This window comes from Meleagris gallopavo, chromosome 10 (genome assembly GCF_905368555.1).
Source record: "Meleagris gallopavo chromosome 10, MGAL_WU_HG_1.1, whole genome shotgun sequence".
NCBI classification, from domain to species: Eukaryota; Metazoa; Chordata; class Aves; order Galliformes; family Phasianidae; genus Meleagris; species Meleagris gallopavo.
In genome coordinates this window covers 11,606,153-12,132,612 of record NC_139413.1, presented here as the reverse complement: position 1 = coordinate 12,132,612, position 526,460 = coordinate 11,606,153, and the positions used below count along the sequence as shown (strand labels likewise).

General features: G+C 38.9%; 6 protein-coding genes and 2 long non-coding RNA genes across 35 annotated transcripts; 4 read left to right on the top strand and 4 right to left on the bottom strand.

Moving 5' to 3' along the window:
* Nucleotides 1-12,943: 12,943 nt before the first annotated feature.
* On the bottom strand, nt 12,944-54,613 carry LOC109369207 (uncharacterized). Of its 2 annotated transcripts, XR_014885262.1 has the most exons (5): nt 53,710-54,613; nt 51,305-51,419; nt 50,876-51,179; nt 21,808-22,006; nt 12,944-15,093 (listed from the first exon to the last, which is right to left on the bottom strand). It is a non-coding gene; the product is annotated as an uncharacterized LOC109369207 (long non-coding RNA). The 2 variants fall into 2 exon arrangements; XR_014885263.1 differs by lacking the exon at nt 21,808-22,006.
* Nucleotides 54,614-65,963: 11,350 nt separating this feature from the next.
* On the bottom strand, nt 65,964-158,601 carry LOC104912274 (uncharacterized). Of its 11 annotated transcripts, none has more exons than XR_014885340.1 (12): nt 157,619-158,601; nt 129,060-129,122; nt 126,632-126,831; nt 126,092-126,254; nt 125,104-125,313; nt 122,053-123,910; nt 120,828-121,073; nt 119,298-119,428; nt 114,886-118,514; nt 85,928-86,071; nt 70,680-70,749; nt 65,965-69,974 (listed from the first exon to the last, which is right to left on the bottom strand). It is a non-coding gene; the product is annotated as an uncharacterized LOC104912274 (long non-coding RNA). The 11 variants fall into 11 exon arrangements; XR_014885342.1 differs by having other exon boundaries at nt 114,886-118,691; nt 122,053-122,249; nt 157,619-158,600; XR_014885339.1 differs by having other exon boundaries at nt 120,828-121,078; nt 122,053-122,249; nt 157,619-158,598.
* Nucleotides 158,602-158,723: 122 nt separating this feature from the next.
* Nucleotides 158,724-185,786, top strand: SNX7 (sorting nexin 7). 4 transcript variants are annotated; one of them, XM_085232180.1, is made up of 9 exons: nt 158,725-159,092; nt 164,159-164,341; nt 166,006-166,116; nt 166,518-166,682; nt 167,423-167,624; nt 169,175-169,374; nt 172,140-172,226; nt 177,666-177,726; nt 178,810-178,916. In XM_085232180.1, the coding sequence occupies exons 1-8, from the start codon at nt 158,925-158,927 to the stop codon at nt 177,690-177,692; spliced, it is 1,143 nt and encodes a 380-aa protein (XP_085088306.1). In that variant the 5' UTR covers nt 158,725-158,924; the 3' UTR covers nt 177,693-177,726; nt 178,810-178,916. The 4 variants fall into 4 exon arrangements, with proteins under 4 accessions (XP_085088303.1, XP_085088304.1, XP_085088306.1 ...); XM_085232176.1 differs by lacking the exon at nt 177,666-177,726 and adding an exon at nt 185,379-185,786 and having other exon boundaries at nt 158,726-159,092; nt 178,810-178,962; XM_085232177.1 differs by lacking the exons at nt 172,140-172,226; nt 177,666-177,726 and adding an exon at nt 185,379-185,786 and having other exon boundaries at nt 158,724-159,092; nt 178,810-178,962.
* PLPPR5 (phospholipid phosphatase related 5) lies at nt 176,190-379,310 on the bottom strand. Of its 4 annotated transcripts, none has more exons than XM_085232183.1 (9): nt 379,142-379,310; nt 333,012-333,192; nt 323,479-323,567; nt 256,007-256,195; nt 234,887-235,019; nt 232,293-232,543; nt 224,987-225,163; nt 222,881-223,000; nt 213,186-215,338 (listed from the first exon to the last, which is right to left on the bottom strand). In XM_085232183.1, exons 4-9 carry the CDS (start codon nt 256,193-256,195, stop codon nt 215,306-215,308), a joined length of 903 nt encoding a protein of 300 aa, XP_085088309.1. In that variant the 5' UTR covers nt 323,479-323,567; nt 333,012-333,192; nt 379,142-379,310; the 3' UTR covers nt 213,186-215,305. The 4 variants fall into 4 exon arrangements, with proteins under 4 accessions (XP_085088310.1, XP_085088309.1, XP_085088308.1 ...); XM_085232182.1 differs by lacking the exon at nt 379,142-379,310 and adding an exon at nt 373,092-373,201; XM_085232184.1 differs by lacking the exons at nt 213,186-215,338; nt 323,479-323,567; nt 333,012-333,192; nt 379,142-379,310 and adding exons at nt 176,190-176,658; nt 210,103-210,188 and having other exon boundaries at nt 256,007-256,466.
* PLPPR4 (phospholipid phosphatase related 4) lies at nt 310,061-340,707 on the top strand. The gene is made up of 7 exons (XM_085232175.1): nt 310,061-310,530; nt 324,449-324,634; nt 326,311-326,440; nt 328,168-328,363; nt 332,634-332,691; nt 333,906-334,079; nt 335,985-340,707. Exons 1-7 carry the CDS (start codon nt 310,453-310,455, stop codon nt 337,320-337,322), a joined length of 2,160 nt encoding a protein of 719 aa, XP_085088301.1. The 5' UTR covers nt 310,061-310,452; the 3' UTR covers nt 337,323-340,707.
* Nucleotides 379,311-393,588: 14,278 nt separating the features above from the next.
* PALMD (palmdelphin) lies at nt 393,589-441,282 on the top strand. Of its 3 annotated transcripts, XM_085231997.1 has the most exons (9): nt 393,589-393,846; nt 416,774-416,819; nt 420,203-420,283; nt 423,471-423,601; nt 432,322-432,436; nt 433,267-433,300; nt 433,398-433,508; nt 434,209-435,294; nt 439,710-441,282. In XM_085231997.1, exons 2-9 carry the CDS (start codon nt 416,775-416,777, stop codon nt 439,751-439,753), a joined length of 1,647 nt encoding a protein of 548 aa, XP_085088123.1. In that variant the 5' UTR covers nt 393,589-393,846; nt 416,774; the 3' UTR covers nt 439,754-441,282. The 3 variants fall into 3 exon arrangements, with proteins under 3 accessions (XP_085088123.1, XP_019474040.2, XP_019474041.1); XM_019618495.3 differs by lacking the exon at nt 393,589-393,846 and having other exon boundaries at nt 416,597-416,819; XM_019618496.3 differs by lacking the exons at nt 393,589-393,846; nt 423,471-423,601 and having other exon boundaries at nt 416,786-416,819.
* A 1,611-nt stretch (nt 441,283-442,893) lies between these two features.
* Nucleotides 442,894-465,443, bottom strand: FRRS1 (ferric chelate reductase 1). 5 transcript variants are annotated; one of them, XM_085231994.1, is made up of 18 exons: nt 465,164-465,443; nt 461,527-461,638; nt 458,439-458,577; nt 454,964-455,159; nt 454,606-454,742; nt 453,694-453,788; nt 452,924-453,074; nt 451,897-452,076; nt 450,860-450,958; nt 449,391-449,538; nt 448,710-448,826; nt 447,975-448,090; nt 447,610-447,696; nt 446,719-446,816; nt 446,517-446,575; nt 445,961-446,104; nt 445,463-445,524; nt 442,894-445,357 (listed from the first exon to the last, which is right to left on the bottom strand). In XM_085231994.1, the coding sequence occupies exons 4-18, from the start codon at nt 455,157-455,159 to the stop codon at nt 445,265-445,267; spliced, it is 1,782 nt and encodes a 593-aa protein (XP_085088120.1). In that variant the 5' UTR covers nt 458,439-458,577; nt 461,527-461,638; nt 465,164-465,443; the 3' UTR covers nt 442,894-445,264. The 5 variants fall into 5 exon arrangements, with proteins under 5 accessions (XP_085088120.1, XP_085088122.1, XP_019474039.2 ...); XM_085231996.1 differs by lacking the exon at nt 458,439-458,577; XM_019618494.3 differs by lacking the exons at nt 461,527-461,638; nt 465,164-465,443 and adding an exon at nt 459,537-460,942 and having other exon boundaries at nt 458,439-458,603.
* A 160-nt stretch (nt 465,444-465,603) lies between these two features.
* On the top strand, nt 465,604-501,509 carry AGL (amylo-alpha-1,6-glucosidase and 4-alpha-glucanotransferase). Of its 5 annotated transcripts, none has more exons than XM_085231991.1 (34): nt 465,604-465,734; nt 466,224-466,358; nt 468,624-468,834; nt 469,702-469,868; nt 470,299-470,502; nt 475,603-475,784; nt 476,024-476,135; nt 476,591-476,711; nt 476,861-476,963; nt 477,052-477,149; nt 477,712-477,851; nt 480,765-480,952; nt 482,434-482,557; nt 483,143-483,306; nt 483,823-483,924; nt 484,221-484,373; nt 484,453-484,603; nt 485,293-485,417; nt 485,523-485,635; nt 485,761-485,895; nt 486,164-486,294; nt 487,102-487,238; nt 488,021-488,154; nt 489,183-489,358; nt 491,121-491,223; nt 492,421-492,646; nt 493,039-493,150; nt 493,521-493,656; nt 495,085-495,197; nt 497,136-497,347; nt 497,960-498,057; nt 498,579-498,666; nt 498,764-498,897; nt 499,921-501,509. In XM_085231991.1, the coding sequence occupies exons 2-34, from the start codon at nt 466,277-466,279 to the stop codon at nt 500,036-500,038; spliced, it is 4,593 nt and encodes a 1,530-aa protein (XP_085088117.1). In that variant the 5' UTR covers nt 465,604-465,734; nt 466,224-466,276; the 3' UTR covers nt 500,039-501,509. The 5 variants fall into 5 exon arrangements, with proteins under 5 accessions (XP_085088117.1, XP_085088116.1, XP_010713921.2 ...); XM_085231990.1 differs by lacking the exon at nt 465,604-465,734 and adding an exon at nt 465,741-465,926; XM_010715619.3 differs by lacking the exons at nt 465,604-465,734; nt 482,434-482,557 and adding exons at nt 465,741-465,926; nt 481,956-482,079.
* Nucleotides 501,510-526,460: the final 24,951 nt, after the last annotated feature.

The following is a 526,460-nucleotide window of genomic DNA, read 5'->3' as shown; positions in this document are numbered from 1 at the left end:
TCAACTCTTACTTGCTGAAGAGGTGCAAGTAACATCAACATTGTGCCTTTGGGTGCTTTGATTTTCTTCCTTTCACATATCCTGAGAGAGTGCCTTTTAGAGAGCACAAAAAAAAATTGTAACTGTAGTTACAATAACATTACATCAACCTTCACAAATGAGCACTTTTGAGATGCCCAGTGGAGACTGTTTACCATATAAAATATGGAGAAATAAGGCTGTGGCCCTGACTTCTGAGCAAGAGCTGACTTTCCCCAACTCTTCTCAGCACTACCATGTAACAGCACTTGTGAACAATTGTCCATACCAACCAGCCTGAAGTGTTGACTGGAGAATCAGGAGTAGTGCCCCTGCATTGCTAGCACCTGTCTGTAACATTTCATTAACACTGGTTTTGCTGGATAGACACTGTGGGTGTGCTCCTGACCCACAGATGTACATTGGATGGAGGAGTGCATTAGGCCCACAAGTCATTTCCACAAGGGATATTTTCCACATAAGTGAAGTGCACAGCTTAGCATCCAGCTGTCTGCAGCTCACATTCTAATCCAAATGTTTTAAATACAGGTTGTATTAGCAGAGCCAAGCAGCAGCCACCAGACTCCAGCTGTTCTGTGCCCTGCCAGGTTCTGAGCTGTCACAGGTACTAGCTTTTCAAGAATCTCCCACTTTTGGGGGAAGGTGTCAAAGCCCTTTTCTCTTTCTCTCAGCAGGTTACAAATCCTACATTACTTTCACATCAAGGGCCAGGCACCCATACGACTGTTGCCCCACTAAACGCAACGAATAGTAACAACATTTATGTGGATTATTAATTGTGGCAAATTCTGCTCTTACCAGCACTAAGCATCTCTACAGCTGAACTTTGTTTCAGGAAATAAATGAGCAGAAACAGGGAGGCACGTGCAACATCCCTCAGAATACATGTATTCTGAAGTTCCCATTCTTCTAAATAAGAAATTTTAAGCGCCACACAGCCTAAATGTACTTTTATCTATTTTTTCCTGAATTTCCAAGCCTCTGGTTTCCCCTCCTCCCCTCCAAGAAGTGTTTCAAATGCAGAAACAGAGCATGGATGCTAAAAACCAAACTTTCAGTGCTAGCATGAAATGCCATTGAGGCTTGGTTGAGTTATAGGCTTTTGAAAAATTGCCATTAACCTTTTGTTCCACATGCTCTTCAGGTAAAATTCACTCACATGTCAAAGAAATAATTGCATGTGAACTTTCTATGAAAGCTTCCAGCCACTTCCTGGTGCAAGGACAGCTGCTTGCTGGGAGGGCAGAGCAGCAGCAGAGCAAGGCCATGCCCTTCCAGTCTGAATGGTTCCAGGAACACAGCCTGCAATCTAAAACAAACCATTCCTCCTCCAGCCACTGCAGCAGTTAATCTGTGAGTTTAAAGGGTAAGCTGTAGCTCTGAAAGTTCAGCATTCAAATTCTGGCAGTGATATATTAGTGAGCCTAGAGGTCTTGGTGTACTGACATCTCATGCAAGCAACTCCCCACTTTTTCCTCAAAAATTGCCCCTAATTCACCTCAGTTCAAGTGTCAGAAATCAGGATATTTCAGACTATAATTTGCTGTGCAGTTGTTGCTTGGGACTGTTGCTTTGGACTTAGTTATACACTATCTTTACAATAGGATCAGTCTCCTCACTGCACACAAAAAGTGACAGTTACAGTCTGATAGCTAGCACCTCCCAGCATCTAAACTTTTGATTTCTCAGCCCAGATTACTCACCTGTAGGGAGTCATCTCTCAAATTCACGGGGTTCAAGACAGACAGAACTGGACCCACATTGCTGTCCTATGCGCTCTTTAGCATCTATGAGAGTGCACAGATTTGCAACTTTCAGTTCTCTTCTTTTCAGTCTGGCTTATTAACTCACACGTTGACAAAAAAATGTTCAAATTAAAACATTCACACCAATGATCCTGCCCTTTGTAATCTGCCCTGTTACAATTGAGCAGTGTTTTTCAGAAGGAGTAGCGCACAGAGTAACACAGGGTGCATCACAGTACAGGAGTATGAACACTAAATGTGGGTTGTACATAATTATGAATTCTGCTAGTGAGAACCCCTGACCATTACTCAGGCATAGCCTTTAGGCATGGAATTGTAAAGCCCAAATAGATGAATAAGTAACAAAATGGCCACCATGTGAGCTTTGATAAATGTCCAAATGCATTTAAAACTAAAATGAACTGTTCTTTAGCAAGTCCACTAATTTATTCCAGCCATCTGTGCCACTGTAAACAAAAGCTTGTTTCCCTAAACTGCTTTATAATTTTTTTTTTTTTTTAGATGTAGCAAGGACTACAAGTTTCAACATGATTATCTTGGGAAAAAATAAGCAAAAGCAACCCACATATTTTCACACCACAAACATCTTTGATAATCACTATCAAGCAATTCAAAGAAATATTAAAAAAATAAAGCTTTATCTGGCATCACATAATGTTTTCCTATTTAAATGCCACCAAATGTTTCTTTAGGATATTTTAGGGGACAGAAATCTGTCTCTTTTTCCTCCAGTCTCTAGTGATGACATCTGTAGACAAATCCAGTATTTATTACTAAGCTTTTGAACTGCTAAGTTGGTGTCGTGGGTTTGCACTGGTCCAAGAGTCTTTCCTCCATATCCACCTACCTCATCCTTTCTAGTCTCCTAATGTGCTTCTCATATCATTGGACCTAGTCTAGGTAGAAGAGTCAGGCAATCACTGCATTTACAAGTTAGAAGATATATACATCTAACTTGAGGGGCTCCTGGATAAAAGCACTTGCAAATCTCAGGTTAAGATGGGACTGACTTGGGAGCATTCACCTCCCTCTTTCCCAGGTCTAAGATACTTTATAAGAAATATATAGTGAAGATCACTTTAGAGAAATTGAATAGCTGCCCAGTTACATCAGACCAGATTATCCTTCATGCACAAAAAAATATTCAACTTAGGATCTTAAAACTTGAAAGCACTGAGTTTATACTGAAACATCCTCTTCCAGTGAGAATTTTTTTCAGTCCTGGAGAGTAAAAGCAAAGGCCTTTTCCCAGTACACACTTCTCTGGAATAAGAGGAGTATTAAACAAGCCTTGTTTCAGAGGATCAGACTATTTGCATCAAAGCTCAATGCAGTACATTGTTCTTTGCATCTTCTCCTCTCCCTGTGCACAAGTTTCTGACAAGGGTCAGGTCTGCCCTTCAAGTGTTTCTGCCTGGTGCAGAAACAGTTCATTGTGCTATGTAAGTATAGCAAAATGATATCAAGTTCACCCCAGATGCAGAAGTCCTCATGAATTCCAGTGGGCTTGCTTCTGTGACAACCATCCTTTCTACCCTTATTCCTCCATGTAGAGGTTTCTAAGTCTCTAAGAAGTCAGACTGCAAAGGACACTAGAGAAAGGACTAAATTCTGGCATCAGAACAACACTTCTCCACTCAGGTAAGCACTAGAGATGTGACTTACTGCATAGCTGAGGGCCATGCAAATCCAACTACTGCCATGCTTACAGTTTCAAAGGGAAGCAAGCAATGAGATTTATTTATTCACTGAATTACTTGTCTCAATTTGCCTTTTGCAGCAATTGCAGGAGCATCAACAGAAGATTTTGTTTTTAAATAGTTCTGTAATTGTTTCTTTTCAGAGACACTGACAAAGTATGAAGTGGCCCTTTGAATTACTTAGAACAGTTATGTCCAATCTACAAGTTGCATGCAGCCAACCCCTGCCCCTCACTTTAAAGTCAAAAGCTCTTGCCTGCACAACTATTTAAATATGACCTGCACATTTTCATGTTTTGATTGAAAATGGAGTTGTAAATATAATTTTTTTTTTTGCAATCTTGAAACTTGTTTGCATATTTCTTTATAAAAACAGAAAGTATGGTTGCATATTTTTTGCTGTTCACAGGACTGTGTTTAGCCAATATATGAAAATGCATGAATTTATTTGCCATAACTTGTGCTGGCACTGCATCCTGGTTTCAGCCCAGATAAGGTTAGTAGCATGCCGATGTTTGGCTGGTATTGAGTGACACTTGCATAGGGAAGAGCATACACCTTTATAGTGAGAGGTAGGGATGGCCAAACCTTTAGCTGTGCCAGGCTGCATGAGATCCATAGGTTGAACATGACTGTTCTAGTCCTGTGATAAGACAACATGGTAGGCTCATTTACCAGAGAAATTTGAGTTGTAACAGTGTACACAACAGTTGCCACATTGCCCAATTTCCTAACACAAACATTTTCCTTTTCCCTAACACATCTATAAATGCATTGCATTCCCAGAGGACACACTGCTTGCTTGCATAGAGATGACAATTTACAAGTCACACTCACTGTTTAACTATGTGAAAGCATATGTTAGGGTTACCTTAGCAGACATCTTTCTATGTAGAGTTATCATTGTACACAAAGATTACATTTGATCCATGTTACTTAACTGCATGCTGGACTGCCATTCAAATATTAAAACTTTCTTCCTCTACTAGCGCTCTACATAAATACTGAGGACTCCACATACTCTTCAAAGCTCTTTGCATGCCCACAAGTTACTTCCCATAGAGACTTCCACCTCTTTGCAAACAATTGGTTTGCACTGCCTGTGACTTTAGAAGTTGTGGCCTTAGACACTGAAAAGCTTGTACTGCTTCTTTGGAGAGATTTAAACAGCTGAAAAGCACTTTCTAAACAGAAGATAAAATATTGTGTTCTTATATGCAGTGAAAACACTTTTTGCTTAGTTATCAGTTAGTATTTAATTACTGTTATAACTTTTTAATCTGACCTCTAAAAATGTCAAGATGCACAAAAAGCATAAGATTACATTGATGTGCACATTTAACTTTCATTAATAATAGGAAGAGGCAAGTTTTACTAGGAAATTTTGAATATTTGCACATGTGTATATATGTGCAGATACATACACTGTGGATATTCTCTTCTTAGGAGCTGGAATGAAACAACAAATACCTACTTAACAAGCACTCAAATAGTTCTAGATCTGTCCTTCCACCAAGGTAGAGAAAAGCAGAAATGTATGCATGATAATGGTTCTTATTCAATGTTCGTAGTTACACATTCTAACTTGATTTTTCATCTTAGGCTATCATTCTTTTTGCTCAGTGGATTCAAGAAAGTAGAGGAGAAAGGGTAAAAACTTGACTAAATTCCCCACTGGAGAGCTCAAGGAAGTTGTTCTTCCCATCTTGCTATAGATTTGACTTTTTGCACAGTACCCGTTAACTACTTAGCCCCCCTAATTCCACTTATTTGTCTTGCATGTGGCTGTAGCTCCCACTTACTGGTCTAAGCTGATGGATAGAGACTAGACACAGCCTTAATAGTTGACTGGAGAACTGATGTTCAGATCATACGAACATCCTCCGAGTGTACGTTTATGTCCTTGCTAAACTTCTAGGCTGATGGCTAGCTTGTTGTTTGTCATGAACTGTTATGAGCAAATTCCAGAAGACTATTTCACCACTTCAGAAATAGCTAACTTTACAATCACCAGTAGTTATTGCCTTCTTGTCAAGGTTGAAGTGAATATAAGAAATTAATTCCTACCCAAGGTCTCTGCAAGGTAATTCACTTGCACCCTATCCTAAGATAAAAGTTGTCAATGGAATGAACAGCCTGCATCATCTTTCTCTGTAATTTAACCAAGGTCACATAAGATCACTACATCAGATCAAGTAGAGTCAATTTGATCAAAAAAACCCTTTGAGTTAAACCAGTTTCCTTCTGAAAATTAATCCCTTACAATAAACATTATCCATCAGTGCAGACCATTCCACTGAAAATAAATACTGCAGTAGAAGACAAAGTATAAATCCTCTCTCACAAAATGAAGATAAGATTATCTAGTCTTATACCCAAAATTGTGAACTTCATTCATATTGAAAAATTTAAGTGTTGCTTTTATTTTTGTTTCTTCCAAAACCAGTTCTATATTTCTATTCTTCTATACCTACGGTTAATGCCCATAATGCCAGTCAACCTTATGACAGCTTTTGTAGAAAACTGTACATTGAAGACATTTGTCTCAATTCTTCATCATCTATCTTTTAAGATTTTCTTTTTACCACATATATTATTTGAAAACTCATATACAGAAAAACAGCTATCATGGGGGAAAAAAAAGATGTGCCCTACAAAACAATTTTATTGAAATGAGCATGCAGTAAGATTGTTAAAAAATATACATCATAGTTCTTGTGGATCTGTCAACTTCTTACACAAAAGAGTACCACAATAAAGGGTTTGAGGATTAGTTCACACTTTTTTTTTGTTATACGCAGTACAGCTTCTTCTCCAACTTTGTACTAGTTACCACTCTACACATCCAACCTGTTACTGTAACTGCATAACAGACTTACTGTGACAGATTTTGTCTAACTTGCATTCACCTTCCTGCAGAAATTCCTGCATCTGACTTGTCTACAACCACAGCAGCTGACTTGCAGTGTCTGTTCTCCACCCGGCTGGACTCATGGAGAAAGAGAGGGAGGCAGATAAAGTCTTATAAGCCCACATAATAAATTCCTGCTTCAAACAATCCAAAAACTTGAAGGATCCCTCCTACATGCCTCAACACCTACACTGATAGCTTCTATAGCAAAAACATTTTTTTAAGCTTATCAAATACTGACAATTAGATTGTATACATATGCATACTTGTCATTTCACACTTATTTGCAGAGAGAATCTGTATTTCTGACAGTGGGTATATTCACTGTAAACCTGAAAGGATCATAATATCACAGGATTTAAAAGGTTTTCCCCCCCCCCCCTCCCATTGCAGAAGAAATTAATCTCTAGCATATAAATAAGGTTATTGTAAACACCAAACTCAAATGAACTATGGCAACTAAGATTGCTAAGGAGCTCCCCCCCCACACACAGCCAGACCTGCAGTTGAACCACATTGTAACAGACTGGCTAGCCCATCTGTTTGTTACACTTGTTTGTTATTCTCCCATCATATACTCAACTGTCAGCTCTGTTTTTGGGTTATACGCCTTGCAACTACATATTGGCCATTTAAAAAAATGAGTCAGGGCCCACCATTTAAGCCATAGTAACAGAATCTGTTAGATCTGATTTTACACTGCTTGAGTATTGTGACACTGAGCAAGTGCTACTCACTACAGATGTAGGTTGTAATCCTGGAAAAGACAAGCCTTAAAAACAGCAGGATGCATTGGAGAGGATGTAGAGTCATGCAGAGAAACATAGCTGGCTTTGTTTCCTCCAGTAATATTTTTGTTCAAGTCTGCACCTCCATTTCTTACTGCTTCCACAGAACAAAAAAATCAAGAGTCAAATGTTTCTAGTCTACTGGTCTTAAGTGTAACCTTGAAGCGTTTCTGGAATAGAAATACACTAGAGTTAACAAGTGCTGTAAGTTCTACGTACTTTTATTAAGCTTTACTGAAGGGCTTCTTTTTTAGTTTTAAACATGAAACAGAGCACTTTGGAACAAAATACAAAGAAATCCTCCACTCAAACCATATTTAACTGGAGAATATGATTTCCAAATTAAGATGTCACCTGCTGTGGCAGGGGAGCTGGACTCAATGGTGTCTAGAGGTCCCTTCCAAACCCTACAATCTTGTTATTTCTGCAGCTTTGTTTATTTTTAGATAAACAAATCAATGTCAAAATCAGTTGTGTTATTTTTGCTATCAACTATGAAATATTTTCCCACCAAAATTATATAAGGAACCAGCAGTTCAAGATTTGACAGTGTGTATATCAGTGAAGTGTAATTTCCTCCTGCCCATGGTTGAGAGCATTTTATTTTACTTTCAAAGTATGTCTAGCACCACAGAAAGACTTTCTAGGTGTTTGATGATAATTGGTTAGAAAATTTGAGCACTAGAAATGTCGCTCATCAAAATTGCATTGAGTCCTGGGAACATGGTAGACCTTAATCAGAAAGTTTCTCAGAGGCAGGCTGCTTGGTGCATCAGGTTAAAAATCACATAACATATTGATTAGTGTCTTTCTCAATTAACTTTTGAGAACTTAAAAGGTAAGCCAGACTATTTGCATGTTATTTTTCAGAATTGTCTAGCAACAGATTCTTCTCTCTGTTAGGGCTCAGCTTACTACTCCACAACAGTTTGAGAACCTGCTGACAAGAGTGATTATTGCTATTCTACCCTGGCTCTGCAGGCCTCAAAACACAAGTAGAATTCCCCCACAGAAGATAACTTAGTGTCCATTAGCAGTACCTTTGTAGTGACAGAAGAGGAGGTACAAGCGAAGAAAAGTAGTCAAAGTATGAACCTTAGTGGCTATAAGCGCCAAGTTTTAAAATCATAGCAATTTTATTCTTAAATTCCTCATGAAATTTCTACAATACAGTTATCAGACATTATCAATATACAGACTACACAAATGTTCCTCCTTTTTATGCTTTCTAAATTACCTATAGCACACATTAAGAGCACTGAATCAAACAACCGAGCCTCAAGACAACAGTAACATTAAGCTGTATAGCAACTGAACAGATCAATAGGAAAGGCATTACAACAAAGGTGTGATGACAGAAGGACCAGCACAGTAGAAAGGTGCTATAAAGGAAGGGGAAAAGATCACTCACTTGTATCAGAAGATTCCAGGTTCACAGGGGAACACTTTACAAAGGAGGGATCTCCAGAAAGAGATCCTTCCCCAGTGGCAGTCAGCCCTTAAATGAGGTCTAAGAGAGTTGCAGCCAGGCTCCACCCTTTCTGATTTCTGAATTGCCTTCACCTGTGCTCCCAGAGCTGACCAGGTCATTTCCCCAGGTGCTCAATCAATACTTGAGGCTGTTACTCAACTATTACATCTACTTGTGCTTTTTGTATCTCTGCATTAAAAGAGCCATAGAAAGTTTTGCAGAAACATGGAAGTATATACAAATAACCAGAACTTATGCTTTTCCTTTCTACTCTTTTCCAAACTTTTTCCTACAGTCTGTTACACCTCCTTTTCTTCTGGTTATCTTTATTATCTCTGAAAGCTAATCAAACCTCTTCTGCTTTGTCACTGAAATAACTCTGGGACTGCATGTGCCTCTTTGGCTTAAGCTTCTGCCTTTGATACACTTGCCCTTCTTTTGTTATTTCTCACAGCTGTTTCCATTCTATGGCCTATTCTTTAACATCTCCTCTCAGTTGATCTTTCCACCACACACAACTTCTTCTCTTCCAACTGTCACAGCATTAGCAGCTTCAAATTTTCCTATTTCTCTGTAGTAAATTGCTTACATTGGGATATAAAGTCAATCTACTTTTGTTATTTTTGAAGCATACTAAGGCTGCTTTTGTAATGTCTATTTTAGTAATTAGTAAGCCTACAGGACACAAAGACGACTCCTAAATTGAAATAAATCCTAAGAAGTGAAGGAGAAGAGTCATCTTCTATCTTAGGGAATGATCTACATCTGTTGTGGGTGGAATTATACTCCTGCTTGGAGAAGGTTCAGACCACTGGAGAAGAGAAGGCATGTCATGGCCAGACATCCTTCTGATAAAGATGTTTCTGATATAATGACATCAATCAAAGTGCATTGCAGAACAAAGAGAAGCCTTTTCCACCCAGTTCATCTTATGTGCCTTCATTGATTCCAGGAATTACAGAGAAAAAGGAAAGCATTTAGTAAAAGGAAAATACTCCTCCCCAACCTTGCAGGCATAGGAAGTACAATCTCCCATACCAAGATACTCTGCACTGCATTTCACCTCATATTACCTTAAGGACTATAGCAGGCTGTGATGTTAAACTGATGTAACATATCATGTTGGTTTTTTTTTCTTTGCTCCATGGGGAGCTACAGCAGTATGTATGTGTTAAGTTGTTATTAAAAATATGAACACTGAGCATCTGTATGCCTGCATTCCTTGCGATCAGGACAGTTCAGTATGTTTCTTCTTAACAGATGCTCAGAGAACAGTGAACTAGTCTTTTTTACTAAAAAAAATAATGAAGAAACCTAAAGCAGTTCAGATATAAATTTAAGCAGCCAGCACCTCAGTTAAATTTCAGCCAGGCTCTGCTAAAATTGATGCAAATTAACACTTACTAAGAAGTTGGCCTATCATTAGGATGCAAAAACAGAAAATAAAAGCAAAAGGAAGACTTCCAGATATGGACAGCGATCCTCATAAGCTATATAATAAAAGTGACAAACATGCAAGCACATAGGAAAAGCATTTGGTTCAGATTGGTTCAGAACAAAGCAGGTCACTTCCTTTTAGATCCTCAAAACGCATAACAGTGCAAATACTACTGAATTGAGGGGGATAAGGTTTTTCATTACTTTTTCTTATCACTTAAAGTCATATACATACATGTTATATAAGTTACATATAAGTAATATGTAAGAGTAATATATAAGTTACACATATATTATTTAGAGATAAATTATAAACAGACAATATAACTATTTAATTTATCTATATGTAGTCATATAGAAATATGACTACAATGTTATCATCTTATCATCAAACATATCACAAAAGTTGAAAATTTGAAACCCCAGATCCTAAGTCAGTTGTAAAACTTACCTCTAAATCAGTTCCTGCTCCAAGTCAGCAAGAATCTAGCAGAAACTGAAGAACTGATGAAGAAGGGCCTAACGTAATGTTATACCTTTATTACTTCTTCTAGCTAGCCTTCATAGTGGAAAAAGCCCTTAAACAAATAAAGAGTTACCCTTCCTCACCTTGAGCTATATAAGCTTTTTGGTCCTGCTAGGCACTTAATGATTTCATTGAGAACAGATGTTAGCTCCAGTTCATGACCATATGTGGGAAGACAATCAGAAGCAGCACCTGGTTTAGAATGCAGATTTGCTCTAACCTCATCTACTCGTCTACTCCTAGGATAAAGTAAATGATATGAGAGAAAAAGGGTAGAAGATTTGACTTTTTTTTTTTTTTTTTTTTTTTTTTTTTTTTTGGTAAGTTGAGAATTATACAGAAAGACAAATCCTGCCCTTCTGTGCTTTCCCATTACATTCTGCTCTTTGATCAATGGAATGTTGAGTCAGAGGCTTGCAGGTAGCACAGAGAGCTTGTGTGCAATGAGCATGTAATGCAGCAGCTGCATACTCCTGACTCATCAGCTGTAATCTAAGAGTAGGCAGCATCAGGATAGATACAGGTAATCATGTGAGTCTCCACCAGTATGAATCCGGTGAACGTTGTACAGCTGCTTTTTATGTATTGCTCCTAAACTCTGTCATAGAAACAGTGGATTAATGTGGATCATAGTATCTGTCTAGAGTTGCACAGAGAGGTAGAACTCACTTATGTCTTCTGTGTCTTCTCAAGGTCTTTGTGCTCATCATTTATTGAATTAGATGACATAATAGGACCCATTATAATTCATTTCCTCTCTTAAGCCTGTGTTTCAAATCTATAAGCAGCATCTAAGAGATCCTGTTTGCCAACTTCTTGTTATAATAAAAATGACTTGTATAAAACATTTTTAGGAATGGCAAGAAGGTTTTCATTACATGCAACATAATAGCAACTATTTCACTTACTTCTTTTAACCATGTGGGTTCAGCCACAGTTGCACTTACATAGTGCAACCTGTATGCTGAGATACCAGAAACACGCACTTTTTACTCTTCCTGTTCTCTTGCTGTAATAAAAATGTGTTCACTCAGAATTCTATATGTAGACTGGGCAGGCATCCCTTGTGAATGCAATTCTTAGGAGAGAGCTTTGTTTATGTGATATTGCATAACATAGTATTTCATGTGCTATTGTCTTTGACTGAGTCCATGGGATTTCAGAACTGCTCTGCTTTGCCTTCTGTCTAAATGTCTCCCAAAAGTCTGGCACATAGCAGGCAACTGGGAAAGACTCAGTAAATAATTAGAAAGGGTCCCCTTGTGCCAGCACTTTTCCTGTAATTTATTTTTTCATTTGAAGTATAGTTCAGAAACACTATCAAGAAAAGACGCTGTTCACCTAGTATCTCTGGCATAAACAGAAAATGCGTTAAGGTTTTCTAATAACTGCTATAAAATGGATTTCTTGAGCAGAATAATGTGTTATCTATGGGTAATTTCCCATGAAAGTAGAGACTATAATTCTGATTAGACATGGACATTATCTTTTCCAGTATGTTTCTGTCAATGCACTGATTCAGCAACCATTTAGACCCCAAGGTCAGGGCTGTTCATAAGTCCCATTGATTTCAAAGTTGAATGTCTGCCCAGGATTAAACACAAAGAGTAGTGTTTTCTTAAATCAATTTCTTTAAGCCCGTACGTAAGTGCTTTATTGAGTTATGGCCCAAAATCAGCAACAAATCAGAAAGGATAACAAATATGGGACAAATACAAGGTGTATTTTGGTGGTCAAAACACATAATGAAGCAAGAAATATCACTCTAATTTGAATTTGAACCACGGTCCCCAAATGTATAAACTCCCTGTATCTTTAACTTGCATTTCTTTTGGAGCTCTTAGCTTCAGTCTAAATGGTGAAACAGGTTACACTGGATTGTCCTTTAGATATATTGTGCCATGTATATGGACCTACTTCCCAGAGAAGTCACAATATTAAATTGAGGGATGATGCCTTCCTGAGATTTGTCTTGTGAGGATGATAGAGAAGATATACCCAAAGCCCAGAGCAGGGAAGGGCTCCAGGTCCCAAAAGCTTAGGATTTAAATCTTTTGTTCTGTGCAGTATCTTCAAACAGAAGTTTATTTTGGGTTCCATATAAAGCAAATAGAAAATCGTCTAAGCAAACATGGGAGATTTTGAGTTTGACAGAGCACAATGTAGATCAAAATGGTTTTAATCATACCCCCTGTTTTAGTTATTGCTTGACACATTATCTCTTCTGTCCTTCTACAAGTCTGTCTTTTGAATTAAATATTAAAGGCAAGTCACAGCTGAATATATATGCAGTCTAGAAAGAAAATGGTTTGAACCATTGGAAATGATTTATTGTCCACATTTCTTTATGAATATTTATTTGCCATAGTGAAAGCAATTCAATAAAAAGACCAGTTAACTAAATATTTGCATACTCTAACAGTTAAGAAATAGAAAGAAAAAAAAAATACAGTGCATTAGAACAACACCATGTTTCTCCTATTTCCAGTAATCAGTTCCAAATATTGCATATGTGAGAGCAAAGAGCTATGACTAAGGCTTGCAGGAATTCAGATCCCGAAGAGGAGATTTAAACAGCTTACAAATAGTTTATCTAACTTTGTGTGTTCCTATTCAGAAGGAAATAGGTGTGGTTTCAAGAGTATTGATAAGGCCAGGGTGGAGTTTATCCTTTTGTTTTCCTGCTGCTTCAGGTAGCAGGCTATGAAAGCTTGCCACAAACACCTAACCTAAGTTCTCACCTACCAGGGCCAAAGACCCCTGGCTGCTTCACTGGAAGCAACAGTTATGCATGCTTATCTAAAGCAGATGTGAGCAAGCTGAGTATTTTTTTATGTAAAACCTTTAGTATTTAATCATTTGTACATGTATCACAAACAAGATTATCCATGAAACAGAGATGCTTCTTTCCTGCACTGTTCAGTAGGGAAACAGAGTTTTTCATGTTATTTGCCCTCATTTTACCCATCTTGAATTATTTCCATAGACAAAAATGCACTATGTGTTAGACTTGGAGAAAACTTTGTTCCTCAGAGCATCTTAGTGATATTCTGATATGCAGTCACAGATGGGCCCTTGACAGATTTTGTTCTGATTTTCATCGTTCCCTTCTTCTTTTTCTTTTTTTTTTTTTTAAGCAGGATTGTCACTGCTTGAGGATTCAAATGCAAATGGAGATGTTCACAGGCACTGCTTCATAAGGAAGCTCAGCTGCTTGGTTTTTAGAATTCATGAACTGAATAGTATGTCACGTACAATATTTGAAAAAGGGCACACTTAATACACAGTAATTCTGTAGAAGGATGGTTACAGCAGTAAAACAGACTTTGGACAAATACATAAAACCTCTATGCCTCAATTTTCATTTCAGAGCAAGAATGATGGTATATATTTGTAACAATAATTATCATTATTATCTACCTGAAATCCAGCTGTGAGACTAAATCATTAATATTTTTCAATTACTTCATGATCCTCAACTGGAATTTGTCCTTGAAATACTAAGTATTATAATTTGATCTATATGCCTATTGCATTTTTTCTCTGGAGAAAAACACACTAAATATGTTTTTCTCTTTATATTTTTCTAAATATCACATTCTAAAATTCCAGCTGTTGAGATTTTCTAGAAGTTAATAACAAGCACATTCTACACTACTGTATTTTTTGCTTATTTCTTGTTCTTTTCTCATAGCATTTAACTCACACCTGGATACTGTGGTGGCCGATCTGTACTGTGAAGATAACCAGTTGAGTCACTACTTTATTTACTTGCCTGAATTTGGAGCTGATAGCCACATCTGGGTTCTACAGGATCTGAGTTCTCTGGACACGCAGTTTAAAATGTATGGTGGATAATTAAGAAGTTTCTTTAATTTATGCATAGCCAAAAGCTGACACGTATTAGAAGTCTGATCATATCCAAAAAAAACTTTTCCTACTGGCAGTTTACCAGGTCCTCAAATTACTGGCAACAATATATCAGTTATTCGCAACTAAAGATTTGCAAGTCCATTTCCTCTAGTTATTATCTGTTGGATAGCCAGATGGTGATGGCTAAAATCTACATCTCCCTACATAAAAGCCACAGGATACGACACTGATATCTTGCGATCCCAGTCAGCCTCCCAGTATTACAGTCCTACTATTTATTTAACCACACTTTTAACAAGCTCAGCCTGCTCAAGCCACACTCGCTGTTCCACGTTGCATTTGTGCTGTGGGTAGCAACGGAGATGGCAGTGTTGGTGGTGTGTGGGCCATGGCTTGGGGGAAGAAGGCAGGTGGGCAGGCAGCAGCTAGCAGGGTGGAGCTGGGACTGGCAGCATCTCTGTTGGGTCAGGGTGCCAGCTCATGGGCAGCTTCATGCAGCGATCAGGCACACGGGATGTTGCTCCATCTGCGCGGTGTGGCCGAAGTCAGAGATTGCCGACCACAGGCAGGTCTGGGGCTCCCCTAGAAAATCACAGGAAGAGATCAAAAGCAGATTTGCTGTCATGCATCCACCAACAGCTCCCGTCCTTTGCATGTGCCCTCCTGCCCTTTGGGCGTGTGCCTCTCCCTAGGAACATCTAAGCCAGCACAAGCAGGGAATCATTCAGATAATTTTTTATAGAGTTTCAGAGGTGCAACAAATCTCAATAACCGTCACTTGGTAATTCAATGCTTCCAACAAAAATTAAAATGAATTGCTTGTATTACATTAGTAGAATGGGGAACAGTATGTCCTCCTATTAGTTTGTGCAGAAAGGAAAAATGCTGGAAATGTAAAGTGAAGAGAATACTGACAAAACAAGCTGTGGCACGAAAAGAACTATTTCTTGTCTGTACTTGTGGCTCTGCCTGTGAAGACTGGGCCCAGCAGTCCCAGCTGAAGCCAGTCAGCAGGTGGCCCGTGTGCGTGGTTGATTTGTGGTCTGGGGGCCCTCACCTGTAGGGGGTCCAGAGCAGCAGACTCATGGAGTTCTGCAGAGGGTCTCAGGAGCAGCTGGTGTGAGCAGCACAGATGCACTGCTGGAGGCCTGATGGACCTATGCTGGCTCTAGGCAGACTGTGCAGACCCCTGACTTTGCCAGGGTGGCTTGGTGTGACAAAAATTGGTCCAGGGAACAGCACCACAAGGTTGTAATAACAAGACAGGTTGAAGCCTCCATCAGCCAGGACCATCCCTGCAGGGCATGGCTTCGTCCTGCTATGACTCTGGCCTTAGCTTGGCTCAGCCACACTGTCCATCCTATTCCAAAGGTCCTGCACTTTGTCCCAGCCCACCATGACCAGGAGGTCGGCTCCCAGAATGTCAGAGCATCCAAGGCCCGATTGTGGGAAGGGGAAGGAGTGCAGGTGCCAGATATGCAGTCTGGGCCTGTCAGTACCTGCATTTCATGGCTTTCTGCCAGTAAGCGCAGCCTTCCAGGACCCTGTTAGCTGCCTGCACTATGAGCATGACAATATGTACACCATGCTAATGGAGTGGTATCATCCAATTCTGATCTTTAAATATCCCTTAATGTCTCAGGCAAGGGGTCCGTCACTTTCCTCTCACTGTTCTCTTACCTTTTTTTATATCAAGTTTTACATAAAGAGTCATCAGAAGTGAACTGATTATAGAAAATTAATTTCCATATTTGACTCAGTAGTAAAATGTATTTTTTAAGTCATCTAAGATAAACACTTTAAAATAAGCAAATGTCCTTCTCAGTTTACTGCAGACAATGCCATCATAAGGGTATCACTTCTGCATGCTAAATCTCTGTCTTCACCAATATCAAATGTGCTAAGCAAAACCACTATAAAAATATAGTTTTACTGTAAAATTGCTACTGTAAAGCTGCCAGCTTTTGTATTAATGCAACAACAGATCTATGGCTACTGAACTTTACTACAAATCAGAATTCCTATAAATGAGATCAGAATTCTTATGAGATCAAATCCATGCCAGCGTACTATGCGAAGTTTCTATTAAAAAGTTAAATTATAAACTCTCTTCAGACTCCTTAATAAAAAAATAAATAAAGCTGAAATCTAGTGAGATTTTCTGGAAGCATTTTAGAAGGTTGCAACAGCAGTAAAATCAGCAGGCACCACAAAGAAAAAGGAAGTATTTACTCATTAGAAGATGAATGCCTTCTCCCCCAGAGTTTAACCATTTTACCACAAGGATTTTTAAGAAAGAGAGAGGGAGAGCACCAGAGAGCATCAGAATAATTCCAAGCCCCTGCTCTCCATCTATGAGACATGATATTTATTCCTGATCAAAGCATTCCCATCCTTGTGCAAGCTTTTTTTCTATTGTGACCGAAAACTCCTCTCTCCCCACCTTCCATCTGTTCAGGCTTGGGTTTGGAAGCAGCTACCACACAAGGAGGAAGCCTGAGCCCTCTTGCCTTGGATGTGCTGTTGGAGCTCATTAATATTCCTCTGGCAGGTACCCTGACCCCAGTGCCCTCAAACATGCTTGAAAACATAGGGTATGCCTGAGCCTTTGTCCCTGGGAGGATTAACAGGGTTGCCCTGGAGCCAGCCTGAAGGTGTTTAATAGGTAATACGGGTGGGCTGCACAGCCTGACTGCAAGCCTTGCCTCAGGCTGCCCCTGCTCAGCAGTACGGATGCAGCTGTTGGAATTAGGGGGTAGAACGTGGCTATGTGTATGAGATGGGGACTGAATCCTAAGAATTTCCTTCCCCCTGTGAGGCAGGCATCCTGTCGAAAGGGATTCAGGCTAGAGATCCACTGTGCTTCAGCCACAACCACCTCCTTCATCTCTGAGTCAGTTACTCACTGCTCTTGCCATTCTTCTGGCTCTTCAGCTTATAAATTGTCTGAAGCAGAGATCATGGCTCTCTATATGGTTTTGCTGTGCTTGGCACAAGTAGGTCCCAGTCTCAGCTGGTCCTCTGGCTATATCTTTGTAAGAGTAAATGGGAAGATAATAGAAGTAACAATGGTTATTTTCTGTATGAACAATCGGATCCTAATGGGGGAGAAGCCTTTCCTCTGAGGTGATTTTTATCTGCAAGTGAAGGTCTCTCTTTCCTTGCTCAGCTGGAGAAGATATTGCCTTTGTAAATCAGACAGAACTTATCATATAAAGTGGAACACATCTTTGATTGTACTGAATGCTACTTGCTGCTGCAAAGGACGCAACATGATTAAGCTAAGAAATGATAGACTGAACATTGTGTGTTGGGATGGAAAAAAAGTATTTCCTTTCTAAATAGGAAACAATAATCAACAAAACAGTGAAAGTGTACAAAATGTTTCTACAAACAATAAGAAGTCACCCTGCTGCCTTGAATTTTATTGTTGCACTTCTTGGTCTGATTGCTGCAGCAACTTCCCCTAGCCTACAACATTACATATTTTAAAAAATACCCTACAAATGGTCATGATTTTTAATGAGGTGAATATCTTTCTTCTCCTCCATAAGCGCATATGTTCCATCACACGCTCTCTCTGCCAACACTTTCGTGTTTCACTGGGTGAGTCCAGATTCTCTAGAGACATTACTTAAATTGTAGATCTGTGCTGTGTATTTTCCTGGAGCTGTTAAAAATATTGCTCCTTCACTTAATAACAGTGTTTAGCAGTACAGGATATCACTTGTCACTGGGTATTCACCGCGTGCTCTGCACAGAGGGAGAGGGGTCATTATTCCCATTTTACAGTCAGGGAAACCAAGGCATTGTGTTTGGCAGTGACTCCCCAAAGCATGCTGCAGAACATGTGACCAGAACAAGGGCCAACTACTCTTCAGATCACATTTTATTCTTCAACACTTGTTTCTGCTTTTTTCCATTGCTATTACCACCTGCAAAGCTATGCTGTCCCAGCAGCAACGCAGAGCAGTCACAGCAGAGCCAAGTGCTTTTGTGATAACAAATTCAGAAACTGCAGCAAACAATGCCAGTAATTTTCCCAGTTTTGGGATAAGGCTTTGACATGTATGGTGTTTAGTGACTTCTATCATGTCTGATGATTTCTGGGTCTGATGCCAAAAGTGTGATATGTTGCTATCCAAATTAGCACATGATGCAATTTGTGCTAATACTCAGACAATAAGATCTGTTTGATGTACTCATATAGATGTATCTTTGAAGAAGATACAGTTCTATAATAAGCCCAGGATGAAAAGCCCATCAATTGAATTGGTACTGCATTACTAAGGCAACAATATAATGCTAATGAAATTGTGACTGTTGAACCTTGTTTACGGAATGCTACAAAATGGGTTTCATAAAAGGAGGAATCTTGTTGATGACTGAATGTTTCAAAGCATGATAAAAACCATATAACCACATATGTTGCAACTTAATAGCCATGTTATCACCTTCATTTGAGATAACACACTGCTGTTTGTAAAAGCAAAAGCACTAAGAGAAAAGAAAAATTTTACTGTAAATCTGTTCTTTTCTTGGTTCCATTGCACACCAAGTGAAGATTAACTCACCTCCATGCCCCAGTTCAAAAACCAATTGGCATAGGTACATCTCCAGTCATGCAGTAGTTTCTGCTTGTTTAATCTCTCAGAATTTATAAAATACACTGCTACTATCAATACAGCAAACACCCTTTCTGTAAGAAAACATGGCTTTGTTTCCATTGGAACATTCTACAGAACTCCACCCCACGCACAGAGGAGGCATGGGGTAGCAATTGTCTCTGGTCTACCCCTACCTTTCTGCTCACCATTTGGCACCACTGTTGGGCAGCCTGGGGTGCAAGAGCCCACAGTGACTGCCCCAAAGGGTTGGCATGCACCTCACTGTGTAGCGGGCCTTGCCAATGGCCCCTGGTAGTATTGCTTGCTTTTAAATATAAAAATGCAGAGCATTCAGATTTTTGACCGTGTCTCTGGGAAGCCAACAGGGTTCTGGTGAGCTGCCTCACCTCCAAGCATTTGGGGCTCCAACATCCAGTTTTGTACAGAAGAATCATGTTTTTAGCTAATGGATAATCTTTCCCACTGCTTTCATCTTAGGAACAAAAACTGTAGTTCACCTCACAAAGTCCACTTCAGAACATGCCAGGTAAATCAATAGGGAAGAGCAAGGGAACCAGCAGCCACAAGACTGGTGAGGAAGGGGACAGGAAACACGTGATACAACATCTTTCCTTGAGCAGACCAAGAATACGGTGAAATATTTGCCACAACACTACTATGCAGATATTTAGCACAGGCAGGAGGAGAGAATATTGCTTGATTTAGTGAAGTCCTGGCCACATGGCACTGCAGTCAACATGAATCCTCACCGCATTGCATTTAACGGGCTTTAAATCAGGGCTTTAAAGGGTTGTGTTTGAAAGCCTCACTTTTCAGACTACTTGAGAAAAGAAGCGCTGTGTAACATTTCGTTATGCCCATGGTTTGTGGGAAAGAAATGCACGGAAATTCTGAGTTGATCGAAATGTAACGTAATGTAATTTAACTTAATATATATTTTGCACTAGCTGACAGTTTTATTAAGCAGAACCAATAATCATCATTATTCAGTGTAATAACCACCTCATTAGAAACGGTCTAATTTTCCCTAATTTTAATTTACCTCTAGGACTGAGCTGTACTAGAACTACTGAAATGGCTATAGTTAAGTTTGGTAAGAATTAAAAGGAAAGAGTCTCCAGAAATCTTACTGTTGTCTGCTGATAAAATAGTGATATGTCAGTGCTTTGTGAGAGGTTAGGTACAGAAATCCAGTTTGGGAAATTATGACTCCACCTTTATTTTCTTGCTGTTTTTTGAGTAATATTGCCACACTTTCTTCTGCACAAACAGTGACAATTTTTTGATTGCCTGCAAGCCTCACATGCACTTGCCTTTAATGAAGGACCTGGCTAAGGATCATGCTGAAGAGTGCCAGTAAGCAGGAGATGACAAGAAGGAATATTTCTTAGAGACCCAGAGAAGGAGATGAAGACACCAATCAAGTTTCGTTATCCTCCAATGAAAATAGGATGTAAACTGTGACATTCAGGCAGATTACATATTCAGGCAAGCAGATGTGAGCAGAAAAATGTAGATGCTAAATCTCACCAAATAGGCTTACCCTGCGGATTACCGTCAATGACCAAGGCTATGTTAACTGTAGCTAACATACAAGATATAAGAAATATGTATTCATAAGGCAATCTGGGGGCATTCCCAGTTGTGCTGAAGTTAATGCTCTTTGATATACGTTGGAGCATCCTAAAAGCACTTTGGATGTCATACACTTCTATAGAGCCATAAACAGCATTCCAGCATATATCTTCAGCCCAAAATTTCAAAAGGGACTCTGTATTCTTGAAAAATGTGTCTGAAAAATTTTATATTCCAACAGCACTTTTGCATACAAACTGCTATAGTTGCTTGGCTCCTTGATTTGTTCATGCCAGTTCTGAAAGCACATTTGATCAAAAGAATATTGTTGCAATCACAGAGAGAAGTAACCTCATATGAAGAAGAAAGCACTTCATAGGTTATGCTATAAAGTAGACAAACTGTCTAAAGGATTTATTTATCATAAGATGTTACTCTGTGCATTTCCAAGTCATTGAAATAACCACATTTGATTTTAACATTCCCCAAAAAACACACAGAAACCCTCCTCTCTCCTGTGGAAGCGCTCTGCTCATGAAAGCTCTTTGAAATTCTGGTCCTTTGCCAGCTGTAGTATTATTTGCTCAGCTATCAGAACACACAGTACAGCACTGAAAAGCATTACATTATTATCCCAAGATAATTTGATAGTTTGTAAATGTATTTTCCTGCCTGTGGTTCCAGGTATTATGCTCACACTTGAAGCGATGATTTGCAGTATCTTATACAGCTCATGTTCACCCATGCTTGTTTCACTTTTAACATTTACCTGCGCAGTACAAAGAGGGTCAATTTGCAGATTGTACAAGCTTGACTAGAGCCATGATGTTTGCAGGCCAGAAAGACAATGCTGCAGCATGCTGACCACAGGCCCCAGGTTCAGGAGGAAACTGGGCAATGACTCATGGTGGCTTCCTGCTGCCTGCGTCAGTGTTATCACACCTGTGCATCAGCATGAATCTGCTGGAAATGCTGAATTTTAAGTCTGACATAAAACCACAGCTCTGGTCTGATGCGGTCAGTAAATATAGCATGGTACCTTCCAGAAGTACTTACCCAATGCTCACTCTGTACACAAGGCATAGTAACTCACCTTCAATTCCTCTCGCATTTTTGGAGCACACAATACCACTCCTCCAAGTGTCCCGTGCTAGATGGGTTGTTCTCCTCTCATGTGTCCACACTTCAGCACGATGCAAGTCCCTTGCAGAACTGGTAACGTTAGCGAGAGTGGACATGAGGCTTTGGTTTTGGAGGGGCTCAGAGGTCACCCCTCACCCTCTCTCAGGAGCCTGTGGTGGGAACAGATTTATGTGAGGTGGCAACAGTCTGCTCCTGGCCCTGAGCTGGTCAGCAGCAGCAGCAGCCCTAGGCAGTGGTGCTGGCAAGAAGAAAACCTTGTTAGGGAGAAATGTTGGGGTATGTCCAGGAGCCATGAAGTCACTGAGCTCCCTGCTTCCCTGGGCATTGCTCAGTAGCACAAGACACAAAGTATGAGCTATGCCTTCTGCCTCTACCCTTATAACTTCTGGATGGAGGCCCCAGTTGGCACTTGGAATGGCAGGGCACTGGCTTTGTGGCAGCCAGCAGTGAGGACAATGCAGTCGGCACTTCTGGCTGCCACCGAGCTGCTACCAGCCATGGTGCTCCTCATTCACTGCAGCTGGGCCCAGAGGACACCCTGCAGCATGGTACCAAGGCATAGTGACTGCGTGGCCATGCTACGCTCACTCAGGCACCTTCAGCAGTCTCCTGGGGTCCACAGAGACCTCATGAGTGTCTGACAGGACCCAGGCAGTTCCCAAGGCAATTTCTCCAGTGAAAGTACTCCAAATCTACCAGGGCCCCTTTCTTTAATGCACCCATCCCAAAATAAGAAGGCAACCGCAGCACCGAGTGCACTACTTTGACTCAATACTCCCTCAGGATCCAAAAATCAAAGGCCTAGATAACAGCTGAGGATCTGGACTGATCAACAGATGCAGAGAAAATTTACAGCTGTCTATGATGACAATTTAGGAGCAGTAAGACTGCAACTGCCTCTGGAGAACAGGGTCTGTAATGTCACTGTTGTCAAGACACCTTCAGAAGGCATGATAAATCTTGCCTTCCTCATAGATGCCTTATAAAGTAATGGGCTAAGATTCAAATTAAGTAATAAGGCAGCATCTCAATTGTCAAGAGTTATCACATTGCTGATTTCTCTTCCCTCATCCGTGCATGGCATCTTGGATTCTGCTGTGATGCTTCAGCCAGTTACTACAAAAGTAATAATAAATAAAAGCACAGCAATACTTCAGTGAAGGTTAGAAAAACTACTTACATTATGCTGAAAATCTTTAAGGTTCCTTATTCTGGGAGTAAAAACTGATATTAAAATTGTCCTCCAAGGACAGACTGAAGCTTAACCACAGCAACACTTTTTAAAAGTCCAAGAGTCCCAGTTCACCAACCTGATGTCAGCTTATAACATTTATGACATTAATATAATGGACTATGACCTTTCTTGGCTTATCTGACTGACAGGTGCTCATATATTACGTGAAACTTATCACCTCAGTCCTTTCATAACAATAATCATTTCAATTTTCTGAGTTGTGTCATCAAAACACAAGCTCATAAGTGCTGATCTCATCTCTTAGAGTAGAACCAGGAGTGCCTTCGGAGCTTGGTGTCATGTAAAACCTAGAGTGAAATTTAAGCTCAATTGCAGAAAACTATCCTATGTCTAACTGTATTCCACAGGCTGCATAATAGCAGCCCTTATGATTTTAAATGCTTTACTGAGGCCAACCAAAATGGTGTGTTTTTCTGTGTGGAAGTTATTGAAGTTTAGAAACGTAATTACTCTCCACTAGCTGGAAAGATGTAGAAAAGCACAATGGTGTGTTACAATTACTTACCATAATCTCCTGGTTTTTTTTGCTCTTTAACCTCAGAGTAGACAGAATAAAATATATTTTCTTCAATATTGTGCTTCAACTGTGCCCATTTCCACTAAGCATGGTGTCAGTATACTCTTTTCAGATTACAAGTTTCATACGTGTCATATATAAAAGATGAAAGAGGAAGGTGAGAACTTTTGGTGTTTCCAGAAATCAAACACTTAACAAATACTGACAGCGTTTGGGTGGATGAAGTGATGCTCGGAAGACATAGGTTATGCACTGACGTCTGCCAAACCCTGCTCCACAGCCCTCTTTCTCTGTTTGTGTGGGGCTGCCTGGCCTGCCACGGTGACACTCCCTAATGTCCCAACTGGGCTCAGACCATGACTGCAAGAAAGATACTTGCACTGCAGGGCCAGGGCCATCACAACAGCAGCTGGGTTAGTCAGCACTGCTCAGATAGACCTGGAATTGCACCGGGTGCCTCACAACAGCAGTGGAGCATTGCTCTGCCATGCAGGCAGCAGCACACAGCTCTGGCACACAGCAAGTCAGTGTGCACCCCTACACAAAGCAAGCAGCACTCCCCGTGAGCTGCAAGGCATCCTCATGCATGTGCAGGGAGTCAGCTTGGCAATACACACATCCATCAGATAACAAACATTTAAGTAGAAATATTACTTAGTTACAAGCCAAACCATTGCATCTAAGTGTCCACGGGCCTCTAGAAAGCAAGATTAAGTGCCAACAGAGACAGGATATCCATATTCAAGACACATGCAGATCTCACCCTCCAACCCTTACTTCTCCCTTGCAGCAACACACTCCCGGCACAAGCATCCTGCTGACAGGAATTTCCGGTTCAAGTAAGCACAAGCCTGCAGCTCAGCAAGGTGAACGGGCAGATTTGCAGTGTAGACGCACACACAGTATTGGGTACTGTCCACTAACACAGCAGCTGAGAAATGTGCCCTGGTAGTCAGTTATCACTTTCTGAATCTGCCGTGAAAGAGGTGAATCAAAATGGTTCCTCAAGAACAGATCCTGGCTGGGTTTTTCAGTCTGGGTGCTGACAAACAGCCGTTTTCCATCTCTGCATCTGATGATTAGTTTTATTCAGCTGAGAGACATGTAGTTGGACATTGCTCATGGTTTCTGTGAAAAACATGGTCTCATTTTCTTGGTCTATCGAGTGGGACATATGGGAGCTGGATTCCATCTTTCATTAGATCTTGGAAATTGTGTCCTCCTGCAGCAATTAATTAGCATGATGTTCTTGGCTGCTAATGTTTGCTTTCAGATTTTAGTGGCAATAGACTTGGCAACATAAATTTTTGGAGAATGGTCTAATGGTTAGCCCAGGCCTGCACACAGCTTTCTTCAACCCATTAGCATTTATAGAATTCCCTTACGTGTACAGAAAGGTCCCTTAATTTCTGTCCTTGTCTCGGCTCTTCCTTTGAAAAATAAAGATATAATAGTTCTTTCTTGCATTTCAAGGCAGATAAATTACAGATACTGAGCCCCTTCTACTACAGGAGAGGTCAAGTAGTAACAGGTAGTCCTCCACCTCCTTCTCAAGATGGGGAATCTATTCTGCAAAGCGTTTCTTTGATGCTTCCATATTTGAAGTATTTAGTGGTTGAATACCTTTCTGTTTGCTCACTTTCAGTTTGTTCACTGTAGACATTTGGAGGTTGTAAATATCTTTATCTGTAAAAAGGACAACTATGGAAAAAAGGTTCTATTTCTGTACGTAATTTGATTGAGGTTTGTACGATGTATGCATCCCTCAGGTGATACCTCCCTTGTGTGCTCATTTTCAAACTGTGTCCTCCCTAAACTGCCGTGATGAACAGCAAAACCACACGCTTTTAACCTCTAAATGAAATCCACAGATGTCATCCATAGCTATGTCAATAATATTTATAATGTTATATAATTACAATAATTCCTGGCTGAAAAATAGTTATAACTACAAAACATTTCATGTTTCATTTATCTAGGGGAGATGCAAACAAAACATAAAAGATATAGCCAGATGGTCCTACAGAGAATAACACATCTGCCATGGGGAGGAACACAAAGCTCATCTTTGGTATCCACTGAACACTAACGCAGGGCGGAATTTTCAAGGGGAGGGGAAAGGAGGAATATATTTCAATGCACAAAAATATTAGTGCCATTTTATAGCTGTGCTGGTTAATACTACTGCAAATAAGTAGTTTTGTGTGTAGCAGCTCACTTAAGTGGTCATTACTGTATGCAATTTGAACTCACAAAAGGCATATTACAAAGCTTTTTGAAACAGATGTGCTCCTCCCTCCATTTAAAACAAAATTAGTCTGTGGTGTTAATTTAGGCAACCTTTGCAGTCACTAATATACAATCACACACTATTTAAACATGTCTGAAAAGGAATTAGGACAAGAAAATGAAAGTACCACTAAAGAGTAGTTGCAGTGTTTGATGTTCCTTCCAGATAGCTTGTTCTCATTTAAATAAGAATGGGCTGAGAAAATGCAAAACATTACCGTAGGACTGTCTCCTCACTTGGTGTAGCTAGGATTTATAACAAACACTCTGGGACTGAGCCTCGATTTCACACCTGCCAGACAAATACTTTCCAACCCTCTATTAATTAAAAACAATAATAAAATAAGAAGCGGAGCTGAATAATTGATGACGAACTAATCCTATACGACCAGTATTTTAATGCAACACTTTTTCACACTTGGGGCTCCTGCCCTTCCCAGCCCCTGGTACAAAGGGCAGGAGCATGGCCTTAACACAGCACTGATTCAGCTGCCTCGATTTCTCCCATCAGCTCAAGTGCAGCAGTCTGCTCTGAGCTGGTCCTGTACTCAGCATTCAGACTCCGATTCTGTCACTATCAGAACTGCCTTTTACAGATCACCATAGAGGAATTTGCCGAGCACTAGCTGAAAGACTTATTGTACTACTAATAAGGAAGGTATAAATACCATTACGATTCTGACTTGTACTTTTAAATGCCATGAAATCTCATGTTAAGGCCCTGCCTTGCTTCCCCCTAAGTACTGCCAGGTACACTCAGATCACAGGCTGCAGCAGCTCCTGGATCACACAGCACTTTGGGCAGCTCCAGCTTCTTGCTCAAGCTCCTTTCCCAACAGCCTGGTCATCACAAGGGCTGCAGACGAGGGCACTGAAGAGAGGTTTAAGCACTGAATTATAGCTCCTGTTAAGCCTAACTCTTCAGACTATTCCTATCAATCATTGATAGAAAACAACTTGGTGAGTACATACATTTATATAAGGCAGCCACGCATCTTCAGTTCCCAAGTGGCTTGTGACATAGAATTTTAAGATCCACTATGTGGATGTAAGTTTATATTTGAAAACTGAAACCACTAAAGGCTGTATTAAAAAAATCCTTATAATTAAGAATTGTAGAGCATCGATGTATATTACCAACAGACAAATACAGACCCTTCATTTTATGGAAGAGCATCCTCCTAGTTTGGGCACAACAATCTTCAAAACTATTTGTTCTTCTCTTTGCATTTTTTTTAAACTGTAATTAATGAGATATGAGAGAAATATTGTTTAGATGTAGACTATGGGACTATAATACGCAATGCCATCATGAGAAAAAAAGACCTAAATATGACAGCAGAATTGCTCGCATAGCCATCCACCAGCCAAAAAGGAACTGCTGTCACTATGGGTATCTATGCATTATGTAAACTTCTTTTTTAGTGAGGGTGGCTTAGTAACTTCCACTGCAGGTGGGCATTACAGCCTTAATTGATTTCTAACGGCACAACCTGTATCCTTCACAAAGACATGTCCATTTTGCAAGGTTATTGGCTTTCAGCATACCTCATAAGATGTTCTAACGAGACAGATGTTTCACACAGATTGATGTCTATTGATATTGCATTAGTTCATCAGGGTTACAAATCATATTGCATTGCACTACATTTCACATTTGCTGCATCATGACAAGAGGTTTATAATATCCACTCTGGGGCATATAAAGTGCCTGCTACCTATCTGTTGGATTAATAATTTAAGAAATTGTTGGGAAATCATATCTAATTAGTAGGATCTGCACTCAACAAGTGCCCTTTGATTTAAATTGTGTTTGTATTTTGATAGGTATTGATTTTATGAATAGGAGAAATGAATAATACATTTTGCATTTCTCCACATTTAGCAGCAATACTCTAAGAGAAATAATGGAGGGAAGCTGCCTCTTTGGGGACTGGATGCCTTTTGCTAGAAATCTTTGGGGCAGTTAAAGGCACCCCTAAATTGCACAGAGTGGTTTGATCCCTTTTTCTTCTATTGATTTGCTGCATCATCTTGGACACATCACTCAGCTTCTCAAATTTCCAATTTGCAGGATGGAAATGGAATAGTTTCTCATCAGTCTGCAAATGGCTGTAAGATACAGGAAGAAAAGGAATACCTGCATCCACACAGGTATTATTCAAACCCAGCATGTCATCACCACAAGGATGTATGGTGTGGTCAAGCAGCAGTGAGGTAGGGAGCCAGCAGGGCTCTGTTGGTACTAGAAGCACACTCCATCACCAGGGCGACCCTGTATACCTCCACAGCAATAGGGTGGCATGAATATCATCTCACATATTTGAATCTAACCAAGCCGCTTCTGCTCCTGCCACTAGCACCCAGCTCTGGCTATGTTAACTACATACTTCCCTGAGTGAATTCATAAACAAAGATTACTTTGTTTTCTGTGACTGGATACCAATCCCTCTGAGCAGGAGCAAAGAACAGGGTGCAGGCTGTAGCACACACATACCCCTGCCATCTCCCAGGAGAGCAACCACCCCACCAACAGGTCCATGACCCTACTCAAGCATGGTCAGAGAGAGAAGCAAAGACAGGCAAACCATTACCAGAATTAAAATGAAATCAGAACATACACAGGTATATACAAACATAGGTTTCCAGCACCCACTCACTAATACAAATGCAGACCCTATGAGATAACCATAATTAAAGAAAACCTTTATTTTTTTTTACCCAGTATGCCAGCTCTGATTAGAAAGAAAAACTGTAGGCTCCACTGTGCTGCACAATAGGCATGGCATCAGAGCAAGCATCAAAGTGGCCCCACAGCTGCTGGCAAACAGTACCGTCATAAGAGAGACAATGAAAATACAATCAGTAGAAATAGCATTTCCCCCGTAACATAAACACCACAGACATTCCCTTAATACAAAGAGAAGAGGGATCAACAGTGACAGCTTTAAATTTGCCAGGTATCATGGGAGGACTGCAAAATACATCCTCCCTGAACCGAGCCGGAGGAGCAGAACGAGCCAAGTCACTCTGCTCACAACAAAGACATCCCTTTCATACATCTCAGGGAGTCAGCAGGCTTAATTTTTTTGTTTGTATTTAACATCTGCTTCAGCAAGATGTGCTGAAATATCTATTAGTGCCTGTTTTGTGTAGACACAGCCCACTGCCATCAAATCACTTTAAAGTCTTCAAAAAAATAGAGATGATATTTAAGATGTTTAATTACTGTTTGAATCAACACCTTCCAAAAAGGACGTGGAGCAGCCAAGTGGGAGCTGGGACCCACAGCCCTGCAGTGGAGGGAGCGTCGCTGCTGGAAGAGCATTGGAGCCCTCAGCCTCACAAGGAAAGGCTTAAATAATGCATGGCAGGTTTCTTTGTGATGTCTTTCCTCTTTTTTTTTTTTTTTTTTTTTTGTTAATATTTTACATTCTTTCAGAAGTATTACCTGTATGTTAAGGCCCATATTCATATCAGCGTGAACAACAAGCAACTGCTCTGCTTTGCCTATTTAATTCCAGGCAGATTTAGAGAAATAGAGGCCTGGCAACACACGGCTGAGGTGCCCAAGAGCACAGAGAATGGGTCTGTTGGAACATTTTTTTTCTCCCTTTTCTCATTAAAGTTTCATCTGAAGAATTTTTGTGGGAGCCTTAGCAGGTAAAATAGCACTCGTCACTTCTTGGTTCACAGGCAGCAGCAGCACAGAGGAGACCAGCATCAGGCAGACAGTATTCTGATGCCCGCTGTGCCTCCCTGTAGCAATCATTCACCCTCCTCAGGGTCTTTTCACAAGAGATGAGCAATATTAATTATCTTGAAGTATTTTAGGAGGGTGGATACTGGAGAACTTCTCACTCATTTCACAAGATATTTCACTTTCCAAGTAAATTACAAATGGTCACAATGATCTTCCCTTTAAGGGAACGCCCGATACCTCCTGGGTTACCTAGATGCACAGTTCAGTCCCTAGCAAAGCCAACACGAGAACCATATATGCTTTTATGAATGCTGAAATGGTCCATGAATCTCAAATACTATTGCACTCCGTTTTAGAAGTCTTTTATGTGCTTTCCTTCAATAAATACATGTATTTGGCTCTGGATCTCAAGGCCCCTTTCGAACTGCATATCTCTTAGAATCTTAATAGAAAATTACTGACATGAAACTGAAAATAAATCCTTTTAACAAATAGGAAAATTCTATATTTCACTAAGGAAAGTGTGATTTAAAGGAAAACACAGGCTTTTGCGACATCTAAACCCTGCATATTTTCTGCAGAGCGTGCCACAGCTATTGACATACTGTTGGTTTTATACATCCCAGGATGCATGAATTATTACTGTCGCTCAACATTTTATATTCCTAGTTCTATAGCCTATAGCAACACTTACCGCTGGCTGGTGCAGACTATAGCAGACCTCTGGCAATGCCTCTTATTGATCAAGCACTGCTCAGTATTTTCCTGCTAGTAATGCAAAGACATCCTAATTCTCTAAGACAGAAAACCCACAAATTACTGTGCTTGTGTTCTCCAGTCCTTTTCAGAGATGTGAGACATGAAACACATTACAGATGCCTTCTCCCCCATTGGGAAGCAAACCGATAGTTGTCTTATAAGCTTCAGGTACTACAAAAAAGACATACACCACACAATAATGCTAAAGAACAAAGCTGACTGAGTACGCCTAACGAATAGTGCCAGCATGCGAGCTGGTTATGAAAGGGACCTCGGGAGTGAAAGAAGCATCCTGATGAGATTCAATGGGCTTGTCGTGACAGGTTTATTAGCTTCTTTAAAAAGGACCTTGCAAAAGTGAATAATACAGAGACCACAGCAGCAGAAAAACTACATCCAATGTGTCTGCATTTATGGATTCACAGGAGGTGAACTAGCTCAGCGCTCACCTGGGTGAAATCCCCTGAGGACACCAAGAACATGAGTTAGTGTAAATAATAAAACAGGCACTGCGAGTCACAGGGTAGCAAGGGCACCATGACTACACAGAGCTATGGTGAGCTGCCCAGGGCTCAGCGCACAGCCCTGCAGGTAGAGGGCTGCCCTCACTGCCCAGAGCTTCTGCTCTGCTCAGGGAGCATCCAAGCAGCTGCCGTTCTGTGCAGGGGCAGAGGGGAAAACTAGAAAAGCAGCAGGTGGGGAATCAAGGAGTGGCAGGTGTTAATGCAGGCACTTTAACTCCTTTAGACAGAAGCTGCTTTATTTCACATCTATGTGGTTTGTTGGTTTTTTTTGTTTGTTTGTTTATTTCTTGAATCTTCAAGTTCTAGCTGCAAAAAACATCACCATAAATAAGTTTGTTACCAGCATCTTTGTTTGTTATATATGCATCTTGCAGTTGCTTTCTGAAACTCTTTACTCCTTTGCAGCAGCACATGAGCTGGATTCACTTGATGCCAAGACCTGGCTGGGGCAAATGAGCACAGGTGCCCAGAGGAGAGGAGCACAGGGAAACATCAGCCTAGCCAACCTGAGCCAGCTAAGAGCTTGCCCAGGGCCAGACCAGGTTCTGCCCCAGCCTCATGGTGTCTTTCCTTGCAGCATACCCTGAGGAGCATCTGCCTGCTTGTCCTGGAGCTGCAGCATATCTGTGCTTCACACAGCACTCCCTGGTCACAGAGCCAGTTGCACATTAGCTGTGCAATGAAAACCCTGCGTGTAGCCCATCTCCTTGCTGGTTGCCACCCTGCTCCTTCCTTTCCTTGAAGAGCCAGCTCACTCCTGGAATGTGGCACTGCCAAGGGCTCTTCTCCCAGCCCTGAGGGCAGCTGTGGGGCTGCCATGGAGCAGAATGGGCTCCTCTGCTTGGTCCATGCTTCCTTCCTTACTGTCCCCATTGTCCTTCCCCGCTGTTTCACACAGTATTGCTCCCACCCGAGGAGGTCCCAGCATCTCTTTGTTCCCTGGCTCCATCCCTTGGGAGGCATCAGCGGGTGATGAACCATTTCATCCGAGCGCTGACTGCATCTGCTGCCTTTGCACAATGATAGACCGGCTGACGTGCTCCCAACAAGCCGCTCTCCACCGATTTACCCGACAAGTTTTTATCATCACTTGAAATACAGCACCACAGCTCTGCATCTGCAGCCGTCCCCGGAGTCCCAGCAGCACGGCCATTGGGACGGCTCCGGTCGAGCTCGACTGAGCGCAGAAGGTGACTTCTGTCGCTGAGGCATTTGTCATCGGGGTAAGCGGGCAGCGCTGCACTAGCAAAGCCTCTTCTTTGACATCCAAAGAGTTAAGCATGGCTGCACATGAATTAAATACTTGCCAGCAAACAAAAATATTTTGCTTTTCCAAGACATCATCCCAGTGGTTTCGTTGCTGCCTTTTGAAGGCATGGCATTTACTCAACAAATCTGTTCAGCTCTTGAGCCCATCCAAGAGGAGCAGGTTAATGGCAAAAGCTACCCAATCAGTCCCAGAAGCACATCATGCCTCAGTGGCTGCTTTTGTCCATGGGGAAGCAGTTCTCCACTCAGTCCACACTGATGAAATGCACAAACCTACTGCTGAGGGCAGCTCTCCATTACCCCCCAGTGTTCAGCCCATCGGCCTCACAAGCCCGTGGTGCTCACACCTGGCACAGCACTACTCTGGAGCACACAGAGCAGCCCACAATCACAAGAAGGGTAGAGAAAGAGGAAGCTCATGCTGCAGGTCTGCCAGAGCCACATCCTGAATGGACAGCCAGGGAGGCTGGGACAGGCACCAAGCTCCACATTCACTGCAACACCATACACTGCATAGCCCAACACAGCCTTTGGGTTGCATAGCACAAGGCAACGTGTATGTACAAACACATATAGTTACATAAATGTACTTCACATGCATGGCTGAGCATGCATCAAATATATATGTATGGTACACGTGACAGTAGTCCCAAATTTTCAGTAAAATATAGAACACATATATATTTGTGAATGTGTATGTGCAAACAGATCACAACATCTGCAGATAACTTACCAACTGAAATCAGGTTTTTAAAGCTCTCCAGATCCCTACTTTAGAATCTTTCAGTGTTTTACATGTTTGGGAAGAATCTAATTTTATTTCAGTAACATCAACGCAGTTACTAAGATACAAGAGCTGAGGCCCACCATGTTTTTCTGTGAAACTTCATATCAAATTGAATAAAATGTATTCAATTTCTGCAAACAGTGGATTAAATTTTTTTTCATAAAGAGCATTTCAATAAAATACTTCACGTTACTTAATGATTTGTAGTTATATTTGTGAAGATTAAAAACACTTACTGTCTTTCCATGATTGATAATCAATTTTTAAGCAGCTGTTATTTTTGCTATAATTATACAAAAGTAATCCAAGCTACTGAAATCCTATACATACAGCCAAACTATGTAGATTACACCAAAAGTGATGCCTCCTATTTCCATGGAAAGCACAACAACTCCAAAAAGCACAGTAACACTATTTTATAGAGCAAATTCTCAACTACAAAACACTATTTCTCTACACAGTCACCACCATTAGCTGTATGTTTTTGCCAGTGATAAACAAGAGCCTGCATATCATGCTCATGAAAATCTGCAACAGTAGAGGTAAACCACTGCCACTGTTGCCACTGCTAAAATGCAGAGCCCACAGCCACACTGTGCTCACATCCACTGTTTGATCTCCATAACCATTTAGCAAGTGTTGAGGAATGTCAATGGGTGCCATATTTTCTGCACAGACAAATTCAATGACACCTTTGTTCCATACATGCTTCTATGTCAGACACCATTCTGTCAGACTGCCCCTCTGCTGCCATCTGTCACATGACAACAAAAACGTGTGGAATACTGGTGGGAAGGTTCAACTTCTATTGCCATAACACCAGGATCTGCTTCTGATGTTGTGGACTGACATCATAAAATCGGAGGCATTACTTTCAGAGCAGCTCTTGTATTTCATGCTCTGAGAAAGAAAGTACATATGGGGAGGTGTGAGATGCTGGAGTCCTAGGTATTTTGGACAAACTAAAATCTTTGGAAGTTGGAGGCCATAGGCAACCCTCCAGCAAACTATGCAGTAAGGAGGAACCTGAATAATGACGTTGGTTGCCCATTCACCTGGAGACATGAACCCACCATGCCTGGGGCTGATGGCATGGTTCTATAAAAAAGTAATGATATCTAGGAGAACGATCTCCTAGGTTCATTGTGAACATTTGTGTCTTCTATTTGCAAATGTGATGCTTCAGCCAACAGATAAAAACAGAAGAATCATTCCTCTTCCGTCTGCAGCTGATGGGGCTTTTCCTCCTCTTCATTTCCACCTCTTTCTGCCCAACTCCTTCACCTCTCACCCAGGCTCCCTAAGCTTCCTACCATGCCAGACTTTAAAGCAATTGTGTTAATCTATTGTGGCTAAAGATGCTCTTTGTCTTCCTGCAGCTCAGTAGGAAGAAAATGCAGTGGCACCACTCTAACTGATGAAGGTTTATTCAGGAATGGCTCAAGCTCATTCAGAAGCTTCGTCCTGCAGCCCTGCACAGAGCAGAAGCCCTACACCATACAGACCACTGTGGCGTCTGACAGCACTGTCAGCAGCCCTGCCTTCCCTGATTCAGGCACCTTCACAAACATTAACTGCGTTAGGTTGTTATTGCTACACCAGGCTGTGCCCTGGTCTCACTACATGTTAGAATGGCAGAAGCTGGTTGGGCTCAGCACGGCACTTCCAATGCCTGTAGATCTCCTGTCATCCACACAGTACTGCTCAGATGCAGGCAGCGTGCACCAGCTCACACAGCAGCTCATAAGCACAGCTGTATTGTTAGCACCGCAGAAGCCATCACTGCGTCATCTGCCTTTACGGCTTTCCTGGAATATTCTTTATATTCTGTGGTCTGTACCAAAGGCTGCACCTGGAACATTAACTCTCTCTTAGCAGACTTGACGTGTTATTCCTGCCCGGAGAGAAATGCACGGCCTCCCTGTTAAATATAACATATTGATTTTTAAATAGCTTTGATGAGTTGGAAAGTGATGCGGAAATGGGATCAGAGCATTTATCAGAGCTCTCCTCTGTGAGAGCAGCTGATGTTTCAGATGATCCAAGGACAGCATTTTGGCATCTCCGAAAGACAAGTCCAAGGCACATGGAAGATGTGCTATTAACTGTCATCCAGCCCAGGTCCAGAGCTCATTTCCAACAGGCTGAAATGCTGAGCGAAACATTTTCACATCTCATCTTAAATCTTTGTATGGACACTTATTCATGGCTGAGGTTTGCTTTCATTTACAGTCGTAGGGTGGAACTCTTTGGACTGCTCTTTCACAAGGGTGCTATCAGTTTACTCCTTACTGAAGTTGATTGAGACTTTGGCTTTTTTTAAAGCAAGAGCAAGTAATTGCATGGGAACTTGTTTTCATCATTCCCATCTGTAATTGTAAGAGGGCACAATAAGAGCTGATATATTCTACAAACACCTCAAAAAAAAAAAAAAAAAAACCAAACATTTTGTCTCTGATAAAAGTGCACTGATTTCAGTAACCTGGTTATCACCAAATCTTTGGATGAAAGCACTGAGTGCATATTTAATTTTAAAACCTCAGCTCCTCTAAATCACAATAGCTTTTTTCTTTCTGACAGTAACAAAACACATCAGATAGCTCTTCTTTTTTAAATGGAGGGGAAAAAAAAAAAGAAAAAAAAAAGAAAAACACCCCAACAATAAAAAGACCTATAGCTCAGTGTGTGGCCAGACAGGACATTACTTCATCTTTTGTGATGGTTTTGTGATAGATCTGCGGAGATTCAGCCAGGACCTGGTGCCTGCTCCTCACACACCCTGAGCTAAAAGGAGAAAAGCTTCTGCGATAGTGCTGAGGGCTGCAAATCACACTGTGCTCCCACCTGAGGAGTGGGAAAACTGAGAACTATTGAGCTCTGTCCTGTTTATCCATTGTTTCATTTTTCTTTTTTCTCCTCTCTCATTTTCATTTCCTTATCTCTATTTCTTCCATTCCTCCACTATTTCTAATCACTTCCTTCCCTACCGCTTTCTCCTGCTTACTCATCCTATTCTTCTCTTCTGCTCCTTCCTCTAGAGGCAAGGTGGGCAGTGCTGGGAGTTAGCACGACTTCCTCACCTAACCCAGGACACGCCAACAGTGATATGGCAAGTAGTGCTTGAAAAATGTCACAGACCTGCTCCTCTCCTCTCCCCAACAGGAAAAGGCAATTTTTAATTTACTTCAGATCAATATTCAGAGGCACAACCCCTATGCATTTCAACTAGTTTGAGAAGACTGTGGGACATGGGAAATGTTTTCTTGCACAATTCTGCAAAAATTAACCCCAAGAATTTGGTAAGCTCTATCACACAGACTGTACTCCGTCCCTTCTTTTTACATACTTATTCAAACACTGAATATATAGGTATATATACAGAATATTTACTGGAGAACGTCTTCCTAAGCATTCTTAATGCCATCGGTTCAATTTTCTGTCTTAAGTCACACCTGGGACAAGGCAGTAAGAGCCAACAGGAGCCCCCACAGGAGCCCAAGCTGCACTCTAACCACCCCCCACCACCACGCCTTTGCCCAGGCAGTACTGTACATCTCAGAGTTAATGCCAGCAGTGCACTCGCAGCTACAATGGCGCCCAGCTAACAGCATTCAGACGCACGGAATGATGAAGGTGCTGGCAAGGTTTTATGTGCTTCCTTTAAGCGCAGGAGCTGCTGCTCTTTGTCCCTCACATCCTTTGTGTCAGAAGCAGTGCGACACTAATAAATCTAAAACATTTTGAGATTCATAGCAAGGGCTGCAGCCTCCGGATGGAATTCATAAACATGTGCTGTAATTGCTTCTGCACAAGGAAGCGCAGGGAGAAGGCATCTCTTTTCCCTCTTCATGAGCTGGAAGCAGCTCCATTTCCCTGCCTGGGATGTCCCTGAGAGCCACAGCACCAGTTATGCCCAGTGGGTCAGGCTATCACCAGCCCACAGGGGCAGCTCTACTGCATCATGCCGATCCACTCAGAGAGCAAAAGAGCTCATTGGGATGCTGCTTCTGGGAGTATTCATGACTATTTATATAAGGCAGCAGCATGGCTTTCAAATCTGGCAATGCTTACACTTTGCAGTACTCAGATCTGCTACACAATTAGGATTTGGGGTTAGATTTCTTTTTAGAGACTTACATAACCTCAGACAGTGCTTTGCTCAGGCTGTCAGTCATACGGTTCCTAGAATCATTACTTAAACATTAGGGAATTTCACACCCAATGTACAGCAATCTGTTTTACTCTGAAAACTAGACCATGCTGTAGTAAACAGGTTTTTTTCCTGATCTTGTGCCATGTCATTCGGCAGGAATACTCAGGTGTTGGAGGCTTGCATCCTGCCTGCAGGCACAGAATGGTGCTTGGGTTACACTGGGGGATTGGGACAGAGAGAAACATTAATTTCTTGGCTCATCAGACTATCTCCCTCCACCTTTCTCCACCCACTTGCCAATCTGGTACCTCCAGCTTCTCAGTGAGGGAGTATGAGAAGGAAACTGTAGGGATTTACTTTGTATGACAAACTACTTTGATTTAGTTACTACAGGCTCATACCTTTCTATGGGTCTGCCCTCTAGGAATAATGATCAGATTTCCAGGGCTTTGGAGTAGATTTTCCAGCACTACTAGGGAACCCATCAATAGAAACATTGACAGGTTTGTGAGAGAGGGGATCAACCTGCAAATTCTCTAACCAAGAGCCTGCCTTTTCATGCTTCCCAGTGACTGCACTCTCAGACATTGAAGGCGATATTAAATTTCTGGAAGAACACTAAGTTATGAATATAAACATTTACCATTGAAAATTATTTGTTGGCTTTTTTCTCCTCTCTGCTTCTTACAATTAAAATAAAATATAGGGAAATACTGGAATTGTGAAATCACAGTTTGAACCCCAAACAGCATGGCTAGAGGATGCCTCTGGCTGCCGCACTGACCCATCGGACACATACTGTCAGGGAGCTCGGCCTTCACTGCCCCACACAGCTGGGCCACTGTGCTGTGTGCACTGCACAGCCTCACGCATGGGCACACACTTTCTGCAAAACACGGTGGTTATTCTTAACACAAGCTTGTTTGAATTGCATAACGCCAACAGAGTGCCTCAGCTTGAAAAAAAGTCACATTTTATATCCTTTATCAATCACAGTGCTCAAGTTTGGAGCATCCAGATTGCGTACTCACTGGTTCTTAGTCAGCTCCCGCATTTGCATTTTGACAGTGTTTTTCAACCCAGGAGCTGGAGCGATGAGCAAGCTATGATCTGGCACATTAAAAACAGGAACCGCTGCTCACGTGTCCTGCGCAGGAGCAGCCCACGTCCACGGGGACAGCCAGGCAGAACTCCCAACAATGCGCGTGGGATGTCTGCCCACAGAGTGAGGCTCTGCCTTTCTACGTGGGGACAGGTTGCCACACTGACAGCCTTCTGGCTTGTTATTGTCCAAAGAGGGAAACTGCTTTCTTATCGCTTTACTCCAAAGCTGTCCTTAGGAAATAATAGTAGGTAAAAAATAAAAAATAAAAGAAAATCAGTACCCGATTTGTTTTTCTACGTAGAGATATGCAGAAATATCAAAGGATATGGGTATAAAGGAGAGTCAGGTCATGCTCACCATATTCCAGGTTAGCCAGGCATAGCCATATCCTAACACTGGCACTACCTGCGTCCGTGCTAAGGTCTGTTCTGCAGACCGTGGAGCCATCCCAGCCAGCGCTTCTCACACACCACAGACCAGAGTGTGGCAGCCCCACACCTGTGCTGGCTGCAGGAATGCTGGCACTACAGTGCCTGCTCCTGGCTCTGCTGCTTCCCACCCACAGCACCAGGGAATGGGACCTGTAGCACAACAGCTGCTTGTGCACAAAATGACCCAGAATGCAGACCAGGCCTGAGAGGGCTGTAGGACCATTTGCTTCCAGCCAGGGCCACATCTCATCACTTCCACACAGCTCAGGGGTACTGCATAACAACTACCTCTGTCTGAGGTTCATAGAATGATCTGGACTGGAAGAAACTTTTCCAGTCTTCCCAGACTATACCATTTCCAGCAATCACAGCATCATTCAGCAGTCCTAGATCCACACAGCAGGTCAGGTCTACAAGATACAAAATATCTCTGTAAACCCAATGATGCAGCTGAAGGAGGGCAGCAGCATGGGTCCCCGCCTGTTCTCCAGCAGTCAGTCTCAACAGGTGAGTGACCCTCAGTGCTCCACTGCAGCTAACTGCAGCCCTCAGCATTGGGTAGCCATTTGTTCTCTATTACCTCTTCCTGAGGAATCTGAGCTGTTACATCTATTTTTCCCCACCTCTTTCTGAAGCAAAGCATCCATAAAAGGGTTCACAGTGCATCAGCTGTCCATGCCCAAAGAAACAACTTTGAGTCCTGGTGACAGTTGGGTGTCACGGGTGCACAGGCACTGGCAAAGACCTTGTCCCATTGAGAAGGGCAGCTCCGAGACCCGAGAAGACACTGTGGTGCACAGGACAGCTCAAAAACACATAGCCACTCCATAGGAATCTGCAGCTTAAGGCCAAGCTGAACCTAGGGCAGCTCCTCCACAGTGGAGACATGAGGAAAGGAAGAAGCTGCACACTGAGAAGCCTAATTGCATTTGCTCTGCAGGCTCTGTAACATCAGTCAAACAAGTATGCCACTGCTTTTACTGCTCTGCAGTTGCCATTTACTATTTTCCTGGGAAATTGTCCAGAAAAAGGGATGCTACCTAGAAGAAAGCACTCCCACACCACAGCAGTGCTGCAGAAAAACCAGAAGAACCCCAGCCACTAAACTTGCATGTGAGACCTGGAGCAGCAGCAGAGAAGGAGGTGCCTCAGTACCCCACAGGCACACCTGAGCCAATGTGAACCAGAGCCATCACTGCCCACACAAAGAACATAATTCAGTGAGAAAGGGAATAAGCCAAGCCTGAGCTCCACAACCCAAAACCACTGGGGTTGCTGAGGACTGAAGGAAGCAGATGCTGCCCACTCCTCAGCCTTAGCACTCTGCAGGGCTGGCACTGTCCCAGGGGTGAAAATGCCACAGAGCAGGCATGAATTTGCCAAAGATCTCTCTTCTCTCACAATGGCTCTTACCCTCTAGAGAGCTCACCTGCTATAAGGCAGCACCTTAATTCTTAATTACCCTTCTGCTAGGGACTCAAAGCAAGCAGAGTTATTTAATTTTTATAACACTTCAACAAGGTAAGGGTGAAAAAAGAGAAGAGCAGTTCTGAGTCATCCCATTTTTATCACCGTTGTATTTTCTCTCCCAATCAAAAAATAAATTAATTAATTAAATAGGACATACTTCCCTTCTCTGCTCCCTAAAAGGAAACACACATTTACCTGGACTACTTCCCATCAACATGTAAGCAGATCTTGATCAACTAGTCAACATATTCCCCTCTGCACAAAGAAGATCAGTCACAGAGCAGCCTCTCAGCTCTACTTATGGGCTCAGCAGGAGGGAGCAGGGGTCATGTTCAGCACAGGTGAGAGGGCACTTCCTTGATGCAATGTAAATCAGCTTAGCCAAGAAAACCTGTGCCTGTTACACCAGCACCTGGTTCTACTTTGCCAGAAAGATCAGCATTCATTTTTTTCCTGACGCATTTTCGTTTTCATCACTTCATCCCTTGTACTCAAAGCACCTCTGCAGAAATGTTCAAGTTCTTGTGTTGTGGTACCCAGCCATGGCACTGGGCAGAAATAACTAAGGCCACACAGCAAGCAAGAGAAGGGGACAAGGAAGCCATCACAGCTCCCGCCCAATGCACAACAAATTGCTCTGCCCAGGGCCAGATGTGAGCTGCTGCAGATTACAGAGCTATGTTTGTTACACCACAGAGGTCTGCATCAGCTGGATCCTTACTTCTTCACATGTTCTGCTGGCTCTAGCTGCATAGCTCCTGAACACATGGTGGTTGAATTAACATTATTTTTTAATTTTAAACAAAATTAACCCATGTATTATTGTCCCTTTCTTCCTCTGTCTCTCAGATGGAATTTCTTATACTCATGTGAGTTTATTATTTTCATAGCACATATTGTCTGGACTAAGCTGTGTTTGAATCATCAAATGATGAGAGGGAAGCGAAGATTTAATTTCATGGTGGAATTAGGTCTGACATTTCCTTTTAACTTACACTACATCAAGGGTTAATAAGGTTACTATAACCTTAATCTTTGATAGCTCAACAATAGAATACTCTGGGATTAGTGCAAAAGCTGGATTTTAACTTTTAATCTCATTATTGTTGATAACCTTATCAACACTGCACCCCACCATGGAAGTGGAAGAGGGAAACCTTAGACTCGACAGTCTCTTTCCATGGAGAAACATTTGGAGTTTCAGCAGAAGAGCCAGGGACAGTTGCTTGGTTGATGCCTGTAGTGAGGTTCACAGTTTGCAGTAAGGCTGAAACACAGCTTTTAAACTGCTTGTCAGAAATCTTTGCCAAGAAAAACACTGGTCCAGTGGCATATGTTGGTGGAGCAATGCAAGGTTGCTCTAATTCCCTTACTTTGTTTTTCCCTCCTCCCATGCGGCAGCTACTCCAAGAATCAGACCGCCAGTCTGGAAAGTTGAGATCCAGAAACTTACTGCTAATTATCGTGTTTACAATTCCCAACCTGTTTGTTGGTGCCAACAATCAAACTGCATTCTCTTGTGTGCACCAAAAGACACTTGCTGGCAGGAACTTCCCAAGGTTCCAGACTGGCTACATTAATTACTGTTAACTTAATTTTTGGGTACTGAGAAGTAGCTTTAATTAGCAATTTTATGGATTAAAATGAATTTCAAGAAACTGTGGTTTGACTTATAGACTGCTTACCAATCCTATAAGTACTTTATATAGAAACACTAGTGGTAGAAAATTTATATGTGGTCTGACAAATAAAATAGGCAGAGGTTTAATGAAAATCACAGCAGGAAATGAAAGGTTATACCTTCCCTTTGAAATCAAATAAGCAGCTCTAGAAAGGCAGAGACATTTTTTATCACTTTTCAGCAAACATTTGACCAGACAAAATAAACCAAATTCTCGCAGTGTATCGTTGAATCAGAGTATTCAAACCTTAGGTAATTTATCTATGTTTTAATGAATGCCTTTGGAAAAAAAAAAGTCACATATTCTATGAACTGAGTGAAAGAGAGCCCGAGCTCAAACAAGTGCAGGGCAGAGCCCCAGCAGGGATGATGCCATCTATGCCCTGCAGGTACTAGGCTGGGACTCCTGAAGACATTTCTCTACTTAAGTACAATCAACTCAATTAGGAGTCATTTGAACAAAGCACGCATCCGCTGGAATCAGCTGAGAGCCACGCACCCCACGAGGGCCTCAGAGCAGTGTGGATGGAAGGATGATACCTCAGAGCCCACCACCACTTTGTCTCTGACCCAAACCTTCCACAGCAGCCCGTGGTCAGGCTCTCTTTCCGTCCCACAGAGTGTTCTCCACCCTCTCACCCTAAGCCTCTCTCAAGCCACTTGCTGTGCTTCTGGCATTTGTCAGGCTGTGGCTACAGCCAGAGCCCTGCGTCATCATCCTGTGTGTGGGACAGCACTCAGCTGCTGGGGAACAGGAACTCCAGGACAAAATTTGATGGTGTGAACATCTGTGTGGACTGGGAAAGCAGAGACAAAGAAGGCAGTAAGCCAAAAAGTAGAGTACTAAAAACCAACACCGGTTTTGACTTACAACAGGAAGAAATGAAACAAAACACATCAGTGCTTCCAGAGAGACAGCCTGGATTTACCCTGGTCCTGCAGGAGGGAATTGGAAACCAGCACCTGAGAGCAGTCAGCTTGTACAGGGTGAAGTGAATACACTGAGCAAACATATGCCTCTTAGAATGGTCCCAGAGGGGCTGATGGACTCCTGCAGCATAGGGCTGCTCTGACCTGCCGACTGTGTGTGTAGGGTCTATGGGGTTGGGGCTGCCCCTTCCCCACACCACTGCCATGCCCTCAGGCAGCCCCTGGCCCAAGTGCCTGCACCCTGTGCAACCTGCAGGCCTCTGGAGGGAGTCTGCCAGCCTCCACCCCATTTATAATGCAGAAAGCAGAGAAGATTCATTCTTCTCATTTACATAAAGCAGACATAAAACTGAAAGCAAAATAGCTTCAGAGCATATGGGCAAAGCACACAAGAGCCGGTGAGGAGAGGAGTGAGAAAGGACACAGCAAAATCTCTGTTTAGGCTGAGATTCACTGGGGGCTTTTGAGTGCCTCTACCGCTGCTAAGCCTGGGGACAGTGGGCCCCTGCCCCAAGGGCCTGTGTTAGTATCTCAGCTCAGCCTCGTACCTCTGCCCTGTGCCATAGCAGCCTGATGTGGGATGGGACTTAGTCACTGATCCATTTTTCTGAGTGAGAAAAGCATGACCGTCAAAAACCTTCCACACAACACAGCCAAAAGGCAACAGCAGGCTTTAAGCTGGCTACACCTTACCACTTCTTCTCTTGAACTCTCCCTTTCCTCATACAACACAGCAGACCATCCCCTCTGTGGAAGACGGTGGGCCAGCAGTCAGCAGAGGGACACTGCTGGACCCTGTCCACCCTCCCCATGTCCCTTCTCACAGCACAGCAAGCCTCAGCCATGTCTCCTCTCCCACATACCCAAGCCATCAACCTGGATGTCAACAAAAGCCCCATGGAAGCTGGTGGAGCTGTGGTGCCTCCCCGAGCCGTGTGCGAACCCAGTTATTTCCTACAAGTAATATATAAATAGATGCCATCTCGTTATTGATGTACATTGTGCAGACAGTTGAGCTGGGGATGAATCTTGCTTGCTTTCCTTTTATGGCTGAGAAGCAGGATCCCAGAGCCTTTATCTGAAATCTCTGCACTTGTCAATCAAAGCTCACCAGGAAGGAGATTTTGCACTCTTAGGTCCTCGTTAACTGCCAGGCACCACTGCAGCCAAGTGGCCATGGGAAATGTCCACAGGAATAAAATGCAGCTCTGTATGTGTGTGCATGTGCGTATAAGCACATTTACATATAACAAACTGAAACCAAGCTAAAGCGGAACATTAACATTTTCAGCCTAATTTTTTAATTCTTTTTCATATCCCAAGACCAGGCTGTAATCTGGGCACAAATCTCATTTGACTTCATTATAAGCCACTGATTTACACTAATGGCAGGGCTGGAAAAGCAAAGCTCAGAGGATGGCGCCAGGCCCAAGCCTTCTCCCATCCTGTGGCTGCAGCGCATCAATACTGTGAGTTCAATTTGACGGCGAGCTCTAGCAAAGGCAAGTTATCGATATTTCGGAAAGCTGTTCCTCACACTTCTGAGCAGCAAACGGCCCATCACTAAGAAGACCAAACCCTTGTCAGCATGAGCTGACTTCTATGAAGTGAAATACCGACCTTACTGCTAGCTCCAGAGCTAATCGCAGAAAAGAGATTTTATTAAAGAAAGCAGAGCTATTATTCCCAGTCAGTCTATAGGGCACGTATTTAAGTTTTACATTCAGTGAATGTGGAATACTCCAAATATAGCGTTTGCCAAGAGTCAAAACGTAAAAACTCCTGCTAGGCATTTTGTGCAGGGCTTTGTTTGTCTCTCATTACTCAGATTTTACATCAATCCATTCGGGCTTCTTCCCACTGCTGGAGTTTTCCTCCCTTTGTAACAGGGAACTGGAGCTGAGCGAAAAGCACTGACTCACTGCAGCTCCCACAAATGAAAATTAAACTCCATTAAAATCACTATTTTGAGCTCTAATGAAGGGTCTGCACCAGCCCTACGTCCTGCACTAGAAAGAATGTATTTACATATGCACAAAAGACAACCACCTGAATACAGACAGGAAAGGGAAAGTGGTTTTGTCTGTGGCTTCTGAAAGCAGGACTCACAGGTCCTGTTTCACTGGGGACTCTGTGAATGGCTGAAAACAGGTGCATTTTTGTCATCACGTCATCACATGTACAACAGCATCATAATGTCATAGCACAACAAAGGGCCGTGTGATATACACAGTCAAAAAGAAAAAGACTACACTGGAACCTCAAAAGTAATCATTTTACTGTCCTGTATGTAACTCAGATCCATGGGAAACATGCAGGAAAGCACAACTCTTTCGTAAAAATGGAAAAATCATCACTTCCTAAACTGAGGGTTGAGAAAGTTTCCACTGCTCTTCTCTACAGCTCAGGACATTTGGAAAAATAACTATTGGAATAACGAGATAAATACTCTTTTAGAGAGTAATTGTTGAAAGTTTAGCTCCCAGGAGGACTGATACAACAGTGCACCAAGCATTCCCACTCTCACTATTTCCCATCTAATTTAAAAAATAAAATAAATCCTATGGAATGCAATAACAACAGTGGTGCATCTTTGAATTTTCTATCAACTTGTTAGGAGAATGTGAATACTTACAAAGATATAACTATCAGATAATCTAACAGAAGTTACATGAAATCTACTTTATTTATGTGAATGCCTCTTTAAGATGCAGTGAGATTTATTTTTTGGTAACAGGCTGCACAATTAGGTGCTGCATAGTTCTAGTTCAGAATGTCCCTCGATCTCCAATTAGAGAAGATCAGTCCGACAGCATTCATTTTGTCATTGATTCTGAGTGATGTAAAAGATAGGTCAGCCCTGTGAACATTATTAAACTTAGTGATATTGTCCTGCCTTCGCAAAAGAATTGCTAATATTCCAAACAAGGTTATGAATCAGCAATTTTTAATATTGAAGATTATTCAGCTGTTTCGTTCCAACATTTCATGCCTAACATATAATAAAGTGAAACAAGTGTACATTATATAAAATTCAGATGAACTGATGCAGAGCAGTACTCTAATGACAACTAATAAGAAAATAGATAAAAGATCAAGTCTGACCAGAGTCTTCAAAATACTCCATGAGACTAACCTGGAAAGTTTATGTTTGCCTTCTGGGCTTTCCTAACTGTAGCAAGTACTGGAGAATGATCAGACTCACAGCAAACCCACAGCACAATAATTCAGAAGCCAAAAAGTCTCCAGCCCTGTCTCTCCACCTGCAATGCCTTGACCAAGCTCATTTTCCAACGCTCAGCCAAGGGGGTTCCTGGCTGCTAACAATGCTGTTGCTTTCTATTGTCTCCAGTGCTACAGCAGCTTCAGGTTCCCTGACAGGGGCTGTTGCTGTCTAGCCACGCTAAACAGTCCCCCTGCACGGCCCCTAGTTTTATTGCACACACCAAGCTGCCTGGTGGCTTTCTTGCAGACAGTAGCAGTCTACCTCCATACAAATCAATGGCAAAATTCCTGCAGACGTCTGGAGAGAGATTCTGAAGAAATATTTCAGTAGCAGCATGCTTATTTCATTTTTCTGTACAAGATTATGTAACTTTGGCTAGGTATTTGTATATATGTACGTGTGTATATATAGACACACACAGACACATTGCTCCTTCTAGCTGAATAGTCAGGGCTCTTATTTTCCCCAACACCAGCCAACCCCTCCAGGGTCTGGGACATTTAACCTAATTTTCCTCCAGCTGTTTTAACTAGATTTGGTTTTACCATACTACAACATTTGTATAATTCTGTGGCCATGGTTCCCAGTGCTGGAGCACATCTACCCACCCTACACCACAACACCACAGCACAGCACCCTTTGCAGTGTATCACCCGTGGGCTGCCCACAAGCTCTGCAGCCACTCCCAGCCATCACCTCCAGGCCCTTGCCTTCCCTTGGAATATCTCTGCCCTTCCATGTCACTCACCCTCTTTCCATCACCTCTGAGCTCTACCTTGGGTTTTAACTTTCAGATGTCTTATTTTTGGCCAGTCATTTAAATTCCTTTTGAGTCATTGTTATTATTGTGCCAACATTTATAAATAGCTCTGTGAACTGCAGGTACATGATAATCAGGTCCTTTGATTTTTTGTGCAATTTGGTTATGAAATGATAGCAATAGAAAGTTCACAAGCATCAAGGGATGTCCCAGAAATGTTTCCATAGTTAAAGGTTTGGGGAGACAGAAGCTAATTTGGTAAAAATTCTGTTTAAATATTTTATATGATATGTTACCTTTATACCAAAAAATGGTGAGGTGCCATAAAAGCTCCTCCCTTCCCCCCACCCCCCAAAAAAATAGTTTGTTTTTTAAAAGAAAAAGCCTTCCATGTATGTGAAGACTATTTATTAAAAAATGCATAAACCTCCAGTTGCACAGATTACTTCTAGTGTGATATTAAAAAAAAAAGAAAAGAGTAAGGAGAGCAAGAAAGGACAGAGAGCTTCTTCTTATTCCTGCAAAATGTGTGTATATCTGTGTATATATACAGGAATTATTTTTTATCCGTTTCTCCAAGAAAACTCCACTATGACTAGGAATCATCTAACCTGACACAAAAGGCAAAGACCTGCAATGGGAGGAAATCTTACACACCCTTTGAAGTCAGGCATGGTCTTGAAACTGGGAACAGCAGACATCATCCCAGTGAAAGGCACCTGCAGAACCACATGCATTGGCATACAGTAGTGCATGCAATTCTTTTAGGGCACTTTGCAGGCAGCAGGAATAATCCCTGCACCGGCCATAAAGGCACATGGAACCTTTGCAGCCCCTGCTGAGGTGAGTGGGGGTTTGCCTCTCAGAGTCTGTAAGAGGGGGGCTCTGGGTGCTATGTGCTGCCTACCTTCAGAGGTGCAGGCATGTGTACTCATGTTCTTCTTAGAAAGAGAAATATATAAGGGCTGTACGGCTTAAGTATTTGTGGAAAGAGAATGTGAAATCAAATGGAAGTCCTCACCATGCAATTTGGGGTCTGGCTACAAGGAGCAGTGCTTCCTGCTACACACAGACCCAGTAAGATCACCCCTCACCCCCACAGGAACCTGCACCCAAGGCCCTTTGCCTGTCTCTTCTGGGAGCGGTGGCCATGGGGACCACCCCAGAGCAGGCAAAGCCACCCAAAGTCAGCACAGCACAGGGGCTGCGGGGCTCCTGCTCCGCTTCCCACTTTGCTGCTGCTGCAGGGCCTGGCACAGCCGAGACTTACCAATGTGAGCAGCCCGCGGGGCCACTACAGCACACAGAGAGACCCAGAGATGTGCAGCTTTGGAGGACCGCGGCCTTTACAAATAGGCTAAGCTCAAGTAATAATTTTGGGGCTGGCACTTTATTTAATTTTCTACCAGGATGCAGATTACAAAAACAATTTTAGAACAGGTATTTAGTATTCTAAATTAATTAAATATGCACTCGCCAAAATAGCTGTTAGCACAAAGGACAACCACAGACCTCATTCTAAAACATCATCTCGGAAAACTCGCGTACTGATACAATTAAACACCCTTATTTATAGAGCTATTTCTTATTATGTTGCTCTACAGACCTCCAGTATATATTTTGCTGTTAATAAAATATCATTAGACTATTAGAGGCAGGGGGCCTTTAGACTCATTTTTTAGCACACGGGATTCTGGATTTCTAAAATAAAAAAAATAAGGAGTGTAGGGTTGTAAACATCCCTTTCACCAAGAGTCTAATCTTTCCCGCGGTGAAGTCGACTGAGGCTTTGCTGTGGCATTGAATGGTAGGATCTGGCCCCAGATATTTTGGATTTAACATGAGCAACCTGTCCCCAGGCTGAGCAGCCACCAGAAGCTCCGAGCATCCATGGGCTCAGGTCCACAGTTCAGGCAGCCTCCTCTCAGGGATATGGCATTCAGAACCCAGTGCTCCTGCCCTCGGTAGCCCTATGTGGCGAACCCAGGATTGCTAACAAACCTGTGGAGAGCAATTCTGAGATCGAGACACTGGGAAACATCACTCTAAGAGCCCGCATGCTGTTGAGCGTTTAAACAGTATTTTACAATTATTATCATGAGCATATCCAGTATTTCTCCAATCAGACCTTACAGCTACCCTTCTTTAAGCCCATAACATGACAATCCACTGAAAGATTTTACAGAAAAGAAATCTACAATAATCAAAATGTTAATTTTGACTATGACAAAGAGTGCATGCATTAAAAATGCATCGGCTCTGTCATTAAGGCATTATTCAGCAAAAACAGCTAATCGTGCTAGATGAAAGCAATGACAGGAAAACTAGGTATGAAGAAACATTTCGTTAAGCTTGTGTTTATGGGGAGTAGTCCAATCTGTACTGCAAAAGATACTCAACTAAGCACAGAGCTAACAAAACCACAGCCCTTATGTGATGAAATGGAAACTCCTGATAATACTCTCAGTCATGACTCAAGGGAAAATGTCAACCGAAAGCTCAGATCAGAGGAAGGTTTGTAATACAAACCTGGATGTTTAAAATAGTGTTTCCATCGCTGTTCCTGCAGCACTTGTGAATGTGGATGCGTTACGGTGCTGAACTGACTATGATTTAGCAGCTGATCGTGTCTTTAAAGCATAATTTAACATTATTTCTGAGGCTGTTGAACATACTAAACTACAAGAAAAAATCTGCTTTCAAGTAGTATTAGAGAAACACAAGGATCAGAGTGCTAGCATCAAAGATGTGTCTATAGAATAACAGATCGACGTCTGCGTAACAATGAGAGCTCCAGTTGCTACTGAAGGCAGCAGAGTAAGAATCCTTTGGCAGTTGCTTGAAATAATTAAGCAGAATATAGATGGCCTTTCAATTGCTAAGCAAGAGACAGAGGAAGACATTCCCCATGATGCCGCCTTACACTCACAACAGAGCAATCCCCTCACATCTAGTTTGCCCACATTAAAAATCATTCTCAACCTCTTCCACACTGAGCCTAGGAAGAAGCCATTCAAAAAGGCTAGCTCATCACAGTGACCTCAGTCCTGCCTTAAAATGGCTTCTGATCTAATTCATTTAAGCCTGGAATCTGGTCTCCCACTTACGTGGCAACAAGACCTGAGATCACAAGGTGCGCAGAGAAGTCTCTGAAAAGGGAAAGGCAGGACCCATCACTCCTACTCCGTATTTAGCAGACTTGAGGGTACAGGAGTGGGAAAAAATGCTATGCTTGGGTTTTTCCAAGCACAGCATCCAAAAGGCTGGCTGGGCTTTTAACCAGAGCTCATGCCCTGCTGCTCAGGTTGGCAAGAGGGATGGAAATATCCATCCTACATTAAACAAATGAGGCATGGCTGGGACGGTAATGGTAATAAACAGCCTCTTGGTCATGTCTCTCACCTGCATCTACCTCTGGAGAGCCCTGAGCCCTTCAGTGGGAACCAAGAAGGCATGGCCTGAACACCAGTGGAGAACGAACCCTTCAGCCCCGGTTGCGGGCATGTGTTCTAGCCCAGGGCCTCAGGGGCTCAAGAGCAAGCGGGCAAATTCTGCCCTCACAAGGCCGTTACCATGGGGAAAGGGTTCTCTCACCCCCTGGAAGTGATCAGCCACAACTGGCTGTCCCAAATCATCCTTGCCGGGAGGCTGGTGCCCTCTGCAGCCGAGGCACAGGAGCAGGGTGAGGGGTGCCCCCGCCTCATCAGCCTGCTGCTTGTCGGCTCCCAGCCTGTCCGGCCGCTCTGGGGACAGGGCTGTACTCTGAGGAGGGGAGCATCCCGGTCCCGGGCATCGCCGGCTGCGGGCGGAGCCGCTGCCCTTCGGGCATCCCGCATCTCGGGGGTGGGACCCCGCTGCAGGCGGGGCCGGCTGGCTCGAGTCCCCCGTTCCCTCCCCGCTCCCCCCGGCGGAGAGGGGCAAAGGGCCGCGGGCTGGGGGCCGAGCGAGCCCGGGCGGGGGAGAACCAGCCTCAGCCCCACAGACCCCTCCCGTAGCCCCGGCCCCGCACCTTGCCCTAACCCCGTGCCCGCTCCACGCACACGCGCATCCAGAGGGCAGCCCCTCCGCGGGGACGGGCCGGCCGAGCCACCCCGCCCGGGTAGAGATACAGACAGAGCGTCACACTGCGAAGCAAAGGAAAAGATGGAAAAGGTGCTACCTTGGCAACTAGAGGCTGTAGGAGCCAGCTGGAGGGCTGGGGGCGGTCGCGCTGCCTGCCTGCCTGCCCGCCGCCGGTACTCTCCTCGACTACGCGTATTCTTAAGCAATAACAACGTAATCCGTATTATCCACCCAAGAATACCCGTCACCGAAGAGAGTCAGAAAGCTGCTGCTGCTGCCGCTGGTGGAAGTGCTGCACCGGGACAATAAATCCATAACTATAATTCCCCTCTTGAAGAAGGAGAATCCACAAGGGCTGCGAGATCTCATTTCATATCCAACGAGCGCCGTTCCTCCCCGTCCTGCGGAGGCAAAGGAGAGGACGGGTGGTGAGCACACGCGTAGCTCCCTCTGCTCCCCGCCTCGCTGGGGGCAAAGGCTTGCAGGCAGGGCGGGGGGACATAAATCAAAGTAAGGCTGAGTTTACCTGGTAATTGCCTGGCGTCTCCCCCTGAGCTTCTCCAGGATCCTATTCCCTAGCTGTATGCTCCATCAGTTCTCTCTGGGAGCTCGCAAGAGATGTCACACACGGCAACAGATTCCTGTAGAAGAGACGCACCGTTAAGCACACAAATATTACAAATCTGTTTGCATAGGTGGGCTTGGAAGAGCTCCGATAAAGCAGCAGCCACGCCTGAGAGACTTTTCATCTGGGCTTTGGAAATGCATTTACAAGTCTTGGCTCTCGGTGGGCTGCCGCGAGCAGGCAGGGTGGAAAGCAAAGCGGTGAAGAGAGAGAAAAATCAAAGAAAGAAAAAGCGGAGGCTCCGAGCCCGGCAGAGACGCTGCTCCCCGGGCCTCCCACCGCCGCCAGCACCGCTCCGAGAGCACTCCGGGCCAGGCCCCGGCCCCGCTGTGCCCGCGCAGCCCCGAGCGGGGCCGCCCCCGCGCCCACCTGCGAAGGACGAACCGGGAGAGAAACCCGAACGGGGGAAGTTCTGGCCGAACCGCGCCCGCGGCTCTGCCGCCCCCCGCAGCCGCTCCCGTAGCAGCAGCGCTCGTACTTGGGGGAGGCGGGAGGGGGAAGCTTTGTCTGGTGATCTGCAGCGGCGATAATAAACGTTTATTGTTCTCCAACTAAATAGAAAGGATCTCTGCAACGTCACGGCACGGCGCGCTTCGCCTGGCGGTGAAGAACTTCTCCGTCTGATCTCAGCCCAGCTCCCTGCGCTAGGGACGGCTTCGGCGTGAGTGATGGGAGGGGGACGGGAGCTGGCGGTGCGGGCTCAGAGCCGCGCTAACGGGGGGACCCGCGCCCCCCAGGCAACGCGCAGCGCGCACAGCCCTCATCGCACAGCTCCCCGAGACCGCCCGGCTGTTCTTTGGGTTCTGAATGGAACTGCAACCCGGTGCTGCCTTGTACTCCACGTTCCTTCCTCAACACGAGCTCTTAGCTTCCTTGCCATAATACCACTATAGTCCCTATAGCACTGAAAAGCTACGAGAGGACAGCATTTGTTTGCGTAAATTTGAAAGGAGAAAAACAAAGAGAAACGAGACTACCTTGATGGCCAAAATGCCTTCAATAAATAATAAGAAAAAATCCAGCTCCCTCTCCTCTATTTTAATCTCATTTTAGGCGCACTTTCCTATATTTCTCCAACACAGCAGGCTTTGAAGTTACGTTTGAAATGGCACCTAGAAAGTAAATAACAAACACTGCAATTTTCCCCGCTGTGCAGCTGAAGGCTGTGGCCCCATTCCTAGCGGTAGAACTAAAAGAACCGATTCGGTGGGTTTTCTTTAACTTGAACAAAAGCCGTTTGAAAAAGTAAAATACACCGAGTCGTGGCAAAAGCGCTCTACAGTGATCCATCTAGGCTTGTATTCTCCGAAATCTGGAGGCGCTCCACATATGCATCAAGAATAGGCAGAAATCCAAACTTTACGTTTTTTTTGTTTTGTTTTGTTTTTTGAAAGAAAGAAAGAAAAAAAATAAAGAACGCGGTCCTCGCGGAAAAGAAGCCTTGCGCGGCTCCAGCCTTACCCTAGCTCCGTCCATCCTACGCCATTCTTCCCTCTCCTGTAAACATCCCCCCGCCAACACGGCACCGAAACTTCCCCGCTCCCCTGCCCAGCGCCGCACCCACCGCCCGCGGGCCTTCAGCACCCGCCGCCCGGACAGCTCCTCTCCCCGCCGGTCTCCGCCGCCGCCCAGCGCTTCCCGGAGCACGGACAGGTGGACAGGCGGACACGCGGACAGGCGGACACGCCCGCTCCGGGCACGCTCAGCACGCGGAGGGGCGCCCCGGCGCGCTGCCCACCTCGCCCCGCCGCATGCGGGCAGTGCCCGTGGCGGCGCGCCGCGCGTTAAATACCTTTGTTCGGCGGCTCCCGATAGCCATGTTTATCGGCGCGGCCGCCCCGCTCCCCGCCGCCAGAGCCTAGAGCCCGAGAGAAGGGCCCCGGGGGCATCGCCACCGCCCCTGCCGTGCCCGGGGAGCGGGGTACTGGAGGGAGGGGAGCGGATGGAGGGAATTAAACAATTAAGCTGCCAGGAGTGGAGCTCGGGTTTGCCACGCAAAGCGAATTTCAGAGGGGGGAATATCGATCCCATCCGTCAACAGAGAGCCGCGATGTCTCCCCATGCAGAAAATGGTCCTGATTTTTTTTTTTTTCGGGGGGGTGGGGGAGGTGGCGATGGTAAGGGGGGGGTAGGAGGGAGCGTGAAAAAAAAAAAAAAAAGAAAGAAAGAAAAAATGAAAGAATAAAGGAAGGAAGAAAACATTAATCCTGTCTTAAAGGCAGCTCTTTTCAAAATCGCCGGGAGCTTGCTCTATTCGCCACCTACCCAAGTAACCACCAGAAATCCACCTCTAGTGAAGCGCTTACCCTTTAAATCCAGGTTTCGAGCAGAACTCCAACCGTGTGTAAAACCAGGGAGTCATCTGACGTGCGCTGGGGACGGGCTCCGGGCGGCAGAAGCTGCTCCCTCCCGGCGCCGGATTAGCACGGATCCACCCGGGCAGGACCCGGCGCCTCCACGGCCGCGGCTCGCTGCTTTCGCACCTCGGCGGCTGCTCTCGCTTCCCGTGTCCCCGGCGGTCGCCTCTCAGCTGAATGTGGGCTTCCAGAAAAGGAGTCGGGGGGGAGAGGAGGGAAAAAAAATCGCCTAATGCAATCAAATCGATCTGATCTACACCATCTGTCGCCTGCCACTACACACAAGCGTTAAAATAGGAAAACGGGAGACACTGACAGCTCAGGAAGGTTGTTCTGTAGAGTTCATTTTTAGCAGAGCATAATTGGGTATGGACAGCATACAGTTACCAAAGCTGCTGTTAACCATCCAGTAGAGGATCCCAAACATGCTAATGGTGGATTAATTGAGGAAGATCTGACGTGCAAGCTTCATAGTCTCTTATTCATGACTTCCCAACGGGAAAGGACCAATGCCGTGTGGGACTATGGTAACGCAGAGTCAAAGAGCTGCTAAGAAAATGGCTCTGTGTTCATAGCACTTCTCTCTGATAACAAACATATGTCGACCAGAACCGTTTAGCAGGATGGGGGAAATGAAATTTCCTTAGCCGAGGTTAGCAATTCCCATCGCATGCACTTAAAGACAAGTAAAAAATGGACTGCGGGTCTGAGATGCTTTCAAGTGCTGGTCCCGGGGTTCGCAGCCAGTGAAAGCAGACGGCTCCTGCCCAGATGGGGGCTTAAACCCCAAATCCCTGCCTCCTCACTGTGACCAAAGTGCATCCATAGCAGTCCCTAAACATGCGGCGCTTCTAATTTCATCAGGAATGACGCAAGGTCTTTTTAATGCCAGGAACCCTTTTGACTTTTTCCAGCGGGAATTGCTTTTGGGCAAGACATTTCCGATCACTGAAATTTGACATAATCTCAGATAAATATGATTGGGGGGGACGGAGAAGGGGGGGAGAGAGAAGGGGGCGGCGAGTTGAGAAGAGACGGAGTGTGCATCCAGACCTGCAATCACCCCTGCTGTCAACACTCCGATTTGCTCGCGTTTTCTAGTCTTTCCTGAATAATGAGGTTATAGAGATGTATATGTAATTATTAAAGCAGTATATGCACACAAGCCGCAGACATCTACGGCTGTCGTGTCTGCACAGGCAGACGGGGAGACAAAGTACGCCCGTCGGGGTGCGCCTTTCCGCTCCCTAACAGCTCCCCTACCGAAGGGGGACGCGCTGCCAGGGGACGCTCCCAGCCCCAGCCCCCGCCCCCAGCCCCGCGCCGGGCGCTGTCCGCCCGCCCGGTGCTGAACGGCGGCGGCCCGGCCCCGCGGCGCAGACAATGGGCGCGCACGAGGCGCCGGGCTGCTGCGTCCCGCTCGGCCGCGTCCTGCCGAGCGCCGCGAGTCGGGGAAGCTCCCGTCCGTTGCCACCTCGCCCAGCTGATTAGTGGAGAGCGATAACGGCGCTGATACAAATCCAAACGGCTGATGTAAATGTGGCAGTAAACAGTGTTTAGGGTTATTCTGGAGCTAACCGCGTGCCTCTCCTGGAAGTTTGTGTTAATCTCTTTAGAATAAATCTAACGGTTATGAATTAGATTAGCCTTGAAAACGTAGCCTAAAGACAAATCAAACAATTTACCCCTTCTTTTGTTTCAATATACATTAATTTAGCGCCGCTGCCTACCTACACAGCGTTCTCGGGTCCCGGCCACGGGGCCGAGCCTGGAGCCTCGCTGCCTTTTGTCAGCATTCGCGTCCAACTATTGCCCTCTGCAGGTCAAGTCCTCGCCGAGCTGCGTGCGGCAGGAAGGAGCTGCCGGGCCCCGGGCCCCAGGCCCTCTGCCCGGAACAGGTCCGACTTCTCTTGGGATCGATTCCTCCCCGCGAGGCTTGGATGTGTTTCTCCAACACGGAGCACGGAGTGGTACGGAGCGCTGCTGTTCGGCTGCCCTGCAACCCCTGTTCCAACCTCGGCCGGGAGAGATGAAGACAGAAGAGACAAGGTGCCGCTCTGAAGACACCTTGTTTTCTTGCTCTCCTTCTCCCCTTTTGACTGTGGGAAACTTCCCAGACAAGGCCTGCCCTTTCCCCGGTTCACCTTTAGGAGCAAGGCAAGATCCGAGCACCAACCAGGGCCGAGCTGGTGCCAGCACCCGGGACCCCGCCCTACCAACTCTATGCAGGCAACTTTCCCACCAGATGCAGCTTGAGAGTTTGTCCCTCCAGCTCTGGGTTAGCTGGGGACCACGGCTTAAAGGGGCACTCTACAGCAGACCTCCACCTGCCCAAAGAGGACAGTGGCAACTTTCAGTAATGCTACTACCTAGAATGGTTCGCCATCCCTTACACAATAATGCACAAAATGCTCTACCATAGCAACAAACAAACAAACAAACAAACAAACAAAAAACAAATACAACATTTAAATGATCTAATTATTGTTGCTTAGAATTCAGGAGCTTCAGCCCCTTCCCTACCCTCCCCCCCCAGAAAAAAAGAAAAATCACAGCTCCCTCTTCTTCCCCCAGTAAGTGTACAGAGATGTTTAACGACTCCCTTTCTTCCCCCTATTCTGCTTGCTACCCGGGGTAACACCGCTCGCGCGGGCTTCGCAGCCCCTACAGCCGGGACAGCGGCAGCTCCACCCGCGCCCCTCCGCCTTGGGCACCCAGGGCCGCCACTGTGGCTCTGAACCTGACGGGCTGCCTCTCGGGTCACCGCGGACAGACCCCGGCCCTGCCGCAGCCTGCCCGGGTATAGGGCAGCCCCGCGCTGCCGCAGAGCCTGACAGCCGGCGGCCTTTTGTCTCTCCGCCACCGCCTCGCCCTGCCCGCATCCCCGGGGTCACGGCGGCCTCACTCCTCACGGCGCGGCCAGAGGCCACGGTGGGGTGCAAGTGCTCAGTGTGTATCGGCCCGATCTAGCGGATCTACGGCAGAACGCTCGCCTCGGGGCGGGGGCCGTCGGGCGGTGCCGGGCACGCTCCCGGAGCAGGGCCGAGCCGGGTCCCCGCGGCCGCAGCCCGTCCGCACGGTGCGGAGCGGAGGAGCCCCCTGCTGGCCGTGCGCCGCCACACCGGGTCGGGACGGGTCCGGCTGAACGGGGCCGCCGCGCTCCTCCGTCCCCGCCCGGCGGTGGGAGGCAGGCGGATCTCCAGCAGCGGGAAAGGGAAGCTGCGCAGGTGCCTGGCTGCACCGCGAGCACTCAGCTCCAGCCTCGAGCTGCTTTGTCTTTAGCCCAACAGTGTCACGTGGGAGCAGGTAAGGGTTACCTATGGATGCTGTGGGTCTGGAGTGCTAGGGTAGAGGGAGATCGGGGAGCTGAAGGGGTTCTCTCAATGGAGGAACCTAAAAAAAAAAACCGTATGTGGTGTAATTTGATACGCATCGTGACTGGCTACTTCTCTTTCCCAGAACATCACCAAGGTGTCCCATCATGGTGAAGTTCTGAATGTTACTTAGAAACATTAGCCCAAGATGTTTCCCAAGCATGATGCCCACTTCACAGAATGATTAGGATCCATTTAAAAAGCACTTGCTGTCCTGGTATTACTATTCCCCTTGGAAGGCTGTTTCAGAATCTCATAACTCAGCTTCTTAAGATTTCGAGCCTACATTTATTAAGGGACCCGTTTATATCCATTTGTTCAGATGCCAATTTTGTCCTTGAACTTAATTAGTTCTGATATTTACTCCCCTCACAGTGTACTAATATTCCTTCTCATCATTTCCTTTGTTCAAATCAAGCTTTTTAGTCTTGTCTCATAAGATAGAATCTTCATTTCCCTGATTATCCCAACATGCTAGCAACTTATGAAAACTGGGTCATGCCCAACACCCATAAAATATGGTTTTCAAAGGGGTTCATTATATTCCATCCCTTTGCAGCTTGACCAAGACACAAGCAGGGGGAAGGATTAGCATAAGGTCAGACAAACCACAATTCTCCTGACTTCAAGCTCTCCCGCAATCTGTCAGGGACATGAGTTTTGAAAGGCCTGTGGTTTGTAACTTGGCTTTACATCAATTCGCATTTATACATCTATAGATCATCTTCTGGAGAGGAAGGATGGCCTTGGAGTCACGAGGGATAACAGAAATCTGGAGGTTTGGGTTTAAACCCAGGTCTGCCTGGGTTTGGGCAACAGAAGTAACTTTGGCAAGCCCCTAAACCTTCTGCTGCATTTCCATAATTTTAGAAGAGGGAAAGTAACACTCCTGTCCTCTTCTCTTTTCCCCAGCACACCTGCCTGCCCTGAGTGCTGGCAGACCGGGTGCCTCCTTCTCCCTGTGCCCGCCACCCTGAAGTGCAAATTCATCCAGGCTTTTATGCTGATGGTTAAAAATAGCCATCGGTCTTATAGATTTTTTTAATTAAGCTGCAGCCAGTGGCCAGCAGTAAAGTCAGGCATATTAACTGTAAAGCTGTACCCTGACTCCTGATTTGACGACAAAGTCAAAGCTGTATTATTATTATACCTTATTTAAACATTTGCAAAATTTGACACATTTTCTTTGCCAGTTTCCGTTTCAGATGGCAATTTTTGATCAGCTAATACAGCACAGAAACTGGGCCAGAAATGGACAGACCCTCAGCTCAGTGGTCACAGCAATAACAAACACTACCATCGTCCTTCCACCACAGTCAGGGCCTGGGAGGCTGGTACTGAGCAGAGACAGAGAGCACTCTGCTGAGCTGAGGTGAAGCAACGATATTTATGGGAGTAATTATCACAGAGAAAAACTGGAAAAATATGATTACAGCAAATTGTAACTCTCTCCAATATGTTCTTCGTTGTTAGAAATAGCTCAGCTGAGACCAAACCAATATGAACAACAGCCCGGGAGCAACAGACACAGGTTCTCTGGAGGCTGACACAACCAGAGCCTGAGAGCAGGGCAGGATCCAGCTCCAGTGTGCTGGGCAGTAGGGTGTCACAGCCTGTGCCTATTCCCAACACTTCTTCTTGGTTGAAGCCAAGCCAATAAGGGGAGTGTGATCCGCCCTGACCAGGGCTGCTTGTGGCTGTTTTTCAGCACACTTCCATGACAAAACAGTTTGCATGCTTGCATCTTGCAATTGGTGTCTATCAGTTTTTGGAGGCAATAACCAAGCTCATGTAGAAGCCAAAGCCTCATTTAACAAAGAGTGAAATGTTCTCGTTGAAATGTACCTACCCCGTGCATCAGAAAAGTTCTTCAGTCATCTCGAGAGCTCTGTAGGTGTTGTTGCTGCTCTCAAACAGTCTGTGAGAAGAATTATAAATGGTATTTACCTTTTAATTAAACAAAACATCTTGCAAATTAAACACATGCTCCTGCACATCAAAATTTAGTTAGCATTCATTTTTATTGTGCATCCTATGGCTCTCTGACAGCCTATTGAGTCCACAGCCAAATGTGAACACACGTTGCTAGTTCCTTTTTAACTTACATTTTGGGCATCATGTGCAAGATTTTATCACATATGAGGGGAAAAATCCTTCTGTAATTGACTGAAAATAGTTAAGCAGACTCCTGCTTAATATTCTTGTTGCTTAAAAATAAATAAATATATATATATTGGTGCGTCCTGGCAGTGGCAGAAAATCAGTTTTGGACACTTGCATGACATACATATTATTATCTTATGTAGAAAATTTGACAGTGAATGACAGAACACCTTAGAGGGATTTAAGAAGATGATAAAGGCAACAGCTTTCACATGAATACAGAATCTAGTTCCTAACAGTTACAAGCTTTTTTTACATGCATCCTTGTAATTTGACATTTATAATTCACTGTAGTGCTGGATCTCTGTCATTTTCTCACTGCCAGGTTCTCTATATGTGGATGTACACGTCCTTTCTAATTAGTATATGTATTTGATCCTTTAATAGCATCCTCGCTCCACCTTATTATGCAGTTACACAGTTATCTGCTCTGTACCAACAAATACTTTTGATAAAACAGAAACAGTTCTTCATTGCCTCCTCTTTAACAGGTGTTCAGTGGTGGTTTCTTTTTTGTTTTTTTTTGGGGGGGGGGAGGAGCTATAAAATAATTTAGTCTAAAGGAAACCAGTAAATCATAAAGGATTTCCTTCTAGGTAAAAATAAATAATCTATGGAGGAACATTAACCCTCTGTCTATCCATCTCATATGCATCTCTTGTTGTGCATCCCACCTCTCTCACAGGGAGCTCCAAAGATCCTTCTGGAGGCACAGATGCTGTTGCAGTATCAATGATCATAACACCTCCTTTACACTAGAAGGACCAGCACAGACTTCCCCCAGGGCAGTTTCACAAACAGTGAGGCAGCTGCAGAGCCGTGGGTCAGCACACTGCACTGAGAGCCTGGACACACACACTGGAAGAGACGAGGTTGTGCTGCAGGCTCCCAGCCCAGGGCTGACCTCTCACCACGGCTTCTTTGCTGAGCTTTGGTAACAGAAGTGGTGCCAAGCAGTTCCCAATATTACAAGTTATTAGGCAACTTAGTTGAGATTTAATGCAACTGGAATGAAAGCCTTTCAGTATCACGTTGAAATGGGCTGTGAAGGGCATACCTTCCAGTAATGCTCATATTGATGCTGAAATCAAAGGAAGGGCTTATTCCAAATGTTTTAAATATTATGGCTTGATGTTTGAAGTTGGAGATGCTCAAGTGTGTAATGCAGAGAACAAAATAGAGCGAGTTGTACTTGTGTGGTCACATTGAAATGTTACCTTTACTGGTATATAAAGAGGTAAGATAGGAATGAATTCAAAGCAAACTTTTCACAATTCTCTGCTGTTTGGAAGTAAGCACATTAATACTGATGACCATTTTAAATGTTCACAATGTGATTTCTGGCTTTGATAGATACCAGTCTTACTTAGGAAAGAAAACAGAATTTAGGATCAGTATGGAAAGATTCACCCAGACTGCTGAGAAGAGTGCACAACAGTGATAAAGGCTATTTTTAGGAGTCAGACATGGCTGCATGTCCCTCATTTGTGCCATTCAGACAGCTGCAATTGCTGCCAATGCAGGCTTGGACCCGTGGACTGCTCCTGCCTGCCCTGAGGCCTTTGCTGCCCATCAGGAAGTTGTGTTGGTGCTGCCATGTCCATGCCTGCTGCTGGCACAGAGCTCCCAAAGGGGACAGAGGCTTGTCAAGGCCAGCAGTGGCCACAGAGATCAATCGCTACTTCTACTGCTGTGCAAAACACATCTGGGCATCAGCCAAGAAATCTGAAGTATTTTTTTCCTTGGGTCTAATTATTGGTGTGTGACTCTCCACATGGTTTACACCAGATTAATGCAAGAAGTGAAAGCTTTGCTTTCAGAGCTCGCTGGTCGAGTGCCTTTCCCAAATGACCTAAGTGGTACTGGTTTGAGGTTTATCTCTTTGTATCACTTCTAATATCTTCCAAAATATCTCAGGTCTGCAGTAGCAACCATTGAAAAAGATAATCTGATGAAAAGCTGCTCTAGAAAATACAATCAAATGGCATCAGAATGCTTTAATTACCAAGTGTGGTGAAAATGGCTCCGTTATTTATGGATTTAAAGTAAAAATATATACATTTGTTTTCTATTTATATTCTCAGTATATTTTTTATGTTAATCCTTAAGAACCACAATAGAAATTCCAGTTCTCCTTTAATTTCTTACTTGATATAGACTCCCATTCAGGCAGTGAGGATTTCCAGCAAGCAGAAAACAATTCAGGATTTCAGAATCCACTGCCTGGGTCAGAGAGATGTTTGGAATCAGCACAAGTACGTGAAGCTTCAGGATTTCTTCCTGTGGAAATTGAATATGAGTTGGAGTGTTTCCAGAGCCAGGAAGAACAACGCCTTGCCCTGCCTGTGCTTACAGAAGGGCACTGCCTGGTGTTGAGAATCTATCATCTTTTTGATGGTTTCAAGTACAGGATTCTGGGTAGCATAACAAGGAAGGAACAAAGTTGGTCACGAATGCCACAGAAATGCTCTGTGCCCGAAGGCGGGCAGCCCCAGTGCTGCGGGCGGGAGGGCTGCAGGAGCACGCTCGCTAGCGTGAGTGTATACTGCATTCTCTTTGATATATATCTTCTATTTTCTGATCCCATTACTTCAGATTAACTCTAAGTCTTATATCTAAACATGCACTCCGAAGGGAAAGTCTCTATTTACAGGCTGGATTAAGAGCTTTAACAAAGGGAATGGCAGAAAGTGATTCATCTACAACATAAGAAAAAGGACTGCTTTGTATTTTATCACTTACCAGCATCTCCCAAATCTTGTTCCTCCCTTTTTCTCCCACCCAAACACAACAGAGGCGGAGAGGTTCCCATCTGACTGCACAGCTGTGGGAAGCACAGCATGCCTCTGCTCCTCGCTGCCTGCCAGGACTCTTCTGCTCCCACCCAGGCTGCTGGCAGCATGTGGGCAGCCCAGCACTGCCTTGCCAGTCCTTTTTTTGCCCAACCGCTTTTGGGCTAGCCAAAAGTTACAGCATGTTACTGAGGGCATCATCCAAATGCGTCCTGAGCACTGACATGCTTAGGGGCATCAACCATCTCAATAGGAAGCCTGTTCCTGAAAGCCATCACAATACAGACATCTTCCTAATACCCCAGACCTCCACTCTGAACCTCCCTCAATGCAGTATCATGCCATTCTCACAGGTCCTATCACAGTGTGCTTAAAACTAATTAGCAGTGTGTAAAAATGGACTTCCACAGAAAAGCTGTGAGTGCTATTGCTGAACTAGGGAAACTGGTAGGAAAGCAGAAGATTACTTGTTGAGTCTTTACCCAGGCTAATTCCCAGCATGGCTCAGATCTGCAAGGTTTGATCTAAGTGAGATTACAAAATAATTTCTCATTAACTTTTACTTCTGTACCTGCCCCAGGAAAACGCAGTGCCTGTAGCTGGCTAATGAAGACCAGCTCCCACAGCATGGAGGCACAAGCCCTAAGCCACGGCAGCTCATCTCTTGCTGCAGCCATGTACCCAGCAGGGCAGCACTGTGGGATGTGCACACCCAAAGCAGAGACCCCGTTAGAACCATTTAGCATAGAAAACAGACACATAAAACTACTCTATGGCATCCTACACAGACTTTCAACCCCCACAAGCCCCCATCTCTTACACATACTTGCTGTGTTCTCCTTACAATTCAGACCCAAAGCTTCTCTCATCGGCACACATATCTTACTTCTCTGTCCTGGTAAAACTCCCCTGCTCCAGATCCCATCTTACCAAGTACAGCTGGCCTGAGCAACTCAGAGCCTACTAGCCTCATTACTGTGAGTATTAACCCACGGCACCTGTGTAGGAGCCACGCAGGGTGGAAGATGATTGGATGATTCTATGATTGATTTTATGATCCTCAGTGCCCCTGCCCTGGTGGTGGGCAGCACTATCCTGGTATCTTAGGGTATTTTCATCCAAATAGATGCTCACATGTTAAGAGTTAATTGTGACATTGTGGGTGGATGGTTTCAAAGGCATTCATTTCTCATGGGTGCCTGTGTGGTTTATCCTACTTCTATATTCATGATTAAAAGAGTTACCAGTTTCAAACACTGAAGGAAATTTCTTCCATATTCTCCCATTTTTTCCCTCAATTCATCATGACACTGGCGGGGGTTATTGAGGTGACTTGCTCCTATCTGTGAAGTAGGGCTCCAGCAAGCCATACGTGTTTTTTACCTGAGACCCCTAGCAGGAGCCAGCACATGGCTGCTGATTTTATTCCCACCTAAACTCTTCTAATGGCTGCTGTTAGTTTCAGTCTCTTGCTATTTCCTTTGGTGTGAGGCTCTGAGAGGTTGCACACAGCTGGTGTTCCACATCCAGGCACACCTGGCTGTAGTGGAGGGATCTACCTTTGGGGTTCAGCTCATGGTGTCCCCTGGAAACTCTCCCAGACTCCAGCTGAGCTCCTGCAACACCTCCACTTATTGCAGCAGGGTATCTGCCCAGGATGAAAGCATCTCTTGTCCTCTGCTTTCCTCTGTCCAAGCACAAAGAGCTACAGGACCTATGGTCTCTGTTCCCAGAAACAATAACAGAAATCCTTCATTATGTTGCACTTTTCTTCTCAATGTGAATTCCTTTAATATGTTGCATAGCTTCTCCTTTTCTTAAAAGTCTGTTGCCTTTTTGCAGAGCTAGAGGATCCATTAGTGCTTCTAAGTGGTCACAGGCAATGCAAAACAAGTTAGTATATTCTCTATTAAATCAGCATTGTAGTGAGGGATGAATACAATCAACCCAACAGACATTTTATCATGAAAATTATTAAAATTCATAGCTTAGAGGTGTGAATGCTTCTTTAAGAAAGGTACTTATGTTATCCCCAAAATAGCACCAGTACCATGTGATGTTCCAGTTGCTATGGTTACCACAAATTTGTTATTTAATAGCAAAGAAAATAGATGCACAAAACATGCTAATTATAACTGGTACAAATTTTTCTAAATGTTTTATATGAATATGCATGCATGTTTTATGCATAAGGAATAGGAATGCCCTTTTTCAAATAATTCTGCAAGTTTTTAGAAACATTTTAGTAGCTGGCTGGGAAGTGCATTGTATGGCTCTGAGCAGAAGGAAAGGAGACTGAAAATTTGAAGATGGACTATTTGTGTAAAACAGTGCAGTTTTGTATTCAAATAGCAAGAGAATCCAGAAAATCAAAGATGTTTAAATTTGTTGAGCCCTTATACTTTCCTGGTGGCATTTGATTTGCTTCTTTCTCTGTTCCTCACTTTGCTTTAAGTATTCCCTCTCTGGTCAGAAGTCTCCGGGAAACAAACTGTAGAAGGGTAGAAGCAAAATTATTAAATGTTGATGTTAATACAACCCAAAGACAGAGACTGAGGTGCTTCAGTCACCAGATCCAAGTCTGCTTGAGGCTGCCCCACCCCATCTCCTGGCTTCCCTCAGAGCCCCAGGGCTGGGCAGGTGGTTCCCTTGGTGTGCTGGGCCTGGGCATGTCCTGCCTGTGGGAAGAGTCCTGCTGCAGCCCCAGAATCCCCCAAGACCAGCAGCTCAGGGGCATTTTCAGCGCAAAGTGGTGCATATAGCAAAGAGAAATAATCGGGCTGGATCCAGGTGGGGGGAGTGGATTCATCCACACTGGAAGGGGTGGGTATGAGAACAGATCTCTTGTAATTCCTCTTTCCTTTCTATTTTCCACCAGATGTTCCCAGACATAAGTCTGGGGCACATGATGTGTGCAGCACCATAAGTGCTGGAGCTGTGAAACATGGCGAGGCTAATAAAGCCCCAGGATGGCTGGGAGAAAACTCACTCCTTCCCTCTCCAGTTCTTGGCCATGCTGAAAAGACCCTTGATCCAAGCCTTCTATTAAACAAACCCACAACTGCAAGCTGAGGGACTGGCACTGCGCTGCCCACCTGTGTCCAGCTGTGCTGTGCAGTGCCATGCTATGCTCTCACTGATGAGCTTCTGGATCCTCCTGGGGACAGGGGATGGAGCACACCCCAGGGCAGCAGCATCGTGTAGGAGACCCTACTGCACTCAGGGGCAGCTGTGGAAAATGTCATCGCTGTCACCAGGAATCAGGCTTTCTTTGCTTTCACAGGATTTCAGCCCTTTTTGCAACGATGCAACGACTGCAGGCAGAATTCAAGTGGTGTGCCCATATTTCACTGCCAAATGACCACAAGTATTGGCATGGATACTGAAAGCACTCCTTTATGCCACTGTTTTTTCACTTTCACACCCAAAGCACATGCTGGTTGGTTGCTGTATTTCGGATGATGCAGTGTGTCAGTGGTGCTGCCCGAAAAAACATTCTCTGTAGCTTGCTGTCATGTCATGATTGATATCGGCTGTAACAAGATAAAATGTTATGGTACTGTAATTCTGTCTGATGCAAGGTAGTCTTTGATCTTTACCATTTTGAGATGATTATAATATATACTTAGTTTGATAAATAATACCCTTTCACCGGAGTCACAAAAAGTGGAAGGAAAATTGGCATCTGAAGTTTTGAAACTTCCCCTGTGAGGATGTGATGCTTTGAAAGTGAAAGGCTAAATAACAGGGAGATAGTCCCACTCACCTCGCTAGGAGTAGACATAAGAGTCATTTTCTTGATTTTGTTCTGTATTTTAATTTCAACAGTTACTTGAGCCATGGGAAAAATGAGCAAAAATCAGCAGCACAGCTATCAGAAAGTGTTCTCATCAGGTAATCATTTATTAAAACATTTCAACCAGCTGGTATAAATACGATTGTCATCAGAACACAACAGGCAAATATGTGCTCCCATCTGCACAAGCAAGTCAGCAGCAGTCCCTCCATGTCCTCTGCCACCTGTGCCCAGCACAGGGACCCCAGCGGGGCCCCATGGCCAGCATAGGGCACCCAGCAGGACCCTGTGCCCTGTGTAGGGCACCCAGCAGAGCCCACCATCTCACCACTACTGTGGAAGGGCAATGGCCCTTCAGGTCTTGCGGCAGGATGCAGCCCTGCATTGCCTCCAAGCTGAGGGACCCTGGGGGACCCGTCAGGCACCACCAACACTCTGGGGCACAGCTGGCAGTGTGGTTGGGCTCTGCCAGAAGCATGCAGCCTTCATGGCCTGCACTGTCCCACTGACAGCTGGGCTCAGGTTTTGGCAGGGCTGTGCCAGTGCTGACTTGTGGGAACAGCCATGTGCTGGCAGTGGGTTTTGGCATCAGAGGGTGCTCTGCCAAATCCTGAAAGATTCCGCATGGCAAGAGTAGGGTGTACCTCCAAGGCTGTGATTGTTTTCCATGTAAATGTCTGTTTTGGTTTGTGCTTAAATGATTATCTGTCATTGATTTGTGTGCCTAACTACTACTGCTTCAAGCTGTTTTCAATTATTCTGTTCTCAATACGCTGCAATCCCAAGGATTAGCAATACAGTGTGCCACAAACCACCTTGCAGCAACAGAGCCATAAACTGAAGAGGCTAGAAAGGATTTTAATGGGAGATTAAAGGCAGAAGTGACTCACAGAATGGCAGCGGGGAGGGAGCATGCTGCCTGGCTGCAGCAGGGCTGCTCCACAGTCTCTCAGAGTGCCCTGAAGATCCCAGGTTAATATAATAATTCTTTCCTTATCATGCAGATTGCTGGTAATGATTTCATAATTAGGGATGTGTTTTAAAGAGAGCTTGAAGTGAAGCATGTGCTCTCCCTTTTGCTCTAGGAGGTGCGGAGCTGCAGTGTAGCATTGTGCACGGCTTGTTTCCTTGCCTGCTGAATTTTCCATGTAAGTTTTGCCTGCTTTCTCTCTGTATTTTTAATTGAAAAACTGTACCTTTGGAAAAAGCTGCATTTCCCCTTGGCAGCCCTCTTTCACCACAGCTGGTGTTTTTAAAATAAACAATGTGCATCTACACCAAAACTGGTGAACTGAGCTGGAAGGGACTGCTGCACTGAGCAGCAGTGTGTCTTTCCTTATTCAGTTGTAGGTGCTCAGACATCAGTTGCCTTTAAAGCTTATTTTTATGCACTGCTCTCTCAGCCCTGATGTACAAGGGTTGCACATGCACACATGTGGTGGTGCACAGGGATGGCGGGGGCCAAAGGTTTGGCTGGTGGCACATCCTGCCCCATGCCACTGTGATGGGAGCCTGTAGCTGGTGCCAGCTAAATGTCCCCTGGTGGTGCCACGACCTTGCAGTGCTGTCCTGCGGGTTTCTGGTTCGGTGGGAGGGGACAACCTAAAATCCAAGCCCTCACTTACTGGATTACACACCATACTGCAGTGTTGAGCTGCCTTAAGATTTATTTGTTAGTAATATCAGCAGGCTTTTTTAGCTGTCAGGGGCTGAGGGTGCTTCACTGTTTCTCCTCACCTAGACAAGTGGAAGTTTCCCTATACTTCATCTGTGTTCCTAATTGTTGCAAAGTAATCAACTACATACGCTCATGATGTAGCCATTTGTGATGGTATCCTTCAGCTGGGAAAATGTTACTATTACTGAATTTCTAAGAACTGCTATTAATATTCTGACTTTGAACCAATTTAAATATTTGAACTTTTTGAGAGCATCGTTGAGTTGAATAATGTGGAGAAGCACACTCAGATCAAATCCTCTCTGGATTTTATCAATACAGGGAGTAGGAAGGAAGAGAAGCTATTTGTCTGACATGTATATATGTTTATAGCAGATAAAATCAAATACGTTATCACTATGCACTTTGCTATGTATATTTTAAAACATTACAGGTGGATGGGTACATACACATCTCTAGCTTACAAGAGATACCATCATTAATTTCCACATCGCTATATGTTTTCATGGTTCTTTTAACCTTTTCATATTAAGTAAAATAACAACTAAAGCACTCATTTATGTCCTTGGAAGTACCACACTTGCACACAGTTCCTGTTAGGAAGGCAGGAAATGTCCCTGCAGGGAAGGGGAATGCTCTGCCACCCCCAGCCTGAGTTTGCAACAGGAGCTTCTGGATGTCAGAAATCTGGTGGCAGAAGTGAGAGGTAATTGGAGACAGCTGGCTTACCTTGAATGAGAAACTTTTTATATATTTTTCTCTAGGCCAACATTCAAAAATCTATCAGATCACTTTAATCTCTTGCATTTTGAGAAAATTCAGGTAAAATAAGCAAGTCCCCAAAGCAAAGCTAAACTCTAAGTATCCCGGTACTGAATCTATAAGATCAATAAAAACGCGAGAGATGTCAGCAGTAGCTTTTGCAGAACACAGAGTCATTGAGTCTCAGGCAAAGTGTTTGTATTACTAGGCTTTTCCCATGGTACACCATACCCTTATAATCAGTCTCCTATCTGTCCTTTAACTTTCAATAATATTAAGCTGCAACAAAGCTCACCCAAATGAAAATAAAAGATGTACTCAAAAAGGACTGAGCATCCTCGTGGAACAGTGCTAGAAATCATGGTGTGAGACAGGACTTCTAATCTGATACTCTCCTGTTGTTGTATCAGAGGGACAGCTGAAAACTGTTTTCCAAAAAAAAAAAAAAAAAAGACAGCCAATCCCAGTTGCATTTCAACTATCCTGGTTCAACATATTGCCATATTTAAACTGAAGAGAAAGCCAAACTGGATTCCAGAAGCAATTAGTAAGAGGGACATGGCTGAATAACTCAGGGGGATGTTGGAACTCCATCTGCAGGAGGAACTGCCGAAGTAGCATCCCTTACTTGTGTTCTCCAAACCAGTGCCAAGCTTTGAGTATCACCATGTTCAGAACAGCAAATGCCACTGCAGTTCAGGAGGTGGTGAGCCCATGGAGCCAGAGGGTATCTTCCTGAAACAACACGGCTATGGATTGCTTAGAGTTGACAAGAAAAAAACAGAAACATTTCAGACATGCACAAGTATACAAGTCTCTTGAGAATGGGGTAGTTTGCCCTTAAAGGTACTTATTTGTAGGACAATATTTGTTTGAGAAAACTCTTGAATCGACTAAATAATTTACAAAGCAAAAACTTCTCTTTTACTGAATGTTTCATCACAGGAAAGTCACAGTCTCCTCACCTTATCACAGAGCTCCACTGCAGTCACAGCCACAGGGCTGTTAGATAGCTCACTCCCGTGATACACTATAATGGGTGTCATTCCTTTTTAGTAAGTCTAAACAAAAGAGTTAATAAATCCTCAGGGCCTCCTATCGCTACATCTATAACTCTTGGCTTTCACTTCCTCAGTGGGGTTGATCTTCTTGAAACTCATGGCATTCTCATAATTCTCTTTAAATAACGAGCTGTGTTTCAGGCTCTCATTCAGTGCCGATGTGTTTTCTGCACGTTTGACTGTGCAGTGTCTGCTGATGAGTCACATCTGATTTACACCCAGATAAACTAAATCATCCCTTGTGGCACACGGCTGAGCACAGCACCCTCTGATCCTCTGATGGTGCCAATGCGGTTTTCTATCACTGTTGGTTTGTAGGATGTCACCCCACTTTGAGTCTCCATAGAGACTGTTCTGAGATGCAGGAATCCCCCAGCTATTGGCTCCTAACGGGACCTGCTGGGTCCAGGATTTCTCAGCAGGGACAGTGGAACACTGTAAGAAATGGAGACCTTTGCTGTGGTTTAGGGGAAATATCTGGGTGAAGATAGTTCTTACACGTGTGCTGTGAGTGAATCTTTCACTGTAATTTCTCCTTTTTCTCTTTGGCAACTTTTAACACTTTTCTCCTACTGCTTTCTGGTGACACTGCAAAACATCCACAAGAAAGTACATTCTTTTTAGGAAAGTAAAATAGTGAATAAGTGTATTTTAAGCAGAAATCTAATTTATGTCCAACACTGGACAAACCCCAAATATGAATAGCAACTTATGGGAAAGGCAGCTATTTCATACCCACCATGAATGAAAGCACAAAGTCACATCTCAAAATGTGCCAGAATAGAAGCAAGTTTTAAAATTTAACTTTGATCTGACTTATATTTTTAATAATGTAAACCTGACATTTTCTCTAGTGCCACACTGACAGCAGGTGAGGCTCACCGTACGTTTCCAGAGACCCTCCCCAGCCACCCTTGTCACAGCTCCACCACTGACACCATGGGCTCTGGGTCCAGGTGGACCTGGCCCTCAGAATGAGCTCATTGATGTCCCATCAGCTTTAAGTCCAGTTTTTGCTAGGGTGGGCCAGTTTGCTAACTGGACACTGACACTCCCAGCAACTGGAGGGGATAGGAGCCTTCTGACACGTGTCATACAGTGAATGAGTCTCCCCAGCACATTCCATAGGCGATGCAACACAACAGCAGAACTTTTCTATAATTTCACTTTACATCTGTAATGCGACATGTCATGCCAGATCTTATCTTTAGGGTGAAAAAATAACGTTTGAAATCCTATTTTCTAGATCAAAGCCTCTCTTGCTTGTTTGTAATTAAACATTTTGACTCTTACCTTAGTTTCATGTTCAGATTATCCAAGAATTCAAGTGTTTCATTATGACAGAAGAGGAAGTTGCTTTGATCTAGAAAATAATTCGTACTTAATAGCTGGAAAAGTTAATTATTCAAATAACAATAATATAAATATTGAATACACTAAAATAGCAGAATATTAAATAAGCCATAAAAAGGCATGACCTAATATATGCTGTGCCATGTTCTCATACTGACAATATTAATAAAGAACAGTGGTTTATATTATCATGTGTTTGTTTCATGCGTGAATATAAAGGACTTCTGCTCTAGGAGGCCTGAGTGGGGACTGACTCTCAAGGCATTAGGCAAAATAAAAAGAAGGTGCCTGCTGGAGAGGTGGACAGAAAATGGGAGCGTGATGGGCTAACAAAAGTGTATTTCCAATATTACTTTAAGTGGGCACCAAAAGGCCAAGGCTGCGTTTGTCAGGGCTTAATAAAAAAAAAAGGTGACATTCTAATTGAGGCATGGATAAGAAGAGGAGAGATGAGGGTCTTTGTCTTGGTTCTGACCAGGAAAAGCTTCCTCTTAGAGATGCTAAGCAGGAGGCGTCTGTGGGATTATGCCATAGCCGGGATGCATGGACCAGGGAGAAGGGTCTGAGTCAAAGCTGACACACAAATTATGGGCCTGAATGACAGGCGGGATGGTGAGGATGTCCACAGTGATCAAAGAGGGGAGTAGCAGGGAAGACATGATGTGGGGAAGATTACAAGGTCTGTCTCATTCACATTGAGTCTGAGTTGACAGACAGTCATGTACAAGAGACGTCAGGGAAGCAAGACCAGAGCTGAGTTGGACAGAGGAGACAGGTTGTGAGCATAGGTGGATCCACCACTGGCTGCACAGTGGTGGTACCTGTGTTTGTGTTTGCAAGTGAAATTACCCAGAGATATGGAAAGGTGAAGAAAGGGGATGCAAAAAGGGCGAGGTTCCATGCGATCACCACAGAAAATAAGACTGCTGGTGACATACATAAAAATGAGGTTAAAGCAATAAATACACGAGGATTTTAATGTCAAAATTGCTTCTAGCTTGCAATTTCATTTTACCAAATTGAACTTCCCAAATAAATAATTTGAAAAATATTCTTTTATTTTTTTATTTAAGAAAATGTCATCAAAATTAATGTAATTTCATGTACCTAGTATTTTAGCATAAAATATCTTTTGCAAGAGAAAAGATGTTTTAAAGACAAAAGACAAAATTTGGAGCAGCTTGCTTTTAACTCTAAACATAGCATCGTCTACTGTCAAGTAACATATTTCATTATCTTCTTCATGTCTCAAACCGCATTAAAAAGAGTAGAGAGGTTTTGCTGATTCTGTTGTAATCAATCCTGTCAGAGTTGTTATTGGATTTATCTTGGAATCTGAACAACAGCATTTTTCATTGTTGTTTTAGATTCTCTTTGCGATTGTACAACTAACATGGTTAAGAATATAAGAAAATCTAAAATATGCTAATCTGAACAAATAAAATTGCTAAACGACTATAAAATTACCCATGAAGCCTGCTTGGCTCCGAATAAACATCCATGACTCTTATTTAGTGGACTTTAATGAAATGCAGGGCTATCCAGGTATGAATTAATTCTAGAATTATGTCAGAGTGAAGCGGTCTCATATTTACCTGCCTTCATTTGGCATAAAGGTGTTCAAACATTTATCAAAATAAAAGCATACAGGCATAGCAGAGCCAAGCGGCACCGAGAATAAAACTGGGCAAAATTCTGATGCTGCAGAAAAAGCAGACCCAGAAGGAGCCTCACACGTGCCTCAGCCTCCCTGAGCCCAGCATAAAACCACTCAGCTGATGCACAGTGGTGTTTATAAATCACGCACACAGCTCAGAGCCTTCAGTGCAGCACGGACAATAAAAGGGAATTAAGATGCTTAATGAGGTGAGATACTTCCTACAAACGGCAGTCTGTCTTTCTTTCCTTCTCATACTCGTTGGGATACCATTTTATTTCTTTTTCTGCCTCTCATCTTTTCTCTTGCTCACAAGGAGCCTGGCTTTTCCTTCAGAAGAATGTGATAAGCAGCAGCACTAGGCGTACACGGACAGGCTGTATTCCCATTCCCAGTGCATGGATGTGCCCTTAGAGCCCCAAACTGCTGCCTCTATTGCACAGGTCAGCAGACACTTTCCAGTGCTCAGCCTATGGGGACTGGGGCTCCAGTTGCCCCTGCCCACAGGCACAGAGGGGATGCCCCATGCCACTGCGCACCACTGTGACATGCAATGTCATGAAATCTGCATCAGAAACAACATGACAAAATAAAACTGAATTACCACCCTAGGATGCAGCTTGCTGGAGCATTAATACGTTTCTTGGGCTATTGAAGTCATTTAGCCTCCACAGGCACAGCTCACAATGGAACCAATGTATTATTAATGTCCCAGCAAAGCACACTCCATTGTGTCTTAATGCTACAGTGTAAGATGCCTGCAAAGGAAACAGTCATGTAAGACAGGGAGCAGTGCCTGCTAGGAGGATGGATGGACATGATGGCATTGCCTGTGGCTCCAGCAGTCTCAGAGATGCCTCAGTAGCGTTTCTCCCTGTATCCTTCTACAGAGGATTTTTTCCAAAGCATTTCTAAACATCTATTATTTATAAAGCACTGTTGCTTTGCGTGGTGCTTCATGGGCAAGAAAGGAAATGCTGCCCCGAGGAGCCTGCAGGGGCTGCTGGCAATGCCATGGCCATGCAGGCAGGGCAGGCACGGCTTCCTCCTGCCTTCAGCCCCTATCTCATTGTGCCCATCTTCCCACTGCAGCCCTAGGAGGTAAGGGCCCAAATAAACCCTGTTGTGCCAGCCTGCTGCCACTTTCACACTGCTTGTGCAGAGCCTATTCCTCAGAGAGGCCGTCCCTCTCCAAATCAAGAGCTCAGGTAACCCATATCATCATACAACTTGCTGCTACCTGGATTCCCCAAAAAACAGCCGTGGGTCAAGCCACCTCCTTGGGCACCAGGAGCTGGGGCCAGGTGAAGGGAGGGGGCTGGGTTTAGGAAGTGCAAAGAGCGGTAGGGCTGTGCAATGGGAGAGCACTTTGTGCACTGCCCAACACACCAATGGCTCACACGCACCTGAATCAAAGCCTCCTTTATAAATAACCCTGGGAAGAAGATCTCCACAGTGACAGCTAAAAGATCTAAAGCAAACCTTGCACAGGCCAGGCAGCTCTGTTCCAGCAACAGAGCATCTTCACTGTTTGGTTGGAGATTGGTCATAGACATGCCCAGACTGACCTGGGTAAGCCTTCTGTAGAAGCCTGACACCCTGAATCAGGAGATGGTGACAACCCAGTATGGATACTAACTTCAACCTGAAGGAGCTGATCTTCCAGGAAAAAAGGCAAAATGCAAGAAAAGAGATCAGATAGATGAATAGTGTTTGGGGGCAGAAGTGAAAAAAATGAGAATCTATATATTGAGCACATGACCATGCTGGGCAGAGCTGAGGAATGACAAAAGGTTTAGTTCTGGGACTGAAGAATCTGTGGGGCAAAATTGCCTCAGATCAGATAGATCTTGTAATTCAACCCAAGGTAGAATGTTGCTTCAAGCTTCAGGCTTGGGTATTCTAATCCTTTCCTATAATTTTTCTACTCTTGTGGTTTGTAATTGAGAAATGCATTTCAAGGCAGAGGAGTCAAAAGGCTCATTTTTTGAAATGTCAGAGTGAACTGTCTCAAGGTTTTCAGCATCTCTTGCCACCTGCCACTTCCCTACTATTTTTTCATTGGCTGAAAATTTATTGAGCCTGACTTAATTTATTGACAGTTTAGATACCCCCAAATTTCTTTTTTCCAGAAAATTTACTGCTTATCACAAAACAAAGTGAATTATTCCCTCCACCCCCTGCGGAGAGGCAATACTGAGGTGAGTGTATTGTGGCCAGTTGTGAACATGGATGGGGAAATTGATTAGCCTGGATGCTGGTGGGAGAACCTTCCATGGGGAACCGCAGCAAGCAGGGATAGAGCTGGGGCTGGCTGAGCAGGACAGAGGGATGCCAGGAAGCTACTTGTCGGAGGAGTTCAAGGGGGCAACCGTGACAGCCATGGATGGGAAGGGATGACAGTGGTAGAGCCACCAGAGGATGAGTGGCTGGGTAAGAGCTTTGGCAGTCTGGACACTGAAAGCTGTGAAGCACACAGTAGTTATAAAGGAAAACCCAGCAAAGGAATGACCTGCTCAGTGAACAAAGCGTGTGGTAAGCACACAGTCTGTGCTCCATACTGTAAAAAATGTCGTAAAGCAGCTGCTGAAAGAATGCAATGATTGAATCAATATATTCTTCTCCTCTTTCCAAAGCCTTTGCTTTCAGTAGTTTTCTAGTTCAATAATGTATGTGCTGTGACAGATACAGAACAGTCAATATTAACAGCCCCCTCCGGCTGCAGTTAAATTTATTTAAAAATCTTCACATTTTCATACATGAAGTAGATGTTTGAAATTGATCAGAGTTTTCAGCGTATTTAAATTAAAACAGCTCCTGTTTTATCAGGTTCTTCTAACCGCTCTGATGGTTAGGGCCGTGTCCTTCAGCTACAGATATAATTGTCCCCTGACAGGTAACCGATTGCTGCATATGCAGACTCTGCATGCAGAAATGAAGACCTCCGCTCTCTGGCTGACCCTCTTCCTTACTTCTCTGCCAAGCCACTACATCCTGACACTTTGGCATTGAGCAGCACATTGGAGAACAGTGCTCACACCCTCCTGCTGCGTGGTCCAGGCTCCAACATTACCCTTGGTTAAAAGACAGATGCACGATCAGCAGCACACGTCCATCTTTCAGCGTGTTTGCATGTTTCTCTAGTCTAATCTCTACAAGAATCGAGCTGCCCCTTGCTCAAGCAGTGGTTTGGCAGGCCCAGTCCCACCTCTGAGCCTTCTCTCTTGGGGCTACAGCCCTGGGTGGCACGCTGCCTGCAGCTCCTGGGCAGCTGGAACAAGTGGCCAAGATCACTGAACTCTCAGAGTGACAGGTGATCGATATGCCTAACAATTAGTATCAAATATACAGTAAATGATGCATAATATCATTGGTGAAAAATGTTCTATTTAGGCAGAATGTAGATTGATGTCAGAAAATGCTCTTTAGCGTGTGAAATAATCAAGTCAACTGCTTGATGGATGTACTCTATAGTCTATTTACATAGCTCAGATTCAGTACACTTACACGATATTTGCATCAGAAACATATCTATAGTCAACCAATGGGGAAGAATACATGATTTTACCAACATGCTTATACATTAATAATATTACTTGGCAATCTGATGTTTCAAGACCCAGGGTGAATTACTTATTAAAAACCCATATACAGCTATCTGTCTTTATCTTTCTTTCTGTGTGAGCCATAATGGCCCTGATTGTTTTCAAAATTACATTTGGCCAGGATATGACTGTTACATGAAACCTCTTAAACCAATATCATTTCCCTCACTGATAAAATACATTATACTGCTGGATGCATTGAGCCAAACCATTAACGAAGGAAGCTTAACCTAACCTTTGTGCTTTGTGACCAGCCGTTATGGCAAACTAACATTTCAGAAATTGTTTCAAAAGTGAAGTTGACATGATTATGAATATGTATATTAAGTTCACTTATAACTTGGAGCTTCTCCTATCATCCTCATTTTTAATGGTTTGAGTTTTGCAGGAGACTTAGTTACTAGGGAAGATAGAAGGAAATGTACTCCATTTAGCACTGTTTAGGAATGCAGGCCCATGATAAATTAGCTAGATAAGGTCAAATTAAGCAAGGTCGGCTTTAAAGCTTGAATTCAGGATGTATGAGAAAAATAAAATGCATGTCTTCAGTTAAAATTTGAAAAGAGATGTGGCGGAAGTCATAGAGCAATCTCAAGTCAAAGTATTCATAACATTTGCAGTATTTCAAAAAAGCATCTCAAGCTCTGCTGCTTCTTAGAGAAAGGCAAGACTCTCAGACCTCCTGGCCAAGACAACAGTGTCTGACAGAAAGCAGGTGATGCAACATCAGTGAGAAACACTGCTCTGACGAGGAAATAATGAAGTCATTTTTCTGAAGCTAATAATGAACTGGATGTTCTAAAATGATTCTATGATTCTAGATCTTCATCTTGACTTCTCACAACAGAAAGAGGAGACTTCATCATTTTCATGCTCAACAAGATGATTCACAGAGCAAAATTAAAGGGCAAGACCCACCTGTAAGCAACAACAAGGCTTAGCTTTTTTTATGGCACCTTTTCTCTTTGAGTGTCTCATGACTTTACAGAGTATGGCAGGCCCCGTAAGATCTTGGCTCATGGTATATCCCCACGGCCTGGACACAAAGACTGAATCAGGATCACCAAAAGGAGAAGGCAAACCCAGGGAAGAAAAGCTGCATAATTCATTATATTTGCAAGTTAAAGGTAACACAGAGTATTGCTGTCTTGCCGCAGCAGTCTCAGCCCACCATTCTGAACAGTTTCCAGAGGAAAATCATTGCAGAGGCTTGCTTCTCTTTATTTTTGTCTTTTGTTTCTCCTATTCATCTAGTCTTTTGTCATTTCTGAAAACATTAGAAGCACTGAGTACATTCCCAATGTAGGCAGACGAAACAAAGGGATGCACTGCTAATTGTAGGTTACAAAAGGTACATAACAGCTTCTGTACTTGGCAGGACAGAACTATGTGTAATTTTAGTCTACATACAGTTTTATCGATATAGATAACCAGTTTACAGCAAGTAAAGCATGCGGTTGACTAGTTTGTTTTATCAGCCCTCTGAAATTGGGCATTTACAGCCTAGTTTGAGCAAGTTAAAACCGGTTACTGGATGTTCCGGAGGTGTGAGGGACACATTACATTTACAAGCATTTCAGTGGCTTGATGTCTGATGACATGAAGAGTTTTCTGGTGAAATTCAGTTCATCTCTAGGAAGGGCACTGAGAACTGCCAATCCACAGGAGACTATGGGACGTTAGGCCATGTTGTGCTTTCCTGACCCTAACTCCTGGGAACATGCTCAGACATCAAGCACCTGAGTACAACATAGGTGGAGAGGAGTACAACATTGCTCACTTGGAGGATGACCAGGAGCCAGTATGAAAAAGTAAATGCTGTTTCATCTGAGATGTTTCTGGTGCAAATGGAAGGTGGTAGCAGTAGAAGATGCTGGTAAGATTTGGTTTGAAACATCTACTGACTGAGTACAAGAGCTTTAAGAAAATGATGCGCAGAAGCATAGTGCTGTTCCTTGGATTTATCAGGTCACTTGTGATTTAGTTCAGGAGATGAAGCCAAGGAGATGGGCTTGATGAACCCAACATTGGGGAGGGACAGGGAGCAGGATGGCTCTGTATCAGGATGAGGAGAGGCAGAGAAATGAGCTAAAGGACAGTATTGTTGTAAAAACACAGATTTAACCTGGCCATGGTTGCTCAGTAAGCACTGTAGTAAAGAACACATCATCACCTGACATCCTCTCTACTCATATTCACCCTCTTCAAAGCAGCACCCACTTCCCTTTCTAACTTCTCCCATCTGCAAACGATGCTCTGAACTCCAGTCTAGTGAGCTGCTCAAGCTGAAACGGAGGGATGCTCTTAGTGCTCTAGTTAGTGCTGTCAAGCAGTCTGAAATGGAAGCTAGCAGTTGTCTTTCCAAATGGCTACAGCTACATGTAGCTCAGAAATGGTAAACTAAAAAATCTTTTTGTATTTGAACTCCTTCCAATTTCATTCAGCAGGATACTGGCAGACCACTTTCTGTGTTAATTATTTCTGTCCCGATTCCCTGGCCATACAGAGCATTGGATCGACAATATCACACTTCACCATTTGTTAATACTTCCAGCTGAACACAGAAAGAAATTGAAATAAAGGAATTTCACCCAGAGGCAAATCTCCGAAAGACGGGGAAGGGGAGAGAAGATGCCACTGGAGTCAGAAGAGACACATATCTCGCCGATCTGCAACAATCTCTCCTAGTTTTAGAAATCCTTAAGAGCAGAAGAATGACACATTGTATTAGTCACTGGAAAGCGCTTAATGGGTCTGATCCTGGAATGAATTACGCTGGCTTAAATCTGGAGTGACTCCAACAAAGTCAGAGATTAATCAAGAACTTTTAATGCCTGATTAGGAAAGACTGCCTCTGTGTTGCTGGCAGGTATAAATGAGAAGACCCGGGCATAAAATTACCTCATTGCTCCCACAAATCAGTGAGCTAAATGGCTACATCTTGACATTCACACCATCAGTAAATTATAGTGAGGCACAAAAATCTGGGAACAATTCAATGCGAGTGCAAAACAGAAGCTAAAAGCCAAAGTATATGAAGCCCACTAACACAAATGTTACCTGTTAAATCTCTACATAGCATCAAGCCTCTGGGAGAGCACAAGGGAACACAAGAGACGACGTTATCCAGAAAATATGTCCTGGAAGTCCTTTTACAAGAAATTGCACCAGGACTTTCTCATGGTTTGAGGAGTCTCTTGTTGCACAGCATTGACAAGCCCAGGTACTGGTTGTACCAGCAGGCCACGGCAAATCTGGCAATCCACATGTGCCACATGCACTGTACTTCTAGCTGTTGAGATAGATGTCACCTGAAATCAGCAGATATCTCACAAAAAAATACAAAATTAAATGAAATTGTTTCAACTCTGTGGCACGTCCTGTAAAATAGCAAGTACTGATAAGAGAAAACTAAGCTCCCCACGCACACACTGAATCCACATAATAATTAAATTACTTCAATTATGGAAACTAAACAGCAGCATTTGGAAGTAGAAAACAACAACAACAACAACAACACACACACACAAAAAAAAAACACACACAAAAAATGGGTTGTTTTCGGACAGACAAAATCAGTGATTTTCTCAATAAATTTTAAAACTGCAGCTGAAAGGTTCTGGTTAGAAAGATTGCAGTCTCCCTCTGAAGAACAAGCTTCTTGTTTTGACAAGGTGTGGAACAAAGGGATGCAGAGAAGTTGATGATGGACTATTTTAAAGCAACCTCATAGCCCTCACCATTATTTCTCTGGAGTTCTGTGGGACATTTTCAAAAAACAGCTCAGAGGGCTGAAGGAGTCTTGTTCACACACAAGAAGAATACATCTTAGCAGAAGCCAAGCTCTTTTGGAAATCCCAGTGAAAGCATATTGCTGTGCTGTTGCGTCAGGGGGGCTGGCTTTCCCCACACAGCTACTGAACTGATGCTACTACTGATACTCTAGTGAAAGTACTCCAGAAGTTATTTGGGAAAGATAAAAAAAAACAAAAACAAAAACAAAAAAACAGCATGGCAAAGCATCAGGAGCACCACAGTGCTGTGTTTCCTCACCCATAACGCCTACATCACCCAGCCAGTATTGCTTTCTGTCTTGAATCCTTCCTCAGGACTTTTCTCCTACTGCAATAATTCAGCCAGGAAAGTTTATAGTAGTAATTACTTCTACTCGGAATAACAATTTGTGACTTGATATGCAGGTGCCACTAGGGAGTTAGGAACCCATTGCTGCCCCACAAAGTCCCTTCCCTCAGTCCCAGCTCCCACTTTCTGCTGCCTGCATCCATGCTAGTGCAGACCTCTGTGGTCCACACATGGTGTCTGAACACAGGGTTGGGTTTAGTAAATAACAGAAAGAAGATTGAGGCAGGCTAGGCAGCCCTAGAATTTACTGCCCCAGTACAGGTTTCCTTGCACCCAGCCTTGGGCATTACAGGCACACCAATGTGTCACAACGGCATGTCATACTGATGTGTCACCACACTATTTTCCAGAAGGCAACACCTCCCCATGGGACACAAACTGTGTGTGTAGGTGTGTGAGGTGGAGATAAACTCGTTAATGATTGTGAGTTGCCCATTCACTGTACTGTAGGAATTTTGTGGATACTGAGGTTAGAATTTCATCTCTTCTGCTTTCATGGATTTAACTAAATCTCACCCAGGATTTTGAAACATGCCAGGATTAGAGAACAAACTCTTTAAACATAAGCCTATTTCTTACATTAAATTCCTCCAGCTGGGATCAGCAATAAAAGGAACAGTTTTGAGGTCTCCATCCTCACTGTGGCAGCCTGTAACAGGAACAGATTGGGCCCGGGCAGTGAGGGCTTTTACCGACCTTAACCTCTGGGCTCTGGGTTCTCACTACGGGGAAAGCCAGCTCTTACCTCAGCCGAACCCTCTACCCCCACATACAACTATTCGAAGAGAAATACTATCAGCTGACTAGACTGTAAGCTCTCTTTCTCAGAAAATCATTTTGTCTCAGTGCTCATGAGTTTGGATGGAGCACAGTTCAGCTGCAATCACCTAGCAAGCAGGATATGTGAGCAAAAAGTGGGTCCTTGTGGAAAACCCGTGCACCCAAAATCATCTTTGAAAAGCACATCCAGCGTTATACAGGTGCCTACTCAATTTATGATAGGAAACACACCTCAGCTGCAATGAAAACCAAGTGTGAAACCTTGCTCACAGAGAAGAAGGTTGCTGCAGCTCCATAGGTTGGAAGAGGCAGGTTATACGGGTCACTTTGTGAACCTGTTCTTTTGTCCCTCTGGCATCCAGCTGCATGGAAGCCCAGTCCCACCAGACCTTCTTGCCAACACTGGCCCATTTTCACAAGATAGTTAAGCCTCATGTCTTAGCATGCCCAGTAGCCCCAGCTGCACCCAGAGAAGTGTCCAGACACTCAAGGGAAAGAGTGTTCAGCAGACAGGGTTTATTCTCTCAGAAGTGATGCCTCTACCACCTTGGGCCTATCCACTGCCACTCACCTTTAAAGGAAGGAGACACAAGACTTGTCATGGCACAGACCTCGTGGTGCTGCCAAGGCTTTCCCTAGTGCCAGCTCATTGCAGAGCTGGGGGGGGTTGCTATGAGCTCTCACCTCATGGCAGATGACAAGCTCAGTCTCTCAGCATAAAGTCTTCTCTGCCCACTGTCCTGTACCCTCATTCTGCCTTCCCTGAGGCTCGGGGAGAAAGCACCATGGCCTGACAGCTCCGTGCGGGAGGTCTGCGCTGCAGCCCTGGAGAACAGGAGTGGAGAGTGCAGTGCACGCAGAGGCACTGAAGTCTGGTTCAAACATACTTCAAAGCTCGTGGAAGCCAACAGGGGTCTTACATGCCGCTACTGATATTCACATCAATCCAGAGCACTTTGTCCAAGTCCACACAGTGGGATCTCTACAGAGTTATAAATAGATCCCAATGCTCAGGACTCCCCCTACCATGCTCAGTCCTGTTCTTACTGCTCCCTGGATACACATGGCACTTGTGGATATTGTGTCTCATTTTTCCATTGACTACAATTCATTTCTCATCTTTCTAACGAAAAAAGAAAAGACCCACATCTTTGCTGGTACACTTGTTCATCTTTCCATCATGCTGATCCTTATTGCAAAAGAGATAATTGGGCAGTGGACTGTCAGGCAGACAACTGAAGGAGAGAATCTCACCAGAACATGATAATATGTCTCTGAAATCTCAACAAAAAATGCTCATAGAATTTTACCAGCTGACTTTGCTAAATACTGATACTCTTGTGTCCAGCATTTTTGGTTACTACAGGCAGATTTTGTGTCAGCTTCATGCTGTCTGAAGACCAACTTCATACATGGCCAAACCATGTCTGCTGGATAGTCCAAGCACACCTGGGGCTGGATACCTCTGGTCTGCAGCTACATTACTCTTGTTTTCAATGAGACAAGGACAAAGCATTGTGTGTTCATTATACTTAAAGCTAAGCATAATGTCTAGCAACAGAAACAAAGAAAATATATAGTGCAGTCAGTTTTATCCAAATTGTTGCAAGCTTTTATAGAACCATAAAGATCTGCAAAATGGTCTTTGTGTAAAACACTGCAACTCCAAACATAATAAAACTAAAATCAATGAACATTCTTTAAAATGAGTGAATACACCCACATAGTTCAAATTTCATTGTGTTTAGACACACAGTAGATGTTCTGATACATCAGCTTTGATTTTGCCTTCCCCTCCTCTCAGATATTCTTTTTATAAGTTTCCTGTATGAAATATGTTGAACCTGGGGGGCTGGGGGAAAGCAGTATTTGGTCTTAAGCATTCATTAAACATCTGTAGGAGTTAATACAAAGGAAGAATCTTTGAATAAATCTAAAAAATTAGGAAATTGTACTTCTGATCTTGACTTCATCCTCATGCATCAACTAACAAATTTCAGTTTTGTTCATCTTTATTGTGTTTAAACAAAACACTGAAAACAACAACCCTCACCCAACTGTTATATATAATTTCTAATGACAGGGTAGCTTTTGTTCTAAATGTACATGTAAAAGACTTTCACTTTAATATTCTAATTCTCAGCTCTTAACTTAAAATAGTGCTTTACAAGTGATCTCTACTGATAATGACATACATTTACATTAGAATTCCAACTCGATTTTCTACCTTTCATAATCTACATATATCTTTTGTTTTGTTTCAGATTCTTTTTCTTGCAGGTTATGTAGATTTGGCTGCAGTAGATTTTTTTCCCCAAAGAATATCCAAAAATACGTCTGCATATTATAGAGTTGGAAGAACTGTTTGTCACAGTCTGCTTGACAAAACAAGTCCTTTTTCTGTGTGCAAATTATTCAGAAGGCATTCAAGTAGTACAAATGCATTCATTATTAGAAATTATTCCATGAATTTCATAATTTGAGGCCAAAAAGGGACTATCAGTTCACCTACAGTTTGACCTCTTGTACCACATGGGCCACTACATTCCTCCCACGCACTAAACTCAAAGACTTCATTAGACTAAAATATTTCAGTCCTCAGATTAAATTGTGATTCGCTGGTTGAGAACAAGACAAAGCTGCCAGCAACATTGAAACCCCCTGCAATAGCAAAGAACTACTGAGACATGTCCAGATCATCCAAGTAGGTGAGACATAATTTTAATGAGCAGTAGGACGTAGATATCTGCAGAAGATCATAGGCTGCGCTATAGCAGACATCTACTCTCGCCTCAAGGCAATTAAGGAAGGCTGTGGGTCTCTAAGCATAAATGTCTAGTGCCACTTGACACTTCATTTGAGGTATCCTGGTTTGTCTGAACGCAGGACAGACAGCACAGCAGCAGCACAAACCTGCACACTGGGGAGGAGGCTGAAGACTAGATGTGCAAGGCAGCAACAAGTGGCGGCAGACCTTCTACTTCACAGCTACTATGAGTACTAAGACACACAAGTCCAGGTTCTTCATATGCAGCTCCATGGAGACTTAGGCAATATATCAGCTTAGAAAGCTGTTCAGCCCACCCAGACGTAGGTACCAAAGCTTAGTGCTCAGCTTGACAGACTCTCTTCTCATTAACTCTCTGCAATCCAAATCACCCTGAACGTCTCTAGGGATTCAGAAAAACATGAGGAAACAAAGAGTCCAGGATCCTCCAGGTAGATATGCATGCAAAAACTGTATTCCTGACCAAGAAAGTGCCTGACCAAAGCCCTGAAGCATGAGGTTTCATTAGACATCTCAACCAAGGAAATGGAAATGTAAAGATAAGGCCAATGGCAATGCTGACAATACCACCAAGCCCATGCCAGGCCACACCAAAACTCCCAGATCAACTGAGCACCCCTAGGCTGTGCAAGCAAGTGGCATTCCTGTGACCTGCTGCCTGAACAATGCATGGCTTACTAGTACCCTGTCTACTGTGGATTTCACTTGGAAAGTCTTCCCCTCACTGCGACAAGTGAGAATCTCAAATACTGCAAGTCTTGTGACAATACATCCTTATCCTCTACACCTCAGAGTGTACATTACAACTGGTTTTAACAGTTTGGTCCCTGCCTCTTGTAGACTTTGATATTTATGTTCCCTCTCCTTCACTACCCTGCTGTTGTGGGTTTGCAGATTAGGCCTGGGAGAAAACAAGAATGTGCCCATCTCTATGTACGAAACACTGTTTCTCCATGGCAAACAGTCAAATTTCACAGTCTGTGAAATCCAGGAGATGTGAAAATAGTGCAGTCGTGCACAGCTCTCCTCTCAGAAGTGCTAAGCAGAGAGCAGCTCTCCATAGCCCCACGGCTACGCATTTCCATAAAAGACAAGAATCAAGACCTTACCAAGCATTAGAGTTCTTTAAATCATAGGTAAAACTAATCTGTATTCCAATTTGAAGAAAGTCTCTGAAAGGACAAAACATGCATGTTGATGGCAGAGAGAAAAATCATATGTCTGTTCACTGGGAAAAAAAATCCAAGAATATTTAATGTGTGAAAATAGGACTCCAGTTATGCTGTTAAGAATAATGAAATCTAGGGTGCTAAGTACTCTATGTGTTGCTCTACAAGCTAAGCTGCCTGAGGCAGTTTTAATTTCTCTAGCCAATTTTTCTTAAATTCTCTTTAATTTACGCATTGACGTGTCCATCACAGGCAGAGGAGGGGCTGGACAAAGTGCACCCTGAGGCACTGCCTATCCCAGCCAGAGCTGAGCAAAGAGAGATGGAGCCAGGGTACCCCAGGAGTAGCCTCTCTACATATGTATATGTATATGTAGTATCAAAATAAACCTAGATTCTTTGCAGGTTTGGGTGGGTATGGTGTGGGCAGAGGAGAGGTCAGAGGGCAGAGCAAAGCAGCAGGAGGAGCAGACACAGTCCTTGCCAAGCTGCGGGACCAGCAGCTCCATCCACTGCCTCGTCCTGCTGCTCAATTTGCTTGGGTAGGGCTGAAGTAGTGCAGCCATTGCATTGAAGACCAAGGAAGGAAATACTTAGACTATTCTCATACTGCTCATTTAGGAATTTTTATTAATATTTTGATTTTTTTCTGGTCCTTTGGTTTAGCCTCTAGGCACCACCACACAAATTGGCTGCTCCAGGACCCCCTGCCATTTCTCACCAGCATAGATGTTATGCATCTTTTTTCGGGCAAACAAGATGCACTTTGATATTAACATTTTCAGTAGTCTCAAAATGTAAGTAGCTTGCCATACAATATCATGCTATTACCTTGTCGGAGCATTTCACTCCTCTTTTTTTTATTATTCCTCATAGCTACTTTCCTTGTCAGGAACAGGCTGAAATTAACTTGTCAAAATTATTAAATTTGAGAGGCAAACATAATTCAAAATTGGATAGACACAAACAAGTGACAACAGCAGGAGCGTGCACTTTGGGGGACTACACCAGGCATATTTGCATCTTACTCGTGAAATATGTATTTACCTCTACAAATCACTGTGGAGCTTGCTGGGGTTACACTTCACAGGAGTCACTGAGTTTAAGTCACATACCAACTGTTTGCAGCTTTGTGGGGCTGCCCAAATGCCATCAACAACCTCTGCAGCTGGGATTTCTTCTGGCATGCACCTGAAAGAGCAAAAATGGTGATTGTGAGATAGTGGAGACCATTCCTTTCTCTCTCTTGTGCGCAATCAGTCTTTAATGAAATAGCCCCTAAATATGTGGTTTGCCCATAGACTGCCAGGAAAACAATACTTCGGATTTGCATGATCTTCACTGTTTGTGCTCTACCAGGCAGAGCTGCTGTGCTTGCAGCAGCACACAGATTAAAGGGGAACAGCTGTGGAAAGACTAGAGTGTGTTTTGGGGGAACCCAAGGGCACACCTGGAGAAGCAAGGGCTCATGGTGACATCCTTGTGGAGTGCTCCACGTGGGAGTCAGAGCCCTCCTGCGGAGCAGAAATGAGGGATAGGTAAGTGTGCATGGCTTTGCAAGGAGGCATGCACAGTGCTGGCATGCAGGCATAGCAACCATGCTGCCCTGAGGCTACATGTGCCCACTGTGCATGACACCAGTAGGAGCAGCAATGCTGAGCAGCATGTTAACACACCCCTGGGCCTGAGCAGTTCTCCCACTCACAGCAAGCAGGGAGAGAGATGCAGGGATAGAGATGCACAGTACGGTCAGATCAACACAGTTCTTTCATGTAGCAGTCGAATCTGAAAGCACCCAATACCATTTTAGACAGCTCTCCACATTTAAGAACTGAAAATCAACAAACTATTGGCACTGCAACTTCAAAGAAGGACCTGCTCAACGTTCTCCATTTTCCAGAGATGAAAACCCTGAGTGAATGGGTTATGGATGTTTTTCTCTGTTTCAGTGCAAGATCTCCTCCCTCTTCTTCTCCACTCCTATCAGCAACCAGAAAACGTCCTCAAAACTTGATAGAAAGACAAGACACGTGAGATAGTATGTTATTCTCAATGGAGTTTTTGGAGCAGCTGAAGTTTTGAGCTCATCTACTGCTCTCTCTCTGATTCAGAATCGCATTTCTCCAAAATTTCAACCGTGATGAACTTTCCCAAAACAGAAGCAGCAAGCTGCTTCCCACCATCACATACTTGGCCTGTATCCCGTCTATCCATATGCAGCAGATGTAAATATAATTTACTGGCACAAGCAGCTTTCTGCACATGGCAACATTCTAAGTCTTCTTTAGCATCCATGTGAAGAAATAAACCATTCTACTGATACACTCGAATGCCCCAATAATGCTCCATAATGACCTGTGAATTGTGATCTTTCTTAATATGCATAGATCAATTACTCACATAATTATGTCTCACATCATTTTGCTGAATTGTTAATAATTCTCACCAAAGTAACAATGGTTCCTTACAGACAACACAAGTCTGCGCTTTGCTAGCTTCCATATATGGTAGACTTGTGCACAAATAGACTCAGTGCCAACACCAGTTGCATCAGTTAATTTTGGGCATGACCTCTTCCAGCTGTGCCCAATTACTGCAGGTAAAGCTTGAAAATTCTCCCAGCACATTAAGGATGTTCAGAGATGCTTTGGTGAGCGAATTGGAGCAAATGCAGATGATCTATCTTTCTACCCTATAGAAATTAAATGGCCAGAATGATGTTGCTTTAATCAGGGAGAAGAAGACTATAAAGTCAGAATGAAGTGTTCTGGATGGAGACAACCTGTCTGGTGACGATGGGAAATCCTGCGTATCAGCACATTCCTTCTTGGCTTCGTCCCCGCTCACTGGATGTGACTCAAAGGAAATGCTGGGCTTCAGTTTCTTCATCAGCAAAATGGGGATAATATTTCCACTTATGCAAGTCACTTTAAGTGGAAAGCACTGCATTCATGCAAGATAGCATTATCGTGCCAGTACACCACAGAGTTTTTCACTTTCTGCCTGGAACATTTCATACAAATCCCTCCACATATGGAACAGAATGAGGATTGCAGACTGCAGAAAATGTGATTTTTCGGGAGCTGACAGTGCCACTTACATTTGTGTGTCTTTGCATTTCAAACAGTCAGCCTTGGCAATGATATTTGCCTCATCTGGTGGCTGTTCTGAACTGAGCTGACCGCAGCATACTCCTGGCAGAGCTGGGCAGCACAGGACTGGCACGTGCTTCTCAGCGCTCACGCCTTGGAGCAGGGGGATCAATGCTTTGCGTCCTCTTGCCCCACGGGCACTGCCATAATGCCTGGCTGTTGCCCCATGTCCTCTGAGCCCGCCTGGCCCCATTGGGGCTACTCATGAAGCTCAGTGAAGCCCTGTGAGCTCAAGACTAGACTGAGAACATGCATCATATGTCGTGTGGCCATCAAAGAAAGAGGAATTATATTTTAATTACTGTATTTATCTCAGAGAACACAACGGTTAGTTTTTCTAATGAAAATAAATGGAATAAAGCCTAACAGACTTGTGGTAGTAGAGCCATTAAATGTTCCATCTAAATAGGGTGTAGATATCTGGGGTGCAATTAGGCTCCTGAGCTGAGTGCTTCTCAGTGTAAGTGTGCGGATGCACTCTAACCTGAATCTAATTCTGCACGGAGGCCAAAGCAGAGGAGCTCTATTTGTGTTGTAATGATTTAGTAGAAATGGGCAACATTACATTTCAGCTCCCTTTTGGTCAACGAGCACGTTAGGACTTTCAGTGCACACTACTCAAGATCTAATTGCTTTTAGCAACTCCTGCACACAGAAGATGCATCATCGCAGTAAATGCAGTGCCTTGGTGTGAAGCAGAGGCAGAGAGAAGCAATGGCCACTAGCAGCACACGGCATACAGTACAAGAGCCTTGGAACTAGCTCCAGTCACAGGTATCCCACCACCGCTTGTAAAAACAGAACTGAAGAAATAATTCAAAATGAATAATCTATTTGATGAATTTTGCCTCTCTTTGAACAAGGAATACATACATACATATATATATATATATATATATATATATATATATGCATACATATATATATATATAAAAGTCACTCACGCCATTTTGGATTTATTTGTTATTCAAATATATTCAGCAACATTCTTTTCACTATATATTTTCTTTAACTCTATGTATTAATCATTAAAGATGCACTGTCTCGCTGTGATTGGCCAGATGTGCCACATGACACAAGTTTTCTTCTGTGAGCAGCTGAGGATGCCGGCACTTCTGGAGTAATCCTTATGCATGCAAAATTGAAAATTCAGTTTTGACAAATATTTGCATGTGCATCTTCAGAATCCACTTGCTGCCAAGAAAACTGTCAGTAAAATTCAGCACTTCTTAAATTTGTAAAATGTGAGAACTAAAACATGCATTTTAGCATTTGCATTTAACTTAATTAATTTTTTCCCCCAGTTTTATCTGGAACTTTTAGAAGAATGTATCTCCCCTTAAAGGCTGCAGCACTGCCCACTCTGACAGAGTTACATTTCCAAGCCACTGCTTCTGCTATCGCACAGCTCTCCAGCTATCAGCTTTCCTAAAAGATGGCCTTTTTCTAAATGGGCAAATACTTCATGAATTGTATGGGAGCTTTCAAAAGTCAGGTGGTTTGCCCTGATGGATGATACGTGTGTTGTTCCTGCATTAAATATTCCCTCAATTATTGAACGGTTCCTGTTGCACTGTGGATTTGAGAACAACTCACTGAATGCATCCATGATGATTTAAGTATCAGATGTGACTTAAGGGAAAAAACCAATCCACCAGAGAAAGTTCTCCTCTTGACTTCTTGCTTTACTGAAGCAGCTGCAGGAGCAGCACTCACTGCCCCGCTCAGGAGCCCCCTGCACTACCTCCAGCCCCCATGGCTGTGGGCATCCACCAGCCCAGCCATGTTCCCAAAGGCTCCCAAGGCAGTAATCACCCAGCTGTGCAATAAGCATGGTGCCTGCATGTGTGTGTTTGCCAAAGAACTGGTACATCTAACTTCTGGATTTGTATGTTAATAAATCCCTAGGTTTATCCCTAAAGCAGCCTCCTGGCGTGCACGTGCAAGGACATGCATTACAAAAATTAGGGTCCATCTATTCTTCAGTTGCACCTGACCCATATTTCCCTAAGTGCACCCAGCAGAGCAGTAACTCAGTGTATTTGTTAAGATTCTACAGGATCCATGGCATGGCTTGGCTCAGCCTCCATTGCCCTGGATGGAGATGAGCACTGCCTGAGGCCACACACATTCTGCAGTCAAGAGAGGGTCACTGCCAGCATGGTGGGGCAGCTGGAACATGGCAGGGCTCTCTGGCATAGCAACAGCCAGCAGCCAGCCCAGGCACATGAGGGTGTCCCATCAAAGAATCATTCAGTTTTGAGAAGATCACTAAGATCATCCAGCCCAACCTCAACCCATCCCACCATGTCCACTAACCATGTTTCTCAGTGCCACATCTACACAGTTCTTGAACATCTGTAGGGATGGTGACACCATCACCTCCTTGGGCAGTCTATGCCAGGCACCTCGCTATTCCTTCTGAGAAGAAACTTTTCTTAATACTCAACTTCAAGGATCAGCTACAAACCCACAATGGGGCATTAACTCATTCAGCAAACAAATCTGGTGCTTCAGTTGCCATGCAGGACAATTTAAGTGCCTTAATTTACACATCACAGCAAGCTTTTCCTACCACAAATCAATACACTTGCATAGGATCTTAAAATAATCAGCACCATGCTCCTGCATATATTTCTTAAATAGGTACAAATTCCTTAATGAAAGCCAGAATCCCATTGCCAGCCCCATTTTTAGCTCACATGCAAACTGCGCTTACAGTGAAGCACAGCTGCACCAAGGCCCTGGAAACGCAGCATCCCGGGCCACATACAGGTGCACACAGTCTCCTCATGCCACCCTGCAGGAGGGGAACCAGCAGTGGGGCTGTGCCCAGATGCACCCCTGCAAGGGAAGCATGCAAAGGGGGGGAAGGATGGACAAAGCATGTTTCCCCTAGGAAAGCAACCACCCTGATGCTTGCCAAAACCCAAACTGAAGCCTCTACTCATGGTCAGCTCACTTTCCATGTCTTGTTTGATTTCTTGTTCTTCCACCTAGGAACGGTGCAAAGAACCACTGTGGTGGCCATTCCCTAGCAAGGTACGGTCCTGTTGTTCCTCATCTCTTTGCACTTCTCATGCTTAATTTGGTTTTCACTGAATCATTGTTGTTGTTTTTTTAATATTTATTACTCATGGTTGAAGCATGTCAAACTTTACAAAACTTTAAGCAGAGGGAATGATAAAAAGTGTCTTGAAAATCCTATTTGCCCCTTAATAATTTAATTCTGCAGAAAGGGAAATCAAAGCATCACAAATTGATTGCTATGAAACAAATTACAATTATTTCCACACATCCAAATAAATCTACTAATTTTAGGCATCTGACTTCAGGCATTAGATGGAATATGCAAATGCACATGTTGAAACGATGGCCGTGTCTCTAGAGCTCCTTTCTGATCCCTCTGTTCTTACTCGATGCCTGATCATTCTAGACTGCTATTGAGACATGCAGTAAATTAGCTGCCTTATGCTTTGCCTGTTAAAAACGTTAAAAAGCGTGGCTGCAAAGCTCCATTGACACCTTTAGGCACCCAGCACTGGCTCCTCTTTTCTGGAATGCAGATGCCAGTGTCCATGGCTGCTCTCCCCAAGCATGCCTCCAATTAGGCCATTCTGCTGCTGCAGCCATTAGCCAGAGCCCTCTACCCTGCTTTTAGTAAGAACAGCGTGCAATGAATTGTCCCTGTGAACACAACTTTTCCACATATATTTTAAGAAGTGCACTTGTTCCGCTGTCACACTTCTTCACGTAAGAGAAGTCACCTGATATTGTTAGTGACATACTAGTCTAGTGTGGCATTTAATATTAGGCTTCATATAACTCACAGGGATGGCAGAGCAATCTCAGGTAATCAAAATAAATGAAGACTGCCTGAATAATGCATTTGTTAAATCTAAATAACATACAGTGGATACCTTTTTTTCCAGGAAAATGGGACTCAGGTGCAGTATTGATTGAGAAGATAAAGACAGGTGTTTTCAATTCCTATATTGTGGAAGCAGAGAGGACTTTGATAATGTAACAATCATCTTTTGTTATTTTGCTGCAGCCCAATACAGCTAAAATCAATTTTTCATTGTACTCATTTACAGGAAAAGGGGATAATGGCAGGGACAACACGGCTTTAATAGAAAGAATAAGTCATGATTTAATTCAGATGTTGTACTACAGCTACAAGTTGGAAGATATATTTGGGCATACAGAAACAGTACAAAGGAGGCTGCATGCCTTCGAATAGAAATCATGGCTCCACATTCCTATTTATTGGTAGTTAGGTGGAATGATGCAGCATTATCCTGACAGCAACAAGAAGCAAGAACCTTTTAAAGCAGGAAAAAAAAAAAAAAAAAAGCTGTAGGATTACGAGCAGCCTTTAGGAAAATAAAATAAAAGGCAGCAGAAAAGGGCACATTTAGGTCTTCATTAATATTTGTATTTAAGTAAAAATGACAAGCAGAAAAATCTGAAGAGAGGCCGAGTTCCCAATCAATGTGAGGCTTCTTTGTGCAATTGATATCTTTCACAAATATCTCAGGCATTTTTTGATAAATTTTGTTCTCATGGAAAGTACTCAGGATGATGATAAAATAATGATTTTTTTTTTCTGGCAAAATAGATTGCTTCATGACTTCTTGAATGAAACACAAATCTAAGAGCGACAGTGGTTGGGGCTGGATTAGTCCCCTGGGGTTACATCCAGTGTATGAAATTTCATAGCTTTTCTGGGGAGTTCAATAGTGCTCTTCTCTGTGGTGAGATGCTGTCAAACGACCCCTGAAAAACCACCCCCACAGGCTGAGCTTTGGAAATGTTGTCACTGGAAACCACCAGGAGTTAATTTAGCCCAGGTATAGCCCTGAAATCTTCTGCATGTCACATTTCTGGGCAGAGCTCATTAGGCCCATCTAAATCTGAGTTTCATCGCAGACTCTGGAGTAATTCAGGACCCAAAGCCATGCTTTAAAGGTGATTTCTATATCTCACAGATCTGCAACTGAATCTTAGCCTCTGCTTTTAACAAGCAACTTCTGCAGAAAAGCAGACAAAAGGAGTAAAATCCTTGCTTGGCATTTCAGGCTTTCCCTGAAGAGGAACCTGGTCTAGCCCTAACGCTCTGTAAATCTGAGCTCATGTTTCTCTCTGAGGAGTAAGGGAAAATGAAAAGAGTAAAACAAGAAAAATCAGAGAGCGGAATTAACCCCTTCTCTAGCAGCAGCATCTTCCTGCTGGAGGAGCTCCAGCTCTGAAATGGCCAGCTCAGCACTGTGTAGAAGGTGCAGTATGGGACAGCTCAGGAGAGGTGCAGGTGTCCCACCAGGTGGATCTGTTCCAGTTCGGGGGCACAATGCTGCAAACACCGAAGATCTCAAATATAGCAAGGAAGAATTTAAATTATGAGTTTGATCCTATACAAGCACAGCCTCACTGGCATAGGATCTCAATCCATGTTGCAAGATAGAAGAACATGGCTTATCCACCTTTTCCTTACTGTCTCAGTCCAGAAGTGGGTATCTGTCTCCCCATGGCATATGAGAAAGGACAGGCAGCTAGCCTCTCCCCTACGCCCTTTTCAAGGGCCTGAGGCATTTGAAAAAATGAGCTCTTGATCACTGCCTGTCCAGCAGCTACAATATTACCTGACAAAGATGTATGGCCTTTTACATATGTAATATATGCCTTTTAATAGAAGAAAAAACCCTCCCTTCACCACTGGAAGGGAAATTCCAGCATTCTTCACTTCCTCATCCTTGAAGGTAGAGCTGCCTTTTTGGATAAACTTAATCTCCTCTTCATTCCCTTTCTCTCCTCTCCTTTATTTTTTCTTTTCTGTCTCCTTTTTTTCCTTTTCATTAAAGGTTTGTTGATACCGGTGCATACTGTTTAGTTTGCAATGACATGGTTCAGGAGGGAATTCCCCACAAAAACAAGTTCTTGGGGAAGAACCGGCATTCAGGATAGTACCCGATCTCACAAGTCAGGGATTTCTATTAATCCTTTCTTAACATGGAAGAAGTCTCTAACCAGCTCTGACCTAGCCAGCACGTGAACATGGTGAAAGCTATGCCCTTCCAAATATTGCTCAGAGCTCCCAAAAGGCCCTTCATGCCCTGTGCAACTGAGTTAATTTTAACAGGAAATTTCATACTGCAATCAGAAGATAGGTTAAAAAAAGTAGCAAACTTTTCATAACTTGGTTCTGTGCCACTATCAGTGCTGTCTGTGATCTGAAGCATGTTAACAGGCACACTTCTGAGCTAGAAGGAATCAAAGATTGACTTCCTTACACATATAGGTGTTCCAATTTCCTGACAAGAAAGTAAAACTGATACAAAGTGCACAAAGGACCCCAATATCAGCAAGAATATCGCTAGCAGTGGAATGCATTAAAGATCATTGCGACAAATCAGGTTCCTAAGCGTGACTTTCCCTTTCATGCAGAGAATGGACTGATTCGTTCCCCAAACAATAGAAAATTTCGTGGAGGCTCTGGAACTGATAGGTGTGTTTGCTCCATTACTCACAGATCAGCTTGCCACACTCAGCAACAAAGGCAGGGGCTAAACTCATCTTATTTGTTGTCCTCAATTTATGAAAAAATAATCTAGCTCATAGGCAATAAGGTGCTTCAAGAACTTGCTGAAATGAAAGCATCTCTCCATCAGTATAGATTCAGCTTCAACATGACTCATATGATCTATGCACTACTATGTTACACTGTCTTGACCTGTCTAAGAGTGATTGCGAAGATTTTACAGGATTTTTTTTTTCTTTTCTTTTTATTTTCCTGCTAGAAAAGAATACACTTAAACTGTGTTGCCTGACTGTACTTTGACTGGAGTTACAGATGTCAGTAGGACGCGGCCATTACGTTTTCGGGGTACGGGTACACCCGCTGTATGATATACTAACAGTCCAGTGACATTGTCTTGAGATATGTGGAGAAAGTATCGCTTCCATGTGCAAGACATTTCTGTGCACCCACAGCATACTCATTTCTTATACTGTGGCTGCCACTCTCAGCATTCTTGGAACATGATATTAATATGCAAAAGGAAAAAATATAGACTTTTCACACCTAATTCATTCAACATTACTGGCTCCACGCAGGATGCCCACAGCAGCCCTCTATCATAGGAGCTCCATGCCTGGGGGTTTCTTTCCATGACCACACACTCCCAGTAACTCTCTCTGCGCCTTGTTTCAACAGCACTGAAGAGACTACTGAAGACCAGCCACAAGGCACAGCCGATTGCCCTTTCCCCAATTGAATTTAGTGAAACCTATTGCCTAGAAAAGACAATACATGAAAGGAGATCATTCTTCAATCTGCTTACAGATGGACAGAGAAGAACTGGATGTTCACTTTGATCAGAAAAATAAATCTTTCAGAAACAAGTTCTGAGGCTCTTAATCATATTGAAAAAGCACAATCGTAGGAAAAATCCCACAGTTATCCACGCTTTTATTCAGAACATTTTCATTGTTAATACATCAGATTTTGCTTTTATCTGGCTTATGCTCAGTTATACAACAGATAGTGTTTGCATACAGAGGAGTAAGAAAGGAGCACTAGAGCCAATGGAGGAAGGATGGAGGTTGGCTGGTTGGATGTTCTCACTAGTAAATAGTATTACAAGAAATTGTAAAAGCATTCAGGTGCATCTTGTTTTGCTTCCATATAACTAAAAAGGAAGCAACTGATTTGCAGCTTGGGATTTGAAATAGCTGATAAAAAGCCAGAAAATTATTGATGATCAAGTACTGTTGAGCAGCTGCAGCATCATGCTGCAACCTATTGGGCCAGTGCCAGACTACCTGCTTAATGTCTAGAGATGGAGAGCTGTTTGGAACCTGCTGAGTGACAGCCTGACAAGGTATGTACACTGTCTGGACCATAGACAGGCCTAGGGATAAGATTCTTCTAAAAAAATTGTGACTTCTAATTTAATATAAGACTGATCAGCAGTCTTCTGTGTTGCTCATTTGTTATTTTCAGACCTGAAGGCAGTCTGAGTGCTTGTTGATAGTTTTCCTGAAAAGAAATCTGCTCTTTGTCTCCAATGAATTCCAGGCAAAGCCATTTTGAGATGCCCAGAGAAATCTGGAACACCCAGATCTCACAATAATCCAATGTATACCAGGCACCTGATTCCTCCTTTCTCCTGCTCTACAACATGCCTTGTGTTCAGTTCTTGTACAGAACATACAAACATGCTCACTCTCTCCATCAGAGTTCAGGGACCAGAAGCCTTCCTGCTCTCAAACCTGCCAGCCCTGCAGGCTCTTGCAGAACCAGTCCAGACTGCTGCCCAGACAGACCTGTTCCACATCACCCTTTCTGCCTCTTGTGTTGGCAGCAGCACTGTTCTGCCTTATGCACAGGACACAGGTGATGGTAGGATCAATGGTGCTTCCAACAGATGCAGATGGGAGGAGAGGATGATCACAGTGCTGTCAGACACTTACAGAAATGCTCTCTGGGGAGACTAACATGTAATGAGAAGTTTCGTTCCTTACCTGCTTCAAACTGCATCTCTTGACTGACTCTACAAAAAGAGCCAAGGTAACTAAACTCCTATTTTAGGCTTGAGCACAGTCCTTCTTGCATGAATGAGATTGACTGGAGGCTCTCTGCTCACTAGGACTGCTTGGCAAAATGAATACATGACTGTGCACAGGAAGACAAGCCCACATCTGCAGTAGTTGTGTTGTCTCATCTCGTAGCATGACACTGTTGCAGCCATCAGCAAGGACCAGCTTGAACATCACCTGTGTCCCATACACGATGTGCAGTACCAGTGCCTGTGCTACCGGGCTGCTCCTTGCTCAACTGCAGGGAGCTTACAGGCACTAGGCTAACCCAGATGCTGCTGCACTCAATTTATTGTACAGACACAAGCCTGATGTTATTTCACAGGAACCCTGTGCCTACCCTGAAGAAAAATGTGTGTGGGAGACATTCTACATCTACAGCTTCACCTCAGTGTCATTAATACAAAAAAAAACAAAAAACAAACAAACAAAAAAAAAACACAAAAACAAAAACAAAAACAAAAAAACAAAAAAAAAACATATCACAATGAAATAAAACAGATAGCTTTGAGATTTTTACATACATACAAGCGTACGCTCACACATAGAGAGGCTTGGGTGAAAATTTGATTTGAAATGACTACCTGATATCTCAGTACCACTGGATTTTTCTTCTGGAGAATTCTAGCACTATTTCACTGAAGCAAGTAGTCAAGAAGCTGCTCAACGACTTTGCTGGCATTAACTCATGCTTTGCTCTACCTAACCTTTTTGTTTTCAGTATTGTCCAATAGTAGAGATGCAGAAAAAGATGGAGAATTTTAGCCTAAAAGCCAGTTTCCTCTGTAACGGAAAGATATCGCTAAGGTCAAGGATTGTCTGAACCAATACTGCACCAATCTCAGTAGCTCCATTTGAACAGTGAGTCAGTTCACATAATCCAACCTCATGTCAGCTAGAAAAGAATGGTTTTGGAAACACTTTGCAGTCATCTGTGTTTTAGAATTTAGTCACAGTAAGTTATTGGATATCAGTCCATTGTTGCAACCATATATCTTTATGCAGTAGCAATTTTTCTTATATTTTTCTCATACTCAGCTGCTTATTGAGTATTTTTATATACCCTGTATTTATTTTCAAATTCTATTTAAAAATATGTACTGGATTTTTTCCACGTACAAAAGACAAGTGGCTCAATCCACTTGTAAGTATGTTCCAAAGGTTGTAAATGCTGTCACAAAGCATTCAGCTGCCCCACTATTTCAGAACTCACAATGACTTAACCTAGCTGAATTCTGACTTCGGAAACTGCCTTTGCCTCCCAAGACAACTGCATGAGCCATTCGTGCTGGCTGCTAAAATACTATCAGAACAATAAACATTGCTATGTATGCCATACAGCATGGGCCATCTGAAGAGTTGTTTGTTGTTTTTTTTTTTAAGCAGGGATTGTCTCTGCAACTTTACGTGAAATCAGAAATCAAACTAATACATGTTTTTTTCCTTAATAGTTGATTTTAAAGGAACATGAAACCTGATGGGAAACAGTCAATGTAGAAGTAACTCCCTGCTGAAATGTGCCAGCAATAGAAGAGATAGTGACACGCTATTTCAAGCAGAAGGCTATCAAAACCGACACTAAATACGATGCAGAATTTGACTAATACAGGGTGAAATTTGACACAAACATCAAACCAGGAGGATTTTCAAAGTTGTATGAGCAATGCAAATTATGCTAGGAATACTTAGTTCTTAGTGCGGATATTTGTAAGACTGTTGCACCACACCTGGGTTCTGGCAGCCCTGCTTTCCTGCTCATTTCCAGCTTCTGTAAATCCCAGTGATTATGAGCTACTTGGTAAAGCTACCTTCTTACCTCTCAATTGGCTGCTGTGGAAACAGATATTCCAAGTTAAATTTCATGTTGCTTAAAAGTCATCCTCTTTTTTGCTTTGGTTTAAGGTCAACAGAGTTAAAAGAAGGCTTGAGACAACCAGAGTGAAGGAAATCAAAGCCCCAAGCTGAGCTGTACAGCTTCAATGCCTCCTGCCCAGGCAGGGCCCTTGGCTCCAGTGGTTCTATTACTGATCTCATAGGGATGGCAGAGGAGGCATGGCTGGACCTTGACAACTTTTCATAGCTCCTTTAGAGGGAGAATGGTTGTAATTTCCAGAACAGTTGGAAATTCTCAACGTTGCAGTGAATTTCTGGAGAAGCAAAGTGGTTTTTCAATGTATCCACTTAAAGCTTACAAAAGCACATTCCTCCCTTCTCCCACTAATGGGCATCAAAACCGGAGGGGACAGCCAAGGACTGGGGTTTGGCTGGCTGTTTTTGTGGGCTGGGGTTAGGCTCACACTGTGTGGTTTGAGACCCTGCTATTACACTTTGCTCTTTCAGAAACTTTTCTTCCTTGAAAAACAAAACCAAAGTTGTAAATATATTCAGAGTAAAGAACCAAACCATTTCATATTATAATTTTATACTTGCATTTCTATGAGTGTATGTATATTTATGCCTTTGTTAGTATTTTATCTCGCCATCACTTAGAGATTCTCATGAAGAAGAAATTGTCATGACTTTTTCTACAAGTATTTCTGTATGGACCAGTGTAGTGAGATGTAGGATTTCAGGCAGAGAAAGAATATTCTGCGATCACTGAATGCATACAAATGCATCTGAAAACAGGATGAGCTTCATAGTTTCTGAATCAGATCTCCAAAGATTATTCCTGCTAAGAGCTGTTAGATGAAACTGCCCCATTGCTGCTTTATGTTTTCTGTCTGCTGCTTTAAATTAACACTTAGAAAAAATATGCATTGCAGCTCCATCTCATTAATGTTTGAGTAACAGAACACAGTTTTTAAGCTGGCCTATATACAGAATTTCAAGAACAAAAGAAATCACTTGAAGAGTTGAAGAAATCAGCCGTATGCGCTGAATTCCAGCTCTTCAGAAGGACAAGTGGTGGTAAGAACATTGTCTTCTATTTAAAGCAACAAGACCTGATCCTCCATAACACCCTGGTAATTAAACAGGCTCTAACATCATCAGTAGAAACCTGAACAGAAAAAAGTGCCTGGTTCAAGGTCACAACAGCAGGGCAAGGAATTGAGCCTCATGACTTTAGATTGCAAGCAAGGTATTTAGAGTGATAATTTCTTCTTTCCTCTCAGTTAAAAATATCCATGCACAATATGAAATCATAGTATCCTAAGTGGCAGGGCCATCTTTCTGTCTTTTACAGTGTGGAAAGCTCCTAACTTCCTTTTTCACATTCCTAAGTCATGTATAAATATTACAATAAAACTTTAAAATAAAAATATGAAGTTGTCTTTACAAAAGAAAATCTTTATTTTTTTTTAAACTAGTTTTTATCCTCTACAAATTCGCCCTGTGAAGAATGGAAAGATCATTAAAAACAATCATCACTTATTCTAAATCTCACACGGTATAGATTATTTAACAAAATCACGCTGCTTCTATCTAATAACAAGAACTGTTCTGAAGAACAGTACAGTACAGAACAGCTCTCATGCTGTTGGTTGCAGATCACTGTGTCCCACCACTTCTCTGAAGTGCTTTACCTCTACAGCACTCTGAGAAAAAGATGACAATCATATGTTTGCTACTCAGGCATCTCGCACTGTCTGCTTCCCCAGCAATACAAAACTGAAGGCAAGCACATTTCACACGTGAGCTTCATGCTCTACCAGGAATGAAAGGTCAAAGGGTAGCAGGCAAAAGCTATTTGCCACTCAGTTCTAATTTCCCTCATAAATTATTAAGCCATCCCTTACACATTTCCATCTTTGATAGTCTTGTGGTATGAAGTGTAAGTCAATGGATAAGATAATTGCAATAAGCAGAAGTGATATTTAATGCACTGGACACTTTCAATAGCAAAGTAGTTCTAATTAGTGTTTCTAACTGATGTGACAGCAGTTTACAGAGCGCCAAAATAGTTCCTCATTTGTCAAGTGGGTCTGAAGCTTATGGCAGCTTTCTGATCATCTCCCTTGCCGCAGGACCTGAAAGCACCTTCAAAAAGCTCTCTCTCATTGATCTTTAGTCAGATGCTGACTGAAAGGCACACAGCTTTGCCAGAAAGAAGATAGATAGATGCTGCACCAGCATGAAAATGTCACTTGCTTAATGAAAAAGAGTATCTGCTCAGAACCTCTCTGCATGCATGTATATGCACACACATGCACATACACAAGTCCAACAAAGCTATGCAGAGGCAGTTTTATTAAGCAGATGAATACATGTGAAGTGCTGAGTAAACCTGTCACATCAGTTCATATATGGCAGCATGCACACATCTATACATACACTATGCATGCACAGAGATGATCATACAGCCCATGACTGAAGTGCAGAGATTTTAAAAGGCGCATTAAAGTTCTTCCCTCTAGACTTTTCATTGAGTATTCAGGACACAGTGCAGGCAAACTTCACCATTAGTTTCCAAATGTCAAAATTTCCTTGTTTATGATTTTTCTTCTAATATATTGATAGTTCAGCTATCCTGCTGTTCTCTAAGGGCTGAGGGAGTAAATGATGGTGTGTCAGATAAAGAGCAAGTATTTGCCAAGTAGTGTCAAGAAAGTTCAGAACAGTTTTTCCTTTGTTATACTCATTTTATAGCCATCATTAAATAATTAAATATTGTGATTCATTATGGGGAAAAAACTATGACAATTTCCTGTGCATTTTAGATAATGCTCAAAAGGTCTCTACAAGCATTTACAAGAGTGAAGAAAGAGGGATTTCCGAAAATTCTTCATAAATCTTCCGCAAAGTCAGTATTTCAAAGGCCACCCTTCTACTAAAATAGGTGCACCAGAAGGTAGGAGCTGGGTTGATGCAGTACAACTAGAATTGTTTTCAATGGCACGCTGAACAAACTTACCAGAGCTTCAAGTAGCTCTGATGCAAGCACAGTACAGAAGGGAAAGACTCACCAATCTGAAGAGGCCATTGCCTCTCTCAGTAGCGCCCATCTCTGCAACTATTCAGTAGGTTGTAAATATGTGCTTTGACCAGCTGTACTAACACAACCATTTCAGATCAATCATCAAGGCAGATGCAGGTTATTCTTTCCTCTTGCAGGAGACCACAGCTCATAAAAACATGGAAGGCAACCTCACTTAGTGCAGCACAGGCAATTAGGAGCATGGAAGGGACTGGCTCAGAACACAAGTTAGGAATAATAGAGTGAGCACTAATTGGAGAAATTTTTTATTAACACTTGCACATCAAATTAGTCAGATGGCTCAGGCACTCACAGAGCAGCAGCAAAGAGCCACGTGCATGGCACATCCTGCTGCCCCCTTCTCCTCACACTTTCTGGGCCCAGGTTCTCTTGCAGATCCTGTCTGTGTCAGTCCAGTCACCTTTCAAAGCAGGTGATGAATCTGCCTAGCTAATAAAGGTAATAAGAAGGGCTTTTTTTTTTTTTTTTTTTTTTTTTAAACTAAAGCACTATCTGGAATTCATTATTGTGCCAAATCCAAATGGCTGAACTCTGATAACTTCACAGTCTGGCTGTTCTTCACCCTAAGGGAGGCAAGGCACATGCAGGGCTACAGGGTGGCATGACCTACCCCCAAGCTCTGCACACCATGATGATAAGAGATGAAACCAGCAGTATCTGGATGAGGGATACCTAACAAAGTGATTATCTCCACCAACAAGCCACAAACCTGGTCTGAAACAAGTAGGTGCAGAAACAGTTTTTAACATCCATCACAATACAGGTGCTTCAGAGGCAGGAGAATGGTAGGGGAACCTGTGGTTACTAAGCAAGGATTTGCATTTGCCCTGGTTTGCTTTAATTTTAGGTGTTTTCATGTTGGCTTTCATGGGAGGCAGTAGATAATTAGTGGCCCTTCCTTCCTTTGAAATTCTCATTGATTCTATAAAGGATCCAGAATGTCAAACAGCATTGTTTAGATTAAAAACAAACTGCCAGGAAACTTGCTTTTGTAATACAAGTGTGCTTTCTGCTGCTGCTTCTGATATTTGTCTTTAAAAAGCAGACAGCAAGCAATGGAGGAGGCTACTTCACCAAATCCTGTTCTTGTTTGTCATTTCTCAAAGAACATTATCACAGGACAGAAGCAGCCAAAGCATCATTGTTTTACCATGGTTTAGGATATTATTTTGGACAGATACCCAAATGTCATGAAGGCACAAACAAGCTCTGCTGTACATGATGTTGCATTTTCTATTATTTAAAAAGTTATCTCCCTGTTAATTGTCTCAGACCTCCGCTATTTCACTGTCATCTTCCCAGTCCCTTTCTGCCTTGTTTTCCCTGTGTTTCAGGAATTCATCCTTTTACCATTTGATCCACTTATTGACTTTTTTCTCTGATCCTACTTTATGTTGTCCCAGTGAGCCTCCCTGCTCTTTTATCAGCTGAGGCCCTATATCTTCACGCTAATTTCTCACTAAACAATAGCTCTCCAATTTCTTTTGTAACTCTAGATCTGTTGTGAATATTAATAGCTTCTTTCAAGTTCTACATTTGTGGGAGAGAGCACGAGTGTTTGATCTCTGGCTTTTCTTGAATACACTTGTACTTCTGCAATGAGGGCTTGGATCTCTTTTATGTTTTCCTACCAGATCCCTTGCTTCATTTCTATCTTTCTGTTTCATTGCAGAGATGGAAGCTGCGGTGGACCTTTAAGCATTTTTCCTTATTAAGCAAGCCTCCTCACACCAGCACAGTCTGTGGTGATTTCTGCCCTCATTGCGGACTATTTCTGTACACTCCCTAAAGGCATCATGCCATTCAGGTAGTAGCATGTAATTTGTTTTGTACTGTGGAATTCCTGCCATGCCTATATGTATTTAGACCACAGGCAAACCAATAAAGTTGTCATAGAAACAAAGCATTTCATGAATAAATCAATTCGTAATAAACTTGTAAACTTTGAGGAACCTGCTGTGCTTTAACAACACGTCTATTATATACACGCTAATCACGTTTGTAATGAGCAATGTACATACACTACACATGTCCATTTGTTTTGTCCTGTTGAGCATCTTATAAATATTCTTTAACACTTTCCTGTGTCGTGCATGTCTCCACAGTATGGAAGGATAGAATTGGATGCTTGCATAATAACATAGCAGCAGGAATTTTTCTATTTCTTTTTTGATGTGCGAGGTGGAGGTTCAGTAAACTCTGAAAGCTTTTTTTTTTTTTTTTTTTTTTTTTTTTTTAAACAAGGCAGTAAGGATTGAAAGTATCAGCGCAGTATTTCTTTTTCTTGGCAGAGACAACTTAGTAGGACTTCATCTCCTGTTCACGTAATTAGAAAGAGAGCCCAGAGACAACAGGAGCCTGATAAAAAGCAGCCCAGCCATGGAGGAGCTCAAAATCAGGCTGGATAGGGCCCTGGGCCTATCTGATCTTTAACGTCCCTTCCATCTCAAGCCATTCTGCAATTCTACGATACCCATTTCAAAACACAACACTACAGAAGTAACACTCATTATTAAAGAAGAATGTTAGCATTCAAGCTGGATAATTTCTAGCTAATAGGCACACACGATTGAGAGATCATCCCACACAAGGACAGCCTTATGTGTTTGGTCAACATGGGGGCCCAGGGGCCACTACACATCCCTCTCTAGCACCATTCCTCCCATACCTGCACAGCAAGGGGCAAGCTGAAATGTCTCATCATGAAGTGTTGTCTGCATTCCCCAAAGGGCAACACCGGTGGAAATACAGGAATAGCAGGCCTGTCCTAAGCACCTGTCCCATAAAGTGTGTCCAAAAAAATAAACTCATAACAACTATACATTAAAGTATGGGGATAAACCAGATCTAAGGCAGTTTCAATCTACTGATCCCAGTAATTAAACACTAACTTATAGGTCAACATCCCTTTATAAGCCATTAATGTGGTTGCTCAAAGCTGGTATTTGTAGTCATCAGTATAGATCTGTCTATATATCTATATCACTTCAAGGTGCCATTCTGAAACGACAAGGAAAATCTGAACAAATTGGAGGAATGTTTTATAACTACAGGTTTAGAATGGCCTTTTCTTTGCAAGAAGCTGTTTTAGTGCTGTTTCGCACATTTCAAATATTCATTGCTTGCCTGGCAGTTGAGAAAACACCAAGCACTTACTCTCTTATAGTCTGAGATATTTGCTAGTTAACCAAGCACAGAAAAAGAAAACTCTGTGAAACTCTCCCCATTCACAACAGGAAAGCTACAACAAAAAACCAGCACCCAGACCCCAGCTGCATGTTGGATTACTCCTGTAGAAAAGAGCTCTATCAGCACAGCTCAGGAACACGCTGTAGAGAGCAAAACCAGAAAGCAGAAGTCATCTGCCTTTGAACGCACAATGTCTTGTTTTAACTACATATTGTGCAGATATGTTACTTTCGTAGAACAATACGTTATCCAGTAATTAGGTTCATTTATGGAATCAAATCAAGGCTGTCTACATTTCTGCTGGGTAATGTTCTTCACAAACAATCCTCTCTCCTGGCTCCTCTGATTATTTTATGATTCCTCTTGCTTCTTGTCAGTACAGATTAAAGGTAACACATACTGCTGGGAACAAACAATTTTCCAGTGGTAGCATTTTGTTTTCCTTAATAATTAACAAGTGCTGCTGACTAACCTTCCAGTATAAAATGTGTACTTTATTGAAAGGGAGCGGACACAGGTTAGGACAGCTCACTTGGGATATCAAAATAAGAAGTGTGATTAAAGCATTAAAGATTTAGAGGCTGACATTAAGGGATGAAAGGTGGAATTACTGTAAATATAAAACTGTTCAGCGTTAAATGGTATGTGTTGCACTTGAAACAGTCTTTCAAAGTGCTAACATTTCAGCATTAATTATTAATAGAAACTGGCAGCTCATTTTTAATTTGAGCCTAATGACAAGGTTCCTTAAAAGATAAATACAACACATGGGCCCAGAGGGTTTGTGGATCTTTTTGAAAGGCTCTAGGTTGTCTAGGCCTTCATCTACAAAATCATTATTTTATAACGTGCTTTCCTTAGAAGTTAAAAATCCCACAAAAGCAAAAATCAACCAGCAACCCATGCTGTCAGTCCAGCAGGGCCTGGAGAAGATCCCAGGATATGCCCCAGCCTCTGCTCTCTCTTACACAAGTCAGCAGCTCTAGAAAGCAGCTATCCCACCTTCCGAGATCTTCCTTAATCAGGAGGCAAACATTGTGTTTATCCACTGCTAATAACCTCATATTCTGTTTTGAGGGCAAACAGCCATTTCCTTTTCCTATTTGTCATCTTTGCAAGTTATCACCAAAACAATGAGTAACATGACCCAGTTCTGATCCCACCTCAGCTGCATCTTACAGGGGTGAAGTCACTACAACTAGGAAACCCAGAGAAGACATGCACTTCCAGTGCACTGCCCCGGGGTCAGGATGGCTGGAAGCACCGTTGCTAAAAAGCGTGTTACTGTATTTCCTTCACTGCTCAAAAGGAATTTTGAAGTGTCAGTGATCAATAAACAAAACATTTGTTGTTTCTTCTAATGAAACATTTATGCCTAAATTCTTCAATGCAAAAAAGACATGTAAGAAACAGAACAAAGTATATTAGATAACATTTGTATTACATAGAGTTATATTCCACTTTTTTGTTAAGAGGAATGTTTGCAGTAAGATCTCAGATGCTTCTTGGGGACATTAGAAATCTGCTCAGAGTGCGAAGCTCTAAATAACCAGCCAGAATGAGGGTCAAGCTTATCTCATTAGCTTTGGCAGGTGTAAAGACTCATGAGTGACAGTGTACTTTTCCTTCCAGCCATGCAAACGATTTGCAGCAGAGACTAAGTGAAGATACATGGCCATTGCTTTCCTAGTGGGGAAGCAAAAGATAGGAAAGAAATTGGATGGGGCAAGGAAGGGGGAAACAAGATGAAGAAGAGCACCCTCTGTTGCAGGATATCATCAAAAATGTTCAGAAGTAAGAAAACAGAAGGAATGCAATGCTGGTTTATCTGCTTTTACCAACACATCCAGAATTCCTCAGGGGGCTGGAAAGAAATAAAGCAGTTCGCAAGCTGGGCTTTCACCATGCTCATCCCTGTCATACAGCATGAGGGGAATTAACTTGTGTCTATGAAAAAAAACAATACTTGGCACAGAAGGGCACTGAGGCCATGAGGCTGTTAAATTTAAGGGCATTCAGTGGAGAAAAGCACTTGTACCCTGATTTAATTCAACCATCAGTGTAAATGAAGAAGAAATGAGAATAATACAAGAAGGAAGCAATAGAAATTGTTTGAAAAACCACCAAGATTTCACCAGAAAGTCAGTTGATGTTAATCTTTCTGGGCTTGGCTTTTTGGTTTACTTAGTGCTTTTGCTCTGCATTAAAGGCATTTGTGAGGGAAGTGACACTTAAGGAGTATCACTTAAAGAGTACCAAAGGCATGAGATGGCTTCTGGGAAAAACCTAAGGCTAAAATTAGCTAAAATACTTTAAACTGCACTTCTGGTATGCTTGGTATATGAGTTCACACAGTTCTTACTTGGCACATGCAGCTCTTCAATAACTGATAGCCCAATGAATCAGATGCTTCTCCCCATTAGCAGAAACCTAATTCTACCTGCTCAGGTACTGCTTAGATACAGTGTGCCTGGAGTACTTTATGATTTGGGAACTTAACATCAGAGGATTTTACATGTCTTACATAAAATGCTCCTGTGGGTGATCTCACCCAACAAAGGGCACATGTACTTAGCAAGAGCTAAGAAAATTATAGCAGATTATATACAAAATAAAATTCCTCAATTCACTTCAACAAACAATCTAAAGCAATTTATTTTTCCAGGCATTTCTTAGTACTGCTTGCAATTTAGGAGTTGTTAGACAAGTATGAAGTATGCCTGATGAAACATTGCTATACAGAAGCCAAGGTCTTTTTCAAAAAATATCATCGTACAATGAAAGATTAACTTTTAGAAATATACACAGCAATATTTTTACAAAGTATATCAAGAAACGAGCAGAAAACGTGATGGCATGATGTTTCATTGTACATTTCCTTGCAGTCTTGAAGAGACTTAGACACATCTTTTCTAGGAAAAAGGATTGTCCTCGTTTGATTCAATTCCAGGGGTGACCAGGCAGTTTGCAATTTCAGAATGAACCACCTGATTTTTACAAAAGGCAGAAACAACAGCTTCAAAGGGCTAGCTCATAAGCATGAAACACTTTTGAAAGTTTGTCTTTTAACTCCCAAACAGCTGCTTGAATAAAGTGGTTTCAACACACACCTTGCTTGCAACAAGAAGATTTAGACTGCGGGCTGCATAATTTTCCTGGCAGCATCTCATCTTGACTTTGAGAACCTTCCAGGTTCCCATCATATATTACATATAACCCAAATCTAAAATGCAGGTTTTCAAAATCCCCAGAAGTACCTTCATGTTTAATGGGAACATGCATGTGCCATGTCATGTACTAGGGCTACTCATACTTCAGCATGCAACTGCATATTCACTTGCTAAGGACAGGATTTACATCTGTCTTTTGGCCCCATAACAGATGCACACCACTAAAGGGCACTAATATACTGCCTACACAGCCTACTCCTGCAGAAAGCACAAACATCCTATCTTTATGGCATTTTAAATAAGGGCAGCAAGTGTTGATTTTGCACATCTTACTACATCACAGCCCTACAACATCCTCTTGAGGGCTTTTAAACTAGCAACTCATACTCTAAGTGATTTGCCTTGCATGTAAACTAGAAAACACCCCACATTTCTCACCCCTCCTGCCTTCACAACAATCTCAACTGAACTTCTACAGAGGAAAAAAAGGTGACTTTGAACAAGAGAGAAATGACAAGTGACTGTCTCAAACCTTAGCTGGAAGAAACTCGAGCTCTTTTCTGGCTTACCCACTGTGCCGAACAGAAGTAGACCAGCAAGTCCCGCATAGTTATAGGGAATGCCTCATGCTAGGATTTAGAAGGGGCTCTAAGTTCACGGGCAAAAAACATTTTTGATAATAACTTTTTGATAACAACATTTTTTAAAATAACAACAATGAAATATGTAAAGTAGTTCTGTAAATACAAAGCACTATTGTGCACAGATTTCATATTGCAGCATTGCTTCCACATCAGCAGTGAGTTTCCATAAGAGGTGAAGTGGCCCCATTATCCATCTCCTTGCTTAGACTGCAGTCCTCACTCAAGGCCAAATCTTCAGCATGAGTAGACCGAGACTATATCACTTAATGCTACTGGAGCTTTTCTGCTGTGCTGTAAACAGATTTGGCTCTTGCAGATCTGGTGTACGTGATAGCTGTTTTCAGTACATGATGCTTTATGGAGACAACAAACTACATTTGAGACACTCAGCAGTAGGTTATGTAAATCTCTAGGAAGTAGTGAGACACTGAGGGAGATGAAATCAAGCAGAAGACAGCTGTGAACCCCGAGGACAAGCAGGGAGCAGCACAGGGAAACAACCTGGGAGGAAGGCAAGAAACTGAGTACCAGTCCCTAGTGCTGAAGGGCAAGGAGATGTCAAGGCAGAGCTTTGTGGGAGACAGTTGATGCTGAAGATCTAAAGATTTGGTGTGGAATAAAGAACTGATTGACTTGAGAACTGTCAAATAGGGACAGCAAGTTAAATCACATACGAGAATTTAGTAGGGAAATAAATGGTCCTGCAAGCCACAGGAATCAATAAAATAGTTTAGAAAGAAAGATGCTACTTATAGCAATGCTGACAAATAAAATTGGATGGGCCAGTGAAAGCCAAGACAGTTCAACAAATAAATATAAGACCTAGTATATAGGATCTAAATACAAGATGTGTATAAAGATCTAGTATGCATTTCCAAGAGATGGAAAGATGCAATATCAGTCAGCGTAAACAGGCAGAGCTCACTGAAAAAGAAGGATCCCCTTCAAGTCACTGAACCAGCCCCAGGAACACCTTCAGACATCACAAGGCTTGTGGAGCAGTTCCCAACACTCTGTTGCATGCATTACAAGCACAGGCATACACGGCTAACAATGATCCCCCCCAAACCTTAAGTGTCTATAAACAGCATGTGCAGTAGGTGGCAGAATGGGAGGAAAATGACCGTCATCCATTACTGATAGATGCTCCCATAAAGAATAAAACGAGGCTTATTTTGTAATTATCATCTAACACAATGATTTACTGAGCAATATAGCAAAGCTTACCATGTAACTTCATTGTTGTATTCACTGATTTACCGTGAATACAGCAGAGCTTATCATGATGCAACTATTCTGTGGGAAAAAGTTGGCACCAGCTTGGGGTAGGGTTTCACAGACCATTAATGACTGACAGGTTCATTTCAAATGAGTTATAAAAGAGTTCACTGCACAAAATTATCATGCCTGTGTGATATTCAGATATTTTTACTTTATGGCTGTGTAAACATTCCTTGCTATCAAGAAACTACCAAACAAGCACATCTATTACAGGACTGGATTGGTTTACATTTCTTTTGTATTTTGTACATTATTTTTCATAATCAGCCTCCATGTTTTCACAGTCTATATATGAAAATGGGAACATCTCCCCTTTCCTTCAAATTGGACTGGATACGTATAACCTTCCAACCTTATTATGAAATGTTAAATGCTCTCTACTTAGGTAAATATATTCACAAAAAAACGTACATTTGCAATTCTGGAGACTAAGATGTCTGTAACATACAAAGTAGACGCCAGATAAGAGTCCCAAAGCCCAGAACAAAAGGTAGACACCACTTTTCATCCATTTTTCCTTTCCTCAGTTGATCTTAGCAGTGTTGCATATGGTACTTGCACCAGCGTGATAAAGCCCTGGTCTCCACTGAACTCCTGCCCCTGAGGGGTCCTGCCAAGAGACTTGAAGCTAGGTACTGACAACTGCAGGTGCGAGGGAAGATCCCATCAGGTGTGAGTGGCTCTCTTTGGTGCTTTCTGTAGAAAGCACAAAAAAATGGACAGAGGAGATGATGGCTTGGATTACACTGTGTTGAATGTTAGAAATGAAGAACTGAAAAGATAATCCAGCAGCTACTGTGAGTGCACCCCATTCACTGCCAGGCCTTACCTACAGAACCAGGAAAGAGGACAGCACTTGAAGTAGTCTGCAGAAGTCAACAGTCTCATCACTGGATATTAAGAAAAAAATTTATTCTCTGAAAGAGTGGGGGTGCGTTGGCACCATCTGCCCAGGGAGATAGTGGAGTCACTGTCCCTGAAGGTGTTCAAGAACCGCGTAGATATGGTACATAGGGACATGGTTAGTGGGCACTGCTGGTGATAGGTGGGTAAGGTGACCTTGGAGATCTTTTCCAACCTTAGTGATTCTATGATTTATTTATTTATTTATTTATTTTAATCTCCAGCAACTTGTGCTTTGTCCTTAATTTAAGGCAGCCTCTTAAGTACCCACAGCGATTAGGCAGTGTGAGGAGAGGCACAGCAAAAGAAACTATCTGTGCAGAGGTTTTCACACAACCCCTAGACAATGGAAGCAAGTAAATTTGCTTTAAAAACAAGTTAAATCTGCTACAAAGGTGTTTCTAGACTAGTATGTGCCAGCAGCACACATGCTTCAGCTCAGGCACATGACAAACTGTTCTACAAACCAGAAACAAGGAAGAGCACATCAGTGGATGCTGCAGGTCCTTCCACAGTCCATTGCCTCCAGCTTCCTCATCTGCTGACATGATTCACTGCTATTTTGCCACAGGACTGTCTGACCTATTAAAAACGTATCTGGACACACAGCTGTACCCTGTGATGTAGTTAACTCCAGTCCATCAGATTGATTTAGGGGAAAGGAATATGCTTATCTGGGAAGCTAAGAACCACATAGTGGGGAAGAAACAGCTAGCAAGTCTTAAAAGACAAAGAGGAGGCTCTCTTCAGACTTTTCGTGTATAATTTATCCTGTAGACATTTTACTCTGTCTAATTGCCCCATTTCAATTTAGGGTCAGTTAATCAATGACTTCTGCATAACAGAGATGAGCTCTGGATGCAGAACAAATGCATAAATTTGGTGTGCCTTTTTGCAGGCTCTACTTACACTGCTTTATCTTCTGCATTTGCTTTCTGGAGTTGAGATTTCTTCTCTTTTGACTCATCCCCAGCAAACACCCACACTCTCCCTCTTTTGAGTCACTGTTTCTGTATTTTTAAATCATGATTACACTTCTGTAAAATGTAGATTTCTGAAGTACCTCACCATTGCATTTTACTATGATTGTTTTATTATCCTGCTATTTTTATTCGGAAAGTCTGTTTCTCAAGCCTACCCGGGTGGTAAGATCCCAGATGTATCATGAAACAAACGTTGACTTTTTGCCTACCTTCTTGTTTTCATGCTTTTCTTTTCCTCACACAATATATGCAGTAGAACTTTTAAAGTAAGAATATATTAACCCATGTGCTTGGAAGAACCCACAGATTTTCCAATTTGCTAGACTAATCTGTGTAGAGCAGCTGGAAGCAACAACATTTAAAGATTACGCCAATTAATCCCCACATGTAAAGGGTTTCACTTGGCAGGTACTCTAGGCTACAGCTTTGTAGGATGTGGCCTGTATTATTCCACTTTTACACTAACACTGCATTTGAACAACATCCAAACCCCCTTGATGTCCTGATGGAAGAAGCTGCACTACCCCAGATGGACAGACTTCCCCCCGCCTCAGCTTTGCCCTATAAGAATCTGGTGAGAGATTTTTCTGTAGACAGGAAATCAGAACTTTAGAGTAACAGTATTTGGAAAGTCTGTCAGAAAAATAGTTTAAGTGACTGAACAGGGTCACTGAAATCAATAGGCAGTTTTCCCCCACCTTCCTCTAGAGGCTAGATTAAATTCAGGATTGGAGTTGTCCTAACAGAGACCACAGAATACAGGAGCAAAGATGACATCATCAACCACATTTCTTCCACACATTGGAAAAGAATTCAATAAGGTGTTCTTTTCCTCCTTTTTTTTTTTTTTTTTTTTTTAAATATGGTCTACAGATTCCAGTTGCTCCGCTTAGTGTCTGAAAGAGTGCCATAGGTTGTGCAAGAGCTGATTTTAATTGAGAAGAGGTATTTTAGGGACTCTTAGCCAATCCATTCTGCTAGAAATCACTGGAGTGACTCTCCTGAACTTCCTAGGATTTAGATCAACTTACTACCCTATACACAGTATTGAAAAGAGCAAACAACTGAAGCAAAACAAACAGCTTTTTCTCAGCTCCCAAATAACATTATGTCCTCATTTCTGATGTAGACTCCAAGGATTTGTCAAAAGTTTCTCATGACTGATTAGAAACCAAAGATATATTTGGGCACTGGAGCAGAAGAGAAACAGCAGCTTCAGGGAAGGCACACCAAAACTGACTTTGGCATAGTAGACACCCTGAGATATTAAACTTAGCACCTATAAGCAGTCAGCACAATATATAAAAATACAGACAGGGCAGGCTCTTTACAGTTAAGAACATGTTTAAAGAGTAATTTACCTTAGCTAATCCATACCTTACCCCAGCAGGACAGAGAAGCAGGAACTGAGAGCACCACCAGGGCAGTTCCATCCCATAGTACCAAGTCAGGAGAGCAGTACAGCTCTGGGGATAGAGCCAGCTTCAACCACAAGCTCCAGTTATTAGAACAACTCACAGGATGGCACAGGTCTGAAGTCAAGTTAGGCAGTCAACCCACCATGCAAGATCAGGATGAGAGATAACCCACAGATTGCCAGACATGCCCACAGTGACAGGGCATATCTGCAGCTCAGCCAGGAGATCTATGAACAAGCCAGGGTCTATAGGCAACTACAGCTGTAACCAGCAGAGAACCCATATACTCCTACAGCATTATGAAAGAGAACAGGTGTGCTGAGGCTAAATAGAGCTCCTGGGCCCATCGTTAGGGAACGGGAGGATCCAGGTGAGGCTGGTCAGGGTCGTTGAAAGCCTCTGGGCACCTGAAAGCTCATGAAATAATAAACATCTGTGCACATATACAGCAAAGCAGTGGTTTAGACTGTATTGTGCTATGTGCTAAAATAATAATAATAATAAGACCCCAGGTACCCTGTGAAAGTGTTGAAGGAGGTGTCTTAAAAACACCAACAGTGACATGGGACCTCAGTCAGGATTTGAAGTTTTATTCAATATTTCTCAGCAGAATTCAGAACTGCTCGGGGAGATGCAGCATTGCATGATAAAAACATCTTCTTACTTACCACAACAGACTATTGTACTGCATCAAAATGCTGCTAGTACCAAAACTATTTATTATCGATTTTGCAATTGAAAATCACAGCTCTAAATTTTTGCATGTGTTTTATCAACACATATTATTATTATTCAACACACATTGAACCATTATGTTCCTTGTTCCAAAATGGGCAAAATTTGCCATAAAAGGTCTGATCAAAATCCAACGAACTCAAGATTGCCCTTTTCTTTGGAGTGAGCAGAATAGGACTACCTGGGGAAATTTATTTCTATTGCCAAAAGAGAGAATCAGACTGATGATGGTTTGGCTAATCAGGAAGATGTATAATGTATTTCATCTTCAGTTTTTGAGAAAACCCTGTGTCAGAAACGTGTGCTGTAGGTGGAATAAATTCAACACTGTATAAAATTAGAAAGCATTCTAAGATCACATGTAAAACAAACATGGTCAACAATAAGCTTGTTTCAAAAGCTATTGAATTTGCGGTAATATTCCTCTTTTGAATACACTGCCATTAGTATTTTATTGATCCAAAAGTTCTCAGTATTTCAAAGGCTCTGATTACAATTTTCTCAAAATATGAGAAAAGATATATTGTGCCAATTATGTGAGCAATCTGAAGTCTATAGTGTGCATCTCCTTTACAGGACAAAACAGCAGCAAAAGGAAATAAAAGCCAGTGTCAATCTTTGATGAAATTAACACAATTTAAATCTGCTCCAGGCAAAACAATGAAATCTGTAATTTATCAGCACTGGATAACATCACCAGGGGAATTATTTAATGATTAACTACAGTGGGCTGGAGCCTGGGGTGAGGCGTGGTGGCTTATGACTGCACTCAAGTCTGTTGTGCCTCCAGAGCCGATACGACTATCCATTTCCATGGGAGAACAGACCTAGCATGTGCTAAACCTTGTATGTTCATTCAATGGGCCGGGTGCGGGCTGAGGGCAGCAGGGAGGTGAGCTCTTGGCTTTGCAAGTGTATGAGGATGCTGGGCTAATGCTGAAAGCACAGATGTATTAGGACAGCTTTAAATGCAAAACCAATAAAACCACTCACCGTGCTGAGGGTAAAAGCTTCTCTGCCGTTGATGCAGATTTTATCATCGACTCTTGTAGAGCTGAGATTTTCACACCAAGTATTTTTTCCTATAAAGAATTGAAAAGGTGAAAGATCTACTTGCTACTATTTAATATTGTAGTGTAAGTACTGGCAAATTACATTTCTGCGCTTCATGGAAGCAATCTGCTTCTGTGACTAAACAGATTTCTGTGGTGGAGCTTAATGACAGGGCTCACGATGACCGAGAGGAACAGTGGGGAGATGTGTTGCGTGTTCCACCCTCCCAAGGGGTGCAAAGACACAGGCAGGGTTCAGAACTGGAGGCCAAGAACCTTTCTGCAGCCTCCGATATAAGGAAAGCTGGACTGATTATTAATCTACTGGAATTAAAGGCAGGCAGTACTTAATTAACCAAGGAGGAGTAGTGGCTCAGGAACAGTCTATCTTCTCCCAGCTGCAGTTGAGCTCCAAGACATGCTCCTGGTACTAACACCAGGGTTTGTCCGCAGGGCCACCTGTGCTTGCCCAACAGCATGGGTGCCCCTCAGCTGCTGGCTTGGTCTTGGCATCTTCCCATCAGAGTTTTAGGGCCTGGATTCTGCCTGTGGGCATGTCAGAGGTCCTACCAGGATGGAGCCACAAATCTTTGGAGCAAGTGCGCCTCTTCTCTCAGGAGCAGTGTTCATGAAGCTGCACGACTTTCTACAGCAGATGAGCAAAGGAAACGCTTAATTCCCTTCATTATGTTTCTCAGCCTGAAAACAGTGGAAATGATGAGCCAGAAATATCCTAGATCAATTTATGCATCATGGTAATCAAATAGCACACGGGTTGTTGATTTAATAATACATCTTTGCTACAAAGATATTGCAAGTGTGGGAAATATATCAGTTTCTTAAGCATTATAGTCATTATGATCCATTGGGATGTTAGCTGCATTGCCTTGGCCATTTTGTGTCTGGGTTCTCTTGAAATTTGTCATTTTTATGCACCTCAGAAATGTCTTCAAACTGGCAGATGCTTTGTCATTGTAACTATTGTGACGAACACCAAAAAAGTTCTTGTTGCTGCAATTAACAAAAGTAAGGCTGTGTCCCCAAAGTCTGCCTGCAATATTCTTTACAATACAGATTGTACTATTCCCCCTCTAAATTTTGCTGCCGATTAACAGGTTTGTTGGTTTGTTCTGTTGTTTTTTGTTATTTCTACTGAAGAATATGTTATTTTCTAGTTTGCTACTAGCCTTCACAAGTAACACTGTGGTTTAGCTTTGTGTCTCCAAGCCTATAGTAAATGAGAAACATTTTGTAGAGTTTTCTTTTGCTCTTGAATTTTTCAACATGCACATGGGATGAGAATGTAACAAGACTCCAATAGAATTGTATAATTGGATCAAAACACACTTCACCCACATATGAGCTGGATTGGTTGTGATAGATGTCAGGAGAAACTCTAAGGCAACACTAAAATTCTTTTATTCCATAACTGCCAAATAAAATAGTACTAGAAGCCTGTGAGCAAAAGCCTCCTGGTTTGTTTGGTGTAAGTAGGAAAAGAGCAATCAGATAGCTGGTAGGGCATCAGTGAAATTGCATTACAGGAAGCCAAGTGACAAGACTGCCCCACCTTCCTCCCTCCTTCATTTCTATTTCAATTCTGAACACACTGATCATGGTTAGGTCATTTGCACCCTCAATCCAAACCAGGTATGTATCAAGACCCCACAAGGTGTGCATCAAGGGAAAGCTGAGACCTCTGCACCACGCTGCAGGGCGGTAGTTTGCAGAGTTCCCCAGGTTGCAGGTACAAATAATGCCCGTTCCTACATGGCCCCTCCAAGCAGTGCCCTCAGAGGAGGCTGATGAAGTGTGGCAGTGAGGGGAGGAGGTGAGCGGCCACTATCTGCCTACGGTGCGCAGCCAGGGCCCCGCATCAGCCTTCCTCTGTGAGACGTCGTCCAGGAGAACAAACAAAGCGGGGAGGGCAGAGTATTCGCCAGGTCCTACCAGCACCCTGATGAAGCTTACAATTATTGCATGTGGTGCCTAGATTTTATGTCAGCGATGCCATATAATTAATTAGATTTAGGCTAGATGAGAATACATTAGACACAGTGAGACGCTACCTTGCTGCTTGTCCATCCTTGGAGGAGAGGGGCACTGTTTCTTTCCTTATGCATATTCCCTTAATAATATATTTGTCACAAAGATTCTTCCTACACCCATCTGGCATATAGATATTTTTCCAGATTTGTCATTTTTTATGTTCCAAAACCTATTTTATTTCACATGCTTTCATAATGAAGCAGCAAAAGCCTGCCATAACTTGATATATGGAGCAGAAATCACATCTGTGCCAGGCTTTTCTAATCAGATAAAGCACTGAATACCCGCAGTGCTTATTCTTCTGGCCTTTGACTAGATGTACCTGAGTGACTTCCAGTGCCAGTCTAGCCTTGCATTCACATTAAACTACAAAATACCATTATTTGCTTTAGCTTTTGGCTAATTTCAGTGCTTTTAAAGCAGAAGAAAAAAAAAAGAAACCAACAGAAGCGCCTACCAGCAGCCCCCTGCATGACACACACCACGGAAATCCATTCTGCAGCTCAGGTACCAGCCCAGCTAGCAATTCTTGAACTAGAGCATACCTTTCAGAGCGCATCTGCCCTCACCCTTCCTTGCACAGCTGACATGCACAGCACATCGTGCAGCACTCTATGAGTCAGGACCTGCAGTGAGAGAGCACTGCAAGTAGTCAGCAGGGCTGAGGGCTTCAATGAGATTGAGCTTACCAAATATGGGCCCTGAATAGAAGGATAACCAGTGTGGCAAGGAACTTTGTTTAACCCAGACAGTCACAGGGAGGTGCTGCCTTCCACCGAGCCTTCACCTGCCCTGCTGTGACCTGGCTCCCCGCCACTGCCTGGCTCCTTTGCGTGCACACTGCTGTCAGCCAAGATGGATTCTGCAGGAGATAATTTCATCTGAAGCCACTTTAGCTCCCCAGATGTGCTGTCTGCTCCTCATGGCACATCCCAGGAGAGAGCCACTCTGGCATGGCAGAGACAGGAAGGCTGATGGTTTGTGGCACTCCCCTACACCAAATCCCCAGAGAGAGTTCCTCCTACTTTGAATTTCCTCTGTTCGTATAAAGCAAAAGGACAATCTGAGACATTGCTCTCAGTATAGTTCAAAACACAGTTTGAAGTGTGAATTTTTCAATATTTGAAGCATTGGCTTTTATGATTTATTTATTGATATTCCAGGACAAGCATTGCAGAGTGTAGCTGGTGCCTACTCCAGTTCCGACATCGACTGAATGAATAGCAATATTTTCACAGGCATTTTGTCCATTGCTATGCAGATAGACTGTGCCTCTGAATAATAACACAGGGATATCAGCAGGTAAGATCAAGCATTCTGGAGAATCAATTAAAAAAGGCTCTGAAACACAACAGCTTGTACTGTTTCATTTCTGCCGAGAGCAGGTATGAGCAGGACCTGGCGTTACCCCGGGTATGACTCAGGCGTGGGAGGTGTGTGGGGTTGGCTGTCTCTTATCCCTGGAGTCCACCTTGTAATATTGCTGGTATCCGTGTGTAACAGATAGTGTTGTGCACTGGGCTGGAAGATAATAAATAGATGTGAGTCGATGATTTACAAGAGGGTGCTTGGAACTCCTTGAACCACTGGGAAAGGCAAACTGCGCTGCTACAAGGTTGTGCTGTCAACCTCGCAATAGTTTTTCCTCTCTCCTGAGGGCAATTTCTCCAAGATGTAACTTGCTTCCTGCCTCATCATCTGGAAATTCACAAATCAGAGGAATTGTGGTTAATTACTAAAATGGCTGATCCATAGATCCTTAGCTGTCAGAGCCTGTCGGGGAGGAGGGGTTTAATTGTTGTTTTTCTCTGAAAGGATTTCTCCTAAACTGATGAAATAACTCACATTAATGAAGATTGCAAATAGAAGACATTTGTGATTATTTCTAGTTGTTGAAAGAATTGCTTATTTAAAATGCATTACTTTCTTCCATGAAGAAACTTATATTTCTCCAAACTGCCAGAATAAATTTAGCCCAAAAACATTCATAACGAAGGATGAATGTGTATTCAGGCTAACACTGTATGTGATCTCTGATCATACAGTAGTTAAGTTACACAATCACAGTGATTTATGGTACTAAACTGTGGAGCCTCATATCTGCAGGGGTGTGGGTAAAGGGGTGGAACTCTCATCAATCAAAAGACTACGCTTGTTCGGCACTGGGATAATTAAAGCAGACAGTAAAAAAGCAGGAAATAATATTTAAAAAATGAAATCTGAATTTCTATCTGCATGGTGTTATTAAGCAATACTGTAGTGAGCCACCTCTTTAAACAGCTTGCCTAGAAATCCACTTATTACCTTGTAGCACTTGATATATGTGTTCTTCACATTCATGCTGAGGGTATGTGTAGAGCAGTTATATAATGCGCACACTGTCCTGGGCTTAAAAACCTGTGAGTACAAATAATGGCCATCTTTCCAGTTTATGCCTAGACAGAGTCAAAACGAGAAAGAAAAGAAAATATATATATAACAAATATTGAAGTGCAAATTTCCAAACTGTCCCTCATCTCACTGCTAGTGCTTTTCTTCTGGTTCACCAATATCAGGTAGAAAGAGCTGGGCACAGCAAGGGGATAGCACAGAGGAACTGTATTAATCAACCAATGTTTTTAAAAAGTTTAATTAACTGCATATTTTGTAAAAGCCACATTTCATTACTGTTTGTTAGGAAGATGGAAGCATGCACTGGAAACACTAATTCTAATTATTACTTCAAGTGGGAGTTTTTGGCACAAGGTCAAGGAATAATAGAAGAATGTGTGAATCTGCGCTACAGCGTAGCAGCAAGACTAATCATTTGAATAAAGCCAGTTGCTTTTTCTTGGACTGTCTGTGTGCTGTTCAATGTTCTGGATGAATCTAACACAATCAGCCTGTTCTCTGGTGTATATCCACTTCCTGCTGACTCAGGGCAGCTTGCCTCTTCTGCCATTTATTAAAATGAAACATTCCCATTAAAACACCATTTTTCAGAGAGATGACCAAACAGATATTAGTAATGACATTATTAAAACTATTTTGTTTAAAATGAACTGTCACACTTGTGTGTTGCAAAGCAACACAAACATATCTATTAAATTTAGTGAGAGATTGCTTTGAAGAGCTGGCTTGCTTGCTTTCTATTAGAAGGTATTGCAGAGGCTATGTGATGTGTTCTCCAGGAAACCGCCAGTTTTTATAGCCATTAAAAAAGAAGGAATACTGTTCCTAGTACTCTCTATAGCAAATAATGTATAATTCATGGATTTCATTAATATGCAAATATGATCCATGGTCTCCTATGTTTATATCTCCTAATAATCTATTAATGGTTTTAAAAGTAAAGGGTAATAGAAACATTTTGTATGAGCAACATTTACTCAGGCTCTCTGCACTTTCCTCTAGTTGTATCCTACAATCTCGTATAGAATTAGAACAGAAACAATGGAAATTAATTTACCTATGATTGTCAAATAAATATTAATTGAACATAAGGCCACAGGCCGAGTATTTTGTGATTCTGTAATGAAAGACCTTATTATCATTAGATGTCAACGAGCCTTAGAAAAACCTGTGCTAGGGAGATGGAAAGGTACTTAAAATGACCCCTAGATCTGGAAATACAATTTGGATTTTGATTTCAACTCCCGCACCAAACACGGGCAGAACATGAAAACAAAAATCAGATTTGTTCTGAAGACTTGGAGTTTTCCATTTTTTTCTGTAGTAGGAGTGAGTTTCCAATCTTGTGCAATCTTGTCCAGCATTTTAGGATCAGCTACTCCTCACTTCCATACTCCAGTCAAAATATTAGGAGTGTCAATCTGAAAAAACGCCAATACCCACTTTGTTATCGTCAGAGTGTTGTTTCTAAAGCACTGGCAGGCAGACAATTCCAGATGATGTCTGTTTCTGCCCTGGGCTCCTGCTGCTCGCAGGTTCACTCACTCTTCCTCTCTCCTTGCAGTGCCATCTCCGTGCCATCACACAGCCCCAGCACTTCTCCCTGTGCTGCTACCGCGCAGCCCCACCGGCAGCTCTTCTTTCCTTCTGAGACATCACTGAAAGATCTGCCAGGCAGTGACTTCACTCCTGCACTTATGAAAACAAAGAGAAACAGTGCAGGACATGGGCACATCTGCTCTTTGTAAAAAAAAAAAAAAAAAAAAAAAAAAAGCCACATATAAAGCAATCGTGCTGTAGGCAATAATAAACCACTTTAATTAACTAATGGAAAGAAACATCCTGCCAAGGACAGTTTTGATGATTTTCATATTACATCCCATAAGCACCGGGCAATATTTTAGACCAGGGTCAAAGACCTTTTGTCCGAGCATAAGGAGAAAAGGCAGCTCAGAAAACATCTATGTGCTATGCATATTGACCTATATGTATCCATAAAAACCTGGTATGTTTAGTAGTGGCTACCAGTCAGTACAAACAAACGCAATCGCATTCACAGGGAAAATACACCCATTTTACACAACAAGAAAGCCTGTTGGTACATACACTTCACAGTTCGTTACAGACTTTCCTAATTAAATGAATATAACAAGTTGATTAGATTTTAGAAGCTCCGAGAAAAGTCAGATCCACTTATACTGAAAAGTAGGACTCAGAAATAAATTATTCACAGTTGATTAGACTAAGACAAGCATTTCTCAAACATTTCTCAATACTTCAGAAAAAGCGACATATTGAACTCTATTTTACTGTGAGGCTCAAAATGGCAATTAACAGTCCTAAGCTGCATATAAAACCCACTATGAACCACATTTACAAGAACATTGTGTGTGAATCAAATTACGTTATCTTTGGTTTGAAGAACTTAGAAATAATTGCCAATAAGTATTCATGTATAGGACCAATTTTTTGAAACAAGTTATTTTAATTACTACTAGTGTCAGGAGTACATGTAGGCGATTTTATTAGATTTAATGTGTTTAGTGAAGCTCCCTGAACTGTAGCTGGTTTATTTCTCTAGAAGATGAAATATTTAATATATCTTTATTATTCTTACTTTCTAATATCGTATTTATTTGTAAATGAAATCTCAATATCTTATGCTTACAATAATTTCAAAGAAGATACCAGTGTGAAGCATGGTAATGTATCACCAAAGAAATCAGAACATCATGCAGATTTGGGTTTCTATACACCACACTGATAATATAAATATCCTTCAAACTGTATGTCTTTACAGCCATCTGCAATTGTGCCCACACTTGGATTCAGTGATGTACAGGAGCCTTTCCATGAAAGATATAACTGGAAAAAAGGGAGAGAAAGAAGAAGGTCCGTAAGAGGGGAATTGAAAAGCAACAGAAATCATTGCTGATTTTAGACCATCCAGGTAGCAGCTTTATCACTTCTATTGCCCTCGCTCTCAAATATGGAATTCCTTGAACCTACTACTTTCACGTTCTTTAAAAAATATCAAATGATATCGGTGACTTTGTCAATAAATGATCCAAAAAGGAATGCCATTTCCAGATATTCATGCACACAAAAAGATCAAATCTTAACAAATGCCATGCAACCCTTCAAGTCATACTCATGGATATGAGGCCATACATCCAAACAATTTCAAACACTGCAGTGACAGTCAAAAGGCATAGAGCAAACTGCACAGACCAATCCATGCAAAAATGTTGTGCTGTGCACCTGGAAGCTGGGCTAGGACACCCTGCCTGGCATGCCAGTATGCAGCACATGACCACAGGCATAGTACCGCTGTCTCCTTCCCCAGCAGGATCAGACCCTGCTGGCCCTACAACAGAACAGCTCGAGGAACAGGGCAATAAAGATAAAGCAATGCACCTCTTTGTGATAATCAATATTTTACATTCATCCAATTTCAAAGGATGCCTATTTCTTAATATGCAATATCTTGAACACGTCAATCCCATGCGAAGGTTTTACAGATATCTGCACATAGTCATACTTCAAGGACACAATACTTAAGTGCTTTCCTGAAGTGGTATAAATAAATAGTTTCCCGCTTCTCATCGCCATAATAAATACACACAGAAAGAATTGCTGGTATATACAACAACATCAAAGAGCCCGAAATAGACGTAGTGAACTGTGGTTATAAAAATAAATTTCTAAAAAGAAGAGAGAAGAGAAAAGGAGACAAATGTTCTAATCTTACCTTCATCATAATCTTATTAGCATTTCTCAGTGAGTAGTTCAAGTATCAGTCTATACTCTTATGAATCTGTCTCATAAATATGTCAAGTGCAAAGTATAGTTATTTTAATAGTCTGTGTTGGTGGGCCATCATGGATTTAATTAAGAGACAACTAGTGTATGAAATATGACACAAAAGCACCAGACTAAATGGAGAAATGTTTTACTGCAGACTTAAATCAGGTCCACAGAAATAATGATGATCTGGCCTTAGAAATCCTACTTAAATTTAATTAATGCAGACCAGCACAGACCTGTTCATATAGGAACAAAAAATAGCAGCATTAAAAATAATGATTTAAGCTATACTGTGTTATTTATAAAGACATTTGCATTATCCCCAACTGCATTATGTTATTTATAAATGTGGTTGGTCTGTGGCTCTTCAATTAATTTTAAGAGGCTGAAAAGGCAAGTCCAGTAAAAATTGTTAAAATACTGTCAGCTGCTTTGTATTCTCTCCAAAATAAAACCTTTGTTAAGGTCTTATTTTGGAGGTTCTCTGAACACTCAAATCATGATGCTACAAGATTGCAGATACCCTTCTAAGTCTGCAATGAAAACTGTATTATTTTCCATCCAAATCTTCTCATCTCCTCTTTCTCCATCTTTCTTTCCCTGTTTTCTCAAAAAGCAGAAGCACAGTCAGCACTGTGAGCAGGCAGGATGAGATCTTCCAGTACTGCACAGTCCTTTCTGCTACCATTTTGGTGCAGTGTTTTGACTTCCTAGGAAATCTGGCAAGATACAATGGTTTTCAGAAGTAATGCAAGTGCAAATTCCTTACTACTTCTTTGAGTTTAATATGATTTTAGAAAGAATCCCCTAATTTCATTAAACTATTTAGCTCAATCCTAGCTTGCAAAATCATTGAGAGACAACAACTTTGGTTGCACTAAAGTTGAAAGCAAGGCTTATTATCGATTTACAAAGGCACAGAAGTAGATTCTAAACAGATGCAGTTAAGCATATACCTGTTTGGCAGTAAGAATTGATACCTTGGTCAACTATCAGGATCATGTTATGTACGGTTTCAAGCCTAAGAATTCTCGTTTTCTTGATCTGATCCAGAAGGTACCAGTCATTGCATGCTAATTTTTTTGATTGGCTACCAGTCATTTAGATCTGAATAATCTTTAATTAGTTGGTTGTTTGAGCAGGCCATTAAAGTATTCATAGACTTTATTAACCTTTTATTACTATAGGAGGAGAAAAAAGGCAGCGGTCAGAAAGCAACGTGAAGTGAACCTCATCCCTATTTTCAGAAAATTCTGAACTGGGGACTCTAGCTGCTCTCCAAACACCGTAATTTGGACTGCCAGGAATGTAATAAAAACTGTAAATTGACACAAAAATGAAAGTGCTTGGGAGAAATAAATTCATAACTACTTTTATTTTTTGGTGAAGAAAACATCAAAGGTTTGCAACTCAGCCTGGAAGGCAAAAATGGATAAAAGGAGAGTGCCTATAGTTTCAAAATATTTTTCTCTTTAATGAACAGTTGAAAATATCCATAAATCTCTTCCAGTATCACTGTATTTAAAAAGCAGTCAAGTCTTTTGTGCCTGACATGTTTATAGTAAATCTATCCTCATCTGTCGTGTTTGCATAAATTGTCCAAAAGTTCATCTTGTCTTGGCTGTCTTTCTGTATTCATTAGTCATTTTTTGAGTAAATGAAGGGAAAAAATGCCCAGAAACTCAGGTAATGCATAGAAAGAACTAGACTTCTGATGACTAACAAGGCAAATATAACTTTATTCAGCTAAACTTACAGAAATTTGTTTCTTATTGCCAGGGATGAACTGAACAGTATGAATTATGTGTACAAGTGTGTAGTAAATAAATATAAGCACTTAGAAAGAAATTCTGAATAATATATGATAAGGTAATAACGTAGTCCCAAAACAAGCACTTACGTGAACACCTACCTAATCAAAGAACTTCTGACAGAGGTCTGGTGTGAGCCATCACATGGATTTAGGATATCTTTGCACCTTACTCTACTAGTAAAATTTACAGTGCAGCAACATGATGTCAAAGCCAATCTTCCATCTTTCTCAGTAAAGGAGACATACATTACAAAAACAAAGAAGTACTACCATCCGGTAGAGCCTGAAACACAGGGCTGGCTGATGCCCCTGGGGAAAAAATGAAGGAAGGGAGACTTGGTTTTTCCATGAGATGGAAGATTGGAGTGCCAGGGGTGTAAGGGCCTGCCCCCCACCTCCCGCGCCCTCTCTGCCAGCCATCCTCCCATCTGGCAGTTTGTCCAGCTCCCATGGCTTCCCTCTTGCTCCCCAGCGGCAGTGGCTGGGGCTGACCCCATGGCCTTGAAGCAGCACAAAATATTCACTTGATGAGAAGGGATGAAGATCAAGGACATAATGTGGTCAGTGGCTCAAGTAATCAGGTGAACAGGTAAGAAATAACTACACAACTGCACCACAGCCAAAGAAACAAGGCAAAAGAAACTTTCCAGTCTAGACTACCATGGAATCAAACCTGAAGATGTGCAGACTGAAATTTACTGTGGCCACTCAGCACACATCACGCTCATTAGATTTACGAGTAGCAGGGCACTATATCTTTTAGCCCCAGGGCACGTTTTCTGTGATTGCCATTAAAAGTTTTGTTGACAGTGGATTTTTTTGCTGAAGTGCAAATATACAATGGTTTTCTTTTATATAGAAGGTTATATTCACAGAAAGCTATCCACACCTCTGTATCGGAAACAATTTGCAGAATTAAATATTTAACAAACAAGTTTGAGATCTGCAGTGATTAAATTATTGAGGTAATTAGCACAATATTTAAGGTTAATGTTCACAGGTAGGTTAATTATATCCTTTCCCAAATTTCTGTTTTCATTTCACTTGACACATGTTGCAATAACAGTGAAAGTGAGACCACACTTACGAGATGGTAGATGAAGCAGCACGTATCACAAAAGGTATCAAACAATAAATGCACACTTCTGAGAGAAGTTTCCTTCAGCACCAAGTCTTAGAGCTTTATATTCATTATGTACCAAAAGTTCTCTTGTCTTCTGGAGTGAACTCCCTTGAATAATACTTCAGATCTGCAAAAAAAAAACAACAAACATTTTCTACAGGACTTGTGGGATTTCTTAGCTTGCAGACTTCATACAGCTCTTACGTTAATTACAAAATAGATAGTGTTTAATGCTTTATATTGAATTCAGTCCACATGCACAACTCCTATTTGCAATATTGCAGACCATAAACAACGTACAGCGCTGAAATTCTCTCTGATTGGACTTCAGTGAAGTTACGCCACATCTACTCTAATAAAATTACAGTAAAAATTTGCCTCGATTATCAGCAGAATGCCTGTAAAGAATAAAGAAGGGATTCAAGTACTACAAAGAAGTTTTAGAAAAATGCTCAATGCTTACTCATGCTGAGACAATAGGACTCTGCACCTGCATTTACTTACATAAAGCAAATATCTTCTGCTTTTCCTCAGATTGACTCCCAGACCAGTATCTCCTCACACAGGCTCCTCAGAAGACCGATCGCTGCACAGCCAGGCCCGGTCTGTTCATCTTCTTGTTTCCCTTTAACATGCTGTAATAAAGCTGTTATTGAAAAAGGGAAACAGACTCATTGCTCTCCGGGGGAAGAAGGAAGCCATGACTGTAAGAGACAGAAGAATAAAATGTTTTGTGTTGAATTTACCATTTTGCTGAGCAGAAGGATGAATTCGGAAGTCTACAAAGGATGTGCTTTTTTCCACTGTTATGACTATAAAAATCAATCTCCTGTGTAGAGGAGCGAATCTTTTAACTGTAGCTAGTCAGAACATCTCATTTTCACATTTCATGATGTAAGAAATTCATAGCAGCCTAAATTGCAAATTTGATTTTTTTTAAAGCAAAATTTGTTTTTTTATTATTATTATTTAATTCATATCTTATTTTTTATTTTCTTTCAGTATGGTGTTGTTACTTTGTAAATAATTTGATTATTTTGCCACAGCATTGCAAAACGTGAACATGTTGATGCCTGCTGGACCCTGCTGATAAGCAGGCTTGCAAGAAAGGAGCCGGTGAAAATCAGTCTCTGTCCTTTTGAAAAATTAGTTGTAGTAGTTTCACTTTTACTTTACCAAATAGACACTGCAACAATTTTTCTTCCTTTCTTATTTATTGTTCACACCACTGCAACAAAAACATATGCTTCTCTATCCCACATACACACTGCTACAGATAGAGCCCCCTTCTGTATCACGTCAGCGATGAGCACAGAGGTAGGGATGCTCTGGGCTGCACTGTATTTGCACAAGTGGCTGCTGTGAGTATACACGCAAGCAGAGAAACTGACTTGTGAAAAGCAGTTAGATACCCAACCAGTAATTGTGTGCACAATTACTGTGATTACACATGTAATCACGGTCACTGTGCTTCCAAATGATGCATATGTTATTCTAAACATTCGCTCCTGTGTTACTAAAATTAATGGGAGCTTTTCTGTCAATTTGTATTGATGGAGGATCGAGCACTGCATGTTGTTAACAGTAGCCTTGACATATTCAGAACCACTTGCAATTTTTGCATCCAAAACACCCACTTTTCATTGCTCCTCCAATTAATAAAAGAGAGAAGGACAAAGTTTTTTAGAATGTGTAGGTATATATTTATTATGCATTCACAAACAAATTATCATTTTTGAATAGGGTTCTGGGTTTCACTCAAACTCCACTGATATTAAAAGAAACAGGAGTCTGTATCAAGTTCCTCCTTTAATGTTTCTGCTTAGTTTAGGTTACAGAGATGTGTGTGCATCTGTTGATGGCAAAATCTTTCACTTTTGACTGTCTTGGCTTTCAAGAGTTAACTGGGATTTTGTAGAGAAGATGCTGTGAGATACAGTAGGCATGGTGATAGGTAGTATTTCACATCTAGTCTTTGTCCATGTTCTAACAATGTGCATCAAATGTCTTACTATTGTCTCTTTTTCAGATTAGTTTACAGCCCTGTAGTTCCAGCTGTTTTATTCTGAAACTCTAAAACCCTATCACTAGGGAGTTCTGTGTAATTGACCATAATATGCACCACATTATCCATTTCAGGAACTGTGCTGAAAGACAGCAGCAATAAGGGGTTTTCTAAAGGCAGTCTGGTTTACGCTAATGGATCTAACAGGAAGGAAATGCAATTTGAAAGAAGCTGATGCATATGTTCTATTGTTGAATATAATGTTTGATTTAATTATTAACTGTCTGTGATGGAAAGTCAGATCCTGCTCAGTTCTGCTTACAGTTTGGTACTCTGCTACCGGTAAAAACAGACAAGATTCAGTCTGAGGATTTAAGAGTCCTTTGTAAAATGTTGACGTTTAATTGTGCTTTTCTAAAATATCAGCTGAGGAACCTCATTCACATGCTTCTTCCATAAAGGCTCACTTACTTTTATCAATCCAAAAATACAATATGGAACCTGACTCTTCCTTTTTTCACCTGCATAAATCAGGAGATTATCTAAGTTAATGAAGTGCTGTAATTATTTAAATAAATACCATCTGAATTGAGTTTATATTCACTGCTGTTCCTGAAACATTCTTTTTATTATTTTATGCATTTCATGTTGCAAACATAGCACTGCAGTCAATCTCCTCCTTTCTCATTTAGAGAGTGCACAATGGACCCACGGGAAGTTTTAGGAAGGAGTTAAGAAGTGCTGGCATGACTTTACCTATCCTTCTTTTATCAGGGACAGAGGATTTGGCAGCCAATTTCAATCCAATTCTATAATTGGTGTTTTGTGATTTCTAGTAAATTGTTGCATTGTGTTACAGAGGTCCTTAATTCCATGTGTGGGCGTTAACATGGTGTAAGGAGTGAATTCATTATGAAGATGTCTTACCTGAAAATCCATTATTCCTTTCCTCACCATGGTGACTCCTATCAAACTCACTCATAACGTAGTCTGGAAAGAAATAGGCATTCATGCTAAACTGCTGCATTTTCAGAGGAGGTAAAAATCACAGCTCTCTTGCATGATTCAGACAAAAACAGTAGTTTAACACCACCAGTAAACAAAGTAATTGGGCAAGGTAATTTCAGTTTTGCAGTTTGTATCTGTCTGGTGAGATTATTATCTCTGACACTATCTTATGCAGATGCAGGACTGGAGCTGATATTAAACAATAGTAATGATATTTGGAGTTCATCTAGTATGATCTTCATTGTTTGTGAGAGTGGCTTCCACATAGTTATTTGATCTATAGCTTCTCATCTTTCATTAAACATATATTTCTACATATAGTGCACACAGCATTAGCTCTGTGGGATGCATTTTCCTTTGCAAAGTCAAAAGGGATTGGTTACATTTCTCATCAGGATAAACAGAGAAATGAAGTTCCTAGAAAATACACTACCACACCTCAAACGCTTAATTGATTTAGACGGATTAAGAGAAAATAGAGACCCCCCTCCACAGTGTATTCCCATTCTTGGTGTCAATCAGCAGGCTTCCGTCAAAGAGCTGCCACTGCAGCAAAATCCATCTCAGATTAATCCGGAGAATTCTGCTTGTAATCTGTTCTCAGCTGTACGGACCTGAGAAGATTTCAGAGCTTTTTAAAAACCTCACATATTTTGAATATTTTTATTTAAAAAAGTATTTGACATCTGAGATCAAAAGACACCCAAGCTGCTTTATTCCCTGACTCTCACCAGAAAGGATTTCTGCTGGGCCTTTCCTGAGTCTAAAACACCACAAAACCAACATTTCTTGTCCTTCTTCAGGGCACCTGCTTGCCAGAAACCAACAAATGCCAAGATACGCGATTTCTTTTCAAAAGTGAATCAAGCTCAACACAGGTATGAGCCAAGGTCAGCTCTAGCCTTGGCTACGGCTTTCTCTTAGTTTCACTGTTACTCCCATTCCTAATTAAAAGTTTATTGAAGCACTTTGCATACTTTACCATATTAAAGAAGCAATTATCAGAGTGAAAAGAAAAACTGTCAATTCTGAAAATAGATTGGACTGTTCATGTGTCATTCTCAGTATATGCTGAAATATCCAGAAAAACGTGGCTCACACCGTGGATTGCACCAGATACCCACACACATACAAGTAACCCTCCCCCCACCCTCTCCACCTGAGGCTCATTTTTTGCAAAACACACACATAGAATTGAGCTGTGCTTTCTGCCGGTGGAGCGAACTACGATGGAGCAGAGCACAAAGGAGTCTATTTTTTCTGTGGCATACATAGGATTTTCCCGCAGAGCACAGTGTGAGAATTAGGATCAGATGCTCCTTGTCACCTGCACATTGCAGGCTCAGGGGGAAGCAGGCTGGTTCTTGTTCGTGGATCTCATGACCAGACGTCGTGTAAGGCCCCATATATATTGAACATCAAATCATCTGCAAATCAGGAGCACCAAATTTTTACCCAGCTCATCCTCCTGTCTCAGCCGTGCCAGAACTCATCCTGCTTGCGCCCCCAGTATTCCTATGCCATTAGAGTTGGTGCCACCACTTCACATTCCCTTCTCCTTCTCAATGTGCAGCTCCCCGCACTGTCTGTGCTTTGTCTCCATCTTGAAGTAGTACCCTGTACAGCTCACACATATCCAAGAGGGAGACTGAAAAGGATGTTAGTGGCTACACACAAGGGCAATTGAAAAAGCATGCTATGGAAATCATATTCATAGAGAAAAAGAAATGAACTCACACAGGTGTTTCGCTACTTCTGCTGTGATTCCTCTAGGCATCAAAACAGGTGAGTTTGCTGCATGCTAATCAGGAAAAAAGAACATCTGAAATATGCATCTGCACATGAGCATCTGTGCAGAGTTTCTCCGAACCAGTTCTCTAGTGCATTTCTTTTCCTATGTGGGCCTCTTTTGTACTTTCTTGTGCCAAGAGGCTTATTTTGTATAGGTGAAGAGACCCCCATCCACCAGCCATCAGGGAGTGCTATTAATATGCAACATCTTGAATGCATGAGCTGAATGACAAGCTGGCAGAGTTTGAGACTGTGTGGTCCAAGTTTATGTCTCTCCCTGAAGAGGTGAAAAGCCCCTTCTCCATATCTCTGCCAAATTGTGCCAGAGCTAAAAGAAAGAAGAATGGGCAACCTATTATTTATTTATTTATTTATTTATTTATTTATTTATTGCTTCTCTCTTCCTAATACCTTATTTCTCCTGGCCACAGTCAGTGTGAATTGGCCTGTATCACACAGGCTGCTACTGTTTAATTTCAAAACAGATCACAATAGCAGAGCTTGTGGTTTTGCAAACTGTTTGTGGAACAAATCAGAAATATCTGTTAAGACCTTCTATGCATGTGCTGTTTTTTGGAGCTGTGAACACTCTCTATGTTGTGTCCCTAAAATACTGAATTAAATTATGGTCTTGAATTTTAGGCATGTTTACAGTTTTCTTTTAGTTGCCCAGCGTCACCATGTAAGGCTCAACTTGCCTACATTTTCAGCCTATATTACATGCCTGCATAGGTAAAAAGGGCAATCATGGTATTCTGAGTAACTTTGTCCTATCACCTGCACCTATCAACTGCTCAACTTTGAGGCGTTAAGAAAGAATTAGAGAAACAAGCAGACGTAAATTAAAGCAATTGCTTCAGAATTCTGTGATAGAAGAGAGAGATCTCAAATGGACTGGCATATGTCCACCCATCCTAACGGCAACTTCTAATATGTGAGTAGGACTGAAACAAGCCCATCCTGGACAGCTTCCCTTGGTGGGGCTATTCCCACTGAGTGCAAGCGGAATGGCTTTCTACCTGTGAACGGCAGTGTGGAAGCAGGCTCCAGCTTTGCTTTGGGATCTCACAAGCCACGAGTTCCAGACCAGCAACCTGTCAGAAACATCTTTCTTGCTGGAACGTGGCCTGATCAGCACAGTCTGCCCCAGCCTCCATGCAGAGGTACCAACAGAAACAGCAAACTGGCCTTTTTCAGATACCAGCTGTTAACCTGGCATCCCTGCTTCCCTCTGTGCACGCCTTTGTCATTTACTGAGTCTGTGCCTGCTGAACAGCTCTTGGAATGAGTTAAAATGACTTTTGGGATGTTTTCTCTTGCCTTAAAGGACTCATCTGCTTTGTTTTTTTTCCCCCAGTCACAGCAGAACATAGAAAATGATCTACCCAGAAAATGTGAAAAATGGTTTCCATGTAAATTGAAGGTAATGTCAGCCAAATTAATTTGTTAACTTAATGTCTAAAAATCATTTCATATTCCACACTTGCAACTCATACTCTTTCTTATTTTCTACATAGTTGATCCTCTTTTTAACTGCTGCAACCATTTTTCACCATTCCACAAAGCAGGCTCAACTTACACATGATGCTTATCGTCACAAGGGAAATATCATCCTTTATTCCTTTGTATGAGATTTAAGTCCTATCCCTTTCCTGAGAAAATTTCCAAGTATCTTACATAAGCAAAATTCCTTTTGATTCAGCAGTGAGAGCTCATTGGGAAGGTCAGTGCTAACAGAGAAACAAAATTACTAGCCAAAGAAATCATTTTGTGGAGCAATGTGAGAAAAACAGAAACCTAGATTTGAGTTTGGTAATGTTAAAACACACTTACGAATACGTATTTTTATAATCTTATTGAAAATATGTCTTTTTTCAAAAATCACTCATATAAATGTGTTAAAATTTAAATAAGATCAAGAACCTCATAAAATAGACAATCTATTGATAGGCTTCAGCATGGGCATACAGGAGAGGCCAGCAAATACCCTCACTGATACTTGAAATTTAGGAAATATTGATTTTGAACAGCTTGCCCACACAAATAGTGAAGAGATTTTCCAGCAGAAGAGTTACCAGGGTAATTTAAACTTGGGCTGATACATCTTTGTTGTTTGTGTGCATGTAACCTCCGTGAGATCACAGACTGATGCTAGGCACAGGCCTTCCAAAGAAGCAAAAATCAAAGCTTTGAATCATGCATTCATGGGCTTCTTGCTGAGAGAGAACTGAAATAATTTTAAATAAAATTCCTAGGTATTGAATAAACACTGTTGCAGCATGGATAGCAGCAGCAGAAGCCAGCAGTCCCAGGCTGCTGCCCTGGCTCTGCCCTACATCATGCAAGCAGCCTCTGCAGCAGCAGCACCTGGAAGGTTTGTGGCTACCAGAGGAGCCTGCTCTGCATGAACCCACGTACCCTGCTCAGGCTGTCCTCTCGTGCCATTGCAGCAGGGAACACCTCTCCTCTGCACTTGCTGTTGGCAAGACAGCTGTGGATTTCCTTAAAATAAGAGGCCTGGAAATAGAAGGATATTGATTTAGGTCATCTTGTCAATCACAAGAAAGAACATCCCAGCAGGTATTACTTAAGGAGTGTTTGCAACAGGATGCCTTTGTTTCTAGAGACCAATGGATATTGGACCAGCTATTTTTAATGCTGGTCAGATGAGCTACGATCTTTCAAAAATTTCATCTGAGACAAAATATTTTGCGGGATTTAAGCAAGACCAAGCAAAATAAGTTTTTGGCTGGGCCAAAATAAATTGGTTTCACCAAAAGCTTCACTAGCACCTTCAGTGGCAGCAGCAGCTGGAGGGAATGCTGAGCAAGGCACTGCCCAGCTGGGCTGAGCTCGCAGAACACCTGGGCTCACTGCCCTCCCACACTGCTGTTGGCACCTGTGTTGCCGAGGCTTCTGAGTATGATGACATGGTGAGATAGCTGTTTTTTCTGAAATGCTACTCAAAGAATCACAGAATCATTAAAGTTGGAAAGACACTACAATCACCTAGTCCAGCCATCAGCTCATCACCACTTCACCACTAACCATGGCTCTCTGTGCCTCATCTACCCTTTGCTTTAAAAACCTCCAGGGAAGGTGATTCTGCCACCTCCCTTGGCAGCCTGTTCACACAGTCCACCACTCTTTCTGAGAAGAAATTTTTCCTAACATCCAATGTGAACCTCCCCTGATGCAACTTAAAGCCATTAACTCTTGTTACTGACACAGGTCAGCAGCCTACCACCATTTGGATCATGCTATGCTACTCCCTATCCATAGCAGAAAGGACGCTGCCCACCAGAGGCCTGCAGCACCACAGCCCCTAGCACGTATGGCCAACACTGGCACTTGCTGCCAGCACAGAGGGGGCAGCACAGGGACCTACAGCACAGGGCTGCACAGCCAGGCTCACCAGACCCATGGCAGAAAGGACTGCCAAGTAGCTATACTCATATAGCTTCAAAGCAGAAAAACTACCAGGGACCCCCAAAAAATAGAAACAAAAAGGTCTTTTTAATAGTCCTACACTGCTCTTACCATGAGCTCTAAGTACTTAGTGAGGAAGTGACCTTTACAAAATTATTGTTTATGATATCTCGGTGTGTGCCAGTATAGGCACAAAGAGTATTCCAATTTATTTAAAAGGTTACATATCAAAACTGCATATGCAGTACAACCATGTTATCACATTGTATAGCTTTTACACAAGAAATCCAATCCTTTGCATGCATGCCTTCTAGGCACTTGGGCTAAATTCCTTCAGTATCAAAACTAGAGATGAAGTAAAATGTAACAAAATAATTTATTCATTCTTATTTTCTTGTTTTTGAATTGTCTACAAATCTCTTTGAAACCTCTCCAGATAATTCCTGGTTTCAAATTACTCACAAATTTCTTGCAATAAATAATTTTCTAGCTTGCAGACTATTCAAACATGGGATTCAAGGTGCTCAGCACCTTTGCAAGCAAAGCATGCTGAATAATTCAGTTGTCTCAGTTTCAGAAACCTGATCTGATTTCTTTCAAGCTGCATGACCCTCTTAGGGTACCTTATGCATCATAAACAACCTTCCCTCACCCACTGTGCATTGGAGGTTCTGGCTTTGCAGGCTGAGGGGATGACCCAGCCCTACCCAACACCTGCCCTCAAGCTGACTCCAGTAACTGAGTAGGAGCAGTGCTTTCCCTGCACAGTATTTCAGTTCTTCAGTCCCCAAGTAAGAGAATGCCCAAAACCAGCCACAGAGAATGTGCTTTTCATGTGACAGGATAAAAGATGAAATCAGGACACGTTCCAGCAAAACAAGTGGCTAGGCTCTTAGAATCTCACAATCATTAAGTAAATTTGGAAAACACCACTCAATCATCTAGCCCAACCATCATCCCATCTCACCATGCCTGTTAAACCATGTCTCTCAGTGCCACATTTTCACATTTCTTGAAAATCTTCAGGGACGGTGACTCCAGCATCCTGGGCAGCCTGTTCCAATGCCTTAACACTCTGAGAAATTTTTTTTCATAATATCAAACATCTTATGCACTACACTGGTGAAACTCACAAAAATAAAAACTAAACTAAAATTAAACAAACAAACAAACAAACAACAACAACAAAAAAACAACCAATTCTAGATTGCAATTATTAACAAACACTCTTCCTTGCCCTGGCAAGATCAGCAGCACAGTGGGCTGGTGCAAACTTTGCCCAGGCTATTCACCTCGAGCAGTGCCCCTTCCTTCCTCGGGGTGTTTCAGCTCACCTCCTCTGAGCCAGCCCAGGGTCCTGTGGCAACTCTGCAGGCTCCTGGCATCTTTACATGTCACAGTTCGGGTCTTAACCTGTTCTACCCGGCCCAAAGATGGGTCAGGTATACTTCTCTTCTCTCAGTGTCCGGGATACAAACATCAATGTGTCACGCAGGACACGTTCTGTCCTTGTACTCACGCACTGACAGGTTTCTTCCCCTTGTCATAGAAGAATTCCTCAACTGTCCCTTCCATTATACTCCTTAATATGAATTATTTTTTTTTGCAGGTCATTCTGCAAGCCACAACACACTCAAGATCACACTTAAACTTGATATACCACAAGAACTATTTTATATAAACATCTTATTGGATTTAGAGCTTCTTACAAGTTAGAAGAAACTTATAGAAACCACAGATCTCATTTTGGAGTCAAATGACAGTAATCGATCACATGCACACTGCTTTTTCTAAGCTACTTCAAATTATCAGCCACTGCACTCTATCATGACTCTTGTGTCTTAAGCAGTTAAAACACCCAACTACTTTCTTAAAATGATTCTGCCTGGACGTAGTCATGGAAATTACTGGTGACAATTTCCTGACAGCACGAAATGAGGAGAAGCCAGCTTCTAAGATTCACTTCATGCTCAACTACAGTGTTCAATACATTAAAAAAAGAAAATCCTGAAATAGAAATCCACACTGTTTCTTATTTTCTTACATTTGTTCTTCTCATTTGTTTCTTCTCCTCGATGATTCCCACAGTTAACAAAGTAAGGGTTCATCAATGGTCTCCACACAGACAAAACTTTCCTTGTGTCCTTCAGATATGCGACATGGTGTGAAATTCAAATGTCACAATTCTAAGAATTTGTTGCTAAGTGTTTATTTTCTGTATCTGAAAAGTCTGATTGAAAATTTGTCTTTGCAAATATTCATGAAAGTTAATTTCAAGTGCTTATATGCTCATAGACAGCAAATTCACCAGAAGTCATAGACATGATCAATTTGGAGTTCATTCCTGAATTTTAATGAATATTCATAGACATTTTCAACTATTCCTTTAACTTCAGTAGAGACTCATCAGCACTCATTTGCACCTCATTTTTATTAGTGCAAATCGGGACTAGAGACACTGAAATCAACAGTTAAAATTATCTGAAAAATGCTTAAAGAACAGAATTGAGCCATACTTTCTTATCTTCAAATTGAATAAATCTAGTTTCTTTTTTATTAAAAGCTGAGAATAATCTGTGATCTTCTGAAGTTATTGTTCTGCTGTCAGCTAGAACTATTTATATGCTCTGATACCAAACACTTCTTTACTTCTTCCCAATCCTTAAAAAATAATTCATCTGCAATATTTTTTCCTCATTTCCTTGGATTCAGTTTAAATAAAGTTTATAAATCTCTAATAAAATGATCTAATATGAGTTGGTCTAAAATACTGCAAAGTTGAATATTAAGAATTCTTTCACCCATGAAAACTTTGACAATATCAAGAAAATGGTGGAAAGTATTTTAGACAACAAATGTAAAAGGTTGCCAGTCACTTCCTTGTTGAAACACTTTCCTAAGGAGCAGTAATAGTAATATTATCAGATTATTTATAAGTTTCAAGTTGCTCGTGTGACTTACTCTATGACAACTGTATGACCAAATTTTAAAATCACATTGTTTTGAAAAGCTTTAGACCTGGAACTTTCTCTTCTTCACATCTTATGATTTATTATTTCTCAATTTGAATCTGAACTCGGCCATTCCTCATTTTTCTTGACTTTAAATTTATCTTGAAATTCTGGAATGACTCCTCAAGCTGGTAAACTGGGACTGTATTAAAGGTTGCATTTTCAAAGATATTCTAGATGATTTAGAAGTATAAACGTCTATTGACTCGTAGGCTTCAAAATGCCTTAGTCATTTTTTATAAGGGGACCATATGTCTGGGGTTATTTGGCTCTTTCAGCTTTCTTCCCAACATTACTTCATCAAAGCGATGCACAATAACATACATTGAGTTACATCACAAAAGCTAACAGAGGTAATTATGTTACAGCTATTCAGGCTTGTGCTCCCCCACATCAGACAAAACGCCAGTGATGAACGCGATGCCAGTCATTCTTGAAGACTAACTAAGCCCTTCTTCATCCTTTCTCACAGAAAACAGTGTGAAAAAGTGTCTTTTAAGAGTATATTCTCCAGTATTGCTGTACAGTGTAGAAGTCACAGATGCAATATTCGTAGTTATTGTTTGCATTTATATGGAGCTAGTTCTCTTGAAACTCTGGGCACAAAACCCAGAAAGCTAAGAAATCCAAAATGAAGTAGAGATCAGCTTTTTTCTTTTTTTTCTTCCGTTTTTTTTTTTTTTTTTTTTCTTTTTTTAGGTGGAACCATTTTTGTTAGATTATCCTAACATCTAAAATCAATATTTTTCTCCCTACTTACTCTTTTTCAGTGCCAGCTTCTGGGCATGTTTTATACAAAGCAAAGTGAAAGGTTTGGCTTTGAAGTCGCAGAAAACTCACTGGCCAAGTGCATCAGCAATTCACAGAAAGACACATGAAGGCATAGAGCAGATATTTGGTACAGATCAGAGAAACTACAGAAGCCACTGTTTCAGTTCAGCCTCATTTATTAGAAAGAATTGACATGATACTCTTTGTTGGAGTCCCTGCTATATTACTTACAGAACAACAGGTCAAACTTTATGAGTAATTTCTATTCCTGCCTTTTGCAGATGCAAAGGTCTTTACCACAATTGGATCATTTACCTCCCCAGAGATAAGGCATTGTAATTCCATCCCGCCTGATTGCTCTTCACCTTTATTTCTAGATCACATTCTCCTGTTTTGCAATAATCACTAATTACCTACAATTCTGAAAATACAATCAAAACATGACATTTATTTCCTTGAATTTCCTTCTGTGTTGGAACACTGTAACACTCTCATACTTCTGATGCTGACTGATTAGATAAGATACACCTTAGTTGAGGAACCTGGTTTAAAACAGGCTTTAATTCTGACTGCAAAATTGTGCAATATTCTTCAGAACAAATAGCTTCCACCCTTGTCCACTTTCCTTCCTTATTCTCCCCGTAGCCATTTACTCAACCCTGAGACTCTGAAGATTGTAGTAGCTGTTAGTCTACATGAAGAAACTGTTACATTCACACCAAATATGATATGCAAATACTCCATTGTAATTCATCTGTTTCTTTAGGCTAATTTATATTTTAATGAATTTGGTCATTGGGAATTCAAGTACTTTAGCTTCAAAAATAGAGCTTGTTGAAAACCTTTTGCTGAAAGATAATTTTCAAGCAGGTTTTTAGCCAGCTCAAATCATTGCTGCCTTATTTAGTGAAACAACACTTCAATAAATAAGACAGAAATGTGACTTAATATAATAGCCCTTAATCTTGCGTATGAAATACAGGGATAGCAGAAAAAGCATTGCACAAATAGGATAATAGTCAAGCTACTTCTGAGGTACTATGTAGTTACAAACCACATTCTGAAAATTATTCTAAGATGACTTTGTCATTATTTTGTTGCAGGAGTAGCTTTTTTTCCAGAAAATAATTGAAATTAATTTAAAAAATGCCATTAAGATTTAATAGACAAGCTCTACTCAAGCAGCCGCAGGAACGGAACTACAGGAACAGCCATAATGCAAAAGCAGTGGTGCCCTGCCTGGAGTCACCACGGCTGATGGGAACATCACCTGTATCAAACCTCCTACTAACCTGAAGAAACTGTAAAGAGAGCACAGCCCCAGTATGGGCAATGACACGTCGTTGTGGTGGGGATATCCAGAACTCACCTGGTAAAGCAAATTCTGACATTAAAATTTCCTTGGGAAGGGTGTAAGCCTTGCCTGCACTGGGTGTGGCACTGCCTAGCTGATCCTTCCGAGTTCACACAGAAGCTTAAAGGCAATTTTCCTATAGAAAAGCACCAAATTTGCATTTCACCTAGGCTGAATTTAGTCTGACGTCTGTACAAACCAGATTTTCCATGGGCAATGCTCAGCTACAGGAAATCTGAGCTTCTAAAGAAACCCCTCACACAACGGACATTTTGGAGCTCGTTCATTCGCCAGGGATTGCTGACGGGTGCTGCCTGGAAGCCTGCGGTGCCGTGGCCAGGCTCTAGTCCTGCAGGGTGGCAGTTGTTGGCTCTTTAAATAGATTACTTCAGTCTTGATGGAAAGAACATGCAGATTCAAGATCATAGTCGGGAGGAGGGGGAAAGACAGAACGAGATTTAAGAGAGAGATCACTAACAAACCTCACATGCGGAAAACAATGGCAGTAAAATCCCAATGACAGAACAATCATTTATGTCATACCAGTTTGAGAGAGCATCGATTTAAATGGTGTAATCAGATCCATTTATTGCAAGAACTAAAAATACATGGAAACTGTGAAAGTAGATACAAATACATCCTTTGCTACATTTTAAACCAGTAGCATAGCTTTACTCAATTAGAATGAAATTCATCTTTTAAGAAATATCTAATTGGGTATGATAAACTTATTTTATGTTAAAAGAAAGACATTGATGACTCCTAATTATACACATACGTGTTCCCTAAGTAAATTAGTTATTGTTAAAGCCATTAACGCTGAGCACGGCGTTATACAACAGTGTCATCTAGTGGTCAGCGGTCGGACTCCCCGCTTCAGCTGGAAGACGGTCAATAAATAGGTAACAACAACAACGAGGTGTGCTCGTCTGTTTGCTTAAAAGATTGCATTGTTTCATATAGCTAAGTAAATCACCACTTATTCCATCCAGTATGGTGGCAGGTATCTCAACACGCTGACAGGAGGCACAGAAGGACCAACACTTGGGCACTGGGAAAAGGCAGGGCACGCCTATGCTACCCATCACTGAAAGCAAGGGCTGTGCCAGGTGCTTCTGCCATGACAGCAACAAGGCAGGCTTGGTTTGTTCCTCTGCCTCCAGATTTGTTTTCTAAACTCCTTTTGCTCCAGATTTACTGCTCAGGTTGGGGAAGTTTGGGGCCAGCTGGGGGTGTACAGCAGAGAGCAGTCCTGGCATATCCCTCATCACAGCACGGTTCAACTCACCTCCTGGCTCAGGTTTGCAGTTCCTCACATTGAGCTCTTTTGCTTGACACCGTCTGCCCCTGCTGTATCCAAGAAAGCTCACTAATACTCTGCTTTTTACCACCCAGCCAGCCTGCACTGGGGGAGGATGCTATTAGCATGTGCTGCCTCCAATTGCCACATTTGAGACAAAACACACAATGGAATAAATAATTGTATTTCACAAACCTGCATCCTGGGAGTATTTTGTAACTGATGGGAAACAGAAAAAAGTAATGTGATGACAACACACCTGAAAACCTATGCACCACCATGGCCCTGAACAATCTACCATCAGTCCCATATGTACTGGTAGATCACACTGTAACAAAAATAAGAAATGTATATTCTAGAACTTGCTAAAATTTCTGGATAATGAAATGACATTGCGAGTGTAGTTTTGAGAGGGACACCTCCTACAGGGTTTGGTAAAAGCTGTGTTCTATTAGTTATAGACCTTTAAAATGCAATACTACATACATTGATAACAATGGTCAGACACATAGAAAAAGCATTTCTCAGCTTATTGCTGTAACAGGTTACTCTTCTTCCCAGAAAAGCCTTGGGGCCTGATACTAGTGATCTTGACAAATCAAGACAATCTGACATCACAAAGTTGTCAGACTAGCAAGCTGTGATCTTTAAGAAAACCAAACAAAATTCAGATTTGACCTCAGTTTGCAGTTTGCACTGCTTTTTTCCAGACGAGTCTACTAACTAACCTAACATTTTCCTAAAGAATTGAGCCTTTATTTCTCGACACAAAAATATTATTGAGATCATAAAAAGTCTGGATTAAATTTGGAATGTGTTGTTATGATCTACAAAAAAAATCAGAATATATTATACACAGGTCTTCAGCATTAATTGATTGCAACCAGTATTGTATTTAGTACTCCCCCTGATCAATGATATTATGAAAAGAAAGAAAGAAAGAAAGACATGGTAGAAATTGGCTTCTTTGTCAAGGTTTTTTGGAGGTAAGAAGTAAATCAACAGCCAGGTTTAATGTATCAAACCTGATCTCAACCCAGTGTGGGCTTTTCCCTCTTCTCCACTGCTGGGTCCACTTACCAGGATTTTTCTCTCAATCCAACACACCAAGAAGGGCTTCACTAAGTCAGCATTCTTCAATTGGATTGTTCCAGTGATCAATAGAGAAAGGACAATGATTTATTTATAAAGCAGCAATGCAGCACTGCAAGAATTAGTTCTCTTCTGGAAATGTTTCCCATTTTATGCATTCCCCATATAAAGGAATGCACAGTAAACTTCAGTGTGAACTGCAGTGCAAATCAAATCCTACCTGTATTCTTTCATTTGTTTCTCTTTTGAAGCATTCCTTTGCACTGGGTTTTGTGTGCGTGCGTGCATTTTGTGTGTGTATTTGGTTGTTTTGGTTTCTTTTTTTTGTTGTTGTTTGTTTGTTTTTATTTTTTATTTTTAATGTAAAGCTTGTTTTATATCGATTTAGCAAGGAACAGGTAATAGCCATATCAATTTTCTCATAGTGAGATGTATCAGTAGAAAAACAGTTTTATAACTAGAAACAGAAATGACTAATCTATTGACTGTTACAAGCTATTCTGATTAAACTTTATATAGATGATAAATAACATAGGCAAGTTTTGTATTTGTTTCAGCTAATGCAGACAGCATTGTTCAGTAACAGGAAAGTCCATGTCTGCAGTATAACATAATAGAAATTGATATTTTGCATAGGAAATGGCATATATGTCTTGGAGTTTCCTATTTGTAGATTATTACATTTGGAAGAAATAACATTCTGTTTTATGTTTTATGGCAGTTTGAAAAATAAAAATGTACCTGAATCTTTAAAAAACAGAGCTTATAGCAATCTGGGCACATACTTAGAGTTTCACAAAAAGTAAATGGGATAGAAAGTATGTTTCACGTCTTCAGAAGGAGAATTTTCCCCCTTTTGAGTTGTGTGTTTCTTCATAATCATCATTTTGCAATATAATGTCAGAATGAAGCACAAAAGAGATTTTTTTTCCAACAATTGGAATTGCCATGGCAACACCCCAGATCACAGTTAAAGTTTGGTCCTGTACAGATAGTCACATTAGCATTTGTTTTTGTGCTGAGTGCAATGCTGCTTATGAAAAGCACTTCGGTCTCTTTAGTTAAGTATATAAGGTGTAATTTGATTATTTCTGAAATCTGAACTGTAAGATTTTGACAGCTCAATAAAAGGCTTCATCTTGAAAATCATGTATTTTCAAAAATGACACAAATCATCAAAAGAACATCAGGTACAGCTATCAATACCAAGAGCAGTTGTTTGCATCTCTAATCTCAATTATGCTGAATTTGAGTAACTATCCACTGTCTTTTCTACAGCAGCTCTTAACTTTCCCAAACATGTTAATCCTGCTGTATTCACAAGCACAAATACACAGAGACAGGTGAAATTAAGCGATGCATTTAAGCTACTAAAGAATCAAAGAAACTATTTTTCCCAGACATCTTTATGAGGATCATTTCCTTCCACTACTGCATAGAATCAGTTGAAGGTAAATGCAGACATTTCTTCTCTGACACTTCAAAATCCTATCCAAGCTTTAAAGAAATTTAAATCCTTTAGATTACAAATATTTCATTCTGGTAACTCTACATATCTGCAGAGCATGTACACGTAAAGGTATCTGGATGTGTTCATGAGGCTTTTACACCACCCTTCAGGTCTGTAGAACAAGCTACCAGAAATAAAATACAGAGAGAGAATAAATGACCATTCTAGCTGGAATTTGATTCCTCCCCAAGCAGAAAGCAAAACCAGAAAATACTTTCTATCAAAGTAGCACATAGTTCATGTTTCAATTGCTGATTTTTCAAATAGTGTGGAGACTGTTGTCTGAAACATGCTGGAAATATATACGAGATAACTGGAATTGTTCCTAAATAAACTGGCCATTAAATAGGCAAAGTGTCAAAGTACCTAGTACGAATTTAGACAGTTCTGATGATAAAATAAATTATCTAAAATACAAAAAAAAAAAAAAAAAAAAGAATTCAGAAAATTTAATCATTGGGGGAATGTTATGAACCATACAAACAACACAGTACAAATCTGTGGTCTTGGTATACTTAAGCATATATTGCATACTCTAGGAAAAGTACAGTAAAGAATGTAACAGAAATTACTTTCATGTAGAGAGGAAATAACTTAAAAACAAGACCTGTATCTGCTTTCTCTTTAAGGGACAGCTGTATGAAGAGCACTAGCTGGGAAAGGGTCTTTAAGGTGCATGGTTGGAATGGATGATCTTAGAGGGCTTTTCCAACCTTGGTGATTCTACAGTTCTAGAATGTGGCATTTAATGAGGCGGTCCTGGTTGTTATTGGAAAGAGCCTAAATTCTAACATTTTGTGAATATACAGAGTCTGCTTGGAAAATACGCTGGTGCTTGAAGCGTTATATCTTCCTGTTCACATTATAGATACCACTTCCATTACCTTCATGGACCCAGGGTGACAAGCCTACCTTCTCAGATTAAAAAAAAAATAGAAGTGACAAAGTATGAGATGTATTTAAGGGTAGAATTAGCAAACATAAAATAAAAAATGATAAGGAGAAAAGCCCAGGGCCAGATAGTGTTAGCTGCTGTGGGACTGTTTCCAAGCACCCATCAGAACTATAAGACCTATTTAATCACCCTAAGAGGTGTGCATTTCTCTCCACTCATAATATTGCTGCCTTAATACACTGGTATCCTACTCGACATACAAACACTCAGAGCCAGGCAATGTGTCCCCAGATGCTTTTAAAATCAACAACCTCAACTGCTGCAAAGCCCCTGGCAGATGAGCCCTACGTGTCCCAGCCCTGAGAAGCCAACAACCTGCTGCATCAGAAGCAACTTCAATGTGATCCATTTGCAGCTGGATGTTAGGGCAGAGAAGGGAACTCTTGAACTCTTTGCTACAGTTCTTCAGTATCATTTCACTTTGTATAGGAATTAACTTGGATCAGCTTGAAGACACTGGTATGTTTTGAATTTGCTTTTCCAGACTTCGTACTGCTAGGCACGAATGATTATTCCCCTTAATGAGAGGCAATAGATGAGCTGAGCTGTGAGAACTCCATACTTCGAAGACTGTAAATCAAAACAAAGAAGAGGGAGGGAGCTGGGAAAAAAAGGCAGCCAGCAGTGAGGCCACACCACTGCGCATCTGGGCTTTTATGCTTTTCCATGCTGCTGTACAATTTTTCTACTAGCTCCTCTTTGAAGGAAATAATTTGTAGGTAGCTGTGTCACTGGTAGCTCTGTCTGCAACCATGCGATTTTATTATTCAGTGTTGTGTTTTAATAGTCATTTGAAAGCGTTATTGAAATATCTCAGTGCACATTATAGTGACTCTTGTACCAGTAACTAAAGATGCAGCCCCCAGGAAGTGCCATTTATTTCAGCAGAGCACAGCTGCACTAGAGGAAAAAGCCTGGGGCACCCGCAGCAGCAATAAGGAAGCAGAGGGAATCAGCAGCTTCTGTCTGTTCTGAAAGAGGAAATATCTCCTTTAACGTATTTATGTGCAAACACTCTACACAATTACAGACAGTTCTAGAGTTGTCCCCCATTTGCTTTATTCCTGAATTTATTTTTCTTCAGGTGTTTTGATGATTTTGCTAATCTTTTCCTCTGCAAAGAAATATATTCCTTGTAAAAAGTCTAGCAGCTCTTTTTTTGGTATCCAGCATGCCCACGCTTGGAGGTTACACGCTAGGAAAAGCATATGCCCCTTTTTGACTTGTGCTTGTGCTCTAAGGGAGCAAAAAGATTTTCTTCCTGTCCTTTTTTTTTTTTTTTTAAACACTTTTTAAAAAATTACTATGATGGCAATTCAAAAATATTATTTTTTGAAAAACATTTCAATGAGGTTTACAATAGCTACCAGAAATAGTTATTTACTTAGAGAAGCAGAAATGGGATAAAAAACACAATTCAAGTCAATTTTAAACCTTCCACCTATTCCTAGAAATGAGGGTTACATTTCTGATGACTCCAAACTTAGGATGTTTGGCTGTGAACCTCCTTCTCATGCTATCAAAGTTGTCTGTTGTGATCTGCAACAGGTCACCTAATCTATATCAGCTGTTTTTCTTCTTCCTTCCTTGGCTGCCTAATTGATGCAGTGAAATAATCAAGATGGACAATAGCACTCTGCTGCTGATACAGCATGGAGAAAAATGAGGCATGATATTCTCAAACACAGTGCTCAATTATAAAACTGGCGTTAGAAATTCTTTACCATTTTATGATGCAAATAAAAATCTGAGTTATGGAGGCTACATTTACACATATCACAGTAGCACAATTAAGAACAAGCAAATACACGACAAAAGAGGAATCTGAATAATGATTAAACCTCATGGGGGTGAAAACCTGATCATGAAGGACACTTCCTCCCTAGTTCATAAGGTGGGGTAATGTGTATTTATTTACTTAGGTAAATTTTCAGTGTGTACAGTTTCAGTAACTAGAAATGTGGATGCTACAGTTACCATAAAGAAAAATAAATAACGAAAGTCACCAAGACACATTTTTTTCTCTTGTGCATTTTTAAAAATCTGACTTAGATTTTTTCTTCCTATTTCCTTTATATGATGTCAAGAGACTAAAGTCCAAACCACCTAGCTATATCACTGAGAAAATAAGTCATATGACACGCTCAATTTTTAGAGTCATTAGCTATCAGCAGTCATCATCTTAAGCAGTGGAGTTAAAAAAACCTAAAGAGAAAAAGACAGAATATATTTGAGAGTAAAAAGCCTCTGTGGGTGTTGATGGAAGTATATGGAAGAAACCAGCAAGAACAGTGGATAATGGAAGATTGCTTGTGCAGGTAGTGGGCTTATCTATATGACAAATTGATGAAGAATGAGGAGGAAAACTATGTTGATTTAATGCTGGCAATTTGAAGCATAGGCTGCACAGCAGTTTCAGACAGAAATACCAAGATAAATTCAGAAGCAACCCTTGCTCTGACAGATTAATAAAATACCAGGAATTATTTGAGCTTCTTAGAGGAAGGGATCACTAAAGAGCCCTTCGAATACCCAAGATATTGCACATATGAATAAAGGAACGGCTCATCCAGCCCTTGCCTGCCTGTTATCAAGAACACGCTTTAAAATGATATCCAACCTTTTCTAGAAGGCATGAAAAATACATATTAGAAGTGAATAAGAAAAGAATAAAGTGAACATCTGCTACTGATACAATTTTACAAAAAAAATTGCAATGGTAGAGCCTTCAAAGAGGAGACCTAAGAATGGCTTACCTGAAATAAGAAAAATATGTTACACTGGGTCTTATGTTTCAACTTACACTTTTTAAGCTTGTTATTTGCAGTAGAGATGTTCATCCAGCTAAATGGAAACCCAGAATTTTTATAACTCAAAAATAGGACAAAATGACTTACTGTAAACATTTCACTGCTCCTTTAATCACACCTGTGAATGTTGAGTTCTTCAGTTATTTTATTATTACTTATTATACAAAAGACAACATTTTCCAGAAAAAAGGTGTTGGACAATTTCAGGTCTGGCAGGTATTAAATATGTGGTCTGTATGCCCATGGCTAATAATGTCAGTATAACCCTGTCATTAGAAATTATACTCCAGCACATTTTAACTAAACAGCTAATTGGCTGGATTTCTGAGAGAAAGACTGACCTTACCAGCATTTTTTTTTAATTCCAAACAATCCAACATTCTCAGAAAGCTGGTCAGCTCCAGAACTCTTTGAAAAACAATATGGATTAATTTACATACATTAAAAAAAAAAAAAAAAGAAAGAAAGAAAAAAAGTGGTCTTAGTACCCCTCTCCTTTCCCCAGAAAGAAAGGATTACTTCTCTGGAATAGTCAGCATTTTGCCTTACTGATGAATTATTCACGGAAAGGTAGGACTCACTTTCTTTCCCAGGGGTTACACAATGTCAAGTGAAAACTTGTCATTCTGCCAAGAAACACCAACGGTGTGGAATAATTCTACTGCAAATGACACAATCACCCCTTCTCATGATAAGCACTTTTGATGTGTATCTGAACTCCATCTCTGCAAAGGATGCCAAGAGTTACCAATAATTTGATGTTTAATTTTGGGGAAACTGGAAAATTAAAAAGCTTCTATGAACAACTTCTACTCCCAGGTTTTATTTCTAATTTATCAGCATTGCCTAAACTTATTATTCATTGCACAGTCCTCTGCCAGCTCTATTTTCAACAGTGATAGGCACTGTAAGCGCTAATTTTAACAATAAAATAACTTGTGTTCTAAAAATGCCCCATATTTTTCATCTCAATTCCATGAAGAACGGCTCTGGCCTCAGTCCAGTGGACTATCTCAAAAGGCCTGGAAGAGCACTCATCATGAAACGTGAGAGTTACTTGTGTTCTGGTATCTGGCTGAAGACTTTAACTGTCCATTTTTTCATGCAGTGCCTGTAGATTTAGTACAGAGAATGAGGTATTTAGGATGCTTCTAGTCAAGTTGTTGGTTCTGATAGTCAGGAAAGAATTTCTTTTATTAGGAAACATTTCTGGGAAAGGTCTGCTGTGGTTTTACACCTAATTTACAATAGCACTGCTAAAATAAACTTTTTTTTTTTTTTAATCTAAACAATTTGCTGTTTACAACTTAACATACGCTTAATGCCAGCACAAGTATGGAAAGCACTTCCTTTCCAGAACAAAACTTGAAATTTGCCTAGCAAGCTCAACTCTTACAGGAAAATCTTCGTCGATTCAAATGCCTTCTTGGTAATCTCTCAATCACTCTCCAGAAGAAAGTTAAGATCATTTTGTAGAGCTAGCTGTTTCCATAAATCAGCTAGAAGAGAATCTCATAGAAACTCCATCATCTGTGTTCCATAATTCAGTTCTGGGTACTCAACACGAGAAAGTTGTAAGTAAAAATTTAAATCCGTGTTTGTAAAAATCTTGATCTACCCGTTCTGTACCAAAACTAAGTTATGGGCATGGAGTTAAGGAATAGTGCTAGACTGATCCACACACAAAACACTTTAAAAAAGATGCCCAGTATTACCTCAAAGTACAATCTGATCAGAGGTGTTTGAACCCACAGGTGTGGTAAAATAGGAAGCAATTCGTCTAAAAAAATAAAAATAAAAAAATCTATGCTTTTGGTGGAATAGGAAGAATTCTCTTCAAAATTTGTTTTAAGACCTCAAGGTCAGACTAATGTACCTATAACCACCTAGACCACACTTCCTTCTCCTTTAACCACTATTTATTTGATATACATATTGTATATCAGGTACGAGAATTCATGAGCCAGCCCCTTCCTCTTTCTGGCTAGGGAACAGTTGATCACTGCCCTCACTATGTCCAAATTTTCACATTTCGTAGCTCATCTTGCAATGATTTTTATTTTAAGGTCTGTGGACACATTCCTATTAGGCAACGTCCATTTTCCACCAAAGTCAATATCATCAGCTCCAGAGGACAGAATAAAGAATTTTCTTACTCTTTAGGTCTCAGCTTCTGAACAGTGATCCTACGCTCTTCCTAATGGTTTGTTTCTGTGAGTGCTTACTTAAGGCTGGGTAATTTTATCATGCTCAACATCCAGCATAAGGTCTAGTTCTGCTTGATGCCTGTTGCTTGTTCAATTCATCCTATTCCTAAGCTTCTTTACCTATTTTGCATAGATCTATTTGCTGTCAGATTTTTTTTTGCAATCTTTATTTCATTCAGTTCATTTATTTTTATTATATAGTTATTTGTCCAGTTAAGAATTTGTATTTTTTTCTACAATGCTTCCTTATTTTTTATTTTGGGTATTAACTCCATATAGTTTTCAAACTTCTCAGTAAGAAAGTTCCAGATATTTCTAAGCTCTCTAGGTGGATTTAATCTTCCAAATCTATCTGAAATCCTCAGCTACAGACCTACTGGTCTTAATCCTATCATTTAACTTTATCTGAATCACAAAACATACATTCCTCAATCAGTTCATCTAGAGTATCTTCATTACTTAAGTGAAACATTAAAGTTGACCTCTAACTGGCAGAGTGGGAAAAAAAAAACAACACCCAAAACAACAGAGTCAGTCAGCTATTACCAGCAGAAATAAACAGTATTATTAGTGTTTGTTCTCCCAGCTATGCTGAAGAAGTTAAGTACTCCCATGTGTAAGGCTGCCCAACCATCTGGTCACAACTGCTGGTCGCATTTAACCATGCATAAAACATTAAAACATGGAGTGCTTCAAAAAGATTCCTTTTGGTAACTAAATCCAACCCAAGAATATCTTACAGACTCACAAGATTAGTAGAATTTTACTAGCCATCCTTCCCTGATTTTGAAGTGCTTTTCATTCAACCAGAATAGCTACACTAGTTACTCTTTAACCTACTGTAAAATTAACATGCAATTCTATCCTTTGATTGCTATGTCCCATTCAAGATCTGTTTTCCCACTCTCTTTTTCCAATCCTTCTAACACCCTGCATTTTGCTGCTCCAGCTCATCATATTTGCATAAAAACATTTAAATTACTCTTTCTTTACCATAGACATACTTTATTCAGATTACTCAAAATCCTTCTGCTGGTTACAGAACCTAACTACAGCCTGAAGCACAGATCTGGCCTGTGCAGCACTTTTCTCCCCTAACACCCAACCCTGCCCTCCCAGACACACAATGGCTGCTTCTGCTCAGCTGCAGAGATACCACATTCACTGGTGGCACTTATCACTTATGGGTGCACCCATCAGTGCAGGAATGGCAGAACAAGGAATCCATGCATGGAAACTGCAGGAGCTGGATCAGACTGGCCTCCTCAACCATTGCAATCCATGCCATTCTCTTCTCTTCTTGCTCTCCATGCTTCTGTGTGCGGCTAGCTCCTTCAGCACTGAAATACATCTGAACTCATTTTTCTGTTTACTAGAGGTATGTTTGGCAGTTCAAAAAGCTGTCTTAACTCCCATTTCTCAGTTTCAGGCTCATTTTACCAATTATGTCAATCTCAATCTGCAAAGGCAGTTTACCAATGCTATTTCCTTACTTTCAGCTTCCTCACTATGCAGCAGTATATTTCATTATTTACCTTTTGATCAATTGTGAGATTATTTGTATCCATTCCGCTCAAATGTCAGTTACCTAAAGATTCTCTGATTCGTTTTTAAATGGGCTTAATTTTGTTTTAAAGCTATTAGCATTTCAGGCTATACTTTTACTGGTGACTCATTCCTTCAGTTTCTGTACTGAACTGTATATTACCTGCTTTTCCATACTACAAAAATAATGAGAAGGAATGCTTTATTCAATAGATCATACTTTTTTAATAGGATGAGTACCCAGAGGATTATTCAGACTTTTTCAGCTGGATTTAAATTAATGGCTATCGTGCTTGTTTTGGCTGTCTTCTTTTTCCTCCTTTACCCACATCTATAGGCAGATGTTTGCATTCAGATGTGCAGGTAAATCCAAGGATAAAGGCAAAAGGCATTCACACACCAGCCGCATGTTCCCAAGGGAACCTTAGGCCAATTTCTTCATTGCTTTATGAATAATTTGCATTGGTTCTGCTACAGCATAGGAATCTTGTCAGAGGTTGTTCCTAAGCCCTAAGAAGGCACAGAGATGACTAAAGAGATTTGTTCCAATCTACCCGATAGCTCTTATCAAGCAGAGAGGATAGCTGAATGCCAGGATGGCCTTCTAGTGCTCCAGCATGACACCCAAACCATTTGAGTTGCCTTATCCATATCCTCAGACAGAAGCCATGGGGCTTACTAAGAATTACAGGAGATACTTTGGTAGAGCGGGAACCAAACGGAAGTCTCCTATATATCTCACATAACTCCTCCTGGCAGCCAGAATGGCTTTCTTAAGCACAGAGGTGCAAATTCAGGTGAAGATACTTCTCAGCTATTACAACCCAATAAAAAGTTGAAACAATTCCCAGCTGATTCACAAACTGACAAGTTTACCTGTGATTGTTTTCCTATGCTTGGCTACGGAGTGCTGCATTTGCAGAGCTTGCTTATCAGTTCAAGAGAAGCCAGAAGGTATAAAGTGGAGCTCTCCACTAAGCAAACCCAGAATTCCCCTCAGAAATGTATAAGGAAAATGAACCCCTTCCACCAATTGTTCTCTGCTCATTGCTGTGCTTAATTAATATCTGTTTTCCTCATGTATTCAAGAACAAGAACAGTTACTGGCCTTATATTCTAGCCTGCTTCATATGCAAAATAGAAATGTGAAATTTGGTAGTATAAATCATTAAGTCAATTTAAATAGGAATTCCTACGGAACATCAAATCAACTCCTGTAGCACAGGCTGCAATCTAGCAGATAGTCATTTGCTGTCTTATGTGATAGCACACAGGAAAAAAACCCATATATTACCTCTTTTGGCTTTAGAAGTTCAGTGAAGTCAAACAAAAAACATACGGCTTTAATTCACAGATAACACCTAAAGAAAGATGTAGACATACACCTAAAGAAAGAAGAACTGACCTCTCTAGCCCTACCTCTTCCTTCCTCTTCCCACAGCATCCATCCAGCAAATGCTTCTCAGAAAGGTGAATACAGAAGAGACCTTTCATACGTGTACAAGTTCATCCAACAAAGCAGGGATTTAACTCATAGGAGCTGAGAGGTACACGCACTCTTCCCTGCAATTTCATCTTGCCTAAGAGCTTTTACTTTTTCTATCTGTGGAAAATAAGCAGCAGGGCTGCAGAACTGCAGAGCTGGCTGCAGCCCACCAGAACACAGTACTTTGGCACCTCAGTCTATCCACAGATCTCACTGAAAACACAAGTTCTCTTGCAAATCCACTGGGTCAACATCTCAAATGCTCTGCCACCACATCATCCCTAAGTGCAAAATCAGTTGAAGAAAATATAGATCTAATTCCATTGTTTCCCCTGTAAGAAACAGGCAAATCTGGCCCTTCACAACTATGGGACCCAGTCAAAAACTGCTGACATCTAGTAAATCAGAGCAAGCTGCAGAAAGCATATGACTGCTTGTACCACTACCATAAATTGCATCTATTTGAAATATTTCCTTTCTGATCTGGTCTAGAACTCTTGCAGCTGCAGTCTGACCACACTGTCCAAAGTCACGCTGCATCCTGGATGATGTCTTGGCATAAAACCTTGACATTTAACTTGTTTCCTCAGCTATTCTTTTCTACTCTGAGAGGCACCGGTTAATCTCAGTACTTGACAGAAAGTCTCCCAAATTCTTCACAGTAAAACCACCATGCTGAGAGGAAATAAAATGGAAAAATTTTCTTCATGGGGCTACAAAATTAGTGAAGCCTTCTTTTCTATTTTCTTGTGTGCTCTGCTACATCTCAATATATGGCACTCCCGCCAGATACATCTCATGCCTCAGCTAATCCTAAGCAACACATGCAGTGGTGACAGACCAGGGAGTAGCTGGTCTTCGTACTTCATTTGTTCTGAACAGAAGGACACAAATACTGTCTGGCGCTTCTCTGTCCACAAGGACCAACTGATATTTTTAAAGCATGGAGCTATTTTGGCACACTTAGATACAAAATAAGGGAATTATGGTAAAAACAGTTGCTTCCTATGCTATTGGTTTCATGTTTTCCCAGTGAGGGATTGAGCTGGAACGTAAGAAATAATCTTACATCTACAAATCTGTCTTGGCTCTGTTTTGGAGTTAGGTATATTTTTTAAAGGCATTAAAACAACGTTGAGTTATTTAGCAACATTACTGCAAACCTTGCAAGGAGAGAAAGTATATTCTGGTGGATCAACTGCCAAGTCATCATGCAAGAGCTTTTCCACATCTTAATATTTGGTAAGAAAACTTCTAAAATGTTGCAAACACAACTGTTTCCATTCTAAGGTCTATGTTGGGCAAGAAAGTACTCTAATATTACCCCGTTACATGTTTTATTTATTCCCACACCTGCTTCTCTAACATTCTCTAACCGTATCGACTCAGACATACTTGTTTTGGTCACTTCTGTAATTTTCTGGTATTCAGATTTTCAAAATAACCTCAACTATTAACTGGCTTGTATCATTTCTTTACAAGGAATAAGTAACAAACTGACACTGCCTTTGTCTTGCAGGCTGCAAAAAGATGTAAATAAAAGAAACCCCACTGTATTCTTCATAAATGACAAAAAAGGTATCCACTAAATAAACCAGAATTTACACCTGAAGACGCTTCAGTTCCCCTGGCAGGCTGTAATTGTTTACTTAATCTGGATATCGATTGTAGTTAGACTGCTGGCTCACTTCTTTCGGCTGCAATTTTCATTCTGGCAGTCTCACATACATGCTTTAAAATTCCTCTCTGTGGCTGCATTGCTTGCATTCTTTCCTCTAGGTCACAATCCACCATCGAGAACTATACTTTCTTCTCTGCATTATTTTTTTTTTACATTTTCCAATCTCCGTAGAACAAAAAGGGACATACTTTATCAAGAATAACCCTGATACACTGCCCTTTACAATAATACATCCAGCATCCAGGATTTAGCTGTCCAAGCACAGGCAAATAGCACCCATAGAAGGCTGAGAAGCTTCCCTGACGGCAGCAGCAGGGTGCATTGCCATGGGTGCCAGCGCACCTCAGGGCCCCTGGCAGCAGCTGGTGGCTGCACTGCTACCCAGCTCCTGGCTGATGGTACCAGACGGTGAGGCTACTATAGGCAGTGTGATTCTCCACCTATTTCTAGCAAAAAAGACTTCTGTAGCAGATTGCCAGCATGCCATCAGCCTACTGGCCCCGTGACACAACGCCCAGATCAATTTGCTCAGCCCATTTCCACGCCAGGAGATTCTCGCCACAGATCACACAGGTTTGCAGAGCACTTGCAGAGCATGTGGACTGCACTGCAACAGCTCAGATATTTCATTCTTTAACTTCAGTTACAAGCAGACATCTGTAAATGCGTAACATTCCTATCAGTTGCTGTCATTTCTTTCCAGTTATTTAGCAGACAGGACCACACCTGGTCATAAACAAGCAATACAGTGGCCCAGTGTTAACCTCCTTCCTTCTACCAGAAGTTCAGAGCTCCAAACTCGACATCAGGAAAAGTAAGATAAGAACTTCAACATATTTATCAAATTTATCTGATAAACCTTTAGAGGTATGTTAAGTATTAATATATTTCTTGGATACTTTCAGACTCAGAGGCACTCCAATATTTCACGCCATAAAATATAGATTGCTAAACACACTATTCATCAAAAATGAGAAGAACAGCAATTATTTGGAAAAATGAAACTATTCCTTCAACAGAAGAGATAATGCTACATCAGAACAGACCGACTCTGACAGCAGTTCAAAGTATTACCAAAAAAATCAATGCTTTCACATCCAATGAAGCTCAGCAACTGTTTTTAGATGTGGTAAAAAATTATAAAACCCAATAATGCTTTACCTGGAATATTTTCATGTCTAAAATTTGGCAGAGTCACATAACTTAAAAGGATAGTAAGTCTCTAGGTATCGATCAGGGCTTGCGCATCTACAATGTCATAAAACTGATCTGCAACTATAAAAAAAGATAACGTGATTATGAGAACACTACATTGTAATTTCGTTTGGGTAGTCAGAAAACAAAGACCGTCTGATGGTCTCTGAAATAAACAAGCCTGGCATTCACCCACCAACAGAAGCATTTTACAATACGTCAATAAAAGTACAGCCTATTAGCATAGTAGCAACAACAAGAAGGCGGCAATAGAAGAGCAAGAGTTACCTTTCAGCCACAGCACAGCATGCAGTTGGAAAGCAAAGCCTCTTACATCTAACCCAAGAGCTTTAACACTGACTCTGCCACCAGTTCAGGCGTGGCACACAAAGAGTTAACCTGATTTTGAGCCATTATATGGAGCTTACAGTAAAGCCTGCTCTAATAAAGAGTATGATAGGAAGGTCAGCCCTTAATTCACCATCAAACTATCTTCTGGGTGTAAACATAATGACTTCTGCTTATACATTAGATAACCCTGACAAGAATTCTACTTGACAATGCATTTTAGATCTGGAAAACTGTGCTCATTTGTGCCAAGGTGTTGGATGTCAGCAGATTTACTAATATGCTTATTATTTGCACTTCAGTGGTGGAACAGCGTAAAACACCGTGAGCCCTCTGCACCCCCCACTGCCTGGCTAGGGAGGACAGGAAATCAAACAGGATTTAATCCCGTCCATATCACCCTGCATTTGGTGAAACTCGACAAGTCAACATTAAGTATTCAAAGTGGTATTGTGCCCTAAAGGGATCACATGCAGCCTGCACATGAGAGCAAAGGAACAGCTCGGTTCTGCTTCGGTGTTTGTAAATTTAATTTGTTCAAGAAAAAGCGACTCTGGAAGGGATTACTAGCGAGGATCAACACTCTTAGCAAGGAAAAAGGGGAAATGCAAGCAATGCAACACTGACAATTTTGTAATACAAAACAGCTTTTCAGGCTTAACTGTATAAATAAAAGTTGGAGGCAACTGCAGCTCAGCCCCTGCACAGGCGAGTGCTGCACCCAGTGTTCCCCAGTAGGAGGGCCTGGAACACTTCACAGAAGTTCACGACAACTGTACAGTTACTTAGAAAACACCACATTTTACAATGTAGTAAAATTTCCTTGCAAAAATATTGCTGAGTGTGGTCTCAGTGCAACAGCTAGTGGGGCAGTAACATTCACAGCATGAAGACTTCTGACATACTGACCTTTATTACCAAGACCTAACTCAGGGAAGAATACTTATGGTTACACATGCACATCCTAGGCACACACAGAAACTCAAGATCAACAGCAACAGACTTTTGAAATAGCGCAAGAAAACCTGTGAATAGCCTCTGCTGGGTGTAGCTCTGTGTTTGTGCTCCCACGGTATCTCAAATACTCAGCTGTTTACAGTTGTCTCTGCTCCTATGCCAGAAAATCGGTAACAAATTCCTGAGCCAGTAAAGAGCTCTGTCTGCTAAATCCTGCAGGGCGAAGAAGTGCTGGTAGCTGGGCCTTGCCAGGGAAGGGAGGATGCCCTGAAGCCACAGCTGGGTTCCCTGTGCCCTCCCATTAGTTAGGCACAGCTGCAGTAGGCATGGAGCAGGCAGGTGCCGGTGAGGGCAGGAAAGTTTCCTGCTGTGTTCCAGCACAGCTTCTGGTGATGACCGAAATTCCAAGGGACTCTTATGTGCAGTTCCCAGAGCAAAGGACAACCAATACCTTTTTTGCACAGACTGGTACCTCAAATATAAAGCACAGAAAGCAAAGCACTGCCACTGAGCAACCTAAAAATACATCTTGTTAAGCTTGATTAATGAGATAATAAAAAACTATAAAAAGAAAAAAAAATCCAATTAAAGCACATTCTGAGATTTCTCTCCAACAGAAATAAAGAACCCAAGAGAATGGTAAAACTTTGAAAAATTAGTATGATAGAGATGACAGCCTTAGTATTCAGGACTGCAGTAGATCAGTTTTATACTTTTTTTGACTGCTGTCCCTTATTTATCATCCCTAACGCGTGCCGTCTGCATTTCTGGTCCTTGCTAAGTTTCCTTTTATTCTGTTACTGCCTCACGAGTATAACACCTGAATTTAAATACAAACACATAAAAAACGTGGCATTTTACAGGCTGCGGGTGCTTCATTCAGAAGCACGGCGTGTCTCTGGCACTTAAAAACAGAGGAATAAAAACAAACCCAGAGAGGGCACAACGCTCATCCATCACCGCTGCAGAACAGCAGTCAGAAGACTGTCCCCCCCTTACTGCCGACGTAAGAAGAACCGATTAGAAAGGGAAGTAACCTCGCGATACCGGTTTCCAACCAGCAGCTGGTACGTGAGGGCAGCCGGAGGCCGGGAAGAAGCAGCACGGACCGCAGGAGACAGGCGGGCAGGCGGTGGGAGCGCGGCCGCACGGCGCGGAGCCGGGCGGGGCACAGCTTGTAGCTCCCCCTGGTGGCGGCCGCCTGTAAGCGCGCCGCTCTCCGCGGAGCCCCGCCGGCAGCACGCTGCTCTCCGGCTGATGTTTGTTCTTTTTTTTTTTTTTTTTTCCTTCAAACATCAAGGTGTCTTACTATACATTGAATACATATGCATACCCTCTTTCTCCTTAACACGGTTCAGTGAATATTCAGTGTTCATTTTCCGTCTCTTTAAATCTGTGGCTCAACACTCCATTGAGAAGCACGACATGAATGTCCTCACGAACTGCTCGGAGTATTACGCAAATGAGTGGTTTTGCAAAGACTTTCATTTGATTATGGGTTTTGCCCTTTCTAATTTGACAGATTGGGAACCACGGGACAATACACTGTACAGCCTGCCTGCGAGGGGGGAAGGACCTGCAAAAGAATTCACAGCAGAGTTCCCCCTCACTTTGGGTTGAGCCCACGCTCCTTTTCATGTGACATGGTGCTAACGTGTCTAAGTAAACGCCACAGTCACCTCCAATTCTGACATCAGGTTGAGGACCGGACCCCAGACTGGCCACCAACAGAAAGGCATCCAGAGCACGTGAGGGTACAGGAGTAAGTTTTGCTTTCCGGCTGGGCTTGCAACAGTGAGACGGATCCCGAGCAAGGGAACAAAACCCGGGCACACAGTCCGTGCTGAGACACTCACTAAGACTTCCCAGGAAACAAACCGGTGGCTGCTTCTCCTAATCTCAACACGGGGACTCATCATTTTGCAGGCTTTCCCCCAGCACCCCCGGTGAGCCGCTACCAGCGGGTGGCCGAGATCCCAGTGATCTCGGAGAGACCGGCTCAGACGCAGCCGTCACCCCCACACCTCCACGAAATCACGTACGGGCGTTTTGAGCACCGACCTCCCCCGCCCCGCAAGCAGCCCCCGCCTTCCAACCACCTCCGCAGGGACGCCCCGTCCCCGCCCGCCCGCGGCACGCGCTCCGCCCCGGCCCCGCCGCATCCCGCCCCGTCCCGGCTGTCGGGCCCTCCCGCCGCCGCCTCTTCCACTCCTGCGCACTGGGCGCGCCCCGGGGCTGCCCTGGGCCGGGCCGGGGGCGGCGGGGCGGCGGAGCGGCGGGCGGGCAATTGCGGCGCCCCGGGTAGCGGCTCCGGCGGGGCCGCCGCCCGCGCTCGCGGGAAGGATGGAAGCGGAGGGCCGGACGCCGGAGCCGACGCTGCCCCCCGCCGGCGGGGGAGGGCTGGAACCCCTCGCTGGTGCCCCCGGTACGGCCCGGACGCCGCTGCTCACCGCCTCTGCCGAGGTGCTGGAGTTCGACGACGACGAGGACGACCTGGAGGTGTTCAGCAAGGTACGGCCGTGCCCAGCCGCGCTCTCCCCTCAGCCGGGGCGGATGCGCGTGGCAGCGCCGGGACCGAGCGCGGACGGGGCGGCCGAAGATCCCCCGCTGCCGACGGGACGGGACGGGGTGGGACGGGACGGGCGGGGCGGGCTCGCGCTCAGTCTCGCCTGCGTGGAACCGCTCTGCAGCCCTCGGCCGGGAATGCCTGAAGCGTGGCGGCCCGGGCACGGCGCGGGGCAGCGGCTGATTGCGCGTGCAGACAATGCAGCGGCTCGGCGGGACGCTGCCGGGCGCTCCCCCGCGCTTCAGGGCTGCGCCGTCCCCGCGGCCCTTGGCGCACTGACCGCACGGCGGGAGGCCGGGAGGGCGCCGAGCAGCCGTCGGAGCGGGCAGCTTCTGCTTGGGCGCCTTCTGCGAGTCCCGAACTGCTGCGTGCCAGGATGTGCGACGGGGAGAGAAACTGCGAGTGTTTTTCCTGTTTGAAAATGTGATATCCTGCTTCTTCACTGGGACCGATTGTTATTGGAATTAAAGATGTTTCTCCTATATTTCTATGGAAAATAAGCAATTTTTTGTAAATGTGAATAAAAACCATTGGAATAAGAGTTGATTCTCAGGAGCCATTTAAACTGACTGCAGTAAAAATCCTGAAATTGATGGATTTTAAAGCCAAGGGGACTGTTAGGTGATTTAATGGTCTGTAATGGGCAAAAGGTCAGGCTAAATCTTACCAAGTTATCTGTGCTTTTTTGAAGCCTAAGTAGAGTTAGCTAAATCACATTCACTGAACTTGAGCACAAAACCAGTGCTCAGTAGTGTTAGCTGTTTCTCACCTGGAATCCTTTTTCTTTTGCCAGGCAGGCACAAGCCTGGGCAGCTCTGCATGCAGTTTCAATGTCTGTCAATACAACATACCGACATGCTTGCTTGTCAAGCGTGATGTTCCTTGAGAACAGAAAACAAAACAAGTGTTTCTCATAATTACTCCTGCCCTCTGACAAACATCTGTATCCTTAAATATCTTCCATGCAGATTCATGCAAAATATTTCCTGCTTATAGTAAATCTTAACAATTCTTACTGCATGCAGAACGATAGCCTTTTTCTGCAGACAGGAATATGCTATGTGCAAGTCTTGGGCTCCTGCTTTTGGTGGTTGTGTATCAGCCAGAAATAAACAGTTTGCTTTCAGCTTCAATTTGAGGGCTGATCTTTCAAGATGATGAAAATCTGTGGAGGTGATTTGGGATCACAGCCTGTTTCCATGCATCCGTTATATGAAAGGGACACTGACAGGTTAAATGTAGTTTCGGACTGATTTTTGTAAAGCTCATTTGTCCGTAACATACTGTTCTGAGACCTCCTCATGTTTAATTCACACTGCTGTCCTTAAGGCAGTGGTGTAACGTGGGCAGGCTGAACGGGATGCAGAGGCAGCGCAGTGCTCAGTGCCTGGTGCTGCATCAACTTCATTTTTCTAAGTTTAGTCAGTGGAACGGACCAACTATCTCAGTGATGAAAAATGAGGTTCTTAAAAAGTTGTCAGCCTCAATACCCTCAGTTATTACTCAAGATGTAGTCGCCAAGTTTTTATTGTATGAAAATTCATAGACATTTGACTTGGCAGTGTCATAACCATTGAGCCAGCAACTCATGACGTATCTCAAATATTACAGACTGGCTTCTTGGCAGCTCTGATAAACCATTTTCTGATGTAACCTGCATTTCACTTTATCCAAGTTTCCATCACCATGGAGAAAGTTCTGAGGTCACTTCAGCAGAGACGACTTCTCAAGGTTGAATTATGAGTCACACCACAACCTGCTTTCTTTCATGAGTGTCACTATACCGTGTGTGTTGCAATATTCACCCTGGTAGTCCTCTTGTTCCTTGTTCCTGGTACCCTGACATGGCATTGACAGAGCTGATTTGGTTAATGCTTAAAATATTAAGGAGCCCTTTCACAACTCTGTTTTAGAGTTGGTTCTCTTCCATAATTACAGAAAATTTTCTTCATGGTGCTTGTAGGAAAGATGTATGTGCCACTGCAGAATTGCACAGAGGCAATTTTTTTCCTGGAACAAGTGGATCAGGGATTTGAGCCTGATTTAAAAGTTGAGTGGTCAGCCAAGGAGCTATCTTGTCTTCCTGAATCTCTCTCCTTCTTTGAAGAATGCTCCAACAACTGAGCTATTCTCCTACAAGATACCTTGCCATCATATCACCTGATTCCAAACCTGCTTTGGATCCCTGGCCTCAGGTGAATGCTCCGATGGCGATAGCCTTGAGCCAAGTGTCCATGCTCTGGGTAAGAGCAGTGCTTTGGCAAACTCCAGGGCTTAATGGTTTCCCCAGAGAACTGCAGGCTGTGTGCTCAGCCCATCTTGAGGCTGCTTCCACTGTATAAGTGTTTCTATCCCATATTAATTTTGGAGTCTTAGTGGCCAATTTCAGTCAAATGAAAAATTTTTTAAACCAAGAATGGGAACATTTGCTTGTTTTCTTTTCTGCCACAAAATTCCTTCCACCCATAACATACACAAAAACATAGTTCCAACTTCAATGTCATAGCTGCATAGAAGAACAGAAAACTAGCTTTATTTTTTGTTTACCTTGTTCTTTCAAGAACTGCTGGAAGTAAACCTGAAGTAAAGAAGAAACATGCTTACTTAAAACTCATGCGCACTTATTCATATGCAGATGACACAATGGGCGTAGTACAGCAAACGAGAAGACTTGCTTGTTCCGTGGATTTTTCTTGTTGCTGTTTTATTTCTCAGATCACACACTTGTGAGCCCTTTCATATAAAAACATGCTTTGCAGAACCTGCCTGTACAACTTTTAGTAGCAACTGAGGAGGAAGGAAACATGAAGATATTGGTGACCTGTAGGAAATTAGACAGTATGAAACACATTTACCTTGATTAGGCTTTGCATTGTCATTATTCGTCGATAGCCATTCAAGTCCTGTGCATGTTCACATGCATTTTTCTTTCCCTGGAAATTTCCTGTTTTCTCAGCACTTTGCTTCACACAAGCACATTTGAGAAACTGTGCTCATTCTCCACATAGAGCATGGGCAGCTGGTGCTGTAGAGCAGAGAAAACACAGCTTTTGTGTTCATCCCCCACTGCTCTGGTCAGTACAGAAATTGTGGGCTGGAACAGCCTGAGTAAAATATGTCAAGCAACTGACAGACATACAGTTAAGCAGCTATATAATGTTAAAACCATCACCTTTAATCACAGAGTCATAGAAGAGGAGATCTGGTATATTAATACTTTCAGTTTGTAATTCTCAATATGATTTTCTACTCCATATGTGTGAAAGTACATTGGTAGATTCAAAAGGAGAGAGTTTGCATAGAAAATGAGGGTTAGAGCAGGAAAAGGGAGAAGAACATGTCCCAGAGATAGTTTTGGCCCGGTTAAAGCCAAAGGAAAAATTCTTCCCAGCTTCAGTGATACCAGTCTTGTACTCTTCAGTCCCACCTGACAGTACACAGCTCTGGTTTGTGTGGACTCATACATTCCCACTTCTGACATCTTACAGTTTTCTCATCAGCAACATCTCTTTTCTGCATGTTCCATAGTCAGCAAGGCACTACAACGGGCTACTTTTGCCACTGGGATTATCTTGCAAGAGAGCAGCCAGCCTTGTGAACGGGTTGCCCAGAGCAGCTGCAGGTGCCCCATCCTTGGAGGTGCTCAAGGCCAGGCAAATGGGGCTTTCGGTAACCTGCTCTAGTGGGAGGGTTGGAACTGGGTCATCTTTAAGGCCCCTTCCAACCCAAACCATTCTATATTGCTTATTTATGGGCTTAGACAAGCAATTGATTTTACTGCGTTGTAAAGCAAGTGGAGAGGTAGCTCAAGCAAGCCTGAAACAAGCTGCTGATATGTTGCAGAGAATTAAGGGGGCTTCTGCCTTGAGAAGCCCCCCAAAAAGAAGGCATCTTCCATTGCAGATGGCCAGTGCGGTGCCGTGTGTGTGGGGTGAGCTCCTCAGCACCCCGCCAGCTGCCAGCAGGGGCACAGGGCCTGGAGCTGGTCAGCCTCCGGTGGGCCGACACGACAGGCGGCTGCTCATCCACGTGCTGACCTCCTGCAGAAACCTTCAGCTTTTATCCAATTTGGCATATCAGCTTCTTAAATTTTTGAAAAGAGAAAGCAATTTTCATGCTCTGTAAACTTGAGGAAGCGATTTCCCACTAACTGGGCCCATTACACCATGACCTCTTTGCTTCCTCAAGCAGTTTTACTGTTTATTTTTGCTACATGCACTTCTATTTTTTATTTATGTCTTGCAGATTTTTAGGAAACTTTCTGAAAACACCAATGAATATTAAAGTTTGTTGTTCATTGAAATATATCACTGTATTTGATATATTAGAAAAGCTACATAAAATGATATTTCAAATATCGTGATTGTTTTAATTATCCTCATTATTTTTAAACATATATTATTTATATTATGCTGTTTTCTGTAGTTAGTGGATTTAATTTAATTAAGAAATTAAACAGCAGTTTTATACTACATGCATACCTATTAAAGATGAAATTCATGTCTTTGTAAAAGCTTTCTATTTCAAATTCTATTTTAAAATATGTGCAAGCTGAAATATCTGATTCCAGTAAAAACTCAAAATTGGATTTTGTCTTGGTCTTTTGAAGTCATACTTTCTTATAGTACAGCTTACTAGAAATAACTGAAACTTCCTTAGTCCTGAAATAATGCTGCAAACAATGTTAACAAAGCTGGTAATCAAACTGCACAGGTACTGGCTGCTTGTATTCATAACTCATTTTAGCATCCACAGGCAAGTTCTGTTCTCTAGCTGTGCATAAATTTCTTGTCAGAAGGTACCGTTTTGCTTTGATCAGTTCTAGAATAAATCTCATTCCTTATATCCTCACCGAAGCAAATACTGAAGAGAATAATAGACTTGTTACAGATCATACACTTCTTTTGTCTGTCCTAAGTTTTATTTTAAAACTTACCATTTTAGCATCCAAGATGTGTTTGGTTGTGTATAAATATGTTTCAGCGTGGATGTTCTCATGTCCTGTCTGCAGGATACGTCACTGGCTGAGGCGAACTCATTCAGTCCTTCAATGCCAATATCCCCCTCATCTATGATAAACCAGTATAAATTTGAAGATGAACCAGAATTAAAAGATCTCTTCGTTACTGTTGATGACCCTGAAAGCCACATTACAGCCATTGAAACATTTATTACGTACAGAGTAGTCACAAAGGTAAGCATCTATTAGATGAGGATCAGGGTAAACCTCAGAGCCTCACGGAGGTAACAGCGATAGCATTTTCAGCCTTCTTGTGAACCATTCTCTGGGTTACTACCCAACTGAAACTGTGCTCTGACTCTGCTATGACCACTGTAATCATATGTAATTGTGCAGTTGATTCTGAAAACAAAAAAATCAGTGTAAGTATATACACACATGTATATGGGCATGATTTTTTTATACTGAGAAAAGAGCTGCCTTGCCTGAAGCTCAGCTGCTGCAAAGTCTTTCAGCTCCATTCTTCAGTAACTGTAGTAGTACCCGCTGTCACCTGGAAATTTGTTTCCAACCTGCAGTTGCATATGATTTCCCAAAGTTCTCAAGTGAAAAAGTAATACTAGCAAACAACACAGTGCATTTTCAGCTGTCCTGAATGCAAATTGTTTACTGGAAATAAGGAAGAAAGACAGCGCTGTGAGACCAGCCAGCTCTTTTGGGATTACCAGCAAATATTCTGCAGGCAGTGGTTTGAGAATTACTGTGTTCATTTATTTGACTTTGAGTTCTTTTTAAAAGATACATTTAAAACCAAATTTTCAAATGGGAATTACTCGTCTTTAAATAGAGAACTTATCAATTCCTCATAAAATATTTAAAAGAGTAGGAAGAGAGCTATCTTCATTAGGTTGTGAGCAATAATTTTCACTTCATGCATCTTTTTGTAGATGAATGAACATCTTTTTCTGCAGGCAAATATGGAAGGGCTGTAAGGTGGATTGCTTTTGCTTCTTTATCTCTTTCATCCTTCCTTATCATATTTAATTTGAAGTGCTGGTTGTTGATGATAAAGTAAAAGCATTCCTCCCACATACCTTGAAAAAAGTTTATTCAGTCCTTAAAAAGGTTTAGGTTGGAGAGTCTGAGTGAGTTCTTTTGCCATGTGCTTGCGTCACGCTGTAAATCGCTGTGCAACAATGAATGCTAAACAGTGCATTGCTTTGCTGAACACCTGGGCTCTTTGTAGCTTGACTCCAGAAGATGGAGCAAGGATAAAATCTCATGGTTTGGCAATTTTGCAATGCTGTAATAAGCATTTTTTCTAAGTACTAAAGATTTGTTGGCGAGCTCTGACAAAGGGCTACAAAACTGGGATTGATGGATTGAAGAATCCATTAAACAGCACGGGCAATGTGCTATGATATGCTGAAGTTTTCATGCGTTGAAAGCAGGGATTGTTGGGTGGTGTCAGCAGGCCTCAAGGACATATATCAGCTCTTTCTGGTTTTTCCAAAATGCTAAAAAATGGGCTTTCCTCACTCTTTGATTTTTAACTCCTTCGGAAGTGCCCTAAATGAAATGAACATAACTGTGATTGTTAAAAGGGAAACACCACACTAAAGTAATGATTGAAATCTTTTGGAAACACTGTTAGACTGATTATTTGAAGTCAATCTGTTGTGTTGTCTTTTTTTTTTTTTTTTTTTTAAGTAGAACTTTGATTTCTTGAAAAAATTATGTTTTATCTGCTAAAACAATTAATCATTGTGCTTTAAAAACTGCAAGCAAATAGCATGAGCAAACTAGAATTTACATCTGTTCAAGATGTAAAATGATATTGTGCTTTTTAGCCACTATTCTAACTTCCTGGACCTGTGTTTTCTGCTCATTGTTTTCAGACATCTCGTGGTGAATTTGACTCCTGTGAATATGAGGTCCGACGACGATATCAGGATTTTCTTTGGTTGAAGAGCAAACTTGAAGAAGCACATCCAACACTAATTATTCCTGTTTGTTTGCTAAAACTTATATTATTTTTATTAATTTGTTTTCTGGCTTTGTACAAAGATGTTTGAGGTCTTTCTGGGGTTTCTGAAATCTGACAAACATTAAACTAACCTTTTCATTAGTAGCTTTATATGCATGTATATGTGATAATTAAAAATTCTGCAAGGGTACTTCTTACGTTTGTCTTTGAAACAATTTGGTTTTCATGTGGTGAATTTTACAAGGTCATAGCTATGTTTTCAGCAAGTAGAAAAGCTATTATAATATGTATGATAGTATGCAAGTTATATAATATGTTTTTTTTTCTTTCTTTCTTTCTTTCTTTCTTTCTTTCTTTCTTTCTTTCTTTCTTTCTTTCTTTCTTTCTTTCTTTCTTTCTTTCTTTCTTTCTTTCTTTCCTTAGCCATTGCCAGAAAAATTTGTGATGAAAGGAATGGTGGAACGATTTAGTGATGAATTCATCGAGACTCGAAGAAAAGCTCTACATAAATTTTTGAACCGTATTGCTGATCACCCAACCTTAACTTTTAATGAAGACTTCAAAATTTTTCTTACTGCACAAGCCTGGGTAAAATGGCTTTATTTTTATCTACAGTTATATGGAACCACATGGTGTGTCAGTAATGGTGTATGAGGAGCCTCCCTAGATCAGTACTCAACAGCATCCTCTGATGGCTTGTTGCAAAACGGTCAGAAGAAGATGTGGAATTTCTGGAATATTCTTTCCCTGAGAAAGCCTTTTCTTCTGTGCATTTGGCTATCTTGTGTGTGGCCATAAGTATTACTGTATCTTTCACAGCAGTTTTTGTTGCTGTGTTTGGATTTCTGTGACAAATTCACAATACTATATGATGTGTGTGAAGATCCGAGTTTTGTATTCAGAGCCATCCTCTGAACTTTAGGTTATTCTATCAAGATGTAAAAACAGTTCCAAAAAAATAGCTGGATTACTTCTTCCTGTAGGATCATTGTTTGCTTTTCCCAATGCAATCTTTACCTCTGTTTTCCTGTTCTAGAGGCTAAATTGCAAAGTAGTCAACTCACTGTACAGAACAAAAGGGTAAAGGTTTTCTGGCATCTTCGGTCATTCTTTGTAAGAGCACAGTGCACAGTATCTTTATGTCTGTTCAGAAAGTCTTAGAGTAAGATTTTGCCTCTAAAAAGACATCTGAATTGTCTTTTTTTTCATTGAGGTGTATGCAATTTTTGTTTAAAAACAAACAGACAAAAAGCTTTAAATCATATATTATTATTTCTAAAGAATTTAAATATGTATGTGCAAATAAACACAGTACATTCTGGTTTTAGGAACTCTCCTCGCACAAGAAGCAGGGTCCAGGTTTGCTGAGCAGAATGGGACAGACCGTAAGAGCCGTAGCATCTTCAGTAAGAGGAGGAGTTAAAAATCGTCCTGAAATGTTTGCAGAAATGAATGAATATATGGAAACATTTAGTCACAAAATAAACATACTGGACAAAATAGCTCATAGAATTTACAAGGAAGAAAGGGGTAAGTAGAAAACAAATATATTTCTAATGGGTTTAAGAAACTGATATATTGGCAAATGACTTGCTGTAAACAGTAAATTTGTTTTCATTGTGCCAAGCAAAATAGTTATTTTCAGCAAACGGGGGAAAAGAGAGATTTGTATTTGTACCATGTTTTCCAAAATGGTCATTGTTCTGGCAGATCTTCAAGTTAACTACAGCAACGTGGTAATAGGGAGGGTTTTAACACATCATTGACCTGCTTGAAAAGGAACTTAAAAATAAGAAACATAACAAGTATGGCTATCTTTTTATTGTGCTTATTGGAGAGCTGTGTGACATTTTGCATTTTGAATGGAATGTAAAGAGTCAGTTTTCTGTGCTGTCTCATACTGTTATAATGCTGTGTAGATTCTGGAACTCTGTATGTGTCTCTTTTAGTTTCATTCTGCGTTCTTTTTTTTCCCACATGTTGGCCAAGTAGATTATTTTTTAATTTCAAGAGCTTTACTGTTGGCAGTAGTTTCTGTCATGGGAAACTGTGTCTGTTAAGAGTTTTAGAGAGAAAGATTACTTAAGCTCATATTTTTCCTTACATAACAGCAGCCTGCACACCCACTTGTAGCTCTAAATTATTAATTTTCTGAGCTTAACACTGATCTCAGTCTAGGTCTGTTGATTACTGTTGATTCTACTGGTCAGCACTTAAGGGACGTTACTCTATATATAGTAGAAGTTGGAAGTGCTACACTGTATTCTCTAATAATTGATACTTTGTGCTTTAGTGTGCAGAGCTAGATCTCAGCACATCCATGCCAAGTTAGAGGGGTCTTAATAAATGAAAATTCATGTTGCTGAAAAGCGTTCTTTTTGATACGGCTCATTCCAGTGGAACCAGCTGGCTGAGGTCTTTACATTCAAGTCATCAGCACCAAAATATTTCTTGGAAAACCTTATGAATTTTGACGTGATCCCAAAAGCTTAATAAATCTTCTTTCTAGATTTTCCAAATAGCAAGAGGCAGAACACCAGTGTGCAGGTTGCACTGATGAGGACTTGAGAATGTTTGTAGTATCTTAACGTGTGATTTTCAGTTCCATCTTGCATGGATGCTTTTTTGTTGAAATGCTTTCATAGTAGATGTTGGATTCTTCACAGCACACAGCTGTGTGTGTGTCCATCTTTTTTTGGACATTTCTTCATTATAAATTCAATTGTGTTAAAATTATGCTTTCAATATGTCCTGTTTTCAGGTCATATTCAGGCTTGCCCAAGCTAAGTATTACCAAACATCACAGTGACTTCTGTGCCTTCCACAAATTATCACTTGATATAAAGACACAGAGAAGCAACTCTTGTGGTATCCATCTATTTAAATTAATAAAAACTTCTAAAGGAGATATCAAAAACAGAACTGGAATGAACTTCCTTGTGTTGTCTGCACCTTTTAGGACTTTAAAATAAAGCTGCCGGTTCCTTGCTGTGTTCACAGTAAATAGGAGGTTGTGGTTAGTATCACTTAGACATCTGTTAGTGAACAAAAGACTAATCTGTGTCTATGTCCCCGTTAAGAGTATTTTAATGAGATGAAGGAGTATGGCCCCATCCACACACTCTGGTCAGCATCAGAAGAAGATATAGCAGACTCCCTAAAAGGCGTCGCCAGCTGCATTGACAAATGTTGCAAAGCTACAGAGAAACGAATGGCCGGGCTCTCTGAAAATCTGCTACCAATCATACATGAGTATGTTCTCTACAGTGAAATTCTGATGGTAAGGTTTCATTAAGGATTGCTTTTGGCAGTATGTGAAGTTTGTCTTAGGCCATTGACAGATTCTGGAAGCAAGTCCGTAACTGATGAAAAATATTTTGTGGCCACCCTTCTGCTGTTAGTAAATGTGCATGGCAATGGGAGAGCTGTCCGTTAGCAGAGAATCTGGTTTGTCCTGTTTTCCTGATTAACAATCAGGCAAGAGGCACCCATTTCAGACAAGAACTGCTTAGTAGTTTGTGTGGCAGGGAGCCTGTGGTAGCAGTACAAAAGTCTGGTTTTAGAGCTGTGTGTGGTAGGGCTGGAGCACAGAAAGGTTCAAGGAAAAGCAGTTAGAAAGACCTCTTCTGAGGGTGCTAAAATATGCAGTAACAGATTGTGCGGGGGAGAAGGAGTGGAGAGGTTTCTCCTTTTCTAGGAGATGTTCCTAAATTACTTCTTCTTTTTCTAGAACAGCAGGGAGCTTCCAGTCCCTGTGTCATAAGCTTGTTTTAGCCTCTGCCATAAGCTGATGCTCTCAGTTACCTCTATGGATGTATTTTTCTTACACTTGGAGAGAATATAAAAAATCTGTCCTGATTGATAATCAACATAATTCCAAAACTGATTTTAGCATGTCATAATTCCCACTCTTCTGCCTTCAGAAAGCAAAAAATGTCTACAAACACATCTTTGTGGGATTTGCCATCCCGAGGCAAGCTGCAGTGTCTGCTTTTGTGTCTCTGCTAGGAACCCAGCTCACAGGGCAGCAGGAGCTGAGTGTGCTACAGGCCATGTGTACAGCAAGAGCCAAGCTAACTCAGCCAGCAAAGGCCTTTACTGGCACTGGGCAGAACATTGTCCATTTTTCAATAGGTTTAGCTTCTGAAAGTTAGAAACTAGTGCTGCAGCGACTAGTTTCATTGAAAGAGAAACCATAGAAAATATCCCATATCTCACAGGCCATATTATTTAAATGTACATGCAGGTAGGTCGAGATAGGTATTAATGTACTTAAAAGCATGAAGAGATGAATATCTTCGCAAATTGCAGTATTTCCTCCTTCAATTCTTATTTTTCAGAACTTCTAAGTCTGTTACCTGTGAGCCTTTCCATCCCTCATGTTATTAAGACATGCTCTCTACAGCTTGGCTCACCTTTGTACAGGTCCTCCCTTTTGTGCCTACAGGGAGATTTCTCTGTACAAATCACAGAATAACACCCAAGCTCTTAATGCACAGTGGCAAGTTTCTGTTGCTCGTTGCTTATTTTGTTTTGTTTGTTTTCATTTTATTTCTGGTTGCAATGTCCAAGTGCTTGCAACACAATGTTAAGTTGCCAGAGGATTAATGAGGAAAGTCTTGCTCCTCTAGCTCATTCCTTTCAACCACTGCTCTTTTCCTTTCATTCACCATGGATTTCTTTTTCCTATAACTTACTTGCCTCTCACAGTTTGGAGAGGGGGCTGCTTATATTAAAAATACAATAGGGGAAGTCGCACACTAATAAAACCTGACTTCTGGGGTGTGTTTAACCCTTCACTGCAGGCACCTTTATGTGCTGCTGCACTAACATAATTGGCATATGTACAGAAGGTGTGATCAGTACAATGGATTAGACTTTGTATTTTCCAGTGCTGTGAGTTCAGCCGAAAGCTGAGGGCAGAGATGAATTTGTAGCTAAATATTTACATCGAGACAGGCTCCTTTCTAGCTGACTCACAACAGAAGCAGAGCAAATCTGGAGAGTGTAACTCTGTCCTGCTGAGCTTCAGCATACAGATTGCAGCAGTAAGTTAGCTATGGGTCCACACGCAATTATTTGAGGATTTTGTGTCAGAATAGCATTAATTATACAAAATATTATTAAAATATAATGATATGTTTATAAAACAGTTCTTCTATTTGCAGTTGGAAGTCAGCACTTGCCTATGGTTGTAACATACCAACGTTAAAATCATTGGGTTTTATCTTATAATTTAAGGAGTATTTGTGATAAAATTCAGCATATAATCAAAACAATAGTTTTTTAAAAAGGCAAAAGAAATACAAAAAAAAGAAAAAAAGGAAAAGAAAGCATTTGTAATGTGATGGACAGCTCTTCCAGAGCTATTTATTTTGCTTCTGTGCTTACAGCTAAACATTTTCTATATTTATCTAAATAAAAGATTTTCTGAGCTACTGAAAGGTAGACTTATGTGGGTACATACTGCCAGTGTATTACTCAGAGCTGTCCAAAGCCAGGTTTACCAGCTTTTCTAGTGAGTATCTGTTCTAGAAGAAACATTGAAAAATTATTTGAAAATTCAGCTCCTATTTTTTTATTCCATTTTTTATGTCGTTCGTGTTGAACTGAGAAGATATCAGAGAGAACACAGTCAGACAAGACGGCTAGAGAAGGTAGAGCTGCTTGGGTCCTCTGCTAGTTCAACATGCCCTATGCTAGAGGTAGATACCGAAAATCTGTTATTTATATGAAGAAGTAAAATCAGTTGCAGCAAAGTAGTGTAAGAGGAGGTATTTTAGATTTGTAATTATATTTGTCCTTCGTTTGATTATTTCTTGAAAAGAACTAATGCCTTCTGTGAGTTAATCACACCTGAGTGTACTTCTGCAGATGCGGAAACTCAGGTAAAGAGAAATGTTCAAGACTTGCTCAAGGTCACAGAGCAAATGAACATCAGAAATGAAAATTTCACCTGTAATACCATGGTTTTCTGAATATATTCAGTTTATTTTTTTCTTTTTTTTTTTTTTTTTGTGTGTGTTTCTTTTTTTTTATATTAAGGGTGTTTTGAAAAGGAGAGACCAAATTCAAAGCGAGCTTGATTCCAAAGTTGATGCTTTAGCCAATAAAAAGACAGACAAGGATCTGGTGAGTATGTCTTTGTACAGAATGCTGAAATATTCCAGGCCTTACTCTAATTGCAGAAAGTGAATCCCCTGAACAATGCATGTCCTGTGAAGCCATGCACTGTAACTGTATGGTGTCTCTGTGTCCTGTACTTCCTCTGGGAAACCAGGGGACTTTGCAGCTACACATGCCAGGCAAAGGCAACCTTGAGAAAAAAGCAGAACTTCAGTGGATAGGTAGCTACAGCAAAGGACTGGGAATAGTGGGCGTTCGTGGAGCATGTGTTGTCAATGCAGATGGCACAGCAGCTTATTTTTAGCATTCTTCCACACTGAGAGTTAAAGTAAGACTTGCTGCAGTGCTCTTGTAGCTGCTGCTCTGTTGACATGAGAAAGGAATAGGAGGTAGAAAGAGCAAAGCCATTCATGAGACATATTTAAAATGAAAATTTCTGCATCCTATTCTTTCAGGATTGGTTATTTTTTAGGATATTTTTTACTAGCTGACACCTCCATTCTAATGCAGTCATACCTATAGCACATGGACTTGAGCATCCTCTAAGCCATCACCAAAGCTCAATGGGATGAGTTTGCACAGCCTCAGCAGCTCGCCTTCCTGCCACTGCCACCAGCTTGCTTCTGGTCTTGGTCAACTCGTGTGCAATGCAGCACAATGCAGTGCTGGTCTTGGGATGGTTTCCCATACTGCTCTGCTATCACCTGTGCACATTACAAATCCGATGAAGAAGAGAACTGGCATTTTGAAAACTTTTTTATCTCTAACGCCTAAATGTCCTCCACACACTGTTAGCACCAAGTATCTTACAGTGTAAATAATATATAAAAATGACTAGATGACTAGTGATTATTCACTGCAGCTTTTTAGTACATTGAAGAAGGTCCTTGACATTTCAGATATTTTTTATTAGTTGCTGCAATTAGCAGATGAGCCATTTAGATATCTTTTGGCAGATGAGGTGTGTATTTTCATTTGATTTTCTGTCAATTAACAGAATAAGTAGGAATATATTATTGCTATCTGGTATCTGTGATGTCTGCACTGTATTTCATAATAATTTGCCTCTGCATAATGCAGCAGCCAGCAAAAACTTATGTTTTTTTCCTGAAACAGAAATTATTTGCTTACACTGTCCTTTCATTTTACTGCCTTTCTGCTCTCTTATCTGTTTTGTTTCTCTACTCCTGCTGCTTCTCCTGTCCTTAGTCTGGGACACAGTTTGCAGCAGGCTGGGAGCTGGGCAGCAAGGATGGGTCTTGGTCCTCTGCTGCCTGTGGTTGCCAGCAAAGCCAGCAGATTGCCATGCTACCCTTAGAGGGCACAGGCTGACCCACTGCCCGCTGCCCACTCTTCACCTGGCCACCATGTTCTCAGCTCCCTGGCATGGTGTCCCCACCAGCTGGCAGCCGTGACCCCAGGCTGGCTGCCTCCCAGACATCCTGCTTACCCTTGCGGGCAGAACACCAGTGCTAAAGGCTCAGTGGGTGCAGGCAAAACCTGTGAATCTGCAGGGCAGGGATGGTGGCAGCCTCTGAGTAACACAGAGTGGAGGATGAAGGAGAGCAGGGGCTCGTATGGTTTCCTTGGCCTGGGGTTATGGGATGTGCAGGGGTATCACCATGTCTGGCAACCAGCCGGTAGGGCTCAGAAAGGTCACTGGCTGCCAGGAGAACCACTTCTGCTTTTTGCTTCCAAAGATTTATAGGGAAACTACAAACTACTCTTTGTAATAAATTAACAAGTTTCATAACACTAACTTCACATCTGTAGGAATCAGCAAAGACCATCTTCAAGCAAATCTTTACTTAATTATTTCTATTCTCAGTCTATCTACAAAATATATGTATCTATGTACTGGCCAATTAACTGGTAAGTGAGGTCTCATGCTGGCTGTATCATGGATCAGGTCTCTTAGTTGCACTGCATGTGAAGATAGAGTACATATTAAGAACTTCATCTGGCCAGAAGGCGTGTTATAAGTCATTGCTCAAGTTATTTGTATGCAGTTAGTTAAATCAATTTTGCATCAACATTGCATCCCTTTTATCAGTACTTCCCACTTGTATAGTTTGTTGCTAAAAACAGTTGTATTTGCACAGAGTGACTCAGTGCTGAAATGCAGTTCATAAAGCTTAGTTAGCAGCTGGCCTTACTGCTGTCTACCAGTGTCCCAGGGACACTGCCTGGCAGGACATGGCCTTCTAAGAAAGCATTTCTGGTATAATCTGATGGAGTCCTCAGACAAGATGCTGACACGTGGTTTTCTTCAGCAGTTATAGACAAAAAGGAATAATTTTCCCTTTTGCATTGCATTGATTGTACCATTGATTTGATATTGACAACTCTGTGCTCCGTAATGAGATGTTTGTCCTTGCTTCCACTGAACCTGGTCTTTTTTAACTGTTCCTGCATTCCCTTGGTACCACTGTGGTAAAAGCCTGTGGGTTGTGTGGTTACCTAGGAGTTCAGATCTCTGCTTTGTCTTTCCAGCCTCTCTATTTCTTACTCATTTCAAAAAATGCTGAGATCTTGACTTTTCTTACAGTCACATCAGAGCAGCAAAGCAAAGTCTGTTAGTCTGATCATAAAATCCTGTCTTCTCTAATTGAGTGGCGGCTGCATCCTGCTAACTTTTTTCTTCATTAAAAATGGAAGACTTTCTCCATTAATGGTAGCTTGTCCACAGAGAGTTTTGCACTGCTATTTTTTAACTATTCAAGTAACTTCTGTTTCCTGAACGTTTTTTACTGTTTTTTAATTTTTATTACATGTTGACCTATTTTCTTGACACTTCTATCCCGACTGCTTTCAGAATGAGAGGAGGTTGGAAAAAAAGCCTGAAAACAGAGGTTCTGTTATTGGAATTGGTGTCAAATGCTGACTTTGGCTTTATTTGCACATTTCTGTTTTTAGACATACCCTGTGTAGCTTCTAATGATTTCACAGACATCAGATTGGTCTTGTCAGTGCAATCTGGTAGCCAGAAATTCTGCTGACAATGACTTGCAAGAACTCTAATCTTATTTGAATTATACTTCCACCATAGATAAGGAATCTCAGCCTGTCCGTAGAGCTGATAAAAGGCAGTGAGATCTTTAGCAATGGTCACAGCAAACATTAAATGATTTAGCAAGCAGGCAGTTATACAGCAAGAGAGTGCAAAACATTCCCAAGGTCGGTGCAGCTGACAGACTGGAATCACAGATTAAACCTTGTAAGAGGTCAGGTTCATTAGCTAGGAATAAACATTTTCTTGAGACATGCTTCTCCTAATGGGCTTTTAGGACAGGTATTTGTGATGCTTCTAAAAACCCCAAAATTATCCTCCCCCATCAAAATGTAGGTGTTGAAGGTGGCTGTTATTCAAAGTACGGAAGATCTGAAGATTGTGATTTTGGATGCAGCCTCCTGACAGATTTTTGGGAGGGGTGTTTGAATGCCCTCCCACTCATCTAGGCCTTTCTTTCCTCCAGAGCTCTGGCTGTAAAGAGGCTACCATTTTGGCTTCATTGCTCCTATGCTCTGTTCTGAAGGAGTAGCCAGTGCCTCCTTCAGTGTCTAGGAGCTATTTTATAGATTTGATACTGCTGCGAGTACTAATACTAATTCTGACAAAAGGTTGGTATAATCTGCTCCGACAGAACCTGACAGGTTTAAATGCCGACTTATGGATTCTGCTATTCAAGCTTGAAGTGAAGAAAACAAATGCTAAATCTATCACATTCTGAATGTATGGTATGTTTTACTTCAGGCTGAGCAGGGTTTGTATGTCCAAGTGAAGGATTAATTCGTGTAGTAGATACAAGGTCATGCTGTTTGGCATATTGAGATACTATACAATTTTATGTCACTTACCAGGTAATTTTGCTGTTGCTGCAAGTCCCTTTGGCTACAAGTCACCCTGTTCATGGCTGGTAGTGCTCTGCCCTGGCAGGCCTGTCTTACTGCTTCTGTCCAGTGGTATAACATCTGGTGAGCACCGTGCTGTCCTCCTGCAGGAAGCACTGGTGTAAGAATTAATTTGTTGCTCTAGCTGCCTCAATGAGGTCAGTGTAAGAAAATGGATTTAGGATCATATTTAATTTGTAGGATAAATTGTAACAATGTAAACCTTGTAAAACAAGTACACACTACGTGGATGTACTTGTTCAGAAACCAAGCCATTTCTTGATTTCTTCTTTCAGCTGAAGAAGATAGATAGTATGTATGTTTCTTTTCAGCTGTGAAAAAGTAGACTTTAAACCTTTCTAGTTGAGATGAAGTGTGGCATAACTCTGTCTTTAGACCCTAAGTTCAGCCCCCACCTTGATACACTGGGGGGCTTTAGAGGGTAGTGCTTAAACCGCATATCCAGGCAGGGATGTAGAACAGTCTGCCTGCCCACATCATACTGTAGTTACACCATAGAAGAAATTTGTAGTTCCTAGAAAAGGCAAGACAAAAACAAACTGTAAAATAAATGCCTTAAAGATACAAAGGTCAAGATAAAGGGAGGATGATGATTCCAGGACTTTGAAGCCAGATTTCTTTAAGCATGCAGTCTAGCTCATTTTTATATAAGATTTTTTTTTTCTTGCAAAAGCAGAAAAATGGATTCAATTGCCTTTCTTACTCTAAATCATCTACAAATAGTCACTATTTTCAGTATTCTGTGTGCATTCATTTTTAGTGTTAGAAGGTAAGGCAATTAACTTGGGGCATGCCCAAGATACCTAATCCAGTTGCCTGTAATATCTTTAAAGGTAATTTCCCCATATTTAATCTTTGGATTGACCTTTTCATGTTGAATACACTTTTGGTAGTTGATGAAATTACTCTTGCCCATAGTTTGATTACTGGTCTAGCTGGATAATTGAACTTCGGCTTTTCGGTGAAATAGAAATAATGTTTTTTCATTTTCTTCTTAAATAGTGTCCAATATTTCATGAATCTAGAAATGTAGCAAGGAAAGTCAATGTAGAAATAAAGTCTAACTAAAAATTTATTCCTCTCTGTATCATGGAGTGTGGGAAAAAACATTTGGTTGAAATTTCTTTCATTTTTCCTAGCTACTCTGTTTTTGCCTAATTTGAACATAAGGATTTTATTTTGTCAGAATCTGAATTGGTTTTATGCTGGCTATATGGACTGTGAACAGGACTTCTGAGCATTGCGTAGTGAAAATGTACACAAACAAGAGTTACTTGGTTAAAACATACGTGTCTCTTCTTCACAACAGTCACACAGCAACGTGTATGAGCTGTCATCTTCCCCTGATACCTCCAATTTTAAGGATTGGGCTCAGGTTCCATGCCTGTTCCAGATAGAGTCACTTAGCTTGTTTCTGCTGTTTGCAGCACCTCCAGCTATGGCACTGGTGAGCTGCCCTCTGTGTATGGTTAGATCTGAAGGCTGTGGACCACAGCTTTCCATGTCCTTTTCTGAAGCTTGGTTTTCTTGCAGTGTGTGAATAGCCTAAGCATCCCTTGAAGATCTTGTAGAAGACTTGGAAGTTCCTATCAATGTAAGCACCAGCTCTGTGGCACTTAACAGGAGAGCTATCCAACTTCACAGAGAAGTATGATGAAAGAACACTTTGCCTTATAGAAGAGTAAAAAGAATAAGAGGAAGGTGTACAGTACCTGAGTTGCAATGGAAACAATATAAGAAGATCAGCTTTTTCTGCTTTATGATCCTTATAGATGGTGCTTGTACCTGACCTCCCTAGGTTTGCTTCAGACAGATGCTATGCAGTCCTAAGGCATTAATTCACACTGTAGCTGCAGAAGATTTGTCTCATTCTGCAACTGGGTGCCAGCCAGCACTGACACAGCTGATTAGCAAATGACAATAGGCACAAAATTAGTGACAGGACTAGAAGACTCGCTAGAGAGAGGCCCTTTATCTATTTCTAATTCCCATTAGTTTGGAGTCACTTTGTGCATCTCCAGCAATTAGAGGAAAATAATGGCTGCATAGCAGCTGCCCTCAAGGTTTTGATTCTGGATCTCTCAAAGAGTCCCTGCTTTGCTGAAATCCTCCATTTTAAGTTCTTTCTCTACTTCGGTATTTCTTGCTCCCTTGTATTGTCACACCAGGATTAGTTCCACACCAAAGGACAGCAAGGTGATGGGCAAGAAATCTGAGTATAATTTCTGCTGTTTTCCCCCTCATTCTGATTTCTCCTGAAGTCATCAAAAGTTGTCAGAATTTCCTCAGTCTTCTGGCCAAATCTCATTTGTAAACTTGATTTTGCTCCAATAAAGCCCTCAGTGTTTTCCTTTTTAGATGCATTACTGTTGGGTGCCAGCAAAGAAGTGCCAGAGTCTGTAACTTCCCAGTCAACAAAAAATACTTTCAGCAACATTTTAGTTCTTCTCTCAAATTCCTGCTATTAATATTTCAGAAATTGTACTGAGCTATTCATTAGGAATCAAATTTTAAATTATTTATCACCAGGAACTGATGTGCTAATTTTAATACCAACCTTGCTTCTGCAGTTCTGTTCACTTTACTGCACTACAGTCACTTGGTTTCAATCAATTTTAAAATGCTAACTCTACTGATTTTTATATTTTTATTTTTTATGTTTACAATTTGTATTTAGTTCTCAGAGGAGATTGGGAAACTTGAAGATAAAGTGGAATGTGCCAATAACGCTCTGAAAGCAGACTGGGACAGGTGGAAGCAAAACATGCAGTATGATATGAGATCAGCGTTCACTAATGTGGCTGACAATAATCTCCGTTATTATGAAGAGGTAAAACCCTTTCTCATAGCAATAGTTATTATTGAATGATTATTTCAGCAGAGAAATCATTGCATTGTATCTAAAGAATAAATGTTGCATTTTAGTTCAAACTTGTGTTAACTTCAGAATCAGTTTTTGTGGGAAGAAAGACACAGTTCCATTAACTTGAATTGTTTTAAGCAAAACATATTTTATTCGTGCCCAAGTGGTTGATCCTGAGTTCATCAACAACAGAGGGCAGTCTTGTTTTACTAACCACAAGAATTTGGGAGATATTTTTGGGTTGCATGTCAGCTGCTCTAATTCAGCTTAGAAGCCTTTTGCAGTGACTGTGTGAAGAAGCCCCCTGGAAGGCTTCACATTTATAAATTACTTTATATGAGAAAAACATTTAAATGGTTCCTTTTAAAACAGCACACTCAGACAGTTCTCATTGTTATTTCTCTGAGGAATGTGAACAAGTCAGACTTCACTGTGATAACAGCAATACAAGTTTGAGAAGTCAGTATGAAAAGCTCATGGCACGTTTTTCAAAATGCACAAATGGATACAGTTACTAAATCAAATCTTTTTATAATTGAAACTGACTACTTTGGAAAGAAAGCGATATGGTTGAAATACAATTTTAATTTCAATTCAAATGGCATAGCTATTGCTCTTAGTAAAAATTCCAAGTAAGATATTCTAACAGAACTTGAATACATGTAACAAAATCTCTTAAGCATTCTGTGAAGTTTCTTCAGAGGCAACATGTTGCTTATGTTGTGCTTGTTTTGAAAGTATCTCAGTATCTTGATTTTTTTCAGGCTCTCCTGTAGTAAAGCAGTTGCCCATCTACTAATCAAAAAACAGTATTTTTCACAGATATATGTTGATATCTGTGTCTTCCAGTCTCACGTTCCAGTCTTTTTATGGGTTGTCCATTAGCCTCAATGTAAAATCAGTGTCCTGGTTTTACAAATCATTTTGTTAGAACATAATTGAAAAGACAGAGCTCTTGATCATCAAGTCTAGTTAATTAGGATGCAGCCTGTGAGATGTGCGGACATTGACAATCTGTTGTTACATATGAAGATCAAAATATTTTCTGAAATCAAGCAGCAAACTTTTGGCATCCTCTCACATTTTTTACAGCTACTGATGATCTCTGGTTTCTATATCATGAATATGTATATTAAATCAGTGCTAAATATATTGGAATATTTTCTTCATGAATGATTAGCTAAGTTAAAACACAAAAATAATTCTTTTTGTCTCTTTCCTGTCTAAAAATGTTTTTCACTTAATTAGAATTTCATTTCAGAATGTCAAAGCTCATACATGAAATTATTATCACTAAGTCAAATATGTGAAAAATGGTTCTACAGGTACCAGTGGCTTTTCTTAAGTAGTCTCTGAAATACTGGACAAGTTAGTTTACACTGAGACATTATTCTTTGTTGGTACTTTTCTTGAAAACTTTAAGTGGTTGTCCTGTTATGTCCTGACAGATCCTGATTTTAGAAAAAAATATTTGCTGTAATAACAAACATTAGGCTAACCTGGCTGAAATGTGAGGGCTTAGCAAGTTTTGTTTCTGTTTGTTGTTGTTGTTGTTGTTGTTGTTGTTGTTGTTTTTGGCTTTGTTTTTAGCAGAAAATCGTTATCTCAATTCTGGCATTCAGGAGATTTTGGTAAAATTAATTTGAAGAGTTTGGGGAATTTTTATCTAAAATGTGCTTTTTTTTTTGAGATCTGTTGTTATTGCTGATAGTTAATTATTGGAGAAGACCTTATATTACAAATGATAGGTCCTGCAGTCCTGAATACAACAGGAAACAAACAAACAGACAAAACATTAGCATCTTCCTGTGCTTGCTGCCTAGAGGTAAAACTTTAGGAAGGGAATCTCAGAAATCTGAGCATCAGAATATGATTCTTATGCTTTCCATAAAAAATGAAGTCCTACCTTTAAGATTAGCATTTGAGTAAGAAGTGTTCCTTTGTTTCTATGGCTATGGAATCTCAGTCTCTTTGACTCTCTCAGTGTAACAGATACTAATTAAAGCCCAATGTTTCGAGTTTATGGGGTGCTCCTATGCAGACCTATGAGAACAAACTCTTTCCTTGATATTGTACAATCTGCATAATACATCTGCATATGATGCCATTTAATAGCCCAGTATTACCATCACTGAGCAGTCACTTGCAGTTCCTGTAGTTGGTCTCAGGAGCTCATGAAGTTTTCTTCCTTTTCTTACAAAAAAGAGTTGAATACATGCTAAGTCTCTCCCTATGCAAGATTTAGAACTTACTGTATTAAAAATGAGTGTAATTGCATTGCTAAAAAAAGAAGGATTTTATGTAAAAAGAAAAGAGAACGTTTTAATTTGAAATCAGGACCTCTCATTCTGAAGAAGAAAACACCAGTTTGTTTGCCTTACAGAAGAGTCCTTGAATGAAGTGTGTCTCAATGCCATACCATTTCTTTTATGCATTTTCCCGTGCCCTAGGTACGACACAATGGCCTGAATTAGCACACCTCTTAGCTCACGGGAGATACAATCTTCCCAGTGGTTGAAATCATAACCTAACCACAGGGCAGAGCATACAGCTGAGAGAGCAGATTGTCACCAGGTCTTTCCATTAAGTTAGGTATAAATATTCTCCAGCACCCTTAGGACAGAGCGTTACTAAATCCAAAACAAGATACAAAGTTCTTGTTACTTAACTAGTGTATCTGAAGTCATCCTGGTTCATATTAGCCAACAATCCAGGCACCTAGGAATGTACTTTGGCATCAAAGAACAATAGCAATTAAACATTTACCAATTCCTATTTCCTCATGTTTGCCATAATCTCTAGGATATTTGCATCAAGGAAAAAGAAGTTTTTAATTTTCTCAGCAAAAAACTTTGTTAACATATTCAGAGAAAATAAAACAAGACCAGAGTAAGCTCTGGTCAGACACTGTAAATCCAGCAAATACATCAGTTTGGTTTTCCATTGCTTATACGCACTGTAATAAAAGCAGGAATAATGTTTATCCCCTTCACCCCCTATAATGTAGAATTATATCTAATTAGTTTGGGCACTGAAATAACATGCTTTTTTCCTTGTGCTAAGATACATCTTTTAAAGTGTAGCCTCTGGTTTTGTATTTGCCATGTCCAGCTGTTTAAACATTTGCAGTCATTTCAGACATGGACATTTATTTTAAATACTTTCAGGAATATTTTTTTATATATAAGGGGAGTCAGCATTTTCTATTTGTATACACTCTAGTTTTTGTTTTCTTGCACTCAAAAACTATAAACATGATTTCTGTCTCTCTCTCTAAAAAAACAGAAGACTTCATTTTCAGATTCTACTCTAGGAAATGTCATCACAAAGGATATTTTTAAGGTATTAACCATGGAAAACAGGGAACTGAAACACATGGCATATGACACATTGCTTCTGTTATCATCCCTACTACATGTTCTATTTTTAAATCTCCTTTTTAGTTAAATATGCAATTGTATATGGAAACCTCTTGCTGCTATTTCTAAAAATGGTGTTGTAGAACAGATGTGCAGAACACTAGTAATCAGAATACTTTAGGTAAAATAGCCTATTTAAGCTCTTTCATTTTGTATATTTAGATTTTCTAATGTATTCTGCTGGGCTTTTACAAGTAATTGGATTATGAATTTCAACACTATGCATGCACATTTAATTTCCTGGGTTTGGTTTTTCTTTTTGTCTCCTTTCTGTCTCTTTTGTGAAAGTGGGCATATCCTGTGCTTAGATCTCCATTTTCACCCTCCCAGGAGAACTCTGTAAAAGCATTCTGTAATAAGGCTGAAGTGTACATCAGTAACAAAATGTCGTTCATGCAGTTCATGCTTCACGTTATAAAAAGCTTGAGCCTAAGGCACAGAGACCTACTTTTGTTTTGGTACGGTTAATTATAAAACTTGTCAGCTGTAGCAGCACTGTGATGTCTGACAGTGAAATGAGCCACCATTGCTCTTACATTTTTGAAAATGTGTTTTGGTTATATAAGTGGGGATAAATTAAAAACCAAATAACTTGTGTAACTGAAAAAAATGCTCTGCATCCTTGTGTGGAAAGACTTTGGTAAGTTGTATCTATCTGAAGAAGCAATGTAGTGTGACTGCATTTTAACACGTGTTTTGGCTCTGTGTTGCAAAGATAATAGGGATCTATTTTTATATTCAAGACAGTAAATATGATGTATGTACTTTACCAGACATTACTGAAATTACAAAATGACAAAATATGAAGTTACATAGTATAAATTAAACCGTGGCTCAGAAAAAAAAAAACACAAGCAACATTCATTCATTGCCAACAAAACACTGTTCAAGAAACTGATTATTTCTTGTCTCACACCTAGGAAAAGCTTAGGAAAAACAGATGTGCCTTGCAGTTTTCTAGGATGGCAATCCAGTCTGGGCTCTAGCAAATAGAAATCTGAGGATGAGTACCACAGTGAAAACACATTTCTAGCAGCTGGCTAGTTGACATTTTTAAACCAAGAAGCCACCTTCCAGCTCAGACACCTCAGATAGATGCAGCTGCCACAGTGTCACATGAAGAAAGGGAGACTACTGAACAAACCTTAAAGGCTTTCAACAAAAGGTCAAAAAGACCTTTTAAGTCAGAAGTCAGTTTGCAACATTTGCAGATCACTGTTCATGCTAGCTAGCGTTACTTTCACTGCTCCTCCCTGATTTACCATTGCAAAATAACATTTCTCCAAAAGGCCAGTGAAGAAATGCAGATTTGCTTGTGAGTCTTATCCAGTTACTCCTCTCTTTTCACAGTAATTCAAACCTTCAGTGTGCTCTCAACAGCATCACAATGTTGTGCAGTGCAAGAAGCAAAGGAAATTAGATCTGTCAAGATCACAAAAATAAGCTTGGGGGAGTAGGTTTATGGTTTATGTAGTGTGGAGGAGAACATGCAGATAACATGACATATCTGATAATGACTTTCTAACATGTCTGATAATGACAAAGAGCCCATGTGAAAGCAAGCTCCTACATACTTTTTCTTTGTGATCTCAATCAATCAGATGTTTTAATCTCTTGCATTATCATGCAGCCCCTTTTTGGTTTTGTGTCTTCAGAGGCATAACTGCTGCCATCTTTTGTTAGATTTTCTATTGACATCCCTGATCCTGCCTCCTCATACCATCACAGATTCCTCCAACTCCATTCAATCTCCATTCATGTATCTCCTTCATTTTGCTCTTAAATTTCATAAATTATCATTAGTTGTGACTGTCAGATCAGCCCAATTGTCTCCTTGCAGGTAGATGCGCAATAGTGCATTACTCTAGCTTGAATGGCTTATGGCAAAAGTTTTCACTTAGGAAATGATGTTTTCAGGGCTGAGTTAATTCAAAGTTTGAATTAACTGAGTATGCTGTTCAGGTTTTAATATAAGAGAGTTTGTTGAGATTTTCAGAAGAGTTACTTATTATGAATATTTCAAATTCTTCATAAAAAAACTGTACATAAGAAGCAAATAAGCTGCATTATCAATAGCAGTAAGTATGAGTGTGTAAGTCAAAGTTTTATTATAATGTTTTCATTTCAAAACAGAATTATTGCATGAGTTTGGCTGCACTGTTTCAATGATAGGTGTGAAATGGCAGAAACCTGGTATGCTGAGTAACAGGCATCAGCATATCATGGGTTACCCAGCAATAGGCTTGCCATGATCCTCAATACTAACTTCTGATTTATAAAGGTTTGCCAAGCTGCCAACACTCATTTAAGCCAAATTGAACTACAATTCATTTGGGGGTTTTTATTATCATTATTTTTTCACTTACACTGCTTCCAATAATATACATATATATAGTTTGCACAGTTATTAATATGTTCTTCCATTAGGAGAGAAATACATTTGCTGTAAATATGGCAATCTCCCCCCAGCCCCCTGCCTTTCTGGTCCCATTTCTTTCTCATTACTCAGGGGAAAAACAAATTATCTGTGTATTTAGAAAAAAAATGTTTTAATTTAACTTGGAAAGAATATTGGATATGCTATAGGAATCCATGGAGATTACCAAGGAACTGTGTGTGACTGTGCTTTCTATTTAGAGAAGATCTTTGCCTGTAACTAAAGGAAGAGATAAAAGAAGAGCATAATTAATGTTAGCATCTCCCATGCTAACACATACAATTACGATGCTCACACTGTGTGCTTGTCATTATGTAAAAGTGACCTTTACAGCTCACCCAGCGTGTTGGCTAACATTTTGCATATCACTGAGCTGCCTAGGAAACCATATTTTGCTATTACCACGGTCCCACAAAAACAGCTTGTGACAATGCATACGTACTCTTTTTTTTTCTGCTGCTTTTTCTCCTTGGCTACCAGTTTTACAGAAGTTGCTATATTAATATGTATCTGTGGATTTTTTTAAGTGCCTTGCTACATGGGAGTCCTTCCTAGCATCTCAAACAGTGGATCATCATGGGGAAGAAGATTCTGAAGACAGGCCTTGAGTAATATCTCTGCTTGATCTCCACCTTTTCCGTGAAGTTTTTCTCAACCAAAGAAGTGCTTTATATGAGATCAGATACGTTATTAAATACAACTGTTAAAATCAGTGAAACGCAGGAAACCAGCTTATTGAAAACTCAGGTATTCTACTCCTGAAATACATTTTGGAACATGCTATATATTGCTTTATATTGCTTGGTCATGATTTTACATATTTTTATGCAAGTGTTCACATACAATTTTTTTCATACATATTGCGTAACTTGGATATAAAATATTTTAAATATGTAAAATAAAGCTCAATTTTAATAAAAAGTTTAATAAGGAAAGTCTGTCTTCATTCTGCATTCTACTCTGTCAGAATTATTTTGGCATTGTAGCTTCCATATTATATTCTCTATACTGAGTAATTGCTTGTATTTGTAAAATTCTGTATCATGGATTTGAAGAAGCAGTTCAGGATTATTTTAATAGATCTAGTCACCTGATGGCATGGGAAGATGCTGTTCTGTGAGATTAATCCTGCTTTAAAGTGCTGTTAATTCAGATTACAGTTTGTATTATTTACAAGTCAATTAAGCATCTTTCATTCGATCTTTTTTAAAAGATAAAAACTTGACAGTTCATGAAGCAGACTGTATCTGCAGAGACATCATGTTAGTCAAAGCACTGATCCTGCCAAAGCTGGCAGGATTGAGGCCAATGAATAGCCTTTTACTCCCACAGCTGACATTCCCACTGTGCTTAACTTCTCTTTTCGGAGAGATGGTATGGAAGTGAGAGGGAAAAGAAAGAAAAAGAGTTTTCTGCTAAAACGATTTGCTCCTGCAGTAATGCACTGAAACATTCTGAATGATTCCACCAAAGGTCTGACACACTGCACTTAGAACTGCTGTAGTGGTTCTTTTTCCTTGGCAGTTACAATGGGAGCAAGCCTAAGTCTGAACCTGGGGAGAATGAAGCACAGAAATCGGACCCCACCTCACCATGGCCCTGGCTTTGGGAAGCAGCAGGGCATCAGCCCTCACCTTCTTCTGGTGAGAATCTGTGATCCTGCTTGGGTCATTCAGCAAACGTCTACAGCTCCTCAGCTCTCAGCTGCACTTGGGTGGCTGTGGACCTGCCCAGGCTGAATGTTGTATGAAACAAATGATGAGCATGGCCTTTTAGGCAGAACAAGAAGATTGCTCTCATGCTGCCCCATGAAGCTATAATAAAAGTTTGACTCAATTTTCTGAGCCATAAAATAGCAGTTAGGATGCTTGTGAAATACTACAGGAAGCATGCTTTCTCCTAGCCTGGGAAACATAAAGAGCTCCTTATACAAACCAGGACCAGGTGCACAGGTCAGTGCTCACAGGGCAGAGATGGTCAATACAGTGATGTGTGCTCTTTCCCTCTTTCCCCAGAATATCCTTGCTGCTCTTTTTCTTTTACATCACAACTTCTATCAATATGTTTAAAACCCATAAACCTTTTTTTTTTTTTACTGCATCTAAACTTCTACGATTTACCACCATATCAATGGATTCACATTTCAATTTGCAGGAAAAATCAAGTTATTGTGATTTCTTAAACCAGCTACAGTAATTTCAAGTCATGCCCTCTGGATCTTAAACTGAGAGAAGAGCTGACAGTTGTTTCCTGTTTAACTTCCCCATGCCACAGACCTCTAGTATGACTTCCAAGCGCTGCCTCTTTCCCAGAGGAACTGCCTTAGCCTGATACCATTTCATACAAAATCCATTTCACATCCATACTCATAGATGCTGCTTTTCTCTATAGTTTCTAGTTCTGCTGCAACCAGTCATCAAAATGCAGGCACACCAGACACGCACACATTGCCACAATTATACTTTGCATTCTTTCCTGTTTCCGATTTATTTTTTAAAGTACCACTGAATGTTGAGCTGCCATTTCATAACACTAAGAGCTATTCTGAAGGTTACTAAATAATTTAATTTCCATCAGTGTGTATATATAGGAGAATTGGCTTTTCCCCAGTGTGCATTAATTTGCATTTATTAATTCTGAATTTTGCTTGCTGTTTTTAGCTCCTAATCTCTCAGTAGTGTACAGTCCTATAAACAGGAATCCAACAGGACGGGCAGCAGTAACACTCTGAGTGCCAGAGAAAAGAATGTTCAAGAAGGTGCTTCAACAGGCTTACCTGGAAGGACAGAATTGTTTAAGCTTAACCAAAAATTAAGTAGCATGCATGTAATTTAAGCTCCTCTGAGAAAGGGCAATACCTGGTTGGTTGGGATAGGAATATCAATGTGCTTTGCATTGATTTTTACCAGTTCTGCTCAAGCAGCGATCTGCTCTCTGAAGCACTTGGAGATCAGAAGCGGCAGCAGATATTTCATACATCCTTCCTGAAAACAGTGGGCTACAGTTCATTAGATAGAGGATTTATTTTTCATTTACTTTCTTCTTTAGCTAGGTCATAACTTATGGAGGAAAACCTTAGTAGTCATGTAGAGGTTTTGAGCCTGAGTTGTTATTCTTCTGATTTTCTAGTAGCAATATCAAAGAAAAATGAGGCCTATTATTAAGTACAATCAAACATTGTTCTTTTTGAGTTGTGCCAATACTTCCAATACTTACCATTTTAGAAAATGTATTGTGTCTTTAGACCTATTTCCAAAGATTTATCTGTTATGGAATTTCAGCTTCCTTAGGCTAATGCTTGGAAAGTGTTTAAACTATTCTATTACTCAAAGTCAATCTCCTGATAGTTTGGATATTCTTTCTGCTGTTTTCAGTAGCTGTGTGCAGATTGCTAGAGCCCAACCATTTAAGATGATTACTGAAGTGCCAAGAGTCTGACTAAGAATTCAACTTTCAGCTGCTTACAGCTAAGAGCTTCGTTCTGGACACCTCCATTTCCTTCTGCAGATTTTCCCTCTGAAATTAATTAAACAGTGAAGAAGTGATTCTACATGTCTAAAGAAAGCAGTGCATAAACAATGCAAAATGCAATGTCAGTGTCTCTGCCTGTGAGAGCCCCAAACAACAGCTCTGAGTGCTAGAAAGTTCCCCATCCAGCTCAGTGTGGCTTATTCTCAAATCACATGAGATCACTTTTTAAAAACAATGTCATTGTTTTATCATAAAAAAGAAAATTCAAAATGTATCTGCAGTTTCCTAGCTAGGTAATCACCATCTAGAGGATATAAACACCATAGCTTACAGACTTCCTCTGGCAACTGCAGTTCCTAAGGATCTTCCACACTGTTTCAAGACCTGTTAGAAGTGTTTACCATGAGCAGTGAGTTCTGGCACGCAGAAGGACTGACAGGGAGGTGGCTGCCCAGCAGCGTGCCAGCTGTGCAGCCCAGAGCTCTCGCTGGGGCCAGCAGTTAGAGCTTTTGCAGTGATGCCCCGTCTGCCCAGTACCAGGGACAGAACATTGCCTCCCATCTCATTGTCATAAGATACTGGTCAGGCGCTTTTGAAGCACCTGTGACAGCACTCTCAACTTATGTGCTTCAAAATATTATTTAAAAGACTTTTTTTTAAGCTGCCTTCTCAGAACCTCAGCTACTGGAAAGCCACGGCCTGGGTAACCAGCTTCCTCAGGCAGCACTGTGACTGCGTGGCCACCAGGGCTGCCACATTTAGCATCTGTGTTCTGTGGCTTGACCATAAAGAGGGAAAAATTCCAAGAGACAAGAAAAGGTCACTGCCTCTTTCTGTGTTAGTGCTTCACAGCTACAGCCTGTAAATAATGCACTTCTCTTTTCTGCTGGACTGAAAACACATGCAAAGAAATGACCAAAAGTCTTTTCAGTGACAGAGCAGATGAGCTGTCACCAGCACACACAGCCACTAAGAGAGGTACAGCAGAGTCTGCTGTGAGACATCAGTGGCTGCAGGCACCGAGAGGCTGGAGGTGGCTGCCTGGTGCAGACACTATGCCTGCTAGGGATGACAAGCCTGAAGTGACCTGTGGAGAGTTTCCCGGCCAGAGGAAGAGGAAATGAATGTGGGCATGACAACAGAGCTGCTGATCTCTGCTGCTCTCAGGCTGCAGTTGAAGTAGGAACTTTTCAAAATATTCAGGCTTTATATGTGGAAATTCTTTCACATGCCTGGTTGCTATGGGCAGGATTTCACTGACAGACACTAAAATAAGATAATGCTGGCACAAATCACTCATGAAACCAACCTTCCAGCAGCAGCTTTGCAGGCTAGGAGGAATATCAAGGAGATTTCTTTCAAATGCCCAACTCACACTATAATATTATTTATCAGCACTGCCTCTTGCATTGCACACCAATCCCTTGTAGGTTAATGAAGAATAGATGAGGGCAAAAGTGTATGTAAGAGGATCCTCTGTCATGTTATTAAGATTACTCAAAGAAAAAGAAAATGGCCAAGTAAACCTGTTCTGACAAATAGAAGAGCACCTACTTGGTACCAGGTAGGACTGACTGATGACAAAAGGATCAAATTGTACAGTCTTAGTGGGAAGCACCTGGATAGTGAAGCATACTTAAAGCACTGCCCAGCTTTCAGGCTCCCACTGAGACCATCACAACTCATTGAGGAGCTTTCTGCTGCCTGTCCCCAGCCCTGCCAGCACTTCGATGCAAGGAAGGGCCCTGTCCCACAGCAGCATCTGCTGAACACGGAATGCTTCATTAAAAAGCTGCCCGACAGAACCTGAGACTCTCAGGAAATCAGGGATGACCACTTACCTCAAGGGGACAGCCACAGACTTCTTGGGCACTTGAAAGTTTTTGGAGACCTGGGAAGTGAAGCTGCATCCTGGTTTAGGTAAAGATACATGGCTAAGGAAATGCAGAACTGCAAAAGAATGTCTTTGTTTAAAATATAACAGGAGTAATGATGAAAAGAATGATGTCAATTTTCCTACAGGCGAAAATACATACTTTGACTTATAACATTTTTTATCTAGACTGTGACACGACACTGGATTTTCAGCAGAACTAATTCCTTTGATAATTATATTGTTTACAAGGTTAGTTAAGAATTGAGCATTATTATGTCTGCATTGATAATCAAGAGTTGCAAGTAAGCCATTAGCTGTCAGATCCAAACCAAAATGAACTGGTTCCTTCCTTTTAATCTTGGCAACATTGATACCATGTAGTGGGGAGGATTCACTGGTCCTCAAGTAATAAATCAACTTAAAGGGCAACTGAGCTGCCTTTGGAGTTGACAAGAATAATAAATGCTTGCAAAATTTTATAACAGGATATTATTTCATCCTTAAAATTAATGTAAAGTAAATCATCTCAGAAGGCTCTTTTGCAACTGAAAAGAAATAAGATTTATTATTGTACGTTGTCTGGAATTGTGTTCATTTAAATCAAATGATTTCACTAGGTGTTGAAAACCTTGTCTCTAAAGTGAGAGCGGAACAAGAAACTCTGTATGTGTACAACTATCACAAAGTTTCTTACTTTCATGTGCAGAACTGTTCATATACTCAGTGCGCTGTGTTTGGCTGTTCAGTTATAAGCCAAAAGCAGACATCCTGATCACCTGTGTCTCCTGCCCAGGAACCCATAAGATTTGCTGGGACCCCACAAATGGTGATCAGTTTGAGATTTCAAGATACTAATGCTTTTTTATCTCTTTTTTTACCACTTGATAGTTCAGTTCATTCAGTTGTCTTTAGCAGTATCTCACACAAAAGTGCAAAGTTTCTAATACAAGCAAAAGAGAGACCCTTTGAACTGAAAACTCAGCCTGAAATTCCACAAACTAAAGCGAAAATGGAGAGTAATTCTTTAAGAACATTAAGGGAATCTAGCATCTTGACTGCTTTGGTCCACTAGCAATACTTTTTGCAATAAACAAAAGCCTGGCAGATAATCTGTTTGCTGACAGAAAAGGAATCTAAAGAAAGGGTAGAGAAAGATTTAATCCATTTTAAATTGGGTTCAAGAGAAAATAGCTGAGGCTCTTTGGAGACTATATGCTAATTCACTAACAAGACAGTACAGATTTTATTTGCAAATTAATTGTGACAGCTTAACGTAGAGAAGTAAGTTGTTCAATATTTACGGGTGCCTTCAAGCACGTCATTCCTATGGTTGCACATATTTTGTTACCATCTCATTGTGTGGAAGAAAAATAATGAAGAATTACAATAGGGAAGACGCAAAAACAGGAAAAGCAACCAGTTTATATTCTGTGATGATGATCGTGCCCTTGTTGGAGGCACACATTTTTAGAGCACACAATTGTTAGAAGAATGTAGAATTATTACACAAATGCAGTTGTGTCTCATTCGGTATTGGTACAGCTGATGAAGAAATAGATTTCTGCTGAAGACTGAGCCTAACTTTTTTTTTATACATGCCTTATCTCCATTCCCTAGTTACTGTCAAAGCAGACTCTCAATACAGGAAAGCATCAGCCCTATGCAGAATATCTAGTATTCTGGGTATTCTGGGTCAAACCAGTTTTGTTAACTCTTGTTAACAAAAAGGGCCATGCCCTATCTGGCTAAAATGCAGAGGCACCAATATGAGAAAATCTCTGATTTCATTTTTCCTCTCCTTTTAACATGCCTTTAGGGAGCAAAACCACTTTCAACAGGTCACACACTGCCTCCTGCTCAGGCCTAGCACCTCTCCCAGGTTTAATCAGGGCTTTGGCAGCTGTGCTAGGAGAGAGGATAGGGTCCATTATGAGAGGAGCTGGCAGTGGCATGGAGAGCAGGGTGTGCTAGGGTCAGGGCATCCTGCCTAGCAGCACCTATACCACGGGCTGGAAGGAGCTGAGGGGCAAAAGAGCACTTGGTGGCATTGCTCCATGGATATCAGAGTAGAGGCACAAAGATAACTGTCATCCATCACTTGCATTGCAGTCTATGTATAAATTTCAGAATACAGAAGAAAAAAAATAGTATGAAAGGAGAAATATACCTCCTATATAATTAAAGGGTATTTGCTTTAATGATTTCCATTACAGTTAGGTTGTTTTTTAACCCTTAACTCAAAATGCTCTTGTTCCTCATTTATACAGGTTGCTACATATACTGAATGCATGTTACACCTGAAATTTTAAAGGTTGCTATGGGAATTTTTGCTTCCCTGCTCAGAAAGTCATCTGCAGTTTGATAAAGCTGATGTACATTATTGCTACATATAGAATTAGAATCATTTGTTTTACAGGTGACCTTTATGGAAAACAGTATTATCTCATATCTGCTTTTCACTTTATCAAGAGTATTTATTACAACAATATTGTGAGGTTCTGAAGATTTTCCTTGGGAAAACCCTAATAACATAGATCCAGATGTTATATTGTTCTAATTCATTACTTGTGGGACAGCTAGTTTATAGCGTGCATGTAGGATCACAACTAAAATTTCATAAAATGGCCAGCAGAGCATCACATGGGACCACCACGTTCCCATAAAGCCAGCAGGTGATGTTTAGCTGCCTCATCTGTGTGGAGAGCTGAGCTGTGAAGGAAATATTTTTTTATTTTTAGTTTCCAAAAATTTGAGACCAGCTCAGAGCAGAACTGAGTTCCCTAAGTAATTCTTCCCATGCAAACCTCCTATTTTTTGGTTTGTTCATTCATTCTGGCATACATTAATATTCCTGATGTGATTATTGATCATTCCGTCACTATGCTGTGATCCAGAATCCACTGAAATGAAGGAGAACATCAGAGCTTCTATTTAGCTCTTCTAATATCATCTCCCTATTAAGCAATGCTCAAATTATTAATAGTATTTGGGGAAAAACTGCTCATTAAAAATAAACTGAAGCAAAAATATGTAATGCATATCTTGCCTTCACTCTTCTATCTGGTAGTGACTGCAGTGTTATGCTATTTCTCGGAAAAAGATTAGGGGCATATTTAGGGAGGGGAATATTTTCCATTGTCTCATCTTAAGCATTTCAGCTGTTTTCCAGCAGTAGCAACATGTGTTTAAAAGGGAAGCAATAAGGCGTTAATTATAGGGCAGTGAAACAGCTACAAATGCCTATTCTACTGCTACATGTTCTCCAGAAGGATGTAATCAATTCATACTGTTTTTGAACGATGTTACATATTGTGATCTTGTAAACAGATCTTAAAATAGCCAGCTTATAAAGAAAACTAAATCTCTATAATCAGGAGAGCTTTTCACTTTTCCAAATTAACCCTATGTACCCCATACTGAACTAAAAGAATGGTAATAATTTGAAAGGGCTTTATTTTTTCCTTTTTTTTTTTTTTTAAAGTGCACAGTCATTAAACAACACATGCAACAACTAAACGTGCTGTCAGAGATTAATTTAAAATGGTGTTTCTGTAATGCCAAATGGCCACAAATTATTTAGGGTCATAAACAGTGCGACAATGTTTTGGATTTCAGTGAAAAAACAAGAAAACAGAGTAGCCATTGAACCAACTTTTAGTGGGCAGCACACTGCTTGCTTTAGTTTATCCCATTTCCTTTGCCACATGCCAGCAAGACTGAGCAGAGCTGTCAAAAAGCTGATCAACACACTCAGAGCTTCTGCATTTGCTACAGGAGGTAATCATTTAATTTAGCAAGAGATTCTCATCCGGATCTCCCTTTTCACAAAACTTGAGGATCCTGACTATCTTTCTTATTGCTTTACAAAGATGAGTTCATAACTATGCTAATGAAAAGGGTAAGAAGGTACATCTATACGTAAATATTCAATCTTTTTTCAGTTATAAGCTCCTCAACAAAATGACCAGAACTAACAGAATTAACTACAAATCTCTTCGTCTAATCTCTTGAAGTTGCCTATAACACAATGATAACCTCACCCTGTGGCAGGGGGCAAAAAAAGCTTCATGTTTTTCTTAGTCTTCAACAAATGCACATAGGAAGGAGAAAGTCTGTCGGGTCTCTCAGACTTTCCTGTATTTTAAGTTTTATCATGTACTTCTGTAGCATATGGGCATAACTAATTACATTTTCGGAGCAGATGTGCAAAACATGGATTGATATGCCAAGGCTGGGAAATGTCCAATGAGAAGACTGATGCACCCATGACATATTTTGTGATGAGACATTTGCAGAAATGATGAATGTAAAGCATTTATGTCATTTTAGTATGTTATACTTGAGGTCATGAGAACTATTTATAGACATCATTAAATGGAACTTATTTTATTAAATCAAATTGAGGGATGGGATTTATCAGAGTGTGCTCCAATGGAGAAAAATATGTAATGCATCTCCCTTTCCATTCCACTTTTAGAATTTATTTTTTTTAAACTCTGGAATATGTGGAATATGTGTTTTGTTCCTTTATTTAAAACTTGCTTCTCTTCTCTCTTCCACTTTCTACGCACTGTTAAAAAGGATGGTACCAAGGAGGGGATTTGGAAGGAAAAAAAGTTAACTTCCTCTCTCCCATAAAAATAAGATTAAAAATAGATATTTAATTTTGTAAATGTTAAAATGAACAGTCAGCTGATAAAACTAATTAGAATATGTACACACTGCACCTGAGTGAAACAGCAACGAGAAATAAATGATATTTTTGCTTGAAGCATTATGTCAGAGCAGATTTGTCTGACCACTCAGACATGCTTAATGGCACTGCTGCTAATGCTGCAAAATGAACCTACTTAGAGCACACCAGGAATCTTATGGAGTCTGTCTTCAAAAAACAAACTACCCTATCATGCTAGTTCAGTATTAAGCTGAAATTTGCAAACTAAAAGTAAAGCATAATTTGATATTCAAAATGTTCCCCTTTCCCTCTCTCTCCCTTCTCCCCCCCAGATGTTACAGCCATTTTGTATATCGATTCTTCTGCTCTCATAATTCCCTTTAGTCAGATTGAGGTGTGTTCTCACACAGCTATCTTCAGGGGTCTTCTTTATCTTTAAACAGAACCAAAGAAAGTTTGGGACGTCTGTATATTCTCTGTTGAGAAAGAATCGAAGAGAATGAGTATTTTGCCTCTCAAAGTGATTCGTACTTGTCATATTTTTTCTCCTGGAAATCACTTCATTATTATTCAGCTCTCTCAAATCTGGATATACACCTTCACCAATTTTCAGGTGCTTTCTCTTCATAGTTAATTTCTTTTTTCATATCAAAATCTTTCATTTCCCTCCAGTACCATATAATATTTATTATATTAATGGTAAAGCTGCATGAAAAATTCATCAATTATTTTGCCTCTTTTCCTAGTCTAGTGTGGCTCCTAATAATTTATTTGAAATATTCATTATTTGAAATATGTTACTGAATAATTTTTGCAAAAAGTTCTTGGCCTGTGTATTGTTCAGAGGTGCTAGCAAAAACCTAAGTGGTAATGACTCAACACTTTCATCCACCAGTGAATAGAACACATTCCCCAGTGGAAACTCTTCATGTGATCCAGTGCTGAAACTGCTCTTAAATATTTACTTACAAGGTCAGGAATGGAGAAAAATATACACACCCAATTAGTGCATATTTTTAGACTGCTTGGAAAGGAAAGACATGGGAGCTAGTGGCCAAAAGAAACCCATTTAGCAGTGACATCACCAAGGAGACTGCTGCCTGTCCTGTGACCCAATGAGCTGCCTCTGCTGCCTTCGTTCATGTGCTTCCTCCACTCCCCAACACCACAGCACATGTTACTTAAGTGACAAGCTCCTTGAAGTGAAATGCTGTACGCACAATTATGTAGCCAGCTTTGAGGAAGTCTGAATGAGGTAATGCTGCTGCTAAAAGCACCAACGCTGCTGGTTGTTCCCCTTGTTGGCTCTGATGCTGGCATCAGCAAGAAGTCAGCATCAATACTGGACTGAGGAGATTCAAATGAGAATCTCCAGTAATATTCAGGCACATATTCTTCAGACATAACTTGCAGCCAGGGTCTGGGTCTGGCATTTTCAGGGATGAGGAATACAGAGGGCTGAGCTTTCAGGAGGCTGAAATCCAGCAGGATCAGCAGGTCCTGTGCAATGTTCCTTGGCTGAAAGCAGCCCAGTCTGCTGTCATCCTCTCTCTCACCAGAGGAACAGCCACATACAAATAAGTGTCCCTGATTATAAATCTCTCCGTTACTGAGACACTCAAGGGAATGTGGTCCCTCCCCTGGGAAACGCCTTTGTCCCCAGACTTGGGATTTCTTCTGCACCTTTCTAACAGGTGGCAGTGCTTCCTTCATCGATTTGGCTTCTTCAGTGAGAAAATTGTTTCCACAGGAAAAGGATGACTAAAAATTTTAGTAATATCATAGTTTTTTCTTCAGGCATTCATGTGAGTACCTATGATGTAAATAGTGCACTTATTCAGATGGCCAGCATTCATGGCCAGGGGGGTGCTTGAGTTTGCTGCTACAGTGGAATTAGTATTTACCTCTGCATATGTTTTTTTGGTATGGCTCTGGGGTGTAAACTATTCATGCTTGGAGGAAGAGCATGCAGTCACAGCAAACACAGGGCTAGGCCCCAGAAAATTGTCACCTATAAAATTCAGTAAAGCTGTTTGCAAATATTGTCAAATACAAAGTTAGTTCTCAATGACATCTCCCTTGCAATGAAGAGGTTGCTTTAATCTAATTGCTAATTAAAAGATCAATCATATACTGCTTAATATTCCCAATTTAGTACTAAATGAATATTAAGTGATATAATTGCTGTCAAAGTCTCTGACTAAACTGGAAAAGGAGGCATGAGGGGCCATCTTTCCCAGTGTCTCAGCTCGCTCTGCGTTGATGCCAATTTCCCTCCTCCTCCTTTGGTTTGCAGTGCTGTGCAGCAAGTGCTGGATCTCTGGGTTAGTTTCTCTGGGAAAAAAAAAACTGGGAAATTAAACCCCTGCAGTTCTGCCACGGTCTAGGAGGGGTTCCTGGCCTCTGGGAGTGTGATCAGGGCAGCAGCAAGCAAAGAAGCGAGGGAGAAGCTCTGCACAGCGATTGGGCTTTGGGGAAGACAGAAAGCAAGGTGCCCAGTTACACACCAAATAAGTGGGAGCTACTGGGAAGACAGCATGAAAAACATGCATTTTTTTTTTCTTGCTTCTTAACATGAAATTCTAATCATATTTTGATGTACAGATATATAGATAAGGAAGACTATGAAGTACGTAATTAATACTGAGCAGTAGTCTGTAAATGACTGACTACAGAAACTGTGACTTTTTCAAATCATGTCATTTTTTTTCTGTTAGGCTGAGCTGTCACCCACTGTGGCCAGATTCCATGCATGAATGTGCATCCTGCAATTAATTATTCTTTTTCTGTCTGACCGCAGGAGTTGGTTTTTATAAACTGCAAATTGTCAGAATCTGATTCGCATTCAGTGCTCCCGACAGTGGTAATAATCAGAAGAATTCACTTAACAAACATGGATGATAAAATAAAATGTCACATTTTATTACATACTTTTGTTCCATCTGTCTGAGCAATTTTGAATGCCAGATTTAAAGACGTGCCAGCAGGCCATGTCTTTCAGGATGCTTGCACATGGCTGCACTGGCTTTTAGCATTTACTTTCCATTGAGGGAATGATTTGATGGCTCCGTGCACTCTGTCATGGGGGCACACACATGCTGGCAGTGGGACACTGACCTGGGCTGCCTCCCACAGCCAACACACTGCACAGTGCTGTCCCAGCAGGAATCTGCCTCCCTTTCTCAGATCACATCTGAAGGTCAATACGAGAGCACCTCTGTGTCTGTGGGGTATATCCTCCTGCCATGTTTAGGACCAAAGAACATTCAGGCAGTTCCCTGTACACACACACACACACATTTCAGATGAGGATACCTTAGAGGAGCAAAGTTTCAGCCCATGGGTCTTCAGCATTTGCTGAAAATAACATCATCTTTTATTTCAAATGACCAGCTACTTGGAAATACAGGCCATAAATTTTTTTTGTGGCTTCATGCAAATTCCAATTGCATCTCAAAGTTGAAATTTGCATTTATTTTCAAATATTCACAATATTATCTTTTTTTTTTTTTTTTTTTTTTTTAAATTTCTGTTATTTCAGTTCATTTAGGTGTCTGTCTACGTGGAGATAGCTTCCACAGTGTCCTCACACTTTTGCCTCTCCTCTCTCTTGGGCCTTAATTTTCTATATTGAATTAGAGCTGAGCTTCCCAAAAGCAGGAAGTTAAACATTCATATCTGTTTCACTAAACTAGAAAAGAAGATGGCAAATTGCTTTGGCTGGCTTTGAGACACCTAGTGTATTTTTCAGCCTTTCACTTAAAAACTGGCTGTACAACAGTAATACTCAGAGGAGGAAGTACTGGGTATTTACCAAGTTAAAGCTCATTTTAAAGAAAAATAGATCAGGAAATACAAATACAGGAGCCAAATATGTTTCACATTTTAACAACTTTTGAGCAGAGATTTGCTGAAAGATGCTGAACTGAACACTTCATCCAACCACACTAAATCTTTGAGAAGACATTGATTTTTTTCCCCATCTAACCTGCTATTTTCATGCTTGATCTCTGCAAACAATGCTAGAATCATAGCTCTTGCTCTAGAAGTAATGTAGGCTATGAAGGGAAGAAACCACAGAGTACTGGAATTCAAATATAAAAACTTTGCTAACTGCAGGCTGCCATTCGTTTTGCACTCTGCCAGCGAGCAAAGAACGGATTAGCCTCGCAGAAATCCTCCTGACTGCACTCCTGCCTCGAGGTGGGTTTCGATCAGACTGATTGTTCCATTAAGCTCCCAATCCGGTGAGAAGTCACACCAGTAATTTGCATGCTCATAAAAGAGTAAGCAGAGCCGTTGCTTTGAAGTTCAATTATCCATGTGCTTGTTTAAACCAGAATATTGAAAATGCATTGTGCTGTTTGCACAGCTGCAGAGCTAAATACACAGGATGTTTGCAGGTTTGCTCTGGGAATTTCCACACATCCAGGGAAACACAGAACTACTGTGAAGTCTGCTGATCTAAATCACGGGCAGGCATTGAAGCAGAAGCAAAGCTCTAAAGAAAGTTTATAGCTTCATTTGTGGACACTGAGGATCAATACAACAGGCCACTTAAGTGTTCATGTTATGAGGTGCCAGCTGCAACTCTATAGTTAAGGCTGACTTTAAGGCTAACTTGAGCACTGAATTTAAATCAGAGTTTTGACTCCATTATTTATGTGGATTATGCAGTTTCTTTTTTCCTCCCCTCCAAATTTACAGTACTTTCTCATTGAGTACATGATGGACTTCCCAGGAACTAGCAAGTAAGTCAAGTAGCTAAGGGTTAAAATTTGAAATAAGATTTTGTTCAGAACACCACTGATTTTTTTCACATCGTTATCACTGTTAAAACTGTTATATGATAGAAAAAAAAAGCTGACAAACTAATTGCCAGGTAAGCTACAGCTGCTGTTGTCTATGCAAGTTACTTTATATTTATTTATTATTTTATTTTCTTAGGTAATCGGTATAGTACTTCATGGACCCCTATTTACTGCTTTTGGCCACTTCACTACATTTTGTCTGTTGCATTGTTGTCGGAGTTCCAGCCCAGCATCTGGGGATCAGCAGCTCTAATTTGCTGGCTGCCTGGTTATTAATCAGAACAGCATCTTAACATCAAGGACTCTGCAGCCTATGGCACTTTTTAGGAGAGTGTGCTTCACTGAAACCTGAGAGAAACAGACAGATCAGATCACAGGGAAACAAAAATATTACAGTTCTGATCTTATCAAAATTAAATGACTGTCTTTGAACACACTACTCTTCCTTTAGTAAAGACAATTACAAAGGGAAATACAAGTAAGGAAGGTTTTTTAAAATGCAGTAAGGAATTAATGAAGTCTCATGTATGAAAATCCAGGATACTCTGTACAATTTTACACATTGATGAATCTTTGCCAAAAAAAAAAAACAACAAAAAAAAACAACGAATGCACAAAACAGTATTCCTTATGCTTATAACTGTACACATAATTAGCCAAACCAAAATGATAATCCATGCAAAGCTAAATTCAGGGTTGATCAGATATTCAGCAGTTTATTATTTTCATTTATGAGTTATTGGAAAAGCATCAGGTCCAGGTGCCATCGCGGCCCCTGGTTAGACTGCACACACATATACAGAAACTGATCCAGTCTGTCTCCCCATACCACATTTCTTACTCTTGCTTAAAGTGGAAATATTGTACAACTTATACTAACTAGTGCAAAGCACATTAATGTTAGAGCTTTCTAGCAATAATGTTAGAGATTCCTAGCAATTGCTAAGCATCTCAGAGATAAAAGATGAATCTTGCAACCTAGGCAGAAGACTAGTAGGCCAAACTGATATTGAATGTGATAATATAGGAAGATCAGACAGTGCTCACCTCCAACTTCTTTATAGTCTCCTTCCTGACCTGTTATATTTAAATTGTCAAATATAAATTAAATGCAGAGCAACTGTGGATGTTGTCTAATCCCATGAAAGGCCAGGGGAACATGGGATACCATAGGAGTGACTCCAACGTCCACTCCTTACATGATGCTCTGCTATGACTTATGTTATACTCTTTACCTGTTTATGTACAATACACTATTTACTAGCTACACAAATCACTTTTATCCAACTTGCAATACTGCCCTGTTATAGTGACCATTCAGCTTGTATTTATATTACTAACCAAAACCACTTCTACAAAACAACCCAAACAAAGAATCTATCAGTATGAAGTGTTTGTATGTTTACTGAGGCAGAAAGATGAAATGATGCCATGCTATTGATTTGCTCACTTCCAATCTGAACAGATCAAACTGTAAACATTTCTATTAACTCATTTCATAGCCAAATTCCAATGCAGGATTTAGAATGCAGACGAAAACCAAGCCATGTAGTCCAGTGTGTTATCTCTGGTAGGTATCAGTGCTGGATTTTCATAAAAGCTTGGGTACAAGAAAATATAAAATCCTATAGAAGCCCTTTCTTCAGTGCTATGGTTAGTTCCTCAGCCTAATAGTTAAATTATATTGCAAAAAGCTTGAAATTCCATCTACAATAATCATGAACAATTTCATCATCTATACAACTGATTCGTTTTCTTAAATCATACTAAGCTCTTAGCAGCAGAAAAATCTTATGGTAATAGATGCCTGGAGTTAATTTAAAAAGTCATCAGTTTTAAGCTTGTCTCACAGAAGAAATCCTTTGTACATATGACAGCAACTCCCTCAGAGTTACAGCTTCTCCTCTTCTCCCTTGCTTATTTTCACCATGACCTCTCTCATTTATTGCCAGTCTAAATTGAATTCAGACTTACTTTGGAAGGAAATGTCTGGTTTGCAAAATTCTTACTAGAGAAATGGTTATATTTGGGAGAATTCCACATATAAATACAAAGGCTAATCTCATTATATGAGTTATTCACTTCAATTTATACAGTCATTTCTGTGAAATTACTCTGTACTACGTTCTGAAGAGGACAAATTGATATAGTCTTATTTCATTATCTCAACTTGAAGTGTTAATTTACAGCATTAGCAAGCAGGATTTCCGTGGGGATTTTGCACCGAGCATGGAGACTTACCATGTGCTATTTGTATCTCTCAATAATTTTCCTTTTTTTTTTTTTTTTTTTTTCTGAATAGAAATTCAGTTTTCTAGACAAATTATTTGTCATGGCACACAGTAGAGTAGCTGCTGAACCACAGGAGGGGAGAGGAGGCAGGGGAAAATCACCAGAGCAGAAGAACAAGCAATCAGAAGTCCCACAAGACCTTTGTAGAAGAGAGAAAGACTGTTGTGACATCCATGGGTACAGAGAACTGTAAGTGGTTATGAATGTACACTGTGCTCACCAGTGCCAGCAATAACCATTAAAATAAATACTCAATAATTTGTTGGAAATAGCTCCAAAAAGGTGGATGATTGAGTAAGGATAGTTTCCCCGTTCCATTTCTTGCCCATAAGGCACTTTCTACTCCTAGCTCCCTTAAAAAGTGAATTTTACTTTCTACTCAAGAGGGGAAAAGGAAAAATATATTATTCAGTTGGCAGCAAATTTAGTGCCACAGAAAATGTATTGATGCTGTGTCAATAAAAACAAAATCTCCACATGCTCTGTTTGGTTCCTCACTCACCAGACCATTTCGAGGAGGTGGTGTGTGGAGGGAAACAGAATAGTTTAATTGGACACTGTTACCTGTAAACTGCTAGGTAGGCCCCAAGGTGTTATGAAACCATCTGTTAAACAATAAGCATCTGCAGTAAAGAGCATGAAGAACATCATTCTTTGCTTATTTACTGCTCAGAAATATTCTAAATCTTGTTTTTATTTCCAAGTGATCTCAGGCTGTAAATGCACAATGTGCCATTATAACAGCTGCAGCTGACATGAAGAGAACAGAATTGCAAGTACACTTTGGAGCATTGCAGTGAATCATCTATGAGCACTGGAGTACTGCTCCTGCATCATTTTAAATGTGTACACCCTATCAAATAAAACAAAAATATTGTTTTCTGGTATTGAATTACAGCACCATGGGCAGGTGAAAGGATAGGCAGAAAAGGATAACCAGGGTAAAAAAAGTCACAATACTTTAACGAAGTTTATGGGGGTTTATGTTACCTGAAAAAAAGTGATACACTTATCTCGAAAGGAATTTCATTATATTAATTACATTAATTACAGAGGATGGTCATGGTCTGCTTTTGTGTGATTCGGTTGTTTTAAAGTGTAATTGCAACAGGGTTCTGTAAGTTAAATGGTCAATTGTTTATACAAAGCATAAATGACCACAAAGGTATTTAAAACTATTTTTAATAAAAGCTCACTAGTTTCTGTGAATGACTGGTGGTGAGGACTGTAAAGCTGCCACTTAAATGAACACTTGAACATCAGACAAACATTCTCATGCTTGCATACAAGCACAGATTTTTTTTCTAACATAGGACTATTGTTTTGTAATGAAATAATGGTAGAAATGCCATAGTGTGTCCTAATCACTATTATTTTTTTTTTCTATTAGAAGAATGCTTGCAGACACAAAGATAAAGTTGTTATAGCAGAACCATTGGTGCTTCCACAGTTAGTGCCTGATAGCGTTTTCATATTAAATTGTTGTTTTGTTGTTTTTTTTTTTCCCCCAAGATGAGCATTTTCTGTAACTTGACAAATATCCCTTGTAGTGAAACATATCTCTAACAAACTAACAGTGAGGACCTCATTTAACAGTATTGCTTTTAGGTATGTATGAAATGTACGAAATCATCTTTTGCTTTAAGTCACCACTAAGAAAAAATGGTGGCACTGGAAAATATAAATGATCGTGTTGCAATTTTTTTGTGAGCAAGTAAAGCACCAAAGACTCACTGTCCTCCAAAGGGCCATCCATCCTACAGTAACTCTTCTTGGATGTGGGATGAGTCACAGGCTTTCACTTCCCACTGACTTACACAGGTTTCCATAGATAATACACATTTATATATATATATCTCTCTCCAGCCTTCAGCCTACATGCCAAACAGGCATTCAGCTCTTTCAACTTCTCTCTCCTCCTTCCAAAAGATATTGTTCTACCTAAACTGTAAGTTTCAAAGCAACATCAAAGGAAAATTAAGCCCTGTTGCTGTATTCTTTCTAGTTTATTCAATCAGGAGCAGAAATATTGCTAAGTAGCTCAAACTAAGTACACTGCAGGAAGGGATTTCCTTCTCTTACAGTGCAGCAGGAAAGGGCTAGACAGTAAACATAGTGCCATACATAGTAGAGGCAAAATGAAGATTTCTTTACTTCACAGGCAATATTTCAATATAAGGCTTAATAGATAAAAAAAAAAAAAAAAAATCTAGAAACTGCCGTGTCAAAAGGATTCTACAGAATCCATGACGCTTCCACTTAAAATTCTCAAAAGAATAGTACAAACTGCGCTTTTCAAAGGCACCTAAAAGTTAATCTGCCTAACTCCAACTGCAAGCTAAAGAGTTCTGACATTTCTAGCAAATCCCCCAGCTATGGTATATAAGCACCTTTTATTGGCCCAAAGGATCTGCCTCCTGAAGAACTGCCCATTTTTGCACTGCATTGCTGGAACAAGGTATAATCTCTGCTTTTACACTCTTCATTCCTGGGAACCTTTCCAGGATAATTTGTTCTGCATGGATTGTTTGGGCTGCTTCTACCCCCTCTATATCAGTGATGAGACCCTTACTGCCTTCAGCCCATGCTGGCTGTGTCCAGTGAGCTCACCAAGGGTTTGGGATATATCCAAAATCTCAAGTTGAACTCTTCAGAATGCATGAAAGTCCTTTGCTGTACCTATCCTAAATAATTTATTTCCATAGCTCAGCATCCTCTGCAATCATATTTCTCTGTGTAGAGCCAAAAAAAGAAGTGAAATCATCTTTCAAGCTGATGTTGGTTAAGTCATTCCATAAGTGCCAGCACATAAAGCCCAAATCCAAGTGTTCAGCTTAATATTAACTGCTCCATCCAGATATAGCTTCATTCATTTAGATATGGGCAGTTAATACCTTTGAAAAAAATTACTAACCTTCAGATGTTAAAATGTCTTTGAGAATTTTGGCCTAAACATGCAGAAAGAAGGTAAAATTGCTAGAAAGAGATTAGAAAAGCCCAAGACAGCAGTGCTAGCTCTATGAATATAGTTCTAACATCTGGTCAGGCAAAATACAACACCAGAGTAATCAGAAGGAGATCCATTGGTATAAAAGTAACTAGTAAGTAAAATCATACACATTCAGAAGTAACATCTTCTAATAGAGAAAGAACTTCCAAGTTTGCAAAATAATAAAGCTCAAATCCATACAAGATAGGAATTAGAAAGTGATTTTTCTATAAGGAAAGGCATTTAAAGCACAGGCTACTAGTTTTCATGTTCAGAACCTTCCAGACCAAACATCCTGCATAAAACACACTTTCAATATTCTCAATTCTGTACTCTCTCCCCTCCCCCCCTTATGTTTTCAGAATAATAAGTATTTCATTTTAAGTCTTTATTTCACTATCCCTCAGTTAATGTTATTTTGCCAAGACTGAAACCAAGGTGGAAGAAATATTAGCCACCAATTTCTGCCAGATTTCAATCAAACCTGGAAATATGCTGCTAAGTATGCAAACAGGAAACAGAGGAAGCTACTAGCTACCTTTTTAAATGAATGTACGGCTCTCTTTTCCCACAGATGGAGCTTTATTGTTAATATTTCTCCACACAGTTCTCCTTCATGGTTCATGAAAGCGTTTCAAAACAGGGAAAACATGAGACAAATTTCATGCTCAAAGGGCAGTCTGGACACAGATTCTGCATCTAGCACTCTTGCGAAAGTAATCTAAGGACCTTGGTAACAACATCCCCTGAGCTAGCAAGCCCTGATCCAGTACAGCATCACTGGATACTGAGCGCATGATAGCACTTCAGCCATCACCATTTTTGCCCAGTGACTGTCTTAGATTATCTGCTTTAGTGATGCATAGCAACATGATACCAGAGAGGAGAAAAAGGGAGTGAAAACTATGTCATTCTGTTGGCAGCACAGAGTAAATTAAGCCAGGCAGAATATACTTGGAGTCTAGCCAGAAAACAAAGTGTACTACAGATCTTCTCATCAAAATGACTAGAATCTTGGTCTGAAACTCAGACTAAACTCCATTTAGAAAAGCAAGAGACATTACTAGAAACTTATATCTGCACCAAAGGTGACCCTTAAAATCCCATTTTTGAAGAATAGGGGAAGAAAAGGATGGGGTCAGTTCTCATTTTTGCTGAAATGCCTTGCTTTTTTGATAGTAGCTGAAACATGAAAAACTGAAACAGAGAAATGAAAACAATAATAGCATTCAATTCCAAGAGCTGCTTCTTTGCTACTGAAAAGAGAAAGTTTCCTAGGATTTGATTCTTAGGTGTTGAGAATTATTTCACCGGAATTAGGAAAGACCAGACAAGGGACAAGGCCCTTGTCTATCAACATGAATAAATAAGAGCCAAAGTAGTTGTTTTGGTTGAAAAAGTAATCAGACTTCAGTATGTTCCTATTATTTGGGCAACCATGTTAGTCAACATCCAGCAAGTCAAAATCACCTGCTGTTTAGATACCACAGTGACCACTTGTGTTAACAGATCACCAATGTGGATGCTCTGATAGCAATTTTTCACACTTACAAAGGCTCATAAGGTTGAGTACCTACCTTGTTACTTGAAATGCTCAGCTAGTTCTTGTGCAGCTGTAGAACTACCTTCCTCAGGTCCCCTCAGCCACTGCCTGGCAAATCCATCTTCCAGATCTCTTCAGGAACAAATGAGCAGTGAGAAACATTAAAACTGCTATACTTGGAGTCAAACTCCACCTGTTTTTTTTTGCCTGTTCATTTATCTAGAAGCTTCACAACTGCATAAACTATAATGTTATTACCAACAGAGACAGTTTCTTCTGCTAAGGTAGGAAATACAGTGCTTTGGCTATAATCTCTCTTTGGTGGAGCAATTCTGTGTGATAAGAGTCAGTGAATGAAGGATTATCTACTCATCACCTCCAGCCCTGAAGCTACTTTTTATCTAGCAAATATCAGAAGGCCCAGCAGTATCACACCCATATCCAGCAAAACACTTCTTGATTGCACACAGTGAGCATGACGGACTCCATTCAGGCAACAGCAGGTCAGAAAACAAATCTCTAATACATAAATACTGTAAATACAGTCAATTTATACTCTTGTACTGATGACAGATTGCAATTTTTTGCACAGGATGGCAAAGCAAAATGCTTAGTCTAAAAAGAAATGGCAGAAATCTATTTCCATTTCATTGCATTTACATGGTTTCTTTGAGAAAATATTTGAAAAGCTGCATTTGGTGATTTCTCTTAAACTTCTGTTTATTTTTCTTAATTTCATTACACACTCAGAATTTTATCTTAATATCAGAATAGCTCTTAATATTTTTAGCTAAATTTCTTTCTCTCACTTTTCACTATTTTTGCACATGATCCATTTCACAGCATTTCCATTTTGCAGCATAACAAGGTACTCATGCATCCTGGCCTGTTCTTTCATGTGCACATTTTGGCTTGCAGCATCTCAGTGCCATGTCCTCAGCTCCATGTCTGCAGGCACTGTGCACAGCAGTGAGACAGACAAATGTGTCTACCAAAGATTTTGGTTGATATTTAAAGGTTCTATTTGTGATGAAATCTCAATTCAATGAGGTGGCTTGCAGGTACAATTAATTTTGGAAAGAATCTACAGTGTAACAGATACAAATCACATCACACTGTAGCCAAATAAGTAGTAAGGCAGCAAACTCAGTCATAATCAGTACTGCTGATGTATATTGGTCTTTGTTAAAATGCAACTGAAGTCACAGTGACTAACAGTAACAGGGGAGTCACCACAGGATGGGAGAAAACGATGCATGTTTGCATGAAAAGATAGAAAACAGAAAATTAAAAAGCATTAGGCAGCCTCTGTGTTTCCGACATTACTTAATTCTGATAAAGAAATAGAATGTTTAGAACAGCACAATACAGCTATCACTGTGGCCATCATTTGGTACAGGAGCAAAGGGCTCCCAGAGGACCATTCTTGCCTGTAACTGAGCTTCCTCTGTCTGTGTGACTGTGCAGAGAGCTACAAGGTCACTGAGAAAACACAAAAAGAGGCATGAGCAAACTGCTGCCAGGACAGGGAGGGCTCTCCTTGCTTTTGCAAGTCTCACACTTCTTGTCTGTACTTCTACATGGAAAACAGAACTCAAATCCACTCTCATGCAAAATAGCAGAACTTCCAAGTTCTGCCACTGCCAGAGGTAGATGAGAGCCTAGATGTTACATGTGGACAGCAAAGCTATCTATTTGTCCATTATATATTTTAAGACAAATACTGATCTGCAAACAAACAGCAAATGCTGCTGAAGCATAAAAATCAGAAGAGACACTGAAGGAAAATGGAAAATGTTTAAAGCTAGATTAATGTATGACACAAAGCTCTTTATGCCATCTGGTAATAAAAGCAATAAAAGTCCAGTGTGGAAGAGTGAATAAGTTCAAAAAGTAATCAAGAATAAGAAACAGGCACACATATATATAAAAAAAGACAGCATCTGTTACAGAGAATTAATGGGAATCACATCTATCTCTTACTCAAGGAATAAGAAAGAACAGACTAAAAGCCTATTCTGACAACATACTGTCCTGGAAGCGGACTATGCCAGACATCTTACAGCTTCTGGGAGAAACAGCTGATAAATTCACATGATAAATCCAGTCTCCATCTGGCAGGTGAAAGAGCATTTCCCTGTTCCGGGGCTAGCCACTGATTGCACAACTTTGCAGCCTCCTGTCACAGCTATCAGGAAGAGTAATACCAATGTAAGAATACAAATGTGTAAATATGCATCAGCAACTAAGACCTGGTCTCTCACAGGCTGCTGTCTTGCTGCATACATTAGGTATCCCTTTTACCCTAGTTGGAGGGAGGATTGCTGCATATCTCTGCTCCATCTGTCCAACAGCAGTGACGAGGAAGCTGTAGCTGTCCTGTGTTCTCTTCACAGCTAATGCAAAATCTGTGTTTGGAGCCTTGCTAACGGCCAGTGAGTGCAGGCTGGAGTGGAGTCTTGGGGAGAGGAAAGCTGCACAGGAGAGGAGGTGCTGGATTCACATCTGGTGGCTTGCATTGGAGCCTGAGCAGGGTAGGGTGTGGGTTTCAAACAGGGACCTCTCAAATTAGAAGGACAAAAGTAGGCTGAAAGGGAGGAATGACATTTCGGGTTTGTCTGTTGTCTCTTGCACATCTTCAGTGGTCTGGTGATTTCCTTTCAGTAGCTCCACATAAGAAGCTTTCTTTGGAAAGGGCCATTCATCATATCTGGAGTTCTGCTTCCAAACACCACATGCATTTCCAAGAATGAAGAAATATATGGTCTGAATTGTAACAAATAAAAAATTGTAAAACACTCCTTACTACGTCTCCTATTTAAAACTGGAACAAGGCCACTGACTCCCACCAGGAGCTGCACAAATGAGAATAGACTGAGCATTATCTAGGCCTTTCTTGACCTTTTTTTTTTTTTCTGCTTGATTTCAGAAGGCATAATACACATGGTCCTGTACAACTTTGCCATCCCCTTAATTTGTTGCTGTTGTGACAAATTCAGGTCATTTTTTATGCCTGTAACACAACTGTTGGACCACTATCTGTAGGGTCTGCACTTGCTGGTTATTACAAGTGTGACACAGTACTATGCAGCATCTAATGAGAAAGACAGATGCCAGAAGCAGAATGAAAAAGTGGAGACAGAGCACAGAGCCGTACAATAGAAGGAGCAGATATACAGAAGGCCAATTAGAATGAAGACAAGTTTAAATATTATTTCCTTTTGTGTTGACATGTATATTTCTCAGCAATTTTCCTTCCAAATGAAACAACAATTGTACTGAAGTGCTATGTCTGTAAATCAAACCACTTGAGATTAAGCATGCCATAAAGAACCTTGTAGGTGAATGAAACCTTGTGATGCTCAAGGAAGGCTGGCTCTTCCTTTCAACATGTAGACGACCCTCTCTCTCAACTATGAGCACCTTTTACTTTCAGTTTTATAGTATTAAACAGAAGAAAAGAGTTTCAATTCAAATGTTAAAAATAAATTGTACAAGAGAGATTTTCTTAACCTCTGCACATAGACGACCAGATTCCTGAAGAAAAATTCCTCTCAAAAACCAGAATGCAGCCATTTTACCTTAAATATGCTGTGAAAGCAGGTCATCAGACAGAAAATAAAAAGCAACCTAGTGTCCAGTGCCATGGGAGCACCAGCTTCTCTTAATCTGACAAAGAACTGAAGATCAAACATCTTGTATTTGTTCTCATCAGAAAAATGTTAGTTAACAGAAATGTATACATTATAAGTAGAAAATACTCCCATAGGAGACACAGGACAACAGAACTGTCACATTATCAGCTGATACTAAGTCCCTGTTCACTTGGTTTACTTCCAAAAAAGACTCAGAGTAGAAAAACTCTCCCCCTCCATTGATAATACATAGTTTGGTTAGTATTTCTATTCCTCCTCTTCTGCACAGAGTCTCACCGTCTTTGAGTGTGACTCTGTGGAAAAAGTATAATGCAAACAAGGACATTCTTTATTTGTCTCTGGAAAACTATATGCTCCAAGACTACATCTTAATACTGTTTTCTCAAAAAAAAAAAACAAAACAGGGTATTAAACTCAAAAATATCTATCACCATATCTTGACAACTTTGCAAGTACTGTCAAAAGTCAAGGGTCTTGCTGTATTCCTATTAGGACTCACTTCAAAGCCTCTGCCTCAAGTGAGATCAAAAGGGCTTTTATTTTGTTTTCCTAAATGATTGTTTCATTCTTGCATCAGACTTATTTTTAGAATATTTGAATAGATGTGTTTAAGTTGTCAGTTGCTATTGCATAAATAGAGGTTGCTAGGAAGGAGTAGTAGCTGCTTCTTTAAGAAACAATAGCAAAAGAGGATGAAGCAGCAGACAATTTAATAGCAGAAAGAGCACACTAAGAATAGCAGCTCTCTACTGCAGTATTTCAAAAACATAGAAATGACAAAATTTAGATTTTTAATTAGAAAAATGCAGCAAATCTACCTGAAATTTGCTAATGAGTATGAGAAGGCATTTTCCATGCTCCTGAAATTCATCCCTTTCTCATTTTATAGCTCTTTAAGTTCTTAACAGCTGTAGACATGATTACTCTCTTTCTTAAGGATATCTGTCTACTCCAAATCAATCCTGAGTATCCAAGAATCTCACTCAGAACCACATCAAAGATAGTTAGCAATACCATGAGATCCCTATAGGTACAGAGAATTTGTATTTATGCTTAACACTTATTTAGGGAGAGATTTGCCAAAAGAACGGTTTGGTTTCTTATTTCTATTTATTTAAATCTGCATGTTGCTGAATGAGAACACTGATGCACAGAATTTGGTTTATGGGACTGTAGTCCTTGATGGGGGCTCTTGTGAAGCCCTATCTCAGAGGACTGGTTCAGTGGCCTCACAGGTGATCCCAGAATGCTATATTCAGTTCCATTCCAAGCACCAGGCAGTGCTTTAAACCCCACCTACTAAGAAAGCCTCTAGCAGCTGCTCAATGTTGTGATGATTATTCTGCTGATGAGATCACTTCAGGAGGCTGGTTACTGCACACTGTGGCTTCAGTCACTGGGGAAGATATTAGAACGGCAGAGCTCCTCTGGCAAAATAAGAGGCTTAGGACTCATCCACATAGGGGGACAATACAGGACAATCTATCTGCCAAGCTCTCCTTTACTACTTTCCTTTGTGGAAGTCTCTGAAAGCTAAGAGAACTAGAGAAAGGCCTGAGGAGACGAAGTCACGACAGGTCCCCACCCTTCTGTCCTGCTGGTCCAAGAGAAAACGGCAGCCTTCGGCTCCAGCTGCAGCCACGCTCATATAGCGCCTCAGGTTAGGGCTGCTATCTTGCCTGATCTGTCCAGCTTCTCCCATCAGTACCAGAGGTACCTGAGGGGAGATGACAGGTGCTGGGGTGTGACAGGAAAACCTGGCACTCAGATCAAATTATCCCTCAAAGGCAGATATCTCGGTGCACTTGAGAGAGGCTGCAGGGATCCAAAAGGGCTGAGGAGGCCTGCTCCCTCATCCCAGCCCTCATCCCTCCTGCCTATAAACACTCATGAGCATCCCTGAGGCCAAGGCAATGCAGATGACAAGAGATGTACTTGCTCAAAACAGACTCAGGTTGGCTGTTTCTAAAATGTACTGCACTTTTCTTTCAATGTGGCAAGGCTCAGAAATACCAAAATCCAACTTCAGAATAGTACAAAAAGCTCCCTACTAACATAACATGCAAATGTCACACTCATGATCTTGGACAGCAACAAAATTAGACAGCAATAGCAAACAGCAGAGAAAATTGCAGCTGAAAAATAGCAACATTATCCTCTTTTAATACGTATTGTTAAAATGAACATTTCTAAAAGCTGAAAAGATGTGAGCCCAGATGCTATTGCCGTATGTCTTATGCAGCTCATGATTACGAACAAACAACAGAATACGTATAAGGGAATCTAAAATGGTATGGATATGAGCCCAGCTGGTGTCCCCATATGCCTTATGAATTCCTCTTTTAGGAACACCGCAGCATATAGCATTAGAGATGCTTATCTTATTTATAAATACAGTGGAACAGTTTAACTGAAGCACATATAGAAAGATCCATAGGGATCATAAAAATAAAAGGTCCACAATGATCATAGAAACAGATGCACTCAAACCCACTGAAATAGTTCAAATACCAAATTTTTACTAGGAACAACTTTGAGCTGGAATCTTATCTGAGCAAGGGATGATGCTTGTTTTCTTCACTGGGATTTTTCTAAAAAACAACCATAAGAAAGCCATGTTAGTTAGAAAATACCAACTTACTTTTGTTTCAATACACTGTTCCTATTGAAAGTCCAGAGGGGAAGAGTGAATGCCCAAGCTCAAGGGCAGCAGAGCCACTGTAACCGCGGGAGAGGTAAACTCTTGCCTCTTCTACAAATCACTCAAGGCAGGATCTGGAGCTTGATGTGCCCACATCCTGGAGGAAGTCCTTCACCAACAGACAGAAGACGTTTCTGCAATACAGCTCTTCCTGCTTTTCAGTGTTACCAGAACAGCCTCTAAGGGAAGGCAACTGAAAACTTTTGGTTAATTATGAAAATACATCACCAAATGCAGTTGTCCTTTAAAATCATCATTTCATTGTACATATGCTGTGAACATATATCTACAGCAGATATCTAAAATAAATACACTGCATATGATTGAAAAATTATTTTATTTAAAAATACATTATACAGCAGAGTGTCTCTCTTTTTGTTTTCTCACTGCTGGTTCACAGAGATAATATGATAAATTTAACCCAAATATTTGACTGGGAAAGATCCTGAGAGAGAAAGAGACCAGTTACAAGTTGATGATATACAGTACAGTGGAAAAGAGTCATCTCTTTTAACATAAAAGAATCTCTTGGTAATCTTATAAATCAGATATTAAAAAAAGTAGATTTGCTACCATGCAAAAATGAGTGAGAATTTCTTTTAAATCTACACACAGAGATCATTAGTACCTTGGACCCTAAAAAGCTATACTAATAAGAGAAGGGTAGGTGTGCCTAGCATGGCGATACAAACTTTGGATCTACTACAATTTTGTAAACACAGTTGTAGCCTAATAAAGGTGGATTTTCAATCACCTAAGTAACACCAATGTTGCTAAGGGCTCTATTCTAGGACTTTTTTCCCTGCTGATATATTTCTTTATTCTCTAATTCTCAGCTTAGTACAATGACTTTGTGGGATACACCACTCTACTGCACTCAAAAAAGACTTGGCTTTGCCCTGCTTTCCAAGAAATATTTAGGTAGCTGCATTTAGTGAAAAGAGAAGTTAAAATGAAAATGCACAGATAACTATGCAGGAACGCAATAAAATTCGACATAGAAAAATATATATCCAATTCTACAGTTATGCTTTAAATATCTTCTACCAATGACTAATGCAGAGGAAATGCAGTGAATTATGGAAAACTTAAGGCCTAGAATTCTGTACTCGTTTCAAGGACCACACTGAACTTCTCTATCTTAAACGTGTCTATAGTGCTAGTGTTACAACTGCGGTTGCCAGAGGAAAACATTCTGGCAGTTAAGAGTATCTTCAGCATCTACAATACTTCACTATGAATAGTCAAGTGAGGCTGTCTTTTAAAGGGGAGGCTCAATTTGATTTTTCACAGTGATAACAGCGATATAAGAACATCACTTGAAGTCAAAGGAAAAAATCCTGTCAGCAATGCAGAGCCTGACAGAGGATTTTTTGCAAGAACATGGTCTGAAAAGGAAACAGGGATAGAGATGATTCCTAGAGATAAATTCTGCCTGTCTCGGTCACTCCAGTTGAAGTAAATTAATGCAGCCATTGCTTATTTTCCATAAATGCTCCAACAGGAGGGCAGAAACACACGTGCACTTTTCCTCATTATATCAGTGATCCTCTTCCTATCTTAGCACTCCATTCTCCCAGCATAATATCTGGGTGTACAACAAATATGAGAAGATGCAGGGCTCCTTCAGTAACTTGTTTAAATGTGATAGCAGGGCTTCCCATCAGATATGCTGAGCTAAGAATGGAGCCCTTAACCTCCAATGGGATAGCATTAGTAATAAAGAATATATCAATGATCAAAATTTCTATATAATTTTCATTTCTTTTAACCTAGATACATATATATCATTCAAGACATCCAAGAACTACAAATCAACAATTCAACTACAATTATGTCAGGAAAATATCCAAATAAATAAACTTTTAATTATGATACAATACTTATTACAGTAAAAATTGGCATTTTTTCTCTCTTCAAAAGCAGAAGCACCAGTTTTACATATAACATTGTTTGAATGATATCTTACATGGAATACAGCGTAATACAATGTGCAAACAGCATTTTCATACAGAAGGTAATATTTTTTCTAGTTTTTATACACTAAAACTGCCTCAAATGGAAACAAATTCATGCTGAATTAAAAATGCAGATTTTAAAAATCAATTTCAAATCAAAGTATGGAGTACTACTGGAATAGGTACATGAACCATTAAAAAACAACAAGAAGCCAAAATAGAGGGTAGTGTCAGATAAAGGTAATTAGTGCTTAGTTTGTCCCATTCCATCAAAAAGTAAACAGTTAATATTTTTGCTAGAAAGTAAAGTGACGCTCTAATATTTAAGAAATCTTCAAAATGTAGGTATCATTTTAACGATGTAAAAATCAAGTCAGAAAGAGGACTTTAAAAATTTCTTGATTTTGTTATACTGCAATTATCGTGAGTGGGCTGTGAAAAGAGATGAAGTCCAATGGAGTGAATATACCTCAGCATCAACATCATGTGACTTCTGCAAAGGCCGTGATGTGGTTCTACAAGTTAAAGGAAAAACAAAGAAATAAAAACCCAGAAACCACACATGTAGACATCAGTCACCACTGTGAAAACCGTAGCATCTTCTGTGCTAGTAACAGCCTCATGCCTGCCATGTATTGCAGGCAAATGTAAATAAAGCTGGTTTTCACTGTGCTCTCACTCAATTCCACAGCAAATTCTTGTCAAATGACTGTATATGTAACTATACTGAAGAAAGCACTAAAATGTAAGGGTTCAACAATATTTCAGTTTTATATGTATCTTTTAAATAATGCGAAAAATTGAACTCGCTGTAATTTTATTCCTCTCTTATTCACAGTTTAAAGCAAAATGCCTAGAAGTGGACAGTTTCTAGCAGGCTATAATATTCTGTTTTGGTGTTAAAACAATTTTAATGATGTATGTTTTTTAAAAAGATGAATTGTTCCCTGTGAGTTCAATGGCATAGAAGCAAGTAGTGACATGGGACAATTAAATGGCATTCAGCAGTTGAGAACTTGTGTTCCAAATTTGTTCTTCTGAATCACTAGTGTCCTCTTCACTTGCAATGCTAGCCTCCTGTTTCCTTCACCAGAACAATCCTTATGAACTCAAATGTGTCTCGGGATACTACACAGAACTCTATGCAGTAAACTGCAGAATCCTAGAGAACTCTTCTACTTTTTCTTGCTCTAACCTAAGCAAATGCCTCTGTTGACATTTCGGAGGAAGAAACTCGAATGTAATGGAGAAGGTCTGTGCCAGCTGAAGAGAAGGCAGGGACTAGGTAACTCCTAGAGAGCTGGATGCATCTCCATTTTCTTGCTTAAGGGATGTTGCTCTAAGTCCTTCAGCACTCCCTTACCACACACCATAGAAAGTGCTGGAGGGAAACACTAGCCACCACAGAAGTTTCTGTTTCTTAGTTCTTCTTTAAACTGCCTGGATATTAGTCTGCCAGTCTTCAAAGAGTCAGAGGAAAGAAAATGAACATCTTCAATTTTCACACTACAGAAAGGAATCTCTCCTCCTCGTGCTTTCCCATGGCCGTATGGGTTACAGGATGAGCATTTTTTTTCTTTCTTTTTTTTTTTTCTTCCTTTGTATACTAAGGATTTTAGCTCTAGCAATGTCCTTGCTGCATTTTGTGACAGTCTCAATAGGTGAGGAACACCAAACAATATGCATCTATCTACTTTTTCTTCCAAAACAGAACTTTTCTTTTTTAAAAGAAGCAGCAATGATTAAACCATAGCTAGCAGACATTTTTTAAAGTGTGAGGAAAGAAAACAATCAGTATGCAACTTCCTGTGAAAATGTTTTCAGTAAACAGTATTAGCCATTAGTCATTGTTTACAGATTTGGATTGTGAAGCATAAAAGCAAAGTTAGATTTCCTAATTGGAAAATAAAATACAAGCATTTCAAAGCATTTCAGTTGTCGGTCTGCTTTCAGCAGAGCAAAGAGGATGTGTTGGGCAACCTCAATGAGCCTGGAGTTACTGTGATGCTATTATTAAGTATTGCATTTTTCATTGTTTAGACCTGAAAATTATCCTGACAAGTCAGCATCAGACTAAAATTACTCTTCCTTTTTTTTTTAATAAACAAAATAATTGAAAAATGTGGAATTGAAGAAAAAATATGCTTTGATCATTATTTATTCTAATCAATTATTTCACTTCCAACTACACAATTCTCCTTTCTCTAAGTGGCACAGATTTTCCAGTGATGCAGAGAGCCAAGTAGTATTTCAAGTGCTATTAACTCAGGGTTTGGTAGCTATTACTTGAGAAAGGTGAATGTGGCATGCCCGCCAGCTATACCTCCAAAATGAGCAGGTCACCATCTTTGGAAGCATATGCAGAACGCAGAACAGAATCACACAGAAAAAAAATCCCCATTCCTCAGTAAATCCTCAGGAAGAAATGCTAAGCTCCCAGTTGGAGAGCAATTGATTTGGACTCTAGTGAAGACTCGTTGATTCATTTCCAATGGATTAAGCAAGATGATGCATAACTAGGTCAAAAGTAATGACTTTCTAATGGTGAGAATCACTGACACTGATTCATGCAACTGTCTGGGTATTCATGCCTTTTCATATGCTTATGCAAAACCATAAGCAAACTTTTCTGAGACAGTTCACACACACACACACACACACACAAAACAACCAATAAAGTATTCTTCCTTGAAAAATTTCAGTATGAGATACTAACCATCACCAGCCAAAGATTCACACAGGTGCAAGAGACAAGCCAAAAGCATGCACAAAACATTGGCTTCTCAACTCTGTGGGAACCTACAGCACTCAGAAGAAGAGCATGCTGAGGGTCTGCTTAGCAGATAGTTTCACAGACAGACATGTCGGATTTAGAATTGAAACATACAAATCGACAGCATCAGCTTGGTGTCAGCACTGCAAACAAAGCATGCCTCGTAACCATGCTGCCACACCACTAGTAGAAAAATAAAAGTCTAAAAGGCTTAGCCTTGAATGCAGGTTTCTGGGGGAAGATTATCCATATCTGTATATCTTCTGTTAAGATTTTAATTAATTTCTATTTACAAGCTATTCTAAAATGTTAAAGAATTGAAAAACAAAACCATAGTGAGTTTCTTACTGGTTTGCAACTTTCATAGTAAATATTTAATATTTTTAATCTGTTTTTTTTTTTTCTGTTGTGCACTCATTAATACGATTATAAATATTTGTAGCAGTCATCATCTTTAAGATTTTTCCAATTTCAAAAACAGGATTTTGAAAAATTGCCTGTAGTTCTACATACTATGGTGCTTATTAATTCAAAAAAATAGTACAGTAGTACTTCTGGCAAAAAGTAACTATAGATTAGTTACTGTAAAGATCTTCCTGCTCAGCGAAGCATACTTTGTGCTTTTGCTGAACAAGTCACATTTTTAGAAGAAAATAATGAATTCAAAGTGAAAGTCCTCTTCTAAAAGATTGCAGACCTGCACAGAACGCTGCCAGCACACTGCATCTGCCTCTGCTTTAAGTCCAGACACAAACACTTCAGTGCGCTCCTGCGCACATACGTTTATTGCCTTATGTGCAGGTGGTCTAAACAGTCCATTCCTGAGATCCAGGAGAAGAACCTAATGAGGCGTGCTTTGAGCAAGCTTTGTTGCAAGGGATCTTCTTGGTTGTTACTAACACTTTGATTCTTTAACACCTACAACATGCATATTTGGGGAGGTCACTCTTAATATATCGTTCCTTTTTCTATGTTTAAATACTATTCTATTTGAAAGTTAGATATTGTGATCACAGTTTGCATTCAAAAACAAATACTTCCTTTATAATCCCCTAATATAAACAGATTGAATCAGAAGAGTAGGATATGAATGCCAGTTGAAGTGTTTAACACTGGAACAAAATTGCTTAGAGTCTTTTTGTGTTGAGACAGTGTTGTACATTGTCTTCTTCAATATACTGTATTTTTAAAGAGAACCAATATGACCACAGAAATCAGAAAACCAGCCCACAAGTTCATGTCAGCACGTGGGCTCTAGTCAAGCTGTTCTGGAAACACATATGCACATACTAAAACACAGCCTGTATGGATATCTGTGTACTCTTGTGGATGTCAACACAATGGTATTTGGATACTTCTGAACTAAAATACCTTAGAGCAGCAGAATTAGACACAAGTCTTCTCCCCCATTCTCTCATAGCACAATGACCTAAAACATCTTTGTGTTTTGCATTCAGCCTGCGAGCTTGGTGACAAGGCATCAGCCTCACCAGAGAGCCTGGGGACCAGGTACAGGGATCAGCCATCCTGCGCACACAGTGCACCAGTGACAGACTCCTTAGTACCACAGAGATGAAGACCTCTGTATCTCATGATAAATCAAGGAGGAGTAAACTGAAAAAAAACATTATTTTTAAACACAGAAGGGAAAAATCTTCCTCAATCTTACAACACAATCAGAAATTTAAGAGGAATGCATGTCTATATCTATATTTGCTATTGTTAAAATGTTTCATTTCCACCGTTGTTCCAACAGAACAAATGTCAAACTCAACAAGACTTCTGAAACAATTAGCCCTAGCAGTTTCTGGTTATTGGTATGAGAGCCATCAAGAAGCTCACATTGAAAGAAATTCCAAATACTCACCATCATTAAAACCTGAAGTCATGCCTCAGAAAAATGGGGGAAAAAAAAAGAAAGAAAAAAAAAGGGCAAACTAAACCACCACTACCACAGCTGGCCGATCTGTGAAGGTAAAGACTGCAAACTACTTGTTTGCAATCTCAGTCAGCTAGAGAGCCAGTCCCACTAGTGAAATACAAGCAACCTCACTACAACAAAGAACTGCGTTTGGGGACATGGCTTGCACATTGCCAATAGAAGAAACAATGCAAAAGAATGCCAGGCAGAGCCAGGAGATGAATTCTGCTCAACACCTAAACAGAGCAGTGTGCAAATAATACTGAGCAGATGCATAGCCCTGATGATCAGACATAGAAAACATCCCATAGGAGATGAACTACAGTGCCTATCCTAACCCAACACTTTCTTCTAAAACCTCTACAACCTATTTCATCTACTGCCTCAGTTCTTCCTCAAATGCTCCATATTTCTTTTGTATTTGATTTTTCAAAGCTATACTATCTCCATAAAGTCTAGCAGAGTCAGCAGGCACTACAAGACATGTACCAGCCCTCTGTAAATCCTGCCCAATTTCAGGTGTCTTTGACCATGAAATAATAAGGTGCAACTGCCCCTCAAAAGAGGAAAAAAGTTTGTGAATGTATTGACTGAACTTCAAACTTTTCTGAGTGCCACCCAGAATATTCTTATTTCCCAGGAACTCTTGCAACAGGAAAAAAAAAGTAAAGAAAAAAGAAAAACCTTGACTGTGGTGGAAAATGGGCCTCCCATCTGTAGCAGTGCCAGCTGACTGAAACACAAATTGCCTTATAAGAGACAATGAAGGTCAGAGACAGAAGAGAAAAAGGAACAGATGGGTGAGTAATTAGGTCTCTTGGCTTTCACTCTTTTCATTAATTCTAAGGATGAATGTAGTTAAGGTGAAAGCAATGTCTGAAGTCTGCACTGCTGAGCCAGCTCTGGCAAGGTACTTCCAGGAGACACTCTGCAACTATGTTTTATTTGAGTGCATAAGATGTGGGTGCCTCTGCAGAACAACTTAATCATCTGCATACACTGCAACTGAGTAAGTGGCATGCAAACAGTGATCTACTCTTGTCATTAACCAGCAGAATATAAATTCAGAATGCTCCAAGTACACGTATTCCTGCTTAAGCGTACCTCATAGATGATTCCTGACCTCCTCCAGAACTCAGACAGTGATAGCACAGAGAGCATACCAAGCACATTCATTCTTCAGCAGGAAAACAACACTGCAACAGATGAGGTGCTTCCAGGTCTATTTGATGGATCACGTGCTTATTCATTTATGAGTGATTTTCAAACAAAATAGCAAAGAGAGAGGTCCCATCTGGTATGCATTTCTAATGAAGTTACTCTTTAGGGCAGCATCTTTGAATTGCTCACTCTCAAATGCCCGTATCATTGTTATTTTTAAATACTGGTAAGAGAGGAGCAGCTCTGTTCATCCCAGGACTGCCTTAGCCTGTGACTTCAGCCCTAACTTTGGTCAGTCTTAACTCTTAGTAGGTAATTTATGGTAGGCTAATATAGTATTAAAATAGCTAATAGTAGCTAATTTATGAAGTCTGTTTTTAATATTGGCACAAAAGCTCTCAGACTGAGAATAGAGAAAAACAAATATAAAATAAGCCAAATAGGACTGCTTATGAATTCAGACTCTATAACTAGAACAACACCAGTTGAGAAGCAGCAAAAAGTAATTTGCACATGGTCTTTTACCAGAGTAGGTAAAAGACAAGTACACACAAATCATCTAGCGCCTCTCTCTAGAGGAAAATAAAGAACAAAAATAAGAATACAGTTAAAAAGCAAAGACCAACTTATGAATTCTTGAAGTGATGGTAGTTAATTGAGAAGGCTCAGTTTAGACCCTACTTCCACATAAGTTATTATTCCTAGTGCCTTTTATTTTACAGGTTCTGGCTTCTGTACAAACCTTTAGACCAGACATTTAAACAAATAAACAAACACCTCACCACTTGCAGCACTCAGATAAAAGCAGATTTTTCATCAATTATTTGCTAATTCCAGTTCAAGATTTCTGTAATCCGAAATACTGCACATAACCATCCTCCCATTTCATCTTCTTGGTCTGGAGAGAACAAAGACTTTGCAACAGAAGGAAAGATGAATCCATACACTAAGATCTCATCAGCTATAACACCTTGCTGGCACTTCCCTCCCTGATTTAAGTGGGAAGTCCCATGACAGCAAACAGCTACTCTCCACTATCACAGGAGCCAAGAGAGTTCAGAGGGAAAAACTCCCATTCATATAATAGAGTTCTGGGAAGTTCACAAACATTATTTCTGCCTCCCTCCCATTGCTTTCCCCACATCATGTCATCTTTCCTAGGCCTAGTATTTGAAATAGAAAACAGTTTGTCATGGATGAGAAAGTGTCAAATTAGGTACAAACAGTAAGTTAACATTAGGTTTTAATCCTCAGGATAAAAATAAAATAAATTTCAGCAGCCAAACACTCGAGCTCTAGAGCAGAATTTGCTGAGAATGTATACTTTTGATCTATGATGGCTTTTGAGCTACACAAACAGTTTTTATTGTAGGAAAGCCTAGCACATAAATAAGACATGCTTATTAATATGGTATGTCCTAAGCCAACTGATATCTTGTTTTGTTTTGACATTTTACAGAGAGTTTACTAAATGGATTATTTTGAAGATACACATTCATCATCTAAATGCTTGTTCTTGTTCGAGCAAATGATACTGTGACCTCCTTATGACAAAACATCAGTAGAAGTAGCTTAGACACATTTGGTTCAAAAAGACATGTTGGATTATTCTGAAAAGAAATCTTTCCCTCCAAGCAAATAAATAAAAAACCTATTTCTGGCAGCAATTCTCAGTAAAAGACAACTTCTGTCCATTTCAAGTGACAAGTACAGACTAGGAAGTGGCTAAAAACATTTATTCTTACAATTGATCAGAGAAAATGTCAGCAGTAACATGGATTTAAAGAATGCCATAGAAACATACTTTTGGTAACCTAAAATGTTTAGGGTTGTTTACTATCTTCAAGCATGGGTATAATAAAAGAGATTTTAATAAGTAATGACGGAAAGTGATTATAAATTTACACTGCTCTAAAACTTTGTTTGTAGCTCTAACTTTACTTCTGGTAAAAATGCCTGAAATGTATTCTTTATTTGGATATTATCTTTTTTCAGTGACTGCTTGCTCTTAGTATTATTTAGACAGAACCTTGCCTAACACTTGCATCATTTTTGCAAAGCCAGTTTTTTTTTACTACTAGAAACAAAACCAAAACATTTAATCACACAGCAGTAGTTACTCGTGCCCAAGAGACTACTGCTAGCATGTTGAAGTACAAAATCACATTTTTTTATAATATTTTTAAGAAAATGAGATATTACCTTTTCTAAAGGGCTTTCTACTCGAGGTATGCTGATCATGGGCATCTGGGCCAGATTATCTGTATGAGAATGTTCATGTTCTGGCTGACGTCCCCTGAAATTATTTACCACGCAAACAACCTAGAAGGATTAGAAGATAAACAGAATTGCTAAGGAACAACTGAGCTTTGATCCTGACACCCACAATTAGGCGGAACTGACACTAGCTTTAGTCACTGCTTACAGCAAAAATATACAAATGTGAAGTTCATGTTTTATAGGAAACAATTAATATTACAAAACAAAAGATTTTTAAGCAGTTTTTTTTATATGTGCATCATCCAAGAACAAGAAATCTCTCTTATCTAGAAGCAAATCCATTACCCAATCTAAACAATATAATACTAATTATCATCAGTGTCGTGAATTGATGCCACAGAAGCAGAGAATCAGGGGCTGGACAGGACCTCTAGAAATCATCCTGCAGGTTCCCTACAGCAGGTCACACAGGTTGGCATCCGGGGGGTTTTGAATATCTCCAAAGAAAAAGTTCCACAAGCTCTCTAGGCAACCTGTTCCAGTGTTCCATCACCCTCAGAGTAAAGAAGACTTATTTCAGTTTGGGTCCATTATCCTCGTCCTGTCACGAGGCAGCACCAGAAAGAGCCTGGCCCCATCCAATTGACTGCATCTTTCTGATATTTATCAGCATTGATAAGATCCCCACTGTTCTCTTCTGCAGGCTGAACAGCCCCAGGACTCAGTCTTTCCTTATGAGGGAGTGATGTCCAGGGTATGTATGAAATATGTGGCAATCCTATGCTCCTACACAGGGCTAACGCCATGTAAGTTTTGACCGGCAAAGAATTTCTCAAGCAGAGTAAGAAAGGGAGGACGAGAAGGCAAGGATTGTCCCCAGGTTTGAACTAAACTCTAAACTTGCTCAGGGCAGCAGCAGTGTAGCAGTGAGACTCACACAGGCATTTAGGAAAGTGACGTGCAACATTCTTTTGCTTGGGAAGGGGGCTCTACTAATTCAGACACTCAACTAAGGCAGTTTTTTTCCAATTATATTGTCTTTAAAACACAACTAAATTTGATGCCATTCTACTTAGAGAATTTTATGCTGCACACATCAAAAAATATAAGAAAAAGTTCTGGAACAGACTTCATGTCTACTCTCTTTTCTTTCATGACTTTAGGGGCAAAAACATAATACAAAAAACTTAGGAGCACACAACCAAATACTACACCAGGACACCTTGTGTGGAAAGGAACGTTTGGAAACACAAGCAAGTATGTTTTAAAGGAGACTAAAAACTGCCTTCACATTTATCAGATAAGTGAAAAAGTCCAGCTCAGCTATGCCTGTGCAAGCTTGAGATTTAAGATCTTGAGAACCCAGAATCAATATCAAAAGTATTTTCACAGGGAAAAAAATCAGTTATTTTTAGTACTAATACAAACTGCCAGGCAGACAAACTTAGAGACAGTAAACAGCAATGATTACATTATGCTGCAGTTTTACACTGAAGTTATTGGTGAAGGTGATTAATACATTAGTGGCAGCTTTCTGACGCAGAAACTGGTCATTAATAACTGGGACTATAGATTCAGTACTGGAACAAAACTCCAGAAAAATGAGAAGACTAAACAGGAATTTTTGACTGGATAAAATGGAATTTCAATTTAAACTTGAATTAATATGAAAAAAAAAAAAAAAAAAAAAAGAAAAATCAGAGTGGGCTACTTGAAAGCCAGAAAATAAATGCTACTCATTCTTTGATCAGTGTAGGCATCCCTCTACTGCATGTAATACTTTAAAATATGAATAGTTATTATTCTAAGAAATATGTACTTGTTTAATGTGGGGCTTAATGTAAAATAAATTAGTGGATGAAGCTCTACAGTTTGGTTTATAAGGGAATCAAAATAGATAATTTGATCTTTTTTTTTTTTTTTTGACATTTCTGAGTGTACATAAATATACCTAAAGAAATTGATAATTAAAAAATAGAAACACTCGTGGACATTTGTCTGAAAAGTCAAGTCTACCAACATGGGCTAGGAAATGCTAACTAATATATTGATATTTTTCAAAGAATAAAGTGACAAATACACACTTACCAAAAATACTGCTATAGATATTCCAATTATAAATCCTGCTATTACATCTGACCAGTGATTTCGATACTCTGCTACTCTGTTGATTCCAGTAAGGAAAGCCAAGCACATTAGGCCCAAACACAGAACAGGTTTTGCAAGCCTTGTTCCTCTGGCTTTTACCGTGCTGGTGATATACATCTGAAAATCAGAAAAGAAGCAAGTTTAATACCAATGTATAATACATCCCACTAACCGGTGAACAGAATATTAGAGAAATATTAGAAGTTTAAATAGACGATGCATCTTGGGGTTTGTATTTATTTATTTATTTGACAACCCTATCATATCAAGCTATTTATTTATGCAGAAATGTAAATAGAGGGACTAATTTTTCACTGCCTAGTGTTGGCAGTGATAGAAAAAATCCTATCCTGACAGGGGCTACATCAGACCCTTAGTTTTATTAGCAAATGCCTTTCTTCCTCACATGCAGCTTCTCCATGTGATTAGCTTGATACTTATCAAAATTCAGTGAAAATTGAACCAGATGTCAATATCTGCTTTTAAAAATGAAATGCAGCACTTTCAACCAGTGCTTAAACAATACATCCCCATACTTCACAGAGGCTATCTGAGGATATTTAGTACCAATTCCCCACAGTAACAAAACCAATCCTAGTGTATGAGCTTTTTTATACATCCTCTGAGAAACTGAGATCTCTACCTCTGCCCTGCTTGCAGTCTTATGTTCTACAAGTACTGCTGGATTAAATGCAGTGCCTGGAGGTACAGCAGCTCTTTTGCCCCAAGGTCAGGTGCATTAAAGAGCAGGGTCTGAGCCAGTGCTTTCCAAGCTCTGACAGGCCAATGGAGGAAATGAATTTCAAAACTCTGAACTTCCATTCTCTTGTTTATATTCAATGTTGACATTAAGGCTGCTTTAAAGTTCCACCCTGTAAAATAACACTTCAACTAAATAGGCTTTTGAGGAAAATTAGTATTTACATTCCGCAGCATCTGCAGCTAACCCAGTGAAGTCCTTAAGCTTCATGTTTAGGTAAAGTACTATAGTTCAAAAAATGAAGAACTAAAGTTTCACATATCTCTCCTTTCCTCTCACTAGTTAATTTAAGACACAGTATTTCTCCCATTGCTCTCCCACTGCTTTTACCATTGCTCCTTACAGTTTAGCAAACTCTTCTCAGTGAGTTATATGGAATACTGACCAGATGACTTCAAATCTCACTTCCACTGTTTTAGCCCCACTTTTTTTTTTTTTTTTTTCAAGCTACAGAGCAGCCTGTGCTGAGTTACTCAGCAGCTCTCTGTTTCACTGTCCTTCCAGATACTACCACCATTACACTCATTAATGCTGTATATTAGAACACCTGGTGCTCAAGAAAACATTTTGAATAGGCAGCAAGATCATCAAATCTCACATACTGTTTGGGTGAAGATGACACAAGAACTTGGCAGTAGGCTATCCTGCATGAAATCCTGTTTTAGGGTAAGCAAAATCAAAATGATTACTGAGAAGGAAAAATCAACTGATAAGAAATTGTTAGTTTATTTCAGGTAGGTAGTAGCAATGTGTTTCAGTTATCTATAACAACTAGTCATCACCTAAGATGATGACCTAAATTTTTATGAAGTTAAAATGCATTGCAATGCAAATACTAGTAATTGATTCTTCAGTATTTCAGTTAAACTTCAACATTTTTAATACAAAACTAAACTGAAGAGTACTGCAGAAAATTCTCTGAACCACTTTTTAGAGTCAAGCTCATCCTTCAAATCCTTATTTAGACAAAGCACTCAGCAAGCAGAAACAACTGCAGAAACTCCTGCTTCTGGTGACTAACAAAGACTCCCATGTGCCAAGTCCCTTCCTATATACATAGTCAAGATTGCCATGTTCAGTTCATTATTAACAATAATCAGAGGGTTCTGACAGCACAGATTACTTTTTTATTTTTTCTTTAAAAAACAGCCATCAAGATGCTAAGGACTGTATTCCACTAAAAAGTCAAGAGAAGTACAGCAAAACTTCTGGAAAAATGTAGCCTATACACTTGCAAAGCTCTGCATAAGAAACAGAATTCTGCAAGTCAGGACTTACAGACATCCACTTCTAAACTTACAGCTCAAGTACTATACTAATGCAGTCAGTTCAGTTGAAGCTCTGCATTGCATTGAGAATAAAATATAATAAAGCAGTTTTCTTCTTGATTCTAGAGGAAAAGGAATGCAATACATGCACACATGCAGCAAGTGCCAGAGTCCAATCTTGGTTAGAGTGGAGCTAGTCATCAGGCTGGACACACCAATTAAGAGGAAGGTTAGTTTTCCTATCTGATTCACTAGACTGAGTTCCCAGGATATGGGGAAGAAGATGTTCTCCATGCTTGCTGTTTTGGTCCTCCATGAAGCAGGTGGTCGGGGGAAACTGACAAAGGGACAAACCAGTCTGTTAGTGGGCAGAGAACAATGACTCATGAAGTGACAAGTGAAAAGGAGAGCAGTGCCTGTATAGTGATTCCTCCCAGGCAGAGCTCCAAATATACATTTCCAAGTTTTGTTTTGCTTGTATAATTTAGTAGCAAGAAATATAAGTCATAACTTGTACAACTTCCACCTTAGAAGTGCATAGATTTCAACATTCCTCATCATAGGTACAGGAAAAGAGATATTCAGAGATCAAAAAGCTGAAAAAGTAGTAGGTATAGTGGACTGCAGACTACAAGCAAGTTAAATCGTTAGTCAGAATCCTGCCTGACAATGAAAAAGCTCTTCAGCTCCCTTGATTAGTAACTATTTGGTCAAATTATTACCAGAGCAAAGAACAGTCCTATTCTCATATTATTTGAGCCATACTGCAACCAAAAATGCTCAATGATTTATTTGTTGTTCTCCTTTTTCTTTCATATGTTTTGCAGCAACTATTGATAACATCAGGCAGACTTGGGTTTCAAAGTCAAGATTGTGGATTAGAAAAAGGAAAATAAACTTCTAGAAACGCAGGGATTCACTGTAAATTGTCCCATAAAGAGTTTCTTACAGATGCAACTTGAAACAACTGGAGGAGACAGATATTCTCCGATGTATCAAGACCATAAGATCATCAAACTATTAACTAGAACTGATTCAGGCTACAGAGGTTATCATCTTGAGCAACTGAATTGTTACAAAGAACTGACTGACAAGAAATCTCCAGTGGTCTTTAGATAAATCTCTGGAACAAAATTTAATGTTAATTTGCTATCCAATCCAAAGCAACCAATGCATCTATTAGATGAAGACCATTATATATGCTGTACAACCAGTGCCAGTGGATACTTTTGCTCACTGAGACACAGACAGTGAAAAGAAAATCCCTGAAAAGCAGCCAAAAGAATTCTTTAATCTTTAACTTATTAAACAACAACAACAACAACAAAGCAAATTCTATACGATGATTCTCTCAAATCTCAATATTCAAAGCCTATCAAACAGAGGCTCACCACACCATTGTCACTTACCCACTGAGTGGGACCCATAAAGACACTTAAAGAACAAGCTCTTCACAGATTACATGAAACCTCAAGACTCAAAGACCGGATCAAGGAGTGACAGTAGGCAGTGTCGTATTGCCAACACTGTGACCCAGAATGCCTTGATGTCTTTTCCCAGTGACTTAGAAACAAACTGAACAGCAAGGGTGATACAGCAGCATGCTAGAAGCCAGAACCTTGCCAAGCAGAAGATCAAGATCTCAACAAAAGCTCTGCATATAGGGAGGAATTATTTGTCAGCTGTATTCGCTAGCCCTGCCTGAGGCTGTAATTGCAGCCAGTTCAAAGCAACAAACAGTCTGCACATCTAAGGGCTATGTTAATTATCAAGACATGAAACCTTCTCCTCTATCATTACAAATCTAAAGCAAGTCTAAAATGTATCTGATAGCACCAAGTTCAAAAGCTGTGCTTCGGATAGGTTAGCTGTCAATTCTTCTCATCCAAGAAGAAAATGCAAGAAATGCAAAGTTTTGCATGATTAATTAAAATTTATTTTAAACTACGGCTAGAAATGAACAATCCCCTATATTTGTAACATCAAAGGACAACTGTTAGTTACTAGTCTCATATTGAATCCATGGGAATAGATTGACTACATCTTCACAGATCACTTTGAAACCCTACCAATGGAAAGACTCATGACTTCTCATTTCTGAATGTTGGTTGTTGGGGAAAACAAACAAACAAACAAAACCACCATGGAAATATATACACAGTTTCATAAATTCAAAATGTATCTCTAATCATCCAGGCTGTGTTAGCTTACGCATCTTGAAATGTGGCTTATACAGTTATATCAACTTAATGAATTTGGAGTATTTGCCTTAATATCCATGTCAGCAGATGCTGTACCAACTGAGAAAGGGTGAACAGCAATGCTGATAAGAAGTGAACACTGATTGCACTGAACTTAGTAATCCAATTCCAGCTCATTCACACACAAAGGAGACTTAAGATTAGCTGAGCAATTAGCTAAGGAAATAACCAGATAACAGCCATTTTGGGTAGAGATTTTGAAATATATTTATGGTAGTTCATTTTGAAGTTTCAGGTATGCAAGGGATAAACTAACCTGCAAGTCTTAAGAAAATAAGTTATGAATCATTGGAAGCATCCACATTTGGATAGGGTAGAGAAAAAAAACCTAAGCACATTGCTGCCATTTAACATTTCAGTTGCTAAGTCTTTCTTGATAGGTACTCAGAAAAGCAGTGGAGGCAAATGCTAGAAAGGTCTAAATATTAGCAGTATAATTGTTCGCAAAAGCCTGTACTTCCAGCAGGAAGGGAATTCAGAGTTACCATAGCAGCCGCCCACTCTCAAAAGAAGGGAGGAGTGAAAAAGGAAGGCTTAAGAACTTAGATGAAAAAGCTGTTGCTAACAAGATGCTAGGTGCATGTTGCCTATTTGTATATTTAAGCTGGTTTTGGTTTGTGCACAGCTGGCTGAAATGTCCAGGAAAGATTCTTTAAAAATCTCACCCTCTCACCCAAACATTTCAGTTAAACAAAAAGCAAGCACACTTTGTATCAGAAATTATATGCTTATGAAGTACTAGCTGAGTAATATATGAAGGTCTTTATGTCCATGCTCTCAATAACTTTTGTACCACTGTTCATACAAAGACTGGGCTACTGTTTAAACATTCTACTCCAGTGAATAATGATGAGAAAGTTGTTATTCAGAGCCAACTTTCTCAATAAATATCATGACACTGTAAGGACATGACCCTAGATACTGGAACATTGCATTTCTCTGCCTGGTGTGTAACAAACAATATTTTTAGCAGCAGCAGTGTAACTGGATTTGAAAAAAAAAAGAAAGAAAAAAAGACTGCCAATATCACATTAAGGACCTAAATGTGTAGGCTAGCAGTCAGCAGATACATCACAGTAATTAGTTCATCAGGCAGCCTACAAGAACAACTCATCAGACCTGTCAGCAGTTTACAGTGCTTTAGTTAAATGATGACGCTGTCATGCATCACAGTGATACACTAATGACACAGGATATATCCTTTTCTGCTGTTACTGAAAGACTATAAAGTCATGAAACAGATCACACCAGCTTCCAATTTTGATGTTAACTGATTATTTATCACAGACAACATAAGTTTTGTATAAAGCACTGTAGCTGTAACAAAAGCCATGATACTAGGTATTAAGTTTTAGTAATTGCCTACTTTTTATTTTTAAAATGTATTAATACTGTTTTCCTTTCTGCTCTGCAGTGCTGAACAGTTGGTTTCCTTCAGTTTTCTGTGACTCATGGCAACAGTGGAAATCCAACTTTACAGATGGATGAGAAAAATAGGAACAATTAAAATGTAGAATGCTGAACATTTTCTAAAATAGTTTGCACCAAATTTGGATGTACAGTTCAGTGAAGCAAAGCCTCAAATATCTCCCAGATAAAGATGATACTATTAGCAGTCTTACATTTACCACAAGTTAGAATAGAATACTATTGCTCATCTCTAATTTGCAGCTAACACCTTCCTGAGTGATTTGTTAATCTAAATCTCCAAGAAAGCATTGCCCACAAGGAACTTTAAGTAAATACTACTGTCAGGGATGCAGATTTTAAGCACTGGCACTGAAACCATACCCAGAAGCATGACGTTGGTGCACTGCCATATATCAAGTATCAGCTGGCATGTATCAGCTTCCAGATCAATCAAAAATTAAAAGTCAGCTAATTAAATATGCATGTTCAAAATTGATGAACACTCACATGTGTCTACATACATATGCAGACACACACACACACACCTCTATTCACATATTGAAAGAATTGAAGGGCTGACTCCTGAAATTACTAGAGGCACACACTTGCCCTACTCCCCACTGACACCATAAGGAAAGCCTTGGGCTATAAAGGCCTATGGCTGCAGGCACAGGTCAGCTGGAAGATATCCACAAGGGTGCCCCAAGGAAAATTTGGTGAAGAACATGTGCTGCTGCTTGCAGATGGAACAACCTGCACTCCAAACTAAGCCAGAGAGTACTGCACTGAGGTACCTGAGCAAGGTTCATTCCTACTGCTCTCACTTCTGAACTACCTCAGCAGCAGCTCTGATGCTACCTAGCAAACAGCAGTTTATCCCAGCCCTACTCATTAGTCAGTGTTAAAAGAAGAGAGGGAAGAAGGGCTGGATTGTCCTGTAGTCCACTTAAATGCAGAATAAGAGCCAAGCTCACTGCAAGAGAACTGCAGTACCTATAGATATCATTTTTGGTATCTGTGAATATACATGATTCCTCAGGAAAGTTGTAGAGATCAGACATTTGCATATGCCCAGTCTTCTGCTTCACCCCACCAACAAATACTGCCACATGCAATTCCATTAATTTGAACTGGGTTAAAACAGAGGAAGAGACTACTACCAGTTGGTTACAGACAATCCTTTCCCCCTTCCCTTTGCCACACAACAGAGCCTTCTACTAGATGGAAACAGGAAAAAAGTAAACTGAGAACCTGGTTATCCTAAGTTTATAACCATTCCTGAGCAATTTATCCTCTCAGCATGGCCCTAAACATTTTTTTTTAGCTTTTAAGGCTTACTACATCTGTAAGGATAAGTACATCTGTAATTGTCAGAATTAAGTCCAATGAACCAAATTCTCAGAGCTTTCACAGTAACACATAGAAGGATTACATACATAAAATTGGTCAATAGCTGTCTTACCTTCCCTCCTTTCTTCCCCTTCCAAATAGCTTGAGTCAATATTCTCCCAAAAATACAGTGATATTAAACAGTACAATATACTTACAGCCAGATACATAGCTGCATATATGCTTAGAGCTGCTTCTTTGGATGGGAATGTCTTTCTGGCTTTCATAATAAGGTCTGGGTTTCCAGTACAGGCATGTGCACTACTGATGAACTGCGTATACTGTTTACATCCAAGTGCTGTATAGTTGGGTTTACAAAGTGCAAGAAAATGTGGTGCAAGATTCCCTGTTACTACTTGTCCAGCATTTACAAAGATGTCCGTAGCAAACAGTCCAAACGCGTAAATTCCTAAAGAGGGAAACAGAGAGTTAAATTTCCTGACAATTTCAGTCCAGGACAACACATTATAATATTTATCACAGTAATAAATCAGTTCCCTTCATTTAAGAATGTGAACTATCCTCAAGCACATAGGGACAAGACCATGCCCTAAGGATCCTTGATGATTTTGGAGATGATATCTTCCTATCCAATGGCAGAAGCAACACTGCAACATACCTACACTCTTGATTCTGTCTCCATTCTTCAGAGGAGTACGCTCATCTTTCATGAAAAAGCCTGCTTTCCTGGTCCCCTCGCCATGCATGCCCATCTATCTGGGGCAGTTAGCCAAACATCTAGCCTTTGCCCACGTTCACTTAACAGAAATAACAGAGGCAAATTCTCCACCCTATTGCCCTGTTTGAAAGCCAGAAAAGTCAAGCACTGAATGGTGAAGTAACTTGAAAAGTCATCGCACATACTGGACAAACATTTTCCTTTCTCTCTCAGTTATAAGTAAATTGAATAATTTAATATTGCCATGCACAAGTTGTCTTTATCTGCCTGCTACTGGGCACATCTCTATGCACGACATGTTAATCATAATATCAACACCATGAGTTAAAGATCCTTATATTCAAGGAGCTACTTATACTAACGCTTTTTTTTTTTATTTAATCAGACACATCAGCAAAGCATTAAGCATGTGTATTTGTTCATAAGAATAAAAATGCATTTATCTGATTAGAGGAAAAAGAAAGCAAAATTAGATATATCTTATTCTGATGTCTCTTTCTATTTTTTTGGAAGCAGAAAGCAAACTCTGGAAGAAAATACAACCACAGCAACCACCCTGACTGGGAAGCCAAATCAGCAGATATATTCAAACTCCACCTTTTCTACAGGATTCCTGGATTCCACGGGCAAATCAGTTTACCTTTCCCCTAGTTCAACCCTATAGCTAGCTGTGAATATAATGTGAATTCTGTCAGCTCCCAATTCACGTAGCACCATGAGAATGAGGACATTAATGGATGCACACCACACCAGATGTGATACCACAGAAGCATGTGCAACTTTCAAGGCCAGTTTTTTTTCCCTCTGCAAAGCTGGAGGCCCAAGAATGGTTCCTGGGATTCTGTATGGTCAACAGTGTCACAGTAGTGTTGATTCACCATGAGTAGCTCAACAGTAATGAGCACTGGCCTGTACCCAGCCCAGGTACTGTGCAGGATGGCCCTCCAGCAATCCCCAAAGTGTGTGCAAACTCACAACAGGCAGCCACATCACTTCTGTGAGAGTAACATGAAGTGACACCTCCTCTGGTGCAACAGTGCGGAAGCCATACTCATCCCTGCCCTATCCACCATATTTTGGCTTCACTTCTTTGAGCAAGGAGAGCCCACCACCACCAGGTGGGCTCTGGCCACACACAACCTCTGTACAGAGCAATAGGAGCTCCTCAGTATGACTGCCCACGTATCCAGCTCTATGCAGGGCAGTCTCCCACTCGACAACTCCAGAACTCCCGTGTGACAGTAAGCTATTGCGCTGGCAGACGGCATCACGGCTGTGGCACAGGCACAGTATGCACAGACCCAGCTGCAGCCCTCCCTCCCCTGCACAGGGCCACACGGGATGAGCTGCCCTGCAGCTTTGCTCCCCAGCTGCTGCCCTCAAATACAGCCAAGAGGGAGAAACATACAGCAGACAAATGGAGTCTGGCTGCAACATCCCTGCACGTACTAAAAATCAGCATCTGTGAGTATTTAGCAGACATTCTGAGAGGTGGTACTTCCCTCTCCAAAATACATTTACAATGAAATAAGTAGAAAGCACAACATCTCAAATTTAGTGAAGTCAGGGGAGGTGGGTTTTACAGCTGACCTCAGTGGTTTTCATGCAGCTATCTATTATAGATTATAATACATGCTCCAGGCTAAGAAAGTACCTAAACTAGGCAGGCTTTGAAAACACACAATTATACACTAATGTCCTCAGCTTTGGCTGCTGTATGTGTGCATAGCCAAAAGAGAACTGTTAGCTATAGATCTGGTGTAAAGATACTTTCCCCTCTCCACCTCCCACTGGTCAAGGCCTGCTGGTTGTTTTTTTTTTTCCCCCTCTCTTGTGATCCCAAGTTTTCCTGTTGTTAGTACTGTTTCTGCAAAGTGTTTTTTTTGTTTCTTTGTTTTAATACAGACTTCCAAGACACTTAATTCGCTGTCCAAAAGGAAAGAATTCATTGCACCCAAGTTAGGACTATACATGAAATATCGTAGTGTTATCTGAAGCTTCTCCAGGTCAAACTTAAGACATATTTAATTACTTTCAGCATTCAGAAAATGAAAACATTAATTTTGCTCATACCAAGGAATCTGATGGTTCTGCGCACCAGTGGATTTATATAACAACAGTCTCCAGTTAATATTGTTTTTTCTTGATTTTCAAAATCCTTTGTAGCTAACTGTAGACAAAACACTGCAGTTTCTCCAACGATAATCTTAGGGGGAGGAGAAAAAGGGGAGAGAAATGGTACATCAGATTACAGTAAATAAAATACACTAATATTACAGAGTTGGCTATCTCATCTTAAGGAAACAAACCAAACCAAACCAAAAGACAACATAAGTGAACCAAGTTCTGTATGTTAATCTTCTTATGAGGCAAACAGGCCATATGACCCTCTATACTTTATTTGCATTAAGAGGGCTTGAAATCAACATAACATAGCCTAGTTTTCAGGATGAAAGGAAAAAGAAAGGTATTAGTTCAAGAAAAACAAACTGCATAACACACAGGATGGGAATGAAAGTAAGGGCCAATCCTGGAAGATGCTCAGCACTTCCCCTCATGGCTCTCACTGACATTCAGCATTTCACAAGGGTGGACTCTAGATTTTGGACCACAGAGGAAACATTCACAGCAGAGCTCCAGCCCACGCTGAAGGAATGGTTTGCCAGTAAGTACTCTACAGGATTTGATTCATAGTTTGCTAACTAAGTTTATTAAGTCTGACTTTAATTATTTTGTCTATAGATCATACATGTTACATTTAGGGAAAATTAAAAGGGCTCACAAATAAGAAAACAAAAATGTAGATAGTGAATGTAAAATATTCCCTATAAGACATGTATTTACTTGTAGAGAAAAATGCGACTCCTAATTTACTTACGACAGTTATTCTATTCAGCTCTAATGCCAACTACAAACTGCAAACATATATTAAGTCAATGATGTTGAAGCTTTACTGCAAGTAGAACATGTATGATTGAAAGTGGCATAGAAGAATCACTATATTTCAACTTTGATTCACTGCAGAACTTAAAGGAAAGGTATTTCCTCTCTTCTATATGAAAAGCAGCAAATACTATTGATACATCAAGGTACATAGCACTTGGATAATCAGGAAGACAATCAGCAAATTAAAGTCTTAACATCACACAAACTCAAGAAATACTGTTATCAAATTAGATAACCACCTAGGTCTTCCTAAACTTTTTACTAAAAGGAAATTATAAACTTTGCCATGTATTACTATAGATTTTAATAGTTCTACACATAGCATCGCACAAAACAAAGAGCACACAGTAAAACAGTTTAAAGAAAACTATGGGCTTCGGCTCATATACACATTTTGTTGTCAACAAGAAGAACGCAATTAATGGCCTTACTTAGATATTATTAGGTCTATGCAGATGACTTTCAGATAAATTGTGACATACAGAGGAAGGAAGTGCTTCTCATAAATAACGTGGCACAAATAACAAAATAATTCTGCAGTTATGTGTAGCAGGCAAAATTCAGTTTGTCACAAAAATGCTCATCTATTTCTTTAGACTAATTTCAGATCACTGTGGTCTCTTTAGATGAAACAAATGTGAGCAGCTGATCCAACAAGTAACCACTTTACTACAATGAAAGAAAATTTTCAGCATACTGAAGTACAATTCCTGAATCTGTAATTAATGAATTCTCGGTACGCTTATGAAACATAACCCAATCTTGAATTCAAGTTCATCAAAGTTGTGACAACAATAAGCTTGATGACTCCTACAGGTCTCATGAGAAATGCAACAAAACAAATAAAACTAAAAAATAATTCTAATGCGATTCATAAAGATGAGGAACACTTAGGTTTTTCTGGTGAGTCACACCCTTCTTTCTTTTGGAATAATGAAACATCCAGGGCTAGGTAACCTGAACATTCTGTATTTATCTGATTTTTTTTTTTTTCCAAATCCAATAATTTCAGTAAAATTACTGCATATTTCTAGACTCAAGGAAAAAGCAGAATCCAGCATATATATGTGATTTATAAGGGCTACTCCAAAGCTAATGCCTCCTATTTTATTATGTTGGCCCACAAAATCGGAGGCAGAAGTTGGTGGGATGGCTTCAAAGATGGAATCTTCCCACCAATATTCTACATTTTGTTGTTATGTGACAGATGACAACAGAGGGATAGAGTTGGAACATGAAGCAAAGGTGTGCCATTGAATTCCTCCATGCAGAAAAAATAGCACCCATCACCATTCATCTATGCCTGCTGAACATTTATAGAGATGAACCAGTAAATGTGAGCACAGTGAAGCAGTGGGTGCTGCGTTTCAGCAGTGGCAACAGTGATGTGAAAGATGAGCTGTGTTCCAGATGGCCATGCACAGCTGTCACACCATTAAATGAAGAGCGTCTCAATCAGTTCATCTGGGCAAATCAGAGGATTACAGCCAGGGAACCATGTTCAGAGCTGAATATCAGCTTTAATGCTCTGGAAGCAATGGTGGAAACATTGGAATATCACAAAGTCTATGCCAGGTGGGTCCCACAAATGCTCACAAAGGAACAGAAAGAACACAGTATGCAAATAGGTCAGGACCTATTGAATCAATATGAGGCTGAAGGTGACAGTTTCCTGGATTGCATCATTGTCAGCAACGAGATGTGGTGTCACCATGAGCTGGAGTTAAAATGGCAGTCTATGGAGTGGCAAATATGGATTCCCCATCAGAGTTCAAGATGCAGCCCTCAGTGGGTAAAGTGATGTGCACTGTCTTTTGGAATGGGAAAGGCGTGATCTGTCTGGATTTTCTGGAATCCAGACAAACCATTAACTCTGCTACATTACAACACTGACTAAGCTGAAGGCTCAACATTCTAGAGTCAGGCCAGAGAAGAAGACAACTCATCTCTAGTGACATAATGCCAGGCCCCATAACAGTCTGGAGGACATGGAGTACATCATCAATAGATTGTCTTACTATACCCACGGTATAGTCTCAAATTGGCACCTTCTGACTTCATTCAGTTTGGGCTGATGAAAGACAGACTGTGAGAAACATTTTCCTAGCAACAATGCTGTCACAAAAGCTGTCAAACAGAGGGTCACCTCTGATGGTGCAGATTAGCAAATGGTAGCAAAAAAATGGTTGAAAAATAGGGTTTTGTAGCTGAGAATTTGCTCTATTAAACAGCGTTGTGGTGCTCTTTGTATCTATTGTATTTGCCATGGAAATAAATGAGGCATTAATTTTGGAATGACCTATGTACACTGCTCAATCTCTTGCAAGAACATAAACAGGAAATACTCCAGCAAGTTGAACTCTCCAGGCTTGGGCTCTTGGACTCTCTGAACCTGCTGATCACAAACAAAGGCTCTTATTTCTGGCTTCCATGGAAGCTGGGATAGCAAATAAGACAGCTGCTCAATCAGTTATACAAAAGGAGACCATCCCTTCCAACACCTTATCTTCATCAGCTTCATTTAGGCCCTTGCTGGTAGCAACCATTTCTGCTTGTTACGTTCCCAACCTTTGATGATGACCTGGATGAGGAAAACCCACTGCTCCAAAAATTGCAGGGAGCAGCATTCACATTCTCAGCTGAATGAAAATACTCTTTGAGAGGGTACACAAGTGCAAGGGTCAGAATGATGAAGAATTCAGCAGTGACTAAATATTTGATGTAATGGGCTAGTGCTCTATCCTCAGAAGTAATGTAAGTGGGATATGCTGCTGAGCACAACAGGCATTTATCTTTATGCTTCTGTGGCTTTCTTTTGATAGAATCCTTCTGGAATTTGGCAATAAATACAGATTCTGTGTTTTTCTGTACTGGCAGCTCAGAAAAGCAATTCTCCCTTCCTCCATCCTTCTGCACAAGTGCTGCTCATCTCAGTAATCAGCCTAATGATATTTCAGAAGTGGAAGGAAAATCTTCAGCCTCCGTAGGTCCAAGGGGACCTTTATCCTCCCTTCCCTCTGGCACCACTTTTCTCAACAGCATGAAGGAAAGGAACAGCTCTCTCCTTCTTGCATTTTACCAAGACTTGTATACCTGGAATATTTCAGGAGAGAATAATTTCTGTATCTTGATTGCAGAGACCATCACTGTCCCTTGCATTCCATGTGTGAGTCACAACAAGTCAACTAATGGCATTTAAGGCAACAGAATTACTTAACACATTTCTTCATTAAGTCTTTCCCCTGAACAGTAACAATACAAAATGCAGTACTGGATATGTACTGAAACAGGTTGCCCAAAGAGGATCTCCTTCTCTGGGGGGGATATTCAAATCCCACCCAGATGCTTTTCTGTTCAACTACTCCAAGGAACCTGTTTTAGCAGGGAGTTGGACTAGATGACCTCCAGGGGTCCCTTCCAACCCCTATGATTCTATACATAAGTTTACACAAATAATTTTCCCAGTCCTTAGATAAAAAGGCAGTATAAACAGCTACAAAAAAACAACAACAACCAAACCAAACACAAAACAAAACAAACAAAAAAAAAACCAGCAAGACAAGAAGGACCAACCAACGGGCACTGGTCTAAGTGCTGATAGACAGAGGCCACGTCCTGATCCTACTGCAGCTTCCCTGTGTGACTGTGTAGAACAGCTTTAGACTCGATTCGCAGTATGAAGAGTAATAGAAAGAATACAAATCATACTAGATGAAGATATTTAAAATTAATATATGCTACATTACTAGCATTCAGATTATCCTCTCTTTTTATGGAAGCATGGAAAATGAGAGCTAAGCAGAGACAAAACAGAAAATCTAAATCATGGGAAAAGTTCTCCTAATCATCTCCATGGCAATCGTACCCATTCTGTGATGTGCCAACCCTTTCAACAGACAGGAATTCAGTTTGGAAGGAGTGAGATCTGATATCTAAAATTAATACTTCTTTCACCTCTGGCTCCTGATTAACTAACTTATTGTGATTTATTTCCATGATGGTTTTGGATTAGCAATATCTGTCCCTTTCCTTGTTTACTGCATAGGATGCTTGCAGCATTTAGCACACATTTCTACACTGATTTCTTCCTCCCAAATACTTTCATATTTTTTCTGTATTAGTCATTTTTAATCCAGGCAAACTGTTCCCAGTTTTAGCACTGCATGTCAATTTAAAAATCTGATTTCTCCTTCCCAAAATCATCCTTCCAGTACAGTCTTAACTTGGTTCTACACATCCTGAGCTTTCTCAACTTGAAATGTCAAGCCTGACTCATTCCAAACATTAGAGCTACGTAGCTCTGACCTTGTTGATTTTCCACTAAACTGACTCCATAAAAACCTTTCCCATGTCACATATTGTTTATAACGGTATCTACCTATGCAAATTAATGACTTCCAATCAGCCCTTAAGAGATACTAATGAGTTTTATTTTATGGATTACCCTCTCATATATGGCATAACTTTCTATGAAACCCCAAGGTTCAAATTAGGATTAAATATGCATTTGATGACAAGATATTTGGAGACACATTAAGTTACTTAAACAAGAAAGCCTGAAACAGAGTTGATAATAGTGACCACTTTTAATTGGGATTAGGAAAGAAATTTATGTATACATATTCATTGGCATTTCCTGCTAACATCTGCTTTAGAATCTACAATTATTCATCAGATATTTAATGCAGGCCAAGGAACGTGGTAGAATACACGGTTCACTTTCTGCCAACTCTCAGGGTTACACTGTAGCTACAGCAACCGCTCAGATGAGTAACACTGAAAAGCAGTTATTGCATTAGAAAGACTACTAAATATTCATCCATGTTTTGATGTGTTTGAGTTGAGAACTGTTGACAATATTGTACATTCTAATTTCTCTTCTCACTTCCTTTTTTCACGCATTGTATTTCACTCATTCAGGCAAGACTCAATCCCCAACCAAGGCTTCTGTGAGACCATCTGCAAGAAATAACATGACAAGGGTTTCTCCATAATGAGAGTGGGCATCTCACTCAGCCCACAGATCCTCCTTTTGATCTAAAACAAACTTCCCCACACCACCTTCACAGGCAGAAGGGAAGTTGGAAATCCAAACCAAAACATTGACAGTTATCTCTGGATCTCTACACAAATTGTTATCATTTAAGTTGCATGGTCTTCCCATTAATTTCACTTATGAGATATCCACTTGAAAAGTTGGGGTAAGATTCTTTTAAAAATACAACTTTGATAGGGTTTCTTGTTCCTGTTCATTATCCTTTCTTCTTACCATTTAGCAATATGCCACAGAGCATAGTAGTTTCTAGAGTTTGGAAAATCAAGCCACATAAAACCTTGATCATCAGATAAGCTCCACACCTGCTCTAAGCTAAAATTCCTGTGAGGTGACAGCCCTGGCAAGAAAAAGCAGCAACAGTATTTCTAGCAGTAGCAATTTCAAGTTAATTATGCAGAGCTTTCCCTTGAGGCCATTTTCTTTGTGTTTTTCTTGTTCTCATTTCTTCTTGCTTCCTTAAACTGACAGCAAATGCCTGGGTTGATTTCCACAGGAGCACATTTTCTGCAGTAAAAAATGACCAGTAGTTTTGAAGAAAATGAAATAATAAATCTTAGATAAGTCTGGCTGCTATTGATTAAATACAAAACATCCCTCTTGCATTTAGCATGATGGTGTAGTACCCTATTGCATAGCAGCTTCTGCAGACCTACGGAAAAGGTATGGGGAAAACACTACTTTTGTAGAGAAAAGATGGTGGGGGAAACAGCAATTTTTTTCCAGTAAATTTTGTTTTAAAACAATATGCCCTTCATTTTTATTTTATTTTATTTTTTTCAAAGAAGATGACCAAAATTTTAATATGTTTTTTGGCATTCATGGTCATTTACAAAAGAAAAATATCAGTATGTCCAGTGGTTCAATAAACTGGGGAGCTTCAAGGTAAGCCTGGGAGCACGCAACCACAGAGACCTCACCAGCTTCATCACTCACTTCTCAGCATCTCCATTCATTATTTTACTGCATAACAGAAAAAATGGACTATGTAACTATAGTGTCTCTAAAGCTTCCTTTTTTCCCCCTTTTTCTTTTTCCCTAACTGAGCAATTGATTGTATATTTAAATCTCTCCTCCTCTAGAGCATGCATGCGTCATCTGGCAGGCAGCGCCTGCATGTCAGCACCGTCACCGGCGCTGGAATCATACACACAGCACCGTGCAAAGCTTGGTTACGTAAAGGAGCATTCTGAGAAACAGTCACCAAACAGCGCTGAGTGAGCAGCCTTGTGCCACCGCATAGAAGGCCCATCTCGGCTGTGCTGGGGATGCTGCAGCAAGGAAGCAAGTAGCGCCAGGAGAGTGCCAGCACTGCCTGCATCCCCTGCTCTCATCTGAGTGCCTTCTGTGCCAGTGATCAGATGCACTCTCCTGCAGTTCTTGAGAGGATAGGACATGAGCCGGAACTGCGAAATCTCAGCAGTGCTAACACAGCAGTTGGAGAGCTGACTGTCTGGCACCTGGCTCCAGAACTAACTTACCACTGGCATGGTTTCACATTACTGAGACAATGTCTTGAAGAACACATCCTAAATGGTAGCAGATAACAGACTTAGGTGAGAATTGTTCTATTCCCCATGTGACAAAGCTTTTCTATTTAAAAATAAATACCATCCATAAAAGCAAGGATAAATTAGAGAAAATCATCCACATCTAAAATTTTGATCTGAAAACACTGATGGGGAAAGGAAAGAATGAATTCAAAACTGCCTTCTAAAAACAAGTAGAGCAAGTAATCAATTCATTTTTCAAAAATTACAGTTATTTCAGGCTGAAATACTCTAGATAAAGTTTATTTAAAACTTAAATGACTTCTTCATTTAAGTTCTCATCTTCTTTTGGAAACGAACAACAACAAAAAAACCTGGAGGAGCTATTATCCAAACTTTCCAACTTCCATACTTCCTTCAACTGACACAGTTAGGAAGATGATTTTTAATCTTACCAAAGAGCAATTAATTTCAGTTTCTGTATCTACAAGTGGTTACTAGAAAAAAATTGTTAGTACATGTAATAATTTCATTTGGGATTCTGAACAGCAGCTTTATGTCAAATTTTTCCACATCTTTTTTTTCCCAAGCGCTTTGCTTCATCATTTAATATGTAATATTTGTAAAGGAAAAACAAGTATGTTCAAAATCCAGCCATTTCTCCTCCTTATGAGAATATAAATTCCATGCAGCATTGCTGTGATATTTTCAGCCCTGAACCAACTGCAGAAATAACATCTTCTATTCAACTTTAAGTGAAATATGAAGGAAAAAAAAAAAAAAGTAGCTCCTTATGGCATGGTCTTGGTAAACCACTCTCACTGCCTTGACTATCTAAAAAACCAATTTAAAAAAAAAAAAATTTCCTCTTGAAAGAAGTTTGTTTCTTAATCCATCCTTGCATGTTGAGAACATTATTCCAAGGTGAACACAATACTAGCGGCAACAATACCTATACCAATGATCATTTCCAGCAGCTATGTTACTTCTTGCTTTAAAGCCTAGGTGGTCTACACAACTAAGGTTTCCTATTCAGGATGAACACCCAATGCAAAATTCAACATAAATGCTCTTTCATCTCCGTTTGAATGAAAACTGATCACGTAAAAAGGCATCTCTTAAAGATTCTGGTCACAGACTGGTGGTTTTACAGTCAGTATATGACTAGAGCCAACTGTTCTCAGAGGAAAGAGACCATCTGAATTTTCTGCTTTTCACACTGTCTTACTTCTACTCAAGGCCAGCTACACCATACAGATGTTATTCCTGAGATCAGTTCAAGGAAATTGCATAGACATCAAGCAACTGAAACTAAGGGACCAACTACCCTATCAACATAAGCACTCTGGTGTTTTAGTATATGATGCAAACAGACTGTTTGTATAAGTAATACATGTAAGATTCCACAAAAATTGTATTCTGGCTTACTGAATACAATTACTTACTGTGACAAAATACACATCTGCATGACATATATCTATAATTGTTCTTGACTTCTATGTTACTGTCCATTACCATTTGACCTATAATGATAAATTTAAGTAGATAACTCAATAAAATAATTTTATGGTTTTTTAAATTAAAAATTATCTTCACAATCAAAGAGCTTTGAAAGCACAACTAGCTCCACTTGAGTTATAACAGCCTCTGTATAACTTTATCCTCCTCAATCATAATCTTGAGGATATAACATAATTTCCAGCCAAAAACATAAAGGTCATTATCTTTTTCCAGCTGAAATCAAAGGTAAAAACCCCACTAAATTTAATAGGATTAGTCATGAAAACCTATGGCACTGTAGATAAAAAACAATATATCGAAATTGGAGATATAGTTTAGCTCTAAATGACATACCAAGAAGATAATAAAACCAACAAAACTTATAATTTCTACAAGGGGTGGTACTACCTGTTTCAAAATAGGTATTTTAAATCATGTAAGTTAGAAAGAAAAGTCCAGAATTGTAGTACTCACATATAAGCATATTATAAAAAAAATAACTTCTTAAAAAAAAAAGTCTTCACACAGTGAGCAACAACTGCAGAAGATCCAGATGTCAATAAAAATGAGTTAAAAACACTCAAAAAACTATTGTATGCAGAAACTTTGATTTAGAACTATGAGAACTTTATTCTGAGTTGTCTCATTTCAATATACTATTTATATATACTCATTTCAAAATACTAAGTGTAGAAACAGCATTAGAAATACTGAGTAGAAAACCCACACTTCTACTGTCCAAGGAAGCAGGGAAAAAGAAAAAAAAAGAAAAAAGAAAACCCAGAGAAAAAAAAAAAAGCCATCAAACTAACACAAAAGAACAAATGAAAGCTTTCATAGAAAAGGGGACTACAACTTGTATGGATGATTCTGCCATGAAATCTAAATGAATGGAACCATTCCACATCTGAACTGACTTCCAGGAGACCCACAGCATAATTCCAGGTGTAGTTACTAGAGATGTTGAGCAATGACAAAGGATCAGAAAGGAAAGTAGATAAGACCCTCACTCAGGTGCTCCCCTAACAGTTGATAAGCACAGGTAGAAAGTGATGTTCATCATTCACCTGCCTCTCTGTTCTCAGTCTTGAGAGCTGTAATTTGACAGCATGCAATTATTTCTCTTTAATAATGTTATTGTAATAAATGAATACACTCAAGTGATGTTTATTAGAAACAGAATCTTAATGAAGGCATAGAAGTGGGAGCAGTGAGTTGTTTGATTATCAGAGATTTTAATGATTACTTAAATCTCCTTGCAGAAATGCAATGGCAAGGAATGAGCCAACAAGCTTTTTTCAGAGCGGATCCCAATGCTCTTTATTTGATACATATGTATGCAAATACAACGTCTCAATAATGATTCTGTACGTACTGCAGGTCAAACATGGGGCATTTACTTTAGGGTTTTGTGCAAATATGACTTACATTGCTCTTGTCTCTCTTTCAACTCTGCTACACCATGTCTATTTTAGCACTCCTGCCACAAATCCAGATGGCTGCAGATGTGCAGCTGGCAACACTATGTTGTCTGACCCTGTTTAGGAGTTTATACAATGCAATGCTTGAATTAAGAGGAAGTCCCAAGTGCCCTCATTAGCACAGCAGCCAATGAGCTGAAACAGAAGCAGCAAGAGTGGGAAATTTCAGCAAAAAATTCCTAGTACAGGAAATGCCTACAAAACAGAGGGGAGATTGTATACTTTGCTGTGAAGACAGCAGAGCATAAAAACGGCTCTTTTAGGCAGGCTATGGTACTCTGAAAACTAATTGCAAAGTCTATAAGCCAAAAAAAATCCCAGCTACTATTCTCCAACATGTGCCTCTATTTCCTTCCACTCATATAATCATGCGTGTTGGTTTCCTCAGCAAAGCTCACCTTCTTTGCATAGAACTACACAGTAAACTAACAAGTGGATGTCTTTATCAAACAATATCAAAAAAAGCTCAACTGGTGAGAGACATGTTTGAAGGATGAATTAATCTATTTCACATCTATTTCATGAAGTTCTGACACTGACTGTCTTCGTGGTAGACTTTATAGGACTTACCATTTGGTCTTCACTGTGAAGACAACATATGAGTATTTGATAAAATATGTAATTGTTACATAAATGTATTTACATGTATTCTGCTTTTAGTCAGGGTTGGATGTAATCTTTTATTACTTGAGCAATTTAAGCTGAAAGTATGCTGTGTTGAAAGGTGCTTTTACACACTCTGCTATATGCTAACCTTCTTAGATATTCTGGTGTGGTGAACTAATTTCTTCAGGTTTCTTTTCCACTATTGACATTCAAGGTTAAAAAAGTATGTGAATTAAATTATAAATATAAATCAACCATCTGAACCTGATTGTTTCTGGCTGCATATTTTACATACACATGTATGTAAATATATCAAGGTTTTGAGTTTGTTTTTGTCATTGTTGTTTGTTTTTCTTAGTGATTTTTTTTTTTTAAAGAAATAGCCTCTGCTTTATGATTTCTTCCACTGTAGAAGTCACAGAGCCATCATGATTCAATTCAGAAACAAAAGAAATTCCTAACAAAACCGCAATACTGAGTCGTTAAATGGTTCAATGAAATGGTGCTAGCAGCACCACACACCTGTCATTCCTCTCAGGAAAGCCCTTCTGTTCAAGGCAGCATTGAGTCGCATGATGAAATCCCATCAATACTAAGATATTTAATTAATAAATAGTACAATTCTTTCTACACAGAAATCTCGAAGCTTTACAGAGAAGCCCAGTTTCACAGTTACCATTTCACACCCAGGTAGTAAAGGCTACATCCTGCTTGGGTGTCCAGACCCTTTCATCACTGTACAGCCTGACACAGTTCACAGCCTACTCTGTACATTCATTCTGCCAGCTGCAAATATCCACAAACTAATCACATTCCCTAAGGTCAGCCCGCCTACAAATCTCATCTGCCTTTGCTAAATATTCTGGAAGAGTCCCCATGAGTCACCCAAGTGCTGATGTGAGCCCAGCACACAAGCATTTGGCACAGAGGGCCCCAGCAGGCAGGATGTCCCTCTCACTGCCACGTGTGTATCTATGGCATGTTGCAGCACAAGCCCCTGCTACTTCCCTGGGCCTCTCAGGCACTTGGACTCACACCTGTGAGATGCTCAGCAGCCACAACCTGAGAGCAGCCTCAGCAGAGCATGGGGGCACCCTGACGTCGCCAAGGGCACACACCACAGAAAACCATGGTGCCAGGAGGCCCTGGACACCAAGCTCCACCTATGTAAACATGATCAAATTGCTAAAACTCATGCATGTCCACATGCTGCTCTGCACAGAGATAAACATGGCTGTGAACAGAGAGGGCAGACAGCAGGCAGCAGCAGGCCAACCACACTGGAGCCCAGTTGTGAGCAGAGCTATGCTCGCAGGCAGCCTGTGCACCCACACCACAACATCCAACAAGGTAGCTTGTATTGGCTGGTCTTAAATTAAAGCTGATCAAGCTAAAATCCTTTATCTCACCCCTCCCTACAGGCTGTAGGTAGGTATGTGGTTGGTGCAGGCTCAGCTGACCCATAATTAATAAATCTTCAAGCAGAATTAATTCAGTCATGTCTGAGCACTAAAATGGCATGGACATGTCACAGAAATTTCTTTTACTACCCAAAATAACTACACTGTGAAGCTGAGTTCCACTTTGATTCTAATTCTTAATTTACAGAGACAAGCTACAAATTGACCAAAAAAAATCCTCATAATATCATTCACAGATTGAATGACAGTTAATGACTTCCTTTCTAGAGACAACAGGAAAAGTTCCAGCCTAAAGCAACAGGTGTTTTAAAATGTTTTGTAGAGAAAGAAAAAGAATCAGAACAGCGGAACAATTGGGCTGGCTTTTTTTTTTTTTTTTTTCTTAAAGTCCCTAATCCTATGTGTGTAAGAGGCAACAAGTCGTATTTGAAGATAGGAAAAAATGCTATTCATAAAGAAGAAACCCCTTTGAACATATAACTGGTTGTACATGAATGCAAATACATAAGTTATCGATGAATCACCATATTATAGTTGTACAGGGAGTAATCAGATTATTAATAAAATGCTTGCAATATTGCAAGTAACAGTGTATGTTGTCCAAAATAGCAAGCAGAAGTGGAATTCACAACTTACTGCTTTCACTAGAGTTTAACAAGAGAGTAGTTTTTTTTTTCTTTTTTAGATTTATGGTGCCTCCTACCAGGAAATAGAATACAGGATCAAGATCCAATTTTAAAGAGGGACTGAACAAATTTTGAATTACTAGTAGACTTAAATTTATAAAAACTAATATATCCAGTAATTTTTTTTACTGCAGATTTGTTACTGCTTTACATTGGATATAATTGTGTAGGTTGCTCCAAAAGCAATGCCTCCTATTTCTCCATGGAAAATACAACAGATACAAAGAGCAAAATAATACTGTTCAATAAAGCAAATTCTCAGCTACAAAGTACTGTTTTTCAACATAGTCACCACCATTATGCATTTTTGCCAGCCTGCATTCTGCATTTGTACCAATCTTCACCAGTGGAGGTAAACCACTATTGCCACAGCTGAAACACTCCCCTCACCACCTCACTGAGCTCACACCCACTCTTTCGTCTTCATGCATGTTCAGCAAGCATCACTGAATGTCAGTGGGTATCATTTTTCCTGCATGGAGGAATACAATGACACAACTTTGCTTCATGAGCAATCCCACGTCTGACACCATTTGTCAGACTGCCCCTGTGCTGCCATCTGTCACATAGTCACAAAACGTAACAGAATATCGGTGGGAAGGTTCAACCTTTACTGCCAGACCCACATCCACATCTAGCATTACAGGTCAACATAATAAAATAGGAGGCATTACTTTCAAAGTGGTCCTTGTATATAAACACCTGCAGGGGAGGTGAAGAGATGTGAACAAAACCAGACTTCTCATCAGAAGTATAAAGTGTCAGAACTTTTGCCTTCCTTTACCAAAGCCAGATTTGCTGTACCATAAAACAAGCATTAAGACTAGTATGTTCACAAAGGATATTCATCATTGGAACACCATGTCCCAGGATGCTCTCTGAATACTGGTGATGTGGTATATCCACCACAGCTAGGCTCTTTATTTATAATCTATGAGGTATTGCACCTTAGATAAATAAGACCCATTTATGGTGAAAGCAAGGCCACCAAGCACTTCAACGTTTCTGAGAGAAGCTACAAGAACATGGTAAGGATTTTTAAACATCACAGTGCGTAAGGCTGAAAACCACTGTTAAAGCTACTTAAATTTCTACTCTGGTGGTCTGTTATTTTGCATTATATGGACACTCATCTCTTCAATCCTGTACAATGTATAATGGACATGAACTGCTTGATGTAGCAGCTGATTATTACTTTGAGCCTACTATTTCAGATTACAAACTGTGCATACAAATTCCCTAATCGTATGGTGCAGGATCAGTTGGATTAACAATTTCTCACTTACATATAAGTGCATCATTTATAAGACAAGCAGCCATTCAGCTGCTGCAAACAGCACCCTGTCTGCCTTGCTCACATCTGCTTGCCACTTTCCATCCAGAGAGCCCATCAAGGGATGAAGCATATGGCCTTGAGATAGATCACATTTATAAATGGTGTGCATAGCAAGCACAGTAGAAATTATAAATTCAATTGGAAGTACAGACATGACTTGTTGGCATCATTCATATAACCCATCACAGAATAAGAGGAAGACAGACAAAGAACTGCGACAAAGCTCACAGTGGTTCTGAATCTTTTTTTGTATCTCCTGGTTACAGCTCTGTTGGATTAGTGGTTTCACTCTTGGATAAAAACAGCATCAGATATCAAACCATGTATTTGTCTTGCTAAGTGCCCCAAAAGGCCAGTATTGACATCTGGTACACAAGGTTACTGCAGACCTTAACTGCATGATGTCGTTTTTATTCTTAAGTAAAGTCGCAGTGCAATTACCCCTTCACAAAGAAAGGGTGATGTAAATAGCCCCTTTGCTTCAACATCTGCCAGCATTGCCCTCTGCCAAAAAAAAAAAAAAAAAAAAAAAAAAAAAAAAGGCTTTCTGAAGGGAAAAAAAGAAAAAAAGTGAGAACAGGGGAAGAAAAGTATCAAAGAAAAGAAGTTGCACCTGTGTGCACAGGTTGAATGAAGAGTTACAAAGACAGAGAGCAAAAGGTCCCTTCAGGAACAACTCAATCACAGAGAAAACAAAGGATTCTGGCAATTGCTTCTTCACGCAAAGTCTAAACAGCTGTCTGTCAAATGCACCAGCAAGAAAAGGGCACACACATAAGCTCTCAAAGATATTCCAGGACTGTTGAAACACCTCACACAGCAAGAGGCAGAAGACAGTTTCTGATACAAATAAAAATATTTATATTTGCTCTCAGAGGATAAATTTGATCTACTAATAATCTCCAGCTGCATTATCATTACCATTTTCAAGGCAGGATGCAGAGACACTCAGATATTGGAGGTCAGTACCTTCTGAGAGGAGAGTTGGGGTAGGCTGAGCGCTTTGCTGATCAGTTCCTCATGTTTGCCTTAGAAAATATGTATGAAAACAAACATTTGAATACCTCACTATGCATTCTTTATTTTTTTTTTTTGCCCTGTTACACAGAGCTGCTGACAATTGTGCATCCCTGCATTATTTACTAAGTTCTCTTGATTTAGTTCCAGCAGAAGTGACAAAACAGCTTAGTTTCCTTCAAGACGCATTGAAGTCACTTCTATTTGAAGAAGCAGAACAGGAGAGAAGCCTTTTATTCTGCCCTTCTGCCCTGTTGGTTGGTTTTTTGTTTTTTTTTTTTCCAACAGTATCAAAGTGTCCTCGGAAGCAAATGTAACTCAGTAGCAGCCAAGAAGCAGGAAAAAAAATGCCAAAATAGATAGAGGAAACATTTGTGAAGATGGTGCTTTCTTCTGACTGAGGCCAAGAATGGAAACCATTTGAAGCTTTCAGGTGTGAGGGGAATTCATAGACTCCTGGCACAACAAATTCCCAGAAATATTCCTTTTTCAGAACTCTCAAGTTGTGTTTTGTTTTTTTTCCCCTAAGTTGTAAGAGACAACAGAGTACTTTCATGTCCCAGAAATGGATCACAAGCCAGAACCCTTTTTTTATGTGCAGCACTAAGTTATATCAGAGTAGAATCATTTCAGAGTGAACTACAGCTTAACTAAGGCTACTCTGACAAGAACATTTTGAAAACTCAGTCTGACAAAATCAGCTCAGCCCTAGTATCACACTCCATGGAACTGTAGGTGTAAGAAGAATAGGAACTAGCAGGTTCAAAAGGAAGGGAGACAGGCACATGCCCAACCACATCAGCTCTATGTGCTGGAAACAAGGAGTGCATCCCTTCAGGTCTTTGCCCATCCTTCACCTATTCATGACCTGCCCAGGACTGGAACTACTGAGAGATCAGCAAAGGCAGTAGAAATGAGAGACTTCTGACATTTGTGCTGAGCCTTCAAAAGATGGCTCCTTTCTCTTTTTATTCCCAGTTACCTTGTTGTTTCTTAAAGAATCAAGATACTATATATCCTATAGGTGAACAATGTTTCTCTTTTCCCTTCTCAGTTGTTTTTTTTGTTTTGTTTTGTTTTTGTTTTTTTGGGACAGGTTTTAAAATTCCTCAAAGTTCAGTAAGAAGAAAGTTACTGGCCAAACCTAATCTGAAGGTCAGAACATCTGTTTTTTGTTGTTGTGATTGTTTTTATACCAATTCCTTGCATGAAATATGTCAATTTAAAAATTCATCTGATCTAAAAAAAACACAACTACAACACTTTGTCTAAATTGAAGATATTGTTTTCAATGACGCTATTAAGAGGATTATGCTAAAACAAATCAGTCTTTAATTGGTTTATAGAGAACACATGAGTATCTAGGCAAATAAAAGTGTATGTTTTATATCTAAGTACTATAATTATCTGCTTGTTACTTGGAAATAAAAACAAACAACATTAGCATAATAAAACTGTTCACACATCCTAATGAAAATGTGTCATTATCTCCTCCTGACTTTTACAAAGCAGTCAGCGTACATCATCAGTCCAATACTGAATTTTACACCAGCTGTTAGATGAATTTTTATTTTTATTTCAGGTGATGCATATTAGAGTTTGGACTCACTGAAAGAGTCCTTGAGCGCAGTTAATGGTATCATAGAGAGGTCAAAATTAATAAGATCTAACAGAAAGAAGCAGTGCAGAACTGATCGCACTCTAGATTCTGAGAAGAGTTTTACAAATCATTTCTATCTGGAAGCTGAAGGATTAGACTGACGTAAATTTCCCAAGCTACATCTGTCATAAGAAGACTAAAAAAGAAACCAGCTCACTGAGAAAGAACTGGCATTTTGGGAAATGGCTTAAATAGCACAAAGCTCTCAACTAATGCATCTACACTCATTGCATATTTGAGTAGACTCAAATCAAGAGCACACTGCTTGTCACCTTTACACCTGACTTAAGTGCTGAAAGAAAATAAAAAGGTATTGAGTATTCCAGCTGTCATTGCTGCAGACAGTAAAAGCACAGGCATGCCCAGCCAGCGCTCACTCTTTCAGCTTGTGTTGCTAAGGAGGTCCCAAGCACATGGCAAGTGCTGCCTCTATGGGAGTCTCATCCTTTCTTCCTGGAATCTCCTACGCTGGATTTCTACATACTTCTGAGAGCAACAGCAACCTCATCAACATTACACAGAACATTCTACTGTTCATCTGCCTTACACTTCTGATGTAAACACATCTACTCACTCAAAGAATTACTTTACCTATGCCCAAAGATGACTTCATACACCTTCCATAAATATTAGTATTAGATTGCAATGGAGCATGTTTTGTTACATAGCAAACTGCAGCTGTATACAGCCATTGAAAGAAACAAAAAAAGGCATCATTCAGGTCATCGCAATTCTCCAGCAGAAGAACTTACAGCAACAGTTAACAAATGTATACATCCATTAGAAATAATCCATAGAACATAGACTGAAAACCAACAATATATATGCGTTCTGCTCAAAAGACTGGAAATCAACTGAAAACAGGGAGATGAAATTCTCATCCTACAGAATGACTGCTGGATTCCTCCAACTGCTGTTATGCCTATGAAGTTGCAGGCACTTTGAACAGTAACTTCTATATATGGACAATAAATTATCCACCGAAGTGAACAGCACAACAATTTAACTTCTTGCTAGCTACAACATGATATAGGAGATATTTGATATACTTGACATAAGACTACAGATATTCAAATTCAGCAAATACCAAGTGCAGAGTATGAGACCCAGTTTCAGATCCCTGTATTGGAGAAGTGCAATCCAAGTGTTACAGTTCAGCAAGCAGCCTCTGCTTCTGGACAAGTGCTCCATTTGCCAGATCCAAACCCTACAGACCTGTGACCTGACAACCAGCTGCGGCTGTCCTAGCATGACCCAGGACAGGCAAGCAGGAGAAGCAGCAGAATTGAGAACAGAAGTGTGGCAGTGATGTGGCACTAGAGCTGCAGGAATGTGTTACTAGGAAGCACCATCTGAAAGACTAACCTAAGAACTTCCAGGATTAGCATAGTGCTCGCAGGTACAACCCTGTCAAATGAACCAGATCCTGACTGATGCTTCAGCACACGTCTGTGCCCTTGAGCAGACACTGCATGTCTGCTTCTGCAGCTCTGGTGCGGCACAGGAGCAGTGGAGGAGCAGCTGTGTCACAGCCCACAGCACCCACTGCTGATGAGGTGCTCAGCAGGACAGACCAGCTACTAGCACTTTAATTTTTCAGATTTTGGACAGCAAGTATGTGGAAAGAGCAAAGTCACTTGGAAAATCCAGTTTTTCTCATTTTAGAGGAACTTAAATAAAATCCAATGCAATGGAGCCCTTCATAGAGTCACATTAGGGAAACCTGGATTGAAGCACTCATAGCTCCAATGGAAGAAGTCCTAATCCTACAAACAAACAAACAAAATTGTTACCCTGAACACCAAGGTAAGGAACCTCCAGTGATCTATCTCAAAACTCCAGAAAAAGCATTAATTCCACAAGCCAAGCTAATAGGAATAAATAAGTAAGTGTTACACTAGAGAGTGCAGCTAGTTAGAAGCTTTGGACTAACAGAACACTGTAACAAAAAATGTGACAGAAGTGAAAAATTCAGAAAATGGAAGTGAATTTTCCACAAATCATAGTACTTTTTCATTCATTCAAATCCATATTTTTCATAGGTCTGTGTTTATATCCTTACAGGCAGAAATATAAAAACAGATCATCCAACAAATACATATTTCATTTATTAAGAAAAAAATACACAGAGCACCTATGTTCAAAACGTCTTTAGACAAAACAGAAAGGAAATGGAACAGAACGCAATTAATCCTTGTGAAATCTTAACAAGAGAGTTTTACTACTGCTAAAAGCATACAAGCAGCTTTCAGCAGAAATATCGCCCTCACCACTGCTTTCAGTGAAAGACAATTTTCATCTCATGCATGACAGACCAGCTGTCCTATGAAGCACTAAACCCAGGAAGACTGCCCAAGGAAAATCAGAACTGAATTGTGTCTGTAGCCTGAAAGATTTTGCCTTTATTTAATAATGTTAATGATTAGATTTGGTGCTGCTGAACTCATAAGACTGACATTCTCAGAGGCTGAAGTCTCCGCTTGGTTAAATAAAAGTTAAAATCAAAAAGTGCAACAGTCATCTGCAATGTGACTTTCCATGCCCCGACCCACCATCTCATTTGCCTGAGACAGTTAAGATAGCAAGAGGAAGAACAGTTAAATATCATTATATTCCATTACTGAGCGTCTACTGAGGCTAATTACAAGACTGGCAAACCAAAATGCCATGGTGATTTCTCTGATGTAACCATCTAACAGCCAGGAAATGAATGGAAACAATCAATCCATTTTGCTGACACATTAGGAAAGAGCGAGCTCCTCGTGAACATCTGACAAAATCTTCATGATGTCCAGAGCCAAACAGAAGAAATAATTAAAAGCAAACCAAACATTACATACAACAGAAAAACAACACCAACAAAATAACCTTCAAAATCTCAACAGCATTTAAGGGTTCAAAAGACCAAACAAGCAGACAAACAAAATGGTCAACTAACTGATATTAAAACAAAGAACAGCAAAACAAACAGCTGTAGAGCATATTTTGCTAACAATTATAGTTCATTTTCTAGAGGAAAAAAAAAAAAAACAAAAAACAAATCCACTGTAAATGACTGCAGTCTGATATCTTAAACAGTAAAGCTGAGCTCAACCATGTGATTTTGTTGGATGCTACCTCAGTGCTCAACAGAATACTGTCTGCAGTTACAGCAGCATCACCTTCGTGAAGTTTTCTGCTCCCAGATTTTATTTATTTATTTTACAGTTTTCTGAAAAGGTACACAGCCATTAAAGCTACTGCCTTAAGAGGCCTCCTCTTCCTGTGAAGGTGTGTTGCTTTTTCTACTGACAACAGTCCACTAAAATGAACTCTTCACAAGGAGTTTGTGTGCATGTAACTGTGTGTGCACCCAGTGATACTGCATCTAATCCAGTCCTGATGGCTGCATACTCCCATCTCATTCCTTCCCAGTCAGGGATCTTTGAACGATGCTGATGCCCTCGTTCTCTGACAACACAAACAGTGCATGCAACAATTCCCTCCTAGCTTTTTTCCCCCCAAACCAAAGAAAAACAGGGAAATCAACTTCTTTTCTGACTCATCCATTTAAACCTGACTGACAGATCACAGTGCATTAGAAACACAGGTTCAGCTTGCACACACATTGGTAGTTGTGACATATGGAGATGACTGAATCGAGCAAAAACGATTTTAATCTACTGACAACGCAGTTAATTTTCATGACAAATAAATACGCTGTCAGAGGGTTTGGTATTTAATTAGCACCAGGTGAAGTGTTCGTTGTGGTAGCCAACAACCAGATGTCCCCGCAGGCAGCCACCTGCCTGCACCTGACACATGCTTCCAAAGAGAAAAAAAACCACCCAAATGATATATTTTTAAAAAACCCCAAAGCCAGCCAAGCAGAACTACCAATACGCGATCCGGTGGTTATATAAAGCCATGCTAAAAATAAACTTCCGAGGCGCAGGGCAGGCACAGCAGCTCCCTACTGCCGTGCCCCGGGCAGCCCCGCGGCCGTCCCCCCGCTTACCACCAGCACGGGCACGCCTGCGGTCAGCGAGTAGAGGAGCACCGGGGGCACGGCGCTGCTGTCCTCCGGGCCCGGGTACGGTTTGCGGTACGCGCCCTCGTAGCAGAAGAAGCCTTGCACGTTGACAGCGAAGGTGTCCGTGTATTCGAAATAGTAAGCCAGCATCACGGTCCCTGCCATGATCACCATCTGGAAGTAAAGCATGCTGGTGAGCGGAGAGGGCACTCGCATGTACGGGGGCTCCGGCGGCCGCGGCGGCCCCGCTCCCCCGCGGCATCCACCGCGGGCGCCGGCGGGGCGGGGAGCGCGGCGGGGCGGGGTAGGGCAGGGCAGGCGGGGGCCCGGCCCGCCGCTTCGGTACCGGCTCCAGCGAGGCGCCGGCTCGAGCAGCGGGCGGGCGGAGCGCGGCGGCGAGGGGGCGGCTTCGCCCCGCCTCACCCCGCCCCGCCCCGCTCGGGGAGCCCCGCGGCGCCGGACCTCAGCCCTCCCGGGAGCAAAGGAGGCGAATCCAGAGCCCCGGCTGCCGCGGTAGAGGGGCTGCCCTCGCCTCAGCCGTCCGCTTGCGGGGCGGCCCGCCCGGAACGCATCGCGGCAACCCCGGCCCCGCCCGGTAGCTGTGCGCTCCGGCTTTAAAAGCCTCAAAAGGGCAATAAATGCTCTTCCATATACGGATAACCTCTAAAGGAATTCGTGTTGAAAGCTTTCATTTAGCAGGAAGCCGGTAGCTGCCATAGCCCAAGTAGCACCTCCAAATAAAACGTGAGTCTGTTTCAGTGTCAGAAGAAATCACACAGACTCAAACCTCAAAGTGTTTCACTTAAAAATACCTATCTGCTCACCCAAAGAATGAACAACTGCAGCCTGTGCTTGCACGGAGTCACCCATGTGCAAGCTCTGGTCCACATGCTGAACACCAACAGGCAAGAAGTTACTTCCAGACACCCCCATCTCTGCACCGCACTGTGCTACCACCGGCAGCAGCCTGTAAGAGACTCCTTAGCATCAAAAATTGCACTTGGCCTACTGAATCACAGCTGTTAGAAATAACAAATTGCATTGGATAGCCCCGCTTTTGTAACGTGCAATCATTCTTCTTGCACTGCACTTTGGGTTTAACTGTTTGCTTTCTTCTCCTTTCTGGAGAGTTTTGTTCATCTTCAGTGCTGTCAGTTCCCATGTATTTATTTTTAATTGGCCCTTGAAGAATGCATTTTTTCCTGTCTGGATTCCACATCCAGTCTATTTTCGTATGCTCTTAACATACCCCCCAGAATAATCTGAATCATGCCATTTGCATTGTATTCATCAGTCTGCTCTGGATAGTTGCGTACCTTTGTGAATAATGCATAGTGAGACATGAGACATCTTGTGGTGAATTCTGCCTAGCACAGACTTCATTTTCCCCATTTCCCTAGTGCAGAGTCCAATATCCATTATCAAACACACATAAATTTTAATTTTCCCCTGTAAGTCACACACAGCTACATTTTAAAAAACCCAAATCCAGGAAACAAGACTGCAGTATGCTCAGCTCTTCAGCTGCAGCCAAGCAGATGCCCCAGAGGAACACCGGGAGCTCCTCATGTGCAGCTGTGACTATGGCACAGTATGCTGCTGCATGATGAAGTTCCAGTATCCAGCTAATAAAAAATTTCCAAGTTTTGCTATTAGAAGCCTAAGTTTGTGTTACAGATACCCCTGGAGTGCCATAGGAATGAGAGAACAGAACAAGTTCTGCTTTATAAGCATTGTGAAGCAGCTATCAAAATCCCTGAAGGATTTTGAAAAGAATCTTAGAGGTTACAAAGCCTAACCACCTTGTCAGCACAGCTCCAGGCAGAGGCTTCTTGGGCCATGCCATCAACTGTTAAATATCTCAAAAGCCAGAGATTCCAGAACCACACTGGACAAACCATGCCAGTGTCCAACCCTTGACAATATTTCCATTCATTAAACCAGAACATCCTGCTTTCTATTCCAGGCTCAGACTCTGCTCCTGTTACTGGGAACCCAAAGACAAGAATCTGACTCCATCTTCACCACACCCTTTCAGTCTAAGCTAAATTACTAACACTTTTGGCTGTACCTATATCCATACCCTCAATGCTCTGCCTTTTCTGATGTTATACAAATGACAGCAAGTAGATATTGATGCCATTAGATGAAACACGGACTCTCCTTATTGTCATGCCTATCAATTTCTTTAATAGTCTTTCTCCGTGCTTCTCTTTAACTTTACAGCAGTGATGCTATTGAGGCTCTAAGGTCTGGCTTCCAGACATTTAAACATATGGTATGCAACAGGAAGGGATAAATCAACTAGATGCAGTATTTACTTGTATTATTGGCTAAATCTAGTGCCTTGTGCTTCAAATACTACAAGTGAACTTGCCATTTGCTGATAGAATTGTAAACCAGAAAGCACAAGATTTATGTTACAGAGGAATTTTAAAGTTACCAATAGATTTAAAATCTTCATTGATACAAGACTCTGATCACAATGAAAGAAATTAAAGAAAAAAAAACCCTATAAGTGTTGCACAATCACCACAACACTACTAATACATGTTAGACCCTGAGAAAGATTTCTTGCTCCATTGTTGTCCTTGGTATTTTTAATAGCACACTGATTTGTTTGCATATTGCCAAAAGATTGGTTCAGAGCACTCTGAAAGGCTTAAGTTCTTGCAGCTGATAAAGTGTGGTTTAGTTTCTGTCTCACTTGCAGACATAAAAAAAAAAAAAATAATCCATGTAACTGATGGTTGCTACAATTCTTCCTATATAAATTGATTGTTGCACTACATTGAATACAATCCGTTACAAAATGAATTTTTAAAATGCTTAAAAATGCATAGGCAAGGCAAGTCCAAGTTCCCAACAACACTGAAATTATTATGAAAGGCAGAAAGATAATAATAGCAAATATTTTTATAGTCACAAACAAATTCCCATTGTTGCAAACATACTGCAAAGCATGGCATGCACATCACTGGCTTGCCTTTGTAAATATGCATTTAGCTGAAACCAGAGCTATACTTTTTATTATAATGAACACGATATTCATTGGTTGCCTAGTTAAATACATAAGCATGTATTAGATCAAACAAATAGAAGTAAAAGAACACATTAGCCTCCAGTGACTAACACAGGCAGCTAAATATATTCTGCAATTACAGCATTCCCTCCTGATTTATATCAGTGATATGCAGTGACAGTGGAATGGCAGAAAAAAGCCCAGAGCCAATAATTTTAGTTTCAGAAGGGTACTGGTAAAATTGTCGGTTGACCTTTGATGACAGACAGACTGATTTTGAAACTTACTTTCTTGGGAATAGTTCCTCTGATCTTAGAGCAGGAGTTTCCCCTCAGAGTTGTCATACATCCATCCTGTTATTTTCATTTGCTACTTAAAGTGAAATATCATCTCAAGAGACACAATGTAGAGCAGTGCAGACAAAAAGAAACCTTAGCTTCAATGATTTGTAATACTTTGAAATCACAACCCCCATAAGTGGGACATATTTCCAATTCAAAAACAAATTCATTAATCCTTCATGTGTACTATATCATAATTTTTTTTTAAATTAATTTTATAATTATAAATCATTGCTATGGCAAAAGGCAGTAAAGATACACGGTCAACGCAACAAAGCTTTCCTAATGGGAAGACTTGATATCAAATCATCCAACTGTTTTTACTTTTCTCTTTCATGCTTTATCAGAATGATAGCATTTAGCAATCCCGTGGAAGTTTCCCTGTTACATCTTCACATTACACTAAACCAGTCTGCTCAGAAGGGAATACTGCATCTATGTTGATGATACAACAGCAATGAAGAGAAGGAACAAACTGAATTGTTAGAGACCTCCTGGTTTATTGAGGCAAATTTGGCAAACAGAAGGAGAGAGACTTGCATAAAAACTTATCCACAAACTAACTTAAGAAGCAAAGGGTATCTTTGATGTAGGAAAAGGTTTTCAGAAACTTCATCCAATTATTAAAATCCTAAAGATTGGGGCATTTACCAAGTTGGATGCCACCCTAGACAGCCTGATCTAGTGGCTGACAATCCTTTCCACAGCAGGGAGGCTGGAACTAGGTTACCTTTAAGGTCTCTTCCAACTAAACACCATTCTACAATTCTGTGATATTACCAAAATTATGTTCATAGAAGCATCATAATGCAAGAGAGAAATAATTTTCTAGCAAGTGGAGCACAGAGAAGAATCAGAAGTGGAATCTAATTCCCAAAACACCCACAATATGACTCAGACAAATTAGGCATCTAACGTAAGCTTTTCATATGGTCCTAACATGGAGTTCACTTAGAGAGATAGCTCCAGCAGGTGACGAAGCTCTACTACATTAGGGCAGGATGAATCATCCTCTCAAAGTGCCATTCATCCCATCCTGAGAAGTACCAGTGCCTGATGATACCACTTACAACAATAAATCAAGCTTTGATGACTAGCTTACACTATCACTCATCTTTTAAAGGGCTGCAGTGAGACGTGATCAATTTTACTCTTAACTTTCACCTGCACATCACTAAGTTAGTTCCAAAATAGGAATTATACTTCTCCTGAATCACACAGGGAGGGAAAAAAGTAGTAAAATTAGTAGTAGCATAAGCATTAATACTGTATTTGCCTTGCAGTGTTAGAGAGCTAGACCCTGTTTCCACAGAAGGCAAAATTTTGCCCCAGTAATCTTGGGCACCTCATACAGTGCTGTACAAGTACATGAAAGAATGAACAGATGGAGATGAAACAAATGAGGAGGAGGACAACGCAACAAGGAAATGATTGAGTTGGATATAATGATTAGTAGCCACAGCACTTTAGTTGCCTAGTCAGTGTTTACATCAATAGATAATTAGTCTTCATAAAACTGCTTTCTATCTTCAAATTAAGGAAAAGTATTATTACTTACAAGTTCTTCATAGGCTAGAACAGAACATTTGGGATGCCAGAGGCACATTACGTACCACCAACCTGCACATCATGAGAACTAAAGTCTGCATTAGCACTTCTTCTACCATACTACCATGCTGTCAAAATAATAAAAAGTAATAATTAAAAAAAAAAGAAAATTAAAAAAAAAAACAAACCAGAACATGATTTTGTTGATGCAAAAATGAAACACTGACATCTGAATGTCCTTAGAAAAATTATTTAATCTAATCTAAGATAATCTTAGGAAAAAAGCCTCCTACTTAGAAAATTGTTACCACAACTATGAAGTTGTGATGGTTTCTAAATACATTTTCAGTAACTGCAATATTATACAAACTGTCTGCAAACCTGTTAACGTTTAGAATAATTGGTTCAATAAAAATAATACAAATTAGGAATAAGCATCCTCATCTCATTCACCCAGAATGTCATCCTCTTTAACAACTCTTTGATGGTCCATTCAAATGCAACCAGTGATACCCTGAACTACTGATACAGCAGATTATGGAATCAGTAGCTGACATAAGCAGAGCACGCACTTACTCATGGTGCAGTAATCAAGTGGAAAGAAGTCACATGGGCCTATCCTATGCAATGTCCTGTATGCATCTGTACAGTTAGAATTTATACATAATTCAAAATTAGTTCAGATGTTTGCACAATGCTTGAAGGTTTTATAGACCAATTCAAAAAATTCCCTCTCCATATTACTGAATTAATTTATCTCGTTTGAATATGGTAGTGTTGCCATTCTACAATTTGTCATCTTTTGTACTTTTTTTTTTACTGTAAATAGTGAGGCCAATTAATACAACTTCTCAGTTATATATTCTGTATATCCACACTAAAGGGATGTGCTTAAAGTAAATGTTTACCCACTCATCAAGATTCTGCACTGCATGAAAATTTTGTCCAAAAGCACACAAGCATGAAGAAATCTTCAGTACATCCAGCCTCCTTTTTGTGGTTATGCTCTCACCCACAGTCTAGCCACCTGTAGTAAAGTAGTATGCAGTGCTTTTAAGCACTCAGTAAACATATTCCTCAGAGATGTGTGAGCAATAGCCGAAGTTGCTGGAGAGGTTGTAGCACTTCTGGATTAACTAAAGGAGATCTGGTTTATCTGCAGGAAAATTCATATGAAATATCATCCTCTGTGTGCTCGTAAGATTGATGTTTTATAACTTGAACTCTACCTGGATGAATCCAACCTCTGATTTTTAAATTCCACTCTTAAATAGCATCCAGAACTGCATAACATAAGTTAGACTGTCACACTGGCAAGTCAGTACACAAGCGTGAGTTCATCTTTTTGACACTCAGGATTCATCAGGAAAGATGCATAGTAAAACTTGAACAGATATCTCACATCATAACCAGGCTTGGCCCTCAGCGATAGTATCATGAACAGGTAAATTATAAAGGACTCCAATGATACTTTCAAGCACAAGCTTGTACATTAGATTAAATCAAACCACTTGCTAACTCTCTCTCAAAAGGGAAAAACAAATAGACTAATATAAATTATGCACAATAATCACTGCATACTTCCAGATCTGGTTATCATTAAGTGTATGCAGCTCGTCCTGGCAGACATTCAATACACTCTTCATTGTAGTTTCTACTGGGTAAGCTCACAGGCAGTTGTGTGATAGAACGACTTATGTTCTTACAAATTATACTAGACATTTCTTGTTAGCATTACATCTGAAATCACATCCCCAAGTTCCATTCCTTCATAAAATTAAAAGCATAAGAAATGCACAGAAAGAGGAATTTCAGGATATGTGAACTGTGTTTTAGTGGAGAAAAAAAAAAAAAAAGCCCACAGAATTTATCAAGCAATTAAACACAAAATTCACTGCTACCAGATATCTGTCCAATCAATAGAGATCATCTCTAGTAATAGAGATGATGATTTTCTTTGATTATTCTGAAACTTTACAATATTAAAAATATTTGAAGACCAATTCTAAACACTCATTCCTCAGGACACAGCTCATTTATACCCTCATATAGCCCTCATGATCCTGAGAGCTACAAGAAACAAAGGTACTGCACATTTCCATTCAACATGAGGACACTCACACTATGTTCATGTTTTCATGAAAATCTCTGCTTAAAAAATACTCTTTCCTCTATAGCATGCTCTTGAGCATCCAAAAAAGGCTGAAAACTCAAGGAAGAGGAAAACTTGAGATCGAATGACAAATACAGCTTCAAAGCCACAAAACATTCATACAATCCCGGAGTGTCACTGTCAGCATGCCAAGGATACCATTTCCCACAGTGGTTTTTCACCAAGCTACTGCTCATGCCCACTGCAGGACAGACACCTTGGTACTTTGGGGAGCTCCCCCTGTGCTGCAGAATGTCACTTCCACAATATCCCTTTGGGCTCTGTGGCTAAGCTCAGAGAAGGACTTACATGGCAACTTCCACAAGGCATTAGGCCTGCCCATGCTGCAGGTAGTCAGAGAACTTCTCTGAATGACTAGACTCTACACAACAACTGTTGCAAAAATCATCCATTTCCATACATCCTTCTCTAGATACTTTTCTTCTATCAGGGTATCTTCATCCTTGGAGATATTCCAGACTGGACAATGCTTGGAGCAGCCTGACCTAATGTTGAAGTCAGCTCTGCTCTGAACAATGGGTTGGGATGGGTTACATGACCCTTAGGAATCCCCCAAGATCTATTTCTGGTATGATTCTGATTGCAAATTTACTACAACCTACAAATTTGTAATCTTTAGTCTTAATGACTACAATCCACTCTAGTGGTGATTCACTGCAATTACTGTAATTCATTTGATCATTATGTTTCAAATCTAAAAAAAAAACACCATATTTCCTCTAACTTGGTGTCATGATTTTTGTTATTGGTATTCCTCATAACATCATACAATGCACTGGGAGTTAAAAAGTTAATGCTTCAGCTCTATGGATCATCAGTAGTTCCAGATATACCTGTCTCAGAAGAAAAGGAGAACTATATATCCAACAGGACTTCTTGTTTCCATTTTCCATTCAGAGGGAAAGATAAAACTGTTCACAAGTCACAAGACATCCCTTTCTGCTCATCACTGCAGTACATGTTCCCTAGCCTTTAGCATTACAGTAAAGCCTTCAGTTTTTGGACACATTCTCATCCATTTTATTTGATTTATTAGCTTGAATTCCAGTTACACTGTATTATACTGTGTTGTCTTTCATTCCAGTATCTTATTCAGTAAATTAGTTTTCCTTCTCAGATTGTTGTGGCTGTTTAGTGTTTAGGTCCATCTCCCTATCCTTTTCCCCCCCATGCTTTCCCCAGGGCATGGATATGTGGGTCCCCCGACCCATTATTCACAGCACTGGGCTGAACCAGCCCATAAGCCATTGGTGAATTGTTACAAAGTCAAAACTGCTCATCTGTTTATCTACACTGGTAGAATCATAGAATAATACAATCAACAAAGCAACAAAGATAGCTCCTAATATTCCGTTTTCTAGAGAAAGCAGTAAGCTGCTACATAAAACCTGTTACAGGACTAATTCTTAAAAAATAAAAATAAAATAAAATCTTAGAGTGTATCCCTATCACTTGGTCATCATCACTCTCTATAAATTACCCTCCAGGCAAAAGGCGTACTGTCAAGCACTGGAAAAATGCCTAGAAAGGCATCAAGGAAGAGAAACTCCAACAGCTGAAGTCACTTCTGAAACACTAATAGCCCTTGCTGTTTTGAGAAGTGAATCCTGAATTGCAAGGAGTAGCTGGAAAGGTAAAGAGACAGAGTAATAATAAATAAACCAGCTTTTGAAGGTCCTTTGAGCAACTTGCTAGTACTGGTATCATAAATTATTAATAACCAAAGTTTTCGAGATCTTAGCTAAATTATCTTATTTGAGATTTTTTCTCATTTAAAAGTACTCTGTTCAACAACTTGCTAGGCTAAGGTGTAATTTATATTTAGGAGACAATGCCAAAGTATTGGGTACCAAAATAGATGCTTGTTTAGTTAATACAGAAATCTTTACTTTGATGAATGCTCTTGGAGATTCTTACTTATCTGATGCTGTATTCATCTAGCTAACCAGCTTAACTCTGAACAATGGACTGTACTAAAGGAGGGAAGAGGCAAGTGATTACGTGGACAAAAATCATTAAAGAAGTGGGGGGAGAGATTGACAAATTTGACAAGAGCATTAGAAATTTAAATTACAGCTTTATCATGAGGAAATAAAGTGAGTATTCTGTTGGCTCCTGCCAGAGCAGGATTAAAAGGCAGCACCTCAACAGCTCACATAGCAGATAGCACCAGGCACGACAATAGGACACTACAAAGAGAACTGGATTATGCGCAGACAGTGTGACTTGGCACATCCAAGGCCCTACACTGGGCAGTGGCTGAGGGATGGGAAGGCCAGATTGCAGGAATAGAATCAAGGAACATAAAACATCTTCAGTATTTTTTTTTTTGGAGAGGCTCAATTGCTACCTAACAGAACTATTCCAAATATTTCTTCTCATATGTCTATCTAGTGACTTTATTCTAATGGCCTTAAGGTATTATGCAGTTCTTCCTCACTTCACATTGCCAGAAGTTATCAATCATGCAAGTATCTAAGGTCCATTTACTTTGAATAGAATTGAATGTGGTAAAGCAGTAAATGTGAAGTACATCTCAAAAAAAGAGTGACATTAAAATATTCTTAGCATTTGGTCTTTCACTCCCATAAGACTTCTGTTAATTTAGAGAAATTAAAAGCAGTTGGAGACTTGAGGACAGAACATAAGGGACATAAGGGCTACAGGATCACATTCCCACTAAGACGGCACAAAAACTGAAATGGAGTGAAATGGAGTGGGTGGTTGCTAAAAAGATACAACCATCTTAGGACACATCATTTTTATGGCATTAACCTCTTCATAGAGCAATGCTAATATCCAGCATACTAAATACTGCTTCTAAAGTAATTAGGACGGTATCCAAATGGGATTTAAGCGAGATATTTAGCTTATTAGGCATCCTGGTGTCCAGTATTTAATTTCATTAGGAGCATTTCAGTTAACGTTTCAGTTAGCAGATAAAAAGAAAAATTACCCCAGAGAAATTGCACAATTTCAAATTTGTCCCAGTTGACATTGGCATGACCTACACAGCTGAAGTTAAAAGTAATTTTAGAAAAAGTCCATGTGATGATAACACAAAAACATGCATATCTTCCAAACAAGTTTTCATCATACGCTCACTATTCAATATAACAGCTCTCCTGCACTCACGTTGCAACTAGCAACCTCAGAAACAAGGGTAATGACAGTGGTGACACAGAGGGGATTCTGTCATAAGCTCTTATCCAAAACGGGGGGAAAAAAAAATGGAGGGACAAACATTCATTGCTTTTAATACACATCAATTTATTCCTATGTTGATAACTGTGTCCTACTAGATTTGTGTAATGAATAGATACTCCTTGATAATCTTTTCATTTCAGTTTTCACGAAAAAACATCACTATGTAGGAGTTCTTTAAAAATACTGATACTGTCTGAAAATATCCCTCATACTAAAAATATCCTCAAAACAATGTTCCTGTCCATCAAACACACAACTCCTGGTTCTCTCCCTTCTTCTGGCCAGGAGTATTAAACCAAAGTACATTCACTAATGCTAAGAATTTTCTTCTTCCTGTATTTCTCATGGTCAAGGCTGGAAAAAACACTGCATCAGAGAGAATAGCATCTGGAAGAATCTGGAAATCTCTTCAGACTTCAAGATAATTCTGAATAAATTCATTCATGGATTAATTTCCCCTAAGATTACCTCCCTTGGATGCTGCTCTTCTTAGCATCCCTTCTTTCTGCCTTCTTGTGCTTTGATCTATTTCTTCAAAGTAAAAGAGGCATTAAAAGAAGCAGGAGAAATTGCACCTTTATTTTATTGACTACTCCAATTGCTTTCATTACCAGCAGGTGAGGATTAATACAGAAGGGGAGCTGGCTCATTTCTGTATCACCTGGGGTCACTAAGACAACCCTCACATGCAGGACATTTGCTTGCATCTGGTTCTCTGTAACACAAGTACTTAACAGCATAAACAATATCTGCAGTGAAGTTGTTTAGTAGGGTATTACTTTTTTATTGGAGCCAAGCTCAGAAACTGCTTGAGAATAAAGAACATTTACTGATTTACTGTGTTTTATCCATTTCAAAGAAGCACTAGCTTTTCAATATTTATCTTGTCAGTAGAAGATATTAAAAAGTTTTATTAACTCAACTAGTGCTTTTCATAAGTATCACTTCTTTCTCCTACGCTTGCATTGCTCCCAGTGAACGATGGGTGTTAAAATGCTCTTCTCTGAATGTTTATCGTCCTGTTAGATATGGTTAAAAGTTTATTTGATAGCGTCCCAAAAGATTAAAATGTGTTGCTTTTCTTGAAAACAAAATACTACACAAATAGCCAAAGCTTCCCTGCAGACTATTTCTAACAGTGAACTATTACTGCCTACAAATATGGAACCAATGAGTACTGTGGTACACACATATTTCATGGTAAAATGTTACTAAAGTGAACTACAGAAATTAGCAATTTAAAGGAAGTCATGCAAGCATAACTCACATGCAGTAATTTCTACTCAAGAGCAATTTAAACAAACTGCAGTAAATACAGTCTGATCAGTATTGTCATATACAAGGCTCTCTGAGCAGGAATCTTTTCTGTTTCTGCAAAGGAAGAGAGTCAGTTGGAATGGAGGACTAACAAATTCTAGAAAGGCATTACCCTACAAGCACTTCATTAAACAAGCTGTATAAAAAATTCAGCAAAATTTTAAAAGGTCAGAAAAACTTTTGTTTATTTGGTTTTGGAAGGGGGTTATAGGATGTAGTCAGTCATAACTCTATAGTGTTCTGGAAAAATTTAATGACAGACTGCCAGAGCAATTCACTTACTCCTTCCTTCAAAACTCAGGCATTCCCCAACAGCACTGTGAAAAACTACCTGTAATTGAAGGATCAGGTTTCCACAAAGCAGCAAAAGTCATGAAAGCTATATTTTATAAGAGAGGTTTTCAGATTTTTATTTTTTTTTTTACTTTCTTCTTCCTATTAAGTCTCTGTATAATTTCAATTCCATCAAAGATTCTCTATATTTAATCCTGTTCTTGTATATTTAATCTTGTTCTGATAGTTCTCATCTATGTACAGCACTCAAAGCTCTTATCGCTTTGAACAGTTTTCATTTCCTTCAAACATCAAAAACCTGCTTTTTTATTACTATCAATGGGGTAGAGTTGCTAACAGAATCTTGATACTTTGCGCAATTCCTTTCAGGATCTACATTTTGCATCCAAGTGGCTATGTAGAACATTAAGAGCTAAATCATGGAGAAGAGAGCAAAAATACGTAACAGTATTATTAGAACCAAATCTGCATGCCATTTTAATACTGCATTTCCTCGTTTATGTGCAGTTTCATTTCACATTGAAGCACAATGTTATCAGGCATCTTGCTCCATATGAAAAAAGGATTACAAGTCTTTGAATGGAAATAAACACCAACAAATACACTTAAAGTCAGAAACGACACTATAACCTTGATTTTCTAAATTTTCTTAGTATACATGTATACATTTCTAATTAACATTTCTAATTTTTTTAGTATACATATTTAGTGAAATATGTTAAGGATCCAATGAAAAAAACAAACAAACAACAATTTAAAGAGAAGATACATTTGAAACTTAAAAAATAAAGATGCTTAGCAAGTGGTGGTTCTGAAGCCTGTACTTCGATGGAAGATGTGAAATGCTTTTTACTTCTTTCTTTTGTTGGCATTTCAACATCACCACAAATTCATACAACTGCAGTTTACCTATTCCTATGCAACTACTTTCTGCATCTTCCACTAAATATTTTACTGGCTGTGATTTTTACAACTGTTGACAAGCTACTTAGGTATTGGAAGCCAGGAAAAAAAAAAAAATAGAAGAAATTTGTAGATTGTGAAAATTACACAACAGAGACATGATACATAATGCTCTTTTTAGGCAGAAAATAAATCCTTAGAACCCAAAGGGTAAAGGAAAAACTCAGATTGACCTCCTACTGTTGAATCAGCCATAAATTGTCTGAGTCATCTTTATTCTCAGCTATGAGAAAGCTCACAGTTCAATGGGGAATAAATTGCATAAAGAGTCTTGCTGAGTGCATAACCAAGACAAAGAGAAATGTCAGCCAGGATCTCTTCAGAAGCATTAAAAAAAAAGCCACAAAAAACCCCAAACATTGCTGTATTGCCACTTCCCCAATAAAGACTGAAAAAAAGACAAAGCCACAAAACCTATCAGCATAGCTAAGCATGGTTCAGGGCTCGTGCTAAGATGGAAGTCCATTATGCAATAAGGTAAGTTTTTTACAAAATTTAGAGTGGTAGTTTATAAATCTGCTATCTGAAGTACAGAAGTCAGTCTCAGAGATGCATAATTAAAGGATCTGCCCACTGCCAGAGTTAGAGACATTCTACCCCCTATGTTCAAAAAAGGTAATTTTGGTAATTTCTGGAGGTGAATACAGGATGAAAGAATTACATCTCTTAAAATTTCAATAAGTACATCTAAATGCATAACTGGAAGTGGAAAAAGAAAACAAAAGATAATATCAATTGTGATATTGTGTGATTCTTTTTAATTAGCACCACAATGTTTTTCATAGAAGAACACCTAAACCTAAAATCACTGAGATTTACAAGAACAGCAAAAGTTTGCATCTGGTGATACTAAGTCATTTTAAGAAAGAAAAAAAACCTGTTTTCAAAGGAAAATTGAAAAGTGAGTGCTCTTGGACAGTAACTGGCCTTAGGAATCTGCATTTATAGTCTGTCATCAGTTGGTACTGCTGGCGAAACTAACTTTCGATATTGCAAGGATTTGAGGAGATTAATTTCAAAATCTGATGTTTCTTTAAATGGGAAAATTGCTAGAAAGAAAAAAAAATGAAGCAACGTCAAAGGAATTCAACATCCGATAGAAAAAAAATAAGGGCAAGAGAAATTGCACAAATAATGCCTTGAACTAGCACAAGCTCTTGACAATAACAGAAAATAACAAATGTTTACACAGCTCAGGTTCTGCAATATAGATTCAGCTTCTGAGCTTTCAAAGTCTCACAGAATATTTTTTCCTCCAGATTAGGTAGTTGGATTGAGACTCCAAATTCCATCCACTATGATCAAGCAATAAAAGCAGGGTTCATTGCTTTGAATAGTGCTAATGAAGGTATCTGGAAAAGATGACAGAATACCCAGGTGCACGTTCTCAATAATTCTGTGAGTTGAAGAGGACAGGTGTTTTCTGAACAGTAGACAGTAGTAGCTTATGAGACTGCTCTGCAGAGAAAAGCTAACATTTTGAAAGGTGTAGAGCTTAATATCACCAGAATGAAGTCTGTTGAGACTGCTTTTCATACTACTGGAACTTTCGGTACATCTTTAGATTATTTTTCTCATTAGGTTAGAAATAAGTTAGAAATAAGTTAGGGGAAAAAATCTACTATGAAGTAAGCTTTGCTAGAAAGACCAAGTGAATAGAAACTAGATCTAACAAGTACACTCTCATCCATTAGTCCATTGACTATCAACCATTGACATCCATTGAAATGCCACTGCTTAGCAGAGTTGAGTCAATGATTGAGAGCAAGCTCTAAGTGTAAAAAAAACATATTCTACTTTGTTGCAAGATAAACACTACACTTGGCATTCCTCTAATGTTAATTACTCTGACCTCCACCTTTTCTTTTACTCCTAACCTGCAGGCTGCTCATGAAAAAGTCATGTTTCTCTGCAAAGAGAACCTGACTAACATGTAATGTAAATATTCCCTGCTGTTTTTTCCAGCAAGCATCTTCAAATCTTCTAGGGCTGAGGCACTGACTTTCACGTAGCCTTCAGCCAGGGTTTGGCCAGGCAGAGAGGTGAGCAGGGGCAGAACTGTGCAGAGCAGGCAGCTGAGGCTAACTCCCTGTCACTGCCAGTGGGCTCAGGGGAGCGCGCTGCCAAGACACAAGTGGCACAGAGCAACAGCACCTCAGATGTTTCAGTGAAAAGCAAGATAGAACTTGCATACAGTCTTCTGTTATATTCAGTATCCCCTTAAGACCTGCTCAAATACCTAAGAAATAAAGGCTAACAGCTTTCCAGGAAAAGTAATTTTTCCTTTGTCTCACATAAAACAAACTCTTGAAGAACAGGCTAGGAAGCTGCACACAGCCAGCTTAGCTGTTAATGTGTCCCTGCAAATAAAGTTTCTCTGCCAGACAGTCAGCCAGTCATAAAAAACATGACAGACATCAGGTCTCCACAGGGAGACAATCACAACCAAAGGACAGTCGCCACCACTGGCACCTGGTGGTTGCTGTTCTCTTCTATCAGCAGAGAGGATTTGATTGTGTGGTTGTGGATACTTGAATCCTCACCCAATACCTTGTTTTGCTCTCCAGCTACTGCCTAAGCAAAAGTACAATTGCTGTTTTACTATGTTTTTGATGCACGTGGTTTGGCTAACTTCTGCTATAGAAGTAAGGAACATACAATGAGACATTTAAAGAAAAACTAAGACATCTCACAGATCTTCCTTCTCATCACTCAAATGCCTTGACTTAGGTTCTCAGATACTACATACTTAGCTTATCCAGATACTTTAAGAAAGAATTGTAGCTGATACACTACAAAAAAGGAGCACCTTTTCTACCCTGGGTAGCCATGCTAATAAATGATTATAAAGTACTGCTACTGCATACCTGTTCTCCTCTTCTATCTGTGTATCTTACCAGAAGTGGGCATAGAACTGTTCTTTAGATTTCACAACTGATGAGGCAGAACATAAATAAGGCTGAATGCTCCCTCCAACATTCAAGAATAGAAATCATGTCACCTCGATCCCCATTCATAGATTTGGATGTTCTTTACAGTCTTCCCAGTGACTTCTATGACATGAACTTATGTAACAGTATCATGACAACATCAGGTTTTTGGATCTTTTAATACAGTTAAATTCTATATAGAAATCATCTGCCCTGATGCTGTCTTAGCGTGACATAGCACAGGCAAAAAAAGCCAGTGGATCCACAGTGATTTGTGTCACAGTGGATCACAAACATTACTTGAAAACAGTGAACACAAATTGCCAAGCTACAATAGTAGCTCAAGTGATGTGACAGAAATAATACCATGCAATGAAGCAATTTCCTATCCACATGGAAGCAACTTCTACTTCCAAAATGTGCAAATAAAAAGAAATAATCCACCCAACATTTCATGAGTGTAACTTCAGTCGCAATTTCTATGCCTCTCACTTTTCCACAGCATGTTGCTATATTGTACCTCAGTTATTGATATCATCCTTTCTCTGATTACCAGATGTCTCTAAATGTATTACCAGGGCATCCCACAGTAACCAGTGCTGGCTTCCCAGAACTAGTTGTAGATGTCTTGCTACCCTCCTCCTTACCTCATATCACAGAACTTGTGTGACTATAGCATAATAATACACTCACATCTCAATGCTTGCATAAGATTTTCCACTGGGGCTGAAGGGCTACGTCAGCCATCATCACATAGATGCTTGCAAGCAGCGTGCTCCTGGCCACACTCACAGATACGGCTGTGAAGCATCCTTATCCATACCTTTGCTGGATCTAACCCAACTAAGCTAGCTTTAGCACAGTTCGGTTAACAGTTGTCATTCAGTCATGGGAGCCACTCTGAAAAACCCCACACATGGCAAGTTCTGCTGAATTCTTGGTGGGACTGAGTGATCCATCCTATAGCGGCTCAAAGAGAGCCCAACAGACCTATGCCATGCTGCAGCTCCAGCTCCACTGCAGGGCAGATGTAATCGGGGTTGTGTCTGCTTTAATTAACTATATTGAGAATAGTCTCAAAAATAAAATCAAGGTTAAAGGAAAGTGTTTCAAATGGAGCTCGATACTCAATATGCATTATTCCCAAATGTCTCTGTAACACTGCAGTGCAATGAAAAGCACAGTAATGACAGCAGAGTAGCAAAGCCCTAGGCAGCAGAAAGAGAGGACTTCCTCAAACACAACAGCCATAGGCACAGAAAAAAAGAAACCATTCTCCTTCAGAAGGCCTCACATACACAAGGATATCCAGCAAGATGCCCTTACCTCCACTGCCAGTCCTTAAATGAGGTCTGGAAAGAGGTGGATCCTGGCTTCAGCCCTTCTAGTCACTCAAGGGCATTGTATGCACCTGAACTCCCCTAGGTCAGCCCTACCTTCCCACCAGGTGCTCAAACACTGCTTCAAGTCATGACTTAGCATTTCTTCTGTAGTCTCCCATTCCTTACAGACTGAAAGACTTTGAACAACCACTATAACATTCTGTTCTACTGCTCCTCATCTTTAAGATTGATAAATGAAACATCTTCTGTACTGATGCAGTATTATTAACAAGTCCTTTCCACCAATATCCATAAGAGACCGGTTCAGAGGTACTTCACTCTGTTGGATTCTGGAACCTCAGAACATTAAATCCACATAAAATTAAACTGAAGAGTTAGAGACCCCTCTTTACATGGCCTCTCATGAAAGCACTGAGGAACAGTTACAGGGACTAAAATTTTATTCACGACTGCAAAAAAAGAGATTGTCAACTAATAGATAACACTCCATATTGAAATAAACATAAATACATCGATAAATATAAATCAGTTGCTGCTAATAGCATTTCCTTCAAAAATACACCCCAAATACTTAGCAATTTATCTACAGTTTGTTTTACCTCAAGTAGTGTGAAGCATGGCAATGCTGTGTGGTTTCTCTGAGATGCATGCCTGCTGTTTGTAATTATGCTCATCTGAAGAGAACAAAACTGTATTACATCCACCTGTAAAAGGCCAGTGCTGCTGAGAATAGCGTGCCCACAACAAACTATAATAGGCCTAAATAAAACATAAGCATATCAAAATAAGAAATGCTGAGAAATACAGCAGAGTAAAGGACTGCATGTGTTGTTCTTTTTTTTCTGGTATGAGGGAGCTTCAAGTTTACTTAGATTTTACTATTATATTAAACTGATTCCAGACATTTTTCTTCTAAATAAGAGTACCTATGCAATGATTTGCACATAAAATTTTTTATCTAAATCCCTACTTACTTCGACCTGTTCTATTTCCAAGCAAATCTTTTATTTCTTTTCAGCAGAATTTTTCTAAGTTTCATTAACTTCAAAGAAATTGAAATATGCTCTTAAACTTTATGTTACAGGGCTTTGTTGAGGGACATTAACTGAATGAAGACTTAAAAGTTTTCAGTCTACCAAGCTTCTACAGAAGCATGAGAACACAGGACTACAGTGAATTATCAAGCTGTGAAGTCATGCCTTGCAATCACAATACAGTAGATTTCTGGTTCTGAATGATCCACAGACTATTTATTCTTAATATCACAAATACAAACAATTTCATAGTTCCTTTAAACAAACAAACAACAACAACAACAAAAAAACTGATGTCAAAGAAAGGAAAAAAAAAAAAAGCTATAACTGCCTAGAAGAAAATCCTGCAGAGCTAATCTCTGCTGCAGAAAAAATGAGCAGAAGCCACACATCGTAAATATGATGCTCCTAAGAGCCAGCCCATGAGTCCAGTAGTAAATTAACTAAAAATCTCCAGAGGAGTTACCATCTTTGAGAACTAAAAACATGCTTTTAAGTGCTAGGCAGCCCTCTCTCTTTCCTAAAATAAATGAATAAAATTGCTTTGATTAAAATTGGTGTTTTAAATATTAATTAAAAAGAAATTCTTTCTCCTGTCTTCCCAAAGATACAAAAAGAATCATTTAGCTTTCTCTGTTTTTTCTCAGCTGTTACCCATTACTGCTCATTCCCATCTCATCACTCTTTTCTGTGATCTCTCCTTCCTGTCTCCCTGTGTTTCTCTTCCAGTTTCTTTTCTCTTAAAATCTTTCCTCATTCTTCTTCCCTCACATAGCACATCCATTTCCCTTCTTCTCCATTTCTTTCTTCAATGCCCCTCCCAGATCCCTCTTTGATTTTCCTTCCTCTGGTGTGTCAGTCAGCAGCAACCAACTCTTCTTTAACATCTGCCTCTGGACTTCCCTCATCCTGTGCTCTGCCTGTATGTCTGTATTTCATACAGTGCTTGCACCAGCTGGGGTCTCCTTGGGAGCTATTAACTTATCAGTTGGGACCCTGTCACTCCAGGCATTTTTAGCACAATCTTTGGTGCTATCAAACACAGCAGTAGTTTCCTGTATTCAACTTGCGTTTACTCAAAGCAACAAAACAGAAAATGCTTCATAAGCAAGCAGTATGGCATATCTTCTTGAAATCTCTCAGACTGTTTAAGGCTGAAATCATTTATCAAACAACAAAAAAAAGATGGCTCTGCTATTAATCAATTTATTTGTACGTAATCAGGGCAAACTCTGTGGTCATATTCCACTGGATTCATATCTTCACTTGGTGAGTCGCAGGGGCTTATTGACACTCACTTATAATACTTAATGCTTACATGATATAAGCATTAACACTGTATACGGAGATGCGCATGCACAGTTATGTACATTGGGCTATAGGCTCAGCTCAGTAAAGATATGTCAACATAGCAGTTATTTATTATTTATTAAGTGGTTGACAGCACTTTGAAGACTAGAACAAGCTCTGAGCATTAAGGACCAATAGGTGGCTGCTCTTCATCTGTTACCTCAGGAATAAGAATAAACAAAGATTCCTCTTCTCCAGCTCAGTATGAAAACAGAGACACATTTTTGCTCATGTCACTTAAGTACTGCAGGTGGGTGTTAACCAATGCCTAAAATTCTCAATGCACTAAAATGGAGATGAACTGTCGACCCTGTAATGTATCCCAAAGCTTCCTTTTCTGCAACATGGAGGCAGACGCTTGCTGGAACACACACATACCATATATGAAATTGCCTTTCCACAGTTTGTTGCTATGGGTTTGGAAGAAGATGAGTAAGCCCAAATGAGACATCAATAAGCCACCTGTGAGAGCATGGCAGAAACACTACAAGCATCCCTATAAATAGATCTCAGAAAAGAGCTCCTTCTGTTTTAGTAATAGGAAATCTTTTCTTGTACTAGGCAGCCTATGAAACAATTACTCTGGCAGTAAATCACTGTATGCATTAGCATGTCTGCCTCCAGCTGCTGTTCTGGGGAATATGCCTAACCACAGCCTACAGGATCAGTCCCCAGACAAGCCTGCCCTTGCCATATGTCATCACCAGTCTGCCTTGCTGTTAGACAAGGGATTCATACTCATATCTGTGCTCTCTCTCACTTTTTTGGAAAAAATACTGTAGACACAAGCTCTCAGGGGGAGCTCAGAACAGCAGAGTTTGGCTGAGGGGCAGCTCCTCCGCAACTTGGAATGAAGGCTGCTTATGAGTCACCACTAAGTTTTCCACACAAAATGAACTCAAGTATCTTTCACTCTGAAAGGAGGTCCACAAATCTTCTCAAATCTTTACTACTTGTTTTATCCATTGTTGCCATTTGTATGAATGTTTTCTCCCATGTCCCTCTTCTGGTGAAAGTCAGCCTGAAGAAATTTTGGGAAGCTGGTATTGCCCACCTTCCACAGCTTGTTATACACATGCCAGAAGTTGGAAGACACACACACACACACACACACACACACACACACACACACACACACACACACACACACACACACACAAAAGTCATCAGATCCAACTCCTGGTTCTACACAGGACCACCCAAAATTTGAAGCCTACGTCAGAGACCAATGCCAAATGCTTCTTGAATTCTGGCAGCTTAGTACTGTGACCACTGCCTTGGGGAGTCTTTTTCAGTGCCCAGTATTATAGCTGCTCATTCTTTCCTTCCTGTAACTCTTCCTTCCCTTACTGGGAGTTTTTGTTTTGGTTTTGTTTTTGGGTTTGGTGTTTGTTTCCCCCCCCCCCCCCCCCCCCACAAAGGTTTTATCTACTTTCCCAAGCTTCCAGCTGGTAGTTTCAGTAAGACGCACCAGCAGATATCATGATCAAATACCAGGGAAAATAAATATATATATAAATAAATATATGACAGTAACCCTCCTGAATGATAGCATGAAAATGGGATATTTTCACCCTCAGGAAAATTGTTCCATCTGAAGAAAGGTAATATGCTCTGCATAACTGCCTAGAGCTCTTGCTGCAGAAGTGTTTAAAATGAAAGAGACAGAGTCTTATTGTATCTGGAGTCAATAATGAAACAAAAATGCTGCACAAACAAGGCTTCTGTGCTGTTTGGTCTGTTACTTTATCTGTTTTCAGTTTTATAAGTGGTACTTGTCAGTATAAATCTTACATATTCTACTTTTTTTTTTTATAAAAGGCAATTTGTGCACTCTTAAGAATTTTTTAATGGTAGGAAACATCACTGGATTCTGACATGCAGCAAGACAGTGGTATGACTGTGCTAAAGGAGATCACAATCTGGTGATGCAATTGGCAGATCTTTATGCACATAGGTAGCATTTCATTTAAGAACACATTTAGTGCATTTGGACAATTAAGCAAAGTTTCTTATTGTTATGTATAATTCAGTGTCTCAAAACAATCAGAATGTTACTAGATTGAAAATAACGATATAATCTAATCAGGTTTTACCTTATTCCCAGAAACCATTATTAGTAAACATTAATAAACAATAGGAAGGACAAACGAAGAAATCCTATTAGCTTTATGACGGCAATTTGAAAATAAGGTGCTTAACTGTAATATCTTGGCATCTATGCAACCGCAATATTTCTCACTTTGTTCCACATGAATTGATTCAACTGCAGTTTTGCCTTGCTTCTATGTTAACTCCCACCAGCCTAAGTACTTCAGAAATTCATCATTAATACTGCAATTAAATGACAAAGTACTTCTTTCAGTAAAATACAAAAAACAAAAAGTTGAATTTGTCAAGTCCCAAAGCAGGTTTCTCCATGGCAAAGCTTCCATAAAATCAACACTATCTGCCTGCTCATCCACCCAGTAAATGTTGCACAATAATAATAAAAAAAATAGCTGTGGGAAAAGTAGAAACTGTCTTCAGCAAATCTCAGGGAGACCTACAGGTCTCTTGGGTTTCCCTGTAGCACAGTCTCTTTTTCAACAGTAAACGCTAAGGAATGTGTACTCAGCCAAATACATGACATTTTTACAAAGCATCTTTCTCTTACAAAAGAATTAAGAAAAAAAATACAAATGATCTTTCTTTCAGGCTCCAGATCTGCCAGAGTAAGTAAAGAGAAAGACAAGAACCAACTCTCTCCAGTTGGAAAATTTTATTGATCTCTTAAGAGTATTGTAGCGATGTAGAACACAGCTTATACTCACAGTCAAGATACTGGAGAAATATCTGCTGTTTCAGGTAACTAAGACACAGAACACAAAAATCAAAATCAACATTTCAGTGCACATCCAAAAGCAAAGTGTGAAGTGAATGAAATCTAAACTATGTAAGAGTAGGCTGCTATCACCTGAGAGCAAAGAGAACAATTGCAAATTGCCTTGCAACAAAAGGCATGTAACTGCTTTTGCTACTTTAAAATTAGTAAGTGCTACTAACTGGTGAATCTTTAGTCGTGAACTTCATGACATCTTTCTCTCTGAAGCTTGAGCAATTACTCTGCCACTTCCTCCAAATATCTTTCCATCTCACAAATGTATTAATCTATAGCCAAAAAGGGCCCTATGTCATCTGTCAGGCCCTCAGTGATTACCAAGAGACAGCGAAATCTAGGTCAAGAGTAAATAAAATGCAGAACAGAATGTTATTGGTATTGGAGGCACAATCATCATCACATTTACCCCAGTGATTTCTATACATGTTACACAAATGAATCCTGTTTCTTCATTCACTGCTGAACTTCTGATGAGTGTACATTTGTAGTAATATTGAGATCTAAAGGTGCATCCTTATCTTGAAATTTATAAGAATGAGTTAAAAAAAAACTGTGAAACAAACAGTTGAAATGGTACTGGGAGGAAATCTTATTACCTCAAGAGATAAAGCTAAAATTGAAACTACATCCTTCTGCTTTTTAGATTATATGCTGTTTGAAGATTAATATTAGGAGGACCTATAAGTCTGTCAAGCAACAAATCAAAATCTCCCACAGGACTTTAAATAGTAAGAAGTGTTATCATGAAGAAGAGGATTCTCTGGATTATGTTTGTAGTGATAGGATTTAAGTTTGCCCAACAAGCTGCATTATCAGAAATAACAAGGTCATTTTTATGTTAATAAGATGAAGGAAGAATGTACTTATTTTGCAAACAGGCAAATTAATATAGAATTAACCAATAAAGGAATTTCATAAACTGACTCATTTGTGAAATCAAGGCAAATTTTAATACTGTAGTTTTGCATTTAAAAAGCAAAAACAAAAACTCCTCTCCTGAATGAAGGAGCAAAATCTTGTTCTGACATGAAGTTCCAGCTCACGAGTGTAACAATGACTGCCCACCATAAGAGCAGAAAGTACTTCCCATTCAGAAAGCATACACAAAAACACCTTCCCACGGTTAGGCAGCTGACTTCAGGAATCTGCAGGGAGACACTCACAGAAATAGTTTTAACATAACCGTTTGGAATAATTCCCCCATATAGAACCTAGAATAGCTTATTGTCTTCACATCTTTTTCTCTTTTAGAATCAAAATATTCAGATACCTAGAACTTTTAAAATAGTCTGCATCTTGCTGGGCATTCAGGAGCAGATTAAGAGGCAAGACTAAATCAACTACACCCAATGTACAAAGAGGGATGAATGACAAAGGCCATGCTAGAGGGTAGCAACATTGTATCGGTCTTAAACCCAGCACAAACAAGTCTTGTGTCCTAAAAGTCCTGAAGGAATAACTAAAAAGTAAGTATGAGATTTTAGACCGTTTTTCTATTACAAGGTTCAGCTCCACCTTGTACCAAACAGAAGCTACTTCACATGCCTCCCTATGTGATTTTTGCAAGAAAAAAAAAAAACAACCACCTGCTCTGATGATCACCAGAAGTACACCCAAAGGAGAAGCAAAAGTTGCTATGGTCACACACATAAAAATTAATTTGTATTTATTAATAGCTGCGCCTCAAGTCAAGTTGAGCCACTAACGGGTAACTTTTGGGAATCTGAGCTTAACAACACTGGTTTTCTTCCTAGTGTTTAACTGCTGCTATTCTTTAAACTGTATCTAAAAATATGTTGAGTATTTTCCTCTTGTGAATATGTAAGCAAATTCTGTATTGACAACAGGATGTGATGCTATTGCAGATGGGAGAAGATGCAGTTTTTCCAAACCAAAGAGATGCAGCACATCACCAATGCGAGTCTCTATGTCACTGCAGCAATCTGATTATCATCTTTTTCTCATTTAGATGAACATGATAGAAGTTAGCATTTATAAGACTCTATAAACTATTCCTTTACATTCCATTTAGTTTTTCTGTTTCCTTCCAGCCAAATAAATCAGTTCACCTCTTGCAACAATTAAGACTTGACATTATTTCTGAACAGATAAAATTTACTGACAATTCTCAATTCCTGAATAAGACCTAATTTATGCATAACACTATGTATAAAGAGACACAAACTTCAAAGATCTTAAGCATGAAAATCATCTTTATACTTCATTAAAACAGGGTAATTCTGGAGACTTAAAATTTTACTACACAACTATGAAGATCCCAGTTAGCTTATTAATAGTTTTTCTCTCTCTTTTTTTTTTCTTCCTCTGAATCACCATTCATTAAATAAACACATACATACATACATACAGTATGAATCTTAAGGAACAAGAGAAAGAAAACATGAACTTTTTCCACAGGGAAAATGTAAGTGCAGACCAGTGGGTGGAGGTGTATGAGCCAACTAGCAAGGTGTTCTGGGCTTGCCTGAGCACTGCCTCCACAGGCCTTCACTGCAGACTCCTATAGACTCCTCAAATAAATTTGCAGATTTCACATACAAAGGTAAAATAGGAACTGTATGTTGAGTTCATGTTTTTCGGTGATATTATATATTTGGGCAACTGGGATACCTCAGTAGGGACAAGTGCAAATCGCAAGGTACAATGTCTACTAAATACCAAAATACTCGCAGGAGAATACAGCCATACTGTAACTTTAGAGCAAGTGAACAGAAAACATGACCACAGCATGTGTATAAGAAGGTCATCACCATTTTGTGCTGTGGATCTACCCATGAAAGATTCATTTTCTAAGTATGTCATTTCAGCTGGTGATTCAGAAGTAGAACACTTCCATCTGGCAACAGATGGTCAAGATACAGCTTATCTGTAGGAGAGTACTCCACTAAGAGAACTAGTCCTCCCCACAATCTGTATAATCAGAAAAACAGCTTCTTTCTAATATTACTAATGTGAGAAAGCACACTAGCGTCTTTCTCATTAGACTAATCAACCCCATATACTTACATCCCTGCTTAACTATTAAGCAACCTTCTACCTGCAGTCATTTCTGCTTTCCACTCCTACTTCCACAGCTGATACTGTCTATGCTATGTGTATAACACCTATGTAGTTACCAGGATGTGCTAGCTGAAATTACACAGCATTCAATCATACATCGTCATGAGCTGCTCAGTAGCTCTTACTAGCAGCACTCACCACTGCCTTCCTACACGCACTGGAGCAAGCTGTTCTTATTGACTGAAGAATGCTTATACCTTCTTAGGAGTATTTGACAATGGTATGCAAAGCCACCCCTTCAGAGCAACCTGCTGCATTGTTTCATGTTTTTAACCACTCGGGCACAAGGCAGCAGTTTCTGTGGGAGTAACAGATGGCTGCTAACAAAGTCAATTTACTTTATTTCCTCCCTCACCATCCCAGATACATGTTGCCTATTCCTGGCTTTCTTCTCTAAACATTCTGGGAAGAATAACCCAAAGTCAGTGCATTCTAAACAAATCTAAACAGATGTTCAACATCTACTTTCCAGAGAGCACATCCTCTGACAACATGGTGATATATCCTTCTATTTTATGTGGAGACAGAAGTGGGAAAAATAGTAATACTGACCAAAAAACTCACCATACAAACAAATACACCATTATGGAAATGCCAAATGCAATTCAACTCAACATATTTGTGTCTTATTTTATTCTTAGAAACACATGAGTACAGAGGGTAAATGAATGCATTTCTGAACTATAATTAACACTGGTCAAAACAGAATTTATGATCATTTCAGGGTATAAAAGGAAAGTCTTTTACAACAAAGAGTCAGGGAATAGGCCAAATATCACATTCTAATGGAATATCAAATTAGGGATATTCCAAGACACATGTAAAGAAGCAACTTAGATCTTCTCAAGTAAACAATTGGTAAATAACCCATATTTGTGAAAGAACTTGTAAAAATCTAACAGATTGTCTGACAATAACAGAGAAATAATAATAATAACAATAATAATAATAATAATAATAATAATAAGGAATATATCCATTAAGTTGCTCCTTAAGAGGTCTTAACATCGGTCTCAGAAAAAGGCTCAGTTTTAGAGGAGAGTCATCAGATATGAAAATTCAGCTTCCCCATTTGTACGTGACTTGATAAACAAGAAAAGCACTGAGGAATTAATTCAGTGCTTGCTTTGGTTACAGAATCTGAAGTGACTGTTGCCATGGGTACATGGAATCAAGTTTATAAAGGGGATTTAAGGACATGACAGAATAAAATAAAATACAGCATGAAAAATTCAAGAACTGTAGATCCCTGAAGAAAATGAGGATCTAGAAGACTCAAAAAAGGAAAGTAGTCATTTGTGCCATGAAGACAAGGCAGTAGAAAAGGACAGCCAGTTGAAAGAGCAGTGTGAAGAAAGAAAGGGAAGAAACTGGAAGACACTGAGTGGAAAAGAAGAGTAGTTAGCTCAATAAGAAGAGAGGACAAGAGAATGCAAATAAGCACAACTGGATCATGAGACCAACCAGATGATACAGTACATTAGGACAGATCAGAAAAGGACAAGAATAGTATTTGAAGAAATAACAGCTAAGGGAAAAGATACACGTTTACAAAATGAAAAACAGATGCAGATGATTAGAGATTCTTAATAATAAGAGTCAACATGCAAGTAATCAGATGGAGGAAAGAAAGATATGTAGTGTGACAGAAGCAAGAATAGATATTGTTTCAAACTACAAAAAAAAAAATCATGCAAGGAGAATCTACTAATCCTACTTTATGTTGAAAAAGTCCTACTGAAAAATTACGCCAAGGATCCCAGATGCCTCTGTCAGCTGTGAAAGACTATCTTATCTGTTATTTAATGGAATTCTTTCAGCCCCAAGAGAAAGAACACTTATAAAATAAAAGATTAAATATAACTGCTAGATGCCTCAGGTCTTAGAAGGAAGGTTTTATGCTGTTTGGCCATATTAATTAGGCACTTTTTCTGATGAGAGGGCTTTTTAAAAGAGGTGACAGTAAGGAGAAAAAAGATAATACGAGGACAACATCTCCCAAGTGAATGACATGGTAAAGAAATCTGACTTTCAAGGAAAAAACCATAATCATGTAAAAAAAAAAAAAAGACAGTAAGCAATACATGAGATTTGAATGCATAAATAAAGAGAATCTCTACAGGAAAAGCATCTTGAAACAGCAGATGTTACTAGGGTACTAGCATCTGAAAGAACCTGCTGGCCAGGAAAGGGATATAAACCTAAATATAGTGAGATATAATTTCATAGAAAGATGTGACAGACTATAGAGAAATTAGAAGAGCTACTGGTGAAGCAATCAATCTGGATCAAAACCAGTGCATGAAAGAAGTCCTACTGTGTAATGTCAAGAGTGTGTGATCTTTGTTCCAAAAATCAGTTGCTAAAATGCCCGTTTAAGTGTTCTTACCTCAAGAAAATATACATCTACCTGCTCTTCAATGAAGGCTTACCTCCAGTGCAGTTTTCAGCTTGAGGGGTAGTCTGGCCTTTTCTTCTCTTGCTACCATAGGGCTAAGAAATGAATCACTGGTGGAAAATTAATATATTGTTTCATAAAGGCTTTTGAAAGAATTTTAGCTTCTTGTGGAAGCTAAAGCTATGAAAAGGCCCCTGGAGGTATTCAGACTCATGAACTGAGGACATGATCACCTTTTCAATGTGATGATCCAGCTGAACTTTCAGATTCTTAATCACTAAATTCAGGGCACCTGAATCACTGAAGTATACTCTCTCTTTATCCTAGTTTTCCATTAAGCATCTTTTAATGGTCACAGTCAGAAGCCAGGGACAGACTAGATGGCCTTCTATTTTGACTGTATCTGTGCTTGGAGGCTGACATTGAAGCCTGAAACATGCTTTTTTAACAGAACAAGAATAAAAATAAGAGCATTTACAGCCATGTTACCGATTGCCTGACTGTCCTTTGGAGCATGGATAGGAGAACACAGTGTTCAGTGAGCTTTCGCTACATAATTCTTCTGCAGATGAAGAATCAGAGGACTTTCTTTGATACTGGTAAAAAAGACCATCCACTTCACATTTTCACAGAAAACAAGATTTGAGAGTCAGAAAGCTACCTGACCTTACAGTGCCATTCATGGCTACTTCTAGGACAATACATTTCTGTACAGTTCCCTTTTCCAGGCCTCTGCATGAACTGACCAGCAGTTTAAAGGGACAACCTTAGAGTATATGTATAATTCATAAAAGTGGTTGAAAAATAGAGTTTGAGCGATCTGGAAGAGTAATGCTAACCTACTATTTACACTGGTTGTCTTCTTTTTCCCCTCCATGAAATACAGCATAGGAAAAACCTCTATCAATAACTAATTAATATTTTATTTCTTTAACACTGTTTAACTTTTTCTTTGCAAGAAGATTGCTGCATATTTACCACATCACACAATCTTTTCCTACAGGCAGCTTATTCAGTACACGTGAAATTAAAGGCTCTCCTGCTATCAAAAATAGATTTTTTCGCCTACCGCTACTGTCAAATAATCTAAGACAGATTAAAGAAAGTTAAAGCATTCATACTAGAACATCTTCTGTTATTAAAACCTCTTTTTTTTTCTTTCAGAAGAATTGTATGGTTTTCTTCTGCAATCAGTAGATTTTCAGGCATTTAGGTGAAAAGCATTTCAACTGGCTGAGACCAGTTAGGCGCTGTTAGAAAGCACCTTGCTATGAACTAGGCGAGTTTCTTTGTGATAATGAATGTTGCAGTGTCACACATTTCTGTTACAGTTTGTAAGGAAATTGCATAATTAGTAATAGTCATAAAAGTTTCAGTAGTACTCCAAATATATTAGCTACTGTTCAGACTGATAGAGAATGAGAGTCACCGCTGTATGGACCCTGTAACTCAAAAACAGTAACAGTGAACTAGGGGAAAAAAAAGCAAAGGTGTTGCCTCAAATAAGAGTGTCCACATTTACAAGAAAAAAATATTTAGCTGAAAATGTTTTTAAGAGAATTTAGGCTAGCTAACAGAGACCACTGCGACAACAGAGTACTTGAAAATGTGCAATGACCTATATTCATCTGAGTGAACCACTGACAGCTTTAACATGCCCTGGAAGAACAAATGCGTGGGAGAAGACAAATGCAAACCAAAATGACTTTCACACAATTAAACACATAGTTCATAATTTAGCACACATTCTATTGAAAAATGACCTTTGAAAAGGTTTTTTTTTTAAACTATGGAGATAGCCATGATCCAGCTTCATAATTTAGCTATAGCTACGATTTGTATTTCTGCTAGGATTCTAGCTAACTTTCCTGACAAGCACAAATAGTAAACATAACACAGCAAAAAAAAAATATAGAAATGCATACTCTTGTCTCATATAGTCATAATTTTTTAATTTTTTTTCTTTTAACTAACCTTAATATAGTGCTTGTTTCCAAGGCCTAGATGCTATTGCAATAAAAGCAGTACAAGAGATGTATGGAAAGACAGCTTAACATCTTGCTGCATTTTTTTTTTTTTTTTTTTTAATAAAGAATGTATTGTAAATAGACGTTTTTCAAGATAGGAGTAGTAATAATAGAACAGGCAGTGACTATCTGACACCGAGATTTTAAGGGTAACTTCAGTTGTGATATCTGAAAGATTCTGGAAGATAACTTAATGTTTCTTGCTAAGGATTTATCTTTGCTGTTCCCAGTTCTTTCAGAAAGAGAGAAGACTGAAACTTTCTCTTAAGAAAAAAATAAATTGGAATTTGGCATAATGTACAGAAAAATATATCTGCTATTTTTTAAACGGATTTTCATCTTTACTTTTGACAATATCACTTTGTATATTTTTGTGCATAATTTAATATATTTGGTGAGAATTTCTTGAGATAAAAATTATATTTTTTTTAATGGCCTTTGAAGTAGCTAACACTGGTACCATCCAGACTTACTAGCTAGCAAAGTGTTAGTGAAACTGCCCTGAACATCTACTTGTTATTTATACAAATAGTGAATTTTAAAGTGTCTTCAAGATAAGAGAAGGAAGAATTGAGTCCTGCAAGACTTTTGTGTTCTAGATTCTGATCTGCTTCTGTCATTTCCCAGAGGACAGTTCATATCCTTTTAGACTTCTATATATGATTTTTATACAATTGCACACTCGGTACTTCCAGAGCTCTAACTTGTATCTGTCAACATGGAATAAAATACATATATCAGACTGTTCGGCTCTTCTCTACTACAAAGTCTCCTGCTATCTCCCCTAAAGCCAGTTCTGTTCTGGCTCTCACTTTTTATGCTCAAACTGTTAAATACCTTGCTCAAAATGTTGAAAGTCTGCTGTAAGCCTGAGTGGGAACACAAGACACAATGGAGATTTTTACCATAATGCTACAGATTTTCATTGAAGTAGCTAAAGTTCTTTTCCAGTCAAGCAGAAAGCTATGCAAGAATGACCACAGGTGTGCACATCCAATGCCAGCTTCACCACCTCAGACTGCCAGCTCCAGGAAAAATATAGGGCAGCATAAGCTTGTACAGGCTCTCAGTTCCCCTGTCTATCTCAGTACAATCCTCACCAGAAGCAATAAATGAGACAGAATGAACTGATGTCATAGGTTTTGGGAAAAAAAAAAAACTAACCACGCGGCCCACTAACCTCCTGAGAGGCCTTCAGACTCTCTGATGATCATAGAAATAAAAAATTTTAAAAACACATAGGAATGCCATGCAGGTAAAAACAGTAGTATTATGCCTAGGATGTTTTTACTATCGTCTCAATGAGAATTTTAATATCAAGTACTAGGAAAGTAGTAGTTCTAACATTTTTCTGGGACAGAAATAAAACCCTTACTTTACATTCTGTGGAATGCAAAGGAAAGTGCATTAAAGTCATATATCCAAAAAAGAATATGCCTGTTAGGCCTATTTTTGGTCATTATTTTAAGTAGAAAAAAAATAATTTAGCAACCAACTTAAGCTACCCCTCTTCAAACTGTCTTCTGAAATCCCATCCAAAGTTGCCTAGCTATCACCACACAGTGTACCAAGTACAAGGGTGTGTAGCTTGGAGCAATGCAATACATTAGGTAGAAGAGCATCATAGCTGCCTATTGCTACAGCAAAGCAAATCCAGAACTTCAGTAGTAGCACACAAATGTTGAGTCAGTAGTGCATTTAATAGAATTGCTGCTACTTTTCTATCTGCAGATAAAAAGATTCTGTGTGAAGGAATTTTTGGTGGCTAGAGAGAAAAACACTCTCTCATTTTTCTGATAAGCATTACAGGACACCATCTAATATTTTCCACGTTTATTAAAAAAAAAATCACATCGTGCAGCAAATCCTGCTACATTAGAGATTTTGTCAACTACCTTCTGTGGAACTTTTTGTGTAAAGGCAGCAAGTTTTGTATTGATCAATAGTTGCTACATTTATTCATATGTTAGTTTTCCATAACAACTTCAGAACCCTAAGAGCAATATACTGAAAAATATCAGATTTTATGTAATTTATTATTTATTGTTAACAATCATTGCCACTCCAGAAAGGATTAGCTACAGAAACTCACTATTGATAAAAAGATGAACTTCTCATTCTGAGCAGCTGATCATTTTATGCCCCAAAGCTTTCTTGGTGTTGCTGTGCATGCAAAGAAAACCCCAACAAATGTATATAAAGTTCAAAATGGAAAAGCACCAAATCCCTCATACATTTCAAGTAGAAATTCTACTGCAGAAAGTATCTTCTGTCGACATATACTATTTGTGAGTTTAGAATCGTACATTAGAAGAAAAGTCTATTGGAAAAAAGTGCAAATATAGAATATTTTATTTTAAAATCTCATCTATGCCTTCCAGTACACTTTCCTACTCATTATGCTCTTTGACATCAATGAAAGCCTTACTGTTCACATCCTGCAAGCTTTGCATAGATTCATCCTGTTAGATGAACGCCTCTAGAAATCAAATTCCATTTTTCCAGGGGAGTTATCCAATTTTGCTACAGCTGTGATGCGCTGTCTCCTTATCTACATACCAATTCAACACTCATTACAAGCAAAAAGCCATTTCTAAGCTATAGAAATACCCTCATGAACCACATTTCACAAAGGTAAAGTCTGTTTTGTGTCCTACACACTGAAGATCTCTGAAGATTCAAGATTGCATATCATGCTCAGTAGAGAAGTCTTCAACTGCAATTAGTATTTATAAATACTCATCACTGTATTCATCTATGAGTTCTCATAATATATTCAAACCCCCTATGTATTAAGTAGCATTTCACAGGTTATTTTCAGTCTTCTTGGTTCTTTCCTCTTGGAGAGTAGAAAATTTCAGGTAATTAAATAATTTTTAAACTGTTATTATTCTTCTTATCAAGATTTGTTATGCTCTATATGCTTATTAAATCAATATTAAAATGAGTCAGATGCAAAGTGTGAAGTCTTTAGAAAGTTTCCATAAGAATAATCAGGTACCTACATAGGCAAACTAACTTCTGTGCTTCAACAAATTCAAATGCTCCCACAGAAGAACAGGTTGCTTCATCACCACGTAAGTGAGGTGAGAGGTGACACCAGCTGTGCTACACATGCTTAGAAGCGCCAAGCTCACTCTGCTCAGGAGTGCCACGCTGGCTGGGGCAGCAGATCATGTGCTCACTGACTGGGGAGGTCTCTACAAGCTCTGACAGCATGTTTCTGCTTCTGGCCAAAAAAAAAATAAGCTTTAAAAAACTTTTTTTTTTTTCTTCTGGCTCATACTGAGCAGGCCTGATGCAGATTCACTGCTGTGTTTCAAGATGCACCGTGTCAATGCTGTGGAAAATCCTGATAGGGATTTCAGTGCCAGCTAACATACAAGCATGTACTTGTGGCAGAGGGACCCTTGTTGCTAAGGAAGAAGCAATGCAAATCACTGCTATACCAATATTTTATGGATCAATACACTCCAAATAGAGAAAGAGAACATATATATATATATATATATATTTTTTTTTTTATCTCCCATAGGTGAGTTTCTGGTTGGCTGTTTCAGATACCAGGCCAGAAGTGCAGCTAGCCCTCAGTGTCCCTATCTCCATGTCCCAGCTGCCACTACCCACACTCACCCCTGCAGCCCCAGCCTGGACCTACTGCACCTGCAGCAGTGCTGCCCAGCCACCTTTCCTCACACCCTCATAGCCCTACCCAAACTGCAGGCCCAGCCCAGCTCCACCACTGCTGCCTTCTGCTTGGCCACCCCCACACATATGGGGAAGGCAAGCAAAGGCAGAGACCATATGAGAGCAAGTCAGCCATGCTGCAGCAGAACCTGCTAAAGGCAAGAGTGCTGGAGCCTTGCTGAAATGCTATCTAGTCTCTGGCATGGGCTGATGCTGAAGCACTCTAAAACTTACTGCAATGGCATGGCATTTATTTTCAGACTGGGTTCAAGCTGTCAGGCCTGTCTGCATGGCTGGGAGTGCCATCATTTAAAGTCTGCTGTTGATTCTGTACACTCCTAAGCAACAGTGAGCTCTGGTACTGGCATCTTTCTGCCATATTAAAAACAAAAATCCCCAGACCATCACTTCCTTGCCTCCTAAAAGAGCATTTCTACAGGAATGTCTGTGTATCTAGAGCTTGCTGTAAGATGAGCCAATACTGTCATTCCACTAGACCTCTGTATTTTACCAATACATGAGAGGCTGGGTAAAAATACTGACAATGTGCTCTTGCATCATGAAAAAAAAAAAAAAAAAAAAAAGAAATGGAGGAAAGCCTGAAATGGCAATGGGGAATTCAAAGAGAAGACCAATCTGCTTGCAAGAGCTCCATGCTCAGCAGAGGGCTCCAGCCCTGCATGCAGGCAGCTGCTCACTGCCGTCAGTGCCCAGCAGCACTGCTGGCAGCCCACCCACAACACAGCAATTGCACATTTTGTATAATTCCAAGAAATATACATCTCTGCCTTGAAATTAGGGTTAAAATATTCATTTACCACAGAAGAGAAGAAACAGGCTTTAAGATTTCTGTTCATACAATTTTCTGGAAATCACAATTGTTCCTAGTAGGAAAAAAAAAATCTAAGACGTGCCTGCACTGAGGAGCTGCAGAGCCTGAAATAAAATGGCTCGTGTCCTTCTAGTTTCTGGGCAACAAACACCACAGAAAAAGGAGACAGCAGAGTGGGAAGCGCGACTGTGTTCATGTGCTCATGCATAGCAACATATCGCAACTTGTTTTGCTCGAGTGCGCCGAGTATAATGCTCACCCTCTGTCTCATTAAATACATTCTTTAAAACATGCCTGCATGTCAGTCCCTGCATCCATCTTCTGTTTCAAGTGCTCTCCAGGATACAGAGCAAATATTGAAAGAGGCAAATACAGACAAAACAGAGCCTCAGTATGGAAGAGAAGTATAGCCTTTTCAGGCCTAGACAATACCACCATAAAGGCTAAATATTTGAAACAGCTATTTAATTGAGTCTGACAAGAAATAAAAGCAATCCAACTGGACTGATTTTGAGCATGTACTGGGATTACTCCACTACAGTACAATTGTGCTTGAAGTATGCCACTGCAAGTGGATCAGCTCCTATTCCAATTTAAATCCCTTCCACAAGAATTGAGTCCATAACCTCACCTCTCAGTGCTTTGTAATACATACTGTCTAGACAATATGACAAACAACTTTTACTACTTTGCTGCATATTTGGATGCTCTCCTCAAAAGATCTTCGTGCTTTGTACTATAGATATATACACCCAGTTAGGCATTCACCTGCTGATAATTTTATGGTCATTAACTGCACAACAGAGGGCAATAGCACAATACAGGAGACATGTACCATTGTACCACCATTCCTTCCTTTCCTCCCATATACTAATATTTTTATTCATTGAGTTCTAACAAGCAGACTAGCTATGAGTGCACAAATATGCATGTGGCTTGATTCACATGAAACAGTGAAGTTATAAAGAAGCATCCTTAGTTGAAAGAATATGTCTACAAATACTAACTCCAGTGTAAGTGTATGTGGGCAACATACAGTAATGCACAATGGAGAAACAACAGATAGAGATATGAACAGACATGATCAGAACTGAAGGTTGTCTATAGCTATGAACCCAAGAATCCTAACAGTATAGTGATAGTGATCCCCCTCAAGAAATGCCCACTGAATTAAACATATACTAAAAATACTTTGTACTGTTCTGTAGTATTTATTGTAGAAAAACAAAGATATTCCTACTGAATTTGAAATGTTTACTTTTCAATCATTTAAGATCTCTATGTCATTTCTCTACAAGTTTGTCCACTTCACAGAAAAATGTTTTCACTTGTATCAAAATTTAAAGAATTCCAGGCTACCTTACATTAGTGAGATTTTTGCTCTTCGGTATTTACTGTAAGAAACAACCTCCCCTCCTATTAAAAAAATAAATCTAGCAAGGCTGAAATCAAACTCAGAAACACTCAGTTTATGAAAAGTTACCTGGAGATTAACTTTTTGCTGGTAGAGATGTCGTCCAACAAACTGAGGGTTTACATATCACTAACTGTCATGAGGACTATGACAAATTCATTTGTTCCTGAGGTAAAAATATTCAAAGGTAAGAAGTGTCATAATGTGCCATGTAACAGAGCACCATAAAGCCCAGACCTGTAGACAATGCACACCCTGATCTCACAACTGTAATTGCAGGCAGACACAATAGAACATAATAGAACAAAAACATCAGGTTCTCTCTTAACAGCCATTCATTTAAGTATCCATGCAATGGCTAGTATTATCATCATTTTTCTTTTTAGACTATAATACACAATTGCTGCATTCTTATCTCTGTGTTGAACTTGAAAGATTGGAATGAAAAATTACCAGAAAGGGAACAATAGAGCATTAGGATTGGAAATTAAAGGAATGGTACAAGTCTTGCATATTCCTAACCAAGTTATAAACAGGAATTCCTTACTCTTTTGCCTGAAAGTTGCATTTATTTCAATAAATCTACTTGAATTAAAACAAGATTTGAAGCACATAATTCTTAAAATCCTATATTTCTTATATATTCTTAAATTCCTATCTTTTTCTGACTGATTTTTTATTAAGCAAGAGGGAGATGTGGAGTAGCCATGAAGAGAGCACATGGCAAGTTATACATGCAAAAATGAGCTTTTCAGTGAATATAGTCATAACAGTTTTTTTTACAAGGTAGTACATTCAGGATTTAAGACTGTCATGTACTAAAGCATTTTAGCACTGTTAAGAATAAGAATATGTAATCTCAGTAAAAATATCTATCTTAATCACAGCACCAGCAATTTGCAATACAAGATGTACCTTGTAGAGTTAAAGACGAGAGGTGCTAAAACACAGTGTTATACCATGTATATTTTCCCCTTTTTGTTTGCTTTATTTCTGTGATAATGGGAGTTAATTCTTTTTTTCTGTCAGGTCCAAGTTAGTAATTTTCAAAGGGTCCATTATCCTATTACTGAAAAAGAATGTTTGTAGAATACTGGGTATAAGGCTAAGGTAGCTCTGCATTGAAACCCTGCATAATGGAATATAGGATTTAGTACCCAGAAGCTTAACGGTAGTGGGCAGTTAAAGTAACTAGTTCTCCCTGAGAAAACACAGGCCTTAGCACATAGAGTTTTGGTATGAAGTCTTTCATTCCAGTTGAGTCTCTGGGGAATAAAATCCCTCTGCATTGAACTATCTGTACCAGTTACCACAGTAGAACAAAAACCATAAAATCATTTACTGTGTCCAGTTTTTGGCTCCCCTGTTCAAAGACGACAGAGATTTCCTAAAAGGAGTCCAGCAGAGGGTCACAAAAATGCTTATGGCCCTGGAGCATCTCCTGTGTGAGGAAAGGCTGAGGAAATGGGTCTGTTCAGCCTGGAAAAAAGATGACAGTATCTGATAAATGTTTACCTCCTACCTCCTACCTCCCTTTAGATAAACAGATGAGGCCAGGCTCTTCACAGTGGTGTGTAGCAATAGGACAAAGAGTAATGGCCAAAAACATGAACACAGGAACTTCTGTAGTAGCATGCAGAAGAACTTCTATATAGATAAAGATGACAGAGTCCTGGAACAGGTTGACCAGAGAGGCTGTGGAGTCTCCTTCTACAGAGATATTCAAGATCCATCTGGATGCCTACCTTTAGGATCTATTGTAGCGTACCTGCTTCATTGGAGGGTTGGACTCAATGATCTCTTGAGGTCTCTTCTAAACCTGCAAAGATGTTATTCTGTAATTCCTGGTGCGCTTTTGCAGTTAGAGTGCAGATGTATCCTGCACATGCTGCTGTAACAAGGAGGTCACCATCCTGTGAAATATGAGGTTGCGATTTCATATTTTCTGTGAGGTTTCATATATGTGTTTCCACTAAAAAATGATTTGGCATGACATTAATTGAAGATAAATTCTCAAGACTGCAACTCACAGGGGGTTATAGTTTAGTGCAGACCACGTAAGATGCATTCTTCTCAAATTAATACTGACATTCTAGGAGATGCAATTTCCCTGGAATAACCTAGAGGATAAAGTGTGTACCAAAGCTTGAATTCATCGATATTTAATCATTTAACTCCAACAGCTCACTTCGAAAGTTCTAGCTCCACCAGAAGTCAGTGAAACCTCATCCGGTCCTCTCAAAACCTAAATCACTTCCTGGAAATGCCTTTTTCCCCCCCCTCACATATGCTCTCTCACACTCTCACCTCTGTCTCAACTACTTGGAAATCCCAGAGACTGAGTGCCTAAACTTTGATAGAATTAATCTCACATAAGTGAGAATTGAGCCATAAGAAGTATGAAAGAATGAAGAGATCACAGACCCTATGAGGCATCCAAAGACAATGCAACCTATACACTACTCATGTCATCAGTTAAACAGTAAATTTTCCCCTTAATTCTTCAAAGGAGGTCTATTAGAACTTTACAATGAGCACCTTTCTCCTTGTACAGCTTTTTTCATTAATCAGAGCTCACTGCACTGCTGACAGCACCAAAAAAAATCAATTGGTAATAGGACATTTCATAATGAAAATTAATAGATGAATGATAAAATGAAGTTACTCTCCATGTCACCTCTTGTACTTTCACCATAATACATATCCCTAAGTGCAAACTGCTTCACTAAGTGAAGCTCTACAAAATCTATAGAATTGATAATCCTTTCCTTCTGTAATACATAGCCTAGAGGCATTAAATGAAATGCTAAACCGTGCTCCCAAAACCTACTGAAGGTTTAAGTAGCTACTCTGAAATCCCAGAAATATATGGTTCTAATAGTTTTTGTACACAAGTTCGTGCTGTTCAGAGTAGTTCATACCAAGAAGATATTTTGAAAGACTCATTAGATTCATTGATTCAGTCTTACATTAGTTTCATTGATTTAAAATAAAAATGAAAGCAGAATCGAGCTATTTCCTGCTTCAGAACACAGCTGTTCTCTCTAATGGTGTAGTTAGTCCATTTAATAATATTCAAAACATTTTACAGCAGCATATATTAGCAATTTCCAGTTGTCTTTTTTTTTTTTAAACAGTTTCCCATCATAATTTGATTTAACCAAGAAAAAAATTCAGAAGAAAAACGTATACATTATGCATGTGCATAATGTCAGATCTACGTTGACATTTCCCTTCATTCATGCAGAGAGGTGGAAGGATTTCCTTCCTGTTACACTGTCCTTGAGTTTTTCATTCTGCTCAGAAAAAAAGTTTTATAGCAATGATCTGACACTATACAGTACTGAAGTGAAGTATGCCATATTGGCGGTAGGAATTAGTCATTATTACAATAAAGTTTACCAATAAACCAAAGTTTCAGAATGGACCAAAAAAAATATTTTTTTAAACACTCAGGCAACTCTAGAAAAAACTGCATTGCCATACGTAACAAAATGAATACAAGTTTCCTGGATGTGCAACTTAAATTCTTCCCTTTTGTATCCCTTACCTTGATTAAGGTAAGCCAGTTCACAGGGACCTCAATTCTTTTGTCTCTGGGGAAATACTTTAACTCATAACTAACTGAAGTCAGTGGGAGCCTTCTCATCAACTTTAGCTAGGTCTTACTTCTACCACAATACTAGTTAGCAGACACTGAGGAACTTCCACTGATCATAAAAACACATTCACTTTTTTTAAAAAAGACTAAGAAATGAAGGATACGAACACTTTTTGCTTTGCTTACTTCTGTTTTGGTGGTGGTGGTCTTTTTATCATTTTTATCATTTACTAAGCAACACATTTTCAAAAGAATCATAGCTGTTTTCCTAAATACCATTAATGTCCGCAGGCTCTAAATATAGCCTAACCCCTGAAAACAGGATCACTCTTGGGGCAAGGTTACCAAATGAAGATGTGAAGAGAAAGCATTTCTTTCAGGCATCTCAGTGAAATATCACCATTTCATAAAGATGACTTACTGTAACTATTCAAAGAAGCAAAGCCAAAAGACACAGGTACACAAGCTTCATTTTGCTTCTCTGGAGACATTTAACCATGCAACTTATTCCACTGTTGAGCAAGACCTGCTGAGAACCAAAATAAGATACACTGAGCAGAGGGCACCGCTAAGCACTGATTAATGCTTCCATATATTCCCTGCTGGGCATTTGGGCAGAAGTGCTTGGGTTTTACTCCCATCAATAACTCTATCACAAATCTGCAGAAGGCAAACAGCACAGTACAGGGGGCAGTTCAATGTAATTTGAAGGGATTGATGTTACCAGCTATAAATGAGTAAGTCTCATCTGCAGCATATTAATTACAAATGAGGTTTTGCTAGAGAAAAGGACCCAGCATGACTTTACCTCTCAAGGTGAAGCACTCAAGGTTGGAAGTGAGGTTCCTGTTTTTCAGCTGTTCTTACAGGGAAACTACTGAGGGAAATGTTGTTATCCTAAGAAGTTTAGTACTTAGAGTTTCCCAATAAGGACGCCGAGTAGGTTATTAGAAGGAACTGGAAGACGGCAAGACTGAGGAAGAGTTATGAAGACCTTTAGTTTTCCTATTTAATGCAAACCTAATGGATGCCACATTATATTAGCTATAACAGAAATCCACACATTTCTGCTCTGTACATTACTGCGAGTCTCCCTTCTAGTAGATTAACTAGCAGCAAATCACACAAAAAAAAAGTGTTCTTTCACTCTTTCTATAGAATAACCTACAGATTTTGTGGTAGCAGGAGTGACTTGAAAATGTACGCAATTTACACGTACAGAGACATACGGAGATTATTCTCTCTTCTGTCCCTAGAGTCCATGGAGCTCCTACAGAAAAAAATAATAATAATAATTTCACACTTAACCTTCAAGCTTATCCTCAAGAAGATGTATATATTTCTGGCATGTTTAGTAAGGCAAAAAGTACATCTCAGCACTTTTTTTTTTTTTTTATAGTTCACAAATGAATATTTTTTTTTGTTACAAAGCCACATAAAAATCAGCTTCCTTGAGGACCCAAAGAAAGTTGAGGAAAAACGTACTCAAAAATTCAAGTTTAGTTAAAACTGATAAAATACTATATTTGTAATTCCTTTCATAGAACAGTAGTAAAAAAATAATCCATATTTCTTCATTGCTGTGATATATCTACACAAAAAGTCATCCCTTTGTCTCATTGAAGAAGTGCCATTGCATCAAAAAATTAGTTGCTATAGAGAATACCTATTTGAAGGCCCAATCTCAGGTCCTCGTATCCTGATGATCTTTCTATATAATATGGATATTCTTCTGGTGACAAGCAAGTAGCAAAAAAACTGCCATATTGCTGTTGCATGACAGTTTAATTGGAAGAGTTTAAACTGAGTAAGGGATGAAGCTCTTATCACATTTGATTCTAAAAATTCGAGTAGAGGATCACCATAATACCCCTGGAAAGAGGATTCTGTCTGCAATCAACATTTACAGAGAGGAAAATTTCATATTTGTTATATGTTCCAATATCTCCACAAGTTCCTGAAAGATCCTAACTCCCACCAACCCTGTTAAAAAAGAAAAAAATTGTACTCGGAATCTTTAAAGATCAGAATTACAACAACATCAAGGTAATCTTTAATGATCTCACAGAAATGAGTTTAATTATGGTTTAGATAACCTTCAATCATCTCTTGAGATCAAAAAGTACATTGTAAAAAGCACAAAGTTCAGCACAGAGAGCTTGTGAGAAAAGAAAAAAGAAACTATTATGGGACAAAGTTAATGGAACAAACAGCAAACATCTCATGCACTTCGCCATTGCCACCTTCCCGCTTTTTGAAGGGTTTTGTGATGCTTTTATTGTCAGATTTTTCTGAGTTTCAGAAATAGTCCTTCAACCGCTCTTAGAATGACACAAGAGGCAAAACTGAGGAGGCACTGGAGAAACCAACTGACTGCACACAAAGAATTCTCAGATGTACAAATTAAACACACTAAAGAAATCAACACTTTCTCTAATCTGTTCAGAGATGTTGCTTCCTAAAACAAATTGTGAAAATACTCTAGACAAGAATAACCATTAAGTAGTTGAAATTACCCATGAAAACAAATGCTGTTTTAAGCAAGAGGCGGCAAATTTTGATTCTTTGTAGCTGTCAATGTCTCTCACCGCATCTCTGATACTCTACACTACATATCCATTACATTTATTTTAAATGAAAGGCTAGGTCAGAGTGGAAAAAAGAATACTCAGGTGTCAGTTCCAAATGTTGATAGCAACTCAGAGAAGTGCATTTTAAATGAATTTTCTCCAACACTTGAAAGTAATCAAATTGGATGGTACGAACCAGATATGAAGCATGTCTTCACATCTGAGAACTCTAGCTAGGCAAGCAAGTAGGGAAGCAGTGCACTGGTAATCTGTCTGTAATTCCATCTCCTCGTAGAAACTGCGTGCTCTTCCTGCTAAACACTGCAACAACAGATATTGCTTTCTACTAGGTTCCTTTTTTTCCAGTGTCTGACCTGCCCACAATTCTGACTACAGCACCTTTATCTGCTATCCTGGATTCTATCAGCAGGTCATAGATCAACGGATACCTTCCCACAGTGGAGTTACTAGGATCAGAGAAACAAGACTTTCCGGTTATGTCTGCACTCAGTTCCTTGAAAAGCTGAGAGCAAAGGAATGGAGGGGGTAAGAGTCTGAAGGACAGAATAGGACAGGACACAGCAAGCTAGGCAGCCTACCTTGACAGCTCCCAGCACCACTTCTGCCTGCAGAAATGGAATCTGGTGTCACATCAGCAGTGAACATTGCTGCAGTTAATATTCAGAGGAGTATAATGAAAACAGGCACAAGTAAAAAGAAAGGTGTCATATTGCTCCTCTCTTCAGGGTTTGGTCACTTGATTTCTATTGTCTCAACTAACTAATTACCCTAAGAAAGGCTTGTTGGCTGGCAATATCCAGGAGAAAGTATGACAAGGAAAAGGAGCACTATGTAGAAAGGTGTAGGAAGTTTGGAAATAGACATGGTGAAAGTAAACAATAGAGGGCAAGATTAAAATAGAAAACCAGAAGAGCTGGATGAGAGAAAAGGATAAAAAAGGGACAACAGGGAAGGAAGCAGAATTATGCAGAGAAGAGTGAACAAGGCACTTCTATCTTGAAGATAGAAGAAAGATAAAGTATGTAGAAGATAGTGATAGAACTGGGACAATGAAATAGCAAGAAAAAAATAACGGGGAAATTATATGGAAGAGATGAACAGAAAACATAAGCATATGAAGACCATTAAAATAAAAGGAAAACAAAGAAAAGCGTCATAAGAAAAGGACACACATTATAGTGATACTTGCTTCCAAGTCATCACATCCTTTTTAATTACCTTCTTAAAACTTCCAAATCTTATATCTATATCTCAAGACAAATCAATTTTCAGTGGTTCAGCAATCAATCCATTAGCAAATTAATGTATCCACTTAGAGCTCTGTAAAGTTGCTAATACTTTCTATCCTCTTAACAGTGGTCATAATCTTGACACCATGATGATTAGAAGTGTAGGAACTTAACCTGGTTTAATTATAATGATAGGTGCAGCCACTGCTCTTAATTTTGCTTGTGCACCATAAATAAACTTGCTGATCGTATCTAAGAGTCACAAACAATTTCCATCTGGTATCTGAGATGGTGACATGTTCATCTCCATATTCATCAAGTGGTATCCATGTAAACAAGAAAGCTTTGCTGATTGCTTACCTTACTTCTTCTGTAATGAAATCCTTAACCCTTAGGATCTTCTAACAGCAGGTCAGACTATCTGAACTTCAACAGGCACAAAGGGAAATACACCCACACTCTTAACTAATTGCCATTAATTAGAGGTAAAATTTCTCATAAAATGCTAATCCTTTCTGCTGCCAAAGGGGTGTGTTAGATGCTGAAAAAATTGAAATAAATTATTACCATTATAGAGTTAAATGAGCTCATTTAAAGAACAGTAAAACGTACTAAGCAGTAATAAAAATATCACCTCCATCGTATATTTTCCCACTTTTTAAGCATGTAATTTGTCATTGGTCACAGTTCCCTATTTATCATTATAATTTGTATCTGGAAAGCATCGTACAAGGGCAGGAAGGCAAATAATAGTAATGAAAAACCCATGAAAATTACATTCTACTAAACAAGATCTGATATTGGTATTCTGTTGACAGAGCCTCCTAGATCTCAAACAAATGCCTCAATCAACATTTATGAACTGCTGGGGGCAGGGAGGGGGAGAAGGGGGAAGGAAGATGATGTAAGCTTCACAATTGTATATTCAGATTAATTTGGAATTAAGAAAATACTGTTAAGGGTTTTGTTTCTTTTAAAATCCAATAGTTTGTCTTTTAATTTTAAATAGATTAAATATATAAATAGTTACATTTTAGTGAAATATAAGGGTCATGCTGAAAATTGGGCAGGATGATATCCATTGGTCCACACAAGAAAAAGAGTTTAAGTAATTTCTGATATCTAATTAAATTGCAGATTAACTTGAGATCACAGTAATTTCAATGCTGTGGGATTTTTAAAGTAATATTCCACAGAAGGAATGACTCGCTTTCAATAGATTCACAAGTGCTTGGGTTAAATAAGTTATGAAGCTCAATAAGACTTTTTAAGAAAGCAAATCTCCATGAGTTTCCTGAACCTACAGTGTTCTGCAGCAGCATCAGGTCAGTCACTTTTCCTTGCTTCATGGTCAGATGACAGCTTACTTGGATAGTTTTTCCATGGAAGCCATTTTCTTTATTTTCTTTCATATTATTCTAAAGGAGCATCTACCCTCTTGTAGATCTCAGCATATAATTCATCAAGGTTCTCCTCAGGTTGAAACTCCCTGGGAACAGCAGGGAGGAACTGCTGAAACTTCCTGGGCTGCACAGCATTCCCTTTCCCAAATCAATTCAGATGATCTATCCCAAACATCTTCTTGTCTTTCCAGAAAGAACATAACAGAACATCAACAGAATCTGCCTTCGATACTTCCACACAGGCAACATTTACAACCCAATGAAATTATGCTGGCCCCACATATTTACAGCAGGTGTTATGTTTGCTATATATATCTACAGAAGTGATGAGAAAGACTAATTTCTCTCAAATTACATGAGCAAAGCAGATGAGGAAACACAGTTCTCTGATCATACAGAAGCTATCAGGAAGTCAGATCTCAGTCTAGAAACACGTCAGTAGGTGCAAGAGCATTCTGCAGCTGTATACATGGCAGCAGGAGAACTCTCTACCAGCTAATCCACAGGACAGAGGAGCAGGCAGAAGCTATGGCTGTTAGAGTACTTCTATTATTTAGCATTGCTGAGTTCTTCCACAGGAAATTACCACAGCCAGCAAAGAAGTAGTGCACTTCAGTCTACCTCACTTACGTTAAATAACATTTTCACCATAAACTTCTCAGATGATATATGTAGACATTTTCTTTTTAGACTGTGTCAAATTCAGGAATGACTGCTTAGGGATAGCCTGATGCTACATGGACAGACATGGAACTAAAATTATTTGTTAAATCATCAGATAAGGCTAATCTCCTGCTCATCTCTGGTTCTTTTTTATCTCACTGCTGATGTTTAGAGGAGCAGCTATACAGGACAAGAACCTACTGCCAAGTTGTGCAGTAAACTGCACACAGCTTAAGCAAATATACAGCCTCCACTTCTGCTTTGCCCTGCTGCTAAGCTACTTTATGTTTCCCACATATTCTAGAAAGTCAACAAGCTATCACAGGACAGGCAGATGGAAACTGAGGTTGGGACCGTCAGCAATAACTGCCTACTCTCAAGTGTCACCTGAAAAAAAAAAAAAAAAAAAAAGAAGCAGATTTTCATAGAAACATATTAGAAAATGAAGAGTGAATTTAGATGCAAAGCTTAGAAGTTAGAAATGGTATGTGGTTATATGCACATGCTCCCAAGAACACAAATACATCTATTTATCACAACAGTCTACTTACTTAAATGAACTACCCATCAGTAATTTAGTATTTTTTAAGACAAGTTTTGAATGATTACAATCATAGAAAACACAACCTATTAAACTTCCAAGCACATATTGCACAGGCACACAAGCAGAACATGGTCCACATCACTCAAGTAACAAGCAAACATCCCCATTTTTTGTGCAAGTTGCACCTAATAATTAATGTCCCTAAAAACTCACTGAAAAAGTCACAGTGACTCGAATGCATTTAAGATATTCCAGTCAGAGAAAATGAAGAACTGCATTAAGGAAAAAAAAAAAAAAAAAAAAAAACCACTATCTTATATGATGGATATCTTCTCATTACTATCATCACCATTACTTACGATAATCTCCCTTCAGTTATTAAGCTAATACATTTAGTCTGTATCTTATTTTTATTTGCTCTTAGCTTTTGGCACAGGAAGAAATGGAAATTAGACCTAGTGGTAGAAGACACTGGCAAGATTCAAAAAGATGCCAGGTATCACAACCATTTCAGGCAAACTGTAATAGGACAGCTTACAAAATACAATTCCATCACTATGCTAAAGGACTGTGTATTTTCTACTTCAGGATGTTTTAAGACAGGTGTATTTCATACTAGCAGAAAGTAAGCTTCATAACTAAAATAATATATTCCTATTCTCCAAATGATGAGCCACAAACAGAACTTTTCTGTCAATATCACTGAACCCACAGTGAACTTTTATTAGCCTAACTATTCCAGGTATATCTGACCTAATAAGCTACTCCAGTTTATAAGTTAAGGTCTTCTAAAGGTCAGTCACATTTCATTTCTTCAGTTACAAAATAAGAGTAGTCTATGAATAAATATACTAAACCATGAGGTGCTTATTTACCATGAGTAATGCAACAGTAAGAGCAGCAAGCTTCTAGAATACAGTAAGCAAGGACTCGTTCAAACGTAACAGCTATAGGCACAGAAACAAAGGAAAGAAGCTACTTACTTTCAGAAGGCCTCAGGTATACAGGGATTTCCAGCAAGGTACCCTCACCTCCACTGTAACTCTTAAATGAGGTCAGGAAAGCTGTGGATCCTGGCTCCATCCCTTCCAGTCACTCAGGGGCATTACATGCAGCTGAGCACCCCTGGGTTGGCCCTGCCTTCCCATCAGATACTCAATCACTAAGCTGTAACTTAGCATTTCTGCTACACCATGATAAGCTAAATCAGTATTTTAGATTAATAATGTAATACACCTGAGCCTGAACACAAATTATCAGAATTCTCTGCTCAGCTGAGATGGAAAGCAAGTCCAGTGTATTTGTTACAAAGCCTTTCACGTCCAGCTGACTTTAGCAGGCCAGGATTAATTGCTATATTGCAGAGAATTCAACTTCAATTATTATAAACAATATTTTTTACCATAATTATTGTAAATAATTCACTATTTCCACTGAAATCACTCTTGGTGTGAGAATTAAAAAAAAAAAGCCCACAAAAAAAAACCCAGCACATGTAATACATTCTTATGTGCTTCCCTGCGTAACTATAATTCTACAAGAGCAGTTTTATATACAGAAGCAGAGAGCAAACATTGCCCACAGATTTGTTCAGGTCAAAAAGGAAATTTTGAACACAAGCGAAATCCCAAAGCCAAATTCCTGGATTCATATTACTTCCTCTTGAATCTGTTTAACTATAACAGTATCAGGCAGATTTTGTTCAGAAAAACAGTTTCAGAACTGCTGCATTTAAACTTTGAATAATTTTGAATGCCTATCAACCACTCCACATTGTGTCCTATACATAAGCAGTTTTTTATTTCAATGCTAATATAAACTAATTATTAACTGCTGATATTTTGGTAACTACATACAGCTTCCCTTTTCTTTAAGGCCTTGTTTGTTGCTTTTTACCTAGAATGTTTGAAATAACAGAGCAAAAGATTATTCGAATAACAGATAAACAGAGAAAAAAAGAGCTCAATTATATCATTTCAGAAACCAAAATATCAGCAATCAGGGATAATGCAGGCAATCTTGACTTCATTTTGAAAAACACGTTCCTTTCAGTTTCAAAGGCAGGAGCAGCTGCATTAGAAAAATCAAAGTGGCATAAAAAATAAGGTTGCAGTGTTTGGAACCTCAGGTGCATATGTGCATAACACCCCTACTCAGGACTTGTGCTCTGAACTCCAGCAATATCCTTATCTGAGAAGCCCAGAAGCTTCTACTCTCTCATCATTCTACTCCTCACACAGGAAGAAAAAAAAAAAAAAGCACTGATGTAGAATACAAGAATATTTAATATTTATCTGGCTGTATTCAGCCTCTATTCATAGATAATGTATAGGAACTGGAGCGTATCCAAATAACTACACAAATAAGTGTCACAGGACTGCACACACTGCACATGGGCAGTGTTATCGACCTCAACATGTACCAAGTGCACATTCCCAGGAAGCACTGCAGCTGCTGAATGCATGCAAACAGCCAGCAGAATATATGTACAGTAGATTCCGGCATACGACAACAGGATTGCAATTTGCAGCTTCTCCTGGCACTGAAAAAAGACTGAGCACTGCAGTGTTAACTGTTGAGCCAATGTCTTTCTGCCTGACCTTCATATTCTGCACTAGAAACTAGCCAGAATACTGCAGCATGTCTAAGATGTGTACCTCTCAGGCATTACGCTGCTCAGCAGGCACAACTGCTAGACAAAATTTCGCAACATCAACTGCAAAATCCTCAGTTATTTTCACTAATGGTTTTTGTGCAGCACTATCTGTGTGTAACATTTGTTAATAATGAGTTTTTCTACTGCTGATGTAAATTTTTTTCATGGAAAATGTCATGTACATTTTTAAAAATATATGCATTTCATCATTTTCCTTTCTTTATTAGTTCAGTGATAGTTTTCTGGTGCCCTACGCTATAAACAGGTAACGTTAACACATACTGAGTGTTATTGTGAAACTGCAGCCATTTTCAGGTGACGTTTTCACTCCAATATCACTTTGCATCTAAGCCTTAAGACTCCATGCATGGATAAAAACATTTATATAGCACGCATACAGATACAATAGGTTTTTCAGACATTGTTTTAATAACTAACAGTGAAAATGAGTGATTAATGGTGAAGGAAAGGAGTTTTCTTCAGTTCTGAGGCCACCTGATTTATGCCCTTGACAACCAACAGCACTGTAATTACAGGCTTTCAAAATAATTGATGCTCTCATTGGAAAATTAATGTTGGACTTCAATATTGCAAAGATTAAAAAAAAATGCCTCTTGTGAACTTGAAACATCTAGGAACACTCTGAAAATAAATATTTTAGTATTTTAGATACTTTTCCTGTTACCTCCTATGAATAAGTCACCATCTTGCTTTTATCACTGAATGCTAAATTTCTTTCACAAAGCCATGCACACGGTTTGTCTTGTTCACAGAATTTGAAGCATACATTTTTTCATTAAAATCTACTGTAATATTGTGTTAGTGCATACTACTTTAAGAAAAAACATTTTTGAGAGGGAAGATATTTAAATCAGAAAACCATAACAGAATCTGAGAAATGGCAAAACTAAGGTCATATACAAACATGCAGTAATCAGGACGGGCTAGATTAACATCAGCTGGTGACTGTAGCAGTACTCCTCCAAATGTCAGATGTATATCAGCACTTTTCTGATATGGTGTTTCATACAAACTTCAGGGCAAACAGGGATCCTGCTAGACCTCTGCATTTCCATTTAAAACAGTGTGTACTATGGCTACTTACACGGCTGCAGTTTTCCACTCAACCTCTGCCTCAGCTCGTGCAGCAAATGGTTGATGTTTAATTAGCTGCAATTAATTAGAAGCAACTTGCCCAGAGTCAAGCAAAACGTATGTGGCAGAAAGCTACTGCAGAAATACAGATTTTTAATTCATTGATATATACTTGAAGTTGCATATAAGAGCCAATGATGTTCCAGAAGCAGTCTGCGATTTTCACATTCTCTGATGTATGCAGGTAACCACATATAAGCTAATATTAGCATCAGAATAAAAGCTTATCAGGCATGTCATACATAAACTCATTTTACCATATTCCACATCAGCCACGCACAATGCAGCTTCACTAAAAGCCACATAAACGCTCACTGCTAAACGTGACACAGAGGGGAACCGTTCATACAAACCACAGTCCAGCATTATGCTTTCACAGCCACTCAGATTCCAAACCAAAACAGGCCCAAGGCCAAAAAGCACCGGCACATATGTCTGCAAAAACACTATATAGGTGTGTTCATAGATGGTATTTAAAGCCACAGATTCAGAAGAATGATCCCATCATGGCTCATGCAAAACATGCAGAATTCCTCTTCTAGACCAAACACTGCAGTGTAAAAAGCAGCAGAGAAGACAGGAATCATTCAGTCATATGCTGCTTTAAAGCTGTGACCTATATCTAGTAGTTAAAGAAAAGACTTCAGAAAATAGAGCTTTACAGCAACAGGAGATTATATGGCATGGTAGAGAAACAATTGCTTGATGCAATTACAAATTCAAAGCAGAATTTAACTCTTCCATCTGCACTGTGGATCTTCTGTATGTTTTAAACATGTTCCACTATGGATCTCCCAGTACTGTCAGAGACTTTTATCCAAGAGTGCTCTGCGCTGCGCACACGGGAGTTATAGGTGGGTCAAAAATTTTGCTTTAATGTGAAAAAAATAAGAAAGAAGAATCTTGAATCTACTAAAACCTAGTGCTAATAAGTAAAGGGATGTCTTTGCTATCATTCAGCTATCCAAATTTGTTACATTTTCCTTTGATTTTTCCCATTTATTGGGTGCATCTGCAGGATCCTTTGATAGGATGCTAGAAAAGATGTTGCTTTGTGGTCTGACATGGATTTTGTCTTGGGAGCCACCATTTTGTTTCCTCCAAATATCAGACTATATCAAAGCAGCTGCACCAACGTTTAGAAAGCCTGTCAATGAAATAATTTTAAAAACTTCTACGTCACAACCACAACAACTCTTTTAATGTATGACTGTAAAATAACCAATATCTCTCACTTGCACAGAGCAGACTTACTTACGGAGTAACACGTGAATTCAATACTCAAAGCAAATTCCCCTGACCAGACATTTTCCTGAGGGGTTGAGGGAAAAAAGAAAAAAAAATATATATATGTATATGTGTGTGTGTGTATATACAAATACACACACACACTGCTGCATTTCTGAATTCAGTTGTGTCAAGCAAAGCAGAACAGCAAAGACCAGTTCCCATATGCCACTTTTTCTCCAGAAGAGGATTACTGTTTTAATATGATCCCATATCGTCTATTCCATGCTTAGTGGGGGGGAAAAAAAGCAAAAAAAGCAAAAACAAAAGCAAGTAATCCATCCCTACAACATGAAAGTGTTAGCCCTGGTCCATGCCCTAGAAATGACCTTTGAGCAGGAGAATTGAGGGGCAGCCAGAGGAAAGGAAGTTTCCTTCTACTATCAAGCAACAGTAACTGCAGTAACTTCTGCTTTCTACAAACCACTCAGTGCCACTGTCTGATCAGTGGATCTGTGGAGCCAAAGATCTGTTGGCTCTCTGCCCATTCTATTTCTTTTCAAATTATTTCATCCTGCATCTGGAAGGGTATTTATCCAGTGATATAGCACAGATCCCTGTTCATGTAGTATGCTTTCTTTTCCCATGGAGGCAGTGACACTACAGTCACTGCCTGTGCCCAATGCTTACCAAAGACTAGGAATAGACAAACTTTGGTTCAGAGGGAAATGAGTAGCTGGATAAAGAGCTGATGACCTGCAGTTGAGTTATCTACAGTGCAACTTTGCCAACACACCAGGCTATGGTGGAAAGTCATTTCATATCATGTTTCTAACAACTGTCATGATTGCTCTCTGCCTGAGAACTGCAAGGAACAGTTCTTTCTTCAGTTAAAAAAGCTCCATCAATAATACTTCTTTAGCAGGAGGATGGTTTTGCATCAAGAAGAGTTTTTACAAATCAGCTTGAAATCACCAGAGGCACTCACTGACAGCCAAGTTTTTTGGTTTTTTTTTTTTTTTGTTGGAGCAAGAATAAATCTCTCATTTTAAAATTGTATTCCAGATGAGTCAGAAGAGGCTTACACTCTAGATCTTCGCATTTTATCTTCTAGTTCCCTGACTTTTCCGGTACTTAAAATTCTTTCAGGAACTCAGTTGGTCTTGCTGAAGCAAAGCATAAGCAGTTTTATGCTTTAAAAAAAAAAAAAAAAAAAACAAAAAAAAAAAAAAACAGTTTTCTGCTTTATGCTCACATATTTCCATGACACTTTCTTGTTACAAAGATTGTTCGAAGGTAGGTAAAAAGCCATCAGCATTAATACAGATACCGTACTTATGACTATCCTGCACATAGATAGTATGCATAAGTCATGCATCATCATACTTCCTTCTAAGACTATCTTGACCGAGATAAACAGGAAGCATTTTCTGAACATTTTACTACCAATACTTTTTACTTTGGGAAACCACATAGCTGAGATAGTCTTTAACACAGCGGCATATCCTTGGCCAGTGCTGACTACCTGTTTCCCCCACCATACAGCCACCTTCTTTAGGAATATGCATGTATATTATTTCCTACAGTTGTTTCACTTCTGCCAAATCATGTACAAGCCTCCTCTTAACTCCCTCAACCAGTACATTTAGAAAACAGTGAGATACAAAACCAAAGAATTAACACCAATCTTCCTGCTCTTACAGCATTCACACACCTCATACCACACACCTATTTATAGCAAAAATTTGCAAAATAGAGGCTGGCTCCCTGTGTTTTACTGTACCTGTCACAGTTAGACTCTTAATTGGTCTTTAGTTACTATAATAACAACATAATTAACAACAGCTTTTGTAAGCTTCTAGAATTAAGTAACCATGTGAGATCTCAGTTCATTCTACCACAAAGCACCCTATCCTTCTTATTCTTCCAGAGTGAAGCAATCCACACGGTAAACAAAATACTCATCAGTAATTTTTGATAGATTGAGCTCCTGACTCATGACTCCTGAACAAGTGAGGCTGATACAGTAAGTGCAACTGTAAGTGGCTAATCAGTCATTAGCTATACAACTGGGAAACAACAATTTGACATTAGCAAAATCTTGCTGAACTTTTGCTGTTTTATTTGGAGTAAGCCAACAGCAAGGCTAACAAAAAGGGACATTTTCAACTGAAAGGCTAGAATACTAACTGGTAAGAACCAAAACCAGACACTCACACACTGCTCAGAATCATGCCCTGGAATTTGGCTGATAGCCAAACACTTATCTCCTCTGCTCCTGGAATCCCTCCTGGGTACCTCCTCTGCCCAGAGCCCCCACTGCCTCCTCTTCCCCAGTCACCATAAGCCCCTGGTACCTCTGAGGCCAGAGAAGCCCCAGAACTCCAGGCTGAGAGAGCTAGGACCAGATTACACATTGGCATGGCAACCTGTTGGAGCTCTGAATAGTCTTTTTCAATGACCTGGAGTCACATTATGGATTTGCTTTCCATACTTTATTGCAGGCATGAAGAGTGACAACTGCATTTTTACATTTAAGATCTTGTGAAACTTTGTTTGTCTGAGGGACTGCTGGAAAAAAGAAGGGACTGTTGGAATCTTCACTTCCTCTGCCACAGCATGCTGGCTACAGCACTAAGGTCTGAGCAAGGCAGCACATTATTTCCCATACTCTGCAAAGCAAGAGGGACAAAAAATGAAACAGGACCTTTTGAGTCATGCTTCTTTCATTGAATGGTAAAGCTAAATGCCACAGCACAAGCTTACAGGTACAAGATGATCTCTGCATACATCGTTAATGTGCTATAGTGGAATGACAAGGCTACCTCATTCACAGAAGTCTGCAGGCCATATCCAGGATACTTCTAATTGACATCACCAGAAGTTCGCCTGAGAAAAGGCTGCAAGCTTTGATCCATAGATAGGATCTCAAAGTACCACACTTCACCATGGAAACAATTGTTCAGGTTAACTCCATTCCTTTTACGGCTGCAGCGGGAACTGCACCACGTATTCCACGCATTAGAGAAACCACACACTCGGTTTTGCCCTCGGTCCCATCCCCACCCCCTGATGAGCACGAGGGCCGGGTGAGGTGTCATCAGCGAGCCGAGCTCACGCAGAGCGCATCCGCACGAGAACATCGGCCGTATAGGAACACTGTTCCCAGAGCCATTCCACTGCTGTTTCCCAAAGACCGAAGCTCCAGTTTCACCCTGGATCAGCCCCGTGCATCCCCACGCCCGCCGGGATCCCGCGCAGGTGTCTCAGTCCCCCACCGCCCATCCGCCGCTCTTCCGCCGGCTGCAGCCAGAGCTCCCCTGGCTCTGAAGGGGGCTTCCCCTCCCTCGCGGCCGCCCGCGGACCCCGCAGCGAAGCAGTTAAGCGGCCGGGCCCCCGCCGCTCCTGACGTCAGCCCGGCGCGGGGACGCGCTGGCGGCGGCGGGCGGAGGAGACCGCGGCGGGCGGCTGCCAGCGGCCGGGGAGCGCTGCCGCGGGGCCGCCCGCAGCGCCCGCCAGCATGTCCGCCAAGGAGCGGCCGAAGGGCAAAGTGACCAAGGACAGCGTCACCCTCCTGCCCTGCTTCTACTTCGTGGAGGTGAGTGGCCTCTCGGCGCCTCGGGACCGGCCGCGGCTCCGCGCGGGGCTGGCTCCGGGTGCGGGGCTGGCGGCGGGGAGAGAAGGGCACCGCGGGGCGCTCCGCCGGGCAGCGCCGCTCACCGCGAGCGGAGGGAGCGCGGCTCAGCGCTGTCCCCGCAACGTGGGGTGCGGCACCCTTACGCCGCGCTTTGCCTTTCCCGCAATCAGCGGCGAAGCCCATCGCAAAGAGCTGCGTTTTTTAGAGGGAATTATTTCTCAGAGTTGCTGGGACGCGAAAAGGCTACTTAAGCAAATGGTGCCGTGTACCCAGGGACCTCTCGAGAGGAAGACATGTTTCGAGAAGAGCCTCTAGGCGAACGCAGCTTGCGTTTCTTTGGCGGAATAAAAATCACATTCGGAAAGGAATGCTCAGGAAAATGGAAATGTTCGTAAAATGATGATCAGTGGTGTCCTTCTGCCGACCCTGGATTACGTGCTATCTCTAACAGAGCTAAAAATGCATGTGCTAGAATGGAATGAGGTTCTGTGCACATCTTAAAGAGCAAAACCTGCTATGGCTGCTCAGCTGGTAGCAGGTGCAGTTGCAGAGGCACTGTCTGCTCCGTGCATCGCTTGCAGGCATTACGCTGCCTGGGGAGGTACAGCCGGGAAGGTGCTGCTAAAAGATCGCAGGTATGCACGGGCTAAGCTTAGAGAGTGGAAATGGTTTATGGATTGTGCACAGTGTTTCAGATGACCTCATTAACAGGAAGGCAACTGAGGAATGGTGAGGCGTCATGTAAAATCCCAGGGCAAGATGGTAAAGAATCTAATGGTAAAATATGGTATAAGAATTAATTATAACTGGTAGGTTAAATAAAGATATGAACAAATGCACAGTGCATAATGTATGAAATATAAAAACAATAAAATATAAAATTAAAAAAAAAATGGAGGAAATATAGAGAAAGAATTACTTTAAGGTACATTTGAAGGGCTTTGGAGGTTCTCTGGAAGGTAAAAAAAGATAAATACCAGGAGTTTCAAATAACACAGGCATCTCTATCCCCTTCCTTCCCTAGCACCTGGAAGTGACCGGGAGCTAACCCAAAGTAAAAAGCACCCACTGGAAAGCTTTGCACAGGCTCCTCATATGGAAGCATCCTGCATACCCTATGCAGTACTAGGCCTGCTCAAGAAATACTCTTTGATGAAAGGAGGTTGCTGTGTCATACAACTTACATTAGCTTTGTATAGGAGGGAGAATTGAAAATTGGAAAAGTTCCTACAAAGTCAGGGGCATCCTAACTCTGTGCCATCCTTGTTGCTTGGGGAATCCAAAAGGATGAGAAATTACTAGACCTCATCTTGGGAATAACTGTGATACAATATAGGCACAATGTAGAGATTCTGGAAGACACAACAGAACCACACTGTTTGGTAGGCTGTGCTTTGGCCTGCAGCAAGACAAGATGAATTACAGAGTGTGAATTACAAAATGTGTCCCTGTTGCTCACAAGAGTTGCCTTTTATAATATTAACGCCATACTTGCAGTTTCCCTAGAAGCTCCCTGTAGCTATTACAAGGAATAATGCAAATGATCCTGCAAGAAGTGCAGAAGTTAGACTGAGCTCTTTGTACTGTTCCCACAAGAAGCAGGTGAGTTCTCCATTCTGATATGTTCTAAAAATCTTCAACAGGTCACCTACAGTTAGAAGTCAAAAGCGGGGGAGATCAGTGCTGCAAAGCCTCTTCAGTGCCCCACTGCTCTGGGAGGGAGTCAGAGTTCATGGTTAAGAGTGGGCTACTAATGAACTGCTAGGACTTCTACGCGATTCCTTCACAGGAACAGAACCTAGAAGCTACAGGAGCCCTTCTCCCTGAGAAGCGAGTTCTAACTCGCTTGAACTGCAGACATGCTCCCTCTTGAGACAATGAACATTTAGGTATGCAATACAAATAAGAGCAACAATTAGGAGGGGAAAAAAAACCTGCCATCCAACTGAGCCTATCCATCAATTAGGAAAATTTGAGCTATCGTTCCTCTCCCATTGCAGAGACTTGAATCAATTTCCCACACTTTAGACAAGTACACAAATCATTCAAGTGAACTGGTGGCAGCAATGCAGGTGGTATTTAAAGAGTTTGTATTTCTTACGTACACTTACCCTGAATTTACCCACATGCACACTAATTCTGATCAGACTGATGGCAATACCTTCCTGGAGCTTTGCAGCACAGGCAGATAGCATCACACAAGCAGCATCAGAAAAAGAAAAGGATGGCTTACATTCCTCTGTTGTGACTGGCTCAAGGAGAACAAAAGACTGAGTTATACTTCTATAAAGGGATTAAATCAAATATAATTTCACTGGCATTAGAAATTCCCAAGTGTAATTGACAGAGGGATTTGATTGATATTGCTATGTAATATAGATCTACTTTGTAAGCAGGTTAGTCTCTACTATGATCCTATGAAGGCCAACTAAATAAAAACAAAACTTACCCAATTAGATTAATGCTTTCGCAAATTTAAGGCTTTTAATATTATGAATTGGAGTTGATATGATGATGAGAAATGAGATTTTTAGCTCACTCCTCTAAATGCTATCTTTTTTTTCCCCCTTTGCCACCCACTCACTTCCATTTTGCCTGTTCCGTTCATATCAGAAAGTCCCTCCTCACTACAAATTGCAGTGAATAAGCACAGAGAATTAAGTTTGCACCTTCAAACAAACAAACAAAATAAAATGAGTATTCTGTCTCCCATATAGCATCAGGACCTAGAAAATCTAGGCTAAAGAAAAAATAACTTGTTTAGAAAATAAGTTATGATGTGTTTCTAAAATACATTGTATTTTTCTCTCAAACACTATACAAAAGTTGAGAAAGAATTATGTTGGGACAAAGAGGAAATGAAAATTCCAAAGAGGATAGTATACAATTAAAGAGGAAAAATAACCTTCTATTAACTGATGTATTTCAGGCATGAGAGAGTAAAGAACAGGTAAAAGACAGATTTTCTGCTTCAGAAGGATTTGATATTTAGAAATAGCAGCAAATACAACTCTGACACTGAGGTTTTCCTGCTCTTATGATCCTTATGAATATGTCATGTATGAGACTAACAAATAAATGAAAGTGTTTAATGGCAGCAACTTTAATAACTGGAAAAAAATGTAAGCAGTCCAATTGACAGTTAACTTTAAAAAAAAAAAAAATTATTGTGGGCCCAATTTTCATTTCAGTCTACTTTAAAAATATCAAACTAGCAGATTTTAATACAGCAGATTTATAACTTAAAACCAATATGCCCTTTTTAAAATCAATGTTATCATTGGAGCTATTCCTCATTTCCAGAGAAATGCAAAAGGAGAATCACACTAGAGCTTCAAAACGCTAGAAATGAAAAGGAAATAAAAATTTGAAAGGAAGAGATGGAGCTTCAAAAAAATTTGGATGGATCATCTTCCAAAAAAAATCAGAGGCAAACAAATGAGCTTTATAAAATAAGTCATAACACATTTTCAGTAACGTTTTCAATTTCATGATTCATAAAATAAAAGCTCATCAATTTACCCTATTGTACCATAATAATTCTTCAGAGGCATTTGAAAATGGTGGTAAGACTTCTGCTTAGCAGTATCTCTGATCCTGAGAGCTGAATAGTTTTATATTGCCTTGTGCATCTCAATTACCTGAGGCATGTGGTAATGAGCACTGCCAGGCAGCCCGGGCTGTTTTATTCCTAATTACAGTTGTGACATTTTAGGGTTCCATAGACTCTATGGGTTGTCCGAGCTTTGTTTGTGTAGCTGGAAAAGTCAAAGCTTGCAATGAAAATTCAAAGTCCCTTTGGCTTAGTGGGATGCGTTAAGAAGTTTGCCCTTATGGGAGATATGGAAAATCAGTACTTCCTGGAAAAAGTTCCACTCTTTGAAATTGTTTCTCTTTAGCAAAGAGTACGTTCAGAGTACATTGTAAGTATATCCACTTGCAGAAAAAAATCATACAGTCACCTATGTTATAAAAGACTTTCAAGGCCATCACGTCCAACCACCAACCTGAACCTACCAAGTCCCATCACCAAACCAGATCTCTTCATGCCATGTTTACACTTCTCTTGAATACTTCCAGGAATGGGGACTCCAACATTTTCCCAGGTGTCCTGTTCATTTATTGATTAAATATAAACATCTCCCATTTTAATACAAATTTGGAAAATTTCCAAAGCTACATCGTTTCTATAATTGAGAGAATAGCCATGATTTGGAGGCAGGAGGGATATATTCTTGGTGAAATAAAAAGACTCTTCACCTATGCCCTCTCACTTCAAAAAATCCTGGTTTATACCCCTTAAGTCACAATGAATTTTGCCTTTGACTTCAGTGGCACTAGTGCATTACTGTGTGTCTCACATGTGGGAATGCTAAAGGACATAGTGTCCTGAGTGATCACTTAGGTTTTCTCAGTCTCCAGAGGGGATGGATTTTTTCTAACAGTGGCATGAGCAGAAAGCACAAGTACGGACCATGACCATGACCATAGGAATCCAGCCTGCAAAACATAAGTCATCAGCCTTCACTGAAATAAATACATGCAGGGAATATTCATTGTGTCTTAGCACCAAACACTTCCTTTCCTTCTGCTTCTAATACATACCAGCAGAGCTAGGCTTGAAATGTCAGATGTTTGTACACATCAGTAGGTAGCTCTATGCCACCTCTCAGTCACATCTGGAGGGTTTTATGTAGCTTTTCAGCTAGGCATGACCCACCACATTTAACTTATGTATTTTTTCACTTCAAAGCTGTGCATAGGTGTGATTGTACAAGACACAAAATCAGAGGAAGTGCAGTGATTAGAATAAGCGCACAGGGAGAATGCGCTCTAGGATTAAATCTTCCTTCCTAAGAACAAAATGTTTGTATCTAGTGCAAGAATTAAACTATACTGCTGTTACTTGGAGGCCCATTTCTATCTAAGTAGGTTTTCTGCTATATTTGAATTAGTCTTAGGGGGAAAAACTCACGCACAAACGTAGAAAATGAAATTATCCCCATACTGCACAATGCTTTACGTGTATATTGCTTTTTCTCTCAGAAGAGCCTACAATGTGTGAGGGAATGGGGAAGAGAAATACACTTAAGAGCCTGCTCCTTGAGCCGACCTTGCTGACTCATACAGGATAGACATTAGATTTGCATATAAGATTGCATTAGAGACCAGCATCCCCAAAATACTAAGGGCCAGTCTGAGATTTGAGGAAGCTGCTACTCAAAGCAACTGCCATTCACTGACTAAACTGTCAATGCTGTATCCTCCCAGCACTTCTTTATCTACAGAAGAGCTGTTCAGCTTGCATACTACTAGCTTTTAGCAGATGAGCAGAAAAAAGTGGCATAAAGGAGGGGCCAGGGCTGTGCTAATATTGTCCTGAGGATAAAAAATAATAATGCCACATGTTAGGTCTCCCTCTGTGTTTGGCTACTTGCTTTGCCAGTGCAGAGTTTAAATCATTCATGGTGAAAGAGAATCTCTTTTCAGTTCTCTTTTCAGTCCTTCATCATCCTCTGGATCTAATTCCCAGTGGTAAAAGGAAGACTTAGTATGTTAGAAATCAAAGGAGATTCATTTTCCAAACAATTACATGTTCCAAAAATATTTATGACCCTTTCTGTGATTTCCTTCTATAATTGTTAAAAATCTACAGCCAAAATTAAAAATTAAGTTACCAAAGAGCATGAGAGTGAGCCTAGAGAAAGGTTGACACCCACAGATTCTATTTATTTATTTATTTATTTTTGTATGAGAGCTGCTCTGAAAGTAATGCCTCCTATTTTATGATTTCCCACAATGTCAAAGGCAGATGGTGGTGGCATGGCAGCAGAGGCTGAACCTTTCTGCCAACATTCCATCATATTTTGTTGTTGTGCAACAACAGATGGAAGTAGAGGGGCACTTGTGTCACCACTATGAGGCTGAATCAAAAGAGCAGTCCATGGAGTGGCACCATGCAAATTCCTCATCAAAGAAAAAGTTCAAGATGCAGCCTTCAGTCGGTGAGATGATCTTCACTGTCTTTTGGGATAGGAAAGGGGTGATCCTTCTGGATCGATTTCCTGGAACCCAGATAAACCATCAACTCTGGCTGCTATATCACAACACTGACTAAGCTGAAGACTTGAACTTCCTGAGAAGGCCAGAGAAGACGACAACCCTTCTCTTGTGATACAAGAACACCAGAACCCATACCAGTTTCAGGACCACAGGGCACACTGCAAGTCTTGGCTGGACTGTGCTATCACCTCCACCAGATAGTCTGGATCTAGTGCCTTCTGACTTGCTTCTGCTTGGGCCATCCATTAAGAGATGGACTTTGTAAGCAACATTTTCCTAGCAATGATGCCATCATAGTTGCTGTGAAACAGTGGGTCACCTGTGCTGGTGCAGATTTTTATGAGCACAACACCCAGGCTCTTTTTCACCACTAGTGAAAATGCACTACTTACGTTTAAAAATAGTGCTTTGCAGCTGAGAATTCACTCTAACAAATAGTGTTATTGTGCTCTTTGTATCTGTTGCAGTGGGAATAAATAGGCAGCATCACTTTCAGGGTGACCTGTGTATTTATGAAACAGTGTATTTTGGAGAGTAGAATAAATTGTAACATTATGTAAGGACTGGCAGCTTTAACTGCTAGATCTTCTTTCTTTTTTGAGTGAATTTCTAGCTGAAACTTAGTAGCGCTTCAACCTGCAAAAAGCCACCTTTTCAGAATGTTGCTGTTCTTGTTTTTACTATAACTCCACAGTAGCCACTATAAAAGAAGTTTCAAAATCAAGAGGTGTGCAATATCTTAAATCTCATTGTGGTTACCCATTGATTATAACTAATAAATAATCATAATTAACAAAAATCATAAGCAATAATAAATCATCAACTATTTCTGAACTCTCACTGAAGATGAATGTGTTCATGGTATTTTTCATGTGATGTAAAATTTCTGTTTAAGAGTTTGTTTCACATTTAAGTTCATATACTTAAGCTGAAATATTTTAAAAATTATTTTAGCTTAAGAAATAAGTCCTTTTAGAATTACTATACATCAGTTTGACTTTTAAATTTAAGGGGGAAAATGTAAATTTTATCACTTATGCATCAGCTTTATTTTTGGTCTTACGCTTTGCTGAGAGGTTTTTATCAACATTTGGCAAAAGATGAAGCGATTTTAGGAGCTGCACAAGGGTATCTGCTGTATTTCTAAAGCTACACTCTATTGGGTAGTCACAGAACAATTCAATTAAACTCTAAAATCAATGTTGGAAATAGACATAATTTAATTTTCCAAAATGGTAATGATAATAGATTTCAATGGCACCTGGTATTCTAAACTGTGAGTCAAAATTAAATCCAATAGAGTTAATCTGGGAGAAGAAAGACCACAAAATGTCTCTGCAATTAGTTTTCACAAAACATAGACAATGGTTAGGTAAAAATTCTTCAGAGAAAAGGCAATTCCTTACATCTAGCTTTGGACTAGATGAAGTCTGCATCCAAAATCAAGTGCAAGAAACAGAAGAAACTGGAGCTTAGACAAAAAAAAAACAAAAATAAAACACCCTTTATATATATGGAAATCTGAGCTTCTGAAAAGCCTGAATGTCTAATATTGCAAACATGAGTATACAAGAATTATTTTAGAACATAGCAAAAAAATCTACAAATCTGACTTTGAAGCTAGAAGGTTCTTTGTTCTACATGCATCCTGTGTTCTGTACCATCTCTAAGAAGTCCTTCTGCTTGGTCTTAACCCCAGCTCAGCACAGTAGTCTGACTAAGGGCAAAGGTAGAGCACTGATGAAGCTAAGCAGGAGCCACACTGGGGATCCTACAAAGGAGCCCATGGGTTCTAAAAATCAAGAGAAAATGGCAGCATTTCGCCTGATACTATTTTTCCTGCTTGTCATATTTCTGGAAGGTAGTTAGACATCTTAGTCATGACCTCAGTATTCATTCCTGTCAGGATAAAAGAGACCTGTCCTTCTGTCTCAAGAAGCTCTCAGCAAAGTACAACAGGACAACAGCCACAGAGGCTGAAAGTCGCAATCACTGTTGGCAGCTAGCTAAGAATAGACATACCTTGCCTCCTCCACCCCACCACAGCCCTCTTTTTGTCTCATCCATCTACTGTGCCTTGTCATTTAGACCATGAAGTCCTTGTCATGGGGACTGACATTTATAATACAGTTTAATAGACTCTCCCACAATTCCACAGCCTTGCAGTGAAAACACAGCATAATTATTAAATAGACCATCATTCTTCCAAGTGCTTGTCTGCTATTGATTTAATGAGAAACTGGTGGCATTCATTAGTTCTATCTCTGTGGCAATCCTCTGTGTGTTTACTTGTTTGCTTAAATAGATTTCCTGATTACCAGAAAACAAGAGAAATACCAAAAGGCTGCTGTTGTGTTCAGGAATTCTTTGCCTGCTGTGGAAGAGTTGCAGAACAACCTAAGGATGAAGAATTCATTGGCCACCTGAGTCTAGAAGTTATTTCCAAATATATTCAAGTATCCTACCAAGTACCCCTTAATGCATTCTGACATGTGTGATAGCCATACTGTCTTTATTCCACTTCTGGTTAGTTGTGGCTTGGTTCCTCAGATCCTGCTGCTGTCTTTTCTGCCTGTCATACATAGTCAAGTAAAACAAATAAATTCCACAGCCTTTATGCTTGCATCTTGTCTCGCAAAGAATCACTTAAGTCATTCTGGTTATCACACTGCACAGAAACATCGGTATTTACCTATTAATACACAAGAGGCATCTCATTTTTTCCCAATTTGCTTGACTGAAATATAGCCCATGCTAATCATGTTTGTAACTTATATTCAGAGTGTCTGCTGGTAGCCACCAATATATTCTAATACAACAAGACAGGATTTGGATGTTCATGAAAAGAGATAACACCTATAATGCATTTAAGCAAGGCAAAAAAAAAGGTCACAAAGCTGCATCCCAGAGAGCATGTTTAACTATCTGAGTGTGTGATACTCCTTGGTTACACTCTCAAAAAAGCTCATGAATTTGAAGATATTCTTTTGAAGATACATATGGACTCTTTGCCTAGTTATGTGCTGGCAAAAGTGGAAATTAGACGTGTAACTACAAGCTTGCAGTTTTAGGGAAAGAAAATTTGTAGAATCTACTAATTTTCATAGAGATTTAAATAATGTTTGTATCCAATTGCATATTCTTTTAATGTAGAAAAGAAATAGGGATGGGAGTAGAGGGTAATACTTATTTGCACCTTTTTTTTTTGTTTGATCCTCTCTGTATCCTCTTATTTCGGACACTATCAATACCTAATTCCCACTGACTTGCCTATGATACTTGCAGAGAGAACCTGATTACAGTGAAGTATTGATCATTTGGGAATTCTCCAAGGGGAGCATTAGAAATCTCCTTCAATTAGAAACGTAGAGCTTTGTAGAGAATCCATGGAATAGTAAAGATCTTATGTTTAACTCCACAGCAGACACTTCAATGTTTCCCTCAGAATGAGAGTGTGTCAGAGGCAAAACTGAATGCCCTAGATGCTGAGCTGCCCAAAGGACAACCTCATGCTATTCAGAGACAGATGTTCCATCCCTGGAGGCATTCAAGGCCAGGCTGGATGTGGCTCTGGGCAGCAAAGTCGTTGGTGACCCTGCCCATGGCAAGGGGGTTGAAACTACATGAACATTATGGTCCTTTTCAGCCCAGAGCATTCTATAATTCTATGATACACTCCAATAAGAGGATTTCTCCACAAAGGCTTGGCCTTTTACTGCCTCGTTTGCAAGATGTCTGCTATTATACCAGCTCTTTATTCCTGCATTATAGAGAGTGCAACATATAGAAGTACAGATGTAGGATAAGGAGTTGGAACATATGTTGGTATTGGATATCTCGAAGGCTGCAAAGAACTCCGCTAGTGGCCAGATAAAGAAGTGGAAACTAATTTAACAGTAACAAAATGCGAGAACAATCTAAACCGTATAAATCACTGGGATGTAATATGAACACACAGATCAAGAAGAGGAAAAGCAAGATGTGAAAGAACATATTTGCAAACATAAAAATGAACCCAAGTGCATCCTAGAGTAAAGAAGAAGAAACCATCAACATCATACTGCATCTAGCAAAGCCTTTGGAATGCATTAGTATTAATGCTTAATAAAGCCTTTTAATTATTGAAAAATTACAAGATGAAAAGGAGAAATACTACTTAAAAAAAGAAAAAAACAACAACCAAAAACCTTCAAATCAGACTATTTTCAGCAGCAATGCTGATTACTATGCTGATTACAGTCCTGACTCCTTCACATGCCGAAGGGAATTTGGCCATTTGGGTCAAACTCTACATTTACAGAAATATTTATTCATTTACAAGCTAAACAAGGATCTTACTTCATTAGCCAATCAAGAAAGCAGGGGTATATATATGGAGTATATATATGGGGAGTTTATTTTTCTACTTAGGAATAGGAAAATTCCTATTCCACTTTGTAATTAAAACAATACACATTATAACATCTTAATTATATTTGGCATTTTCAAGGTGTTGGGAGCTGAAGTCTGTAATTATGGAACTATTGCTGCCTTAAGGAGAACAGTCCATAAATATTCATACATTAAATAGCCACTTATACTGTTTTGTAGATTTTAGAAATGTTCAATTTTCTCTGGCCTTTTTTTAAAATGAATTCTATATTAATATTTTAAAGAAGATAGGAAGAAAAATTTCCTGTGGGATTTGACATACTGTATATAGCAAACTGACTGTAGCCTATTCATTAGTATTGTAAGCAGTTATGTTAGGGATTCATAGTCCCTTAGAGTTATTTCCTTTCTTTGAGCAGAGTGGTTAATTACAGTCAGAAATAATATAGGAGTCCTGTAGTGGAGCTGTAAGACAGTGAAATGGATTTTCACGATTCCTTAATTTTTGTAATTGACAATATGATTGCAGCTAACATACAGCAGCTTTAAAAAAAAAAAAAAAAAAAAAGGTGTCTGCATCTCGTATTTCAGTGATTCACAATAAAATGTCACTTCAAATGTCACCTACTTATGATTGTTCAGTATTACCACATCAAACAGTTGCTTGACTAAGAATACCATAACCAGAGCAGAGATGGATTTATGGGTAAGTTAGGGTCCTGTTGTTCAGGAGAGGCTTTCCTTTTCTTGATATCAGAGTAAAGGAAAATTACAGACTGAAGATGAAACTCTGAGTGCAAGATGTTCCATGCATCTTCGTGCCCTGCATTTCTACCATAGGAAATTAACCTGTTGGGAAGCCTAGGTGAAGAGACATCAGAAGGGTACTGGACCTTTTTTCCCATTTTGGCCATTTAGCTCACTGGGACTCTGATTCTGGCCAAGCCATTTAGGTGTGACTTTCAAAAAGGTAATAATAAAAGACATTGCAAATACCTTAACAGTGAAATGCTGTGCAGAAGTGAAATTGCTGTGTGCAAGAATTCAAATGCTTTGCAGTCTCAGTGTACAAGGAAGAATGAGAGACACTGCACAAGACCCCACAAACCAGGGAAATGTGACAGGAGTCACATTATCACAGATAATTGCACAGTCTCTGTACAGTCCCACAAAACAAAACAAAAAAAAACTGTGAAGCACAAAGACTTTAGGGAAGTCCTCCTTTATCTCTGTACATCCGTATAATGACTAGAAACAGTCATGGTAACTAATCATGCAGGTCTGCAGTATAGTCAATAGGAACTGCATCCAGCAGGAAGTGAGAAGTATAAAGGAATCATTCATACAGCTAAAGAATTAGACATCTTCCTGTAATGAGTAGGAAGCAGAACTCAATTTAGTTACATTTTATATAATTATTCCAACATAACTGAAGTAAACATATGTCATGCTATATGACATGTATCCACATTATATATTATATATATTTCAACGTTACATGTTTGGTGTATTTATTACATTACACATCGTATATATATATTCTAATACAGTACTTCAATGCACATATCACAGAGTCAGAGCGTATCCCAAGTTCAAAGGGACCCATAAGGATCAACAAGACCAACTTTTAACTTATATATTAAGTATACATAAACTACTTATTGAAGCAAACTTATTAGATGCTTAGTCTTATTTTTTCAGTGTTCATAGCACTCAGCTTCATTTAGGGTGCCAATAAACATTCCCCTTCTATACAATCACAGCTTCTCGACCTAGGTAAGATTACTATGGAATCAACTTGAGCAAAGATAATGTAGCAGACAAATTTTTCTGTTTTTCACCTTCAGAAGATTCAGTTCAGAAGAACTCTGTTGATGATAGCAGAATTTGTTCATTTCAAACAGATCCTAATGTGTACTAAAAAGTGTGTTTCAGAGAAATTTAGCAAGTATCCTTCTTCCCTAACCAAACAAAATTACATTATATGTACAAAAAACTCCACATTTAGGAAACATAAGGTTTGAAAACCTGAAAATAGCTAATTAATGCAAGAAATTGTTGTCCCTCTGCCGTATACAGTTCACGTTTTTTTTAAGTTTTTTAAGTTTTTATTCATCATTTTTCCAGTACACATATTTATCCAGTTTTATCACTTCTTTTCATTTTAATATAGAATGGGATAAATTATACCAATTTTAATCAAGCAATTAATTTTAGTTGTTTATAAATACTGAAGAATGCAATGGTAATATAGTTTCATAATGCCTGAAATGACTTCAGGAGAGTTCATATTCCTTATAATGTGAGGTGCTTGATGTAAAAGAGAAGTATTTTTTGTCTTAGCAAATCTATTCAGTGGTTTCAAGCTTCTCCTTTTCAGCAGCAATTAATAGCAAGGAAAAGTTAATGTGATAGCCAAAATAAAAATAAAAGAGGAAAGAAAGCAGGCAGGCAGTTAACATTATCCACAGGTACCTTAATTATCACAGAGACACGAAGGGAGTCATTGAATTGCAGTGGAGGCACAGGTAGTGGCTGCAATGTTGCCTTGTTGACTGAGAACTCTGGGAAATGATAAAAAAAAAATTCTGATCATTTATTATGCATTCACTACTAGGATGCAGACAAATCTCACATGTTGCTAGTCACCCTTCCCACTGGCCATCCTGGGGAAGCAGCTCCCTATCTACTCATTTATCACCCAATGGCTTCAAAATGTCTTTTTGCTATTGCTTCCCTTATAAGAATTACTGGTTGCATCTCTGTTTTCAGGAGATACTGGTGAACTGGGGTAAGTTTATCCCAGGAAAGCTAACTTCAGTCTTAATAAATTACTGTAAGTAATTGTGAAAGTTAAATTCACCAGTAGCTAGAGGATAAAAGAATTGTGAATACAGTCATCATATTCTACACAGACTGAATCTTGTCAAAAATAATTGCTTTTTGATAGAATTACAAAATGAATGTGTCAAGGCAAAATACTCTAAAATCATGTATTTTTCTTTAAATGTTACTGTGAATCTTAATAAAAATTGGTTTGGGTATAAATACTGCCATATATATGGCAACTAAAGTACCAGAAAGGGTGAGGATGAACAGCAGAAACCTGACACCTCACAGGGGAGATTGTGCTGCTGTACTTACTTCTAAAAACAAAATTAAATTAAAAGCCTGTCCATTAATGATTCATGGATGAAACTGCTGAATTATGTGAGCTGAAAATTGGAATGGGTATTTTAAATAGCTTGGTAGACAACAGAGTTACTTGATATCAAGTGAACAGTATAATATCTCTAGAGAATTAATTATTTATAGAAGGTAAAACAAATATAGCAAGGAACAGTGGGATGTAAATAGCAAACATTACAGTGATTTATTAAGAATGTTGTCTCTGCAAATACAATGCTATTCTATTCCTATAATTTTTTGCTTTCTTCTTTTCTAGTTGCCCATATTGGCATCTTCTGTTGTTAGTCTATATTTTCTTGAACTTACTGATGTCTTCAAGCCAGTTCACTCTGGATTTAATTGCTATGACAAGAGTCTGAGTATGCCATATATTGAACCTACACAAGAAGCAGTTCCCTTTTTGATGTTGCTTAGTCTGGTTTTTGCTGGACCATCAATTACGGTAAGTTTGAGGTGCCACCATTAGTTATTAAAGATTTTGAACAGAGTTTCAGTTGGCATAAAGAAAGTAAGTGCTCTGTCTCCAGTTAGGCTGCAGAGTATCACCCAAACTAATTACTTTAGGAATTTAAATTCAGTTTTATCCTCCTATAGCAAAAGGAGATGCACAGCTCTTAGAGCATTTCCTGTAGCACTTCATTAACTTATGCCATCCTAACTGCAGGCACTAAGTTAAGAAAAAGCATCAACAGTTGAGTGAAAATAGTTACAATCATTCATTAATGCTGTACAATATTAATAACTGTTTACAGACAGAATATCATAAGAAACTGATACAACACTTAAAAAAAAAACACCACTATATATATATTTTTTTTATCGGCAGCTTTAGCTGAACATATCACTTTTTCTAGAACTAGCTTTGCTCAGTAAGGTGCATCAGCCTTGTCTGTGAACTCAATTTCATTTTCCCAAACAGCACTGGGACAAATCTGAACTGAGAGTTAGTTGTTAAGAGCAGACAGGAGACTGGTTTAATGGCTCATCCAAAGGGAGAAGACGATTTCAGCAGAACGGAAACTCTTGTCAGAATATGAGCAGCTTGGTAATACATTATTAATGAGTAGCAACTGCTTTTAACCAGGCCTGTACTGTAGCCCAAAAATAATACAGAAAATTACCACATGTATTATTGGCACGTCTTATGGCTTGTGGGATTTGAGAAATTTTCTATGTGCATTCATAAAGCACAGGAAATGTCAGTGAGAGATCTTAGTGTGCAGAAACATGGATCATTACAATGTCAGACTCTTCTTAATTCAGATGCTTTGCATTTAATTGTACTGTATGCACTGTGCACAGACCCACGTTACTTCACATCTGCTGATAGACCATGTGAATTTTCCTTGTAGTGGTGAGAACTTCCTCCTCCATTTCAATATTTCAACACATCATTTTTTTCTGAATTCTAACAAGCCCCACACAGATTCTCAAGCTGCAATATATAACAAGAAAACAATAAAACTGGAAACTGCAAAACTATAAAATCTGCATTTTCCAGCAAATAACAATTTGTTTTCACTTATATTCTTCTTATTTCTGTTTACAATTGCCTGTATATTAAGTCATGATCTCTTTTCAGAGCGCGATAAGGAGAGAGCGTATTCTACTATGTGGACCTGGTTAAAATCCAAGCCAAATTAAATAATTATGGAAGAGTAGGCTACCATCTAATTAGAAGCTGATAGCAAATACTAGGCATGAGGCCAAGACTGATGGCTAAAATCACCTTAAGAACAGTAAAGATATTGCTGTGGTTCTGGATCATGTGAAAGGCAAGAATTGCTGATTATTATTTTTTTACTGTAGAAGAATCCAATTTTTGCTGTGGATCAAGGCTCCCATTCCACTGAGAACTTTATACAAACATATTAATAAAAGATCTCATTTCAAAACTTTATGGTGCTTGGATTTAATGTCAGTGCCACTTTCTTGTTGCTCTCACACAGGTTAAATTGGATTACTGAATTTTTACATATTTATACACATTTTTTCAAGGAATGTATGTGTCAGTGGAAAACATCAGTTGTGTCCAAGTAATATTTCAGCCCTTTAAATTCTATTGCTGTCTTACGAATAATTGCTACATCTAAATTAAGAGCTTCTTTGTCATTGCAGATAATGGTAGGAGAAGGAATTCTCTACTGTTGCCTGTCCAAAAGAAGAAATGGGATTGGAACAGAGGCCAATATTAATGCAGGAGGATGCAACTTCAATTCATTTCTTAGAAGAGCTGTCAGATTTGTTGGTGGGTTTCAAATGTTACTCACAAAGAAAAGCCTTCTGTGTACATTCAGTTTCCACCATGCAGATTTCCTTTTCTGAAACAGCCTTTCAGAATAGTTGCAGGGCTGACACAGGCATAGATTTTTTTTTTCTTTTTTTTTTTTTTTCCCCCAGAAAATGTGAAAAGAAACTGTCAAGGGGAGCAAGAAAGCAGCCCCCCACTCAATAAAGTAGTATCTACTTTCTCCATTTTCCCTTTCCTCTTCTAGTCCATTGTCAGTCTTTCTAAAATAATCGTTTGTTTTTCCTTCTCTGCTCACTTCACGCTGCCTTCCTTTTAATGGTTTCAGTGCACAGTTTCCCCTGCCTGTCTTCAGTGTATGAAAAGAATTCAACCCAGCTGATACAGCATTCAGCATGACAGTAACAACCTGTTAGAACCTGTCAGTAGACCTGATATTCTTTTTCTGTTACATGTTTATCTACCTCTTGAAAAAGGGCAACATAATGATAGAGAGGGACATGATGAATTGTATTATTTTGGTATTTAACAAAGCTGAGCTTGAAAGGCTGGCTGAACTTTGCTCCACTCTCACAATTAAGTCCCTCTGCCAATGAATGGCTAAAGGAAAGGTTGTCTCCGTTCCAGAAAGTTTTCATCAGTGAGGGCAGCATATGCGAAGACAGGCTGCAGGACAGCAGACTGAAAACTTCCTAGGTGGACTACGCGTTAGGTGTCTATAGGCTGGCAAGCAGGAAGACAATGATATATACATATATATATGGTTATATATATAAGGTTATATATGTGGCCAATAAAGCATATCCTGCTACGAGCAGCAGTGAGGAGATGAACAGAGGGGGTTGTAGGTTGCAGCAATAAGAAGAGCTAATGATACCCCATGTCATCCACTTCTCCAGTATGGCATCCTGTTTCATCACCAAAGAAAGCTCAAGGATGCATTAATTTCATCTTTGATTCATACCCTGAATTTGTGGTTTATTTTTGGTAGAACAATTACTTCAGCATTCTTTCAGGTCTGAGATGAAAATTTGATATAAATACAAGTAGCGAATTAGAGGTAGAGCCTTAGGGAAACAGCAATTAGAAAATGCTCAGTTAAAAAACTGAATTAACTGCTTTGTGAATTTGATATTATTAATCAGACAGGAACATAAAACAGATCACTGACAAGAAGAATTTTTGTAATTGTGGTGAGGAGTTGGTACTCAAGAAATGTAAGATGTGTGAAGATACACCAAAGTTATTGACAACTGATGAGTCCCTGGTAATAAAAAGAGATCAGGTTCTCAGAGCAGTGATCTAATGAGCAGCTGTGTTATGAAAATGTTCCAATGGGAAAATCCAAGCACAGAGTGAGCACATAAACTCCACTTAAATAGATGGTTGTACTACAGGCAGCTAAAATTTGTTTTCTAAATAGAAGCAATTCCAATGTAGTTTAGTTTTGTGAAAAAAAAAAATATCAGAGTAGATCAGGTCATCAAATCTAAATATTAAGTATCCATAGGAAGAAAATAAGCATAAATAATCTTAATTTTTATATTAATGAATTAATCTGAAATAAGATTCCATAAAGGAAAAAGATCTTATACTACAGTTGAATTCTCACAAGCCCAATGACAGGAGCCACAGATCTCTGTAAAATGTTGAGTGCATTTTACACAATGATTCATTTAATTTATAAATATAATAAACTTAACAAGCTTTATTGCTTTATTTTCTAGGTGTTCATGTGTTTGGTCTTTGTTCTACTGCGCTTGTTACTGATATTATACAGCTATCAACAGGATATCAAGCACCATATTTCCTGACCGTCTGCAAGCCTAACTATACATCCTTAAATGTATCCTGCTCAGAGAATTCATATGTTGTGGAAGATATATGCTCAGGAGCTGATGCTAATATTATCAATGCTGGAAGGTTGGTTCTATCCTTTACTTTTTCTAGATAAAGTCTGCATGAGTTTTGCTTTTTGCTTTAAGTAATAAAGCAGAGAACGTAAGAATTTTTTAGTGATGTTTAATTTTTTTAATGAAGACATTAGACCAACTGTGGGCTTTGGAAATCTTTTTCAGATTCAGAAGCATGTTAAAAGTAGTTAATTATTTTCCTTCCTTCAAAGGAGACATCACAAAGTACTTCATTGAATACAATAGCAGTCTTGTCTTTTCCATGCCAGTTTAAGCTCTTATTAGTCATTTATATCACATTTCTTTGCATTTTTTTTGCAGTCCTTCAAATTTTTTCTATATGGTGCTTTTTAAAAATTTCCTGTTCTCTAATAACATTGCAGCAGAATTACAGAATGTTTGAAGTGATGATGATTTCTGTTACTGACTGAGATGCATAATTTTCTTGTGTACCCAATTAGCAGGCAGGAAAGCAGTTTTCTTTTCTTCTGTCCTATCCACCTCACTAAAGCTTTGCAGTCTTTTCTGGTTCTCTGTGCAGGTCAAGATGCTAGCTTCTGTTTTAACTTTATGCCTTATAGCATTGCATTTTTGTCACATAGATATTAATAAAATGTTTTGTCTGTATCACCAAGGCATATCTTCCCTACCTTATTTACTTTTATAAGGGTTGGTCTGAAAGTAATGCCTCCTATTTTAGTATGCTGGCCCATGACATCCGAGGCACATGTTAGCAGAGGTTGAACCTTCCCACCAATATTCCATTACATTTTGTTGCCATGTGACAGATGGCAGCAGAGGGACAGTCTAGCAAAGTGGTGTCTGACATGGAAGTGTGTAAGAAGCAAAGGTGTGTCACTGAATCCCTCTATGCAGAAAAAAATGGCACCTACGGACATTCACTGATGCATTCTGAACGTTTATGGAGACTCTTATTGGATGTGAGCATAGTGAGTGCTGGATGGTGCATTTCAGAAGTGGTGACAATGGGTCACCTTCACTGGTACAGATTTTTCCAAGCCCAGCTTGCAGGCTCTTGTTCACTGCTGACAAAAACACATAGGTAATGGTGGTGACTAAATAGGGGGGGAAAGAATATGTTCTATCAAATAGTGTTATTGAGTTCTTCGTATCTGTTGCAGTTTCCATGGAAATACATAGGAGGCATTACTTTCAGAGCAACCTATGTTCATTGATTTCAGTGGTTTACATACTTGAGAATCATAAAATCATTCACTCTGTAAAGTATCTTACAGCAAATTTCCTAATCTGTCTCTATTCACTGAGACAAACCAATTTCACTAACGATTAGAGATTCTCAATTATTTATTTGATCTGAAATATGCTTGGTCAGCTGAGGCTCGTACACTGATTCATTTGCCATCTTTGTTATTTATGTATCTGGGCATGATTGTATCTTCATTTGGCTTAAGTGATTTGGCCTTCACCTCACTCCTGTAACCATCTGCTGTTACTGCGATACTGCCATTGAATCCGGATGTTTGCGAGCAATGTCTTGCAACTACACAGTTTCCCTGTGAAACTGGTGCGGATTTACAGGTTGAATAGGAAGGAAAATTTTCACAATTGCTCTCATTCATTTTGTTATCATCTCAAATACAATGCCCTAAATTGGCTGTCTGCAGCCATTCCAAAAACTCCAATCATATTTATATTTAAATATCACCACTTTAAAAAAAAAAAAAAAAAAAAAAACACCAGTGAAACAGTTGTAACAGATTAAGAGTAAGCAGTGGGTTTTTGCGTTACTATTTCTTAGGAAGACAACCATATACTAATAAGTCAAATTTACTCCTATCATAGAGGACATATTTGATTAACTATAATATTCTGATACATCTGATCGCACCCTCAGTTTTTCCTTACTAAAATTTTATTGTCATTTTCCATTATCAAATTCTTGTTTTCATATAACTGTGACAACTTTAGCAAAGCGAACAGCAGTTGCTGTTCAGTACTTCCTTCAGTCACCTAGTATGGGAGTTACAATATAACTTCTCTAGCTCAGAAGATTAATTTGACTTCAGCAATTTCAGTTTTTAAGGGACTTGTTCTTATGACATTTATAATGGCCTTCTTTTTTAAATTTGTACATTCTAGAAACTTTGGCTCTAGAAATTCTTCTCTAGACTCCCCTATGAATTAATTTTCTGCAGCATCTTTTTTCTTTCATCCTTTTTCCTCTGTTAATCTTCAAAGAATCCTTTCAATCATTTCTATTCAGATCTCTAGTGAGTTCTCTATCCTCTGTTGTTTCTGATGTTCTGACTCAGTATGACTCTCTATCGTTATTCCCCCTCCACGCATTCCTCATGCATGAGCATTCAGAGTGATATACTGTCTCATGAGCCCAGGGCATGTTTTCTTTGAGACCTTTGTTCACCTTTTCAATAAAGAGCCAAGCAAAAAGGCTTTATATTTTTAGCTTGAATTATTTTCATTTTAGATGAACAGATAGCAAATAGAGAAGAGCAAAAGCAGCGTCACCATTAGAAAGTACACAGAGTGCACATACTGTGCTAGCTCTAAAAGCATGTGAATAGAAAACAGAATAAACAGAAAATTGATGTCGCATAGTGACGTATCTTGTCAGCAAAATGCCATCAAATTTAGGTTAAGTTCTGATTGATACTAAGCTTCATAGAATCAAACCTACAGAATAATTCCACAGAGACTGTAAGGAAATGTATGCTTATACTAAAACCCGCACAGAGTAAAGGAGTTGATAGACATTATATGCACCTATATTTTTTCATATATTTACCCTCTTGCCCTCCCCTGAACCAGGGATACAAACTGAGAAAGGCTTGCTCAGGAGAAGGAAAAAAAAAAATTAGGTCTGTCTTTATAAGTGAAAAAAGGAATCATACTGATTTTATCTTGGCTGGAGTCAAGGATCTGCTGGAGCCATGAGCTCAAATTCAGGTCAGCAGCGTGGCATTCACACTGACCTACATTCACACATTTCATTACGAATGAATTATTTAGAACAGACAAAGCAGAATGCATAGCAAATAAATTTAGAAAGCAGAATCTACTCCTTTGCAGAAAAATGTCTAAGGCCAAAGGACTATATTTCAATCTTTGCTATTTTAATTTAGCTGAGGTGCTGCTAGAAAAAAATGGATGCAGAAACACGGAGCCCAGTGAGGTTGTCAAAAACCACCTTGAATGATTGTTCAAGCATTTATTCCAAGCTGAGCTTTCTATTTCAGCCTATCTCAGGTGAAAGTGGCTCCTGTGACTGCAGGATAGGCATACTCTTCTTCACCAAAAAACAGCCAGTATGTTACACATCCATGCCATTTAAAGAGAAAAATGTACAGCTGTAATCTGATACACATCTGAAGTATTCACTTCTAGAGCTCAGAATTTTTTAGGGCTTCCGCAAGCCATGGATTAGATGTCTCCCGTAGAATAGGTGTTACGGAATCCACGCCCAGCTAAATTTTTGCCTCTACTATGTAAAATCTCTTCTTTACATTCTCTTTTTTTTTTTTTTTTTTTTTTTGCTTTTTTGCTTTTTTGCTTTTAGCCAATTGAAATGGGTATAAGATAAGAATAAGATAAGAAAAATAAGATTTTGCCTACTGTCTCACATAGTTTGGACAAATTTTCATTTACACTCTTGTTCTGTGCTTCAGGAAAGGACTTGTTAACATCTAAAAAGTCATTCCATGTTTTTGTACTCCATTAACTCCTACCGTGTTATAAAATGTTAAAATTAAAATTAAAAAAAAAAAAAAGAAAAGGAAAGGAAAAAAAGGAAAAAAAAAGACTGAAAACATAGCAAATAAAGATGAAAGTAGGGCTTGACTATCCAAGTTGTATACATAGCTGACAAGTTCTTACATCAAAGGTCCAAATGAAACCAGTAGGAGTAATCGTGAGAACCACATTCACTCATTAAATATTTGGTATAATTAGAAATACGTATAAGAGTTATTATAGAAATTTATCTATAGAAACAAATTTAGAGAAATGTCCCTCTTAAAATCAAGCATCTGTCTAGAGCTCATTCACACTCATAGTATACCTACATGCTTAGCACACAAAAATAATTCCATGCTAAATATTGACATTAGTTCTTTTTCCAGATTATAGAATAGAAATCTTGAATGTAAATGTTAATGATTGATCATATATTGCTTAGGAAGTATCAGCTGAAATTACTGTATCATCCAGTGTATTTTTTCAAATGAACACTAGCACAGTATATTTGAACTTAGAAGCATAATTTGAGTGTCCTTCCTTGGCAGAAAGTCATTCCCATCTCAACATGCCACCCTGGCAGCCTTTGCAGCAGTGTACATTTCGGTGAGTAATCAACTCTATTCATTTTCATTTAAATAAGACGAAAGTCAGAATGTAATTTGCTGCACATATTACAGTGATGTATTGCCTGGACATTCTGAACAGATATGAGTTTTTATCCCGTCAATTTAAAAGCGAAATGAAATTATCAGCAGCTAAAATAAAAGCTGTTCTATAAGGAATACAGAAAAGATGCGACTGCTTCACACTCTTTGTTAAGAAGCAACATTATCCACTGTAATATTAAAGTATTTAGTGCTTCATGTTATTCACATATAAAATGCAATGCTTATTTATCTTATAAGGTGACGGTTTTAACTTACCATTCAAATCAGCCTTTATATGTTTTATCTTTCCTTTGCTGCTCTCTTCACTTGACTCATTGTTTTTAAACTTCAGGCTTTAAGGCACAAACATTTTATGTGATCTAGTTTCATTTGACCTCCATAGAATTGCATCATTGATGAACTGGCACAGCCACTCTCTAAGGCCTCAAAGATGCTACTGCAAAGCAAGGGAATAAAAACCAGTAATTAGCAGGAAATATTAGGACATGCTTCAGTGATTATAGCTGATTTCCCACATCTGACCACTGACATTTCTTCAATATGGGGGCTCAAATATGTATGAGTGATCACCTATTTGAAATTTAAAAAGAATTTTCCATCCTTCATGCTATAAAACCAGAGAGGGGTGGGAAAAACAACAGCAACTCACTAATCAAACTAAGTAATTGCACGCGTACTGGGAACTTGCCAGTACTTTTTCAGCCTGGGAAAGAGTGAAAATTTGAAGTATTTTTTACCTCCCTTTACCTCCCATCTTCACCTCCAGTTGAGAAATAGCTCACTAAAGCATCTGGTGATAAGTTGTAGCTTTCATCTGGCTTCTATATTTCTGACACAGGGACTGCTTAGTCACGTTTACATTTAGGTTCTGAATGTGAACATTATTTAGGCATAAAATCTTTATCCTAATTGACATCAATAAGCAACGTTGCCTCTGCTTTCAGAAATCCATTGCTTGTGATTTCAGACCTTCCTACAGTAATTGAGTAGATTTTAACAAGGCTGCTAAACAAAATTAAACTGATTATCTTCAACATTAGTGTAACAGCAATTTAAGTCTCCAAGAAATACTTAATGTGTGAAATTCATATATCTTCTGAGGTAAATTTCAGTTTCTATAACTGCTTCTTCATCTCTTTCTTTTTTAAGATGTACTTCAATTCTACATTAACAGACTCCTCAAAACTTCTGAAGCCACTTTTGGTCTTTGCTTTTATCATCTGTGGAATTATATGTGGTCTGACTCGAATCACTCAGTATAAGAATCACCCAGTTGATGTTTACTGTGGCTTTCTCATTGGAGGAGGAATTGCTCTCTATTTGGTAAATACATAGATGTCATTATGTTTTAGAAAATAAAATGTGTATACAATAAGAGTATTGGTATTTTAAATGAAAATATTTTGTCATGGTAATGTACCATAATTAAGAATATAATCCAAATGTGTTGAAGATGATGGTGTTGAGGGTAATCACTTCTAAGAAGAAGCAGGGAAAAGCAAATATGTATTTCAATTCAAAGTGCCATGAAAATGCACAAAGTGATATATAATAGTTTAGTACTGTATGCAGAAGCAGCTCTAATATGATGCACTTTATTTAGGATACACATATTTTCTACTCCACACTTCAAAGCATAATACATGGAAAATATTGGATTAACCAGTACTTGCTGCCAGTGTGAGCACACTTCCTAAAAAAATGATTTATTGCACAGCAACGCCACTGAGTGAACTACTAAACCTACAGGAAATCAAAGTCAATATTAACCCCTTATGGTTCTTTAGAGCTTTTGGGGAAGTTTTGCAAGGGAAATAGGATACCTAAGCCAGTTTACTCCTATGCACTTAATCTGTACGGTACTGAAACAGATGGAGCACTTCAGAAGAGTGCTGTAAGGATGCACGTAGGATAGGCCTGTTTGTATCTGACTGCAGGAAATGTTGGATGCTTCTGCTTGCTCCTTGAAATACATCTCCAACATGACTGTGTTAATCCAGGTTCCTGGGAGCAAGAAGGAACTTCTACTGACAATGTAATAGCGAATAAGATAGTCATAACAACCAGTGGGACGGCATTTGACACCCAAAGAAGTCAACAATGAATTATAGTATAATAATAAATCCATAATCTGTCCCCTTTTTTTCTGTGTTGTAATAATCTAAGGCACATGTAGGTCGCCTACAAAGGTGACCAGGAGGAAAAAAAAAATGTATTTCAGAGTGGCAACAATGACAGCAACCAGAGAAGATAATAAAAACTCCACAAGTTACTAAGTCAGATCCTATGATTATGCTGTGAGCAGAAAGGCACTCTGTTGAGTATATAATTTCAAATTATTAAGCTGTTGCAGACTCTCATAAATGCAGTTGTTCCCATGTTTGAAATCTACAAACAAGTATGGTCTTTGTTAGGTCATGCAATACATGGGGAAGACAACACACATCTAAAAGGCACATTGTCTTGGAAACCCAGCGGTCAGTAAATCTGCACTTAAAACTAAGCATCAATAAGAGGAAAGATAGGTGAAATATTGTGAAACTACAAATAACTCTAAAAAGGACATACAGATCAAGTAACCTAAACAATTAAGTCAGACATTTGAGCCTTTTATAGAACACTTTCTCAGTGGAATCTTTAAACTGACAGCATTTTACAATAAATATATTGAATAAGAAAATGCTGTATAATTAAATCTTATAACAGATATGCACAGCTTGGAATGCATTTGATTTAAAGCTGATAAATTGTTCTATCATGTAGATATTGTACTACATGGTTATTATGCAGTGAAAAGGACACAATCACAGCATAACTTGAGCTGGAACAAGATTCATTAAATCAGAGCAGATAGTAATGCAGATGTTAAATAGCTTCACGCAGTAGCTACAAATATTTATTTTCATTTTTTCATAACAAAATATTCTTTCTTCAGCAGTATCTGTTGTTTCATAAAATGAAGAGCACTAAAGGAGGCTAAATGTTTTCCTTACATGTTTATAGCCAAGAAATATGTTCCCTTGTTATCCTACTAAGACCTCTACATACCAGATTGAGAATACATAGAGAATTTAGAATATAAAGATAAGGATACACTTGGAAGGAACTCTCAGTTAAAGTGGTCTAATTCTATCACTCAAATATCTAAGGCAGAAGAACATAATTAAGATACCTAAAAATCTCTCTCTTTTTCATAACTACTTGTTAATGATTCTGTTCAAATATCAGGGCCTGTATGCTGTGGGGAACTTCTTGCCGAGTGAGGAGAATGTGTTTCACCCGAATTTTCATAGAGAACCTCTAAGGTCCTTGACAGACCTCAGTCAAGATGCCAACAGAATCCTGCCAGGTAAAAATGGTAGCAGCACTGATGGCATTGTCTCTCATCGTTCAGAAAGCATCCTGAATAGAAACCACAGGGATTCAGGTTCTCTGACTAACATCAAGAGAGCAAATGCTGATGTAGAAATCATAACACCACGAAGCCCAATGGGGAAGGAAAACATGGTAACTTTCAGCAACACTTTGCCAAGAGTCAACACACCATCCTTGGAAGATCCAGCAAGACGAAATGCAACAATTCATGCATCTATGGACTCTGCCCGCTCCAAACAGCTACTTTCCCAGTGGAAGAATAAGAATGAAAGCCGTAAGCTGTCACTGCAAGTAATAGAGACTGAATCTGGCCAGTCACCACCAAGGGCTATAGAAATGAGGTCAAGCTCAGAGCCTTCCAGAGTGGGTGTAAATGGTGATCATCATGGTCCAAGTAGCCAATACCTAAAAATTCAACCTGGTAGCGTACCAGGTTGTAACAACTCCGGTCTTTCTGGTGGGCCAAGGGTCTCTATTCAGTCACGTCCTGGCTCTTCCCAGTTAGTACATATTCCTGAAGAGACTCAAGAGAATGTGAACACATCACCCAAAAGTAGTTCAGCCAGAGCTAAATGGCTGAAAGCTGCGGAGAAGAGCGTTGCATGTAGAAGCAACAGCCAGCCTAGAATCATGCAAGTAATAGCCATGTCTAAGCAGCAAGGAGTGCTTCAGGGCAGTCCGAAGAGTTCAGAGGGAAGCACAGTCACTTGTACAGGAGCCATCAGATATAAAACCTTGACAGACCATGAGCCAAGCAGCATTGTCAGAGTTGAGGCCCATCCAGAAAATAACAGACCTGTAATTCAGATGCCATCAGAAGGTGAAGGAAGTGGATCATGGAAATGGAAAGGACCCGAAAAAATCACCCTTCGTCAGACATATGAGTTAAATGATCTCAACAGAGACTCTGAGAGTTGCGACTCCTTAAAAGACAGTTATGGGTCAGGTGACAGGAAAAGGAGCAATATAGATAATACTGAGCATCACCATCATGGTATCACTACAATAAGAGTCACACCAGTGGAAGGAAGTGAGATTGGCTCAGAGACCCTGTCCATTTCTTCTAGCAGGGACTCAACACTTCGAAGGAAAGGTAACATCATTTTAATCCCTGAACGAGGGAGCAGTCCAGAGAATACCAGAAACATCTTCTATAAAGGCACATCCCCCACACGGGCATACAAGGAATGAGAGGAGACATATCAGCTGGTCTGTACCACCACAAAGGAAAAAAATCTTCACAGAGGTTCTGCCCTCTTTGTTTAGAGCTGATATTTACCTTTACGTGCCAAATGATTGACCAGCAGCGCAAAAGTTGTTGAACACTGCTGATGTGCAAAGTGCATGAGCCTATGGAAATCATGTAGTGGGGGAAAAGCACAACGCCAGAACCTAACTAATGTGAAATGTTTTCATACAACTTGCTTCTTCAGACTCAAAGCATTTATCTGAGGGCAATGTTGAAACAACCGTCTTGAACACAGACACTTTAATTCCTGAATGTGCCAACTTTTTTTTTTATTTATATTTGTGTCCAAAATCGACTGAATTTTTCATAGCAAATGCTGTATCAGTGGTATATATTCACCTTTGCAGAATTTGCACCACGTCTTTAATACAGGATGGTGCTGATAACTTTACATGTTTTGAAAATCTGCATACTTATTAGACTCTACGAACACATGACATATTGCTGTGCAGTTAATTTAAAATAATATTGCTAATACTATGATGATGCTGGCTGCATTCATTTAGTGTAAGAAATATTTACAGCTTTGTTATAGTGGATCTGTCACATTCAAAGATTGCAAAGGTTTTGTGTAGTTCTTTAAGATGTCTACTGCAACAAAAAATGTGTAGGTGACGTTCCATTAGAATGGAATAACTATCTATTTTGAATAGTTTTGCTGCTACTGCTCAATTTTTATTTAAGAACAGGTGCTACTAATGAAGACGCTGCTTCTTAGTGGGCTAACTTGTAGAACTGTTTTAAATTATGTTTTTAAGGGGTCTTTTAAAGTACTACAAGTAATTAAGATCTTGCATTTTTAAACCTCCAAACAACCCTTCCATTGTTCTGTTAGTTTTTAACTTTATAATGTGTGACATCGACAACTGCAAAATGTGAAAGGTGAGCCATGAGTAAATAAAAACAAACCACTGGTTTCCTGATCAGCTTCAAAGGAGACAGTAAATACTGTCATAGCCCACAGTTAAAAGCAGTCATTCAGCTTACTTGCTTAGCATGCCACAAGAACAATCACAAGTTTCACCCCAGTCACCATTTAGGAAATTAGTGCTTTGCTTTAAATAATGGAATGCCTTGGTATTGCAGAATCACTAAATGAGTGTTGCATTATGCCACTACTTCACTTTCCTTGAGACACCCTCCAGAAACTTCTTAGGGACTATATTTTTTCCCTCATCACTGCCACTTAAGAATATGGAGGGTCTCTGCACCTTAGAGAACACAAATTACTTTAGTAAATTAAACTTAGGATGTAATAAAAGAAAGCTTGTTTGCTAAAGCCCTCCACTGCCCAAACTTCTTAAACTGATGAGCTTTGAAAGGAATACACATAGCACATCTTGGGCATACTATAAGAAAATCTTCATTCAATGTCTCTGACTTAAAGAATAAACCCAATTACCCATAAAGGAAGCCATGGGAATGTTTATCCAGTGTAGCTCCTCATTCTTCTGAAGAGCTGATGACAGACATCTGCCCATTCCCCCACCAAGAAGGGTGGGAATGAATTTGAAGTCCTCTTACTGAATAAGCTACTACTTAAATCAGGTAAATCAGGTCTGTTATCTGACTTTTTTTTTTTTTTTTTTTTTTTTTGTCATCTTCTTATTTGGGGTATCAGACAACCAGATACATATGATATGGCATAGTCAGAACTTGTCTACAGGCTACGCCCCACAGATCTTTGAGGAAAAGCCCACCCTGCCTGCTTCAGCCAAGCAGAAAAAAGAATCATCCCATTGCAGGAAGATAATAGCACAACGCACACAGACCAAAAAATAACAACAAAAAAAAACTAATCACACAAGCAAATCTCAAATCTGACTCTAAGCCTAACTAATTATATAAATAGGAGGGTGATGTTTGCTAATCTGCACAGAAGAATGGATTTGTAGTCAATGTAAAGCTTTACATACCTTCCCGGTTACACAGGTGCTCCAGGCTTAGCTATCAGCCAGCCCTATCAATGCTTCCCCCACCTGCCCATCACTCAGTGCTGTGAAGAATGTTGGCCTTTAAGGAAATGACCACAATTTTTCTATTAGAAATAGACAAAGATCCCATCATGCATGTGATGATTAGGGGAAAACGTTCTGCAGGTTACATGTAAGGGGATAACAGGTTGGGTTGCAGGGTACTTTGTATGTTGAAGGCGTGCTTTAAGGCACGATAGCTGGGAAATATAATCATGGATGCCAGGGATACAAAAAAAGCAATTTTTTTAGAAATGCGCTCTCAGATTCTAGAACTTACAAATCAGGATTATTTTGTTGTTGGTTTATTTTATTTTTTTCTTTTTAAAATAAAGTACCTTTATTCCTTGGTATTTAATACCAAATTTTATATGAGGTTCCTAGGAATTATGAACACTTGGATCACAGTGAAAAACCTTTGGCTTTAGTTTAGTCTGAGTACGTGATAAAGCACGTAAAATTAGCTTTAAAGGAATAGGTAAGACAAAAACCACTGTTGGCCTATCAAAGCAGGGAAATAATATGCAATCATTTGTTAGTTTATGAGTGCGAGGCAAAAGAACATGAGTAGATGAGCCTGAAAATAATGGAAAATTTAAATGGAGAATAATGGCAATAAAGCAAAGATTAGAAAATATTCCCTCTGGCAATTTAGCTGTTTTGGAAACTGCAGGATTCCTGGTGGGAGTGTTTGTTCTTTATTCCTTAGTTTTAGTCAGATATATATTGGCATATGTGTTGCTTTTACTATTCTAAAATTTGCTGCACTATTTCAAGTGCAGTGTGATATTTTTCCTAAGGTTTCCTATTTCTTAACAAAAGATTTTAAAGCTCTTGTGTAATCATTGAAATTGTGTTCTTTACATAAATATTGATATATTCTTTTTTACTCAAAGTGCCAAAGGCTACTGTTTTTAATAATGGCTTATCAAATTATATTACGTTAAAGTGCAGAAATGTAATAATATATACATTAGAACTCAGACCTCTGCATGTATATTTGATAAGGAGCCTTTTGTAAAATTACTCTTTGTTTACATTCCACTGATACCTTAATTTAAAATTAAATAAATTTACAGGTGACATCTTCTTAGTGTTCTGATTTTCTTACTTGCTAACAGGCACGAATTTCTTTGTTAGGCTATGCTTTACTGAAAAGAGAAAATACTCAGAAATATGTTTTTAAATGAGAACTCTCTATATAAAGTATTGTGTTTAATAAAATGTTATGCAATGTTTTAAAATGGAAAAGAATTTGTAAATTGCTATAAATGTATTTTGTTAAATAAGTACAGATCTATGCTACTGTGTTTATTGTGCTAACATCATGAAAATAAAAATAAAATTCTTCATTGATGTTTAGTCATCTTATCTGTGATGAAGCAGAATTATTTTTCAATATTAGGTTTCTCAAGATGTGTAGAAGGGATCATCAGTGGGAAACCTCAAGCCACAGCATTGTAGTAAGAAATCATGAAGAACAGTACTAAAACAAGGGTCTCTCTCAAAAAACAATGTGCAGAAAAATAAAATGAACTGAGAACTTCATGCTGTCATGACACACCTACCAGATCATTTTGCAGGACCAACTGGAGTGCTATGCTCCTAATGCCTCTATATCACCTTTGCTAGTTAGTATGAGGCAGAGCTGCCAGACACAGTGAGGTCCTGACTGGATTGGTGAATGAAAACAGGCCAGGTACCAAGGGCAATCCTGAGAGGAAGGACTCTCCCTAGGGAAAGAAGTTAGGATGCAGACCACAGTGTCAGAGTGACGAACACCCTACTGCTGGCAACAGTGAAGAATTTAAGTACAGAAGTCCACTATCAAAAACACTATCTGATCTATAAGCCACACCTGATATGCAAAAGAAAACACTGTCTCCAAGCCTGCCTTCAAACACTCCAAAAAGGTGGCACCAGCTGGGCATGGAAAGTACCACTCTGAGACTTGAGCAGACACTGCCAATGGCATAGTACGGACCAACAGAAGGGCCTCTGCAATACACTAAGCAAACTGACCCTGATAAGCTCTCCCATGTGTGCACAGGCCTTCATGCAGACTGTGCTTTGTATTTTCCTGCCTTTCCAACACAGTGACCCTCGGGTGGCAGGGGGACAAGACAGCAAAGCGCTGATGAGGGGTACAGTGGCATTGCATACACACACACTGCACTCCCAGCCAGAGCATTCTAGGTTCAACCGGTGTCATCACAAGCTGTGAGGAAGATCTGGGTCACTTGACAATCTGTCTGCCAGGACTTTCATGATAATGTAAGACGGGGGCCCTCAGACAAAAGAATTAGGAGAGCATTTGTTCCCTCTGAAGGGAAAGGAAATTCATGTACAGATTTGTGGCTGCTCCTTCTGTGGCTACTGGAAGAACACTCCGCTGGTGAAAGCTCTGGCCACACCATATTAGCAGCCAGTTTCATGAGAGGCCAGCAGCAGACTCTCATGAGGCAGCAAATTATCTGCCTGAGCAAAAGGATGCCTTGAATGAGGTTGTGCAAAGCATGTCTGGAATCAGAGGATAAGATCTGTCTCAGACACATCAGTATCTTGGGAAAGTTACAGGCAGCAATGTCCATGGTATGGGTCAGAGAGACCCTGGGAAAGAGTACAAGAGTCTGGGTAACCTCCTGATGTTGACTGGGACATTGCAAGGTCCCAGAAGTGCACACTTCCTGATCACTGAGCCAGGAATGCTTCTCTGGAGGTCCTGCAGCAAGATGAGGTAGGTTTTGACCTAGGCCCAACAGCAACGCTGGAAAGAGAGGCAGTAGGAAAGAAGGGAAAGAGGGAAAAAATAAGCCATTGTTGATAAATGTATGCTCTGTGTTCTATATTAAGAAATATAGGTGGGAGTCAGAATAATAAAGAAAGCAAAATTAAGAAAGAGACAGTTAAATTTGATGTATGTACTGAATAGGAAAATCAAAAGATGATACAGTGTAGCAAAGTGCATAACAGGGAGCTCCTAGGTGTTTTATTTCTGCAATTTGCAATGGCACATCACTATCCTGCTTGCATTAGGTGATGTCATGGTACAGCAATTTTATAGTAATTTTGTATCAAGAACAATCAACCTCATTTTATTACACACAAAATTGAACTGAATGTCACCTTAGGGGTCCCATTTCACACATGTTGCAATCAGCCTAATGCTAGACATTACATCACTATGCAACTTGTCATTGACTCAGACATGTAAAAAAGCCCAGCAGGACAGAGGCTACTGCAAGGTACACACCAAAGTCTTTCTTCAGCTAAGCACTGCAGCCTGAGAGGGGCACTTAAATTTTTATCACGAGGCAGATTCATCCTTTCACTATACTTACATCAGCTATGCTAGAATAGAGCGAGCCTCCCCCATTATCACTCCAAATCCAGGGTGTTTTATTCCCATTTTGTATTTATAGCAGTGATTGTGTGGAGGAGTAGCAGTATATAGCATTTTTCTTTGGATTTTAAATTTTATTTGTATGTAATCATACACAAACATATTGCATTTGTACAAGAAGTTGTAAAATGCTTTTTGTCTTTTTTAGCCAGAAAGAGTAGAATTTATCCAGCCAATTGAATTTCCATAGTAATGGTCATTTCTTAGCCTGCCACATGCATCCACTCTGTAGCCTGCAGAGTAAAACAGGCCCTTCTAGGACAAGACTGCTTAAAGCTGAACTCTAAGTCTGATGATTTTTCCTCTGGGAATGATCCTTTCAATGGATTAGATAATTAGTAAAAATATTTTGAAAGGCACATTTTGTATGTCTACGTTTAGGCCAGAAATGAACTTCCTCTATGAAGGGCACCTTTGACGTAGAGATTAGATTAGATGTAGAGAAATTATTTCTACTGACAAACTGTTTTATTTTCTTAGATCATTTTGGTTACAGCAACAGTGCCCCTAAGTTAAGTAAACTGACTCCAAATTGCTGACTGTATCTACTTATGCAGAAGAGTTTTTAGATGTATGAATGATTAAATTGAAACTTATACCTATTTTGTGCTAAATTTCAAAAAAGCTTCAGAGGTCCCTGAGGTGAGAAGTCAAGTAAGACATGACACTAACGTAACTCATTTTTTATAAATTAATGAAAGTGTTTTACATGACAGATCAGTTCACAGGTAATTTGGTAGGAATGTTTTAAAGAGGTTACAACCCTGATTTATAAAATTCAAAAATAAAATCTCTTCACAGATCTTATAGCACAGAACGTATCACACAGTGAAAAAAACTAAGATGCATCTCCCCATTCAAAATGTACTTTGAAAGAAAGGGAATTCTACTCTAGCACCATATATGTGTATATACACACAAACGAAGTTAATGTATGTCTTTGTTCAAGCCAGGCTTTAGAAAGAGAACATTAAACAGCTACTGCAAATCAAGGAATAAATCATATACTCCATACTTTCAGTTCCTGGTAGAATTCTGATGCTATCATTTAAATGGGAAAAAGTGACAGGTTTGAAAATTATTCAGTTTTGCTCCCTCTAGTGAGATCAAAATAAGGTGCTTCATTTAAATGCATTCATTGCATGATGGTATTCACTGGAAGTAGCTTACACATTAATGCCTTATATTAAAAAGCATGAATCAATCTTATGTAATTGTTCCCCCCCTTAATGAAAAAAATCTTTCATCCTTTCAGAATAGTAAATTCAATTGAATTAAGAAGTTACTAATCCAGAAGTTCATTTTATTTGTAATGTCTATACATCTCTGATACCAACATCACAGCACAATTCATGCAAGCGGAGGCCTCTGGATATGTATCACAGACATATCACATTGAGCATAAACCAGCTGAACGTACTTTCAAATTTCATTTTTAAGATGACACATACTTTCCTGATATTGAATAAACATACATTTTTAGACACTTTGCTGAGCACCCAGTAGATTTGTTAATTCCTCACCTTGCTTTTTAGTTTAGCACTGTTGGTCTATGGAATTACATTACTCCATATCTCTGCTGATTACAATAACTCTCCACTGAACACAAAGTTCAAATCTACATCTTCTTTCAAATGCTCTTATTAACTGCTTGAGAAGAGTCTTAAAAAAGAAACCTCCACTTGGACTGGGCTTATTCTCACTCTTAGAGTGTGATTTGTATAGACCAGAGATAGAAGTGCTAATTAAGAATGTAATTCAAAAGGACAGAAGCAAAAAAACCCTCAGTGCAATAGGCTGCATTTCTTTCTTTTGTCCTATTTGTGTGCAGTCAGTCTCAACGCCATAGAAATAGTGCATAACCAAGATAGAATCCTACACCTCAGCCCAATGAGATGGCATTAGGACCCACTGTATTGGCAGTGTTCAACACCAGTAGCTTTATGTCTCTATGCCTACAGAAACAAAAGCTGATTGACATTCTTCTGGAAAGCTATACTGTTTCAAGGTAGTATTTTTTAATGCTCTCAATTTTTTCCTTTTCTTTCACAAAAGCAGAGTGCAAATAATGCACAGCACCAGCACACGTAGCTTTCAAAAAGGACAATGTCTTTAAAAGCAGATCAAGTAATCAGCCCTAAAAAAAAAAAAAAAATCAATGGAAGCAGGGCTAGTTAGTAACCCACAGCTAGTTAGTAACCCACACCAACATATACAAGCAGTAGCATTTTTGCTCTCCTCTCAGTGCTAAAATTCAGAACTCTGAAATCAAACGTTATAGCTGGAAACAAGGATGTGTCCTAACCTTCTGTCCTAATCAGTCTGTCTTTCCTGCACATTAGATACAACTGACTGACAGAAAATTTGTATGAGTCTTTGTTCTCTGTAAGCTCTAGTAATTCCTTCTTTTGGAAAGCCTTTCATTCCTGCCTACTGTAAGAGGGGGGGAAAAAAAAAAAAAAGTGTCCATGTGAAGAGAACAAGGAAATCTGGCAGAAAGCAACCCATTAACTCCCAATAGCACTACTCTTGGATATGGAAGATAAGATGGGCCAATGACCGTAACTGGCCATTTTCTCATCATTTTACTTAACCTCTTGAGAGATAGTGATGTGATCTTATTGGATCAGCTAGCATCTAAATCTTATCAGACTATCTTATCTCAAACATAGTTGAAATTGTCTGGACAAATGAAGCTACAGAGCTAAGAAATACTGAGAATGACATCTTACAACAAGAATTGGTCATTTCTTCAAAGAATGATTATTTCTCTCTTACCATTTCCTTATCAACAGGGAAAATCAGGGGTTCTTTTCCATTTATTGAAGAGCCTTGATTTCACAATTGCTGGAATACAGAAGCAACTGCTTGTAACCAAGGCTCCTTCTGAATAGAACAAGATTTTCAGTCAAAACTCTAAGAGCTTTTTAGTCCTTATATCTTATTATGACAATTATTTCAGATAAAAGGAAATTACAAAGCCTGAGTTATGTTAAGGCTTTCATTGCACCATGTAGTGCTCAGATGGTAATCCTCCCCTAGGAGGGAACTTGCTTGACAAATACTATAAATAGGAGCCTACATAAGAGGATAAATAATCACTCATCTGCTGATAAATTCTGACAGATCATCTTTCCTATGCAGCTTGAGTGAAAGACATAATCAGAAAGTCCTTGATCTATTAATGGGCGAATTGCACTCTAAATCCAAACTACTTTGAAAAGTACTGAAATCTTTAAAACGGATATTTATATTTTCTGCTTTGTCTATGATGTAGTTGATCTGAACTTGTATTTACACAGAACTGCTTTTTTATTTTTATTATTATGTAGCAGAGTTACTTTCCTTCTTTTCAAAAGTACCAAAAGCCCAGAAGCAAAGCTCCTTCTCAGGGAGTGCAGCCATTGAGTATGACCTCTCAGTTGAGGGAAAGGGTTGAAATGAATCACGATTATTTCACAAATCAATATATGAAAAATTAAATTTCTTATCAACTTCTACACTTGTTCTTTAGTCAGAGAGTCTGTTGAATTCAAATGGACAAGCAGATAACACTAGAGAAGAAAAATCTGCAACCTCCTACAAAATCCCACTAGGTAATGATTTCTGGAGTCTAAAAGCTAAGAGCTAGCCTCATTTCTTACAAAGAAGTCTTATGAAGTCCAAAGAAATGTTTAAACAAAGCTTCCAGATGGTCATACAAGTATACGTCATTAAACAGAGCCTAGAAATGGAAGCAGATCCAATCTCCACAAATCCTTTACTTTTGTCCTGCAGATGTGCAGATAGTAATGGTGACTAGCACTAACAATGAGTAAGATAATATTTCTTTTCTCTAAAATCAATTATTCTTTAAATCGCTGTACTATTGGTAATACGGAGCCTGCTACGAACCAAAGAAAATCAGAACTCACCTCCAGCGTGCAAACAGGCAATACATTTTAAGAGATTTAAAAACACATGAATTCATCATAATCTCCCAAAAATCTTTCACTGAAGCCATGAAAAAAATGTCTAATATTTGTAGATATTTTGTGGGGACAAATTAGGTGAGTTATTTTTCCTTTTTTCTTTTCTTGCTCATGAAATGAAGCATTTAAAATAAAATTACAATTGTTCATGTTCAAAATGAACCTTCCATGCCACATATTTGAAGAATAAAGAAGCTAAAAATAAAACGTTACTAGGGAAACGGAATGGAACAGTAGTTAACAAAAGCGCCAGATCTAAAGTCTCTGAAATAAATGGGAACAGGATCAAACTTCAGTGAAGAAAATAAATGAGTGTTCCAGGATTTCCTCCATTCACATTTTATTAGTTCCTGTTTCATATTTGCGAGGAAATCAGTCTGAACTGAAATAATACATAACTCATCAATAGATGATGGATTCTTAAAATTTACTGCGTTGTGAATTCAGCAACAGGAGATTTATACGGGGATTTTTAGAAAAGTTTAGCCTACTTTCACTCTCATGTTTTAAGGTTACAGACTACAAATGGGAAATTGAGACTTCTATTGAGACAACACCAGACAGTAACAGAGAAGACAATATCACTGACTACATGGGAAGCCTGCAAAGCACATCTTAGTTTGTACTTCACCTTGTGGAAAAAATGTGATGACAGATATCAGGCACTGGAAACATGCTGGAATACCAGAAAGTGAAGGAGAATACAGCTGACTGATAGCGGAAATTATAGAATCATAGAATGGCTTGGGCTGGACCTTAAAGATAATCCAGTTCCAACTCCCTGCCATGAAATGATTGTTAACCACCAGATCAGGCTGACCAAGGCTCCACTCAACCGAGCCTCAAACACCACTAGAGACAGTTCATCCACAGTTTCTCAAGCAATCTGTCCCAGATCTCTGGGTAAAGAATTTCTTCTAATATCTAATATCCTAATATAAATCTCCCCACTTTTAGTTTAAAACCATTTGCCCTTGTATAGTTTATAATAGTTTAAAAACCTGTTGCTTGGCGAAAGGTATAATAATTGGTCAAACATTGTAATGCTTTTTTTTTTTTTTTTTTTCCTAATATAGCCTTCCAGCTTTTAAAAGAAGAAATCACTGCATTTTCACAACCATCAGTAGATAAACCAATAGCAAAGAAGGCCTTATTCAAGATCCACTGGAGTAAAAGGAAACAAATTTTAAAAGGAACTTTGGATAAAACTGTGTGAACTCAAGACCCAGTTAAGCTCAATGACATTTCTGTTAACAATAATTTATTTATTTATTTTATGAGGAATCAAAATTAGTTTTACATAGTTATTCACTGTCTATATTTGCACTGTTGCAAACTGACATTTTTCATAGTGGCTTTGAATTCTCAAGTTATGCTTGTCACTTAGTCACAGAAGTCTGAAAGTCCCCATAGGAACGTGCTATGAATTAGTCATACTGAAATAATGCTTACCACAAAGTATTACAAATTGCATTGCATTTGAAAGACTGGCTTGCATTAAAGCGTCTACACAATTGACACAGGGTGTATCCAAACACAGACAAAGCAGAGAGCATGATGACTGCTATAAAAATGAAATGTCGATCTCACAGTTTGATTTCATAATCATCTCTAAGGATTATTATTCAAAGATTGGAGGTCTTCCCATTCTTTTCATTTTAGGAGATATTGGGAAAAGCAAAAACGTAAGATATTTGTCCAGAGGACAACCATTGACACTAATAGACTTGCTCAACACATGATGAAATAGGTACACAGATACGGTACACAGATCCTAGTTAGGCAACGCACAAGTAGTGCCATCAGACTGCAACATTGAGGCTTTTTGTTAGTAAAAGTCATCACCACTCTCAGGAAGCAAAAAACAAACTAGAGAATGTCTGAACAGGCGAAGATATGTTAGAAATCCCCATTCGCATGCCTACATTAGATGTAGCTGCTTTGTCTAAGCCTAGAAGATGTGTCTTCTATCTTGCAAGCAATATCAAATACTTGATCTCCAAAGAATCAAGTCAGATTTTAATATTCAAATTAAGAATTCATTTATTTCAGCATAATCTGAAATAACTTTAATGCGGTCAGTGAAGCCCTACAAATTAGAATGACTGTTACACCAGATTCATGCTCAATGATTTTGTAATTGCTTTAGTTTAGTTACCTAACAATTAAAACGATGTTGACAGCTCTTCCAGCACTATTTTCTCAAAAGTGTAATTGGATTTTTCTTTTCTGGAATCTCACAGAAAGGTTCACAATATAGGTGTTAATCCATGATTTTTAACGCTTATTCATTTTACACGTATTTTTAGCACAGACATACATTTCCACTTCAAACACAGCTCAATACTATTGTTATTATTTATCATTTGTTCAGAGCTGTCATTATGGGTTAAATCTTTTCAAGTCGATGCCTCAGGGTTCATATGTGAATTTGTAAACTCAAGTGTGGATTTTCATAGTACATTATTGACAGCATTTACATCTTCTAAGAAATCTAGCTTGTATAAAATGTAGGCATAAGGAAAACAGAGTACAAAATATTATTTCTTCTGTTTTAAAGTGTTTGTATTGACTTTCAGCAGAGAAGATATTTTTGAATCAATTTGAATGTCATTATTTTTTCAGAAATACCATTTTAGATTTACAGATATAACTCTTTATTTGGCTTGTCTGCCATCCCTCTGCTAGGAAAAAGAAACAATAAGTGATTTATACCTCCCTGCTTTCATCTTTCTTTCCTGTATATCCCCAAAACATCCCCAAAAGCCAAGAATAAATGCCTATGTGCTATCAGATCAGCACACTACATTAAATACAACAATTCCAAATTTTGAGTCACATACACAGTAAAAAGCTCAGTGGTCAACAGCCCCCAAGAAGAGATTAATTAAGAGGAAAAAAAATCACATTAATATGTAAGTATATATACTACATACAGGAAACGCTGGCAGCTTTGAATTGACAGTAACCTGGAGTACTCAGCAACATCTACTTCTTCTTCTTCTCACTTCAATGCTACCAAATATATATATACACACACATATATACACATATATACATATATATACAATACAAACACCTCTTTGTCTTCATAGCATAGGCATTTGAGCTTGTTCAAAGTTTTAAGACTACATGGGTAACTTTGATGTCTCAGCTGGGAGAGGAAAAGGAACCTTTGCCTTAATTCCCACAGTCCTACTTATAAGATACTGAAATGACATGTTGGGGACAATTCAGATCTGTCTCTTTCAGTAAAAGTTATTCACCAGCAAGTTTTATATCCTCTGAAATTTGCCATCTAGCACAGCTAGTTGCAGTGCTGTCAAGAAGCAGAGCATCAGACAAATACTTCCAATGCAGATATTTGTCTGCTCTTGAAAATTAGTTAAGGTTGAATTCACAACTTTGAAGCAGGTCACCTGCTACAGTCCCTGATTCTCCAGAAATAAACATTACAGGTGGCACTGCTAGCAAATCCCCCAAAAAATACTCTGACATCCCCCCCACTGGGAGTTCAATATGATGTGGCCTACTTCTATGGTCTGCTCTTAAAGACAGAAGTAAGACCAGATCTAGGCTGTGTCCTCAAAGTTGGAGCAATCAGCTAACAATATTATTTAGTGAAAAACCAGTGTTTTGTAACATTAAGAACAAAATTAAAGCTAATATTGCTATTTTAAATAACAAACTAATGAGGATGCAGGCTTACAGTATTCTTACATTTTGCATAACTGGAGGTATAACAGTCTTAAGTGAGTAAACATAGTTCTGAGCCAGATAATAAATAAGATAAAATAAAACCCTTCATATTTTCAGTGATTTGCTGATGTACAAAAAGAAGTTACCATTCAAATGAAACATCCTGAAGTCCTCTGCAATAACCCAAAACTACAGAATGGAAATCTGGTTGATGAAATATTATGACTTTGTTTCTTTTTATATATAAAGACTATGAATTCTTGTAAAATAAGAATAATCTGTATGTATATATATGTGCACACACACAAATTATATATATATATCTTTCCTTTTACTCCCATCTAAATGTAAACTATGAGCCATGAACATTTCCTGTAGTCATGCTCCTGTTGTCACCAAGTGAGGGCATTCATTTCCTTCATTTCCATGCTTACACCTTTTTCTGTACATCACTCCATAGTCCATATCTATGTCCTTTCTGTTTTTTCTCCATCGTCTGCAGTACAGGTCTAACCCACCAGTATTGAACAATATTACATAGTACACTTACTTACACTTGGAATTTCAGCCTAATGCCAGTTTACACACATGAATATCTGAGAAATTTCTGTGAGATGAAGTACCTGCAATGCACTGTGCTGTCAGTACACTCAAGTTGATGACATAAAACAAGAAGTTCACATAAAACGATAACAGAGTTTAGAACAGATTCAAAAGATGGGAATGATAAAAGCAGATGTGCTGAATTACAAGAAGGTAAACAATCATGAAATGAAAACCAGTCTCACAGATTAACTAATGTGCAACTTCATAGTTTCAAATAAATTGGAGTCCGCTGCTCTATCTTCACCTTTCTGTTCTCCATGTACCTTTTGCATCTGCCACATAATGATCAAATTCCCCTTCATCCTAGTTAGCCATTCTCAACATTAACCTGCTGCACCAATTCCTTTCTTTCATTTCACAGCTCTTGGCAAACTACGTTTTGTTCTATTTCTTTTAATTTATGTTCTCACAATAATCTTCTTTACCAGATACATTCAACAGTAAGAATTCATGATGTTTAAATACTTCTAATAGCAATCCTATGGATTCCCCATGTGTTAGTGTAATGGTTATTAAAACTTAAATGCGTAAGTGAAGACGTACTGTTAAAAGGAGGAAAAATTCTTGTTCATCTTTCAACTTTTATGCTTCTATTTCAGGTCATAAATATTAGCTGCAAACTCCATTTGTAGTTGAATTAGGATGTCTCTTTCAGAGGTTTCTGTAAATGTAGAAAGGCTTCTCTACATACATCAATTGTATATTTGGCTTTAATGCTTTGATTAACTTGATCTCAGATAAGAGAACTGACTCAAAGATAATTCATAATTCCTTCTATGAAATGATGGGAATTTTTTGCTTTTATGTCTTATCATTTAGAAGGCTATGCACTTGAAAACATCATTCTTAACAGAATTAGGCACATTAAACCATAGTAGCATACCTAGTAGCAAAACATAGTAGCAAGCCCTACTGCCACCAATTAACAATTGTATACTAGTTATGCCTCACGAAAGCCAACAATAGGATCCAGGTAGCAGGAAAAACTTCTGAATGTCAGCTGAATAGCAAAATAGTCACCCACCCTGTCTGAATCAACCATCAGAGCTTTAGAGCTTTCTTCTTTTCCATGCTATACACATGGAAAGCACAATGTGCTTGGGCTTTCATGTATGTGGACATCAAATGGGTGCTTGCTGGGCACCAAGGCTCAGAGCAGCAGCTTAATAATTCACTGCATATTCTTTCCCATTGCATGTAATATATGAAATGTTAGGCTGGTCTGCAAAGTCATAACAAGCATTCCGCTCTTCCTGAGAAAAATAAACTGATCTTCTGGGTGCTTGGATGAAGGTCATTCTCTTCTAAAGGATGCACAATCTAGTTGCAGAGTCAGAAAGTGCTCATATTGTATAAATTACATTGTACAGTAGGAAAGGTAAGTCATTTTCTCAACAAGGAACTATTAAAAAGGAAAAGATGTTCTGTTGTGTAAATGAGCATTCTTAGCAAAGACAATTTCTTATTTTATTTATTACACATAAAACTCATAGAATTAATCTTGAGGGTTATCCTGAAGCATTCAAACACATTTTATTTAAGCGGGCAGACCACAGGATAACAATGCAGTAAGCTACATTTGCCTTAAAAAATTTCCTTGGAAAGGCAGTATTTGAAAGAGTGAACATCTGATCTGGATGATTCTATTAGCAGCATATTTGATACTTCAGTATGAAATTAATTAATGCCTCCCATCTTCTTAGGAAAAAAACAAACCACCTGATTTTTTTTTTATTTTTTTTTTAGTTATTAAAAATACGCACATTCTAAATTGCTGTTTAGACTTTAATTCACTTTTTATTTTGTTATACTCATTATTTCAGGATATACTGAAAACAGTTGTAGGGCATAATTTTAAAAACCTCTTCAAAGACATAAAATCAAGGCTAAAGTTGAAATATTGTACGTTTTTAACAAGTGTAAAAAGTTTTTCTAAACGTTTTGCTCTAAATTAAAATGAAATCACAACATAATGTTCTTTTACAAAATGCTCGTTCAGAACTTTAAACAATACAGTGCCAAACTGAGAGGAGTGCTGCGTAAGCTGTGACATAAGGAACACTGGTATGCAACTGAAATACAGATTCTACTCTCCAGCCTGGCCCACATAAGAATTAGCTGACATTATCGTATCACATATTGTGTTTAGACACAGATTTACATATCCAAAACTGCAAAAGAAAGTGCTGAAAACTGATTAGACCTGAGCTTAGTCCCAGTAACATTCAAATTACTTTCAGGCTTTTACTACCCTATGCAAGTGCAGATGCTGAATCCGTTAAATGTAGCCAAACAGCAACCTTGTGTTGATTTCACTTCCAGAAAAGGCAGCTTGGAAGCTTTTTTTGTTACTCAGAAAGATGGAGAAAGTCCCATGATGCTTATTCTTTTATTCTCTGCAATTTATTTTTTTAAATATTGAAGCGTAACATAGTGGAAAAAGCAAGCTTCCTAACTTTACAAAAAGACATTTCTGCTTGAGATCAAAGAAGTCTGGGAGGGAGCAGCCTTGCCCTTTCCAGCAACATATCTCTGCGGCGGGAAATAAGTACAGCACGTTCACAGAATGGACTAAAGAAAAAGCACTGATTTCTGAAACAGATTAAACAGTCTGAAAGAGCAATGCAACATTATCTTTCTAGGGAGTACAGAGGCAGCAGCCTCACTGCAGGCAGAACAGATGGCTGCACATCCACCTGGTGGCTGAAATAATTATATCACCAAAATATTGGAGTTACAAGGACAGTACCATGCTAAACACAGTAAATAAAATGTACCATCTATCAATATATTTTTATAGGCGCATTAGCTGAAATGAAGGCCTAGATTAATGCACACCCATTGTTGATAATTACCAGCTGGCTGTTACAAGAGACATGTAAGAAATATTCTGTAAATTCAGGACTCATCTCCCTCTTTTATTTACCACCATTCTTCAGAATTCTTCAAATTTGTAATTCTGTCAAATGGAATTCAATCTTTACTGTTGGCTATGGCTGATATACAAAACACATTTCTAATGTACCAAGTTCTGTTTTCCCATTGTTTATGATGGTCTTCAAGAGTAACAATTCTTTGTACCTGTGTATGCTGCATGCAGGACTGAACAGAATTTCAAAGTAAAAATCAGAACTGTCTCAAGAATTAAAGAATTAGTGCCTGAGTGGCTCAAGGGAGGAAAATCTCTCAAGGTATGGAAGACCAAGCAGAAATATCAATAAAATATCAATAAAAACCTCAGCTGCTCAACTGTGTGGTTCAGAGAGTTCTCAAGCAATGTCTTTATGGTATGGGCCTGTTTCGAACTGTATTTAATATAGGCATGTCAAACGACAGCAGTATCCTAAATCAGAGCCACCTTGTACTGGCATCTGACATCAGGTCTTGCAAGAACATTTACCATCCCATTTTCTTACAGTTTCTCTACAATTTATTATAACCAACAGTTTGGACATAGATGGAAAGATAAAAACTTTTTTTCTTTAAAAATGTACAGTATTTTTGCTCTTACATACCTGGTATCCTGTTTTAAGAAAACTGCAGCTGTTACAATGCCACATGAATACAACAGGGCTTCATAAAATCACTGCCCTTAAATACCTGTCCATAGAGAGATGTGACACAGAGCTATAATTTTTGATTACCTTGTTTTCATTCCTGTCAGTTACAAATGAACTCACAGACATTTTCTAATATCTCTGATGAAATAGGTTATCCTGGTGATACTTTTCACTTTAAAGAGCAATTGCAATGTACGCAGAAGACAGATACTAGAAATAAAAATGATCAAAACTTGATGTTATCTTTCTACACTGTTCCTCTTAGTTAAAGAAATCCATTATCACTTTTGTTTACTCTTGCACACTGACTTAGGACTGTACCAAAATATTAATGTCAACTTCTCTTTTCTAGTTCCAGCTGAAATCTTGTTTACAGATCCTCTGGTAGAAACCCTAAAATGCAACTTGGGAAACACAAGCCTGCTCTTCGTGACTCATTTAGAGCAGCAATATGACATTAAAAGCAGTTAAGTGCCTGACAAATTAAGGATTTACAAGAAAATTGCTTCAACCAGTTACTACTTAAAAGGCAGAGCTTTATAAAAATATAAAGTTGATTAAAAGCAAACATACACTTTGCATCCCCACAATAGCTGAAATGTAAAACTCATATAAATTGAAGACAGTAAACAATTTTATTTTCCTAAAACTTGTCTGGTATTTCCCTTTAAGATTGGACAGAATTACCATGAATTCTACTGGAAAAACAGTCATGTGCATGGAGATCTGACACAGTAGGTATTCCAGTCCCATATTTACAGCATGTTACCACTGCTAAACTTCTTCATAAATTACACCAACTAATAAATTAGTTTTTCATGTCCAGTGTGTCAGTAAAAGTATGTTAGAATAATAGAGGATAATTACAGCTTGCAACTGTAACAAAATGCATCTGAACACATCACTGGAAGGACAGGTGGTATGCCCATATCATGCCTTGTCTCCCTTCACAATAGAGGATGAGTTACTTACGCATTTAGTTTAAACCTGTGAGATACATCTGATGAAATAAACCTAAAAGCAGCAGCAAATATTGATTTGTTTTAAAATAGGGCAAAGTAGCAAAAATAGAGTAAATCCTCTGGTCATACTCAGAGTAATCATTAAAACTGTTAAAGCAATATTTTCCAAAAGCATGTAGAGCAAACCAAGAATCATAGAATGGTTTCAGTCAGAAGACATCCTAAAAATCATCTAGTTCCAATACTCCTACCAAGGGAAGGGACATTTATTTGCCTGTCAGTGACTGTTGAGAGTTAGGAAAAGGCAAAAGGAAAAGGAAGAAAAAGAACAAAAAGCAAGGGGAGACAAGAGAATCTTATGAGAAGTGCGTGTAAAGTGCTGCAGATTTAATGTTAATGCAGAAGATCTGTAATTTCCACCTTGGCCTAAATGACATAAGCTATCAACTGTGCAGAACACTGATTTCAAATGGGGCTAAAGTTTCCAGTATTTACATTATTTTGAATTCTTTCTTTTCATTTTTCAGAGATGTTTCAGAATTGAATTAATGAAACACAGAGAATGTAATCAAATATTTAGTATGTTCATCAAAGGTTTGTGTCTTAAAATCATGTCTCTCATGGTATTCGTCTGTTTGGCGATAACTACAGAACTCAGCATTTGTCATCACCTAACTGGTCTTACTTATGATTACAATGGTTTCTTGCTGTAGATAATGATTAAAAAATCTTTAACCTGCTTTCATAGCAGATGGCTTGAAATAACATTTGATTTTGCTATGGTTTTGTCACTTATATTACTACAAAGCAGAAAACAAGAAAGAAAAACAATCTAATCCAGCAGCTCCTTTCAATCACGAGGAAAATTTCTCATTTCTCAAACTCTGCCACTATGCTGCAATCCCACAGCAGTTAGCTTCACCCCAAGCTCTGCTTCCACTTGCAGCATTGATCGCAGAATTCAGTAGCGTAACACAGATTTCAGATGGATTGCCATTCAGAACAGGGAAGGAGTCATGATTTAAATTGTCACTTTCTAATAGAATATTTCCACACCATAATGTGAGAATGGAGAATTTTGCCTCTTTCTCTTCAGCACACTACATTTCTGCTTGCTTTTTAGCAGTGAATTTCACACCATAACCACTCAAAACATCAGAAAATTTTATTCTAAGTTCTGCCATTTGCTAAAAAAAAAAAAAAAAAACTCAACTCATAATTGCACACAATTTCCTTCATGTTGCAAAAAAGAGCTAATAGTTTAATACATATTATTTGTGTTCATTTTTTTTTTTTCATTTAAAACCTCCTTCTGTTTTCTCAGAATGATTTTACACGTTTTTCCACTATTTTTAGAATAACACAGTTATTTTCATCCAGTGGTTCTCAGTACACACTAAGGTGAGTTATTACCTTGGCAGACCAGATGTTTCAATTAAACAAGACATTCAAGTTTGGTAAGCACTTCCAGAAGCTTACAGATTCCATAACGTATCTCCACATTTCATCCACAAAGGACATGCTAGGGCCAACATGCAGACATGAACAGCCCACTGTGAAATCATATACAACTACAGCCAAACATTAAGCAGAAAACAACTGACAGATACCATTTTCTTCCATCAGTAGTAAAACTCTCAGTAGCTTCAATTACAGAAGTGTGGCTGAAAAACCAAGATCAGAGCAGTATATCAGCTGCACACCAGAAGTCCATTTCACCTCCCTACTGAGTTTGCCTTGAAAAATTGAAGTGTACCTGTGATCTGAGCCTACTGTAAACCAAAGCAGTCTGTTATCCCTAGTCAAAGTGCGAGCGTTATTCAAGTGCAGCTGTTAAAATATAACTCATCATTTGAAAGTGAAAATGTATACAATTGATTAAAAAACAACAACAAAAAACCAACCATCTATGTAATGCCCAAGTTATAGCTGGGGTATGCAAGATTCAGCTTAAGGAAATATGCCATATTGCAGCCCAATATAGATTTCTATCTAATGCTCATTATAATTCTGTGCTAACAATGTTCTCAGCATTGCCAGAATGGTGAAATAAGACATGGGATACCATGCAGTTTCTAAACAAGATTAATGATTCTCCTTTTTCCTACGCATTGTGCAGTCTCTCTCGCAGTCACACAGCAGGTATCATGAGTAAGTATCAAAGACTCCAAATAAATTTTTCAGAAATAACTACAATATTTCAAGGCAAGAGAAAAATCAGACGTAACATGTATGGGAACTTCTAGGCCTTCAATACTTTTTCTCTCCAAAAATTAACATAAAAGTTTGCCCAATACCCTACACCTACACATCCAGTTTCTTAGTGCCCCAGAAAATTTGTAATTTTATTGACAAAATATCATTTGAACCCTCAGCTTTGTTCAAAATGAAATCTTACATGCCTTTCCTTCTGCCTTCTACTGCAAGAACTCTCATAACAGCCGCAGTCTTGGAAGCAGTAATGCTAAAAGCACTAGCCTGAGAGCTCTGTAAGGGCAGGTGCCTGTCATATACAATGTCACAGTCCACTCATCTACCCATCCACAATCACACAGCCTAAAATTATTTTTAAAAAATTGTTTGGTATTATATATACTTTTTATGCAGAAGGAAACATAATTTTAAAAACTTACAGTTACAAGCTGGTTAAAACAGAATTCTTTATAGGACACAGCTGTTCTCAAATCCATTTGAAAAAGCCAGGGCTCCAACAAAAAGACATTTTCTCTTCTGTTTTTGTGAGCCTGCAATTGGTTTTCCCTATCCTTCTTTGTAACCACAGGAATGAAGAGATAAAGTAATTTGATATTAGGTTGACACGCTTTAAGAGCCCTGATTTTATTCACTCAGTGTCACAGCGGAAAGTTAAATGTAATTTAATAGCCAAATTGTTCAATATGAGTACTAAGGTACAGTGGTTTTGACCTCAATCATTTGTTCACAAAGCAGGTAGCAGTAAGAGTCCTAGCACTGCTGGAAGGGCACAAGGTCACCCAAAGAAAAATATTGTACCTAAGGAAGAGTGCTGTGTGCTGTGCAAAGCCCCCTCAGCTGAGAATTTTTAATCTCAATTCTCTGGAAAAATACTGACCAACAAAGCCAGCAAGCTATCAGGTACGTCATTTACCACTGTTACCATGTAAGTGAAAAGTGGTAATAGCAGAGAAGAAATTTTAAATACACAGGAAAGATCAAAGACTACAGCATCAGGAACACAATTTAGGCCAACACATCCTTAAGTCTTATATTTCTTCTGAAGGGCATACATGTAAGCACCAAAAGGAACAATTACTATATATATTATAGTGGACTTGATTTTGGTCATAGTAGAAGGAAACACAATACTACACTTTAATCTGTAATTAAAAACTTAGAGGATTTTACAAACACTAGTGACCAATGTGTTTATGGACATACATACTTCTCTTTTCAGAATTAGGAATAAATGCTTATTTTAAGCCAGTCATAAATGGAAACAGAGTTAAATACTGGTGCTCACTTTTAGTTATTTAATTACTATTTTCTTTTCCTAGTTTCCTGGGTTTTCAGACTAGGTTTCTTGGATGTGGGCTATGAGGACATTTCAAGCATAAATGGCATGCATAAGGCTGGTGCACATCTAAGTATCTAGATTGGATTTATGGGTCATGTAAAGCCAAGTACGTTTTTATCTACTTAAAGCCAAAGGAGCAAAATTTCACTTTCAAACATTCTGGATGTCTGCACCTTCTACTGAACTTAATGAAAGCATTGAATGATATTTCAATTAGTTACATAGGTATCTGAATTTGCTTTAATTTTGAAAATAATGAATTTCAACTTACAAAAAAAAAAATAGAAGGGAATACATTAATTGGGAGGGATCAAAGCAAGGGAGAAGGAAATACTAGAATTATTGTACAGGATTTTGTCATTACCAGACTTTCCCATGCATTTGACAAATGTACAGAGATTATGACTCCCTGCTCAAGGAACTGTATAGCCTAAAGTCATGAAGGATTTACTTTCACAGAGGGCTGTCCCAACAAGTTCTGATGAACTAATAAACCTCTCTGTGCTTTTTCTTAAAAAATAAATAAATAAATAGTTTCCTATGGGCCGCTGTGAGGACCAGGGAACAGAAACTGAAAGATTTATGCTAATCAGAATTCACTTTAATCTTCACCGCCCTTAAGTAAGGATTTACATGAAATCCTCTATCTAATATTTTAATTCTAAGCCAAGAGGAAGAAATTCCAACCCATGGCATCTATGAGAAAAACTTAATCCATTTGAAGTCCAGAATTTCATACCTACAAACACTAATCAAGTTACCATGCAAAACATAAAAACTTTCATTAAATATCATTCTTCAACAGAATATTTAACAAATCTGTCTGGGGATCTTCATTTAAAGATTTTTACTTGTCTAATGTATTTTGAAGGGCACCTACCAAATCCATTGGTTTCAGTAGCCCAGGAAGTCAGAAAAAATGCTGACCTACAAGTTCAGTTCTCCAACAAAGACATAAACACACTCTATGAGACAACATAGAGTAGTGCTTAATGGAGCTGTAAAAAGCAAATCTGGAGGGAAACCCAGCATTGCCACGCAAACCAAACACTGGTGCCTCAGAAACAATATATTTCTGAGGCGGAACACAGCTGGTATATTTGAAGTTTTCTTGTCCCTCTTCACCCAGTGAATCCTATACAAAATATTTCAGTGATGATTCTTATGTGAATACTTAAGTAAGGGACTGAAGCTCCACTTTTCTTAGGAAAAAAAAAAAAAATTAAAAAACAAGGAACAAATAATGAGAGCTGATTCACTTAAGGAGTTGACCAAGCAGAAATATCTGCAGAATAGAGACTTCAAAGTATTCTTTTGAAACAGCCCTCTATGCGAAGGTGAGGTGCAAGCCACAGTATATAGCTACACACTGCATTCAAAGAATCCTACTATAATTCTAGGCCTTTTTTTTTTTTTTCCACTAACAAGGTGTCCTGGTTTTGTCTGGGGCTGAGTTGATTTTCACATGGTGCTGGTATGATGCTATGTTTTGACTTTAGGAGAAAACCAGTGCTGATAACACATGGATGTTTTAGTTGATCCTGAGAAATGCTGTACGATGCCAAGGACATTCCAGTCTCTCAAACTGTTCTGCCAGCAAGTGGGCTGAGGAGCACAAGGATCTGGAAGGGGACAGAACGAGGACAGCTGACCTAAATTGTTCAAAGCAATATTCCATACTGTGACATCATTTAAAAAAAAAAATCAAAAACAAAACAAAACAAACAAACAAAAACACTAAGAAACTGAGGTGAGTTGGTTGTGATAGGCAGCCACAGCCTGGGGACTGGCTGGGCATCAGACAGCAGGTGATGAGCAATTGCTTTTTGCATCACAGGGTCCGTGTATGTGCATATACTAAATTAAATATTTCAATTGTTCTTACCATATTTTTTCCATATTTTAATTAACATTTGCAAAAGTCCAAATTTCACTAAAATTTTAAAAAGGCATTTAGATAGTGAATATTTATAGGATGGGAAAAGCAATTTCCTACCTTGTTGTAAAGAATTATTATTTTAATTAAAAGTTACTTGGCTTGGTTGAAGCAGTATATAAAACCATATTTTTATTTTCTTCATCAAATGCATCAGTGAATAAGAACTCTATCTGCACAATCAAGCCTATTGTAAAGTAAGTGCTACATGTAGAGGGGAAAATTGTCACTTCCAACAATTGAGCTGCCTACAGAGTATCTTATACACAAAAAGCCTTCTTAATTGCTTCTCTTTTGCACTTGACTAAAATGCACAATCACTGGGGAAACAAAAACAAAAAAATCTCAGGTAGGTAATCACAGGTGGGCTAAGCATAGTGCCATTGACAGGAAAATTTCCAAATCCAACACTTACTGCACTTAGTTCTTTGGATACACATTACCTGACATCTGTATTGCAAACCAAGAAAGTATTCTGGAAACAAGCACAATCTTTTACATTATGTCCAAGTTCACAATATTTATTTTGTACAGCCCAATCGACTATTTCTCAAACACTTTGTTAATGCTTCCTGAGAGCTGCCTAGAGACTCAGTTGGTAGCCAGAGCAATATTAAAGCCTGGTATAAGCACTCAAGAAACAGCTGAGAAAACAGCAATAGAATCAGAAAACAGTTTTACCATTGAAAAAACACAGCTGAGATTTCAAATCCTTCCTGGTTCATAGAATTGCATGAGAAGTTTAGATTTTAGTAATATAATGCCAGTTCCCTGAAATCCTTAAGTTAATGCTCGTGCAAATCAGCCCAAAATTCTCAGCTGGAATTTTCCTACATGATGGGAAAGTATATAAAGACTTGGAGGATTAAGTACACAAATTTTTAAGCATTCTGTATCAGGCTAAGTCCATACTGTCACTTAATTTGCATGCAACATGCCATTCCCACACTCCTAATCGAGCCTTTTCCCTCCAACTATTTTTTTTTTTTTAATTTTCTCTAACATTGAAAGAAAGGCTTCCATAATGTAACATCCCACCATGCTGTCTGCACTTGACAATGTGCCATCCACACTGATTCATAAAAGTAATAAACATACTGTATTCATAAGCTCTCAAACTAACTCAGAAAACTATCAATAGCTGATGTTTTTCCTTGCTTCTGCATTCATAGTTAGTAAGATTTAAGAAAACTACAAAAAATTATCAGTATAGATTATAAGGAAAGATGATAGCAATAAAACTGTAGCCAGCTAAATACTGGAATGGAAACCTCAGTGCAAAGGCCTCTATAAGATCAGCATCCTAAGCCTCTAAGCTTGTATCCTATGAAGTGAAAGCATCCTCTACCACCAATTTTTAGTTCAGAATAAATGATTTTTGAGAGTAGGGACTATTTGTTACAAATATTCCCTGTATATATACTGAGTTTATGTGTACAAGATTATGTTTGATGAACATTCATGTTTGATGAACATTCAAATTAATCAGAGGCAACAATGAGATGTTAAGACTCCTGCTGTACTCATATAATACATAATCCACAATTCCTGCCTGTAAACTATTTGTTTGCCTTTTTATATAATGAATCTTCTTTCCTCTCATCACTGAATTGACAAATTTTCAGACTATTTTCTGTTCACGACGTGCACTTAAGCATACAGAAGTAAACATGGTCAGCACACACCTACCACTTGGGGTACTCAGACCTGATGCAAACGCACCGCTCCCTTTGCGGCAAGCTGTCAGCAAAGCAATGAGACTTGGCTGCAAAGTAAGCTTAAAGCCCAAGGCTCAAAAACACATTAACGTATATTGAAGTGGTTCTAACATCCGTCAACTGTTAAAAAATTTGTGTAGTTGATTTTTTTCCTGTTTACTGAATTCATGCATTTGTGTTAGTTTTGCTGTTCTAGTTATTCCCACGCCCCAACAAGAGAACTCAGGAGATAGAAAGTTTATAATCTCGTCTAAAACTAAGTGTGCTAAATTCTCAGGAAAAAAAAAAAAAAAAAAAAGTACATCTAGTAGCCAGTCACAGTAGTAAGAAGAAAATCTCCCTTGTAAAGATGAAAGAAGAAAGTACTCCATTAGCGTTGTAAGGCTAACAGAAAACCAACTCTTTGTTATCTAAGGCACTGCTTAAGGAACCCAGAAATACTAGAAATGTGGTAGTGAGAGGAGGAGTGTGAATATTGCTAAAATTAAAAGGAGACTCAACAAATAGATAGAGCAAGTAGGATTTTGTTTGCAAGAGGTCAGAAAGCAGGTAAGATTAGAAGCCCTGTGTGACCACATGCCATCAGACAGCACCAGTCATTGCTGTACAGACAACACCCAGATCTTTATCTGTAACTCAGGAGGGATTTTAAGTAACTAATTACTTCATTTTTGGTAGGAAGGTAAAAATATGTTCAAAACAAACATTCTCTGTGCAAAGTCTTCACAGTCATCTCTACTGAACCTCTCAAATAAGTTATTGCTCTGTAGCTCCCACTTCTCCAAGCAAAAGGTTGAGCAGTGCCAAGATGCAAGTTAAAACAAATAGGTGGACAAATTATTTTAAGATCTAAGATATGACAGTCAAATTAGAGCTCTGCTTTAATTCCATTAACGCTCATAGTGGCTGCACCTGTTAGCAAGGTAGCAACCAGATATCTAACAAAGGTGGCACTGCCTTTCAACAGCCTGACAAAGCAAGGGGAGAGAAATAAGCAGCCCTGCTGAAGAATAAGCAATAAAGTGAAATGTGTTTTGAAGAAAGTGAACTGAAATGGAAATCACAGAACTAAAGTATGTCTCACAGCACCTTATTGGATCAAATATCACTGTCACTTGGTCTCTAATTCCTGGTGAGAATGTTACCAAATTTTCGAGGAATGAAAATAGGTTCAATTCACAGGCCTTGTGTTAAGTAACTACTCTACTACTTGTAAATAGAGAGAGGGAAGAGTTAATGTTTGGTGATAGTGTTATACTGATATTAATACATTGGTATAGTGACATTGTTACTGTGTAGAGGTGCAGATTCCACAGCTCATGTGATTTGTGCTTCTGTCTGTAATGCGCAGTCACTGCCAGGTTTATTAGACATCACAGGAATTTTTGAGACCACACGTGCAAAAATGAAAGAGCAATAAACCAAGAGGAGTCCAAAAAATAAACTGACTAATTAAACAAAATAAAAAGCCCACCACAACAAAAAACAGCAAGAATCAATTATCTGGAATGTAAATGTAGGAGCATTAACAAAAGAAATCAAAAAAAGAAGTCAACAACTCATTTCACACCAAAGCATCTCAAGTGGGGTACAGTAAACCAGCATTGCATTCTACCACTGCAGTACAAGATTATTTGCTTCAATTCTCAGAGTCAGTTTTTTCCTTTTTTGCCACGGTTACAGAAGGCAGTGCTGTAGTGCAGCAACAGGTGCATCTCCTCAACACAGTACATAACCTTAAAAGCGTTTCCTCCGAGTCACTAACTTGAATGGAAGTGCAAGAAAGCACTCCTACTGCTCACATAAAAATATTATATTCCTAGGCTGTGTATTCAGCACTCCATTTTCTAAAGCTCCCATGTAATGCCATTGTTTGCACAGTGGCTATCTTACAGCCAACTTGTACATACAAACACACTCAAGAAAAATGCTATACCTCTGCGTTTGGTGTTTGAAGCAAAGCCATTCTTTGTTAAGCCCACTGGTGGTAGCTGAACAAGGGCACTACCTTTCAACAGATGCAGATTGCCCTTATTATATACATTCTAAAATTCCTGCCAACCCAGCCAGGGCTGATGTAAGCAGTTGAAAATCATTAATTATATATTTAGGAAATTAATCAGTGCTGTGTGTGTGTGCATGTAAGGAATTAATTAGTCCCATTCTGATTTTAATATTATTCTTTATCGTTAAAGTTAAAAAAAAGTCAGCTTCGTAATAAGCATTATTTCATATTTCACTGTCTCATTTATTTGTTGTACTGGTGAAGAAGTTGATCTAGAGTGTAAATGTAAGAAATTATTGCTCTGTGACTTCAGATCTTAATTTAAAAAAAATAATAATCAAACAAATCAGCCTTACAGTCATTTGCACATAAAGTGAATGATTTATTCTTCCTTGGTTGTGAACAGCACCTCTGCAATTGTTATGACAAGGCTCTTACTGACATTCTCATACATACTTCACAGCCAGACTGAATACAAGTCTGAACGGAAATGCAAGTTGAAGAAAAATAAAAACTTACTTTTTTCTTATTTTCCCCTCTTGAGAGTTTTAAAAATCAGTTTTGGAAGATAGAAAATACACTGCATACCTTCACCACTCAAAGTTTGATCTTGCGAAAACCTGAGGCTTAAAAAGCCGAAATACTCAGGGATGCTACAGTCCACCTTGTTTGATCTAAGTGCTACTTCATGTACTATTATGCAACATTCAAGATGAACAAATCAACTGTTCCAGGAATACTGCTTTGAACAGTATTGCAGCTCTGAAGCATATCTTCCATCTCACTGGCTTCCTGCTGGTGCCTGCAAGGAGGTTACAGAGACAGAGCCAAGCCCTTCACACCTGTGTAGAGCAAGTGAGCAAGAGTCTCAGGCTGTTTGTTAAGAAGGACATTCCCACTGCTTGGCTGTGAGGCCCCTCAAGGAAGCTGTGCCATATGCATCCTTGGGGATCTTCAAGATAAAACAGAGCCCTGAAGAACCAGCCACGAGATGATGGCTAACTGTGCACTCAGCAGGAGGTTGGACTACACAACTCTACTGTCCTACTCTTTGCAATAAGATGCTGTGATGAAATTTCATCTGCATTTCCTTGCAGATGTGAACATCATACCAAAGTTTTCTTTTCCATTTGTAATTCAAAAGACAAAAGCTCTCCTGATATTCACACCAGTACAAAGCATACCAGATTCCATAACCAATTACATAGAAACAAACTGTATAATTAGCAATAGAACTGGTTACTTTTGCTTCCCCAGACCAAATGACTAAATGCTATTTACGTATCTAAATTTATATTGCTCATTCAAAGCTACTCTTAACAAGTCCAGGGTGAGGCTTGAGCTATGATAAGAAAAACTAAGCATTCTGCTTTGTGCACCTCTATTTTACTGTTGCCAATCTACGTTGAAATCAGTCACATGATTTATCTACACATTTCTTACCCTTGCTTCAGTGCCAGCTTTATTTGACAGAATCCAAGAGCATCAACTGCATTTGTTTTCCACTGCGAACATACACTATTGAGGGACTGATCAAGTCTACTTTTGTCACGGAACAGCATAATTATCCTATAATTATATTAGAATCTCCAACAGGTAACTGGCACAACCTCGTACCCACAGCACATGGTCATTTCAACATAGTAAGGATTTTTCTTCTTAAATATGCATTCCTGCCAAAGACAGCCTACTGTTTATTTGCCTAGAATCCTTCTGTGTGCATTGTACATCATCTTGATCACATGTAAAGCTACTGCACTGAAATTTCAAAATCCCAGAGAGACAAGAGGCCAGAATATTGACTACAGAAACTAGTACCCTTGCAAGCACAGCAAACCACAGAATTATCGTTCCTACCCATTCAGGCTTGTAAGGCTTGGCTACGCAAACACAGGAGTAGATGTTCATTCCTAATGGAACTGCAAGAGCTGCTGTAAAATAGACTCTAGAGGAAGAGCAGCGAAGCTGAAGTGCTATAAAGAAAATCTCAGGTATTGTATAATTGATGTCTCTCTAGAGCTACCACATGTTAATGGGTAGTATAGAAAAGCACAGAAATACTAGCTCTTTTCTGAATATTTCATCAGGGATGTCCATCTCAGAGTTCTTACCAACTTCAGGACAATTGTGTTAAATTCACTTATAAAGTAAACTCTGTGAAATGCGTTTCAGATAAATCACTCTGCCTGGCTGCCTAAATTTTTAAAAATAGGCAGAATTGTGCAAACTGAGTCTAAAAGCACTAGCCACATAATGGGTAGTGCTCTTCTGCTTGGCTGGCAAGTATGCAAATTTGTCCATTGAAAAGAGACCATTTACCCTATGTTTTTTGTTACTTATTTCACTTCAGTGAAATAAAATAATGAAAAGGATTAAGCTGATCTGATGCAATGGGAAGCAAAACCAAAGGTAGCTACTTAGCATGAAAAATTTTTAGAAGTGGGTACAGATCTTTGTGGGAGGCCAATCACCACCATTCTGATTTGTTTGTTTTTTAAATTTTTTCATTGTTAACTATTAACTCAGGAAAACGAATTGAGTGCAAGATCTTTCTCTTGCCCTTCCCACGTAGCACTAAGCTAACTAGTGCACTAATTTCTAGCAGGTGATCCCTTTCAGTCTCTACACAGAGCAATGTCTAGTGAACTGACACACTATTTTGTTCAATGAGCATGGCTGCCTCTTATCAATTTATAAGGTGAAGAAAAATTTCTATTATGTCAAAGCATTATCCAGCTTTACTTCCGTATTATAACGAAACACAGGTCTAGATGCTATACAACTGAAAGAATGCAGACAGAATAAGAGGATCCTATAGGGTTAAAATGTTGCTTCATTCCTACAAAACCATATTTTGGACCTTCTCATGGGATATGCATGCTGGGTTCTAACTGCTTATATTCAGGATTCTTGTAGATTAAAAAAAATAAGCAATCACTTCACAAACTCCCACTACGATCATGAGTGTTGGAATTTGTGAGCAAAATACAGTCAGAAACAGCATCTCTCTATTTCCATCTGCAAAAGGAAAAAAGACATTTCTACATTGCTGGACAAGCTTTTATCAGAGACCTGCAGCAAAACAACATTGCTGATTAATGCTCTGCTAAAAATGTATTTTTCAGAGGACTGTTATTGACATAAGCCTTACAAAGAAAGTGCTTTAAAGCACAAAAAGAAAAGCAAAGGAATCCATCTTGTTTGTTGGGAAGAAAGTTAGGCTCCTTTTCAATAATAATGCAAAGAGACCAGCATGGATCTCAGCATGCTGCTGAACTGAAAAACATGCATGCCCTGTTCAGGCAGCCATCACAGTGCATCAGTGCTTTTTCTTACAATAGCTATTCCCATCAATATAAAACTGAGTCTCCAAGAGTTAACTAGTATAGATCTTCATAATAACACTGTCAGTAACAACAGACAAATTCATTACCTAATGAATCTCTTATCACTGTTAGGGCATGGCATCCGCTCTGTAACACTACAATGCTCTACAACTGCCTATCAGTTATTCTCTTTATTACTACATAAAACATTAAATCTATGTCTATCTTCCATTTTCCATGTCTTCTGGGAAAGTTTTACAGCTATTACTGCTCCCTGCATTCAGTCTATGGCTATAGGAAAGGAGCACAGCCTTTATGGGCAGGCTACAACATATTTAAGATTTGCATTCCATCTCATACCAATTCCATACCGCCGTGGTAATCTGAACACATTTTGCACAAGAGGAGACCATATGGGCCACTTCTGTTTTGTTCTTTTTTTTTTTTTTTTCCAAAAACATCTCCTAGGGAGAACAGCTTTGAGCACACTGCTGTTCAAAACAGTTCATCCCAACAAGAAAACATAATAACAAGTGAAGAACTGCTTACTGCCATATAGAAAAGATTTTAAATGGAGCCTCTTTCAATGGAAACAACAAAGAGCAGTCAAGATATCCAAACTGACAAAAGCATGGCAAAAAATTACTGAATTTAACAACACATTTCTCAGAATTAGGAATGAATTGGCAGATGCCAAAAGAGGGGGAAAAAAATAAAATGCAATGTTGCATATTGCATCTTCTTATGACAGATGGTTTGAAAAGGATTAATGAGGTGAGCGCTGAATTTCTAGGTTGCAGCAGTTAATACTTAACCTCCAGCCAGCAGGCACCACTAAGGTTTTTACACCTGAGTTGATAAAGAGGTCTGCCTAATTGAACTGTTGAAAAAAACCTGTGCTAACTGGAAGAGTATCTTCCAAAGGAAAAAAAAAAAAAAAAAAAAAAAAAAAAAAAAAAAACCAACTAGATTTAAAAAAGAGTACAGAGACCTTGTCACAACACCGGTGCAGAATTGGTTTTATGGGTAAAGAGATTCTTTAAGAAAGAAAAGACAAATTCAATCTTTTTCTTCTCTTTAAGAAGCTATGATTATGAAAGACACACAGATTAGATGAGCTAATTTTATGTCACTCAAATGAAGGGAAAGAGAAAGATCAGAAAGAGGGACAATTTTACTTCACTTCTAGACAATTCTAGACAATGGGAATAAAAAAAACTTCTCTTTCAAGAAAAAAAAAAGATTCAAAATATCAAGAAAGTTTCTTCTGGAATAATTAAACTTCTCATCGCACTTAGGATATCACAGAAGTTACCTGTGTGATGTAAGCAGCAGACATGGCATGTTGTCACTCCTGGTTTAACTCATGCAAGAAATCTATTCCAGACAAACAGATCACGTGTTACAGGACCATTTCTTTGTTTGTTCCAAAAAATCTTCACTACTACCATGCCTTGTATGCATGGTATAAGCAATAAAATGGCTTCTTCAATGCTAATAAAGTACAAACATTCAAGCTCATCACCTCACTGGTATTGAGTATTGCTGTTCTTAGTGATATAAAGTTTAAAAGAAGATGGTATAACTAAATCAGGGATTGCTTGTGGTAGCATCAACTGATAATGCTTTCTGATCGTGAACATTGCCCTGCAACTGTCCATAAGTCATTTTACACTGACATTTTCTAGCAGGAAATTCTGTTATTTTAAAGAAACCTGGAGTTGCACTTAGCCTTCCGTCTGCCTGTGGACTCCAAGTTCCTTCACAAAGAACTCAGGTCCATGTTAAGGTACCAGCTTCACAAATCAACAGTTTTCCAAGGTCCAGCATCCAGTACTGGGCAGCTCCTATTACCTGGGAACCCTCACACCGAGGGCTTCTGCACATACCCTTGTAGGCTCCCAAATGAAGAATGACAGTGATGCATTTTTCCACATTTTTGTGCCCAATACCTACTTTACTGGATACACTTTCTGCCCCCTGGCAGATAAGGCCCCTCATAGCACACCCATTCATGCAACATTTGTTAGCCCAACAGAAATGCTATTTCAATTTCTTTGCCTGGAGTACAGAAGATGAAGGCTATTTCTAAAGCTTTCAAAATACACTACACATCTGAATTTCTATCTAACATTAGTTCTATATCCTGTATCTGTAAAGACAATCACTCTTTCCTTAATATGGTGATTGCATTTGTTCTTACGGAATTGCTTCCTTTACTTTTCAGACCTCCATTTTGCCAAGTCCATCCTAAACTCTAAATCTGTCCTCCAACAATGCCAAAGTCTTTCTCAATATGATGTTGTCTGTAGGTTTAATAAGCATATTATCTTTTTCATTGCCCAAATCTATCTAACTCTGTTCTCAGTGCAAAAGCACCAAGAAAAGCACAAATAAAGAATCACTGCAGAACAAGAGCAGAATCCACACATCCCTTCAATATCTTTTATTTAGCTAAGAAGTTACAAAGGAAAAAAGAGCAACACTTTACAGTAAGCTGATCCTTTCAGACCATAAACTAAATCTGAAGAAAAAAAAAATTGTAAGCAAGGCCTAAAGTGAAGATTTTTACCTAGAAAAATTTATATTGAGCTTATGTGTGTAGAGTTCCTGGTTAAACACTTCAGGGCAGTTACTGATCTTCACTGTCTCTTATATTTTGAAGTTAGAAGTGCACTGTGCAACAATGTCTACAAGACAACACAGTATAAATATTTAATACCCCAATAAAAGTAATTAGAAAATTTCTTTCCATCATCTTTCTTCTATATTTATTTCCTGGAATACAGATGAAATTGTTCTAAGATATCCACCTGTCAGATTGAATACCCTGCATTTCTCCAGCAAAATAGAGAAAAGATGCCTGATCATACCTTATTACTGCAGTTACTTCCACAGAACCTGTATACAATATGGCTAACTCTATAGCATACACTAAACTGCAAGGAGCAGAGGAATGTATTCATTATTCTCCAATAACCTAAGTAAGAGACCGAGAAAAAAATAATATAAAATAAATATAAAATAAGGAGACATGAAAGAAGAAAAAAAAAAAAAGTGTATTTAAAGTATTAAAAAGAAAATCTTACCACTTTTTTTTGTGGTTAGTAGTACATTCATAGGCAAGTAAAAGAATCATATTGTGGTAACCACAGATAGAAAAAAAACAAACATTCATCTAGATCTACCTTCAAATAGCCATCTATAAACAGCTAAAATCAATAGAGTTGTACTTGGAAGGGGCTTTTCATCTTTCTGCAGTGTATGTGAGAACTAATGAGCAATGTGCCACACCCAGATGCAACCAATTCTGTCAAATCAATGTAGGGCTTAACATTGTAATCACTTAATATTGTAATACAGAGTAATGAGAGATAGTCAATAGCTGTGTCCTAGCTTATAAAATACTCCTGAAGGTGTTGCTGTTTGTGGGTTTTGTTTGCTTGTCTTGCAGGAAGGGGTAAGAAACTCCTTAATATTGCACTAATTCTGCTGAATAATTAGTGAGAAAATGAAAGCTTGATACTTCAGTTCAAACTGTAGTCTATATACCTGCTCACCTCTCTGTACTTCTTCTATAGAAGTGTGCCACATAAATTGTTCTATATTATATTTCTGTAGCTCTAGGATAAGAAAAAGTTACATGTAATATACATAATATATATTAAAAAACCATACCATATATTTTTAGATCATTTCTATTACATATATTTTAATATAAATAAAAATATGTTCCTTGATGATTGGCAGTATCCACAGCATTTAGCAAAGTATAGGTGTTCTGCTTCAGCATATCCCAGGTAAAGCAATTAGGCATTTTTGGAATACACTGTGATTATCCAACACGGTACTTAGAATTCTGCTCTCATAAATGTGACGAGACCCTTAATGACTTCAAGCAGTAGGAGAAGGGGAGCAGAGGGAAGAGAGCTGGAAGCTGCTTTCATGGTGAAAACTGACAGCTCTTTGTTCTAATTTCACCCAAACTGCCATAGAGATGAATATTTTCTTTCAAAAATCACATTTTTGTAAGAGATTACATTTTCCTCTAAAAGCAGAACTCCTCCATTCAAAGATATGCCCATTTGTTGTTGTCAGATTCCGCCTACCCGGGCTGAGAGCCTACTGTAGCTGTGCAGATCTGTGACCTGCACTTCACTCCCTCCAGGCACTATAAATAATTTCCATGGAAACAGCGCTGAAGAAGATATCTGCAAGCCAAGAGGATATCTATAGCCTTTCTGCTGGATTTACGTCTTTTCTTTTTCTTCTGTTTTCTCAGTAACATCAACATTAAACATTTTATAATATACTTAACACACAAAGTTATAGGAGAAAGGGAAGATAAGAAAATCTGAAGGAGATTCCAACCACATGACATACATACATTTATCTATAGATTATCTTCATACTCAGCACTCCCACTCCTCCTAAGGAAAGAATACATTGCATCTACATTGCACTTTTTCACCCGAGAAAAAATTCTCCCTCAGCCATCAGGGCCCTTAGCTGGAGCTAATTGTATGTATATTTAATGAAGCATCTAAATTCACGCCTTAATGAGGTTGAGAAGAAAAGCAGATACGTGTGGAATCAATTCTGAAGAGCTCTGAAATCAGTCCATATCAGAGCCCCAGGGAGGACCCAGCCACTGTGGCCGCACTGCAGGCAAGCCAAGTAAGCAATGCAGGGCTGGCCTCGATCTGCCACACACAAACAGCTACCTTCACAGCCATTACTTTCAGCACATCACAGCTAATGCTTAAAGAGTGGACATTACTTAGTAAAGATTATATGGAACTCTATCACACCCTGTTCCCTCACAACTAACCTTGTTAACAAGAGTCTGTGTATACTGGAGCTGTGCTGTTCTGCATCCTTCTACCTATACCTAGCCAAGAAGGACCGTGGCTTTGGACAGTCTCTGCAAACTCCACAGCTGGTGAATAGCCCACTGAAGCTGCAGATGACTAGCGCCAAATTCTAAGAGTCTCCTTACCCTGAGATCCATCTATACACACAGGAAGAAAGAAAGACTGCGATTTTCCTTCTCTGCTGGGCTTGTCCGACCCGCCTGTAGCTCTGCAGAAAAAGGAAGTGAGTCAAGGCTTGAGCTCAAACTCAACAAAAGCACCTAAGGAGAAGTAACTGTAAGCGCTTTGTTGTGTTTGTGTTGGCATTGGTGGACCTTTCAGTAACAGTTGTTACTGAATGTAACAATACATTTCTATACTCACTGTTACCTGCCTTGAAGGATTTTTTTTGGAGTTCCTTCTTTCCTCCTAATTTATCCTCACGTATGCTTTGAGAGCTGACCTAATGGTTTGCTTTTTTTCATTAAAATACAGCAGAGACTGTAAAAGACTGTGTACATTTTTGTCAGTATTTCAGTCTCTTTTTTTATGATCCAAAATATAACTCTCATGCTAGAAAGAATTCAGACAGTTCAGAATAGGATCAACGTTAGCATTATAAATAATGACTTGGGCATCCTTAAGCCACCATTCAAAACAAATACAACTTCCTTGAGACAGGACTGCTTGTAATAAACAAGTCATTATCTGCACTCATATGTCAAGGCTTCTGCGTGTAATACAACTTCTAGAAAAACATTTGAGAAGCCAAGACTCTTGGATTTTTTTTTTATTTTTTTATTTTTTAATCAGAAGTTCAGAAAAATACCCCACGGAAGCTAATTCTTCATGAAAGATCTTTATACTTACAACAGTCCCCATAGCTATGGAAATTCAGATTGCTGTTCACCTGACATGTCTGACAGCTTTTTGGCTCCAACAGTCAAAAGAGTATCAAGATCAGAAAATGATTTCTTGTTCTCAAATGAAGATACCCTGAGAGGGGCTATTTTTTGTAGCCTGTTCATAGATCCTAACTCTGCCAGAATTCGCACAGTACTCCAGATACTAACAAAGTATTTAACATTATGTATAATGCTTCTCTGTGCCTTATCACTCTGAGTATTGTGCAATAATTATCCATCTTCCTTCACAGATTTATTAAGAAGGTTATTCAATTAACGTTTCTAGCACTCTTGAGATTCTCAGATGAAGAAACAGTACGTGTATGTAGGGCTTTGAGGAAACTTTGAATTCAAACTGTCATAATTACAAAGAAATCAAAGACAAATTTTACAGTGTTTCACTGTTTTTCCTCTGTTAACTACTTTTTTCCTACAGCTGACCATTTACTGCCAACTAATGTGAAATTCCATATTATGCCTTGCTTTTGGAAAATAATAATAATAATAATAACAAACACAAACTGCATCCATAAGGCATTAATTGTATCAAAGGAACACTGGTCAGTCAGACCACCTTGTTTTCACAGCCAACCCTGTGCAACGAGACGGACTCAGGGCTGCACCTCCTTCATGCCTGGAAGCAGCCACTGCAGAGCACCAAAAGATGCAGGCACTGTAATGGCTGCTTCACTCCTGATACCAACATCACACCTTCTTGGTGTCACTGGGAACAACTCACAGCAGCTTATGTTAAATCCCCCCAATCTTCCCATCACTGTTCTTAGGTAGATTAACTTCTAACCCTTCATTTTTCCTGTCAATTATTTTTAATTAATAACAAAGTAACATTTTTTAATATATATATATATATATATATATATATATATAAATGATGTCCTTTTATACAAAGGATGGACATTAAAAAAAAAATATATCAAGAATAAGTGGATTATGAAACAAACAAAAAGAGCATTTGAACTGCACTACGTTGTGAATACCAAATTTGTGCCAGTTTCTTTCTGGCAGCTTTCATTGTAAAGGACTCTTTATCTGAAGTTAATAACTGAACGTTCACAAGTAACATCCATTTAGGGCCCATAATAATTATCCAAGAAATCTTTTGAAGTTTTGTAGAATAAATAAATTTCAAAACCCAATTCAGAGCTAAAGATCATAACATTGGATTTGTGAGAGCTTACAGACTGGTAGGGAAAAAAAAGTAACATTTTTAACATTCTGAATACTTCATATTATCTAATAAGCTTAAATAGCTTAATAATCTGCAATTAACTTACAAACAAGATTTGTTTTATTTTATTTTGAGGTCCAAAAGGATAAGATGCACATTTGATCACTGAAACTCACACCAACAAGAAATATATGTGTTCATGCCAAAAGTGTGCATGCTTTCAGTATTCTTTTCACTTTTATTTACCACTGAATCTGAGGTCAGTCCTGATCTCTGCTGTATCCAGGTAACCCCACAGATCTACACCACTAACCTGACTGTGATCCAGCTGCATAATTTCAAGTCTGGGCACTTATTACTTGAGCATGTCTTAGCCATGTCTATATATTTTCTTGCCACACAAAAAACTCTATTTGCCTAGCAGGTAGATATCCATGAGTTCACATACTACCTGTTCCAGATCATCACCTGATGAGGAAACACAGAGCAATTAAGAGTATCGTGGCCTTCCGTGCCTTCGAGCCCCTGAGCAGCACCGCAGTGAGCCGCTACCACCACCCCAGCCCAGCCCTTGGAAAGCTCTGGGGAGAACAGCAAGGAATAAGGCACTGACAGGATAGAACAGAACAGCCACATAGCTGCTTTGGAAATTTTCAGTTGCACGCCAAATGTTTTTACTGAAAACTCTCTGAATTTGAGTTTCAGCCAACTCTTACACTCCTCCACACAAAGAAGCTTCCTGAATTGTTCTACTGAGGAAAAAAAATAAAGAGCTGAAGTATTGTTTCTGGTTTGCACTTTGTATAAATATTTAACTTCTGGAAGTTAGTGCATACTAATACGCCCAAGGAAATTTTCCCCTTTAGCACTTTTTTCCAGTTTTGCCTTATCCAGACCTCCATCTTTTCCTTGCTCACTCATTCCTCTGGAAATAAAAGTACCCAGAGATTCCCCTGCTGCACCCTGTAATCAGCTCCAATCAGTTGCTGGAATAGCAGAGAATTCTAGAAGAATGGCATCTCCCATTAAGTCTGCTAAGGACAAATCACAGATTTTATTTCTTTTATTATGAAGCTTTTAACTTCAGTAGCCAGTGGGGAAAGCCTAAAATACAAAACAAACACAATTAAAAGCAAAAGTGAAGGGAAATAAGAAGAATCTCAATCAATGTTTTAATCTCATTTGGAGGGCTGACTAATGCTTTTTGAATGAATAGGGCCAGGAATAATGGTCAAATATTTCCTTTTTCATCTATTTATAGAACTAGACAATTTTCAGCTCACTAAATCTAAGTATTAGTTATCTTCCTTTTTACTACCAGGCTACAACTGTTTGAGACAAGTTACTATTTTTCTGCATTTAAATACAAGAGTTTTCTGAAGAAGTTTCAGCACAGTCATACAAAAATTGCTTCAATCACTTGACGTCAGAAACTTCTTAATATATAATTACAGATAATTTATACATTTATAAACTATCACAGAATCACAGACCATCTTCCTCTGCCTTGCTTTGCTGATACATGCAGAAATGCATCCCTTAAGCTTGGGAAAACCTTTGGCAAAGCTAAGCACACAACTTACAGTTACTTTTTCATTGCCAAAGTGAAGAGGTAGGATGGCTTCTCATTCCTGTACAACTCTATGATGAATGAAAGGCCACTTATTCTCACCACAATTACTGGGACCTGGTAACTTTGGTAACATGGTAATATGGCTGCAAGCAATAATATACAGCTATCCACAGATAGCAGCTACTGGCTTCACATCTCACACATAGATTTGGAGTGGCCTGGGAACTATTTAATATAATTCTGCTCTTGGGTGATTCACCTCCTCTTACATATACTACATTCTGTAGTGCAATTACTGAAAAGACTTTCACAATCGTCTTGCTCAGAGCTGAGCACTCAGATCATCTGGGATTAGGCTATAATTAATTATGAACAGCATTTCTTCCAAGCACATCCACTTCTGCATGAACAAACCTAATTTTTGCTCTTCACAGCTACCTGTATTACGGATGGGCTAAAAAGTCTTCAGCCAGTGGTCCATTCCATTGTTGCACAGTGGGTCACAACAATATGTCAGAAACTAGGCTGCTGTCTGCATTATTCCTAGACACGAGTAATGCTTAAGATGTCAGAGTCCTCCTTTTAATTGGGCATGGAACAAGCCTTAGGCTTGTGTTTTTACAAAGGACAATATAGTACTGCAGCCTTGCATTGAAGTGCCTAGGATAATCCCTAAACTGTGCTCAGGAAAAATAAGAGCTAAAATGCTACAGAAGGGATTTAAAGTAACAGCCAGCTTTTTGCAATATAGAAAAAAAAATAAATCAGATTTATGATACAGTTTTATATAACATTAAAATGCTTATGCTTGTGAGGAGAGAGTATCTTAGAAGAAGTAATACATATACATTCACTGAAGCAGAAGCCAAGCATTGCTTACAGAACAAAACAAAACAGAAAAACAGGCCTTACTTCTTTCACTCAGCTAGCCATACTGCTGCAGGGACTGTGGTTTTGCAGAAACCGAAGGGAACAAATATTAAAAGCAGGGCTATTGCTTTTTTACCCCTTAATGACTCCTTAATTTTTGTCTCGTCCTGCCCCCTGGTGGGAACACAGGCCATTCTACAGTGCTGCCCTAAAATATTCAGCATTGCTTAGAGAGATACGTTCACCTCTTCCACACATTCAGCCTACTTAGACTTTTTTTTTTTTTTTCCTCATATGCAGACTCAAGTCTTTCACCCCATTCTAGCTCAAAACACTGCTGTATACTCAAGATCTCCTTCAGTCAGCAAATTCACTTCCCGGTGTGGCAAGCAGCCATTTTCATCTTCCCAGAACTTTGAGTGCTGCAGACCCTCATGGCTGTGAGCAGAACATTTTGCTCTTGTCTATGCTAGAGCTGCACTGGAAGTGGGGAAAACCATCCAGTCCTATTTGGTTCACAGGTGTTTTACATTGAAAACACTAGCACTGCAGTGTGTGAACACACCTGGGCCTTGAGGCAACAATGCTTGCTTCATCACAGGTGGGTCACAAAAAAAAAAAAAAAAAGTATTCTTAGGTGGCCTATTAGGGTGGCCTGGTTCTCAGCTGGTACAGAGCAGCATAATTGGCATCACCTTCAACTTAACTGCTTTGCACTCACCATGAATCTTTCTGTGTATAATAGCTCTGGGCAAAGGGAGATTAGACACCTTATTGCAGTTACATAACAATTTGCCTATACTGTGAATTAGCAACTTGCAATCAGACAGGCCTCCCCTGCAGAGGCACACCCACATGTGTGTGAAAACACCCCAGGCTGCACAGTGCAGTTACATCACATCTCTGATGGAGAACGTGGCAAGGAGGGGCAGCCTGCAGATGAAGATGATCTACCAGCTGCAAACTAAAACCAGAATATTTAAAGAACAATTTCTTGTGATTGTATGCTACCACAGGACAACTTTTCTCTATTTATCCACTTAACCCAGACTAATTTGTGCTCAGGAGTTTAGGGATTACCTATCTTTATGAGCCCAGTGCACTGAGGTACATAGGATTGCCTTTACAGGGCTGTTTGATGGCTTATTTTAATAACTCCTGAACCACGCAATTAAAACCTGATGAGATCTGAGTTCGGTTAAGTTCTGTTAAATTGCCAAGGGTGCAAGTAGTTGCTGTAACATCTTACTAAAGAAAAAAGAAAAAAAAAAAAAAAAAAAAAAAAAAAAAAAACCGGGAGAGCTCTCTCTCACTGTTTTCATTGTAACACAGTGTAACACAGGAGATACTGGTTCACCTCCAGTCCTTGTAATTGATTTAGTCCCTAAGTCACACACGTTTATACTCCATATAGCTCAGAATAGGCCCTGATTCTGCCATCCAGATTTGTGTCAAACAAAATGCACTCAGGGGAATAATAAATTTTATTTTTAATAATGAAATAAATTAATAGGGAGCTTTGCAAGGAAAAAACACATCCTATTTTTGGTTGTACTTCAGAACGTAAAGCATTAGCATGCCTAAAATGGCTAGGCTGGGTCACCTGCCCACAACCAGCCTTCCTAACACGTGCAAGGAAGCCACACACCACCTACTCACCCATCGCCCTGCCACAGCCATCTTCTTCTGAGACACAAAATGGAGGACCAGCCTTTGTGCTACGTGCTGCAGGCCCTGCTCCGGCACCAGCTCTGCCCTCCTGCTCCGACCTCGCTGCTTCCCACTTTCCTCACCTGCGCGGCGCTCAGCACCAGCACCTCCGCTGCCCGGCTGCTCTCTGCCCGGCAGGGGGCGCGGTGGCACCAGACGGGACGGGCTGCGGCCGCGCAGAGCTCTCTAGAACTGGGCAGAACCTTCTAGAACAGAGTGGAACGTTCCGGAACCAGGCACCGCTGTAGCCAGCATCTCAGCGCACACCCTGGTCCAAAAACTGATAATAAAGAGAAAACTCGGAACAACGGGCATTGTTATGGATCCCAGGAAATGCACTGCACTACTGTAGGAACAGCCATAGTTTGCTATTCCTCCATGACCAAAAGTAATTTTTTCTTATGATTGATACATAAGGTCCACAAAGAGTCATTAAATTCTGTATTATATTTAGAAGCCCATAGAACTTCAAAACCAACAGGCACTCACTTTTAACTTGAAGGATTCAAGCCATGGGTCAGCCATCTCTCCCTTTCCTAATAATTCATTGCAGTCATTAATTAGTGACCTACAAACACTGGAACACCACAGACCCACAGTACACTCACATGAGCTGCCTTTTTTACTGCAGAGAGATTGCAGATCAGAAGTATTCCTATCAGATCTGCAGAGATACTGTCCAGCTTCCTAGCACTTTCAATAGGGAAGGAGGTGTTTCTGCCTGGGCAGGGGTGGCAGATTTGGGAGACTGTGCTTTGCAAATCAGGTAATGTTCTATCAGAGCTGAGCTGACGAGGAGCCCGGTTTCCTTTTCCTACCTTCCCCATGGGTACCGCAATTATTGTATATTGCTTCTTACCAAGTACAGAAAGTCTCTTCTGCTGCTGCTGTTTGGTAAATTCGTGCTTTCATTTGTTGTTAGATTTTCACAACTTATTTTGCTTGAAAATCTAGATTTTCACTACAGTAATGAGGTAACTTCTATATCTGCTTTCAGTTATTTAAAAAAAAACAAACAAACAAACAAACAAAAAAAAACAAACAAAAAAAATACAAAAAAACCCTACATCTATGTTTAGGAAATAACTTATAAAAATACATCTGGATTTGTTTTTTTTTTAGGAAATATGTTATAAACATGAGTTATATCATTATTCTTTCATCACTGTGACTTCTACAAGGAAAAAGATTGTTACCTGTACTACAGTAGTGATTATATCTCCCTGACAATGTCTGACTGTGCTAGGTAGGCATAGTAAATGCATGAAATAAAATTACTTCCTGCCTCAAAGAGGTTACACTTCAAGCATACATGACAACAGATGGAGAAAACCCTGGAGAATTAATATTGCATGCACCAGAAGAGACTATTCTCACCACGCTTGAATTAGGCTGTACACTGTTGCTACTTGTATTAAGAGTCCTTGGCCCAGTACCACATCTTGAAGGACTGGAGATGGAATTAGATTTTCTTTCAAATTCTGCAGATTGAGTGCTTCCTCCCACACATTTCATTATACTGCTGTCAAAGTTCATTCATTCTCACTGGCACTGTCATTTTTATTCTGAAAATGTTTTCAGATTACGAGAGGCTGCAATGGAAAGGAACACTAACACAAATTTGGCATACTTTTCTGTTAGCAGCAAAAACAAACTCTGCCTTCATTGTTGGCATGACAATCAGCATATCTCCCCTGTAAAAGTATTTGTTTCCTCAACTAAAGCAGCACAGAACATAGCTGCACCAATATTGTTTGTTTTTTGCATCTACATAACGCTGGTCAGCAAAAAAAAAAAGGAAAAAGAAAAAAGAGAACTTAGTAAAATCCATTTTGTTCTGCTTGCATATGCAGTGTCTAGAGTATTACTGCAGCAAACTACTGACCTGAAAATCCAGATGGTTTGTAAACAGTGCTCTTACAAGTGATTTTCACTCTGACCAAGCCAATTTATAATCTGTTATACTTGTCTCTACTGAGAAGTGCTCCTGGCATATCTCAAACACATCACAGAGTGGTTTTCATTGTTGTGCAGCTTTGCTTCTTCTTACATCTGATTTATTTAAATTTCCATTGAAAGACTAATCAAACCAAAAGAATTTTCTGTTGTAGCCTGTGTGTGGACCAGATGCACCTCCGTTGATTTTGCTGAGAGATTTCTCCCAGTGGATTTGAACTGGGAACATGAACAGGCCATATGGTAGTAAAGAAAATTTACATAGAACTTTTTATCAGGAAATATCACAAAGCACCTTGCAAATCACCTGCTGTACAGGAAGGGTTTCGCTCAGAACTGAAATGCAAATACCTTTGGGGTAAAACTTGGCAAATATAACAGCATGCAATAATGCTATGAAACAACTTGCAGTGCTGTGAAGAATAAAATCACAACATGTGAAAGGAACATAGGCTGACAAATTATAGTCATTTAAACTGAACAATTTGACCCTTTATGGGAAGCAATAATTTATGAAAGCTAGTTTCTTCCTTTTGATGAATGCATTACTCAAAATGATCTGCAAATATAAGACACTGAAAACAGAATATAAATATATAACTTAATATTAGTTTTGCAACTTACTGTTCATATAAGCAATAAATGTATACGTATAATTTTAATATCACTGTCCAAAAAATTAATGTGGCCAAGAAAAGCTGTATTATTTCTTATATTTAATACTGGGAGGTAGTTTGAGAGGTTCTGGTACTGTCACGTGTATTACTACACATAAGAATTATCATGACAGCAGTTATTTCAAATAAAGTATTCTTTCTGTCTATCCTAAGAAAAAGAACAGAAGAGAAAGAATGCAGGGTAGAGTAAACGTACATCAGAACTGGCAATGAAAATAGTATCTAGTTTTCAAATGAAACAATGAAAAATTGTTAAGTAAGGTCCGTTACACAAAAACTTCACTTTCTTTGAATATCATTCTACCACTTTCAGACTGTTTTGTTTTAGCCTAGAATCAGTCTTATCTCCTGTAGGTGTATTCATGTTATATCTGTGTGCTGTAAAAAGACAATTCTAAACACTATGCAAAAAATCAAAGAGTAAGTAGAGATAACAGGCATACAACTAAATTTAATTTACTCTGTGTATTTACAGAACCCACAGAAGAACTTGCTACAAAATCGTTCTCTGCATTTAAAATGAAACAAGAATTGTAGTTTCATTTAAAGGGATTTTATGAGGAAGGTTTGCAAGAAACCCAGGAGTTCAGCTGCCATCTCCTGCCTTTTGGTCTTCTCCTTTGAAGAACTGCTGTCCTCCACCTGCAGAAATCCAGGCCGGGTCATACAATGTAACAGCACTCTTAATACTGTGTTTAGCTTCATAAACTAGCCACTGTGGTCCTCCTCTTCCTAGAAAGCAGAAAGATATAAAGTCAGTGTTACAGCTGCCGTAGGACACCATCAGCAGGTGTTGTCCTCAATCCAGCGCATGTTACCTTTTGTAGCCAAGAGCACAGCATTATCAGCACAGTAATGTGTCAACTGCAAAACTTCTGCATATTGAACCAGGTACAAATTAGGAGGAAAGTGCTTTCTTGGAGATGTTCAACTGCTTAAAATTGACTGTGGCGAGATGCAATGTTGGGATTTCCTGTTTGCTCTGAAGGAAAAACAGCAGAGGCTGCACAACACAAACACCAATGCTTTGCTGTCTTGAAAATTATGGGTTAGAAGAGATTGCAAGGATGTCATGAATAGAAACAGACATCTCTGGAGGGAACGGCACAGCTATATGTTGAGGTTCTGTGTGCTTACCCCTGACATGTGCCTAATTACCATTCTTGGAAAATGTGCACTAGCAGTGTCACTCCATAATTATGAGGCCCATTTTCATGGTCCTGTTTTGTTCACTCTTTTGATTGTAGTACTTGCAATCAGAGATACAGAATGGCATGAATACAGAACACTCAACCTCCAGGAGCAATTTTTTAAAAATTATTTCATTTTATTTTTAAAGTAAAAGTCACATTCAACTAAAAGGATGTGAAAAGCTATTATTAAGCTACATTTTAAAACGTTTAATGGCGCCACATGCTGACTCAGAAATTCCTCTCCTTGAAGCATATACAAAGTATAAGGTCTAATTATAAATGCTTTATAACTCTGTTGATAAATGTACCACATCATTCATTCTTTTCCAGAAAAAAATTCACACAAGTCTCCTTTTAATATGTTTTAAACATAAAATACCAATGTATCTATTTAGGAGAGCAATCTTAGCTGCTGTAGTAAAAATAAAAATAATTATACTATTTTTTATCTTAAAATTCCGGTGTGGATATTAAGCACTTTGTCTCTGTTGGCAAAGTCTGGTTTTAGTTTGTCCTGGAGAACACATAGTAGCAGGTATCTTACTTTTTTTTTTTTTTTTTTTTTTTCCATTAAGGAATTTTCTCCTTCCTGTTTTATTACATGTGAGATGAGAGCTTAGCTTCTCTGTCAATAGAGATTGCATACATCATTGGCTGATGCTACTGCATGGTTTGAGCTTGATTTTATCAGCCAGAGGAATCCATCAGACATCTGCTATGTGTTAGATCTCTCAGGACTGGAAAGTCAACTTTCTCTGAAACTTACACTTTTCTACTGAGCTGCACTGTGTAGGCTTCACAAGAGTCAGTTCAGCTCTAGAAACTAGGGTAGTCAACTGCACAGTAACTGAGATCTGCAGAGCCAGAGCCAGTCACCACAGCAATTCAAGAGTCAACTATTCCAGAAAACACTTGAACTTGTGAGGGGAACAGTGCCAACAAACTTTAAATTAAAACAATTGGAGCAGCTCAGCTTCTAGAATCTATCTCAAAGTTAAGAATTACCATCATACAGAGGTACAGTTCCACTTCCAAGTGCTCCCAGCACAGAGGTAAGGCATATACATAGCAGCTGTGAATGGGCTGTAACCTTGTGTTGCTGCACTAACTTATAACATTACATATCTTGAAAATACTCTTCTACGTGCTTGCATCCTCTGAGATGATGTGCCTACCTCTGCAGAAGCAATTCTGAAGGGTTATGTTAAACCCCAACTACCTACTTTGGTGGCCAATACAAACCAGAAGGTCTAGAGCAAACAGCCCCTGCACAGTGATCATCCCGTCCTCTGCCAGTACAACCAAACTGTGCTCCAGTATGACTGCCTGGGTTTTTTTCCACAGAGATTGCACTTCTCTGTCACAGGACCACAGCAGGTGTTGGTTTCTTAGGCAACTCAGTCAAGCATCTATGGTTCAGATATATTTGCTGTTAAGCTTTTCATTTGAAAACTAATGTGTATCCAGCTTGTATTTCTCATTATACCTAGGGATGTATTCTAAATTCTATCTTGGAGACTGCGGTGGTTACAGACTAATTTTGCTGACAAGAATTAGCAAAGTAGACTTGTAGGCAGTAGGATTTTCTAGAAGAATTTACATTACTAAGGAAAAAAATACATGATTTCTGAGTCCAAAAGAGTCAAGCACAACTATTTACCACTGATGCTACATAGAAAAGACTTCAGAGCTGATTTATTGCATAGTTTATGAAAGATTGGCACATGAACACAGAAGACAATAATTGTCTTCTTTTCTCCTTCCCAGAACCATAAACCTATATCTCTAAAGCCACTGCTGAAGTGAGGGATGAGATGGAAAGATTGAACTCTGACTCCATTTTCAAGGACAGTTCTGTTGCTACTTAACCCAGGAATTTTCTCAGTCTTCTGTTGCATTCTATGCTGCCATCATCTGGTTCCTTTCATAAAATCTGACATTTTATAACTCTTATCTCTACACCTGCTTTTTTCCTTGGGCAAAATAGTCAGTGCTTTTCCTGAAGATATTTCACAATTAAGATTTATCTTTGTCCAAGCAGCAACCCATTCTCTCCAGCTACCACATTCCAAGTGTATGTACCCAGCCTCCTAGTAAGGCAGACAGCTCCCTTTACCTAACTAGCACTCAGTACAGAGAGGGGATGTTGACGGATGGATCTTTTCATACTCAGATCAACTGTTCTGATGCCAATGCCTCTCAGCCATCCACCAAAGATTTCCCAGTAACAATCTAGTTATCCTTAGCATGCCAGCCCCCAGCGTCCTGACTGTCATCCTTACTTGACGAATGCAGATATTTGCACATTGCACTTGGACCAAGGCCATCCCAGATATGTGTATAGACTGGGAGAACAGTCCTTCAGAGAAGAACTTGGGGGTCCTGATGGACAAAAAGCTGGACACGAGCCATCAGTGTATGCTTGCAGTTCAGAAGGCCAACAGTATCCTGGGCTGCATCCAAAGAGTGGAGGACAGCAGGGAGAGGAAGATGATTGTCCCTCTCTGCTCTGCCCTTGTGAGGCCCCATCTGGAGTACTGCATTCAATCCTGGGGCCCCCAGGACAAGCAGAACTAGTGGAGCAGGTTCAGAGGAGGGCCACAAAGATGATCAGAGGGTTGGAGCGCCTCTTGTTATATAAAGGTTGAGAGAGTTGATCTTGTTTAGCTTGGAGAAGAGAAGGCTCTGGGACCTTCCAGTACTTGAAGGGAGCTTACAAGAAGGAGGGGGTCTGACCTTTTACATGGTAAAGACATATAATGGTAAAAGGACATCATGATAGCAATAGGATAAGGAGAAATGGTTTAAAACTAATAGAGAGGAAATCTAGGTTAGATGTCAGGAATAAATTCTCAAAGGGTAGTGAGGCACCGGAGCAGGCTGCCCAGAGAAGGTGTGGAATTTTTCCAGTCAGCTTACACTTGGTCCAAAGCCACACTGCTTCAAAGAGGTCACAACCTTCACCTCCTTCCTTTTCAACTGGCAACCAAAGCGCTGTGCAAAGATTCAGAAGCATTGATCAGTCTGGAAGTTTTCTAGAAGTTTTCTGATGGCGGTTAAAACTCTCAGTGAACATGAAAGCACTAACATTAAAGCAAACACAGGGGAGGAGAATATACAATGAACTTTGCTTCATCTCTGGATTATAGCACACCACTGTGGGTCCTCTGGAAAGTCTTTTCCAGCATTTCCAGTGCCTGGGCTTTGTGTCTACTCTCTGTTCTTCATAGGAGCCCTATGGTCTCTGCTCATGTCAGACAAAAGTCTGCTCAGCAGAACATGCTCAGCTGCTCCCAGAATTTATGCTGCTTTGTCTACCTGCCAAAGGGTTTGCCCAACTTGTTACACAGGTAGCAAGAAGAGGGAAACAAGGTTGCTCACTGACTCATTACACTCCACCTGACGGTGCAGAACAGAAAGATGCCATGCTACATTGTGTGCTTCTCTAGTACACGAACTGCAAACTGAACTGCAAACCAATAAACATAATACATAGCCTCCCCGACACAACACACACTCACAGAATCAACTGGGCTAATGCTTGCAATTATTTACAAGACTCTAATTGATCACCATAGGGAGATAACAGCATGGTTTTACTGGGAGACATTCCAATATGCTTTTCTTCACCCTTTTTCTTGAACCATTGCCTGGCAGAGATAGGTTGGATAAGGCCCTGTTGGACCTTGGTATGCACATTTTTTCAGAGTATGGGAATTACTGCATACAGTATAAGCTTTCAGGTCTGTAAATCAGAATTAACAAGTCTTGGGGCAAACCAGAAAAAAATAAAAATAAAAATAAATAAATAAAAAAAAGAGGCATATTTACACACACTAAGGAGAGTCAAACCTATCCCAAGACAAAACAAAAACAAAAGAGGAGAAGGAAGACTTGATCTTAAAAATCTAAATAATTTCTGCTTCTGTTTAATTCCTGCAGCTGAATCCTGAAGAATTCTTTAGAATCAAAAATGAAAATAAACAGAAGCATATTTAATGAACAAAATACAACCGTGGCTAATATTGGATATGCAGGATATGCAGAAACCACCAGGTATTCTGCCTGAGTATTAACTTCAAATGGCAGTGTTCTGAAAATTTCAGATTCTCTATTTGCTATTCATTTTTGTTTTGACAGACCAGAGGAGAAGAAAACAGGCTGGAAGATATGAGAGCTGAATCTAATCTCCATTTTGAATTCCAGTCTAAAATAGATCTGAATCAATCATGTCTTCAGCACCACTGTGTGCCTCACCTAAAATGCTCCAATGAAACTAAATATTAAATGAATGCTTCCCTTGTGCATCCTGGCAGAACTGGGCTGAGGTTTTCAGACCAATTTAGGAACTGGCAGAAATGGAACTGGGTTCTCAAAGCTTGAAAGTCCCAGTCCTAAAGAAGCAACAAAAAGAGCAAATGTGCAGTTCTGAAAATATATACTTAAGTAAGCACAGATAAATATTGGAGACTTTAGGAAATACCTTACATTCAGGTGTTCAGGTGTTTGCAGAGGAAAAGCAGGCAGGTTCTATATCAGCTGTATATATCATCTCTAGTATTTATTTCGCACACAGTCAATTTTCCTAGCCTTAACCTACAAAGCTTAGGAGGAGCTTAGGACATAGTGAAGCAAACAATGCAGAGATCAGTTGTGCCACATATTCCTTTACCTGTGGGTTAAAGAAAACAAAGAATGCTTCACTTCATTTTTCAAGCAGGCTGTTTGTGTTTCTGGAAAGTGCTGATGCTCTGTGATATCTGAGGAAGATAGCATTAGGACTGTATACACTGTATTCCTTCTTGCTTTCTTAATAAAAGAATTATGAGCTCAGTGGTGCAGAAGCAATACAACATGCTGCTATGAAGGAGACCTCAAAGCCTACTCAGCTGCTTCACTGGTGTACATTAAAATTAATGAGTTTCTGCTACAGAAGGAAAGAGGTGTCCTTACATGGGAATGAGATCTATGATCTATGTATTGTAGCACAACTGCTGAGTAGCATAGAAACCTGCACAGCTCAGTCTCAAAGAATAAATTTCTTTTAATAGAAGTGAGGATGGACTGAAGATTCTATGTATTAAAAGAGGAGGTAGAAGAGCTTTCCATTTGCATCTTAAACACCTTCCTATTAGTAAAGAGCGGAATGCCACTATAGCTCTCTTTCCCATCCCATTCATATAGCTAACAGAGCAAAAAAATCGCAATATTGAATGCCAGTCTGCACCTGAGGCTGCTAACTCAGTCAGTGTAGCCACAATTTAATGGATCTCAATTACAAAGCCCTTATTTTTGTGTATGGGAACATCTATGTGGAGGTCATCACATTTCATTAATAATTTTGATTAACACATCCTTCACAGTGGTTTTGAGCTTTTAGTGCTTCCCAATTAATTAAGCAAACTTTTGAAGAAGCTATTAGCTTGGTACACAATATAGTTACAAAACAGTGCTCTTTCAGGCTCAACGTTATCTGAAATTTTTCAAGGCTTCATCCAGCTGCAAAGAGGAGTTAATAATACACTGCTACACTAACATCTCCTTGAGGCTTATTTTCTACCTCGGAGTTCCAGTGAGGAACAAAATGACTAAAATGACTAGAAGCTGAATTTCAGGGGGACTGGCATCCAACAGATCTTTTATTTAAAGCACTGTGGTCCTGACTGCTGTTAGAGGACTCCCTACCTATAGGCTGACACCATTTCAGAGGGAGAACTTGCAGCCTTCTTACTGAGGACTCCCTACTCTTTGTGACTCGTGCATTTGAACAGCCAACATAGCATCCTTTGAGGGGCACTGAACCAGCATCAGATATTGTGAGGCAGATCTCAGAAACTGGTGCTTCTGCTGAGTCTTGGTTCGAGCACTTTTGTAGCTTCCTAAGCTAAGGCAACTAAAATAAGGAGTCATTTTTGTGAAATATTTGAAAAAAAATAATCCTCTAAGTCAAACACTGAGCCTGTCCTGTCACCGTTCAAGCCTGGAGACTTGGGCCTTTCAGTTCCAGGATATAAAAAGCCACACAGTGACTTCTACATGCAGTCAGAGCGTGTTTTGTGTCTGAACAGCACATCAAAAGTTTGGCAAGTTCAGCTCAAACTACGTTTGAACAGATCTGGCTGGAGAATGCCTTGACTGTAGGTACTCACCCCAAATATTTGCCTCAAAAGTTTAGGAGCATCAATTTCTTTCTTTAAGTAATAGAGATACATTAACCTCAAACATCTAAGCTAGATTCAACCATAGTATAGAATTCCAAGTGCAAAATCATGGTAAAAATCAGAAAACCTGGACCACCTTAAACCTGCTCTGAAATGTCCTGTAGGCAACAAATATTACTGTCTTGTTTGGGATCAGATATCTTGAGCAATTCAGAGTTGACATTTTTGCCCATTCCATTTCAGAGTTCATTACAACCCATGGGAACTTGAGTTGACCTTTTACAGAGGGAAAATAAACAAAAACAAACAAACAAACAAAAAAACATGGAAAAAAAAAAAACAAAAAACCATGATGAAGCACCAACAACTGGATCTGCTAATATCGGCAACTTTCAGATATACCTGTTTTTTTCCTCCTGTGTCTGTGATTTGTACCTGGAATCTTTGCCATGACTTTGAACTCGGTGTTTTCACAATTTATCTGTCTCAGTCTACAAACTGCTTCTGTTCTAATTTAATCAGGTTCAGCCTATTAACAGTATGATGTAAAGGCCAGTTTATTTTACTTATCTCATTAAAATTCAGAAATCTGCTACGCTGCCATGGCATTAAACTCCAATCCATCTAGGGGCATTTCATTAGGACTGCATTAGTTTATCATTACTGAAGTTTATTTTTCATTTAAACATGTTAGCATCAAAAAGATACCACATGAAGGAACATGACATTCAAAGGTCAGCCTCTGTAACTTCTTTTTGGAGGAAGTTTTTGTGAATGTAAGAAAAAAAAAAATGAAAATGGATCCCAGAAGATTCCAGAGGTGATTATTTACACAGTGTAAGAATACTTCTTCTGCCATTTCCCTGTTGCTTGCTGGAAAACATCTTTTTTGCATCTCTCTCTGCTCCCCTGCTTTCTTAGGATGGATAAGCCTGAAGTTAAGCTCCAGATCAAGTACCTGAGAAATTTTGGAGAAATCTGATCCCAAAAACAGTCGATTCCATCTTCTCTAGTTCAGGCAATTCAAAACCCCAACACTGAGCGTCCTGCTGAGTATTTTGTAAAACCTCAGACTTGGCTCTGGCAAAGAATCAATTTTCTTTCTCCTCTCCCCAAAAAGAAAACATGCTACATGGATGCATGAGGTCACAAAAATGAAACAAACGAAAATGTACTACAAGAAAAAAAAAAAAAAAAAAAAAAAAAAAACACAGTAGCAAGGACTGGGCTCCACTAGAAATAGATCTGTAAAATGGAAAAGTTGTTGCTGACATCCTTGCTATACATGTTTTTGAGGGTTACCTCAAACAAGAGCTTATCAGGTCCTATTATGGGCTTAATGCACTTGGTGAACATCAAATGTGGTCCTGGGACACAGTGTTCTCTTTAGATTTATCCAAAAGAGATCCGGTGAAAGCACACCAAGACATCTCCACGATGGGAATCAAAGCATGTCTGGGACAAGAACAGGACAAGCAGATTGACTTCAGAAGCACATTCTTGATCCAAACTAGAATGCTAATCTAAGCACACTAGAAGTACTGTACCTAACAGCTGAACATACTGAGGAATAAAATATATTTCATACCATGCCCAGAAATACACCTCTGAAAGTGGTATCAGAATGAATCTTCCACTGCGAGATGAAGCTATGTGAAAGACAAACTAGATGGGCAGGGAATATTTTAAATTAGACATAATGGAATAAGGCAATTTGAAGCAGCTTTACTCCCTCTAAGAATAAAATTTGTCTTCAAATTTTAGTTGAACAAGAACAGCTACGAGACATCAATCACAAAGCTAACACAAAGTACACTCAGAGTGTGTTAACCCACACGTGCCGTTTAAAAACCAGCACTCCCTTCCTCCTGGTGTCCTGGATTTTCCTCCAGTGTTACTCGAACTACAGAAAAAAATGAGGTTTTTTACATGCTGAAGATCTTAACCACTCCCAGCTTGTCCAGGCTTTGTCACACAGAGTTAACCAGAGGCATTTTGTTATGCCTAGAGAGAAATAAGACTCTTCTGTTATTCAGGCAGAAATGAAAACTTCAATGCAACCTATTTTCAGCACTCTACAATAGGCTGGAAAATATTAGCCACTATATATATATTTGTATATATATTTGTATATAGAATCATAGAATTATTAAGGTTGGAAAAGATCTCTAAGATTATCTAGTCCAAACATCCACCTACCACCAATGTTGCCTGCTAAACCACATCCCTTAATACCACATCCGCACACTTCTTGAACATCTCCAGAGAGGGTGACTCAGCCACCTTCCTGGACAGCCCATTCCAGTGCCTGACCACTCTTTTGGAGAAATTTTTCCTAATGTTCAAACAGAACCTCCCCTTTCACAACTTGAAGCCATTGCCTCTTGTCCTATCTTGCCCTATCACCAGCTTCACTGCCCTTCCCTGGACATGCTCCAGAGCCTCTGTGTCTTTCTTGTAGTGAGGAGCCCAAAACTGAAAACAGTTCTCAAGGTGCAGCCTCACCAGAGCTGAATACAGAGGGATGATCACTGCCCTGCTCCTGCTGGCAACACTATTTCTGATACAAGCCAAGATGCCATTGGCCTTCTCAGCTACCTGGGCACATTGCTGGCTTATGTTCAGACAAGTATCGACCAACATCCTGTTATTTTCCTCTGCACAGTTCTCCAGCCACTCTGTCCCAAGCCTGTAGTGTTGCCCAGGGTGGTGACCAAAGTCCCTTTGTCCTCAGCCCATTGATCCAGCCTATCCAGGTCACATATTTGTTTGGAAATATTTACACACTTCAGAAGAGCCCAACTAGATTTCTACTGCTGCAAATCAGATTGAATCAGAGCAGTGCATCAGTCTCAGATGAAAGCCTGGCACTATTTCTTGTAGGAAAATGACACAGGAAATGACACAGTGGGTGGGTCGCTTTCACACACTACAGAATTAAACAAGATATTATTAAAGATAACATATAAATTAATAACAAGAATACTAATCTGAGAGATGATGCAGTGCCAGATGAGCCATTCTTTACACAATTGAGTGGCTCAGTTCTGGATGATCAAGGATAATATTTTCAAATCTGTATTGATTTTTAGTCAGGACGTGCATTTGCATTTCAATATTGTTGCAACATACCCCAGTTTCAAAGGGTCTATGTACGTACAGCTCTTGACTGAGCTAGATACCATTTTATGCTGACATGTAGAATCGCACGTATATGTTTTCAGAGATATCATAATAGATACGAGAAAAAAATACTCCAAGCCAAGCTACTTTGTTTCTATCGCAGTAAGAGGCACAAGTACTTCAGTGAATTCGGACTCCTACACGGCTCCAGGCATAACTGCACTCCGAGGCACCAGCAGTTGACCATTAAGCTCGCCGGCGCCCCGCAGCTCCCAAGGACACGGGCAGCGCCCAGCCGGGCACAGCGGCCGCGCAGCACGGAGCGCCGCCAGGGGGAGCCGGCACTGCGCTGCGGAGCGAGGGGCTCCTGCCTGCCCGGCCAGTGCTGCGGCCACGCGTCGGACTAAAGAACCCTTTTTAAAGGAAGGTTTCTTTAAAGGACGCTGTCCTGCGCCGGAGTTCAGAGATTTACGCTGCTGATTTCCCAGCCCTTGAAACTTTCGCTGCAGACGACAGAGGTCACTCGATACTGGCCTGTGCCCAGCCTGCCTGCCTCCTTAGCTCCTTGTGCTTACTAAAGCTCTTTCCTCGGCTTTTCAATCTGTCTGACATACAACACCAATATTTGAAACTGCATATTCTTTTGGGCAAATGCTTCGCAGATTGATGCAGACGTTCTGTTTTGGATGTACATGGTGAACCTTCCCGTCTGAGCCGTGGCCCCAGGAGCCAGGTGTGGCATCCTGGCAAACGTGGAGGCATATTTCCTTCCATTCTTCACATACCACAAGAGCTGTAAATCAACGTGTCATGGAAGTTGACACAGGAAAATCGAAGAGTTGCCATGAAATTATTGCCTTTAAAGCAACTTTGCATGAAGCAAAACATATTGACTCTACATCCAATATAGCATTCTCATCATACCTGCAAGAAAATTTAACATTCCTGATCACAGACATTCAATTTTAGAATGCACTCACCCTGATTTTTCTGGAAGACTGTAACAAAAATATAGTTCATGATATGAAAGTTTATCATTTGCATTCAAAGCAACTTTTATCACCTGCCTAACATCCAGCAACTGCACTAAGTCACCACATTTTACCTCGCCCACTAATTTAGTTAGGCTTTGTCCAGAACAAAGGGCCCCAATAAATGCCAAAGAAAGAGCTACACCTGCTTACAATTCACACAGAGCCAAGTTTCTTATACAGCAAGTTAAATATTTACTAGAATATAACCAGCAAGCAAACCAGTAGATCTCTTGGATAATAAACTGATTTTTAGAGGAAGTATCTTTAGCAAGTATTTCTCAGACGCACCACTGCCATTGCTAAAATCCCTCTTTCCATCTGCTTTTCTTCACAAAGTGGTCAGACTTTGCCTGGCTGCATGCATGAATAAAGCACCATAACGTAGCACCAAGCGGATTTATCTCAGACTGTACATCTTTTGGTCCTCTGCCATCTGCAAAGTGGTAGTGAGAAACGCGACATCAAAATACAGACTGATGCTTTTGTTTCTGAACACCAAAGACACAAAAGGTAAGGTCCCCACTTCTTAAAATATTTCAGGCTGTACACTGCTCTTAGGAAATGTGACAATCAAAATCTGCCTTTCCACTGTATTTTGATTCTGCTCTTTATCGTGCTTTTCTCTTTCTTATGAAAAAAAAATATATATATCCTGGCTTATACATGAACAATTATGATGTGAATTTGGATTTTGAGTTATGCTTTTGGATACGGAAGGACAGGACAAGAACAAATCAGATTAATCCAGAACAGCTTTAATGTGTTTGTGCCAGTTCACAGTAGACAGAATTTACTTCAAAGTTAGAACTAAACTAATCTTAAAATACTGATGTGTCTGTAACTGTTCTTGGGAGATGAGCAAAGCAGGAAGAGAGGATGGAAAGACAGGTGGCAAACAAGAGACAGGAATGTTGAAACGTAGCTAAATTTAATCCAATTATTGTAAATCTACTGTTCATCAAATCATACAGAATAATTTCAGACAGAGAAGAATGTGTGGTCTCTCAGGGAAGAAAGATAACCTTAGTCATTTTTGCCTGTTTTATTGTAAATTATAGCCTCTGATGTCAATAATTTTGCTAGAGATATTTGTACATTTTATATAAATAAGCAGATGAATCATGAACCAGTTTAGAATTTAAAAAATTCCTCACTAGTTTAACTTTAGCTGTTATTGGTTTTTATTTAATTTAAATAATGCATACTGCATAATATATGGAATTTTTCCTTGATATGCTTAGGTACAAAGTTAATTAATATGTTCCTACATAGATTCCTATGGGTTATATCTACTCTAGGAATGCAGAATCTCAGTTCTATTATCAATGCACCACGCACAACATAAGAGATACTGAAATTACTCCACAAAGGGATCCAGGCACAGAAAGCAAACAGATGAAAGCAAACAGTGATGAAAAAGGAAAATCAAAGTCCATAAACACAATGTGTGAATTACCAGCACACTTTGTCAAACCCTTAATTAGTGGTAGATGTGCTTATATCAGAATTTTTGCTCAAGAATGGACGTCTGCATTATCTTACATCACTGAAGATATAATTGTGTATACAGTTGTAGCAAAACATGCAAAGATGTTACAAAAGTGTTGAAATTACGAATAAGAATTTTAAAATGCATTTGTAGAAGTCATTGACATAAATTAGTCTAAAATAAAATCATTGTTTATTATTTTTAGAATTTTTAGTATTTTTAGAAATGATGCAGAAAGGAGCAGATAAAAGGAGGAAGATAAATCCCTAATCTGTTTACATCTCTTCAAAAGCAAGGAAGAATCCCATAATAAATAGAAAAACAAATATACAAAAAGATTTCTAGTCTCATTATCTAAACAATCTGTTGATAGGAGGCTGCAGCTATGACTCCCTATTAAGAAAAGGACAAAGTAGTTATTTCCAGAATTTTTAGGTATAATTAAGACATCAGTTTTGTGTAAGAATTATTTAAAGTTTCAGAATTCAAGCCAAATACTAATTACTGTAGATGAGGCTAAACCTCCTGAGGGAAGAAGAAAGGGCAGGTTACTCCATATCTGCCTGCCGTGAGACTCACAGGGCTTTGTCAGAAATATCAATGCTGGACTGTGTGTCATTGCCAAAGGGTTAATAGACATCTTAGTACCAGCTTGGTTCTCTTTCATGGTGGCATTTCATTTTTTCTCTAGATTTGACAATAATCAGTATTTGAAAGAGTTAAAAATACTGAATGCTCGCATTAGAGGTATAAAGACTGTACACATGAACACAAAAATGCAATATAATGCTTGTGTTCATGTTGAAACATTAATATATTTGCAAAGTCTGTGGAGTCTAATTTGCCTTCACGTTAGATTTGTTATAACCTACATTCAAAAAAAAAAAAAAAAAAAAACAAGGATATTGTTTCATCAATAGGAAAATTAGCACAGCAAAAAGAGGCACTGTAATCAGCAGAGGGAGTCAGCTACTTTCAGAGCAATTCATCAGTTTTAAAATGGTAAAAGTGCCCTCCAGAGATTCCCATCTCCACTTACTGCATGCAGCAGCAATCTAAAATCTAACTTACATACATTATAAACTACAGAAATTTTCTTATCGAGTTGGTGGAATGACACTCTCCAACAAAATCCTAATCAACATCGGTACATAATTAGTTTAATCTCAGAATGTCCACCTCAACAAAGAACTGATCTGCTGACTTCATCTGAGAAGTTTTAAGCAGATGCCATTGAACACATAGCAAAGATTTTTGCTGATCACAGTTGTGTAAACATCATCCACTTAAAAAATGGAAACAAATCTAATTTCAGGCAAATTCTGCCTTCAGAGAGGGCTGAAATCAAATTCCGGAAGCTTCAGTCCAACAAACTGCCACTGATACCCATTCTTTCGTAAAGAAAGAATGCCTGAAGTTGTTCCAATGTCTTATCTGGTCTTGTTGGCTGAAAGTCGTGATAAAGTCATCTCAGAAATCCAAGATCTACAAAAATATAGAGGCCTTCCAGTTTTTCAGCAGTGATCTAGTGCCATTCCTTTTCTAATTTGCATCAGAAAAACATTTTTTAAAATCACATCTACAACTATCTTCTGTGCATTATGATATTCATTGGCAAGCCCGGACTCCCATAAAGCTTAGTCTTAAACTTGCCCTCTAAAGTTAATGGGTTCTCACATAAACTGCAACAGTTTAACACAAAGTCGATTCACAGCAATTTTGTATCAGAAAAGAAAATGGTTTGAAGGATCAGAAAGGGAAGATATTCCATAAAGCAATCTCCAACAGCACACTAAAACTTTCCATAACAATGAGAGACTTTACTAATACCCACTTGAGGGATTTCATTTCATTTTGAAGTTCTGAAAGAGTTTAACTGCTACTCGCATGTCAAAACAGACAGACATTTACAGCAACAGGACTCCTTGTGAGACTGTGTCGTAAGTACACAGAATGTGGCTATGTAGAGCAAAAGTCAGATAGCAAAGAGCAGAGCTGTGATTGCCTGGCACCATCCATATCACCTTCAGAATTCAGGCTAGGACTTGTGTAATCAGTCACAAATGCTGCACAACTGATAACAAAGCTTATCTGTGCACAAAGCAGCAAGATCCTTCGTTAATATAAGTATTAGGAAGCAGCAAAGAAAAGGTGTAACAGGTCACGTCATGAAATCTGAAGGTAGAAGTGTTCAAGAGAGGAAGGCTGGGCACTAAGGGAAGTCTGGACTGACTCAGAGTGACAGTAATAACAGCCTGTTTGACTGTAGACTATCAACACACACAATTTCCAGCAGTGCTGGTGATCACAGTTCAACACATATCCAAGTGTTTTCAGGTGGTATTTTCTGTTAAAAAAAAAAAAAAAAAAAGAAGGGTAAATTCATGGAGGCGTTTGAATCAAAGTAAACTGATCTGCACAATACATGCTCAGAACTACAGATTCAAGAAATCTTCATCCATTTGTTCAAAGACACTGCAAGCTTTGGAATTCCAAGCAGCACTCACAATCTGGTATCGAAATGTATTTTCAGATTCTCCACCACTGTACATTTCCATACAGGTCTGTGAACAATGTATTCCTAGCAAACACCACGAAGGTGTAGTTACAGCTTTTTTATACCTATAGCAGTGAACTTTATTTATCCTTTTGGAAAGGTTTCCTTTACTCTACTATAGCCAACACAGTTCTTTTATTCTATTTAATACTGCCTGTGCACACTCTAAAATAACTTTCCATACTGAATGCTAAATAGGTCACATAAATCAAGTTTCTTGAAAGCTAGATAGCAAGCATTAAGTATGAAAGGGAAACCTCTAATCAGTAGCACCTATTAACCACTAGCTAGGAGGATTCAATCATCCCACTTCATATGCTGACCTAGAGGCACAGCAACAGCATCAGATTACCCAGCTCCGATAAAGGAATATTCCTAGCATAGGAATAGATAGATGGTAGCGTTTAGTCAACATTTAAAAGGTGTAGAGCAGTACAAACAAGTTCAGAAGTATTAGGTTATGGATTCATGGTAGTATACATTGAACTAAAGCTCAATGATGCTATGCTAATAGCCTAATTCTTTAAATTCATATCATTTTCTACTTTAGACAAGTCAGGCATTAAAAAAAAAAACCTTAGTAAAGACTTCTGGACAAATCAAATAATGAAGCAAGAGGTGAAATTTTTCATGCTTTATTTTATAATATTGTACTTTAGCCTGTAATTAAATCCCTGAAATGAGCATACCGTAGCTATTTTGAGGCAATTAACAAGTACAGGAAAGGTTTTAGAGGGATCATTGACAAAGCACTTGACAGGCCTTCCAGCTAATGTTCTTAATGAGAACAAATAGGTAAAAATGAACTTCTCAAAAATCTGTGCTGAGGGCCAACTATCATGTGGTGGATGACTGGTCACTCACTAATCCTGCAAAGCAACTATTTCTAGCAATGACAAGCTCATACTAATATGCAAACAAAGGTAAATGAATCTGAACTTCATGCTGGTTTCTTTACTTGTTCTTTTCTGGCAGTTGTTACGCAAATGTTACAGAAATGTGTGACTAACTTCATGATATATAATATATATTATATATATAAGCTAAAATATAAACTATTTGTTCAGCTGATATTTCCCTTTTCTACTCTGGTTTTAGAACAAAGAGAAATCATATATATCACCATAATACATAACTATGAAATCTGGTCTATCTAAAGCTTGTTACACAAGATTGGAACATCTTTGTGTGTCCTATTGAGCTTCATTTCTGTGGCCCTGTATATTCAAACTGAGACATTTCTGAATCTACAAAATTACTTTAACTGTAAAGTTATTCCATACAATAAATACATCTGAGAAATTACTCAAGAGATCAGAATTTTATATCCTAAACATAACACTCTGCCACACTGTGGCTGTAGATTGCAGGGAAAAGATGAAGTCAGTGGGTATGCTGTTTTGAGAGGCCTGAAAATACTGTCAAGAGGAAAAAAAAAAGCCAGATTTGTAGCACCACAAATCCCTGGCCCAAAAAGTACACGCAGTTCTCTGCTGGTAGGTTACAGACAGCTCTGGCACTGCATCCATAATACCTAAGCATTACCATTCATAGAACAAGACCGACCAACCAACCTACATCAGGACACAGGCTCAGAGAACTTTGCACCTTAACAGCTCCACATGGAGGTGGATATGTGGCTCCTGTACCCAGTTCTAAATTTCTGCTGATGACAGCAGCTGAATTTGGGTGTGTATCTATTCATCTTCCATTACTCTATCTAGAATGCGATAAGGCCAAGCCAAGAATTCAGGCTATAGTCAGGTTTCTTCCTTAAATGCCTTCCTTTCCTGTTTGACACATTTCCTTTTCAAAAGGCCATCTCCTTTGAGAATAAAAAGCTCAAGAAGCAAAATAGAATAAATTTCTTCATTTCATGATTAGATGTTAAGGGTACTCATCCTTCATTACATTCCCAATCCTTTTTCAAGCTCACAGCTATTTCATACACATGTTTAAGATCTGGGCATAAGCAGTGCTTTGCTTCTATATTTGTGGTAAGATCTTATTTCTTTGTATATAAAGATTACAAATGTTTTCCATTTTCAAATAGATGACAGTATAACATGCTTCACTCAGAGGAAAGTTTCCGTTAGTCTGGAAATAGCTAGTGTTGGCAAAGCTAGCTGAGCAAACAGAGAGCTGGAAAATATAGCACTATTATGTGTAAGAAGAAAGTAAGAAAACTAGCAAACATTTTTCTCCAAGCTTGAGTTTTGTCCATCAGAGTTTCAGTGTGCTGGCCTTAGGTAAGTATTCACCTGCTACATGGACTGGAATTCCAAGTATTTGCAACTTGGTGTAGGTTGTAAGTGATGTCAATTCTGTCGGAACTACGTGATACTGAAATCACAGTATTGGGTATTATCAGATAAAAAAGGTTAGCTGAAAATTGAGAAAAGGCAAAAGCAACCCTGTACAAGTGCAGCTTTTGAACAGGCAGGACAGTAACTCATAATGAACAATGTAAAGCCAAACTAAACACTGCATTCAATTAGAGAGAAGTTCTCAAAAAGAGATACTCCTGCAAGATTCAGCACAAACAATATACTAAAATACTAAAAAATTCAGACCCTAATACAACTATAACTCTTCAGACTTCAAAGCTACTCAAAGAATTAATTTGGTCCTGTTTTGGTAATAGCTGAAAGACTCTCCCATGATGCAATAGGTACAGTGCTCCCAGCTGACTGCAGAATAGCCTGGCTGATGTGTACCTTAACTATCATTTGACCATGTGCAGCTGTTAGAAATTAAATACTTCTCTTTTCTAAAAAACTGCTTGGCAGATAATTTCCCTGCAGAGTAATTCAGTGTAGCAGAGCACATTAATGCAGCTTGTCTTGTACTTGAGCAGGAACAGATATATTCCTTTATAGACTTAATTCTTAGCTATCATTTCCCATAAACCTTCTCTGCTTCAGGACATTAAGCTTGACCTTGAATCTGTCCAGACATAGCTTGTAATTACGTGTTTTGAGCTACAAGCAATTCATTTCTCGGTGCTCTTTGCCACCTCAGCCCCTACACAGTTGAGACCACCACGCCCTAGGATGGCTGAGTAGAGTCCAAAAAGAGTCAGCAAATTCTTGAAGAGATTCCTTAAACTGGGACTGAGAAATAAGAAAGTTTTCTAATTACTGTGTATATATCAACGTATACTTCTACATATTAAAACAAAACCTAGAGTGTATATACAAACTTATTACTTAGGAACTGCATTTTAGGGATGCTTATACTAATAAGGAATGACTGCTATTTTGGAATGTGTACTTCAGTCTATGCAGACCTAAACATAGTTCATCCTCTAAGTGAGATTTTTGGTTGATGTTCAAGAATTTTTCTTTCAAAACAAATATGTTCTTTCCAAGAAGTTTACAGAGTACACAGAAATGACCTTTGAGGTGAAAATTCAAGTGCATTAGAAACTGGTTTTTCCCATATACAAGGAGCTTTTCAAGGGCTCCTATGTGGAGGACAGATAAGGTAGTTTGTTATTCCTAGCATCCATCAAAGTAACAGAAAATAATACTCAATCTTTCTTACAAAGTCAATGGTGAGAAGGATAAAGTTAGTATGTGTGGTATTAGAAAGATACAAGAGTTATTTTAGAAAACTATCCCCAGAAGACTATGAATGAGCCAAAACCTAACTTACCCACGCCACTGAAAATCACTTATAGTTTTCAAGTCAATTTTGAACATTAAAAGAGTAATGTTCTTTTTGCTGGCTCCCTTGGTGCAGATGAAATGCTAAGCTGCTTAGCTTTCCCCTCCTGCAGCCCAAGCTTGCAATATCCCAGGGGATGTTAAAAAAAGAGAAATTAAATTGCACAGCCAGGCCTTTCTTTAATGACTTTGATCTCTCAAAATAATTAAAGCTACTTTTTCCCCTCGAGAGTAAACTCTGTGCTGTAACTCAGGGGATTAAATAACTCTGAAATCTCATGGTGGTCAACAGCATTCATTGTTCCTCACAAATAGCAGGTCTGATTCTGTACATTGTTTACAGCGCACATAATCATGAAGAGGGGGATTTAGGCTACATCTGAACAGATGATTAGATACAGAGGATCAGGCTCTGTATAATGAAGATAGGTTCCCTAGACACCATAACTTGTTAATGCCAATTTTGCTGTGTTGCAGGCTTGAATGATCAGGATCAGTAACTGCAATGTGTGATCACACTCACGTGGTTCTCAGGGCCATGCTTTACAAGCACTTATGGACTCCTCCTTAGAAACATTAGTTTCATCCAGTACAAAAACACACAAGGAGAATTGCTACACTCAGGAAGCAGCATTATCATGTCAGGACCTCAGAAGAGGGAAAACCCTCTCTTAAAATCCCAGCTCAAACAGTACCTTTCTGCTCTCACTGAGATTCATGCAGCCTGATGATTGTGTCATTATGTTGTTTCCATACTTAACCTACTGTGTCATCCATTCTTTACCAGCCAGAACACAACCCATCCCTCTTCACAGGCAGTACATACCCTGCTAGGATCTGACAAAACATGTAGAATCTACTCATCCACTTCAGACAACTGACACATAACAAGACCTAGCAGGTTTATCCTTGGAGGAAGGCCAATTTCTGTCCTTTTTTGATAGTTCATCCTTTACTCTGAGTAATACTAGATATGCTATGGGTCACCCTTCCTCTCTGCTCTTACTTATCCTACAAACAATGGTTGGTGGAGGTTTACTCTGTTATTATTCTCACTGATGCCACACCAACTCCTGCTCCATATTCACCCTGTAACTCAATTTATGCGTCAGAAAGAGCAAGCCCTGCCTCATTCCTAGCGTGGGAACAGAACTGCTGATCAAAGAACTTTCATGTTGTTCTTATGTACCTGCTCTTAGCCAGACAAAAGACTAACCTATGGGTCATGGACACTGCTTCTTCAGAAACTTACTTTCTCACACATAGTCAACTTTTTCCTAGAGTTCACCACAAACTGATTCTCACAATCTCTTTCCTGTTTTATATGTTCCTGAGGTTACCCTTGTAATAAGATTTCTTCCAAAATTTCAAGCATGATCTATTTTGATGTTTCCAGACTTAAGACACATTCATAAGTTAATCACTGATGTGAAAAGGTATTAAATGTAAAATGAAATCAAAGTAATCAACAGGAAGTAGTGGGCTTCCTGTATATTTTTTGTGGGTTTTTTTTTCCTCTTGTCTGTGATACCATTTTCTGGGGTTACTTATTCTTCCATCTCGCTCACTGTTAGTACTAGTACAGCCCAGCCAAGTCTCCCAACACCAGAAGTTTTTCTGTCAATCCCTATGACTGTTCACAAGAAACTTTAATTTACTCTCATGAAGTGTGTGTTTGAGACCATGAACCTCCATGCCCCATCTCTCCCCTTACGTTTTGTAATCCTTTAGGCAGAGTTCTGTGCTCTTTCACAATAGGGAAAACAGTTTTGGGAAAAAATTCTAAGTGCTATAAAATAAGTCTAGAATAAACAGACAATGGAGCTTAAAAAAAAAAAAACAACTGTTTTAAAATGAGTTATACAGTTACAGTTAAAGGGAAGGGAGTGGAAGGCTAAGTCCAAGTAGCTCCAGATGATCTTTGATCATACTAAGCATTGAATCATATAATGTTATTTAAGGTAGATTAAATACTTGTTTTCTAACAGCACACTTTGCCCAGCACAGATAAAGTCTATAACATTATTGGAAAAGGTAGCACGTGAACAACATCACCAATTCAGAGATAAATCTTAATGAAGGCCCCATTATTTTCTAATTTTTAAGATCACCGCAGATACTATTGCCTGTCCAAGGGTTCACAAAACATCCAGTATCTCGAAAGACTGCACAGACTGCGTTGTGTCATCAGTACTTGGATGAAGAGGGGCTAGTTACAGAGATGTGCCTAAGAACAAACCAAAATATACACTTTGCTGATACATACAGGCAACTAGAGAAGTGTTATTATCTCTTCTACTCAACATTATGTTCGTGTTGTATATACACCATACAGTAATTACCACTGACTTCCATTTATCAAGACAGAAGGAATTAAATATCTGACTAGAAGCTCAGAAATCATAATTCACATTTTTCTTTTCAAAAGCCAATTTACAGCCGCTCTAAAAACAAGAGAACTTGTGGTGGTTCCCTGCACGAATAGATTATTGTAGCACAGAGAAAGAGACTTTCTGTGCTGCTGACAGAGGCAGAGTTTCTAGAGCTCATCTCTGTTCAGAGCTCCCTGTTCCGGATCTTCAGAAAACAGCCCATAAGTGTCACAGGAGTTGACTGAGCACTCGTGAAAATCTGCCTGCGTGCTGAACATGATGCACCCATGCAATGCTTTTGTATAGAGCAATTGTGCCTGCTGCAGCAAACAGCCTTGTCGCAGGGATTAAACTGATACAGTGACACTGCTGCAACTTAGCTGAGATGGAACTTCTGCCAAGTGAGAAGTGTTATCCCTTCCAGGCAATTCTTCTTCATGCCATTGGGCTGACCGCTAAGGAAAACCTGAGTGATATAGGAGGCTCAGGATTTAGCAGAATCCCTGCTTACTGGGTTGCATCTTCTGCTGTCTCAGAATAGCCAAGGACTCTTGCAGAAGCTGTGATGGAGGAGAAATGCTGCGGCAGCCCCCATTTCAACCTCCAGTCTCTCAGGGTGAAAAATGCTACTCCTCATAACCAAACTAAGCACTGTCATCTGCTAGTGCATAATGAGCCTGGTTACTGATTTGGAAGGGCACAAAGATGAGATCTGAACTGCAGCCCTCTATGAAGACAGCCTGCTATACACAGTCTCAGCGCACAAAGAAAGAAGTCAGCCAAGCCACAATGAGACATTTTTTGAGAGGTACTAAATCACAGCAGAACCTCCCCTTGGCAAATTGACAGGGGCAGGTTGCATTTAGCAAATGCAGCTACTCCCAGAAAAAGAATGGTGATATCATAGAAAGATTAGCATAGGAGATTGTTCAAGGGCAAATCACATTTGCTAATGATGACTATAGTCTATTAGCCTGCTGCTGAGTCTAAGCCATCCAAAATAATTCATGAAAAGATAAGTTGTAAAGACCAGAAAGGCACAGAAGCCTATAGCAGTGGAAATAAAAGAGACACTCTTTGAAACACAAGCAGCTCATACTCCATGGTAAGCACTTGTTTAAGAGTGCCAAGGCTTTCAACAGGAATCAAGCAGTTGTTTCAGTTGTCTTCTGGGCTGGGCTAGATCTTATTTTGGTAGCAAAATTTTAGCAGTATCTCACTACAGCCATTGTCAGTTGCAATTCCTATTTTGTATGAGTATCTGGAAGATAAAAGAGCAGTTTAAAGTGATTTCTTCAATGTCTGTTTTACCAAATGAGTAAATATCATGTTAGCTGGATTCTGAATAATTTAGATTTCATTCAAATTGTTGTGCTCCAGCTAGGTTTCTGATAAGATAATGAAGAGACACACTGTCCCCTACACTTTCATTTCATTACTAATACCACCAAACTGACAAAACCAGCCCGCATTTAAAAATCCACTGTTCCATATTATAAAGACAGTTTAAGTTGTGCAAGTTTCAAGAAAGAAGGATGGAAGGAAGTGCATTCAGTAGCTGTCACAAAAATCATGTTTTGCAAATATGGTCTTTAACCGATACAGTGGGATTGTAGACACCAAAATACTCTCATTTACTTGCCAAAAAAACACCACCTACCTGTGACAACTAGCAAATTCAGACATGCTACAATTTTTCAGAATTTTTATGGCAGTGGGAAAGGTCAGAGAAAAACTGACAAAAATTAAAAGGAATCTTGTAAAATTTTCCTTTAAATGGCATTTGCAATTATACAGTAAGACATTTGTTTCTAAATAACTTGAATAACTGTACTTGATAGATTTAGGGCCGAATACAGTTATGTTGTTTAAATAAAAGTCAAATTTAGTTTAAGGTATAAGTGTGTTATTAAAGGTACAAATGTTATCTCAATTTAGTTTAAGTAGAGAGTCTCCTACTCCTACCTGCAACTCTTGGCTGTGTATTTCAGTTACTAAGCAGATTTATTCTCAAAGAAAAACAAGTGGTACTTCATTAAAGCCAGAAAACGGTGGCTGAGTATCTGAGGAAAGCTTGGTTGCTCCCAAAACCTGAAAGCTGCTCTAGCAAAGTAGGAGAAAAGCAGAGTGTTTCAGTGGGCTTGAGTGGCAGAATGGCTGGGGACATGGGAATAGCAGCCCCCCAAGAGGTTTTTTAAATTCTTATTTAATTGCCAAAACAGTATTGAACAGCACAAGCAAGTTTAGCTGACACTGTGTTAGTCCATTTCTGTACCACCTAATTTGTCATTTTCCAGACCACGCTAAGAAATTTTCCAGTTCCTGCCACAGATTTCATAATTTCACTTTACACATTCCACTTTATTTCCATAAAGTCTGCAGCAAGACTGTGCACAGACCTTCTTACATTAAATGCTCAGCTTTCCTAATAAAAATCTCGTGTGCATAAATTTCACCTTTCAACATCCATTCACGTATTCCATTACCATTTTGCTAAAGTAGGAAGACCGTTTATGTCAAGTTTCCATTTCTTATGAAGTGTTTCTGAAAAACCCCTCGAACTCCTGTTGCAGAACATGGTTTTTAACTGTTAAATCTTTCTATAATTCCAGTAAGATTTTAGCATCCTCTTGGAAACTGCCAGCAAAATTGGTATTTTAGCTACGGGCTTGCTATTAAAATTAATATTTACGTGATTATCCAGCATGAGTCAGCATCAATATTTTTCAAGACAATGCCTTAATCTTATGAATTCTATCCTTCCTAAACATATGACCCTCCACCTAAGATTATTGAAATGACTGTTGTTTATGAGTACATAGCCTGCTAGTGTTCCAGTTCATGCCATGACAGTGAACCGTTGTCTTTGCTTTTTACCAGTCTCTGCATTCTTGGATTGTCTTATGTAAACTTGGCTCTTAAATATCAACTGTATTTGCTTTCCCGGAAGAAACATCAAATAAGCATGACTAATTATTTTCCCTTTATTGGTACTCACTAGATCACCTTCCTTTAAAAGAAGATTAGACCTTGTATCAGTCTATCCAACACTTTCCCTGTAAAAAACTTCAGGATGACAAGCCAAAAATTCTCTGGATCACATTATTTCTCTCTTCTAATACTATCATACATCTCTCTGAAGAATCTTAAGCTATACTATATGCTGCAGTTTAAATCAATAACTTTTTGTGATCAACTGCATTTCTACTTATTGTCCTAAAGAAAGGCAAAGAAAAAAATTACTCCTCTCCATACAAGAGTAAATTATACCTGCAAAGGAAAGAAACCCTAGCCAGGGCTTCAAGATTCTGGGGCTATTACTGTCTTCAAACACCATGAGAGTTCAATAACACAGTCCGTTAGAAGCCACTAGAAATGCTGTTAAGCTTTAACATGATGAAGTTGATGTACAAACTGCATCTTTCCCATATAGCATTACTCATTTTTTATTTACTCTAGGACTTTGAACACTAATTCCAATCCCTCATAGTGCTGGGGAAAAAAATAACACAACTCTTTTTCAGAATGATGTCAAGTTATTCTTCTACATCAGAATTTTCTATTGTGAAAGGCTTTTCTGCAAAAGTGAAGATAAGTATCATTTTTTTTTTTTAAATTCTTATTGAATGAACAAAGAAGGATTTGCAATTACATTATTTTCCTATACAGTATCCTTACCCTAATCCTAAAGCAAGAATTGTTGATCAAGATACCCAAATAAGAAGATATTACCAACTAAATCAGATGTTTTTAGATATAGTTTCTTTCATTCCATTTCTATTTTTAAAAATGCCCCATAGAATAAAAAATTGAGGAGTACAAAAATTCACTACTTACAATTTGTTTTAGCACACATCATCTTCACACTGTAATGGCACATAAAACCTCAACCACTGAATACTGTCCTGCTGTATTAGTTCTTGGGTCTACTGGGTTTGAATTATAATCATTGCAAGCTAGAGTTGTCATTTTATTATATATTACATACATGTTAATTCAAAAAACAAAAAAAGGTTCGGTTTGTTAGAACACACATGCAGAATTTGTCATTTCTGAATTGCACAGTGGGCCATAGCAAAGTTACATTTGCCCCTCACAGGGATTCTCAGAGAAAAAAGTAAAACAACATGCTTCTATTTGAGAATTTTCATGGTATATGGAAGAATATAGATCTTCAGCTATTCCTACATAATGTTTTATCATTAATACGAGACTTGCAAACCAGAATTTGAAAGGGGAAAAAAAACATTGATTAGACAAGTCTTTTTTAAATAAACAGATTTGAAGCAGATGTCATCAGAGACTTTCTGTAAACTTTAAACACAATGAGATTAACCCAGGCAGACTATCAATTTAACATACAGGTAAGTGAGAACGCATGGCAGATCTGCAACTATTTAGTCATCGCGCATCCACACAGAAAGACATGGCTCTTTATTCATGAGTTGTAAATATTTTCATTATCCAGGAGGATCCACTTATTCAGAATGACTAAATGGCAAAATAATTAAATAATCAATGATGTACAAACCAAATAATTGGGATAATTCTCACCCAATTTCATGCCTGAAACTGAGCATATCTAGGTACTAAAAGTAACTATAAATTAGAGTGGGTGATCACTGTCTCACTAGCTAGGAATATTACTGTAAACCAGATCACAGCTTGTTGGCTACTCAATCAGTCAAGTAAGTAAACTAAAGGCAAAATCAGATCTGAGATGTTAATCTAGATAATGATATTATAGGATTCATATATACAGTGAAAATAGGATTAAAAAAAAAAAAAGGAAGAAATACCAGAAAGTGGATCTGAAAGCACTCATTTAGCACAGAAAGATTTGCGGCAGCTCAACCATCACTAACCCAGTTAGTACAAAGATGTAACACTCACAAGGCTCTGAAAATCCTCAGTACACATCTTCATGTGTTTTTTCAGGAGAGGTCCCCTAGTCAATATCTGAACGCTGACAAATTCAGCTGAACGTAATTAAATACTTGCTCATAATGCACATTAATTGCTATTTTGCTCTAAAATGCACTTCTTTAGAATTCACACAATTTAAAAAGTTGAGTTTTATATTTTTAACTTGATTTTTTTTCAAGAAATTTTTAAGAAAGTCAGTGAGCTACCAGCTCTGCTAGCAAGGGAAATTTGTTTCTGAAGTTCTTCGAGGTCAAATGAATACAAAGCCATTTACTGCCTCTGTCAAGAAGAGGTATTACTCCTCAAGATCCCTCTTAACTGCAAAAGCTGTTTAATTCGTGTTGGTGGCAGGATATTCTTAAAAAAGAAAAATAAATAAATTCATTTTTATTTTATTTCAGCTACTTTTACACTGATAGAATAGGAATTTGAAATAATGGCCTCAATATTTTATTGAGATATTTACAGAATTATGAAATGAATGAGGGGCTGAGAGATAATAAATACACGTGCCTTCATGATTATAAGGCCCAAAGTTCTCTAGGTATGACCAGATAAGAAGTGGAACAGCAGAAGAGCTTTTATACTCCCTGAAATATTCTTTCATACAACCTGCAGTTAGATTATTATTTGCATTATTCATGGATCATAATAAAATGTTAACTTTTGATCTGCCAAAAGCATTTGAAAAGCTTTTTCAGCCTTCAAAAAAGAAAAAAAGAATTACAACATATTTGCATTGTGTTAACCTTAATTTGCATAAAACAGTGAAGCTCACCTAACAGTTTACCATCATTTCCTCTTCTTCCCACTCCTCCCACCTCTTTCCACCCCTTTTTGTTTTTCAGTAGCCAAACAGTTTCACTCTCTAACCCTCTTTCTTTGCCATATTTTGTCACTCATCAGACTTCTCTGGGCAATGATGTGACTCACCAGCTCAGTAATAGCCACTTTCTTTGCTTGGTTGGTCCCAGCCAGCTTAGTGAGCTGATAGCTAAATAAACTGCAGGAATGAATGTCCAGGGCAGAGAGGCTGTGTGAGAGAGAAGTGAGATGCTCCCTCTCAGCACCATGCAGTCATTTTTATCTGTTCAGACTTCTCATGTAATTTTACCCTAAGGAACTACAAAGGAAGCAGTATAATATTACTCAGGCTATCCACTTCAGATTCAGGTGAAAAGAAGGAACATACTATTATCCTTCCAGTAAGAAAACTTAGCTATGAAAAAAAGTCTACAATCCTCGCAATCAAAATATATTCTTACAAGAAAAAAAAAAAAAAAAGAAAATCCTATTACACCAATAATCTTTTTTATCTTGTTAATAATTATCACTCTGAGATAAAGGGTTAACTGTAGGTGCTATTATCTCAATGTTAAAAAATCTAGCATGATGACATACTCTCCCAGGCATGCAGGTGACTATTCAGCTTCAGCTCCTGGCACTTGGTATTTCACTTGATAGGCTCCAGCCATTCAGTCAAAATCCCAGTGTTATACAGACAACCTACCACCACTACGAAGGAACAGGGAACAGCTGAAGTTGACAGTCTTAATGACATAAGTTCCAAGTTTTCTCAGCCACTGCTACCAAATAACAAACCTCTCAGCATGAAAGAGTACTGCTCCGCTGAAGAAAAAAGGCCCACATTTGCAACAAGAGTTATCTCCCATAAATAATCTTATCAGCTCCGCTAACAATATAATTTTGCGTAATCTTATCATGTTTATTTCCACATTAATATTGGGAAGAGCTTACACAAAGCAAACTGCATGAGGATATTTTTTTGCCCACCCACAGGGCAGGATAGAGAATATCTGGAAGTCCAGGAATGATTCCTAGAGTCTGAAGTCATCATGTTTTCACAGCAGTGAAAAGTTTCAAGTTTCAGATAAATAGCTAAGCATACATGCTTATTATATACGTCAGTGTAAGAGGTCTCCATCTCTGGAATAAGTGGTAAGGCAGGCCTAAGGTCTGCAAGATGGCTGAGTTCATCCAGCAACTTACTGCTGCCACAGTCACATTTCTGTCCATCTCTCCCTGCCCACCTTCAGCCAGAATCCCATTCCCTCTTAGCCCTTAATGGTTCTCAGGGAGCCCATTCAGCCTGCTGGTATAGTGGACTTTCCAGGATTTGGGTTTTTAGTTGTGGTGGTGTCTTGTTTTGATTATACTCCTGACAGATTAGTGAATTTAATTCGTTCACAGGTGAGGAAGGAAAGTGGGTGGAAAACATGGCTGGAAGTGTGGGTGGAGAAAGAACCTCCTCCTGTTAAGGAGCCATCAGACAAGGTTAAATCCAGTCCTGCAGAACACCCAAGATCCAGCATTCAGGGTAGACCTTGCTACAGGCATAAGCTGGTTGAGCAGCTTCTCAGGGGAGCAGAGATTTGCCCACGCCTCTGGAGATGAAAATCAGCTGATGTAACATACACAGCTTCCAGTCTGCAGCAAACAAGAGTCCAATCATTAGGAGTGCTTGCTGAATAGCTTCACCATCATTAGTTTCGTTCTAGTGTCTTCTGGTTTCCCCCAGCTAAGGAATTCTTACCTCAGCTCCATGTTCTATAGCAAATCACCTGTATGTTCAGGACTTCCACCAGCAGCACTTTTACTCAGAGTACAATACCTGTAAACACAAAGTGTTAATCTACAAGGCCCTAATTTTACTCTGCTCTCATATCAGTCCAAACACCATTTACAGTTGTTTGTGCTCTCCAAGAGCATCAGCAAACAAGAATCAGAAGAATATGACGTATAGTTTCCATTACAACAAACACCAACAGTGTGAGTTTTGTTACTTTCTCCAGAATTTGACCCTGGTCATGAGGTATTTGATTTCCTGTAATGAAACAACCTGACTGCTCAACTAAAGCTAACTTTCATAGCCCTGCTAAAAATTCCCCACACAGTTGTCTGGGTAGGATTTAAAATTCTGCACTATTCTTAGACATGCATATCTGCAGCAGCTGGAAAATGCTAAGTTGCAATCAGTGCATTCCACTTTTAAGTTTAAGGCTGCAATCCTGAGTATTTTAAACTGTGTTTTTATTTATTTTCATTATATATATGTATATATATATATATATATACATATTAACAAATACACTATCACTTATGTAAGCACTTGAACCATTCTATTAAGAATCTCACTCTTATTATCACTACAATTACATTTAGACTATTCACTGAATTGTAATATTTAAACGAGAAACAACACAGTTTGCTAAAGCTGCTTTGGAAAGCCTCCCACATTCTGAATTTCACAAAACACTTCTAAAATATATTAAAACCAAGAGCAACAAGTGTCTGTGAACATGTAACAGGCTACCAAACACATTTAATTTACTAAAGAACTATTGACAGACTGACAAATTTCACTGTGTAATTTTAGAAAATGGAGCAAGATGAATCACATTTATCACAATAACATTTACAGATCAACTCCATTGCACGTATAACGCTCATTACACACCTGATGTGGAAGAGACAGTAAAGCCCATGCTGTCTTCCAAGAACTTCTCTCTAATATTGAAAGATAACCAACAAGGAGATTTATTGCATGATCTAGTAAAAATAATCAATGTTTTGAAAACAATTGAAGGCAATGACCAACAGCTGTTTCTCTAGTTTGATTTTTAAGACTTATATATTCATGGTTATAAATAGCAACAGGAAGGGAGTTGTAGCAGCAGAAACACAATAGTACAAGGCTTTTCCTCACAGAGATTCAGGGTGTGTGTCTACTCAAACAAGTAAATATGGTAGAATTTATCTTCATGGAACTGTAAGAACTGGGATACTAGGGTATTTTTTGCTTCAGTGAGAGGATGTAAGAAATACATTACAGTAGAAGACCTGTCTGGTAGGTAAAAACATTTTTCAAGTGTTGCTTTGCCAAGATAGGCCTTCAAGGCAAAAATTTAACCTCTGCAAGCTCTCAAGAGGGATTATGTTATGAACTTCCTCTAGAATCATAGAAATAAACACAATTTTATATGATTTCTAATGTTGTGTAATTAAATAGAAGGACATTTGTGTGGGCTTTTTTTCTATTCATTTTCACCTCAATTTACCTCCAATATACAAACTAATGCAATCTGGATTCTAACTGAAGTATTAAAGAAAGCATCATTAATTCTCATTCACTCAGTAATGTCCAAGCAATCCTATATGCTAAACAGGCTGCTAGATTAAAGGTGTAGAGACCTACAGAAACTGATAGAGTTGTAGATATTTTAGCCAGGAAGGAAAACCGTGAGAAAAGTCCCCCATGGAACATGCTATGCATGACTAATGTGTTATTTACACATAGCCCTACCTGTAGTATTTACATCTATACATATTCCTATAAAGATACCAAGTATCTTTACTAATTGCTAATATACATGTATGCCTATATGTATTCAGATATGAAATACTACATTCTGGGATAGTTTTCAACTTTCTTTATCTCTCTAGGTTCTTCTCATTTTAAAGCTTTTTTCTCCTTTAAGAACAGATATTATTCCATGAAGCACCTATCAGTTTAGCTTAACATTTACAATTTTATGAATGTCTGACAATATAAAAGATTTCAGTTTAAAGTAAAACAGATGTAATGCAATGGGTGCTGCTACTGAAGTCCCTCAATTTCATGTATTTCATTTACAGATGGGTAAGTTTTCCATCCATAAGTACTATTACACTTTCTAATCAAGAAAATTAGCACCACAATGAACCCAGCAGAGCTTATCTGACACTGTTTTCTCCTTATTGTGCAACATTAACACACTGCTGACTGAACCAGCTGGAAGTACTTTGCAGACTGATGGTGTAAATCGCCTTCAGCTTTGAAGACATTAAACCAGCATTTGAATAAAACAAATGAACCTCAATCCTTTTGGAAATGCTACGAAATAGAATACAGCTAATAAGAAAGCCTTTAACAAAAATTCCAGGTAAAATTGCTTAAATATGTTAGCCGTGCATTTATACCTACTTCATCAAGAATAAGCACAAGTTTCCAGATTTTCAGTTTTTCTAATTCTTGTTGGGATATTTTTCAACTTTAAAAAGCAAAATCTTAACTCTGAACATTAGAGACCACACCTCAATCAACTGAGGCATCTCAAACACCAGGGCTTTGGGTTAATTTACAGAAAGCTATGGCATTTTCAATGAGGGACCTTCCATAAAATTTATCCCCTCTCCATCCCTCCGCTGTCAGAAATTCAAGGCTACATGCAGAGCAACAGCGCATTTGCTCACTGTAAGAATACTAAATTCACTTCATTGCTGTGTAACAGAGACCCTTTTTCTATTCCTAAAAAGAAAAAGGAATTATTGAAGCAGCTCTACAAAAGCAACTCATCAAGAAGCAAAACAGTTTAAGATGTACAAAAAGGTGAATCATGAAATTAGCAACCAATCGTTCCAAAAAGTACAGGCTCTGTCTCCAACAGGTAACAATCATCTCAATGCTATTCATTTGCACATATTTTTCAAAAGGTGTGAGAAAGCTTCTCTTTACCTTTAACAAGATGTTTGTTCTTAGAAGGAACAGTTTACTACAATAATCTATAATTCATACAGGCGTTACCTTAGGTTAATGACTTTTTTTCCTCCAAAGAAAATCAGTGTGACAATTAATAGTAGAATTGAGGATGGTTTTGTTCACAGGGCACAGCCTACAGAGGGACAGCTGCATCAGTTCTGAAGAGAAGGGATTTCAGTGTGCCAATATTCAGTCTTTACTCTAGAAATGAACAATATAATCTGCATTTCCTACTGAGATAGTTCTTCTGTAGTCCTACTTCTGGATTTTTGATATTCCATTCTCCTACATTTAAGCCCACTTTTGTGTTTCATTTCATAATTCAACTGCTTTACCACATGCTTTGCATTCTCACTATCAATCCTGTATTAGGCATCCAGTACAAAATAAAAGTGAACAAGGGAAGACATGAAGCCACAAAAATACAACCTGTATCACACAGCCATACAATAAACATCTTCTGCATAACTCAGATAATCAAGGAAAAATACAATTGCCAGTTACAGAAACACAGGTTAATGAATCTTGCCTACTGAAAACACAGCTGTTAGTATTCACTCATCTGACAACATGACCCTGTGGATACTCCCATTGGTGATGCAGGCTTAAGCAGCAGACAGAGTGACAGCTGGTCCATTTCTTCTCTTGCACATAAATCCCATTTCAAATAGGATTAAGATAACTGGAAAACAACCTACTGAGTGAACAACAGAGCCTACCTAGCAAGAGAACATATATGATTTAAAACATTTTAAGAGGGCTTTAAATAACCTTCTTCAGATTTATTAAAAAAACCTATGTTTCAGTTTAGGGAATGACATTAAATAAATTTCTGGTCTGTAAATAAGTAACATCTGTAAGTAAGGTGTTTTTTTTTTTTAATATTTAAGTTATTAATCTTACACTTCAAAAATAAAATACTTTAGATCATAGAAATTCAAAGCAATATAATTCCATTTATTTTAATTTTGATCCTGTAAAACTGGTCTCATTTCTTCATGCACTGATAACTGAATCCCATTTATATCAGAACAGATAATAATATACTTCTCTATTCCTGATGTATTCATTTGCTGCTTTAACTATGCTTAAACACTTTGAAATCCACATAAGCACTTCAATATTAAGATGAACTTTAAAGAACAAAAGAAATGAAGTCCATACTCATTCAAGAAAGATTAAACAGAAAGCTTCTACTGAATTCTGTAGCAAAAGTATCTTTAATTCAGTAGAGTGGTTGAACTTATTCTCAAATCCATGAACTAAATAAATTTAAATTTCCATGTAATCTAGCTCTTGATATAACTCAATACATTCGCCTTTGAACTTCTCATTTGCTTTTATGTGGTAATTTTTTTTTAAATTTAAGGTGCTGAGCAAGTGAAGCATATATTAATATTTACAAAAAATAATAATCTTCATTGGAGAATTAAGCATGAGGTCTTGCATGTTTGAACAAATCCTCAAGGAAGATCACAGCAGAAACAAAACATTAACGCATCCTTAGTCTCTGTGTGGAGGAGTCTCTTCAGTACACGAACTGGGGATGGCGTAACAGAAAGGTGGAAATGGAAATTAAATATTTGTTCATGTTGGATTATGAGTATGTAACTGCAGGTATTCAATCTCATAGCATCTTAGAGAATTTGTTAGTAATGAGCCTGATTTGCCAAGAGTGACATGTAAAGTAAAACACCTCATCCAATCCTGCTGAGATCAGTCATCTCAATGTATTAGTAGAAAAAAAAAAAAAAAACATGCTGACTCTCATACTGGTGTCCTTGCACCCTTGTAAATACTTAAGTTACATGATACTGAGAGTAAGAGCGTCCAGATTCACATTACAACTTCATGATGTTTGAATTTATCTTCATCTTGCTTTTATGTCAGTACTTTTTCCACAACTGGATTTCACTATAGGCGGTTCCACTTGTTTTGCAAGTTTCCTAAGCTGATGTTGGGAGGCTAACTCCCACTCATGGAATTGGAAAGGTCAGAATGTACACCTTCCTTTAAGGAGCATAATGCAGTTTTCAGCAGAAGCATGCAGAAAAAAAAAAAAAAAAAATCAAGTCAGCAGAATGGAAATTCAGTGTGAGAGTCATTTTGCAGTCACCTAACACAGCACTGTTGTTTTAGACACTGAAATGATGATCCCAAAATCCTTACTTAGACAAAGCTTCCACTGAGTCTGAGATAATCTGAGCAATTACAGCTCAGCTAATACTAGCATTCAACGTTACAGCTGACTGTTTAAAATTCATTTCATTAGTATCTGTAAAACTTTATTCCAGCTATGCATACAGCTTCTCTAAAAATCCATCTTGGAAGTCAAGTTTAAAGTGCTATCTCTACAAACCCCACACCAGCTACACTGCTAGCATTACAACAGCTTAAAACATTACAGGTAAAACAAGCTTCACAATAAATAAAAATACTTAAGTTCAAAATATCTGCTTGCCACCAGAGGCAAGCAGAAAGGAAAGAAAGAAATAGAAACATAATAATACTTCTGCCACAGCCCTGGCAGATTCTGTTTTGGGCATTTAACAGTTAAAGAAGCAATGGCACTCTAACAGAGCATTAAAACAAAGAGTTGGCAGCTTCTGAAGGAAAAGGGTTTGTGCTCCACTGTTCCAACTTGTCAGTCAACTCATGCCAGCACCCTTCACGTCTGCCTCTTCTACACACCCTCATTACATGCGTCTGTCTGGACTGATCTGCTCGTCTGTTCAGGGACTCTCCTGAAAAGTCAAAAATTCTGCCTTCCCTCTGCTCTGGAATTGGATTAAATCACCTCAGCTGTTTTTTGCAGCCCCATCAAGAGGCTTTTGCTTATGGTCTCATTTTGTTTTTCTCCACTACTTGTCTGTTTTTGATTTCTAGAATGGAGGAAACTGAATTGCTGAAGGAAAGACTCCAGGCCATAACAGTAAGTGCTTATAGTTATAACTTGCTTTTAAAAATCAGCTTAGAAATAATGTATTAATGAGTTACTGTGCATTTCCTGAAGAATGTTTCATATCAGAAAGAAAAAATACATTCTCTGGAAATTCTTTCATTTTGATCCTGGTTTATAAGCTATTGATCCAAGACAGCTAAGTTGCCTGTACTGATCTTACTACTGATTGTGTTACACTTTCAAATTGAATTTAAAGTAGTGAAAGTATGTGTACAAGCTGCTACTGGACAGTCTAAAATACTATCATCACAATCAAATGTTTGCTTGAAGGACAGCAGGTCAAAAGGCAGATAGAGAATTCCAGAACTACTCAGTTTTACTATCTTACAAAATAGAAAGGTGAAAGATTTTCCTTTCTGCATTGTGGAATTAAACAAAATTGCTGAACTGATGCTCTACATTAAAAAGAAAAAAAAAAAAGAGAAGCTCAAATTAAGCAAATTCCTACCTGTCATTTTCCAAAGGGAGAAAAATAAGGGCTGAGTGAAATTAAAGCTGAAGACTTAAATCTTTTCTGTTTCTGAAGGGGAATCTACTTCAGAAGTCTGTGTTTTAGATAAACTACTGAGTTATTAATATATGTATATGTATATATCAGTTGACTCTGAAAATCAATGGCTAAATCCAAATTCTCCTCTGATTTCATCTCCACTCCAAACTATTCAATTGCCAAAGTATTAAATAGAATTTGGCAAAATTAAAAGCAAAACTTATTAGAACTGAAAGGTGTGAGAACTCAGTATCTACAGGAATTGAATAAGATTGGGATTGTTTTTAATAGATAACAATTGATGAAAAACAAGTAGGTCCATTTATCATATTTACTGATTGAAACCCACAGTAAGATCATTTGAAATTTTGGGGGGGGGGGGGGGGGGAGGAGGTGTTTGGTTAGAGAATTTTGTTTGTTTACTCTAATGGTGTTTAAACCCAACTCTTAACCTGGACTTTGTCTCTAGTGTATGGGCTTAAAAGATAAGAAATGTTTTAGAGCTGCAGAGGAGAAATCAAGGCCTTGCAGTATTTTAATACTTCCTGGTATCTGTCAGAACAAAAGGGGCAGCACTCTGCCAAGGATCTTTGTGCACATAACAAGGTTAGCATCCTTTGGCTGCAACTTTGCTACCAGAGGAATACTGGATTTTATACATATATATATAAAATTAGAAGCCTATGGCAGCTTCCAGTGTCTTACAGGAATTCATGCTTGGATTCTGGCCACAACTTCATTTATTACACCTGCTGCATAAACTATTTGCTCTCTAATTTGGTAGATGTCCATCAATTTGGAACATTTAATTGAAAGAACTCAGGGTATTTGCTTCAGCATACTGCAGAAATGAAAGAGCTTAAAGAAGTTATCATCAGCTTTGAGAATCAACAGTTTGAGTTGTGTAAGAAAATAATACGCTTTGAGTGCAAGTTATTCCATGGCTTTAGGAAGATTTATCCCAAACAACCTATCTTAAAATCTGAAGAGCTACCTTCAAAATGTTCATTGTGTAAGATCTAAAAGAGGATACCAAGGGGCACTTGGGTATACCTAGCAGTAGACAACAATTTCACTAAAAGCTGATTGGTTTCTGCTGTTAAGTGTCTGACTTGTTTACAGCATATGACTCTCACAGCCACTAGGGTGTTTCAAATTCTTTGATATCTTCTGTGTGTAGCACAGCAATAAGCAAAAACCCATTGTTTCCAAATTTTGATACCTCTCATGCTCTGGAAAGAAACACTTTCTCTATGTAGCTTCCCATGTGCTCTCATCGTGGAGAGACTGTCATATCTTAAAATAAAACCATAGTGTTTGCTTGCAACAAACAAACAAGTTGAGGAAAAACAAAGAAGAACCCTTGGCGCAATCCTCTTTCAAATACTCCTTTTATAGGAAAAATGAATAACAGTAGAAACACTTAAAGATTTTAATTACAATATTTCTGCTGTCTTACGCCACTAGACACGCACGTCCATACCTCCAGGTAAGACCTCTCTGTAACCAAGCACCATTTCTTGAAAACGACATGAAAGCAAAACATGTTTGCTAGAACGTGAGCTGCTCTATTGGCTTTAATAGCATATGTCATCTGCTATAGGACCAAGCACACCAACATAGGCATAGCCATGGAAGGGTGCCACAAACTTGCAGACTTGGCACACAAGATAGCCAGAAAGACACCTGTCCGTAGGCGTTTCCGTTTCTTTCAGAAAGGCCCACTTTGAAACATGATTCTTTACAATCAAAAGTGAAGAAGTCCTACATGTTTCAGTAGGAGTGAAAATTAGGACAAAAGATCAAGCTTTAAATTACATTGATGAGCAACAGAAGGAAAGCAACGAAGCAGCCTTTTCCAAATAAGTAAATCATGGCCACATTAACCCAAGAGCATGAGTGAACTTCCATTCAGGAACACAGTGTGGAGTTCAGAGGAAGCATGGATCCCTTAGGTACATAGGGGCAAACATCTACTGCACCGTATGAACAGTCAAAACTTTGTACAGCAGGATGTCATTTGTAGACTATGTTTCACAGAGTGCACTGTAGGAAGTGTCATGTAACGTTCTAAAATTTATTCTAGCAACACAGGGTTTGCATGCTCTACATCTTTTGAATTTAGCTTCTGGCATTGGATCTTCAGCTTTCTTTGACTAACTATACAAAAGACAACATATTTCAATCTATTTTGTATGGATAATTGTGTAATAGGTACTAGGAAAAATACAGATTAAAATACAGCTAGAACACCGAAGGACAAAAGTAGAAAAATTAAGGAGAAAAAATACAGAATGGAAAAGTAGTATATCACTCTAACAAGAAGAACAGACGAAAGAACCCTTTACTGAACAGATTTCTAATTTTACACTCACTTATCATGCAGATGCCTTCAAAATAATTTCTTTCAGTGCAGTATTTTTATGTACTACTTTGCATTTCAAGCTGCAGACTCTTAGCACAAATCTCCACTAGTATTTATTGAACATTTAAATTAACTTGGAATGTTTTTAATACCATAAATCAAGAGTTCATTCTCTGCCTATCCAGAGAAACTATCCTATGAAACCTTATCCAAGACTTTACTTTCTTTAAATATTGTATCAGTCTGTAAATACAAGTTCTTGTCATGCTTCACTCAACTAATGATCAGTTATTTAAAGTCCAATTATACACTGAGATCAGGAATATTTCCTAAGGAAAGGCATGAAGGTCAAAGAACAGATTATATATCTCCAAAACATCAGCTCTTGGATAAACTGTCTCTTAAGAGGGATGCATTAGTCTTCATTCTCATCATCCTAACAAACAAGCCATACTGTTTTTAGCAACAAGTAAACCATTCTGTTCTCTTAAACTGTAGGACAAAAGAAAACTGCAAGAAGAAATTGCACAGAAACGTCGAAAAATAGAAGAAGAGAAACTGAAACACCAGCATTTAAAGGTAAGTTGCTGGGTTTATATAATTAAAGACAGTTTTAAGTTGTTCAACTTGAATAAGAGTTTTGGAATGCAAATCTCCATGCATTTAAGTCATGCTTTTACTATCAAATTTTCAGGGCTTTCTGAAATCTTGGCAGGACTCCATTTGATTCTAATAAGCATCAAGTTTTGGTGATAAATAAATAAATAAAAATCATACTTAAAAGCTAATGTTACTCAGTCACTTTTGTGGTATAAAATGAGATCCAAACCAGAAAATTCACAGCTGAAAATTAAGCCTCACATCTCAGACTGGATATTTTCACTCCCTAATCCTACTACAGCAACCTCACTTAGTATGGAAAATGGCATAATCAGGAGGTATAATTGCACTATTTTATTTTCAGGCAGAAGGAGAAGGAAAAAAAATCCTATTTTTGTTTCTAGAAATAGGCAAGATATGATATTTTAAATACACTATTATGTAGGAGGAGATAAAGTTTTTCAAGAAAGACATAGAATGCAGTATTTAGGGTGTGGCACATCTCATTGAGCATATTTAAAAACATAATCCCCTTCAAAACAGACACCTGCTCCCAGGTTTCATCTACCCTCTCTTTTCTGTCAAGCCAAGTTATGCTATGTTAGTTTACTGGGACAGGCAAGCCAATGAGAAAGGACATCATTCATAGAATTTGCACACATTAGTCACATGAGCTGTGACAACGAACCACAGAAGAGAAGGATCACTTTCCAGAATTCTGGACATTTCCATGGTCTTGTCAGATCAGAGTGTATAAGCATCTTTTTCCTTGAAAGTTACAAGACCTGCATGAAATGTGCTTTCATATTAGAGCTATAACATGGTAAAACACGCACAACCTAGTACTGCACTGAAGATGCTTTACAGCAGAAGGAAATGCTGTCAGCAGAAAAATAAAAACCTGACAGCACCACTGTGCCAGTGCTTCCACAGAGCAACCCTCTCTGACAAACACCTAAAAGTTCTATGTTGTTCAAAGAGTGTTTCTGCTATGTAATGTGTCACTCTTCCAGAAGCAGCTAAGAAAATTTGCGGGATTACATGATATGTAGTTGTGAGCAGCAGCAAACTATTCTAGGAAAATGCAAAAATAACACCAGTGTGTTACATCTGCATTTAGGGAATTTGTTTTCTTGGGTCTAACCTGAAATACACATTTTATTGATTTGATTTCAGTGGATTTGATTTCAATGGATGTTATCAGTTTCTGAGTTTCTGAGGACTACAGTACCAGCCTTGCTGCAGTTTTCACAAGGAATCAGATTTATTTTTTGAGTCAGCAGAACAAAACTTCCAGTTCCAAGCAGAATTAAAACCTCACATTTCCAGGAGTACTTCTTATCACTAAAATCTATACTTTGACTCAGAGAAGATAGCTGTGCTCCCTCTGACTTGGGAGAGCGGTATTTTTTGTGATCAATAAGAATTATACCAACACCAAATTACAAGCACCGACCAGATCAGGTAAAACCACCCTATTAAAATATTTGCAACTTTCATCTGAGCCTAAAATACCATTGCCATGAAGTTGGAAAAGGCTGCCAAGGAAACCCAGAGTCAAGGCTCAAGACTGAATTCTTGAGCAGCCTCTGCTTCCTGCAGATATTCTAGGATCCAGCATTGTGAGACAATACTGTCTTGCAGGGCTAGCGTGTCTGTAAATATTGCTCCTAATTGCTGCAAAATAATACTACCAAGGAGCGCCACGGTTCCCAACAAGACTATTATATCTGCAGTTTCTATCAGAACAGTTGTGTCATGCACAAAGCCAGTAGAAAATATGCATTTAACTCAGCAAGGTTCCATATGCATCCTCCATCACCAGTTGGCCCTCAGTGATAACCTCACATGAAACCTCACAGCAAAAAGACAAGGAAGAAATGTTCTAAATAATTCAGTGTGCAGGAGGCAGGTAGGGACCCCAGCTACCCCTCCAAGCAGCTATGAGAGTAACACAGACTTCTCGCTAGTGCTGGGCAACGCTCTTCCTCAAAGCTGCAATAGTCAAAATCCAATTTAGTCTTCAGTCTTATCCTACAATTAACAAAGCTACATAGAGGGATAAACAGGAAAAAACAAAAACATGGTATCAGACAGCTCAAGTAATCTAAAATGCAAAGAGAAATCAGAGTTAATTAAAAGCCTTATGTGCACGCATTTTCCCTCTTATTGAAGAAGTTTCACTGAAGAGCTCTGGCTCTTCTTCCCCAAGGCAGACCTGGATTTATATTCTCAAGTTAACTGAAGGAAGGGAAAAGAGAAAGAAAGCTTGGCTTACAACCTCTAGCCTACCAATTTGAAATTTATCTCCATTAATATTTCTCTCCCCAAAAGTAACTGAACTATCAAATTACTTTCACATGCAACTGTTGATGTTGTGGAATAGCCATAAGAATCAGTGCGTACAGCCAGATTTTTCAGAATCTGAAGACAGATTACTTAGCTAGACTGTATACATACACATGCAAGACACAAGCTACTACTATACAAAAATCTCCACAGGTGCTAAACAGATCAGAACATAGATATGCGACCTCTGGATTGACCCAAGAGTAGGGATTCTAAACACATAGAAGGTCTGATGGTACGTTAACCAGATATCAACATCACAGGCTTCACATTTTCAGTCCCATCTTCACCAGATAAAATACTTAATTACCCAAGTTCTCTGTAAACCTCAGGAGATACCATTGCATCACTAACTCCCTGTAGATCTCTTCTCCCCATCCCATACAATCTCATTTACAGAAGCTTTTCATCTTTTCCCACCTCTCTCATCATTTGTGTAGCACCCATCAGCCAAGGAACCAGGTGACTTCTGACTGAAGCCTTCTGTTTTGACCCAAACATCTGCTTTACTGCTTTACTAAGTGGTGCTCTTACCTTCAGAAATATTAATCTGCTACAGGTAGCAACTGATACCCTCTGCTTTTTCACTGGATGAAAAAATGAAATTTGACAGTGTTCTTACTGAATTTAAGTCAAAGTTGAAACATGGTGTTTTTAGTTGGTTTTTTTTTTTTTTTTTTTTTTCAGTGGCACTTGCCCCATCACCACTTGCCTTATGCTAGATACAGCACAAAAACACATCTATGACAGCAAGACAAATAAAATAAATTTCTGACTAGCCCAGTTTTTAAAGTACAACTCTATTTTTCCTCATCAGAAAAAGGCCTTACGAGAAAAATGGCTCTTGGATGGCTTCAGTTCTCTCACTCCAAAAGAGCAGGAAGAAATGCAAAAGCAAAATCAAGAGGACCAACAGCAAACTCGTGAGCTGGAAGATGACATTTCCAGGTAGGGCAGTACCGCTGCCCCTCTATCTGAGTTAAAATGGTCCTTCCTTAAAAATCTCTCTCTTCCTTGCAAAAGATTACAGTGTCAGTAAGGGCTAAATAGAAGTGGTTTGATGAGCAGCATAAAGCAATCTGATCAATTTTCCGGTCAACTAAAATTAAGTCCACACTACATAGATTTCTGTGTTGTGAATTTTCTTAAACTGCACAATATTTTGAAGAGTATTCCTTTCGTCATGCTGTACTTGATGGTAAGCCGGCCACAAGTGTGGTTTCACTTTGAGATAGACATTATTAAATCAAAATTTCAAAATAACAGTAATTCACGTAAGAAGTTCTGTTTCAGTAGATCCTGCACAGCTTTTTGTATCTGACTTCTTCCAGAACTCAGCACTTCTGAACAGTACAAGCTGCCTAGCTTGTCTATCACTTGTCTTCTTCTTGCATATCTTCCATACAGTTGTGTTCTCACTTTAACCCCAGAAGTCTGTTGCAGTGAAGGTGGTCTTATTACCTTGATAATAATGCCACTATAAATCTCATTCCATCATGCTGCCCTCCCACACAGGGCTGAATTTGAACCACACAGGCAGTCCCACATCTCCTTCCTTTATTTACTATGGATGTAATTGTGGATGCTTTTAGACAAAGGTAGTTTTCCCAAAAACGGTAAGGCTCAATACACAAACCAGATCCAGGCACACCGACAGGTACTTTCCATTAGCAACCACTGCCAAGTGGAAACATTTCTATTGTTTTAGATTCAGAAAAGAATCATTACCCTTATTTCTTATTCTTTCAGTTCAGTGGCGCCTTCCTCCATACTCTCCCCCCACTGTCCTCCTACACATTTTGGCAAAGTTGTCACCTCCCTCTCTCTAATGCAAATTATAATTCTGGTTCTGGTTTGTCCTATAATTAAGCAGACTTCTTGCTAGAAAACATTTATCAACAGAGCTTTTCAGGTGCCTCTGCAGAATTTTTGTTGCAGCAGTAGAAAACAGACAGTGTGCTCTAGAAAACATCCCCATAGGTGGTGATTATTAAGATGCGAGATGAGTCCCCATGACAGTGCGATCACCAGGAAAAGGAGCTGTGTGGGGAAAGGCTGGCTTCAGAGTGCCAGGGAAGTTGCACAGAGCCGGCAGCTGCTCTGCACCAGCCCACTGGCAGTTCAGCGCTTCTCTGAGTACTAAGGAGGATAGGCTAGATTTTAAAAAAATCCTATGACTTTGAGTAAGAGCTGGATATTTAGCCAAACTCTCCTTTGTGCACTAATAATTTTGGTGAGGAGGGTTTGTTTTTTTGAAGTCATGAACCAGATTTGGTGTGTGGATTGCTGTGGGAAGGATATCAGCAGAATAAAATATAATCCACTCTGCTGCCAATTAATTTGATGATACCTAAGAAAATAAGCAATGCTGCTACAGTGGAGGTCTGTAAATGTTCAAAAGTTTTCCTTTTCAATGGTGTAGACTTCTGCTACATGCATCTCCTTATGAGCACTGAAGTATTTATTTCATCAGGAAAGGTACTAATCTCCAGCATTTAAGTCTAATCTGTTACCTGATAACATACTTTAGGGGCTCATTACAATGACCCAAATCATTGTAATTGAGCTGCCTCCTAGTAACATTGGCAGCAAGTCCTCCCATCCTATTTCTGGGAAGACTTGGAATGCTGGTTTGAGACTTGAAAACCATCCTATGATACTAATCAAGAGAATTCAGCAAAAAGTGCTGAAGATCATATATAGTCATATATAATGCCATTGCAACATCTCTCAGAATCCTGAGTTTCCAGCTATAGTTGAAGAGTCTTTTGATGCTTGTAATTGTTGTTTTGTCTTTAGTTTGGTACTGTTAATTTCTATTTGCACTGTTTCTAGTTTTAATCTGCACCCATATTAAGCCTTACTTTTCTGAATGCAACCATATAAGCTTTTTATAGCCCGAGTAGAATTTATCACAGTTACAAATAGAAAACAGTAATCAAACTAGAACTTCAAAACTGAAAATCTCCTTTAATTTGTAGAGGTACATTAACATCAGGCAAATTTTAGTTTCTCCGTTTTAATTCCAGATTGGAGTTGAGAAGGATAATACATTTCTGAAGTTTACCTGAATTAGAAGCTTCTAAATACTTTAGAAGGTGGCCAAAGGCATTGAAAAGAGTCTAAATGCACTTATGCTTTAAGGAAAGAAAAATAAGAGTGCCAAGCCATTCATTTGTACTTGACTGCTTGCTTAAATGACATGTATATTTTACATATGTATGTACATATGCACACACAAATGTGAGATTTCAAGGGCTGGCTGCAGACTCACTGTGAATGGGAAGGCTGCCTGCTTAGTACTGCATCACATAACCACACAAGTTACACCAAACAAGTATAAGGTGAAGTTCCTGAGCTCGTGAACCTGATATATGCCTAACCCTGTACTAGCCTAACTATAGGAATGTGTCTGATACATCCCTACTTGAATTTTTGCCAGAGACTTGATTGACATTGTCTGGAAAAAAAAAAACCACCTTTTCCTTGTAGGTCAAATGCAGGGATGCCAGTTTTGTTTTGTTACTTGTTTAACTGCCTCTTATTTATAATCCTGCACTTAAGAGAAATGCATAAAGCATCTTTTCCTGCATAATCACACAACTTGGGTCAGAACAAACCTTAAAGCCCGTTTAGTTCTCATCCCCTGCTGTGGGCTGGTCCCACACCACCCACCCACCACATCAAGCTGCCCCCGGCCCCATCCAACCCAGCCTTGGGCATCTCTGAAGATGGAACATCCACAGCTACTTTGGGCAAATGAAAACATAAACAATGTTTTTGTATCTAGATGGCTGAGATTCCAACCATAAACCAGCAATGTAAATAATGATGAAAATGAAATAACTGACTTGCATAACTGTACATTAAATGTTAAATGTTTGATTGCATATGCTGGCCTTTCTCTTCCTACTATAAACACTGTTTGTTTATTTTTCTACGAAAACTTAATGAAACTTCTGAATGTTTCATATTATTTTTAGATTGATTGTTTCTCCATGGTTAACTAAATATTTCCACAACCGCTGCTGTTAATATCAGTATCACCAACTAACTTGTCTTCCCTACAAGCTTCTCCTGGCAAGCTCGCCCACTCTGCTTCCTCCTTGAAATGACTCCTACCTCTAGAAATAGCTCAGATTTATTTGGAGTGAAATGCATCAGACAACTGATGAACATAAAATGGAAAAAAATAACCGAAAACATAACAGAAAATGACATTCTTCACTTTTACAATAAGAAACCTCCCAGGTACAACAAAGTGCTACGTAGCAAGCACTTCCTTCTGTCATGAATGTGTTTTGCAGTACAGCAAACAGAAAATAATTAGTGTTAATTGTCACCAGAAAAAAGTGCACAAAACAACAGCCAAGACAGAGCACAAGAAAAATCTGCATCCTGGAAATGAGAATCAGTGCAGAAATGCACTAATTCCTGACCATGGAGTTAACAATGGGGAAACAGTACTTAAACAATCAGCAGTGGAAAAGAAGTTTATACGACTGTTGCTGAAGTTATAAGAACAGTTTAGATGTTTCTTTTCCTAGCAAGGCCTTTAAACATTTTCAATATTGTTATATTTATTCCCATTACTAAGTAATCTGTATGTCTTAGAGACTTTGACGGCTTTTATCCTCATGCTATACAAAGAAGTTCAGCAAGAATATTTGATTTTAAATATGAAGAATGAAGAGAGAACATACCTTGAGTCACATGAAAACTTCTCTCAGAGCTAGGAGGTTAAGCAGGTTTATTCCTATGAAATATATACACCTATGAATTATACTTTTACCAGTGTTCAATAGTTGTCTGGCATCGGCCTCTACAGAAGCATCTACGCTGTCTTTCCAGGTACCATGCCTTGTTGTTCAGACATACCCAACTCAGTTTCAAACCAGTCAGAGACACAAAAAGCTAATAATATCAAGTCCAAGTCAAGTGAACAGAGTCCAGTAAAAATCACAAAACATAACTGCACCACACTTGCACAATACTTTTGTTGTACCATAGATAGCACTCAAGCTAGCAGAAGCCTGCCTGACTTCACACACATTAAATGAAGTCACATCTCTGAACAAAGTCAGAAATTGCTATACTGTTCATGTATGTACTTGTCAAGCAGTAAAAACAAGATATATTGAGAAGCTCAATGGAATTCTTTCTACCACACCTTTGATTATTAAGTTTCACTGTTGCTTCAGGTAGATCCTGACCACTCTGAAAATTATTCTGTTTTCCAATTTCAATGTAAAAAAAAAAAAAAAAAAAGCTTTGAAGATTTTTTCCCACTACCCATATAACAGCCTGTTTCTCTCTTCTGAGAGAATTGCTTGCAGTTGCAGGCATGTTATTCCCAATTGAGGCACTTCTGTCACCTTCCTAAACAGGCCCCTGTTTTGAAATAATCTTTGCTTGAATGTCAAATAATGTTAGCATTTATGTACTAATCAGTTAGGATTTGGGCATTTCAAGATAAAAGGGAAGGTTCCATTCTTTGTATTGACAATAAAACAGAGTATAGACGGGTGGCCTGTGTCACCTTACAGAGGAGTAGCCCAGCACTCTGGTTGCAGACAGAAACAGCACTCATACCATCTCTTCCTCTCACCATCTTTATATGATAGAGCTTACAGTCTGCCATGTGTGCATGGCTTGTGTCAGGGAACACAGTGAATGAAGAATCAATCCCATTTTATCACTTGATTTTCAGCAAAGAGCATTCATTCTTGACAGAATTAGTCACTAAACAGCATGCTTAGAAATGTACAAACAGCATCTTGTAACTAAGGACTACTCAACTAGTTTGAACGTGATACCTGAAGGCAGGCTAGTGGTAGGTAGACTCCAGAGCTGTTATAAGCACTTGACTCACCTCAAAACATGTAAGGACTTGCTAACCTGCGTTTTCTCCTTGGTCTGGTATCCTGCTATCTGCATTTCATCCGTACACCCTTTTTTCTTCTAGGGTGGCAGTGGTGTCAACTGCAACAGATAAGCTGGTAGCCTGCAGTGGTCAAGTAAACTCTGTAGTATTTCTTAATTCAGCTACTGATTTGGCAGAGGAACCTCCAATTTAGAAACTCAACTTCTAAAGCTCCTTGCTTAACCCAGCTCTGTATTACTTTACTTTCCCCTCTAAAATAACTTACCTTCATCAAAAAGGAGAAACATCCAAAAGATTGATTTCATACAGTAACTACATCATACTTCATTCATCTGCAAGATGCAGCAGCTCCTTCAAAAGATTTAATTTAAATAATAACCAGTGCAGCTGCTAGAACCTTTCAAAACACAAACTGTGATTAACTACAAAAAAAAAAAATACTCTGAATCGATGTTTTTAGGAAGTTTCTAAAGACATAAATGCTGGAAAGAGATTTAAGTCTAACTTTTCCGCTGTACGAAGTCAAAAGGACTTTGATTTCTTTGAATTAGCATGCATGCAAACAATATCCTCTGAAAATGAACCAAAAAGTTATTTACATCTTAATACTGGTAGCATGTATAAAAGAGACAAGTTGTCATTGCAATTCTCCATATGGAGAGAGAGGTATTATTCTTCCTTAGCCCCACTGAGCGGTGAATCAGTCTTTATTCTCTTCCCTCAGTATATCTTTCCAGGATTTTTCTTCCACCTGTGTCTGGCAGCAGTTAGAGTCCAGACTACAGCAAAAGTTAATGATCCTTCAGTTCATTATGCTTCTGAACTTTTAATAAACCATTTTGGCATTATAATATTGCAATCAAGTATCTTGTAAAAATACATTTCAAAATATTAGATACTACTTTATAAGTGCAGAAACATAGTACATTCATTGCCTTAGTTTCTTCCATAGTGTTGCAAGGGTATTTTGTTTTGTTTTGTTTTGTTTTTTTCATAATTTCATCTTGAATATGCTATTGTTCACATCACAGTTTTAAGGTCTGAAATACCATTTTTGTGTTTCAAAAAAAAGATATTCTCACTGGCAGCTAAAAAAAATCTATTGGCACAGCTTCATAATTTTGAGTTTAAAAAGGCAAGAATCACAATGTTATTTGAACACCTCAAATAATCTTAGAGAAGTTAAATAATATTTCTCTGCTGGCTTGCATGTAACTATTGTGTCTGCTTACTGCTATAAAAAGAGGACAGATTTCTTTTACTGATGTTGACTTCGGTAAGAATCAAAGAAGTCAAAACATAATGCTTTCTTTTTCTAGCATTTTGGGATACAGTCTATCATATATTTTTAACTTCAGATACGATCATCTTATGATTAATCGTAGCATCTGTGATGTCATTTCCAGTTGCCTTAAGCCTACACTCACCCACTTCTGACAGATTCAAAAACAATGAGGGAATTGTTTCAGTCAAATACAGAACATTCTGAAATTTGCTTTTGTTTTTTTTTCTACTTAAGTTAAAAAAAAAAATTTCCAAAAAAAGATAGTGATGAATGAGGATACTGAAGCTATACAACAGGAGATCTAGTTCAAGTTCCAGCTCAGAGCTGAATTAGGCATTTGATTCTGGATGGAGAAGCAACTTCCATGATTACCAGGCTACAACACAAGCTTCTATCTAAATCTCAACAAACATATGCCTCTGCAGAATGAACGTCTTAACTACAAAAATGAAAAAACAGGTTAAGGGACACCTACCTAATGTAATTGCCTTAGTCACATCAGAGAAAAGAACTTGACCAAGATATTTTACCTTAGAGGTGTGCTTGAATAGGCATAGATTTCTCCTTCTCAAATTTACAGAGACAAGATATTTTGTCCCAGACCTTCCTGACTAGAAGTGTTTCATCAAGCATCTCAGTGCTAAGAAAATGAAAATGTTAGTTAGTAAGAGATACCTTAAAAATTTTACTTAGTGTACAAGAAACAGTATAGCATAGCGTAAGCATATAACAAAATGAGGAGAGAAAGAAAGGAGCTGTAGCCCCTGTTAAATAATATACAGGTCAGTGGCCCAAAAGAAATTGTCTGCTGAGGTTTAATCTTTTACATAATGAGAGTTTTTAAAGAAAATAACTCCTGAGCCATGTGTTGACTGACAAGATACTTCTGATTTGTAGTACTAAATGTGACTGATGAACCAAGTCCTGAACATCATGCTGTTCTAGAGAACTTGGAGTTAGTGTATTTGATATTAAGTTATAGGCTTGTAGTCTTTGTAAAACACAGTCACACTGACAAGACTTAGCTGCAGTCAGAAAACAAATGAACCATTAAAAGTTGTTTCTTAATGCAGAAAATGTCACATAAATGCACATTTAGAAAGTGGTTATGAACACCTGATGCGATATGTCAATGCCTATATGAAATACCCGATTTCTCATGCAAATGCATTTGTAATGCTTGTGTGGATATTACTTGAGCAGACACTGCAGACATGAACCTTCCAGGCTGCTTGTCCTTGATAAATTAATCCATTGCAGCTTACATTACTACTATTTTGCTGAAAATGAATGCTTTCCAGAGACATAATTCGAGCACTTTGCCAGAGAATCACATACACAAAAAGTTGATCAACAGTTAGAAAGCACCTGCGTGGTTGCAAATGTTTTAGCTCATAAACCTGAAGTGAAACTCTTAAAGCTAAGTGATTTTAAGCTTTTTAGACTAGACAAAAGCCTGTGTTGCTGTGAGAAATGCTGCAATAACTCTCTCAATCTCCCTCCCTCCAGCTGCATGTCAGTATTATCTTGCATTTCTTCATCTCCAGAATCAAGCTTAAGCTTTTCATCAGGCACTGTTACATTCATTTTCTGAAATCCCAGAAATGACATTCACATATGCAAAACCGTAGAGACTTACCTTGCTGACTTTGAACCTATCTTCAGAGAAAGCCCTTTACCACTCTGGGTTACTGAGTTTTCATACTAGAAAGTTAGTTAAGTGCTGTTTTACCTAATTTAGTTCTACTAAGAGTACTTGCAGATGGTTGTTTTTTTTTTAATCAAACAAAGCCTTGCTATATCAGCATAATACCCATTTTCTCTCTCAGAAATATGGATGCCACGTTATTTCAATGGATAAAGGTGGTTCTGGTGGAATTGCAGCTTCTATATTGCCTACAACATTCCTTTGCATGATCCTCCTGAATTCAGTTTAATTTGTATACTAAAACATCACTAGAGGTGATCTACTATAACTCTTTAGCTCTTGTCTACATTTACAATTAAACAATTTCTATTTTTTGATGCAAGCACACATGCAGAATGAAGAAACAAAGTCATAACCCTAGTGTCAGTAACTAGATTTGTTTCCTATATCATAATTACGTGGGAGAGAATCAAATTCCTTGAGACAATGGAGAGAGAAAATTTGCTTAAAATGAGGAAATCCTGTGAGGGTGTATATATTCCTTACTTATTCCCAAATGAAAAATACATAATTTCGGCTGCTGCTTTCAGAAGCAGCTCAGAAGGAGCTCAGAAGGGGTTCTGAGCTCTGGGCTCAGAAGGAATCTGTAACACTTTTTTTTTTTTTTTTTTTTTTTTTGAGAGAGAGAGAGAATACCATCTCTGTTTTTTCTAAGGCATGTGAAATTCTAAGCTGATTCCATATCAGAGTGAGATTTACAGCTAGCCTTCCTAATGTCTGCATTCAACATTAACTGAATCTGCGATATTGCTCTCTACCTGGTATTAAATCAAATTGAATTGCAATTGCAGACTGGAGAAGGAAATAGAGGCCCTTGAAAAAGAGGAAATTAAAATCTCAGCTAAGGAAGAAGCTATTTTAATGAAACTTAAATCAGTTGAGAAAACAACAGAAGACATAATCAAGGTAAGTACCGAATTTACTCAAGACATAGAATGCACTAGACATTCATCATCATAATTAAGGAAACAAGAACTAGCTAGATCACGAGTGGTCATGAAATTTTTTCTGAAGCAGCAGTAGTTCAAACACAAAGAAGGGCTAAGAAATTATACTGTTCAAGTGCCCATGTTTCCATTTGCACTTTGGGACAAGGGGTGGAGGTCAGAAAGCAATTCATATTACTCATTCATAGCACATAACAAGAAAATAGCACTGCCACCAATCAGCCACATCACACCACAGCAAAAGATAGTCATAGTGATGCAGAGATCAACTTACACTCCTTCAGGCAATGTGACCGGTTAAACCTCATCGTGCTTTCCCCTCAGAGAGGGGAGAGTGAAACACTACCTAACATTATCATTCACTTTCGTCTAAAGGTCATTTTGATATTTCAAAATCTCAAAAAAACAAGTACTGATGAAACTCAGCTTCATTTCTCCAGTTCTTCTTAACAATACACACATGCACTTTAAAAATAAGATGAGAGTTACATAACTGGAACATCAACTTGTAGCCTTTGAGAATCACTGAAGACAAGCAGCTCAGGCCACAGTGTGTGGCTGTCTCACTGGTTAACTTTCTAATGCCCTATCTTACTTTGTGTGACTTGAGATCATATTGGGAAAGATGACAAAAAAAATTCTTTCCCACATGCCATGCTCCAGCTGAGCAGATTCCATCCTTAGGTACCTCTCATCATGAAGTCGTGTATAACTAGGCAGTGTTTTTCTTTACCTCACAGTTTTGAAGTTGACTAATCCATATTTATCATCAATGGTTCTCTTCCCTAGTCTGTGAAGACCGAAAAAGCAGGATTTGAAGGAGGTACGTTTACTCAAAAAACAACTCAAAAAAAGATTCTTATAGAAACCAGTAAAAAATGAATTAATAGTGGATCTCATTGTGGATCTTCTTTATTCAGTGGCAGCAGACTACATATATGCCAACATACCCGACCTTCCCAAGCATTTCAGACCCTCTGCACTGAGAAGGGCAGGGCATGCTACCACCGATGACGAAGAAAAGAGAAAAGGTACTGCTCAGCACTAACTGCAGCGTTTGCAAAAGCTTCCTAAACCTTGATTGTAATGACCTTAAGGAAAGAATAAGTTTTAAAGTATCAATACAGGGCAATGCTCTTCTCAATGAAGCCATATTATGTTATCAGTGATGTTATCAAAACTGAGAGGTGGGATGCTGGTGCACAGCTTGCACCTTTGAAACTGAGACCAAATGTTTTCAACACTGACACTTCCCTCTGGTAACTCATTCCTCTACCTATCATAACTTTTAGTTTCCCCTTTCACGATTTATAACCCATGGGGTAGCCAGTATCAAGTTATTATTTCTTATCAATTAGAACACTTCATAACCCCTTTGAGTGCCCAAAACTAATGTCGCATGTCAAGGTTTTTCAATTGCTATTGCCAACTACACCACTAGAAGCCAAGGTTAAATCTGGCTTTCTCAGTCAATCACATCACAAATACTGCCATCTAAGCAACTTATTTTTCCTCAAGAAGTAGATCCAACAAGAAATATTTTCTCCAGTTCAAGTTTTGACAGGATAGAAGAGGGGGATTCAGAATGAGAACCTAGTATATTGGTTACAGATGTTACACTTTTATATGTTTTCCAATTCAGTCTGACATTTATTCTCCATCAGTCAGAACTCTACTGTAACATCTCCCAGCTGCTTCATTATCAGATTAAGTACTTGTTTCTTTCAACAGCATTGTTTGCAATGGAAATGAAAGTTGAAAAAGACATGAAGACAGGTGAAAGCACAGTGTTGTCAACGATACCTCTTCCCTCAAATGAGTTTAAAGAGACAGGAATTAAAGTCTACGATGATGGTAGGAAGTCAGTATACGCAGTGTCCTCAAATGGCAGCACAACGCAAAATAGGATGGATGAACTTGCTCCTGTTGAAGTGGAAGACCTTTTAAGGCAGGCAAATGAAAAAAATTCCCAGTCTCCCACAGAGTATCATGAGCCTGTGTTCGCAAACAAGTTTTGCAGGCCAGTTACTCCTCAGAAAGACAAATTAATCCCTGGACTGAAAATGGAAGACCCACACAAAAGAGAGATAAATGGACTCAGCAGTCAGACAGAATTTTCCCCTGTGACAGAATCCTTTATACAGCAACCTAAAGAGAATGGGCTTAATCTTCAAAAGATAACACCAAAGTCTCCCTCTCCAATACTTTTGGATCCAGAGAAGAAAGTACGTGTTAATCCTGAGAACAAGATGCTAGATAATGAGAAAAGTGCTACTCATGAGGAATTAAAAACTTATCAGAATACAACAGAAAGACATGATGGAACAAGGCTTTTAAGTTCCTGTCATCCTAATGAAGCACCCCCTGCACCTCAAGATGAGGAAGATGTTCATTACCGCATGGTCCAAGCTGTGCCATGTTATGTGGATGATTCAGAACCAGTTACAATGATTTTCATGGGTTATCAGCGCATTGATGAAGATGACACAGAAGCAGACCAGAAGTTGACAAGATACGATGGGGTTATCCGTGCAGAATTGGTTATCATTGATGATGACGATGATGACAGCAAATCTGAAAAACCATCATATCATCCTGTTGGCCATTACAGTCAGGTTTACCAGCCACCAAGCAGGAAAACAACCGAAGTCACACAGACAAACGCCGTGAGCAGCCTAGGCACAAACATGAACAATGCACCCCACAAAAATTCCATCTCCCTACAAGAACAAGAGGAACGCTTAAGCTCACCTACAGACCGTGTTCATCTTCAGAGCCAAGTGTCTGGAGATGGTACTGAAGATCCTTCACTAACAGGTAACAGAAAAAGAAAAGCATGCCGCTGCTGTTCACTTATGTAGCAAAGTGACACTGTTCTATCTGTTAACAGACACTTCACTTCAGTACTTCATGTAACGGACCAATACACAATTGTTAATCATTTCTTTGCTCTTTTGTTAACAAATTCTAATCTGCATTTTAGTACTGCTCAGTTTCATCTTCAGCAATGCACTAGTTATCATATCAAATTTTGAGGAGTGATAACTACCACCAATATCAGAAAAGAATTTGTGATTTTCAGAGATTAGAAGTGGTCCTACTTAAAGTTACAATTAAAGGATTCATTAATACTACCTCAGTTAGAAGGATAGTTTTCATTTCTACTAGATAACTAACAGCACTGCTTCTTAACACTGTTTTTACTGCAAATTTTTTGTGCCTATCTGCATTCTGTGTATTTCCCACAATCTAAATTGCATGTTAAATCAGAAAGACTGTTTAATAACAAGCCATACTTTGCATTTTTTTCTGAAATCAACATTTCCAGCCTTGCCTTAACAATACCTATGCAAGTTTTAACTTTCTTTGTTGACTTTAACTTAATCTTTATAGGTTCTGAGAAATGATGAAAGTTTACCTCCCTACATTTGGTTAGTCAACAGTATTATTTCTTAACACACTTTTATTATCTATTCACATTAAGATGTCTGTTTCTTACTACTAAGTTTTATAATAAAAGGCTGAAAGAATAATAGCAAGAAAGATTGAAAGAACAATAGCATGTTTATGCTGCATTTTAAAGCATATAATTAAACTGCATTTAAGAGTATTTACAGATCAGAAGATTGCAGAAAGATATATTTCACACTAAAAAAAAAAAAAAATGCTGTAGTTGAAATACAGGGATCCCAGAGGTTCTGATTCTATATTCTCTTCCTCTGTTCTCTTCATGTGTATATTCTCAGTAATTTTTCAATTTAGAAGCAAAAGTACAAGGCCCTGCCTAGAAGCCTGCCTAGTAGTAGCAAACTAGTGCTCATTTACAATAAAAGCAAAGCCAAAAATCAGGTGGGCATTGGATATCAAAGGAATTTCAAGTATTTGTGCAACTGTCTGCATTGATAGGGAAAAAGCTGTTAATCAGTGCTCTCAAATTAGGAGCATCAACAATGTCATGCACAATACAGCTTTAAATACTCCAGTAGTGCTGCCCAGCACTTCTAATCAATCAGGACACTGCATTTTTCTATCACTCAGAAGGACCTTTGCTTCCCTCAAGTACCAATTCTGCTATCTGTGCACTTCCCCAAGTCCCCTAGAAGCAAAAGCTGTTGCCAGCAGTCCTGTACCAGCAGCTGAAAGCAACAGTGGCCAGCCACAGGCAAGATACGCCTTTCCACCAACTGCTTCTGCCCATTATTCTTGGGAGTCCATCTCTTAATTACCCCCCATTGCGTATCTATAGACAGAATAGAGAATCAACGCCCACCATCCAGAAGCTGGTTGCTAGCAAAACAATTCATCCTACAGCCTCCTCTGTGGAACACACCCTGGGAAAGAGGTTTCCAAGAAGTAACCACAAACCAGTACTGCAATGCAATGGAAAGCACAACAATGCCAGCAGAGCAACAAAGTCCTAGGCTGCAGCAAGGGAGGACTTGCTCAAATGCAACAGCCCTGGGCACAGAAACAAAGAAAAAAAGCTTTCAGAAAGCCTCAGGTAGGCAGGGATCTCCAGTGAAATAACCTTACCTCCATTACCAGCCCTTACATGAGGTCTGGAAGGGGTGGATCCTGGTCACTCAGGGTCATTGCATGCACCTGAGCTTCCCTGGGATGGCCCTACCTTCCACCAGATGCTCAATCACTTGTGACTTAGCATTTCTGCTACAAGTACCATTCAGACAAAATGAGAAGTTAGCTGAGCACCACTGCCTGTAAGATTCTTTGCCTATTTTTATCTCCCAGAAAAAAAACTTTTGAAGCTTCATTTTTCCCTTCCACTCAGTCTCTGAACAGTCTTTTTTGGAAATTTGTGGAAAACTAGTGCTGACTTTAGAGGAAGAGGTAAACCTAGCAAAAATATTTGGAAACTTCTATCAATTCCTGTTGTTCTTACCCACTTATTTACAAGTACTACGCCAAAGAGAATACAACAATTTATGAAAAATCCTGGTTCGAATTAATAGTAATTAAGGCAATGACATCAAAGCAAAAAAACACCCCAGTATTCAGCACTGCCTCCAGCTGAGTGCCTTGAAGTGCCCACTGGCCTATGGAACTAAGTCATATTCCCCTTTGCCCCTCCCACCTATTTATCATCACTTCTCATCAGGGCATTTTGATCTGTGGAAAAAGCCAGGAAATGACTCAATTTTTCCTAAGCAGTCCCATAATCCTATTGCTACTTCTAAAAATGAAACAAAACCAGGAAAGCCTCTTACTTTTAGAACAATGTATGACAAAGCATTGTTTCTTAAGAGAAATAAACTGTTTTCAAACCACTCACTGATGCTTCAGCCTACCAGGTTCACCCTGAACACCACCAGTGAAGAGGAGGTAAATAAGATGATTTTTGGCCCCTCATCCTTCATTCCTAAAACAGCAAGCCATTGAACAAAAGTAATCCTCTCCAAAAATCTGAAAGGAAAGCTTTGGGAAGCAATTGTAGCATTTTAATATTGAATAGACACTGAAGGCTCTCAGAAGGAATGGAAAGCAAGAAAGGACAGGATAGGGAAGATTCCCTTATCTGGCAATCCTGCTTTGGAAAAGAAATGAACCTTCAGAGGAAGTTACTGAAAAGCTAGAGCTAGTGAGGGCAAAGGACAACTAGGAAGTAGAGAACATGTTCCATGTACCGGTCTAGACAGAGAAATTATGGGATCAAATAAGGAGTTTTCAGCATGGCCCCAAGGTGGCAGACAAGTAGGACACTCTTTCATATGGTAGCAATTTTCATTTCCCTATAAGCTTGGTACACACTTTCAGAAATACCAAAGAGAGAAGGATGGACGTGCTATAATTATCTTGTTAGCATTTCGTTTTATTAGAATGTATTTTCTTTGTATTTAAGTAATGCAAATATTTTGAAGATTAAATATTCACTAGGGAAAATAAAAGCCTTTGTGATGGAACAAAAGCTAGCATAATGGGTTAACTGGAAGAAAAAAAACTGAAGCTGAATAGGCAGGAAAGCTCTCAGACAGTATACAACATTGTCTCATGTGAAGTGAAAGTGCAAGGCTTTTGGCAGGTATCTGGTTACATAAGCTAGCTTTATCACTGGAAGTTATGCAGCCTTGAAAAACTGTGCAACTGCTCCATTTGTGCTAAGAACTATGCAAGAAAACTTTTTAATAAAGAAAGAGTCTGTACACCACTTTCTTTTGTAGTGCTCTAGAAGAAGGCAAGACAATCAATAGTCCAGGGGCACATTTTTAAATGACATATCAGTCAAATTTTTCTCTCAAACCAACAATCAAGATTCAAACTCTCTTGAATTCTTTGGTCTGCAGACAGTACTCAGTTCTGTAAGAGCCAAGCTTAACCTCTCCGGCCCCATGACATAAGCTTACACACAGGTGTTTGTTGTTGCAAGTCACAGAAGCTTCAGTGATAAAAACAAAATTTGAGCTGGACATTTGTTGACCTACATAAATCAAGTAAACAGCTGCTTTGACCTCCTTGTGTCCCAGTACACAGAATGTAGGGAAGAGGTGCTATTTTGGGGGACTCTTCAAACTACCAGGTCAGAGGGCTGAAGATTATTGCCACTGCATTCTCAGATCAACAACTTTGTGGGGGAGGCTCTTGCGTATCAAACAAAAGCATTATATTGCTGTTCTAAAAATAACCTTAACATTTCATCATCTGCCCTGCACTGTCGCTTTCGAACTAACCTACCTTATATCCAGCTACAGACTATAGCCATACTGATGTTTATACGGATAAATTACTCTGTCAGATTTAATTCAGGAATATGACTATCTGCCACCCTGACTCACTGTGCCAGGAAGAGGAAAGTTCTGTGAATATCAACATAAAAGAAAAAGGTTTCCAAGCAGTTACAGCTCCTGCTGAGGAGTTTAGTTTAAACAAAGGGTTTGTTTAATTATTCATGCATCCTTTTAATCTGCCAGCATCTTGTAAAGGACAATACCATCTGTCTGCAATGTGTTAGTGAAGGTAGCAAACAAAACAGGAGAGCTGTGCTAATTTTCAAGTAGCAATAATGGGATATTTTTTTCTTAAATATGTGCTCACTGCCATAAAGTATCCAGAACTAATGCCTTCTACTAATTTCTTTCTGTAACACTAAAACAATGCTTATTCTGCTGGATTCACCATTGGAGGTATGTGTATTCTTCATTATTCTAAATACAGTGATTTAGTACCAGAAATAGAAAGTTTGACTTAAAATAACAGTGGCTTTGTTTTCTTTTTTTCAGCTCTGAGGATGAGAATGGCAAAGCTGGGGAAAAAGGTGATTTAACAGCTGTATGACATGGAAATAGAAATACTCAAAGCAGTGCAAAGCTAAGGAATTTCTTCAATATACATTTTGGATCTTAGTGCCTAGTGTTTTGCTCCTGTTTTATACATCTGGGTTATTTTGCACTTTGCATAACCTGATGGACTCTAACAGACTGTTAGTTTTGACCAACTGTGCCACGTAGACATAAATGAAATCTTGAATTTTTAAAGGTAATAGAAAGTTACCCAAGATCATAAATGCAGTGTATATCCAAGCGGGAACATAACCTATCTCCACAGTCAGAAATACATTGTTGCTACACACATAGCAGATAAAACCCTCCTCCAGGGAATTTCACAGGATGCTGTTCCTTTTAAAGCATACTGGTCTGATGTTTGATTGAAAATGATGTGTTCCAACCTTAGTTTTTAACTAATGTTTAAAAAAAAAAAAAGTATGAGGGATAGAAGCCAGAAAAAGTGTCTATATAAAAGCTGATTTCCAAGCTTAGTATCTTGTCCAAAATTTGAAGCATTCCTTTTTAAGAATAAAACAATATAAAAATAGCAAAGCCTACATTTAAGTATTTAGCCATGTTTCTAGAGCACCACAGCCCACCCATCCTTCTCCTTCATATAGGACAGTAGAGCAATCCTAAAATCCTGTTCTCTTCCCCACATCACATGCATGTTTCCTGCTCATACCTCACAGACCCCATGCATAACGCTATAAACAGCCTGACCTCCCAGGCATGGCTTCACCCCCTAGCTCACTACGCTAAGTGTTACTTTTCCAGAAAGCTGGTTGCCAGACAGGCAGTGCTTGTCAGTCACTAACTTACTGCTTAGTCCACAGGTTTCATCAGCCAGGGAAGCTAAAATTAGTGCAGATCTCCCATCAGAAACCAACTTGTCAATGGCTTGTCCTGCAGCTGCAACAGGTCTGTTCTGGGGGCAGCTGCTGCTGGGTATGGGTCCCACCATGCAACATGGTCATTCTTTCCACAATGGAGGAAAACTACAGAACTTAGAGCAGCCATAAGATATAATGACACATAGGAAAGTCACATGCTAGTTATTTTTCTAATACCAGGTTCTTGGGAAAAAAGTGCCTCATCACTCTACATCCTTCTATTCAAATCAGTCTGATAGCATTACTTTTGGTAAGTCTTAGGCTGGTTTGAATTGCTAAGTGGATAAAGGTCCCTAATCTACCAAATAACAGAAATATCTACCAAATAACAGAAATATCTACCAAATAACAGAAATATCTACCAAATAACAGAAATATCTACCAAATAACAGAAATATCTACCAAATAACAGAAATATCTCCTTCGCTTGCCTTCCTTGTTTCAAAGCAGGAAACTGAAGCTGCTACCTCATACTGAGGCACAACAGTAGTAATCAGCTGACTTATAGCCTCTAAGTAGGTGGTGGTCCCAGTCTGAAGTAGACAGCGAGCAGACAATCTCAGATTTTAGGAACTGTGAAAGATGGTTACCTGGAGATGGAAATAGTAGATGAATAAACAATTACATTTTCTCTACATCTAGCCTGTCCTTATTTGTTGTAGAAATTTTTTCTTTCCTCTTTCTTTGAAGACATTTGTTTTCCCATTACTGCTTAGTTCTGACAGTTACACTCAGTGATTTGCTTTTGTTTTAAGATGCATCTTAGAGGTTCTCAATGGGATACCATTTGGACAGCAGGAAAAAGTGACACAGGTAGCTTTTATAACAGAAGCAGACTGATTTGGGCGCTCATTCTGCATTCCCCAGTAATATCCTTAAACAAACACAATACAGAAATGGTTTAAAAGGAAGGAAACTGAGAAGATATCAGAACTGTGACTATTAAGTAAACTGTCAGGTAAAATTCAGTTCCAAAAAACAGGAAGAAGTGTAAAAACACCATATACGGCACAAGCTGGTTTGTTACTACCAACCTCTTGGGTAGTGGAACACCTTTGCAGAATTTTAAAATTGTAGATTGGCTTCTGGCTGGGTGGGGGGCTTGTGGGGGTGGTTCTTCACTTTTCCTGTGTCTATTCTGCTGTACCACTCCTTCAGAGAAATGTGTGGAACAGCTCTACCTTTCACACATACATGCACCTTAAAGCTTAGGGTCATACTGATCTAAGAATTTCTCAGGAGTACTAGCGGATCATCCCTTTTAACCATCTTTCAGTCTTTCTTTTTCACAGTCAGAAATCACTGAGTCTAATTTGTGCAGTGAAATGCAGAAGGAGTTTAGTTCTTGCTCCATGATAGTCACTCATCTTAAGTTGTTTGGGAAAAAAAAGATGTACACGTGTAAAGCACAGCTTACTTCCAAAAGAAGGCAAGTCATTACTGTTCCAGCAGAGCTTAAGCATGGACATTATGTCTATCTGTATGAACTGGTTTGAATCTAAAGATTCATTTATTTAATAAAGCTTGAGAAATATTATATTTTATCTGGAAAGACTTCCTATTTTGGAGGCTGTTTACATGCCTGAACTTTACACTGTGAGCAAAATGAAAATGTTATTTGAACAAGAGCGCCACACAGTGTTACAAATAATGATAGAAAACAACAGGCAAGATATCTCTAGCCTTCTCAAACCTGAATAAAGAAAAAACACTGACATTATTACACTCAATACATGTCTCTACATATGGTTTTCGGCAAAAAAAAAAAAAAAGTTTAGTGTTTGGCATTAAAAATGTTTTCCTGTCTTTGTTCATCTTCCACCCAAACTTCTACTTGCAAAAAAAAAAAAAGAAAAAGAAAAAAAGATTTCAAGTACAGCAAAGCAGCAATAAATTCAAACACATTTAAGCAATTTGCACCACCTAGTTTTCTTTGAAACATATTCAAGAAACATTTGTAGTTGTCAAGAGCAGATGAGGAATATTTTGAGGTGAATTTCTACTTGACAGAGAGAATTTACCAATCTAGAAGGAACCAATCTGAAATATGATATCATTGATTTGTCATCAGAAGCTTAACCCAAGACTAGAAACATCAAAACCTTGATCTTTTCATATGAACTTCTCTCAATTTTAGCAGGACACCTTTATGAAGAAAAGCAACAGGAGTCTCCTTCTAAATAATATTAAGCCTCTAGAACAAAATTTCCTGCTACCTGTTTTTTCCATCAAACACTTGCACAGAGTTTTTTTCATTTTTACATTTTTATTTTTATTTTCAAAGATTGTAACAGGAACTTTGGGAGGGTCACACTAATACAATCACTTTACCTCCTCTTACTAGTCATGCAGGTGGGCAGGAAGGTGTTAAAAAATTAACAAGGCTTTGATTGGAAGATGCTAGAATGCGTCAAGAAAGGCCTTACATTACAAACTACAGATTATTACTAGTACTAGGAAAGAGCATTATTTAAGAGCAACTAACAAGTCTGCTAACTCTGTAGCTCTAGGAAAGAGCTATTCCGCAGTAAAGAAACATTTTAACATCCAATTTTTAACACTCAATTTCAAGAGTTTCTCCAAGAAACATTTGAATTGCTTTTCAAATTGCTAATTTGTAAAATAAGCATCTACAATGAAAACATTGATTGATTACTACTATGCAAAACTAGTCTAATTTTTATTTGATAGTGTTTCCACTGTATTAATAGAGAAACAATTAAGATACTTACATTCATGTTTTAAAACCCCCCACTTACACATGAGAATGAAGCAACACAGCACAGCTGTTGTATTATAGAAAGAAGCTGGCATTGACTTAATTTCAAAAGCCATCTATCATGTCTGAGTAGAGATTTTCTGTAAACTGAGTATATTGAAGAGGTCCCAAAATGTTAGTGCTGGATAATATATGACTCCTAGGTATTTGAAATCAAAGATACCCAAAGAACAAACCGAAAACCTCACATAAAGAAAATGCTTGTTGCCCTTCAGCCTTAGTTTTGCCATATTTCTTCTTAGCCTCCTCTTGTCTTCTCCAGCTGGGGGGGAAGGAGGTTCACACAGTTTAAACTCACTTGTAGTCTATTATGCTGCTAACAAAAGGGATTAATCCCAGCTCTGTAAAGGCTCTTATAACTAAGCAAGTTACTTGAGCAAGCAAGATTTCTGTCCACAAACTTAAAACATTCTGAATGACTTATCTTTGCAACAGGCTGCATTGTGAAAAAAAGAGGCTGAACTAGACAGCTTTAGTTAATGGAAAGAACAACTTTCTGGCTGATGGAAGTGTCTTCGGCATGATCATCAGGTAGCAAAGAGATCTTGCTATGATGTTTTAGGTCCCAGTATTCACTGTTATAGGTATATCTTATTTGTCAACACCTTTATTCTTAGCTAGGTTAACAACCCTTTGGTAGAAGTATACTTTGAAATTTTACAACTAATTAAAAAAAAACACAAAGCATTGTACTGCATAGTATAATTAGTATAATAAGGGTTAATTTATGAGATTTCAGTTAAAAAGTGACTCAATATCTAAGCAAGCCAGAAACCAAAGAAGTTGAGAATAGTCTCCCTCCATTCCCCATACCCTATTAACATAAATTAGTTACTGACTAAAAAAGCATCTATGAAAGAGAAGAAGTTAGACCTACCAGCTCAAAGAATGCGCATTTAACACTAAAAGGAGATGCATTTTCCTGAAGTCAATTCAACTCCTAATCACTATTTCAGCAGTGCATTCAATAGAGCAAATACAATTGCAATATAACTGAGCAAATATTTTCACTTATCTTTAAGAATCAAGTTGCATAAGCCCCATATTATTCATACAGAACAGCAATTCAGAAGCTGTTCAGAGACAGCAGAACAAGTACATGCACACAGATAGGTTTTCCCTGGTTGAGTTTTGGATAAGCAGAACTAGGTTTTAATGTACATTTGCAAACATGCTTTCCTTGTTACAGCTTGGAAGCACTGAGAGAACAAAGCAGTACTTTGAATGATAAGAATGGTGATCTTACTAAAGAACTGAGGTTCCCAAGCCCTTATTCCTGTATATGTGCACTGCTCTTAGAGCAGAGAATAATTTTTGCATTAAACTGCAAAGATAAACAACGTTTAGCTCAATGTTTAGCTCAAGCATTTGTGACAGCTTTTTTTCAGTAAGTTTTTTTTTTTGTGTGGGACAAAATTGTCACAAGCAGGAGATTGTCAAACCATGTCATTCGAACACAGAATTGGGATCACACTTTCCAATTTTCCCAGTAATATTCCCGAAAGGTTTAGGGAACTGTGACTATCAAAACAGTGATTTCAGTGCATCTTCTCAGTCTTCTTAGCCTGTAAACTCTAACCATGTAAATTATTATATTTATAAAAAAAAAACAAAACTTCATTCCTTACTCAGGCAAAGACTCCCATTAAAAATAACACCTGAAGACAGCTTTTGCAGGATTCCAGCATTCTATTGATTCGAATTTTTCTCCCTTGTACATATGCTATTGCTCTTCAACCACATCTTCAAGGATGTGTTGACGGAAACGTAATAGAAAGTATTCCTTGCATGTTTTTCAGCTGCATGGTACTTCACTGCAAAGTTCTCAATTTCTTATTTCATACTTGGTTGATTGCTGCCAGGAAGGTAATGAGGAATATTATATTTCCACAGGCATAAATGGTTAACACAATCTGTTTAAACAGGTTACCCTGCAAGAGAACAGAAGAAAACAAGAAAAGCCACAGAAGTATTAGTCTTTCTATTTGTTTTTAAAAACATCACCTCAGGGTAGGTATTTAAAAATGGTTACTTACTTCCGCTTCTGCAGATGTGAGTGACTGCAATATCTGTATTCTGTCATCCTCTATCAGTTCAACTGTTATGTGGAAGAAAAAATACAGTTGTCTGCTCTTAAGAAGGATTTTTTATATTCATATAGCAGAAGTTTTGATCCTAAGTAAATCATTCCTGTACAACACCAAATTTGAAAAGTACTTGGAAGTCATTTGACATTTCACAAACTTTACAGCAGAAACAAATTCTGAGTCGACCTACGAAAAGTAGGTTACGGTCATTAAGATGACAAAACAAAGCTGTCTTTCAATAGAATGAATCAAGGTAGTGAGACCTGAGTTGAGCAAAACATTTATGAGTTAAAAGTTGAAAACTTTTTTACTGCTATACGAATTTGTGCACCATTATTTCCTAGTTATTCCCTTTAACTTGTAACTAAACTAAAAAACACCTCTTGAAATTCAGCTCACTCAGAACTTTTGCAAGCAAGGTAAAAATAATCTTAGTTGGACTTGTACCTTTACGTATGAGACAGTAGCTGTGTATCTCCAGAAGAACATCAGTACCAACATGCCAAGCTACAAAACCAATCATTGTATAGGTGTCCCATGGGTCTGGTAGGTCAAGTGCAGGCAGATCCATTCCCAAGAACATAGTAACCACTACTCAGTAAAAATGAGATGAAGAGATGCTGAGTGCTGTGTCAGGGCAATTAAAACAAATTTCTTAACACCCCTTTGTGAACAGATTTCCCACAAAATACCTATGGTTTCTGGGGGAGTGAGGTTAAAGGAGTCTGTGAAACTAAAAAGCACCTCCACCTTAAACGGGGCTGAGTGTAGGAAAAACATAAACCATAGATAATTGTTTAATCCTTTGGATTTTTTGGTTGTTGTTGTTTTTCTCAGTTTCAAAATTAGAATAGCTTGCCTCACACCAGAAAACATCACGTGAGCTAAAAACTCAACATCTGGATGTCCAGATAGATGCTCTAGATGAATAAGTCTAGATAATTAACAGCATGAGTTCCTTCATATCATATAAAAGATAGTTACAACTATTACTCTTACTCACCAGCTAGTATTCTAGCAGTTGTACCAATACTCCAGTGAAACCAGTTAAACAATTGCCTCCTATAAAATGAAATTTTAAAAAAGCATTTTATTATGTTTAGGAAAAAAATAATTGAAAAAAAGATACTGGAAAGATTTATCTAAAGCTGGTAACAAGACATTTTATTTCTGTGATGAAAATTTAATAAGTTAGTTGTGAGTACCTTGATGCATGAGGAGATGGTCTGAAACCTGCCATAAGAGGTTGAAAGATTGTCAGAGCCATCACAGTACAGCCAAGATATGGATGAAAACCTGCTTGCTAAACATAAAACATTTTTTGTTTAATATCTTATCCATATAAAGATATAGGAAAAAAATATCAGAAACGTTAATTTTACATAAGCAAGCAAAAGTAAATCATAGTGATAGAACAGCAATGTGTTTAAACTGACAATGGTGACAGAACACAGCTGAATGGAGGTTGTTCTCCAAAGGAGAAGGAGGCATGTGTAAGTCTGCTCAGAGTTTGCATCATCATTCTGTTCTACAAAGAAATTCTTCCACCTAAACAGAAGAGTAGTATTACTGTAGCAGCAATGCTGTAAACTCTTCATTCTCAATAACATATCATCAGGAAAGGCCTATTTCTTAACTCCTCCCAGTACTGGTTTTCCCCCTTTCATTCTGTTTGTTCTAGTCTTACTCTAAAAGAATTTATTCATTTTCCCTAGCTATCAACTCATGCCTGTGACATTTGTATCCCACCTTTAATAGAGATTCTCTCGGAGAATCTCTATGTTTCTGGAATCACCTTGTACCAGATAACATACAGGTGACAGCAACAGATCCCTGCCTGAACCCCAGTGTAACCAAGGATTTCATTTAGGAGAAAGTGGAAGGAAGGAAAGTCTGATGGAATTTTATCCACTTATTGCTGAAGGAGGGAACATTCCTCATCTATATTGCTAGAATCTGAAGTCAGCCTTCCTATCAGATTTACAGGAAATTTCTTTGACAATAGTTGTAACATATCAATCAGCAATGGACCTACTTCTCATTCATTTGGTTCTACTTTTACATTAGTAAGAGTTAAAAATAAAAACCATACTTACTTTGCTCCAACCACCTCGATATATAAAAGGCAATACAAAAGAAATGCTGGTAAGCGTAACGGTGGTTAACATAAGCATACGATGCACCTGGAAAAATGAAGTTCACATTTAGAAACTCCACAACTTTTCTAGTTTATATTAAAATACATCTAATGATCTGTAGCTAAGAATATTCTTAGCAGCCTCTTTGGACTTTGCTTTTACTAGTGAAGCAGGTAAATTTTTGATTTGTAGTTATTCTACAAGGTTTTCTAAAGAAAACAACATCAAATTTGACTTCTTATTTCTTAGATCTAGTAGGTTTTAATTTTGCCAACTAGAGAGGCAGAACATACAGCTAGAGACATGGGAGAGATTTTGCCCACCTGAAACCATAACTCTTTTCCAAATAAGAACGAATGAGACCAGACAGGCTTGAAGAATCGTGCAACAATAACACCAATACTAACTGTACTTATCCAAGCTACAAACATCAGTGCACCTGAAAAACAGGAAAAAAAAGAAACAGTTAATCATAGCTAATTCAACTGCATATTAATACTGCTTCAGTCTGAGTTTTAATGGTTTATTCCATACGCATATGGTCAGAATATGCCATTGATAAGTTTTTAATCACCTAGTTCAGTCTAAAGTTTTGTAGTATTTTATCTTGCTAACGTGTAGAATCATCCATATAAAGATGTTTACAACACTCTTGGCATGATGGAGCAGTTATACAAAGAATGATAATTGACCTTTATTACAAGCTTTCAACAGAATGAGCGACAGTTCTCTCATGAGCCTGGTTTACACTTCAGTACTGAGAAAATAATTCTCAGCAATTTCACTGGCTCCGGACTATCAATTGAGAAAATTCTCATTTCAGATAGAAAATGGAGGGGAAGGAAGGGGAAGGAAATCCTGTAGCAGTGTTCTTGAAATGGAAAACAATGATTTTACTCTTTCTTCACAGTCTCAGATCTTGCTATCCAACAGTATGTATAATGCCAATGACAGAAAGACAGGAAGAAATACCTACTATACAATCAGTAGTGAGTAAAACAGCTCTCTAGTCTCAGTAAATCTTGAACTGGAAGTCAAAGCTAAAAAGTGCAGCTTACCATGAGCCTTGATAAGTCTCGGGGACCGGGAACCTCCAATATCCTGAGGAATGCCAGTGACATTGTACATTCCATTGGTGATCAGAGGCTGACGACGATGTTTATATATTGGACCACCTAACCAGTGATAAAATCGTTTAATTAAGGCATATGAGAGTTACAGCACTTGCAAAATAAGCCTAATCCTTATTTATGAATTTAAGCCCTACTGTGACTATGAAGGGTAGTTACACAAAACGTCTAAAACGAAATAAGGTAGGAACTCAGCTGGTGAATCAAAATTTCAAAATGTCATCTAATCTACCTTGTATGTACTTAATGTACAAGAACCAATCATCCCTCCATAGAAAACAGATCTCTTCCCTACACATACAAGATGTAAAGAATGATTTCTGCTGATGCTATTCTCCATTTTAAAATGGATGCACCCAGCCCTCAAGAAGCTAGAAGTTGCTAGGATCAAGTGGGCATGCAACACAAGTATACAAGTAAGCTTACTTTATTTTCCAAGAGCAAATCCAAGAGCCAATAAAGATGACTGGACAAAGTGCCTCACTCAAGCTTGGAAATCAAGTCCTTAGTTTGGATACTAACTTTTACAGATAATGTATCTTATACCTGGGGCAACTCATTTTAGAGCTGATTAAAAAAAAAAAAAAAACAACCACACATCAGATTTACCTTCACTAGCTTCCCCATCTGCCAGAAAGATGTAGTAACTGGCATTCATGTTAAACCTCCCCTTATATGTAGGGAGACTAATATTCCTTCTAAAAGAACATTGAAGAACACCATCCACAAGCCTCCATGACACATTTTCAAGAGCATTCTGTGAAACAGAAAACACTTGATAAGCAGTCTTTCCAGACAAACAATTCTTTTATTGCTTTGAAGGCCACTGCTTGAGCTTGTTTCAAGTTGGCAACACAAGCAGTATTCCTATGATATCTCAGGTAATGAGATAAAGCATTTCTTACACTAACAGAACCAAGAGGTAGTTTTTTCACCTCTGCAGTTCTAGATGATCGCAATACAGTAACATAGCATTGGATATAAAACAGTTCAGTTGGAAGGTAAAAATCAAGTTCAACTGCCTAACTACTTCAGGGATAACTGAAGGTTAAAGCATATCAAGAGCATTATCTAAATGCTTCTTGAACACTGACATGCATCAGGTATCAATTACCTTAACAGTTATTCTCTTCTAGTGTTTGACAACCTTCACAGTAAGTTAACTTTTCCTAATATCTAGTTTAACTCTAGTGTCAGACCATCACAATTTGGGTCAACTGCTTTCAAGATAAGATATACATTAATAGCAAATAAATGACCAGCCTTCTCCATAGAAAAATGAAAACAGACAGAAAGTAAAAGCCCAGTACAACCATAAGAAAGCATTAAGAGTAAGATCAGCAGTCATAGAACCAAAGCGTGGCTTGAGTTGTAAGGGACCTTAAAACCCATGGGCAGGGTTGCCACTCACTGGATCAGACTGCCTGGGTCCCATCCAATCTGGCCTTGAACACCCCAGGAATAGAGCATCTACAGCTTCTCTGGGCAACCTGTTCCAGCACCTCTCTAACAAGGTTATGTACTACAGAGGTCCTGACTCACTTTTCTGTTTTAAAGTCCCCTGGTTAAGCAAATATTTCTAGCCAAAATGTCAAGACTTCCCTTTGCTTCACCTTCTGCTGTGCTAATACATCCAAAGAGATTTGGAGAGTAACTAGTTTAAAACTAGCCTTGCAAGAGTCATAAGTATCACTTGCACAAAGAAAAGATGAGGCAGTGATCTGGGGAAAGAAAAATCTCTTGTATAATAACTTAGAAGGTACGTCAGTAAGTCAGTGTAGCAACCTAAGGTTTGTATTTATTACCACAAGTTTTGACAACTCATAAATATGCTCTCCCTAGTAGAAGGGCTCAGTTGTACCAGCAGTGTGCACTGAGTTCTCTCACCATATTACTTATTTTTAAAATAAATTTAGGCTTCCAAAGGTAAAGTTTACTATGAAGAAAAAGTCGAATCATTCTCACTCTAAAGAATTCTACATTTAGTTTACTATTTACAACTGCTTTTCAAGATAAAAGCACAAAACATTCATTTCAAACCCATTTTTGTTGGAAAGTTTAGATGCTTCCATGTCTACCTTTGAATCCAGAATAGGAGGACTTCGTCCCTTCAGGTAAGCAGTGCTTACACTAACATGGTGGTCCTCATTAATACACAGATATGCATCATCATCACCCTAGAAAGTTTAAAAGGAAAAAGTATTTGTAGATTAGTAAAAACTTCTACTGGCAACCTCCTAAAGCATGTTGATTTAATACATGCAACAAATCAGTAGTGTTGGTCAGTGGTATAGCAGAAGACTTGAGACAAAATTTTCTAGCTTTTAAGCTATTTCCCATCTTCCAAATATCTCAGTGTTACAGGGGAGCCACATTAAGCCAAACAGATGTCACAGGCATATCATGATTTACCTTACCCATCTGCCCCTAAGTGACAACGCTATTAGAAGTTCTTCTAGATATTTATAATTCTACTAAATTTACCAAAAAAGATTGTCAGATATTGATGGTATTTTAAAAAGCTCTTTAGTTAAAAGTGGTTTCTCGTAGCAGTATAGATATAAAATATTTAAGAACAAAGTGCTCTTTTACTAGGAACATGAAAATAAAAAGTACTTCCTTTGTACAACAGTTACTTTATGGATTTCATATTTGTCAGTAGCATTGTCCCTTCACTTCAACTGCAATTAAAAGTCCCTGAACACATTTTAAAGATTGGATTGAGTCACTCGTGTTAACGATGCTGAAATTCAAGTGGTTTTCAGAAAACTTAACAACATACCTTTGAAAAAATAGTGGTTTGGTTTTTCTCTTCTAGGTAGAAAGGCAAGATTGATCTTACCAAGAAATCCAACCAGCTACTGTACTATTACTAAGGTTGGACTCTGTGAAGACATATATCCATAGGGGGATTTACTGCAGAAAGTCAGCCTCAAGCTAAGACTCCATACCACATATAAAAGGCCATTACCTCTCCTTCAGCACTATAAGGAAGAAATGTCTTTGTTTTAAACTTAGAAATATTACTGTTTTCCATATGCATGTTTTGCTAAGGTACCACTGAAACTCTACGAGGATTACAAAAGAAGCTAGAGAAGTAGAATAGGATACTCACCATCCATCGGTCATAGGACAGAGCAAATGCTAAATATCCTTCACTGGGACCACTCATTTCAATGAGTACTGATCTCCTCTCTTGATGGAAGGATAAGAAAAAGCAGGAAGCACTCTCAGGATCACAGTTTGAAGGGTTCCTAAGGCAGAACTTTGTATTTCCACAACCTGATGCATTAAACTAGAATATTAATCAAACAAATATGTCATAAGCAATGAGGGTTTTTCGCTCTTCTTCCTCACTTTTCAACCTACTCTAGAAAAAGGCACTTATTTCCACTTCCTTGTGTGCTATCTATGCCCATATACCAATTTCTTAATTCACTCCTACAGTTACCAGAGGGTAGAATTTATTGCCGTTTTACATTCTAAGATGTATTTTTAGTTAAACTGAATTCCCACTTCAAAGATTTCATTCAATAACTTAAAAGTTTGGGAAAAAATCCTAGTTTAATCTTGAGAAGTCAAAATCAGCTGTAGAGTAGGAAAGAAGGGAAGACCAGCTTTGTTTCCTTTTTAAAAGTAGAAATCCCACTGATAAGCAATGAGACAATACACGCATTAGAAATCAGTGTTACTCTGGATCAAGTACTGATGCTTTCTCAGTCCACCCAAACTTCAAGAAACAGAAGTCAATAATATTGATTAAAATCAAAAGTTTCTGAACCCCCCGTTACTAAATAGGAAGTTTGGAATCAAGATCAGAACAAATCCATTCTCACCTCTTTTCTCAGATATACAATTTTTTTTTTTTTTTTTTTAAATCTGGCCTTTAAAAAGCTGAGAGAACATTTAGAACTTAGCCTATGTGTGATGTGAAACGTTTAACCCACACAGATTCAAAGTAATTAACCTAATGCAAAAAATGGACATCTAAAGCTCTTAGTATCCAGTACATAAGTTACTCATCTTCATCTTTCCCCTTCTGTCAATCTAGGGGCAAAATATCTTAGACAATATCAATGGGACTTAAACTTCATTCATCACAAGCATAAGAAATTGCATTTCTTGGGTTTATAATTACTTACAGGCTTTGTTAAGTAGGAAACTGAATGTGAAGTTGATACAGCCTCTGATGTTGTGTACAGGGGTGTTGTTGAGAATGGTGCATTAGGCTGAGAAACAACAGGACCAGGAATCTTCACCCAGAAAGTCTTGAATTTCTTCACAACTGTGGCTCTTAAGAAAACCCACATGCACAGTTGCTCAGTATTATATACATCAACAGCTGAATGTTATTAAAAAAAAATTCTGCTGTTTCTATAGCATACTTCTGTCTTTATGCAGGACTCTATCATTTCTTGTGCTTTAATTAGGAAAATAACTAAAATACCAATGCAAAAAATTTTAAAGCACCCTACTGCAAGTTCCATACATTCACGCTTCCTGCACAGACAGCAGAAGAAAGATACTTATAACTTCACTTATATCCATTAGTTCCAGAAAAAAGCTGACAGTATAATGGAAGAGAATGTAGCATTTTGTTACGTACAGAGAAAAAGATTCACACTGTGTATTACAGCACCATATACGCACAATAATTCATCAGTTAATTAGAAATACCAAATTGCAGAACTCCATTCTACTCTCATCTCAAAAATAAAATGAGCGTTCTCAGATTTCCCTGAAGAACAAACACCTGCATTAATGCAGACTCTACAGTGTGTATGAGTTGACATTTCAGGTCATTAGTCCAGGGCCCCTTCCCAGTTGCTGGCCAGTATTTGCTGCAGACAATGCTACATGTTTATCTTCTCCTGCATTTTAATACAGCAGAACTAACACCAGGACTACTTACAGAAATCGCACACGTTTTGGTGCATCTCCAGGAGCAATCCAATAAACTTTTACAACTTTCTTTTTTGCTTTACTTGTGTGACTAACAGCTGAATTCTGAAAACAAACATACTAAGAGTTACACAGAATATGCAAGAAAATTTAAAACGTGAATAAATATTGCACCGTTACCCTGCAAATACACAGTCACAGCAAAAACTTCTTAAGTTAGTTATGATCAACAATACCATTGGCCTTAAAGTACTAATGAATAATTGGATTCCATACATATCAAGTGGAAGACAAGGAGAAAGAAAAATGCATCCAGGCAAATTGAGAACTTTGTTCAGATCAGCTCAAACAAGTTCATAAATTCCGAGCTGGTTGCTGAAGCAATGATCAGTCAATCCTTTGCATGAGGCTAAACCAATTCATCTAAAATAGATACTCGAGATCGTGATCCAACCTGTTAATAAGAAAGCTCCACTATTATCATTAGTGTTGTTCTGTCAGTTAATGGCCTATTCTAGCCTTCGTTTTCCACAATAATTGGCCCAAACTTTCCTCGCTGTAAGACATTCATTTTGTCCTCTATAACTCTCCTCTTCAAAGCAAGTAGAGCACATACTCATATTTTTAAGAACAAGCACAATGATATGAATGCAGAACATTACAATCATTGTACTTAAGTTGTGTTATGACTGCTACACCTTATTACAGTAGTATTACATGACCTAGAGAACTTAAATAGCTCGTAAGAATAGTCAGACAAAATTGCAGTGAACCATGCCTATATGATAAAAGTTACAGCAATTTCCTGAGAGATTTACTGAGCTCAAAGGTAAGAGTAGAAAGATTTGTTCTGCTCTGTTACATGTGAACTAGTACAAATACTACAGTGCCCAACATCCCATTTTAAGATCGTAGACTGTACCGTGGTATGGCCACATGTCAGAAGCTGAGAATGTCTCCGGTCAACTAATACAAAAGAACCAACTGCAGGGCTATCCAAGTCTTCTGCATCCCGAGCTTGAATGAAAAATCCTTCAAAATCTGGACCAGACAGCTGAACTGAACAATAAAAACAAAAGGAAGTTGCAATATCCTGCAGAGGAAAAATGAAGTGCTTCCATAATGACCAGCTCATTTTACAAGTACCGAGTGGCTGCTGAAGGAGTCAGCTGAACAAGACTCATTTTCTTACACAGTTTTGATGTAGGTACCCATGCAAAGACATGCTATAGTATAAAGAAACAATTAATTAAGCTTTTAAATTATAATTGGCATCATACCTTCTACACTGTCCCCAGGTTTAAATTGAGACCTATTAACTGTAATGACATGCTCAGGTGACAGTTTTGGAGAGCTACCATGACAGGGCACCATGCTAGTGCACGCTTCTCTTACTTTCCCATTTGGATATCCATCCACAGATACATGGAAGCAAATAAACATCGAAACAGCAAAAGCAAGGCCAGGCAGCTCCATCTGAATGAAGAATGAGAGTTATAAGCAATTAAATACAATAAACATTTGCATTGCAGATTGCAAGTCACCTTATAAGAGTCAGTTCAATACTAACTTTTAGAAACCTGTTTAAAAACAGAAGTGTGTGAGAGAAAACACTAATCCTCACTGTAATTCTAATAACTACCAGAACATTGCAAGAACATTCACGGATATTGAGTTTTAGACCATTTTTATGTTCAAGAGTATTAATAATGAATAGATGGACAATTCTTCTTAGCAAATTTGGAGATCACTAAAAAAAATTCTTTTACTTAGAGCTATACCATTCTCATAAAAAAAGAAAAAGAAAAAATCCAAGTCCTTTAAAAAAATCTATAATATAGAGAGATCTTAAAATGTTTTCATTTATGTATAAAGGTCTACAGCATTGAGGAAATACCAAGCTAACATCACTCCCACTCATTTATTAATCATAGCTCCAAACTATGTATCATCACAGACTGCTATTTGTTTCCACAACTCGTGGCTATTTCTTCACATATGACAAAGAACTCTCAGGTGACAAGTTCTTCTTTCTTCAGAAGACTAAAGATACCAGATGTCTGAAAGATTTTATACAAGCAGAAGGGTGTGAATTTGATATGAGGAGATAGACAAAGAAATATATTTTTATCACAGAAAAGCAAAAGACTATCTTAGAAATTCTTTTGGATGCTGGACCTCCAAACAATATGATTTCTTGATATCATTTCTTTAAGGAACTGAGGAACATGAAAAACCATGTGAGGTCATGTGATTGAATAGCCTATGACAGTGATAAGAACCCCCTAATCCCAGCATTTATGATGTGATGATTTGCTCTGACACAGTACTGTTTTCAGGAAAGCTGTGGTAACTGTTTCGTTACTCAGCAGCATGAAGGCTTTACAGTCACATCCAGTATTTGTAGAAAGATTTGGTCAACCAGAATTTTTATGTTCAATGGGCTAGGAGAACTAAAACACTATCCTTTCAATTTTTAGACCAAAAAAAAAGTTGGTTATCAGCTCCAGCAGAACATGTACCAGGCAAATGAGTCTGCTTTATGGAGGAGTCATGTCCATTTTGCACTAAGCGATAAGAAACATCAGGTAAAGAAGTTCCCTGACAGCACATATGGTTGTGAAGATAAGAAGGGCACAGAGCTGTTTCAAGCTGAGCTCTGATATCTAAAGTAAAAAAAAAAAAAAAAAAAAAAAAAAAAAAACAACCAAGGATGTCATTAGTCCTATACAATGTAAGAATAATCAATATTAATTTTCCTAGACTCCTTATAATTCAGTGCTAAACATCTACAATATCCAAGGCAACGCTGCATTTCTGCTTCAATTCAAGAGCCCCTTGGCAACTCTATATCAGCAAAGACAAGAAGATTAAGGGGTAGGGATTGAACAGTTACATTTCAGGAACCAGAGAAAATATTAAAAAAAAAAAATCACTCAACTCTTTAAATACTCATCTAGGGTAGTACCGATAATGTCTAGTTAAGTTGCTGTTTTCTTTTAATTCCAATACCTATACAAATGAAATAAATTGAGATTTGTATGTTAAGGAAGTCTTTGGGAGGCTAAAAACTAAGCTTCAGAACAACTGTGGTATTAAATTAACTTATACATCTAAGAGAAATCTTCAAAAAAATCTGCTGCCAGAAGAGATAAAGCTGAATATCAATGAGACAAGGAAAAAAGAACAGGTTCACACTCTAGTTGAAGTAGCAGAGGATGTGGTAAGGATTTAAAACAAGAAATATCCTTCGGCAGATTCCCTCAACTCAAAAGTTTGCAGAAGAAAGAACAAACAATGCCCAGCACCAAAATGGAAAAAGAAGTATTGTACAGACAAGCAATTTTTAATCTTTTTTTTCCAAAAGATTTCTGTAATTTTCTCTATGAATTTTCAAGAAATTGAGAGGTTTTTTTTTTTTTTTTTTTTTTTTTAAATAGCACCTTCCAGATCAAAATTTATCCTTGAACTTGTTACTCAGCTGCTTTGAAAAGTCCCTTTTCCCTTCTAACCTGGAAAATATTCCAGCACTCCACATACAGAGTAAAACATGCTGAATGAAGACAGGAAACACTATCATAACATAAGTCACTCTGTAACTAATTAATCAGTATCTTTATGAAAAGTCTCAAACATCCATGCAGCTTCAGCTAGTAACTGGATTGCTAGGGTTATCCAACAGGCTTTGTATAAAACACAGGAAGGAGTTCAATGCTCTTTTAGATGGATACATTCAACCCATCCAGTTTTAAAGACAAAAAGCAGCTGTATTTTCACTCAGCCACCAAGAAGGAAAGGATGAAAGAGAAGTCAGGGTTACTCACCTTCAGCTGGCTAATTTGGCAGCCTGATTTAAATATTTACCGTGTGGCTTCAGAACTGACCACAAAACAACTGAAGAATTAAAAGTTAAAGAGATGTTTCTTGGGGCAGTTATCTATAAATACAAAGCACTTGTATGGCAGTGTTTCTGCGTTAGCAGCATATCTCTGAAGAAAACACAAGGAACCACAGGGTCCATGCTAAATTTGCACACTTTAAGCTTACTTCTTCCTGTATTGAAAAGACTCCTAGTCTCTGCAGGCACAGAAAGCTTAGAAAGCCCTGATAACTCAAAGAGCACAGTGAGAACAATGCCGACAAAAACATAGGATCTCTTTGCAGAAATTGTCTTTCAATTATTTAACAGAACTTCATTAGCTGCATAGTATGAAGCCTAAAGCTAGTTTTAGAGAGGGAGAAGAGAGAGGAGACACATATTTCCAACCAAAAGGAATAAAAGCCAACGTGGCCAAAATTTATCTCCTCAGCACCATAAGAGAAGAAGGCAAGCAGGAAAAGAAAAAGCTGTCTAAAGCAGAATAAGCTGTAAGAACCAAAGATGTTTGCCCACATGATACTTTGCCACATTTCCTTTGAAACACGTTCTTAAAAAACAGAAGCAGAGGACCATACTGTTCAAGAATCATTTTTCCCTCTGAGAAAAGGAGCTTGGGTTAATTTCTCCTGCTCACTTAAATGTTGTTATATCAGAACAGCTGCATAAGCAAGGGCAGAAAACAGATAATAGTCACATTCACAACAACTCCTTACTTCTCAAAATGAAAAAGGGAACACACACCTAGACTCACATGATGACAAAACATACGTGCCTCATCCTCACGCTCTTCCTACACTGAAGACATTCAAGGAGAAATTTAAGACTTCTAACTTCTTTCTAAACAAACTTTTATAAATTTAAATACAAGTACTTACATTACAGCCAATCTTTCTGCTACAGTGATGAAGTCTAAATAAAATTGTCTTTGGCTTTCTACTTGTAGTAAGTGAACATATAATGCATTTAACTTCTACTTGACTTGCATCTTTATCATTATTGGGATCAGAGGAAGTTCTGCAACAAGAAACAGTACCCAGATGCTAGAAAGGAAACATTTATGAGTGATAAGGCACATATCTTATGGTTGTCTGCCCAGCTAAGCCCACAACCTCCTAGACTTCAGCTGAATTGCATGAAGTTATAACGAAGCACTACCCCCACAGCTTCTTTTGGTTTGAACTTCCACAGAGCAGTTTCATATTGAGCCATTACTGCAATTATCTTCTGGTGCAGTTACAGGGATAACAAAAATAAATACCCACAAAATTTTCATACCTTACTCCTCAAAGCATAACAAATATAAAGCATGATTTTATAGCTTATTAGATTATATTGAAAAGCTACTTTCTTTTAGAAGAGGGTAGGCATTCTCAAAAAGGGAATGTGATAAGGTTTTGCCTGTTTTTCCCTTTCTTCCCCCCATATCTTCTACCGAGAATGGACAAGAGTGAAAAATTTCACCGTAATTATTTTATTAATCTCCTGTTGAACAGCTGCTCTGTGAATAAACCATTAAGACCCCAACTTTGCAAACTTGTACCTATGCAAAAAGCCCTCTTAACTAAGCTGCAAGCTGATGTAGGATAGGCCCTGTTTCAGTTACCCCAACAAACAATTTCACACAAAAGCACAGCATCAACTGTAACAGCCTTCATTCAGCTACATCCCCTGCATATTAACAACAAAGCAAAGTATGTAGTTATAGAAGACTAAGAAGCAAACTGGACACCAGAAGAACTCAAGTGCTGTGCTTTCAGGTGCATGAAGCACGAGTCTACTTTTACAGCTCTTATTTAGCGCTTAAACCTAATTACTGAAAACATGCCCAGAAGCTCTTTACAAAGATTCAGAAACGCCTGCGTGGAACGAGGCAGTTCAGAGGCATTTCAAAAAGTTCGCCAGATTTCAACCTGCTTCATAATTGCTCTAGCCGTTCTAGTAAGTGCAAATAGCTTTCAAAAGGTTCGCTCTACCTATGCTTCGAGCACGTCCGGCCGGCCGCGCAGCAGCTCCCGCAGCCCGCTCCCTCCAGCGCGTCCCCGCACGGCCGGCTGCCGCCCCTCACCTGCCGGCTCCGCCCTCCGCCGCGGGCGCTCCTCTGGCGGCGGAGGGGCGGGAGCGGCGCGAGGGGAGGCACCGCCTGCAGCTCAGGCCGCAGCGGCACAGCTCGCGTCGCTGCTCCGGCGCGGGCCTGTAGGATGCGGCTTCCCGGCTACGGGATTTCTCTCCTGCCTCCGAGAACCGGGGGTGGTGAGGGGTGCACTGATTTTGCAACTAGTCTTGCCCCACAGGTTTTAGCCAGACCTTGTCCTTGTAAAAGCACTGCCGTGCCGAGTTTATTTGCAGTGCTGTTTGTGTGCTCATACAGACGGTGCTTGCACAGTCGGGCTTTTCTTATCAAGGAAGCAACTATATATTGTTTGTAACTGGATCTTTGTTGGCAAAGCTGACAGTTAGATACACAGTCTGCTCTGAAATTTATTTCTCTTCATATTACTCAGTTTTCAATTGTTCACACACGACAGCAGAACAAGAGAAGTAGTCATTTATTTCCTAGAAACACAGCATTACTGCACACAGCCCACCCTACAAAGCACGAGTAGAGCCACCACAGCTCCTACTGGCTGAGCTTACAGCGTGACCTCTGTTGGCAGAACCGATCCTCTGGTTTTACCTGGCACACAAAATAATGGTTTGTTTGTTGAGAGCAACCATCTGAACCAAAAGCACTTATCAAGCATTTTCCAGAAGATTCTCACTGAGAAGTCAGACACTTCAACAAACACACCTCATCTTTCTGGCTTTTTGCAGAAAGGAGAAGTTTGTCCTTACCTGCTTTCTGCAGAACAGGAATTTCACCTTCCCACAGAACAGGAACACTGTGTTTGTTTTAACGAATACTTGATGGGAGACTCAGGTGATTCAGACACCTATTAGGTCTGAGCACTCCCAGTGGTATCAAACTCCATTGATTTAGTCACCTTTTCTTTATAAGTTCCATCTACTGAATATAGCAGAATTCAAAAATCTGAGTTCATAGCTTACACAATCTACAGTATGAATTAATATCCAAATAGTTTTGAAGATTTTATTTTAAGGTCTTGACCCATTGACAGAATGAGGTCTATGCCTCTGAAACAGAAATATAAAAGTGTACAGAAGTAATACTGCACATTAACTTGTCCTTAATTGTCAGTATCCAAATTGTATCAAGGAAGCAAATTCAAACATGTGAACTATAAAAAGCCTCAAATATATCTTTGTAAAATATACTGAAGTTACAGCTGTATTAACGTATTTTAACAACACTGTATTCATTGCAAAGCAGAGATTTCTACCTTAACCACATGATCAGTTAGAGACATAGAGAACTGGAAATCAGCTTTTATCCCTACTGCAAATTTGAAGAGAAATAAAGTTTTTTTTACTTTTTTTTTTTTTTTTTTTTGCATAGATTCTGACAAGGCTACAAGAAAGTAAGAGAAAGCATATAATTGCAAAAGTAATTAAGCAAAGATAATTGCACAATAAGTACATAAAGACAAATCTCTGTTACTTAAGAACTGAGGAAACGAACAAAACATACAATTTTGAAAATTAAGTACTATACATTCCAGTGCATCTATTGAAACCTGTGGTGTTTTTTAATCGTAAAGTAACATGGAAAACAATAAGCCATTGCAGCTAGCTTTGAACAGACCCCATGCTATTATGTAGTTCCCTGTAATCAATTTTCCTCTTAGCCATTAATCTAACTGTGCAGCAAAACCGTAGCATTCTAGAAGGTCACCCCATACTCAGGGTCTATACACATCTGCGCTAGGCAAATAGTTTCTCTGTGTTACTGGTAAAATTATCACTGCAGGCAGACCTGAATTTAAATCAAGTGATTCTCAAGCTTTTCAGCTTTACTACCTTGGCTAAATCCTTATTAGAAAAATAATAATAAAAAAAACACATTACCTTAGGATGAGGTCTTTCTCCTACGATGCAGTTTTCACATTTGTTTGTTTGTTTGTTTTTTTCCCTCCACAAAGAAAAGGGAAACTTGAGTCATGGAAATGATTCTGACCATCTAAAAGACAACAAACAAAGGTAAAGATCACAAAGGAGGATGAAACCTTTTTCTCTATGCTTAATTCCTTTTATTGAACTTCAGCAAACTTTGAAACTCAGTAGTTTTATCAACTGACTTACTCTTTAACCAACAAAGTGATAAATGGATTCCTTTGACCTCCAGAAAAACTCCTTCCATACAAATTTTCCTTTGGGCTTAATTTTTATCTGCTAATCACATCTTTATCTCATCACTTATTTTTAAACCTTTTGCATCATGTGCCAAAAAAAAAAAACAAAACAAAACAAAACAAAACAAAACAGCCCTAGGAAACATACTTATACACAATACATATATACAGTACATATAAAATATATAAAAAATATTTACCACCCAGAAGTAAAAGGGAGATGGTATTTATGGGTTACAATCAAATACACTAACTAGCCACCTGGGGGCAGCAGCCACAAAGAAAAATAACAACTCCCACACAACAAAAAAAATTTAGTTTTCTGTCCCTGCTGTGATTAATCAACAGCTTAAACACCCTGTAGCAGAAATGCTAAGTCACGACTCGAAGCAGTGATTGAGCACCTGGTGGAAGGCAGGGCCAACCCAGGGGAGCTCAGGTGTATGCAATGCTGCTGAGTGATTGAAAGGTGTGGAGACAGGATCCACCCTTCCCTCATTTAAGGGTCAGCAGGGGGATAGTAAGAGTGTTTTGCTGGAGATTCCTCTGTTCTAGAGACCCTTTGAAGGTAGGCAGCTTTTTTTTTTTTTTTTTTGTCTGTGTGTATGTGGCTGCTACCCTTGGGTCTTCTCCCTTTCTGTAGCCTAAGACTTAACTATCCTACAATTATTGCTTTGCTTTCTATTGTATTGTTACATACATGTGGAATATCTTTCTATCATGATGAGCATCTACTTTGACATAAAAAGAACTTAAACAATTTTTGTTCGCTCATCTGAAATAATAAATTGATTTTAGTTGCTAACAGCAATTTGTGCTATGCCTGTCCAGGAATTATGATACAGTAACAACTTGCTGCTCTTCTGGAGTTCCTGCCTAACTCAGCACACAGCATAATTAAGTCAGTTGATGGAAGTACTGCAATAAAATCACTTCATCTGCTCCAAGGGATATGGGCTATCAGTTTATCTGAAGTGCATATCTGAAACTTCTTCAAAAAAGTACTGAAAGTTAGCTTCTTTGAGGTTCTGTATTCTTCACCACTTCTAGGAGGTATTTACTTTTATCATTAATTTTATTATGCCTGCAAGATGTGCTGAGGTGCTATTATTCCAATTCTGAGGGAGCAACTAATGTGCTGGCAGAAGTGCTGAGCAACAAGTGCCTCAGTTTATGGCACTTAACACCTGATGATACAATCTGCTATGTGGAACTACAAAATGAATTGAAATCTAGTATAATGCTTTTCTGCATGCTGACCCTTCTTTTTTCCTTTGCCTTTCTTTCTCTGGGACTGACAACTAATTTTCCATTCTTTCCTATGTGATTTTAGAGGACTTTTCCCAAGTAACCAGTATTCAGTTTTTTCACCTTTTTCTGAGTAATTTTTAGTCTGTCTCCTTTGAGACTTTGTTCATTTGTTGTTTGGAACTGAGATGGTTTTTTTGGTGTGTGGATGCTCCAAGTTAAAGTGTGTTTATTTTTTCCCTGGGGATTTCAATGAGCAATGCTGTTTGCTAGATGCAGTGGCATGCTTGTTAGTACCTGCGCAGCACCCCTGTGAGGTAACTGTGTGGCAATAGCTGAGTATGCTTGCAGGGACTTTAGCTGTTACTTTAGCCAGTTTCAAACAAATGTTTGCAGAGACTTTAAAGTGCCTAGAAACTGCTCCATGTTGTCCATCTGCAATATATCAACTGCGGTGGGCTTTTTAAATCTGGACAAGATTTAAGAATAGTTACTTCAATGGACCAGGAAAACATCCATTGTACTCTTGTGACAGTTTGATACAATAAGAAGGAGCACTGTAAAGAAAATTAAAGAATTAGAGTGCTCAAGAAGCACTTGAAATACTTACTTCTGAGGAGCATATATATATATATATATACATACATATATATATATATATATTTATATATATAAAGCAGTTCCACTCAACAAAGCATTATTAGAATTACTTTAGGAATAGATAGTCTGAAGTCATAGGTCTCAGTATATATCTTACTAGAGTTAACTGGAACAATTTACAGTAAAACAAAAATGCTGGTAGTGATTCAGCAAGTTGGTGTTATTAAATTCTACTTGTTAAATAAAAAAAAAAATCTGGTTTGGCACATGTGACTATTTTACATTTAACTAAGTTAAATAATACAAGAACACCATTCAAATCCTTAGTGTAAAATCATGTGTGCCAAGACATGACACTTTCAGTAGAACATAATAACAAATGAGTGTGACATCATTAGCTACATTGTGGTCAAATATATCTTAATCAAGTATGTGAATAGCTACATTAACAACAGTAAAATCTTTTTTGGGCTTTTTTAAAGATAATGCATTAAATTTTACAAATTTATATTAAAATAATTATTGGCAATGTATCTTTATACAGATACTTTGGCAGGAAGTATGATTTGTTTGAAACCTCAGAGTAAGAGAATGGCAGAAATAGGAATAAAAACAAAACCATAAAAATAAGTGTTTTCTGGAGTACAGAAATTCATGATGACTCCAAATTCAGCTCTGACAGTTTTAACCATTACTTCCAGATGACTAGTTGGGGCAAAAGGTGTTTACTTGTTTGGTAAGAACAAATTATTGCCCTAGCCTCTTCATCTCATATGACTTCTTACTAACTATTTTAATTGTGCCTACTATTCTTTCTGGATACTGAGGACCATACAAAATATATGGTCATATCTTTTATGTCCGTTGAGGTTTGCTTTTTTTTTTTTTTCTTCCTCTTATACCTCTTAAAAATTCATAGGAGAATGACAGAGTGGCTTGGGTTGGAAGCAGCCCATAAGACCATCTAGGGGCACAGGTCCCATCCAACCTGGCCTTGGCTGCCTCCAGAGATGGGGCAGCCTTGGGCCACTGCTTCACTGTCCTCTGAATAACAAATTTCTCTCCTGACACCTAACCTAAGCCTCCCCCTCATTCTCCCTTGTCCTATTGCTATTTGCTGGTATAAGAAAGTCGCAGTCTTTCATAAAAATCCCCTGTAAGCACTCAAAGGCTACACATTGTGTCTTTGCTAGGACTACTCCAATGCAGGGAGAACAGGGTGTGTGTAGAGCTGTGCTTCTGTTTCAGCAAGTCATCCTGTATGTGGAATGTGCCTGCTTAGCAAACTGAGTTAGGGGCAGTGAGGCAGCAGGAATGCACTACAGCAAGACACAGTATGAGGTGTATTGGGTGACTGGAAGCAAATGGTTAAGTCTAAATGGTCTTGCAGACTTCTAGTTTCCTAAGTATGCTATCTTTGGAAATAAACAGTATAGCGAAGGGGCTGTAAATCGAGAAGTATTTTTTTTTTTAAATGCAGTTCTAGACCATAAAAATAGACTGACCTTCCAAAAACGCGAGGCTGACCTTTCCAGCGGGGGCAGCTCACGGCGTCAGGGCCGAGGCAGCCGCTACGCCGCGGGGCCGCCTGCTGACAGCCGTTCAGGCAACAGCGTTCTTCGAAAACATCTCGCGTTCGATTAGCGAAAGCTGCCTAGAGTTGGCAGCCCTCGACACTAGCTGCGCACAGCGCTTTGCACGCCGGTATCCCCTACGGCGGGGCGGGCTGTAAGGCGGCGGCGCTCGGGGAACAAATGCGGCAGCCTCGCCGGGCGCCAGGCGTCATTAACGCCCTTCGCACCGCGCAGACCTTTGTTTCGAGAGCCCGAGCTCCCCGGCGGGCAGCCTCTCGTGTTCGTTCGCTCGTACTATACGGCGAAGGCTCCACCGGGATCCCCGGCTGCAAAATAGAGCGCTGCCAGCGCGCGCTCCTTGAAGGCGCCTCGGAGCCCAGAGCGGCGGCTCCTGCTCATTCGCAGCGCGGGGCGGGCCCGGCCGCAGCCCCGGGGCGGGAACATCGCTCTCGCGCGAGCCGTGCCGGCACCGCCTGCCTCGGAGTGGGGCCGGGCGGAACCGGTAAAGTTTATTTCAGAAAAGCAAGAAAAGGGGCAGGGGAAAGGCGCTGTGAGGGCGTTTGTCGCCGCTGTTAGGGGGTGCGCGAGCGGCCGGCCGGCCTAGAGCTGCAGCCTGAGAGCGGTTGCTCTGTCCCAGCCCCGTCGTCCGCCACCTTCACTGGGAGCTGCGCGCGCCGCTGCGGGCCGCTCTTGAGTATGGAGAACGCCGGGGCGCGCGGGCAGGGCTGCGTGAGGGGACCGGCGGGCGAGAGTGACAGGTGTCAGGCCCCCCCCCGGGGGCGGCTGCGGCAGCTGCGAGGCCGGGACCGCTCTCGGGTGCTGCTGTTCGGGGGAGGGCGGGGTGCTCCCTTCCTCCTCCCTGCTCGCGCCCCATCTCCTCTCGCCCCGGGGCTGGGGAAGATGTAAGCGGGCCCGGCGGCGGGAGGCGTTCCCCAGCGGCCGGGTGCTCGCTGACCGGGGCTGTGTGTGTTTGTGTGTGTTCTCCCGGCAGGGCTCGCCGCTTTTCGCCCGCGCTGAGCCCGCCGCGAGCGGCCACCAGCAGCCATGCCGAGCCATAAGGAGACGCGGCTGCTGCACCTCAACGAGATGGAGAAGCTGGATAAGACCCTCTTCAGGCTGGAGCAAGGTGGGCCGGGTGACAGGAGGTCGGCCGGGGCTGTCCGCCGCCCTCGGGCAGCGAGAAATGGAGGGCGGCCGGGGCTGGTTTGTTGTAGTGCTCTGTTTGTGCTTCTCCCTCTTCTAATGTTTTTTTATGCGGCCTCTGTGGGACAGAGGCTCTCCTTGCACAAACCGGGCTGTACTGACCCTGAAACGTCCTCATAAGTCAAACTGTAGTGTTAATCTGCGCTGTGTTATGCAACACCTCGTCTTTAATACAATAATATTGAAACGGAGTAAAGATAGAAACCTTTTGTAATGCCCGAGGTAATGTTTGAGAATACAGGACCCTAAATCTTATCTTGCCTGTCGGCTTTCCTGTGTCTGTGCTGTATTGGTGTTCTGGCTGCATACTAAAATGAACTTGATATTTCTCTTTGAAAGTGTTCTTAAGTGTATTCCCAAAGACAATCCCATCTAGAATTGGTTTATTATTTTCCTGGTCAGCAAATTCAGGTTCTAAAGTCAAAGCCAGTCTATTTAGCAACCTTTTTCTAATGATGCAACTGTTACTGCTCGTGAAACTCTTCTGCTTATTTTCACTTTATGTTGGAGCCTCATGTCGAAGTACTTCAGTAAAGAGGGTGGAGATTTGAATCTTGAGAATAAGAACTCCCTTCAAGTATATCAATTTTAAAACTTTCTGACAATATAATCTAAAAATGTCATTAGGGAAGAAGTGCAGCATTGGCCCCAACCCTTATTATCTTCCTCCCAGTTGTGTAAGTTCTGTCGGAGGGACTCGGCAATGCACTCCTCAGACATTCAGAACACCTCTGCTGGTGACAGTCTCTGAGAGGGCATGGCTAATTTTGAGCACAGTGTTCTTCATATCAGTATAACTGTTACAGGAAATAAGATATTGATGCCATATATCCCTGTGCTCTAATTTTAGTCATCTCTGCAATAAAATGTCAGGACTGTACCAGAGAGAGTGCACTAAGCTTTCAGAAGTGATTTTTTTTTCATGGAACATTTGTTTTTGTTGGCAATAAAATGAGCTTCATTTTACATGGCAGACATTCTGATCCTAAGACCACTGGTTTTACCTGAAGTTTTTGTTGTAGTAGTTCTTAATAAGAGAAGGTGAAAACATGGTGAGACTTTGATTTACATGTACTCAGAGATCAAATTCTCATATTAGATCTGCTAGGATTCTACACGATGAGCACTTATTTGGGTTGGTTTGTCTGTTTTACTTTGCTCCAATTTAAGTTAGCATGTTCTAGGACTGTTCCATCTTTTAAATTCTTTATGTATAAATTGATAGCTTTCTTTTTTCACAAATACATAAATTTCTTTTACTTAAAATTCCAAAATTCCAATTTTGTAGACCATTAGGGCTAGTAGCTACTAGTGTTACTACAGCCACCTTCATTACTGGTGTGTAATTCAGTAGAAGTCAGAAGTACAGTGCAAACACTTGTACCTCTTTCAGTCATTTGAAAGGACTGACTAGCTAGGTACATGGTAAGAGGCTCTCATACCTTCAAGTAAGACCAATTCTGAAACCCGCTAGCTAAACTGTATTCTTCATATCCAGCTGAACGGACTGCAGCATATTTTCACATTATAATATTTTAAACTTAGTTGTAGTGCCTTTATCATGGGTATCTTTATTCTAAATACAGCTCTCCCTGAAGTGTGTGTGAATTGCAGCATGTATACAAAGCTCACTTACACTTGCTGAGCTCTTGGTTTAATGGTATGTACCCTCTAGATTACACACAGCTATCTATCACCTTGCAGTTAAACCACAAGGAATTCAGACTTTACTGAATTTTCTCAGTAGAGAATGAAGGAATTTGAAATATTATGGTTTCAAATTTGTTTCTTTTTTCCAGATATTTTCATAAATCAACTTAATATATTGACTTGGTAAACTTAAATTTTACGTTTTAGATTGTATTTTTTTTTCACAGTACTACAACCTGCCTGTATGTAGTCTGATGACTGTGAGCTTCTGTTGCATTTTATTTCCAACACTTTTTATAAAGCAAAGCAGAACAAATTGAATAGGAGACAAAAAGCACTCAGTAAGTAATGAGAGACTTCAATGACAAAAAATTGGAAAGCAGGAGGAAAAGGTGCTGTAGAAATATACCATTTTGCAAAAGGTCTTGGCAGATATGTTAGTGCATTTTCTTCTTAATATAAAACCAAAGTACAGTTAATTATTACAGAGTAGAAATATCCAGTCCTCCTGATGAGATTTTTCTTTTTTTTTCTTGAGGGTTTGAACTGCAGTTTCGATTGGGCCCAACTCTTCAAGGCAAGCATGTTACTGTGTGTACAAATTATCCAGCTTCTGGAGACGTATTTGATCGCCACAAGTTCAGAACGTTATCATGGCACAATCCCACAGGAAAAGAGGATGACTCTGACAAATATTGCAAGTTAGATCTCCAAATTTCTGGGTCGTATCAGTACTATTTTAGTCTTGGGTAAGTGAAGCACTATGCTTACAGCCGTAATGCAATCTTCTCCTTTGGTTTGTTTTAACCTGAAGAAATTGCTATTAAGAATAAAATCGTATTTTTTTTCTATGCATTTTTTAAATGCAACAGTGAAATCTATCTGAATCTGCTCAATAGCAACAGTTGTTGAGGTTGTTGAAGTCTTTCTGATACAAATATGTTCTGGAGAATTTGCGACGGTGATCAATTTTCTGTGAATATTGGAAAAACAGAACAGTTTTACCAGATTTCAATCATCAGATTTTAAACACAAGTGATTAATTTGTACTTTTTTCATTTAATAGGAGGTTGTTCTCTGTCTTTCTATTGTAAAGGCTCTGACATTCTTTATTTCACATTATTTACTTCCTCCTTTGTTTCAACAGAGGAGGGTGACTGTAATGGCCTAGTACTCCGAGCTCCTGTAAGACAGCTGGTGGTTAGATTCCGTCTGGCTTAAAAGGGCATCTAGCTCAGATCTCTTTCCCAGCATAATGCTCCAAATGGAGATCTTTGTGTAAAAGATAGGCAGTCGTGGTTTGTTTGTTTCCATCGGTATTCTAAAAGAAGAAGCAGTATTCTGTCTCCCAAGGTAACAAAGGTGTCTTACTTGCATAGAGTTTAAAATGGTGTGCTAATGGTTCTTGTCAGCAGCTGTTGTAAGCCCAGTAAAGAGATGCTGACTAGGAGATCAACGTCTCTCCATGTTTCTGCTTAGGCTACCTGCAGTCCTTTCTCCCCAGCCACTCCTCTGAGTTACTGTGCATTTGAAATAGTTGTGCTTGTTGGATTTTGTTTCTGAAACTGACTGGTGCAATGTGTGTTTATCATACCAATGAAAATTATTTCTCCTAGAAATGAGAAAAGTGGTGGAGGTTACATAGTTGTGGATCCTATTTTGCGTGTTGGAGCCGATAACCACGTGTTACCTTTGGACTGTGTTACACTCCAGACATTCCTCGCTAAGTGTCTGGGACCATTCCATGAATGGGAAAATAGACTTAAAGTTGCAAAAGAAACAGGTAATGCCAATATAGATATCAAAGGATACACCTTGGTTTTTTAATCAATCTTCTGACAAGAAAACAAAGTTACACTCAGTTCACAGTTCATTAGTCCTTTAGTTCATAGATCAAATATTTTCCACCAGATTTAAGTAATCATATGTAAGTATTTGCAGTAGTGCAAAAATTCAGGATTTCCTAACATTTTTATTGTGTTCTGTTGATTTCAGATAGATATGAAGTTTGTAGAAATTAGAGGATAATTTTTTTAAGAATGTTATTTAGAGTTTTAAAGTAAAGATTCAGATTTAATTTATACTGGATATTTCAAATGCTAGGCTTATTATATGCTATAACTGTAACTTATTATGCTTCTGTCTGTTAACTTTTATTGAAATTTGATTTATTTATTTTTTTTTTATGAAATCAATGGTTTCTTATTTCATAGGTTACAACATGATTCATTTTACACCACTGCAGAAGCTTGGACTATCTAGATCATGCTATTCACTGGCTGATCAGTTAGAAGTTAATCCTGAATTTTCAAGCCATAACAAAAAATGCACTTGGAATGATATAGGAGCTCTTGTGGAAAAAATGAAAAATGAATGGAATATGCTTTGCATCACAGATGTAGTCTACAACCATACTGGTATGATTTCTATGTGCATAACCAAGTTTGTCCTATAATTTTATTTCATTATTTCCTTTAACTTTTCCCCGTCAAAAAATCATTGAATTACAATAACTATGTCTCCATAACAGATGTAAAAGTATTTTGTATTGTTGCTTGAGTTGAATAGAGCCTTTCTTAGATGGAATTAATGAACTGTGCGTGTCTGTATTTTTCATATCATGCTTATTTTTATGATCTGTGCTGTGCAGCTTTCAGTTTATAGAATGAACATAACAAACTTAAGCTGACTACTTTCTTGATAGCAGAATTATTATTGCTGCTATTTATTTTTTTTTTTACTGCTCTAATTGTTTCTAATACATGGAAAACAATCAGAATAGAGACAAGGGACTAGGGTTAAGCAGTGGAGGAAATGTTACGACTGCGTGTTGGTGGTGAAGTAGATAGTTTTGCTGATTTGTTTTTTAAGCATAACTGTGCTGGCGCACTTGCATCTAAATGCTGTTCATAGCTAACATTGTCTGCCCTTCAGAGAGGGACAGTGAGATTGTTTTGAAACTTGAGAAGTCAGTCATAGTATTTCATTATCTGTAAGTTTAATTATTTGGATTACAAGAATTTCTATTACGTTTAAAATGCAGTTTTCATCTTACACTCTTAACTTGAGGACTGCACTAATTAGTATTCTTGTGACATGAGAGAACAAGAAGTTCCTGTTAACATTCATGTCGCTGTCGTCTGATGTTTAAAAAAACAAAACCCTGAATCATAGATTTCTGTGAATAACAAGCTTTTATTTGCTTTAGTTCTTTGGTGTTGACTGTTGCCAAACATTCTTAGCCAATCAGTCAGCAGTGTAAAATGGGCCCTGTTGTTTGTCCTGTCTGTTTGTTGAAATGTTACTCTGAGTGTGATTAACCCTGTGTCTGAAAGGAATTTGGTTTTTGACATTCTCATCAGGAAAAAAAAAAGTTTATTTCACTTTAACAACTAACGAAGAGTTTAGTTTGTTTCACACATGCTTGAGATCCTGTGTATTTGTGTGCTACCAAGGAAAATGTTTTTGTGGACAGAAATATTTAAGTCAAACTAATTATTGAACTTCAGTATATACTTGAAAGCAGTCACATTGTTACTTGGTTACATTAGCTGAAAGCTCCCCCTCTACTCTGCCCTGGTAAGGCCTCATCTGGAGTACTGTGTCCAGTTCTGGGCTCCCCAGTACAAAAAAGACAGGGATCTCTTGGAAAGAGTCCAGCGGAGGGCCACAAAGATGGTGAAGGGCCTGGAGCATCTCCCCTATGAAGAAAGGCTAAGTGAACTGGGTCTGTTTAGCCTTGAGAAAAGACGACTGAGAGGGGACCCGATCCAGGTTTACAAATATCTGAAGTGTGGCAGCCATAGTGGTGAGGCCAGTCTCTTTTCAGTGGTACGTGGAGACAGGACAAGGGGAAACGGACATAAGCTGCAGCATAGGAAGTTTGGCACGAATGTGCGTAAGAACTTCTTCACGGTGAGGGTGACGGAGCACTGGAACAGGCTGCCCAGGGAGGTTGTGGAGTCTCCTTCTCTGGAGATATTCAAGTCTCGCCTGGACGCCTACCTGTGCGACCTGGTGTAGGGAACCTGCTTTGGCAGGAGGGTTGATCTCGATGATCTCTAGAGGTCCTTTCCAACCCCTACAATTCTGTGATTCTGTGAAAGACTGTCAGTTTTCAAGCAGAGCCCGTATTATTTTTCATTGATGGGATGGATGAGTAAACTATTTTTAAAATTATACTGTGGTTCATGGATGTTTGAATGTCTTCAAATAACCAAGATTCTGTCTTAAGTTATTAATCAAACTGTAGCTTCAAGCTTCTGAACTCACAATGAGAGTTGAATGTTTTTTTTCCCCTTTTGGTTGTTAACTACCAGAACCTCTTGATTTGCAACTGACTACCAACTTAGTTAAATGCCAGATTTAGCATGAGCAGAAATGTGTATAAATGATCACTGACTGCTAAAGCTGTAGTTTTGCACGTGCAGGTGAAGGTAGATATTTTAGGTGCTTCTGAAATGTAGAAATAAGTACTTGATGCTCTTAGTATGTACAACTTGATAAGAAGGAAATTTGACTTCACTATTTTTTTATGATTTAACTATAAAATGTTTCACATTTATTTGGATGTGAAAGACATAAAATGTATAGTCAGTTACTTTGAGTGGATTATGAATACTACACATCAGTTATTAATTCCACAGTATGTCTGCATTAAAGGCATAAAGCACAGAGTTGTCTCACGACAAATCCTCCCATGCTGTAACACAGCTCACGAGCTGTCAGCTTAGAGCAGTCAGTGCCTGTGGTAGTTTCTGCTTTCTTGCTAGGACTGCTTCCCACTGTTCCTACTGTACAGTCAGACAACTCAGTTTCATTATGAAGTGGTTAAGCTTAAATGTCTGTTTTTTTTTTTTTTCTTCCACTGGGAAGAGGTATAGAATGTTTCTATAATAGAGAGCGGTGGGAGTCAGTTTTCTATGTTAATGTCTCTGTTAATTTCTTTTGAAAGCAGCAACCATGGCCTGACCATATGTGTGATGTAGATGAATGCACTTCTGGCACGTTAGCTGGAATATCATAGATAAACTCGCAACCTTTGCTTGGTAACTGACTACGAGCCCTGTTTGTCGTTTTCACTTCAGTGTGTTCAAATGAGCAACCTGAAATAAGAATACTGAGTTCACCTGCATTTACTTTTTTCCAAGAGATAGAAAAAAATAGAAAAATTCTTTCTTGTCTGAGCTGAAGAAAAACATTTTCTTTCTTTCAGAAGAGGCTACTGTTGTGTAAATGCAATTTAACACTTCTGTAAATCTTAGTTCCAACCCCTTGGCCAGTGACATCAAGCACCACCTTTGTATGGTTTTATAAAGGAAAAATAAGACTTAGGCAGCGAGCATCACTACTAGACCTTGCTTCTGTTTAGTTTATATAACAATAAATCTGCCTTTTGAACAGCATGAAATAGGGTAATCCTCAGATGTATTGACTTTTAGAACTTGTTTTCTGTAAATCTCCATCTTCCTATTGAAGTTTTTTTTGTACTTGTTTGTGAGTATTGTGAGTTGCTATCTGTAACAAATGTAATCACAAGCTTTGCTTTGTGCAACTTTTTTTCTCCAGAAGCAGATTCTTTTTTTATGTTATAAATCATAGAATCATTAATGGTGGAAAAGATCCATAAGAATATCAAGTCCAACTATCACCACCAAGTCCTCTTCCAAGCCATTTCCCTAATAGACACATCCACACATCTCTTAAATGCCTCCAGGGGTGGCAACTCTATCACTTCCCTGGGCAGGACTCTTCCAATACCTAACTATTCTGTAAAGAAATGCTACCTAATATTCCATCAAAACCTTCTTTGGCAGGACTGGATGGCATTTCTCATCTTCTTATCATAAAATGTAGTTCTATGCATCAGAATTAGTAGAAGGCCTGTTGACTTTTTTTTACCCCCCAGTAGGAACATAGTAGATCTAGATGTACTGCCTTTCTAGAACTCCTTGTATTTACTCGCGAAAGTCCTTTGTAATAAACTGTGGTTCTTGCTGAAAGAGCAGACTAGATTAGTTTGGGCTTTTGAGGGTGAGTTCACTTTGTTTGTTTGCTTTTCAAATGGTACATATATTTTATTAAAAAAAAAAGTGATTGGCCCAAAATATTTTTTATCAGCATGAATTTATCACAACTTTATGTAGCTTTAAAATAAGTTAAGCGCTGTTAGTTGTACATGACATTTTAAACCATGAAGATCTTAGCTTCCAGAAGTAGTTTGACCTTATGAACATGGAGTTTTGCCATGTTCATAATGGTCTTGAAATGTAATGCAGGAAGGTATATGAATAGCTCTTCTAAACTACAGAGTGGGAAAGTACACTCATTTCTTTACCTTTGAATTTTTTTTTGTTTGGAGTAGAAACTAAGCAAACTGGTTTTTTAGTTGTTAATTTTTCTGCTACAATTTTGGGGCATGTTAATTAATATTTCTGTTTTCAGTATAATAATTACATTATTTCTTCTGTTTGATACTTTATCTGCTTTTCTAACCTAATGTGTTATTAAGATGTTTTCTATGAAGAATGATTTTTAAAAAATCTCAGAAAGCATGAGCAGCAACTTTTTGTTACATACCACGTGGTGTTTTTTTTGCGTATATTGTTTTTCAATTGCAGAGATTCATTCAAAAAGTGTATTGAAATTTTTTTCACTTAAGCTATATGATTAGGACAGTTTTAAAAATAGAAATTAATCATTGAAGCCTTTTTTGTCATATTACAAGAATTAAAGTTCCTATTGCTCTGTATACTTTGTATTGTTATATGCATATAATTACATCAGAATTTCACACTCAGTTTGAATCTTATTCCTTAACTTTGTGTTTGTACCTAATGGTATTTGTGGATGCCACTGGATACAATCAGAAAATAGACACATCCATGTCTGATCTGAACTAGAGTTCAATTTGCCTGCACAGACAGAGTGAGATGCTCTGGCATTCCTTCCCACCACTATACTTTCATTTATTTATACAAGCTGCTTCTGATTAGTAACACAAGCTAATCTATTCTTAGAAGTCCATCTTTATACGCTTTTATTTCTGGGGGGATGTGTATGTTCCTAATGTCTTGCTCTGTGTGCTTGTGCATGTGTAGCATCAGATAAGGGTGAGAGTGAAAACATACGTAGCACCTTAAACCATTGTAAATCTTGGTTTGGGGTGTAAATTTCGCTTTCAACACAGAACGGGTGTTGACATCCTTTATTTGATTTATTTCCAGCAAAACAAATGTGACTTTTCTTTCCTTACTGGCTTAGAACTGCTGATACAGTTATGTGTTTTGACATAACAAAAAGATTCTTTGCAGTCCCTGCAACTGTTGTGGAACAAATAGCTGTCAGTGATGCGCAGATCTGCTTAAGATGCTGTTTTCTATTAGCATGAAAAACTTTAATTGAAATGTGAGCTGCTTAAACATACTGCAGTACCTTAGCTTTCTGTTAAGATTTTTGCATAACATAACTAAGTATTCAGCTTGTGTACTTTTTCCTTCCTCCCTTTGTTGAATAAGCTGCTAACAGTGAGTGGCTCAGGATGCATCCAGAATGTGGCTACAACCTTGTAAATTCTCCTCACCTGAAGCCAGCCTGGGTCTTAGATAGAGCTCTGTGGCACCTGAGCTGTATGGTGGCTGATGGAAGGTGTATTGATAAAGGAGTCCCTCCCATGATAGAAAATGATCATCACCTGAATGTAAGTAAATGAGAATTGAGTGTAAGCCAATGAACATTATAAATAGCTGAATCCTTCACTAATTTGAACTACCAATCCACAATTCTGTTGTGGAAACACACAGCAAATGTACTTTGAGGTATATTTAACAAAACATGTCTTCCTGTATTTTTTCCCTCTGATCGATTCATAGGAGCACTTAGCTTTTCGTTGGTTATATTAATCATCAGCCTCAACTGACATACTTTTTACTTTTACAGTGTATCCGTAAAATCATTTGGGAAGATATATATCCAAAAATTAAACTATGGGAATTTTTCCAAGTGGATGTTAATAAAGCTGTGCAGCAATTTAGAACCCTTCTAACTAAAGGTAAAGGAAGAGTGTGTGTGGCTGGAGCAGGCAGATTCTTTATTTATAATTCAAGAAACTTTATAGGTAAACTCTAAAAGGCCCAAGCTGGAAAACTGAGTAATCCTGGTTGTTGTTATGTGATAAATCTGCAGTGCTGACGTAAGCATATAAGGATCTTTTGAGTCCCAGAAAATCTTTGAAGACTATGCTTAGTAGTCTGGGAAATATTTCAGTAGAAAAGAGGGAGAATTAAAAAATAAATAAATAAATTACTGTTGTCACCAGAATCCAATATTGTAACTGAGCACAAATATTTTTGAGTAGCTAACTCTGTCATGCCTTAAATATTCTTTTCCTTTTTACTCCTTCAAAGCTTTTTGTCTACCCATATATTGCTTGTGCTTGAACTGTACAAGTTCTATGTCTTCTAAATGTAATTTCTATTTTATTGATACTGTTTCCTTTGTCCTCAGGCAAAATAGGCACTAAGTCTGATCCGAATCAACATCTTCAAATAGTTCAAGACCCTGATTATAGAAGATTTGGTTGTACTGTAGACATGAATATAGCACTGGCAACGTTCATACCACACAGGTATTGTATTGTTAACCACAGGTTAAAATTTATTTGTAAATTTAAATTTACAAAAAAAAAAATTCAGAGAGAAACATCTTACTTCATTTCAGTTACTTGTTTTAAAACTAAATTATTCTAATTGCTCTCTGCTCTTTCTTCCTGCTAAGCAATGGACCGGGTGCAATAGAAGAATGTTGTAACTGGTTTCGCAAGAGAATTGAAGAACTGAATGCTGAGCAATACAGACAGATTCATCATCATCAAGAGCAGGTTTTACAGCTTCTGTGTTTTAAATGCTGAGTTTTGCATTGCAAATAAATTCAGGCATTCTAATAATGCATAATCTAATTATTTCTAGGCTGTCAACTGTCTTGCAGGAACAGTGGTATATGAACGTCTGGCCGGTCATGGTCCTAAACTAGGCCCTATTAGTAGAAAATATCCTTTAGTTACCAGGTATTGTTTTTTTTGTTGCTAAAAACTATTAGAATTTATTCAGGGAATGTGAATGTAAAGTTCATTAACAGTAAGCATTTGTAAGTACAATTGTTTTTTCTCTCCCATAGACAAATGTTACTTCATCAATAAACTGACTATATTTTAAAGAAAAAAGATTTAAAAAAACAAATGTGATGTTGGAGGGTGTTAAATGTACTCAGAGCACACTAAAACCTTATGTAGTGCCAATTGTTCTTGTAGGTGAAAAAGGAGTGGAACTAGAAAAACTTGAAAGGTTGAAGTCTGATGCGCTTGGTGCTACTAATGTATCTGAAGGGCTGTGACTTTAATCTTACCCTACCACTTCACACCAAGATAGTGGCTGCCTCCATCCTTTGGCCTTCAAAACATGATTTAAAAAAAAAAAAAAAAGGAAAAAAAAATAATAAATGATAGTGACTTTTCTGACAGCTAGTTGTATTTTTTTGTCTTCAACTCAGTTCATAGCAGATATTTTAATTTTTAAGACAGTGGATTTCAGCTTATGCATTTTTTTTTAAATTGCCTGTCAATTCCATAGGTATTTTACTTATCCATTCAAAGACCTGACTGTGGAGGAAGAACAAAGTATGATGCATCAGCCAGATAAAGCTTGTTATTTCATGGCCCATAACGGATGGGTTATGGGTGATGATCCTCTTAGAAACTTTGCAGAACCAGGTTTGTAAAATAAGTTTGAATAGTCTTGTTAACCTTTTAATATTCTAGCCAAGGCATAACAAATAGACTAAATGCTTAGTCTATTTTATTTAGTCTACTTTTTTCCACAAATATTCCTATAAAGTTACAAAAAGCCAAATGGCAGGCAGATACTGATTATAGCACTTCTATTTCTATTCAGCATGTTGAAGATCAACTATAAAAATAGATTTCAGATACCATTTCACAAGATTTGAGACAGAAATTACCAGCTTTCTGCCACTGAAATAAGGACATGTTTCCTCCCCTATTTCTGTTGTTGTTTACCCTGTGCTCTGTTCCAACACTGCTACTTGTTTGCACTTCAATGAGACAGTAGAAAAGTAATGTGATGAAATCATGAATATTAGTATGTTGCATTTGAAATATCCATTCTGCACCAGTCAGGCAGCTGAAAGTTGAGCACTTGAGATGATGTTGAGATGGGGCAGGGAGATAGTGGAGAGGGACTCATTCCTCCCATCTTAGCATCAGTGGCAAAGGAACAGTTCACCTTTGCTCCCTGTGGAGCAGCTATATTGTGAAGTCTTTCAACATAACTGTATAAGTAGAACCACACTGAAAAAAACGTTGGTATGTCATTGCAAAATTGCAATAATTATAATCTAAAGGAAAGGTTGTATAATTAATTTCTGAAATACTAGCTCACAGATAATTTCTTCAAAACTCTCAATTACATTTAGAAAAATGAATGAAGAATACTGGTGAGTATTTTTGTTGGGTTGGTTTTAGGGCAGGAGGAGGGTGTGGTTGTTGAAAATAACATTTGACTATTATGAAGTTAGACATTTAGGGATTATATTTTTTTAATAAAGATGTCTTAACAATATTTATTAGGAGGAGGATGAGATTAGGTAATACTTTATGTTGAACTTCAATTTCTATTGATGACAAAACAGTCTTTCTCTGCAGAGACTGTGTTGATTTTTTTTTTTCCTATTCTTTGTAGCCTATATTCTGCATCAGAACGGAAAAGACCATTCTTATGCTCACAAAGGGAAGGGTTGCTAGTGATTGAACTGAAAATATTGACGTTGGTGTTAAAAGCTAACTGCTAACAGTGTTCTTTCTGTCTCTGACTTCTAAGTTGATTCTAGATATTTGTCAGCTCTGCATCAGGGGCACCTTCACTGTGTGGTTCGTAATACTTGTTTATGCAGGCATTGTCAAGAAAATTAATCCACCTAAGTATGTGGATTACTTGTGAAGGTATCATAGGGTATTTATTTACCATGCAGGAAAATGCATACTGACTTCTTCGGGGATAGCAATGCGCAATGTTTAAACAAACAAACAAACAAAACAGCTGCTATATCTTGTTTTGACAGTTTGTAATCTGAATCAAACCATGGCCAGTTTAATTAAATTTTAAGAAAGGCAGATTTTGCTGTGTCTGCTTTAGAAGATAATCCAATTGATACTCCATAATGAAGTGTGCTGGTGGACCCTTATGTTTGCAATATAATCTCAGCCATTTCACTGCCTTCCATTAGTGTTTTTTCCCTTACACATCAGTAAAGATAACGAGTGTTTTGTATGTGTTTTTCTGTTGCCTTTCAGCTAATTTTCCATCCTTTTGGGCAATTTTTTTTTCTTTTGGCCACTGTTTCTAGTAATTTGTTACTGTGTTGTCTCTGAACTGATCTATGGCTCTTTGTGTTTTAAGTACCTGTGTTCCACATTTAGTCTCAGTAGGAATAGTGTGTACCATAAGGCAGTGTAAAAAGATGATACATAAGGGCATGAGTACAGCAATTGAAATGCAGCTAGTTTAGTAACTTAAACAAGCTTAGTGTATATCCAAAGAAAATTGTTTTTCCTGTTTAAGTATCTATGTCAAGACTGTAGATACTGTAGTGTAGGCTGTGCCTAAGTTAACATTTTTGGTACCAGAAGCATCTCAAAGTCCCTGCTTTCTTCTTGCTTGCTGCTTGTTCTTATTATGCATCTGTCATTGTATATACTCATGATGTGAGCCTTATGCTGCACTTTGATTGTTGAAAATTCCATTTTATTGTGCTCAGATATTACTTGTTGCAAATGAACACTGAAAAAATATCTTGATACTGCCATGTCAAATATCTGTTTTATATAGGAGATAAGTCACTTTTTTAGATAAGACTGTTTAAGTCTTTGCCACAGTTAAACCTCTGGCATAAATTGTGGTTTATTCTATATACATATGAACTCCAATTTATACAGTGTTGGTTTTTCTTTCTTTTAGTAGATTGCATCAAAAAGAAGGTAAAACAAAAAAAAAAAAAAAAAAAAAGAAGATAAAATAAAACTAGGTTCCTTGGAGGATAAATATTTTAGGGACCTTGTCCATTTAAGTTGCCTACCCACCTGAGTACTTAAGAAAGTACTTAAGAAATTTGGCTTATGACATTGTAATCTGCTGTTAGCAGAAGATTATATTCTAAATTCTGGCTATGGCAGTTTATTTATAGCAAGTGAAATGCTTTTTAGAGTTTGACCAGCGTAGACATCCAAACTAGTGATTCTGTTCATATGTATGCTGTTTTATAAATGACTAACTTTGAAAAGTTTCTGGAAATGAAGTATTGTTATTTTTTGCCACCTTCATCCCTCTTTTTCTCAAGTACAATTGCCATATTTGAAGAAATAAATGTAATTTAGTGTCAATCTTACGAATTTCAGTATTGCTATTGAATTCAATTATTCCACTGGAGTGGTCTGAAATTATACAATGGTAGAAGGTATATAAATTTTCAGTTAATATGGTTATTGTTAGAATTTTTACTCGTCATCACAGCATCCTCCTACTCTTAAGCAGTAGAAGACAAAATGCCACATCTTTTGGTACACATTCTATCCAATATGTATACTATTGTGTATTTATTTTCCTTTCAGGTTCAAATGTTTATTTGAGAAGAGAGCTTATTTGTTGGGGAGACAGTGTGAAACTGCGGTATGGCAACAAACCCGAAGACTGCCCGTACCTCTGGGCACATATGAAAAAATACACAGAAATCACTGCCAAACATTTCCATGGTATTCGTCTTGACAACTGTCACTCTACACCTATTCATGTAGCTGAGGTACGTGAAACTAAGCACACTGATGATTAAGCAGCTTCTGAATGTGAAATAAGTTCTCCTCTGCTTATACAAAATCTACAGGGTTTGTGTGAATGAAGCTTCCTCAGTGTAGACAATATTTCTTGACTGGCAATGTTTAGATGTAGTTCCAGTTGCTCTGAGCAGTTAGCAAAATTGTGTAGCTATTGCATGTTTTCATTCTCCATTTCAGCTGAACCAAAGGCACTGATGGGTATGAGAAACTTTGCATATGCAACTGCAGACTGAAATGCAATCACTGCTAGATCTAGCATGTCAGTTCTAGTCTTGGTTATCTCTAAGACTTGGTAAAAATTATTAGTGTTTATTTGCCATATATACTTACTGTTGCTGAATTAGACAGGAAGGTTTCTAGATTCCATAATTTAAAACTTGGCAAAAACCTCAGCAAAAAGTTGTTAGTCAGGCTTATTGCTTAGATGTAGTGCTTGTTCCCTACGGAGCTGACTACATCCAGAAGTGGTACTTAACTAGTAAAGTAGTTTTACACAGGTTTGAGTTGTGTAGTTTGCTGTGCAGTGTCTTAGCTTGAGCACGGAGCTTACCTACATTTGTGAAAAACTCAAACTAGCTAATGTGTGCGCACAGAGGTTGTGATTCTAAAATGCAGCTGTTTAAACACTTCCACCATTTGTGCACTTGTTATTATTTTTGGAAGATTAACTTTTGAAGGCTTAATAGATCTTTTCTATCCAACCTTTTGTTCTTGCACTTGCACCAACTGTTTATTTAAAAACCAAGTTGTAATTAGCTTAAAATCTTCAGGATATTTTCTAGAATTATTTAGGTAATTTGTAAATTTCTATAAAATAAAAACAATTTTATGAATGCTACCTGTTATGACTATTTTCATGAATTGCATATATTAAGAACGTGTTTATATTTGGTTAACATTCACACTGATGATTGCCAATATGGAGCTGACAGTGGATGACTTCCATTAAAAGTGTATTATGATCTATAGGAGATGCTAGCTACAGCCAGATCAGTCAGACCTAATCTTTATGTGATAGCTGAACTCTTCACGGGCAGTGAGTACATTGACAATGTTTTTGTCAACCGCCTGGGAATTACCAGCCTGATTAGAGGTACAATAAGCAGTTGAAAGTTGTATAGGATTGTTACGTATGGTTTGGAGTTTTTAATCTGAAACTAACATTGGTATGCTTTTTTTTCCCCTTATATATTTATGTTCTTTGCTTATGCAATTATCTTCTCTTCTTCATGTTGTACTTAATTCCTCCTCTGTTGAATCTTAAACCTTAATTTTTGCTTATGTTTGTGTCATCCTCAACTGTTATTTAAATTACTTAATTTTGGCTTTCTATTTATCCTTGCTGCATGGCATTTTCCTATTTCAATCCCTGCCTAGCTTTGAAATTTGTCCTTTTTTATGTCTACCTTTCCCCTTTCTGTGGCTTTTTTGGCTGTGCTTTTTGCAGTACATGCTGGACACAGCTAGAAAGTTGCGAGCTGATTTGCTTGTAGTGGCTGAACTGTTCACAGGAAATGAGGAGCTGGACAATATCTTTGTGAATAGTCTGGGCATTACCTCCTTAATAAGAGGTAGGCTTGCTGTGCATGTGCAATGCAAGAGAATGGTGTGAAATGAACTTTCCAGCTGGAGATTATAGAGAATGGGAATGGGCTTTTCTTCACAGAAAAGATTCTTTCTGGATTACACGCTTCTAATTTCATATTCAATGTCATTTATTTGATTCTCAGCAAAAAAACAAACAAAAAAACAAAAAACCAATACAGTACTAGTTGTAAATTAAGAGAAGACACCCTGCATTAATTTACTGGAGGTTAAATATTTCACTTACATTACAGTGAGGGAGAAAAGAAACTGTAGCACAGCTCCACTATGCAAGTGCTGCATCAGGTCTGATTTTTGTTGCATGAGTTACTTAAATCCTCTGGGGAAACCAGAGAGGGGAAAAAAAAAACTCCCTTTTTTCCCTTTCCTACTTTTATGTACTATGGTAAACAGAATACTTCAAGTTCGTGTATCCATATTGGAGAAAAAGGTTTTAATGTGATATTTGAACACACCAAAATAAAAAATGTGAAATTCTGCATTAACATCTGTGCCCGCTGTGCTATATGGTAGCTAGTCTTATGCAAAAACTTAAATATTTTGTTCTATAGAGGCCATGACAGCTTATAATAGCCACGAAGAGGGAAGGTTGGTTTATCGTTTTGGAGGTGAACCTGTTGGCTCTTTTGTTCAGCCACGTTTGCGGCCTTTGGTGCCAGGAATAGCGCATGCGCTCTTCATGGATATTACACATGACAATGAGTGTCCAATTCAGGTAAGCACGTAAATTGGAAACCAGAGTTTGTTTATTTTTTTTCTAAATTGATGTTTCGGAATGATGGGGGGCTTGATGCAGTCTGCATGCTTTTTTTTTTTTTCCCTTCTGAGCAATATTTCGAAAACTGATTCACTGGAGGTGAAAACTTGAAGATGTGAAAAACAGAAGTCCTACTGACTATTCAGTGAGCTGTTTTGGTTCTTTCATTCCAGCTGCTAATTAGTTCTACATGGTGGTTCATCTGTTCTCCTACACTCCTGTTTTATAGGACAGGATGAGAGAGAATGGTGTGAACTGAAAGGCTTATATTTCAGGATTGCTCTTACGTTGCTTTTGCTAGTGCATTTGTAGTAAGCCATCAATAAATCTCTTGTCATTGAAAAAAAAATTATAAACATGTGGTAAGTAATTAGTTCCTCTATTAAACTAAGTTTATCTTCTGTTTGCTGAGTCAGGAGTGATGAATTATATATCTTGTTTTGTATGTGATTTTATTTTATTTTTTTATTCTAGCATCGATCTGCATATGATGCACTTCCAAGTGCAATGATTGTTTCCATGGCGTGTTGTGCTACAGGAAGCACCAAAGGTTATGATGAACTAGTACCCCACCAGGTCTGTGTTTGCAGTTTAACTTCTAAATTACTCTTAAAAATATACATTTGATTCTAAGTATTTTAACACTGTTTTTTTTCTGGTATGGGTTTGTGAGCTTTTGGATTTTGTTTTTCATGGGTTCATTCATTTTTGGCGTATTCTTGTTTTGGTTTTAAATTCCAAGCAGTTAACTAGTTAGCATTACTTAGGATTGTCTAATTTCATATGAACTCTGAACTGATTACATAATTGGAATCGCCATTTGTTTGTTTTTAAGTGTAGTTGATATTTGCAAAAAGTTAATTTCCCTACAGATTTCTGTAGTATCTGAAGAGAGATTTTATTCAACCTGGAATCCACAAGCACACCTGAATTCTGGTGAAGTTAATTTCCAGACAGGAATTCTAGCTGGAAGGCTAGCCATGAACAGACTGCATCAGGAGCTGGGAACTAAAGGCTTCAATCAGGCAAGACACGGGGTAACAATTTGATTTTTCTATATTTATATTTTGAATGAGCCTGTTTGTAATGATATGCATCTTCTAGGTGTATGTAGATCAAGTTGATGAAGATATAGTAGCAGTGACAAGACATTGCCCTAACACCCACCAGTCTGTTGTGGCTGTAAGCAGAACTGCTTTCAGGGATCCAAAGACTTCCTTCTACAGTAAAGAAGTACCTGAAATGTGTATCCCAGGTAATCAGATTTATTTGCAAGCAATAACGTGTGTGTGTGTATTAATTCAAGGTATTCCTATTGTTTTTTTAACACACAAACTTAATGTGACAATTTTCCGTATTTAACATTTCTTTTGTAAGTAGTAATGTGTGTGCACCAAAGGTTGTTAAAGAAATAACAACAAACTTCCTTGGGATTTTTAAAGGTTTTCATATTTTCATACAACTTTCTGCTGTAACTTCACCATGTATGTGTGTTTATGAAATGGTAAGAAAAGAAAAAAGTGGTTAGTTGTACAGGGTGTGGGAAGGAATTACTATTTGTAAGTATTAATGTAAGTTGTTACTCTTTGAAAATACACTATCTGTATCTGTAGCTTGGAAAATAGTCTAATACTTAAAAGAAGAAAACAACCAAAAATAACAAGTTCTAGTTCACCATTTGATAATTGATTTCATGGTTTATTTTATTATAAATTGAAAAAAAATGCAGTTTTAAAATAAGACAGTTGATGAATGTGTAATGAATGCTTTGTGGATTACTTATAGCACTTCACATGTGTTTTGTTAGTTATTCTTTAGTTGTACAATAGAGGCTTGTATTTTACGTATTTAGTTTTTTAGTTCTTGATTTTTAGTTCATGTATTCCAAAAGTATTACCTCTCATTTAATCCATATTAACAGCTACATGGTTTTGCTTTTCTTAGGAAAAATTGAAGAAGTAGTATTTGAGGCTAGAACTATTGAGAGAAGTACTAGTCCTTACAAAAAAGATGAACATTTTATAAATGGATTGCCTAATTTCACAGTGGAACTCAGAGAGCATATCCAGGTAATTATCCTTATTCACCTGTGTTGTGATATAATATCTTGTTATGATTTTTTTCTTAGAAAAAAGACATTGATTTTCAGTTGCAAATATGTTTTCTTTTCTAAGATTAAAGAGAGTAAAATCATAAAGCAAGCTGGAACTGCCATAAAAGGGCCAAATGAATTTGTTCAAGAAATAGAATTTGAAAATTTAACACCAGGAAGTGTAATAGTATTCAGGTACGTTATACTAATTGCCAAATGGCTGCATTAGTTAAAATAGAATATTAGGATTCTTTGTTTTTGAGATTTGGGAAGTGTTATCATAAGTACTTCGCTCTATAAATTATACATTCATATTTCAGAGTTAGTCTTGATCCAAAGGCACAGGAGGCTGTTGGTGTACTTCGCAATCATCTGATTCAGTTCAGTCCTCACTTTAAATCTGGGAGTCTTCCTGATGATCATTCAGCACCTATATTAAAAACATTATTTTCTTCGTAAGTATTCTTTGAGTTTCTAAATGAGAACTACAGTAAGTGCAAAAATGTTTGGAAATGTAAAGAAAGGATTTGTTGCTGTTTCTGTGGTTGGATTTTTGGATTGTTATAAAACTGAGATTTTCTTTTCATGTGTATAATACTGAACAGGATTGATACTTAAAAGGTTTCCAGGCTCTTTCATTGCTGTTCTGTGTAACTGTGACTTAAAGTAGACTTACTAAAATGGAGTATGTTGTGTTTTGTTGTTTGTTTTTTGTTTTTCCAGAATTGCATCTAAACTAACTTTGGCTGACTTAAATCAAGTGCTGTATAGGTGTGAGTCAGAAGAACAAGAAGATGGTGGAGGTTGTTACAATATACCAAACTGGTCATCCCTGAAGTATGCAGGTCTCCAAGGTAATAGTCTCAGAATTCTACTTTTTCTGTCGGGAAAATGGAAAAAATAGAGCTCCTCCCTCTAGATCATTCTTTAATACTGTTTAATGGCTAGTGCTACTGCTTGGACAAAAAATGATATGTGCTTTCTGCTTCATCATGTTAATCAGTGTTTTACCCCAGGGAATCAAATTGTAACAACATAATTAAACAACAACTTTTTCTCAGTATCCTGGAATTTAAAATTAATCATAAAATTAGCATAGATTGGCTTGGGTTGGAATGGACTTTCAAGATCATCTAGTTCCAACACTCCTTGCCATGAGCAGGGCTGCCACCCACCAGATCAGGCTGCCCAGGGCCTCATCCAGCCTGGCTTTGAACACACCCCAAGGTGTGGTGGGGCATCCGGTTTCACTGGGCAACTTGTGCTAGTGCCTCACCGCCCTCTGACTAAATTAATTTCAATATGTTTTAAACACCAGTCTCTGGCACTTAAAGAGCAAATGCATATGATGTATATGAAATTAATATAAGTCACTTATTAAACCAGAGGCGCTACCAGATAACAAAGAAGTGTCAGTCATTTATCAGACATGAATTTCATCAAGCAATATTTATTCCACGGGGGTTTTTGTGACTGCGTAGGATATATTCTGAGGAAACAGCAAATGAATTGTATCCTAACTCTGTCTGCAGATCAAGGGTAGTATTGTAGTTAAAGCCAGTTACTGTTATCTGTTGTTTTGTAACCTTTCCTTTGGGAAAGATAATTTCTGTTTGGGTATTTACATGTCATATAATACTGTGTTGGATTTATCTCTTCAGGGTTAATGTCAGTAATGGCAGACGTTAGACCAAAGAATGATTTGGGACACCCGTTCTGTGATAATTTAAGATCTGGAGACTGGATGATCGATTATGTCAGTAATCGTCTGATTTCACGTGCAGGAGCCTGTGCAGAAGTGAGTAAAAAGATATATTTCATGATTTTGGGATTTCAAATGACTGGTTTGCTTTATTTTTCATTATTGCTGCTACTAAGTTGGTAGAATCATAGAATGGCTTGGGTTGGGAGGGACCTCAAGGATCATCAAACTCCAACCCCCCTACCACAGGCAGAGCTGCCAGCCTCCACGTTTAATATTAGACCAGGCTGCCCATGGCCAAATCCAACCTGCCCTTCAGGTTCAGTCTGTCTATAAAATATTGACTTTCTAGGCAGTTTCTCTGGGATACTAAGACAATAATATGGTTTTCTTACCTCACATTGAACTTAGTTAAGAATACATTACAAAAGAGAGGTGGAGAATATATGTAGGGCATGGAGAGTTTTTTTTAGCTCTTACATAAAAGCTTAAAAGCATCCTTCCCTGTTTATTATTTCCCATCAAATAAAAATGAAGTAGCCATCTTTTTAAGTGAGTTCTTTCAGAAAGGGCTCTAAATACTACTGAGGCTTACATGAATATGATGCAGTTATAGGAAGATTTGCCCCATCAAGCACTGAGATTCAAGTTACCTGCATACCCACATTATAAAACACCTTTACTTTCCTACAAGAGAATTGCTTTATTCATTTCACAAGATTTTGTTTGGGTAACTCAGGTAATTAATGTAATAAGAAAGACTGTAGCATTCGCATACCTGTTCAAAATCTAATAAATGCTTTAACCAAGTGGGTCCTATAAGTACTGTTTTTTGAACACCAGCGTTGTCAACTTCTAACAATGTTATATTTTAATAGGTTGGTAAATGGTTGAAGGCCATGTTTGTATATTTGAAGAAAATTCCACGCTACCTTATTCCATGTTACTTTGATGCCATTTTAGTGGGTGCATACACAACTCTTCTGGATGTGGGATGGCATCAGATGTCTAGGTATGCTTGGCATGTCAGTAATGTAAAGGTATTGCAATTTTTTACGTTTGATCTGTTGAAGAATGACATTTGAATATTTTTGTTTTTGTATTTGTGCTGTCCAATGGAAGAAGGTAATATTGGTAGTGAAAATCAAATCAGTCTTCTAACTGCGGTGGGTTGGAAGGTTTAATTGCTATTCCTATCCTGGATTTGGATTTATAACTATTGCTGGCATTGTACTATTGGAGGATAAAACCTTCTAACAAGCGTTTTTCTGAAGCATTGCAGAGGTTATCTTGGTGCTGCTTTCAGTGAAGCTGCAGTGCTTTCTGCGAGAAAGAGATTGCACTTTTTCTGGTGCTTTGTTCAATGTTTCTTTTGTCCTTAGTTCTAGAAATTTTCAGTGCCCTTTCCTGGAAAGGGAAGGAAGATTAATTTAATGACAGCTCTATTCTAGTTATGAATATTTTTAAACAATTTCATGAAGAGTAATGATGTTGGATTTGGTATTGCTGTGATACCATGTGGAAAACTGTATTTTATGAAAAAAGTCAGGAATGCAGGCTGTGTTATATTAGCCAATATGCTAAATGAGTTAATGACTTAGGATTCTATTATGTGAGAATATATATACAGATGCAGAAGTCTTTAAAAATGCTGACCAGATTTTAGAAAATTTTGTTTATAGAATAAAATGATAAAACCTTTTTAGTTTCTCCTATTTTGTGGTCTGAGATCCATATGTAGGCATCAAATAAATTAAACCAATTTCACTTTGCTGCCCCTTTCCCTAAAAGTATTCAACATGTAAACACTCCCATTTGCATTAATAAGTTAAATATTTAAGGCTAACTATGGGCAGCTACTTTGGAAAAAAAGTAATTTAAAAATTAAATCTTATGTGCAAAGTTAATGCGTAACACACTTATTCATTCTGTCACTTGATAATATTGTGTATAACCTTTTCATTTGCAGACAAGTAAAACAAAGAGGGCACTGATATTTTTGTACGAATATATTTCTTAATTTGAATATTTTTATTACAGCTTTGTGCAGAATGGATCAACATTTGTTAAACACCTTTCCTTGGGCTCAATCCAGATGTGTGGGATAGGAAAATATGCATGTCTGCCAGATCTGTCTCCTTCCTTACATGATGTTCCCTATAGGCTGAATGAGATTACAAATAAGAAGGAACAGTGCTGTGTTACTTTAGCAGCTGGTAAGTGAGAACAACATTTATGTCAAGAAAAATAAATTATCGTGGAACTGTTTTATATTTCTTTCAAAATTATCAAGAGTTGCTTTCACTACATTTGGGATCTAAATGCCAGAAGCTGTATTTACAATGTTGTTTTTGTCTTTACTCTTCCCTGTGTTTTAACTTAAAAAGAATGGAGTTTTGTCTAGCAGTACTTTTGGAGGGTAACCATTTTTTTGCTCTTGAAGGGGAAAAAAAAGCTTCTCAGTATTTTGATAAAACATTTTTAACTTATCCAGTTTTTCCATTTATAGAGATCCACAAGTATGTCTTCTTTCTTTCCAAAAGTCTTACTTGAGATAATAATGCTTCCCATAATAGGTTCTAGTTTATTTTAAAATGTTAATTTAAGAGCTGAGTTGTAATGAATTGCAAGTGTGGATTTACTGCTTACAAGTTTTCAGAAGTGACGTGAGAGCTATTAATAGACCAAAAGAATCTCTGGTCTGGAGCTCTCTCCAAAAGGAGCAACAATAGTTGCTTAGGAAAGACCATAAAAGCAGTCAGCAGATGCATTTTATTTCTCCAAATGTTCTGCCAACATGTCTTGGAAGTGGATACTTTTCCTATGCCAGAAGTATTATTTACTGTGTTTAGAGGCTTTGAAATTTTTTTTCTCCAAATTGGACAATTCCTTTTTTTTTTTTTTTTTTTTAACCATAGAAACTTCTAGCATCTGCAGGTTCCATGGCCCCTGGCTGGCTGGATTTCCTTTCCTGCTCTTTCTGCTGTATGTCTTTTCCATAGAATTGTACTGCTTTTAGGTTCTGGTTTCCAGTAACATTCCATCTGACTGTTTTAGTGTTGCCTGGAAGCACAGACAAGCACTGTTCACTTAATTTAATCACAGAGATTAATTATACAGAGGAGCTTGGTCTTAAATATTCTCATCACATATTTGAGCCTGTGATACTTTTAACTCATAAATGGATCGTTGTTCTCAAGTTGCTGTTGCCATATTCTGTAAAATTACAGAGGTGCAGAGGCTGTATTGGAGCATTAGCAAATATAATGGGTAGTCTAGTGACAGAAGCCACGGTTTTGTTTAAGCAAGCATGCACAGCAGGCTATTGTTTTGAACCTTTACCATTTTTTGTTTGCTAGATTGGGAAAGTTAATAAATAGAAGAAAAGAAAAAAATGTACTTGACAGTTGCAATTAAGAAGAGAAATGTTAATGTTAAAGCTTAATGTCATATTGTCTGCTGTAAAATGTAGTTCTAGAAACTGCTTCAAAAGAGAAGCAGGATTCCTTTTATAGTGACTGAGAGTATTATTAAACTGAAGAAATTCATAGTTCTCTAGTCATTCCTTTTATACTACTGAAGTGACATAGCTTTTGAACATAAATGCTTGCCAACAAAGCATTATATATCACGTCACAGTTCTAGCTTTTGTTTGTTTGTTTCTTTTCTAGTTAGGGCTTTTTTTTTTTTTTTGTGGTGGTGTTATTTTAATTAAAAGATGGCATTTGGTTATGTTATGCAGTGTGTAAATAAAATAAAAACCAGCAACTGAATGTGACTGTTATTGATTAGAATAGTCTATTACATGATTTTTAAAGTTGTAGAATACAACAAAAACTCTTCTTAGTACAATTCTAGGAAAAATCTACAGTTGCACATGGATATATTTTTACTTGTGTTTGTTTTCTATATGTTAGACATATCTGCTTGAAGATTTTTGTCCCATCTGTAAATGAGATTAACAGCATTTCTTATTAGGTTTACCTCACTTCTCTTCTGGAATCTTCCGTTCTTGGGGAAGGGACACCTTTATTGCACTTAGAGGCCTAATGTTACTTACGGGACGTTATATAGAAGCAAGGTAAGAGTGACTGCTGCTTAGTCCTTTCTGTTGATAGAAGTAGTTTTGCAGGTGTTTAGGAAAAAGACATGCTCTCAAAACCCTAGAAACATGGAAGCTGTTAGAAACAGTTGATGTACTGTATAAAACTTCGTGGTCCTCGGTGGATTTGTGAGTTCTTTGTAAATGAAATGAAAAATACTTTATATTGCTTTAATTTGCATTCTCAGCACTGGTATTTCAGCTGATAATATAGATAAAGCAATTTTAACCGCTTGTCCTTAAACAACGTGATTATTTTAAGTATTGTTGCTGAGCAGTAATTTATCTAAAAATTTGAAGAGCAAGGGATTTCTATTTTGATCAGAAAGATACTGTCTGTCATGATTTTTCTGTTTGGTGACTACTAATGTTAGTCTAATACTGGAAATCAGCTGTGGGTTGTTATTATCTGATATGTGTGTGAGACGCAAATGTTTAACCTGATAAATCAGTCAGATATAAACCAGACTTGCTGAGCTGACAATTTTCATTAATCTTGCATTAATTTTTTTAATTTGGGTGCAGCACTCCACAGGATATGGATATACAAGTTAGTTGGTTTAAATTAGCATGTATTTATGCTGCTGTACACTTGACCAACTAATACTACCCTATGCAGTTACATCTGTAGTCTTCAAATATGTTTATCTTGTAATTTAAAACCAGATGGAGTTCATGTTTCATGCAAAGCATAGAAACTTCTCAAAACCTCAGTTTCTGGCTCCTCTTTGTATTTTAATAGGAAATTCCCATTTGGTCCTGCTCTCCCTTACTTCTCACTTCCACCTGAATGGATATAAGGATAATAAATGACATATAGATGTCGTTTATAAATAAATAGATATCATTTAAAACCTTTTCTGTGACATCAAAGGGGTCAAATCCATGAAAAAGGAAATTACCATATTAGCAGTTACATATTTCATCTTTAAAACAAAAAAAAAGTATTGGAAAGTTTCTAAAGTAATATGATTATTTATTTTTTTTTTTTAATGTTAATGAAGTATATACTAAATGAAGTCATGCCAAAATATTGTTGTTGGAAGCTACAAATCTGTCTATAAGATACTGTTTTTCTCTTTAACTTTGCTATTAAGATAAACTTGTATGCTTTGTAATTAATCTTTGGTCCACTAATTGCCTGGAAGTAACTTAAGACTGTTCTCTTCTTTTTAGAAACATAATTCTAGCATTTGGTGGAACTTTAAGACATGGTCTCATTCCCAACCTGCTTGGCCAAGGAACACATGCCAGATACAACTGCCGTGATGCTGTGTGGTGGTGGCTTCAGTGTATCCAGGACTACTGTAAGATTGTTCCAAATGGATTAGACATTCTCAGGTGTCCTGTTTCTCGGATGTATCCAAGAGATGATTCTTCTCCACAGCCTGCAGGCAGTGTGGTAAAGATGACTTCTGATTTTCAAGTGTTTAATACAGTTATAATTTTTCTGAAAGATTATAGCTTATCTATCTACAAGAATTAAGTGTTGGATACTCTCCACTATGTTTGCATTACTTGATTAGACAAATGTGAGGTGGGAATATGGAAAAAATATATCCATCAACTTCTACATTTTTATTTGCTTTCAATTTTGAAAAGAATTTAATGTTAATAATTGTACAATGTTAAAAATTATTTAAAGTGTATCATATTGACGAAGATGCTGCTGAAAATCTAGATGCTGTTCTTTTTAAGTATCATAGAGGATAAGAATTGCTACTATTTGCACATTATACAGAGCCTTTTTACTAGGTCTGTTGATCTTACCTTTCTCAATGCCAACCAATCTAGGATCAGCCACTCTATGAAGTAATACAGGAGGCAATGCAACGACATATGGAAGGCATAAGTTTCAGAGAAAGAAATGCTGGTCCACAGATAGACCAAAACATGAGAGACGAAGGTAAAAAAAAAAAAAAAAAAAAAAAAAAGTGTATATATAGCACACTTGATATGCAATTCAAACTATGAATATTGCATCTGATTATTTTACGTCAAGTTATTGAGTTATTGAAAAATTAATGGTTTTCTTAATGGTACTATATTACTATAAGTGCACTTAATGCTTAGAAAGTGCTTGTTTGCTTTCAGCCGTTGTGATAAGTTATTTTAGAAGTTCACACAAAAAGTGCAGCTGCCTGTGAAAACCCACCTCAGATCTCTGTTTTGTGCGGGGCTTTTGCTTATGTAGGATCTTTGTGCTGGGGCAGACACTTGAGGTTTTGTGTTCTCTTAGCATATAGGTTTTCACACATGATACTTTTGCTTGGCAGGTTTTAATATAATAGCAGGTGTTGACCATGAAACTGGCTTTGTCTTTGGGGGGAACCGCTTCAATTGTGGCACTTGGATGGATAAAATGGGAGAGAGTGACAGAGCTCGCAACAAAGGAATTCCTGCTACTCCAAGGTACAAAACCCAGCCTTCTTGCTCTTTTTTTTAAGCGGGGGCAGTGCTCATCTTCTAGCATGGACTTCACTCCTTGTAAAGAGTAAACTTGGAACTTCAAGTAGTAAAACAATTTAGGAAAACTTGTATACTTGCAGTACTAGATTGTTGAAATATTTGTTATCTGGACTGATTATGTATGACCTCTTGTTACAAGAGATACTTTCGATAATTGGTTTAAATATTTCTTTTTTAAAATATAAAAATATTTGCAATATCAAAGTTTAAAATGAAGAGTAAAATATTAAAAATCAAGTTATTCTCTAACAAACTCTATGGTTACGAGGTGATTAGTGAAACTAACCCTGTGATTTTCTTGCTTTATACTGTTGGCAAAAATCTATATAAGACAGGGAGAAATAGTGTGGCAGTGTGGCATGCAAATTATATATCCAAACAGACTGATTTAAAGCAGTCTAGGGAACGGCAGGCTTGTGCTGCTGTTTCCCTGTTTCTGGCTTTTTTTTTTTTTTTGCTTGTGTGATTTGTAAACTTTTGTCTTTTGTTATTAGCAGTAGACTGTCATTGTCTTTTTTTCATTAAGAATCTGTTAGGTTTCCTCTGGGAAACAGTTCTTCATGGTAACAGTGTCGAAATAAAAGCACGAGCTCTTGCACTATTCTTAGCGACTATTAGTGTATTTCTAATGCATGCCTTTGTGTTTATTAATGACATTTTTTGCAAGCTTAGTGCAGTATTTTTGCAGACTTGCAATATCACCTAATATTTGTATTAAGTTTCATTTTATTAATATATAATATCTTCAATGCAAGCATCTACTTTGCTCGTTTGCATAGTTTTCAGCATTCAGGTTTATACTTCACTACAGGCTGTGGCTGCAGTAAGTGGGACTGGATTTGAATTACTGTTTTCTTTTTGGATTATTTTGGATTATCATATTATACACTTTTCCACTTTTCTTCCTCTAAATTGCAGTTTCTGTGTTATTTTCTCCCTTCTAGCCCTCTTCATTGAATATGTATTCCAAGCTAGTAGGAGAAAACAAAGTGAATAATGCTGTGAATGGCTTGTTACTACTTAATAGTAAAAGTTAGTTTAGGTTATCAGATTCTTGGAAGTCTAAGTAATAGCAAGGAAAATGTGATGAAATAATTCTGTTAGAAATATCATAATGTACTAGAAAATATCTGGAGATGATGATGGGGATGCACATGCCAGTTCTTCATACATGTAGTATGCAGTTTTGAGACAAAATAAAAAATATAATTTTTTTAAAATAAAAAACAAACAGGCATAATGTGCAATAACCAATGGGAAAAAACACACTATTTAAATAAGGTGCTTAAAGTTCTGCAAGTAACTGAAAAAAATCTGTATATTAAATAGCCTTCTTAAAGTAATTCTTGGACTTGTAAAATATTGTTTTAGAGATGGCTCTGCTGTGGAGATTGTTGGCCTGTGCAAGTCGGCTGTTCGGTGGTTGCTGGATTTATCTAGGAAAAATGAATATCCGTTCCATGGCGTCACCATAAAAAGATACGGTAAAATTGAACAGATGTCATGAATGTATTATGGGAGTAGGAAAATAAGTCAAATGAGCTGGTGGCCAGATTATATCAGGAATGATTATCAAAACTATTCACGAAAGAGAAAAAACAAACTTGATGAAAGTATCTTGTATTAGTAACTAAAATTCATTACTAAAATTCCTAGGAGTCGATTATCAGATCAATGTATGAAATGTTTTATTGCATTTAATAAGGTGTGGAATTCAAAAGAATTTTGGAGTCTAAACCATGTTTCTCAAATGGTTATTGGTGATGTGATCATTATGTATCATAATGGTGCATATCATTCATTACAAGGAAAAGAACTAAAATGACATAAGACCTAAGTATCTTTAGATGTCCTCTCTGTTTCATAGGGGTGCTGCTCTGGTCTGAGTTACTTTATTTTGAGTTTATGGGGCTCAGGTGAATATAACTGGCTTCTAAAGCTGTTCTACCATTCAGTAAAGGTTAATCTTGAAAACATTTTGTTGAATGGTTCTCTTATTCTATATTAGAAAATGTGAATATAGGGCTTTCTCCTATACATCCAGATTCTTAGGTCATGAACTTAGCTGTCACTTCAGAATGTCTTAAAATCTGAAAGACAATTCAGGGTTCAGTGTGAAGCATTATTACAAAGTATAGGTATAGACTTCTGCCTATTATCCCAGAATTGTAAGTGACTTTTCTAGACTGAATTTGATGCTTGTGTGTTTCCGACTGTCTTTCATTTTCTTTAAGTTTAAATTTCATTAATTAACTGATGAATCCATTTTAAAACTGACTTACTCACATTCTATTGGCTCATAATAGCAGGCTTAGCACTGGAGTTTCTAGTTGTGGTTTGTTTTGTTTGTTTCTGCATTCTGGCGTACCATATTACAGTTTTGGTGGTATTGTCCTTTTTGATATACTCCAACTGTATGTTGGAGTACTGTTTATCTAAGATATACGTGTATCTCAATTGGAAGGATATTCCTAGCACAGGTCTGCAGGCTAACACCTAAAAAAAAGAGGAATTTAAATTTTTCAAAAATAAATTTACATCTCAGTTTCCTAATACTTATGTTATTTTTTCTTAAAATGTAGGAAAAATATGATAATCATACTTTCCTTAGTTTCCCATACCATACAATTTTATTGTTTGTTTGAACTTTGTGTTTGTTTCTGTTATCTATGTTGCAAACACAATATTTCTGGATGGCTATGTTAACTTGAAATTAAGGATTAGATACAGAACTTCTGCATTGGTGTCTTAGAGTGCAATCCACTTGTGCTGTGTAGTGCCCCTCTACTGAAAATTAAACTTAATTGTCCTCAAATAAAGAGATATTGTTTCAGTGTTCCTGCAAGCAGTTGCTGTCTGGTGTTTTTCTAGTCATCTTTCTAGTCTTGTTTGAAATTACAGTGAGCTGCTTTTATGAGCAGTAGAATTCACCTTACATGGAGAACCACCAGGTGGAGAGAGGTGACTAGGTGTGCTCCTCTTACATTAAGTACCAGGCATTCAGAAGGAGACAGCTTTTAAAAGGGACGCTTGTCCTAATGTTTTGACATTCCTGTTGTAGTCTCCTAGATATTAAGAGTACATATACAAACTACTACAGAAAAGATGGCATGTTATCATGCTAAAAATATTGAACATAAACTTTAGACTTAGTCAATTAAATATTTACCACAGTTCATAGTAACTCATACTGTTCATTTTTAACTAGTTAAAAGAAGTGAGGAAGAGTTGTATTGTAAGGAATTGTGCAGGTGGGGCAGAGTTGATCTGTAACATAATTCAGCTTCAATTTTTTTTTTTGCAGTGTTTCTATGGCCTTGCTTGTGTTAGAAATATATTAAGTAAAACAGTAGTAAGCAGAACTAGCCATAAGCACAGGTCTGTTAGGGGTTTGAAGAAAATCTGTGTGTAATATTTTGCAGGAAGGGAGGAGACTATCACATATGATGAATGGAACAGAAAAATTCAAGGACACTTTGAAAGACTCTTCTTTGTCTCTGAGAACCCTGCAGATCAAAATGAAAAACATCCAAATCTAGTTCACAAACGTGGGATTTATAAAGACAGCTACGGAGCTTCAAGTCCATGGTGTGATTACCAACTTAGGCCAAATTTTACCATAGCAATGGTTGTGGTAAGTAAGAGTAGTGAATAAGAAGCATTTGCATTTAAATTTTATTCTTGAACTAAATTTGTGTTACAAGACTCAGCTGCGTGGCATTATATCAGGAATAAATATTGCTTAGAATAAATTTTGAAATGTTTTTTTCTTGTCTTTGCTTTTAATATTGACCCATATTAGAATATCTGGTAGAAGTGTAACTTTGCCAGAACTTACCTATATGACTGGGATAAATTTGCAGAGTTGGGTATTTTCACTGTGTTGAAGTTACCTGTTTTAGGTTAGACTACGGGGAAGAGATTCAAAGAATCAAGAATTGCAGGGGTTGGAAGGGATCTCTAAAGATGAGATCATGAAGTCCAACCCCCTGCTAATGAATCCCCTCAGATTAACTAAAACGCGTGGATTGTTTATTTTTATAAAAACGTTTTTCAAGTCTACTTAAAATAATAATAAAACCCAAAGTAACTTATAGCTTTTCTCTTGATTACTCTGTCTCTAGTTTCTGGAAATGTAATTATATTTTCACTCAGTAATATGAGAGGCTTTCGTCATCTTCTACATTCATATGTGTAGTCTTGTGTGTGTACGTATGCAGAGTTCAGTAAATCTCTATTTTATTAGGCCCCTGAGTTGTTCACACCTGAGAGAGCTTGGAAAGCTCTGAGGATAGCAGAGGAAAAACTACTTGGTCCATTGGGCATGAAAACTTTAGATCCAGAGTAAGTATAGCTGACATGAGAATAAATGACAGTAGAAATTATGATCTGGGGAGTTAATGTTTTGTCAAAATCACTGTATATAGTTGTGAAATAAGGCTGCAACAAATGCTCCAGCAATGAGTATTTTACTGTTCTAAAACTCCATGCAATTGATTTTATTTACATAGACAATTTCCAGGTATTTTTGGATGCCATGTAGCAAGCAATTCAAATTTGCTATCACAAAAGATATGAGTAGGCATCAAAATGCAAATTCACTATCATACAATGCATAGCATTACAATTTGAATAAAAACATAGGAGTGTAATTATAGAAGTTATCTGAAAATTTTAACAATTTTCCCACTACTTAGTACAGTATTTGGAAATCTATTGTTATGCAAAATGTAGAATTTTGGGACCTCCCTGACCGAATCCCTATTAGATGTAAATCTCATGAAAAATTTTTGGCTCATTTCTACTGTGCATTCTATATACTATTTCTGTTAATGTTTTGCTTATGTTTGTTTTTTTCCTTGCAGTGATATGGTGTACTGTGGAGTATATGATAATGCTCTTGACAATGACAACTATAATGTAGCCAGAGGTTTTAATTACCACCAAGGACCTGTAAGAGCTGTATCTTGAATTTCAAAATAAGTGCTGACTTTTTTTTTTTTTTTTTTGAAACTGACAGCTATAATAATCATCTCCTATCTTTGCTTAGGAATGGCTGTGGCCGATTGGATATTTTCTTCGTGCCAAATTGTACTTCTCAAAGTTGATTGGTCCAGAGATATATGCAAAAACTGTGGTTATGATAAAGAATGTTCTTTCTCGCCACTATGTTCACCTTGAAAGGTAAAATACCATCTAAGATAGTAGGTTCCACCAGTCACTGAATATTTTGAATCTATCAGATTGCGTGTACAACAATATACTACTTATTTTTACTACATCAAAGGCTATAACATAAATAACATCTGTTTTCTACATACAAAGTTGGCCACTATGAATTCTATTGCAGATCTCAGCTGAGATCTAGTGCTGTTCATAGATACTTGGAATTACTAATATTTACCCACGTGAAGACTAGAGGAAATCAATTTTATGGAAGATTTAATGTGTTACAAATCAGCAAGTTAGTCTGTCCATTTAAAAATCTTAATAATATCGGTGTTCCAAGAAGACAGAGGAATTGACCGTATGGCCCAGAAATGTTCCTTTGCATTCTGAGGTTTCCTTCTTAAACAAATTGCTTTTTCTATTAAATTGTTAATTCTTAAGAGTTTGAGACAAAAACAAGCAAAAGTCTTCCCCTTGATAACCCTTCCATACAATCTGTTCTGCAGTACTTCAAATACGCATTCATTTGTACCCCTAAAAGTAAATCAATTGGATTCAGTAGTCTGTGATGGGTTTGTCTAGCTAACCATGTAAGGAGGAAAAGGGATTTGTACATAAACAAATCTGGGGAGAGGAGGAAGGTTTATGTTTCACACTATCTTCCAACCTTTGTTACTTTTTAGCACCATGATCAAATTTCAAGTATAGTTTGAAACTGGATAGGTAATCCAATTATTTTGTTATCTCAAAGATAACATAGGTTCTTCAAACTGGTACTTCAAGCTACTGAATGGGAAACAGAAGCGTCATTCCAGTGTCAGGGAATCCACATTCTCACAGAAACCTGCAATTTTTTGCAGCAGAAGTAATTGAGTCGGATCTTAGTTATTAAATAACATACTGTGACTGTAAGAATACAGGCATTTTTAAAGTTTCCTACTGAAATACTATTCTTAAATATTTTATAATGTAATGTTCATTTCAGTGTAATCTAACAACAATACTCTTGGTTTTTTGTTTGTTTTTTTCTTTTATCAGATCATCCTGGAAAGGGCTTCCAGAATTGACCAATGAAAATGGGCAGTATTGTCCTTTTAGCTGTGAAACTCAGGCCTGGTCGATTGGTGTTATCCTTGAAGTTCTTTATGACTTGTAGAAGTTTGTTTTGACTGATTTTCATGAAACTTCTGTGGTCTTCTCATCATGGGGCATAAATGAACATTTTGCTTATATAGCAACAGAAATGTCCTGCTTGCACTATCACTTAAACTGCATCCTGACTAGAAAAAATGCTGAAAGTCACTGGCTCCTATGCTGACTAATTATGTGGGGCTTGTTTAAATAAGGCCATAACAATAAAGTAAAACTGCCATACACATTTAATGCAGAAAGTTCTAGTAAGGAGCAATTTTAAGAATATGCACAAACTTACTTTAGATAGCTATGATTTTTAGACTTATCAAATCAAAATCTTACATGTAGCAAACTGGAGTGGTTCTTTACTGAGCTGAATGTATGAGGAAGAGCGCTCATGTTTTGTTTTTGTTTCTTTCTTTCTTTCTTTAAGATTAAATGGATGTTTGCAAATGCACGTTAAAGACTAACCTTTCTGAATTTGGTATGCATTGAGCTATGGCACCGTACATTAGTAAAGGCAGACTACTTTGTCTGTTCAACTGCATTAGTGATGGGCTTTTTGTACGTGTTCAGTTTGAACACTCCATCATGCAATTACAGAAAGAAGTTTACACATGTGAACTTTTGCAGTTATATATATTTTAAAAATGTTAAACAACTCTTGAGTTAACTCTTAAGAAATGATGAGAGATCCTGTGATAATCCACTGATAAATTTACATGCTGTGGGCCAAGCAGCAAACGTTTCTTAATTTAAATCTATTTTTCACTATAAGAATATAAGAAACATGCATGTGCATAAAATGCACTGCCTGTATGTCAAAGATGGCTACATATCTTCTGTTACTGAAGATACATGGTCACTTCAGTCCTTGATTCTTAGTAAAATCCTGACTCTGAAGCAAGTGGAGTTAAGGTCAGTAGGAAAAGATATTAACCTACCCCTGGAGAAAATGACGTTTCTAGACCTCTTTAAATTTCACCAGTAAGAATAAGCAAGCTAACTGTATGTATAGTTGTTTGGGAATAGCATATAGTGAACAAGTTGCAAAATACGTATGTTATTAATTATTTTGACACCTCACTGACTTCTGTTCATTGTTCCCAGTCTGAGGGGGTGTCTGGCAGAAGTGCAGCTGAAATTACCATCTCTCTGGTGATTAGTGACAAAAACAGGCAGAAGGTGACGCTGCTTCTTGCATCATGAAGGAAAAGAGCAAAAGTGATGATGTATTTCTTGCTGTTGAACAACATTCTGAAAATAAAATATACACAGGATGTAATTGGAACAAACTATTATAGGAGAATATTTTATCTGTGTTTTAAGTTTGATTATGCTGTCTGAAGTAGAGTACAAGTGTGCTGCCTTCATCAGGGAGATGATTCAGATGGATTTAAGGGCAAGTTAATAGACTGAAGAAAAATGAACTGTAAGAGCTGGCTATATTTGCACTTTGAAAGGTTAATAAACTTATGAACTCCCTTGCCAAAGTGTTCAGTACTTGAAATTATGATTGAAGATGGAGTACATTACATCTCAGGTGTTGAGCTGCTGCAATACATGGTACAGGAGACTTTTATTGGCGTAATGCATGGTAGCTGTCATTTATCAAAAAATTTACTGAAATGTCGGGAACAGATTGAGAAATGTTTTATATGCCTCTTACACAAAAAAGTGATCTTTACAAAATTCTTGTTAATGATATTGAGGTTTATGTTTTACTATGTCACTAGAATTTGCAGTTTTCCCAGATAATATTTCCTTTGTTACATCAAGGTACATCAAGCTTCTCTGGCACAGTGAATGTGAATATCTGATGGATATGCTTAGAAATGAGAAGTGCATCTGAAGAGCTGTGACTGAAAAACAATCTGCGAGACATCAGCTTACATAAATTGGCAGTAAAGTTCCCAACAGTATTGGGAACTTGCTTATCAAAATGTCCCTATGCTGCTACAGGAAATTGCGCTGCAGTGCAAACTCCTCTCCTGAAAGAGTGTGTATTTGTCTCTACTAGTTTATTTTCTAATGTAATAGTAATATTTTAAAGGACAAAATTACCTGTGTACACAAATACATATATGGGATATATGCTTATTACATTGTTTTTGCACTGCTACGTATAGCTTTAGTCATAGAAGCTTTAGTCATAGAAAAGTGTTTTAAAATGAGGGAAAACGATGTACAGCAGCAACAGAAGAGTTAAGGTTATATCTAAGCTTGTGTCTTTTTCTTTTTTCCACCCATCGACTGATTAACAGCTGTTCTAGCGCAGCACAGTTAGGCGTTAGCTTTCTGCGCACCGCTCCTATCACTAGCGATGCTTTCCAAGGGGCAGCTGAGGGCGGGAGGCGCGGGAGCACGAGCGCGAGCTGAGGCACGGCTGCCCGCTTCGACGGCGGGAGGGCAGCCATGGCAGCGCCTCGGAGCTGGCGGCGGGCAGGCGGTAAGCGCTAAAACTGGCCGCACCGCCGCACTCGAGGCCGCACGCACCCATGTCTGCCTCTTAGAGCGGCTGATGCGGTAGGTCGCTGCGGAAACGTCTCCTCCTGGCTAGCGTTCCGTGGCTCGCACCGCCCCATCCGGCCGCGGGGAGGCTCAGCTGCCTCAGCAGGGACGGCTGGCGGGGCCGTGGTGTGCGGGAGCGTGGTGGAAGCTGCTCTGGTTTTTGCTTTTGCCTGTTACTATTTGGCTTGACGTGCAAATATTGGAGCTTGGTACCTGTTGGTTACTGTAGCAGCGAGTAGGACTGCTGCTTATAGTCCATGAGATTTACCGTGCGGTTTGTATTTAGCAGAGGTTCTTAGTAAGCAAGGCTACAGCTTGTCAGTTCTTGTGCAACAGCATAGCTGTGGGCAAGATCTGCTTCACACGGCTGAGCTTCCACGAAAACACCCCGTGCTTTTCAACCTGCATTTCTGAAGTAGCTGTTTACAATTTCTTCACAGATTGTAGGCACACCTGTGACTCAATGCAGAGCTTCAGGAGTGTGTCTACATCTGATGTTTCATACTCTAGCTTTATGGAAACCTTCTGGATTGCTGCTATCTATAGGCTTCTTTGAAAAAGAAATGCGTTTTTATACCATCATTCTATGCATTTCTGAATAGTGTGATTCATTTGCACGGAATGTAGCACTATAGGTAAAAGAGTGCCTAGTATCACTTCCCATGAAGACAATACAAATCCATTTCTTTTTTTTTTTTAGACAGGAAATGTAGATTTGATGTTTTGATAAAATTGTTTATCTTCTATAGGAGAAAAGATTGGGTCTTGTTATACACTGCTCTTTCGAAGGGCACACTGGGAAAGTTTTTTTGTACTATGAAATTACATCATATAGATGTTGTCTGCAAGAGCTCTACGTGCAGCCTATGTATGGAGAAGGGCATCTGCTTTAATAACATACGATGAAAGATTGGTGACAAATAGGGGGCTCATGGCTCCTACCGTAACACTCTGAAGTGTATGGAAATAATAAGATTATATTGCTTTAGCAGGAGTAGTGGGTCAGAGGGCATTAATAGCTTAACAGTTGTCAAAATGCTTTATAGTATCATTCTAAAAACATCTGGGAATAAATATGATTTTTAAAGAATAAATATGATTTTTAAAGAAGTTGATAAATAAATTTTAGAGATATTCATGAATGGCTTAAGTGTTGTGGGTGACATTTTAGAAAGCATCTCTCTTGAAAATATCGTAACCTAGAAACTAAAACCTCTGGCTGGCTGGAAGTAAATCTCTCAGTAGAAAACTGGGGTTGGTGTATATACTAAGAATTACATAAATTTTTATCATAGCTGAAAAAATTTCCTGCTTGATAGCAGGAGGTGGTGCCAGTTTGCAACGCTCCATTGCTAAGTCTTGTGCAATTCAGTTCTCCAGCTCTTCCTTCTGAGAAAGACTCCATGCTTCTGTACAGCTTCGTGTGCCTGTCTGTATTGTAATGGCTGATGTCTCTATTCCTACTCCCCCAAGTCAAGATTATCATAATTTTTAGATGCTTAGAAAATGTTTCAGTAATATATTTCTACGTAAGGGACGAGGAAAGGTTTACGTCTTTGATTTGATGTTTTAAAGTATTGACTGAAGCTAATGAAGAGGTTTTGGTTTAAAAAGATCAGGAAATTGCTTATTTGTTTTGTCATAAAGTCTAGGAATGTGTTTACAGAGTGGGAAATGCTTGGTTTTAAAGCCAGATATATATGACACGTTTAATTTGTTTGCTCTGTAGTTCATCAAATTACTCTATAATTGCTTACATTCATGTGTCTCCTTAGATGTTTTGTTTATATATAAACATACTTAATATGAAACCTGAAAATAATTATACATTGAAGATCTTTCATAATAACAGTGGTAATTCTAACCTAAGTATTTGCTATGCAGATTTTTTACAGCATTCAGCTCATGAGTTATTGCAGATGGACTTTTGTATGATTTTGGCTTTAGACACCTTTACAAACAGCATTTACAGTAGAAAACAGATGTATTAAGACTACAAGCTATTGTTCACTTCAGGGTTGGAACCTGCATTGTGATCAAGGTGCATCGTCATGGTTCTTTAAAGTAGGCCTGCACAGCTGGTTTTTCCTTCCATGAAGTAGAAGGTCAGTACCTCTGGGGAGTCTAACAAACAGATGGTATAATTTGATGTGTTCCCAAAAGATTTCATACTGTGCATTTATCAAATTGAATAAAACATTCTCTGTAAGAATATTAAAAGTTAGTTGGTAATGAGGCGTAAGTGTTAAAAGTTTTGCTCTTCTGTTGTTGGGAAGTTTTGTTGTTTCTGCTGGAAGATTGATTAGAGAAGGTTAAAAGTTAAAACATTCAAAAAAAGAAAGGATTTAGGCTGACAGCTGAGATAGAAGCTTTGAGTCAGGCAATTAAACCTCAAATTTTGATGCATATTTTGTATCTGTGGTGAATTAACTGCTCTAAACTGAAAGTTGCTGTGAAGTGGAAATTCAGAGCTCCGTTTCTTCTTCCTTCTATTCTCTCATACCCATTTAATAAAAGGCCCCATTTAATTGGAGTGTTTGTTGTGTTCCACTATTGGTGCCTGAGTACAAATCATGAAGCACTTAATTTTTTTTGTTGTTGTTGGGAAGGAAAGGTGCAGAATTGCTAATTGAAAGGGATTTGTTAAAATCTCTTGGGAGACAGAACCTCTGTTTTAATCTGGACTGTTTCACTGCAGAGCAGCCTTTTGCTTGATGGTCAGCAAATCCTTCTGGGTAGAGAGGGATGAGGTGATGGTTAGGGGCAGCATACAAGAGAAAGGCCTATGAGGATAGCAATGAGGGATCAGGAGGATGTTGGCTTAGTTCCAGAGTGTTTCATATGGAGGAAGCAGGAAGGAGGCAAACCTGGTATCCCATGTGGCAGCACGTTGCAGCCTGTTGTTTAACAGGATTACAACAATGGCTTATTGTATCATAGACACTTTGAAAATAAAAGGGCATTCTATCTTCCACGCTACTTGTGTTTTTAACTGTGTAGTAGCATTTTAGATTGTCACATTTATGTTGTATGAATGAAAATGCTTAGCAGTTTCTAATGGATAAGAAGAGCTCTGCTTTTAGATAGTTTCATGCTAGCAAGGCTTTCATCAGCATGATTTTGGCAAGTAAATTGTATAATCTCACTGCAACTATTGAGCTGATGTTGCTTGACTTGTTTTAATGTTTCTTTGAAACACCCCTTTACTGTTGTTTTGTTATTACTGAGTTTTTTTGGGGGGTGGGGATTTGTAGAGATGAATTCTGAGATGAGGCATCTGAATACAAAAAGATGGGGCTTGAGTTGGAGCTTATAAGGAAATCTTGCAAAGAAACTTTTTTCAACCATTTTTAAGCTTTAATTATATTTTTTAGTATGGTTAGAAAATAATTTGGGGTTTCTTTTTCTGGTTTTACTTATACTATAGTCATTGTAATTGTAGGTGCATTTCCAAACTTACTTCAATTGGAAAATCGTTTTCATTCTTGAAAAATAGGTACTTTCCTGTTGGAAGCTCAGGAGAAAAAGGTCTGTATAGGCTGAAAAAAACATTTTCCACCTGAATATGGTCAAAAGTCTGTATTATTTTCGAAGCCCTATTTCGAGCTCTTCAATTAGTTCACTGTGATATTTTATTGGACTCTCAATTTGTCTACCCTTCATTTCACATCTTCTTCGTTACAGTAAATATACTGCTATGAATTTCTCCCAGAAATCATTGAACTCTGTGAAGACATAAGTGCTACATCAAACCCTAGAGTTTTATGTGCTTGAACTTCCCATTTTAGGGTCTCTTAATATCATACACAAAAGTGACTCACAATACTAATTACAGTAATAGTAACTTTTGTCTTAGAGAAGAAGAATTAACTTCATGTTTCACTTATTATATACTTGATGGTAATAAATATAGTCTTAAAATGTTTGTACATGTTTTTAAACATGAGGGAAAAAAACAGAAGTGGAGGATACAACATTGTAAGCATGTTTTAGTATCAATGCTTTACTGCATGTTATATTACATTATAAATTTGGTATGAAACTCAGAGACAGCTTTGAAATTCTAAGTAGCTGTGGCAATAATTAGTACATACCACTAACACTAGTTTTCATTTTCATTTTTATTAGCTAAGGTTAATTTATGTTTTGACCTAAATTATTTGAAGAGATGCTTGCACAATATGTTAAGTGTCTCTGTGGCATAAGTTTCCCTTCTTGGAAAACTGTGGCTGTTGCACCCTGAGAACTTTTGGTGTCCTCAGGACATCTGGAAGTGTGTGGCAGCTGTGCTAGCTGGTTAAAGCACTTCTTTGGGAGCAGTTTTGATTTGGTTCTACAGCTCCATCATTTTCACTGTCCTTCTCAGTTAATCAGTAATCTTTTTCTGCTGACGATGCTCCTAGCCAAACTGCTGCTTGGCCAAGAAGACGTAGTCTAAGCAAAGAACCATCACTCTTGCTGCTACTGTTGGCTGGGATCTCTAAATATTTCTGCTTCTGTTGCCAATGGTACAATTAACAGCAAATGTTGTTTTGCTTTTGTTCTCACGTTGTACAATGAGTTTGTAGGTAATATGCAGTGTTAAATTCAGCAGAACTCAAAACATTTAAAAACAGAACGTCAGTAGTTAGTTTCCAGTCTATACGGTTTCAATCTGGTCAGATCATGCCCAGCAGCGTATCAGTAATACCAGTATTTTTCTATGAGCTATACTCATCAGGAGTTACTTAAATCTGTGCTATTAGTAGGATTATCATAAGAAGTGTGTAGACTTTGGGTACACCCTCTGCATGTGCCTCACGTGTAATCTTGCTGTCCACCTGTCAGGGATTATGCAGCAGTTTACACCATGCCCAGTCTCATGATGTTCTGCTTTGCAGTAGGTCTCGAGGTCCACCTGTGGATGTCTTTAGATCACCACCTATAGTTAATGACTTAGCTAACTCTATAGAACTAACTCTTGCTCTCACAATTTACAGCTGCTTTGCTCTTGTGTCTGTCATGTCCTATCATGTTTAGCCATCGGGAAACCTCGCAACCTGTGCTCTGATCAAACAGCGTACAGCTGACTGGGACACAATCTCCTGGCTGAGTTCCGGAATGTCAGATAGTTTTCTAAAAGTCCAGATCAGGTCTGTCTCTTGATGAAGTACTTAGACGCTCGTCAGGTGACTTTGTGGTGTTATTTATCCTGCTGCATTCTGCAGAAAATTTCATGGCATGTAAGGGGCTGGTGTATGAAATTTATATTTCACTTCAGTGTGGCTGGAATACATTTTTTTTTTTTTTTTAAGATAATTCCATAATTTATGTCAGTAGACAACAGGTTTATGTAATCTGAAACAAAAAATAATAATAATAGTTATTGATATTACTGGAAGCAACGAGCTCATCTTGGCTTTTTTAATTTCACAATGATGGAAGAACAGTTGGAAATGTTAAAAAAAAAAAAAAAAATCATAAATTAAAGCTGAAGCCTGAATTTTGTGACAGCAGATGTGAAGTTGAGTGTCTGGCTCCACAGCTCCTGTGGATTACCTAACTGCAAGACTACTCCATTGTTTCTTTCTTAGTTAAGACACGTTTATTAAATGTTTTCCTTTTTACCTTTTCAGATCCCATTATTCATTTCTTTTATCCTTTTATTCGCACTTAGTTTGAATTATTGTTGAAAGCTATAGGCAGTGACCTGGTTTCAAGTATATATTTAATATCACACAATGTGGATCTGGACATGGTTTAACCCTTTAAAGTAGGCATATTTATGCATAGGTTATACAAACAGAGGGAGGAATATGGAGCTATAGCAAATAGAGTTTTTGCAGAAATTCTCAATCTTTGAATCGCTGTAGGTTGGTAAATCACTGATTGATGGTCCTTAGACATCTGACCATTAACTGACTCTCTCAAATATTTTCACTTCTTAAACCTACTTAAAAGACATATGAAATATATTTATTTTACTCTTTCTTGTCGTTACAATTCCTAAAAGGATGCTATCCTTTTGTTCAACAAACTCATACTAAGCGTGAAAGTCATTAAATTATTAGCTTAGATGAATACTTCTTCATAAGGATGACTGTGCAATTATACCTTGCACTCAACATAATGTGGCACATTCAAACTTATTGCAAAAAAAAAAAAAAAAAAATTCATTCTCTGAGGAGTCTGTTTAATAGATGGAACATCAGACCAGGAGAACTCAAGAAAGTTGACTTCCAAGTCCTTTCAAGCTAAACCTTTACCTGATTGCAGTGATCTGATGGCTGGGAGAAGGCTGGACAGTAGATTATTATTGCAGAGCAAAATCACAAAAAAGTTCTGGAAGAGGATCTAAAACTTGGATTGGCCAAACTTTCCCCACATTAACTTATTACCCTGATTTTTTTTTTTTATTTTTTTTTAATAAACTACCACAGATCTAACGTAACTGTGAGAAACCCTGTACCATCAGGCTCCATGCTCAGCAGATTCTCCGTGGAAAAATTAGCTTCTCAGTATTCATAGAATCATAGAATGGTTTGGATTGGAATGGGTCTTTAAGATCATCTTGTCTTCCTTGACACCATGTTCTGCAGCATCTCTTATACCTATTCAGAACTGAGTCTGGTATTTCTGGGTCTTCACAATGCTGTGTTTAGCATTTATATAACTCTACAAGTTGCAGCAAGAGCGGGAATTTGCGCAATAGAGAAAGCTTAATCTAAACATGCTTTTTTAAATTAACACGAGTACTTCTTTGTTAGCATAAGAGCAGAATATGAGCCAACAGCAGTAAAGACAACGGAGAAAACAGCTTTGACAGGGTTGGTTTTTTTTAATAGTGATTTAAATATAGTCATCAAATTAGAGAACTATAAGCACTTTTGCTTGAAGATTGCATAAGGCTGCTGAGCAGCAACCAAAAAGATGAGATTTCCATGTTTTGTCTTGTTTTAACTGGACTAGGAAGATCAAATGTTAAGCTTGCCCAGCTCTCCCATCGTGTTCAGAACAATGCAGTTGTGTATTCTTAAAATAACTTAAGAATCTTAAAATAACTTAAACTTATACCTGTACAACATTACTTTATTTTCCTTTAAACTATTGATCTATACTGAAACTCTTTTATCCTCAACTGCTATGTAAATAAAGCATGTTTTTATTTATTGAACTTGATTTTCTGAAATGCTAGTATCGTGATGATACATACTAGCAAATATATGCATGTATTTATATGTATGCATAAATGCATACCCATGTGTGTGCTGATACCATTATACAGACGTAGCATGACTTCTCCATGGTCTGAAAAGCAAAAAATAGCTGTAGCATGTAATTATCTTTCGGGTGTGTAGCATTTAAATGTGAGCCTGTCAGAAAACAAAAAAAAAAAACAAACTGATTTGTGTTAGCAATACAGCATTGTGCAATGTTTCTGGGAATGCCAAATTTTGTGCTTTGTATAAATGTAAAGCATGTAATGGAGATTCATTCAATTTTTCAGCAATTTGTCTTGCATCTCATGGGTGTAGAAAGCTTTTACACTCTACGTGGAGAGCTTTTAAGTCATACTCAGAGAGGTTAACACCTGGTGCTTCTTCACTCTTCCACTGGAACGCTCTGTGGCTCTGACTGTTCTTTCCATTGAAGTCACGTACTTCTCCTCCCTGTCCTCTGGCTAAATAGAGGAAAGGATTATTAGCAGAGGAATGCAACACTCCAATTTGACACGTAAGTGATATTTGCTGCATTCCAAAGAGATTACAGCAGCAAACTCAGGGAGTTGCTTGTACCTTGGGTAAAGAGAAAGCATAGCTTCACTTCAGAGCTTGTAAACACTCAAGTTATAAATCATGTTTAGTGACACTTAATACACTTGAGCTTTGCTTTTTGTACTCCACTGAAAAGCCAAATAAATAGGTACTTGCTTCCTTGAGTGGCCAGCTTCTCACACTTTTCCCTACCAGTCATAAAACAAAGTAATTGTTATGATGTCGGCTGTTTCCTTTTCCTCATCTTGTTTTCCATTTCATAACTGTAATTACTATTGATTATACCTAATTAGGATTCATTGTGTTTCAAAGACAAAATACCTCGTGTCTGCCTCCAGAAGGTGATAATCATATGTTTAGGCATAATAAGTGATAGCAAGAAACAAGGGGACAATTGGATGAAAGAAGAGTGACCACTTAAAAACAAACAGAAAATAAGCCAACAACACTAAACCACAATTTTTACCTTGGTTAACTTGTTAGATGTTTGTAATAAAGTAAAATATTCAAACAATTTTTATGAAGGATATATGAGAGCAAGTGCTACTAGTGTGAAATGCTTTACTTGTCTATTTCTGAAAAGTTATAAATCTTAAGGGCAGCTGTATTTATCTGATGTACAGAGCATGTACATTTCCCCACACTTGCAAATGGACTATCTTATAGTACCTTCCTCACACGCTTCCTCAGTTTCACAGGAAGTTTCCATATGAGTCATGCTTTCCTGTAAACAGGCTCTGTACTCCAAAACAGGTTATATGATTGTGTATTGATTGCTGTTCAGTGAGAATGACTAACAGAAGCTAGATGCTTTTGTTATGACAATGAAGTGATGGGCATGCTTGGGGTAATATTGGTAGGTATTAACAGACTATATCCCAATCAAACAGTTGCAGATTGGTAAGTACACGTGTGTCTGAAAGTGTAACTGTACTAAATGAAGCAAGGAATGTTGTTGCCTCCTCTCTCTACCAGCAGTTTTTCCCTAATCCTATAAAATCTTAACCTTTAGTGCCTCAAGCATACAGAGATAAAATAATGCTGTCAAGTTAAGCATGTTGTTTGAGAAAAAGGCAAGGCTAGCTTATGTGGTAAAAGTTAAATGCTGTAGGCATTAGATATGCAATTAGACTTGAATGTTATTTTAAAACCCAGAATAACACTGGATCCAAAACTCAAAGCAAAAATATAGCACTTGAAAGTAAGGTTTAGGAACTACCTTATTGTTAAGATCTTTGTATGAAATGCATGAACCCAGCTGCTATCTTTTTCTAACACTGCAAGAGTGATAAAACATTTCCATCAAAACAAAATGTCATGTACCAGCAAAGTATAGAGAAAAGTGTAAATCAACTCTGCATGCCTAATAGGTGAAGCCTATATTTATGCTAGCATTTAATTCCAATTCGATTAATTTGTGATGTTTTAGCCTTTAGTTAGTAATGCAATGTAATTATTCATTTCCATGCAGTGTAATTACTCATTTTCAAACTTTGAAGATGTCTTCAAAACATCACGATCAAGTTCATGTTTCATGAGCTTTTCTGAGTCTAAATTCTGAGGCCAATTTCAAGAAAAAAAGTTTTATTTATATCTATCTATCTATAAGTATAGATAGATAGATAGATCGATCTTCCAGAAAATAAGCTGAATTCTCCTAAAATAGAGATGTATGCAGGTACTGAAAGTTTTCTCAAAGAGATTGCACAATCTCTATCCTTGGAGGTTTTTGACACCCAACTAGATATGACCCTAGCAAGGTTATGTGAGATTTGACCTAACATCCGTAATCCAACAGATGCATGTGGCGTTGGATTACAAATTTCCTGCAATCTTTTGCCATCTGAATTATTGTATGATTCTGTAATACTTCCGTCTGTTGCTACACTTCTATCTATTACTATAGGAATTAAAAAAAAAAAAAAGGAAATATAAGTATTTTTATATTTACTATAATAATAAAAATAGTATTATTAATTATTATTAATAATAAATACTATATATTTTTACATTAATAAAGTAAATAAGTAAAGAGATTTCGTCATATTCCAGGATAGAATGCCCTACAGGAATTTCTAAGCAAAATGAATCTGTGCTTGACTTAAGTTGTCATGCATGTTTCTTTTTTTTTTAATTTCAGATATGATTCCAGCTTTGCTTAGTATTTTAAAACAAAATAGACTGTTCCAATCTTGGGAAACTGACTGTAGTAAGTAGGTTACTTTTTTCCTTTTGGTAGGGAGATTTCAAATTCATTGAGAAAAAAACAGGCTAAGAATTCTGAATAGAAATTGTTGTGTTGGAATTCTCCTAATGAAGGGGTGGAACTTCACCTGCTTTTGCCCTTGAAAGTGAAAACTCCATGCAATCCTAATGATACAGCATCATGAGAGCACATCTTGTAGTGACTTCTCACTGTTACGTGGACTGAATGGAAGATCTTGGTAAACAGTCAAAAAATATATGTGGATCTCTCTAGACTGATTGATTGAGACTCATCCCAGTTTTGGCATATCAGGAGGAGACCCTTAAATATTAAACAACAAAGATCAGCTGATTCTACTGAGAAAGTCGCTAGCTAAACAGATTATTTTTTGGGTTGTCTTATGCCTTGGAAGTCCAAATCTGAACACTAATGTATTTGCATTAAGATAATATGTGAAAGCCCCCAGGTGTTCTTGTCCTCAATGTAAGCAGTCACAATAGCACGTCATTTTTATTTATTTAAAAGATTTCTTCTTATTGTTACTGACTTAAAGAGTCTAAATGAAATGTTAATGTTGAAAATGTTAATTCATTATCCCATGAAATTTAAAATTCTTTAAAATAATCATTCTAGTGGAAATGCAGCCCAATAGATACGTGCAACATCTCCATGGTACCCCCTCGCTATAGTTTATAAATAGCCTTCTTCAAAGAAATATGAAACAGAAATTTTTCACTTCAAGAAGTCACCCAAGTGAGCTTTAAACCAATTAATGAAACAACTTCCAGACTTTGAAAAAATCTGATGTCATGTACATTTATGCAAAATGTGAATAGAGATCCCTTTTTTGAAGACAGTGAAGCTGGGATATGTAATTTATTTCTCAAAAATAACCAGACTTATGGTGGCAGTGTTTCCAAACACGACTATGTCTTTTCTGGGTGCTATCTTTCTTTGACTACTTTGTTGTCAATGGTTTTGGGTTTGTTTGTTTGTTTTTGGTTTTTTTTTTGGTTTTTGTTTTTTTTGTTTTGTTTTTTGTTTTTGGTTTTGTTTTTTTTTTTCCTGAAAATGCATTGTTAGTAGAGTGAGACATGTTTTCTTTTGTTATTCTTTCTTCTACGGTTCTAATTGCTGCATCTCTGTGGTAAGATCTGTGATACAGATTCTAATATTTTAAAATCGTGAAATAAAGTCAGATTATGTAATCTCAGAAATGTTAGAAAATGCAGGCGTAATATAATAATAGTCACTGTAGATAAATTTAAAAGTTCTACAAATTTTAATTATGTATGACTTAGAAAAGCTTAGTGAAGATTCAGATAGAAATTGTAGTTCCTTACTGTTGATTTTGTACATTCGTTTTAAAAGTATATAAAATTGTTGTTAGTGTCAGGGATATATGATTGCTTGTGCAGCAATGCTCCCTTGCACAGACTAGATCTATCACAGGTTAAGGGTGTGAGGAAAGTACTGACTGTCAGCAGTAACAAGTCTTAGCTTTCTGAGATGCACTCATGTCTAAATGTGAAAGTTTGAAGTAGCTTATGCTCAAGAAACAGTTCTAGTTCCAAGTCTTTCAGAAATCTTCAACTATATAACTAAGTTGGTTGAGCCAGCCGGTTTTTTCTTCTGCTGCTTCAGAAGAAACAAATGCAGATTGTTATTGACAGCTACCAATGTAATCATGTTCAGGCATTGCTATGCAGCATGCTTCTCATGCATGATCAATAGAGAATAAGCATAGCATTTGCAGTGTAGCTTGACTCTTCCTGTGTCATTTGTGTTCTTCCTCATCATTTTTTTTTTTAAATAAATTTCCTGTCATATAACTGTCAGATGCTTTGGATAAAACTGCTTTTGGAACTGTTAAAATACTTTGGGTACAAAGTTGAAAATGAGTTACAGTGCAACTCCACCCAATCAAGCCCTTGGAAATATGCATCACAGGACTGATTTCAGTGCAGCAAGCTGTCTGCAGAAATGGTAACAGGCATTGCTCAAGCCTGTCACACCTAACTTCTTGTTTCCCAGGCCACATCAGTAAATAGTCTTTGCATGTGAACGTTTATCCACACCTCTCTTGTTCCATTAATTCTGAGCACAGAAGGGTCCTTCATGTAGACTGACAGACAAATTGAAGCAGACACCCTCCTATTATCATAATACTACGTCCCACTTTGATATGCTTATAAGTTGGAAGTATCAGTACTGTTTTGATACTAGTAGTGGCATGGCATTTGTTCCTAAGCTTCATTTTTGGAACCTGGTTTTGAGTACCAGAGAAAGGACACCATCAGTTAATAATACACTTTCTCTCACATTGTTTAACCTTGTATTATTTCTTAGTAACTCTCTTAATGGGGAAAAATAAGAGGTATCTGAAGATTCTGTTCCTTTAAATTTGCTTCTAATCTTTGTTCTAATACCAGTGTTGCTTTTTACCGAACTTCTCTATAGGTTATTAGTGATTTCCAGTCTTACTAACTGCAAGTACATTAGACCATCTTGGAGTATATGTCATGCTTTTAATTTTTATTCTTCATTAATACTATAAATTTGTAGGTTTCACTGGTTTTCCATATGTAAGGCGAACCAATTGTTCAGGCTTCATTTTTTTCTATCCTAAACTCCAAAATAATATTAATAGGTGATAGATCATTAGTTAGGAAGTAATTCAGATTACCAAGGTGTGTTATAAAGACCCCAGTAGTCCAATTCAAGATGAATACTTTGGTCTAGAACTCTGCAATGCAGCAAAAACTTGCTTTGCTGACCCTTGAAGAGCTTAGAAAAGTTTGTGGTCTAGAACTATAATAGTTCAGTGTGAGCTTCTGGAACACAAAGCCAGGAAAGAGTAGATATCAATGTCCTTAGGGTGCTGCCAAATGTGCTCCTAAAATTAATTATAGGGTAAGCCTAATGAAGCTGTTTCACCATATCCTGTTTTCAACACAAAGCACTCCCTCTCACAAATCCCTCCCTCCTGAATCCCTCCCCCTTCCATCTATGTGTAGAGTCAAAATAAATGCGCTGTGACATTTTGTAATCAGAATGCCACTAGGATTGTGCTTTCTTTTCTTTAGTTTCTAGGTTGCTGTAGTTTTTAAATACTGAAGACTGAGTCCTAATAGATGTTATTTTTACCTGCCTCTCATCTTTTTGTCCTTTTTCTGATTTTAGACACTAAAATGTTTTCCACCATTCGTGTTTGCTTTGGCAGAAAATCAGGATTGTACTGGACCATTATTTCTTCAGGAGTGGAAGGGTTAAACCTGCTCCCATGTTGCAATAATAATTCACAGCAGCTCTGTATCCCAGACTTTGTACCATGGTGAAAAATGTCTAACTCAGCTATACTGCATCATGCGTACAGAATCTGTCTGATATTGCTCACATTTCAGAAAGAATTAAAAGGACTGATTAAAATAAGAATCTACCTAGGTGTTTGTGCTGGGGAATGATTTGAACATATACTTTCTGTTCTAGCGGCACACAGAAACATTTCTCTAATTTACCGTTGTTTGCATTTCTTAAATATAGTAACAATTATAGAAATTACTACATAGTTGTTTGAAAGACTTCTCTCAGCCACTTAGAAGTTGTTCAGGTTGTCGTTTCCACAATTACGTTTTTGCCCAGTCTCCTATATATTGTGAGGGAGTTTTGGAGCAGGAGAGTCTACTCTTTTGCTAGCAAAGCAAAAGCAATGAGGTGATGTTGAGGGTTGCAAATTTAGCCTTCAAAATATATGAGGCTTAAAAATGGTAGTTTCTGTCCTCAGTCTTTAAAATACAGATAAAATTTTCTATTTCTTTTTATATAACTAGAAAGAAAAGAAGAAAGTTGATATTCTTATACAATCACTTCTCAGCCTAAAGAGATTCACTATTGAATTATGAGAACTGACATTACTGTGTTTCTTAAAATACTTCTGTTAAAATATATTTATTTTGCAAAAGCCACCAAATTAATTTGAATTTTCTGGCTGGTTGTTTTTTTTTTTTCATTCCAGATTATTTGCATAAATCTGCTACAGTGTACTGGGGAAAGTGTATATATTAATGCTATGTTTCTGTACTGAGGGAATAAGGATAAAGTTTACCATTAACTAAGAGGTCATAAAATCTTGTGATGTCTCAGCCAGCATCATAATAATTTAAGGAACATCCCAGTTCCCTCGGGCTCCAAGTCATCACCACACAGATCAGGGTCAGCCATTGGATTCTGGGTTGCACCCTTCCAATAAAGCAGCCCTTTGCAAATAAAAGTCATTTGAACACTTTCAAAATATAAATTATAAACATACAAAACTTTAAATAGCTTCCAGCTAACCACACAAACATCACCTTTTCAGATTTATTATATATGTGAATTGTAAAGACTATTAATTTCCTACTTTAAAATTTTTATCATCTTACATCACAAATATGATTTACAATGAAATTTAATATTTGTGCTGCGATATCTTAATTTCTTATGGTTACCTACTAAACACTTCATGTGATTCCAGGACAAAAGGAGTAGGCTTCATTCAAACAGTAGTTAGATCAATGATCATATTGTTACGTATGATTGGCATAGAATTCTCAATCTTGTGCTGTTTTAGTCACACAGGCTTGAAGCTTTAAAAATACTAAACTGGAAATTCCTCACTGTTTACAGTTCTTATTCCTGGGGCTCAGTCCAGTGGAGGACTTACAGATTACTTGCTTCTCCAGCTCCCATTTTTGTCTTTTACTTTTCATACTTAAGTCATTTTATACATCTGAGCAAGGCATAGAGTTTTAGGCATTATAAGAGTTCTACAGTGCTGGCATAATATTTTCTGCAGTGACAAGGTATGGTATACTCTTACTGAGTTCTTAGAATTCCAATTAGATGGAAAGAGAATCAACTGGAGAGTGTGAGAATGAGCTGGGCAGCATATACAATATTGTGTCCTTTCCTCCACTTGTATAGCTGAATATGAATGTCAAGAGCAAGATTTAGGGCAAAATCAACTTTTTCTTTAGTTTCTTAGATGCTTCTTCACTTTTTCCCAAGTTTTATGAAATCCGAATTCATGAAACTCGTCATACTCATTCCCCTTCCTAACATTTTTTTGAGAAGAGTGATGTATTTTTACTATTTTTACACGCTAATTGTCTGCTACCTCATCCCTGTAAAATCCTTCTTTGAGAATTTCAGTAGAAGAAATAGGCCAGAATTTAATAGTCTCCACCTTGCCCATTCTGGTTTTTCCACTCCCAGCTGTGGAAATGCAACCTCAGTCATGCCAAGCTCACATTTTTTTGTGCTGATTGGTAGGCCCTGATGACAGGTACTGCCTACTGAGTCAAAAGTAGGGCTCATCCTCAGTTGAAAATGTCTGTTATTGTAGTAAGCAGCTGTAGGCTTGTAGAAATCTGTTAGTGATGTCTGTTTATACATTATTGTTGGTGCATTCCTTGTGCTGGAAGCGAATACTTGGAACTTGTATGACATGATTTCATTTTAGAGCTGCAGGTTCTAAATTCATAGAAGACAATCCGTAGCTTTAGTGGACGGTTGATTTCAGATATTGGATAGGCCGTGTCTCAGTGTTCCTATTTTATGACAATTTGCAAAGCAGGTTACTCCTGAACTACAACTAGTGTGAGGGCTTTTCATGGGTTTACTGCTCTCTCCTGTGGCATATCTGCTATGGTTTGTCATGAAACATAACTAAGCATTTCAAAAAGCATGTATACTAAACAGATTCTTGTCACAAAGTCTTTTCAGAGCACAGAAGAAAAAAAAAGCAGAAAACAGCCACAGTTCCAGAAGAGTCCCTTCAGGTATTTCTACATCTAATTTGACTTAATCATTTGTAATTGTCTTCTGCTTACAATGCTAAATGTTGCTACTAATAGAATTTGCTTTATTCAGATACTACCAAGCAGTAACAACCATAGTGGTCCTGTGGTACAAATTCCTATTTCAGTGCTCATTTGTGGCTGAGTTATTGAAAACTGAAAACTGTATAGTAAATGGTAACTCCTTCTTTTTGGGGGGCTTGACTATTTCATGTGTGTTTCCCAAGGTGCTGGTAGTAGAATGAATATTCTAACCTGTTGGGCTGCTGACCACTTCCAAATTATAACAGGTCTCCTGTTCTTGTTGGGTTGACATGAATCAAGTCATTTGTTGATAGAATTCAAAAGTGCTGCTACTTACAAATCCATTTAAATGGCATCTTTTAGCTCCACTCAGAATCGATCACTTTGCAATCATACAGCAGTTTAATACACACTGGCATGATGTGGGATCTCCTGATCATTAAAAAATGTAACCAAAATGTGACTTTTTCAGCTGTGCTGCTGTGGAGGTTGCAGAATGGTGTAATTTTTAAAGTCAGTTAGATACATAATTGTCCTATGTTTGACAGAATATTTGAACTTCCAGGATTTTTTTAAGCTAAATATTAATATCCTGTGTAGGGATGTTTCCTAGAGGAAATTCAATTGAAGTGCTAAGGCACTATGAGCTTTATTGCTTTGATAGGGGGGTTTCTAGTGCCACTTAACATTACAAGATTTTTTTTCTGCAATTTAATCCTGTGAGAACCATGAGAACCTTTAGGAATGTATTTTCTAGAAAATCATGTCCTTTGTATACTGTTTTCTCTGCTACATAATACAGTTCTAATTGCTTATTATTCAGAAACACATGTTAGGTGAAAGTGAATGGAGATCTTTTTTCAAGTTGAAAAAAAAAATTTGCCTGCTATTTCCTGTAGACAAGGTATGGTGGGTGTTGGTTGTGGATATGTTTTTTTTTTTTTTTTTTTTTTTTAAGGTATCGGTAGTGAGGAAATACTTATTTACAAACTGTGTGTATAAACATATTTACCTTTTAAGTTGAAGAGGATAACTACACTTTCGCTGATGTTCTATCAGCATTATAGCAAAAGAGATGATTTAGCTGATGAGATTTAGCTGATGAGCTCCTCATCACTAACAAACTGAGGATTGCTATGGAAACAGAAGCAAAATTTTCAAATTGTTGCCCCTAAATAATTTGTCAGTTATTTTGTCAGAATTAGTTATTTGAATTAGTAGGAGATAATCATGATATTGTTTGTGTGATGCTGGCCAAAGGGTGCGTGAAAGTTATTGATGTCATGTTCTTTTCTGAATTAAAGGAAAGTAAACCTAAAACCTTTAAAAATAAATGAACAAAAGAATAACAGTAAGACTTGAAATATTAATAAGAAGGAGAATGAAGGTGAGTCATTGAAAAGGAGAGCCTTTGAGAAGTTTGAACTGCCCAGTATGCATGTCTAACATGAGGTACCCACATCCACAGAAAAGTTCCAAAAACTGTTGTGTTACTTTTGTTGAGATGCTGAGCATCTACATTTCTCACTGACTTCATGGATTAGACAGTTTTCCACACAGGTTTGCAGAATCCATAGCTGTGTTCTCACTTAAGAGTATGGGAAAGGCAGATTGAGAAGTTCAAAGCACAATGTTTTCTAAAATATAAAAGGAAAATATCAGCAAGGAACTAATATCTGCTCTATTGTCTACGACTGTTTTGCCATATAATGACGCATATTTGTCTGGAGCAAGTTTCAAAGCCCTTAGACATGTTTCTAAGCCTTTTGTAGGCTGATGCTTTCAGTTAGATTCCAAGAGTAGAGAAAAGAATGTGTCGTTCTCTGAAGAAGGTACCTCTTTTCACAGGCTTAGAAGGTGTTAACTTTTCACCTTTGGATTCCATAGTGTGCATAGATGCCTCAACTGAAGTAAACCACAAATTTCTGGGTAACTGATTCACTGGATTAGCCAGTCTTGTATGTGTAATACATAATTACGATATTGATGTTACGAAGTGACTCTCGTACCACCTTCCCACCAACCATAATCATGCTATTACTGTTTATTCCAACAGCAGCTTCCTTCTGTCCAAGGAGCTCAGCACATTTCACAACCATTAAGCCTCTCAGTGAAATAGGTGGATATTATCCCATTTTCTAGGTGAGGCATATAGAGATTAATGACTTGCTAGAGTCACACAGGAAATTGGTGACAGAGCAATAGATGGCAGCTCCCCCAGCTCTTATGCCTACTGTTTCGTTCACAAAATGACTCTTCTGCCCTCCCAGAAAAGGCTCTCCTGATTTTGTAGCAGCACTGCTAATGCACGAACTGAGAAGTTGGACTACTGAGTCAGTGACATAAGAAAACAGCAGCAGCTCTACTTCTCTTCTAATATAATGGAGGAATGGAGCTATAGAAGCATAGGAATGATGTTAAGTAATGACAGATTGTAAAGATTGCAGTAATCTGAACCTGAATTTGAAGAAAGTGAGGAAGGGAAAGGGCGTTTTCAACAGTTTGGTGTAACACCAGCCCCCAGAAATTGAGTGTGACTAGCACTGGAGAAACAGCTATTAATCTGGTCTTGATTCTTGAGCATGCCAGTTCATTCTTGGACTCCTCAATTTGGCTGTGGCTGTATTTCAGCATTTTTGTTTCAGGTGAGGAAAATGCAGTCTTCATTGTATGGGCCCACAGGACTTGACGTTGTTTTCTCAACTACAGTGTAGGGAAAAAAGCAGAGATCACGTCTTTGCCCATCCAGAAATTCCTTTGCTATACACGATGAGGCCAACATTTAATTGCTGACTCACAGGCTATGTTCAGTTTCTCAATTTACAGCTTAGCACTGATAAAAGAGTGATGTTTCTCTGTGCAGCACAATTAATTTCTGCTTATAGGTTAATCACGTTCTTCCAAAATCCACATTGACTATCTGTTACTGACCTCTTCTTTTTCACGGAATTGGTCATTCTATTTATTGTCTGTCATGTTGTTCTTAAAAAAAAGTCAGCATTTAGCTTGAAAATTGCTGTAAAAATGAAAATCTTCAGCATATGGGTTTTAATTTTTTGATATTACCCTTGCTCTTATTGGCTATGAGGATAATGTGCTTACAGATTTAGCTCTGTAGTGTAACCACCTATGCAGGAGGTATTATGCTATTTGTGATTTCTCTCTGTATGTGTATAAATACATTTATCTGTGTACAGAGTATGAAGAGAGCTCTCAAACCTTCTATCTGTCTGATGTATATTACACAGAGAAGGAAAATTGTTTTTTCTTCTTTAGAAACTGGGAGGTTTTTTTTTTCAAATTTCAAATATGTTCTGAGAGAAATTTGTACATATTCATATATAAAATAATTACCTTATGTATTTATTGTATAGTCTATTTGTGCAACATTATCCTGCCTAGCTACAAAGTTTTAAATTAGAGTCCATTAGGAGAAATTCTTGGCAGAGATGAAAGCAAGGTATGATCCAGGAGATGATCGAGATTCCTGAATGAAATAACAGAAAAGCTATTAACTGAGATCTTGCTCATCCTGATTCTCACAAAGACTGGCTATGTTTCTTTTAGTCAAGATTGGGGTAGAAGATGATACTTATGAAATCTTACAGGTGCTCCCTTTGTGAGGGGAAAGGAGTTGAGTGAACTGCTCAGGGAGTGTCACTGAGTGCTGACAAAGACTGACGCATACCATGTATGGCAGCAGACTTTCTGTATGACCTTGACCAAGTCACTTAATCCCTCTGTGTCCTGATTTCCTCATCTGTAAAGTTAGATAGTGATAATATTACTTCCTTGCCTCAGAAGGAGCTCTGAAAATTACCTCATTACTGTTTGAAAGGTGTGCTCAAAGGTGAATAGAAAGGATACAATGTAAGTGTTAATATTTGTTACTGGAAACTTGTACAAAATCAGATAATTTATTAATCAAATCCTGAAGATATATGTTGTTAACTGGCTTTTGCTTGGAAAGTTGATATTTTCAGAAACCATGTAAGTCCATCATATCTTCCCTCTTGCCTCTGCTTCCTTTATGCATTCATGTTCAAGTAATTTTGCACTTGTTATTAGGTGAAATTAGCTTCTCTGCCTACAGGAAAGTATGCATGTTTCTTTGATGTCTGCTTTTTGGCTTCTGTAAGTGGTGGACCTTAGGCCTCTGGAGCTAAAATCATGTTCTCTTACAAAAAGGCATCCTGTATTGTTTTGGCATAAAGATAAATAATAAACCTCCTAGTGGGTTACAGTGTTGTAGAAGTAAATCCTAGGGATCTACGTCAATTTGGAAAACCAAAAGGACATCCGCTATTGTGACAGTCTCCCTCTTGGGCTAAGAGGGAGTTACATGATTATTAATACCAAATCAGTGCTGTGTCTGGTCACGTAGTTGTACAACTGTCATGGTTATAAATTTTGGATATACAATTCCTTTTTTGTCAAGTAACCCAAAACTCAATTAGTCAAAGCAGTCAAAACTTGCTGATGAATGTGCGTTATCAAAATAAGTTTATACCAACCTGTGTTTTGCACCATGTAGCTATGGTATTTTTGATGCAATACTGTTGGATTACAAAGCTCTCTAAAGCTGGTCATCACCAAATCCTAGCTGCTCACTCATGAAAGGGCAACATATGCATATATGCTATATATATATGTACAGTGCATTAACTGCAGATGTCTCCCATTAAATTCTTTTCTTCGGTCTGAATATAGAGTCTGGTAAATCACAAATGGTACTACTTACTGTCATTTGTATGAAGTATTGCATAAGCTTGCAGCTACACCCAAAGACTCACCTTGAAAGTACATAGGGACAATACCATTTGGTAGCTTTGCACAACACAAGATAAGATAATGCAATGTTCTTATGTCATTGCTGTTGTATATGCTGTTCACATCAGGTGTTTCCCCTGAGAAACACATAAGCATGTGCCATCAGTAACCCAGTCTTTTTCACCCTTATTCTGCTGTGTCAAAAAATAAAAAAATCAGTAGAATGGTTTGTTTGATCACTCCATTTCTATTCTTTTGTAGTCAAGTGAAACTTTTCTTTTTAGTCACTAATTCTGCCAGTGACATCATCTAACCAAGAATTTCAGGGTGTAGGCCATTATTGTTACTTATAGAGTACCAGACTTATATTAATGTTGGTTAAGTCAGACTAGAAAAGTGCTAACATGAGAAAAGATAATACATTAAAGTAAACAAGGAATTTTAAATGTGAGAAACAGCAGTTTTAGTATTTATTTCTGAAAAGTGTGAATTACTGTTTTGCTAAATTATTGGTTACAAATTTATCAAGAGTACATTTAATGTATTTCCTTCGGAGAAGTATGGAATTCTGTATTGTGTTGATGTGGGGAATAACTGCAATATAGAAAGTATAATGTTTACCTTTAAACAAAAAAAATATGGAATATTTAGAGGCCTTGGAAACAGGCTCTGAAGAGTGGCAAGGAAGAAAAATACTGTAAATAAAATGTAAATAAATGTCTTCATATTCATTATGATATAATTCACGTAGCTTAGTAGGAAGGCTCAACAGTAAATTTAGATCACAAAAAGGCATTTTTAAACTTCAGTGAGTATTTTCCAGTTACTGAAACCATGTTGGAGGATTGCAGCTCAGGTAATTTTGTCTCAACAGCATAAATATTGTACAAACCATTTTCATTTTGGTTGGACATGTATGATATTTTCATTTAAATTGCAGAAATTTCATTTTCATTTTTGAAGTAAGCATTAGGAAAGCAAATTTTATTTTTAACGTTTATAGGATTTTTTTCTTGACCTTCCCTTTTTGAGCGAAAAGAGAACAAAGAAAAGTTCTGGAAGATCTTTGAAGGGCATCTGGCAACTCAGAGGAGAAAAGTATGTCCAATAGTATTTTTTTTCTTTGTCAGAATTATGAAGAACAGTGTGTGGGGGTTTCTCTCCCTTCCTGCTTATTTTATTGTTTTGTAAAGTCAGTTCAGAGTTCTCCATGAAAGATGACTTGTTATAATCTCACATCTTCATATCCACAGACCTGACCTTTAGCAACATGATGTAAGTGATTTATATGTTGCTTGACTTAAATGTTGATAGAGCCTTATTCTTGGCGCAGTGTATACTTGTAATCTTACAAATCACAGTCTGGAGTTTGCACTTCTTATAGGCATTTCCTCTTGAAAAATTTTGGAGTACTTACTTGTTGTCATGCTTCATCTGCTAGCACATCTGAGGTATATAAGCAAACAGATTCTCAGTTCTGCTGCAAAGTCTAAGATGCAGTGATTTATCAATACTGCATACTGGAAATACCAAAGCAATTCAATAAGGACACCAGACCCTGATGAAAATAACTCTTAGGTTTTTTTACCTTGTTATTTATATACCTATGCTGACTGTAGATAAAACTTTGTTACTCTTTCTAGCATTTTCAGCTGCAATATATTTTGCCGGCTCAGAATTAATCTTTAGTGCACACACTGCAGAGCATGCTGGAGATTATCTTCATTTCATCAATAAGGGGACAGTTGGATGTCCTAATGTCAGTGAAGAAAAGGAAACAGGCTGCTTAGTCTGATTTGGTGTTTACAGCTTTTGGGAGAAACAGTTTACAGCTTTTGGGAACAGTTTGACCTCAAGCACCTCATCACCCTGTGGCTTTTACCCCTGAGCAGAGCTGAGAGCACAAACTCACAGTGCAGGAGCTCTGCCTTTCAATATTCAAATACTTAACGCTGAACAATTAAAGCAGTTTTTCCCCAAGCCAGCGCTCAGCTGACACGTTCTCATAGAGGTGGGTTTGAAAGAACCAAGAGCACGCTGTAATTAACAGACATTGCTGCTGTTTGCGTATATCAGGGAGATAATACTTGCCTGAGTGAGTAGATGATTTCCCTTTTGTGCATCATGTATCGTTTAAAATTTTCACCCATTGTCTGGCAAGGATTCTTCCTCCCAGCTTGCTGGACTTTGACCCCTCTTCCCTGTTGATAAACTAGTTTGAAAAATGAATTGACACACCCTTGGTGCCACAAGTCTAATGTCATTACTCTAAAGAAAAGATATGCATTCCAAACACCAGGGAAGTCCACATGCATACAGCATAGAGTTGATCTGCACTTTCACTGTAGCTTCAGTACATAGCACACTTGGCAATCACAGTTTCACCAGAGCAAGGAAGCCACCACTACTTCAGTCAGCAGATAATTTATGAACTCAAAATTGTCCTTTCAAGTATGGAGATCTTAGAAAGACTTTCTTTTCAGTGTCAGTTTTGGAGTACAGGCAAGTTATTACTGAATGAAGGTCCCATGTTTGATGCAGTGAAAATCCTGTTTGTTTTCGTTTGTTTGTTTGTTTGTTTTTAAATAAATCACAAGCAATAATGTTGTACAGGGGCTGGAAGACCAAGCTTACAACTATCACATTGTAAACGAATGGTCTGAGATTTTACCAGCTTACACAGTACAGTATTTTGTTAGTGCTATAGCCAACATAAGCATACTACTTGTCTTAGCTATGCCTTTTCATAATGTTATCAAGATTGCAGCAATTCATTGCCTGGCATTTGTAAATTTGCCTGCCAAACCCAGTGTTCACTGAATACTCAGTCTTGTGCGTAGCTACAAGGAGAAATAGTTCTGGTGGTTCTGGTCACCCATCAGTATCTGGCTGGTGGTGAAGGCACTGCAATATTTCTGCTTACGTTTAGTCTTTGTAGAGGCCCAAGTGTTTCATACAAGAAAGGTCTTGAACATATACATTTGTAAGATCTCAGCTCTTGGTTTATTTGTCTCTAGTTTCTATCAACTGACATTTCTTTGTTGTGTCATTTGTTTGACTGTTTTGGCAGTATGCTATTGTATTTGTGGTGTGTAGCATGCATTTTCATGACCAGTTATAACATTGGTAAGTTTTGTGGTACAGTAAGGAGTGGAAGATTGTGATCTCTTCCTCAGTAGACAGTAGTAGATAGGAAGTAGTGTCTTTCATAATGAAGTAATATAAATAAAGTAATTAAAGGTGATTAACAACAAAAGAATATAGTTAAATATGCTGATTTTTAAAAATAGATAATGTCCTTCAAATGCCATCAGCATTTTGAATTATAAATATATTTTAAAT

What these genes read in the sequence shown, in the direction of transcription:
- SNX7 (XM_085232176.1), top strand. Translation starts at nt 158,925, where the DNA reads ATGGAAGCGGAGGGCCGGACGCCGGAGCCGACGCTGCCCCCCGCCGGC. An exon ending in CGTACAGAGTAGTCACAAAG is followed by an intron (nt 164,342 to 166,005) that starts GTAAGCATCTAT and finishes CATTGTTTTCAG; the next exon opens with ACATCTCGTGGTGAATTTGA. An exon ending in TTCTTACTGCACAAGCCTGG is followed by an intron (nt 166,683 to 167,422) that starts GTAAAATGGCTT and finishes TTCTGGTTTTAG; the next exon opens with GAACTCTCCTCGCACAAGAA.
- PLPPR5 (XM_085232184.1), bottom strand. Translation starts at nt 256,237, where the DNA reads ATGCGAGTGCCCTCTCCGCTCACCAGCATGCTTTACTTCCAGATGGTG. An exon ending in CAGAACCATCAGATTCCTTG is followed by an intron (nt 232,544 to 234,886) that starts GTATGAGCAAAA and finishes TTCCCTCTTTAG; the next exon opens with GAATTTACGCGTTTGGACTG. An exon ending in TGTCTGATGACCTGCTTTCA is followed by an intron (nt 176,659 to 210,102) that starts CAGCATATTTAA and finishes TTGTTTTTGTCT; the next exon opens with TGCCTTTTCTAGGAACTACA.
- PLPPR4 (XM_085232175.1), top strand. Translation starts at nt 310,453, where the DNA reads ATGTCCGCCAAGGAGCGGCCGAAGGGCAAAGTGACCAAGGACAGCGTC. An exon ending in TTGCTGGACCATCAATTACG is followed by an intron (nt 324,635 to 326,310) that starts GTAAGTTTGAGG and finishes TTGTCATTGCAG; the next exon opens with ATAATGGTAGGAGAAGGAAT. An exon ending in AAGAGCTGTCAGATTTGTTG is followed by an intron (nt 326,441 to 328,167) that starts GTGGGTTTCAAA and finishes TTTATTTTCTAG; the next exon opens with GTGTTCATGTGTTTGGTCTT.
- PALMD (XM_085231997.1), top strand. Translation starts at nt 416,775, where the DNA reads ATGGAGGAAACTGAATTGCTGAAGGAAAGACTCCAGGCCATAACA. An exon ending in TGAAACACCAGCATTTAAAG is followed by an intron (nt 420,284 to 423,470) that starts GTAAGTTGCTGG and finishes TTTCCTCATCAG; the next exon opens with AAAAAGGCCTTACGAGAAAA. An exon ending in CAACAGAAGACATAATCAAG is followed by an intron (nt 432,437 to 433,266) that starts GTAAGTACCGAA and finishes TCTCTTCCCTAG; the next exon opens with TCTGTGAAGACCGAAAAAGC.
- FRRS1 (XM_085231994.1), bottom strand. Translation starts at nt 455,159, where the DNA reads ATGGAGCTGCCTGGCCTTGCTTTTGCTGTTTCGATGTTTATTTGCTTC. An exon ending in TGACATGTGGCCATACCACG is followed by an intron (nt 453,789 to 454,605) that starts GTACAGTCTACG and finishes GTTTGTTTTCAG; the next exon opens with AATTCAGCTGTTAGTCACAC. An exon ending in CTCCTATTCTGGATTCAAAG is followed by an intron (nt 449,539 to 450,859) that starts GTAGACATGGAA and finishes TCTGTTTCACAG; the next exon opens with AATGCTCTTGAAAATGTGTC.
- AGL (XM_085231991.1), top strand. Translation starts at nt 466,277, where the DNA reads ATGCCGAGCCATAAGGAGACGCGGCTGCTGCACCTCAACGAGATGGAG. An exon ending in CCTCTTCAGGCTGGAGCAAG is followed by an intron (nt 466,359 to 468,623) that starts GTGGGCCGGGTG and finishes TTTTTTCTTGAG; the next exon opens with GGTTTGAACTGCAGTTTCGA. An exon ending in GGATGGCATCAGATGTCTAG is followed by an intron (nt 488,155 to 489,182) that starts GTATGCTTGGCA and finishes TTTTTATTACAG; the next exon opens with CTTTGTGCAGAATGGATCAA.